Source organism: Hoplias malabaricus, chromosome Y (genome assembly GCF_029633855.1).
Source record: "Hoplias malabaricus isolate fHopMal1 chromosome Y, fHopMal1.hap1, whole genome shotgun sequence".
In the NCBI taxonomy this organism is placed as follows: Eukaryota; Metazoa; Chordata; class Actinopteri; order Characiformes; family Erythrinidae; genus Hoplias; species Hoplias malabaricus.
The window spans coordinates 25,702,494-26,207,642 of record NC_089820.1 but is presented as its reverse complement, the minus strand read 5'-3'; the positions used below and the strand labels follow the sequence as shown (position 1 = coordinate 26,207,642).

The 505,149-nt window shown below is 44.0% G+C and overlaps 9 protein-coding genes and 2 long non-coding RNA genes across 21 annotated transcripts; 7 read left to right on the top strand and 4 right to left on the bottom strand.

Moving 5' to 3' along the window:
- The first annotated feature begins 2,814 nt into the window (after positions 1-2,814).
- Positions 2,815-42,077, top strand: LOC136677839 (metal cation symporter ZIP14-like). The gene is made up of 9 exons (XM_066655505.1): positions 2,815-2,972; positions 10,437-10,696; positions 12,129-12,300; positions 15,000-15,169; positions 18,907-19,029; positions 31,338-31,529; positions 32,134-32,362; positions 32,498-32,682; positions 38,026-42,077. Exons 2-9 carry the CDS (start codon positions 10,442-10,444, stop codon positions 38,176-38,178), a joined length of 1,479 nt encoding a protein of 492 aa, XP_066511602.1. The 5' UTR covers positions 2,815-2,972; positions 10,437-10,441; the 3' UTR covers positions 38,179-42,077.
- Positions 42,078-45,442: 3,365 nt separating this feature from the next.
- Positions 45,443-162,843, top strand: LOC136677838 (sushi domain-containing protein 2-like). Its single transcript, XM_066655504.1, has 15 exons — positions 45,443-45,577; positions 48,158-48,356; positions 131,360-131,508; positions 131,707-131,874; positions 132,630-132,804; positions 132,963-133,164; positions 134,571-134,656; positions 134,856-135,124; positions 135,224-135,367; positions 135,635-135,793; positions 135,900-136,151; positions 137,858-138,136; positions 139,180-139,356; positions 160,768-160,864; positions 162,527-162,843. The coding sequence occupies exons 1-15, from the start codon at positions 45,526-45,528 to the stop codon at positions 162,579-162,581; spliced, it is 2,463 nt and encodes an 820-aa protein (XP_066511601.1). The 5' UTR covers positions 45,443-45,525; the 3' UTR covers positions 162,582-162,843.
- A 17,273-nt stretch (positions 162,844-180,116) lies between these two features.
- Positions 180,117-225,451, top strand: LOC136679523 (kremen protein 1-like). The gene is made up of 10 exons (XM_066658107.1): positions 180,117-180,291; positions 197,814-197,976; positions 210,232-210,323; positions 215,202-215,326; positions 216,445-216,592; positions 220,130-220,239; positions 221,212-221,434; positions 222,900-223,091; positions 224,013-224,097; positions 225,062-225,451. The coding sequence occupies exons 1-10, from the start codon at positions 180,207-180,209 to the stop codon at positions 225,210-225,212; spliced, it is 1,374 nt and encodes a 457-aa protein (XP_066514204.1). The 5' UTR covers positions 180,117-180,206; the 3' UTR covers positions 225,213-225,451.
- Positions 225,452-240,300: 14,849 nt separating this feature from the next.
- On the top strand, positions 240,301-246,121 carry LOC136679333 (2-methoxy-6-polyprenyl-1,4-benzoquinol methylase, mitochondrial-like). 2 transcript variants are annotated; one of them, XM_066657793.1, is made up of 7 exons: positions 240,301-240,638; positions 240,929-241,078; positions 242,802-243,020; positions 243,725-243,831; positions 244,549-244,637; positions 244,717-244,828; positions 245,763-246,121. In XM_066657793.1, the coding sequence occupies exons 1-7, from the start codon at positions 240,419-240,421 to the stop codon at positions 245,862-245,864; spliced, it is 999 nt and encodes a 332-aa protein (XP_066513890.1). In that variant the 5' UTR covers positions 240,301-240,418; the 3' UTR covers positions 245,865-246,121. The 2 variants fall into 2 exon arrangements, with proteins under 2 accessions (XP_066513890.1, XP_066513892.1); XM_066657795.1 differs by having other exon boundaries at positions 240,318-240,620; positions 245,763-246,120.
- Positions 246,122-247,026: 905 nt separating this feature from the next.
- On the bottom strand, positions 247,027-386,829 carry LOC136679802 (E3 ubiquitin-protein ligase znrf3-like). Of its 2 annotated transcripts, XM_066658481.1 has the most exons (8): positions 386,404-386,829; positions 268,028-268,150; positions 256,588-256,662; positions 256,076-256,207; positions 255,695-255,802; positions 255,108-255,275; positions 252,134-252,236; positions 247,027-250,210 (listed from the first exon to the last, which is right to left on the bottom strand). In XM_066658481.1, the coding sequence occupies exons 1-8, from the start codon at positions 386,653-386,655 to the stop codon at positions 248,634-248,636; spliced, it is 2,538 nt and encodes an 845-aa protein (XP_066514578.1). In that variant the 5' UTR covers positions 386,656-386,829; the 3' UTR covers positions 247,027-248,633. The 2 variants fall into 2 exon arrangements, with proteins under 2 accessions (XP_066514578.1, XP_066514579.1); XM_066658482.1 differs by lacking the exon at positions 268,028-268,150.
- A 24,649-nt stretch (positions 386,830-411,478) lies between these two features.
- LOC136679148 (uncharacterized) lies at positions 411,479-412,597 on the top strand. The gene is made up of 4 exons (XR_010796531.1): positions 411,479-411,661; positions 411,856-411,923; positions 412,076-412,315; positions 412,398-412,597. It is a non-coding gene; the product is annotated as an uncharacterized lncRNA (long non-coding RNA).
- Positions 412,598-413,900: 1,303 nt separating this feature from the next.
- LOC136679147 (uncharacterized) lies at positions 413,901-460,734 on the top strand. 5 transcript variants are annotated; one of them, XR_010796528.1, is made up of 6 exons: positions 413,901-413,996; positions 415,647-415,723; positions 416,701-417,925; positions 418,053-418,129; positions 418,412-418,488; positions 418,777-419,229. XR_010796528.1 is itself a non-coding variant. In XM_066657484.1 (4 exons), exons 1-3 carry the CDS (start codon positions 415,671-415,673, stop codon positions 418,086-418,088), a joined length of 1,314 nt encoding a protein of 437 aa, XP_066513581.1. In that variant the 5' UTR covers positions 415,523-415,670; the 3' UTR covers positions 418,089-418,129; positions 460,722-460,734. The 5 variants fall into 5 exon arrangements, 1 of the variants encoding a protein (XP_066513581.1); XR_010796529.1 differs by lacking the exon at positions 413,901-413,996 and adding an exon at positions 414,695-414,710; XR_010796530.1 differs by lacking the exons at positions 413,901-413,996; positions 418,412-418,488; positions 418,777-419,229 and adding exons at positions 428,935-429,011; positions 429,299-429,509 and having other exon boundaries at positions 415,523-415,723.
- LOC136679770 (uncharacterized) lies at positions 446,844-452,936 on the top strand. The gene is made up of 3 exons (XR_010796581.1): positions 446,844-446,968; positions 447,818-447,921; positions 452,172-452,936. It is a non-coding gene; the product is annotated as an uncharacterized lncRNA (long non-coding RNA).
- Positions 460,735-464,158: 3,424 nt separating the features above from the next.
- LOC136679343 (uncharacterized) lies at positions 464,159-469,859 on the bottom strand. Of its 2 annotated transcripts, none has more exons than XM_066657807.1 (6): positions 469,772-469,859; positions 468,046-468,122; positions 465,463-466,687; positions 465,259-465,335; positions 464,900-464,976; positions 464,159-464,611 (listed from the first exon to the last, which is right to left on the bottom strand). In XM_066657807.1, the coding sequence occupies exons 2-4, from the start codon at positions 468,096-468,098 to the stop codon at positions 465,300-465,302; spliced, it is 1,314 nt and encodes a 437-aa protein (XP_066513904.1). In that variant the 5' UTR covers positions 468,099-468,122; positions 469,772-469,859; the 3' UTR covers positions 464,159-464,611; positions 464,900-464,976; positions 465,259-465,299. The 2 variants fall into 2 exon arrangements, with proteins under 2 accessions (XP_066513904.1, XP_066513903.1); XM_066657806.1 differs by lacking the exon at positions 469,772-469,859 and adding an exon at positions 469,058-469,123.
- A 3,459-nt stretch (positions 469,860-473,318) lies between these two features.
- On the bottom strand, positions 473,319-488,797 carry LOC136677966 (aldehyde dehydrogenase, mitochondrial-like). Its single transcript, XM_066655690.1, has 13 exons — positions 488,550-488,797; positions 488,127-488,231; positions 487,005-487,145; positions 486,629-486,708; positions 483,961-484,072; positions 481,369-481,497; positions 479,680-479,793; positions 479,147-479,249; positions 477,350-477,534; positions 476,132-476,296; positions 475,541-475,698; positions 474,800-474,914; positions 473,319-473,618 (listed from the first exon to the last, which is right to left on the bottom strand). The coding sequence occupies exons 1-13, from the start codon at positions 488,664-488,666 to the stop codon at positions 473,586-473,588; spliced, it is 1,557 nt and encodes a 518-aa protein (XP_066511787.1). The 5' UTR covers positions 488,667-488,797; the 3' UTR covers positions 473,319-473,585.
- Positions 488,798-490,470: 1,673 nt separating this feature from the next.
- On the bottom strand, positions 490,471-501,333 carry LOC136678912 (acyl-CoA dehydrogenase family member 10-like). 4 transcript variants are annotated; one of them, XM_066657099.1, is made up of 14 exons: positions 500,816-500,863; positions 500,509-500,731; positions 499,353-499,518; positions 498,872-499,020; positions 498,452-498,646; positions 497,984-498,142; positions 497,074-497,233; positions 496,104-496,227; positions 495,925-495,993; positions 494,192-494,373; positions 493,808-493,958; positions 493,365-493,507; positions 492,629-492,793; positions 490,471-491,503 (listed from the first exon to the last, which is right to left on the bottom strand). In XM_066657099.1, exons 3-14 carry the CDS (start codon positions 499,501-499,503, stop codon positions 491,394-491,396), a joined length of 1,758 nt encoding a protein of 585 aa, XP_066513196.1. In that variant the 5' UTR covers positions 499,504-499,518; positions 500,509-500,731; positions 500,816-500,863; the 3' UTR covers positions 490,471-491,393. The 4 variants fall into 4 exon arrangements, with proteins under 4 accessions (XP_066513196.1, XP_066513197.1, XP_066513194.1 ...); XM_066657100.1 differs by lacking the exons at positions 500,509-500,731; positions 500,816-500,863 and adding an exon at positions 501,305-501,333; XM_066657097.1 differs by lacking the exons at positions 500,509-500,731; positions 500,816-500,863 and adding an exon at positions 501,224-501,304.
- Positions 501,334-505,149: the final 3,816 nt, after the last annotated feature.

Genomic DNA, 505,149 nt, shown 5'->3' with positions numbered 1-505,149 from the left:
TTTTTGGACTGTGGGAGGAAACCCACGTGGACAAAGAGAGAACACACCACACTCCTCACAGACAGTCACCCGGAGGAAACCCACACAGACACAGAGAGAACACACCACACTCCTCACAGACAGTCACCCGGAGGGGGAATTGAACCCACAACCTCTAGGTCCCTGGAGTGGTGCGACTGTGACACTAACCTGCTGCACCACCGTGCCGCCTTACAATCGTTTAACATCCTGGAATTGTAATTATTAACTCACACGAGCTGAAGTGTTTAAAAGTTCCAAACTGCTGCTTCTCCCTGAATAAGCACTAAATCTTAGTCTGCCCTCTTCAACTGTTACAGAAATCATTCAAGGTTCAGCTGCTGGTGCAAAAATACAGTCAGTAATTCAAGCAAAAAAACAAAAACTGTAGAGAACAGTCACCTGGAACAGACCAAAGTATTCGGGCAAAATATGACAATTATTATTTTTATTTAAGAACCATCTGAGCTCAGTTTATACCATTTACGAATTTTGAGGACAATTCAATCAATCGAATTATATTTATATAGTGCTTTTCACAACAAACAGAAAGTTGTTTTACGGAGATCCAGGTCTGAGCTCCTGTGAGTCAGCCCAGGGTCACAGTGGCAAAGAAAATCTCCCTCAGCGCACGAGGAAGAAACCTTGGAAGGAACCAAGACTCACACGAGGAACCCATCCTCCTCGGGTCGACAACAGAGAACAGGAGAGAACTGACGGAGACGGTGTGTTACAGTGAAGTGAAGATGAAACATTAGTGATGTAAGAGTCTGAGGAGGTGGGAGGGTTAAAGCAGGTTCGGATTTTATCAGGTGTGTGTGTGTGTGTTGGTAAAAGGTAGCTGTGGCCTAGTCTCAGCCTCAGAGTCGATACATTCTGATCCCTTCAGCTGTGTTTTGATTGGCCGTGTACCTCGGCGTATACGCACGTCCGTGTGCGGTTCTGTACCGGCTGTGGTGCTGGTCCAAGTTGAAGCACTGCCGCCGCCTCCTACACGTCTGAAACAGACTGTGACTGCTGCAGTAGGTGGTTCTTGGCCAGTGGTGAAAGGCAGTGAGAGACTAGCCGTGGCGTAATGGTTAGAGACCGGGCTTGGGACCAGAAGGTTAGAGACCAATGGAACATCCACGGCTGGAGGACCCTCGAGCCCTTGAGCAAGACTCCTAACCCCAAAACAGTGCTGAAGACTGCCTGCTGCACCATGTGTGTGTGTGTTCACTGCCACAAAAGGGTTAAACGCAGAGGTCAATATTCATTGTCTACTTTACAATGGTCATGCACTTCTCTCAGGTTCAGGAACGTTGGTGTTTTTGGTTACTCAGAGTAGGTTTTGTGTCTCTACGTTCAGAACTGTGTAATGTGACACAAGCATGAGCTGCATTCTGAGCGTTAAGCCCAATTCATACATCTGTGTTGAACCTACACTGTAGGGAACGCGATGAAGTGTAGACTACGCTGCAGCCTGACATGCCCCTCTCCAGAAATGTAACGCCGCGTGCCTTAGACGCAGACCGCAGACTGTGATTGGTCAGTAGTGGGAGGGACATTGTTGAAGTTGAACTGAAGAAGTACAGGAACATGAGCTCCTCTCCTCCACAGACAGCAGCACATTGACAGACAGAGACCTCCTCAGTGTAGAGTAAGATGTTTGTGATTCAGCTCCTACTGGTGTGGAGGTGCTACTGCAGGGCACCACAGACACCCAAAGCTGAATATAAACAGGCTGTAGTTTGTCAGTCTGTAGTTTTAGATCTATCTCATATAAACACGATGACACCTCGTCTCACTCGGCCACGCTCCAGCTGAGGGTCTGGAGGAGACGAAGGGTCACGCAGTTGTGCTACACGACCCGATCGATACCAAGGACCTTCAGCCTCACGTGCGCCCGGTCCTTTCTGCACAGATTCTTCCGCATCGTGGGGCTGGACTTGAGGCGGCGGTGCAGGCTGCTCTCCACATCCCCAGAAACACCCTTCACATGGAGTTAGAACACAGTAGAAGCACAGAGTGCAGCGTTAGCCTAGTGACCCCGCTAGTTTAAAACAGCGCTATGTTGTCCTTACCTTCTTTAATACATTTGCAACATTGGCGTCAAGTGAGACATGGTCTGAGAGACAGAGCAAGATCCAGAGACAGTTTCAGCGTGGACAGTGTCTTGTGTATCTTTCTCCTTGGTGCCCCCCGGTGGATGTTTCCAGTCAAACAAGACTAGGCTCCTCCCCAAAAAAAGCTTGCTGATTGATTGGCTCTTTTTGTTGATGGGCTGGACTTTACCTCCTGCTGCGTGTCCATATTTTTTATCCAGTGACCGCTCTCGTTTATATCAGCTCTGTCTCCTCTGAACCTCTGCAGCTGCTGCGGTGTTCTTCAATAAAAGCCCATTCTTCCTAGAAGTGCTATGTTGTCATTGTCTTTTTCATATTTTGATTAACCACACAATGACTCTGTCCTTGGAATGAATAAAGACACTTTTGTATGTAAATAGTCACCTGTAATATGTAAATTATGTAAATTAAAAAGGATAAATACATGAAAATATAGCATTATTCTTTTTAAAATTACTAATTAATTTCCATGTATTTATTCTTAATCTTTTGTCCTGCACACTTCCTTATAATAATGAGGAACATATTATTTTTAAAATTTAAATTGTTCTATATTTTTAAGACGAAAAATTAATTAATGTAGGCACAAAAATAAATTTAATACAGAAAACACCTCAAACACACGTCGCTGGAAAAAGGGGCGTGTCTTTTGACGAAATGCCACGTAACAAAAGAAGGTGGCGCCTCGTCTTAGAAAAGAAGGCGCACCGCGGCCGCAGCTCGAGACGCAGCGAGAAGTAAATAATAAACAACAACAAACAGGGATAAATACATAAACGAGATAAACAAGTTTAAAGGAGGAGACGCTTCAGAGGATCACAGAAATAAAACCAGGCGCCAGAGGAAAGCGTGAGTACTTATTTTCAAAATAAGAGTCCTCCATCATTTTAAAATATGTATTAATTAATAAACAATAAAGTAAATATGTAAAACAGCAAATAAACATCATTACAGATTACAGAGGTTGTAACAGGCAAATGGTCTACCCTTTGTTTTTTTTTCTCTCCAGGTTCTGTGTGCAACTCTTCCGTTCCACCTTAAATATCGCACCAGTTACTGCACCGTTTAAGGTGGAATGGAACAATTCAAAAGCAACCTGGCGAATGAGCAGCTAAATTTATTCTTAATGTTTTAGAGAATCGTTGTGTGAATGTGGTCCTTATACGCGATTCGGTCTGATTATTAGTTTAATAATTATTGTTATTATTTCTGTAGATGTTTGTTTGATGCAGTCCACAGCTGATGCTGCTGCTGTTGGGAAACAGTGCAAGTGCAAAACAGTGTATTTCTATTAGATTGAGGCCTTTTAGAGCACAAATACAGACTGAAGTGTAAATCACTCGTGAATAACTGTGTGGTTTAATTTTCCAAAGCTTTTTGTTTATTCTAGTTTTGAGGTTGTGATAATTATATAAAAATGTGGTGGCATTTTCCATCAAAATCACAGTGATATTTGTGTTAGAATGAATAACAGATTTTAAGATAAAATGATGCTTTAATTCTGTTTCTTTGGGACTGTTTTGCTACAGTTTTCCTCCATAATAATAATAATAGTAACTTTTTCATCACATTCATTTTAGCTTCATCAGAAAATAAACACATTTAACCAGTGTCTAAAGCTGAAAACTGAAATCCAGCACAGTTTCCTAATATTCTGTGGAACGCTGAGCCAGAGGTTCGAGGTTCGAGCTGGAAATGATCCTAAATGCTAGATTTTCAAAGCTGTAAACAAGACTGTGGAGTCAAAGATTAAGGGTTTTAACTAAAGTGAGAACTAAAGGGGCCCTAAAACAGAGCCCTGAGGAACACCACGCTGCTCTTTTGACTAGGTACGCTCCCAGTTTGTTCTGACAAATATTAGGGGTCTACAAACCAGGTCAGAACCTGTCTCTCTTACCCAGGGACGCACAGAGCTGTAGTTTATTGAGACATAAGAACAGTTTATAAACATGTGGTTGTGTTTCAGATGAAGGTTTTTAAAGTGTGTTTCACAATATTGTTTTAATGTATTGTACCTAAGATACTGCTGTTATATAAACAGTTCCTGGGACAGAATCATACCAAATGTGCCCAGTGTTTTTCTAAAGCAGCTGTGTCTCCATCAAACGGAAATGTGGACAGTTTTGTAAATAATAAATAAAACATGGTGAGTTGTTTACTTGGTGAATAACAGCAGAATCAGAGAGAAATGAACACCTCCAACAAACAGCTGTTTATAATAAAACACCTATCAGCCAGAACATTATAACCACCTCACTGTTCCCCCCTCACTGTCCCCTCTCTCAGCTCCAATGTCCCCTCACTGTCCCCTCTCTCAGCTCCAATGTCCCCTCACTGTCCCCTCTCTCAGCTCCAATGTCCCCTCACTGTCCCCTCTCTCAGCTCGACTGTCCCCTCACTGTCCCCTCTCTCAGCTCCACTGTCCCCTCACTGTCCCCTCTCTCAGCTCGACTGTCCCCTCACTGTCCCCTCTCTCAGCTCCACTGTCCCCTCACTGTCCCCTATCTCAGCTCCACTGTCCCCTCACTGTCCTCTCTCTCAGCTCCACTGTCCCCTCACTGTCCCCTCTCTCAGCTCCACTGTCCCCTCACTGTCCCCTATCTCAGCTCCACTGTCCCCTCACTGTCCCCTCTCTCAGCTCCACTGTCCCCTCACTGTCCCCTCTCTCAGCTCCACTGTCCCCTCACTGTCCCCTCTCTCAGCTCCACTGTCCCCTCTCTCAGCTCCACTGTCCACTCACTGTCCCCTCTCTCAGGTCCACTGCCCCCTCATTGTCCTCTATCTCAGCTTCACTGCCTCCTCACTGTCCCCTCTCTCAGCTCCAATGCCTCCTCACTGTCCCCTATCTCAGCTCCACTGTCTCATCTGTGAGGACACTGTGGGACAGGTGTACACTCTGCTGTACTCTTACTGTAGCAGGTGTAAAGGGCAGGGTGTGTGTTCTGTGAGGTTTAAAGTTGCTGTGTGTGTAAAGTCTCTGAGAGGACAGAGCTGTCGTGTTTGTGCACTGAAGTGAAGTCAGCGGTTAGCATTCGGGGAGAAAGGTGAGCCGTAGAGGAGACACGGCTGAGACATGACTGTCAGCGAAATACAAGCTGCTTTTAAACGTCTCGATAAAAGGGCTTTCATCAGTGCCTCGGTGTCTGAGGTTAGGCCCTGCCTCTGAGGAGGTTTAGAGGGAGGAGAAGGAGCCTGGAGTCCTTAGGGACACTTTAATACTCTTCTGTTGCTTTGACCCTGTGTTTAAGATCATTGTCATATTTCTGTTCGGGATTCAGTGCTGTTCCTGCTGCTGATCTCTCACAGCTCTGTAACGACAACCAGCTCCTCACTCTAACACACACACACACAGACACTCTTCTCTGTTCTCTCTCTTTCCCTGTTCTTTTCTTGTCATTCTGCTTTTCACTTCTGTTTTCTTTCTCTCGTCTTTGTCTTCGTCTTTTGTGTTTTTTGTCTTCGCTCTTTCATTTCCCATTTTCTCATTCTCCGAGCTTCTGCCTCTGTCTCTCTCTCTCTCACACACACACATACATACACACACATATGTACACATACACACACACACACACATGCATTGTCACACACACACGTACGTACACATACACACACACATATATATATACGTACACACACGTATACATGCACACATACGTACACACACACACACACACAAATTCAAGGTTCAAATTTTATACATTTATTATTTCTTTTAATGTTTAACATGTTCCTTGACTCCCACTGTTCTTTAGATTTCTCTTTTATCATCAACATGATCATTATTATTATTATATGTTATTTCCTTTTAAATAATCAATATTATTGTATTAATGCTTTGGCAAAACTGTATGTAAATATGGTCAGGTCAATAAAGCTTATTGAATTAGAGAGAGAGAGAGAGAGAGAGAGAGGCAGAAGCTCTGAGAATGAGAAAATGTGAAATGAAAGAGCGAAGATAAACAAAACACAAAAGACGACAAGTGGAGAAAGAATAATGAAGGAAAACAAAAGAAGAGAAAGACGAGAGAAAGAAAACAGAAGTGAAAAGCAGAATGACAAGAAAAGAACAGGGAAAGAGAGAGAACAGAGAAAAGTGTGTGTGAGTGTTAGAGTGAGGTGTTTGAGTGTGTGTGTGTGTGTGAAAGAGATAAAACCATATATTGAACCATAACCAGTTTAACTCCAGTGAATAACCCCCTGTCATCGTCCTCTGAACAAAGGACACTGTACAAAAGGTTTCATCTTCATCAGCAGAACACGTGTGTGTGTGTGTGTGTGTGTGTGTGTGTGTGTGTGTGTGTGTGTGTGTGTGTTCATTCCATGAGCTGATGTTGATCCTCTGAGTGAGGGGTGTGTTTTGCTGCTGAAGGTGAAACCTTTGTACAGTGTCTCCCTCTTTTTATTGAAGAGGAGAATCTTCTCTAAAGTATATACTTTTTTTGGAAAGTGTGTGTGTGAGGGGTGTGTTCGCGAGGAGTCTGTCCAATCACAGCGCTGGACCCGTGTTTATGTGAGAGCACTAAGACGAGGTTAAACTCAGCAAAACAGACACAACGAGCGCGGAGAAATAAGAGCACTGAGTAAAAATGGAGAAGAACGAGAACAGTGAAAATGGCTAAAAACCAGAGCTTCTGCTCCTCGCTCCTCACTGCTGTGCGCTCGGGGTCGGGGTGAACAGCGAGCGGCTCATTATCATTTAAAGGAACAGGTGCTGAAAGCGGGCGTTCTGAACAGGGGCTGTTTACACAGGGGGAGAACACTGCTGTGGGGTTTGGACCAAATCGTGGGGTAGAGGTTGATACTCAATTAGATCATTTGTTAAAGTCATTTGTTGTTGGGCGTGAGGCCAGTGACAGGGGGTTATTCACTGAAACTCTGGGGAGAAAGGTGTGTGTGTGTGTGTGTGAGAAAGAGATAAAACCATATATTGAACCCTAATCAGTTTAACTCCAGAGAATAACCCCCTGTCATCGTCCTCTGAACAAAGGACACTGTACAAAAGGTTTCATCTTCATCAGCAGAACACACCCCTCACTCAGAGGATCAACATCAGCTCATGGAATGAACACACACACTCACATATATATATACACACACATAAATACTTATACATACACACACACACACTCTCTCTCACACTCTATCTCTCACACACACACACACTCCAGCCTCCTTGTTCCACACTTTCTCTCTGATGTTAAAGTGTTGTTGCAGACGTTGGTTTGGTATGTTCTACCTCTTCTCCATTCTACCTTACAATCTCAGCACACACCTCTGACACGTTCTCTGTGTGTGTGTGTGTGTGTGTGTGTGTGTGTGTGTGTGTGTGTGTGTGTGTGTGTGTGTGACGATGTCTGCCTTGCACCACGTCTCCTGTAAAATAATGATGTCAAGGTTTTTAATACATTCTTTAAAAACAATGCTCAAGTTTTTAAACCAAAAGCTGAAGAGTTCAGTCCCTGAGTGAAGTCCCTCACTGAGAGTGAAGCCATGTTAGGTTTATATTTTAAGACTAGATTGATTCTTATAAACAATGTACATTTACAGATGCACTTCTCCTGGGGCTCGTGAGTCTGTGCAGTTTTAGTCTTTGCGGTGTGATCCTCTGAGGGCGGTGGCGTAGCTGGACCTCTGCTGAGGCCTGTGCTGCTGGGAGAGTGAGGTTGCCAGGTCTCTGCTGTGAGTGCTGGGCTGGCAGTGGGGTGACGTAGCGCTGCTGTGGGCGGTGAGGGCCTGCTGGAGTATGCTGGGCTGGTTGGAGTGGGTCGCGACTGTGTGGCCGAGGGCTCTGGTACCGGACGCTCTCCTCTGAGTTCTGTGGTTGTGCGTGTGTCGACCCAGTGCCGTGTTTTCAGTGTTTTGGCGAACTCTCTGACACTGTGTTTGTTTAGTTGGATGTGATCATAGAGTTGGTGTGTGGAGAGAAGAACACACTCCTGATTAACCCCTTCATTTCAGCTCAGGGGGACGCTGTGTGTGTAGTGAGTCTCTCTCAGAGAGAAAATACTGAGAAATAGTGTGAAATAATGGAGGGAGGAGGAATATATGTGGAGTTCTTTGTTGTTCAGAGATGCCTTCCCTGATGAAGCACTTCTGGCCTCTGGAGGAGTGTAAAAGAGGAAACCGAGTGTAAGCCAAGTGCAGTGTTCCTCAGGGCTCTGTTCTTAGACCCCTATTGTTCTGTTTATTTACAGCCCCCAGGACACAAGCTGAAATTCTCTCTCTCTCTCTCTCACACACACACACACTGTTCCTTTACACGCCCATTCCTCAATTTCCTGCAACTCTTAAGAATAAGCACTTTTGGTTTCATAAAGACTTTTAAAGGACCTTTACATCACGTGATGATTCTTTAAATGGTTCTTCAAACTCACATCTTTTTAAAAAACACGTTTTTTTTGGAGCCAAAAGTGCTTCTTTTAGAGCAGTGGTAATTTATTACAATTCATTAAGGTCCTTTTAAAGAAAATGGTCTCAAGCCAAGGTCCAGAACTTAATGTGTAACCTGCAGATGATCAGTGCCACATCCTTAAAGTAGCCTCATCATTAGAGCGTAATTTTATGATGAATTTCAAACCAGTTACATTTAATAAAGAGATTTATTAATAATTATAAATAATAATAATCTAAATAAAATGTTCTTTTCTCATTTCAAGTTCATTAAAATGTACAAATAAAACAATGATTTAAAGTAAATACATGTTTAAATAAAGTCCCTAATGACTTTTGTAGTTGCAGTTGACTTTACTGCTTTTCCATTAGCAGCGATCTGATTGGCTCTTACTGCTGGAGGGTGGGACTTTCTCCGTAAACAGAATCCATGTTCAGATTTATGAGAATTTCAGCCCGTAATCGTTCCTTTATTATTAAAGTCTCTGGTTTTAACTCGCACCGCACCGTCGTCCCGAAAGTGTCCTAAAGAGCTTTGATCTCGTCCCTCGGGCTGTTTTTACTGGCCCCAGGACAGCGGCGTCTGGACCCTGCCCTGTGTGTGTCACTCAGTGGAGTCACAGCGCTCGTCATAATGCACAGATCTGATTGGCTGAGGAGCCTCACGTGTGATCTGCAGAAACACATGTGATTGGTCGGTGAGTTTCCTGGAGCGCTGAACCTGCACCGTAACGACTAGAAGAGTCACACCACTTCAGACACACACTCTGTTCACAACTAAACAGCTCTTAGTGGTTTATCAGCTACAGGTCCAGGTCAGGATCGAACAGAGTCTGGGTCTGAACCGGGACCTGTTCCTGAGCCCTGGTTTATGGCACCGCTCAAAAATCCTTTGCAGCAGCTTTATTTGGAATAGAGCTTAGAACTGGTGACCTTCCGACCCCAGGCTCCTGCTCTGACCCTAAGACAGTGACGGCTCTGTTTCCTCCTGGTCACAGTTGAGGGAATGAGAATCACGGTAAACACACCTGAGTTTACCTGGGATTAACTGTCCACAGCAGATCAATCAGCAGAGAGTGGCGTGGTGTTCCTCAGGGTCTGGTTCTCGGGCCCCTGCTGTTCCCTCTGTATTCACACCCCCAGGACACATCCACCCTGAGCACAGTTACCTGCTGGTGTCTCCCTGCCCTGTGGGCAGAGCCAGGGCCAGATATTGGCTAATGACGGGTTCTGCTGTGGTGAATGAGCTCATTCGTGTTCTGCTGAGTCTGGAACACAGGGCCCTTCTTCTCGGTCGGGATCAGGTTTAAACACAGGCCCCATGTCCTGGGGGGAGTATGTTCGGGCGGGGGTCAGCGGACCACATAATTACCTGATAATTTCAGGTTAAAGTTGCTGACTGTTGACTTGGATAACGTCACTTTAATTTCGAGTTAAAGTGAGAAACTCCAGCCAGGTTCTGTTTTATGAAAATAATGAAATAAGTTACGTCTTTTCTCTTACTAACGGCCTCCTCGCTTTACATCGACTTTAAATATTTTACATCCGTTTACATTCAGAGTAAAAATTCACTTCCTCTAAACTGAATTAAATTAAACCAGACACTAAACTAAACTCACCTTCCTCCAGGAGTTTTACTATTTTTTTTTTAACCTTTTTATAATTACTCATTTATAACACTGTCTGTCTCTCTCTCTCTCTCTCTCTCTCTCTCTCTCTCTCTCTCTGTGTCTCTTTCTCTCTGTCTGTGTCTCTTTCTCTCTTTCTCTCTCCCTCTCTGTCTCTTTCTCTCTGTCTGTCTCTCTCTCTTTCTCTCTCCCTCTCTGTCTGTCTCTCTCTCTCTCTCCCTCTGTGTCTCTCTCTCTCTCTGTCTCTCTCTCTGTCTGTCTGTTTGTCTCTCTCTCTCTCTCTCTCTCTCTGTAGGTGATATGGCTAATGGCTGCAGTGAGCTGACGCTGATCGTGTTACTGACCCTGGGTCTGTTGGGAGGGGTCAGTGTGGTCAGTGGTCTTGGAGATCTCTCCCCAGCGCTGGTTCTGCAGGATCTGCTCAGTCGCTATGGAGACAACGGAACCATCTCGGTTCCACAGCTACGGGTTCTCCTCACGAAGCTCAATGCTCAGAATGAGACAGAGACGAGGACGAGGGCAGAGCTCAGCAGCTCCAACCACTCCACGTCCACGGTGAGTCTCTGAGGGACACTGAGCGGGACGCGGTGCTCCGAACACAATGTCAGGAACTCAGTTCCAACCGCTTCAGGTCTTATTGGCCTAACCGTATAAAATACACAGGACCTCCTCACAGCACTGTGGGGACCCCATACCTTACTCTCCACACACCCCTCATTTCTGAGTGTCCTCTCTCCCCTCGGAGCTGAGTTACAGGGCGACACGGGACAACCTTCAAGACCCTGATACGTCATCAGAACACAGTAGAATGCTGCAGTAGAATGTAATCGCTTCACTATTTAAGGTGGAACTGTAAATTTACAGCTAACCCCCGAGACCTCAGCTCCTCGTGCTGTTTTCTGCTCGTTCTGAAGTAAAGGCCATAATCCACTGACACTACATTAAACTCAGAGAATACACTGGGGCTCATAGAGTTTACAGGAGGAAACACTGACACCTGTGGGGTTCTTTCGGCGCTGCGCAGCGTCTCGCCGCTGATTCACAAGGTGTCAGTAACCCTCCGCTTGGAGCATGACTCTGAAACATCTCACGGGACACGGGGGGTGCAAAGGGGTTGGCACTGACAGAGCCTTCAGAAAGGTGTGTGTGTGCGTGTGTGCGTGCGTGTGCGCGTGTGTGTGAACGACAGTGCTGTGTGCAGTGAGGCTGGGGAAGGGTTCCGGAGTGTACAAACTGTTCCTGATCTCAGGGTCATTGATACGGCGCCACGTTAAAGACAAACAGACAACAGAGAGGTCACAGCGCCCAGACCCAGAGTGAACACACACACCTCATTGTCTACTCATCACTCTCAGTGAATCTCTGGAGGGTTGAGCAAGAGTTATGTCTCTGTGGAGGGACAGTATCAATATCTCCTAATAACTCCCCCCTCCCCCTCAGGGACACGAGCCCCACAGCAGTGTTCTCCCCCTGTGTAAACAGCCCTGTTCAGAACGCCCGCTTTCAGCACCTGTTCCTTTAAATGATAATGAGCCGCTCGCTGTTCACCCCGACCCCGAGCGCACAGCAGTGAGGAGCGAGGAGCAGAAGCTCTGGTTTTTAGCCGTTTTCACTCTGTTCTCTTTCTTCTCCGTTTTTACTCAGTGCTCTTATTTCTCCGCGCTCGTTGTGTCTGTTTTGCTGAGTTTAACCTCGTCTTTGTGCTCTCACATAAACACGGGTCCAGCGCTGTGCCATTCTAAAGTCTCTGCACTTGACGTCAGAAGCGGAGCAGAATCAGAACGGCTCGTTTTATCCTGTGTTTCTGACTCAGGCAGCGCACAGAAAATTGACTGGGGTCTTGTTTCACAGTGTGTGGGTTGGAGGGCTCCAGATTCACATTTTAATGTGAACATGCAGTGAACTGTGTGTGTGTGTGTGTGTGTGTGTGTGTGTGTGTGTGTGTGTGTGTGTGTGTGTGTGTGTGTGTGTGTGTGTGTGTGTGCAGTGTCTGTCTGCAGGTGTACTGGAGGTCAGTGGTCTGAGTGAACGTTCCCGTTTGGACGGTCTGGGTCTGAGGGACTTCTGCCCAACAATTTTGCACCAATTGGACACGAGAGCCTGCAGAACCCAACAAAACCAGGATCTAGAACCCAGCACCCGACCCAGTGATGCTGAGGGTAAGAGAAAACACACACACAAGCTTTCCTCCTGAACTGAAGAGGTTAATCAGGAGTGTGTCTCTCATCACTGCAATCTCGGGTCCTCTGGGAGACTTCACACTAGACACTAGAACACAGTTCCACTGTTCCACACACCAGAGGAACCCCATCACTCCAGAGAACACAGTTCCACTGTGGGGTCTCTGTCCCCCTCTGGTGGTGGTGTAGGGGTTTACAGGGTGGTGTTCTGTTCGTCTGTGTGTGTTGTGTGACAGTGAGTAGTTAAACAGTAAATTGTGGAAATGAAGAGTGCAGTTTTCCTGGGGAACGCAGGAATGGAGTCCAGTGCTAGACTCTTTGAGGCTGTGAGTACTGTGAGTTACCTTTAACTCCGGCGAGACCCTTAGAACCAGAGCAGTGTAATTCAGGTCCGTAGCTGAGGTCTCTATCAGAGTCCTGACAGGAACCATCACTCCAGCAGGGGGCAGCATCCCTCATACTGAGATTATTACCTCACACAGATTCATACTGTATTTTCTGCACAGTTACTGCAGTGATGAGGATCACTCTCCTGTTTAATGTCCAGGGTACGAGCAGGGGTTCCGAAACCATGGAGTGCTCCCCCTGGTGTGCCGGGGGTGTAGGGAGTGGTGCTGTAATGCTGTATCCCTGCTCTAACCTGTCTCTGACTTTCCACAGCTCAAAGAGGAAGATGTTTTTCATTGTGGGGTGGTGTTTTAGCAGCATCTCATCCAGAGGGTCTTCATCAGTGTCTCACACACTAACCTCACGAGGATGATGACATGTTGTGCTCTAATAACTGCTTTAATCATTACATTACATCAGCAGCAGGAGACTGTGTTTATCTCTTAAATAACATCATTTACAATACACACACACACACACACGCACATATAATTGTGTATACATCTGTGTTTTTGTGTGTGTGTGCGCAGTGTGGGGTTATTCAGTTGGGATTTTGTCTGTGTATGTGTATAAACCTGTGTGTGTGTGTACAGTGTGGGGTTATTCGGTTGCGAGTGTAACCGTGGTCAGTGGCTTTGCACTGACCGGTGTGTTTGTGGTTCCACTGATGAGGACCCAGTTCATGCGAAGAGCTCTCGTCTTTTTCATCGCTCTGTCCATTGGAACACTGTTCTCCACTGCCATCTTCCAGCTGCTGCCAGAGGTGCAATACACACACACACACACACACACACACACACACACACCAACCAAACAACTAACATTTCTACAACTAATGATCCTGTCAATGGGGAGTAGACATGGAGGTGTCGTAACCAGGGAGATGAGTGCAGCAGAACCATGGAGCTGGGTGTAGTGTAACTGTAGAAACAGCTTTGGTGATACTATGGGAACAAAAGTCCTATAACCATGGAAACTTTGTTGTACCTGTGGAAATGCATGTGCTGGGAACATAGAAACAAGAAGTGTGTTACTATGGAAAGGAGTGTGATGTCTCTATGGAAACAAGGGTAGTATCTCTATGGAACAGAATATGGAAAGGAGTTTGTCACTGTAGAAACTAGTGTAGAACACTATGGAAACAAGCGTAGGACACTTGAATCATGTGTAATGTCAATTTGGAAACACTTGTGTGGTCTCTATGGAAACATGTTTAATGTCACTATGGAAATTAGTGTAATGTCACCATGCAAACCAGTGTAGGTCACTATTGAAACAAGTGTAATGTCACCAGAGACAGTGTAGGTCACTACAGAACTGGGTGTTGGTCACTATGGGAATAAGTATAGGGTTTCTGTGGAAATGAGAGTCACTATGGAAACTAAAAGGGAGGTAGGCCTCTATGGAAACGTGTTTGTCACTATGGAAATGAGTGTTTGTCCCTATGGTTACCAGTGTAGGTCACTAAAGAAACCAGTGTAGGTCACCATGGAAACTAGAGTAATGCCACTGTAGACACCTGTAGGTCACAATGGAAATGAGTTTAATGTAACTATGGAAATGAGTGTGATGTCACTATGGTAAAAAGTGTAATGTCACTCTAGAAATGAGTGTCGGTCACTGTAGAAATGAACGTAGTGTTGGGTTTCTATGGAGGCAAGTGTAATGTCACTATGGAAACTAGTGTAGTTCACTGTAGAAAGGAATGTAGGGTTTTTCACAGTACCAGTTCTGTTTACAGTTGTACTGTGTTCGGTTTAAGAGCCTACCAGAGTTCTGTGTTGGTTCTATTATATTTCTGTTAGTGTTTTTGTTAAGGTGGTTCTGTTCAAAGTTTTGCTACATGTGTTAGTGGCTCTGTCCTGGTTCTTTTACAGTTCTCCTATGGTTCTGTTATGATTATGTTAATGGTTCTGTTGACGGTCCTTTCTCAATCACTGCATGAGGTTTTAAAGATGGTTCTTCTCTTTTCCTGAAATCCAGCTCCGGAACCACAGATATCCAGTTTCACACCAGAGCCCTGAGGCTCGGAACTGATCAGAGTGATCGGGAACTGATTGATCACTGCTCGGCTGATTGATCTGTGATTGGAAATGAGGGTATGAGGGGTGATCTCTGATCAGTTACCGATTGCTCGATTGATCTCTGATCGTCTGTTGAATTTGAAACTGAATTCACTTTGATGTTTGTTGTCATCCTTTTCTCAGGATCAGAATTCCACATTTTACACTAACTACCACCCCCCCAACTCTCTCCTTCTGTCTCTCTCTCACTCTCTCTCTGTCTCTCAGTGTGGGGGTATGGGTTCCTGTGTGTTACGGTGATTTCTCTGTGCTCTCTCTTTGGGGCGAGCGTGGTTCCGTTTATGAAGAAGAAGTTTTACAGTCGCGTGCTGCTGTATTTCATAGCTCTGGCCATCGGGACGCTCTACTCCAACGCCCTGTTCCAGCTCATCCCTGAGGTACCGGCCTGGTTCTGTGCCCATCCATGGCCTTTCTGGACCTCAGTTAGAGGGTGGTGGGTCAGAGCAGAGGAGACGCTGAGGAACTCTGATAAAAAACACAGCTCTGTCTGAGCTCAACACTGGGGTCCGAATGCCGACCTGAGGCGGGTTTAACAAAGATAAACAACAATAAACACTGATAAACAATGAAAAACAACAGATAATATAGACAAAAAACCCAATAAACAAAAATAAACAGAAACAACCATAAACACTGATAACAACAATAAACAACAAACACAGATAAACAACAATAAACACCCATAACAAACACTGATAATAAATACAAATAACAAACATGATAAAGAAAACAACAATAAACACTGATAACAATAAACAGTAACAGAGATAGACAACAATAAACACTGATAACAATAAACACAACAATATACACAGATAAACAACAATAAACACCCATAACAAACACTGATAATAAATACAAATAACATAAACACAATAAAGAAAAATAAATATAAACAACAATAAACACTGATAACAATAAACACAATATACACAGATAAACAACAATAAACACCCATAACAAACACTGATAATAAATACAAATAACATAAACACAAAAAAGAAAAATAAACATAAACAACAATAAACACTGATAACAATAAACACAACCATATACACAGATAAACAACAATAAACACCCATAACAAACACTGATAATAAATACAAATAACATAAACACAATAAAGAAAAATAAACATAAACAACAATAAACACTGATAACAATAAACACAACAATATACACAGATAAACAACAATAAACACCATAACAAACACTGATAATAAATACAAATAACATAAACACAATAAAGAAAAATAAACATAAACAACAATAAACACAACAATATACACAGATAAACAACAATAAACACCCATAACAAACACTGATAATAAATACAAATAACATAAACACAATAAAGAAAAATAAACATAAACAACAATAAACACAACAATATACACAGATAAACAACAATAAACACCATAACAAACACTGATAATAAATACAAATAACATAAACACAATAAAGAAAAATAAACATAAACAGCAATAAAGACTGATAACAATAACAGATAGACAACAATAAACACTGATGAATGACAAACATGAATAAATGACAATAAACACAGATAAACAACAAAAGACAGCTATAAACAAACATGGATAAACAACAACAAACATCTATAAACAAAAATAAACCATTTTGAATACACACCGCCCGTCTGCAATCAATCACAGTCCCACGGGACACGGAAAGGGAGGAGCTTCTCACGTCTGCAGAAAAAAGTCTACACTTATGAATGTTTATAAATGGTTTAACATTGGTTAATTACATGGTTATTACTTAGGTTGTAAACACTTTTAAGGTCACTAATAATCATCTGTAACACAGAGACAGATTCTGAAAGTGATGCGAGGTCCAGATCATCCCCGACTTAATGTGTTGATTTTAGACTTTCTACAGGTGATTTTTAACATAAATGTAATAAAACATGTTCACTGTAGTTGTTTAAATACAACATTACTCTTAGAATTAAGTACAAACTACAATATCGTTTGATGTTTCACGGCTGATGGACTGTTACGCCATGTTGAAAACAGTGTTTATGTCACGATTGGGCAGTTCATGTTCGACTTCAGCTTCAGAAGGGGTTCATGTGGCGACACCTGGTGGGGAACTTGTTTTTCTGATAAAAGCAACACCACTTGAAAGCAGCGTAACTGAAAATGTCCAGAAAGGCAGTAAACTCAGACCTGAGAATGTGAATTTAGTCATTTCACAGGTTCACATTATTATTAATGTATAAAAAGACAATATCACAGGTAAAAGGTTCAAAGCATTAACAAATCCGTGCTGGAGCTGACAGGGTTAATGTCGACTTATGGAGGGAAGGATTCAGCGAGAACTGAGGTTTAACTGTATATGGATGAGGGTTCACTTTTTGGCAAACAACAGCTCACTGTTACACTTCCTCTATCTGTGTTATAACTGATTATTAATGACTATTAATGTCTTTACAACCTCATTAATTACCTTTAATAAGCAGACATCAAAACCATTTATAACCCTTTATAAGTGTTGACTTGTTCTGACCTGAAGCTTCTATCGACTGTTAATGGTTGTATCTGATGTACAGTTAGAGCAGAGGCTGTTATTTATGACCTACACTGTGCACTATGCAGTGTGGAGGGAGAAATTTGAATTTGAGGCTTTGGAAATATGGACAGTGTTGTAGCTGTAGTTTAGTGTGTCATGCGTTGTCATAGCAACCGTTCTTCACATCCTGTTAGTAAGAAACTAGCATCTTAATATTGTGTATGCTAGCCGACAAACTCTTTTAAGGCTACTGCAGAGTGTACATAATGTAGAATTAGCCTAGTACATTATAGGAATGCAGCCTCTGTGACAACACAGCTTTCAAAATAAAAGCCCTGAAATTTATAAGGTTTTAAAGCCATGAGGTGTGTGACCCTGAAGGTTTCAGCTCAGAGATAATGTGACTTCCATCTCCTCCTTGGAGGGGGGTGGAGATGGATGATAAACGCAGAGAGGGATAACCAATAAATAAAACTTAACGGCGTCAGTCGAGGCTCCGCTGTGGAACCGAAGTCAAACTTTCAGAACTGAAGACCCTCCCTGGACCTCCACCCACCCCCATAAACAGGACCTCAACACCACCCCCGCTTACCCCCCGCCCCACACTGTAGCAGCCGGACACCTGCGAGGACCAGGACAGTTCCACTCTGTAAATATCTAGAACTACAGAACAATCAGATCCTGATCAGATCACATCAGATTACCACCTCTTTATCAATCTCCTTTGATCTTTTTCTCTTTGTGTTTTTTATCAGAGCTCGATTCATTCAGATTTAATCACTGCACGTTATTCAAATGATCATTCATTAATTAACATATTTAAATTGGGATCGTGTCTCAGAGTCTCCTCTGTCCAGACTGAATGGGGGGGTGGGGGAGGTACTTGTTTTCCTGAGGTAAGCCTTGATCTAAATGACCTTTGACCCTTTCCCTTTTGACTTTAAGTTCCCTGGAGTTTAAAGAATATTTGATGAAAGAAGAAAATTTTTCATCTTCCTTTTATTTCAGACGAGTCGGGTCTGAACAGATTTAGGACGAGGAAGAGAAAAGAGGGATGGAGGGAGGAGAGAAGAGGGATGGAGGAAGGAGAGGACGGATGGATGGAGTGGGAGAGAAGAGGGATGGAAGGAGCAGAGAAGAGGGAGGAAGTGAGACCATTTGAAGAGGAAGAGGGAAGATAAAGGAAGAAAAGAAATAAAGGACATAGGGAGAGTCCAGGTGTTTAGCGAGCTCAGGTGTTTAGCGAGCTCAGGTGTTTAGAGAGCTCAGGTGTTTAGCGAGCTCAGGTGTTAGGCGAGCTCAGGTGTTTAGAGAGCTCAGGTGTTTAGAGAGCTCAGGTGTTAGGCGAGCTCAGGTGTTTAGAGAGCTCAGGTGTTAGGCGAGCTCAGGTGTTTAGAGAGCTCAGGTGTTAAGAGAGCTCAGGTGTTAGGCGAGCTCAGGTGTTTAGAGAGTCCAGGTGTTAGTGGTTCCAGGTAATTCTGGGTGGTTAGACTAACTCAAACATCACATCCCCCACCCACCATCACACTGTTGTTGTTGTTGTTGTTGTTGTTGACGTTGATGACCTGTGTGTGTTCCTCAGGCGTTTGGCTTTGATCTGATGGAGAGTGACTACGTGTTTAAGTCGGCTGTGGTCTTCGGGGGTTTTTACCTTTTCTTCTTTACTGAGAAAGTCCTGAAGATGATCCTCAAACCCAAGAACAAGGTACACATACACACATACACACACACACACACACACACACACACACACACACACAGGAGCGACTGCCCACTAAAGTCAACAGCTTCTTCCACACCACAGGCTAAAGTCCACAGGGCAGTGCGGCCCGACATCATCCTCTCTCTTGACATCTGGGTCAGACCCGGAGTACCGAGCCGTCAGGGACTGAGGGGTGTCCAGAGAACGGAAATGACACCAGGGTCAGTGCAGTGTTGGGAGGAAACTGGGGAAAATGTAGTCCCTGACTGACCTTTCTGGCTGTGAGCGGAGGGTTGTGTGATTATCGCTTCATTCACAATATCATCATCATTTCTAAACCGATATAAAACCCCAACATGAAGCTAACAGTGACATTCGGACTTGTTTACGTTAATGACGTCCTGCAGTTAGCCGTAACACACCACACGCTCTTTACACGCGGCGTTTAGACACAGTGAAGTACGGTGGAGAGCGGCTCTGAGGCAGAGCAACCTGCTCCAAAAGGGCAGTGGCTTCAGTCGTGTGGAGGGGGCGTGGTCACAGAATATCAGACGTACAATAAACCACGGAAACACAACTGATCTGTTCCACCTCCTCGAGCAGAAACACCCGGCTGAGGACGAGGAAAATCAAAAACACTGTTAGAGTTCAACAGCCAATGAGCTCTGACCCCAGCAGAGACCCTCCACTGACTCGACTCAGACGCTGTTCTGTGTGTGTGTTATTTAATGTGGAGGTTAAAGGGCGGTCTGTGTTCACACTGCGTCCTCTGTGCTTTGGTCGTGTGGTAGATTTAGATTCTACATTCTTTATTTTACAAAATCACAACCTTAGTAAGTTACTGTTGTTTACAAAATAAACAGTTCTTTACAGACTTTATTTCTCTCTTCTACAAAGTTTGACTTTGTTACATCTGTAGAAACATGTAACTTTTAAGAAAAACATTAAATATTACTATTATTTCTTTAATATCTTTGAATCAGTGAATATCATTTATTTTGTTGCAGTAGTGCAGGGGTGTCAAACTAGATCCACGGAGGGCCATGTGGGGTGCAGGTTTTCTTTCCAACCATGCAGAAACCACACCTCATTCCACCTGTTTTTAATCATTGGATCTAATCAGTAGATCTTGACTTTCAGTAGTGTGGGGCTTTTGCGTGGTTGGAAAGAAAACCTGCACCCACACGACCCTCCGTGGATCTAGTTTGACACCCCTGCTGTAGTGTGTTATTAAATAAATAAAGAGAGAGGTTTGAAGAAACTGGTGAACACCGCCCTCTTTTGGACAAGAACGTACACTGCAACTTTCACCAAACTCATCTCTGTTTTCTGTTTTTGCTCTCTGCCCTTACTCTCCTCTCTTCTCTCTCTCTGTTTCTCTCTGCCCTTACTATCCTTTCTTCTTTCTCTCTCTCTCTGCCCTTACTCTTCTCTCTTCTTTCTCTCTCTCTCTCTCTCTCTCTGCCCTTACTCTCCTCTTCTTTGTCTCTCTCTCTCTCTGCCCTTACTCTCCTCTCTTCTTTCTCTCTCTCTCTGTCTCTCTCTCTGCCCTTACTATCCTTTCTTCTTTCTCTCTGCCCTTACTCTCCTCTCTTCTTTCTCTCTCTCTCTCTCTCTCTCTGCCCTTACTCTCCTCTCTTCTCTCTCTCTCTCTCTGCCCTTACTATCCTTTCTTCTTTCTCTCTCTCTCTGCCCTTACTCTTCTCTCTTCTTTCTCTCTCTCTCTGCCCTTACTCTCCTCTTCTTTCTCTCTCTCTCTCTCTCTCTCTGCCCTTACTCTCTCTCTCTCTCTCTCTGCCCTTACTCTCCTCTCTTCTTCCTCTCTCTCTCTCTGCCCTTACTCTCCTCTCTTTCTCTCTCTCTCTCTCTGCATGCTGGGAGTGGGCGGAGCGTTTGTGAGTGTGTGAGAGCGGTGGTGTGTGTGGCGTTGAGCTTGTGCTGTTTTTCCTTTTTGATATTTTTTTCTTAACTCTGGTGTTTGGTTTTTCCGAAGTTTTCACACTTTATTCTAAGCACTAGGGTTATCGATAATCCGCCGCGTACAGTGTGGGGCGAGTAATGGCCTCTCGCTTCGCGGCGGCAATGCCGTCTCTCTCCCGTGCGAACGGGTTCAGGTGCGTTCCCCCGGCCCAGGCCTCGGTGGAGAACATGCTGCTCGCGGTGGGGGGGAAAGTCGGGAATAGTAAGATCTGTTCGTACACCGTGTACGCGACCACGGACAGTCTAAAATGTTTTCAGTGCGGGAGCAGTAAGCATAAGCGGTTCGACTGCCCTTTAAACGAACAGAGGGCCGCGCAGGAGGACCAGGCCTCTACTGCAGCTGAGACGAGTGTGGTTCTGGAGAAGGGTGCGGTGAGTGACGCTCCTGTGGATGCTGGAGAGGGCTCGTCGGGGACTCTAGCTCCGGAGGCAGGTCGTGGACAGGAGGTGAGTGAGCGGTTGGAGGGCAGTGTTGAAGGTAATGGGGATGGTCAGGTTCAGGCTGAGCAGCCCAAGGTTGGGCAGGACGGTGAAGGACCTACCACCCTTATTAGTGAGGTAGGTAGTGAGTTGGTGGCTGGTGCTCAGGGGGTAGAGGTAGTTGGTGATGGGGTAGATGTTGTTAAGACTAGTGAAGAGGTGAGTTTGGGACCTGGTGGTGGTATGGATTTGGGGGTGATTCGGATTAGTGATCACTTGGGGAGTGGAGCTGATTCTCAGGAGAACGTGGGGGTGAGAGGTGGTGTAGTCACAGGGGGTGAGTTTATTGATCAGGTGAATATGGAGATTGTTTGTGGTGTGGATGTAGGCAATGAGTCTGGTGTTGAGGTGGGTGGTGGTTTAGGTGCTCAGGTGAGCGGAGGTGTTAATGCTCAGGTGAGCGGAGGTGTTAATGCTCAGGGGAGCGGAGGTGTTAATGCTCAGGGGAGCGGAGGTGTAGGAGCTAAGGTGAGCGGAGGTGTTAATGCTCAGGGGAGCGGAGGTGTTAATGCTCAGGTGAGCGGAGATGTTAATGCTCAGGGGAGCGGAGGTGTAGGAGCTAAGGTGAGCGGAGGTGTTAATGCTCAGGGGAGCGGAGGTGTTAATGCTCAGGGGAGCGGAGGTGTAGGAGCTCAGGTGAGCAGTAATGTAGGAGCTCAGGTGAGCGGAGGTGTTAATGCTCAGGTGAGCGGAGGTGTAGGAGCTAAGGTGAGCGGAGGTGTTAATGCTCAGGGGAGCGGTGGTATTTGAGCTCAAGTGAGCAGTAATATAGGAGCTCAGGTGAGCGGAGGTGTTAATGCTCAGGTGAGCGGAGGTGTAGGAGCTAAGGTGAGCGGAGGTGTTAATGCTCAGGGGAGCGGTGCTATAGGAGCTCCAGCGAGCAGTAATGTAGGAGCTCAGGTGAGCGGAGGTGTTAATGCTCAGGTGAGCGGAGGTGTTAATGCTCAGGTGAGCGGTGGTATAGGAGCTCAAGTGAGCAGTAATGTAGGAACTCAGGTGAGCGGAGGTGTTAATGCTCAGGTGAGCGGAGGTGTTAATGCTCAGGTGAGCGGAAGTGTTAATGCTCAGGTGAGCGGAGGTGTTAATGCTCAGGTGAGCGGTGGTATAGGAGCTCAAGTGAGCAGTAATGTAGGAACTCAGGTGAGCGGAGGTGTTAATGCTCAGGTGAGCGGTGACTCTGAAGAGGCTGGACCGAGTACTGCAGGTTGTAGTTTTCAGGTGCTGGTACCAGAAGGTATCAGTGAATCTCAGTCTGGTTCAGCCTTGTCTCAGGAGGAGGCTATGGAGGTGGCTATGGAGGAAGCTATGGAGGAGGACAGAATGTCTGAAGTGTCTGATTTTGGAGGGAGTCAGTCTGGAAGTGAAACGTTGTACTCTGTGGAGCAGATAAACTCGTTTTTAGATGTTACTAAGGGCAGACCTGTTGAGGTCAAGGATTTTTTCCCTGACCTGGACAAGTTTGTGTGTTCAGTTTTAATGGCACAGAAGACTACTAGTTACGACATTCTCTCGAAACAAAAGCGTTTCCGTTTAAAAAAAACTCGTCACTGCGATCAGGAAAGTAAAAGGTGCTAAGTCTGGTGTGTCTCGTACCGTTCGTAAAAATGTCTGAACACTGAACACGTAGGAAGAGGGTCCCTCTTAATCTTTCTGCTTGTTTCCTGCTCTATTACTGTCTCTCTCTCTTTTCTATTATCATGGGTTTTCTAAGGGTGGGCTCTTTAAACGTTAATGGTTTTAGAGACAAAGATAAACAGGCCCTTTTTTATGAATTTTTTTCCCTTAAGAAATTAAATATATGTTTTTTACAAGAGACTCATAGTGATGACGGCTCAGCCTCTGAGTGGGGCCTGTGGTGGAAAGGGGAATGTTTTCTAAGCCATGGTTCGAACGTTAGCGCAGGGGTTGCTATTCTTTTCTCTCAGTCCACTAGAGTGAGCGTACTGTCTGTAGATGAAGTAGTAGCTGGACGACTTCACATGGTTAAAGCCAGACTCAGTGATCATGTTTTTATTTTTATTAATGTGTATGCCCCAAACAGAGGTGCAGAAAGAGGTGAGCTGTTTGTGAGGCTGGAGCAGTTACTGCAGTCCCTACCTTCAGACGGCACTGTTGTGTTGGGAGGGGATTGGAACAGCACTTTGGACTTTGTTAATGATAGAAACGGTGAAGAGCCTCATCCTCAGTCCGGTCAGACTTTGGCCACAGTTCTATCTGGTTTTAATTTAGTTGATGTTTGGAGGGAAAAACACCCTTCTGTCAGACAGTACTCCTGGATTAGGGTTTTTGAAGGGGGTGTGTATGCGGCCCGTTTGGACCGTTTTTATGTTTCTGATGGTGCTCGGAATATGATCAGTCAGTCTACCATTCAGCCCACCTCTTTCTCTGATCATCATTTATGTACTGTGGTCTTTTCTGTTGCTCCTCAGACCTATGGCAGCCCAATGTGGTATTTTAATAAGACACTTTTAGCAGACAAATCTTTTTGTGATCATTTTAAACTGTTTTGGGGAGAGTGGGTCTGTAAAAAAGGTGACTTTGTTAACCTTCTGCAGTGGTGGGAAGTGGGGAAGTCCCAAATTAAAAACTTTTGTCAGGACTTCACCGCCTATTCCACCTCCAAACTGAGGGCGGCAGTGAGTAAACTGGAACAGGACATTTCTAATATACATGACTTCATGATTCTACAGAATTCACTGGATCTACGGGCCGATCTCACAGCAAAGTTACAGGAACTGAGTGATATTTTAAAGGAGAAGGCAAAGGGAGCTCTGGTACGGTCCAGGTTCATGTCGGTGCGGGACATAGGTGCTCCTACTGCCTTCTTTTTTAATCTTCTCATCCACACAAGTGTTTGGTGTCTGTCCGTAAAGCTGATGGAACCATCACGGCAGACCCAGTGGAGGTGAAGAGACTGGCTGTGGATTTTTATACCGAACTGTACACGGCAGGTGCTCGGGATCAGCAGTGCTCCGCGACCCTGCTCGAAGATCTCCCTCAACTTGATGAGCACCACAAGCAGGACCTGGATGCAACTTTGACGTTTGAGGAGCTCACCGCAGCTGTCACTCAGCTGTCGTCTGGTAGAGCGCCGGGAATCGACGGTCTGCCGGTGGACTTCTACAAGGCTTTCTGGGGGATCCTCGGGAGGGACTTGTACGAGGTTCTGCTGGCCGGCCTCAATGCTGAGGTGCTCCCAAGTAGCTGTCAGCGCGCCGTTTTATCCCTCCTCCCGAAGAAGGGAGACCTCTGCTTTTTAAAAAACTGGAGACCCGTTTCACTGCTGTGTTCAGACTATAAGATACTCTCCCGCTGTATTGCAAAAAGACTCAAAGGTGTTTTAAGTACGATTGTTCATGAGGACCAGTCTTACTGTGTGCCTCGACGCTGCATATATGACAATCTGTTTTTAATCAGGGACTTGTATGACTATGCAAAAATGTTTCATTTAGAGTTTGGTTTTTTATCATTGGACCAAGAAAAAGCATTTGATCATGTAGATCACGATTATCTTTTTACAGTTTTACATGCTTTTGGTTTTGGTGATGTTTTTATGTCTTGGGTAAAACTGCTCTACTCAGGGGCCTCGTGTCTGATTAAGGCGGGAGGGGGTTTGAGTATTCCTGTGCCTGTCAGTAGGGGGATACGGCAGGGCTGTCCTTTGTCTGGGCAGCTCTACGCACTTGCAGTGGAACCCCTTCTGATTTTAATTAGAAAGAGACTCTCAGGTTTAAACATTATGAACGTTTTATATAAAGTCTCTGCCTATGCAGAGGACATAACGGTAATAGTAAAAAATGACCAGGATGTTATATCCCTGCAAGACACTCTAAATGTTTACAGCAAGGCCACCTCTGCCAAACTTAACTGGGACAAAACTGAGGCTTTGTGGCGTTGCGTCAGCTTTGTGGCACAGGTTCACTGTTCTCAACCCACCCAGACAACTGATCGATGACATCCAGAAAATACTTGTGAACTTCTTCTGGTCGGGACAACACTGGCTCAGAGCAGCGGCCCTGTCTCTGCCTGTACAGGAGGGGGGACAGGGACTTATTGACATCCGGTCCAGAATCGCAACCTTGCGTCTACAGGCTGTGCAGCGGTTGCTGTACGGAGGAGAGCGAGGCTGGAAGGTCGTGGCCTGTGCTCTATTGCGGCGCGCTGGTGGTCTGGGGCTGGACCGGCATCTGTTCTCCCTTCTGCTGGAAGGGGTGGATTTGATGGGGCTGACTTCATTTTACACAGCAGCGCTGGAGGCATGGCAGCTGTTCTCTTTTTCAAGGGACAATTCCACTGAGCCTTCAGCGTGGATCTTCGAGGAGCCACTGTTTCACAACGCCTCTTTTCCATCGTTACAGCTCATCTCAGGAGCTTTGAGGACTGCCCTGATGGAAAGCGGACTTGTTAAGGTTCGTGACCTGCGGAGGGGTGGAGACTGGGTGCCTGCGGAGCGGTTGGCTGAGATGGTCGGTCTGAGGTCGGTGCGGTTAGCTCAGCAGCTGCTGGACCGGCTAAGGGCTGACCTCTCTGTTGCTGCCTGTGAGTACCTGGACGCCACCCCGGTGGAACAACAACATCTGAGTCAGCAGGTCACGTTCCCTGAGCTGATGATGGACATGGACTGGGAGGGATGGCAAGAGGGGCAGGGGACACTCCTGTCTTTAGACACCCCTGCTCTTGGGATTTTCAGTGTTCTACACAAACGGACCCTGTACCAGGCCTGTGTCAAAACAATCCATCTCCGCAGCCTGAGGGACGTGAAGGAGTCTGGGTGGGCCGAGGTTGTTCCGACTGATGCTTCCCCTAAACGTAGCTTGCGGTCCCTGTACAAACGAACCATCGAGAAGAGGGTGGGTGACCTCCAGTGGAGGATTGTACATGGGATTATAGCCACAAACAGACACGTGGCACGGATTGATCCCGCACTTGGGGACGGCTGTCCTTTTTGTGGTGAGACCGAGACCTTGTCCCACTTGTTCTTGCTGTGTGCCCGGCTACACCCCATCCTGGGTGTGATTAAAGAGTGGGGCATGAAATTTTTAGGCTTTTTTACTGATTGTTTTTTCTTTTATGGTCCTGAGTACTCGGCTTCAAATAAGGACAGAGTAGTGATTTTAAATTTTCTATACGGTGCCGTGAAACTGGCCATCTGGTGCACCAGAAAAAACAAGATGAAAGGTACTGGGGGTACTGACCCCGTCATGATGGTCAGGGGTTTAATTTTAAAGAGGCTCACTGTGGAATTCAGCTACTACTCTGTGACTGATAATGTGGACTGTTTCTTTGCTGTGTGGGGGGCTGGGGGCTTGCTCTGTGAACCCGATGGACTGGCTGGTTTCATGTTGAATCTGTGACTGGATGGTTTTATTTATTTATTTTTCTTTTATTTCAGTTAATTGAGTCTTTAAACTTTGTTACTGGTTTTATTTGTTAATAATTTTGAATTAAAGGTGTGTTGAACATCTCTGTCTGCCCTTACTCTCCTCTTCTTTCTCTCTCTCTCTGCCCTTACTATCCTTTCTTCTCTCTCTCTCTCTGCCCTTACTCTCCTCTCTTCTTTCTCTCTCTCTCTGTCTCTCTCTCTGCCCTTACTATCCTTTCTTCTCTCTCTCTCTCTGCCCTTACTCTCCTCTTTTCTTTCTCTCTCTGTCTGTCTCTCTCTGCCCTTACTATCCTTTCTTCTTTCTCTCTTTCTCTGTCTCTCTCTTTGCCCTTACTTTTCTCTCTTCTTTCTCTCTCTCTCTTTCTCTCTTCTTTCTCTCTCTCTCTCTCTCAATTCAATTCAAATGTCCTTTATTGGCATGACAAATATTGACACTTGTTTTGCCAAAGCTATGTTCAATATCAGTGGAACACAAAAGAACATTTAAAGTAAATACACTGTAAATGTAACAGGTAAGAAACAGATACTAATAAAAACATACACATTAATACACACAGTAATGAGCAGTACTGAATAAACAGTGTGGGGTCAGGGTGGGGGTCACTCACTGTCCCTCAGATCATTGCAGGCGTGGACGTACTGTGCTGCCAGGGTGCAGCACTCTTTATTCTCCCCGAGGAGGAGGGGCAGCTTCTCAGAGTCGGGGAGGTGTGTAAAGGCTGGGATTCTGAGGGAGATTTTGGTGAAGAACTCTGCTCTGATCTGGTGGTATTTAGTGCACTCAGTGAGGAAGTGCAGCTCTGTCTCGGGTCTGTTCAGAGGGCAGTGCTGACACACTCTCCGCTCTCTGGGCAGCCAGGTCTTCCTGTGTCTGCCCGTCTCTATGGCCAGGCCGTGGGCACTGAGTCTGTATTTGGTGAGGGTGGATCTCAGTTTGGGGTCAGTCAGCGTGGTCAGATAATCTGCCGCTCTGTACTGACGGGTCAGGGCCGAATAACACTGCAGTTTACTCTGGGATCTGCACTGAGTCTCCCAGTAGTGGATGTAGTTCTGCTGTAGATGCGTTTTAATTTGGTTTGTTCTGATTGGTGTGTACTGGTCCTGAGCGTGTGGGGTGTTAGTGTGTGTTAGCGGGGTGTTAGTGTGTGTTGGTGTAGAACTGTAGCTCAGGACCAGTTGAGTGAGGGGACTGTGGTGGTTGTTGACCTCTTGGTGCTGCAGAGCTTTGTAAAGGTACGAGTGGGGGTCGCTGTGCTGTAAATGTGTCCAGAATTTGATCGCCCTTTGTTGTATTTTTAGAATCAATGGATATTGGCCTAATTCTGCCCTGCATGCGTTGTTCGTGGTGCTCCTGTGCACCTTTAGAATACTTTTACAGAACTCTGCATGCAGGGTCTCAATCGGATGTTTGTCCCATTTTCTGAAGTCTTGGTTTGTGAGCGGACCCCACACTTCACTGCCATAAAGAGCGATGGGTTCAATTACAGATTCAAATATTTTAAGCCAAATTCTAATTGGAATTTCTACAGGAATGTGTTGTTTTATGGCGTAGAAAGCTCTGCGTGCTTTTCCTCTCAGTTCATTCACCGCCAAGTTAAAACTTCCAGATGAAGTGAGTTTAATTCTTAAATAATTATAATTATCGGAGTGTTGGATCGTGTGTGTACCCAGTCTAAACATGTGTGTGTTTCCCTGAGATCTGGATCTCTTCTGAAATATCACCGTGTTTGTCTTTTTCAGGTTGCCCAGTTCTGACAGTACTGCTCCAGCAGGTCCAGGTTCTGCTGTAGACCCTGCTCGGTGGGGGACAGCAGAACCAGGTCGTCTGCGTAGAGCAGGAATTTAATCTCTGAGTCGTGCAGAGTGAGACCGGGCGCTGCAGAACGCTCCAGAATCAAGGCCAATTCGTTTATATAAATGTTAAATAGTGTTGGGCTTAAGCAGCAGCCCTGTCTCACTCCGCGCTCCTGAGAGAAGGAGTTTGTTTGTTTGTGTCTCTCTCTCTGCCCTTACTCTCCTCTCTCTTTGTCTCTCTCTCTGCCCTTACTCTCCTTTCTTCTTTCTCGCTCTCAGTTCAGCAGTGCTTTATTGGCATGAATGTAATACAGTACACTGTTGCTAAAGCATATTACAGAAAATACATAAACATATAGATACAGATACAGTTACAACAACAGGAAATGATATTTACAGGATTACTGATAATCAAATAAGAAAAGGAAAATAGGAGCATGGAGACAATATAGATGTTTAATTATCTGTAATGATCAATAGTGATCATTAATAATCAGTAATAATTAGTTACACTGTTGATTGACCGCACTGGTTGTCCCTCAGGTTGTGGCAGTCTGTCACGTATTTGGCTGCGTGTGTGATCAGCTCCTCCTTCTCTCCCAGTACATACTGGAGCTTCTCTGTATCAGTGAGGAGCAGGAACTCAGGACAGACTCGACTCGCTCTCTGGTAGAACCTGCTTCTGACGGACTCATACTTGGGGCATTGGGTTAGGAAGTGCAGCTCTGTCTCCACCACCGAGAGCTCACAGTGAGAGCACAGCCTGTCCTCTCTGGGAACCCAGTTCTGTCTGTGACGGCCGGTCTCCACAGCCAGACTGTGCTCACTGAGCCTGTACATGGTCAGCGTCTTCCTCAGTGACCTCTCTCTGATGGTTGTGAGGTATTTGGCCAGTGTGTAGTCCCTGTTTAGGGCTGAGTAGCTCTGTAGTTTGTGCTGTTGTTGTATGGTGTGGGTCCAGTGTGTGAGATAGTTGTGTTGTTGTTGGATGATGATGTGTTGGGGTCTGATTTTCTGAGTGAGTTTGTGGTGAGGATGTCTCTCTTTCTCTCTCTCTGAGACTGTGGTGTTTGGGGTCAGTGTGGGGTCAGTGTGATTGGACTGAGGCTGTGGTGTGTTAGGGGTTAGTGCTCGGGGAGGAAGGCCTGTATCCGGGCGTTAATGATACATCAGAACACCTTCCCCAGATTACTGCTCACATACACGCCCCAGTAGTTGTTGGGGTCATATTTGTCTCCACTCTTGTAGATCGGAGAAATAAGCCCCCTGTTCCAGGACTCACGGAAACAGCTTGAAGAACCAGGTTAAATAGCTTTAGTAAAGGCCCTGCGCAGATCAGGGGAGCTGTTCTTCAGCCTCTCAGTCCTGATGCCATCAGGGCCACAGTCTTTCTTGGTTTTAGAGGGCATCGGGCAATTCCTCTGGGGTCAGTTACTGATCCAGTGGGTTCTGGTTGTGGTTTATAGCCAATTCCAAAAGCTCTAACTTACTCTGTGTTTGTTTTTCATTGAGTGTATTTTGTGGTTTCTTTAAATCATTTTTCAGTGGTGTTCAATATGCCTCCATTCTGTACGGGTTGGGCCCGACTGCTGAGATGGTTCCATTTTTCCCAGAACTGGTTCTGATTCATTGATTCTTCAAGTTTGTTTAGAGTGTGTTTATACTGTTGTTGTTATTTTCTTGTGTTGTATTTTTGTCGTAGTTCTGCTTTTTGCGGTTCTCTGTGCTTTTGATTTGAAACTTGTCTGAATTGTTTTCTTATTATTTCTCACTCTTTCTCAAACCCTTTTTCTTCCTGGAGAGTTTTTCTAAGTGATTTTGGTTTTGACGAGGTTTGTTTTGATTGCAGATTGGTATGGTTTTGTTTGGAGTGGAGCTCGGTTGTTGGGTTAGTGTGAGGTCAGTGATCTCGGATGAGTTGATGGCGTTAGGGCTGTCACAATCATGAAATTTTAACTAACGATTATTTGTCATACAACTCACTGCGATTAACTATTTGTCTGCCCCAAAAAAATCAAATGCAACTACGTCTTAAACATCTGTTGTTTACTGGCTTGGCAGTTTCTGGGCGAGGAACACAGAGGCTACATTCACACAGCGGGTCGAGGCACGTGACATGTGAATAGAGAGAAGCGGCACGATCGAGCCACAGCAGTAACATGATCTGCGAAGCTTAGCTGGTCATCAACCATGACACCCAGGTTTCTTACAGCCTTGGTGGGAGCCACTGATAGGGACTCTAGCTTGATGCTGATGTTGATGCCGTTGTGTTCCCAAGTTCAGCGACTGGTGCTGGTGGATGATTTCTCAGGTTTGTTTTATTGGAAGCTTTTACAGCCACCATTTATTAGTAAATCTGACTGTTCTGACGAGTCTGCTGCAGACAGAAGTATGAGCAGATGTCCACAGCCTAAAGCTCCTTACTCATGTGTCTCACCGTTTGTTTAGAAATAGTTAAATAATTAAAGGTCGGATTGATCTGGATCAGTTTGACTCCTCGAGTGTGTTTGACTCACTGATTCTTTTTAAGAACACGTTAATTTGGCAGTGGTCTGACAGTGAAGGCACTGATGGAGGAGGGGTTCATGTCAGTGATGGTGTAGTCGACTACACTAGCCCCAAGAGCTGAGCAGTAAGTGAACCCCGCCTCTGTTTCTCTCTCACTCTCTTTCAGGGAGGTCATGGTCACAGTCATTTAGCGGTGGAGCGCTATACTAACGGAGATGTGGAAGATGGAGTGATGGAGAAGCTGCAGAACGGAGAGATGGGGGGAGGAGGAGGAGGAGTGTCTTTACCCCGAGTTGATGGAGAGATAAGAGGAGTCTCAGAAGACGACAAAATGCTGAGCACAGGACAAACCGTCCAGGTGAGAACAAGAGTGAATTCCAGCATGATTATTATTACTATAACAGCCTGGCTACTATAGCGTCATAGCAACATACTAGCTACAACCTAGCAACTATTTTACACCTAGTTTCCACTGCATTGTACCAACACTACTGGACTCTAATGGTCTCTACTGGACTCTCCCACAGCACCACCCTAAAATGTATCAGTGTTGTCTCTAAACCCCGTCTCTAAGGGGAACAGCGGCCTTTGGAAACCACAACAACGGCGGCGGTAACGTTAAGCAGTGTTTACTCATGGTGTATTGGCATCTGATCTCTGCTGCAGCTGGAGATTTTACAGATGGAGAGTTGGTGCTGGTCGTCTGCGTTGCGTGGCGTAGAGTGACGACTCTCTCTGGACAATCAGCGCTCTTCAAGGTTTACACGCCACAGTTTAGTCCCTACTCGACTCGCTCTGAACCACGAGAGAACAGCCACTAAACAAGAACCCGCTTCCAGAACCAGGACCTGATTCACCTGGTGGAGGAGGGGAACAGACCAGTAGAGTCCAGTAGAAAAGTGCTAAAAATGTAATAATGAGCAACAACATGGAAACTCTCCCTCCCCTCTCTTTCTCTGCAGGACTCTCAGAGTGTAGGGGGTGGAGGGGGTGGGGGTGCAGGGGGCTGTTATTGGCTGAAGGGCAGGTCCTACTCTGATATCGGGACCCTGGCGTGGATGATCACTCTCAGTGACGGACTCCACAACTTCATCGACGGCCTCGCCATCGGAGCCTCCTTCACCGCATCCGTCTTCCAGGGCATCAGCACCTCCGTCGCCATCCTGTGTGAGGAGTTCCCCCACGAGCTGGGTGAGAATACACACACACACACACACACACACATAAACAGTTAAATTAAAGCGCAGGGGTTATTGTCGCCCCCTGCATGTGAAGGTGTGATATTCTGGATTAAATTATTGTGAATGTGTTTGTCGGCCCCTGCAGGTGACTTTGTGATCCTGCTGAATGCGGGGATGAGTATCCAGCAGGCACTGTTCTTTAACTTCCTGTCAGCATGCTGCTGTTATCTGGGAATGGGGTTTGGAATTCTGGCTGGAAATCAGTTCTCTCCAAACTGGATCTTTGCTCTGGCCGGAGGAATGTTTCTCTACATCGCTCTGGCCGACATGGTGAGGCCAACTCTCATTTAACTCTAGTATTTATTACTGTACGCTAAACGATAGGACTAGGGTGCACCGATTTAAAATGTTTTGGGCCTGTACGATTACAGACAATTAGATCCTTGGAGTAGCCGATGCCAATGTTAATAACCTATAATTAGATCCTTGGAGTAGCCGATGCCAATGTTAATAACCTATAATTAGATCATCGCAGTAGCCGATGCCAATGTTAATAACCTATAATTAGTCATCGCAGTAGCCGATGTCGATGTTAATAACCTATAATTAGATCATCGCAGTAGCAGATGCCAATGTTAATAACCTATAATTAGTCATCGCAGTAGCCGATGTCGATGTTAATAACCTATAATTAGATCCTTGGAGTAGCTGATGCCGATGTTAATAACCTATAATTAGATCCTTGGAGTAGCCGATGCCAATGTTAATAACCTATAATTAGATCCTTGGAGTAGCCGATGCCGATGTTAATAACCTATAATTAGATCCTTGGAGTAGCCGATATAGATGTTAATGACCTATAATTAGATCCTTGGAGTAGCCGATATAGATGTTAATGACCTATAATTAGATCCTTGGAGTAGCTGATGCCGATGTTAATAACCTATAATTAGATCATCGCAGTAGCCGATGCCGATGTTAATAACCTATAATTAGTCATCGCAGTAGCCGATGTCGATGTTAATAACCTATAATTAGATCCTTGGAGTAGCTGATGCCGATGTTAATAACCTATAATTAGATCCTTGGAGTAGCTGATGGCGATGTTAATGACCTATAATTAGATCCTTGGAGTAGCCGATGCCAATGTTAATAACCTATAATTAGATCATCGCAGTAGCCGATGCCGATGTTAATAACCTATAATTAGATCATCGCAGTAGCAGATGCCAATGTTAATAACCTATAATTAGTTATCGCAGTAGCCGATGTTAATAACCTATAATTAGATCCTTGGAGTAGCTGATGCCAATGTTAATAACCTATAATTAGATCCTTGGAGTAGCCGATGCCGATGTTAATAACCTATAATTAGATCCTTGGAGTAGCCGATGCCGATGTTAATAACCTATAATTAGATCCTTGGAGTAGCCGATATAGATGTTAATGACCTATAATTAGATCCTTGGAGTAGCCGATATAGATGTTAATGACCTATAATTAGATCCTTGGAGTAGCTGATGCCGATGTTAATGACCTATAATTAGATCCTTGGAGTAGCCGATGTCAATGTTAATAACCTATAATTAGATCATCGCAGTAACCGATGCCGATGTTAATAACCTATAATTAGATCCTTGGAGTAGCCGATGCCAATGTTAATAACCTATAATTAGATCATCGCAGTAGCCGATGCCGATGTTAATAACCTATAATTAGATCCTTGGAGTAGCCGATGCCAATGTTAATAACCTATAATTAGATCATCGCAGTAGCCAATGCCGATGTTAATAACCTTTAATTAGATCCTTGGAGTAGCCAATACAGATATTAATAACCTATAATTAGATCCTTGGAGTAGCCGATACAGATGTTAATAACCTATAATTAGATCCTTGGAGTAGCCGATACAGATGTTAATAACCTATAATTAGATCCTTGGAGTAGCCGATACAGATGTTAATAACCTATAATTAGATCCTTGGAGTAGCCGATACAGATGTTAATAACCTATAATTAGATCCTTGGAGTAGCCGATACTGATGTTAATAACTTGTAATTAGATCCTTGAAGTAGCCGATACTGATGTTAATAATCTATAATTAGATCATCCCAGTAGCCGATGCCGATGTTAATAATCTATAATAAGGTCCTTGGAGTAGCCGATGCCGATGTTAATAACCTATAATTAGATCATCGCAGTAGCCGATGTTAAGAACCTATAATTAGATCATCGCAGTAGCCGATGCCGATGTTAATAACCTATAATTAGATCCTTGGAGTAGCCGATACAGATGTTAATAACCTATAATTAGATCCTTGGAGTAGCTGATGCCAATGTTATTAACCTATAATTAGATCCTTGGAGTAGCCGATGCCGATGTTAATAACCTATAATTAGATCCTTGGAGTAGCCGATATAGATGTTAATGACCTATAATTAGATCCTTGGAGTAGCCGATATAGATGTTAATGACCTATAATTAGATCCTTGGAGTAGCTGATGCCGATGTTAATGACCTATAATTAGATCCTTGGAGTAGCCGATGTCAATGTTAATAACCTATAATTAGATCATCGCAGTAGCCGATGCCGATGTTAATAACCTATAATTAGATCCTTGGAGTAGCTGATGCCAATGTTAATAACCTATAATTAGATCATCGCAGTAGCCGATGCCGATGTTAATAACCTATAATTAGATCCTTGGAGTAGCCGATGCCAATGTTAATAACCTATAATTAGATCATCGCAGTAGCCAATGCCGATGTTAATAACCTTTAATTAGATCCTTGGAGTAGCCAATACAGATATTAATAACCTATAATTAGATCCTTGGAGTAGCCGATACAGATGTTAATAACCTATAATTAGATCCTTGGAGTAGCCGATACAGATGTTAATAACCTATAATTAGATCCTTGGAGTAGCCGATACAGATGTTAATAACCTATAATTAGATCCTTGGAGTAGCCGATACAGATGTTAATAACCTATAATTATATCCTTGGAGTAGCCGATACTGATGTTAATAACTTGTAATTAGATCCTTGAAGTAGCCGATACTGATGTTAATAATCTATAATTAGATCATCCCAGTAGCCGATACTGATGTTAATAATCTATAATTAGATCATCCCAGTAGCCGATGCCGATGTTAATAATCTATAATAAGGTCCTTGGAGTAGCCGATGCCGATGTTAATAACCTATAATTAGATCATTGCAGTAGCCGATGTTAAGAACCTATAATTAGATCATCGCAGTAGCCGATGCCGATGTTAATAACCTATAATTAGATCCTTGGAGTAGCCGATACAGATGTTAATAACCTATAATTAGATCATCGCAGTAGCCAATGCCGATGTTAATAACCTATAATTAGATCCTTGGAGTAGCCGATACAGATGTTAATAACCTATAATTAGATCCTTGGAGTAGCCGATACTGATGTTAATAACTTGTAATTAGATCCTTGAAGTAGCCAATACTGATGTTAATAATCTATAATTAGATCATCCCAGTAGCCGATGCCGATGTTAATAATCTATAATAAGGTCCTTGGAGTAGCCGATGCCGATGTTAATAACCTATAATTAGATCATCGCAGTAGCCGATGTTAAGAACCTATAATTAGATCATCGCAGTAGCCGATGCCGATGTTAATAACCTATAATTAGATCCTTGGAGTAGCCGATACAGATGTTAATAATCTATAATTAGATCATCGCAGTAGCCAATGCCGATGTTAATAACCTATAATTAGATCCTTGGAGTAGCCAATACAGATATTAATAACCTATAATTAGATCCTTGGACTAGCCGATACAGATGTTAATAACCTATAATTAGATCCTTGGAGTAGCCGATACAGATGTTAATAACCTATAATTAGATCCTTGGAGTAGCCGATACTGATGTTAATAACTTGTAATTAGATCCTTGAAGTAGCCGATACTGATGTTAATAATCTATAATTAGATCATCCCAGTAGCCGATGCCGATGTTAATAATCTATAATAAGGTCCTTGGAGTAGCCGATGCCGATGTTAATAACCTATAATTAGATCATCGCAGTAGCCGATGTTAAGAACCTATAATTAGATCATCGCAGTAGCCGATGCCGATGTTAATAACCTATAATTAGATCCTTGGAGTAGCCGATACAGATGTTAATAATCTATAATTAGATCATCGCAGTAGCCAATGCCGATGTTAATAACCTATAATTAGATCCTTGGAGTAGCCAATACAGATATTAATAACCTATAATTAGATCCTTGGACTAGCCGATACAGATGTTAATAACCTATAATTAGATCCTTGGAGTAGCCGATACAGATGTTAATAACCTATAATTAGATCCTTGGAGTAGCCGATGCCGATGTTAATAACCTATAATTAGATCCTTGGAGTAGCCGATACAGATGTTAATAACCTATAATTAGATCATCGCAGTAGCCGATACTTATGTTAATAACTTGTAATTAGATCCTTGGAGTAGCCGATACTGATGTTAATAACTTGTAATTAGATCATCGCAGTAGCCGATGCCGATGTTAATAACCTATAATAAGGTCCTTGGAGTAGCTGATGCCGATGTTAATAACCTATAATTAGATCCTTGGAGTAGCCGATGCCGATGTTAATAACCTATAATTAGATCCTTGGAGTAGCCGATGCCGATGTTAATAACCTATAATTAGATCCTTGGAGTAGCCGATGCCGATGTTAATAACCTATAATTAGATCCTTGGAGTAGCCGATGCCGATGTTAATAACCTATAATTAGATCCTTGGAGTAGCCGATGCCGATGTTAATAACCTATAATTAGATCCTTGGAGTAGCCGATGCCGATGTTAATAACCTATAATTAGATCCTTGGAGTAGCCGATGCCGATGTTAATAACCTATAATTAGATCCTTGGAGTAGCCGATGCCGATGTTAATAACCTATAATTAGATCCTTGGAGTGTTAATACACTATAATCTTTTGTAGTGAAAGCAGATTCACATTGGATTAAAACTAAATTAATTTGTATCCTGTGTGGTCTTAGGACGATCCTTTTCTCTACTTTTGAATATTATAAGTTTATTATTTGTAATTCCTTTATATTCTTATCACAGATTTACTGCTGGTTCTGTGTGAATGGTTTCTAGCAGGGCACCGATTAGTGCAGCACCAGGTCTGTTTTGAAGTGCGAGGGAAGTGTGTGTGTGTGTGTTCATCTGTGTGTGTGTGTGTTCATCTGTGTGTGCGTGTAATGAGCGTCACTGAAATTTTAAATTAGTTTTCACCCTTAAAGCCAAAAACAGAAAGGAAATTCATCATATGATGGAGAACTTTAATCCCAGAAACTGTTCTCTGAAGAAACTGAAAAACGTAGTTGTGTATTTACAGGCATCAGTGCACCATGTTATCAGTGTAATAGCAGCTAACATTCTAATATCGGAGGATAGCTAGTATTACAGTGTTGTTACTGTTCAGAATGTTAGAATCATTACTCATTACTGTACAATCAGTGTATAATTGCTTTTAACTGTACAGAACCCTCACTGTTATGTACAGTGTTATACTTGTGTTATTAAGGTACAGTAGTAGCATTAGACCTTTAATTATCATTTCATACCTGTGTTGTCACTGTGCTGTAACTGTGTTGTGTCTGTGTCCAGTTCCCGGAGATGAATGAAGTGAGTCGGGAGGAGGAGGAGGCCGGAGGGAGTGGACTGTTTTTGACGTTCCTGATTCAGAACGCGGGGCTGCTGACAGGGTTCGGGATCATGCTGCTACTCACGGTTTATTCGGGACAGATCCGGCTTGGATAGCAGGATTTAACTCAGACTTAAACCTAAACCTGAGCTTTTAAGTTGAACTTTACCCCGTCCTCGGGGGAAACTCGCCCAAAGATTCGAGACGGAACAGCATTGGTCTCAGAGTTAAACTCTGAACCGGAATCACGGACCGGCTGGTCTCGGTCTGGACCAAAACACGGATCGATCAAGACCATTGAACACTAATCTAGGACCCGGAATACGGACCGAACTGACCAAATGATCAAGATGCAACTGACCAGTTCTAGAATATGCACATTAATGGACTCCTCTCTCTCTGTTCCGCTCCGTCTCTTTCTTCTCACTGATTCCAGTCCGGATTTTCCTCTAACGTTCCCTGTTCCTCTGGTTTCCCACTGCCTCACCCTCTGTTTAATTCCTTTATTCTGTTGTCTGTTGTTTAGAGCTGTTTAAACAGGCGCTAGACCAGTCTTCAACACGTTACGGTGCTACGGTGAACCCCCTGTTACCTGTCTGTTACCTGCTACATGTATAAATCTCTAAAGGCAGTTCTCGGCTGTGTCCTAAACACAGTGTGTTTGTCTTTGTAACCTGGAGTTTAGATTAGATTGTGACCTCTGGAGCTGAGGGTTAATCCCAGCTCTCGGCTCTGTCTCTGTGACTGGGACTTCTCTCAGATCGCCATGTTTGACTTAGACGACGTAAACATCTTTACATTTCTCAGAGAGGAATATCCTCCTCGGTTCAGTCCGTGTGGTCGGGACGCTGAGGCTCTGAATCAGACAGGTGACTGACCTCGGTTCAGTCCTGACTCCTCTCGCCTCAGAGGTCAAACAGTTCCCATGCTTTTGGAAAAATATCTTTTTAATTATTCTGTAGCAATAGTTCAAGTTTTCCTTCGGTTCCAAATGAAAATGCCCTGGAATTAAACAAAACCCAGATTATAAACAATATCATAAACAACAAATCAACAACAAAAAACAAAAGCAGAATTTTTCAACACCCTAGCAACCACCTGGGATAGTCCCCCCACTTCTAGCAACAGCCTAAAATTGACCTGGGTTAGTCCCCCCCACTAGAAACCCCCTAGCAACAGCCTAGTGACCACCTGGGATCAGTGACCTGTTTAAATAAAGTTAATAAATAAAAATTGTAAAATTGGAGCTAATTAGAATAATGTGGTTCTCTCAGCGTTAGATTGGAGCCGGGTTTCAGACGATCTGACCTTCATCTTTAACATCTTTCTCCTTTGTTTTGACAGAGTTGTTTAGTCTTCGTAAGGATGGAGGAATGAACCGATGGTGTGACTAGTGGAGGAGGGAGGGAGGGATGAGGGTAGTGTTTGTATTCTCTCTAGTTTCTGAGCTGAGTGTGTTATTCCTAAAGATTTTTACTGTAGTTTGTTTGTTTGTTTGTTTACTGTCGTTGTTTGTGGCAGTAAACGCAGGGTTTGAATGAAGGGTTTTGTTTAGAAAAATTATTTAAATCGATTTAAACTGAATTTTAGGTTAAGGCTTTGGGATTTATTGTGAATCCTCCAGGAAACAGTTGAGTAGGCGGAGCCATGACCATATAAGGACTTCCTGTTCAGTGCTGCTCTGATTCTTCAGACATTCCACTTTAAATCTTTTTTCTTTAATATAATTTATATGTAGAAATTTTAATGATGGATCATTTACATATGGATGTGTTTCAAGATGTGGACACCAACTGGCGCCGTGGGGATTATTTACAGTGGGTAGAGAGGCTTTATCATTTTTGCACTCATTTAAAAGAAATTTTTTTTAAAAGTTTGTAAACTATTTATACTTCTTTTTTTAACACTGAGTAAAGAAAATTAATTCATTTTATGCTGCTGTTGTGTGATACTATAGCAACCGCATAGCAACACCTTAGAAATGACTTGGATTAATATAGCAGCTGCCTAGTAACAATCTAGCACCCACCTGGAATACTATATCACACGCCTAGCAACACCCTAACAACCACATATAATTACCCAAGCAACCACCTGGAATACTATATCACACACCGGGCAACAACCTAGCATCCATATATAATTAGCCTAGAAACCACCTGGAACACTATATCACATACCTAGAAACACCCTAGAAACCACATATAATTAGCTTAGAAACCACCTGGAATACTATATCACACGCCTAGGAACAAATTAGCAACCACATATAATAACCCTAGCAACCACCTGGAATACTATATCACACACCGGGCAACAACCTAGCATCCATATATAATTACCCTAGAAAACACCTGGAATACTATATCACACGCCTAGAAACAACCTAGCAACCACATATAATTACCCCAGCAACCACCTGGAATAATATCACACACCTCACAACACCCTAGCAACCATATATTACTCTAGCAACCCACTGGAATATTATAACACACTCCAACAGCATCCTTAGCAACCACATTGAATATTATAACACACCCTAGCAATAGCCCAGAAGCCATATATAATTATCCTAGCAACCACCTAGAATACTATAACACACCCTAACAACTGCATAACCATACTTCACTAACCAATGAAAAATGCCGTCGCAAGCAACTGGAATACCATAGCACCCACCTAGCAACAACTTGGCAACCACCCAATCACAATGTACCTTAATGATTATTATGATTATTATTCTGTTTGAGGTCAGCAGTTAAGTTAAGTGCAGGGGGCGGAGCTGAATGTTGTGTAACTGTAGTTGGTTTAAAAGTCCTGCGCTAGGAATAAATGAGTCAGTTTAAAGCAGCTGTTCCTAAAGTTACTCATCACATCTTTAACCTGTTGCTCCTTTTATTTACTCTGCTGTGTATCAGTGTCTAGAACCTGCTTTGAGTTCAGTATCTAGAGCCTTCTCTGCTGTTTGAGAGGAAAGCTCAGGAGAACGTGTCTGAAGCTCTCTGTTATTGTTTGATGTAGAACTGATGGGTTGATGATGTCATCGTCTAATAACTGAAGCCAGTTTGTGTTTAATTCTGATGAAGCCATTGATTTTGTCTCCACCTCTGATTATTATTATTATTACTGTATTATTATTTTCTTAATGTTTAGTGCGAGATTAGTTTGTTTTTGTTTGTGGTTGTTGTGAGTCGCTGGAGCCGAGTCTGTGCAATAGTTTTGTGCAATGGATGAAAACTCTAGAATTTACTGGAAAACAAATAGAAACCTGTGCAAAACCGGTCTGTGTTTCTGAGCTTTAAATTCCTCACATTCTCCCTCGGATTCACTACAGGCCGGAATACCGCTCCTGATCCTGACGTTCCTGTTCATGCAGTTAATAAAAGTCTGTTTTGGAAGTGATCAGGAATGAGACGCAGTGTTTGTGTTGTGTGTAATCTTCACTCTCTCTCTCTCACACACACACACGTTCACGTAATTTCACACGCACTCACGCATGCTCACACTCACACACTCTCTCAGACATGCTCACACTCACACACACACTAACACGCTCACACATGCTCACACGTTCACGCACACTCACACATGCTCACACACACGCACTAACATGCTCACACTCACACACGCACTAACACACACTCACCCTTTCTCACATGCTCACGCGTTCACGCACTCTCACATATGCTCACACTCTCACACACACACTAATACACGCTCACACTTTCTCTCACATGCTCACACGTTCACGCACTAACACACGCTCACGCTCACACACACGCACTAACAAACGCTCACACTTTCTCACACACGCTCCCATTCTCTCACACATGCTCACACGTTCACGCACTCTCACATATTAGTGATGGGAATTTCGGCTCTTTTTGGGGAGCCGGCTCTTTTGGCTCGGCTCTTCATAAAGAGCCGGCTCTTTCAGCTCCTAAATGGCTCTTTGTTTTACCACATTTTTCCACTGGTACAGAACAATATTACCTACATTTTACATGACTGTATGGACAAAACATTATTTTTCAATATTAAAAATAATAAATAGTATTGCAATGGCCATTTGTTTTTAATGCTGTCTTGTAATAACTCACTGATTGCACTCACACATTCAATTGTATAAATAACTGGATTTTTATTTAAACACCTTAATAAAAATCACTTGTAAACTCTGAAGTATAGCCAGTGGAACCCAAAAGGTAGGTATTACAAAATAGCTTATTAAATTAAAATAATCATCCATTTCTGGGTAATAAAATAAACAAATACCCTGCAAAGTGCAAAACAGCAGCATTCAACTTTAGTGATTAAAAAAACCACAACTGTCAACAAACATTTAACTGATTTAACATTTTCTTCAACTATTTTTTGAAAGGCAGATTGGCATTCAGGAAAACCAAGTGTCTCAGCTTGGAGGGGTTGATCCGGTTTCTTCTCTCTGTCCTTATCTGCCCAGTTTTTGAAAATACTGCTTTTTTTCCTTTCAGTCATTTTTCTCCCTTCGGCTCTCCCTCTTCACTTTCCTCCTGTTTGCCACCCCACCCCTCCCCTCCCTGCTTGGTGGTATAACCCTTCGCTGATTGGTACCTTTGCTTGTTGTTCTCTGATTGGTTGAATGACTATGGAATCAGATTTGTGCCAGAAAGAATCGCACAAAAAAAAAATCATCTTGAGATAGTGCGTGCTCTCTGAGTTTTGTGCGCCAGCTGCACGAGTTTTGTGCGCATGCTCTGAGTTCTGCGCGTGCTCTCTGAGTTTTGTGCGCCTGATCCCTGAGTTTTGCGAGCAGTTTTGGCACAAAGCTCTCGCGTGGGCGGGACTTCTTATTGGTACCTTCCCATTGGCTAATGAGTTTTTGAGTGACAACTCAGTGCCCACGTCATTCGTTGCAGCTCAGCGTGAAACAGAATAAATGAGCATTTATTTGTAAAATATTACTTATGAGTGCTTGATTTTCTGTTCAGAAACCTATCCTGTACTAACATCACAGTTAATCTGTTTTTAACAAATGCCTTATGTGCATTTTGTTACAGGAGGTCTCAGAGAAAAGAGAGACATCACATACAAGAGTGTGTGTGTAATGCGTTATATTCTGCAAAAGCGGAATCCCAAAGCCGAATACACACGCTTCCTGCACTCAGAGTCGTGAACAACGTTCAGGGCACTAAGTTGTCACTCAAAAACAATCCACCGACCAAAAACACCCAGCCGACAGCGTCTTGTGTCACTGATGAAGGACTAGAGGACGAGCGACACACGCTGTGCAGCGACAGATGAGCTACTGTCTGGACAGTGGGGGGACAGTGGAGCTGAGAGAGGGGACAGTGCATTTATTTACATTTACATTTATGCATTTGGCAGATGCTTTACAAAAGCGACTTACAAAAGAGGATCTAACATTCAAACTACAGCGCAATTTGAGAGAGGGGACAGTGGAGCTGAGAGAGGGGGCAGTGAGGGGACAATGGAGTTGAGACAGGGGACAGTGAGGGGACAGTGGAGCTGAGAGAGGGGTCAGTGAGGGGACAGTGGAGCTGAGAGAGGGGACAGTGTGGGGACAGTGGAGCTGAGAGAGGGGTCAGTGAGGGGACAGTGGAGCTGAGAGAGGGGACAGTGTGGGGACAGTGGAGCTGAGAGAGGGGACAGTGAGGGGACAGTGGAGCTGAGAGAGGGGTCAGTGAGGGGACAGTGGAGCTGAGAGAGGGGACAGTGAGGGGACAGTGGGGCTGAGAGAGGGGTCAGTGAGGGGACAGTGGAGCTGAGAGAGGGGACAGTGTGGGGACAGTGGAGCTGAGAGAGGGGACAGTGAGGGGACAGTGGAGCTGAGAGAGGGGTCAGTGAGGGGACAGTGGAGCTGAGAGAGGGGACAGTGAGGGGACAGTGGAGCTGAGAGAGGGGACAGTGTGGGGACAGTGGAGCTGAGAGAGGGGACAGTGAGGGGACAGTGGAGCTGAGAGAGGGGACAGTGAGGGGACAGTGGAGCTGAGAGAGGGGACAGTGAGGGGACAGTGGAGCTGAGAGAGGGGTCAGTGAGGGGACAGTGGAGCTGAGAGAGGGGTCAGTGAGGGGACAGTGGGGCTGAGAGAGGGGACAGTGAGGGGACAGTGGAGCTGAGAGAGGGGACAGTGAGGGGACAGTGGAGCTGAGAGAGGGGACAGTGAGGGGACAGTGGAGCTGAGAGAGGGGACAGTGAGGGGACAGTGGAGCTGAGAGAGGGGTCAGTGAGGGGACAGTGGAGCTGAGAGAGGGGACAGTGAGGGGACAGTGGAGCTGAGAGAGGGGACAGTGAGGGGACAGTGGAGCTGAGAGAGGGGTCAGTGAGGGGACAGTGGAGCTGAGAGAGGGGTCAGTGAGGGGACAGTGGAGCTGAGAGAGGAGACAGGGAGGGGACAGTGGGGCTGAGAGAGGGGTCAGTGAGGGGACAGTGGAGCTGAGAGAGGGGACAGTGTGGGGACAGTGGAGCTGAGAGAGGGGACAGTGAGGGGACAGTGGAGCTGAGAGAGGGGACAGTGAGGGGACAGTGGAGCTGAGAGAGGGGTCAGTGAGGGGACAGTGGAGCTGAGAGAGGGGACAGTGAGGGGACAGTGGAGCTGAGAGAGGGGACAGTGAGGGGACAGTGGAGCTGAGAGAGGGGTCAGTGAGGGGACAGTGGAGCTGAGAGAGGGGTCAGTGAGGGGACAGTGGAGCTGAGAGAGGGGGCAGTGAGGGGACAGTGGAGCTGAGAGAGGGGGCAGTGAGGGGACAGTGGAGCTGAGAGAGGGGGCAGTGAGGGGACAGTGGAGCTGAGAGAGGGGTCAGTGAGGGGACAGTGGAGCTGAGAGAGGGGGCAGTGTGGGGACAGTGGAGCTGAGAGAGGGGGCAGTGAGTGGACAGTGGAGCTGAGAGAGGGGGCAGTGAGGGGACAGTGGAGCTGAGAGAGGGGACAGTGAGGGGACAGTGGAGCTGAGAGAGGGGACAGTGAGGGGACAGTGGAGCTGAGAGAGGGGTCAGTGAGGGGACAGTGGAGCTGAGAGAGGGGACAGTGAGGGGACAGTGGAGCTGAGAGAGGGGACAGTGAGGGGACAGTGGAGCTGAGAGAGGGGACAGTGAGGGGACAGTGGAGCTGAGAGAGGGGGCAGTGTGGGGACAGTGGAGCTGAGAGAGGGGACAGTGAGGGGACAGTGAACAGGAGGCAGGTGTAAATATTTCTGTAAGTTAACTATAAGTTAAGCCTGAGAAGAATGAGACTTTTATTGTGAAGTGCAGACAGCTGTAGTAAAGCCAGGGCTGAGATGAGTTTACAGTCATAAAGAGTTCAGAACTCGACCCTGAGCGTTGGTAAAATTTAATCTCTTTATTTTACACTTTTTAGAGTTAACTTTACTTTCATGACTCTTTTTAACTCTGCTTCAGTAAAAATCAGGACTTTATTTTCAATGTTTTTACATAAAAACTAATTTATGAATAAATAAAAAATGAGGATCATCTTCATTTTCATCTGGACGCAGATTCTTACACAAACTAATGGTAAGTTACAAAAAGAAGTGAGTCTGATATTTTTGGAATTGTCCCATTCCACCTTAAACGGTGCAGCACAATTTAAAACGGAATGGAACAAGAACAAAAAAAAAGTCAATTTAACTCTCTTCAGCGTTTTCCTCTTGTGCTTTTTCTTTTTTTAAAAATCCTGCAGCTTTCACCTTAAACCCTCCCCGTGTCAGTCATCAGCGACTTTAAACTTTAACCCTTAATTACATTAAATATTAACTCACGAACTTTCCACTGTGTTCAGTTTAATATCCGCACGCTTCATTCTCACCGCTCAGCGCCAGGGGGCGGGTTTAAGGTGGTATTGTCCACTCTCACTATCATCAGTTTAAAGTGTTTTACAACACACACAAACACACGCTTTACACACTCTCTCTCTCTCTCTCTCTCTCTCTCTCTCTCTCTCTCTCTCTCTCTCTGTATATATAGTGTTTGTAGATTATTTCTTTGTTGTAACAATGTTTCTTGGCAGTAACGGAGTGGGATGTGTTCATTTGTAAACAGTGAAACATATTTGTGACTTGTGTTTAATTTGTGGATTAACATTTACACATTTATAAAGTACTTTGAGACTAATCTCTCTCCACACAGAAGAAGCTGCTTGTCTTTGGCAGAGAGGATTTGGCAAATTTTTCATGGCACAACCCACACACTCAGCTCTACTGCTCCTCCCACAAATGCATGTTCCTTACAAAGGTGGCACCATTTAAAATGGAAATTAACAGGCTCCAAAGGTGTAAGATTTACTGCCAAGGAGCACTGTTACAAGAAAGAAATACTCTACCAAACACACATTTACTTACTTTATGTGCTTTGTTTATATACACACATTCTCTCTCACTGTTGGTCTGGTAGGTCAGTCATGTGAGTGAGTGTGAGAGTGACATGGTGCTTGTGGGTGCCTGTGAGTGACCGGATGAGTGTGTGAGTGACTGGTGTTGTTGATCTGGTAGTTAAGTCATGTGAGTGTGTGAGTGACAGAGTGAGTGTATGAGTGACAGTGTGACTCTGAGTGACAGTGTGACTGTGTGAGTGACTGGTGTTGTTGATCTGGTAGTTAAGTCATGTGAGTGACACTCAAGTGACAGTGTGACTGTGTGAGGGACAGTGTGACTGTGTGAGGGACAGTGTGATTGTATGAGTGAAAGTGTGATTGTGTGAGTGACAGAGTGAGTGTGTGAGTGACTGTGTGATTGTATGAGTGACAGTGTGATTGTGTGAGTGATCGTGTGAGTGACAGTGTGATTGTGTGAGTGACCGTGTGAGTGACTGTGTGGGTGACTGGTGTTGTTGATCTGGTAGTTAAGTCATGTGAGTGACACTCAAGTGACAGTGTGAGTGTGTGAGTGACAGTGTGATTGTGTGAGTGACCGTGTGAGTGACTGTGTGATTGTATGAGTGACTGTGTGATTGTATGAGTGACAATGTGATTGTGTGAGTGACTGGTGTTGTTGATCTGATAGTTAAGTCATGTGAGTGACACTCAAGTGACAGTGTGACCATGTGAGTAACAGTGTGATTGTGTGAGGGACAGTGTGACTGTGATTGTGCGAGGGACAGTGTGATTGTATGAGTGACAATGTGACTGTGTGAGTGACAGTGGTAGGTCTGGTAGGTCAGTCGTGTGAGTGACAGTGTGACTGTGTGAGGGACAGTGTGACTCTGTGAGTGACAGTGTGATTGTATGTGTGACTGTGTGAGTGACCAGTGTTGTTGGTCTGGTAGGTCAGTAATGTGAGTGACAGAGTGAGTGTGTGAGTGACCGGTGTGTTTGGTCTGGTAGGTCAGTAATGTGAGTGTGTAAGTGACCGGTGATGTTGGCCTCATAGGTCAGTAATGTGAGTGTGTGAGTGACCGGTGATGTTGGTCTGGTAGGTCAGTAATGTGAGTGTGTGAGTGAAGGGTGATGTTGGTCTGGTAGGTCAGTAATGTGAGTGACAGTGTGAGTGTGTGAGTGACCACTGTGTTTGGTCTGGTAGGTCAGTAATGTGAGTGACAGAGTGAGTGTGTGAGTGACCACTGTGTTTGGTCTGGTAGGTCAGTAATGTGAGTGACAGAGTGAGTGTGTGAGTGACCACTGTGTTTGGTCTGGTAGGTCAGTAATGTGAGTGACAGAGTGAGTGTGTGAGTGACCGGTGTGTTTGGTCTGGTAGGTCAGTAATGTGAGTGTGTGAGTGACCGGTGATGTTGGCCTCATAGGTCAGTAATGTGAGTGTGTGAGTGACCGGTGATGTTGGCCTCATAGGTCAGTAATGTGAGTGTGTGAGTGACCGGTGATGTTGGTCTGGTAGGTCACTAATGTGAGTGTGTGAGTGAAGGGTGATGTTGGTCTGGTAGGTCAGTAATGTGAGTGACAGTGTGAGTGTGTGAGTAACCACTGTGTTTGGTCTGGTAGGTCAGTAATGTGAGTGACAGAGTGAGTGTGTGAGTGACCGGTGATGTTGGTCTGGTAGGTCAGTAATGTGAGAGAGTGTGTGTGACTGGTGATGTTGGTCTGGTAGTTCATTCGTGTGAGTGACAGAGTGAGTGTGTGAGTGACTGGTGTGTTTGGTCTGGTAGGTCAGTCATGTGAGGGACGCTGTGGACAGACGTTGTCAGGATGTTCCTGTCTCTCTTCCTGTCGGAGGCTGGGGAGCTGCTGTTCAGATCTGGATCAGTTCTGTTTGGAAATCTCTCCCCATTCCGGATCTGTTCTCGGGGGATCAGACTTCCGAATTCTCCACGTCCGCTTCAACTCCAGCTCCACACTCCGATGCAGGTCCTGCACTCTCACCTTTTCACAATTAACTCACTCACTCAGACTTAACTCACCACTTCACATTTATTTCACACACTCACATTTATCTCACCCACTCACATTTATCTCACCAACCCTCATTTATCTCACACACTCACATTTATATCACCCACTAATATTTATCTCACCCCATTCACATTTATCTCACCCACTCACATTTATCTCACCCCTTCACATTTAACTCACCCATTCACATTTATTTCACCCCTTCACATTTATCTCACCAACTCACGTTTAACTCACCCACTCACATTTATTTCACCCCTTCACATTTATCTCACCCACTCACATTTATCTCACCAACTCACATTTATCTCACCCACTCACATTTATTTCACCCCTTCACATTTATCTCACCCACTCACATTTATTTCACCAACTCACATTTATGTCACCCACTCACATTTAACTCACCCACTCACATTTAACTCACCCACTCACATTTATCCCACCCACTCACATTTATGTCACCCCTTCACATTTAACTCACTCATTCACATTTATTTCACCCCTTCACATTTATCTCACCAACTCACATTTATCTCACCCACTCACATTTATCTCACCAACTCACATTTAACTCACCCACTCACATTTATCTCACCAACTCACATTTAACTCACCCACTCACATTTATTTCACCAGCTCACATTTATCTCACCCACTCACATTTAACTCACCCACTCACATTTAACTCACCCACTCACATTTATCTCACCCCTTCACATTTATCTCACCAACTAACATTTATCTCACCCACTCACATTTAACTCACCCCTTCACATTAAACTCACACACTCACATTTATCTCACCCACTCACATTTAACTCACCACTTAATATTTAACTCACCCCTTCACATTAAACTCACCCACTCACATTTATCTCACCCACTCACATTTAACTCACCCCTTCACATTTATCTCACCCACTCACATTTAACTCACCACTTAATATTTAACTCACCCCTTCACATTAAACTCACCCACTCACATTTATCTCACCCACTCACATTTAACTCACCCCTTCACATTTATCTCACCCACTCACATTTAACTCACCCTTCACATTTATCTCACCCACTCACATTTATCTCACCCCTTCACATTTAACTCACCCACTCACATTAAACTCACACACTCACATTTATCTCACCCCTTCACATTTATCTTACCCCCTCACATTTATCTCACCCACTCACATTTATCTCACCCCTTCACATTTATCTCACCAATTACATCTATCTCACCCACTCACATTTATCTCATCAACCCTCATTTATCTCACCCCTTCACATTTATTTCACCCCTTCACATTTATCTCACCAACTCACATTTATTTCACCCCTTCACATTTATCTCACCAACTCACATTTATCTCACCCACTCACATTTATCTCACACCTTCACATATATATCACCCATTCACATTTGTCTCACACACTCACATTTATCTCACACACTCACATTTATCTCACCCCTTTACATTTATCTCACCCCTTCACATTTAACTCACCCCTTCACATTTAACTCACCCACTCACATTTATCTCACCCCTTCACATTTAACTCACCCCTTTACATTTATCTCACCCTTTCACATTTATCTCACCCCTTCACATTTAACTCACCCCTTCACATTTAACTCACCCCTTCACATTTAACTCACCCACTCACATTTATCTCACCCCTTCACATTTAAGTCACCCATTCACATTTATTTCACCCCTTCACATTTATCTCACCAACTCACATTTAATTCACCCCTTCACATTTAACTCACCCCTTCACATTTAACTCACTCACTCACATTTATCTCACCCCTTCACATTTATCTCACCAACCCTCATTTATCTCACCCCATTCCCATTTATCTCACACACTCACATTTATTTCACCCCTTCACATTTAACTCACCCATTCACATTTATTTCACCCCTTCACATTTATCTCACCAACTCACATTTATTTCACCCCTTCACATTTATCTCACCAACTCACATTTATCTCACCCACTCACATTTAACTCACACCTTCACATATATATCACCCATTCACATTTGTCTCACACACTCACATTTATCTCACACATTCACATTTATCTCACCCCATCCACATTTATCTCACACACTCACATTTATCTCACCCCTTTACATTTATCTCACCCCTTCACATTTAACTCACCCACTCACATTTATCTCACCCCTTCACATTTAACTCACCCCTTTACATTTATCTCACCTTTTCACATTTATCTCACCCCTTCACATTTAACTCACCCCTTCACATTTAACTCACCCCTTCACATTTAACTCACCCACTCACATTTATCTCACCCCTTCACATTTAAATCACCCATTCACATTTATTTCACCCCTTCACATTTATCTCACCAACTCACATTTTACTCACCCCTTCACATTTAACTCACCCCTTCACATTTAACTCACTCACTCACATTTATCTCACCCCTTCACATTTATCTCACCAACCCTCATTTATCTCACCAACCCTCATTTATCTCACCCCATTCCCATTTATCTCACACACTCACATTTATTTCACCCCTTCACATATAACTCACCCATTCACATTTATTTCACCCCTTCACATTTAACTCACACCTTCACATATATATCACCCATTCACATTTGTCTCACACACTCACATTTATCTCACACATTCACATTTATCTCACCCCATCCACATTTATCTCACACACTCACATTTATCTCACCCCTTTACATTTATCTCACCCCTTCACATTTAACTCACACCTTCACATTTTTCTCACCCCTTCACATTTAACTCACCCCTTCACATTTAACTCACCCACTCACATTTTTCTCACCCCTTCACATATATCTCACACATTCACATTGATCTCACCCCATCCACATTTATCTCACACACTCACATTTATCTCACCCATTCACATTTCTCACCCACTCACATTTATCTCAACCCTTCACATTTATCTCACCCCTTTACATTTGACTCACCCCTTCACATTTGACTCACCCCTTCACATTTATCTCACCCACTCACATTTATCTCACCCCTTCACATTTAACTCACCCCTTCACATTTAACTCACCCCTTCACATTTAACTCACCCACTCACATTTATCTCACCCCTTCAATTTTAAGTCACCCATTCACATTTATTTCACCCCTTCACATTTATCTCACCAACTCACATTTAACTCACCCCTTCACATTTAACTCACTCACTCACATTTATCTCACCCCTTCACATTTATCTCACCAACCCTCATTTATCTCACCAACCCTCATTTATCTCACCCCATTCCCATTTATCTCACACACTCACATTTATTTCACCCCTTCACATATATATCACCCATTCACATTTGTCTCACACACTCACATTTATCTCACACATTCACATTTATCTCACCCCATCCACATTTATCTCACACACTCACATTTATCTCACCCCTTTACATTTTTCTCACCCCTTCACATTTAACTCACCCCTTCACATTTAACTCACCCACTCACATTTTTCTCACCCCTTCACATATATCTCACACATTCACATTGATCTCACCCCATCCACATTTATCTCACACACTCACATTTATCTCACCCCATTCACATTTCTCACCCACTCACATTTATCTCAACCCTTCACATTTATCTCACCCCTTTACATTTAACTCACCCCTTCACATTTATCTCACCCACTCACATTTAACTCACCCCTTCACATTTAACTCATTCACTCACATTTATCTCACCGCTTCACATTTATCTCATCAACCCTCATTTATCTCACCCCATTCCCATTTATCTCACCCACTCACATTTATTTCACCCCTTCACATTTAACTCACCCATTCACATTTATTTCACCCCTTCACATTTATCTCACCCCTTCACATTTAAGTCACCCATTCACATTTATTTCACCCCTTCACATTAAACTCACATACTCACATTTATCTCACCCACTCACATTTATCTCACCCACTCACATTTAACTCACCAACTCACATTTATCTCACCAACTCACATTTAACTCACCCACTCACATTTATCTCACCCCTTCACATTTATCTCACCCACTCACATTTAACTCACCCACTTTCATTTATCTCACCCACTCACATTTATCTCACCCCTTCACATTTATCTCACCCACTCACATTTATCTCAACCCTTCACATTTATCTCACCCCTTTACATTTGACTCACCCCTTCACATTTGACTCACCCCTTCACATTTATCTCACCCACTCACATTTATCTCACCCCTTCACATTTAACTCACCCCTTCACATTTAACTCACCCCTTCACATTTAACTCACCCACTCACATTTATCTCACCCCTTCAATTTTAAGTCACCCATTCACATTTATTTCACCCCTTCACATTTATCTCACCAACTCACATTTAACTCACCCCTTCACATTTAACTCACTCACTCACATTTATCTCACCCCTTCACATTTATCTCACCAACCCTCATTTATCTCACCAACCCTCATTTATCTCACCCCATTCCCATTTATCTCACACACTCACATTTATTTCACCCCTTCACATATATATCACCCATTCACATTTGTCTCACACACTCACATTTATCTCACACATTCACATTTATCTCACCCCATCCACATTTATCTCACACACTCACATTTATCTCACCCCTTTACATTTTTCTCACCCCTTCACATTTAACTCACCCCTTCACATTTAACTCACCCACTCACATTTTTCTCACCCCTTCACATATATCTCACACATTCACATTGATCTCACCCCATCCACATTTATCTCACACACTCACATTTATCTCACCCCATTCACATTTCTCACCCACTCACATTTATCTCAACCCTTCACATTTATCTCACCCCTTTACATTTAACTCACCCCTTCACATTTATCTCACCCACTCACATTTAACTCACCCCTTCACATTTAACTCATTCACTCACATTTATCTCACCGCTTCACATTTATCTCATCAACCCTCATTTATCTCACCCCATTCCCATTTATCTCACCCACTCACATTTATTTCACCCCTTCACATTTAACTCACCCATTCACATTTATTTCACCCCTTCACATTTATCTCACCCCTTCACATTTAAGTCACCCATTCACATTTATTTCACCCCTTCACATTAAACTCACATACTCACATTTATCTCACCCACTCACATTTATCTCACCCACTCACATTTAACTCACCAACTCACATTTATCTCACCAACTCACATTTAACTCACCCACTCACATTTATCTCACCCCTTCACATTTATCTCACCCACTCACATTTAACTCACCCACTTTCATTTATCTCACCCACTCACATTTATCTCACCCCTTCACATTTATCTCACCCACTCACATTTATCTCACCCACTCACATTTAACTCACCAACTCACATTTAACTCAGCCACTCACATTTATCTCACCAACTCACATTTAACTCACCCACTCTCATTTATTTCACCCCTTCACATTTATCTCACAAACTCACATTTATTTCACCCCTTCACATTTATCTCACCAACTCACATTTATCTCAACCACTCACATTTAACTCACCCCTTCACATTAAACTCACACACTCACATTTATCTCACCCACTCACATTTATTTCACCCCTTCACATTTATCTCACCCCTTCACATTTATCTCACCAACTCACATTTAACTCGCCCACTCACATTTATTTCACCCCTTCATATTTATCTCACAGACTCACATTTATTTCACCCCTTCACATTTATCTCACCAACTCACATTTAACTCACCCACTCACATTTATCTCACCCATTCACATTTAACCCACCCATTCACATTAAACTCACACACTCACATTTATCTCACCCACTCACATTTAACTCACCCCTTAATATTTAACTCAACCCTTCACATTTATCTCACCCCTTCACATTTATCTCACCAACTCACATTTAACTCACCCACTCACATTTATCTCACCCCTTCACATTTAACTCACCCATTCACATTTAACCCACCCATTCACATTTATCTCACCAACTCACATTTATCTCACCAACTCACATTTATCTCACCCACTCACATTTAACTCACCAACTCACATTTAACTCAGCCACTCACATTTATCTCACCCCTTCACATTTATCTCACCAACTCACATTTATCTCACCCACTCTCATTTATTTCACCCCTTCACATTTATCTCACCAACTCACATTTATTTCACCCCTTCACATTTATCTCACCAACTCACATTTATCTCAACCACTCACATTTAACTCACCCCTTCACATTAAACTCACACACTCACATTTATCTCACCCACTCACATTTATTTCACCCCTTCACATTTATCTCACCAACTCACATTTATCTCACCCCTTCACATTTATCTCACCAACTCACATTTAACTCACCCACTCACATTTATTTCACCCCTTCATATTTATCTCACAGACTCACATTTATTTCACCCCTTCACATTTATCTCACCAACTCACATTTAACTCACCCACTCACATTTATCTCACCCATTCACATTTAACCCACCCATTCACATTAAACTCACACACTCACATTTATCTCACCCACTCACATTTAACTCACCCCTTAATATTTAACTCACCCCTTCACATTTATCTCACCCACTCACATTTATCTCACCCCTTCACATTTATCTCACCAACTCACATTTATCTCACCAACTCACATTTATCTCACAAACTCACATTTAACTCACCCACTCACATTTATCTCACCCCTTCACATTTAACTCACCCATTCACATTTAACCCACCCAATCACATTAAACTCACACACTCACATTTATCTCACCCACTCACATTTATCTCACCCACTCACATTTATCTCACCCCTTCACATTTATCTCACCAACTCACATTTATCTCACCAACTCACATTTAACTCACCCACTCACATTTATTTCACCCCTACACATTTATCTCTCCAACTCACATTTATTTCACCCCTTCACATTTATCTCACCAACTCACATTTAACTGAGCCACTCACATTTAACTCACCCACTCACATTTATCTCACCCCTTCAAATTTAACTCACCCATTCACATTTAACCCACCCATTCACATTAAACTCACACACTCACATTTATCTCACCCACTCAAATTTAACTCACCCCTTAATATTTAACTCAACCCTTCACATTAAACTCACCCACTCACATTTATCTCACCCACTCACATTTAACTCACCCCTTCACATTTATCTCACCCACTCACATTTAACTCACCCCTTTACATTTATCTCACCCACTCACATTTATCTCACCAACCCTCATTTATCTCACCCCTTCACATTTATCTCTCCAACTCACATTTATTTCACCCCTTCACATTTATCTCACCAACTCACATTTAACTGAGCCACTCACATTTAACTCACCCACTCACATTTATCTCACCCCTTCAAATTTAACTCACCCATTCACATTTAACCCACACATTCACATTAAACTCACACACTCACATTTATCTCACCCCTTCACATTTATCTCTCCAACTCACATTTAACTCACCCCTTCACATTTATCTCACCCCTTCACATTTATCTCACCCACTCACATTTATCTCACCAACCCTCATTTATCTCACCCCTTCACATTTATCTCACCCACTCACATTTATCTCACCCCTTGACATTTATCTCACCCACTCACATTTATCTCACCCTTTCACATTTAACTCACCCATTCACATTTAACTCACCCCTTCACATTTATCTCACCAACTCACATTTAACTCAGCCACTCACATTTATCTCACCAACTCACATTTATTTCACCCCTTCACATTTATCTCACCAACTCACATTTATCTCACCCCTTCACATTTAACTCACACCTTCACATTTAACTCACCCACTCACATTAAACTCACAAACTCACATTTATCTCACCCCTTCACATTTATCTCACCAACTCACATTTATCTCACCCCTTCACATTTATCTCACCAACTCACATTTAACTCACCCCTTCACATTTAACTCACCCACTCACATTTATCTCACCCCTTCACATTTAACTCACCTCTTTACATTTATCTCACCCTTTCACATTTATCTCACCCCTTCACATTTAACTCACCCCTTCACATTTTTCTCACCCCTTCACTTTTAACTCACCCCTTCACATTTAAGTCACCCATTCACATTTATCTCACCAACTCACATTTAACTGACCCACTCACGTTTATCTCACCAACCCTCATTTATCTCACCCCTTCACATTTAACTCACCCCTTCACATTTAACTCACTCACTCACATTTATCTTACCCCTTCACATTTATCTCACACACTCACATTTATTTCACCCCTTCACATTTAACTCACCCATTCACATTTATTTCACCCCTTCACATTTATCTCACACCTTCACGTTTATCTCACCCCATTCACATTTATCTCACACACTCACATTTATCTCACCCCTTCACATTTATCTCACCCCTTTACATTTATCTCACCCCTTTACATTTATCTCACCCATTCACATTTAACTCACACCTTCACATTTTTCTCACCCCTTCACATTTAACTCACCCCTTCACATTTAACTCACCCACTCACATTTTTCTCACCCCTTCACATAAATCTCACACATTCACATTGATCTCACCCCATCCACATTTATCTCACACACTCACATTTATCTCACCCCATTCACATTTCTCACCCACTCACATTTATCTCAACCCTTAACATTTATCTCACCCCTTTACATTTAACTCACCCCTTCACATTTATCTCACCCACTCACATTTAACTCACCCCTTCACATTTAACTCACTCACTCACATTTATCTCACCCCTTCACATTTATCTCACCAACCCTCATTTATCTCACCCCATTCCCATTTATCTCACCCACTCACATTTATTTCACCCATTCACATTTATTTCACCCCTTCACATTTATCTCACCCCTTCACATTTAAGTCACCCATTCACATTTATTTCACCCCTTCACATTAAACTCACACACTCACATTTATCTCACCCACTCACATTTAACTCAGCCACTCACATTTATCTCACCAACTCACATTTAACTCATCCACTCACATTTATCTCACCAACTCACATTTATCTCACCAACTCACATTTAACTCACCCACTCTCATTTATCTCACCCACTCACATTTATCTCACCAACTCACATTTATCTCACCCACTCACATTTAACTCACCAACTCACATTTAACTCAGCCACTCACATTTATCTCACCCCTTCACATTTATCTCACCAACTCACATTTATCTCACCAACTCACATTTAACTCACCCACTCTCATTTATCTCACCCACTCACATTTATCTCACCCCTTCACATTTATCTCACCAACTCACATTTATCTCACCAACTCACATTTATCTCACCCACTCACATTTAACTCACCAACTCACATTTAACTCAGCCACTCACATTTATCTCACCCACTCACATTTATCTCACCCCTTCACATTTATCTCACCCCTACACATTTATCTCACCAACTCACATTTAACTCACCCTCTCTCATTTATTTCACCCCTTCACATTTATCTCACCAACTCACATTTATTTCACCCCTTCACATTTATCTCACCAACTCACATTTATCTCACAAACTCACATTTAACTCACCCACTCACATTTATTTCACCCCTTCACATTTATCTCTCCAACTCACATTTATTTCACCCCTTCACATTTATCTCACCCCTTCACATTTATCTCACCAACTCACATTTATCTCACCAACTCACATTTAACTCACCCACTCTCATTTATCTCACCCCTTCACATTTATCTCACCAACTCACATTTATCTCACCCACTCACATTTAACTCACCCACTCTCATTTATTTCACCCCTTCACATTTATCTCACACCTTCACGTTTATCTCACCCCATTCACATTTATCTCACACACTCACATTTATCTCACCCCTTCACATTTATCTCACCCCTTTACATTTATCTCACCCCTTCACATTTAACTCACACCTTCACATTTTTCTCACCCCTTCACATTTAACTCACCCCTTCACATTTAACTCACCCACTCACATTTTTCTCACCCCTTCACATAAATCTCACACATTCACATTGATCTCACCCCATCCACATTTATCTCACACACTCACATTTATGTCACCCCATTCACATTTCTCACCCACTCACATTTATCTCAACCCTTAACATTTATCTCACCCCTTTACATTTAACTCACCCCTTCACATTTATCTCACCCACTCACATTTAACTCACCCCTTCACATTTAACTCACTCACTCACATTTATCTCACCCCTTCACATTTATCTCACCAACCCTCATTTATCTCACCCCATTCCCATTTATCTCACCCACTCACATTTATTTCACCCATTCACATTTATTTCACCCCTTCACATTTATCTCACCCCTTCACATTTAAGTCACCCATTCACATTTATTTCACCCCTTCACATTAAACTCACACACTCACATTTATCTCACCCACTCACATTTATCTCACCCACTCACATTTATCTCACCCCTTCACATTTATCTCACCAACTCACATTTATCTCACCAACTCACATTTAACTCACCCACTCACATTTATTTCACCCCTACACATTTATCTCTCCAACTCACATTTATTTCACCCCTTCACATTTATCTCACCAACTCACATTTAACTGAGCCACTCACATTTAACTCACCCACTCACATTTATCTCACCCCTTCAAATTTAACTCACCCATTCACATTTAACCCACCCATTCACATTAAACTCACACACTCACATTTATCTCACCCACTCAAATTTAACTCACCCCTTAATATTTAACTCAACCCTTCACATTAAACTCACCCACTCACATTTATCTCACCCACTCACATTTAACTCACCCCTTCACATTTATCTCACCCACTCACATTTAACTCACCCCTTTACATTTATCTCACCCACTCACATTTATCTCACCAACCCTCATTTATCTCACCCCTTCACATTTATCTCTCCAACTCACATTTATTTCACCCCTTCACATTTATCTCACCAACTCACATTTAACTGAGCCACTCACATTTAACTCACCCACTCACATTTATCTCACCCCTTCAAATTTAACTCACCCATTCACATTTAACCCACACATTCACATTAAACTCACACACTCACATTTATCTCACCCCTTCACATTTATCTCTCCAACTCACATTTAACTCACCCCTTCACATTTATCTCACCCCTTCACATTTATCTCACCCACTCACATTTATCTCACCAACCCTCATTTATCTCACCCCTTCACATTTATCTCACCCACTCACATTTATCTCACCCCTTGACATTTATCTCACCCACTCACATTTATCTCACCCTTTCACATTTAACTCACCCATTCACATTTAACTCACCCCTTCACATTTATCTCACCAACTCACATTTAACTCAGCCACTCACATTTATCTCACCAACTCACATTTATTTCACCCCTTCACATTTATCTCACCAACTCACATTTATCTCACCCCTTCACATTTAACTCACACCTTCACATTTAACTCACCCACTCACATTAAACTCACAAACTCACATTTATCTCACCCCTTCACATTTATCTCACCAACTCACATTTATCTCACCCCTTCACATTTATCTCACCAACTCACATTTAACTCACCCCTTCACATTTAACTCACCCACTCACATTTATCTCACCCCTTCACATTTAACTCACCTCTTTACATTTATCTCACCCTTTCACATTTATCTCACCCCTTCACATTTAACTCACCCCTTCACATTTTTCTCACCCCTTCACATTTAACTCACCCCTTCACATTTAAGTCACCCATTCACATTTATCTCACCAACTCACATTTAACTGACCCACTCACGTTTATCTCACCAACCCTCATTTATCTCACCCCTTCACATTTAACTCACCCCTTCACATTTAACTCACTCACTCACATTTATCTTACCCCTTCACATTTATCTCACACACTCACATTTATTTCACCCCTTCACATTTAACTCACCCATTCACATTTATTTCACCCCTTCACATTTATCTCACACCTTCACGTTTATCTCACCCCATTCACATTTATCTCACACACTCACATTTATCTCACCCCTTCACATTTATCTCACCCCTTTACATTTATCTCACCCCTTTACATTTATCTCACCCATTCACATTTAACTCACACCTTCACATTTTTCTCACCCCTTCACATTTAACTCACCCCTTCACATTTAACTCACCCACTCACATTTTTCTCACCCCTTCACATAAATCTCACACATTCACATTGATCTCACCCCATCCACATTTATCTCACACACTCACATTTATCTCACCCCATTCACATTTCTCACCCACTCACATTTATCTCAACCCTTAACATTTATCTCACCCCTTTACATTTAACTCACCCCTTCACATTTATCTCACCCACTCACATTTAACTCACCCCTTCACATTTAACTCACTCACTCACATTTATCTCACCCCTTCACATTTATCTCACCAACCCTCATTTATCTCACCCCATTCCCATTTATCTCACCCACTCACATTTATTTCACCCATTCACATTTATTTCACCCCTTCACATTTATCTCACCCCTTCACATTTAAGTCACCCATTCACATTTATTTCACCCCTTCACATTAAACTCACAAACTCACATTTATCTCACCCACTCACATTTAACTCAGCCACTCACATTTATCTCACCAACTCACATTTAACTCATCCACTCACATTTATCTCACCAACTCACATTTATCTCACCAACTCACATTTAACTCACCCACTCTCATTTATCTCACCCACTCACATTTATCTCACCAACTCACATTTATCTCACCCACTCACATTTAACTCACCAACTCACATTTAACTCAGCCACTCACATTTATCTCACCCCTTCACATTTATCTCACCAACTCACATTTATCTCACCAACTCACATTTAACTCACCCACTCTCATTTATCTCACCCACTCACATTTATCTCACCCCTTCACATTTATCTCACCAACTCACATTTATCTCACCAACTCACATTTATCTCACCCACTCACATTTAACTCACCAACTCACATTTAACTCAGCCACTCACATTTATCTCACCCACTCACATTTATCTCACCCCTTCACATTTATCTCACCCCTACACATTTATCTCACCAACTCACATTTAACTCACCCTCTCTCATTTATTTCACCCCTTCACATTTATCTCACCAACTCACATTTATTTCACCCCTTCACATTTATCTCACCAACTCACATTTATCTCACAAACTCACATTTAACTCACCCACTCACATTTATTTCACCCCTTCACATTTATCTCTCCAACTCACATTTATTTCACCCCTTCACATTTATCTCACCCCTTCACATTTATCTCACCAACTCACATTTATCTCACCAACTCACATTTAACTCACCCACTCTCATTTATCTCACCCCTTCACATTTATCTCACCAACTCACATTTATCTCACCCACTCACATTTAACTCACCCACTCTCATTTATTTCACCCCTTCACATTTATCTCACACCTTCACGTTTATCTCACCCCATTCACATTTATCTCACACACTCACATTTATCTCACCCCTTCACATTTATCTCACCCCTTTACATTTATCTCACCCCTTCACATTTAACTCACACCTTCACATTTTTCTCACCCCTTCACATTTAACTCACCCCTTCACATTTAACTCACCCACTCACATTTTTCTCACCCCTTCACATAAATCTCACACATTCACATTGATCTCACCCCATCCACATTTATCTCACACACTCACATTTATGTCACCCCATTCACATTTCTCACCCACTCACATTTATCTCAACCCTTAACATTTATCTCACCCCTTTACATTTAACTCACCCCTTCACATTTATCTCACCCACTCACATTTAACTCACCCCTTCACATTTAACTCACTCACTCACATTTATCTCACCCCTTCACATTTATCTCACCAACCCTCATTTATCTCACCCCATTCCCATTTATCTCACCCACTCACATTTATTTCACCCATTCACATTTATTTCACCCCTTCACATTTATCTCACCCCTTCACATTTAAGTCACCCATTCACATTTATTTCACCCCTTCACATTAAACTCACACACTCACATTTATCTCACCCACTCACATTTAACTCAGCCACTCACATTTATCTCACCAACTCACATTTAACTCATCCACTCACATTTATCTCACCCCTTCACATTTATCTCACCAACTCACATTTATCTCACCAACTCACATTTAACTCACCCACTCTCATTTATCTCACCCACTCACATTTATCTCACCCCTTCACATTTATCTCACCAACTCACATTTATCTCACCAACTCACATTTATCTCACCCACTCACATTTAACTCACCAACTCACATTTATCTCACCCCTTCACATTTATCTCACCCCTACACATTTATCTCACCAACTCACATTTAACTCACCCTCTCTCATTTATTTCACCCCTTCACATTTATTTCACCCCTTCACATTTATCTCACCAACTCACATTTATTTCACCCCTTCACATTTATCTCACCCCTTCACATTTATCTCACCAACTCACATTTATCTCACAAACTCACATTTAACTCACCCACTCACATTTATCTCACCCCTTCACAATTAACTCACCCATTCACATTTAACCCACCCATTCACATTTATCTCACCAACTCACATTTATCTCACCAACTCACATTTAACTCACCCACTCACATTTATTTCACCCCTTCACATTTATCTCTCCAACTCACATTTATTTCACCCCTTCACATTTATCTCACCAACTCACATTTAACTGAGACACTCACATTTATCTCACCCACTCACATTTAACTCAGCCACTCACATTTATCTCACCCCTTCACATTTATCTCACCAACTCACATTTATCTCACCCACTCACATTTAACTCACCCACTCTCATTTATTTCACCCCTTCACATTTATCTCACCAACTCACATTTATTTCACCCCTTCACATTTAGCTCACCAACTCACATTTATCTCAACCACTCACATTTAACTCACCCCTTCACATTAAACTCACACACTCACATTTATCTCACCCACTCACATTTATTTCACCCCTTCACATTTATCTCACCAACTCACATTTATCTCACCCCTTCACATTTATCTCACCAACTCACATTTAACTCACCCACTCACATTTATTTCACCCCTTCATATTTATCTCACAGACTCACATTTATTTCACCCCTTCACATTTATCTCACCAACTCACATTTAACTCACCCACTCACATTTATCTCACCCATTCACATTTAACCCACCCATTCACATTAAACTCACACACTCACATTTATCTCACCCACTCACATTTAACTCACCCCTTAATATTTAACTCACCCCTTCACATTTATCTCACCCACTCACATTTATCTCACCCCTTCACATTTATCTCACCAACTCACATTTATCTCACAAACTCACATTTAACTCACCCACTCACATTTATCTCACCCCTTCACATTTAACTCACCCATTCACATTTATCTCACCCACTCACATTTATCTCACCCCTTCACATTTATCTCACCAACTCACATTTAACTCACCCACTCACATTTATTTCACCCCTTCACATTTATCTCTCCAACTCACATTTATTTCACCCCTTCACATTTATCTCACCAACTCACATTTAACTGAGCCACTCACATTTATCTCACCCCTTCAAATTTAACTCACCCATTCACATTTAACCCACCCATTCACATTAAACTCACACACTCACATTTATCTCACACACTCACATTTAACTCACCCCTTCACATTTAACTCACTCACTCACATTTATCTCACCCCTTCACATTATTCTCACCCACTCACATTTATCTCACCAACCCTCATTTATCTCACCCCTTCACATTTATCTCACCCACTCACATTTATCTCACCCACTCACATTTATCTCACCCTTTCACATTTAACTCACCCATTCACATTTAACTCACCCCTTCACATTTATCTCACCAACTCACATTTAACTCAGCCACTCACATTTATCTCACCAACTCACATTTATCTCACCCCTTCACATTTAACTCACACCTTCACATTTAACTCACCCACTCACATTAAACTCACAAACTCACATTTAACTCACCCACTCACATTTATTTCACCCCTTCATATTTATCTCACAGACTCACATTTATTTCACCCCTTCACATTTATCTCACCAACTCACATTTAACTCACCCACTCACATTTATCTCACCCATTCACATTAAACTCACACACTCACATTTATTTCACCCACTCACATTTATCTCACCCCTTCACATTTATCTCACCAACTCACATTTAACTCACCCCTTCACATTTAACTCACCCACTCACATTTATCTCACCCCTTCACATTTAACTCACCTCTTTACATTTATCTCACCCTTTCACATTTATCTCACCCCTTCACATTTAACTCACCCCTTCACATTTTTCTCACCCCTTCACATTTAACTCACCCCTTCACATTTAACTCACCCACTCACATTTATTTCACCCCTTCACATTTATCTCTCCAACTCACATTTATTTCACCCCTTCACATTTATCTCACCAACTCACATTTAACTGAGCCACTCACATTTATCTCACCCACTCACATTTAACTCACCAACTCACATTTAACTCGGCCACTCACATTTATCTCACCCCTTCACATTTATCTCACCAACTCACATTTATCTCACCCACTCACATTTATTTCACCCCTTCACATTTATCTCACCAACTCACATTTATTTCACCCCTTCACATTTATCTCACCAACTCACATTTATCTCACCCACTCACATTTATTTCACCCCTTCACATTTATCTCACCAACTCACATTTATCTCACCCCTTCACATTTAACTCACAAACTCACATTTAACTCACCCACTCACATTTATTTCACCCCTTCATATTTATCTCACAGACTCACATTTATTTCACCCCTTCACATTTATCTCACCAACTCACATTTAACTCACCCACTCACATTTATCTCACCCATTCACATTTAACCCACCCATTCACATTAAACTCACACACTCACATTTATTTCACCCACTCACATTTATCTCACCCCTTCACATTTATCTCACCAACTCACATTTAACTCACCCACTCACATTTATCTCACCCCTTCACATTTAACTCACCTCTTTACATTTATCTCACCCTTTCACATTTATCTCACCCCTTCACATTTTTCTCACCCCTTCACATTTAACTCACCCCTTCACATTTAACTCACCCACTCACATTTATTTCACCCCTTCACATTTATCTCTCCAACTCACATTTATTTCACCCCTTCACATTTATCTCACCAACTCACATTTAACTGAGCCACTCACATTTATCTCACCCACTCACATTTAACTCACCAACTCACATTTAACTCGGCCACTCACATTTATCTCACCCCTTCACATTTATCTCACCAACTCACATTTATCTCACCCACTCTCATTTATTTCACCCCTTCACATTTATCTCACCAACTCACATTTATTTCACCCCTTCACATTTATCTCACCAACTCACATTTATCTCAACCACTCACATTTAACTCACCCCTTCACATTAAACTCACACACTCACATTTATCTCACCCACTCACATTTATTTCACCCCTTCACATTTATCTCACCCCTTCACATTTATCTCACCAACTCACATTTAACTCACCCACTCACATTTATTTCACCCCTTCATATTTATCTCACAGACTCACATTTATTTCACCCCTTCACATTTATCTCACCAACTCACATTTAACTCACCCACTCACATTTATCTCACCCATTCACATTTAACCCACCCATTCACATTAAACTCACACACTCACATTTATCTCACCCACTCACATTTAACTCACCCCTTAATATTTAACTCACCCCTTCACATTTATCTCACCCACTCACATTTATCTCACCAACTCACATTTATCTCACAAACTCACATTTAACTCACCCACTCACATTTATCTCACCCCTTCATATTTATCTCACAGACTCACATTTATTTCACCCCTTCACATTTATCTCACCAACTCACATTTAACTCACCCACTCACATTTAACTCACCCATTCACATTTAACCCACCCATTCACATTAAACTCACACACTCACATTTATCTCACCCACTCACATTTATCTCACCCCTTCACATTTATCTCACCAACTCACATTTATCTCACCAACTCACATTTAACTCACCCACTCACATTTATTTCACCCCTTCACATTTATCTCTCCAACTCACATTTATTTCACCCCTTCACATTTATCTCACCAACTCACATTTAACTGAGCCACTCACATTTATCTCACCCCTTCAAATTTAACTCACCCATTCACATTTAACCCACCCATTCACATTAAACTCACACACTCACATTTATCTCACCCACTCAAATTTAACTCACCCCTTAATATTTAACTCAACCCTTCACATTAAACTCACCCACTCACATTTATCTCACCCACTCACATTTAACTCACCCCTTCACATTTATCTCACCCACTCACATTTAACTCACCCCTTTACATTTATCTCACCCACTCACATTTATCTCACCAACCCTCATTTATCTCACCCCTTCACATTTATCTCTCCAACTCACATTTATTTCACCTCTTCACATTTATCTCACCAACTCACATTTAACTGAGCCACTCACATTTAACTCACCCACTCACATTTATCTCACCCCTTCAAATTTAACTCACCCATTCACATTTAACCCACACATTCACATTAAACTCACACACTCACATTTATCTCACCCACTCAAATTTAACTCACCCCTTAATATTTAACTCAACCCTTCACATTAAACTCACCCACTCACATTTATCTCACCCACTCACATTTATCTCACCAACCCTCATTTATCTCACCCCTTCACATTTATCTCACCCACTCACATTTATCTCACCCCTTGACATTTATCTCACCCACTCACATTTATCTCACCCTTTCACATTTAACTCACCCATTCACATTTAACTCACCCCTTCACATTTAACTCAGCCACTCACATTTATCTCACCAACTCACATTTATTTCACCCCTTCACATTTATCTCACCAACTCACATTTATCTCACCCCTTCACATTTAACTCACACCTTCACATTTAACTCACCCCTTCACATTTATCTCACCAACTCACATTTATCTCACCACTTCACATTTATCTCACCAACTCACATTTAACTCACCCCTTCACATTTAACTCACCCACTCACATTTATCTCACCCCTTCACATTTAACTCACCTCTTTACATTTATCTCACCCTTTCACATTTATCTCACCCCTTCACATTTAACTCACCCCTTCACATTTTTCTCACCCCTTCACATTTAACTCACCCCTTCACATTTAACTCACCCACTCACATTTATCTCACCCCTTCACATTTAAGTCACCCATTCACATTTATTTCACCCCTTCACATTTATCTCACCAACTCACATTTAACTGACCCACTCACGTTTATCTCACCAACCCTCATTTATCTCACCCCTTCACATTTAACTCACCCCTTCACATTTAACTCACTCACTCACATTTATCTCACCCCTTCACATTTATCTCACACACTCACATTTATTTCACCCCTTCACATTTAACTCACCCATTCACATTTATTTCACCCCTTCACATTTATCTCACACCTTCACGTTTATCTCACCCCATCCACATTTATCTCACACACTCACATTTATCTCACCCCTTCACATTTATCTCACCCCTTTACATTTATCTCACCCCTTCACATTTATCTCACCCCTTCACATTTTTCTCACCCCTTCACATTTAACTCACCCCTTCACATTTAACTCACCCACTCACATTTTTCTCACCCCTTCACATAAATCTCACACATTCACATTGATCTCACCCCATCCACATTTATCTCACACACTCACATTTATCTCACCCCATTCACATTTCTCACCCACTCACATTTATCTCAACCCTTAACATTTATCTCACCCCTTTACATTTATCTCACCCACTCACATTTAACTCACCCCTTCACATTTAACTCACTCACTCACATTTATCTCACCCCTTCACATTTATCTCACCAACCCTCATTTATCTCACCCCATTCCCATTTATCTCACCCACTCACATTTATTTCACCCCTTCACATTTAACTCACCCATTCACATTTATTTCACCCCTTCACATTTATCTCACCCCTTCACATTTAAGTCACCCATTCACATTTATTTCACCCCTTCACATTAAACTCACACACTCACATTTATCTCACCCACTCACATTTAACTCAGCCACTCACATTTATCTCACCAACTCACATTTAACTCATCCACTCACATTTATCTCACCCCTTCACATTTATCTCACCAACTCACATTTATCTCACCAACTCACATTTAACTCACCCACTCACATTTATTTCACCCCTTCACATTTATCTCTCCAACTCACATTTATTTCACCCCTTCACATTTATCTCACCAACTCACATTTAACTGAGCCACTCACATTTATCTCACCCCTTCAAATTTAACTCACCCATTCACATTTAACCCACCCATTCACATTAAACTCACACACTCACATTTATCTCACCCACTCAAATTTAACTCACCCCTTAATATTTAACTCAACCCTTCACATTAAACTCACCCACTCACATTTATCTCACCCACTCACATTTAACTCACCCCTTCACATTTATCTCACCCACTCACATTTAACTCACCCCTTTACATTTATCTCACCCACTCACATTTATCTCACCAACCCTCATTTATCTCACCCCTTCACATTTATCTCTCCAACTCACATTTATTTCACCTCTTCACATTTATCTCACCAACTCACATTTAACTGAGCCACTCACATTTAACTCACCCACTCACATTTATCTCACCCCTTCAAATTTAACTCACCCATTCACATTTAACCCACACATTCACATTAAACTCACACACTCACATTTATCTCACCCACTCAAATTTAACTCACCCCTTAATATTTAACTCAACCCTTCACATTAAACTCACCCACTCACATTTATCTCACCCACTCACATTTATCTCACCAACCCTCATTTATCTCACCCCTTCACATTTATCTCACCCACTCACATTTATCTCACCCCTTGACATTTATCTCACCCACTCACATTTATCTCACCCTTTCACATTTAACTCACCCATTCACATTTAACTCACCCCTTCACATTTAACTCAGCCACTCACATTTATCTCACCAACTCACATTTATTTCACCCCTTCACATTTATCTCACCAACTCACATTTATCTCACCCCTTCACATTTAACTCACACCTTCACATTTAACTCACCCCTTCACATTTATCTCACCAACTCACATTTATCTCACCCCTTCACATTTATCTCACCAACTCACATTTAACTCACCCCTTCACATTTAACTCACCCACTCACATTTATCTCACCCCTTCACATTTAACTCACCTCTTTACATTTATCTCACCCTTTCACATTTATCTCACCCCTTCACATTTAACTCACCCCTTCACATTTTTCTCACCCCTTCACATTTAACTCACCCCTTCACATTTAACTCACCCACTCACATTTATCTCACCCCTTCACATTTAAGTCACCCATTCACATTTATTTCACCCCTTCACATTTATCTCACCAACTCACATTTAACTGACCCACTCACGTTTATCTCACCAACCCTCATTTATCTCACCCCTTCACATTTAACTCACCCCTTCACATTTAACTCACTCACTCACATTTATCTCACCCCTTCACATTTATCTCACACACTCACATTTATTTCACCCCTTCACATTTAACTCACCCATTCACATTTATTTCACCCCTTCACATTTATCTCACACCTTCACGTTTATCTCACCCCATCCACATTTATCTCACACACTCACATTTATCTCACCCCTTCACATTTATCTCACCCCTTTACATTTATCTCACCCCTTCACATTTATCTCACCCCTTCACATTTTTCTCACCCCTTCACATTTAACTCACCCCTTCACATTTAACTCACCCACTCACATTTTTCTCACCCCTTCACATAAATCTCACACATTCACATTGATCTCACCCCATCCACATTTATCTCACACACTCACATTTATCTCACCCCATTCACATTTCTCACCCACTCACATTTATCTCAACCCTTAACATTTATCTCACCCCTTTACATTTATCTCACCCACTCACATTTAACTCACCCCTTCACATTTAACTCACTCACTCACATTTATCTCACCCCTTCACATTTATCTCACCAACCCTCATTTATCTCACCCCATTCCCATTTATCTCACCCACTCACATTTATTTCACCCCTTCACATTTAACTCACCCATTCACATTTATTTCACCCCTTCACATTTATCTCACCCCTTCACATTTAAGTCACCCATTCACATTTATTTCACCCCTTCACATTAAACTCACACACTCACATTTATCTCACCCACTCACATTTAACTCAGCCACTCACATTTATCTCACCAACTCACATTTAACTCATCCACTCACATTTATCTCACCCCTTCACATTTATCTCACCAACTCACATTTATCTCACCAACTCACATTTAACTCACCCACTCTCATTTATCTCACCCACTCACATTTATCTCACCAACTCACATTTATCTCACCCACTCACATTTAACTCACCAACTCACATTTAACTCAGCCACTCACATTTATCTCACCAACTCACATTTAACTCATCCACTCACATTTATCTCACCCCTTCACATTTATCTCACCAACTCACATTTATCTCACCAACTCACATTTAACTCACCCACTCTCATTTATCTCACCCACTCACATTTATCTCACCCCTTCACATTTATCTCACCAACTCACATTTATCTCACCCACTCACATTTAACTCACCAACTCACATTTAACTCAGCCACTCACATTTATCTCACCCCTTCACATTTATTTCACCCCTTCACATTTATCTCACCCCTTCACATTTATCTCACCAACTCACATTTATCTCACAAACTCACATTTAACTCACCCACTCACATTTATCTCACCCATTCACATTTAACCCACCCATTCACATTTATCTCACCAACTCACATTTATCTCACCAACTCACATTTAACTCACCCACTCACATTTATTTCACCCCTTCACATTTATCTCTCCAACTCACATTTATTTCACCCCTTCACATTTATCTCACCAACTCACATTTAACTGAGCCACTCACATTTATCTCACCCACTCACATTTAACTCAGCCACTCACATTTATCTCACCCCTTCACATTTATCTCACCAACTCACATTTATCTCACCCACTCACATTTAACTCACCCACTCTCATTTATTTCACCCCTTCACATTTATCTCACCAACTCACATTTATTTCACCCCTTCACATTTATCTCACCAACTCACATTTATCTCACCCCTTCACATTTATCTCACCCACTCACATTTATCTCACCAACCCTCATTTATCTCACCCCTTCACATTTATCTCACCCACTCACATTTATCTCACCCCTTGACATTTATCTCACCCACTCACATTTATCTCACCCCTTCACATTTATCTCACCAACTCACATTTATTTCACCCCTTCACATTTATCTCACCAACTCACATTTATCTCAACCACTCACATTTAACTCACCCCTTCACATTAAACTCACACACTCACATTTATCTCACCCACTCACATTTATTTCACCCCTTCACATTTATCTCACCAACTCACATTTATCTCACCCCTTCACATTTATCTCACCAACTCACATTTAACTCACCCACTCACATTTATTTCACCCCTTCATATTTATCTCACAGACTCACATTTATTTCACCCCTTCACATTTATCTCACCAACTCACATTTAACTCACCCACTCACATTTATCTCACCCATTCACATTTAACCCACCCATTCACATTAAACTCACACACTCACATTTATCTCACCCACTCACATTTAACTCACCCCTTAATATTTAACTCACCCCTTCACATTTATCTCACCCACTCACATTTATCTCACCCCTTCACATTTATCTCACCAACTCACATTTATCTCACAAACTCACATTTAACTCACCCACTCACATTTATCTCACCCCTTCACATTTAACTCACCCATTCACATTTATCTCACCCACTCACATTTATCTCACCCCTTCACATTTATCTCACCAACTCACATTTAACTCACCCACTCACATTTATTTCACCCCTTCACATTTATCTCTCCAACTCACATTTATTTCACCCCTTCACATTTATCTCACCAACTCACATTTAACTGAGCCACTCACATTTATCTCACCCCTTCAAATTTAACTCACCCATTCACATTTAACCCACCCATTCACATTAAACTCACACACTCACATTTATCTCACACACTCACATTTAACTCACCCCTTCACATTTAACTCACTCACTCACATTTATCTCACCCCTTCACATTATTCTCACCCACTCACATTTATCTCACCAACCCTCATTTATCTCACCCCTTCACATTTATCTCACCCACTCACATTTATCTCACCCACTCACATTTATCTCACCCTTTCACATTTAACTCACCCATTCACATTTAACTCACCCCTTCACATTTATCTCACCAACTCACATTTAACTCAGCCACTCACATTTATCTCACCAACTCACATTTATCTCATCCCTTCACATTTAACTCACACCTTCACATTTAACTCACCCACTCACATTAAACTCACAAACTCACATTTAACTCACCCACTCACATTTATTTCACCCCTTCATATTTATCTCACAGACTCACATTTATTTCACCCCTTCACATTTATCTCACCAACTCACATTTAACTCACCCACTCACATTTATCTCACCCATTCACATTAAACTCACACACTCACATTTATTTCACCCACTCACATTTATCTCACCCCTTCACATTTATCTCACCAACTCACATTTAACTCACCCCTTCACATTTAACTCACCCACTCACATTTATCTCACCCCTTCACATTTAACTCACCTCTTTACATTTATCTCACCCTTTCACATTTATCTCACCCCTTCACATTTAACTCACCCCTTCACATTTTTCTCACCCCTTCACATTTAACTCACCCCTTCACATTTAACTCACCCACTCACATTTATTTCACCCCTTCACATTTATCTCTCCAACTCACATTTATTTCACCCCTTCACATTTATCTCACCAACTCACATTTAACTGAGCCACTCACATTTATCTCACCCACTCACATTTAACTCACCAACTCACATTTAACTCGGCCACTCACATTTATCTCACCCCTTCACATTTATCTCACCAACTCACATTTATCTCACCCACTCACATTTATTTCACCCCTTCACATTTATCTCACCAACTCACATTTATTTCACCCCTTCACATTTATCTCACCAACTCACATTTATCTCACCCACTCACATTTATTTCACCCCTTCACATTTATCTCACCAACTCACATTTATCTCACCCCTTCACATTTAACTCACAAACTCACATTTAACTCACCCACTCACATTTATTTCACCCCTTCATATTTATCTCACAGACTCACATTTATTTCACCCCTTCACATTTATCTCACCAACTCACATTTAACTCACCCACTCACATTTATCTCACCCATTCACATTTAACCCACCCATTCACATTAAACTCACACACTCACATTTATTTCACCCACTCACATTTATCTCACCCCTTCACATTTATCTCACCAACTCACATTTAACTCACCCACTCACATTTATCTCACCCCTTCACATTTAACTCACCTCTTTACATTTATCTCACCCTTTCACATTTATCTCACCCCTTCACATTTTTCTCACCCCTTCACATTTAACTCACCCCTTCACATTTAACTCACCCACTCACATTTATTTCACCCCTTCACATTTATCTCTCCAACTCACATTTATTTCACCCCTTCACATTTATCTCACCAACTCACATTTAACTGAGCCACTCACATTTATCTCACCCACTCACATTTAACTCACCAACTCACATTTAACTCGGCCACTCACATTTATCTCACCCCTTCACATTTATCTCACCAACTCACATTTATCTCACCCACTCTCATTTATTTCACCCCTTCACATTTATCTCACCAACTCACATTTATTTCACCCCTTCACATTTATCTCACCAACTCACATTTATCTCAACCACTCACATTTAACTCACCCCTTCACATTAAACTCACACACTCACATTTATCTCACCCACTCACATTTATTTCACCCCTTCACATTTATCTCACCCCTTCACATTTATCTCACCAACTCACATTTAACTCACCCACTCACATTTATTTCACCCCTTCATATTTATCTCACAGACTCACATTTATTTCACCCCTTCACATTTATCTCACCAACTCACATTTAACTCACCCACTCACATTTATCTCACCCATTCACATTTAACCCACCCATTCACATTAAACTCACACACTCACATTTATCTCACCCACTCACATTTAACTCACCCCTTAATATTTAACTCACCCCTTCACATTTATCTCACCCACTCACATTTATCTCACCAACTCACATTTATCTCACAAACTCACATTTAACTCACCCACTCACATTTATCTCACCCCTTCATATTTATCTCACAGACTCACATTTATTTCACCCCTTCACATTTATCTCACCAACTCACATTTAACTCACCCACTCACATTTAACTCACCCATTCACATTTAACCCACCCATTCACATTAAACTCACACACTCACATTTATCTCACCCACTCACATTTATCTCACCCCTTCACATTTATCTCACCAACTCACATTTATCTCACCAACTCACATTTAACTCACCCACTCACATTTATTTCACCCCTTCACATTTATCTCTCCAACTCACATTTATTTCACCCCTTCACATTTATCTCACCAACTCACATTTAACTGAGCCACTCACATTTATCTCACCCCTTCAAATTTAACTCACCCATTCACATTTAACCCACCCATTCACATTAAACTCACACACTCACATTTATCTCACCCACTCAAATTTAACTCACCCCTTAATATTTAACTCAACCCTTCACATTAAACTCACCCACTCACATTTATCTCACCCACTCACATTTAACTCACCCCTTCACATTTATCTCACCCACTCACATTTAACTCACCCCTTTACATTTATCTCACCCACTCACATTTATCTCACCAACCCTCATTTATCTCACCCCTTCACATTTATCTCTCCAACTCACATTTATTTCACCTCTTCACATTTATCTCACCAACTCACATTTAACTGAGCCACTCACATTTAACTCACCCACTCACATTTATCTCACCCCTTCAAATTTAACTCACCCATTCACATTTAACCCACACATTCACATTAAACTCACACACTCACATTTATCTCACCCACTCAAATTTAACTCACCCCTTAATATTTAACTCAACCCTTCACATTAAACTCACCCACTCACATTTATCTCACCCACTCACATTTATCTCACCAACCCTCATTTATCTCACCCCTTCACATTTATCTCACCCACTCACATTTATCTCACCCCTTGACATTTATCTCACCCACTCACATTTATCTCACCCTTTCACATTTAACTCACCCATTCACATTTAACTCACCCCTTCACATTTAACTCAGCCACTCACATTTATCTCACCAACTCACATTTATTTCACCCCTTCACATTTATCTCACCAACTCACATTTATCTCACCCCTTCACATTTAACTCACACCTTCACATTTAACTCACCCCTTCACATTTATCTCACCAACTCACATTTATCTCACCACTTCACATTTATCTCACCAACTCACATTTAACTCACCCCTTCACATTTAACTCACCCACTCACATTTATCTCACCCCTTCACATTTAACTCACCTCTTTACATTTATCTCACCCTTTCACATTTATCTCACCCCTTCACATTTAACTCACCCCTTCACATTTTTCTCACCCCTTCACATTTAACTCACCCCTTCACATTTAACTCACCCACTCACATTTATCTCACCCCTTCACATTTAAGTCACCCATTCACATTTATTTCACCCCTTCACATTTATCTCACCAACTCACATTTAACTGACCCACTCACGTTTATCTCACCAACCCTCATTTATCTCACCCCTTCACATTTAACTCACCCCTTCACATTTAACTCACTCACTCACATTTATCTCACCCCTTCACATTTATCTCACACACTCACATTTATTTCACCCCTTCACATTTAACTCACCCATTCACATTTATTTCACCCCTTCACATTTATCTCACACCTTCACGTTTATCTCACCCCATCCACATTTATCTCACACACTCACATTTATCTCACCCCTTCACATTTATCTCACCCCTTTACATTTATCTCACCCCTTCACATTTATCTCACCCCTTCACATTTTTCTCACCCCTTCACATTTAACTCACCCCTTCACATTTAACTCACCCACTCACATTTTTCTCACCCCTTCACATAAATCTCACACATTCACATTGATCTCACCCCATCCACATTTATCTCACACACTCACATTTATCTCACCCCATTCACATTTCTCACCCACTCACATTTATCTCAACCCTTAACATTTATCTCACCCCTTTACATTTATCTCACCCACTCACATTTAACTCACCCCTTCACATTTAACTCACTCACTCACATTTATCTCACCCCTTCACATTTATCTCACCAACCCTCATTTATCTCACCCCATTCCCATTTATCTCACCCACTCACATTTATTTCACCCCTTCACATTTAACTCACCCATTCACATTTATTTCACCCCTTCACATTTATCTCACCCCTTCACATTTAAGTCACCCATTCACATTTATTTCACCCCTTCACATTAAACTCACACACTCACATTTATCTCACCCACTCACATTTAACTCAGCCACTCACATTTATCTCACCAACTCACATTTAACTCATCCACTCACATTTATCTCACCCCTTCACATTTATCTCACCAACTCACATTTATCTCACCAACTCACATTTAACTCACCCACTCACATTTATTTCACCCCTTCACATTTATCTCTCCAACTCACATTTATTTCACCCCTTCACATTTATCTCACCAACTCACATTTAACTGAGCCACTCACATTTATCTCACCCCTTCAAATTTAACTCACCCATTCACATTTAACCCACCCATTCACATTAAACTCACACACTCACATTTATCTCACCCACTCAAATTTAACTCACCCCTTAATATTTAACTCAACCCTTCACATTAAACTCACCCACTCACATTTATCTCACCCACTCACATTTAACTCACCCCTTCACATTTATCTCACCCACTCACATTTAACTCACCCCTTTACATTTATCTCACCCACTCACATTTATCTCACCAACCCTCATTTATCTCACCCCTTCACATTTATCTCTCCAACTCACATTTATTTCACCTCTTCACATTTATCTCACCAACTCACATTTAACTGAGCCACTCACATTTAACTCACCCACTCACATTTATCTCACCCCTTCAAATTTAACTCACCCATTCACATTTAACCCACACATTCACATTAAACTCACACACTCACATTTATCTCACCCACTCAAATTTAACTCACCCCTTAATATTTAACTCAACCCTTCACATTAAACTCACCCACTCACATTTATCTCACCCACTCACATTTATCTCACCAACCCTCATTTATCTCACCCCTTCACATTTATCTCACCCACTCACATTTATCTCACCCCTTGACATTTATCTCACCCACTCACATTTATCTCACCCTTTCACATTTAACTCACCCATTCACATTTAACTCACCCCTTCACATTTAACTCAGCCACTCACATTTATCTCACCAACTCACATTTATTTCACCCCTTCACATTTATCTCACCAACTCACATTTATCTCACCCCTTCACATTTAACTCACACCTTCACATTTAACTCACCCCTTCACATTTATCTCACCAACTCACATTTATCTCACCCCTTCACATTTATCTCACCAACTCACATTTAACTCACCCCTTCACATTTAACTCACCCACTCACATTTATCTCACCCCTTCACATTTAACTCACCTCTTTACATTTATCTCACCCTTTCACATTTATCTCACCCCTTCACATTTAACTCACCCCTTCACATTTTTCTCACCCCTTCACATTTAACTCACCCCTTCACATTTAACTCACCCACTCACATTTATCTCACCCCTTCACATTTAAGTCACCCATTCACATTTATTTCACCCCTTCACATTTATCTCACCAACTCACATTTAACTGACCCACTCACGTTTATCTCACCAACCCTCATTTATCTCACCCCTTCACATTTAACTCACCCCTTCACATTTAACTCACTCACTCACATTTATCTCACCCCTTCACATTTATCTCACACACTCACATTTATTTCACCCCTTCACATTTAACTCACCCATTCACATTTATTTCACCCCTTCACATTTATCTCACACCTTCACGTTTATCTCACCCCATCCACATTTATCTCACACACTCACATTTATCTCACCCCTTCACATTTATCTCACCCCTTTACATTTATCTCACCCCTTCACATTTATCTCACCCCTTCACATTTTTCTCACCCCTTCACATTTAACTCACCCCTTCACATTTAACTCACCCACTCACATTTTTCTCACCCCTTCACATAAATCTCACACATTCACATTGATCTCACCCCATCCACATTTATCTCACACACTCACATTTATCTCACCCCATTCACATTTCTCACCCACTCACATTTATCTCAACCCTTAACATTTATCTCACCCACTCACATTTAACTCACCCCTTCACATTTAACTCACTCACTCACATTTATCTCACCCCTTCACATTTATCTCACCAACCCTCATTTATCTCACCCCATTCCCATTTATCTCACCCACTCACATTTATTTCACCCCTTCACATTTAACTCACCCATTCACATTTATTTCACCCCTTCACATTTATCTCACCCCTTCACATTTAAGTCACCCATTCACATTTATTTCACCCCTTCACATTAAACTCACACACTCACATTTATCTCACCCACTCACATTTAACTCAGCCACTCACATTTATCTCACCAACTCACATTTAACTCATCCACTCACATTTATCTCACCCCTTCACATTTATCTCACCAACTCACATTTATCTCACCAACTCACATTTAACTCACCCACTCTCATTTATCTCACCCACTCACATTTATCTCACCAACTCACATTTATCTCACCCACTCACATTTAACTCACCAACTCACATTTAACTCAGCCACTCACATTTATCTCACCAACTCACATTTAACTCATCCACTCACATTTATCTCACCCCTTCACATTTATCTCACCAACTCACATTTATCTCACCAACTCACATTTAACTCACCCACTCTCATTTATCTCACCCACTCACATTTATCTCACCCCTTCACATTTATCTCACCAACTCACATTTATCTCACCCACTCACATTTAACTCACCAACTCACATTTAACTCAGCCACTCACATTTATCTCACCCCTTCACATTTATTTCACCCCTTCACATTTATCTCACCCCTTCACATTTATCTCACCAACTCACATTTATCTCACAAACTCACATTTAACTCACCCACTCACATTTATCTCACCCATTCACATTTAACCCACCCATTCACATTTATCTCACCAACTCACATTTATCTCACCAACTCACATTTAACTCACCCACTCACATTTATTTCACCCCTTCACATTTATCTCTCCAACTCACATTTATTTCACCCCTTCACATTTATCTCACCAACTCACATTTAACTGAGCCACTCACATTTATCTCACCCACTCACATTTAACTCAGCCACTCACATTTATCTCACCCCTTCACATTTATCTCACCAACTCACATTTATCTCACCCACTCACATTTAACTCACCCACTCTCATTTATTTCACCCCTTCACATTTATCTCACCAACTCACATTTATTTCACCCCTTCACATTTATCTCACCAACTCACATTTATCTCACCCCTTCACATTTATCTCACCCACTCACATTTATCTCACCAACCCTCATTTATCTCACCCCTTCACATTTATCTCACCCACTCACATTTATCTCACCCCTTGACATTTATCTCACCCACTCACATTTATCTCACCCCTTCACATTTATCTCACCCACTCACATTTATCTCACCCACTCACATTTAACTCACCCACTCACATTTAACTCAGCCACTCACATTTATCTCACCAACTCACATTTAACTCATCCACTCACATTTATCTCACCCCTTCACATTTATCTCACCAACTCACATTTATCTCACCAACTCACATTTAACTCACCCACTCTCATTTATTTCACCCCTTCACATTTATCTCACCAACTCACATTTAACTCACCCACTCACATTTATTTCACCCCTTCATATTTATTTCACAGACTCACATTTATCTCACCAACTAACATTTAACTCACCCACTCACATTTATCTCACCCATTCACATTTAACCCACCCATTCACATTAAACTCACACACTCACATTTATCTCACCCACTCACATTTAACTCACCCCTTAATATTTAACTCACCCCTTCACATTTATCTCACCCACTCACATTTATCTCACCCCTTCACATTTATCTCACCAACTCACATTTATCTCACAAACTCACATTTATCTCACCCCTTCACATTTAACTCACCCATTCACATTTATCTCACCCACTCACATTTATCTCACCCCTTCACATTTATCTCACCAACTCACATTTAACTCACCCACTCACGTTTATCTCACCAACCCACATTTAACTCACCCCTTCACATTTAACTCACTCACTCACATTTATCTCACCCCTTCACATTTATCTCACACACTCACATTTATTTCACCCCTTCACATTTAACTCACCCATTCACATTTATCTCACCCCTTCACATTTATCTCACCCCTTCACATTTATCTCACTCACTCACATTTATCTCACCCCATCCACATTTGTCTCACCCCTTCACATTTATCTCACCCCTTTACATTTATCTCACCCCTTCACATTTAACTCACACCTTCACATTTTTCTCACCCCTTCACATTTAACTCACCCCTTCACATTTAACTCACCCACTCACATTTTTCTCACCCCTTCACATAAATCTCACACATTCACATTGATCTCACCCCATCCACATTTATCTCACACACTCACATTTATCTCACCCCATTCACATTTCTCACCCACTCACATTTATCTCAACCCTTCACATTTATCTCACCCCTTTACATTTAACTCACCCCTTCACATTTATCTCACCCACTCACATTTAACTCACCCCTTCACATTTAACTCACCCACTCACATTTATCTCACCCCTTCACATTTAAGTCACCCATTCACATTTATTTCACCCCTTCACATTTATCTCACCAACTCACATTTAACTGACCCACTCACGTTTATCTCACCAACCCTCATTTATCTCACCCCTTCACATTTAACTCACCCCTTCACATTTAACTCACTCACTCACATTTATCTCACCCCTTCACATTTATCTCACACACTCACATTTATTTCACCCCTTCACATTTAACTCACCCATTCACATTTATTTCACCCCTTCACATTTATCTCACACCTTCACGTTTATCTCACCCCATCCACATTTATCTCACACACTCACATTTATCTCACCCCTTCACATTTATCTCACCCCTTTACATTTATCTCACCCCTTCACATTTATCTCACCCCTTCACATTTTTCTCACCCCTTCACATTTAACTCACCCCTTCACATTTAACTCACCCACTCACATTTTTCTCACCCCTTCACATAAATCTCACACATTCACATTGATCTCACCCCATCCACATTTATCTCACACACTCACATTTATCTCACCCCATTCACATTTCTCACCCACTCACATTTATCTCAACCCTTAACATTTATCTCACCCACTCACATTTAACTCACCCCTTCACATTTAACTCACTCACTCACATTTATCTCACCCCTTCACATTTATCTCACCAACCCTCATTTATCTCACCCCATTCCCATTTATCTCACCCACTCACATTTATTTCACCCCTTCACATTTAACTCACCCATTCACATTTATTTCACCCCTTCACATTTATCTCACCCCTTCACATTTAAGTCACCCATTCACATTTATTTCACCCCTTCACATTAAACTCACACACTCACATTTATCTCACCCACTCACATTTAACTCAGCCACTCACATTTATCTCACCAACTCACATTTAACTCATCCACTCACATTTATCTCACCCCTTCACATTTATCTCACCAACTCACATTTATCTCACCAACTCACATTTAACTCACCCACTCTCATTTATCTCACCCACTCACATTTATCTCACCAACTCACATTTATCTCACCCACTCACATTTAACTCACCAACTCACATTTAACTCAGCCACTCACATTTATCTCACCAACTCACATTTAACTCATCCACTCACATTTATCTCACCCCTTCACATTTATCTCACCAACTCACATTTATCTCACCAACTCACATTTAACTCACCCACTCTCATTTATCTCACCCACTCACATTTATCTCACCCCTTCACATTTATCTCACCAACTCACATTTATCTCACCCACTCACATTTAACTCACCAACTCACATTTAACTCAGCCACTCACATTTATCTCACCCCTTCACATTTATTTCACCCCTTCACATTTATCTCACCCCTTCACATTTATCTCACCAACTCACATTTATCTCACAAACTCACATTTAACTCACCCACTCACATTTATCTCACCCATTCACATTTAACCCACCCATTCACATTTATCTCACCAACTCACATTTATCTCACCAACTCACATTTAACTCACCCACTCACATTTATTTCACCCCTTCACATTTATCTCTCCAACTCACATTTATTTCACCCCTTCACATTTATCTCACCAACTCACATTTAACTGAGCCACTCACATTTATCTCACCCACTCACATTTAACTCAGCCACTCACATTTATCTCACCCCTTCACATTTATCTCACCAACTCACATTTATCTCACCCACTCACATTTAACTCACCCACTCTCATTTATTTCACCCCTTCACATTTATCTCACCAACTCACATTTATTTCACCCCTTCACATTTATCTCACCAACTCACATTTATCTCACCCCTTCACATTTATCTCACCCACTCACATTTATCTCACCAACCCTCATTTATCTCACCCCTTCACATTTATCTCACCCACTCACATTTATCTCACCCCTTGACATTTATCTCACCCACTCACATTTATCTCACCCCTTCACATTTATCTCACCCACTCACATTTATCTCACCCACTCACATTTAACTCACCCACTCACATTTAACTCAGCCACTCACATTTATCTCACCAACTCACATTTAACTCATCCACTCACATTTATCTCACCCCTTCACATTTATCTCACCAACTCACATTTATCTCACCAACTCACATTTAACTCACCCACTCTCATTTATTTCACCCCTTCACATTTATCTCACCAACTCACATTTAACTCACCCACTCACATTTATTTCACCCCTTCATATTTATTTCACAGACTCACATTTATCTCACCAACTAACATTTAACTCACCCACTCACATTTATCTCACCCATTCACATTTAACCCACCCATTCACATTAAACTCACACACTCACATTTATCTCACCCACTCACATTTAACTCACCCCTTAATATTTAACTCACCCCTTCACATTTATCTCACCCACTCACATTTATCTCACCCCTTCACATTTATCTCACCAACTCACATTTATCTCACAAACTCACATTTATCTCACCCCTTCACATTTAACTCACCCATTCACATTTATCTCACCCACTCACATTTATCTCACCCCTTCACATTTATCTCACCAACTCACATTTAACTCACCCACTCACGTTTATCTCACCAACCCACATTTAACTCACCCCTTCACATTTAACTCACTCACTCACATTTATCTCACCCCTTCACATTTATCTCACACACTCACATTTATTTCACCCCTTCACATTTAACTCACCCATTCACATTTATCTCACCCCTTCACATTTATCTCACCCCTTCACATTTATCTCACTCACTCACATTTATCTCACCCCATCCACATTTGTCTCACCCCTTCACATTTATCTCACCCCTTTACATTTATCTCACCCCTTCACATTTAACTCACACCTTCACATTTTTCTCACCCCTTCACATTTAACTCACCCCTTCACATTTAACTCACCCACTCACATTTTTCTCACCCCTTCACATAAATCTCACACATTCACATTGATCTCACCCCATCCACATTTATCTCACACACTCACATTTATCTCACCCCATTCACATTTCTCACCCACTCACATTTATCTCAACCCTTCACATTTATCTCACCCCTTTACATTTAACTCACCCCTTCACATTTATCTCACCCACTCACATTTAACTCACCCCTTCACATTTAACTCACTCACTCACATTTATCTCACCCCTTCACATTTATCTCACCAACCCTCATTTATCTCACTCCATTCCCATTTATCTCATCCACTCACATTTATTTCACCCCTTCACATTTAACTCACCCATTCACATTTATTTCACCCCTTCACATTTATCTCACCCCTTCACATTTAAGTCACCCATTCACATTTATTTCACCCCTTCACATTAAACTCACCCACTCACATTTAACTCAGCCACTCACATTTATCTCACCAACTCACATTTAACTCATCCACTCACATTTATCTCACCCCTTCACATTTATCTCACCAACTCACATTTATCTCACCAACTCACATTTAACTCACCCACTCTCATTTATCTCACCCACTCACATTTATCTCACCCCTTCACATTTATCTCACCCACTCACATTTAACTCACCAACTCACATTTAACTCAGCCACTCACATTTATCTCACCAACTCACATTTAACTCATCCACTCACATTTATCTCACCAACTCACATTTATCTCACCCACTCTCATTTATCTCACCCCTTCACATTTATCTCACCAACTCACATTTATCTCACCAACTCACATTTAACTCACCCACTCTCATTTATCTCACCCACTCACATTTATCTCACCCCTTCACATTTATCTCACCCACTCACATTTATCTCACCCACTCACATTTAACTCACCAACTCACATTTAACTCAGCCACTCACATTTATCTCACCCCTTCACATTTATCTCACCCCTTCACATTTATCTCACCAACTCACATTTAACTCACCCACTCTCATTTATTTCACCCCTTCACATTTATCTCACCAACTCACATTTATCTCAACCACTCACATTTAACTCACCCCTTCACATTAAACTCACACACTCACATTTATCTCACCCACTCACATTTATTTCACCCCTTCACATTTATCTCACCAACTCACATTTATCTCACCCCTTAATATTTATCTCACCAACTCACATTTAACTCACCCCTTTACATTTATCTCACCCCTTCACATTTAACTCACACCTTCATTTTTCTCACCCCTTCACATTTAACTCACCCCTTCACATTTAACTCACCCACTCACATTTTTCTCACCCCTTCACATATATCTCACACATTCACATTGATCTCACCCCATCCACATTTATCTCACACACTCACATTTATCTCACCCCATTCACATTTCTCACCCACTCACATTTATCTCAACCCTTCACATTTATCTCACCCCTTTACATTTAACTCACCCCTTCACATTTATCTCACCCCTTCACATTTAACTCACTCACTCACATTTATCTCACCCCTTCACATTTATCTCACCAACCCTCATTTATCTCACCCCATTCCCATTTATCTCACCCACTCACATTTATTTCACCCCTTCACATTTAACTCACCCATTCACATTTATTTCACGCCTTCACGTTTATCTCACCCCTTCACATTTAACTCACCCACTCACATTTATCTCACCCCTTCACATTTAAGTCACCCATTCACATTTATTTCACCCCTTCACATTTATCTCACCAACTCACATTTAACTCACCCACTCACGTTTATCTCACCAACCCACATTTAACTCACCCCTTCACATTTAACTCACTCACTCACATTTATCTCACCCCTTCACATTTATCTCACACACTCACATTTATTTCACCCCTTCACATTTAACTCACCCATTCACATTTATTTCACCCCTTCACATTTATCTCAGACCTTCACATTTATCTCACCCCATCCACATTTATCTCACACACTCACATTTATCTCACCCCTTCACATTTATCTCACCCCTTTACATTTATCTCACCCCTTCACATTTAACTCACACCTTCACATTTTTCTCACCCCTTCACATTTAACTCACCCCTTCACATTTATCTCACCAACTCACATTTATCTCACCAACTCACATTTAACTCACCCACTCTCATTTATCTCACCCACTCACATTTATCTCACCCCTTCACATTTATCTCACCAACTCACATTTATCTCACCAACTCACATTTATCTCACCCACTCACATTTAACTCACCAACTCACATTTAACTCAGCCACTCACATTTATCTCACCCACTCACATTTATCTCACCCCTTCACATTTATCTCACCCCTACACATTTATCTCACCAACTCACATTTAACTCACACTCTCTCATTTATTTCACCCCTTCACATTTATCTCACCAACTCACATTTATTTCACCCCTTCACATTTATCTCACCCCTTCACATTTATCTCACCAACTCACATTTATCTCACAAACTCACATTTAACTCACCCACTCACATTTATCTCACCCCTTCACGTTTATCTCACCCATTCACATTTAACCCACCCATTCACATTTATCTCACCAACTCACATTTATCTCACCAACTCACATTTAACTCACCCACTCACATTTATTTCACCCCTTCACATTTATCTCTCCAACTCACATTTATTTCACCCCTTCACATTTATCTCACCAACTCACATTTAACTGAGCCACTCACATTTATCTCACCCACTCACATTTAACTCAGCCACTCACATTTATCTCACCCCTTCACATTTATCTCACCAACTCACATTTATCTCACCCACTCACATTTAACTCACCCACTCTCATTTATTTCACCCCTTCACATTTATCTCACCAACTCACATTTATTTCACCCCTTCACATTTATCTCACCAACTCACATTTATCTCAACCACTCACATTTAACTCACCCCTTCACATTAAACTCACACACTCACATTTATCTCACCCACTCACATTTATTTCACCCCTTCACATTTATCTCACCAACTCACATTTATCTCACCCCTTCACATTTATCTCACCAACTCACATTTAACTCACCCACTCACATTTATTTCACCCCTTCATATTTATCTCACAGACTCACATTTATTTCACCCCTTCACATTTATCTCACCAACTCACATTTAACTCACCCACTCACATTTATCTCACCCATTCACATTTAACCCACCCATTCACATTAAACTCACACACTCACATTTATCTCACCCACTCACATTTAACTCACCCCTTAATATTTAACTCACCCCTTCACATTTATCTCACCCACTCACATTTATCTCACCCCTTCACATTTATCTCACCAACTCACATTTATCTCACAAACTCACATTTAACTCACCCACTCACATTTATCTCACCCCTTCACATTTAACTCACCCATTCACATTTATCTCACCCACTCACATTTATCTCACCCCTTCACATTTATCTCACCAACTCACATTTAACTCACCCACTCACATTTATTTCACCCCTTCACATTTATCTCTCCAACTCACATTTATTTCACCCCTTCACATTTATCTCACCAACTCACATTTAACTGAGCCACTCACATTTATCTCACCCCTTCAAATTTAACTCACCCATTCACATTTAACCCACCCATTCACATTAAACTCACACACTCACATTTATCTCACACACTCAAATTTAACTCAACCCTTAATATTTAACTCAACCCTTCACATTAAACTCACCCACTCACATTTATCTCACCCACTCACATTTAACTCACCCCTTCACATTTAACTCACTCACTCACATTTATCTCACCCCTTCACATTATTCTCACCCACTCACATTTATCTCACCAACCCTCATTTATCTCACCCCTTCACATTTATCTCACCCACTCACATTTATCTCACCCACTCACATTTATCTCACCCTTTCACATTTAACTCACCCATTCACATTTAACTCACCCCTTCACATTTATCTCACCAACTCACATTTAACTCAGCCACTCACATTTATCTCACCAACTCACATTTATCTCACCCCTTCACATTTAACTCACACCTTCACATTTAACTCACCCACTCACATTAAACTCACAAACTCACATTTAACTCACCCACTCACATTTATTTCACCCCTTCATATTTATCTCACAGACTCACATTTATTTCACCCCTTCACATTTATCTCACCAACTCACATTTAACTCACCCACTCACATTTATCTCACCCATTCACATTAAACTCACACACTCACATTTATTTCACCCACTCACATTTATCTCACCCCTTCACATTTATCTCACCAACTCACATTTAACTCACCCCTTCACATTTAACTCACCCACTCACATTTATCTCACCCCTTCACATTTAACTCACCTCTTTACATTTATCTCACCCTTTCACATTTATCTCACCCCTTCACATTTAACTCACCCCTTCACATTTTTCTCACCCCTTCACATTTAACTCACCCCTTCACATTTAACTCACCCACTCACATTTATTTCACCCCTTCACATTTATCTCTCCAACTCACATTTATTTCACCCCTTCACATTTATCTCACCAACTCACATTTAACTGAGCCACTCACATTTATCTCACCCACTCACATTTAACTCACCAACTCACATTTAACTCGGCCTCTCACATTTATCTCACCCCTTCACATTTATCTCACCAACTCACATTTATCTCACCCACTCTCATTTATTTCACCCCTTCACATTTATCTCACCAACTCACATTTATTTCACCCCTTCACATTTATCTCACCAACTCACATTTATCTCAACCACTCACATTTAACTCACCCCTTCACATTAAACTCACACACTCACATTTATCTCACCCACTCACATTTACTTCACCCCTTCACATTTATCTCACCAACTCACATTTATCTCACCCCTTCACATTTAACTCACAAACTCACATTTAACTCACCCACTCACATTTATTTCACCCCTTCATATTTATCTCACAGACTCACATTTATTTCACCCCTTCACATTTATCTCACCAACTCACATTTAACTCACCCACTCACATTTATCTCACCCATTCACATTTAACCCACCCATTCACATTAAACTCACACACTCACATTTATTTCACCCACTCACATTTATCTCACCCCTTCACATTTATCTCACCAACTCACATTTAACTCACCCCTTCACATTTAACTCACCCACTCACATTTATCTCACCCCTTCACATTTAACTCACCTCTTTACATTTATCTCACCCTTTCACATTTATCTCACCCCTTCACATTTAACTCACCCCTTCACATTTTTCTCACCCCTTCACATTTAACTCACCCCTTCACATTTAACTCACCCACTCACATTTATTTCACCCCTTCACATTTATCTCTCCAACTCACATTTATTTCACCCCTTCACATTTATCTCACCAACTCACATTTAACTGAGCCACTCACATTTATCTCACCCACTCACATTTAACTCACCAACTCACATTTAACTCGGCCACTCACATTTATCTCACCCCTTCACATTTATCTCACCAACTCACATTTATCTCACCCACTCTCATTTATTTCACCCCATCACATTTATCTCACCAACTCACATTTATTTCACCCCTTCACATTTATCTCACCAACTCACATTTATCTCAACCACTCACATTTAACTCACCCCTTCACATTAAACTCACACACTCACATTTATCTCACCCACTCACATTTATTTCACCCCTTCACATTTATCTCACCCCTTCACATTTATCTCACCAACTCACATTTAACTCACCCACTCACATTTATTTCACCCCTTCATATTTATCTCACAGACTCACATTTATTTCACCCCTTCACATTTATCTCACCAACTCACATTTAACTCACCCACTCACATTTATCTCACCCATTCACATTTAACCCACCCATTCACATTAAACTCACACACTCACATTTATCTCACCCACTCACATTTAACTCACCCCTTAATATTTAACTCACCCCTTCACATTTATCTCACCCACTCACATTTATCTCACCAACTCACATTTATCTCACAAACTCACATTTAACTCACCCACTCACATTTATCTCACCCACTCACATTTATCTCACCCCTTCACATTTATCTCACCAACTCACATTTATCTCACCAACTCACATTTAACTCACCCACTCACATTTATCTCTCCAACTCACATTTATTTCACCCCTTCACATTTATCTCACCAACTCACATTTAACTGAGCCACTCACATTTATCTCACCCCTTCAAATTTAACTCACCCATTCACATTTAACCCACCCATTCACATTAAACTCACACACTCACATTTATCTCACCCACTCAAATTTAACTCACCCCTTAATATTTAACTCAACCCTTCACATTAAACTCACCCACTCACATTTATCTCACCCACTCACATTTAACTCACCCCTTCACATTTATCTCACCCACTCACATTTAACTCACCCCTTTACATTTATCTCACCCACTCACATTTATCTCACCAACCCTCATTTATCTCACCCCTTCACATTTATCTCTCCAACTCACATTTATTTCACCTCTTCACATTTATCTCACCAACTCACATTTAACTGAGCCACTCACATTTAACTCACCCACTCACATTTATCTCACCCCTTCAAATTTAACTCACCCATTCACATTTAACCCACACATTCACATTAAACTCACACACTCACATTTATCTCACCCACTCAAATTTAACTCACCCCTTAATATTTAACTCAACCCTTCACATTAAACTCACCCACTCACATTTATCTCACCCCTTCACATTTATCTCACCCACTCACATTTATCTCACCAACCCTCATTTATCTGACCCCTTCACATTTATCTCACCCACTCACATTTATCTCACCCCTTGACATTTATCTCACCCACTCACATTTATCTCACCCTTTCACATTTAACTCACCCATTCACATTTAACTCACCCCTTCACATTTAACTCAGCCACTCACATTTATCTCACCAACTCACATTTATTTCACCCCTTCACATTTATCTCACCAACTCACATTTATCTCACCCCTTCACATTTAACTCACACCTTCACATTTAACTCACCCCTTCACATTTATCTCACCAACTCACATTTATCTCACCCCTTCACATTTATCTCACCAACTCACATTTAACTCACCCCTTCACATTTAACTCACCCACTCACATTTATCTCACCCCTTCACATTTAACTCACCTCTTTACATTTATCTCACCCTTTCACATTTATCTCACCCCTTCACATTTAACTCACCCCTTCACATTTTTCTCACCCCTTCACATTTAACTCACCCCTTCACATTTAACTCACCCACTCACATTTATCTCACCCCTTCACATTTAAGTCACCCATTCACATTTATTTCACCCCTTCACATTTATCTCACCAACTCACATTTAACTGACCCACTCACGTTTATCTCACCAACCCTCATTTATCTCACCCCTTCACATTTAACTCACCCCTTCACATTTAACTCACTCACTCACATTTATCTCACCCCTTCACATTTATCTCACACACTCACATTTATTTCACCCCTTCACATTTAACTCACCCATTCACATTTATTTCACCCCTTCACATTTATCTCACACCTTCACGTTTATCTCACCCCATCCACATTTATCTCACACACTCACATTTATCTCACCCCTTCACATTTATCTCACCCCTTTACATTTATCTCACCCCTTCACATTTATCTCACCCCTTTACATTTATCTCACCCCTTCACATTTATCTCACCCCTTCACATTTTTCTCACCCCTTCACATTTAACTCACCCCTTCACATTTAACTCACCCACTCACATTTTTCTCACCCCTTCACATAAATCTCACACATTCACATTGATCTCACCCCATCCACATTTATCTCACACACTCACATTTATCTCACCCCATTCACATTTCTCACCCACTCACATTTATCTCAACCCTTAACATTTATCTCACCCCTTTACATTTATCTCACCCACTCACATTTAACTCACCCCTTCACATTTAACTCACTCACTCACATTTATCTCACCCCTTCACATTTATCTCACCAACCCTCATTTATCTCACCCCATTCCCATTTATCTCACCCACTCACATTTATTTCACCCCTTCACATTTAACTCACCCATTCACATTTATTTCACCCCTTCACATTTATCTCACCCCTTCACATTTAAGTCACCCATTCACATTTATTTCACCCCTTCACATTAAACTCACACACTCACATTTATCTCACCCACTCACATTTAACTCAGCCACTCACATTTATCTCACCAACTCACATTTAACTCATCCACTCACATTTATCTCACCCCTTCACATTTATCTCACCAACTCACATTTATCTCACCAACTCACATTTAACTCACCCACTCTCATTTATCTCACCCACTCACATTTATCTCACCAACTCACATTTATCTCACCCACTCACATTTAACTCACCAACTCACATTTAACTCAGCCACTCACATTTATCTCACCAACTCACATTTAACTCATCCACTCACATTTATCTCACCCCTTCACATTTATCTCACCAACTCACATTTATCTCACCAACTCACATTTAACTCACCCACTCTCATTTATCTCACCCACTCACATTTATCTCACCCCTTCACATTTATCTCACCAACTCACATTTATCTCACCCACTCACATTTAACTCACCAACTCACATTTAACTCAGCCACTCACATTTATCTCACCCCTTCACATTTATTTCACCCCTTCACATTTATCTCACCCCTTCACATTTATCTCACCAACTCACATTTATCTCACAAACTCACATTTAACTCACCCACTCACATTTATCTCACCCATTCACATTTAACCCACCCATTCACATTTATCTCACCAACTCACATTTATCTCACCAACTCACATTTAACTCACCCACTCACATTTATTTCACCCCTTCACATTTATCTCTCCAACTCACATTTATTTCACCCCTTCACATTTATCTCACCAACTCACATTTAACTGAGCCACTCATATTTATCTCACCCACTCACATTTAACTCAGCCACTCACATTTATCTCACCCCTTCACATTTATCTCACCAACTCACATTTATCTCACCCACTCACATTTAACTCACCCACTCTCATTTATTTCACCCCTTCACATTTATCTCACCAACTCACATTTATTTCACCCCTTCACATTTATCTCACCAACTCACATTTATCTCACCCCTTCACATTTATCTCACCCACTCACATTTATCTCACCAACCCTCATTTATCTCACCCCTTCACATTTATCTCACCCACTCACATTTATCTCACCCCTTGACATTTATCTCACCCACTCACATTTATCTCACCCTTTCACATTTAACTCACCCATTCACATTTAACTCACCCCTTCACATTTATCTCACCAACTCACATTTAACTCAGCCACTCACATTTATCTCACCAACTCACATTTAACTCATCCACTCACATTTATCTCACCCCTTCACATTTATCTCACCAACTCACATTTATCTCACCAACTCACATTTAACTCACCCACTCTCATTTATCTCACCCACTCACATTTATCTCACCCCTTCACATTTATCTCACCCACTCACATTTATCTCACCCACTCACATTTAACTCACCAACTCACATTTAACTCAGCCACTCACATTTATCTCACCAACTCACATTTAACTCATCCACTCACATTTATCTCACCCCTTCACATTTATCTCACCAACTCACATTTATCTCACCAACTCACATTTAACTCACCCACTCTCATTTATTTCACCCCTTCACATTTATCTCACCAACTCACATTTAACTCACCCACTCACATTTATTTCACCCCTTCATATTTATTTCACAGACTCACATTTATCTCACCAACTCACATTTAACTCACCCACTCACATTTATTTCACCCCTTCACATTTATCTCTCCAACTCACATTTATTTCACCCCTTCACATTTATCTCACCAACTCACATTTAACTGAGCCACTCACATTTATCTCACCCACTCACATTTAACTCAGCCACTCACATTTATCTCACCCCTTCACATTTATCTCACCAACTCACATTTATCTCACCCACTCACATTTAACTCACCCACTCTCATTTATTTCACCCCTTCACATTTATCTCACCAACTCACATTTATTTCACCCCTTCACATTTATCTCACCAACTCACATTTATCTCACCCCTTCACATTTATCTCACCCACTCACATTTATCTCACCAACCCTCATTTATCTCACCCCTTCACATTTATCTCACCCACTCACATTTATCTCACCCCTTGACATTTATCTCACCCACTCACATTTATCTCACCCTTTCACATTTAACTCACCCATTCACATTTAACTCACCCCTTCACATTTATCTCACCAACTCACATTTAACTCAGCCACTCACATTTATCTCACCAACTCACATTTAACTCATCCACTCACATTTATCTCACCCCTTCACATTTATCTCACCAACTCACATTTATCTCACCAACTCACATTTAACTCACCCACTCTCATTTATCTCACCCACTCACATTTATCTCACCCCTTCACATTTATCTCACCCACTCACATTTATCTCACCCACTCACATTTAACTCACCAACTCACATTTAACTCAGCCACTCACATTTATCTCACCAACTCACATTTAACTCATCCACTCACATTTATCTCACCCCTTCACATTTATCTCACCAACTCACATTTATCTCACCAACTCACATTTAACTCACCCACTCTCATTTATTTCACCCCTTCACATTTATCTCACCAACTCACATTTAACTCACCCACTCACATTTATTTCACCCCTTCATATTTATTTCACAGACTCACATTTATCTCACCAACTAACATTTAACTCACCCACTCACATTTATCTCACCCATTCACATTTAACCCACCCATTCACATTAAACTCACACACTCACATTTATCTCACCCACTCACATTTAACTCACCCCTTAATATTTAACTCACCCCTTCACATTTATCTCACCCACTCACATTTATCTCACCCCTTCACATTTATCTCACCAACTCACATTTATCTCACAAACTCACATTTATCTCACCCCTTCACATTTAACTCACCCATTCACATTTATCTCACCCACTCACATTTATCTCACCCCTTCACATTTATCTCACCAACTCACATTTAACTCACCCACTCACGTTTATCTCACCAACCCACATTTAACTCACCCCTTCACATTTAACTCACTCACTCACATTTATCTCACCCCTTCACATTTATCTCACACACTCACATTTATTTCACCCCTTCACATTTAACTCACCCATTCACATTTATCTCACCCCTTCACATTTATCTCACCCCTTCACATTTATCTCACTCACTCACATTTATCTCACCCCATCCACATTTATCTCACACACTCACATTTATCTCACCCCTTCACATTTATCTCACCCCTTTACATTTATCTCACCCCTTCACATTTAACTCACACCTTCACATTTTTCTCACCCCTTCACATTTAACTCACCCCTTCACATTTAACTCACCCACTCACATTTTTCTCACCCCTTCACATAAATCTCACACATTCACATTGATCTCACCCCATCCACATTTATCTCACACACTCACATTTATCTCACCCCATTCACATTTCTCACCCACTCACATTTATCTCAACCCTTCACATTTATCTCACCCCTTTACATTTAACTCACCCCTTCACATTTATCTCACCCACTCACATTTAACTCACCCCTTCACATTTAACTCACTCACTCACATTTCTCACCCCTTCACATTTAACTCACCCATTCACATTTAACCCACCCATTCACATTTATCTCACCAACTCACATTTATCTCACCAACTCACATTTAACTCACCCACTCACATTTATTTCACCCCTTCACATTTATCTCTCCAACTCACATTTATTTCACCCTTTCACATTTATCTCACCAACTCACATTTAACTGAGCCACTCACATTTATCTCACCCACTCACATTTAACTCAGCCACTCACATTTATCTCACCCCTTCACATTAAACTCACCCACTCACATTTATCTCACCCACTCACATTTAACTCACCCACTCTCATTTATTTCACCCCTTCACATTTATCTCACCAACTCACATTTATTTCACCCCTTCACATTTATCTCACCAACTCACATTTATCTCAACCACTCACATTTAACTCACCCCTTCACATTAAACTCACACACTCACATTTATCTCACCCACTCACATTTATTTCACCCCTTCACATTTATCTCACCAACTCACATTTATCTCACCCCTTCACATTTATCTCACCAACTCACATTTAACTCACCCACTCACATTTATTTCACCCCTTCATATTTATCTCACAGACTCACATTTATTTCACCCCTTCACATTTATCTCACCAACTCACATTTAACTCACCCACTCACATTTATCTCACCCATTCACATTTAACCCACCCATTCACATTAAACTCACACACTCACATTTATCTCACCCACTCACATTTAACTCACCCCTTAATATTTAACTCACCCCTTCACATTTATCTCACCCACTCACATTTATCTCACCCCTTCACATTTATCTCACCAACTCACATTTATCTCACAAACTCACATTTAACTCACCCACTCACATATATCTCACCCCTTCACATTTAACTCACCCATTCACATTTATCTCACCCACTCACATTTATCTCACCCCTTCACATTTATCTCACCAACTCACATTTAACTCACCCACTCACATTTATTTCACCCCTTCACATTTATCTCTCCAACTCACATTTATTTCACCCCTTCACATTTATCTCACCAACTCACATTTAACTGAGCCACTCACATTTATCTCACCCCTTCAAATTTAACTCACCCATTCACATTTAACCCACCCATTCACATTAAACTCACACACTCACATTTATCTCACACACTCAAATTTAACTCAACCCTTAATATTTAACTCAACCCTTCACATTAAACTCACCCACTCACATTTATCTCACCCACTCACATTTAACTCACCCCTTCACATTTAACTCACTCACTCACATTTATCTCACCCCTTCACATTATTCTCACCCACTCACATTTATCTCACCAACCCTCATTTATCTCACCCCTTCACATTTATCTCACCCACTCACATTTATCTCACCCACTCACATTTATCTCACCCTTTCACATTTAACTCACCCATTCACATTTAACTCACCCCTTCACATTTATCTCACCAACTCACATTTAACTCAGCCACTCACATTTATCTCACCAACTCACATTTATCTCACCCCTTCACATTTAACTCACACCTTCACATTTAACTCACCCACTCACATTAAACTCACAAACTCACATTTAACTCACCCACTCACATTTATTTCACCCCTTCATATTTATCTCACAGACTCACATTTATTTCACCCCTTCACATTTATCTCACCAACTCACATTTAACTCACCCACTCACATTTATCTCACCCATTCACATTAAACTCACACACTCACATTTATTTCACCCACTCACATTTATCTCACCCCTTCACATTTATCTCACCAACTCACATTTAACTCACCCCTTCACATTTAACTCACCCACTCACATTTATCTCACCCCTTCACATTTAACTCACCTCTTTACATTTATCTCACCCTTTCACATTTATCTCACCCCTTCACATTTAACTCACCCCTTCACATTTTTCTCACCCCTTCACATTTAACTCACCCCTTCACATTTAACTCACCCACTCACATTTATTTCACCCCTTCACATTTATCTCTCCAACTCACATTTATTTCACCCCTTCACATTTATCTCACCAACTCACATTTAACTGAGCCACTCACATTTATCTCACCCACTCACATTTAACTCACCAACTCACATTTAACTCGGCCACTCACATTTATCTCACCCCTTCACATTTATCTCACCAACTCACATTTATCTCACCCACTCTCATTTATTTCACCCCTTCACATTTATCTCACCAACTCACATTTATTTCACCCCTTCACATTTATCTCACCAACTCACATTTATCTCAACCACTCACATTTAACTCACCCCTTCACATTAAACTCACACACTCACATTTATCTCACCCACTCACATTTATTTCACCCCTTCACATTTATCTCACCAACTCACATTTATCTCACCCCTTCACATTTAACTCACAAACTCACATTTAACTCACCCACTCACATTTATTTCACCCCTTCATATTTATCTCACAGACTCACATTTATTTCACCCCTTCACATTTATCTCACCAACTCACATTTAACTCACCCACTCACATTTATCTCACCCATTCACATTTAACCCACCCATTCACATTAAACTCACACACTCACATTTATTTCACCCACTCACATTTATCTCACCCCTTCACATTTATCTCACCAACTCACATTTAACTCACCCCTTCACATTTAACTCACCCACTCACATTTATCTCACCCCTTCACATTTAACTCACCTCTTTACATTTATCTCACCCTTTCACATTTATCTCACCCCTTCACATTTAACTCACCCCTTCACATTTTTCTCACCCCTTCACATTTAACTCACCCCTTCACATTTAACTCACCCACTCACATTTATTTCACCCCTTCACATTTATCTCTCCAACTCACATTTATTTCACCCCTTCACATTTATCTCACCAACTCACATTTAACTGAGCCACTCACATTTATCTCACCCACTCACATTTAACTCACCAACTCACATTTAACTCGGCCACTCACATTTATCTCACCCCTTCACATTTATCTCACCAACTCACATTTATCTCACCCACTCTCATTTATTTCACCCCTTCACATTTATCTCACCAACTCACATTTATTTCACCCCTTCACATTTATCTCACCAACTCACATTTATCTCAACCACTCACATTTAACTCACCCCTTCACATTAAACTCACACACTCACATTTATCTCACCCACTCACATTTATTTCACCCCTTCACATTTATCTCACCAACTCACATTTATCTCACCCCTTCACATTTAACTCACAAACTCACATTTAACTCACCCACTCACATTTATTTCACCCCTTCATATTTATCTCACAGACTCACATTTATTTCACCCCTTCACATTTATCTCACCAACTCACATTTAACTCACCCACTCACATTTATCTCACCCATTCACATTTAACCCACCCATTCACATTAAACTCACACACTCACATTTATTTCACCCACTCACATTTATCTCACCCCTTCACATTTATCTCACCAACTCACATTTAACTCACCCCTTCACATTTAACTCACCCACTCACATTTATCTCACCCCTTCACATTTAACTCACCTCTTTACATTTATCTCACCCTTTCACATTTATCTCACCCCTTCACATTTAACTCACCCCTTCACATTTTTCTCACCCCTTCACATTTAACTCACCCCTTCACATTTAACTCACCCACTCACATTTATCTCACCCCTTCACATTTAAGTCACCCATTCACATTTATTTCACCCCTTCACATTTATCTCACCAACTCACATTTAACTGACCCACTCACGTTTATCTCACCAACCCTCATTTATCTCACCCCTTCACATTTAACTCACCCCTTCACATTTAACTCACTCACTCACATTTATCTCACCCCTTCACATTTATCTCACACACTCACATTTATTTCACCCCTTCACATTTAACTCACCCATTCACATTTATTTCACCCCTTCACATTTATCTCACACCTTCACGTTTATCTCACCCCATCCACATTTATCTCACACACTCACATTTATCTCACCCCTTCACATTTATCTCACCCCTTTACATTTATCTCACCCCTTCACATTTATCTCACCCCTTCACATTTTTCTCACCCCTTCACATTTAACTCACCCCTTCACATTTAACTCACCCACTCACATTTTTCTCACCCCTTCACATAAATCTCACACGTTCACATTGATCTCACCCCATCCACATTTATCTCACACACTCACATTTATCTCACCCCATTCACATTTCTCACCCACTCACATTTATCTCAACCCTTAACACTTATCTCACCCCTTTACATTTATCTCACCCACTCACATTTAACTCACCCCTTCACATTTAACTCACTCACTCACATTTATCTCACCCCTTCACATTTATCTCACCAACCCTCATTTATCTCACCCCATTCCCATTTATCTCACCCACTCACATTTATTTCACCCCTTCACATTTAACTCACCCATTCACATTTATTTCACCCCTTCACATTTATCTCACCCCTTCACATTTAAGTCACCCATTCACATTTATTTCACCCCTTCACATTAAACTCACACACTCACATTTATCTCACCCACTCACATTTAACTCAGCCACTCACATTTATCTCACCAACTCACATTTAACTCATCCACTCACATTTATCTCACCCCTTCACATTTATCTCACCAACTCACATTTATCTCACCAACTCACATTTAACTCACCCACTCTCATTTATCTCACCCACTCACATTTATCTCACCAACTCACATTTATCTCACCCACTCACATTTAACTCACCAACTCACATTTAACTCAGCCACTCACATTTATCTCACCAACTCACATTTAACTCATCCACTCACATTTATCTCACCCCTTCACATTTATCTCACCAACTCACATTTATCTCACCAACTCACATTTAACTCACCCACTCTCATTTATCTCACCCACTCACATTTATCTCACCCCTTCACATTTATCTCACCAACTCACATTTATCTCACCCACTCACATTTAACTCACCAACTCACATTTAACTCAGCCACTCACATTTATCTCACCCCTTCACATTTATTTCACCCCTTCACATTTATCTCACCCCTTCACATTTATCTCACCAACTCACATTTATCTCACAAACTCACATTTAACTCACCCACTCACATTTATCTCACCCATTCACATTTAACCCACCCATTCACATTTATCTCACCAACTCACATTTATCTCACCAACTCACATTTAACTCACCCACTCACATTTATTTCACCCCTTCACATTTATCTCTCCAACTCACATTTATTTCACCCCTTCACATTTATCTCACCAACTCACATTTAACTGAGCCACTCACATTTATCTCACCCACTCACATTTAACTCAGCCACTCACATTTATCTCACCCCTTCACATTTATCTCACCAACTCACATTTATCTCACCCACTCACATTTAACTCACCCACTCTCATTTATTTCACCCCTTCACATTTATCTCACCAACTCACATTTATTTCACCCCTTCACATTTATCTCACCAACTCACATTTATCTCACCCCTTCACATTTATCTCACCCACTCACATTTATCTCACCAACCCTCATTTATCTCACCCCTTCACATTTATCTCACCCACTCACATTTATCTCACCCCTTGACATTTATCTCACCCACTCACATTTATCTCACCCTTTCACATTTAACTCACCCATTCACATTTAACTCACCCCTTCACATTTATCTCACCAACTCACATTTAACTCAGCCACTCACATTTATCTCACCAACTCACATTTAACTCATCCACTCACATTTATCTCACCCCTTCACATTTATCTCACCAACTCACATTTATCTCACCAACTCACATTTAACTCACCCACTCTCATTTATCTCACCCACTCACATTTATCTCACCCCTTCACATTTATCTCACCCACTCACATTTATCTCACCCACTCACATTTAACTCACCAACTCACATTTAACTCAGCCACTCACATTTATCTCACCAACTCACATTTAACTCATCCACTCACATTTATCTCACCCCTTCACATTTATCTCACCAACTCACATTTATCTCACCAACTCACATTTAACTCACCCACTCTCATTTATTTCACCCCTTCACATTTATCTCACCAACTCACATTTAACTCACCCACTCACATTTATTTCACCCCTTCATATTTATTTCACAGACTCACATTTATCTCACCAACTAACATTTAACTCACCCACTCACATTTATCTCACCCATTCACATTTAACCCACCCATTCACATTAAACTCACACACTCACATTTATCTCACCCACTCACATTTAACTCACCCCTTAATATTTAACTCACCCCTTCACATTTATCTCACCCACTCACATTTATCTCACCCCTTCACATTTATCTCACCAACTCACATTTATCTCACAAACTCACATTTATCTCACCCCTTCACATTTAACTCACCCATTCACATTTATCTCACCCACTCACATTTATCTCACCCCTTCACATTTATCTCACCAACTCACATTTAACTCACCCACTCACGTTTATCTCACCAACCCACATTTAACTCACCCCTTCACATTTAACTCACTCACTCACATTTATCTCACCCCTTCACATTTATCTCACACACTCACATTTATTTCACCCCTTCACATTTAACTCACCCCTTCACATTTAACTCACCCATTCACATTTATCTCACCCCTTCACATTTATCTCACTCACTCACATTTATCTCACTCACTCACATTTATCTCACACACTCACATTTATCTCACCCCTTCACATTTATCTCACCCCTTTACATTTATCTCACCCCTTCACATTTAACTCACACCTTCACATTTTTCTCACCCCTTCACATTTAACTCACCCCTTCACATTTAACTCACCCACTCACATTTTTCTCACCCCTTCACATAAATCTCACACATTCACATTGATCTCACCCCATCCACATTTATCTCACACACTCACATTTATCTCACCCCATTCACATTTCTCACCCACTCACATTTATCTCAACCCTTCACATTTATCTCACCCCTTTACATTTAACTCACCCCTTCACATTTATCTCACCCACTCACATTTAACTCACCCCTTCACATTTAACTCACTCACTCACATTTATCTCACCCCTTCACATTTATCTCACCAACCCTCATTTATCTCACTCCATTCCCATTTATCTCATCCACTCACATTTATTTCACCCCTTCACATTTAACTCACCCATTCACATTTATTTCACCTCTTCACATTTATCTCACCCCTTCACATTTAAGTCACCCATTCACATTTATTTCACCCCTTCACATTAAACTCACCCACTCACATTTAACTCAGCCACTCACATTTATCTCACCAACTCACATTTAACTCATCCACTCACATTTATCTCACCCCTTCACATTTATCTCACCAACTCACATTTATCTCACCAACTCACATTTAACTCACCCACTCTCATTTATCTCACCCACTCACATTTATCTCACCCCTTCACATTTATCTCACCCACTCACATTTATCTCACCCACTCACATTTAACTCACCAACTCACATTTAACTCAGCCACTCACATTTATCTCACCAACTCACATTTAACTCATCCACTCACATTTATCTCACCAACTCACATTTATCTCACCCACTCTCATTTATCTCACCCCTTCACATTTATCTCACCAACTCACATTTATCTCACCAACTCACATTTAACTCACCCACTCTCATTTATCTCACCCACTCACATTTATCTCACCCCTTCACATTTATCTCACCAACTCACATTTATCTCACCCACTCACATTTAACTCACCAACTCACATTTAACTCAGCCACTCACATTTATCTCACCCCTTCACATTTATCTCACCCCTTCACATTTATCTCACCAACTCACATTTAACTCACCCACTCTCATTTATTTCACCCCTTCACATTTATCTCACCAACTCACATTTATCTCAACCACTCACATTTAACTCACCCCTTCACATTAAACTCACACACTCACATTTATCTCACCCACTCACATTTATTTCACCCCTTCACATTTATCTCACCAACTCACATTTATCTCACCCCTTAATATTTATCTCACCAACTCACATTTAACTCACCCCTTTACATTTATCTCACCCCTTCACATTTAACTCACACCTTCATTTTTCTCACCCCTTCACATTTAACTCACCCCTTCACATTTAACTCACCCACTCACATTTTTCTCACCCCTTCACATATATCTCACACATTCACATTGATCTCACCCCATCCACATTTATCTCACACACTCACATTTATCTCACCCCATTCACATTTCTCACCCACTCACATTTATCTCAACCCTTCACATTTATCTCACCCCTTTACATTTAACTCACCCCTTCACATTTATCTCACCCCTTCACATTTAACTCACTCACTCACATTTATCTCACCCCTTCACATTTATCTCACCAACCCTCATTTATCTCACCCCATTCCCATTTATCTCACCCACTCACATTTATTTCACCCCTTCACATTTAACTCACCCATTCACATTTATTTCACGCCTTCACGTTTATCTCACCCCTTCACATTTAACTCACCCACTCACATTTATCTCACCCCTTCACATTTAAGTCACCCATTCACATTTATTTCACCCCTTCACATTTATCTCACCAACTCACATTTAACTCACCCACTCACGTTTATCTCACCAACCCACATTTAACTCACCCCTTCACATTTAACTCACTCACTCACATTTATCTCACCCCTTCACATTTATCTCACACACTCACATTTATTTCACCCCTTCACATTTAACTCACCCATTCACATTTATTTCACCCCTTCACATTTATCTCAGACCTTCACATTTATCTCACCCCATCCACATTTATCTCACACACTCACATTTATCTCACCCCTTCACATTTATCTCACCCCTTTACATTTATCTCACCCCTTCACATTTAACTCACACCTTCACATTTTTCTCACCCCTTCACATTTAACTCACCCCTTCACATTTAACTCACCCACTCACATTTTTCTCACCCCTTCACATAAATCTCACACATTCACATTGATCTCACCCCATCCACATTTATCTCACACACTCACATTTATCTCACCCCATTCACATTTCTCACCCACTCACATTTATCTCAACCCTTCACATTTATCTCACCCCTTTACATTTAACTCACCCCTTCACATTTATCTCACCCACTCACATTTAACTCACCCCTTCACATTTAACTCACTCACTCACTCACATTTATCTCACCCCTTCACATTTATCTCACCAACCCTCATTTATCTCACCCCATTCCCATTTATCTCACCCACTCACATTTATTTCACCCCTTCACATTTAACTCACCCATTCACATTTATTTCACCCCTTCACATTTATCTCACCCCTTCACATTTAAGTCACCCATTCACATTTATTTCACCCCTTCACATTAAACTCACACACTCACATTTATCTCACCCACTCACATTTAACTCAGCCACTCACATTTATCTCACCAACTCACATTTAACTCAGCCACTCACATTTATCTCACCCCTTCACATTTATCTCACCCCTTCACATTTATCTCACCAACTCACATTTAACTCACCCACTCTCATTTATTTCACCCCTTCACATTTATCTCACCAACTCACATTTATTTCACCCCTTCACATTTATCTCACCAACTCACATTTATCTCAACCACTCACATTTAACTCACCCCTTCACATTAAACTCACACACTCACATTTATCTCACCCACTCACATTTATTTCACCCCTTCACATTTATCTCACCAACTCATATTTATCTCACCAACTCACATTTAACTCACCCCTTTACATTTATCTCACCCCTTCACATTTAACTCACACCTTCATTTTTCTCACCCCTTCACATTTAACTCACCCCTTCACATTTAACTCACCCACTCACATTTTTCTCACCCCTTCACATATATCTCACACATTCACATTGATCTCACCCCATCCACATTTATCTCACACACTCACATTTAACTCACCCACTCACATTTATTTCACCCCTTCATATTTATCTCACAGACTCACATTTATTTCACCCCTTCACATTTATCTCACCAACTCACATTTATCTCACCCTTTCACATTTATCTCACCCCTTCACATTTAACTCACCCCTTCACATTTATCTCACCCCTTCACATTTAAGTCACCCCTTCACATTTATTTCACCCCTTCACATTTATCTCACCCCTTCACATTTAACTCACCCCTTCACATTTAACTCACTCACTCACATTTATCTCACCCCTTCACATTTATCTCACCAACCCTCATTTATCTCACCAACCCTCATTTATCTCATCCCATTCCCATTTATCTCACACACTCACATTTATTTCACCCCTTCACATTTAACTCACCCATTCACATTTATTTCACCCCTTCACATTTAACTCACACCTTCACATATATATCACCCATTCACATTTGTCTCACACACTCACATTTATCTCACACATTCACATTTATCTCACCCCTTCACATTTAACTCACACCTTCACATATTTCTCACCCCTTCACATTTAACTCACCCACTCATATTTTTCTCACCCCTTCACATATATCTCACACATTCACATTGATCTCACCCCATCCACATTTATCTCACCCCATTCACATTTGTCACCCACTCACATTTATCTCAACCCTTCACATATATCTCACCCCTTTACATTTAACTCACCCCTTCACATTTAAGTCACCCATTCACATTTATTTCACCCCTTCACATTAAACTCACACACTCACATTTATCTCACCCACTCACATTTAAGTCACCCATTCACATTTATTTCACCCCTTCACATTAAACTCACACACTCACATTTATCTCACCCACTCACATTTATCTCACCCACTCACATTTAACTCACCAACTCACATTTATCTCACCAACTCACATTTAACTCACCCACTCACATTTATCTCACCCCTTCACATTTATCTCACCAACTCACATTTAACTCACCCATTCACATTAAACTCACCCACTCACATTTAACTCACCCCTTAATATTTAACTCACCCCTTCACATTTATCTCACCCACTCACATTTATCTCACCCCTTCACATTTATCTCACCAACTCACATTTAACTCACCCACTCACATTTATCTCACCCCTTCACATTTAACTCACCCATTCACATTTAACCCACCCATTCACATTAAACTCACACACTCACATTTATTTCACCCCTTCACATTTATCTCACCCACTCACATTTATCTCACCCCTTCACATTTATCTCACCAACTCACATTTAACTCACCCACTCACATTTATTTCACCCCTTCACATTTATCTCTCCAACTCACATTTATTTCACCCCTTCACATTTATCTCACCAACTCACATTTAACTGAGCCACTCACATTAATCTCACCCCTTCAAATTTAACTCACCCATTCACATTTAACCCACCCATTCACATTAAACTCACACACTCACATTTATCTCACCCACTCAAATTTAACTCACCCCTTAATATTTAACTCAACCCTTCACATAAGCTCACCCACTCACATTTATCTCACCCACTCACATTTAACTCACCCCTTCACATTTATCTCACCCACTCACATTTAACTCTCCCCTTTACATTTATCTCACCCACTCACATTTATCTCACCAACCCTCATTTATCTCACCCACTCACATTTATCTCACCCCTTGACATTTATCTCACCCACTCACATTTATCTCACCCTTTCACATTTAACTCGCCCATTCACATTTATCTCACCAACTCACATTTAACTCAGCCACTCACATTTATCTCACCAACTCACATTTATTTCACCCCTTCACATTTAACTCACCCACTCACATTTATCTCACCACTTCACATTTATCTCACCAACTCACATTTAACTCACCCCTTCACATTTAACTCACCCACTCACATTTATCTCACCCCTTCACATTTATCTCACCAACTCACATTTAACTCACCAACTCACATTTAACTCAGCCACTCACATTTATCTCACCCACTCACATTTAACTCACCAACTCACATTTAACTCAGCCACTCACATTTATCTCACCCCTTCACATTTATCTCACCAACTCACATTTAACTCACCCACTCTCATTTATTTCACCCCTTCACATTTATCTCACCAACTCACATTTATTTCACCCCTTCATATTTATCTCACCAACTCACATTTATCTCACCCACTCACATTTATTTCACCCCTTCACATTTATCTCACCAACTCACATTTAACTCACCCACTCACATTTATTTCACCCCTTCACATTTATCTCACCAACTCACATTTAACTCACCCATTCACATTTAACCCACCTATTCACATTAAACTCACACACTCACATTTATCTCACCCACTCACATTTAACTCACCCCTTAATATTTAACTCACCCCTTCACATTTATCTCACCCACTCACATTTATCTCACAAACTCACATTTAACTTACCCACTCACATTAAACTCACACACTCACATTTATCTCACCCCTTCACATTTATCTCACCAACTCACATTTATTTCACCCCTTCACATTTATCTCTCCAACTCACATTTATTTCACCCCTTCACATTTAACTGAGCCACTCACATTTATCTCACCAACTCACATTTATTTCACCCCTTCACATTTATCTCACCAACTCACATTTATCTCACCCCTTCACATTTAACTCACCCCTTCACATTTAACTCACTCACTCACATGTATCTCACCCCTTCACATTTATCTCACCAACCCTCATTTATCTCATCCCATTCCCATTTATCTCACACACTCACATTTAACTCACCCATTCACATTTATTTCACCCCTTCACATTTATTTCACCCCTTCACATTTAACTCACACCTTCACATATATATCACCCATTCACATTTGTCTCACACACTCACATTTATCTCACACATTCACATTTATCTCACCCCTTCACATTTAACTCACACCTTCACATATTTCTCACCCCTTCACATTTAACTCACCCACTCATATTTTTCTCACCCCTTCACATATATCTCACACATTCACATTGATCTCACCCCATCCACATTTATCTCACCCCATTCACATTTGTCACCCACTCACATTTATCTCAACCCTTCACATATATCTCACCCCTTTACATTTAACTCACCCCTTCACATTTAAGTCACCCATTCACATTTATTTCACCCCTTCACATTAAACTCACACACTCACATTTATCTCACCCACTCACATTTATCTCACCCCTTCACATTTAAGTCACCCATTCACATTTATTTCACCCCTTCACATTAAACTCACACACTCACATTTATCTCACCCACTCACATTTAACTCACCAACTCACATTTATCTCACCAACTCACATTTAACTCACCCACTCACATTTATCTCACCCCTTCACATTTATCTCACCAACTCACATTTAACTCACCCACTCACATTTATCTCACCCCTTCACATTTATCTCACCAACTCACATTTAACTCACCCACTCTCATTTATCTCACCCACTCACATTTATCTCACCCCTTCACATTTATCTCACCAACTCACATTTATCTCACCCACTCACATTTATCTCACCCACTCACATTTAACTCACCCACTCACATTTAACTCAGCCACTCACATTTATCTCACCCACTCACATTTATCTCACCCACTCACATTTATCTCACCCCTTCACATTTATCTCACCAACTCACATTTATCTCACCAACTCACATTTAACTCACCCACTCTCATTTATTTCACCCCTTCACATTTATCTCACCAACTCACATTTATTTCACCCCTTCACATTTATCTCACCAACTCACATTTATCTCAACCACTCACATTAAACTCACACACTCACATTTATCTCACCCACTCACATTTATTTCACCCCTTCACATTTATCTCACCAACTCACATTTAACTCACCCACTCACATTTATTTCACCCCTTCACATTTAACTCACCCATTCACATTAAACTCAGACACTCACATTTATCTCACCCACTCACATTTATTTCACCCCTTCACATTTATCTCAACCACTCACATTTAACTCACCCCTTCACATTAAACTCACACACTCACATTTATCTCACCCACTCACATTTATTTCACCCCTTCACATTTATCTCACCAACTCACATTTAACTCACCCACTCACATTTATTTCACCCCTTCATATTTATCTCACAGACTCACATTTATTTCACCCCTTCACATTTATCTCACCAACTCACATTTAACTCACCCACTCACATTTATCTCACCCATTCACATTTAACCCACCCATTCACATTAAACTCACCCACTCACATTTAACTCACCCCTTAATATTTAACTCACCCCTTCACATTTATCTCACCCACTCACATTTATCTCACCCCTTCACATTTATCTCACCAACTCACATTTAACTCACCCACTCACATTTATCTCACCCCTTCACATTTAACTCACCCATTCACATTTAACCCACCCATTCACATTAAACTCACACACTCACATTTATTTCACCCCTTCACATTTATCTCACCAACTCACATTTAACTCACCCACTCACATTTATTTCACCCCTTCACATTTATCTCTCCAACTCACATTTATTTCACCCCTTCACATTTATCTCACCAACTCACATTTAACTGAGCCACTCACATTTAACTCACCCACTCACATTAATCTCACCCCTTCAAATTTAACTCACCCATTCACATTTAACCCACCCATTCACATTAAACTCACACACTCACATTTATCTCACCCACTCAAATTTAACTCACCCCTTAATATTTAACTCAACCCTTCACATAAGCTCACCCACTCACATTTATCTCACCCCTTCACATTTATCTCACCCACTCACATTTAACTCACCCCTTTACATTTATCTCACCCACTCACATTTATCTCACCCACTCACATTTAACTCAGCCACTCACATTTATCTCACCAACTCACATTTATCTCACCCACTCACATTTAACTCACCAACTCACATTTAACTCAGCCACTCACATTTATCTCACCCCTTCACATTTATCTCACCAACTCACATTTAACTCACCCACTCTCATTTATTTCACCCCTTCATATTTATCTCACCAACTCACATTTATTTCACCCCTTCACATTTATCTCACCAACTCACATTTATCTCAAGCACTCACATTTAACTCACCCCTTCACATTAAACTCACACACTCACATTTATTTCACCCCTTCACATTTATCTCACCCACTCACATTTATTTCACCCCTTCACATTTATCTCACCAACTCACATTTATCTCACCCCTTCACATTTATCTCACCAACTCACAATTAACTCACCCACTCACATTTATTTCACCCCTTCATATTTATCTCACCAACTCACATTTATTTCACCCCTTCACATTTATCTCACCAACTCACATTTAACTCACCCACTCACATTTATCTCACCCTTTCACATTTAACCCACCCATTCACATTAAACTCACACACTCACATTTATCTCACCCACTCACATTTAACTCACCCCTTAATATTTAACTCACCCCTTCACATTTATCTCACCCACTCACATTTATCTCACCAACTCACATTTATCTCACAAACTCACATTTAACTCACCCATTCACATTTAACCCACCCATTCACATTTATCTCACCAACTCACATTTATCTCACCCCTTCACATTTATCTCACCAACTCACATTTATCTCAACCACTCACATTTAACTCACCCCTTCACATTAAACTCACACACTCACATTTATCTCACCCACTCACATTTATTTCACCCCTTCACATTTATCTCACCCACTCACATTTATCTCACCCTTTCACATTTATCTCACCAACTCACATTTAACTGAGCCACTCACATTTAACTCACCCACTCACATTTATCTCACCCCTTCAAATTTATCTCACCCATTCACATTTAACCCACCCATTCACATTAAACTCACACACTCACATTTAACTCACCCCTTTACATTTATCTCACCAACCCTCATTTATCTCACCCACTCACATTTATCTCACCCCTTGACATTTATCTCACCCTTTCACATTTAACTCACCCATTCACATTTAATTCACCCATTCACATTTATCTCACCCATTCACATTTATCTCACCAACTCACATTTAACTCAGCCACTCACATTTATCTCACCAACTCACATTTATCTCACCCCTTCACATTTAACTCACACCTTCACATTTAACTCACCCACTCACATTAAACTCACAAACTCACATTTATCTCACCCCTTCACATTTATCTCACCAACTCACATTTATTTCACCCCTTCACATTTATCTCACCAGCTCACATTTATCTCACCCACTCACATTTATCTCACACTTTCACATTTATCTCACCCCTTCACATTTAACTCAGCCATTCACATTTAACTCACACCTTCACATATATCTCACCAACCCTCATTTATCTCACCCCTTCACATTTATCTCACCAACCCTCATTTATCTCACCCCTTCACATTTAACTCACTCACTCACATTTATCTCACCCCTTCACATTTATCTCACCAACCCTCATTTATATCACCCCATTCCCATTCATCTCACCCACTCACATTTATTTCACCCCTTCACATTTAACTCACCCATTCACATTTATTTCACCCCTTCACATTTAACTCACCCACTCACATTTATTTCACCCCTTCACATTTATCTCACCCACTCACATTTAACTCAGCCACTCACATTTATCTCACCAACTCACATTTATCTCACCCCTTCACATTTATCTCACCAACTCACATTTATCTCACCAACTCACATTTAACTCACCCACTCTCATTTATCTCACCAACTCACATTTATCTCACCAACTCACATTTAACTCACCCACTCTCATTTATTTCACCCCTTCACATTTATCTCACCCACTCACATTTATCTCACCAACTCACATTTATCTCACCCACTCACATTTATCTCACCCACTCACATTCATCTCACCCACTCACATTTAACTCACCAACTCACATTTAACTCAGCCACTCACATTTATCTCACCCACTCACATTTATCTCACCCCTTCACATTTATCTCACCAACTCACATTTATTTCACCCCTTCACATTTATCTCACCAACTCACATTTATCTCAACCACTCACATTTAACTCACCCCTTCACATTAAACTCACACACTCACATTTATCTCACCCACTCACATTAAACTCACCCACTCACATTTATCTCACCAACTCACATTTATCTCACCAACTCACATTTAACTCACCCACTCTCATTTATTTCACCCCTTCACATTTATCTCACCCACTCACATTTATCTCACCCCTTCACATTTATCTCACCAACTCACATTTATCTCAACCACTCACATTTAACTCACCCCTTCACATTAAACTCACACACTCACATTTATCTCACCAACTCACATTTAACTCACCCACTCTCATTTATCTCACCAACTCACATTTATCTCACCAACTCACATTTAACTCACCCACTCTCATTTATTTCACCCCTTCACATTTATCTCACCCACTCACATTTATTTCACCCCTTCACATTTATCTCACCAACTCACATTTATCTCAACCACTCACATTTAACTCACCCCTTCACATTAAACTCACACACTCACATTTATCTCACCAACTCACATTTAACTCACCCACTCTCATTTATCTCACCAACTCACATTTATCTCACCAACTCACATTTAACTCACCCACTCTCATTTATTTCACCCCTTCACATTTATCTCACCCACTCACATTTATCTCACCAACTCACATTTATCTCACCCACTCACATTTATCTCACCAACTCACATTTATCTCACCCACTCACATTCATCTCACCCACTCACATTTAACTCACCAACTCACATTTAACTCAGCCACTCACATTTATCTCACCCACTCACATTTATCTCACCCCTTCACATTTATCTCACCAACTCACATTTATTTCACCCCTTCACATTTATCTCACCAACTCACATTTATCTCAACCACTCACATTTAACTCACCCCTTCACATTAAACTCACACACTCACATTTATCTCACCCACTCACATTAAACTCACCCACTCACATTTATCTCACCCACTCACATTTATTTCACACACTCTCATTAATCTCACCCCTTCACATTTATCTCACCAACTCACATTTAACTCACCCACTCACATTTATTTCACCCCTTCATATTTATCTCACAGACTCACATTTATTTCACCCCTTCACATTTATCTCACCCCTTCACATTTATCTCACCAACTCACAATTAACTCACCCACTCACATGTATTTCACCCCTTCATATTTATCTCACCAACTCACATTTATTTCACCCCTTCACATTTATCTCACCAACTCACATTTAACTCACCCACTCACATTTATCTCACCCTTTCACATTTAACCCACCCATTCACATTAAACTCACACACTCACATTTATCTCACCCACTCACATTTAACTCACCCCTTAATATTTAACTCACCCCTTCACATTTATCTCACCCACTCACATTTATCTCACCAACTCACATTTATCTCACAAACTCACATTTAACTCACCCATTCACATTTAACCCACCCATTCACATTTATCTCACCAACTCACATTTATCTCACCCCTTCACATTTATCTCACCAACTCACATTTATCTCAACCACTCACATTTAACTCACCCCTTCACATTAAACTCACACACTCACATTTATCTCACCCACTCACATTTATTTCACCCCTTCACATTTATCTCACCCACTCACATTTATCTCACCCCTTCACATTTATCTCACCAACTCACATTTAACTGAGCCACTCACATTTAACTCACCCACTCACATTTATCTCACCCCTTCAAATTTATCTCACCCATTCACATTTAACCCACCCATTCACATTAAACTCACACACTCACATTTATCTCACCCACTCAAATTTAACTCACCCCTTAATATTTAACTCAACCCTTCACATTAAACTCACCCACTCACATTTAACTCACCCCTTTACATTTATCTCACCAACCCTCATTTATCTCACCCACTCACATTTATCTCACCCCTTGACATTTATCTCACCCTTTCACATTTAACTCACCCATTCACATTTAATTCACCCATTCACATTTATCTCACCCATTCACATTTATCTCACCAACTCACATTTAACTCACCCACTCACATTAAACTCACAAACTCACATTTATCTCACCCCTTCACATTTATCTCACCAACTCACATTTATTTCACCCCTTCACATTTATCTCACCAGCTCACATTTATCTCACCCACTCACATTTATCTCACACTTTCACATTTATCTCACCCCTTCACATTTAACTCAGCCATTCACATTTAACTCACACCTTCACATATATCTCACCAACCCTCATTTATCTCACCCCTTCACATTTATCTCACCAACCCTCATTTATCTCACCCCTTCACATTTAACTCACTCACTCACATTTATCTCACCCCTTCACATTTATCTCACCAACCCTCATTTATATCACCCCATTCCCATTCATCTCACCCACTCACATTTATTTCACCCCTTCACATTTAACTCACCCATTCACATTTATTTCACCCCTTCACATTTAACTCACCCACTCACATTTATTTCACCCCTTCACATTTTTCTCACCCACTCACATTTAACTCAGCCACTCACATTTATCTCACCAACTCACATTTATCTCACCCCTTCACATTTATCTCACCAACTCACATTTATCTCACCAACTCACATTTAACTCACCCACTCTCATTTATCTCACCAACTCACATTTATCTCACCAACTCACATTTAACTCACCCACTCTCATTTATTTCACCCCTTCACATTTATCTCACCCACTCACATTTATCTCACCAACTCACATTTATCTCACCCACTCACATTTATCTCACCAACTCACATTTATCTCACCCACTCACATTCATCTCACCCACTCACATTTAACTCACCAACTCACATTTAACTCAGCCACTCACATTTATCTCACCCACTCACATTTATCTCACCCCTTCACATTTATCTCACCAACTCACATTTATCTCACCAACTCACATTTATTTCACCCCTTCACATTTATCTCACCAACTCACATTTATCTCAACCACTCACATTTAACTCACCCCTTCACATTAAACTCACACACTCACATTTATCTCACCCACTCACATTAAACTCACCCACTCACATTTATCTCACCCACTCACATTTATTTCACACACTCTCATTAATCTCACCCCTTCACATTTATCTCACCAACTCACATTTAACTCACCCACTCACATTTATTTCACCCCTTCATATTTATCTCACAGACTCACATTTATTTCACCCCTTCACATTTATCTCACCCACTCACATTTATCTCACCCATTCACATTTAACCCACCCATTCACATTAAACTCACACACTCACATTTATCTCACCCACTCACATTTAACTCACCCCTTAATATTTAACTCACCCCTTCACATTTATCTCACCCCTTCACATTTATCTCACCAACTCACCCACTCACATTTATCTCACCCCTTCACATTTATCTCACCCACTCACATTTATCTCACCCCTTCACATTTATCTCACCCCTTCACATTTATCTCACCCCTTCACATTTATCTCACCAACTCACATTTATCTCACCAACTCACATTTAACTCACCCACTCACATTTAACTCACCCCTTAACATTTATCTCACCCCTTCACATTTATCTCTCCAACTCACATTTAACTGAGCCACTCACATTTAACTCACCCACTCACATTTATCTCACCCCTTCAAATTTAACTCACCCATTCACATTTAACCCTCCCATTCACATTAAACTCACACACTCACATTTATCTCACCCACTCAAATTTAACTCACCCCTTAATATTTAACTCAACCCTTCACATTAAACTCACCCACTCACATTTATCTCACCCACTCACATTTAACTCACCCCTTAACATTTATCTTACCCATTCACATTTATCTCACCAACCCTCATTTATCTCACCCCTTGACATTTATCTCACCCACTCACATTTATCTCACCCATTCACATTTAACTCACCCATTCACATTTTACTCACCCCTTCACATTTAACTCACCCATTCACATTTATCTCACCCATTCACATTTATCTCACCAACTCACATTTAACTCAGCCACTCACATTTATCTCACCCCTTCACATTTAACTCACACCTTCACATTTAACTCACCCACTCACATTAAACTCACAAACTCACATTTATCTCACCCCTTCACATTTATCTCACAAACTCACATTTATCTCACCCCTTCACATTTATCTCACCAACTCACATTTATTTCACCCCTTCACATTTAACTCACCCACTCACATTTATCTCACCAACTCACGTTTAACTCACCCCTTCATATTTAACTCACCCACTCACATTTATCTCACCCCTTCACATTTAATTCACCCCTTTACATTTATCTCACCCTTTCACATTTATCTCACCTCTTCACTTTTAACTCACACCTTCACATTTTTCTCACCCCTTCACATTTAACTCACCCATTCACATTTATGTCACCCCTTCACATTTATCTCACCAACTCACATTTAACTCACCCACTCACGTTTATCTCACCAACCCTCATTTATCTCACCCCTTCACATTTAACTCACCCCTTCACATTTAACTCACTCACTCACATTTATCTCAGCCCTTCACATTTATCTCACCAACCTTCATTTATCTCACCAACCCTCATTTATCTCACCCCATTCCCATTTATCTCACACACTCACATTTATTTCACCCCTTCACATTTAACTCACCCATTCACATTTATTTCACCCCTTCACATTTAACTCACACCTTCACATATATATCACCCATTCATATTTGTCTCACACACTCACATTTATCTCACACATTCACATTTATCTCACCCCATCCACATTTATCTCACACACTCACATTTATCTCACCCCTTCACATTTAACTCACACTTTCACATTTATCTCACCCCTTCACATTTAACTCACCCACTCACATTTTTCTCACCCCTTCACATATATCTCACACATTCACATTGATCTCACCCCATCCACATTTATCTCACACACTCACATTTATCTCACCCCATTCACATTTCTCACCCACTCACATTTATCTCAACCCTTCACATTTATCTCACCCCTTTACATTTAACTCACCCCTTCACATTTATCTCACCCACTCACATTTAACTCAGCCCTTCACATTTAACTCACTCACTCACATTTATCTCACCCCTTCACATTTATCTCACCAACCCTCATTTATCTCCCCCCATTCCCATTTATCTCACCCACTCACATTTATTTCACCCCTTCACATTTATATCACCCCTTCACATTTAAGTCACCCATTCACATTTATTTCACCCCTTCACATTAAACTCACACACTCACATTTATCTCACCCACTCACATTTATCTCACCCACTCACATTTAACTCAGCCACTCACATTTATCTCACCAACTCACATTTATCTCACCCACTCACATTTAACTCACCAACTCACATTTAACTCAGTCCCTCACATTTATCTCACCCACTCACATTAAACTCACCCACTCACATTTATCTCACCCCTTCACATTTATCTCACCAACTCACATTTAACTCACCCACTCTCATTTATCTCACCCACTCACATTTATCTCACCAACTCACATTTATCTCAACCACTCACATTTAACTCACCCCTTCACATTAAACTCACACACTCACATTTATTTCACCCCTTCACATTTATTTCACCCCTTCACATTTATCTCACCCCTTCACATTTATCTCACCAACTCACATTTATCTCACCCCTTCACATTTATCTCACCAACTCACATTTAACTCACCCACTCACATTTATTTCACCCCTTCATATTTATCTCAGACTCACATTTATTTCACCCCTTCACATTTATCTCACCAACTCACATTTAACTCACCCACTCACATTTATCTCACCCATTCACATTTAACCCACCCATTCACATTAAACTCACACACTCACATTTATCTCACCCACTCACATTTAACTCACCCCTTAATATTTAACTCACCCCTTCACATTTATCTCACCCACTCACATTTATCTCACAAACTCACATTTAACTCACCCACTCACATTTATCTCACCCCTTCACATTTAACTCACCCATTCACATTTAACCCACCCATTCACATTAAACTCACACACTCACATTTATCTCACCCACTCACATTTATTTCACCCCTTCACATTTATCTCACCCACTCACATTTATCTCACCCCTTCAAATTTATCTCACCAACTCACATTTAACTCACCCACTCACATTTATTTCACCCCTTCACATTTATCTCTCCAACTCACATTTATTTCACCCCTTCACATTTATCTCACCAACTCACATTTAACTGAGCCACTCACATTTAACTCACCCACTCACATTTATCTCACCCCTTCAAATTTAACTCACCCATTCACATTTAACCCACCCATTCACATTAAACTCACACACTCACATTTATCTCACCCACTCAAATTTAACTCACCCCTTAATATTTATCTCAACCCTTCACATTAAACTCACCACTCACATTTATCTCACCCACTCACATTTAACTCACCCCTTCACATTTATCTCACCCACTCACATTTAACTCACCCTTTTACATTTATCTCACCAACCCTCATTTATCTCACCCACTCACATTTATCTCACCGTTTCACATTTAACTCACCCATTCACATTTAACTCACCCCTTCACATTTAACTCACCCATTCAAATTTATCTCACCAACTCACATTTAACTCAGCCACTCACATTTATCTCACCAACTCACATTTATTTCACCCCTTCACATTTATATCACTAACTCACATTTATCTCACCCCTTCACATTTAACTCACCCCTTCACACTTAATTCACCCACTCACATTAAACTCACAAACTCACATTTATCTCACCCCTTCACATTTATCTCACCCACTCACATTTATCTCACACTTTCACATTTATCTCACCCCTTCACATTTAATTCAGCCATTCACATTTAACTCACACCTTCACATATCTCACCAACCCTCATTTATCTCACCCCTTCACACTTAACTCACCCCTTCACATTTAACTCACTCACTCACATTTATCTCACCCCTTCACATTTATCTCACCAACCCTCATTTATCTCACCCCATTCCCATTCATCTCACCCACTCACATTTATTTCACCCCTTCACATTTAACTCACCAACTCACATTTATTTCACCCCTTCACATTTATCTCACCCACTCACATTTATCTCACCCACTCACATTTATCTCACCCACTCACATTCATCTCACCCACTCACATTTAACTCACCAACTCACATTTAACTCAGCCACTCACATTTATCTCACCCCTTCACATTTATCTCACCAACTCACATTTAACTCACCCCTTCACATTTATCTCACCAACTCACATTTATTTCACCCCTTCACATTTATCTCACCAACTCACATTTATCTCAACCACTCACATTTAACTCACCCCTTCACATTAAACTCACACACTCACATTTATCTCACCCACTCACATTAAACTCACCCACTCACATTTATCTCACCCACTCACATTTATTTCACACACTCACATTAATCTCACCCCTTCACATTTATCTCACCCCTTCACATTTAACTCACCCACTCACATTTAACCCACCCCTTCACATTTAACTCACCCATTCACATTTATTTCACCCCTTCACATTTAAGTCACCCATTCACATTTATTTCACCCCTTCACATTAAACTCACACACTCACATTTAACTCAGCCACTCACATTTATCTCACCAACTCACATTTATCTCACCCACTCACATTTATCTCACCCCTTCACATTTATCTCACCAACTCACATTTAACTCACCCACTCTCATTTATCTCACCCACTCACATTTATCTCACCCCTTCACATTTATCTCACCAACTCACATTTATCTCACCCACTCACATTTATCTCACCCACTCACATTTAACTCACCAACTCACATTTAACTCAGCCACTCACATTTATCTCACCCCTTCACATTTATCTCACCAACTCACATTTATTTCACCCCTTCACATTTATCTCACCAACTCACATTTATTTCACCCCTTCACATTTATCTCAACCACTCACATTTATCTCACCCACTCACATTTATTTCACCCCTTCACATTTATCTCACCAACTCACATTTATCTCACCAACTCACATTTATCTCACCCACTCACATTTATTTCACCCCTTCACATTTATCTCACCAACTCACATTTATCTCTCCCCTTCACATTTATCTCACCAACTCACATTTAACTCACCCACTCACATTTATTTCACCCCTTCATATTTATCTCACAGACTCACATTTATTTCACCCCTTCACATTTATCTCACCCACTCACATTTATCTCACCCATTCACATTTAACCCACCCATTCACATTAAACTCACACACTCACATTTATCTCACCCACTCACATTTAACTCACCCCTTAATATTTAACTCACCCCTTCACATTTATCTCACCCCTTCACATTTATCTCACCAACTCACCCACTCACATTTATCTCACCCCTTCACATTTATCTCACCCACTCACATTTATCTCACCCCTTCACATTTATCTCACCCCTTCACATTTAACTCACCCATTCACATTTATCTCACCAACTCACATTTATCTCACCAACTCACATTTAACTCACCCACTCACATTTAACTCACCCCTTAACATTTATCTCACCCCTTCACATTTATCTCTCCAACTCACATTTAACTGAGCCACTCACATTTAACTCACCCACTCACATTTATCTCACCCCTTCAAATTTAACTCACCCATTCACATTTAACCCTCCCATTCACATTAAACTCACACACTCACATTTATCTCACCCACTCAAATTTAACTCACCCCTTAATATTTAACTCAACCCTTCACATTAAACTCACCCACTCACATTTATCTCACCCACTCACATTTAACTCACCCCTTAACATTTATCTCACCCATTCACATTTATCTCACCAACCCTCATTTATCTCACCCCTTGACATTTATCTCACCCACTCACATTTATCTCACCCATTCACATTTAACTCACCCATTCACATTTTACTCACCCCTTCACATTTAACTCACCCATTCACATTTATCTCACCAACTCACATTTAACTCAGCCACTCACATTTATCTCACCCCTTCACATTTAACTCACACCTTCACATTTAACTCACCCACTCACATTAAACTCACAAACTCACATTTATCTCACCCCTTCACATTTATCTCACAAACTCACATTTATCTCACCCCTTCACATTTATCTCACCAACTCACATTTATTTCACCCCTTCACATTTAACTCACCCACTCACATTTATCTCACCAACTCACATTTAACTCACCCCTTCATATTTAACTCACCCACTCACATTTATCTCACCCCTTCACATTTAATTCACCCCTTTACATTTATCTCACCCTTTCACATTTATCTCACCTCTTCACTTTTAACTCACACCTTCACATTTTTCTCACCCCTTCACATTTAACTCACCCATTCACATTTATGTCACCCCTTCACATTTATCTCACCAACTCACATTTAACTCACCCACTCACGTTTATCTCACCAACCCTCATTTATCTCACCCCTTCACATTTAACTCACCCCTTCACATTTAACTCACTCACTCACATTTATCTCAGCCCTTCACATTTATCTCACCAACCCTCATTTATCTCACCAACCCTCATTTATCTCACCCCATTCCCATTTATCTCACACACTCACATTTATTTCACCCCTTCACATTTAACTCACCCATTCACATTTATTTCACCCCTTCACATTTAACTCACACCTTCACATTTATATCACCCATTCATATTTGTCTCACACACTCACATTTATCTCACCCCTTCACATTTAACTCACACTTTCACATTTATCTCACCCCTTCACATTTAACTCACACTTTCACATTTATCTCACACATTCACATTTATCTCACCCCATCCACATTTATCTCACACACTCACATTTATCTCACCCCTTCACATTTAACTCACACTTTCACATTTATCTCACCCCTTCACATTTAACTCACCCCTTCACATTTAACTCACCCACTCACATTTTTCTCACCCCTTCACATATATCTCACACATTCACATTGATCTCACCCCATCCACATTTATCTCACACACTCACATTTATCTCACCCCATTCACATTTCTCACCCACTCACATTTATCTCAACCCTTCACATTTATCTCACCCCTTTACATTTAACTCACCCCTTCACATTTATCTCACCCACTCACATTTAACTCAGCCCTTCACATTTAACTCACTCACTCACATTTATCTCACCCCTTCACATTTATCTCACCAACCCTCATTTATCTCCCCCCATTCCCATTTATCTCACCCACTCACATTTATTTCACCCCTTCACATTTAACTCACCCATTCACATTTATTTCACCCCTTCACATTTATATCACCCCTTCACATTTAAGTCACCCATTCACATTTATTTCACCCCTTCACATTAAACTCACACACTCACATTTATCTCACCCACTCACATTTATCTCACCCACTCACATTTAACTCAGCCACTCACATTTATCTCACCAACTCACATTTATCTCACCCACTCACATTTAACTCACCAACTCACATTTAACTCAGTCCCTCACATTTATCTCACCCACTCACATTTAACTCACCCACTCACATTTATCTCACCCCTTCACATTTATCTCACCAACTCACATTTAACTCACCCACTCTCATTTATCTCACCCACTCACATTTATCTCACCAACTCACATTTATCTCAACCACCCACATTTAACTCACCCCTTCACATTAAACTCACACACTCACATTTATTTCACCCCTTCACATTTATTTCACCCCTTCACATTTATCTCACCCCTTCACATTTATCTCACCAACTCACATTTATCTCACCCCTTCACATTTATCTCACCAACTCACATTTAACTCACCCACTCACATTTATTTCACCCCTTCATATTTATCTCAGACTCACATTTATTTCACCCCTTCACATTTATCTCACCAACTCACATTTAACTCACCCACTCACATTTATCTCACCCATTCACATTTAACCCACCCATTCACATTAAACTCACACACTCACATTTATCTCACCCACTCACATTTAACTCACCCCTTAATATTTAACTCACCCCTTCACATTTATCTCACCCACTCACATTTATCTCACCAACTCACATTTATCTCACAAACTCACATTTAACTCACCCACTCACATTTATCTCACCCCTTCACATTTAACTCACCCATTCACATTTAACCCACCCATTCACATTAAACTCACACACTCACATTTATCTCACCCACTCACATTTATTTCACCCCTTCACATTTATCTCACCCACTCACATTTATCTCACCCCTTCAAATTTATCTCACCAACTCACATTTAACTCACCCACTCACATTTATTTCACCCCTTCACATTTATCTCTCCAACTCACATTTATTTCACCCCTTCACATTTATCTCACCAACTCACATTTAACTGAGCCACTCACATTTAACTCACCCACTCACATTTATCTCACCCCTTCAAATTTAACTCACCCATTCACATTTAACCCACCCATTCACATTAAACTCACACACTCACATTTATCTCACCCACTCAAATTTAACTCACCCCTTAATATTTATCTCAACCCTTCACATTGAACTCACCACTCACATTTATCTCACCCACTCACATTTAACTCACCCCTTCACATTTATCTCACCCACTCACATTTAACTCACCCCTTTACATTTATCTCACCAACCCTCATTTATCTCACCCACTCACATTTATCTCACCCACTCACATTTATCTCACCGTTTCACATTTAACTCACCCATTCACATTTAACTCACCCCTTCACATTTAACTCACCCATTCAAATTTATCTCACCAACTCACATTTAACTCAGCCACTCACATTTATCTCACCAACTCACATTTATTTCACCCCTTCACATTTATATCACTAACTCACATTTATCTCACCCCTTCACATTTAACTCACCCCTTCACACTTAATTCACCCACTCACATTAAACTCACAAACTCACATTTATCTCACCCCTTCACATTTATCTCACCCACTCACATTTATCTCACACTTTCACATTTATCTCACCCCTTCACATTTAATTCAGCCATTCACATTTAACTCACACCTTCACATATCTCACCAACTCTCATTTATCTCACCCCTTCACATTTAACTCACTCACTCACATTTATCTCACCAACCCTCATTTATCTCACCCCATTCCCATTCATCTCACCCACTCACATTTATTTCACCCCTTCACATTTAACTCACCAACTCACATTTATTTCACCCCTTCACATTTATCTCACCCACTCACATTTATCTCACCCACTCACATTTATCTCACCCACTCACATTCATCTCACCCACTCACATTTAACTCACCAACTCACATTTAACTCAGCCACTCACATTTATCTCACCCCTTCACATTTATCTCACCAACTCACATTTAACTCACCCCTTCACATTTATCTCACCAACTCACATTTATTTCACCCCTTCACATTTATCTCACCAACTCACATTTATCTCAACCACTCACATTTAACTCACCCCTTCACATTAAACTCACACACTCACATTTATCTCACCCACTCACATTTATCTCACCCACTCACATTTATCTCACCCACTCACATTTATTTCACACACTCACATTAATCTCACCCCTTCACATTTATCTCACCCCTTCACATTTAACTCACCCACTCACATTTAACCCACCCCTTCACATTTAACTCACCCATTCACATTTATTTCACCCCTTCACATTTAAGTCACCCATTCACATTTATTTCACCCCTTCACATTAAACTCACACACTCACATTTAACTCAGCCACTCACATTTATCTCACCAACTCACATTTATCTCACCCACTCACATTTATCTCACCCACTCACATTTATCTCACCCACTCACATTTAACTCATCCACTCACATTTATCTCACCCCTTCACATTTATCTCACCAACTCACATTTAACTCACCCACTCTCATTTATCTCACCCACTCACATTTATCTCACCCCTTCACATTTATCTCACCAACTCACATTTATCTCACCCACTCACATTTATCTCACCCACTCACATTTAACTCACCAACTCACATTTAACTCAGCCACTCACATTTATCTCACCCCTTCACATTTATCTCACCAACTCACATTTATTTCACCCCTTCACATTTATCTCAACAACTCACATTTATTTCACCCCTTCACATTTATCTCAACCACTCACATTTAACTCACCCCTTCACATTAAACTCACACACTCACATTTATCTCACCCACTCACATTTATTTCACCCCTTCACATTTATCTCACCAACTCACATTTATCTCACCAACTCACATTTAACTCACCCACTCACATTTATTTCACCCCTTCATATTTATCTCACAGACTCACATTTAACTCACCCCTTCACATTAAACTCACACACTCACATTTATCTCACCCCTTAATATTTAACTCACCCCTTCACATTTATCTCACCCACTCACATTTATCTCACCAACCCACATTTATCTCACCCCTTCACATTTATCTCACCCCTTCACATTTAACTCACCCACTCACATTAAACTCACACACTCACATTTATCTCACCCCTTCACATTTATCTCACCCCTTCACATTTATCTCACCCACTCACATTTATCTCACCCCTTCACATTTATCTCACCCTTTTACATTTATCTCAACCACTCACATTTATCTCACCCACTCTCATTTATCTCACCCCTTCACATTTAACTCACCCACTCACATTAAACTCACCCATTCACATTTAACTCACCCATTCACATTTATCTCACCAACTCACATTTATCTCACCTCTTCACATTTAACTCACACCTTCACAATTTTCTCACACCTTCACATTTATCTCACCCCATTCACATTTATCTCACACCTTCACATTTATCTCACCCCATTCACATTTATCTCACACACTCACATTTATCTCACCCCTTTACATTTATCTCACCCCTTCACGTTTAACTCACCCCTTAATATTTAACTCACCCCTTCACATTTATCTCACCCCTTCACATTTATCTCACCCCTTCACATTTATCTCACCCACTCACATTTATCTCACCCACTCACATTTATCTCACCCCTTTACATTTATCTCACCCATTCACATTTATCTCACACACTCACATTAATCTCACCCACTCACATTTATCTCACCCACTCACATTAATCTCACCCACTCACATTTATCTCACCCACTCACATTTATCTCACCCACTCACATTTATCTCACACACTCACATTTATCTCACCCCTTCACATTTATCTCACCCCTTCACATTTATCTCACCCCTTCACATTTATCTCACCCCTTTACATTTATCTCACCCACTCAAATTTATCCCGTCAACCCTCATTTATCTCACCAACTCACATTTATCTCACCTCTTCACATTTAATTCACACCTTCACATTTTTCTCACACCTTCACATTTATCTCACACACTCACATTTATCTCACCCCATTCACATTTATCTCACACACTCACATTTATCTCACCCCTTCACATTAAACTCACCCACTCACATTTATCTCACTCACTCACATTTAACTCACCCCTTCACATTTAACTCACCCACTCACATTTATCTCACCCCTTCACATTTAACTCACACACTCACATTTATCTCACCCCTTCACATTTATCTCACCCACTCACATTTATGTCACCCACTCACATTAATCTCACCCCTTCACATTTAACTCACCTACTCACATTTAACTCACCCCTTCACATTAAACTCTCACACTCACATTTATCTCACCCCTTCACATTTATCTCACCCACTCACATTTATCTCACCCACTCACATTTATCTAACCCCTTTACATTTATCTCACGCACTCACATTTATCTCATCAACCCTCATTTATCTCACCCATTCACATTTATCTCACACACTCACATTAATCTCACCCACTCACATTAAACTCACCCACTCACATTTATCTCACCCACTCACATTTATTTCACACACTCACATTTATCTCACCCCTTCACATTTATCTCACCCACTCACATTTATCTCACCCCTTTACATTTATCTCACCCACTCACATTTATCTCATCAACCCTCATTTATCTCACCCACTCACATTTATCTCACACACTCACAGTAATCTCACCCCTTCACATTTATCTCACCCACTCACATTAAACTCACCCACTCACATTTATCTCACCCACTCACATTTATTTCACATTTATCTCACATTAATCTCACCCCTTCACATTTATCTCACCCCTTCACATTTATCTCACCCCTTCACATTTAACTCACCCCTTCACATTAAACTCACACACTCACATTTATCTCACCCACTCACATTTAACTCACCCCTTAATATTTAACTCACCTCTTCACATTTATCTCACCCACTCACATTTAACTCACCCCTTTACATTTATCTCACCCACTCACATTTATCTCACCAACCCTCATTTATCTCACCCCTTCACATTTATCTCACCCCTTCACATTTAACTCACCCACTCACATTAAACTCACACACTCACATTTATCTCACCCCTTCACATTTATCTCACCCCTTCACATTAAACTCACACACTCACATTCAACCCACCCCTTCACATTTATCTCACCCTTTTACATTTATCTCAACCACTCACATTTATCTCACCCACTCTCATTTATCTCACCCCTTCACATTTAACTCACCCACTCACATTAAACTCACCCATTCACATTTAACTCACCCATTCACATTTATTTCACCCCTTCACATTTATCTCACCTCTTCACATTTAACTCACACCTTCACATTTTTTTCACACCTTCACATTTATCTCACACACTCACATTTATCTCACCCACTCACATTTATCTCACCCCTTCACATTTATCTCACCCACTCACATTTATCTCACCCACTCACATTTATTTCACCCCTTTACATTTATCTCACCCATTCACATTTATCTCACACACTCACATTAATCTCACCCACTCACATTTATCTCACCCACTCACATTTATCTCACCCACTCACATTTATCTCACCCACTCACATTTATTTCACCCACTCACATTTATTTCACCCACTCACATTTATCTCACCCACTGACATTTATCTCACCCCTTTACATTTATCTCACCCACTCACATTTATCTCATCAACCCTCATTTATCTCACCCACTCACATTTATCTCACCCATTCACATTTATCTCACACACTCACATTAATCTCACCCCTTCACATTTATCTCACCCACTCACATTTAACTCACCCACTCACATTAAACTCACCCACTCACATTTATCTCACCCACTCACATTTATTTCACCCACTCACATTTATCTCACACACTCACATTTATCTCACCCCTTCACATTTAACTCACCCCTTCACATTAAACTCACACACTCACATTTAACTCACCCCTTCACATTTATCTCACCCTTTTACATTTATCTCAACCACTCACATTTATCTCACCCACTCTCATTTATCTCACCCCTTCACATTTAACTCACCCACTCACATTAAACTCACCCATTCACATTTAACTCACCCATTCACATTTATTTCACCCCTTCACATTTATCTCACCTCTTCACATTTAACTCACACCTTCACATTTTTTTCACACCTTCACATTTATCTCACACACTCACATTTATCTCACCCACTCACATTTATCTCACCCCTTCACATTTATCTCACCCACTCACATTTATCTCACCCACTCACATTTATCTCACCCCTTTACATTTATCTCACCCATTCACATTTATCTCACACACTCACATTAATCTCACCCACTCACATTTATCTCACCCACTCACATTTATCTCACCCACTCACATTTATTTCACCCCTTCACATTTATCTCACCCACTGACATTTATCTCACCCCTTTACATTTATCTCACCCACTCACATTTATCTCATCAACCCTCATTTATCTCACCCACTCACATTTATCTCACCCATTCACATTTATCTCACACACTCACATTAATCTCACCCACTCACATTTATCTCACCCACTCACATTTATTTCACCCACTCACATTTATCTCACCCCTTCACATTTAACTCACCCCTTCACATTTATCTCACCCCTTCACATTTAACTCACCAATTCACATTTAACTCACCACTTCACATTTATCTCACCCACTCACATTTAACTTAAGATTTAAGTGTCAGATTGAGACGTCGGGGTATGTCAGAGCTAATGGTGTGTGTGTGTGTGTGTTTTGCAGGTTTAAGTCTCAGATTGAGACGTGGGGGTATGTTGAAGCTGATGGAGTGGGACACTGTGTTGCTCCGATGTTGTTTGAGACCGGCTTTGTTCCTTTTGAAGTCTCCGTTGACAAAGGACCCTACTCCAGATCCGGACGCTGGCTCTCAGGTGAGTGCAGGTGTTCAGGTGACTTTAAGGTGGCTTTAAGGTGGATTCAGTGTGGAACGAAGGTAGTTTCTGGTCTTAAACCCATCAGTTGGGACTGGATAGTACCTGGGATTGACTTGATTCACTGATTGATTAATTGATTGATTGCTGATTGATTGGTGAATGGAGTGATTGACGGAGTGATAAACTGATCGACAGTGCACCACAGTAAGCTGAGTGTGGGGCTGAAGTTGCTCCTGGTGAATGGGACTCAGTGGCAGTATTATGGAACGCCGGGAGTTGGAGGAATTCTGATGATGGTGTGGAATTCTTCACTGATAAACTCTGACAAAGTCAACGTGGAGCTGTGGGGCTACGATGAACCAGGTGAGCTCCGTTACGCTCAGGTAGAACTCACCTGAGGACCCTCTGCCTGCCCACACTGTAGCGTCATAGCACCGACCTAGCTACCAACTTGGACACCTTAGCACCCACATAGCAACTACATGGACATCATAGCAACCAACTGGAACACCTTAGCAACAACATATCAGCCACCTAGAACAACAGTTATTCAGCTTTATATTTAATTACATTTATTATAATGTAATCATTATTATTCATTCATTCATTCATTCATTATCTGTAACCCTTATCCAGTTCAGGGTCGCAGTGGGTCCAGAGCCTACCTGGAGTAATTGGGCACAAGGCGGGAATACACCCTGGATGGGGCGCCAGTCCTTCACAGGGCAACACACACACACATTCACTCACACCTATGGACACTTTTGAGTCCCCAATCCACCTACCAACGTGTGTTTTTGGACTGTGGGAGGAAACTGGAGCACCCGGAGGAAACCCATGCAGACACAGGGAGAGCACACCACACTCCTCACAGACAGTCACCGGGAGGAAACCCACGCAGACACAGGGAGAACACACCACACTCCTCACAGACAGTCACCCGGAGCGGGAATCAAACCCACAATCTCCAGGTCCCTGGAGCTGTGTGACTGCGACACTACCTGCTGCACCACCATGCCGCCCCATTATTATTATTATTATTATTATTATTATTATTATTGTTTCACTGAGGTCTCCAAAGCCTGTGCTCAGACTGTGACGGTATGTGTATGCCTCAGGGGAGCCGTACTCAGAGCACTGGAGCACGCAGTGGACGTATTTGTACACCGTGGGGAGAAATGTGACCAATAATGGAGCCTTCAGCTTCACGCCCAAGCGTTCTGAAAAACCCTGGTCCAACTGGCACATGGGCAGCATGAGGCTCAGCCCCAATACTGTGGCAGATGGACAGTGGTAAGAATGAGACCAGCAACTTTAAAGAGTCCGGTTCATCTTTGTATATTATGTCCTGTAAAACATGTTTAAAAACAAACACCCCCTCCATATACACACACACTGCAATAAAGCATCAGGGTGTGTGTGTGTGTGTGTGTGTGTGGGCGTGCACGCAGTAATGTGAACAGTGTGTGGAGTGGAGCTCATGCCCTGGCCTACCACTTGGAGGTAGAGTTTAGCCGAGACTCCATGGGCTGGGCTTTTGAGAACTGTGTTAAATGGGACAAAGAAGAGAAGAGAATTCCCAACTTTCTCCCGGAGCTGATGGACTGTCCCTGCACCCTCGCCCAGGCCCGAGCAGACACGGGCAGGTTTCACGTAAGTACTCCACCCAGCACCACCCAACACAACCTCAACACCGTCCATCTCCAACAAAACATAACCCGAAAACCAAAGAGACACCACCTAAACACCAAAGAAACACCACCTAAACACCATTCAAACACCAACTAATAACCACCCAAACACCAAAAAAACACCACCTAAAATCAAAGAAACATCACCCCACACCAACAAAATACCAACCAAATACCACCAAACAACTCAACAACAAAGAAACACCCAAATTTCACCCAACACCAACAAAACACTACCCTAATACCAGGATATATCCTAACAAAAACCAAAGAAACACCACCTAAACACTGTTTTGCACCACCCATAAACCACACAACACCACCTAACAGCAACAAAACACCACCCAAACATCAATGGAAAACCACCCAAAAACAACAATGTACCAACACCAAAGAAACACCACCCAAAAACACCAGCCAAACACCACCCAACACCAACAAACACCACCCAGACACCAGGCAACACTACATAACACTACCCAACAGCAACAACACACCACTCAGCACCAAAGAAACACCACCTAAACACCAAAGAAACAACACCCAAACACGACTCAACACCAACAAAACACCACTCAACACCCAAAAACCACACAGCACCAAAGAAACAACACCCAAACACGACTCAACACCAACAAAACACCACTCAACACCCAAAAACCACACACACCAACAAAACACAACCACACAACACCACCCAAGCACAATTTAACAGCAACAAACCCCAAAGAAACACCACCCAACACCAACAAAACACCACCAAAATTCAACACCAACATTCAAACAGTCAGCACCCAAATACCAACACCACCTATATCACACCGAAGCACCACCCATACACCACACAACACCACACAAAAGCAGTAAAACACCACCAAGGTATCACCTAACAACAATAAATCACAACATCACCCATACCACACAAAAACACTACCCAACACCACTTAAATAACACACTAACACCACCTATACCACCCAACACCAAAGAAACACCACCTGAACACCAACAAAACACCACCCATACACCACAACACCACCTAACAGCAACAAAACACTACCCAACACCAAAGAAACAACAACCAACACGAAAGAAACACCACCCAACACCCAAAAACACCACCAAAATAAAAATACCCAACACCAACAAATCAGCACCCAAATAACGCTAACACCACCTATACCACACCCAAACACCACCCAACAGCAACAAAACACCACCCAACACCAGCAAACAAACAATGCCAAATAACAACAAAACACCACCCAAAGACTACCCAGACCTGAGTGAAGAAGCAGTGAGCTGAGTGTTTTAAGGTTGCGTAGAGATGTGTGTAGCGCTCTTTGGTGTGTGTTTCGCTGTTTGTGCAGACGGATTATGGCTGTGACATCGAGAAGGGCAGCGTTTGTACTTATCACCCTGGAGCAGTCCACTGTGTCAGAGGAATACAGGCCAGGTACCAAACACACCCAACCTCACACAAACACCACACAACACCAAAAAAACACAATCATTCTCACCACCACAGAGCTGTCCACTGTGTAAGAGGAATACAGGCCAGGTAACAAACACCACCCAACCTTAGCCTGGTGGACGACCTGGGATTTGAGAGGAATGTGACAGTGTTTATTTGTTGTTGTGTAATTCCTGGACAGTCCTCAGTATGGCGCTGGTCAGCAGTGTTGCTATGACAGAACTGGGGCTCAGATTCTGACAGGAGATTCGATTGGGGGCAGTACTCCAGACAGAGGACACGACTGGGGCGCCCCCCCGTACCTGAGGCCCCCCCGAGTCCCGGGACTGTCTCACTGGAAATATGATGTCATCAGCTTCTACTATTGCTGCCTGTGGTCAGAGAACTGTCACTATTACTTCACCCACCGACCGTCCAGCGACTGCAGGACCTACCGCCCTCCACGAGCAGGTAAAAACCCCCTCCTCCCTCCCCCTTAGCAGGTACAGACTACTTTTATATCCTGTTTGTTTGTTTTGTGATGTAATTACAATGTTTTACGTCCTGCAGCCTCTGTGCTGGGTGACCCTCACTTCATGACATTTGATGGAGTGTCGTACACCTTCAATGGCAAAGGAGAGTACACTCTGCTGCACTCAGAGCACTTTAATCTGACCGTTCAGGGCCGGACAGCGCTGTTGACTGCTCGCAACGGTAAACACAGCCACAATGAATCACCTGCTTTTATTACCGTCTCCTTACACAGCGCTCTCTCTACGGACGTACACCACAGTCTTTATGTCCTTTAGCAGACCTCTGATGGCGTCTAACAGGCCAGCAGTGGCCATGTTTAAACAGCCGTACTACAGCAGCAGGCCACCAGGGGTCAGTGTAACACTCTCAGAGTGGACAAGAGCATCAGAGGAGATCCTGATCACTGCTTTAAACAACGCTTCAGTGCTCTTTAAACTCCTCTTTCAGGCTCGGCCATTATGGCGACGAGGCTCAGTTCGGTGGCGATGAAGGAAAAGGACTCTGATGTCATCGAGGTGCGTCTCTCTGATTGGCCGAATCACCTGCAGGTGTTGATGAACCAGGAAGAGCTCAGCTTTTCGGAGCAGAGCTGGATCGACCTGAAAGGTAAACACACCTTTAACACCCCCCCACCCCCACCCCCATGCCGCACTGTCAGAGTTTTGTGTGTGTTCTAGATATATTCTGATGTGCTGTTTCCTCTGTGTTCTAGGTGTGTTTGTGTTCTCCGCGGTTCCACAGAACGTGACTGTGATGTTCGCCTCTGGGGCAGGGCTGGAGTTCCGAGGTCAGGGTGAGGCCATGACCTTAACGGTTCTCCTGCCGCAGGACTTTTCTAACCAAACGGTGGGGCTTCTGGGTAAAATGAACGACCAGGCTGCGGATGACCTGACGGAACCCGACGGAACCGTCACCTGTAACGCTAACGCTAGTGCACAGGACATATACGCCTTCGCTGTGGCATGTGAGGACTTCCACTCTTTAATTTACTCTAAAAGGTCTGAAACGCCTTGCTGTGTCACAGGTCAGACTTTAGAGGGCAGTGTTTTGACACTGAGCTGTTTGTAACTAAGTTGCATTAGAAACAGACGGGTAGGACATGGGTAGACCTTCATCACTCTGCAAAATAACTACAATAAAGATACTAGAGCAGAAAGCAGACAGCGTTTAAACAAACATTGATTTCAGACACGACTCTGTGCCTCCCTCAGAACACTGCCTCAGTGGAGCTTTCCCCTTGTTTCAGACACAGCCTTAGATTTAAGTAAAAATGATTTGTGAAAGTGTTTTAGTGAAATTTATTACATTTTAAAAATGATTTACAGCTTTCATCAAACAAAATCTTCTTCCCGAAACTTAATATTTAGTTTTTTATTTATTTATTTTATTTAGTTAGTTAAAAATGACAAATATGTATATAATTGCAAGTTTTCATCTGAATTTTGTAAAAGTCATTTTGTTCTTCACAGGAAGAAGGTGCTGTTTAGTGAAAGCTGTAAATCATTTTTAATAAGATGTGATCAGCTTTGAAAAAACCCTCAGGTTTACAACTGTTTTATCTCAGTCCAGAGTCTGCTCTTCAATGCAGCACAGAACTTATCTCGGCCCACCTGAATCTCCCTGAATCTCCCTGAACCCCCCCACCCCCAAACCTCCCTGAACCACACAGCTCCACATTAAAAGATACAGTCGCTTCTTACTCACACACACTGCTCAACCTTAAAAGATACAGTCGCTTCTTACTCACACACACCACTCCACCGTAAAAGATAAAGTCGCTTCTTACTCACACACACCGCTCCACATTAAAAGCTACAGTCGCTTCTTACTCACACACACCGCTCCACCTTAAAAGATACAGTCGCTTCTTACTCACACACACCGCTCCACCGTAAAAGATACAGTCGCTTCTTACTCACACACACCGCTCCACCGTAAAAGATACAGTCGCTTCTTACTCACACACACCGCTCCACCGTAAAAGATACAGTCGCTTCTTACTCACACAGACCGCTCCACCGTAAAAGATACAGTCACTTCTTACTCACACACACCGCTCCACATTAAAAGATACAGTCGCTTCTTACTCACACACACCGCTCCACCTTAAAAGATACAGTCGCTTCTTACTCGCACACACCGCTCCACCTTTAAAGATACAGTCACTTCTTACTCACACACACCGCTCCACCTTAAAAGATACAGTCACTTCTTACTCACACACACCGCTGCACATTAAAAGATACAGTCGCTTCTTACTCACACACACCGCTCCACCTTAAAAACGCTGAGCTTCTGAATGTAAACTAACAGAGAGAACTGCATTAACTCACAATCATAGACATTCCCTTTATTGTGGTCTAGAACCACCTACTACAGCAGGAAAATAAATCTGACGGACACACAATAGGACCAGTGAAAAAAAACAGGCGTCTCCATATCTCCAACACACACACAGCATTTTATTCCCTCTCCTCCTCCACCGTCTACAGAGTCTCTATGGAGTAATGATGATGATGATGGAGGACAGAGAGTGTGTCTCACAGCGTCCTGCCTGGTTCCATTCACCACCATTGTCCACTGCTCTGACTCCCACTGAAACACTGTCCATCTCTGTGTTTACGGTTCACTCATTCTCTCTCATTCTCTCACTCTCTCTCTCTCTCTCAGGGGCGATCAGTAATGAATCCTCTCTCTTCACGTATGACTCTGAGTTCCTGCTGAAAGAATATTATTTTTCTCCGAAGCACGATCCCTCGTTTATTCCGATCTTCTCTGTGACCGAGGATCCGTCCGATCCGCTCCTGGGTCCGGCGTTGGAACTGTGTTCTGGAGAAGGATTCCATTTCTGTAAATACGACACACTTATCTCTCGGAGTCTAGAACTGGGGAACCAGACTCTGCTCTCCTACCGCAGGTACACCATCATCCAACAGGATCTAGAACCAGGTAAGAGTCAGAGAACCCTAATATAAATGATATAGAACTCAGTAAGTGTCATAAACATAATGTAAAATATCTAGAACCTAGCTTCTGAGAAAAATAATTAATAGAACCGATGTATGAAATTATTGGCTGGTGGCTAGGGCATTGCTAGGTAGGTGCTATGGTATCTTTTGGTTGCTAAGGTGTTGCAGTGTGGTTGCTGTGGTACCCCACATGATTGCTATGGTATTTGCTGCAGTATCTGGTCTGGCTGCAGAGTGTTGCTTGTTGGCTGCAACATTATCCCAGGAGGCTTTCAGGATGTTGCTAGGAGATTGCTGTGGTATTCCATGTGATTGCTAGGAGGAGCAGAAACATTTAGCCGTACAAGGTTTGATCTCGCTGAGATAGTAGTGTGCTATAGAGTGGGCACTATTTAGTGTTAGTGCTAGACTCAAAGTGAATTCAGACATTTCCACTGTCCAACGCATATTGGGAGCCATTTTTGGACACAGCCAGTGCCCTCGAACAATCCCACAATACACCACATTAAGTACTGTAGAACCCATGCACCCTAGCGCTGAGCACATACCCATAATGCACTGCGCTGATTGGTAAACCTGCCTTAGGTCACATCAGAAATCTTTCAGTACCCTCCTGAACTCAGCGCCCTATTCCTGTGCACTATGTAGTGAGTAAGGAGCCGGTCAGAACACAGCTGTAAATTGTTGTTGTTAGGGAATTATTTTACAGTTTTCCAGTAAAATTTTTGAAATTAATGAAATCTTTCCTTCTGGATTTCTACAGACTCGTGTACACAGACTGTGTGTTTATTGTTTTCTGATAAATATCTGACAAATACAATCAGCACTCATCAAGGTTTACACACCACAGTTTAGTCCCTACTCAGAACCACGAGAGAACCGCCACTAAAACAGAACCCAGGACCAGGACCTGATTTACCTGGTGGAGAAGCAGAACAGACCAGCAGAGTCCACATGATGTGTGGTGGTGTATGAACACTGAGATGGTGTGTGTGTGTGTGTGTGTGTGTGTGTGTGGTGTAGTGGTGTCGTGCGGTTGGCTGGCTACACCAAATCAGGGGCAGAAGGAGGGGACGCTGTATCTGACTGGGTCGAATGTGAACTTCTCCTGTAATCACGGTTACCGTCTCCACGGCGCAGAACAGCGGGTGTGTCTCAGCAATGGGAGGTGGAGCGGAGAACAGACGCACTGCATCCAAGGTAACCACACAACACCCTCCTCCACCCACAACACCCTCCTTTAACCACCACAATACTCTCCTCCACCTACATAACACCAACATCCACCTACATCACCCTCCTTTAACAAACAAAGCCCATGTAGGGCTTTATATGTTAATAACAGAGTTTTGTAATCATTGCAGAATTTACAGGCAGCCAATGGATTGATGATAGAACAGGGCTGATGTGTTCAAATTCTCTAGTTTTAATGAGGACCCCGGCTGCAGTGTTTTGAACAAGTTGAAGTTCTGCTGGTGCGTCCTGATAGTAGTGTGTTACAATAGTGAAGTCTTGAAGTAATAAAGGCATGTACTAATGTGTCTGCTCCTGCAGGGATAAAGCATTTCTAATCGTGGCATTTACAAATTGATAACGTTCCCTTAAGTAAGATTTGAACCATAATAGGGCTGTCCCTGTGATTCCAACCATGTTTTCTACCTTTCTAGGATAATATTGTGATCTATCGTATTGAAAGCTGTGCTGAGGTCAAGAAGCACCAGCAGAGATACGTGGCCTTGATCAGAGGCAAGAAGAAGATCGTTTGGGATCTTGACTAGAGCTGTCTCAGTGCTATGATGTGGCCTGAATCCAGATTGGAATTTTTCATATATATGATTCTTATGTAGATATGAACTAAGTTGTTGGGCCACAGTTTTTCTAAGATCTGGACAAAAATGGCAGATTTGAAATAGGCCTGTAATTAGACAGTGTACTAGCATCAAGGTTTGGTTTCTTGATCATAGGTTTAATAACTGCTAGTTTAAAAGCTTTGGGTACATGGCCCAGGCTAAGCGATGAGTTTACTATAGTTAAAAGAGGATTAATAATAGCTGGTAGTACTTCTTTTAAAAGTAATTTTGTGGGAATTGCATCAAGTGTGCAAGTTGTACAGTTTGTGGAGGTGATAATCTCTAGTTCTAACTGTGGGAGTGGGTAAAAGTCTTTCTTTTACAGTTACATTATGTTATATTATAACAGTCACATCGGGTGGCAGCCAGGGCAGATTTAATACTGTGGATTGAGTTTGTTGTCTAATATTCTCAATTTTATTATTAAAAAAGTCCATAAAATCTTTACTGGTGAGAGTTGCTGGAATTAGCCAGAAACGGCTTGATATTTTGTATTTCTGGAAAACACACTAAACAGTGCTCTCGGATTGTTTTTATTATTGGAGATCAGCGAAGGATAAGCTGAGCGAGCTTTAGTGAGGGCATTTCTATACTCTATAAGGCTGTCCTTCCAGGCAGAATGGAACACTTCCAGCTTGGTTGATCACCATTTCCGCTCTAGTTTCCGTGATGTTTTAAGGTATGGGTTTTATCATTATACCATGGGGCAAGTTTTTTCTGTCTAATACGTTTTCTTTTAAGTGGTGCCACTTCTAAAGTAGATCGACAGGTATTTTCTAAGTAATCAGTTAGTACATCTAGCTCCGTAGGTTCTGATGGAGTGGGAACTTGGGTTGATAGTTCTGGGAGGTTTTCTATAAATTGTACGATGGTAGATGATTTTATTATATGCTTTGTAGAATAGCGAGGGGACATATATATATTATGGCTAAGACGTAGCTCATATGAAATAAGGGAATGGTCGGAGATTGCTGAGGATTGCGGTAAGATATTAATTTTGTCTATGTTTAGACCAAGTGTCAGAACTAAGTCTAAAGTGTGACTGCAGTAGTGAGTTGGCCCTGTTACATTTTGAGTAATACCAACAGAGTCTAGGATTGAAGTAAATGCCTTTTTAGTGGGTCATCTGCCTTCACAAAATGGATATTGAAATCTACAATTATAACTTTATGATTGCACACAGCTAGGTTTGCAGCGAAATCAATGAATTCTTTAAGAAATTCTGAGTAAGGTCCTGGTGGTCTGTAAATGTTACATAATAAAAATGAGTCCTTTTTTGTGACCAGGTTTGTAATAATGGTGAAGAGAACCTCAAAAGAAGTGAAGGTGTCTCATTGTTTAAGACTGATATCTAGGGTGTTTGGGTAAATTACACATACTCCACCTCCTTTGCCTGATAATCTTGGGCTATGCACGTAATTATAGTCTAGAGGGGTGGCTTCATTTAGTGCTGAAAATTCATTTGGTCTAACCCAAGATTCCGTGAGACAGAAAACGTTGAATGTGTGATCACTTATGATATCATTTACGATGACTCCTTTTGAGTTTAGTGATCTTATGTTGAGTAACCCAAATTTTAGTTCTACCGCTTTTGGTTGAATTAGAGCAGGTGGATGTTTTTGTGCCTCTGTAATAAATAATCATGTTGAGATAATCTATAAAATAGATCTATGGATGGTTAGTAAGTGATAAAGACAGAAATAAGTATAGAAATAACAGTATAAACAAGTAACAGGAAAACTAGGGCGAGCAAAACAGCTTCTTCTAAACCGGTACAGGAACAGCCAAACGGGTTGCGGACAGATCACATCCTCTTTTACATCAACCTTCTTTAACCACCACAACAGCCTCCTCCACCCACAACACCCTCCTCCACCCACAATACTCTCCTTAACCCACACAACACCCTCCTCCACCCACAACACTCTCCTTAACCCACACAACACCAACCTCCACCTACATCACCCCCCTTTAACAAACACAACACCCTCCTCCACCCACAAAGTCTTCTTTAACCCACACAACACCCTCCTCCACCCACAAATCTCTCCTTAACTCACACAACACCAACCTCCACCTACATCACCCTCCTTTAACAAACACAACACCCTCCTCCACCCACAAAGCCTCATTTAACCAGCACAACACCCTCTTCCACCCACACAACACCAACCTCCACCTACATCACCCTCCTTTAACCACCACAACACCCTCCACCACCCACAATACTCTCCTCCACCCACAAAGCCTCCTTTAACCACCCAAACACCCTCCTCCACCCACAACACCCTGTTCCACCCACACAACACCAACCTCCACCGAAAGCACCGTTCTTTAACTGCCACAACACCCTCCTTTAACAAACACAACACCCTCCTCCACCCACAAAGCCTCATTTAACCACCACAACACCCTCTTCCACCCACACAACACCAACCTCCACCTACATCACCCTCCTTTAACCACCACAACACTCTCCTCCACCCACAACACCCTCTTCCACCCACACAACACCAACCTCTACCTACATCACCCTCCTTTAACCACCACAACACCCTCCTCCACCCACACAACACCAACCTCCACCGAAAGCACCCTTCTTTAACTGCCACAACACCCTCCTCCACCCACACAACACCCTCCTTTCCCAACAACACCCTCCACCACCCACACAACACCAACCTCCACCTCCATCGCCCTCCTTTAACCACCACAACACCCTCCTTTCCCAAAAACACCATCATCCATCCACACAACACCCACCTCCACCCACAACACCCTCCTTTAACCACCACAACATCCTCCACCCACTCACACAACACCCACCTCCACCTCACACAACAACCACCTCCACTCACACAACAACCACCTCCACTCACACAACAACCACCTCCACCTACATCACCCACCTCCACTCACACAACCACCTCCACCTCACACAACAACCACCTCCACCTACATCACCCACCTCCACTCACACAACAACCACCTACACCTACATCACCCACCTCCACCTACATCACCCACCTCCACCCACACAACAACCACCACCACCTACATCACCCACCTCCACTCACACAACAACCACCTCCACCTACATCACCCACCTCCACTCACACAACACCCTCCTTGACCCACACATTTTTTTAGCTATACTCTAAGGTTCTGAAACGCGTCTAACGCTCGTTTGTGTAGGTTTAGTTTTCTAGAATTTTACACAGTTTAGTTCCTGTGACGGTGTGTTTGTAAGACACTGTTCAGGCCGTGAGGTGGGAGCGTTTGAGGAAGCCTGCTGTAGAGCGACAGAGGAATCCAGAGGGACATAAAACCCCAGAGACTCAGCGTGACACAAAACTGTTCAAATATTTAAAGAAAAGTAAAAAAAATAATAAAATCTAATTGAAGAAACAGCCAGTGCATTGTGGCTGGAACAGAGGGTCGTTCTCCTCATCAGCCACCAGGGGGCAGCATTTACCAGGATTTAACACTAGATACAGGCCTTTGTTTCACCACCATCTTCATTATCTTCACCATCTTCACCTTCATCATCTTCGTTTTCAAAGTAACACAGTAGAACGGTGTAATAATATTAATAAAAATAAGAAGAATATTAATACATTTTATTTATATAGCACTTTGCAAAACTCCAAGATGCTTACAATAGTCATAGTCTAACAAAGAGTACAGAACAAACATAACTAGACTACATTATAGGGGTATTGTAACTAAGGGAGGAAAGATATATTTTGAGGTTTGATTTGAACATAGAGTGAGTTAGAGAGTGTTGGACTAAAGGGAGAACAGAGTTCCAGAGTTGGAGCAGATCTAGAGAAATCTCCATCACCAGAGCTGTGGAGGCTGGAGGGAGGGAGCAGCCGGCTGAGGAAGACCTGAGAATGTGAATGTGTGAGGCATGAAGAAGAGCAGAGAGGTGTGAGGGAGCAAAGTTAAGATGTTAAGAGGAAGCCAGTGAAGATGTTGGAGAACAGGGGTGATGTATCGGTGAGAGCAAGTGCAAGTGGAGATGGAGATGAAGGCAGCAGATTGAGAAAGACATGGGCTGATTTTGGTGATGTTGCTTTACACTGTTTTACTGTTCTTTACACTGTTTTACTGTGCTCTACACAGTTTGCTAACTTACTATGCTAACTATAGCATAGTAAAACATTGTAGAGCAGAGTGAAACAGTGTAGTGTAGAATAGTGTAGAACAATTAAGCAGTGTAGAACACGGTAAAGCAGTGTAGAACACAGTAAAGCAGTGTAGAACACAGTAAAACAGTGTAGAACACAGTAAAACAATGTAGAGCACAACAAAACAGTGTATAGCATAGTAAAACATTGTAGAGCAGAGTGAAACAGTGTAGAACACAGTAAAACAGTGTAGAGCACAGTAAACAGTGTAGAACACAGTAATAGAGTGAAGAACACAGTAAAACAGTGTAGAACAGTGTAGAGCACAGTACAACAGTGGAGAACACAGTAAAACAGTGTAGAACACAGTAAAATAATGTAGAGCACAACAAAACAGTGTAGAACAGTGTATAGCATAGTAAAACAGTATAGAGCACAGTGAAACTGTGTAGAACATTGTAGAACACAGTTAAACATTGTAGAACAGGATAGAGCACAGTAAAGCAGTGTAGAACACAGTACAACAGTGTAGAACAGTGAAGAACACAGTAAAACAGTGTAGAACACAGTACAACAGTGTAGAGCACAATAGAACACAGTAGAACAGTGTAGAACACAGTAAAACTGTAGAACAGTATAGAGCACAGTAAAACAACGTAGAGCACAGTAAAACTGTGTAGAACAGTGTAGAGCACAGTAAAGCAGTGTAGAACACAGTAAAACTGTGTAGAACAGTGTAGAGCACAGTAAAACAGTGTAAAGAACAGTAAAACAGTGTAAAGCAAAGTAAAGCAGTGTAGAGCACAGTAAAATTGTGTAGAGCACAATAAAACGGTGTAGAACACAGTAGAACAGTGTAGAGAACAGTAGTGTAGAACTCAGTAGAACAGTGTAGAGCACAGTAAAACAACGTAGAGCACAGTAAAACTGTGTAGAACAGTGTAGAGCACAGTAAAGCAGTGTAGAACACAGTAAAACTGTGTAGAACAGTGTAGAGCACAGTAAAACAGTGTAAAGAACAGTAAAACAGTGTAAAGCAAAGTAAAGCAGTGTAGAGCACAGTAAAATTGTGTAGAGCACAATAAAACGGTGTAGAACACAGTAGAACAGTGTAGAGAACAGTAGTGTAGAACACAGTAAAACAGTGTAGAGCACAGTGAAACAATGCAGAACACAGTAAAACACTGTAGAGCAAAGTAGAACAGTGTAGAGCACAGTAAAGCAGTGTAGAACAGTGAAGAACACAGTAAAACAGTGTAGAACAGTGTAGAGCACAGTAAAACAACGTAGAGCACAGTAAAACTGTGTAGAACAGTGTAGAGCACAGTAAAGCAGTGTAGAGCACAGTAAAACAGTGTAAAGAACAGTAAAACAGTGTAAAGCACAGTAAAGCAGTGTAGAGCACAGTAAAATTGTGTAGAGCACAATAAAACGGTGTAGAACACAGTAGAACAGTGTAGAGAACAGTAGTGTAGAACACAGTAAAACAGTGTAGAGCACAGTGAAACAATGCAGAAGACAGTAAAACACTGTAGAGCACAGTAGAACAGTGTAGAGCACAGTAAAGCAGTGTAGAGCACAGTAAAGCAGTGTAGAGCACAGTAAAACAGTGTAGAGCACAGTAAAGCAGTGTAGAGCACAGTAAAGCAGTGTAGAACACAGTGAAACAGTTTAGAGCACAGTAAAGCAGTGTAGAACAGTGTATAGCACAGTAAAACAGCGTAGAGCACAGTGAAACAGTGTAGAACAGTGTAGACCACAGTATAACAGTGTAGAACACAGTATAAGAGTGTAGAACAGTTTAGAGCACAGTAAACAGTGTATAACATAGTAAACGAGTGTAGAACACAGCAAAGCAGTGTAGAAGACAGTAAAACAGTGTAGAACAGTGTAGAGCACAGTAAAACAATGTAGAGCACAACAAAACATTGTAGAACAGTGTATAGCATAGTAAAACAGTGTAGAGCACAGTAAAACAGTGTAGAACAGTGAAGAACACAGTAAAACAGTGTAGATCAGTTTAGAGCACAGTAAACAGTGTATAACATAGTAAACGAGTGTAGAACATAGTAAAAGAGTATAAAAACAGTAAAACAGTGTAGAACAGTGTAGACCACAATAAAGCAGTGGAGAACACGGTAAAACATTGTAGAACAGTGTAGAACACAGTAAAAGAGTGTAGAACACAGTAAAACAGTGTACAACAGTGTAGAACACAGTAAAACAGTGTAGAACAGTGTAGAACACAGTAAAACATTGTAGAACAGTTTAGAGCACAGTAAACAGTGTATAACATAGTAAACGAATGTAAAACACAGTAAAAGAGTGTAAAAAACAGTAAAACAGTGTAGACCACAATAAAGCAGTGGAGAACACGGTAAAACATTGTAGAACAGTGTAGAGCACAGTAAAAGAGTGTAGAACACAGTAAAACAGTGTACAACAGTGTAGAACACAGTAAAACTGTACAACAGTGTAGAACAGAGTAAAACAGTGTAGAACAGTGTAGAACACAGTAAAACAGTTTAGAGCACAGTAAACAGTGTATAACATAGTAAACGAATGTAAAACACAGTAAAAGAGTGTAAAAAACAGTAAAACTGTGTAGAACAGTGTAGAGCACAGTAAAGCAGTGTAGAACACAGTAAAACTGTGTAGAACAGTGTAGAGCACAGTAAAACAGTGTAAAGAACAGTAAAACAGTGTAAAGCACAGTAAAGCAGTGTAGAGCACAGTAAAATTGTGTAGAGCACAATAAAACGGTGTAGAACACAGTAGAACAGTGTAGAGAACAGTAGTGTAGAACACAGTAAAACAGTGTAGAGCACAGTGAAACAATGCAGAACACAGTAAAACACTGTAGAGCAAAGTAGAACAGTGTAGAGCACAGTAAAGCAGTGTAGAACACAGTAGAACAGTGTAGAACACAGTAAAACTGTAGAACAGTATAGAGCACAGTAAAACTGTGTAGAACAGTGTATAGCATAGTAAAACAGTATAGAGCACAGTGAAACAGTGTAGAACATTGTAGAACACAGTTAAACATTGTAGAACAGGGTAGAGCACAGTAAAGCAGTGTAGAACACAGTAAAACAGTGTAGAACAGTGAAGAACACAGTAAAACAGTGTAGAACACAGTACAACAGTGTAGAGCACAATAGAACTCAGTAGAACAGTGTAGAACACAGTAAAACTGTAGAACAGTATAGAGCACAGTAAAACAGTGTAGAACAGTGTAGAGCACAGTAAAACAACGTAGAGCACAGTAAAACTGTGTAGAACAGTGTAGAGCACAGTAAAGCAGTGTAAAGAACAGTAAAACAGTGTAAAGCACAGTAAAGCAGTGTAGAGCACAGTAAAATTGTGTAGAGCACAATAAAACGGTGTAGAACACAGTAGAACAGTGTAGAGAACAGTAGTGTAGAACACAGTAAAACAGTGTAGAGCACAGTGAAACAATGCAGAACACAGTAAAACACTGTAGAGCAAAGTAGAACAGTGTAGAGCACAGTAAAGCAGTGTAGAACACAGTAAAAAAGTGTAGAGCACAGTAAAGCAGTGTAGAACACAGTGAAACAGTTTAGAGCACAGTAAAGCAGTGTAGAACAGTGCATAGCACAGTAAAACAGCGTAGAACACAGTGAAACAGTGTAGAACAGTGTAGACCACAGTATAACAGTGTAGAACACAGTATAAGAGTGTAGAACAGTTTAGAGCACAGTAAACAGTGTATAACATAGTAAACGAGTGTAGAAGACAGTAAAACAGTGTAGAACAGTGTAGAACACAGTAAAACATTGTAGAACAGTTTAGAGCACAGTAAACAGTGTATAACATAGTAAACGAATGTAAAACACAGTAAAAGAGTGTAAAAAACAGTAAAACAGTGTAGACCACAATAAAGCAGTGGAGAACACGGTAAAACATTGTAGAACAGGGTAGAACACAGTAAAAGAGTGTAGAACACAGTAAAACAGTGTAGAACACAGTAAAACAGTGTACAACAGTGTAGAACACAGTAAAACTGTACAACAGTGTAGAACAGAGTAAAACAGTGTAGAACACAGTAAAACATTGTAGAACAGTTTAGAGCACAGTAAACAGTGTATAGCATAGTAAAACAATGTAGAGCACAACAAAACATTGTAGAACAGTGTATAGCATAGTAAAACAGTGTAGAACAGTGAAGAACACAGTAAAACAGTGTAGATCAGTTTAGAGCACAGTAAACAGTGTATAACATAGTAAACGAGTGTAGAACATAGTAAAAGAGTGTAAAAACAGTAAAACAGTGTAGAACAGTGTAGACCACAATAAAGCAGTGGAGAACACGGTAAAACATTGTAGAACAGTGTAGAACACAGTAAAAGAGTGTAGAACACAGTAAAACAGTGTACAACAGTGTAGAACACAGTAAAACAGTGTAGAACAGTGTAGAACACAGTAAAACATTGTAGAACAGTTTAGAGCACAGTAAACAGTGTATAACATAGTAAACGAATGTAAAACACAGTAAAAGAGTGTAAAAAACAGTAAAACAGTGTAGACCACAATAAAGCAGTGGAGAACACGGTAAAACATTGTAGAACAGTGTAGAACACAGTAAAAGAGTGTAGAACACAGTAAAACAGTGTACAACAGTGTAGAACACAGTAAAACAGTGTACAACAGTGTAGAACACAGTAAAACAGTGTACAACAGTGTAGAACACAGTAAAACAGTGTACAACAGTGTAGAACACAGTAAGACTGTACAACAGTGTAGAACACAGTAAAACTGTACAACAGTGTAGAACAGAGTAAAACAGTGTAGAACACAGTAAAACATTGTAGAACAGTTTAGAGCACAGTAAACAGTGTATAGCATAGTAAAACATTGTAGAGCAGAGTGAAACAGTGTAGAACACAGTAAAACAGTATAGAGCACAGTAAACAGTGTATAACATAGTAAACGAGTGTAAAACACAGTAAAAGAGTGTAAAAAACAGTAAAACAGTGTAGAACAGTGTAGACCACAATAAAGCAGTGGAGAACACGGTAAAACAGTGTAGAACAGTGTAAAACATAGTAAAAGAGTGTAGAACACAGTAAAACAGTGTAGAACAGTTAAGAGCACAGTAAACAGTGTATAACATAGTAAACGAGTGTAAAACACAGTAAAAGAGTGTAAAAAACAGTAAAACAGTGTAGACCACAATATAGCAGTGGAGAACACGGTAAAAGAGTGTAGAACAGTGTAGAACACAGTAAAACAGTGTAGAACACAGTAAAACATTGTAGAACAGTTTAGAGCACAGTAAACAGTGTATAACATAGTAAAATAGTGTAAAAAACAATAAAACAGTGTAGAACAGTGTAGAGCACAGTAAAGCAGTGTAGAAGACAGTAAAACAGTGTAAAACACAGTAAAGCAATGTAGAGCACAGTAAAATTGTGTAGAGCACAATAAAACGGTGTAGAACACAGTAGAACAGTGTAGAGAACAGTAGTGTAGAACACAGTAAAACAGTGTAGAGCACAGTGAAACAATGCAGAACACAGTAAAACACTGTAGAGCAAAGTAGAACAGTGTAGAGCACAGTAAAGCAGTGTAGAACACAGTAAAACAGTGTAGAGCACAGTAAAGCAGTGTAGAACACAGTAAAACAGTGTAGAGCACAGTAAAGCAGTGTAGAACACAGTAAAGCAGTGTAGAACACAGTGAAACAGTTTAGAGCACAGTAAAGCAGTGTAGAACAGTGTATAGCACAGTAAAACAGCGTAGAGCACAGTGAAACAGTGTAGAACAGTGTAGACCACAGTATAACAGTGTAGAACACAGTATAAGAGTGTAGAACAGTTTAGAGCACAGTAAACAGTGTATAACATAGTAAACGAGTGTAGAACACAGCAAAGCAGTGTAGAAGACAGTAAAACAGTGTAGAACAGTGTAGAGCACAGTAAAACAATGTAGAGCACAACAAAACATTGTAGAACAGTGTATAGCATAGTAAAACAGTGTAGAGCACAGTAAAACAGTGTAGAACAGTGAAGAACACAGTAAAACAGTGTAGATCAGTTTAGAGCACAGTAAACAGTGTATAACATAGTAAACGAGTGTAGAACATAGTAAAAGAGTGTAAAAACAGTAAAACAGTGTAGAACAGTGTAGACCACAATAAAGCAGTGGAGAACACGGTAAAACATTGTAGAACAGTGTAGAACACAGTAAAAGAGTGTAGAACACAGTAAAACAGTGTACAACAGTGTAGAACACAGTAAAACAGTGTAGAACAGTGTAGAACACAGTAAAACATTGTAGAACAGTTTAGAGCACAGTAAACAGTGTATAACATAGTAAACGAATGTAAAACACAGTAAAAGAGTGTAAAAAACAGTAAAACAGTGTAGACCACAATAAAGCAGTGGAGAACACGGTAAAACATTGTAGAACAGTGTAGAGCACAGTAAAAGAGTGTAGAACACAGTAAAACAGTGTACAACAGTGTAGAACACAGTAAAACATTGTAGAACAGTTTAGAGCACAGTAAACAGTGTATAACATAGTAAACGAGTGTAAAACACAGTAAAAGAGTGTAAAAAACAGTAAAACAGTGTAGAACAGTGTAGACCACAATAAAGCAGTGGATAACACGGTAAAACAGTGTAAAACATAGTAAAAGAGTGTAGAACACAGTAAAACAGTGTAGAACAGTTAAGAGCACAGTAAACAGTGTATAACATAGTAAACGAGTGTAAAACACAGTAAAAGAGTGTAAAAAACAGTAAAACAGTGTAGACCACAATATAGCAGTGGAGAACACGGTAAAAGAGTGTAGAACAGTGTAGAACATAGTAAAAGAGTTTAGAACACAGTAAAACAGTGTAGAACACAGTAAAACATTGTAGAACAGTTTAGAGCACAGTAAACAGTGTATAACATAGTAAAATAGTGTAAAAAACAATAAAACAGTGTAGAACAGTGTAGAGCACAGTAAAGCAGTGTAGAAGACAGTAAAACAGTGTAAAACACAGTAAAGCAATGTAGAGCACAGTAAAATTGTGTAGAGCACAATAAAACGGTGTAGAACACAGTAGAACAGTGTAGAGAACAGTAGTGTAGAACACAGTAAAACAGTGTAGAGCACAGTGAAACAATGCAGAACACAGTAAAACACTGTAGAGCAAAGTAGAACAGTGTAGAGCACAGTAAAGCAGTGTAGAACACAGTAAAACAGTGTAGAGCACAGTAAAGCAGTGTAGAACACAGTAAAGCAGTGTAGAACACAGTGAAACAGTTTAGAGCACAGTAAAGCAGTGTAGAACAGTGTATAGCACAGTAAAACAGCGTAGAGCACAGTGAAACAGTGTAGAACAGTGTAGACCACAGTATAACAGTGTAGAACACAGTATAAGAGTGTAGAACAGTTTAGAGCACAGTAAACAGTGTATAACATAGTAAACGAGTGTAGAACACAGCAAAGCAGTGTAGAAGACAGTAAAACAGTGTAGAACAGTGTAGAGCACAGTAAAACAATGTAGAGCACAACAAAACATTGTAGAACAGTGTATAGCATAGTAAAACAGTGTAGAACACAGTAAAACATTGTAGAACAGTGTAGAGCACAGTAAACAGTGTAGAACACAGTAAAAGTGTGAAGAACACAGTAAAAGAGTGAAGAACACGGTAAAACAGTGTAGATCAGTTTAGAGCACAGTAAACAGTGTATAACATAGTAAACGAGTGTAAAACACAGTAAAACAGTGTAGAACAGTGTAGACCACAATAAAGCAGTGGAGAACACGGTAAAACATTGTAGAACAGTGTAGAACACAGTACAACAGTGTAGAACACAGTAAAACAGTGTACAACAGTGTAGAACACAGTAAAACATAGTAAAAGAGTGTAGAACACAGTAAAACTGTAGCACACAGTAAAACATTGTAGAACAGTTTAGAGCACAGTAAACAGTGTATAACATAGTAAATGAGTGTAAAACACAGTAAAAGAGTGTAGAGCACAGTAAAGCAGTGTAGAACACAGTAAAGCAGTGTAGAACACAGTGAAACAGTTTAGAGCACAGTAAAGCAGTGTAGAACAGTGTATAGCACAGTAAAACAGCGTAGAGCACAGTGAAACAGTGTAGAACAGTGTAGACCACAGTATAACAGTGTAGAACACAGTATAAGAGTGTAGAACAGTTTAGAGCACAGTAAACAGTGTATAACATAGTAAACGAGTGTAGAACACAGCAAAGCAGTATAGAAGACAGTAAAACAGTGTAGAACAGTGTAGAGCACAGTAAAACATTGTAGAACAGTGTAGAGCACAGTAAACAGTGTAGAACACAGTAAAAGTGTGAAGAACACAGTAAAAGAGTGAAGAACACGGTAAAACAGTGTAGAACAGTGAAGAACACAGTAAAACAGTGTAGATCAGTTTAGAGCACAGTAAACAGTGTATAACATAGTAAACGAGTGTAGAACATAGTAAAAGAGTGTAAAAAACAGTAAAACAGTGTAGAACAGTGTAGACCACAATAAAGCAGTGGAGAACACGGTAAAACATTGTAGAACACAGTACAACAGTGTAGAACACAGTAAAACAGTGTACAACAGTGTAGAACACAGTAAAACATTGTAGAACACAGTACAACAGTGTAGAACACAGTAAAACAGTGTACAACAGTGTAGAACACAGTAAAACATTGTAGAACAGTGTAAAACATAGTAAAAGAGTGTAGAACACAGTAAAAGTGTGAAGAACACAGTAAAAGAGTGAAGAACACGGTAAAACAGTGTAGATCAGTTTAGAGCACAGTAAACAGTGTATAACATAGTAAACGAGTGTAGAACATAGTAAAAGAGTGTAAAAAACAGTAAAACAGTGTAGAACAGTGTAGACCACAATAAAGCAGTGGAGAACACGGTAAAACATTGTAGAACAGTGTAGAACACAGTACAACAGTGTAGAACACAGTAAAACAGTGTACAACAGTGTAGAACACAGTAAAACAGTGTACAACAGTGTAGAACACAGTAAAACAGTGTACAACAGTGTAGAACACAGTAAAACATAGTAAAAGAGTGTAGAACACAGTAAAACAGTGTAGCACACAGTAAAACATTGTAGAACAGTTTAGAGCACAACAAAACATTGTAGAACAGTGTATAGCATAGTAAAACAGTGTAGAACAGTGAAGAACACAGTAAAACAGTGTATAACATAGTAAACGAGTGTAGAACATAGTAAAAGAGTGTAAAAAACAGTAAAACAGTGTAGAACAGTGTAGACCACAATAAAGCAGTGGAGAACACGGTAAAACATTGTAGAACACAGTACAACAGTGTAGAACACAGTAAAACAGTGTACAACAGTGTAGAACACAGTAAAACAGTGTACAACAGTGTAGAACACAGTAAAACAGTGTACAACAGTGTAGAACACAGTAAAACATAGTAAAAGAGTGTAGAACACAGTAAAACAGTGTAGCACACAGTAAAACATTGTAGAACAGTTTAGAGCACAACAAAACATTGTAGAACAGTGTATAGCATAGTAAAACAGTGTAGAACAGTGAAGAACACAGTAAAACAGTGTATAACATAGTAAACGAGTGTAGAACATAGTAAAAGAGTGTAAAAAACAGTAAAACAGTGTAGAACAGTGTAGACCACAATAAAGCAGTGGAGAACACGGTAAAACATTGTAGAACACAGTACAACAGTGTAGAACACAGTAAAACAGTGTACAACAGTGTAGAACACAGTAAAACATTGTAGAACAGTGTAAAACATAGTAAAAGAGTGTAGAACACAGTAAAAGTGTGAAGAACACAGTAAAAGAGTGAAGAACACGGTAAAACAGTGTAGATCAGTTTAGAGCACAGTAAACAGTGTATAACATAGTAAACGAGTGTAGAACATAGTAAAAGAGTGTAAAAAACAGTAAAACAGTGTAGACCACAATAAAGCAGTGGAGAACACGGTAAAACATTGTAGAACAGTGTAGAACACAGTACAACAGTGTAGAACACAGTAAAACAGTGTACAACAGTGTAGAACACAGTAAAACAGTGTACAACAGTGTAGAACACAGTAAAACAGTGTACAACAGTGTAGAACACAGTAAAACATAGTAAAAGAGTGTAGAACACAGTAAAACAGTGTAGCACACAGTAAAACATTGTAGAACAGTTTAGAGCACAGTAAACAGTGTATAACATAGTAAATGAGTGTAAAACACAGTAAAAGAGTGTAGAGCACAGTAAAGCAGTGTAGAACACAGTAAAGCAGTGTAGAACACAGTGAAACAGTTTAGAGCACAGTAAAGCAGTGTAGAACAGTGTATAGCACAGTAAAACAGCGTAGAGCACAGTGAAACAGTGTAGAACAGTGTAGACCACAGTATAACAGTGTAGAACACAGTATAAGAGTGTAGAACAGTTTAGAGCACAGTAAACAGTGTATAACATAGTAAACGAGTGTAGAACACAGCAAAGCAGTGTAGAAGACAGTAAAACAGCGTAGAGCACAGTGAAAAAGTGTAGAACAGTGTAGACCACAGTATAACAGTGTAGAACACAGTATAAGAGTGTAGAACAGTTTAGAGCACAGTAAACAGTGTATAACATAGTAAACGAGTGTAGAACACAGCAAAGCAGTGTAGAAGACAGTAAAACAGTGTAGAACAGTGTAGAGCACAGTAAAACAATGTAGAACAGTGTATAGCATAGTAAAACAGTGTAGAGCACAGTGAAACAGTGTAGAACACAGTAAAACATTGTAGAACAGTGTAGAGCACAGTAAACAGTGTAGAACACAGTAAAAGTGTGAAGAACACAGTAAAAGAGTGAAGAACACGGTAAAACAGTGTAGAACAGTGTAGAACACAGTAAAACATTGTAGAACAGTGTAGAGCACAGTAAACAGTGTAGAACACAGTAAAAGTGTGAAGAACACAGTAAAAGAGTGAAGAACACGGTAAAACAGTGTAGAACAGTGAAGAACACAGTAAAACAGTGTAGATCAGTTTAGAGCACAGTAAACAGTGTATAACATAGTAAACGAGTGTAGAACATAGTAAAAGAGTGTAAAAAACAGTAAAACAGTGTAGAATAGTGTAGACCACAATAAAGCAGTGGAGAACACGGTAAAACATTGTAGAACACAGTACAACAGTGTAGAACACAGTAAAACAGTGTACAACAGTGTAGAACACAGTAAAACATTGTAGAACAGTGTAAAACATAGTAAAAGAGTGTAGAACACAGTAAAACAGTGTAGAACACAGTAAAACATTGTAGAACAGTTTAGAGCACAGTAAACAGTGTATAACATAGTAAATGAGTGTAAAACACAGTAAAAGAGTGTAAAAAACAGTAAAACAGTGTAGAACAGTGTAGACCACAATAAAGCAGTGGAGAACACGGTAAAACAGTGTAGAACATAGTAAAAGAGTGTAGAACACAGTAAAACATTGTAGAACAGTTTAGAGCACAGTAAACAGTGTATAACATAGTAAAATAGTGTAAAAAACAATAAAACAGTGTAGAACAGTGTAGAGCACAGTAGACAGTGTATAACATAGTAAACGAATGTAAAACACAGTAAAAGAGTGTAAAAAACAGTAAAACAGCGTAGAACAGTGTAGACCACAATAAAGCAGTGGAGAACACAGTAAAACAGTGTAGAACACAGTAAAGCAGTGTAGAAGACAGTAAAACAATGTAGAGCACAACAAAACAGTGTATAGCATAGTAAAACATTGTAGAGCAGAGTGAAAGAGTGTAGAACACAGTAAAACAGTATAGAGCACAGTAAACAGTGTATAACATAGTAAATGAGTGTAAAACACAGTAAAAGAGTGTAAAAAACAGTAGAACAGTGTAGACCACAATAAAGCAGTGGAGAACACGGTAAAACAGTGTAGAACAGTGTAAAACATAGTAAAAGAGTGTAGAACACAGTAAAACATTGTAGAACAGTTTAGAGCACACTAAACAGTGTATAACATAGTAAAATAGTGTAAAAAACAATAAAACAGTGTAGAACAGTGTAGAGCACAGTAAAGCAGTGAACACAGTAAAGCAGTGTAGAAGACAGTAAAACAGTGTAAAACACAGTAAAACATTGTAGAACAGTGTAGAACATTAAAACAGTGTAGAGCAGTGTAGAACACAGTAAAACGGTGTAGAACACAGTAGAACAGTGTGAAAGTTGTTGTGAAAGTTCAGAGCAGTTGAACTATTTCTGTTTTGAAATTTCTGACCTTGTGTCCAGATCTCTCTCTGTCTCTCTCTCTCTCCCTCCCCCCTCCCTCTCTCTCACTCCCCCTCCCTCTCTTGCCCTGTCTCTCCCCCTCCCTCTTTTCTCTCTCTGATTTGTTTGATCTTTTGCTTTAAAAGTCATAGTAAAAATTAAACAAAAAAAGTTTAGTGATGTGTAATCATGTGGGCACTTAGACACCCCCCCCTCTCTCTCTCTGTCTTTATCTGTGTATCTCTCGACCCTCCTCCTGTAAGTGAAGCGTAACAGTGCTGTGCTCCATTAGTGAGTTCATGCATTCCTGCACACTTTATCTCTCTCTTTCTCTCTCTCTGTCTCTGTCTGTCTCACTCTTTCTCTCTATCTCTCTCTCTCTCTCTCTCTCTATCACTCTGTATCTATCTCTGTCTCTCTAACTCTCTCTGTAATCTCTCTCTCTCTCTCTCTCTCTCTCTCTCTCTCTGTAATCTCTGTATCTCTCTCACTCTGGGTGAGTGAGTGGGTGAAAGCTGAGCGTCAGACAAAGGGATGCGGGTGAGAGTGGAAAGAAGGGAGAGAGTGGTGGTGTGGGGTGGGGGTCGGTGTTTAAAGCTCAGATTAAAACTGTTTAAATTCAGGCTGCAGACCTGTGTGTGGGGAACCAGAGCGGGATCATCGCGGGGTGGAGCGTCCGGATCAGGGAACGCCGAGGATAAAGAACACAACCTTTAAGCACAAATACTCCACACCTCCACAGGGGCCTAACCTCACTACCACCTAGATGTCCACATGAGGAGTAGTGTGGCTGGATTCTGTATGAGACAAATGAATGCAGTACATTCAGTCACACCCACAACTCCTTACATGGCCACGCGTGGAGACGCCATGGTCTCTGTTCTCGTGTGGACAAAGAAAACTGATCTTTTCTGAAACACAGTCACAAACTACACTGTACACACGCAGCTCCTCTCTCCCTCTACAGTGAACTACATCAGTCACAAACTACACTGTACACACGCAGCTCCTCGCTCCCTCTACAGTGAACTACATCAGTCACAAACTACACTGTACACACACAGCTCCTCGCTCCCTCTACAGTGAACTACATCAGTCATAAACTACACTGTACACACACAGCTCCTCACTCCCTCTACAGTGAACTACATCAGTCATAAACTACAATGTACACACGCAGCTCCTCTCTCCCTCTACAGTGAACTACATCAGTCACAAACTACACTGTACACACGCAGCTCCTCGCTCCCTCTACAGTGAACTACATCAGTCACAAACTACACTGTACACACACAGCTCCTCGCTCCCTCTACAGTGAACTATATCAGTCACAAACTACACTGTACACACGCAGCTCCTCGCTCCCTCTACAGTGAACTACATCAGTCACAAACTACACTGTACACACACAGCTCCTCGCTCCCTCTACAGTGAACTACATCAGTCACAAACTACACTGTACACACGCAGCTCCTCGCTCCCTCTACAGTGAACTACATCAGTCACAAACTACACTGTACACACACAGCTCCTCGCTCCCTCTACAGTGAACTATATCAGTCACAAACTACACTGTACACATGCAGCTCCTCGCTCCCTCTACAGTGAACTATATCAGTCACAAACTACACTGTACACACGCAGCTCCTCGCTCCCTCTACAGTGAACTACATCAGTCACAAACTACACTGTACACACACAGCTCCTCGCTCCCTCTACAGTGAACTATATCAGTCACAAACTACACTGTACACACACAGCTCCTCGCTCCCTCTACAGTGAACTATATCAGTCACAAACTACACTGTACACACGCAGCTCCTCGCTCCCTCTACAGTGAACTACATCAGTCACAAACTACACTGTACACACACAGCTCCTCACTCCCTCTACAGTGAACTACATCAGTCATAAACTACTGATGACTAAATAGAAATTGTGTGTTAGAAATACAGTGGGTACAGAAAGTATTCAGACCCCTTTAAATGTTTCACTCTTTTTTTCATTGCAGCCATTTGCTAAAATCAAAAAAGTTCATTTTATTTCTCATTAATGTTCACTCACTACCCCATCTTCACAGAAGAAAACAGAAATGTAGAAATTTTTCAAATGTATTAAAAAATAAAAACTGAAATTTCACATGATCATAAGTATTCAGACCCTTTGCTGTGGTACTCATTTAACCCACATGCTATTTCTTCTCATCCTCCTTGAGATGGTTCTACTCCTTCAGTGGAGTCCAGCTGTGTTTAATTAAACTGATTGGACTTGATTAGGAAAGGCACACACCTGTCTCTATAAGACCTCACAGCTCAGTGCATGTCAGAGCAAATGAGGATTGTGAGGTCGAAGGAACTGTCCAAGGAGCCCAGAGACAGAATTGTGGCAAAGCACAGATCTGGCCAAGGTTACAAAAGAATTTCTGCAGCACTCAATGTTCTTAAGAGCACAGTGGCCTCCATAATCCTAAAATGGAGGAAGTTTGGGCGACCAGAACTCTTCCTAGACCTGGCCGTTCAGCCGAACAGAGCAGTTGTGGGAGAAGAGTCTTGGTGAAAGAGGTAAAAAAGAACCCAAAGATCACTGTGACTGAGCTCCAGAGATGCAGTAGGGAGATGGGAGAAAGTCCCACAAAGTCAACAATCACTGCAGCCCTCCACCAGTCGGGGCTTTATGGCATGGTGGCAATACATATGAAAGCCCACATAGAGTTTGCCAAAACAAAACACATGAAGGACTCCCAGACTATGAGAAATAAGATTCTCTGGTCTGATGAGATGAAGAATTCTAAGCCTTATGTGTGAAGAAAACCAAGCACTGCTCATCACCTGCACAATACAATCCCAACAGTGAAACATGGTGGTGGCAGCATCATGATATGGGTTTTTTTTTTCAGCTGCAGGGACAGGTTGCAACTGATGGAATGATGAATACGGCCAAGTACAGAGATATCCTGGATGAAAATCTCTGTCTACATTTCTGTTTTTTTCTGTAAAGATGGGGTAGTGAGTGTACGTTAATGAGAAATAAAATGAACTTTTTTGATTTTAGCAAATGGCTGCAATGAAACAAAGAGTGAAAAATTTAAAGGGGTCTGAATACTTTCGGTACCCACTGTATACTGCACTGTTAACATCTAGATTCAGTCGTTTCAGGACGTGTGTAGTGCAGTACAGAGGGAGGATGGAGGGACTTGGGATTAAACCTCGGTGTTTCTCTCAGGCTTCGTGGTGTTTTGATGCCTCTCTGTGAGAGTGGAATGGTAATGCAGCGGCTTGCTTATCAGTTTTTAAAAATAAACAGATCTGTGTGGACGGGGCCTCAGTGAGCACTGGCTCGAGCTGAAGACTCCACTGTGTTTGTCATTTTTGTATTTCTTCTCTCCCTCTATCCCTCTGTCTTTCTCCCTCTGTGTCTCTCTCTCTCTGTCTCTCTCTCCCTCTTTCTGTCTGAACTCATTTCCTCTCGCTTCATCTCCTCTTCTGTCACTCCACTTGTCTTCTCTGAGCCATTAATAAAACGCTCCACATAGTTTGGGACAGAGGACTGAAGGGGGGAGGAGCACTACTCAACACAAGCATAACATAATTATTATAATTCACACTTTAATATCATTAGTTTTTCTGTTTAACTGCACATTGTACAGTCAGTGTACTGGAACATAGCTGTGAGAATCTGAGTTCAGCCTCATAATCATCAATGAGGGTCAGGGGCTGGTGTTGGGGATTATTTCTGGATCAAACTCACCACTCCAACTCACCCCAGAGGAACTCCATCACTCCAGAGAACACAGTTCCACTGTTCCACACACCAGAGGAACCCCATCGCTCCAGAGAACACTGGTCCACTGTTCCACACACCAGAGGAACACCATCACTCCAGAGAACACAGTTCCACTGTTCCACACACCAGAGGAACTCCATCACTCCAGAGAACACAGTTCCACACACCAGAGGAACTCTATCGCTCCAGAGAACACAGTTCCACTGTTCCACACACCAGAGGAACTCCATCACTCCAGAGAACACAGTTCCACACACCAGAGGAACCCCATCGCTCCAGAGAACACAGTCCCACTGTTCCACACAGCAGAGGAACTCCATTATATCCATTGGTAGTGTGAAGATCCTATGTGAGGGCTGAGTGTGGATTAATGAAGATGCTGCTGATGACCCACCACTTGTTTGTTTGTTTATGTTTGTCTCTTTGTGTTTTTTTACATGTTTGTTTTTTATCTGATTGTATATTGTTATTTGATATGAATGTGTTTATGTTAGTTACATCTTTATCTCTGGTTGCGCAGGTTTGATAATCTGAGGGTTTGTGTGTTTACAGACATGTTTATTAGAATATTTATCTGTGTTTTTTAAATGTTGTTTGTTTGTTTAGATGATGTGGTGGCGGTGGTCCTGGGAAGCCTGGGGGCTGTTTTGACACTGGTGGCTTTGATCTCAGCGATGTTGATTTACAGCAGAAAACAGAAAAGGTGAGTGTTTACAGGTTTGTTTTTGTTTATTAATGTTTACAAACACAACAAAGACTGTTGACAATTAAACACTGTTTTATGTTGAAGTCTGTGATGTTCTTCAGTAGAGTGTTCTGTTATGTCTCTGTTCATAAACAGTCTCTGTTCAGGTTCCTCTCTTGGAGCAGTAATTTTAATTTCAGGGTGAGTGCGGTGGGCTAAGAGCAGTGGTCCAAGTGCAACAGGCTGAGTGCAGTGGGATTAGTGCAGCGGGCTGAGTGTAGTGGGATTCGTGTGGCGGGCTGAGTGCAGTGGGATTCGTGTGGCGGCCTGAGTGCAGTGGTCCGAGTGTGGCGGGCTGAGTGCAGTGGTCCGAGTGTGGCGGGCTGAGTGCAGTGGGATTAGTGTGGCGGGTCGAGTGCAGAGGGATTAGTGTGGCGGGTTGAGTGCAGTGGGATTAGTGCGGCAGGCTGAGTGCAGTGGGATTAGTGTGGCGGGCTGAGTACAGTAGGATTTGTGCAGCAGGTTTAGTGCAGTGGGATTAGTGTGGCGGGCTGTGTGCAGTGAGATTAGTGTGGCGGGCTGAGTGCAGTGGGATTACTGTGGTTGGCTGAGGACAGTGGGATTAGTGCGGCAGGTTGAGTGAAGTGGGATTAGTGTGGCGGGCTGAGTGCAGTGGGATTTGTGCGGCAGGCTGAATGTGGTGGGCTGAGTGCATTGGGATCAGTGTGGTGGGATTAGTGCAGTGAGACGATGCTGATATTTGCTGAAAATTAAAAAGTTAAAATTGTCAAAAAAAGACATAAAACAGGTTTACAAACTTTTGACAGACAGATGAAATCAGTCAAAACAAATCTCAAACACACACACACACACACACACTAACCCCTCCCTGTTTAATGGCCCTTTAGCCCTCAGGTAAGTTTCAGTGTAAGGTTACAACTACAGGGGCTTAACCCCCACCTACACACACACAGACACACACACACACTTACAGTTTCAGAGAGAGAAGGGGAGTGTGTAAATAAAGATGTTTTAAGGATGTATAATTAGAAAATAATGTAACATAAACCTTTGTTTCACCTGTGAACATTTTACTATCACACGTATGCAAATAAAGTGTGTGTGTGTGTGTGTGTGTGTTCTAGACATTCTGGTACTTTCCAGATATTAGATTTCCCAGCATGCCTCAGCACGCCCAGCTCCTTGTGACCACAAAGTCATTAACACACACTCTCAGAACTGATCTCTCTCTCTCTCACACACACACACACACACACACACACACACACACACACACACACACACACACACACACACACAAATCTGATCACTCACACACACACAGATCTGATCTCTCGCTCACACAGACAAACAGATTTGATCTCTCTCTCTTTCTCTTTCTCTCTCTTACACACACACACACACTCTGATTAGCTTTTCTTTACACCTCACCCTTCAGTCTGATCTCAGATCTGATCTCACATTAGCACTCATTCTCTGACTCATAAAGAGCAGTGGAGTAAAGTCAGAATGTGAAGATGAACCCAAATGTTGCACCCATTTTCTGTGTAAACTGAAGCGTCCAGTCTGAGTCAGGTGAAGTGTATGATCCCAAAGAATATTACCCTGAAGATTAGACAGTGTTTTTTTTTATGCTAATTCTTCTTTTTTCATTTTTAGGCAAAGGATGAAAGAGACAGAAGGCCAAGTGGTTTATCAGTCACACTCTCTCTAATCTCTAATCTTTAATCTCTGATTTATAATCTCTGATCTCTTATCTCTAATTTCTCTTTTCTGATATCTGGTCTAATATCTGATCTCTAGTATATGATTTGTAATATCTACTATAGTAATCTCTAATGTCAGACTGTGATGGGGTTATGATCAGATGAAGCTCAGACTGTGATGGGGTTATGATCAGATGAAGCTCAGACTGTGATGGGGTTATGATCAGATGACGCTCAGACTGTGATGGGGTTATGATCAGATGACGCTCAGACTGTGATGGGGTTATGATCAGATGAAGCTCAGACTGTGATGGGGTTATGATCAGATGAAGCTCAGACTGTGATGGGGTTATGATCAGATGAAGCTCAGACTGTGATGGGGTTATGATCAGATGAAGCTCAGACTGTGATGGGGTTATGATCAGATGAAGCTCAGACTGTGATGGGGTTATGATCAGATGAAGCTCAGACTGTGATGGGGTTATGATCAGATGACGCTCAGACTGTGATGGGGTTATGATCAGATGACGCTCAGACTGTGATGGGGTTATGATCAGATGACGCTCAGACTGTGATGGGGTTATGATCAGATGAAGCTCAGACTGTGATGGGGTTATGATCAGATGAAGCTCAGACTGTGATGGGGTTATGATCAGATGAAGCTCAGACTGTGATGGGGTTATGATCAGATGACGCTCAGACTGTGATGGGGTTATGATCAGATGACGCTCAGACTGTGATGGGGTTATGATCAGATGAAGCTCAGACTGTGATGGGGTTATGATCAGATGACGCTCAGACTGTGATGGGGTTATGATCAGATGAAGCTCAGACTGTGATGGGGTTATGATCAGATGACGCTCAGACTGTGATGGGGTTATGATCAGATGAAGCTCAGACTGTGATGGGGTTATGATCAGATGAAGCTCAGACTGTGATGGTGTTATGATCAGATGACGCTCAGACTGTGATGGGGTTATGATCAGATGAAGCTCAGACTGTGATGGTGTTATGATCAGATGACGCTCAGACTGTGATGGTGTTATGATCAGATGAAGCTCAGACTGTGATGGTGTTATGATCAGATGACGCTCAGACTGTGATGGTGTTATGATCAGATGAAGCTCAGACTGTGATGGTGTTATGATCAGATGACGCTCAGACTGTGATGGTGTTATGATCAGATGATGCTCAGACTGTGATGGTGTTATGATCAGATGAAGCTCAGACTGTGATGGGGTGGAGGACCGCGGTTAGATTATTGTTGAAATTCTGATGTGAATTTGTGGTTAATTTTAAAATAATTACTTTGTGTTATTTATGTATTTTCTCCTTTTGTATTTTATCAAATCTCTGTCCACTGACCACTCCGTCCTGACGTATCATTGTTCTCTCTGGGAATTATCACCACTTTTTTAATCTCAGGTTCTGTGAAGGGTTTGTTCTGGAGATCAAACAGTAACAGAATTTACGGCAGGAATTTTACTGTGAGGAGTTTGTAGCTTATTTTTCTTAAATTATAAAGTGCTCAGTGATATAATAGTGTTTGTTTTTGTAATAGAATTGCAATAGTATATGAAATGAAGCAATGTCAATCTTAATTTAAAGCTGTTTTAATAAATTCTGCTGGACTCTTGTGTCTGGTCTCTTTCTCTGAGAGTAAAGCTCTGACAAAGTGTTGATAACGGTTTGTGTGTGTGTGTGAGCGAGAGAGAATGTGTGTAAGAGAGAGAGAATGTTTGTGTGTGTGTTAGAGAGAGAGAATGTGCATGTGTGTGAGAGAGTGTGTGTGTGAGAGAGAGTGTTTGTGAGAGAGTGCGAGTGTTTGTGTAGGAGAGACAGTGGGTAGGAGAGAGAGAGAGAGAGTGTGTGTGTGAGAGAGAGAGAGTGTGTTTGTAAAAGAGAGAGAGTGTGTAAGAGATAATATTTGTGTGTGTGTGTGTGTGAGAGAGAGAGAGAGAGAGAGTGTTTGTGAGAGAGTGCGAGTGTGTGCAGAAGAGACAGTGGGTAGGAGAGTGTGTGTGTGTGTGTGAGAGAGAGTGTGTGTGTGAGAGTGCGAGTGTGTGTGCAGAAGAGACAGTGGGTAGGAGAGAGTGTGTGTGTATGTGTGTGTGTGTGTATGTGTGTGTGTGTTAATGTACAGTGACAGATCAGGGTGGTGTTTAACCCTTTAGTTCTCCAGTAAAATCTCTTTTCTGTGTTTAACCCTTTGTTCCCTGTCTCCCTGGGATTCCCCCGTTCTCTGATCTCCACTCCACGGGATGAAGGGATTTCTCTCCTCTTTCCCCTTTCTTCTCTTTGTTTGGAGAAGAGTGTCTGCAGCCCACACAAAACCTACAGGACCTTAATGAGAGCAGGGTTCACACACACACACACACACACACAGTAGCCGACAGATGGTTAGATTTACTGAATGTTTTTTTTTTTTTTATCTATGACACATTCTGATCTAAAGACTCAGGATTAGAGATAACACCAGCCCTTTAGTGAAAATTCCCCTCTCTTTCTGTGTTCTTCCTCTTTCTCTCCATCTCTCTCACCCTCTCTTTCACTCACCCTCTCTCTCTCTCTCTCTCTCTCTCTCTATATATATATATATATATATATATATATATATATATATATATATATATATATATTTGTGTACACACACACACACACACACACATATATACCTTTGTGTTACAGATGTTCTTGTTGCTGTGTTGTTGTATGTTGCCTCTGATGTTGCTGTGGTAATAGGAGAATGTTTCTGGAAAACTGGACAATGATTGGCTCCTGGGTGAGACACATGGTACACACACACTGTACACATACTATACACATTATAAACACACTACCACAAACTGTACACACAAACACACTACACACACACACACACACACACTGTCCTGTATGGCCCTGTCTAGTGTTTTCCTGTCTGTGTATCATTGTTTCCTTTGTTTGTCATGTATTTATAAGCACATGGCTCTTTGTTTGGTTCCTGTCTTCCTTGTCTCTGCCTTTGCTCCTCCCTCTTGTGCCTCCTCTGTGTTCCTGTCCCTCGTTATCTGTCCCAGGTGTTTCTTCTTTAGGTTGTCTTTTTAAAGTCCACGTCAGTGGTTCCCGTTTGTGGTTCTATGTTTATAGCCTTTGTGTTTATCCTCTCTGTTAAGTGTTTAGCCTTTTCTCTGTTTAGTTTCTCTGTGTTCTGCTCTGTTTAGTTCTTGTGTTTGGTGTTTAGTGTTTAGCCTCTGTTTAGGAGTGTTTAGTTCTCCTAAACAATCTCCTGTGTGTTGACACACACTATACATACACAGTGTACACACACACACACACTGTACATACACACACACACTATACACACACACACTATACACACACACACACTATACACACACACACACACTGTACACAATATACACAAAATGTACACACTATACGCACGCGCACACACACACACAATGTACACACACACTGTACACGCACTACACACTATACACACAAACACTATATACACACACAAACCCTATATACACAAACAACACACACACACTTTACACAAACACACAAAAACTGTACACACATGCACACTATACACAAAAATTATACATGCACACTATACACACACAAACACACACACACTATACACACAGCCACACTGTACACACACACACTCTATACACATACAAACACACTATATACACACACACATACACACACACTATGAACATTCACACTATTTACAAACACTACACACACACACAGACTATACACTACACACACACTCTCTCTCTTCCACCCCCCCCTCTCTCTCTGTCTTTCTCTCTCTTTCTCTCTCTCTCTCTCTCTGTCTCTATTTCTCTTTCTGTTTCTCTCTCTCTCTCTCTCTCTCTCTCTTTCTCTCTCTTTCTGGTTCCTGTGGTTTCTGTTTCTTCCCAGAAATGGAGGGATGAGGACATTCGTCAGGGAGTGTTCTGTGGCGGTGACTTTATTTTAAGAAACACCACTGAACCAGAGAGAGAGAGAGACAGAGAGAGACAGAAAGGAGAAAAAGATGGAAAGAAAGAGGGAGAGATAGAGGGATGAGAGGAGACGGAGGAGGGAGCAGTGTTAACAGTGTGTAACAGCTGTGAGTGTTCTGCTCTCTTTGAGGTTCTGATGTTCCAGATGTTTTGAGAGGTTCCAGATGTTTTTGGATTATTTTTTTAGTGTGTTCTAGAAACAGCTGTACAAGCTCAGAGCAGAACCACGGTTCTATGTCTGTAGAACCTGATGCTGGAGCAGAAATATGTGGCATGTGCACACACACGCACACACACATACACACACACACACACACACACACTCAAAAAAAAAATACTCCACTAAAAGAACATCTGGAAACATCTGTGGAAGATCAAACTCTCACACACTGCTTCAGAATCAGAAACATAACCACAGCACCAGGGTCTCTGACATCACAGTGCAGGGCAAAAGTAAGTCCCTCACGTCTCCTGGGTGGTTGCTAGGCAGCTGATTTGTTAAACACCTAGGGACACTAGAGTGTCCTGGCTAGGTTTTTGAGGTTAGATTTTGTTGCTATTAAGTTGTTGCCAGGGTGAAACTTGCTAATGTGTTGTTGCTGCTCAGATTTCAGTGTCAATTGTAGATCGTCATTGCATGGTTGTCATTTTTGAGTGAGTGTTGCTAGGGTGTTATAGCCAGGTTGTTGTTGCTAGGGTGTCATTGCTAGGTTGATATTGGCTGTTGATGCTTGGATGTTATTGGTGGTTTGGCAATGCCAGGAAATCATTGTTGTCAGGGAGCCATTGCCAGGAGCTTGTTACGAGGGTTTAGGCTGTTGGTACCAGGTTGTTATGGAGTCTTTGTTGCCAAGTTGGTGTTGGGTTGTTGTTATGATGTTATGTTTGAAGTGTTGTTGTTGTTGTTAAGGGTTTATTGTTGGGTATTTGTTGTTAGGTTGTTGTTGGTATTGTTAGGTTGTTGTTGGGATGGTGTTGATGTGTTCTGTTCCTGGTTTAAGGTTGTTGTTGTTGTTAAGTTGATGTTGTGGTTGCTAAGTTGGTGTTGTTGTTAGGTTGTTGTTTTTAAGTTGATGTTGTTGTTGTTGTTGTTGTTGTTAAGTTGGTGTTGTTAGGATGGTGTTGTTCTTGTTAAGGGTTTATTGTTGGGTGTTTGTTGTTAGGTTGTTGTTGTTGTAAAGCTGGTATTGGTAGGCTGTTGTTGGGATGGTGTTGATGTGTTCTGTTCCTGGTTTAAAGTTGTTGTTGTTGTTAAGTTGATGTTGTTGTTGTTGTTGTTTTTAAGTTGATGTTGTTGTTAGATTGTAGTTGTTAGGTTGTTTTTGTTGTTGTTGTTGTTGGGTTGGTGTTGTTAGACTGTTGTTAGGATGGTGTTGTTGTTGTGTTGTTGTGTTATTGTGCTGATATGTTCGTGGTGTAAGGTTGTTGTTGTTGTTAAGTTGATGTTGTTCGGTTGTGGTCATTAGGATGTTGTCATTAGTTTGGTGTTGGGTTGTTGAAAGCCTAGCACCGGACCCAGACACACACTCAGAGCTTTATACACAGGGTTTTTTATGGGAAGCTATTCAATAAATAATTATTCTGTACTTTGTGTATATATATTGGGTTATGGAGGAACTACTTGGTTTAATGCTACATTCTCAGTACCTACATTGGTTTTCTAGCATTTAAATTGGTTTGTGGGTAAATATATGTAATAATAGTAATGTTGTCTTTTACATTTTCTATAATATTGTATATTTTTAGGTTTTTAATCTTTAAGTAGCAGACAGACATGTCCACATTTGAGTATATTGTGTACGTGTGTGTGTGTGTGTGTGTGTGTGTGTGTGTGTGTGTGGAATGTGTATTGTTTTGATCCCTAATCTTCAAAGTTGAAGGTGTTAATGAGCTTTTTGCCTCAAGCAAAGGCTTCAACCAAGTAGAACCAGTTTCTGCGAAAACGCTAACCTGCCAAACCTACACACACATATATACAAACACACACACACACACACACACACACACACACACACACACACACACACACACACATTATATATATATATATATATATATATATATATATATATATATATATATATATATATATATTCATGCACACACATACACACACACAGACAGAAATAATTAGATGTGTTTAAACACGTAGTGAGATTTTACACATTCATAAAATTATTACCTGACTGAAGGCTATGGTTTACTTTTTCAAATGATATCTAAAACGTTTTCAGACTCAGACCCTCCACCGCACAGTGACAGACTTTTCTGTGTCAGACATTTACAGTTTTAAAATCCTGTTATAGCAATAAACTGTAAAACGTGTTAAAGCATCTGAGGGATGAAGGGTGTGCGGCTCTAGTTGCAGTGCTGCCCCCGGTGGAGGGTGTGGTATTCCAGGTGGTTGTGAGGGTGTTGGTGGTGCACCTGAATGTCAGAGATGTATAAAAGTCTACACAAACTGTGTAAACTCTGTGTGAACCGTCCCTCCTCCGCTCCTCTGGTGACAATTCACAACACAGTCCAAGCAAACGCAGAAGAAGAAGATGAAGATGACGATGATGAAGGGCTGTACAGGTGTGTGAGTGGTTGCCGAAGGTGATCTGCTGCTGAGCAGAACACACACACAAACCTCAGTCACTCCACTCTGTAATTACAGATCACAGTGTGTGTGTGTATGTGTGTGTGTGTGTGTGTGGTGTGTCCAGGTGGGAGCAGTTTAAATGTTCTCTTTTATCTTTGGCTTTGATTGTGAAGTTTTCCCTAAGGAGTGAGAAGAGAGGAGAAGAGAAGAAAGATATTTGTTCAAAACAGAGCGAGAGGTGGGGAGGGCAGTAAAGAGGGGGAAGGAGAATAAAGAGAAAGAGAGAAACATAAACTAAACCTTGACAAACTAAAATGTGTGTGTATGTATGTGTCTGTATATTTGTGTGTGTGGGTGTGTGTGTACATGGGTGTATGTGTATGTATATGTGTGTGTGTGTTTGGGTGAGTGTGTGTTGTTGATGATGTTGTGGTGAAGATAAAGAGATAAGAATCAGAACTAAATCCTAAGTTTATTCACTGGCCACTTTATCAGAAACACTTTTAGGGGAGCCTCAGTGGAGAAACACCAAAGAGAGTTCTGGAGTGTGAGGAGTCACCGTAGCCAGCTCTTATACTTTCATCTGCAGAAGAGAGGAAGGGTCTGGGCAGAATTAACCCACGAAACTCAGCTGGTCCTGATATCACACCTGATCACACACTCAGATCCCGTGCTGCTGAACTGGCTGATGCTATTGCAGACATTTTTAACTTGTCTTTAGCACACACACAAACTCAGGATTGGAAATCACACTTCTAGTACAACAGCTCATAAACACAGCCCCTGGTCACTCGCCACTTATGCTTTTGCACTGTCATGCAATTGATCACTGGGCATGATGAGACAGGATCGAAGTGGAAAAACTGCTGGCATGGTTTCAAAACAAGAAGTTAGAGGAAGTGAGGACAGGTTAGAGGAGGTGAGTGCAGGTTAGAGGAGGTGAGAGGAGGGTAGAGGAGTTAGAGAAGTGGAGAGGAGGTTAGATTAGCTGAGAGTAGGGGAGAGGAGGCTAGAGGAGCTGAGACAAGGGAAGAGCAGGTAGAGGACGTGAGAGGAGGTAGAGGAGATTAGAGGAGGTTAGAGGAGCTGAGAGGAGGTTAGAGGAGCTAAGAGGAGGGGAGAGGAGCTGAAAGGATGTTAGAGGAGCTGGGAGGAGGTTAGAGGAGCTGAGAGGATGTTAGAGGAGGGGAGAGGGTGTTAGAGGAGCTGAGAGGAGGTGAGAGGAGCTGAGAGGGGGTTAGAGGAGCTGAGAGGAGGGGAGAGGATGTTAGAGGAGCTGGGAGGAGGTGAGAGGTGGTTAGAGGAGCTGAGAGGATGTTAGAGGAGCTGAGAGGAGGATAGAGGAGCTGAAAGGAGGGGAGAGGAGCTGAGAGGAAGTTAGAGGAGCTGAGAGGAGGGGATAGAATGTTAGAGGAGCTGGGAGGAGGTGAGAGGTGGTTAGAGGAGCTGAGAGGATGTTAGAGGAGCTGAGAGGAGGGGAGAGGAGGTGAGAGAATGTGAGAGGAGCTGAGAGGAGGATAGAGGAGCTGAAAGGAGGGGAGAGGAGCTGAGAGGAAGTTAGAGGAGCTGAGAGGAGGGGATAGAATGTTAGAGGAGCTGTGAGGAGGGGAGAGGAGGTTAGAGTAGCTGAGAGGAGGGGAGAGGAGGTTAGAGGAGCTGAGTGCAGGTTAGAGGAACTGAGAGAAGGGGAGAGAAGCTGAGAGGAGGATAGAGGAGCTGAGAGGAGGTTAGAGGAACTGAGAGGAGGTTAGAGGAGCTGGGAGGAGGGGAGAGAAGCTGAGAGGAGGATAGAGGAGGTTAGAGGAACTGAGAGGAGGGGAGAGGATGTTAGATGAGCTGGGAGGAGGGGCAAGGAGCTGAGAGGATGTTAAATGAGCTGAGGGGAGAGGAGAAGAGCTGAGAGGAGAGGAGGTTAGAGGAGCTGAAAGGAGGGGAGAGGAGCTGAGAGTATGTTAGAGGAGGGGGGAGGAGGTCAGAGGAGCTAAGAGGAGGGGAGAGGAGCTGAGAGAAGGGGAGAGGATGTTAGATGAGCTAAGAGGAGGTTAGAGGAGGGGAGAGGAGGTTAGAGGAGCTGGGAGGAGGTGAGAGGATGTTAGAGGAGCTGGGAGGAGGGGAGAGGAGGTTAGAGGAGGGGAGAGGAGCTGAGAGGAGGTTAGAGGAGCTGAGAGGAGGGGAGAGGATGTTAGAGGAGCTGGGAGGAGGGGAGAGGAGGTTAAAGGAGAAGAGAGGAAGTTAGAGGAGCTGAGAGGAATGGAGAGGAGGGGAAAGTAAGTTAGAGGAGCTGAGAGGAGAGGAGAGGATGTTATAGGAGCAGAAAGGAGGGGAGAGGAGCTGAGAGGATGTTAGAGGAGGGGAGAGGAGCTGAGAGGAGGTTAGACGAGCTGAGAGGGGGGAGAGGATGTTAGAGGAGCTGGGAGGAGGGGAGAGGAGCTGAGAGTAGGTGATAAGTGGTTAGAGGTGCTGAGATTAGGTTAGAAGAGCTGAGAGGAGGTGAGAGGATGTTAGAGGAGCTGGGAGGAAGGGAGAGTAGGTTAGAGGAGCTGAGAGGATGTTAGAGGAGGGGAGAGGAGCTGGGAGGAGGTTAGAGGAAGTTAGACGAGCTGAGAGGATATTAGAGGAGGTCAGAGGAGGTAGAGGAGGTAGACGGGGTTAGAGGAGGTACAGGAAGTGAGAGGAGGTACAGGAGGTACAGGAAGTGAAAGAAGGTAGAGGAGGTCAGAGAAGATAGAAGAGGTGAGAGGAGGTTAGAGGAAATTAAAGGGTTAAGACTTTAAAAAGCCAGAAGAGGGAAGTTTTCAGAACAAAGGACTGAGAGACACTGAGGGAAGAATGCAGCAGAAGAACAAGTTCAGACCCGAACACACACACACACACACACACACTCTCTCTCTCTCTCTCTCTCTCTCTCCCTCTCTCAATTCAATTCAATTCAGTTCAATTCAATAAACTTTATTGACCTGACAATATTTACATACAGTTTTGCCAAAACATTAATACAACAATATTGATTATTTAAATGGAAATAATAATTAATAATATTAATCAATTAATAATAATAAACAAACAATACAAATAATAATGATTATGTTGATAAAAGAGCAATCTTAAGAACAGTGGCAGTCAAGGAACGTGACATAAATAATACAAATAAAACATGAAATAAATAAATAATAAATAAATAAATGAATAAATAAACAAAACATAAAATAAAAATAAATAAAACATTAAAATAAATAATACATACTCTCTCTCTCTCTTTGTCTCTCTGTCACACACACCCAAAACCTCTCTCTCTCTCACGCACACGCACACACACTGTGTCTCTCTCTTTATCAATTCAATTCAATGTGCTTTATTGACATGACAAATTAGTTACATTTGTATTGTCAAAGCCTGGGTTAAACTTTTTTTTAAAACTTTTTAAAACTTTAAGAAGAACATAAATATTGAAATTAACAATAAAACATTCAATTAAATAAATACAGTGTGTAACTTGGAAACAGTAACATTTACCACTAGTAACAGTGACTGGAACTGGGGGAAAAGGTTTTCTATGCAGTCATAGAGTGTGTGTGTGTGTGTGTGTTTGGGTGTTTGACAGGGTCACTCACTGTCCCTTTTGCAATGGCAGGCAAGGATGTATCAGGCTGTCTCTCTCTCTCCCTCTCACAGTCACACACACACACTCTCTCTCTCTCTGTCTCTCTCTCTCTCTCTCTCTCTCTCTCTCTCTCTCTCTCTCACACACATATACACATCTCTTTCTCTCTCTCCCTCTTCCTCACACACACACTGTCTCTCTTTCTCTCTCTCTCTCTCTCTCTCTCTCACACACACACAGACACTGAGTGTGTGTTGAGTTGTGGTGAGCTGTGTTGAGTCGTGTTGAGCTGTGTGGTGCTGTGTTGAGCTGTAAGGAGTTGTGGTGAGCTGTGTTGTGTTGAGCTGTGTTGTAGTGAGCTGTGTTGAGTTTTGTTGCACTGTGGTGTGTTGAGCTGTGTTGAGCCATGTTGAGTTTTGTTGAGCTGTGTTGTGTTGTGTTGTGTTGAGCTGTGTTGAATTTTGTTGAGCTGTGTTGAGTTGTGGTGAGCTGTGTTGAGTTCTGTTGAGTTGTTGTGAGCTGTGTTGTGTTGTTTTGAACTGTGTTGCTCTGTGTTGTGTTGAGTTTGTTGTCTTGTGTTGAGTTGAGTTGCCTTGAGCTGTGTTGTGTTGAGTAGTTTTGAGTTGTGGTGAGCTGTGTTGTGTTGTGTTGAGCTGTGTTGAGTTGTGTTGTGTCGTTTTATGACGTGTTGAATTGTGGTGAGCTGTGTTGAGTTTTGTTGACTTGTGTTGAGCTGTGGCGAGCTTTGTTGAGTTGTGGTGAGCTGTGTTGAGTTGTGGTGAATTGTGTTGGGTTGTGTTCAGTTTTGTTGAGCTGTGTTGTGTTGTCTTGTGTTGTGTTGAGCTGTGTTGAGCTGTGGTGAGTTCTTGTGAGCTGTGTTGAGTTGTGTTGAGCTGTGTTGTGTTGTTTTGAGCTGTGTTGTCTTTTGTTGTGTTGAGTTTGTTGTCTTGTATTGAGCTGTGTTGAGCTGTGTTGAGTTGTGCTGAGCTGTGTTGAGTCGCGTTGAGCTGTGTTGAGTTGTGGTGAGTTCTGGTGAAATGTGTTGGGTTCTGTTGAGGTGTTTTGAGTTGTGTTGAGTTGTTTTGAGCTATGTTGAGTTCTGGTGAGTTCTGGTGAGCTGTGCTGAGTTGTGGTGAGCTATGTTGTGTTTTGTTGCACTGTGTTGTGTTGTGTTGAGCTGTGTTGAGTTTTGTTGAGCTGTTTTGAGCTGTGTTGTGTTGTGTTGAATTGTGTTGTGTTGAGTTGTGTTGAGTTGTGTTGTGTTGAGTTGTGTTGTGTTGAGTTGTGTTATGTTGTGTTGAGCTGTGCTGTGTTGTGTTGTGTTGAGCTGTGTTGAGTTGTGGTGAGCTGTGTTGAGGTGTGTTGTGTTGTGGTAAGCTGCGTTGTGTTGTGTTGAGTTTTGTTGAGCTGTTTTGTGTTGTCTTGTGTTGAGTTGTGGTGAGCTATGTTGAGTTCTGGTGAGCTGTGTTGAGCTGTGCTGAGTTGTGGTGAGTTGTGATGTGCTGTGTTGTGGTGAGCTGTGTTGTGTTGTGTTGGGTTGTGGTGAGCTGTTTTGTGTTGTCTTGTGTTGTGTTGATCTGTGTTGTTTTGAGCTGTGTTGTGTTGTGTTGAGTTGTGTTGTGTTGAGCTGTGTTGTGTTGAGTTGAGTTAACATTTATGCATTTGGCAGACGCATTTGGCAGAGTTGTGTTGTGTTGAGTTATGTTATGTTGTGTTGAGCTGTGTTATGTTGAGCTGTGTTGTGCTGTGTTGTGTTAACCTGTGTTGAGTTGTGGTGAGCTGTGTTGAATCTTGTTGAGCTGTGTTGAGTTGTGTTGAGTCGTGGTGAGCTGTGTTGAGCTGTATTGAGCTGTGTTGAGTTGTGATGAGCTGTGTTGAGCTGTGTTGGATTCTGGTGAGCTGTGTTGAGTTGTGATGAGCTGTGTTGAGCTGTGTTGGATTCTGGTGAGCTGTGTTGAGTTGTTGTGAGCTGTGTTGAGTTGTGGTGAGCTGTGCTGTGTTGTGTTGTGCTGTGCTGAGATGTGTTGAGATGTGTTGAGTTGTGTTGTGTTGTCTTGTGTTGTGTTGTTTTGAGCTGTGTTGTGTTGATTTGTGTTGTGTTGAGCTGTGTTGAGTTTTTTTGAGCTGTGTTGTGTTGTGGTGAACTGTGTTGTGTTTTGTTGCGCTGTGTTGTGTTGTGTTGAGCTGTGTTTAGCTGTGTTGTGTTGTGTTGTGTTGAGCTGTGTTGAGTTGTGTTGAGCTGTGTTGAGTTTTTTTGAGTTGTGTTGAATTGTGTTGTGTTGTTTTAAGCTGTGTTGAGCTGTGTTGTGTTGTGTTGAGCTGTGTTGGGGCGTGTTGAGTTGTGTTGAGTCGAGTTGAGTTGTGTTGAGCTGTATTGAGATGTGTTGAGCTGTCTTGAGTTGTGATGAGTTGTGCTGTGTTGTTTTGAGCTGTGTTGTGTTGTTTTGAGCTGTGTTGTGTTGTGTTGATCTGTGTTGTGTTGTTTTGAGTTGTCTTGTGTTGAGCTGTGTTGAGTTGTGTTAAGTTGTGTTGTTTTGAGTTGTCTTGTGTTGAGTTGTGTTGTGCTGTGCTGTGTTGTGTTGTGCTGTGCTGAGATGTGTTGAGATGTGTTGTGTTGTCTTGTGTTGTGTTGTTTTGAGCTGTGTTGTGTTGATTTGTGTTGTGTTGAGCTGTGTTGTGTTGTGTTGTTTTGAGTTGTGTTGAGCTGTGTTCAGTTGTGTTGAGCTATGTTGAATTGTGTTGAGCTGTGTTGATTTGTGGTGAGCTGTGTTGAGTTGTGTTGTGCTGTGTTGAGTTGTGTTGTGTTGCATTGAGCTGTGTTGTTTTGAGCTGTGTTGAGTTGTGCTGTGTTCAGTTGTGTTGAGTCGTGTTGCGTTGTGTTGAGATTTGCTGTGTTGTTTTGAGCTGTGTTGAGTTGTGCTGTGTTCAGTTGTGTTGAGTCGTGTTGCGTTGTGTTGAGATTTGCTGTGTTGCAATGTGTTGAGTTGAGTTGTGTTGTGTTGAGCTGTGTTGTGTTGTGTTGATTTGTGTTTTGTTGAGCTGTGTTGTGTTGTGTTGTTTTGAGATGTGTTGAGCTGTGTTCAGTTGTGTTGAGCTATGTTGAATTGTGTTGAGCTGTGTTGAATTGTGGTGAGCTGTGTTGAGATTTGCTGTGTTGCAATGTGTTGAGTTGAGCTGTGCTGAGTTGTGCTGTGTTGTTTTGAGCTGTGTTGAGTTGTGCTGTGTTCAGTTGTGTTGAGTCGTGTTGCGTTGTGTTGAGATTTGCTGTGTTGCAATGTGTTGAGTTGAGTTGTGTTGAGTTGTGCTGTGTTGTTTTGAGCTGTTTTGAACTGTATTGCGTTGTGTTGACCCCTCAAGTACGGAGCAATTTTGAAACGCAGGTTGTATCTCAAATGGCTCCCTACTCCATGGTTAGTAGTGTGCTGTTGTGTTGTGTTGATCTGTGTTGTGTTGTTTTGAGTTGTCTTGTGTTGAGCTGTGTTGAGTTGTGTTAAGTTGTGTTGTTTTGAGTTGTCTTGTGTTGAGCTGTGTTGAGTCGTGCTGAGTTGTGTTGTGCTGTGCTGAGATGTGTTGAGTTGTGTTGTCTTGTGTTGTGTTGTTTTGAGCTGTGTTGTGTTGTGTTGATTTGTGTTGTGTTGAGCTGTGTTGTGTTGTTTTGAGTTGTGTTGAGCTGTGTTCAGTTGTGTTGAGCTATGTTGAATTGTGTTGAGCTGTGTTGATTTGTGGTGAGCTGTGTTGAGTTGTGTTGTGCTGTGTTGAGTTGTGTTGTGTTGCGTTGAGCTGTGTTGTTTTGAGCTGTGTTGAGTTGTGCTGTGTTCAGTTGTGTTGAGTCATGTTGCGTTGTGTTGAGATTTGCTGTGTTGCAATGTGTTGAGTTGAGTTGTGTTGAGTTGTGCTGTGTTGAGCTGTGTTGAGTCGTGTTGCGTTGTGTTGAGATTTGCTGTGTTGCAATGTGTTGAGTTGAGTTGTGTTGTGTTGAGCTGTGTTGTGTTGTGTTGATTTGTGTTGTGTTGAGCTGTGTTGTGTTGTTTTGAGATGTATTGAGCTGTGTTCAGTTGTGTTGAGCTATGTTGAATTGTGTTGAGCTGTGTTGAATTGTGGTGAGCTGTGTTGAGATTTGCTGTGTTGCAATGTGTTGAGTTGAGCTGTGTTGAGTTGTGCTGTGTTGTTTTGAGCTGTGTTGAGTTGTGCTGTGTTGAGTTGTGTTGAGTCGTGTTGCATTGTGTTGAGATTTGCTGTGTTGCAATGTGTTGAGTTGAGTTGTGTTGTGTTGAGCTGTGTTGTGTTGTGTTGTTTTGAACTGTATTGCGTTGTGTTGACCCCTCAAGTACGGAGCAATTTTGAAACACAGGTTGTATCTCAAATGGCTCCCTACTCCATGGTTAGTAGTGTGCTAGAATGAGGCCCTGTATTTCACATAAAACCTGAGCCATTACTGAAACACACACAAACACAGAGCTTCAGTGGCGGACTTCCTGATGTATCACCTGATGTGATCCTAGTGGCCTGGATGTGTCTGTAAAAGCCCTGTTATAGACATGGCTGACCCTGGATGGGAGACCCGTGCTATGGTGAATAAATCTGTTCAGTCAGGAACGACAGGTCACATCAGTATCTATACACATTGTAGAAAAAAAATGCAATAATAATTAATGAAGTCTGCTCATTTCAGGAAAATGACTGAGCGCACCTTTAATGTACAAAGGGTCAGTCTGTGTGTGTGGACGTGTCCAGAGCTGGACATCTGGGTACAGAAGGTCAGCTGTGGTTGTGTGGAGTTTGGAGAGACGGGCGTCTGACTGTGATTCATGATCTCACGGTCAGCGAAGCGGAGCTATATTTGAGCTGAAAAACAGCCGCAGTGGTCAGTTATTTTTATGAAGCTCTGACTGGACTCTGAGGTTTGGTTTGTTTTTAATCTCAGTGGTTAGTGACATCACTACAGATACAGCACCAGGAAAAGAAGACATCTGTCCTTTAATTTTCTACTTTCCAATGGCAAAGGACTCATGGAATGCCTGCAGTACTTCAGCCCCACCACCAGGCGGAGGCACTCAGCCTGTTCCTGCTGCTGTAGATATGCAGTAAAGCAGCAATTAGTTATTTTACCACAAGTGTCTACAGAATCAAACTGCTCCATCCTCCATGAATGATCCTCAGAGCCCAATGAAGAGTCAGCAGTTAGTGTTCTCCTCTGAACGTGCTTAGTACAGTATCTCTGATATATCCAGGCCACTAGGTGTCAGTGTGGCGTAGAGAAAGATGCATGTTAAGTTTAAACTGAAAGTGAGGTTGAGAATCTGGCCAGAACATCATTCACATCCAAATCCAGGTTTAATCCATGTCCCGAACTGTTTCCATGTCCCACTGGACAGAGCGCTGTAACTGAGAGTGACTCAGCAACAACGGAGTGGACACTATATCTATTTACTTATTTATTTCAGTTTAAATCTGTTTATGGCAAAGTGCCCCCAGATGTCTGCAGTATCCTCAGCCGATCTGAACACGCCATTAGTCATCTGCAGGTCAACACATAAATAAATGTCAATAACTCTTAGAATTATCAGACGTCAATATTTTGCTGTAATTTTGGATTAATTCCTTCATATATTTAATTACCATTGTCTGTAACTGCTTCATTAGAATATTCAGTGTTAAATAATCTGAGATCTGTCTTTCATTATTTAGTGTTACGTAGTCGGCAAGTAGGTCCGTCCATTCAGCTTACAGCACTTTGGCTCCGCCCATTCATCGTACAACACTGTACCCCCGCCCATTCGTCCTACAGCGCTGTAGCCCCGCCCATTCATCGTACAGCACTGTAACCCCGCCCATTCATCGTACAACACTGTACCCCCGCCCATTCGTCCTACAGCACTGTAGCCCCGCCCATTCATCGTACAGCACTGTAGCCCCGCCCATTCATCGTACAACACTGTACCCATGCCCAATCGTCCTACAGCACTGTAGCCCCGCCCATTCATCGTACAACACTGTACCCCCGCCCAATCGTCCTACAGCACTGTAGCCCCGCCCATTCATCGTACAGCACTGTAACCCCACCCATTCATCGTACAACACTGTACCCCCGCCCAATCGTCCTACAGCACTGTAGCCCCGCCCATTCATCGTACAGCACTGTAACCTCGCCCATTCATCGTACAACACTGTACCCCCGCCCAATCGTCCTACAACACTGTACCCCTGCCCATTCGTCCTACAGCACTGTAGTCCCGCCCATTCATCGTACAGCACTGAAACCCCGCCCATTCATCGTACAACACTGTAGCCCCACCCAATTGTCCTACAGCACTGTAGCCCCGCCCATTCATCGTACAGCACTGTAGCCCCGCCCATTCATCCTACAGCACTGTAGCCCCGCCCATTCATCGTACAACACTGTACCCATGCCCAATCGTCCTACAGCACTGTAGCCCCGCCAATTCATCGTACAACAATGTAGCCTCGCCCATTCATCTTTCAGCACTGTAGGCCCGCCCATTAATCAATTTTGATTTGATAGTAGGACGCTGTTCCTCAGTGAACCACTGTAAGGACGTTAGACAGAAGAGATTAACAAAGCTGAATATTTTAGGAATTTTGAGGATGCAAACCGTGCCTGATCTGAAACTGCGAGCTGCGGTTCTGATGCTTCACACTTTCAGATGTATACATTAATTATAGAGATGGAGCATTCCTAGATGAAGAACCTCCCTGTTACCAGCGTGAATTTCAGACGCTGGGGCTGAGATGGTGTGGAGTGTTAGAGGGTAACTGAATATCTGGGAAGGCTGTTTTACTCAGAGATAGAAACGCAGCCTGGAATTTCACTCTCAGAAACAAACCTTGTATCTCAGCTTCTGAAAAGTTTCGAAAGGGTATTCTCAATTTGCTAAATGTTTCAAGGTGCCTTCTAGGTGACGTCTTCTTCAAGGACGCTCAGATCTGTCTCCCAGAGGAAATATATGGCGCAGAATGAAGGACAACACATTAAAAAGATCCCCAAATCCCAGTGTGTCTCTCTCTCCCACACACACACTCCCTCTCTCACATACACACATTCTCTTTCTCTCACACACACACACTGTCGTTTTTCTTCTCTCTCTGTGTCATCTTTCTCGCTCCTCTGTACTTTTCTGTTTACTACTCTGCTTACATTCTCTCTCTCTCTCTCTCTCTCTCTCTCTGTACGTTCTATCTGCTCGCACCTCTCTGTCATCTTTACTCTTTGCCCCTCTCTCTCTCTCTCTCTCTCTCTCTCTGTTTAACTCCAGCTCCTTCTGAGCTCCACCACACTCGCGGAGTGCACAGATTAAAGGGCAGAACGAAGAGAGAAAGAACGAGAGGAGGAGAAGTAGAAGAAGGAGAAGAAAACCGAAGGAGAGGAGGAATAGGACATAGAGAACGAGTAGAAGAAAGAAGAGAAGCAGAGGAAGAGCTTGAGATGGAGGGTTTGGGAGTTCTCTCCGCGTTCTCTCTGCTGCTCGCGTTCCTGTTTCTCCGCGCAGTTCATAGCCATTTTCATTCCGGTGAGTTTCTCTGCTCTCGCGCTTTGAGGCTGTTTGTCTGTTTGTAAACAAAGTGCTTTTTAATACGTCACACAGCGTCACAACAGCGTGGATTTATGACCTTTAACCAGGAGCCGCGTTTCTGCGGTGAAAGTTTTCTCCTTCTTGGAACTTTTTTCGTTCCACCTTAAATACTGCAGTAGTTCCAGCGGTCGCCTCGGGCGCCAGAATGAAACTGCTGCAACGTTTAAGGTGGAACGGAAGAGTTCCAGTGAAAGCACGTAAGATGAGTTACAAATAGGACTTTTTCGGTGGGTTTAAGTGCTCGGGGGTCAAACTCTGATCAAACGGATTGATTGGTGATTGACCAATGAGCTGTTAGAGCCGGACCCTCCGCTCTCCTGCAGCTGGGAGCGAGTTACGGGGAGAAACTGAATATTTCCTGCTTCGTTTCAGTCTAAAAGGCGCTCTCCCTGACCCCATTAATGAATGAGCAAATGAGTTTATTAATTAGCCAGTTTCTTTTTCCTATGAGTTTTTTAAAGAGCTAATCAGTGAAAACAGGTAATAAACTCCAGAATAAACACTCTTCATCTTGAAAGCTAGAGACTGGGCAGTTCAGCTGTAAACCTGCCTCAAAACAGAGATAACGATTAGTTTTTAATGAGCTTCTGAAATAATTAGTGAGTTAATGAGTGTATTAATAGACTACTTAGTTTATTAATGAGATAATGAAATGCCCCCGTGTGTGTTAACGGAGGGGCAGTGAATGCAGGGGGGGGTTAAACTGAAAATGGCGAAAATGAAAAGACACACCGCTGGAAAAACTTCCCGTTTAAACTCATGCATGAATTATTAATGAGCTAATGAGCAGAGTCAGGTGTGTTGAGGCAAGCACAGCAGTGTGTGTGTGTTATGAAACTCTTGCTTTGGTGGTCTTTCTGCAGCTGCGACACATGTTTAGAGTTTGTTGAACATGAGATATTAATGGCTGAATAATGACCTGAGGTTATGAAGGGGCTGTTAATGGACTGAACCCCGAGGGGCTTTGTCCTCTTTATCTACAGCTTGTTTTGATCCAATCAGGAATTATTAACGATTAATAATGAGCTGGAGTAAAGCAGGGAAGCAGCTGAACATGCTTCAAAGAAACCAAACAGTGACACAGCTCTCCTGCACTTTCCTGCTACAGGTAAAAATAGTGTGATTTATTAACGCAATATTAATGAACAGATGAGGAGCCGAGGGTCCCTTTTGGGCATTGAGAGACACAACACTGAGAAATATTTTAGATACAGCACTATGTATCTGCTTCTTTAACCAAAATGAACCTAATAAAGGAATCATTAATAGAATAATGCATTTATTCATGGAAATTTAAATATTAATAGAATAAAGGGATTATTAAATATGATTTTATTTGTTTTAAATTGATTAGTAATGTAATATTATGAACATTAATTAAATAAAGTGAGAATAAGTAAAATAAAGGAATTATTCGTGTGGATTATTACTGGAATAATGAGCCTATTGCAGCAGTAAACAATGAGACTGTGGTGCATGATGCTGTAGGTTGTAGGGGTGTAGCTGTGGATGTGGTGTTGATGGTGTAGGGGTGGAGTTGTAGATATGGTGTAGTTGTGGACGTGGTGTCGATTGTGTAGTGTGAGTGTAGTTGTGGATGTCGTGTTGATTGTGTAGCGGTGTAGTGTGAGTGTAGTTGTGGATGTCATGTTGATTGTGTAGCGGTGTAGTGTGAGTGTAGTTGTGGATGTCGTGTCGATTGTGTAGCGGTGTAGTGTGAGTGTATTTGTGGATGTCATGTCGATTGTGTAGTGAGTGTAGTCGTGGATCTGGTGTCGTTTGTGTAGCGGTGTAGTGCGAGTGTAGTTGTGGATGTGGTGTCGATTGTGTAGTGCGAGTGTAGTTGTGGATGTGGTGTCGATTGTGTAGCGGTGTAGTGTGCATGTGGATGTGTTGTCGATTGTGTAGTTGTGGATGTGGTGTCGATTGTGTAGTGCGAGTGTAGTTGTGGATGTGGTGTCGATTGTGTAGTGCGAGTGTAGTTGTGGATGTGGTGTCGATTGTGTAGCGGTGTAGTGTGCGTGTAGTTGTGAATGTGGTGTCGATTGTGTAACGGTGTAGTGTGAGTGTAGTTGTGGATGTGTTGTCGATTGTGTAGTGTGAGTGTAGTTGTGGATGTGTTGTCGATTGTGTAGTGCAAGTGTAGTTGTGGATGTGTTGTCGATTGTGTAGTGCGAGTGTAGTTGTGGATGTGGTGTCGATTGTGTAGTATGAGTGTAGTTGTGGATATGGTGTCGATTGTGTAGTGCGAGTGTAGTTGTGGATGTGGTGTCGATTGTGTAGTGCGAGTGTAGTTGTGGATGTGGTGTCGATTGTGTAGTGCGAGTGTAGTTGTGGATGTGGTGTCCATTGTGTAGTGTGAGTATAGGTGTGGATGTGGTGTCGATTGTGTAGTGAGTGTAGTTGTGGATGTGGTGTCGATTGTGTAGTGGTGTAGTGTGAGTGTAGTTGTGGATGTGGTGTCCATTGTGTAGTGTGAGTGTAGGTGTGGATGTGATGTCGATTCTATAGGGGTGTAGTGTGAGTGTAGTTGTGGATGTGGTGTAGCGGTGTAGTGGATGTGGTGTCGATTGTATAGTGTGAGTGTAGGTGTGGATGTGGTGTCGACTGTGTAGCCGTGTAGTGTGAGTGTAGTTGTGGCTGTGGTGTCAATTGTGTACCGGTGTAGTTGTGGATGTGGTGTCGATTGTGTACTGTGAGTGTAGTTGTGGATGTCGTGTCGATTGTGTAGTGTGAGTGTAGTTGTGGATGTGGTGTCGATTGTGTAGCGGTGTAGTGTGAGTGTAGTTGTGGATGTGGTGTCGATTGTGTAGCGGTGTAGTGTGAGTGTAGTTGTGGATGTGGTGTCGATTGTGTAGCGGTGTAGTGTGAGTGTAGTTGTGGATGTGGTGTCGATTGTGTAGCGGTGTAGTGTGAGTGTAGTTGTGGATGTGGTGTCGATTGTGTAGCGGTGTAGTGTGTGTAGTTGTGGATGTGGTGTCGATTGTGCAGCAGTGTAGTGTGAGTGTAGGTGTGGATATGGTGTCGATTGTGTAGCGGTGTAGTTGTGGATGTGGTGTCGATTGTGTACTGTGAGTGTAGTTGTGGATGTCGTGTCGATTGTGTAGTGTGAGTGTAGTTGTGGATGTGGTGTCGATTGTGTAGCGGTGTAGTGTGAGTGTAGTTGTGGATGTGGTGTCCATTGTGTAGTGTGAGTGTAGGTGTGGATGTGGTGTAGCGGTGTAGTGTGAGTGTAGTTGTGGATGTGGTGTAGCGGTGTAGTGTGAGTGTAGTTGTGGATGTGGTGACGATTGTGTAGTGTGAATGTAGTCGTGGATGTCGTGTCTATTGTGTACTGGTGTAGTGTACCTGCATGGAATCCCAAACACTACACCTGCACAGAATTCCAAACACTACACCTGCTGAGTCTGAAATACTACACATGCAGAGACCCAAACACTACACCTGCACAGTCTCAGACACTACACCATCACTGAATCTCAAACACTGCACCTGCGCGCAGTCCCCAAGACTGCACAGAGTCCCCAATGTGTGTGTGTGTGTGCGCATGCGTGTGCTGCTGGGGTGCTGAGGGAGAGAAGGACAGTGTTGTCCACTTTTCGCCTCCTGTGCTGAGACGCTGGAGGTCGTAGGAAGCCAGAGAAGCTCAGTGCAGTGTTGTTTTATGGAAGGCTGTTTTTATGGGGGCGAGGGGCATGGGGTGGATATGGGACATTCACCCCACCCTCCACTGCACTAACCCCACCCACCACTACACTCACCCCCACGCCTGTCCCCTCCACAGCTTTGTCCTGGAGCAAGGCGAGTGAAACCGAGTTGGATTGTATTCAGTGTAACATTATCACTCGTCCCTTTCTTTCAGCAGACGTTTTTATCAGGTGCTTGATCGTCCTCCTCTCGGTCCTCAGTGGTCCCCAGCGGTCCCCAACGTCTCCAGTGTCTCCACTGAGTGTCAGACAGACTGGAGCTGAATAGAATGTAACTCAATCTCAGCTCTGCTTTAACCTTTTCTGCTCAGAGTAAAGGATAGAGCTTAAAACACAGAACTGTCTCAGAAGAGCATCGGCCAATCAGAGTAGGCCTCAGAAAGGACTGGCCAGTTAGAGCAGCATTCATAGATTCCCAGCCAATGAAAGAAGCCCTTTGAGATTCCCAGCCAATTAGAGTGGCCTTAGGACTAGCCAATCAGAACAGCCCTCAGAGAGGACCTGACAATGAGAACAGTTGTCAGAGAAGCTCGGCCAATGAGAGCAGCTGTCAGGGGCTCGGCCAATGAGAGCGGCTGTCAGAGAGGCTCGGCCAATGAGAGCGGCTGTCAGAGAGGCTCGGCCAATGAGAGCGGCTGTCAGAGAGGCTCGGCCAATGAGAGCGGCTGTCAGAGAGGCTCGGCCAATGAGAGCGGCTGTCAGAGAGGCTCGGCCAATGAGAGCGGCTGTCAGAGAGGCTCGGCCAATGAGAGCAGCTGTCAGGGGCTTGGCCAATGAGAGCGGCTGTCAGAGAGGCTCGGCCAATGAGAGCGGCTGTCAGAGAGGCTCGGCCAATGAGAGCGGCTGTCAGAGAGGCTCGGCCAATGAGAGCGGCTGTCAGAGAGGCTCGGCCAATGAGAGCGGCTGTCAGAGAGGCTCGGCCAATGAGAGCGGCTGTCAGAGAGGCTCGGCCAATGAGAGCAGCTGTCAGGGGCTTGGCCAATGAGTGTGGCTGTCAGAGAGGCTCGGCCAATGGGAACGGCTGTCAGAGAGGCTCGGCCAATGAGAGCGGCTGTCAGAGATGTGTAATGTAATCTGATGGAGGTGAATGGAGGTCTGAACCTGATACTGAGGACGAGCTCCACTCTTTTTCTTTGCTATTCTTTCTTTCTCTCTTCGTTCATCCTCTTGCTCTTTCCCAGAGCTCTGTCTTTGTTTTACTGACCTGGAGCTGATGTCACCCTCAGGGGGAGAGAGAGAGAATACAGAGAGAGAGGTATGGGGGGAGGTGGGGTATAGAGGGAGAGATGGTGGGAGGGGGGGTATAGAGGGAGAGAAAGAGGGAGTGGGTGAGAGTACAGAGAGAGGGAGAGAGATAGAGAGAGACTCTAATCCAGAGTTTAAACCAGAATTTAATCCAGAGTCTAATCTGTCTCTGCTAATTTGGAGATCATTCAGAGCAGTGTTAGCTTGTAGCATGTAGCATTTCTGATATGGAAGTCCTTACTTGGGCGCATAGCCATTTCAGAACACACTTCAGTAAAATATGATCATTGATGTGTGTTTTAATCCCAGCAGTACAAAAATACATACTTCTCCTGCTCTGGTGTGCGTCCTGTAACCTGTTACACACACACACACAACACACACACACACACACAGTTTGTAAAGGGCCGCCACAAATCTGTTTGGACTTAAGCTCATATAATTAAAATTCCTCCCATTCCTATAAACCTGCACAACAACACAGCCCTTAGACAGGTGTGTGTGTGTGTGTAATATATGACTGATGTATGTGTGTGTTTATGTAATGTTTGTGGGTGTGAGTGTATCTTAGTGTATGTGTGTGTGTGTGTGTGTGTGTGTTAGTGTATCTGAGTGTGTGTGTGTGTATGCGTGATGTGTGTGTGTTTATGTAATGTTTGTGTAGTGTGTGAGAGTGTATTTGAGTGTGTGTTTGTGTAATGTGTGTATGTATTGTGTTTGTTTTGTATGTTTGTGTGTGTGTGCATGTAGTTGTGGTGTGTGTGTGTGTGTGTGAGAGAGAGATGTATGTGTGTGTTTATGTAATGTTTGTATGTATGAGTGTATCTCGTGTGTGTTTGTGTATCTGAGTGTGTATATATGCATGATATGTGTGTGCGTAAGTGTGATGTGTGTGTGTTAGTGTATCTGAGTGCGTGTATAAGCATGATGTGTCTGAGTCGAGTCAGTGGAGGGTCTTTGCTGGGGTCAGAGCTCATTGGCTGTTGAACTCTAACAGTGTTTTTGATTTTCCTCGTCCTCAGCCGGGTGTTTCTGCTCGAGGAGGTGGAACAGATCAGTTGTGTTTCCGTGGTTTATTGTACGTCTGATATTCTGTGACCACGCCCCCTCCACACGACTGAAGCCACTCCCCTTTTGGAGCAGGTTGCTCCGCCTCAGAGCCGCTCTCCACCGTACTTCACTGTGTCTAAACGCCGCGTGTAAAGAGCGTGTGGTGTGTTACGGCTAACTGCAGGACGTCGTTAACGTAAACAAGTCCGTTCGCAGGTACTGTATGGCAGTCACACAGCTCCAGGGTCCTGGAGGTTGTGGGTTCGATTCCCGCTCTGGGTGACTGTCTGTGAGGAGTTGGTGTGTTCTCCCCGTGTCCGTGTGGGTTTCCTCCAGGTGCTCCGTTGGTAGGTGGATTGGCGACTCAAAAAAAAAAGTGTCCGTAGGTGTGAGTTTGTGAGTGAATGTGTGTGTGTTTGTGTTGCCCTGTGAAGGACTGGCGCCCCCTCCAGGATGTATTCCTGCCTTGCGCCCAATGATTCCAGGTAGGCTCTGGACACACTGCGACCCTGAACTGGATAAGGATTACAGATAATGAATGAATTAATGAATGAAAGTCCGAATGTCACTGTTAGCTCCATATTGGGGCGAGGAGAGTGGAGTCCTCGAGGCCAAGGCATCACCAGGGCATTAACACTCCGCCTCATCACACTCTAAAACTACATCCTGATTGGCTGTGTCTGGTAATGTCAGTGTGAGTGGGCGAAGTACAGAGGGAGGGAGAGAGAGAGAGGGGGGGGGGGGACAAATTGTTGTGTGTTTTTGGAGGCATCTGAGTGATTTCAACAGTCTTTCATTCATTCCTTTCTAACAATACTCTCTCTCTCTCTGTACCCCCCTCTCTCTCTCCTTCTCCCTATCTCTCTCTCTCTCTTTCTCTCTCTCCCTCTCTCGCTCTCTCTCCCTCTTTCTCTCTCTCTCCCTCTTTCTCTCTCTCTCGTTCTCTCTCTCTCTCTCTCTCTCTGTACCTCCCCCTCTCTCTCTCTCTCTCTCTCTCTCTCCCTCTTTCTCTCCCTATCTCTCTGCCTCTCTCTCCCTCTCTCTCTCTCTCTCTCTCTCCCTTTCTCTCTCGCTCTCGTTCTCTCCCTCTCTCGTTCTCTCCCTCTCTCTCTCTCTCTGTACCTCCCTCTCTCTCTCTCTCTCTCTCTCCCTTTCTCTCTCTCTCTCGTTCTCTCCCTCTCTCTCTCCTTCTCCCTCTCTCTTTCTCTCTCTCCCTCTCTTGCTCTCCCTCTCTCTCTCTCTCTCCCTCTTTCTCTCCCTCCCTCTCCCTATCTCTTTCTTTCTCTCTTGCTCTCTCTCTCATTCTCTCTCTCTCTCTCTCTCTCTCTCTCTTTATTTCTCTATCTATATAAACAAACTAACAAATAAACTGTAAATGTAACATGTAAGAACCAGATACTAATAACAAAAAGCACATTACTGCGCTGGTGTGGACACTCACTGTCCCTCAGACAGCCCCTCCCCGTTACTGTGAGTGTAGGTGGCCTCCAGAAAGTTGTCTAAAAGTGTTTGAATTTCCTGGTGCCCGATTGCTTTCTGGAACTCTTGGGTGCTGTTTGGGGCCCATCTGTAAGGTCTCGAGATGGTGTACAGCTCACTGGGCCGTGTGTGTGCAGTGCTGTTACTCTCTGTCTTTCTGAGGAACACAGTGATTTGGCTGTGGTCAGACAGAGGGGTTAGAGGTTTGACGGTGAACGCACTGAGAGAAAAAGGATCTAAACCTGTGATCATGTGATCGACTGTGCTGTTGCCAAGAGGTGAGCAGAAGGTGTATCTTCCCAAAGAGTCCCCTCGTGTCCTACCATTGACCAGATACAGACCCAGGCTCTGACAGAGCTGCAGCAGGTCTTTACCGTTGCAGTTCACCTGTTGATCACAGTTATATCGGGGGGAGATTAGTTCTCTTTCTCGGATAATAACGTCCAAATATATATATATATAATTATTGCCCGGTTCTGTTCTGGTACCAGGTAGAGATCCTGTGCCGTTCAGGTCTCCGCAGATCAGCACACAGCCCTGGGCCTGGAAACTGCTGATCTGGTCGTGGAGATGGTGGAATACATCTTCATTATAAAGGGATTCACTGAGAGGGATGTAGACAGAACATAAGAAGATGTCTTTTGTGGTGTCTGTAATTTCTTTGTTAATTGTTTTTCTAGTTGTAGTGGGACTATAAATGTAGACAGTTCTGATTTGTACCAGATTCCACCAGAATCTCTAACTCTTTTAATGTCAGGGTGTTTAACGGATGGAAGGATGATTTCTCTGTAGTTGGAGGACAGTGAGTGATGGAATCAGATTTACAGTTTCTTGTAAAATATTAATGTTTTTTTACAAGATGGCGGCTGGGTTTTTCACCACTGTAGTGTATGTCTGCTCCTGTGGCTGCATGTGGGGGCCAGGGGGTGGCAGTGGGTGTGTCAGGCTGGGTGCTGGTTTCGGGTGTGGTTTTCTAGGTGCTGGGCTGGGTTTGGTAGGTCTGTGTGGGGTGGAGGTCCAGGTTGCTGGGGCTGCCCTGGGGGTGGGGTGGCTGTGTGGAGGCTGATCTTCCTGGCCGATGGTGGGTAGAGTGGTCTAGTTTCGTGTAGACTGGGTGGTCTACGGTTTCTCAGGGGGCTGTCTGGATTGCGTCCAAGGGCCACATCTTTCAAATTTTTGGCGAAGGTTCCCCCATGGTCTTTGTGCAGGTGAACGTGGTCATGGAGATTATGGATGTTCAGGTTGAGGTGGTGTACCAGGTGGACATTAGCCATTAATGCACATCTGCGGGAGATGTCTGAATTTATCTTGTAGATAGTAGCAGGGTGGAGGTCTCTCCGGGGCAGAATGGTAGAGATGGAGATCTTTATGGTGGGGAAGGTCTATGTGGCAGTCTGTGCTACTCTCTCTTGTGCCCGTATGGATGAGAATATGATCTGGTTCACCTGAGATGGCTTAGGTGAGAAGGTGGAGTGCGTCGCTGGTCCTGGCACAACAGGCAACTTTGTGTAGCTGGTGTTTTAGCTGGTGTTGTAGCTGTAGCTGGTGTTTTAGCTGGTGTTGTAGCTGTAGCCGGTGTTGTAGCTGGTGTTTTAACTGGTGTTGTAGCTGTAGCCGGTGTTGTAGCTGGTGTTTTAACTGGTGCTGTAGCTGGTGTTTTAGCTGGTGTAGTAGCTGTAGCTGGTGTTTTAGCTGGTGTAGTAGCTGTAGCTGGTGTTTTAGCTGGTGTTGTAGCTGTATCTGGTGTTGTAGCTGGTGTTTTAGCTGGTGTTGTAGCTGTATCTGGTGTTGTAGCTGGTGTTTTAACTGGTGTTGTAGCTATAGCCAGTGTTTTAACTGGTGTTGTAGCTGGTGTTGTAGCTGTATCTGGTGTTGTAGCTGTATCTGGTGTTGTAGCTGGTGTTTTAACTGGTGTTGTAGCTATAGCCAGTGTTTTAACTGGTGCTGTAGCTGGTGTTTTAGCTGGTGTTTTAACTGGTGCTGTAGCTGGTGTTTTAGCTGGTGTTGTAGCTGTAGCTGGTGTTTTAGCTGGTGTTGTAGCTGTAGCTGGTGTTTTAGCTGGTGTTGTAGCTGTAGCTGGTGTTTTGACTAGTGCTGTAGCTGGTGTTTTAGCTGGTGTTGTAGCTGTAGCTGGTGTTTTAACTGGTGTTGTAGCTGTAGCTGGTGTTTTGACTGGTGTTGTAGCTGGTGTTTTAGCTGCTGGAGGGAGGTGGGGGTGTCTTTGGATGGTACACTGAACAGAAGCATTTGAGTTCGATCAGCTCCACCTCCTGCAGAGAAATGCTCTCTCTGAGCTGGGACATGGTGCTGTGCAGTTGTCTGTCCTGTGCTGCACTGCTCTCTGAGGGGTGTTTGTTCGTTCTCTCAGACTCTCCCCCAGACCCTGGGGGGCACTGCTGCTACTGCTGCTGCGCTCCTCCTCAGTTTCTCTCCCAGTTTTGTCAAAGCTTTGATAAACGTAGTCCTCCTGGACAGAGCTGAGACTAGTCTCACTGCCTTGAAACATAACAGTCCTATTGTGGTAAACATTTACAGTTAGAAAAATGTCCACCTCTTCATGCTATATCTGTCTCCCATTACATATGCCCCTATTTGTGTGGTGCTTGTAGTGGGAACAGATAACGCTGTGCCAGGCTCCTGTATGCTCTGTGTACAGCAGGAGATTTCTGATGGTCATTGACTGGAATCTGCTGTGAGTTTTTCTGGATTTTTTTCAGTGCCCTGTGTTTGAAAGCTTTTCTGCTCTGTGAGGTTTTCAGCTCTGCAGGGTACGTTATTGTGAGGGGGAGGGGTGTCCCCATGGTTACATCAGCCAAACCTCACTTTGTAGTTTGCTAAATTAGCACTGGAGCTAACAGTTATCTATGATTTCCTTTAGTTTATTTTGTTGAGTTGGAGGTGCTTACCTCAATGGTTCTTATTGTCATTAGAATGAAGTTTGGCATCTGGTTTCAGAGCTTTGTCTTGTGTTTAGTTCCTGCTCCTCTTTACTGAGCTGTTTTCCTCCAAAAAAAAGTTGTCTAGTTTACGCCTTATTTGTAGAATAACTGTTCTCCACTAGAATTTTTGGTTTATCTCATTTTAAAAGCTATTTAATTTTCAGAAGTTTCAAGAGCTGCAGTTAAGCATCTCTCTCTCTCTCTCTCTCTCTCTCTCTCAATCTCTGTCTGTCTGTCTCTCTCTTCTCTCTCAATCTCTGTATGTCTCTCTGTCTCTCCTCTCTCACTCTCAATCTGTCTCTCTCTCTCTCAATCTCTGTATGTCTGTCTGTCTCTCTTCTCTCTCACTCTCTTCTCTCTATCTCTCAATCTGTCTCTCTCTCTCTCCCTCTCTCTCTGTCTGTCTGTCTGTCTCTCTCTTTGTCTATCACTCTGTCTCTCTGTGTGTCATTCTATCTCCTTCTCCTGTCTCTCTCTGGATGGGGAATGTGGTAGTGATTAGTTGAGAGTGGTAATAACAGTGTTATTAACTCTGTGTTTAGAGCCGTGTTCCAGTGTGTGGTTCAGTGGCAGTGGGTGTGTCCCCTCTCTCTTGCCGTAGTTGTTTTTATTGGAGGGTTTCCTGTTTGTAGCTTTTAATGTGGTTAATGTCTGTAACCATGGCGACACATCATGCTACTACACACACTAATAAACAACACTACACACTTGCACAACATTAAAAACACTCATACACAACACTACACACTCGCACAACATTAAACACACTCATATACAACACTACACACTCGCACATTACACACACTCATACACAACACTACACGTTCGCACATTACACAACTCATACACAACACTACACACTCACACTACACAAACACACACACAACACTACCTGCACTCACACACACAAAACACTACACACACAATACTACACGCATAACACTAGACACACTCACACACAACACTACACGCACTCACATACAACACTACACACACTACACAAACACACACACAACACTACATGCACTCACATACACTACACATTAACAAACACACAACACTACACAAACAAACACACTACACAAAAAAAACACAACACTACACACACAGAATACAACACTACACAAACACACACAACACTACACAAAGACACAACACTACACTCACACGCAACACTAAACACACTCATACACAACACTACTCACACACACACAACACTAAACACACTCATACACAACACTACACTACACACACTCACACACAACATGTATGTGTATGAATAAGGCCCGAATCCTGACTATGTCCACAACAGATCAGATCAAACCAGATAAAAAACTGTCCACAAAAGACCAGACCGAATCCCGATTAAAAAAACAACCACAACAGATCAGACTGAATCCTGATTAAAAAACCATGTCCACAACAGATCAGACTGAACCCTGATAAAAAAAAAAAAACATGTCAACAACAGATCAGACCGAACCCTGATTAAAAAACTTTGTCCACAACAGATCAGACTGAACCCTGATAAAAAAAAAAAAAAACATATCGACAACAGATCAGACCGAACCCTGATTAAAAAGTCATGTCCTCGAAAGATCAGACTGAACCCTGATAAAAAAAAACATGTCCGCAACAGATCAGACCGAAACCTAATAAAATACCATCCTCAACAGATCAGACCAAACCCCGATTAAAAAAAAAACATTTCCACAACAGATCAGACCGAACCCAGATAAATAACAAACCATGTTCTCAACAGATCAAACCGAACCCAGATAAAAAACCATGTCCACAACAGATCAGAACGAATGCTGATTAAAAAAACATGTCCACAAAAGATCAGACTGAACCCTGTTTAAAAAACCATGTCCACAACAGACCAGACCGAACCCTGATTTAAAAAAAACATGTCCACAACAGATCAGACTGAACCCTGATTTAAAAAAAACATGTCCACAACAGATCAGACTGAACCCTGATTAAAAAAAAACATGTTCTCAACAGATCAGACCGAACCCTGATTAAAAAACCATGTCCACAACAGACCAGACCGAACCCTGATTTAAAAAAAACATGTCCACAACAGATCAGACTGAACCCTGATTTAAAAAAAACATGTCCACAACAGATCAGACTGAACCCTGATTAAAAAAAAACATGTTCTCAACAGATCAGACCGAACCCTGATTAAAAAATCATGTCCACAACAGACCAGACCGAACCCTGATTAAAAAAAACATGCTCTCAACAGATCAGACCGACCCCTGATTAAAACATCATGTCCACAACAGATCAGACCGAACCCTGATAAATAACCATATCCACAACAGACCAGACCAAATCCTGATTAAAAAACCATGTCCACAACAGATCAGACCGAACCCTGATTAAAAAAAACCATGTCCACAACAGAACCGACTGAACCCTGATTAAAAAAAACATGTTCTCAACAGATCAGACCGAAACCTGATAAATAACCATGTCCACAACAGACCAGACCCAATCCTGATTAAAAAATAATGTCCACAACAGATCAGACCGAACCCTGATTAAAAAAAACGTTCTCAACAAATCAGACCGAACCCTGATAAATAACCATGTCCACAACAGACCAGACCAAATCCTGATTAAAAAACCATGTCCACAACAGATCAGACCGAACCCTGATTAAAAAAACATGTTCTCAACAGATCAGACCGAACCCCAATTAAAAAAAAAACATGTCCACAACAGATCAGACCAAACCAGATAAAAAAAAAAACATCCACAACAGATCAGAGAGAATCCTGATTAAAAAACAATGTCCACAACAGATCAGACCGAATCCTGATTGAAAAAACCATGTCCACAACAGATCAGACCAAACCAGATAAAAAAACTGTTCACAACAGATCAGACCAAACCCTGATTAAAAAAGCATGTCCACAACAGATCAGACCGAACCCTGATTAAAAAAAACATGTCCACAACAGATCAGACCAAATTCTGATAAAAAAAAACATCCACAACAGATCAGACCGAATCCTGATTAAAAAACCATGTCCACAACAGATCAGACCAAACCAGATAAACTGTCCACAACAGATCAGACCGAATCCAGATTAAAAAATCATCCACAACAGATCAGACCGAATCCTGATTAAAAAAACATTTCCACAACAGATCAGACCAATCCCTGATAAAAAAAAACATGTCCACAACAAATCAGACCGAACCCTGAATTAAAAAAACCATGTTGACAACAGATCAAACTGAACCCTGATTAAAAAAAATCTTGTCTAAAACAGATCAGACCGAACCCTGATTAAAAAAACATGTCCACAACAAATCAGACCGAACCCTGATTAAAAAATCATGTCCAAAACAGATCAGATCGAACCCTGATAAAAAAAAATAACAAACCATGTTCTCAACAGATCAGACTGAACCCTCGTTAAAAAATCATGTCTAAAACAGATCAGACCGAACCCTGAATTAAAAAAAAAACATGTTGACAACAGATCAGACCGAACCCTGATAAATAACCATGTCCACAACAGATCAGACCGAACCCTGATAAATAACCATGTCCACAACAGACCAGACCAAATCCTGATTAAAAAACCATGTCCACAACAGATCAGACCGAACCCTGATTAAAAAACATGTCTAGAACAGATCAGACCGAACCCTGATTAAAAAATCATGTCCACAACAGATCAGACTGAATCCTGATTAAAAACCCATGTCCACAACAGATCAGACCAAATCCTGATTAAAAAACCATGTCCACAACAGATCAGACCGAATCCTGATTAAAAACCCATGTCCACAACAGATCAGACCGAACCAGATAAAAAAACTATCCACAACAGATCAGACTGAATCCTGATTAAAAAACCATGTCTACAACAGATCAGACCGAATCCTGATTAATAAACCATGTCCACAACAGATCAGACCGAATCCTGATTTAAAAAAGCATGTCCACAACAGATCAGACCGAATCCTGATTAAAAAAAGCATGTCCACAACAGATCAGACCGAATCCCGATAAAAAAACCATGTCTACAACAGATCAGACAGAATCCTGATTAAAAAATATCCACAACAGATCAGACCGAATGCTGATGATAAATTGTCCACAACAGATCAGACCGAATCCCAATTAAAAAAAAAAACATCCACAACAGATCAGACCGAATCCCGATAAAAAAACATCCACAACAGATCAGACCGAGCCCTGATTAAAAACCATGTCTAGAACAGATCAGACCGAACCCTGATTAAAAAATATCCACCACAGATCAGACCAAACGCTGATTAAAAAACCATGTTCACAACAGATCAGACCGAATCCCGATTAAAAAAAACATCCATAACAGATCAGACCGAATCCCGATAAAAAACATCCACAACAGATCAGACCGAATCCCGATAAAAAAACATCCACAACAGATCAGACAGAATCCTGATTAAAAAATATCCACAACAGATCAGACGGAATGCTGATAAAAAATTGTTCACAACAGATCAGACCGAACCCTGATAAATAACCATGTCCACAACAGACCAGACCAAATCCTGATTAAAAAACCATGTCCACAACAGATCAGACCGAACCCTGATTAAAAACCATGTCTAGAACAGATCAGACCGAACCCTGATTAAAAAATCATGTCCACAACAGATCAGACTGAATCCTGATTAAAAACCCATGTCCACAACAGATCAGACCAAATCCTGATTAAAAACCCATGTCCACAACAGATCAGACCGATCCAGATAAAAAAACTATCCACAACAGATCAGACCGAATCCTGATTAAAAAACCATGTCCACAACAGATCAGACCGAATCCTGATTAAAAAACCATGTCCACAACAGATCAGACTGAATCCTGATTAAAAACCCATGTCCACAACAGATCAGACCGAATCCTGATTAAAAACCCATGTCCACAACAGATCAGACCGATTCAGATAAAAAAAACTATCCACAACAGATCAGACCGAATCCTGATTAAAAAACCATGTCTACAACAGATCAGACCGAATCCTGATTAAAAACCCATGTCCACAACAGATCAGACCGAACCAGATAAAAAAAACTATCCACAACAGATCAGACCGAATCCTGATTAAAAAAACCATGTCTACAACAGATCAGACTGAATCCTGATTAAAAAAAACATGTCCACAACAGATCAGACCGAATCCTGATTAAAAACCCATGTCCACAACAGATCAGACCGAACCAGATAAAAAAAACTATCCACAACAGATCAGACAGAATCCTGATTAAAAAACATGTCCACAACAGATTACACCAAAGGCTGATAAAAAACCATGTCCACAACACATCAGACCGAACCAGATAAAAAAACTATCCACAACAGATCAGAGAGAGAGGACAGAGAACAGGGAGAGAGAGAACAGAGACACAGAAACAGAGAGAACAAAGACAGAGAGAGGTTCTCTCAGGGTTCTGTGTGGGTTCTGTGTTTCCTGTCATTTAGAACCACAGAGTAATGCAGCTGTGGACCACATCTGGAGCAGAGGATAATTACTGCCTTTCTCTGAAGCTCAGATTATTTCAGTCCTCCGTCTGGAAACTGTTTAACCTCAGAGAGAGAGAGAGAGAGAGAGAGAGAGGAAGAGAGAGAGAGAGAGAGAGAGAGAGAGAGAGAGAGAGACAGGAAGAGACAGACAGGGAGAGAGCGAGAGAGAGAGAGAGAGAGAGAGAGAGGGACAGACAGGGAGAGAGCGAGAGAGAGAGAGCTTGCACTTCCTCCTTCACTGTCACAGATTCAGAACGAGTGGAGAACCCTTTAGATTAAACAGCAGATCAACAACAATCACACACTCACAGACCTGGAGAAATTAGAGATAATCACTCACTTACAAACACACACACACACACAATACTTTATTTGGGTTTAACATATAAAACATGTTATCATATAAAACCCAAATAGTGGTTCAGAGTCATTACACACTTCATAATTAAATTCACAGTAAGAATGTATCACTGAGACAGATGACAGTGTCTTCTCCAGATAAACACACCCCCTATAACAGCAGAAACTGAACAATACTTCACTATGTGCTTAGCCTTCTTCTTTTCCAGTCCTACTATCCATAGGCCACACACACACACACACACACACACAGTCTGTGCACATGCCCTAAACTGCCAAACACAGAGACTACTTTACATAAACAGCCACTCGCAGTAAGAGTCTCCATCAGCGACTGATGTCTACGTACAGGTGTACTGATGTGTGTGTGTGTGTGTACAGATGTATTGATGTGTGTGTGTGTGTGTGTTTATGTACAGGTGTACTGATGTGTGTGTGTGTTTATGTACAGGTGTACTGACGTGTGATTGTGTGTTTATGTACAGGTGTACTGACGTGTGATTGTGTGTTTATGTACAGGTGTTCTGACGTCTGTATGTGTGTTTATGTACAGGTGTACTGACGTGTGTGTGTGTTTATGTACAGGTGTACTTGTGTGTGTTTATGTACAGGTGTACTGACGTGTGTGTTTATGTACAGGTGTACTTGTGTGTGTATGTATGTACAGGTATTTTGACGTGTGTGTGTATGTTTATGTACAGGTGTACTGACGTGTGTGTGTGTGTTTATGTACAGGTGTACTTGTGTGTGTTTATGTACAGGTGTACTGACGTGTGTGTGTGTGTGTTTATGTACAGGTGTACTTGTGTGTGTATGTATGTACAGGTATTTTGACGTGTGTGTGTATGTTTATGTACAGGTGTACTGACGTGTGTGTGTGTGTATGTTTATGTACAGGTGTACTGACGTGTGTGTGTGTTTATGTACAAGTGTACTGAAGTGTGTGTGTGTGTGTGTGTGTGTGTGTGTGTGTGTGTGTTTATGTACAGGTGTACTGACTTGTGTGTTTATGTACAGGTGTACTGACGTGTGTGTGTGTTTATGTACAGATGTACCTTCTTGTGTGTTTATGTACAGGTGTACTGACTTGTGTGTTTATGTACAGGTGTACTGACGTGTGTGTGTGTGTGTTTTCAGAGTGTTACACAGTGAACGGCGAGGACTACCGCGGGCGTCAGAATCAGACGAGTCTTGTTGGAGGGAAGCCGTGTTTGTTCTGGAATGAAACGTTCGAGCACCCGTACAACACCCTGAAATACTCCAATGGGGAAAAGGGTCTTGGACCCCACAACTACTGCAGGTCAGTGCTGCTTTTCCTCAACCCAGTGCCCCACCACTTCAGCCTGATCACACCCCAATGGTCCTCCTGGTCTGTTCTGGTCTTTTCGGGTGGTCTGTCATGGTCTGTCCTGGTGGTTTGTCTTGGTCTGTCCTAGTAGTCTGTTGTCTTGGTCTAGGTCTGCCATGATGGTCTGTCCTGGTCTTGGTTTGTCCTGGTGGATTGTCCTGATCTGTCCTGATTTTTTGTCTTAGTCCTGGTCCGTCCTGGTGGTCTATCCTGGTTGTTTGGCCTGGTCTGTTCTGATGGGCTCTCTTGATGGTCTGTTCTGGTCTGTCCTAGTAGTCTGTTCTGGTGGTTTGTCCTGGTCTGTCTTGTTGGTCTGTTCTGGTGGTTTGTCCTGGTCTGTCTTGTTGGTCTGTTCTGGTGGTTTGACCTGGTCTGTCCTGGTGGTCTGTCCTGGTGGGCTGTCCTGGTGGTTTGTCTTGGTCCTGGTCTGTTCTGGTGGATTATCCTGGTGGTTTGTCTTGGTCCTGGTCTTTTTCTGATGGTTTATCCTTGTCTGTCATGGTGGTTTGTCCTATTCTCTCCTGGTGGTCTGTCCTGATGGGCTATCCTGGTGGTTTTTCCTGGTCTGTCCTGATGGGCTTGTTCTGGTCTGTCCTGATGATCTGTCCCAATGGGCTGTCCTGGTCTGTCCCGGTGTGTCCTGGTCACTCCACTCACAAACCTGCAGCGCTGAGTCTCCTCAGTTCCCAAATGCTCCCACAGCATCAGTAAAGGAAAGGGGGTGGAGCTCAGGGCCCAACTCACCTCCGTCTCCACTTTTCTGGGGCGAGCTGCAGGTGACAGACTCTGTAGAGTCCAGTTCAGAGACAATGCTGAAGTTGTGGAGCTGGTGGGAAATCCCAGGTCGAGGTGGAGGTGTCTGAGTTGGTGGTGGCCAAGGGTCTGCATATTGTGTATTTTTTTTTTTTTTTTTGTATATAATGTGTGTGTAGGTGTGTGTCGCTATAAATCTCAGGGATGTTCCCAACCTGGCCAGTCAGACAATTGTATATTTGAATATGCAAATTAAGTAAAACCAGTCAGTGGTTCAGTTTTTATGAGCTGCTCTTATCTTCAGTTTACACACCACCTCTGAAATAAACACACTGTTAATAACAACAACAAAACAACACACTTTCTGAAAGATGATTTACCTGTGTGTCCTCTAATCCATAAAAAGAGAGGGAGAAAGGGGGATGGAGAGAGAGAAAGAGAGAGACTTTTTGACTTTTCAACACACCTTTAATTTAAAATTATTCATAAATATATACAGTAACTATGTTCAAAAACACAACTAACTGAATAAAAGAAGTAGAAAAACAAAAAATAAAACAAAACAGTCCATTGGGTTCCCCTGCGCGCACGCGCACACACACACACATACACACACACACACACACACACAGAAATAGTCACAAGAAAGAATCAAACCCCTGACCATTGAGACAGGGTCAGTACCACAGTACATTTCAGTTTGTTTTTCCTGGTGCACCAGATAGCCAGTTTCACAGCGTGTATATAAAATTTCAAATCACTACTCTGTCCTTATTAGGGGCTGAATACTCAGGACCATAAAAGAAAAGACAATCAGTAAAAGAGCCTGAATATTTCACGCCCCACTCTTTAATCACACCCAGGATGGGATGTAGCCGGACACACAGCAAGAACAAGTGGGACAAGGTTCCTGTCTCACCACAAAAAGGAAAACCGTCCCCAAGTGCGGGATCAATCTGTGGCTATAATCCCATGCACAATCCTCCACTGGAGGTTACCCACCCTCTTCTCGATGGGTCTTTTGTACAGGAACCACCAGCTAAATTTAGGAGGAGCATCAATCGGAACAACCTAAGCCCACCAAGACTCCCTCACGTCCCTCAGGCTGCGGTAATGTAGTGTTTTAACACAAGCCTGGTACAGGGCCCGCTTGTGTAGAACACTGAAAAGTTCAAGAGAGGGGATATCTACAGACAGAACTGTCCCCTGCCCCTCCTGCCAGTCCTCCTGGTCCATGTCCCTTACCAGTTCAGGGAAGGTGATATTTGACTCAGATGTTGTTCCACAGGGGTGGTATTCAGGTTCCCAAAAGAAGCAGCAGAGAGGTCAGCCCTTAGCCGGTCCAGCAGCTGCTGAGCTAAAAGCACCAACCTCAGACTGACCATCTCAGCCAACTGCTCCGCAGGCATGCAGTCCCTACTCATCTGCAGGTCACAAACCTTGACAAGTCCATTTTCCAACAGAGCAGCTCTCAAGGCCTCGACACCAGTCGCAATGATGGAAAAGAAGAGTTGTGGAACATTGGTTCCTCAAAGATCCACCCTGAAGGCACAGTGGAATTGTCCCTCAAGAAAGAGAACAGACGCCATGCCTCCACCACCGTCAATCCTCTCAGATCCACTATTTCCAGCAGAAGGGAGAAAGGGTGCCAGTCCAGCCCCAGACCAGCGTGCCACAAGAGAGCACAGGCAATGTCCTTCCAGCCCCACTGTCATCCGTACAGCAAACGTTGCACAGCCTGCAGATGCAAGGTTGCAATTCTGGACTGGATGCCAATAAGTCCTTGTCCCCACTCCTGCCCAGGCAGAGACAAGACCACTGCTCTCAGCCAGTGTTGTCCAGACCAGAAAAAGTTCACCAGTATTATCTGGACATCGTCGATTAGTTGTCTAGGTGGGTTGAGAACAGTGAACCTTTGCCACAAAGCTGACGCAACACTCAACCCCTGTACGATAACTGGGGGTGCATCCAGGTCCATAAAGACAACCTGGCATTAACTTTCTCCACAACACCTTCCCAGTTCATTGCTTTTGCCTCTTCAGAGCCCAGCCTGACCCCTAAAAACTTTAGACAATGCCTGCTCCACCGAACCCCTCCCAGGAGTGATGGCAAAACACTGTTCAGACTCAGAGAGCCACACCACAAAGCCTAAGTGTTTCCCCAGTTAAGCCTAGTGGATGTGGCCTTGCTGTAAACTTGCAGGGACACAACATCCTGGTCATGTTTCACTGTGATGTCATCAGCATAGGCAGAGACTCTATACAAACTGTTCATAATGTTTAAGCCCGACAGTCTTTTCCTAATTAAAACCAGAAGGGGTTCAATGCAAGCAAGTAGAGTTGTCCACACAAAGGACAGCCCTGCTGTATCCACCCCCTACTGATGGGAACAGGAACACTCAGACCCCCTCCTGCTTTAATCAGACAGGAAGCCCCTGAGTAAAGCACCCAGGACATAAAACCATCCCCAAAACCAAAAGCACGTAGAGCAGTAAAAAGATAATCATGATCTACACGATCAAATGCCTTTTCTTGGTCCAGAGATAAAAAACCAAACTCTAAATTAAACATCTTAGCAAAGTCGCATAAGTCCCTAAGTAAAAACAGATTGTAATAGAGTGTCGAGGCACACAGTAAGAATGTTCTTCATGTACAATCACGCCTAAAACATCTGTGAGTCTATTCACTATACAGCAGGATGGTATCTTATAGTCCGAACATAAAAGCGAAACAGCTGACAGCTACTCGGAAGCACCTTGGCATTAAGGCCAGCCAGCAGAACCTCATACAAGTCCCTCCCGATGATCCACCAGAAAGCCTTGTAGAAGTCCATCGGCAGCTAAACATGAACACCTGCCTCCTGAAAGACAGGACATGCTTCAGTGCCTTGTTCTTACAGCCCAGAGGAAACACCGACACAACAGTCTCCAAATCCTGAATGCCATTTTCTATCAAATTTATTTGTATAGCGCTTTTTACAACTGATGTTGTCACAAAGCAGTTTCACAGAATTCCAGTAAGACAAATATTTGACATGAAATGTAAAAAACCCTAAGTGAGCAAGCCAGGGGTGACAGTGGCAAGGAAAATCTCTCTCAGCTGAGGAAGAAACCTTGGGAGGAACCAAGGCTCACAGGGGGTGACCTATCCTCCTCTGGTCAGACTGGTAATAATAGTTAGGAGTCCATGAGAACATCAGTGTAGGGGCAGCTTCAAGGCACTTGGTGGTTGCTGGAGTGTGGGTAGCTTGTCTGAAGCGTGGAGGAGGATCTTGACAGTCATCCATCATTGTCCAGATGGACAGGTGGGCAGTCGTTTACTCAGAAAAAGGTAAAGGGATGGAATTAGTTTTGAACTGTTTGGTGTTTGTAAAGCAGAAAATGTGAACATTTACAGAGTGTGGCTAATGACTTCAGCAGATCTGACTATGACAGCTTTAACTAAAAGCAGAGAACCAGAAGGACACACAGACACGGAAGCATCCTGAAGCACTGGCATTCCTCCGTTCCGCCGTCAGCAAACCTGAGTGGTCGCGTGAAGCAGTGGGACGACAACACCAGCGTCTCAGTTTACTATAATTCCCTGTGTCCATAGACCCCCTGGATCTGCCGCCTTTATCTATGGGGGAGCATTAACTACCAAAAGATAAACTAAACAAATGAGTTTTTAGCCTAGATTTGAAGATTGCAACTGTGTCCCGAACATTTTCCGGAAGATCATTCCAGAGTTGGGGGGCTTTATAAGAAAAGGCTCTCCCTCCAGCTGATGCTTTCTGAATTCTGGGAACAATTAAAAAAACAGTATTCTGTGATCTAAACACAGATGTAAACGTGGAGGCTCATAATAGGAAATAGTATCTTGAATGTATTCAGGAGCGAGCCCATGTAGAGCTTTATTATACGCTTTGTAGAATAGCGAGGGGACCTACATATATTATGGCTAAGACGTAGCTCATATGAAATTAGGTATTGGTTGGAGATTGCTGAGGATTGCGGTAAGATATTAATTTTGTCAATGTGACTGCAGTAGTGTGTAGGCCCTTTTTGAGTAAATACCAATATTAATACCAATTACATTTTGAGTAATACCAATAGAGTCTAAGATTGAGGTAAATGCCTTTTTTAGTGGGTCACTTTCCTTCTCAAAATGGATATTGAAATCTCCTACAATTATAACTTTATGATTGCACACAGCTAGGTTTGCATCAAAATCGCTGAATTCTTTCAGAAATTCTGAGTAAGGCCCTGGTGGTCTGTAAATGTTACATAATAACAATGCATCCTTTTTTGTGACCGGATTTGTAATAATGGTGGAGAGAACCTCAAAGGAAGTGAAAGTGTCACATTGTTTAAGTATTTTGGTAAATTACACATACTCCACCTCCTTTGCCTGATAATCTTGGGCTATGTACATAATTATAGTCTAGGGATGTGGCTTCATTTAGTGCGAATATTCATTTGGTCTAACCCACGTTTCCGTGAGACAGAAAATGTTGAATTTATGATATAATTTATGATGACTGCTTTTGAGTTTAGTGATCTTATGTTGAGTAACCCAAATTTTAGTTCTGAGGTGTTACTGCTATCATATGTTTATGATTTAATATTGATTAGGTTGCCTGTGTGTCTGCGGCCTGGTCCTGGCTCTGGATTGTCAGCAGCTGTCTACACTACTCTGCTGACTAATTAAAAGACTATATGCTATGCTGCAAGAAAGTAAGGCAGCACCATCCCTACCTATAAGACCAGGCTTGCCCTCAAAACGTAACCAATTGTCTATAAAGCCCACTTGGTTTTCGGAACACCACTTGGACATCCAGCAGTTTAATGCCAAAAGTCTGTTGTAGGCTTCAGGGCCACGCCACATTGGGATGGGACCAGAGCAGATTATGGTATCGGACATTGTCTGGGCCAGTTTAATCAACTCTCTAATATTACCCTTAGTTACCACAGACTGCCACAGGCGAATATCATTGGCCCCTACATGAATGACTATCCTCGAATATCTCCTATTAGCTAACAGTCTAAGGTTGCCACTAATATCCGGCGCTCTGGCTTCTGATAAACAGCTAACTGTTACTGCCGGCACTCCTAATGGAGTAGCTAATTTCACGTGTTCGAACAATGGAGTCTCCTATAACCAGAACACTCTTAACAGGCTCCTCAGCGGGTGCTTCCCTGAGCGGGTCAAACCTGTTTGACATGCGATTTGGAGGAGCGTGGTGTCCTGGTGGGCTAGCTTTGGCCTCAGCGTTAGCATCAGCCTTAGCTTTCCGGCTATGTCGCAGAGACATCACCCATTCACCCCGCTGTGAGGGCTCTAACACCGGAGTCGAGGGGGTGCTAACTCTCCCTAAGGCACCCAGAGTGGCTAACACTGAATCTCACTGTTTATCCCTTAATAATAATAAGCTCCGGATGCGCACTTTTAGCTGGTCCACTTTATCCACCAGAGAGCTAACTAGCTGACACTAACACAACCACTATAATTATCGCCAGAGGTGGAAAAGGGAGTTAAACTAAACATGCCACACTCTGAACAGGCAAAACAGCCAGTAGTAGCCATGGTATTGCAGGTACTTACCGCTTTTGGTGGATTTTAGGAACTTACACCAGAAACATTACTCCAGGGGCCGGTGGCAGTTTTAGTGCCTCTGAAATAATCCTGTGGAGACAATCTATAAAATAGATCTATAAATGGTTAGTAAGTTGTAAAAACAGAAATAAGAGTAGAAACAAGTAACAGGAAAACAGGAAAACCAGAGCGATCAAAACAGCTTCTTCTAAATGGGTACAGGAACAGCCAAACGGGTTGCCAGGTCCTCCGAGATTTATCAGTTCAGCAACCAGCCACTCCTTCTACACAAACACCACCACGGCTTTATTCATTCATGAAGAGTAGATATGATCATGTCCGACTTTCTCTCCCACCGCGAGCAGCATGTCCTCCACCGTGTGGGACGCCGGGGGGACGCACCTGAACCCGTTTGCACAGGAGAGAGACGGTGTCTCTGCCGCGAGGCGAGAGGCCATTACTTCCCCCCAACCTCATGCGGCAGATTATCGATAACACTAGTTTAAGGTGAAAAAGTGGACACTCAGGAAAAAAACCCACCAGGGTTAAAAAACATAGAGAAAAAAAGAAAAGAGGGCACAAGCTCACCGCCACACAGACCACCACTCTCACACACTCACAAACACTCCACCCACTACCCGTCAGTAGGGGGAGAAAGAGGGAGCGAGAGGGAGGGATGGAGAGAGAGAGAGAGTCTTTTACACTACCTTTATTAACAGAAAACTACTTACATCTTTCCACACTTCAAGAAAATACTCCCTCAAACAACGACAACGTCAAACACACATCAAAAGAACTCCACCCTCCACAGAACACTATGCATCATCAATGTACCTCATAGTTTCAAATTTATTAAGTCATTCATTGAACTAAAATATGCAAAATCCACTTTTACACATGCATTAATTAACCCCCCCAGCAGCAGTTCTGCGTCAGTAAGTCATTGTCCTTTCATCCTGTTTCTCCTAGTTATCCATGTTACCAGCTTGGCCTGACCGAAAAGGTAATTTACAAGGCAGCATCTAAACCGCTGGGCAAAAGTATATATAGGCCCCAGGGCAGTGTATTTGTGGCTATTGCACCATGAATGAATCATCACTGCAGGTCTTCTGTCCTCTTGGGGACCATCAGTTTGTAGAGGACTATCCATCTATAGCCAGCAGTACATTCTCCAGAAACAATCCCTGTTACTGATGCTCTCTGACCTTGGCCAGGGCTTTCATGTGTCTCACGTTAACACACACAGTGTACAGGGCCTTCCCATTCGCCTCCTCAAACTATCCCAAGCTTGGGGAGGAAAACGTCAGCAGAGATCCTGCTCCCTCATGCCAATCCCAATCTGCAGCTGTCACCCACAGCAAGGGAAACGTTTCCTCCTTATCTCCTCGCGGTTCATTAAAAAAACTCCTGAATGTTTTAAGGCAAGGCTTCCAGCAGCTCACGTAGGAACTGTCCAAGAATACTTTGTGTGGAGATCCCCGTTCTCTGGGCAAGCAGCTGCACTGACATCCACCCAGTGCCAACAGCCCTGCAGTCTTTGTGCCGGCAGGTAAAGATCAAGTGCGGGCAGGTAAAGAACTGCTGCCTATAACCAATGCTGTCCGGACCAGAAGAAAGACATGAGCTTCCTCTGTATTTCTGCCAGTAGACCAATGGGAGTTTTCAGTAACAACCTGTGCCACAGGGTAGATGCTACGAGGGTAATTACAAGCACTCTACCTCTGTATGACATTTGTGACAGCAGCCATTTCTGATGCTCTAATTTCTTTGACAGTGAGATCAGTTCATGGCCCCAGTTTTTCAGAACCATCTCAGGTGTGCCGAAGTAAATAACCAGCACTTAGAGGCCCATCCTGCTCCACTGCAGTCCCCCGGGCAGTTGTGGTGGCTCAGCGGTGTCTCAAGGTCCGCAGAGCAAAGCTCCACTCTTGCTACAGTTCACCTTTGAGGACAATGCAGCACTGTATATATTTAAACAATCTTCCAGCTGTTGTACATCTTTTCCATTATGAATAAAAACAGACATATCATCTGCATATGCTGAAACTGCAATACATGGCAACCCACTGATACATAGTCTATTAACTTTATTCCGAATCATCCTTAACAGAGGCTCTATGGCAAGGGAGTAGAGCAAACCCGACACTGGACATCCTCCTTTCCCTAACTCCACTCTTTTGGATAATGCCACTCTCACCAGGCAGGTGGTGCCAGTGTACACCAGCTTCACTAACTTAAATTTTACTCCAAAGTCAAAACTTGATAGTATATCAAAAAGATATTTATGATCAACTTGGTTGAATGCTTTCTCCTGATCTAACAAGATCAGACCGATATCAACAGGAGTAAATACCAGAGTCAATACCATGCACAGATAAGAACTTTGCCCTCACCAAGGCCCTTTTATGTTTTCTTTGAATATAGCACATAGTTCTTGTTGTTTTAATTCAATTTCATTTGCAAACCCGATAAATTTTGATTTACCATTAAATCAAATTTTTACAATGTCTCTTTCTGAAAAGACTCACAGAACTGTTTATCTTGTAAGAGCTTCGTATTAAAATACCATAAGCAACTCTTAGGAAAATAAGCAACAAGAGCAAAATCCACTTTGCACAAATGGTGGTTGGGAAAACTGGACCAAAGTGACTCAGTACCCGGCCTCTCTTTGGGGGAGACCAAAATCAAGTGCCTCCTTTACGCAGATGACCTTTTACTATCACCCACCAGAGAGGGACTTCAGAAAAGTTTACACGTCCAGAAGAAATACTGTCAACACTGGGCTCTGAAAGTAAACCACAGAAAAACTAAAATTGTGTCATTTCAAAGGAGGTCTAAGAACCAGGGGATGCACACCTTTACAATAAATAACACTAACATCAAGATGTTATAGAACCCATCGCTCTGTACAGCAGTGAGGTGTGGGGACCCCTAACACAAAACAGTTTTACCAAATGGGACAAGCATCCACCTGAAACCCTGCACCCTAAATTCTGCAAAAGCATCCTGCATATGCAGAGAAAAGCCCCCAGTAATGGCTGCAGGGCTGAACTAGGACAGTACCCCCTCAGAAAAGCGCTCTGAACTTAACCCTAACCCTGGAGGCATCTCAAACCCAGTGACACCCAGTCACTGTACTACAAAGCCCTGTCCAATCAGGAGCTCCACATCGATAGGAGTCCCCTCAGCCAGCTGGTCCTGACCTTAGTGACCTGCAACCCAACCACATTACAGAGTTCAAACATCCTCACCACACACTCGCTTAAACAATCAGACCCCAACACATCATCATCCAACAACAACACAACTACCTCACACACTGGACCCACACTATACACTGACAACACAACCACCTCACACACTGAACCCACACTATACACTGACAACACAACCACCTCACACACTGAACCCACACTATACACTGACAACACAACCACCTCACACACTGAACCCACACTATACACTGACAACACAACCACCTCACACACTGAACCCACACTATACACCAACACAACCACCTCACACACTGGACCCACATTATACACCGACAACACAACCATCTCACACACTGGACCCACACTATACACCGACAACACAACCACCTCACACACTGGACCCACACTATACACCGACAACACAACTACCTCACACACTGGACCCACACTATACACTGACATCACAACCACTTCACACACTGGACCCACACTATACACTGACAACACAACCACCTCACACACTGGACCCACACTATACACCGACAACACAACTACCTCACACACTGGACCCACACTATACACCAACAACACAACTACCTCACACACTGGACCCACACTATACACCACCACAATCACCTCACACACTGGACCCACACTACACATCGACAACACAACCACCTCACACACCGGACCCACACTATACACCACCACAATCACCTCACACACTGGACCCACACTATACACCGACAACACAACCACCTCACACACAGGACCCACACTATACACCACCACAATCACCTCACACACAGGACCCACACTATACACCGACAACACAACCACCTCACACACTGGACCCACACTATACACCAACAACACAACTACCTCACACACTGGACCCACACTATACACCAACAACACAACTACCTCACACATTGGACCCACACTATACACCAACAACACAACTAACTCACACACTGGACCCACACTATATACCAACACAACTACCTCACACACTGGACCCACACTATACACCAACACAACTACCTCACACACTGGACCCACACTATACACTACCACAATCACCTCACACATTGGACCCACACTATACAACACCACAATCACCTCACACACTGGACCCACACTATACACCACCACAATCACCTCACACACTGGACCCACACTATACACCAACAACACTACTACCTCACACACTGGACCCACACTAAACACCAACAACACTACTACCTCACACACTGGACCCACACTATACACCAACAACACTACTACCTCACACACTGGACCCACACTATACACCAACAACACAACTACCTCACACACTGGACCCACACTATACACCAACAACACAACTACCTCACACACTGGACCCACACCAACAAGACAACTACCTCACACACTGGACCCACACCAACAACACAACTACCTCACACACTGGACCCACACCAACAACACAACTACCTCACACACTGGACCCACACCAACAACACAACTACCTCACACACTGGACCTACACCAACAACACAACTACCTCACACAATGGACCTACACCAACAACACAACTACCTCACACAATGGACCTACACCAACAACACAACTACCTCACACACTGGACCTACACCAACAACACAACTACCTCAAACACTGGACCCACACTATACACTGACAACACAACTACCTCACACACTGGACCCACACTATACACTGACAACACAACCACCTCACACACTGGACCCACACTATACACTGACAACACAACCACCTCACACACTGGACCCACACTATACACCGAAAACACAACCACCTCACACACTGGACCCACACTATACACCAACACGACCACCTTACACACTGGACCCACACTATACACCAACACGACCACCTTACACACTGGACCCACACTATACACCAACAACACGACCACCTTACACACTGGACCCACACTATACACCAACACAACTACCTCACACACTGGACCCACACTATACACCGACAACACAACTACCTCACACACTGGACCCACACTATACACCAAAAACACAACCACCTCACACACTGGACCCACACTATACACCAACACAACTACCTCACACACTGGACCCACACTATACACCAACACAACTACCTCACACACTGGACCCACACTATACACCAACAACACGACCACCTTACACACTGGACCCACACTATACACCAACAACACGACCACCTTACACACTGGACCCACACTATACACCAACACAACTACCTCACACACTGGACCCACACTATACACCAAAAACACAACCACCTCACACACTGGACCTGCACTATACACCAAGAACACAGCTACCTCACACACTAGACCCACACTATACACCGACAACACAACTTCAGAGACTACAGGGATTCCTCTCTTTTCTCTCTCTCTCTCTGTCTCTCTCTCTGTGTCTGTATTCAAAATCTTATGAAAATTTGCACCAAAATCAAATCAGGCTCTAGTTCACTGCAAACACACACACACACACACACAGAGACTATCAATTGTAAACACAGTGAGAACAGTGCTGTCAACAGTAAACATGCTCAAGATAATTCAGTCAGAAAATTACCGTCTCTCTCTGTCTGTGTCTCTGTCTCTCTCCCTTTCTCCCTTTCTCTTTGTCTCACAGGAACCCTGATGGCGATGTGCGTCCGTGGTGTTATATTGCGGAACATGAAGACGGAATCTACTGGAGGTTCTGTGAAATTCCCAGTTGTCAGAGTGAGTTAAAAGTTACTTTCTTTAACTCCATTCTAGTTTGATATTCATTGCACTCTGTAGTTTTGCTGGGTGTAACCCACCCCTGTTCCCTGGGTCATGAGGACTGTAGCACTCAGGTTTACACAGAGACAACCTGGAGCACCAACTCTGACTCCCTGCAGGACCTCAGCCTTCCCATCTTCTGTTCTTCTCACTCCTCCAAGTCTCTTCAGGTTTCCTCATTCTCTCCTTCTTCCACTTATTTATACAAGTGTGTTTGGGAGGAGGTTGTAGGTGTGTGTTTGGGTCAAAGGAGTGGTGTGTAGTATAGTGTGGTGTGTAGTGGGGTGTAGTTTTTGGTGTAGTGTAGTGTGTATTACAGTGTGTAGTGTAGTGTATAGATTGTGGTGTGTTGTGTTGTGTGGTGTGTATTACACTGTGTAGTGTGATGTGTAGCTTGACATCTCAGTCCTGCTGATTTGCTGCTACATACTTTTATAGTATGCCAAAGATAGTTCTGTTGACCCTCACTACCTGACCTGAGCTTTGAGAGTGGTAGCTAATATGAAAGCTGGCTTTTACACCCAAAAGCTGCCAGAGCTGCTGCAATAACTCTGCTGTGAAATGCATCCCACTGTCAGAGTCGACACAGCTGGGTAGGCCAGACCGTGAGAAGACATGATTCACGAACCACGAACACAGGTGAAGTGTGAGAGTCAGTGACATGAACAAGCAAGCCTTTGACAACCTGGACAACCTGGACAACCTTTGGCATTGTGTAGGTCTTTAAGTCCTGGTATGGTGTCAAGATCTTGAGCAGAAATAGGACATGTAGATGGGTCAGAAACATGCAAAAGATTTTGGAAATAAACGGGTCTTGAGCCTGAAGGGCAACTAGGTCGGCGTCTGAAAAAGCAGGGTTAATGGAGACGATGGTACCTTTAACATTATCAGGCATCAGTATTGCTGCTGCTTGAGACCTGGTAATTGCTAGGACATAGAAGTCAGGTGGGTTTGGATAAAGGGAGGGATTGAATGTCCAAGGTGTGCCTTTGCAGGCCCCTTGTTTGGTTAAGATATCTGACTGGTCATTGAGATCTTTGTTCTCTCCTGAGATTCAAGAGTGCCCCCTCACCTTCTTCCAGTAGATGTGTAGGTCATGTGTGTCTACTAAGTGTTCACATGCTGCGAAAAACTGTAGGTATGAGGGTTTCCAAAATTTGTGGCACTTGGGCAGGGATATCTCCTTTGCATCGCCTGCAGGAGGCGAGTCCCGTGACTAGAGGGCTGTTCCAGTTTTGTGCATAACTCTCCTCCATGTCAAAGCTTTGAAGAGCCATTACCCAGGAGGCTACGCATGCATTAGTCACTACGCCCTCTCAAATTGGTTGGCTGTTCAGGAAAGTGACTGGCTGATGGTAAGTTTTATCAATCACCTTCTGACCACCTAGGTAGTTGGAGAAATGTTTGACTGCCCACACTGTTGCTAGCTGTGTCTTTTCACAGTCACTGTATTTGTTTTCAGGGGTCTGCATAGTTTTATTGGCATAGGCTACGACATGTTGGTTGATCATGTAGAATTCTTTGTTGCTGTCAGAATAGGCAAGGCACAGGGCCATGCAGAGCTTAGATTTTTGTGCTTGCATCGCTTGTTCCTGAGATTTGCCCTAGGTGAATTGGATATCCTTTTTTTAGTCGATCATAAAGTGGATGGCCTAGGTCTGCGTAGTTTTCAGTGGTGGGAGTAATTGCATACCCTAAGAAACTATGGAGTTACTTAAGATTGGTTGGTGCTGCCACACAGCTCCAGGGGTCTGGAGGTTGTGGGTTCGATTCCAGCTCCTGGTGACGGTCTGTGAGGAGTTGGTGTGTTCTCCCCGTGTCCGCGTGGGTTTCCTCCGGGTGCTCCGGTTTCCTCCCACAGTCCAAAAACACACGTTGCAGGTGGATTGGCGACTCGAAAGTGTCCGTAGGTGTGAGTGTGTGTGTCTGTGTTGCCCTGTGAAGGACTGGCGTCCCCTCCAGGGTGTATTCCCGCCTTGCGCCCGATGATTCCAGGTAGGCTCTGGACCCCCCGTGACCCTAAATTGGATAAGCGGTTACAGATAATGGATGGATGGATGGTTGGTGCTGCAATGTCTGTTACCCCTTGCACTCGACTCACTTGTCGTTTCACACCATCAGTGCTTACTAGTAGGCCGACATAATTCTTCTTTGTTCTTAACCATTGACTTGGGAGAGAGATATTTTCGCACATGCTGCCGTGAGCTGACCAAGAACATTAATCTCTTCTATGTGTGCCTGCAGGGAGCGGTTATGCATGAGGATGTCATCCACATATATCAGGGTGCCTTGCTCATGTGCATCGGAGCATGCATTATTCAAGAAAATGTTCAATTCTGATGGTGACTTGGCGTACCTGAAGGACACAGAGTGAATGTGTACTGTTGGTTCGCAAAGGTAGAAGCTAGCTTGTTTTGGTCTTTTGCTTGAACCGGGATAGTCCTGAATCCAGAGGCTACATCGATGGTGGAGAAGTATTTAGCGTTTCCGACGGAGGGTAGTTCTTCTTCTAATTGTGTAATTGGCCACTGGGGCAATGCCAACGGAATTTTACATTGGCAGAGAAACATTGAGAGAAACATTCCCAGACGAGTGGGAATGTGCATTTAGTGAATGGTTATGAGACCACAGTCCATTGAATATTTTGCAATAGTGTTTTGATATATATGAATCACACCACAGAGTTTGTGTTAGTTTCTTCCTAATCTTGGAGTGCATTCTTTTAGTACTTGTTTGACTTGAGCCATAAATTCAGAGTCAGATAGTTTATTTGGGATTTGGGGACTCATTGTATCCTCTCCCATTTTTGGCAGAAGGGATGGTTCCTGGGAGGATCCGAGGTATGAGTCCAAGGAAAGGACCATGACAGTCATTTGCTTATCATAAGCTAAGTCTTTTCTACAAATGGCATCTTTGACCATGTTCAAAGCCGAGAAGAGAGCGATGGCTTGTGTTAGTTGAGTATAGAACACCTTTGGTTCTGGGTGCTCGAGAAGCAGGGACTTAGGCATTGGTGCTATAATAGGGATTCATAACTCAAATTACATGGAATCACTGAATAGCCTACCCAAAGGGGATGATTGAGAGATCGTTAAGGATTGAGCGGTTTTGTGGCGTACAAACAGATAGGTGGATCTTGCCTGTGTTTCCACCAAAGGTGTGGCTTCAAAGATGAGGCCTAGTTCAAAGAACAGAGGTGATGGTTGGAAAAGCACATGAGCGTGACTTAAGTATTGGCCAGGCCGCATCACCAAGAAGATGGGTACATTTGCATTTTTACGGGTACCACTATGGGATCTCGGTTGGCCACCTGGCATGATTCAGGAATAGTTTGTCATGACCCTGGGTTGCTAGGATTTGAGCACAAAGTCTCTGCTGAAATTTCAGTTAAGGACCAAAGCACGTTATTAAGGGTGTCCACGAGGACATCTAGGTGCATCAATAAATCACTTCCAATATAAGTGTCATGTAGCAAGCTAGAGACAACCAAGAAGTAATGGTTGAGTACCCTTTTGTTCCACTGGATGGTTAGAGCACAAATCCCATCAGTGGGGTATGTTATCTTTGGCGCTGTGTCCAGAGGAAAGCGGCAAGGACTGCTCACCAAAAGGAATATTTGTTTTAGAGAGACAAGAGTGTCTCAGAAAGTGCTCGGCTTATGTTGGAGCCAGAACGGCATTGTTAACGTGATGATCTTGAATTATGAGGCAGGTTGTGATGGGAAGGTGTAGTGAAAATGCACAGAAATGTGCTCTGCTGTTCTAACATGGCATTAGGGGTCCAAAAAGAGATTGCGATCTCTGGAGTGGCCACCATAGGCTCTATTTCCACCTCCTTAGTGTGAGAGGTTGGACTGGGAGGCTTCTATCAATTCAAATTGGCCACAACACTGAGCATCCCAGTGGTGTGAGGTGGAGATGGGCAAAGGCACACGCACTTGTGCCCAGATCTTTGACTTTATGAAATGTCAATCAGTGGTTCGAATCGATTAAGGAGATCTTTGCCAATGAGGAAAGGTTGTTTCAAGAGGAGATATGTGGACTGGATGCACTAAAGTGATAGGTCCAATGGCTAAGTGTATAAACGCCCTTGATTGGATTGTGAGGCCATTACGTGACATACTGCCCCCACCAAACCCAATACCACTTCCACCACTACCCCTGCTGCCCCATCACTCACCCTACTGCTCCCACCACTCCCCCTACTGCCCCCACCAAACCCACTACCACTTCCACCACTACCCCTGCCGACCCATCACTCCCCCTGCCACCCCCACCTCTATTCCTGCCGCCGCCCCCACCTCTATTCCTGTCGCCGCCCCACCACTTCTCCTGCCGCCCCCACCACTCCTCCTGTCACCCTACCACTCCCCCTGCTCCCCCAACACTCCTCCTGCCACCACAACCACTACTCCTGCCACCCACACCAGTACTCCTGTCACCCACACCAGTACTCCTGCCACCCCACCACTACTCCTGCCTTTCCCCACCACTCCCCTTGCCTGCCCCACCACTACTCCTGCCACCCCATCACTCTCCCCTGCCGCCCCCACCACTCCTCCAGCTGCCCCAACCACTTCTCCAGCTGCCCCAGCACTCCCCCTGCTGCCCCACCACTCCCCAAGCACTCTTCCTGCTGCCCACACCACTCCGCCTTCCCCATCACTGCTCCCACCACTCCCCCTGTTACACCCACCACTCTGTCTCCCACACCACTCCCCTGTTTCATTCACACAGCAATAACCACCATTTCTCTTTCTCTCATTCCCACTGCCCCCATATCCTTTTCTTTTCCTTTCTATCTCTCTTTTTCTCTCTCTCATTTCCTCTCTCTTAGTGCCAGGAATTCTGGGATGTTTTAAGGATAACGGTCAGCCTCCTCCTCTGGCAGAGAGTTACCAGACGTCTCAGACACTCACCATTCAGAACTGTATCAGCTTCTGCCGTAAACAGAGATACAAGGTGAGCACTGCGTTATGAAAAAAATTTTACAAAAGCATAGTCTGTCCCAGAAGCACTGAACTTCACTATGTAAGATTCTGTGGGATATGGCTAGTTAAGAAAGGGGGTTGTGCTAAATGCCTGTTTAAGGATTCTAAAGCTTCTTCAGCTTTAAGAGACCACTCCAGTGTTTTGGGATTTCCTTTAAGAACAGCAGAAATAGAATCTCCCGTAAAATGTGCAAACTCTAGGAACCTCTCTGGCTGGTTAATATTTGAAAATATGGGCCAGTTAGCTTCCTTAGGTTCATCCATAAATATGCTGATCTCACTGATGATGTAGTGACCTCACTGTCTGTGAAATTCATACTTGTCCCATATAAAAAAATTTTAAATCTCACTTTTTAAAGTCTGAGGACTCTACGCAAATATATACAGTTTAGGCTGCAGGTGTCCTAACGTTGTTTAACACATCATTAACAAAGACCTGGAAAACTGAGGGTTCCCTAAAGAGTCCAAACCACATCACCAGGTATTCACAGTACCCCCCAGTGGTAATAAATACTCTCTTCCTTTCATCCCACTACTTGATCTGAAATAAATTATAAGCATTATAGGGGTCAAGCTGGGTGCACTACTAGGGGAGAAGTTATGGACGTGGGTAGACTGTTCTGTGGTGCAGTCAAAAGCGTTTTGTGAAGTAAAAAGATATGACAACTTCAATGAGATATGGCATATGTTACTTGTATAAACTGTGATTAATCAGTAATTCCCCCTCTCTCTGTCTCTCTCTCTCTCTGTCTCTCTCTCTCTCTGTCTCCATCTCTTTATCACTGTCTTTCTCTCTGTCTCTCTCTCTCTCTTTGTCTCCATCTCTTTATCTCATTCTCTGTCTCCATCTCTTTATCACTCTCTCTGTCTCCATCTCTTTATCTCTCTCTCTCTCTCTGTCTCTCTCTATCTCCATCTCTTTATATCTTTCTCTCTGTCTCCGTCTCTTTATCTCTCTCTCTGTCTCCATCTCATTATCTCTCTCTCTGTCTCCATCTCATTATCTCTCTTTATTGCTCTCTCTGTCTCCGTCTCTTTATTTCTCTCTCTGTCTCCATCTCTTTATTTCTTTCTCTGTCTGTCTCTTAGTTGGCTGGTATGGAGTCTGGCTATGCATGTTTCTGTGGGAATGATCTGGATTATGACGTCCATCTCCCGACGCTGGAGTGTAGCCATGTTTGTTTTGGAAATCAGCAGCAGCCCTGCGGTGGAGACGGGCACATCATCGTCTTCCACAGTCAGTTCATCTACCACACCTTTAATATTGTCCATCATGTCCTCTACTCAATTAATCTACCGCACCTTTAACACTGTCCCTAATGTCCTCTACTCAGTTCATCTACCGCACCTTTAACACTGTCCCTAATGTCCTCTACTCAGTTAATCTACCACACCTTTAACACTGTCCCTAATGTCCTCTACTCAGTTAATCTACCACACCTTTAACACTGTCCATCATGTCCTGTAGTCAGTTAAAGGTGCAGTAGATTAACTGAGTAGAGGACATTAGAGACAGTGTCAATCTACCGCACATTTAACACTATCCCTAATGTCCTCTACTCAGTTTAGCCACTGCACCTTTAACACTGTCCCTAATGTCCTCTACTCAGTTAATCTACCACACCTTTAACACTGTCCATCATGTCCTGTAGTCAGTTAAAGGTGCGGTAGATTAACTGAGTAGAGGACATTAGAGACAGTGTCAATCTACCGCACATTTAACACTATCCTTAATGTCCTCTACTCAGTTTAGCCACTGCACCTTTAACACTGTCCCTAATGTCCTCTACTCAGTTAATCTACCGCACCTTTAACACTGTCCCTAATGTCCTCTACTCAGTTAATCTACCGCACATTTAACACTGTCCCTAATGTCCTGTAGTCAGTTAAAGGTGCGGTAGATTAACTGAGTAGAGGACATTAGGGACAGTGTTAATCTACTGCACCTTTAACACTGTCCCTAATGCCCTTTACTCAGTTTAGCCACTGCACCTTTAACACTGTCCCTAATGTCCTCTACTCAGTTCATCTACCACACCTTTAACACTATCCCTAATGTCCTCTACTCAGTTAATCTACCACACCTTTAACACTGTCCCTAATGTCCTTTACTCAGTTAATCTACCGCACCTTTAACTGAGTAGAGGACATTAGGGACAGTGTTAAAGGTGCAGTGGCTGAACTGAGTAGAGGACATTAAGGACAGTGTTAAAGGTGCGATAGATTAACTGAGTAGAGGACATGATGGACAGTGTTAAAGGTGTGGTAGATTAACTGAGTAGAGGACATTAGGGACAGTGTTAAAGGTGCAGTGGCTGAACTGAGTAGAGGACATTAGGGACAGTGTTAAAGGTGTGGTAGATGAACTGAGTAGAGGACATGAGACAGGGTTAAATGTGCGGTAGATTAACATTGTCCCTAATGTCCTCCACTTAGTCCAGTTACTGCACCTTTAACACTGTCCCTAATGTCCTCTACTCAGTTAATCTACCGCACCTTTAACATTGTCTCTCATGTCCTCTACTCAGTTAATCTACTGCAGCTTTAACACTGTCCGTAATGTCCTCTACTCAGTTAATCTACCGCACCTTTAACACTGTCCCTAATGTCCTCTACTCAGTTAATCTACCGCACCTTTAACACTGTCCCTAAAGTCCTCTACTCAGTTAATCTACCGCACCTTTAACACTGTCCCTAAAGTCCTCTACTCAGTTCAGCCACTGCACCTTTATCACTGTCCTTAATGTCCTCTACTCAGTTAATCTACCACACCTTTAACACTGTCCATCATGTCCTCTACTCAGTTAATCTCCCGCAGCTTTAACACTGTCCCTAATGTCCTCTACTCAGTTCATCTACTGCACCTTTATCACTGTCCCTAATGTCCTCTACTCAGTTCAGCCACCGCACCTTTAACACTGTACCTAATGTCCTCTACTCAGTTAATCTACTGCACTTTTAACCCTGTCTCTCATGTCTTCTACTCAGTTAATTTACCGCACCTTCAAGACTGTCCCTAATGTCCTCAACTCAGTCCAGTTACTGCACCTTTAACACGGTCCCTCATGTCCTCCACTCAGTCCAGTTACTGCACCTTTAACACGGTCCCTCATGTCCTCCACTCAGTCCAGTTACTGCACCTTTAACACTGTCCCTCATGTCCTCCACTCAGTCCAGTTACTGCACCTTTAACACGGTCCCTCATGTCCTCCACTCAGTCCAGTTACTGCACCTTTAATACTGTCTCTCATGTCCTTGTCTCTCATGTCCTCTACTCAGTTCATCTACTGCACCTTTATAACTGTCCCTAATGTCCTCTACTCAGTTCATCTACTGCACCTTTATCACTGTCCCTAATGTCCTCTACTCATTTCATCTACTGCACCTTTATCACTGTCTCTCATGTCCTCTACTCAGTTCATCTACCGCACCTTTAACGCTGTCCTTAATGTCCTCTACCCAGTTCAGCCACCGCACCTTTAACACTGTACCTGATGTCCTCTACTCAGTTAATCTACTGCACTTTTAACCCTGTCTCTCATGTCTTCTACTCAGTTAATTTACCGCACCTTCAAGACTGTCCCTAATGTCCTCAACTCAGTCCAGTTACTGCACCTTTAACACGGTCCCTCATGTCCTCAACTCAGTCCAGTTACTGCACCTTTAACACGATCCCTCATGTCCTCCACTCAGTCCAGTTACTGCACCTTTAACACGGTCCCTCATGTCCTCCACTCAGTCCAGTTACTGCACCTTTAACACGGTCCCTCATGTCCTCCACTCAGTCCAGTTACTGCACCTTAATACTGTTTCTCATGTCCTTGTCTCTCATGTCCTCTACTCAGTTAATCTACCGCAGCTTTAACACTGTCCCTAATGTCCTCTACTCAGTTAATCTACCGCACCTTTAACACTGTCCCTAATATCCTCTACTCAGTTAATCTACCGCAGCTTTAACACTGTCCCTAATGTCCTCTACTCAGTTCATCTACTGCACCTTTATCACTGTCCCTAATGTCCTCTACTCAGTTCATCTACTGCACCTTTATCACTGTCTCTCATGTCCTCTACTCAGTTCATCTACCGCACCTTTAACACTGTCCTTAATGTCCTCTACCCAGTTCAGCCACTGCACCTTTAACACTGTACCTAATGTCCTCTACTCAGTTAATCTACCGCACTTTTAACCCTGTCTCTGATGTCTTCTACTCAGTTAATTTACCGCACCTTCAAGACTGTCCCTAATGTCCTCAACTCAGTCCAGTTACTGCACCTTTAACACGGTCCCTCATGTCCTCAACTCAGTCCAGTTACTGCACCTTTAACACGGTCCCTCATGTCCTCCACTCAGTCCAGTTACTGCACCTTTAACATGGTCCCTCATGTCCTCCACTCAGTCCAGTTACTGCACCTTTAACACGGTCCCTCATGTCCTCCACTCAGTCCAGTTACTGCACCTTTAACACGGTCCCTCATGTCCTCCACTCAGTCCAGTTACTGCACCTTTAACACGGTCCCTCATGTCCTCCACTCAGTCCAGTTACTGCACCTTTAACACGGTCCCTCATGTCCTCCACTCAGTCCAGTTACTGCACCTTTAACACTGTCCCTAATGTTCTCTACTCAGTTAATCTACCACACCTTTAACACTGTCCCTCATGTCCTCCACTCAGGTACACTGACACATGGGTGCCAGGATATTTAAAATATTTTGTACTTCTCGTTTTAAACATGGCCACCCTGTGTGTGTGTGTGTATGTGTATGTGTGTGTAGCTAGAGTTGGAGCATGTGGAGGGAACTACACGTCTCAGTCGGCTGTGATCTACTCCCCGGATTTTCCCGACAATTACTCACCTGGACGTGTGTGTTACTGGACCATACAGGTACACAACACAATGCACTACACAAACACACAACACAACAAACTACACAACCACAACACACTACACAAACACACAGCACAACATATCATACTACATACAACACAACACACTACACAAACACACAACAACACACTAAACACAACATACTACACACAACACAACATAACATACTACATACAACGCAACAAACTACACAAACACACAACACACCACACTGCACACAACACAACACACTAAACACAACATACTACACACAACACAACATAACATACTACATACAACGCAACAAACTACACAAACACACAACACACCACACTGCACACAACACAACAAACTACATATGAAAAAACATACTACACACAACACAACACACTACACAAAAAACTACATACCACACAACACACTTCACACCACACAACACTACACAAACACACTATACTACACAACACCACACACTACACACCACACAAACACACTACACAACACAACATTATACACTATCCCTAATGTCCTCTACTCAGTTTAGCCACTGCACCTTTAACACTGTCCTCTGTCCAGTTAATCTACCGCACCTTTAACTGAGTAGAGGACATTAGGGACAGTGTTAAAGGTGCAGTGGCTGAACTGAGTAGAGGACATTAGGGACAGTGTTAAAGGTGTGGTAGATGAACTGAGTAGAGGACATGAGACAGGGTTAAATGTGCGGTAGATTAACACTGTCCCTAATGTCCTCCACTCAGTCCAGTTACTGCACCTTTAACACTGTCCCTAATGTCCTCTACTCAGTTAATCTACCGCAGCTTTAACACTGTCCCTAATGTCCTCTACTCAGTTAATCTACCGCACCAACATTATACACTACACAACACAGTGCACAACCAATTTCACAACATAACACAACACACCACACTACACACTGTGTGTGTGTGTGTGTGTGTGTGTGTGTGTGTGTGTGTGTGTGTGTGTGTCCAGGTTCCTGGAGCATCCTCCATCCTATTTAACTTCACGTACTTCAGTATAACGGACCAGGCTGACCTGGTGGAGATCCTGGATGGATACACTAACCTGGTGGTTGCTAGATTCGATGGGAGAAATCCCCCACGGGAAGTTGTCAACTTTACGGCAGATTTCGCCATTCTGTATTTCTACTCAGACAGAACCAATGAAGCCCAGGGATTCTCCATGATTTACCAAGGTCCATCTTCACATGTTAATAATCAGTCTTAATTATTATTTATTCATTCACTGTCTGTAGCCCTTATCCAGTTCAGGGCGGCGGTGGGTCCGGAGCCTACCCAGAATTACTGGGCGCAAGGCAGGAACACACCCTGGAGGGGGCGCCAGTCCTTCACAGGGAGAAACACACTCACACATTCACACCTACGGACACTTTTGAGTCTCCAATCCACCTACCAACGTGTGTTTTTGGAGCGTGGGAGGAAACCCGGAGCACCCGGAGGAAACCCTCACAGACAGAGAGAACACACCACACTCCTCACAGACAGTCACCCAGAGGAAACCCACGCAAACACAGGGAGAACACACCACACTTCTCACAGACAGTCACCCGGAGGAAACCCACACAGACACAGAGAGAAAACACCACACTCCTCACAGACAGTCACCCGGAGGAAACCCACGCAGACACAGAGAGAAAACACCACACTCCTCACAGACAGTCACCCGGAGGAAACCCACGCAGACACAGAGAGAAAACACCACACTCCTCACAGACAGTCACCCGGAGGAAACCCACGCAGACACAGAGAGAACACACCACACTCCTCACAGACAGTCACCCGGAGGAAACCCACGCAGACACAGAGAGAACACACCACACTCCTCACAGACAGTCACCCGGAGGAAACACACGCAGACACAGAGAGAACACACCACACTCCTCACAGTCAGTCACCCTGAGGAGACCCACGCAGACACAGAGAGAACACACCACACTCCTCACAGACAGTCACCTGGAGGAAACCCACGCAGACACAGAGAGAACACACCACACTCCTCACAGACAGTCACCCGGAGGAAACCCACGCAGACACAGAGAGAACACACCACACTCCTCACAGACACTCGGAGCGGGACTCAAGCCCACAACTTCCAGGATCCTGGAGCTGTGACAGACACGCTACCTCCTGCTCCACTGTGCTGCCCTGTTACTATTATTAATTCTGTCATTTTTATTATGGTTATTATTATTGTTATGATTATTGTCAATGCCAATCTGTCAATAAAATTTAAGAAGAGACAATGTGGGGGCAGTGTAAAAACTGACCAGCAGATCTGATTTCTGTTATTATTATTATTATCCATCCATCCATCCATCCATTATCTGTAACCGCTTATCCAATTTAGGGTCGCGGGGGGTCCAGAGCCTACCTGGAAACATTGGGCGCAAGGCGGGAATACACCCCGGAGGGGACGCCAGTCCTTATTATTATTATTATTATTATTATTATTATTATTATTATTATTATTATTATTACTGTTTCTATTGTTATGATTAAAATTTTTATTAAAAGAATACCGAACAATATTCTTTACAGAGACAGGGACAGAGAGAGAGAGAAAGAGAGATAGACATACAGATAGTGTTGGTGATGAAGGACGTGTCCCCTCACAGTGAAGTGTGTACCATGTCCCTGCAGCATTCCAGCCGCATCGCCGAGCTGAGGAGGAAGAGGAGGAGGGTGATGGAGGTCAGGGTGTGGTCAGCACGGTGGAGCCGTGGTCCGTCAGCAGCAGCAGCAGCACAGAGAGATTCAACATCAGCTTCAACCAAAAATCCTCCTCCATTTTCGTCATCACCTCCAGCCCCGACAAACCTCCCCACTCCCCAGGTCAGTGGACCCCTGGACACACCCACAGTATGTACACTCGCTCTCTCTCTCTCTCTCTTTCTCCCACTTCCCCTCTCTTGCTCAGTACTCTCTGTGTTGATGTGACAGGTTTATATCACTGTTGTAATGATATTAATATCAAGCTGTTAATGCAACTGCTATCTCTTACAACACAAGGCTGCGGATCCCAGACTAAACCCCCGAGCCGTTCCCAGACTGAACCCCGAGCTGGGCCTGGGCTGAATTCCTATCCATACATGGGTGGTTTGGGGCAATAAACTGGGAAAACTGGATGTGATATTTTGACTCTGGAAACCCTGGACAGTTACATATTGGGTAGGAAAATGGGAGAGAACTGGGCAGGGCGGGTGGCGATCTTGTCCAATCGAGTAGTTCTCTCTTTATTAGATATCAAGACAGTTTTAGCCAACCTCCTCTTTGATTGTTTTGGGCTTTAGGAGCTGAACAGAAAGTCTTAGGATTTGATTACCTCCAAACCCAATTAGACAGAAACCAACCAATCACTTTCTTATTTAAAACCACTCAGGAAACTTCTTGGGTTATAGATAAGTCTGCCATTTTTTGGTGTAAATCTCATATTTTCATAAATGGTGACATTTCTCAGGACGACAATTTCTGGACTTTTACTGGACGTTATCTGAGCAGGAAGTTTGGAGTATTTTTATTTGTATATTTTAAAATTTTAAAAAGACTAATCAGCCGACGTGTTCTAGGTTTTGTATTGAGAGATTTTAATACATGTTTTATTCAGAACAGAAAAAAACAGTGTCCAAAAGGGGCCCTGTTAATTACAGAGTGCACGAAGGAGTTCATTTTCATTCCCTGTTCTGTGCAGTCTCTGATTAATTAATCTTCATCATCCTCTTCCTCATTCTCGTAAAATTTGTGTGTGTTTTACAGTGTGGACCATTTACGCTCTTGTGGCACTGCTAACGTTAACTGTCATTGCCATGGTGGCCAAGCTCCTCCTGCACATCACAGTCAAGTATGAACACAGAAGACAGAATAAACACTGAGACACACAATAAGCACTGAGCACAGATTAAGCACAGCACAGATAAAGCACTGAGACAAAGAATAAACACAGAGACACAGAATAAACACAGAGACACAGCATAAACACAGAGACACAGAATAAACACAGAAGACACAGAATAAACACAGAAGACACAGAATAAACACAGAAGACACAATAAACACTGAGACACACAATAAACACTGAGCACAGATTAAGCACAGCACAGATTAAGCACTGAGACAAAGAATAAACACAGAGAGACAGAATAAACACAGAGAGACAGAATAAACACAGAAGACAGAATAAACAGAGACACAGAATAAACACAGAGAGACAGCATAAACACAGAGAGACAGAATAAACACAGAGAGACACAGAATAAACACAGAGAGACACAGAATAAACACAGAGACACAGAATAAACACAGAAGACACAGAATAAACACAGAAGACACAGAATAAACACAGAAGACACAATAAACACTGAGACACACAATAAACACTGAACACAGATTAAGCACAGCACAGATTAAGCACTGAGACACAGAATAAACACAGAGAGACAGAATAAACACAGAGAGACAGAATAAACACTGAGCCACAGAATAAACACTGACCACAGAGTAATCACCAAACACAAAATAAACTCTGACCACAGATACAAACACTGAGTACACAATAATCACTGAGGCACAGAATAAACGCTGAGCACAGAATCATCACTGAGCACAGAATAAACGCTGAACACAGAATAAACACTGAGACACAGAATAAACGCTGACCACAGAATAAACGCTGAACACAGAATAATCACTGAACACAGAATAAACAGAGACATAGAATAAACACTGAGACACTGTTTCCTCCTCCTCTATTGCATCCCTCATACTCAGCACTGAACACTCTCTTTTTCTCTTTGTCTCATTCTCAGAAACCCCTTTATTCCCTCTGTTTCCGAGTCGTGTTCTCAGCGTTCTGTGCCGGAGCCGTGGATCATTTTCTACCGACCGTCCACCATCTCCCTGTTCAAGAACAAACTGAAGAACCACCATGGAGACCTTAATCCACTAGTACAAAACTAACACACACACACGCAGGTGGAGGAATCCAAGGTCATCACACTGTGGATCTGATTCATTATTGGTGGAGGACATTAGGGGACAACAGCCCCCGGGAGACAGGGAGGACATTACTGACCACAATATCCAAATAGTTTTGGGCATTGGACACAGCAGGATTTCACAGCTCTGAGAAAAACAACTACAAACAACACCAAGCCACAGAATAAAAAACAACACCAAGTCACAAACAAACAACACCATGTCACAAACAATATCAAACCACAAACACCACGTCACAGAAAAATAAACCGCACTAAGCCACACAAAAATAAACAACACCAAGCCACAAACAAACAATACCAAGCCACAAAATAATAAACAACATTAAGTCACAAACAAACAACACCAAGCCACAAACACCACCAAGCCACAAACACCACGTCTCAGAAAAATAAACCGCACTAAGCCACACAAAAATAAACAACACCAAGCACAAACAAACAACACCAAGCCACAGAATAATAAACAACATTAAGTCACAAACAAAAACCACCAAGCCACAAACACCACGTCTCAGAAAAATAAACCACACTAAGTCACACAAAAATAAACACCAAGCCACAAACAAACAATACCAAGCCACAGAATAATAAACAACATTAAGTCACAAACAAACACCACCAAGCCACAAACAAACACCATGTCACAGAAAAATAAACCGCACTAAGCTACAGAAAAACAAACTACAAAAAACACAAACAAACCGACAACATCCAGAAGAACCTTAACCACAGAAAAGTAAACATGGAGACGTAACCAAGGAAACTTAACTACAAAAATGTTATCATGGTAGCCTCAACAGCTGAGCTGTAACCATAGTCAAGGTGTGGAAGGAACTGTGGCATTAAGAGACAGAAATGTGGCTCTTTTTGTATCAGTTACTTTCAGAAAAAACTATTCAGATTTTGCATTGATCAGTTGTACAAAAACAAACAAACAAATGCGAGGTATCAGAGTTTTCAGAGAGGAATGTCTCCTGTGAGCTATGTTCGAAGGGTCAGTGATTTGTTTTTGTTGATTCAGAGAGTTGTGCGTGGGGCTTGTTTGAAAAATATTTAATTATTTTTGTTTATTTCTTTGTTTTGGATATGTCAGTGTCTCTAACGTCTTTATACAGAGTCTCAGTTAGAAACAAGTCCTTTATTTTGAAATAAATAGTGCTTCCCTTGTCATCACACACACACACACACACACACACACTGCAGTTCCTTGGGAAAGGTGATTTAATTTTCAGTTATTTCACTTACTTAAGTTATAAACAATTTACATAAACTTAAATCAGGATGTGAGGGAGTTTCCTCAGGAGTTCACGATGAGGACACTGCGGTCGGAGAGGAACTGGGTGACTGGACACTACTCAGACCCTCAGGCTGGACAGTGAAGGAAATGTTCTGGATTTTTTCTGCAGCTGTAAAATAATGAATTTATGATTTATTACAATTTTGTCTAAAAATGAAATCTCACTTTTGTACTTCACCCTGAATATATGTAAATGACTCTACAACTCGGTACACTAATCTGTACACGACTCTACAGCTCCATACATGACGCTACAAGTCCGTACACAACTTTACAGTGCCTTACATGACTCTACAGCTCTCTACATGACTTTACAGCACCTTACACGACTTTACAGCTCCGTACACAACCCTACAGCTCTCTACCTGACTCTACAGCTCTCAGCACAACTCTACAGCTCTCTACCTGACTCTACAGCTCTCTACCTGACTCTACAGCTCTCTACATGACTTTACAGCACCTTACACGACTTTACAGCTCCGTACACATCTTTACAGCTCCGTACATGACTCTACAGCTCTCTACCTGACTCTACAGCTCTCAGCATGACTCTACAGCTCTCTACCTGACTCTACAGCTCTCAGCATGACTCTACAGCTCTCTACCTGACTCTACAGCTCTCAGCACGACTCTACAGCTCTCTACCTGACTCTACAGCTCTCTACACGACTTTACAGCACCTTACACGACTTTACAGCTCCGTACACATCTTTACAGCCAGTACATGACTCTACAGCTCTCAGCATGACTCTACAGCTCTCTACCTGACTCTACAGCTCTCAGCACGACTCTACAGCTCTCAGCATGACTTTACAGCTCTCTACCTGACTCTACAGCTCTCAGCATGACTCTACAGCTCTCTACCTGACTCTACAGCTCTCAGCATGACTCTACAGCTCCCTACCTGACTCTACAGCTCTCAGCACGACTCTACAGCTCTAGACACGACTCTACAGCACCTTACACGACTTTACAGCTCCATACACGACTCTACAGCTCTCTACTTGACTCTACAGCTCTCAGCATGACTCTACAGCTCTCTACCTGACTCTACAGCTCTCAGCACGACTCTACAGCTCTAGAAACGACTCTACAGCACCTTACACGACTTTACAGCTCCGTAGACGACTCTACAGCTCTCTACCTGATTCTACAGCTCTCAGCATGACTCTATAGCTCTCTACATGACTTTACAGCACCATACACGACTTTACAGCTCCGTACACGACTCTACAGCTCTCTACCTGACTCTACAGCTCTGGACACGACTCTACAGCTCTCAGCACGACTCTACAGCTCTCAGCACGACTCTACAGCTCTGGACACGACTCTACAGCTCTCTACCTGACTCTACAGCTCTGGACACGACTCTACAACTCTCTACCTGACTCTACAGCTCTGGACACGACTCTACAGCTCTCTACCTGACTCTACAGCTCTCAGCATGACTTTACAGCTCCATAGACGACTCTACAGCCCTCTACCTGACTCTACAGCCCTCTACCTGACTCTACAGCTCTCAGCATGACTCTACAGCTCTCTACCTGACTCTACAGCTCTCAGCACGACTCTACAGCTCTCTACCTGACTCTACAGCTCTCTACATGACTTTACAGCACCTTACACGACTTTACAGCTCCGTACACGACTTTACAGCTCTCTACCTGACTCTACAGCTCTCAGCATGACTCTACAGCTCTCTACCTGACTATACAGCTCTCAGCATTACTTTACAGCTCTCTACCTGACTCTACAGCTCTCAGCACGACTCTACAGCTCTCTACCTGACTCTACAGCTCTCAGCACGACTCTACAGCTCTCTACCTGACTCTACAGCTCTCAGCACGACTCTACAGCTCTCTACATGACTTTACAGCACCTTACACGACTCTACAGCTCTCAGCACGACTCTACAGCTCTCTACATGACTTTACAGCACCTTACACGACTCTACAGCTCTCAGCACGACTCTACAGCTCTCTACATGACTTTACAGCACCTTACACGACTTTACAGCTCCGTACACGACTTTACAGCTCTCTACCTGACTCTACAGCTCTCTACCTGACTCTACAGCTCTGGACACGACTTTACAGCTCTCTACCTGACTCTACAGCTCTCTACCTGACTCTACAGCTCTTAGCACGACTCTACAGCTCTGGACATGACTTTACAGCTCCGTACACGACTCTACAGCTCTCTACCTGACTCTACAGCTCTCAGCATGACTTTACAGCTCCGTAGACGACTCTACAGCCCTCTACCTGACTCTACAGCTCTCAGCATGACTCTACAGCTCTCTACATGACTTTACAGCACCTTACACGACTTTACAGCTCCGTACATGACTCTACAGCTCTCTACCTGACTCTACAGCTCTCAGCACGACTCTACAGCTCTAGACACGACTCTACAGCACCTTACGCAACTTTACAGCTCCATACACGACTCTACAGCTCTCTACTTGACTCTACAGCTCTCAGCATGACTTTACAGCTCCATAGACGACTCTACAGCTCTCTACCTGATTCTATAGCTCTCAGCATGACTCTACAGCTCTCTACATGACTTTACAGCACCTTACACGACTCTACAGCTCCCTACACGACTCTACAGCTCTCTACCTGACTCTACAGCTCTCAGCACGACTCTACAGCTCTGGACACGACTCTACAGCTCCGTACACAACCCTACAGCTCTCTACCTGACTCTCCAGCTCTCAGCACAACTCTACAGCTCTGGACACGACTCTACAGCTCTCTACCTGACTCTACAGCTCTCAGCACGACTCTACAGCTCTGGACACGACTCTACAGCTCTGGACACGACTCTACAACTCCATACACGACTCTACAACTCTCTACCTGACTCTACAGCTCTCTACCTGACTCTACAGCTCTGGACACGACTCTACAGGTCTCTACATGACTTTACAGCACCTTACACGACTCTACAGCTCTCTACCTGACTCTCCAGCTCTCAGCACGACTCTACAGCTCTGGACACGACTCTACAGCTCTCAGCACGACTCTACAGCTCCATACACGACTCTCCAGCTCTCAACACGACTCTACAGCTCTGGACACGACTCTAGAACTCCGTACATGACGCTACAATTTCCTACATGACTCTATAACCCCATAAATAACTCTACTACCCTTACATAGCTCTACAACCCTGTAAACAACTCTACAATTCCATACACGACTCTACAATGTCATACACAACTTTACATCTCAGTAAAGGACTCAGCATTCCCATCTATGAGTGTAGAACTCCATAAAAGTCTCTACAGCCACAAAAACAAATGTAATTCATTGTAAATGTCTCCAGATCTCCATCAACAACTTTGTGTCCTCATAAAGGACTCTACATTTCCATAAATGACTGTACCTCTCCATAATTACTGTAGACCTTTGTAAACAACTGTACATCATGAGTTTCTCTGAAAAATCCCCATCTTAAAAAGGGCACTTCAGGGACAAATTAATGGAAACATTGGGGAAAGATGTTTTCATGAAATTGTAAATAAAATAGTGATTTTAATTTATACAGTAAATTATTGTTACTTCAAGTGGAACATAATCTATCTTTTCTACGACAGAGGTACATTTCTAGTTTTTATTTAATTTGTTCTTGAATGAATGAATGAATAAATAACTATGCATGTTTCTTACACTCCAGTCTCGTCTGCTTTCTTCATGCACATATAAACCACATTATATTGTCATCACACAAATGACTCTGGCCATGTTTCCATGAATCAATCACAACACAAACTTCCCCCTCTGCTCAGCAGAAAGCAACCCTGCGGCTCTCAGCTTTATGATTTCTGTGTAAATTTCTTTGTGTTTCACTTCTGCTGGGATTTTCACTTTTACAGTAAGCTGAGGACTTTATTCAGAATTAGAACGGAAGGATATTTAATCATGTGGCGCCCCCTGCTGGAGATATTCAAAAGGAGGACAGGAAGGAATAATCAGTCACCTGTATCCAGACACAACACTACAACTGAGGTTACGTTCGCTCAGCAGGTAAAAGTGGCCCAAATCTGTTCTTTTTGTTCTGTCTTTATCTGACATCAGTCTGAAGACATCACGCTCCTGAACTCCCTGAACCCGCAGGTGCAAAGTACGAGGCTTCAGGCGCTTACCAGAAAACTACATTTGTTTTGTAAATGAAGGAATGGGACCAAATTTCCTGGGTCTCTCACGAACACATCATCCCCAAAGTGTAGCAGACGAGCAGACAGCTCTCAGCACGACTCTACAGCTCTGGACACGACTCTACAACTCTCTACCTGACTCTACAGCTCTGGACACGACTCTACAGCTCTCTACCTGACTCTACAGCTCTCAGCATGACTTTACAGCTCCATAGACGACTCTACAGCCCTCTACCTGACTCTACAGCTCTCAGCACGACTCTACAGCTCTCTACATGACTTTACAGCACCTTACACGACTTTACAGCTCCGTACACGACTTTACAGCTCTCTACCTGACTCTACAGCTCTCAGCATGACTCTACAGCTCTCTACCTGACTCTACAGCTCTCAGCATGACTTTACAGCTCTCTACCTGACTCTACAGCTCTCAGCACGACTCTACAGCTCTCTACCTGACTCTACAGCTCTGGACACGACTCTACAGCTCTCTACCTGACTCTACAGCTCTCAGCATGACTTTACAGCTCCATAGACGACTCTACAGCCCTCTACCTGACTCTACAGCTCTCAGCACGACTCTACAGCTCTCTACCTGACTCTACAGCTCTCTACATGACTTTACAGCACCTTACACGACTTTACAGCTCCGTACACGACTTTACAGCTCTCTACCTGACTCTACAGCTCTCAGCATGACTCTACAGCTCTCTACCTGACTCTACAGCTCTCAGCACGACTCTACAGCTCTCTACCTGACTCTACAGCTCTCTACATGACTTTACAGCACCTTACACGACTTTACAGCTCCGTACACGACTTTACAGCTCTCTACCTGACTCTACAGCTCTCAGCATGACTCTACAGCTCTAGACACGACTCTACAGCACCTTACGCAACTTTACAGCTCCATACACGACTCTACAGCTCTCTACTTGACTCTACAGCTCTCAGCATGACTTTACAGCTCCATAGACGACTCTACAGCTCTCTACCTGATTCTATAGCTCTCAGCATGACTCTACAGCTCTCTACATGACTTTACAGCACCTTACACGACTCTACAGCTCCCTACACGACTCTACAGCTCTCTACCTGACTCTACAGCTCTCAGCACGACTCTACAGCTCTGGACACGACTCTACAGCTCCGTACACAACCCTACAGCTCTCTACCTGACTCTCCAGCTCTCAGCACAACTCTACAGCTCTGGACACGACTCTACAGCTCTCTACCTGACTCTACAGCTCTCAGCACGACTCTACAGCTCTGGACACGACTCTACAGCTCTGGACACGACTCTACAGCTCTGGACACGACTCTACAACTCCATACACGACTCTACAACTCTCTACCTGACTCTACAGCTCTCTACCTGACTCTACAGCTCTGGACACGACTCTACAGGTCTCTACATGACTTTACAGCACCTTACACGACTCTACAGCTCTCTACCTGACTCTCCAGCTCTCAGCACGACTCTACAGCTCTGGACACGACTCTACAGCTCTCAGCACGACTCTACAGCTCCATACACGACTCTACAGCTCTGTACACAACTCTCCAGCTCTCAACACGACTCTACAGCTCTGGACACGACTCTAGAACTCCGTACATGACGCTACAATTTCCTACATGACTCTATAACCCCATAAATAACTCTACTACCCTTACATAGCTCTACAACCCTGTAAACAACTCTACAATTCCATACACGACTCTACAATGTCATACACAACTTTACATCTCAGTAAAGGACTCAGCATTCCCATCTATGAGTGTAGAACTCCATAAAAGTCTCTACAGCCACAAAAACAAATGTAATTCATTGTAAATGTCTCCAGATCTCCATCAACAACTTTGTGTCCTCATAAAGGACTCTACATTTCCATAAATGACTGTACCTCTCCATAATTACTGTAGACCTTTGTAAACAACTGTACATCATGAGTTTCTCTGAAAAATCCCCATCTTAAAAAGGGCACTTCAGGGACAAATTAATGGAAACATTGGGGAAAGATGTTTTCATGAAATTGTAAATAAAATAGTGATTTTAATTTATACAGTAAATTATTGTTACTTCAAGTGGAACATAATCTATCTTTTCTACGACAGAGGTACATTTCTAGTTTTTATTTAATTTGTTCTTGAATGAATGAATGAATAAATAACTATGCATGTTTCTTACACTCCAGTCTCGTCTGCTTTCTTCATGCACATATAAACCACATTATATTGTCATCACACAAATGACTCTGGCCATGTTTCCATGAATCAGTCACAACACAAACTTCCCCCTCTGCTCAGCAGAAAGCAACCCTGCGGCTCTCAGCTTTATGATTTCTGTGTAAATTTCTTTGTGTTTCACTTCTGCTGGGATTTTCACTTTTACAGTAAGCTGAGGACTTTATTCAGAATTAGAACGGAAGGATATTTAATCATGTGGCGCCCCCTGCTGGAGATATTCAAAAGGAGGACAGGAAGGAATAATCAGTCGCCTGTATCCAGACACAACACTACAACTGAGGTTACGTTCGCTCAGCAGGTAAAAGTGGCCCAAATCTGTTCTTTTTGTTCTGTCTTTATCTGACATCAGTCTGAAGACATCACGCTCCTGAACTCCCTGAACCCGCAGGTGCAAAGTACGAGGCTTCAGGCGCTTACCAGAAAACTACATTTGTTTTGTAAATGAAGGAATGGGACCAAATTTCCTGGGTCTCTCACGAACACATCATCCCCAAAGTGTAGCAGACGAGCAGACAGCTCTCAGCACGACTCTACAGCTCTGGACACGACTCTACAACTCTCTACCTGACTCTACAGCTCTGGACACGACTCTACAGCTCTCTACCTGACTCTACAGCTCTCAGCATGACTTTACAGCTCCATAGACGACTCTACAGCCCTCTACCTGACTCTACAGCTCTCAGCACGACTCTACAGCTCTCTACATGACTTTACAGCACCTTACACGACTTTACAGCTCCGTACACGACTTTACAGCTCTCTACCTGACTCTACAGCTCTCAGCATGACTCTACAGCTCTCTACCTGACTCTACAGCTCTCAGCATGACTTTACAGCTCTCTACCTGACTCTACAGCTCTCAGCACGACTCTACAGCTCTCTACCTGACTCTACAGCTCTGGACACGACTCTACAGCTCTCTACCTGACTCTACAGCTCTCAGCATGACTTTACAGCTCCATAGACGACTCTACAGCCCTCTACCTGACTCTACAGCTCTCAGCACGACTCTACAGCTCTCTACCTGACTCTACAGCTCTCTACATGACTTTACAGCACCTTACACGACTTTACAGCTCCGTACACGACTTTACAGCTCTCTACCTGACTCTACAGCTCTCAGCATGACTCTACAGCTCTCTACCTGACTCTACAGCTCTCAGCACGACTCTACAGCTCTCTACCTGACTCTACAGCTCTCTACATGACTTTACAGCACCTTACACGACTTTACAGCTCCGTACACGACTTTACAGCTCTCTACCTGACTCTACAGCTCTCAGCATGACTCTACAGCTCTCAGCATGACTCTACAGCTCTCAGCATGACTTTACAGCTCTCTACCTGACTCTACAGCTCTCAGCACGACTCTACAGCTCTCTACCTGACTCTACAGCTCTCAGCATGACTCTACAGCTCTCTACCTGACTCTACAGCTCTCAGCATGACTTTACAGCTCTCTACCTGACTCTACAGCTCTCAGCACGACTCTACAGCTCTCTACCTGACTCTACAGCTCTCAGCACGACTCTACAGCTCTAGACACGACTCTACAGCACCTTACACGACTTTACAGCTCCATACACGACTCTACAGCTCTCTACTTGACTCTACAGCTCTCTACATGACTTTACAGCACCTTACACGACTCTACAGCTCTCAGCACAACTCTACAGCTCTCTACATGACTTTACAGCACCTTACACGACTTGAGAATCATGAGTTTCTCTGAAAAATCCCCATCTTAAAAAGGGCACTTCAGGGACAAATTAATGGAAACATTGGGGAAAGATGTTTTCATGAAATTGTAAATAAAATAGTGATTTTAATTTATACAGTAAATTATTGTTACTTCAAGTGGAACATAATCTATCTTTTCTACGACAGAGGTACATTTCTAGTTTTTATTTAATTTGTTCTTGAATGAATGAATGAATAAATAACTATGCATGTTTCTTACACTCCAGTCTCGTCTGCTTTCTTCATGCACATATAAACCACATTATATTGTCATCACACAAATGACTCTGGCCATGTTTCCATGAATCAATCACAACACAAACTTCCCCCTCTGCTCAGCAGAAAGCAACCCTGCGGCTCTCAGCTTTATGATTTCTGTGTAAATTTCTTTGTGTTTCACTTCTGCTGGGATTTTCACTTTTACAGTAAGCTGAGGACTTTATTCAGAATTAGAACGGAAGGATATTTAATCATGTGGCGCCCCCTGCTGGAGATATTCAAAAGGAGGACAGGAAGGAATAATCAGTCACCTGTATCCAGACACAACACTACAACTGAGGTTACGTTCGCTCAGCAGGTAAAAGTGGCCCAAATCTGTTCTTTTTGTTCTGTCTTTATCTGACATCAGTCTGAAGACATCACGCTCCTGAACTCCCTGAACCCGCAGGTGCAAAGTACGAGGCTTCAGGCGCTTACCAGAAAACTACATTTGTTTTGTAAATGAAGGAATGGGACCAAATTTCCTGGGTCTCTCACGAACACATCATCCCCAAAGTGTAGCAGACGAGCGCTGACATGAGTTGAATATTTCCATGACCCACATTTATACAGTTTCATTCCAAAATGAACAAAGAACCGTGGGTTTCCTCTGGGTGCTCCGATTTCATCCCACAGTCCAAAAACACACGTTGGTAGGTGGATTGGCGACTCAAAAGTGTCCGTAGGTGTGAGTGTGTGTGTCTGTGTTGCCCTGTGAAGGACTGGCGCCCCCTCCAGGGTGTATTCCCGCCTTGCGCCCAATGATTCCAGGTAGGCTCTGGACCCACCGCGACCTTGAACTGGATAAGCAGTTACAGATAATGATGATAATGACGAAACACCTCAAATTAAGACGAAAGTGCTTTGGACCGTAGTCTGGAGATAATTCTCAACGGCCGGAGTGATGTAAAAATCACATGAAATCAGATCTGGCTTTTCAGATTGTCGAATGACCACAGATTCAATATGGATTGGATCTCAGTACCACATATGAAAGTGGCACAAATCTGATTTTAAATAGTCCGATTCAATGTGATTTGTGCTGTTCACGCAGCCACAAAAACTATACATCTATGTCACATATGACAAAACAGATCGGATTTGGGCCACTTTTTTTGCTGTGTGAACGGAAAGGAGGCAAAGAATGGGTTTGAACTGTCTTCAAAATGTCTTCTTGTTAAAAGGCTCATCCACAGTTTCTTATGTGCCTTTTCTCTGTCTCGACGTTCCTGTGGTGCTGACCCTTTTTGGGCTTCTTATTTGGCCTCATCTGTCATCCCTCAAAATCACTCTTCCATTCTTAATTCCCTCTATGCCATTGGAAAGGCACCATCATGGCATACCTGCCAATAAAGTACATCTCACTTTATTAATGTAGTACTTGACAATTGTTGCCAGCCTCAGACCCCTCACCATTAACCAACCACCATCAGTTACACTGAAATAGAAATTGGACTTAGCAACAATCTTGTCTTGATTAACTAAACTAATGAGTTTTTAGCCTCGATTTGAAGATTGCGACTGTGTCTGAGTCCCAAACATTTTCTGGAAAATCATTCCAGAGTTGGGGGCTTTATAAGAAAAAGCTCTTCCCCCAGCTGAGGCCTTCTGAATTCTGGAAACAATTAAAAGTCCAGTACTCTGTGATCTGAGGAATTGTGGAGGCTCATAATAGGAAATAGTATATTGAAAGTATTCAGGAGCGAGCCCATGTAGAGCTTTATACGTTAATAACGTGTTTTGTAGTCGATGCGGAATTTAACAGGCAGCCAATGAAGTGATGATAGACCTGGGCTGATATGTTCAAATTCTCTAGTTTTAGTGAGGAGTGAGTGGCTGCAGTGTTTTGAACTAGTTGAAGTTCTGCTGGTGCATCCTGATAGTAATGGGTTACAATAGTGAAGTCTTGAAGTAATAAAGGCATGTACTAATGTGTCTGCTCCTGCAGGGATAAGGCATTTCTAATCGTGGCGATGCTGTGAAGATGTAAAACAGCTGTCCTAGTGATCACTGCTCATGTGTTGATCAAATGAGGATCAATTATGACACCAAGATTTTTTGCTGCTGAACCAGGTTTAACTGGAAAGTCAGAGAGATTTAAAATTAAATCTGATCATTTATTTCTTGCCACCTTTGGACCCAAAAGCAGGACCTCTGTTTTGTTGCTGTTTAGAAGGAGGAAGTTACGCAACATCCAGCCTTTCACGTCTTTTACACAGTCCTCTATTTTCTTTAATCTGTGTTTGTCATCGGGCTTGGCTGAAATATACAATTGTGTGTCGTCTGCGTAACAGTGAAAGTTAATGTCATGGTTTCTTATAACTGTGCCTAGCGGTAACATGTATAATGTAAATAATAATGGTCCTAAAATAGAGCCTTGTGGAATTCCAAATCTTACTTTAGAATAATTTGAAGATAAATCGTTTACTTTTACAAATTGATAACGTTCCGTTAAGTAAGATTTGAACCATAATAGGGCTGTCCCTGTGATTCCAACCATGTTTTCTAACCTTTCTATAAGAATATTGTGGTCTATTGTATCGAAGGCTGCACTTAGGTCAAGAAGCACCAACAGGGATACGTGGCCTTGATCAGAGGCAAGAAGAAGAAGATCATTTGTGATCTTGACTAGAGCTGTCTCAGTGCTATGATGTGGCCTGAATCCAGATTGGAATTTTTCATATATATGATTCTTATGTAGATATGAACTTGTTGTTGGGCCACGGCTTTTTCTAAGATCTTGGACAGAAATGGCAGATTTGAAATAGGCCTGTAATTAGACAGTGTACTAGCATCAAGGTTTGGTTTCTTGATCATAGGTTTAATAACTGCTAGTTTAAAAGCTTTGGGTACATGGCCCAGACTAAGGGATGAGTTTACTATAGTTAAAAGAGGATTAATAATAACTGGTAGTACTTCTTTGAGCAACTTTGTGGGAATTGCATCAAGTGTGCAAGTTGGACAGTTTGCGGAGGGGATAATCTTCTCTAGTTCTAACTGTGGGAGTGGGTAAAAGGCTTCAAGTTTTTCTTTTACAATTACATTATGTTTTATATCATTCACATCGGGTGGCAGCCAGGTCGGGTTTAACACTGTGGATTGGGCCGGCTCAGGATATCTTTCTCGCTCTCTGTGACTTTATTGTGCCTGCATACACACATACACAATCTCTTTCTCAGGTTATGTTTTCATAGTTGCACTCTGCAGAGCTCATTGTTCAGCAGAGTGCAACTGGCGCCAAAATAAAAAATGCCGCCACCCACTTACAGCTCTGTAGAGGAATTCAAGTAAAAATGTATACAAAATGCTTTAATATTCATCAAAACACAGCAAGTAAATGCTGTAATATAGTTAGTTAAAATATGAGATTTTACGCAGAGCTTCTCTGACACGACTTACTTCCAGCAATGCACAAACACTACTGAGAGTAGGGAAAGCGTGTGTAATGGAAATGTTTATATGTCTCTGTTTAAGACCCTGTCTGCTTGTTTTGTCTGTATTTTCATTTCTAATTTTCAACAGAACTCACAAATTAACTGTATTCAAGGTCAGTTCGAGGTCAGAGCTTTATCAGAACCAAACCTTCTGTCCCTCAGCTTGTTTATCAAACTGGGACGTTTCTAAGAAAACTAAGCTTGCAGAAACTTATAGTGATTATCTTATGTTTATGACGTATAAACTACCTTTATAAACTCTCTGTGAAAACATTTTCTTTGTCCACATTCACATAGTACTCCGTGCTATTGTGTGTCGACCACCTTAAGGTTAATAAACTACTATCTGATTGCAAATGCTCTGTTAGATTTCAATTCAGTCTTAAACACACACATACATTCATTCATTCATTCACTATCTGTAACCCTTATCCAGTTCAGGGTCGGGGTGGGTCCAGAGCCTAACTGGAATCATTGGGCGCAAGGCAGCAATACACCCTGGAGGGGGCGCCAGTCCTTCACAGGGTAACACAGACACACATTCACTCACACACTCACACCTACGGACACTTTTGAGTCGTCAATCCACCTACCAACGTGTGTTTTTGGACTGTGGGAGGAAAGCGGAGCACCCGGAGGAAACCGACGCCGACACGGGGAGAACAATATATATATATATATATATATCACCCTCCATAAGCTTCATTTTGTGCCTTGTGAACCATTTTTGAGTAGATTTGGCCATGTTTAGGGTCATTATCCTGCTGAAAGACCCAGTGACGACCCATCTTCAGCTTTCGGGCCGAGGCCCCCAGATTCTGATTAAAAAATGTCCAATGTTCAATTCTCTTACAGTGAGCTTTGGATAACTTACTACTTCTCTTACCATCCTTCTCACTGTGTGTGGTGGCAAGATACACTTGCGTCCTCTTCCAGGCTTGTTTGTCACAGTCCCAGATGTTTGTCACAGGTCCAGATGTTTTTGATGATTACTCTGACTGTACATAAGAACATCTGCAGGTGAGTGGCTATTTTCTTGTAGCCATTACCTGATTTATGAAGGTTGACACACATCTACTTTACTTGAATAGTGTGTGCTCTTCTCTTTCCCATGTTTAAGAGTGAGTAAGAGAAATAGGCCTCTGTGTAATGCCATATTTATACCCCATGGAAACAGGAAGTGATGAATTACTAATTAAAGTAATTCAAGATACTTTGATCCACTTTATACACTGCAGTAGAAATGACATAAATGGTTCAAATACTTTTATTTTCAAGAAATTGTTAAGGGTGCCAATAATTGTGGAACAGGTCATTTTATAGGAAATAATGATTTTTTATATATATATTATTTTTTTTTTAATATATATATATATAACTCTGTTACACCAACAGAGTCTAGGGTTGAAGTGAATGCCTTTTTAGTGGGTCATCTGCCTTCTCAAAATGGATAATTATGAGTAAGGACGTGGTGGTCTGTAAATGTTACATAATAAAAATGCGTCCTTTTTTGTGACTGGACTTCAAAAGAAGTGAAGGTGTCACACTGTTTAAGACTGATGTCTGGGGTATTTTGATAAATTACACATACTCCACCTCCTTTGCCTGATAATCTAGGGCTATTTACATAATTGCAGTCTGGTGGTGGGGGTGGGGCGGCTTCATTTACGTCAAATTTTATACGTTTTTCTACATAATCGTTTTCCACATTGATTTTTCTACGTTTACATTTAATTCAGGGCAAAGTCACAGTTGTAAAGTTGAGCCTAGGTGATGCCTCTAGGCAGTTCTCAGACGGTTTAGCCTGTCTGTCTAAGGAGGTTCACATTTATTTCCCTTAATGCCAACACTTAAATAAAACAAACAAATCATGTCGTGGCTACGTACGTACGTGCGTGCGTGTGTGTGTGTGTGTAAACAACGTTGAATCGAAGGGTAGGGGAGTTGTAGTCCTTTATTGCTCCGTGAACTACAAAAGAACTCCGTCGCAGTTTTGTGACGTCCATATTAATTTTAAACCGAAGATGGCCGCGTCCTTAAGAGGGATCCCAAAGAAAGTGTTGAGGTTCACAAACAGGAGAATAACCTCCAGAACAGCCCCTACAGCGGGAGTCCCTCTGAACCGGAGAGAGCCCCCTACGGCCCGCAACTTCAGCGCGGAATCCGAGCCCAAAGACACACACTTCGGCTTCCAAACGGTCCCCGAGCACGAGAAGGCGGAGAGAGGTCAGAAACATTGTCCTGGTACCGCAGTTCCACATTAAATACATTTATTAATCTCCACACAATTTAGACATTCTCACACCACACTCGCTCATACATACTCGCATTCTCTCACTCTCTCACACTCACACACACACACACACACTACTCTCTCAGTACACATATAGCCTCCACACAGAGACTCTCCGCCTTAAACACCCCTGAGTCTCCTTGTTAAGTGATTTTCAGCTGCTCCAGAGCAACAATCACTGCCACCTGTGATTTTACACTCATATGTTTCTGTTTTCCTTTTTTATTTGTTTGTGTATCAGTCTATAAGGTGTTTGAGAGTGTGGCGCAAAAATATGACGTAATGAATGATGCGATGAGTTTGGGGATTCACCGTCTGTGGAAGGACACACTGCTTCACGTCATGAACCCACAGCCAGGTTTACAGCTGCTCGACACAGCTGGAGGAACCGGTAAAACACACACTCTACACTATACACAAACACTATGCACACACACTTCATGCTATAAACGCACTGTACACTACACACAAACTTTCTCACAGACTCAAACACACTACACATACACTCTCCCTCACACACTCACAGATTGAAACACACACATTCACTACACACTCTCTCTCTCAGTACGCACACTCTCTCACTACACACACACTCTCTCTCACACACTCACAGATTGAAACACACACTCTCTCTCACACACTCACAGATTGAAACACACTCTCTCTAACACACTCACAGATTGAAACACACACTCTCTCTCACACACTCACAGATTGAAACACACACTCTCACACACTCACAGATTGAAACACACTCTCTCTCACTACGCACACTCTCTCTCTCACTACGCACACTCTCTCTCTCACTACGCACACTCTCTCTCACTACGCGCACACTCTCTCTCACTACGCGCACACTCTCTCTCACTACGCGCACACTCTCTCTCACTTTGCACACTCTCACTACACAGTCTCTCACTACACACACACTCTCTCACACTCTCACAGATTGAAACACACACTCTCTCTCTCACTACGCACACTCTCTCACTTTGCACACACTCTCTCTCTCACTTTGCACACACTCACTACACACACTCTCTCACTACGCACACTCTCTCTCACTTTGCACACACTCACTACACACACTCTCTCTCACTACGCACACTCTCTCTCACTACACACACACTCTCTCACACACTCACAGATTGAAACACACACACACACTCTCTCTCTCTACGCACACACTCTCTCTCTCTACGCACACACTCTCTCTCACTACACACACACTCTCTCTCACTATGCACTCTCTCACTACACACACTCTCTCACTATGCACTCTCTCTCACTACACACACTCTCTCTCACTATGCACACTCTCACTACACACACACTCTCACTTTGCACACTCTCTCTCTCACTATGCACACTCTCTCTCTCTCACTACACACTCACAGATTGAAACACACTCTCTCTCACTATGCACACTCTCTCACTACGCACACACTCTCTCCCACTTTGCACTCTCACTATGCACACTCTCACTACGCACACTCTCTCTCACTATGCACACTCTCACTACGCACACTCTCACTACACACACACTCTCTCACTTTGCACACTCTCTCTCACTATGCACAGTCTCTCACTACACACACACTCTCTTTCACTATGCACTCTCTCACTTTGCACAGTCTCTCTCACTACGCACACTCTCTCACTACACACACACACTCACACTCTCTTTCACTATGCACAATCTCTCTCTCACTATACACACACTCTCACTGCGTGCTCTCTCTCTCTGTCTCACTATGCACACTCTCTCAACTACGCATACTCTCTCTCTCACTCTCACTACACACTTTCAGTATGCACTCTCTCACTATGCACACTCTCTCACTACGCACACTCTCTCTCAACGCACTCTCTCTCACTATGCACACGCTCTCTCTTACTACGCACACTCTCTCTCTCACTACGCACACTCTCTCTCTCTCTCACTATGCACACTCTCTCACTACGCACACTCTCTCTCTCTCACTATGTATTCTCTCTCTTACTATGCACCCTCTCTCACTACACACACAATCTCTCACTATGCACACACACACAGAGCTAGATAGGAATCAGCTGTTCTGAGGAGATGAGGTGTAAAGTTGGTAATTTTCCAGGAGACATCTCCTTCCGCTTCCTGGAGTACGCTCAATCCGTCAGACAGCGGCAGCTGCGGCAGAGAGCAAGAGCCAATCAGACGCCTTCGTGGGTGGAGGTCGCTGCAGACTATGGCAAGGAGGCAGAGCCTATGGAGTCCCGGGCCATGGTGTGTGACATAAACAAGGAAATGCTGAAGGTGGGAAAGGAGCGTGCGGAAAGAGCAGGAATTACCTCTGGTAATTTACATACGTTTACTGGGTATTTATTTATGTTTACATGTGTTTGCTGGGGGTTTGTTTTTATAATAAAGTGTTTACTGAGTGTTTATGGCTTATCTTTACACGTGTTTATTGTTTATCTTTACAGGTGTTTGATGGGTGTTTATTGTTTTCTTTTTACATTGGTATATTGGGTGTTCATTGTTTATATTGACATGTTTTTACTGGGTGTTTATATTTAGAGGTTTTTACTGGATGTTGTTTGTTTATGTTTACTGGTTTTTACAGGTGTTTACTAGATGTTTGTTCACTGGAAGTTTAAGTGTTGTTTATTTTTACAGGTGTTTACTGGACATTTTGTTTACTGGATGTTTATGTTTATAGGTGTTTGCTGGATATTTATGTTTACAGGAATTTACTGGATGTTTATTAATGTTTACAAGTGTTTACTGGACTTTTTTTTACTGATGTTTATTTTTTTACAGGAGATTACTGGACATTTGTTTACTTGATGTTTATTTATGTTTACCGTTATTTACTGGATATTTTACTGGATGTTTGTTTATGTTTACTGGATGTTTACGGGTGTTTACTGGATGTTTTTTTATGGGTGTTTACTGGACATTTTGTTTAAAGGTGTTTACTGGACATATTACAGGATGTTTATGTTTGCGGGTGTTTACTGGACATTTTGTTTACAGGATGTTTGTTTATGTTTACAGGTGTTCACTGGGTTGTCGGGGATGCGGAGGAGCTGCCGTTTGATGATAATCAGTTTGATGTTTATACCATCGCCTTTGGCATTCGCAACGTAACACACATCCAGCAAGTAAACAAACAAACACACTCACTCACTCTGGCTGTCTCGTTCATCAGTTCTGATTTGTGTTCTGAGGGCATTTGGTGGATCCTGGTGGTTCAGAAATGTACACGTCCTGAATCTCTCTCTCTCCATCTGTCCTTTCGCTCCCTCTGTTCTCTCTCTCTTTCCGTCAGTTTTCTCTCTCTCAGATTCACATTCTAACAGCTTTATTGTTGTATCTGTCGGGGACAGCAGCACCAGGTAGTCTGTGTAGAGCAGGAACTTTACTTCCCCGTCCTGCAGAGTGAGACCGGGGGCTGCAGACTGCTCCAGCTGCCCCGCTAACTCATTAATGTAGATGTTAAACATTGTTGGGCTCAGGCTGCAGCCCTGCCTCACTCCTCGTTTCCAGTTTGTACGGCACATTGTTTTTCAGAACACATTGATCTGATGATATTTACTCATGATGATCTGATGATTACCCTTGACTCCGCTCTGTAGGAGAGTGAAGTACAGCCCCTCGGCCAAATAGAGTTAAACACCTTCCTGAAATCTACAGAATAGGCGAGGACTTTCCTGTGTTGGGTTTGGTGAAGGTGTTGGCGGATCAGGGGGTGTAAAGTGTAGATGTGGTCTGTAGTTCTGAAATTTGGAATGAAGCAGATTTGACCCTTACTCAGGACACTGTTCGTTAAGGGAAGACAGATTTCTGTTGTTTAAAATGCTGTTTGTGTGTGTTTTCAGGCTCTACAGGAAGCTGTACGTGTTCTGAAGCCTGGCGGCCGTTTCCTGTGTCTGGAGTTCAGTAAAGTCTCTAACCCCCTGCTTTCAAAGTAAGAACTGAGACGTGTCTCACATCAGAGAGAACGAGATACTAACGATGAATGTGACGGTGATGATGGTGTTTTTCAGGCTCTACGATGCGTACAGTTTCCAGGTGATTCCGGTGCTGGGGGAGGTGATTGCTGGAGACTGGATGTCCTATCAGTACCTGGTGGAGAGTATCCGCAGGTTTCCTGACCAGGTAACAGTCTTCAATACCGTCACTGTTTTACAGAGGAACCCCTCCTCACACAAGCCTCACAGCCCTCTGTGTGTTTGTGCCATTTTTACTCAATGCCCTTATGTCTCCGCACTCATCTTATTTGCTGTGTTTAACCTCATCTTTGCGCTCTCACATAAACGCAGCCTCTTCTGCAGGAGCGATGAATATCTAAACTTTTGTTACAGTTAATGCAAAATAAGTCCTGGAGATGAGATGGGGTTTAAATCAACTTTAACGTAGAGCATGTTCAGTGACAGTTTTTCTGAGTTGGAGGAGTCTAGTTGCAGCCTGTAATCAATGACACTGCAAGATTATTATTATTGTTGTTATTTTATTTTTACTATTGTGTGTGTGTGTGTGTTGTGCTTTGTCAGAATCATAAAGCTCTATTCTATTCTGAGATTCTCAGACTTTGTAAAATCATAGTTTGGGGCTAAAGTGTGTGATGATCTAAGAATTTAATTTAGTTAAAAGTCGTATAGTTTATTGTTAGCATTAGGATTGTTGCACAGTGTGTGGGTTGGTGGACTTCACGTTAATCATTTCGTTAAACATTAATGTCTTTTAAATGATATCATCACTGCCCAAAGAAAAACATTCATCTCAGAAACAGTACCTTCACAGAAGTAAAAAAAGATAGAATTCAGAGTCATTTTGGAGCATTTCTTTTTGTTCATTCTTCCTGAGATGTACACACTGCTGTGTTCAAACATCCACAGAGCTACAGGGTTTTCCACTGGATGATGAAGACATATATAAATGCAGAACAATATTCTACATTGCTATTTTAAACTTATCAATTATTTAATGTAATTAGGAATGACCTGAAATCAAAGGTGCTAATGGGTCTGTCACTAGCTGCAGCTCTGGTTCAGAGACGAAGAGATTAATGTTTGCGTTCTCTGCTTTTTAGGAGACGTTTAAGGAGATGATGGAGGATGCTGGTTTCTTTCGGGTCCAGTACATGAATCTGACTGGAGGAGTGGTGGCCATCCACTCAGGATTTAAACTTTGAGAGAAAGCAAGTGCTGAACTGCTGACTGTTCCCATACAAATCAACACAGAAGTTCTAATGAAGAGTCGAGTCTAGGCTGTCTAATTACCGAAGAGAATAGGACCCACACAGCCCCAGGGGGCGCCACAGAGGCATTTTTCTACTGAATTCATCTTCAGCGGAGTTCTTTTGTGTTGTTTGAGGGGTCTGCCTCGGACGCAGATAAAGTGAACATTCTTATTAAAAAGTGTAGAATTAAACGAATGAAAGTTGTTTCTGAGACCGTTTCAATTCGTTGTTTGTCGTTTGTTCAGAAGGATAACCACTGACTGATTTTCATCAGAAAGAAGCAGGTTACTCTGTTTCTGAGCTGTGTTTGGAGAAGTGAGGTGGTGGTGGTGTACTGTATTAGATTGATGCTGGTGCCCATGGTCTCTGTGGATGCAGTGATTTAAGGTAAACTTTTCACTTAGAGTTTTGTAGCCACTAAAGCTGTAAAAACCTTGACTGTCCCTTTGAATTATTTAAGGGACATAAAAGTGAACTCTGAAATGACGGAAGACCTCTACGAGCTTTTCTCCTAAAAGAACTCTGAATCCGACTCTTGGAACCATGGTTCCTGTGAACGGGCCGTGTTTCTACACGTTTAGAGGGGAACGAAGGATACGGCTTCAGAGATATAACACTATGTAAACACTGCAGCGTTCAGAGGCATCCTGCTGAGCTTGTAAACAGCGGAGAAGCACAGCCCCAGTAACACACAACTGGAGCATTTTTAATAATTTATTGACAGTGGATAGAAGGCCACTAATGGAGGAGGAGGAGAGGTGTGTCTTTTGCAGGGGCAGTGATTCCAGCTCCAGTTCGATGGGAATACTTTCTTTATTAGAAATAAATAAGTTAAAGTCTCTTTTTTTGTGTAACACACTGCTCATGAGCCCAAAGAGTTTCAGATGCTACCACTGCCCCCCAGAAGCCTCCATTACAGCTGCAGAGGGTACATTTTGAGTCTGGGATCTGGACTGTCCTATAGGATTCTGGGAGCACACAACTCCATTCACCCCCGCCCCTCCGCTTCTGGTTTAATCTGGGGTTTCTGAGCACAGGAAGTGCACTGGCTGCTGCAGAGAATCAGTAAACACTCAAGAGCCTCGCAGCGGAATAAAAGCTTTTAATTCTCAGATGTTTTTACACGTTGTGACTGAGGAGTCGCGCTGCGTTTGGTCAGAGGACCTCGAATTTACAAAGGTTCCCCGACCAAATCTCAGCCTTCTGCAGAAACTGAGGGAGACACATGGCTTACTCTTAAATATATTAGTCAATAAATATTCAGAGAACATTTCCATTTGTGAAATGTGCAGTTTACACAAAAATAAACAGAAATAAAGTGAAAGTGAAGCTGATCCGACCACAGAAGATTTCACCTTAAAAAAACAATTTTGTACATATTTTGATAGAATCTTGGTAAGTGCTACAAACAGTGAAGAACGAATGCACCGCCTGCTTGAGTTTACAGGAAAATAAACATATTTAAAGGTATCGGGGGAAGATTTCACAGAAACAGCTGAAAAGAGTTAAAGGCATGAGGATGGTGGTGCGATTATTATTATTTTCTATTTTTCCCCACCCGATTACAATCTTTTTAAATATCGTTCACTTTGGTGTCTTCAGAACAGACCCATAGCTTCCATTTTACATTTAAGAAACAAGTGCTCAGAAAACAAGACCAGGATATAAAACTGAAATAAAAATTTTAAAAGCCTGTTTCACTGAAGCAAAATAAAATTCAGCTGTGAACTGTTTCTGGAGATTTTTGCTAATTCTCAAGTTAATCAAAGGAGGAATATAACTTTGGTGTGAAATACAAACCACTCTGCATCCTCTCACACAAACGGAAACAAAAATTAAGGTTTACTTGGTCTGTTTCAGAACTAATGATATGGCAACCCTGAGAGAGAGAGAAAGAAAAGGGAGGGTGAAAAGAAATGAGGGGAAGAGAGAGAGAGACTCTATCAGAACGCACTGTAATGAGCTGCTGATGCTGCAGCGCCCGTAACGCTCATGTGAAAAGTTCTGGGTCTGAGCATAACTGGACCTACATCAGGAACCGTGGGAAACGCTGGACTTCTCTGAGCTCAGTGTGCTGTGGGTGGACAGTAGTGAGCTATGGGTGGACAGTGGTGAGATCAGTGTGCTGTGGGTGGACAGTGGTGAGGTCAGTGTGCTGTGGGTGGACAGTAGTGAGCTATGGGTGGACAGTGGTGAAGTCAGTATGCTGTGGGTGGACAGTGGTGAGGTCAGTGTGCTGTGGGTGGAGAGTGGTGCGCTATGGGTGGACAGCAGTGAGGTCAGTGAGCTATGGGTGGACAGTGTTGGAGTGATTTCTAGGGGGCACTGGTCAGCGCTGTCAACCACAGCTGCACGGTCAGCTCAGAGAGTTAGCTGCTAGCATGTCTAGGCCTTAATGACCCCACCCTGACCAAACACCTCAGTCTCTGAACCATTTCCTTCATTTTTCCCACAGAGAAATCCAGCTCATCCCTGGAATTCCGCACATGGCTGAGAGGCTGGTTACAGGACAGTTTTCTGTCGAAACGTGAGTCGTCGGTGAGGTCAGTATCTGGAACCTCAAGTCATTTCAGCACACGCGCGCTTCCTCATGCCTCAAGCAGGCAACGTGCTAGAATTAAAGATGAGTTTGTGCTGTGTTTGCTCCAAACGCCACAGGAATGAAGAGAATTCCAAACCTCACTTCAACACAAAATAAGAATCTGAGCCTTTGCTCCGAGTTCAGAGAGTGGCGCCCTCTTGAGTCTGGGGTGCATCGCTGCACTGAGAGAACGGTGCCGGCCCCTCCTCCAGCCGTTCATGAGTTTGACCTCGACTTGGACCCGAGCTGAAAAACCCTGGAACTCCATTCTCGCGTTCCCCTGTTAGTCGAGGTGGCAGAATGTTTAGCTGTGGATTGGTTCGGAGGCCCAGATCGCAGTCCGAGTCCTCTGGGATGATGGGAATTCTGTGGTTGTGTTCGCAGCAGCTCTGTCCCGAGCAGCCGTCACTGTCCGAGTACTGAATGTTAATGGTGTAGTCCTCGCCGCAGCGACCCACGCGGTGCTCTGTGTAGAAACAGCAGGGTGGACCCTCGCAGGAACGCCGCTCCCCAGGGGACAGCCTCTCACCGTAAAAGTTCTGTGGAGGACTGGTCGGAGGTTCTGCTGCTCGTCTGCAGCGTTGGTTCTGTGATTTAGATTCGAGACTCATGGTCAGAACCTCACAGCAACAGTTACAAGCCGCCACACAGTGTTCATGAGCACCCCCTACTGGCTTGGCTGATGAAGTGCTCCCTGGGGGTCCTGCCAAATAAGGGCAATTTAGGGGCCCAGATGAGTTTGAGGGGGGACTCCCTAGGGGTCCTGCCGAGGCCAAATGAGGGCCCATTAGGGGCCCAGCTGAGGGAGTAACCCCTAAGGGAAGAGCTGAGGTAGTGCTAGTAAAGTCCCTGGTTTCCAGTGAGGATTGGCTGCTGCAGTCTGAGAGTCGCTCCCTGGAGCTGTAGCGGGCGGGGGGATGCAGGAACTCCATTCCGGAGCAGCCTGGTGGCAGAGTGTCTTCAGCGGAGTGGCAAGGACTCCGGCTGCGGTAGACAAACGGGTCGTAGTCGCTGCTGAGTGAGCTTCGGAAGGTAGAGCAGCTGCCATAGACACCCTGGTTACTGACATCCAGAACAGAGTCGCTGGAGGAACACCGGCACTGTGCCGAGCCGCTGCTGCTGCTGCTGTCGCTGCCAGGACAGTCTGGCCAGCCGTCGCCGTGGTAGCAGCCAGGCACTGTCGAGCGCCCTGACTCACCAGGACGGGTGGACGGTGCGGGCGCAACGTGCACCATGGCAGGGTACAGCAGGCCTGGGGGGAACATTCTCGCTTTATGATGAGTGGAGCCGGGGGGGACCTCGCTCTGGGGGAAGCTCAAGCCCTGAAGGAAGTAGTGCTGGTACATGGTGTCATACGGAGGGAAACACACAGAGCGGGAGAAGTTCCGCCCGTGGAAGCGCCGCTTGAAGGCATGGGGCTGAGAGTACGGTGGGACGCGATGCTCCAGGGTGCAGTGGTGTGGATCCAGGTGGAATGGGTACCGGAGGAAGGTGGACTGTGGGGAAAAGAGGTTCTGCTCAGGGTGCTGCTCCACCGTCAGGACCGTGATGGTGTTCCCATGGGGGTCCATGCTGGTGCGAGTGGGGAATGCTGTAACGGGAACAGCGCGGTGAACTCGTCCGGGATAGTGCACAGGGAGGACCACCCTCTGCTGCCGCCCCAGAACGGTATTCCCCGCCTCCACACACACGGCACCGGGACTGCCCTTCCTTTGATCTGGACAGAAAAAAAACAGTTAAAAAAAACCCATCTACACACACAAAATCTCAGGCAGGTGTGTGTTTGTGTGTGTGTGTGTGTGTGTGTGTGTTACAGATGATGTTGTGTCTGCAGTGGGGGCAGGTGTGTGTGTGTGTTAGTAATGGTGTTGTGTCTGCAGTGGGGGGCAGGTGTGTGTGTGTGTGTTAGTAATGGTGTTGTGTCTGCAGTGAGGGCAGATGTGTGTGTGTGTGTTAGTAATGGTGTTGTGTCTGCAGTGGGGGGCAGATGTGTGTGTGTGTGTGTTAGTAATGGTATTGTGTCTGCAGTGGGGGGCAGGTGTGTGTGTGTGTGTTAGTAATGGTGTTGTGTCTGCAGTGGGGGCAGATGTGTGTGTGTGTTAGTAATGGTGTTGTGTCTGCAGTGGGGGGCAGATGTGTGTGTGTGTGTGTGTTAGTAATGGTGTTGTGTCTGCAGTGGGGGGCAGGTGTGTGTGTGTTAGTAATGGTGTTGTGTCTGCAGTGGGGGGCAGGTGTGTGTGTGTTAGTAATGGTGTTGTGTCTGCAGTGGGGGGCAGGTGTGTGTGTGTTAGTAATGTTGTTGTGTCTGCAGTGGGGGGCAGATGTGTGTGTGTGTGTGTTAGTAATGGTGTTGTGTCTGCAGTGGGGAGCAGTTGTGTGTGTGTGTGTTAGTAATGGTGTTGTGTCTGCAGTGGGGGGCAGATGTGTGTGTGTGTGTTTTAGTAATGGTGTTGTGTCTGGAGTGGGGGCAGGTGTGTGTGTGTGTGTTAGTAATGGTGTAGTTTCTGCAGTGGGGGCAGGTGTGTGTGTGTGTTTTAGTAATGGTGTTGTGTCTGCAGTGGGGGGCAGGTGTGTGTGTGTGTGTGTGTTAGTAATGGTGTTGTGTCTGCAGTGGGGAGCAGGTGTGTGTGTGTGTGTTAGTAATGGTGTTGTGTCTGCAGTGGGGGGCAGGTGTGTGTGTGTTAGTAATGGTGTTGTGTCTGCAGTGGGGGTCAGGTGTGTGTGTGTTAGTAATGGTGTTGTGTCTGCAGTGGGGGTCAGGTGTGTGTGTGTGTGTGTTTTAGTAATGGTGTTGTGTCTGCAGTGGGGGCAGGTGTGTGTGTATGTGTGTGTGTGTTTTAGTAATGGTGTTGTGTCTGCAGTGGGGACAGGTGTGTGTGTACGTGTGTGTGTGTTTTAGTAATGGTGTTGTGTCTGCAGTGGGGACAGGTGTGTGTGTGTTAGTAATGGTGTTGTGTCTGCAGTGGGGGCAGGTGTGTGTGTGTGTTTTAGTAATGGTGTTGTGTCTGCAGTGGGGGCAGGTGTGTGTGTATGTGTGTGTGTGTTTTAGTAATGGTGTTGTGTCTGCAGTGGGGACAGGTGTGTGTGTACGTGTGTGTGTGTTTTAGTAATGGTGTTGTGTCTGCAGTGGGGGGCAGGTGTGTGTGTGTGTGTGTTTTAGTAATGGTGTTGTGTCAGCAGTGGGGGCAGGTGTGTGTGTTTTAGTAATGGTGTTGTTTCTGCAGTGGGGGCAGGTGTGTGTGTGTGTTTTAGTAATCGTGTTGTGTCTGCAGTGGGGGCAGGTGTGTGTGTACGTGTGTGTGTGTGTTTTAGTAATGGTGTTGTGTCTGCAGTGGGGACAGGTGTGTGTGTGTGTGTTTTAGTAATAGTGTTGTGTCTGCAGTGGGGGCAGGTGTGTGTGTGTGTGTTTTAGTAATGGTGTTGTGTCTGCAGTGGGGGCAGGTGTGTATGTACACGTGTGTGTTTTAGTAATGGTGTTGTGTCTGCAGTGGGGGCAGATATATGTGTGTGTGTGTGTGTGTGTTTTTGCAATGGTGTTGTGTCTGCAGTGGGGGCAGGTGTGTGTGTGTGTGTTTTAGCAGTGGTGTTGTGTCTGCAGTGGGGGCAGGTGTGTGTGTGTGTACGTGTGTGTGTGTTTTACCAATGATATTGTGTCTGCAGTGGGGACAAGTGTGGTGTTGGAGCAGCCAGGGGTCGACACATTTCTTGTGAAAACGATGAGCGCAAGGAATCACTCGCAGCTCCTGATCAACACACACAGAACACAGCCAGCGGTCAGCACAGTACAGCTCACAGTGGTCAGTAAACGGTCACAACGGTCAGCACAGTACATGGTCACAGTGGTCAGCACAATAAGGGTCACAGTGGTCAGCACAATAAGGGTCACCGTTCAGGTCACAACGGTCAGTACAGTATGGGTCACAGCAATCAGTAAAGCATGGGTAACAGTGGTCACCACAGTATGGGTCACAGCGATCAGTGAAGCACGGGTCACAGTGGTCAGCACAATAAGGGTCACCGTTCAGGTCACAGCGATGAGTAAAGCACGGGTAACAGTGATCACCACAGTATGGGTCACAGCGATCAGTGAAGCACGGGTCACAGTGGTCAGCACAATAAGGGTCACAGTGATCAGTACAGTACAGGGTCAAAGCTGTCAGTACAGTATGTGCCACAGTGATCAGTATAGTACAGGGCCACAGTGATCAGTATAGTACAGGGTCAAAGCGGTCAGTACAGTATGTGTCACAGTGATCAGTACAGTACAGGTCACAGCGGTCAGTAGAGTACTGTCACAGTGGTCAGTACAGTATGGGTCACAGTGGTCAGTAGGGTACAGGGTCACTATGGTCAGTACAGTATGGGTCACAGTGGTCAGTATAGTACAGGGTCACAGTGGTCAGTACAATACAGTGTCACTATGGTCAGTACAGTATGGGTCACAGTGGTCAGTATAGTACAGAGTCACAGTGATCAGTACAGTATGTGTCACAGTGATCAATAGGGTACAGGGTCACAGTGATCAGTATGGCACAGGGTCACAGCGGTCAGTACAGTATGTGTCACAGTGATCAGTACAGTACAGGTCACAGCAGTCAGTAGAGTACCGTCACAGTGGTCAGTAGGGTACACGGTCACAGTGGTCAGTACAGTACAGTGTCACTATGGTCAGTACAGTGGTCAGTAGGGTACAGGGTCACAATGGTCAGTATAGTACATGGTCACAGTGGTCAGTAGGGTACATGGTCACAATGATCAGTATAGTACAGGGTCACAGTGGTCAGTAGGGTACAGGGTCACAATGGTCCGTATAGTACAGGGTCACAGTGGTCAGTAGGGTACAGGGTCACAATGATCAGTATAGTACAGGGTCACAGTGGTCAGTATGGTACACGGTTACAGGGCCAGCACAGTACAGGTCACAGTGGTCAACACAGTACAGGTCACAGCGGTCAGTACAGCACGGGTCACAGCGGTCAGTACAGCACGGGTCACAGCGGTCACTACTGTATGTGTCAGAGGTCAGTAGGGTACAGGGTCAAAGCAGTCAGTACAGTATGTGTCACAGCGGTCAGTAGAGTACCATCACAGTGGTCAGTAGGGTACAGGGTCAAAGCAGTCAGTACAGTATGTGTCACAGTGGTCAGTAGAGTACCATCACAGTGGTCAGTAGATTACAGGGTCACAGTGGTCAGTAGAGTACCATCACTGTGGTCAGTACAGTATTGGTCACAGTGGTCAGTAGGGTAAAGGGGCACAGTGGTCAGTAGAGGTAACAGTGGTCAGTACCATACGCGTCATAGCGCTCAGTACAGCAGTCTGTACGGTCAGTACGTGTCACAGTGGTCAGCACAGTAAGGGTCACAGTGATCACTACAGTACAAGGTCAAAGTGGTTAGTACTGTATGGGTCACTGTGGTCAGTACAGTACAGGGTCACAGTGGTCAGTAGGGTACAGCGACAAAGCGGACAGTACAGTATGTGTCACAGTGGTCAGTAGAGTACCATCACAGTGGTCAGTAGATTACAGGGTCACAGTGGTCAGTAGAGTACCATCACTGTGGTCAGTACAGTATTGGTCACAGTGGTCAGTAGGGTAAAGGGGCACAGTGGTCAGTAGAGGTAACAGTGGTCAGTACCATACGCGTCATAGCGCTCAGTACAGCAGTCTGTACGGTCAGTACGTGTCACAGTGGTCAGCACAGTAAGGGTCACAGTGATCACTACAGTACAAGGTCAAAGTGGTTAGTACTGTATGGGTCACTGTGGTCAGTACAGTACAGGGTCACAGTGGTCAGTAGGGTACAGCGACAAAGCGGACAGTACAGTATGTGTCACAGTGGTCAGTAGATTACAGGGTCAAAGTGGTCAGTAGAGTACCATCACTGTGGTCAGTACAGTATTGGTCACAGTGGTCAGTAGGGTAAAGGGGCACAGTGGTCAGTACAGGTAACAGTGGTCAGTACCATACGCGTCATAGCGCTCAGTACAGCAGTCTGTACGGTCAGTACGTGTCACAGTGGTCAGCACAGTAAGGGTCACAGTGATCACTACAGTACAAGGTCAAAGTGGTTAGTACTGTATGGGTCACTGTGGTCAGTACAGTACAGGGTCACAGTGGTCAGTAGGGTACAGCGACAAAGCGGACAGTACAGTATGTGTCACAGTGGTTAGTAGAATACAGTGTCACAGTTGTCAGTAGAGTACCGTCACAGTGGTCAGTAGGGTACAGGGTCAAAGCAGTCAGTACAGTAAGGGTCACATTTCTTCATTAGAGGATCACCAAAGTCACTACAGGGTCACAGTCAGTGTCACAGAACTCACTACAGTATGGGTCAGAGCAGTCAGTAAAGGGTCACAGTGGTCAGCACAGTATGGCTCACAGTGGTCAATACAAGGTCAAACCTTAAGAACACTAAGTAACACATTCTGTTCTCGGAGGAACACTAAAAAACCCACTCTGTTCTGTTAGGAACAATACAAGGTCACAATGGTCAGTACGGTATGGGTCACAGCAGTCAGTACAGGTCACAGCTCTCCTCAGAACAGTACAAACGTGGGCTGTACAAAACTACCAGATCGGTTTTGGGGTCAGTTGTGTGTTGTTTACTCACCTCTCCGTCTGTGTATTTTTCAAGGCAGATGGCACAGTCGGATGTGGAGCTGCTGCTCAGAGAATCTGAGGCTGTGCAGCTGCTCTCGCGCTGACCCTTCATTTTTGCCTTAAACTTTCTCGTCTCCATTTTCTCCAGCGCCTGGGCGGCCATTCTATTCATGGAGCTCTGGACACAGAGGAAAACGTGAGACTTTTAACCACCTCAAGGACCCACTCTGTTCTCTGAGGAATGCTAAAGAACCCACTCTGATCTGTAAGGAGTTATAAGGAACCCACACTGTTCTCTGAGGAATGCTAAAATATCCACTTTGTTATGTGATGAATGCTAAGTAACCCAATCTGTTCTCTGAGGAATGCTAAAATATCCTCTCTGTTCTCTGAAGAACGCTAAGGAACCCACTGTGTTGTTTGATGCACGTTAAGGAACCCACTCCGTACTCTGAGGAATGCTAAAATATCCAGTCTGTTCTCTGAGGAACGCTAAGGAACCCACGATGTTCTCTGAGGAATGCTAAAATACCCACTATGTGCTCTGAGGAATGCTAAGGAACACTAAGGAACCCACTTTGTTATGGTAAACGGTACCTGACTGCGTCTCTGCTTCAGTTTGATCTTGATCAGCAAAACCAGGCAAACTAGGGACACCACCACGAAGAACGCCAGGAAAATCCCCATGTCGAAATACTCCGTTGGCTGGAGGAACAAGATCAAACACAGGAGAACCATGGAATACCATTCACAAAGGAGAACCACAGAACGCCATACACACAGGAGAACCGCAGAACGTCATACACACAGGAGAACCGCAGAACGTCATTCACACAGGAGAACCACAGAATTCATACACACAGGAGAACCACAGAATTCATACACACAGGAGAACCGCGAAACGTCATTCACACAGGAGAACCGCGGAACGTCATACGTCACAGGAGAACCACTGAGATCCTGGAAAGAGAAACTCACCCGTGGAGGACGGTGCTGAATTCTGGCTCGGGCCACTTTCTGCTTATTTACAATATTCATCAATTTCACAGCGTCAGCTCCTTTTACGTAGACCACCGGCCTCTTCAAGGGGTCTTCAACAACCTGATTCAACTACAGAGAGAGAGAGAGAGAGAGACACACAGAGGGACAGAGGGAGCGAGAGAGAGAGAGAGAGAAAGACAGAGAGGAGAGAGAGACAGACAGAGAGAGAGAGAGAGAGGAGAGAAAGAGAGACACTACTGATGCCCCACCTCAAACACTATAAATAAGAATGTAAACACTTATTGACTATTGTACCTTATTCTGTTTATTCAATATTTTATCTTTTTTCTTCTCTAATTGATTGATTAATTGCCCTATTATCATTACTATTACTGTTATTGATTTTATCTATTAGTTGTATTTTATATTAAGATTTTAGGTTAATATTGATGATATTTATTTTATAAATAAAGCCAAGCTGAACTGAGATAGAGAGAGAGTTTACTCACTTCATCAATGGCATCTGGATTTTCAGACACATCAAAGATCACCGCTGTAGCTCCTCTCTGTACAGCTCTCTTAGCCTGAGAGCGAGAGAGGGAGAAGAGGGGAAGGGAGAGAGAGAGGGGAAGGGGGAGAGAAAGTGAGAGAGAGGGAGGAGAGAGAGGGGGGAGGAGAGAGAGGGACTCTTTACTGTGAAACACTAGAGCAGTAAAAACATACGCTCAGAACCAAAAAAGCTCAGCACGCCACAAAGCAACCTGCGTGGAGTCCATCAGAACAAAGCTGAAAAAAGACAAAAACAATCCATTTCTAAACACTTTTCAAAAAAAGTAGAATTACATCCAAATTCTGAACAAAACAAACACAAAACTTGAAGAATACATAAAAAAAAAGTTTTACACTTCACAGTTTTACTGAACAGAGGTTTAAAGATCAAATAAAAAACTAAAACCCGGCAAAGAATCTGAACCCGACGACGTCTTAAAGGAGACGCTAAAATGCACCAGTTCCCTATCTTTTAAGGAGGAGCGGTGTGTGTGAGTAAGAAGTGACTGTATCTTTTAACGTGGAGCGGTGCGTGTGAGTAAGAAGTGACTGTATCTTTTAAGGTGGAGCGGTGTGTGTGAGTAAGAAGAGACTGTATCTTTTAAGGTGGAGCGGTGTGTGTGAGTAAGAAGAGACTGTATCTTTTAAGGAGGAGCGGTGTGTGTGAGTAAGAAGAGACTGTATCTTTTAAGGTGGAGCGGTGTGTGAGTAAGAAGTGACTGTATCTTTTAAGGTGGAGCGGTGTGTGAGTAAGAAGCGACTGTATCTTTTAAGGTGGAGCGGTGTGTGTGAGTAAGAAGCGACTGTATCTTTTAAGGAGGAGCGGTGTGTGTGAGTAAGAAGAGACTGTATCTTTTAATGTGGAGCGGTGCGTGTGAGTAAGAAGCGACTGTATCTTTTAAGGTGGAGCGGTGTGTGTGAGTAAGAAGCGACTGTATCTTTTAAGGAGGAGCGGTGTGTGTGAGTAAGAAGAGACTGTATCTTTTAAGGAGGAGCGGTGTGTGTGAGTAAGAAGAGACTGTATCTTTTAAGGAGGAGCGGTGTGTGTGAGTAAGAAGAGACTGTATCTTTTAAGGAGGAGCGGTGTGTGTGAGTAAGAAGAGACTGTATCTTTTAAGGAGGAGCGGTGTGTGTGAGTAAGAAGAGACTGTATCTTTTAAGGAGGAGCGGTGTGTGTGAGTAAGAAGCGACTGTATCTTTTAAGGTGGAGCGGTGTGTGAGTAAGAAGTGACTGTATCTTTTAAGGAGGAGCGGTGTGTGTGAGTAAGAAGAGACTGTATCTTTTAAGGAGGAGCGGTGTGTGTGAGTAAGAAGAGACTGTATCTTTTAAGGTGGAGCGGTGTGTGTGAGTAAGAAGCGACTGTATCTTTTAAGGTGGAGCGGTGTGTGTGAGTAAGAAGCGACTGTATCTTTTAAGGAGGAGCGGTGTGTGTGAGTAAGAAGCGACTATCTTTTAATGTGGAGCAGTGTGTGTGAGTAAGAAGCGACTGTATCTTTTAAGGTGGAGCGGTGTGTGTGAGTAAGAAGCGACTGTATCTTTTAAGGTGGAGCGGTGTGTGTGAGTAAGAAGCGACTGTATCTTTAAATGTGGAGCAGTGTGTGTGAGGAAGAAGCGACTATCTTTTAAGGTGGAGCGGTGTGTGTGAGTAAGAAGCGACTGTATCTTTTAAGGTGGAGCGGTGTGTGTGAGTAAGAAGCGACTGTATCTTTTAATGTGGAGCAGTGTGTGTGAGTAAGAAGCGACTATCTTTTAAGGTGGAGCGGTGTGTGTGAGTAAGAAGCGACTGTATCTTTTAAGGTGGAGCGGTGTGTGTGAGTAAGAAGCGACTATCTTTTAATGTGGAGCGGTGTGTGTGAGTAAGAAGCGACTGTATCTTTTAATGTGGAGCGGTGTGTGTGAGTAAGAAGCGACTGTATCTTTTAATGTGGAGCGGTGTGTGTGAGTAAGAAGCGACTGTATCTTTTAAGGTGGAGCGGTGTGTGTGAGTAAGAAGTGACTGTATCTTTTAACGTGGAGCGGTGCGTGTGAGTAAGAAGTGACTGTATCTTTTAACGTGGAGCGGTGCGTGTGAGTAAGAAGTGACTGTATCTTTTAACGTGGAGCGGTGCGTGTGAGTAAGAAGCGACCATCTTTTAATGTGGAGCGGTGCGTGTGAGTAAGAAGCGACTGTATCTTTTAAGGTGGAGCGGTGTGTGTGAGTAAGAAGCGACTGTATCTTTTAAGGAGGAGCGGTGTGTGTGAGTAAGAAGAGACTGTATCTTTTAAGGAGGAGCGGTGTGTGTGAGTAAGAAGAGACTGTATCTTTTAAGGTGGAGCGGTGTGGGTGAGTAAGAAGCGACTGTATCTTTTAAGGTGGAGCGGTGTGTGAGTAAGAAGTGACTGTATCTTTTAAGGAGGAGCGGTGTGTGTGAGTAAGAAGAGACTGTATCTTTTAAGGAGGAGCGGTGTGTGTGAGTAAGAAGAGACTGTATCTTTTAAGGTGGAGCAGTGTGTGTGAGTAAGAAGCGACTGTATCTTTTAAGGAGGAGCGGTGTGTGTGAGTAAGAAGAGACTGTATCTTTTAAGGAGGAGCGGTGTGTGTGAGTAAGAAGCGACTATCTTTTAATGTGGAGCAGTGTGTGTGAGTAAGAAGCGACTGTATCTTTTAAGGTGGAGCGGTGTGTGTGAGTAAGAAGCGACTGTATCTTTTAAGGTGGAGCGGTGTGTGTGAGTAAGAAGCGACTGTATCTTTAAATGTGGAGCAGTGTGTGTGAGGAAGAAGCGACTATCTTTTAAGGTGGAGCGGTGTGTGTGAGTAAGAAGCGACTGTATCTTTTAAGGTGGAGCGGTGTGTGTGAGTAAGAAGCGACTGTATCTTTTAATGTGGAGCAGTGTGTGTGAGTAAGAAGCGACTATCTTTTAAGGTGGAGCGGTGTGTGTGAGTAAGAAGCGACTGTATCTTTTAAGGTGGAGCGGTGTGTGTGAGTAAGAAGCGACTATCTTTTAATGTGGAGCGGTGTGTGTGAGTAAGAAGCGACTGTATCTTTTAATGTGGAGCGGTGTGTGTGAGTAAGAAGCGACTATCTTTTAATGTGGAGCGGTGTGTGTGAGTAAGAAGCGACTGTATCTTTTAATGTGGAGTGGTGTGTGTGAGTAAGAAGCGACTGTATCTTTTAATGTGGAGCGGTGTGTGTGAGAGAAGCGACTGTATCTTTTAAGGTGGAGCGGTGTGTGTGAGTAAGAAGCGACTGTATCTTTTAATGTGGAGCAGTGTGTGTAAGTAAGAAGCGACTATCTTTTAAGGTGGAGCAGTGTGTGTGAGTAAGAAGCGACTGAATCTTGTTGGTGTCTGAAGCGTAACTTTTCGTCTGTAAGTGTTTGTAACTCAAGTTGTTTAGTTTTGTAGTATTGTCGCTAATGCAGTTAGCGGTCTCCTGAGTTTGGAGACACTTCCACCTTAAGTGATCAGAAACAGCCAAAATAAGTCAGTGTGACCCCCCTATGGAGCAGGAATAGAGCAACATCCTCATCTCGGTTGGTGCTTTTCAGCGTTTGGAGTCTCTCCGTTGTCTAAAAACCTCCAGATGGCGTTTCTCTGCCGTGAGCAGAGAGAGAGAAAGCCTAGCACCGGACCCAGACCCTTTGTTTTTTTACCCATTTACAGACACTGGGGCTTCGTAAACACATTAGAGCGGTTTCCAGAGCAAACCGACTGCAGAGCAGCACATGGAGAGGACACACACTCAGAGCTTTATACACAGGGTTTTTAGATTAAAATCGTGAGCTACGCCTTTAAGCCCAACACTATTTAACATCATTAAAAACAAATTGGCCACAGTTCTGTAGCGTTCTGCAGCACCTCGTCTCTCTACACCACTCGGAGAACCTGCACCTGCTGGAGCAGCGCTGACAAACAAATGTCTCTCTCTCTCTCTCTGTTCTCCCAGTCCCTCTCTTTCCCTCTCTCTGACTGGAGGAGCATTAAACGAGTGCAGAGGAGAAAGCCTTTGATTTTCTTCCCTTTAATAATCACCCAGAGAGATTTCCTTCCTTTTATTCTTATAAACCCTTTGAACTAAATACTCATTCCCTTTTTTCTCTCCCTCCTCCCATACCTCTCTACCCCCTAATGTCTCTACTCTTGTCTTATTCTTTTTCTTTTTATGTTTCCATTCATTTTTGCTTCTTTCCTGATTCCTGTTCATTTTCTCATTTTTTGTCTTAAGCCTCCCCCCCCTTGCCTTCTCTTCCTTTTCTCTCTTTCCCTCTCCCCACTCTCTCTTTCTCTAAGGCCCCATTGGGTCTCTATTTACGCCCTCGCTCAGTAACTGGGTGATCAAGTGTTGTGGAGTATAATAATGCTCTCTCTCTCTTATTGAAGAGAGGTTCCTCCAGGGCGTTCAAACATCACAGAAGGAGCTTCCCAGTGTCCATGACAACCAGCGCAGTGGGGGGTGGGTGGATGGAAGGGGCTACAACCATGATTTCATACTTTGGGGTGAAGTGTGTGTGTGTGTGTGTGTGTGTGTGTGTGTGTGTGTGTGTGGAGCCCTGCCTGCTGAGAGAAAACCTTTGACACAGAGCAAAGAAAAACCCACTGAGATAATATCAGCACAAACACAGATGAAAGCAGACCCCCAGAGCTCGGGCCCCAGCTTTAAAATGCTCTCACACTTCATAACCGCTCTACTCCAAACCGCCCTAGCAACTTCACATTCCACCTTAAACAGTACGCCTCAAAACACATGCAACAGATCCCCCTTAAATAGTGTGGCTACAGACATCTCTACGTTCCACCTTAAATAAAAACACACAGCTGCGTCTCAGTGCACTGTCTGTCCTCCTCCTCAATCCATGGCTGAGGGGCCCTTGAGCAAGGCACCAAACCCACAACTGCTCCCTGGCGCCGGGAATGTCTCCCCCTGCTCTGGGTGTGTGTTCACAGCCCCTTGTGCACTTGTGTGGGTGTGGGAGTGTGTGTGTGTGTGTTCACTGCCACAGATGGGGTAAATGCAGTGGTGGCTAGTAACAATGAAAATATAATGCGTTACTCTAAGGACTTTTTTCATGTATCTGTACTTTACTGAAGAATTGTCGCACAAAAATGGACATACTTCAGTAAAGTAAGGGTAGAGAAGGGTAGAAAACCACCCCTTTCCTACCCCTCTACAATTTCAGCACAGTGCTGTAAAAGGTAATTGCACCAGGTGCAGGGAAAACACAATGAGTGAAAAACTATGATATACACAAGAGTCCTACACCATTGTGAAAGTTTATACTGCAACTCTGCACTTACACCTCTAAACCACTAGGGGTTGAGGTTCAAATATCTTCTTTAACCCTATGTAGTACATAGTGTAGTGGGGTTAACTACGAATCTCTAAGGTGCACTATTAAGGGAGTGTAGTGTAGAGAAATTAATATTCTTGGGCTTTTTAACCATGTTCTCACCCAGACACATACACTCCTCACCCAGACACACACACACACACACACACTCCTCTCCCAGACACACACACACACACACCTCACACAGTAACACACCCACGCACCTCACCCAGTAACACTCACACACACCTCACCCAGTAACACACACACACACTCCTCTCCCAGACACACACACACACACCTCACACAGTAACACACCCACACACCTCACCCAGTAACACTCACACACACCTCACCCAGTAACACTCACACACACCTCACCCAGTAACACTCATACACACACACCTCACACACTCCTTATCCAGACACACACACACACACCTCACACAGTAACACACCCACGCACCTCACCCAGTAACACTCACACACACCTCACCCAGTAACACACATACACACACACCTCACACAGTAACACACACTTCACCCAGTAACACTCACACACACAACTCACCAAGTAACATACACCTCACCCAGTAACACTCATACACACACCTCACCCAGTAACACTCCCACAAACACACCTCACCCAGTAACACTCACACACACACACCTCACCCAGTAACACTCGAACACACCTCACCCAGTAACACCCGCACACACCTCACCCAGTAACACCCGCACACACCTCACCCAGTAACACTCACACCTCACCCAGTAACACTCTCACACACACACCTCACCCAGTAACACTCTCACACACACACCTCACCCAGTAACATTCACACACACACCTCACCCAGTAACACTCACACCTCACCCAGTAACACTCACACACACACCTCACCCAGTAACACTCATACACACACCTCACCCAGTAACGCTCACACACACACACACCTCACCTAGTAACGCTCATACACACACCTCACTCAGTAACACCCATACACACACCTCACCCAGACACACACACACACACCTCACCCAGTAACACACACACACACTCCTCTCCCAGACACACACACACACTCCTTATCCAAACACACACACACCTCACACAGTAACACACACACACCTCACCCAGTAACACACACACTCCTCTCCCAGACACACACACACACTCACACACACCTCACACAGTAACACACCCACGCACCTCACCCAGTAACACACACATACACTCCTCACCCAGACACACACACACACACACACACACACTCACACACACCTCACACAGTAACACACCCACGCACCTCACCCAGTAACACTTACACACACCTCACCCAGTAACACTCATACACACACACCTCACCAAGTAACACACATACACACACACACACCTCACATAGTAACACACACCTCACCCAGTAACACTCTCACACACACACACCTCACCAAGTAACATACACCTCACCCAGTAACACTCATACACACACCTCACCCAGTAACATTCATACACAAACCTCACCCAGTAACACTCATACACACACCTCACTCAGTAACACCCATACACACACCTCACCCAGTAACACTCACACACACACCTCACCCAGTAACACTCACACACACACACCTCACCCAGTAACACTCGCACACACCTCACCCAGTAACACTCGCACACACCTCACCCAGTAACACCCCCACACACCTCACCCAGTAACACTCGCACACACCTCACCCAGTAACACTCGCACACACACCTCACCCAGTAACACTCGCACACACACCTCACCCAGTAACACTCGCGCACACACCTCACCCAGTAACACTCGCACAAACACCTCACCCAGTAACACTCGCACACACTCCTCATCCAGTAACACTCACACACTCCTCATCCAGTAACACACACACACTCCTCACCCAGACACATACACTCCTCACCCAGACACACACACACACACACACCACCCAGTAACACACACACACACTCCTCTCCCAGACACACACACACACACACTCCTTATCCAGACACACACACACACACCTCACACAGTAACACACCCACGCACCTCACCCAGTAACACTCACACACACACCTCACCCAGTAACACTCACACACACTCCTCACCCAGACACACACACACACACCTCACCCAGTAACACACACACACACCTCACCCAGTAACACACACACACACACTCCTCTCCCAGACACACACACACCTCACACAGTAACACACCCATGCACCCCACCCAGTAACACTCGCACACACCTCACCCAGTAACACTCGCACACACCTTACCCAGTAACACTCGCACACACCTCACCCAGTAACACTCACACCTCACCCAGTAACACTCACACCTCACTCAGTAACACCCATACACACACCTCACCCAGTAACACTCTCACACACACACCTCACCCAGTAACACTCACACCTCACCCAGTAACACTCACACCTCACTCAGTAACACCCATACACACACCTCACCCAGTAACACTCTCACACACACACCTCACCCAGTAACACTCACACCTCACCCAGTAACACTCACACCTCACTCAGTAACACCCATACACACACCTCACCCAGTAACACTCTCACACACACACCTCACCCAGTAACACTCACACCTCACCCAGTAACACTCTCACACACACACCTCACCCAGTAACACTCTCACACACACACCTCACCCAGTAACACTCACACCTCACCCAGTAACACTCACACACACACCTCACCCAGTAACACTCACACACACCTCACCCAGTAACACTCGCACACACCTCACCCAGTAACACCCGCACACACCTCACCCAGTAACACTCACACAAACACCTCACCCGGTAACACTCACACCTCACTCAGTAACACCCATACACACACCTCACCCAGTAACACTCTCACACACACACCTCACCCAGTAACACTCACACACACACCTCACCCAGTAACACTCACACACACACCTCACCCAGTAACACTCACACACACACCTCACCCAGTAACACTCCTACACATCCCTAACCCTGTAACACTCGCACACACCTCACCCAGTAACGCTCACACACACACCTCACCTAGTAACGCTCATACACACACCTCACTCAGTAACACCCATACACACACCTCACCCAGACACACACACCTCACCCAGTAACACACACACACACTCCTCTCCCAGACACACACACACTCCTCTCCCAGACACACACACACACACTCCTTATCCAGACACACACACCTCACACAGTAACACACCCACGCACCTCACCCAGTAACACTCACACACACCTCACCCAGTAACACTCACACACACTCCTCACCCAGACACATACACTCCTCACCCAGACACATACACTCCTCACCCAGACACACACACTCCTCACCCAGACACACACACACACCTCACCCAGTAACACACACACACACACACACCTCACCCAGTAACACACACACTCCTCTCCCAGACACACACACACACACACACACACTCACACACACCTCACACAGTAACACACCCACGCACCTCACCCAGTAACACTCACACACACCTCACTCAGTAACACTCATACACACACACCTCACCAAGTAACACACATACACACACCTCACACAGTAACACACACATCACCCAGTAACACTCACACACACACACTACTCACCAAGTAACATACACCTCACCCAGTAACACTCATACACACACCTCACCCAGTAACATTCATACACAAACCTCACCCAGTAAAACTCATACACACACCTCACTCAGTAACACCCATACACACACCTCACCCAGTAACACTCACACACACACCTCACCCAGTAACACTCACGCACACACCTCACCCAGTAACACTCGCACACACCTCACCCAGTAACACCCACACACACCTCACCCAGTAACACTCGCACAAACACCTCACCCAGTAACACTCGCACAAACACCTCACCCAGTAACACTCACACCTCACCCAGTAACACTCGCACACACCTCACCCAGTAACACTCGCACACACCTTACCCAGTAACACTCATACACACACCTAACCCTGTAACACTCGCACACACCTCACCCAGTAACACTCATACACACACCTCACCCAGTAACGCTCACACACACACCTCACCTAGTAACGCTCATACACACACCTCACTCAGTAACACTCGCACAAACACCTCACCCAGTAACACTCGCACAAACACACCTCACCCAGTAACACTCACACAAACACACCTCACCCAGTAACACTCACACACACACACCTCACCCAGTAACACTCGCACACACCTCACCCAGTAACACTCATACACACACCTCACCCAGTAACACTCGCACACACCTCACCCAGTAACACTCGCACACACACCTCACCCAGTAACACTCGCACACACCTCACCCAGTAACACTCATACACACACCTAACCCAGTAACACTCATACACACACCTAACCCAGTAACACTCAAACACACACCTAACCCAGTAAAACTCATACACACACCTAAACCTGTAACACTCGCACACACCTCACCCAGTAACACTCGCACACATCTCACCCAGTAACACTCGCACACACCTCACCCAGTAACACTCATACACACACCTAACCCAGTAACACTCATACACACACACCTCACCCAGTAACACACACACACACAAACACCTCACCCAGTAACACTCATACACACACACCTCACCCAGTAACACACACACCTCACCCAGTAACACTCATACACACACACACACCTAACCCAGTACACGCTCATACACAAACACATGACCCAGTAACACTCACACACACACCTCAGCCAGTACACACCCACACATCACCCAGTAACACTCATACACACACCTCACCCACTAACACTCACACACCTCAGCCAGTAACACTCACAAACACCTCACCCAGTAACACTCACACACACCTCACCCAGTTTCACACACACACATACACACCTCACCCAGTAACACACACACACCCCTCACCCAGTAACACTCACACCTCACACAGTAACACTCACACACACACACCTCACCCAGTCTCTCACTCACACACACTCACACACACACACACACACACACACACACACACACACACCTCACCAAGTCTCTCACTCACACACACTCAATCATACAGGTACACAATATAAATTTCACAAAGAAAAACAATGGCCTTGAGGTTTCCATTGATGAAGAATGGCCCCACTATCTTCGTACCCCATATACCACACCATACCATCAAGATGTGCACACCATTGTTTTTCTTGTGAAATTCCCAATACGTTTGATGTGTCACATGACCCTTTTCCCATTGAAAAAACAAAAGTTGGATCCAAAATGGTCGACTTCAAAATGGCTGCCATGGTCATCACCCATCTTGAAGTTTCCCCCCTCCCATATACTAATGTGCCACAAACAGGAAGTTAATATCACCAACCATTCCCATTTTATTAAGGTGTATCCATATAAATGGCCCACCCTGTATATAAATATTTATATTGATATATAAATACTGATATTATTATTAATACAGATATGAATTCAGAGACAGTGCAGCTATTGATACTGATTCAGGTGATGAACCATTTTGACTGATTCACTTCTGGAATGGTGGTGTTGCAGTTAGAAGCGGTGGAGGTTTGAAAGTGAGCTTGAGGCCAGAGGGACGCTGGTTCAATTTCCAGAACAGGCAGGAGTCACTAACCCCAAACTGCCCCTGCTGCTGAAGGGGGTGCAGCCCCATGCTACGGTTTAGTGTGTGTGTTCGTTTCCCTTAGTGTGTGTGAGTAATAGTGTGTGTGTGTGTTTACTTGGAGAATAAATTCAGAGAATCAGTTTCTTTAGGGGATCAATAACGTGACTGTTGTAATGATCTGAAAGCGAAGTTGATTGGAGTGAAATGTTGAATATTTTAAAGTGCAGTGGGTTGTCACTCGGACCCTCTGTTACTAACCAGCGCTGGTGTTAGCGCTCTGAAGGCTAGCACCAGGCTGCATCAACCCTTAGCCACGTTAGCTTCAGAGCTACAGTAAAAGCTAAATCAGTAAAGCATTGGCCCTTGAGCATGACTCAACGGGGGTCTTACCTTCCCCAGAACAGTGAGACAGCTGGGGTCCAGCTCCGGCTGCTCCAGCTTCACCACACCGACCCAGCCGTACTCGTACAGGTCCTCATCATCGTTATTATTACACAGACCCAGAGGATGCATCTGCAGACAGACACGCAGACATACCTCTTAACATCTCACACTTTACAGGGAAACAGCACAACACAACCCCCCCACACACACCTTGGAAAGGCTAGCCCAACGCTTTAGCGACAGCAGAAACACTCAGAGCCTGTGGCAAGGAATTCAGTCCATTACGGATTACAAACCCTTGCCACAGACCTGTGACAGCACCTCCTCTCTGCTGAACGACCTGAATGGGTTCTTCGCTCGGTTTGAGGCACTAAACCACACCCCAGCACATAAATCCTCAGACAAGGTGAAGAGTGTATTCAGCAGGATTAACGCTCGGAAAGCTCCTGGACCTAACAACATACCTGGCCGTGTGCTGAAGGACTGTGCTGGCGAACTTGCAGAGGTGTATTCTGATATCTTCAACACCTCAGTGAGTCAGGCTGTGGTCCCTGTATGCTTCAAAGCCACCACTATAATCCCTGTTCCAAAAAGTCATCACTCTCCTGTTTCAACGACTACCGCCTGGTTGCACTTACCTCCATCCTCATGAAGTGCTTCAATCGGCTAGTCATGCAACACATCAGGTCTTCCCTCCCCCCCTCCTTGGACCCATACCAGTTTGCATACTGATCAAATCGTTCGACTGATGATGCTGTCTCCACTGCTCTCCATTCAGCCCTTACTCATCTGGACAAGAAAAACACCTATGTCAGAATGCTTTTTATTGATTTCAGTTGTGTTCAACACAATCATGCCCCAACAACTCATTCAGAAACTGGACAGTCTGGGACTGAACACATCACTGTGCAACTAGCTGCTTGACTTCCTGGCTGGAAGACCACAGGCAGTACGGGTTGGCAGTAACTCGCCTAGCACCATCACTCTGAACACGGGGGCTCCCCAAGGATGTGTGCTGAGCCCTTTTCTGTTTACTCTGCTAACCCACGACTGCTCTCCATCACACACCTCCAACCTCTTCATCAAGTGTGCGGATAACACAACTGTGGTAGGCCTCATCAGCAACAACGATGAGTCCCACTACAGCAGCGAGGTGAGCTGGCTGGCCGCTTGGTGCAAACACAACAATCTCTCTCTGAACACTGAGAAGATCAAGGAGATTGTTGTGGACTTCAGGAGAACTCGCACACAACATGCCCCTCTATCCATCAACGGGGCTGCTGTGGAGAGGGTGAGCAGCACCAAGTTCCTGGGTGTGCACGTCACAGAGGACCTCTCCTGGTCCCATCAACACAGCATCACTGGCCAAGAAGGCTCACCAACGGCTCTACTTTCTCCGCAAGCTAAGAAGAGCAAGAGCTCCCACCCCCATCATGATCACCTTCTACAAGGGAGCCATGGAGAGTATCCTGACTAGCTGTTTCACTGCGTGGTACGGGGCCCCACAGCATCCTGCCGTAGAACCCTCCAGCGTATTGTGAGACATTTTACAGGGAAACAACAAAACACAACACACCGACACACACACCCCTTAACATCTCACACTTTATAGGGAAACAACACAACACAACACAACACAACAACAACACACACACACACACACACTCCTTAACATCTCACACTTTATAGGGAAACAACAAAACACAACACACACACACACACCCCTTAACCTCTCACAATTTACAGGGAAAAAACACAACACAATGACACACACTCACACCTTGACATCTCACATTTTACAGAGAAACAGTAAAACAACACACCGACACACACACACACAATTTAACATCTCACACTGGTGTTAAAATTGTGTGTGTGCGTGTTACTGCGTGAAGTGTGTGTGTGAGAGACAGGCTGTAACAAATTGGGTGCTTGTTCATTTTGGGGTGTTTCTGATTTTCTTGTTGCTGACTTTGTAAGATCTCCTTCCTGTGTAAAGTTGGATAATTGCCTTAGGAAGGATCTAGTTTTAATTGCTGAGACTTATCAGGTGTCTGTTCCTCATCATGGTAAGAGAGATTAGATTAAAACTGCTTTACTTCATCAGTTGGTTGCTTTTAGGGTGTTGCCAGATGGAGAGGAGGCAGTCAGTTCGGAGGTTGCGGAGGGTGCAGGTGCTTTCTCACTGGTTGTGGAGGAGTCTACTATCAGTTCTGCACTACCCAGCATAGGATCCAAACTTCCTGATCCTCTGATAGCAGTGCGCCTTAAGGAGTTGGATTTGGAGACACGGTGGCAGGAGCCTGAGATACAGTTACTTAAGGTGAGGGCTCTGAAGATTGAAGCTGAGAAGTCTCTGAGGTTATACCCACTGCAGACTGAGCCTTCAGGTGCAGGCACTGCAGTAGGTGACCCTTTGTCACTACAGCTGGGTGCTTCTTCGGTGTCTGCTGAAAGGAGAGCTTCTGGCCCTGTTTCCATATCTTCTGGCCCTATTTCTACTCCTTCTGGCTCTGCTTCCTCACCTTCTACTCTGTTTATTCCTTTGCCCGCTGCTGCTAATTCTTCTGTGACTTCACCAGAACCGGTTGCTGCATTTGATGTGAGTAAGCGTATTAAGTTAGTACCTCAATTTAGAGAATCAGATGTGAATTCTTATTTTTCTGCTTTTGAATGCATTGCCCCTGTTTTGCATTGGTCTAAGGAAGTCTGGCCACTGTTGTTGCAATGCAAGCTCAAGAGGTATGTGCAGCGTTAACTTTAGGTCAGAGCTTGGATTGATGATGTCTGGATGAAGGGTATAAGACTTTCTTATTGGTGGGATTCTATCGTAGAGCAGGACCTTGATTTGCAACCTGTTAAAACATTACGAGATACTGGGGCTGCTTGCCATTCTCAGGAAAGCCGTTTTGTGAGTCTTCTTTTTTAGTACGGGGCATTGAAATGGGTCATCTTTCAAGCTCCCTTGCACGCAATTTATTTGAAGTCTAGTTTAGTTGCAGGTCTTGTAAAGATCGCTGTGCGAGCTGAGTTGCCAGTTGCAGGTGTCGCCCTCATCCTTGGGATTGATTTGGATGGAGGAAAAGCGTTTCCTTTACCAGAAGTGAGTGTGATGCCTGAAACGGGTTGCACAGACCCCGAGTTGTGCCCTGTCTGTGTGGTAACACGGGCTCAAGCTCGTAAAAATCCAGAGGGTTAGCCCCTTTTAGGGACATTTATGGCACCTTAAGGTCCATCAGCTGTGAGGGAGACAAACACAAGTTGTAACTCAAGTATTTGGAAAAGTGAGTAAGATGGGGTTAAAAATCAGCAGGGTGATGCATCTTTAGCCTTGTGTTTTGCTAAAAGTATTTCAGAGGGGATATAAATAAATCGGCTGTTGCCTACTCTGTGAGTGATGGAGTTCTAAAGGGAAAGTGGGCACCTAGAGGAACCTCTGATTTGGGTTGGAACACCATTCATCAGATCATTATTCCAGAGGCTTACATAAGTCCTGTTTTGAGCCTGGCACATAAAAATACATTTTCTGGGCATTTGGGGGTTACTAAGAAACTACAAACGTATTTTGAGACATTTCTTCTGGCCGAGACTCAAGAGTGATGTTGTTACGTTTGCCAACATGTAGGTAAACCCAGTCAATTAATCCCACCAGCTCCCCTTCATCCAATACCAGCAAATTGGGGCAAACCTTTTGAGAAAATCAAATCTGGATTGTGTGGATCTATTGCCAAGAACAAAAGCAGGACACAAATATCTGTTAACAATAATGTGTTCTGCTACTCGTTATTCTGAGGCCATTCCATTACGCACCATAAACTCTAAGGCAGTGGTTAAAGCTTTGGTGAAACTTCTGCTCTACATTTGGTTTATTCAAATAGATGAGGGTTCCATTTTCATCTCTAAGATCTTTTCACAAATGCTTAATGAGATGGCAACTAAACGTCAAGAAGCTAGCAAGAAGCTAAAAACTCATTAGTTTAGTTTATCTTTTGGTAGTTAATGCTCCCCCATAGATAAAGGCGGTAGATCCAGGGCTTCCATGGACACAGGGAATTATAGTAAACTGAGACGCTGGTGTCGTCCACTGCTTCACGCGATCACTCAGGTTTGTTGACGGCGGAGCGGAGGGATGCCAGTGTTTCAGGAAGCTCCTGTGTCTGTGTGTCCTTCTGGTTCCACTCCTTTTAGTTAAAGCTGTCATAGTCAGATCTGCCAGAGTCATTAGTCACACTCTGGAAATGTTCACATACTCTGCTCTACATTCACCCAAACAGATCACTACTAACTCCATCCCTCTACATTTACCAACATCAGCTGTAAAATGCGCTATACAAATAAACTTGATTTGATTTGTTGTATTGTACCGTTCCATTATGTATTGTACTGTTATGTATCGTACCATTATACAGCACAGTCCAACACACAAACACACCACCATTCACTCACCAATACACACACACACATAGAACCCACCATCAAGACACAGAACACAAAACTAAACCCGCTGCTGGACACACTAATCAACAGCTGACCACCCAGAACTGAAGAATTAACAGCAGAGACCTGTCTGTGAGGAGTGTGGTGTGTTCTCCCTGTGTCTGTGTGGGTTTCCTCCTGGTGACTGTCTGTGAGGAATGTGGTGTGTTCTCCCTGTGTCCGCGTGGGTTTCCTCCGGGTGACTGTCTATGAGGAGTGTGGTGTGTTCTCCCTGTGTCTGTGTGGGTTTCCTCCTGGTGACTGTCTGTGAGGAATGTGGTGTGTTCTCCCTGTGTCCGCGTGGGTTTCCTCCGGGTGACTGTCTATGAGGAGTGTGGTGTGTTCTCCCTGTGTCTGCGTGGGTTTCCTCCGGGTGACTGTCTGTGAGGAGTGTGGTGTGTTCTCCCTGTGTCTGCGTGGGTTTCCTCCGGGTGACTGTCTGTGAGGAGTGTGGTTTGTTCCCACTGTGTCCGCGTGGGTTTCCTCCGGGTGACTGTCTGTGAGGAGTGTGGTGTGTTCTCCCTGTGTCTGCGTGGGTTTCCTCCGGGTGACTGTCTGTGAGGAGTGTGGTGTGTTCTCCCTGTGTCTGCGTGGGTTAACTCTGGGTGACTGTCTGTGAGGAGTGTGGTGTGTTCTCTCTGTGTCTGCGTGGGTTTCCTCCGGGTGACTCTCTGTGAGGAGTGTGGTGTGTTCTCTCTGTGTCTGCGTGGGTTTCCTCCGGGTGTTCCGGTTTCCTCCCATGCTCCAAAAACACACGTTGGTAGGTGGATTGGAGACTCAAAAGTGTCCGCAGGTTTGAGTGAATGTGTGAGTGTGTGTAGTCCTGTGAAGGACTGGTGCCCCCTCCAGGGTGTGTTACTGGCGCCCCATACAGGGTGTGTTACCGCCTTGTGCCAAAGTGATTCCAGGTAGACTCCAGACCCACCGTTGCCCTAAACTGGATAAGGGCTACAGACAATGAATAAATGAACCTGAGTTACAAACCTCTCGCCCTGACCCCTGTGTTTCTTCCTGATGCTTAGATACAACAATTACCCTGCCCCTAGATCCCTAAACACCCCCCAGCCCCGGCCAAACATGCTTCCCCTCAATTCCCCCCCCAAATCTAACCCAGTACTCATCAACCCTCCCCACCACAAAATGAGTGGAGGATTTCCTGGAATAACAAACAGTTCTGCCAGGAGATGGGGGTGGTGGAGTATCTGATCAAAGGGAATGGGAAAGGGAGACCCCCTCCCCCTCCACACACACACACACCCACACCCCTGAGGCCTTGGACACTTACGGTGCTTTGACCTTGCAGCTCTTGGAGCTTTTCAAACATTGCTCAGAGTCTTTCACACCAGGCCAAGAGCTCTGCGCTCCACTGGGCTTAACCCAACACCGCTACACTATGCTACACACCAGCTGCACACAGGTTTTATAAAGCCCCACCCTCACTGACACCCCCACCAATTATAACCCCCAGGAAACCTAATCAGCACACCCCCAAAACTAAAACAACCCCCCCCCCCCCACCCAAAAAAAAAAAAAAAACCTCTACATGTCCCTCACCCTTTAACTAACACACACAGCCCTCGAAACCCCCACCCACCATACCCCAAAAAATGGGAGGAGAGGGAGGGGCAAGAGAGGAGGAAAAAGAAGAAAAAGGAGGAGTTTGCCCTGTGCCTTCTCATTTCCCAAGTGCTGGAAATAACTTCAAAAGGAACAACTGCTAAGAGAGAGAGAGAGAATTGTAGAGTGACAGAGAAAAAAACTCTAGACAGAGAGAGAGAGAGAGAAATGTAGAGAGAGATAGAGTTACAGTGCGGCAGCTGGGGGAGCTGCAGGTGGGGCCAGTCCTGACTGTAATTTTATCTCAGAATAGGAGCTATCTCTTTCTCACAGAGACAACTTCCTGTCCTTTTTCCTCGAGACAAAACCCATTGAGGCACAGGTGCAGAACCCTCAGCGAAGGCCCCGAACCCAAACCCCACGGCGGCCCGGACCTCAGCCAAGGCCCCGAACCCAAACCCCACGGCGGCCCGGACCTCAGCCAAGGCCCCGAACCCAAACCCCACGGCGGCCCGGACCTCAGCCAAGGCCCCGAACCCAAACCCCACGGCGGCCCGGACCTCAGCCAAGGCCCCGAACCCAAACCCCACGGCGGCCCGGACCTCAGCCAAGGCCCCGAACCCAAACCCCACGGCGGCCCGGAACCTCAGCCAAGGCCCCGAACCCAAACCCCACGGCGGCCCGGACCTCAGCCAAGGCCCCGAACCCAAACCCCACGGCGGCCCGGACCTCAGCCAAGGCCCCGAACCCAAACCCCACGGCGGCCCGGACCTCAGCCAAGGCCCCGAACCCAAACCCCACGGCGGCCCGGACCTCAGCCAAGGCCCCGAACCCAAACCCCACGGCGGCCCGGAACCTCAGCCAAGGCCCTGAACCCAAACCCCACGGCGGCCCGGACCTCAGCCAATGCCCCAAACCCAAACCCCACGGCGGCCCGGACCTCAGCCAATGCCCCAAACCCAAACCCCACGGCGGCCCGGACCTCAGCCAAGGCCCCGAACCCAAAACCCATGCCGGCTCGGACCTCAGCCAATGCCCCAAACCCAAACCCCACGGCGGCCCAGACCTCAGCCAAGGCCCCGAACCCAAAACCCACGCCGGCTCGGACCTCAGCCAATGCCCCGAACCCAAATCCCACGGTGGCCCGGACCTCAGCCAAGGCCCCGAACCCAAACCCCACGGCGGCCCGGACCTCAGTGGAAGCAGTGCAGTGACACCTCAAAGAGCTGAACCACACCAGAAGTGTAGGGGCAGTGGGGGGAGGAAATGAAGGAACAGAGAGAAGCGTCAGCTCGGTAACTCAGAGACCCCCGTCAGCACCATTCACATAAACTGGGCCACATGTTGTTTCCCGGGAAACGGCATAAACATACAGTCCGACATTTAATATCCCAGAAATATTCAAACACGTGGCGCGAGTAAACACCACCCCACTCACACCATCAGCAGCTCCACAGAGGTTACCTTTCACACTCTCCCTCCCACAAACTACAGAACCAGAGTCCAGAACCAGCCAATACACTGCACAGAACTGGGAGAGCTGCAGATCTAAGTTAAGAGAACGGCAGGAACAAGAAAACATTCCAGAAAAAAAAAACACTTTTATCTAAACATCAATATTTTATCTACAACATCAGAGACATCAGAACTGAAGGCACCAGGAGAAAGGTCATTAATTCCATCAAACTACAGTTCTGTAAATAAAACACTTCCTGAAACACCCCTCGCGGCCGAACTAAAGACCCACACTTGGTTTAACGGGAGGTGATTTACTCAGGAAGTCTGTGTCTGGGACCTTCTCTGCTTCAAGAGGCATCTAAATGTGAACCGAGCTCAGATCAAATTCTTCAACACCAGGCCCAGAGAAGCCTTTGAAGTTCCTCCTACGCTTTGAAGGCTGCGGCAAGTCAAGCTCTTGGAAAAGCTTCAGAGCCGAGGAATGCAGAGCAAGCCGCTGCCCGGCCAAAAGGAATGCGATTAACACCAGGCTCCGCTCCCTGGAATCACAAACATCCACAGCAAACACCAACAGCCCCCTCCACACAAACACACACAGGGAACGGGAGTCACTCTGGAACCAAAGCTTTCAGCTGTTCCACAAACATCTGGAAAAACTAATTTCAATTCCCTAAGAATTGTCTTTAATGACAATTAGAAACAATTAACATTAAAAAGGGCAGAATATTAATGATTTCACTTTAAATTTATTTAATGATTTCCAAGTGTTCACTGAGTACTGTGCTACGCACTTCCCCCAAGAGACACACCTCCCCAACACACACACACACCTCCCCAACACACACACACACACACCTCCTCCAACACACACACACCTCCTCCAACGCACATACACACACACACCTCCTCCAACACACAAACACATCTCCCCCAAAACACACCCCTCCTCCAACACACACACACCCCTCCCCCAAAATAAACAAACACAAACCTCCCCTTAGACACACACATCTCCCACAATGCAGACACTCACAAATGCAGACACACACACACTCTTCCCACAACACCTCGCCTGAACCCATACACAGACCCACACTCACACTCAGAGCAGTAGGTGACAGGTTTAATGTTAAATAGATGAAGATTTACTGATCCCTGTTTGCGGGGAAAGAAGGTCATTTCATAAAGTGCAGTAAAAATGGTTCATTCTCCTGAATCTCGACTGTACTCTGTAAATATAAACACAGTTAGAGTCTGACGCCTGCAGTTCGCTCCAGAAAGGTGGAGACAGAGGTGAGTTTGAGCCCCATACCCTTTCCTTTACTGACGTTGTGGGAGCGTTTGGGAACTGAGGAGACTCAGCACTGCAGGTTTTTGAGTGGAATTTCTTTAAAAGTTAAACTTAAAAGTTTCAGAAACCTCTTTAAAATCCTAGGAGGATTTATTTTATTTTTTGTATGGATTAGGGGTGGGCGATATGGCCCTAAAATAATATCACAATATTAACGATAACAATATTTTAGGCAATATGAAAAAACACAATATTATAACAAAATAAATATTATATTAGTATTGATTATATTAAATTAATAACATATTTAATTTCTTATTTAAATTCTATTTTAGTATACATCTAACAAGTTCAAACATTCAGAAAAAAACAACAAATAAATGTGTAAACACTTGCTTATTTTGTAAACAAACGTAAATTATGAAGATTCTGACATCCTATAAAAAATATTTAGAATATTAATATTTTATATATTAATATGTATGCCGCGTTATGCAATAGAGATGGAAGTAACGATCGGCTATGTATCGGCATCGGCCGATTTTTAATCAAAATATGAGATCAGCAATCGGCCGATATTTCTCAAATTTAGCCAATCCCGAGATAGCGTTTCATCCAGGAGGAGCCTCCTTAAAACCCCATCAGCCAAGACCCTGCAATTCCTATCTGAACTGTTAGAAAACATGTCGTCAGTCTGGCAGTTATTTTCCTTATGTGACACAGACTCATCCAGTGCGTTTTGTAAAATCAATGTGTCTCCTGGGGGAACCAAAGCAAAGTCATTTAACACTACTAATCTGATACGGCACTTAAGAGTACACCACGCGGTACAACAGCAGAGCTAGCATTGGCAGCTAGCACAAAACAAATAACCCAGAAAACCGTGCAGACCACATTTAACCGGTACAAAAAGTACAGCAGCAACAGCCAAAAGGCTAAAGTAATCACAGCCAAAGTGATGGAATTTGTAGCGCTAGATAACCAGCCCTTTTCGGTTGTAGAAGACAAGGGATTCTGCCACTTAATATCCCACGCTATGCCATTCCAAGTAGGAAATACTTTTCAGATGTTGCTCTTCCCGAGCTGTATCAAGCGGTTTACACACACATAGATCATCTCCTGCAAAATAACATTACATCACTGAGCTTTAGAAGTGATATATGGATTTCCGACGTCAGCCCGACCTCCATGTTAAGTCTAACACCTCAGTGGATTGATCCAGACTTTGAGTTACATTGCGTTCTGCAGTCACGAGAGTTTACAGGCTCTCACACGGCTAGTGCTCTGATGGCAGAGTTCGACAGCATGTTTAAGTTGTGGTCAATTCGAAAGAGTAAAATACATGTCATCTTGAGAGACAATGCACGAAACATCAACAAAGCACTGCAAGATGCAGAATTACCAAGTTTGCCGTGTATGGCGCATTCAATACAGCTAGTAGTGAATGAAGGGGTTTTGTCACAACGCAGCATCAATGATATTGTGGCAACTGGAAGACGGATTGTTGGCCACATCAAACACTTACCTCTGGCTTATTCACGCCTTCAGAGTATCCAAACTCAGCTGAGCCAGTCTGTAAAGAGGCTTCAACAGGATGTTCCGACAAGATGGAACAGCACCTTTTACATGTTACAGAGTCTACTGGAACAAAAACGTGTGTTGGGTGCTTACGGAGTCGAATATGATCTGCCGGATGCCTTCACTGCCAATCAGTGGGGGCTGGTTGAAAACATGTTGTCGTTGCTCTCACCAGTCGAGGAGCTAACTAAAGAAATCAGCGCCTACTCCACTGCCACTGCTGACGTAGTACCCTCCATCAGAGGCGTTTCTCCAAAACGTTTTCTACAGAACTGTTCTGAAAAGGATCATGGCGGCAAAACATCAAAAGCTAAAAGATATCCTTTTGGAAGCAACCGAGCAGGGGTTCAGCACCAGAGACAGAGACCCTGTACAGTGTGGCTACACCTTGATCCGAGGTGAACATTTTGAACTAAATTATGCCTTTTTACATAAGAGATAATGTAATTGATTTTATTAGCCAGATTTAACGTTGACCATGTGTTCTTTTTAAATGCCAGATACAAGAACCGCTATTTCTCCGGTGAATTCAAAACGCAAGCAAGGGAGCAGCTCATGTGTTGAGCGCGCAAACAAAACGGGAGCCGTGTTCTGGTGAAGGAATGCCATGTCAGATGAACACAGAGAAGCCAACAGAAAAATCACGAATAGATTCCTTGTCTACCATGTTCAGTGAAATACTGGAGGTTCAGGAGAGCAACAGTCCGATCGCATCTCAAGGGCGCAGCTATCAGTCAGAGCCCACCATCCCACAGAGCGCTTGAGCACTAGCGTACAGGAAAAGCAATGAGGCTCATTTTCCCGTTCTTGCCAAAGTCGCTCGAGCCTACCTCGCTGCGCCTTGCACAAAAGCGTGGATAGTGAAAGACTGTTTAGCGTCGCTTCAAATATAGTGACTATGAAAAGAGGAACAGACTGTCATCACAGAAAGCTGCAATGTTACTCTGTGTGAAAAAAAATCTGCCTTTAAAGCTCAACTTTAAGAAACAGAGGTTCGGCAGATGGGCCTTTTCCCTATTAAAACAGGCCGGTTGTTTAATTTCAAACTTTCCATATATCTGCTGTTTTATTTAATCTATAATTCATACATGACCTAACTGCACATTTCCAGTGACGCTATGCAGACATTTTCTTATTGTCCACAGGAGGAGGAGGAGGACATCGCCGCCCCGTTCTGCACAAGGGGTATGGCACTGTGTCCCAGACTCTGCCGTCTCCTGTGATGACCTTCAAATCAAGTCCATTCGGAGCCTCCAACACAGAGCCACCATTCCAGGCGTCCGCAGTACGCTGACCTTCCTCGATTCCAGCTCTCCCCCGCCGCCTACACTCTTCTGTACACCCTTCCTGCCCTGCTCTCCCTCCATCTGTCTCTCTCCAGTCTGACTCTCGGAGGCCCTTAACTTTGTGTGGATTTTGTTTGCTTTTGTTTTGAGTTGTAAATGGTTTGGTGTGACACAAGGTGGACAAACAGACAGAAGTTGTGAGGAGGCCATGAGCTCAGGAACTCCAGAACAGTCTGAGTTCTGACTCAGAACTCTCCCCCTCCCACTCCCTCTTTCCATCCACTTATCAGAGCCTCATCTCCGGCTAGTTGAGAGGGGGAGATACCATGCCCTCTACCCCGCTCTGTTGGCTCAAAGCTGGGCACAGTTCAGCGCATCCTTTGATGTTGAATGCAGCTGCTGATGGTATCGGACGCCTCTTTCCCAGGACAAGAGTTTCAGCTCCATAATGAAACAAGAGAGGAACAAGCTGAGCACAGAAATGGAGAGGAGATGAAGGAGGGAGACAGCGGCACAGAAGAAACAGAGGGAGAGAAAAAAGCAACAGAGGAGAAACGAGAAACAGGGAGTAGCTGAGGTAAAAGAGCTGAATAATGAAGAGAAAACAGAAATAGAAATAGGAGACGAGAGAGAGAGAGAGAGAGAAATAGAGGAGAAAAAAGGGCCAGAGAAACAGAAATGGGGAGAAAAGAAAAAAGAGATGAGAAATAGAAGGACAAATAGAAGAGAAACTGTGAGAAAGAATGAGAAACTGAAAGGAAGAGTGTGATACAGCAAAGAGAAACTGAGGGAGGAAAAGAACAAGAGAAACAGAGGAAAAAAAAGACAGAGACTGGGTTCCCATCCAAAACTGCAGAAATGTTACGTGTGGAAGAGAAAAACCCCACAGCAGAGGTGTCCAAATTCCAGCTCCCGGCCTAACAGCGGCCCGCTGTAAGATTTTAATTGGCCTGCTGCAGGGTCCTGGAGGTTGTGGGTTCAAGTCCCGCTCTGGGTGACTGTCTGTGAGGAGTGTGGTGTGTTCTCCCTGTATCTGCGTGGGTTTCCTCCGGGTGACTGTCTGTGAGGAGTGTGGTGTGTTCTTCCTGTGTCCGCGTGGGTTTCCTCCGGGTGACTGTCTGTGAGGAGTGTGGTGTGTTCTCCCTGTGTCTGTGTGGGTTTCCTCCGGGTGACTGTCTGTGAGGAGTGTGGTGTGTTCTCCCTGTGTCCGCGTGGGTTTCCTCCGGGTGACTGTCTGTGAGGAGTGTGGTGTGTTCTCCGTGTCTGTGTGGGTTTCCTCCGGGTGACTGTCTGTGAGGAGTGTGGTGTGTTCTCTCTGTGTCTGTGTGGGTTTTCTCCGGGTGACTGTCTGTGAGGAGTGTGGTGTGTTCTCCCTGTGTCTGCGTGGGTTTCCTCTGGGTGACTGTCTGTGAGGAGTGTGGTGTGTTCTCCCTGTGTCCGCGTGGGTTTCCTCCGGGTGACTGTCTGTGAGGAGTGTGGTGTGTTCTCCCTGTGTTTGCGTGGGTTTCCTCCGTGTGCTCCGGTTTCCTCCATCGTTTCAAAAACACACGTTGGTAGGTGGATTGGAGACTCAAAAGTTGACAGTGAGAACTGGCAATTTCAAGAGAGAGTAGGTGCAGGAAAATGTTGGATTTTACTCTCTTTTGTACGGAAGAGTATTGCTGCCACACAACAAAAAATATCTTCAGTATGTCGTTATTATGAGATAAGCATGAGAGACGTCTGTCTCCTTTCTGTGGACACGAGCCACTGAGCCGTGTTTCACTGGGTCACTCCACAGTGACCAGCGATGATCCGTTGATCCAACTGTGTCTAGTACGACGTCCGAGTAATGTGTTGTGTGTTTGTGTTTCTGGAAAGTGGCCGAATCGCCACAGAGATCTTTTGAGCACAGAGGAGCGCTGTGAGTTGGTGAAACTCTAATGAGCCACTGATTAGTTATCGGTGAAAGAGGTGCTGCGATTCGGCCACTTTTCAAAAAAATAAACCCAAACACACAACACATTACTCGGACGTCGTGCTAGACACAGTTGGACCAACAGATCATCGCTGGTCACTGTGGAGTGACCCAGTGAAACACGGCTTAGTGGCTGGTGTCTGAACACTATTGGTGTTGTCCACAGAAAGGAGACAGACGTCTGATACGAACAAAATACTTATCACAAAAGATATGTCGGTTTTACTCATAACGAGATGCTTGTCTCATAATAAGGACAATGAGGAATTTTATTTTATTGTGTGTGGCAGCAATATGCTCCCACACTTCTGACATCCTGCAGCAGTTACTGAAATTCAGTGCTTAATAAACATTAGCTGTTTTGTAAATTTGTGTTTGTCATGTTTTGAATTCACTGTTGAATTCGCGTTTGTGGAGGTTTCTGATTTAATGTTTGAGAATCATGGTCTCTGATTTTTGCTCAGAGCTGGGAGAGTACAGTCATCTACAGATGCTCTAAAGAAGCTCTGGTTGTGGGACGAAAAAGAGAGTGGTCTCTCACACACACACCAGGGCAGTTATTACAGAAGCCAATTCACCTAACCTCCCTGTCTTTGGAATGTGGGAGGAAAGTGAAGACCTCAGTGGAAACCCACACAGACACTGGGAGAATATGGAGACCCAGATGGGACTTGAACCCAAGATCCGAGTGCTGAGAGGTGAACGCAGGTGACCACACCCCTGCCCCCGACACGGGCACAACGCCAGGGCGACCACACCCTTCACCCCGACACGGGCACAACGCCAGGGCGAACACACCTCTGCCCCCGACACGGGCACAACGCCAGGGCGAACACACCTCTGCCCCCGACACGGGCACAACGCCAGGGCGACCATAGCCCTCCCCCCAACACGGGCACAACGCCAGTGCGACTACACCCCTCCCCCCCCGGACACAGGCACAATGCCAGTACGAGCACACCCCAACCCCCCCAACACGGGGGCAATGCCAGGGTGACCACACCCCTCTCCTCGACACGGGCACAGCACCAGGGTGACCACACCCCTCCCCTCAACACGGACACAGCGCCAGGGTGACCACACCCCTCCCTTCAACACGGGCACAGCGCCAGGGTGACCACACCCCTCCCCCCGACACGGGCACAGCACCAGGGTGACCACACCCCTCCCCCCGACAAGGGCACAATGCAAGGGGACCCCCTGAAATTAGATTAAATTAGAGACAGGATTGAGTTAAGACGGACACTGGTCAGAGAATGGAGGAAGTGAAGGAACATGAGGATCAAATCCAGAGAGTTTGTTTTCTCGGGAACGCCGGGATTCTGGCTGGAAATGAAAGGCTGCCAGTGGTTGTTTGTGGAACATTCAGCTGTCGCCACAAAACCAGACGGAGACGGAGCACAACCTCGCGGCTCTTTAAACCCAGAATGCTGCGGAGCGTCTCCAGACTTTCCGCCTGTTCCTCTGTCATCTGTGGCTGGATTTTCAGACCAAACCAAACGCTCATTATGTTCCGGATTTAACTCCGAGAAACTTCATCCACTGTCCAGCTCTCTGCCTTCAGCACAACAACCTGCCACAAGATTAAGGACAACTGCCTTTACAAAACATGTGTTGCGATTCCAGGTGTGTGTGTGTGTTTCTGTGATTGCAGGTGTGTGTGTGTGTATTTGTGTATGTGTGTGTTTCTGTGATTGCAGGTGTGTGTGTGTGTTTCTGTGATTGCATGTGAGTGTGTGTGTGTATATTTGTGTGCGTGCGTGTGTTTCTGTGATTGCACGTGTGTATGTGTATGTGTGTTTCTGTGATTGCAGGTGTGTGTATGTGTATTTGTGTATGTGTGTGTTTCTGTGATTGCAGGTGTGTGTGTGTTTCTGTGATTGCATGTGAGTGTGTGTGTTTCTGTGATTGCAGATGAGTGTGTGTTTCTGTGATTGCAGGTGAGTGTGTGTGTTTCTGTGATTGCAGGTGTGTGTGCCTCTGTGACTGCTGGTGTGTGTGTGTGTGTGTGCTTCTGTGAGTGCAGGTGTGTGTGCCTCTGTGATTGCAGGTGTGTGTGTGTGTTTCTGTGATTGCAGGTGAGTGTGTATGTGTTTCTGTGGTTGCAGGTGTGCGCATGTGTGTGTTTCTGTGATTGCAGGTGTGTGTGCGCGTGTGTGTCTCTGTGATTGCAGGTGTGTGTGCGCGTGTGTGTTTCTGTGATTGCAGGTGTGTGTGTGCGCGTGTGTTTCTGTGATTGCAGGTGTGTGTGCGCGTGTGTGTTTCTGTGATTGCAGGTGTGTGTGTGCGCGTGTGTTTCTGTGATTGCAGGTGTGTGTGCGCGTGTGTGTTTCTGTGATTGCAGGTGTGTGTGTGTGTGTTTCTGTGATTGCAGGTGAGTGAGTTTGTGGGTGTGTGTGTTTCTGTGATTGCAGATGTGCGTGCGTGTGTTTCTGTGATTGCAGGTGTTTGTGTGTTTCTGTGATTGCAGGTGCGTGTGTGTGTGTGTTTTTTGTTATTGCATGTGTGTGTGTGTGTTTCTGTGATTGCAGGTGTGTGTGTGTTTCTGTGTTTGCAGGTGTGTGTGTGTTTCTGTGTTTGCAGGTGTGTGTGCGTGTGTGTGTTTCTGTGATTGCAGGTGTGTGTGCGTGTGTGTTTCTGTGATTGCAGGTGTGTGTGCGTGTGTGTTTCTGTGATTTCAGGTGTGTGTGCGCGCGTGTGTGTGTGTTTCTGTGATTGCAGGTGTGTGTGCGTATGTTTCTGTGATTGCAGGTGTGTGCGCGTGTGTTTCTGTGATTGCAGGTGTGTGCGCGTGTGTTTCTGTGATTGCAGGTGTGTGCGCGTGTGCTTCTGTGATTGCAGGTGTGTGCGCGTGTGCTTCTGTGATTGCAGGTGTGTGCGCGTGTGCTTCTGTGATTGCAGGTGTTTGCGCGTGTGCTTCTGTGATTGCAGGTGTGCGTGTTTGTTTCTGTGATTGCAGGTGTGCGTGTTTGTTTCTGTGATTGCAGGTGTGCGTGTTTGTTTCTGTGATTGCAGGTGTGTGTACGTGTGTGTGTTTCTGTGATTGCAGGTGAGTGTGTGTGTGTGTGTGTGTGTGTGTGTTTCTGTGATTGCAGGTGTGTGCGCGTGTGTTTCTGTGATTGCAGTTGTGCGTGCGTGTGTTTCTGTGATTGCAGGTGTGTGTGTTTCTGTGATTGCAGGTGAGTGAGTGTGTGTGTGTGTGTGTGTGTGTTTCTGTGATTGCAGGTGTGTGCGCGTGTGTTTCTGTGATTGCAGTTGTGCGTGCGTGTGTTTCTGTGATTGCAGGTGTGCGTGTTTGTTTCTGTGATTGCAGGTTTGCGTGTGTGTGTTTCTGTGATTGCAGGTGTGTGCGTGTGTTTCTGTGATTGCAGGTGTGTGTGCGTGCGTGTGTTTCTGTGATTGCAGGTGTGTGTGTTTGTTTCTGTGATTGCAGGTGTGTGTGTTTCTGTGATTGCAGGTGTTTGTGTTTCTGTGATTGCAGGTGAGTGAGTGTGTGTGTGTGTTTCTGTGATTGCAGGTGTGTGCGCGTGTGTTTCTGTGATTGCAGTTGTGCGTGCGTGTGTTTCTGTGATTGCAGGTGTGCGTGTTTGTTTCTGTGATTGCAGGTTTGCGTGTGTGTGTTTCTGTGATTGCAGGTGTGTGCGTGTGTTTCTGTGATTGCAGGTGTGTGTGCGTGCTTGTGTTTCTGTGATTGCAGGTGTGCGTGTTTGTTTCTGTGATTGCAGGTGTGTGTGTTTCTGTGATTGCAGGTGAGTGAGTGTGTGTGTGTGTTTCTGTGATTGCAGGTGTGTGCGCGTGTGTTTCTGTGATTGCAGGTGTGTGTGTGTGTTTCTGCAATTGCAGGTGTGTGTGTGTTTGTTTCTGTGATTGCAGGTGTGTGTGTTTCTGTGATTGCAGGTGAGTGTGTGTGTTTCTGTGATTGCAGGTGAGTGTGTGTTTCTGTGATTGCAGGTGAGTGTGTGTGTTTCTTTGATTGCAGGTGTGTGTGCTTCTGTGACTGCAGGTGTGTGTGTGTGTGCTTCTGTGACTGCAGGTGTGTGTGTTTCTGTGATTGCAGGTGTGTGTGTGTGTGTGTGTGTTTCTGTGATTGCAGGTGAGTGTGTGTGTGTTTCTGTGATTGCAGGTGTGTGTGTGTGTGTGTTTCTGTGATTGCAGGTGTGTGTGTTTCTGTGATTGCAGGTGCGTGTTTCTATGATTGCAGGTGTGTGTGTGTGTTGCAGGTGTGTTGTGTGTGTGTTGCAGGTGTGTGCGCGTGTGTGTGTTTCTGTGATTGCAGGTGTGTGCGTGTGTTTCTGTGATTGCAGTTGTGCGTGCGTGTGATTCTGTGATTGCAGGTGTGTGTGCGTGCGTGTGTTTCTGTGATTGCAGGTGCGTGTTTCTGTGATTGCAGTTGTGTGTGTGTGTTTCTGTGATTGCAGGTGAGTGTGAGTTTCTGTGATTGCAGGTGAGTGTGTGTGTTTCTGTGATTGCAGGTGAGTGTGTGTTTCTGTGATTGTGAGTGTGTGTTTCTGTGATTGCAGGTGTGTGTGTGTGTGTGTGTGTTTGAGAGATTGCAGGTAGGTGTGTGTGTGTGTGTTTCTGCAATTGCAGGTGTGTGTGTGTGTTTCTGCAATTGCAGGTGTGTGTGTGTGTCTCTGTGATTGCAGGTGTGTGTGCCTCTGTGATTGTAGGTGTGTGTGTGTGTTTCTGTGATTGCAGGTGTGTGTGTGCGCGTGTGTGTTTCTGTGATTGCAGGTGTGTGTGTGTGTTTCTGTGATTGCAGGTGAGTGAGTTTGTGGGTGTGTGTGTTTCTGTGATTGCAGGTGTGTGTGTGTGTGTGTGTGTGTTTCTGTGATTGCAGGTGTGTGTGTGTGTTTCCGTGATTGCAGGTGTGTGTGTGTGTGTTTCTGTGATTGCAGGTGTGTGTGTGCGCGTGTGTTTCTGTGATTGCAGGTGTGTGTGTGCGCGTGTGTGTTTCTGTGATTGCAGGTGTGTGTGTGTGTTTCTGTGATTGCAGGTGAGTGTGTGTGTTTCTGTGATTGCAGATGAGTGTGTGTTTCTGTGATTGCAGGTGAGTGTGTGTGTTTCTGTGATTGCAGGTGTGTGTGCCTCTGTGACTGCTGGTGTGTGTGTGTGTGTGTGCTTCTGTGAGTGCAGGTGTGTGTGCCTCTGTGATTGCAGGTGTGTGTGTGTGTTTCTGTGATTGCAGGTGAGTGTGTATGTGTTTCTGTGGTTGCAGGTGTGCGCATGTGTGTGTTTCTGTGATTGCAGGTGTGTGTGCGCGTGTGTGTCTCTGTGATTGCAGGTGTGTGTGCGCGTGTGTGTTTCTGTGATTGCAGGTGTGTGTGTGCGCGTGTGTTTCTGTGATTGCAGGTGTGTGTGCGCGTGTGTGTTTCTGTGATTGCAGGTGTGTGTGTGCGCGTGTGTTTCTGTGATTGCAGGTGTGTGTGCGCGTGTGTGTTTCTGTGATTGCAGGTGTGTGTGTGTGTGTTTCTGTGATTGCAGGTGAGTGAGTTTGTGGGTGTGTGTGTTTCTGTGATTGCAGATGTGCGTGCGTGTGTTTCTGTGATTGCAGGTGTTTGTGTGTTTCTGTGATTGCAGGTGCGTGTGTGTGTGTGTTTTTTGTTATTGCATGTGTGTGTGTGTGTTTCTGTGATTGCAGGTGTGTGTGTGTTTCTGTGTTTGCAGGTGTGTGTGTGTTTCTGTGTTTGCAGGTGTGTGTGCGTGTGTGTGTTTCTGTGATTGCAGGTGTGTGTGCGTGTGTGTTTCTGTGATTGCAGGTGTGTGTGCGTGTGTGTTTCTGTGATTTCAGGTGTGTGTGCGCGCGTGTGTGTGTGTTTCTGTGATTGCAGGTGTGTGTGCGTATGTTTCTGTGATTGCAGGTGTGTGCGCGTGTGTTTCTGTGATTGCAGGTGTGTGCGCGTGTGTTTCTGTGATTGCAGGTGTGTGCGCGTGTGCTTCTGTGATTGCAGGTGTGTGCGCGTGTGCTTCTGTGATTGCAGGTGTGTGCGCGTGTGCTTCTGTGATTGCAGGTGTTTGCGCGTGTGCTTCTGTGATTGCAGGTGTGCGTGTTTGTTTCTGTGATTGCAGGTGTGCGTGTTTGTTTCTGTGATTGCAGGTGTGCGTGTTTGTTTCTGTGATTGCAGGTGTGTGTACGTGTGTGTGTTTCTGTGATTGCAGGTGAGTGTGTGTGTGTGTGTGTGTGTGTGTGTTTCTGTGATTGCAGGTGTGTGCGCGTGTGTTTCTGTGATTGCAGTTGTGCGTGCGTGTGTTTCTGTGATTGCAGGTGTGTGTGTTTCTGTGATTGCAGGTGAGTGAGTGTGTGTGTGTGTGTGTGTGTGTTTCTGTGATTGCAGGTGTGTGCGCGTGTGTTTCTGTGATTGCAGTTGTGCGTGCGTGTGTTTCTGTGATTGCAGGTGTGCGTGTTTGTTTCTGTGATTGCAGGTTTGCGTGTGTGTGTTTCTGTGATTGCAGGTGTGTGCGTGTGTTTCTGTGATTGCAGGTGTGTGTGCGTGCGTGTGTTTCTGTGATTGCAGGTGTGTGTGTTTGTTTCTGTGATTGCAGGTGTGTGTGTTTCTGTGATTGCAGGTGTTTGTGTTTCTGTGATTGCAGGTGAGTGAGTGTGTGTGTGTGTTTCTGTGATTGCAGGTGTGTGCGCGTGTGTTTCTGTGATTGCAGTTGTGCGTGCGTGTGTTTCTGTGATTGCAGGTGTGCGTGTTTGTTTCTGTGATTGCAGGTTTGCGTGTGTGTGTTTCTGTGATTGCAGGTGTGTGCGTGTGTTTCTGTGATTGCAGGTGTGTGTGCGTGCTTGTGTTTCTGTGATTGCAGGTGTGCGTGTTTGTTTCTGTGATTGCAGGTGTGTGTGTTTCTGTGATTGCAGGTGAGTGAGTGTGTGTGTGTGTTTCTGTGATTGCAGGTGTGTGCGCGTGTGTTTCTGTGATTGCAGGTGTGTGTGTGTGTTTCTGCAATTGCAGGTGTGTGTGTGTTTGTTTCTGTGATTGCAGGTGTGTGTGTTTCTGTGATTGCAGGTGAGTGTGTGTGTTTCTGTGATTGCAGGTGAGTGTGTGTTTCTGTGATTGCAGGTGAGTGTGTGTGTTTCTTTGATTGCAGGTGTGTGTGCTTCTGTGACTGCAGGTGTGTGTGTGTGTGCTTCTGTGACTGCAGGTGTGTGTGTTTCTGTGATTGCAGGTGTGTGTGTGTGTGTGTGTGTTTCTGTGATTGCAGGTGAGTGTGTGTGTGTTTCTGTGATTGCAGGTGTGTGTGTGTGTGTGTTTCTGTGATTGCAGGTGTGTGTGTTTCTGTGATTGCAGGTGCGTGTTTCTATGATTGCAGGTGTGTGTGTGTGTTGCAGGTGTGTTGTGTGTGTGTTGCAGGTGTGTGCGCGTGTGTGTGTTTCTGTGATTGCAGGTGTGTGCGTGTGTTTCTGTGATTGCAGTTGTGCGTGCGTGTGATTCTGTGATTGCAGGTGTGTGTGCGTGCGTGTGTTTCTGTGATTGCAGGTGCGTGTTTCTGTGATTGCAGTTGTGTGTGTGTGTTTCTGTGATTGCAGGTGAGTGTGAGTTTCTGTGATTGCAGGTGAGTGTGTGTGTTTCTGTGATTGCAGGTGAGTGTGTGTTTCTGTGATTGTGAGTGTGTGTTTCTGTGATTGCAGGTGTGTGTGTGTGTGTGTGTGTTTGAGAGATTGCAGGTAGGTGTGTGTGTGTGTGTTTCTGCAATTGCAGGTGTGTGTGTGTGTTTCTGCAATTGCAGGTGTGTGTGTGTGTCTCTGTGATTGCAGGTGTGTGTGCCTCTGTGATTGTAGGTGTGTGTGTGTGTTTCTGTGATTGCAGGTGTGTGTGTGCGCGTGTGTGTTTCTGTGATTGCAGGTGTGTGTGTGTGTTTCTGTGATTGCAGGTGAGTGAGTTTGTGGGTGTGTGTGTTTCTGTGATTGCAGGTGTGTGTGTGTGTGTGTGTGTGTTTCTGTGATTGCAGGTGTGTGTGTGTGTTTCCGTGATTGCAGGTGTGTGTGTGTGTGTTTCTGTGATGGCAGGTGTGTGTGTGCGCGTGTGTTTCTGTGATTGCAGGTGTGTGTGTGCGCGTGTGTGTTTCTGTGATTGCAGGTGTGTGTGTGTGTTTCTGTGATTGCAGGTGAGTGAGTTTGTGGGTGTGTGTGTTTCTGTGATTGCAGGTGTGTGTGTGTGTGTGTGTGTGTTTCTGTGATTGCAGGTGTGTGTGTGTGTTTCTGTGATTGCAGGTGTGTGTGTGTGTGTGTTTCTGTGATTGCAGGTGTGTGTGTGTGTTTCTGTGATTGCAGGTGAGTGAGTTTGTGGGTGTGTGTGTTTCTGTGATTGCAGGTGTGTGTGTGTGTGTTTCTGTGATTGCAGGTGTGTGTGTGTGTTTCTGTGATTGCAGGTGAGTGAGTTCGTGGGTGTGTGTGTTTCTGTGATTGCAGGTGTGTGTGTGTGTGTGTGTGTGTGTGTGTGTTTCTGTGATTGCAGGTGTGTGCATGTGTGTGTTTCTGTGATTGCAGGTGAGTGCGCGTGTGTGTTTCTGTGATTGCAGGTGTGTGTGCGTGCGTGTGTTTCTGTGATTGCAGGTGTGTGTGTGTGTTGCAGGTGTGTTGTGTGTGTGTTGCAGGTGTGTGCGCGTGTGTGTGTTTCTGTGATTGCAGGTGTGTGCGCGTGTGTATGTTTCTGTGATTGCAGGTGTGCGCGTATATGTGTTTCTGTGATTGCAGGTGTGTCTGCGTGTGTGTGTTTCTGTGATTGCAGGTGCGTGTTTCTGTGATTGCAGGTGTGTGTGTGTGTTGCAGGTGTGTGTGCGTGTGTGTGTTTCTGTGATTTCAGGTGTGTGTGCGCGCGTGTGTGTTTCTGTGATTGCAGGTGTGTGCACGTGTGTTTCTGTGATTGCAGGTGTGTGCGCGTGTGCTTCTGTGATTGCAGGTGTGTGCGCGTGTGCTTCTGTGATTGCAGGTGTGCGTGCGTGTGTGTGTTTCTGTGATTGCAGGTGTGCGTGCGTGTGTGTTTCTGTGATTGCAGGTGTATGCGCGCGTGTGTGTTTCTGTGATTGCAGGTGTGTGCGCGCGCGTGTGTTTCTGTGATTGCAGGTGTGCGCGCGTGTGTGTGTTTCTGTGATTGCAGGTGTGCGCGTGTGTGTTTCTGTGAATGCAGGTGTGCGCGTGTGTGTTTCTGTGATTGCAGGTGTGTGCGCGTGTGTGTGTTTCTGTGATTGCAGGTGTGTGCGTGTGTGTGTGTTTCTGTGATTGCAGGTGTGTGCGCGCGCGTGTGTTTCTGTGATTGCAGGTGTGTGTGCGCGCGCGCGTGTTTTTCTGTGATTGCAGGTGTATGTGCGTGTGTGTGTTTCTGTGATTGCAGGTGTGTGTGCGTGCGTGTGTTTCTGTGATTGCAGGTGTGTTTGCGTGTGTGTTTCTATGATTGCAGGTGTGTGTGTCTTTCTGTGATTGCAGGTGTGTGTCTTTCTGTGATTGCAGGTGTGTGTGTGTGTTTCTGTGATTGCAGGTGTGTGTGTCTTTCTGTGATTGCAGGTGTGTGTGTGTCTTTCTGTGATTGCAGGTGTGTGTGTGTGTTTCTGTGATTGCAGGTGTGTGTGTCTTTCTGTGATTGCAGGTGTGTGTGTCTTTCTGTGATTGCAGGTGTGTGTGTCTTTCTGTGATTGCAGGTGTGTGTGTGTGTTTCTGTGATTGCAGATGTGTGTGTGTGCGTGTTTCTGTGATTGCAGGTGTGTGTGTGCATGTTTCTATGATTGCAGGTGTGTGTGCGTGTTTCTGTGATTTCAGGTGTGTACGCGCGTGTGTGTTTCTGTGATTGCAGGTGTGTGTGTTTCTGTGATTGCAGGTGTATGCGCGCGCGTGTGTTTCTGTGATTGCAGGTGTGTGTGTTTCTGTGATTGCAGGTGTATGCGCGCGTGTGTGTTTCTGTGATTGCGTGTGTGTGCGCGCGTGTGTGTTTCTGTGATTGCAGGTGTGTGCGCACGTGTGTGTTTCTGTGATTGCAGGTGTATGTGTGCGTGTGTGTGTTTCTGTGATTGCAGGTGTATGTGTGCGTGTGTGTGTTTCTGTGATTGCAGGTGTATGTGCGTGTGTGTGTTTCTGTGATTGCAGGTGTATGTGCGCGTGTATGTGTTTCTGTGGTTGCAGGTGTGTGAGTGTGTGTTTCTGTGGTTGCAGGTGTGTGTTTCTGTGATTGCAGGTGTGCGCGCGTGTGTGTGTGTTTCTGTGATTGCAGGGGTGCGCGCGTGGGTGTTTCTGTGATTGCAGGTGTGCGCGCGTGTGTGTGTTTCTGTGATTGCAGGTGTGCGCGCGTGTGTGTGTTTCTGTGATTGCAGGTGTGCGCGTGTGTGTTTCTGTGATTGCAGGTGTGTGCGCGTGTGTGTTTCTGTGATTGCAGGTGTGTGCGCGTGTGTGTTTCTGTGATTGCAGGTGTATGCGCGCGCGTGTGTTTCTGTGATTGCAGGTGTGTGTGCGCGCGCGTGTGTTTCTGTGATTGCAGGTGTGTGTGCGCGCGCGTGTGTGTTTCTGTGATTGCAGGTGTGTGCGCGTGTGTGTGTTTCTGTGATTGCAGGTGTGTGCGCGTGTGTGTGTTTCTGTGATTGCAGGTGTGTGCGTGTGTGTGTTTCTGTGATTGCAGGTGTGTGCGCGCGCGTGTGTTTCTGTGATTGCAGGTGTGCGCGCGTGTGTTTCTGTGATTGCAGGTGTGCGCGCGTGTGTTTCTGTGATTGCAGGTGTGCGCGTGTGTGTGTTTCTGTGATTGCAGGTGTGCGCGTGTGTGTTTCTGTGATTGCAGGTGTGCGCGTGTGTGTTTCTGTGATTGCAGGTGTGTGCGCGTGTGTGTGTTTCTGTGATTGCAGGTGTGTGCGTGTGTGTGTTTCTGTGATTGCAGGTGTGTGTGTTTCTGTGATTGCAGGTGTATGCGCGCGTGTGTGTTTCTGTGATTGCAGGTGTGTGCGCGCGCGTGTTTCTGTGATTGCAGGTGTGCGCGCGTGTGTGTGTTTCTGTGATTGCAGGTGTGCGCGTGTGTGTTTCTGTGATTGCAGGTGTGTGCGCGCGCGTGTGTTTCTGTGATTTCAGGTGTGTGTGCGCGCGCGTGTTTTTCTGTGATTGCAGGTGTATGTGCGTGTGTGTGTTTCTGTGATTGCAGGTGTGTGTGCGTGCGTGTGTTTCTGTGATTGCAGGTGTGTTTGCGTGTGTGTTTCTATGATTGCAGGTGTGTGTGTCTTTCTGTGATTGCAGGTGTGTGTGTCTTTCTGTGATTGCAGGTGTGTGTGTGTCTTTCTGTGATTGCAGGTGTGTGTGTCTTTCTGTGATTGCAGGTGTGTGTGTCTTTCTGTGATTGCAGGTGTGTGTGTCTTTCTGTGATTGCAGGTGTGTGTGTGTGTTTCTGTGATTGCAGGTGTGTGTGTGTGCGTGTTTCTGTGATTGCAGGTGTGTGTGTGCATGTTTCTATGATTGCAGGTGTTTGTGCGTGTTTCTGTGATTTCAGGTGTGTACGCGCGTGTGTGTTTCTGTGATTGCAGGTGTGTGTGTTTCTGTGATTGCAGGTGTATGCGCGCGTGTGTTTCTGTGATTGCAGGTGTGTGCGCGCGCGTGTGTTTCTGTGATTGCAGGTGTGTGCGCGCGCGTGTGTTTCTGTGATTGCAGGTGTGCGCGTGTGTGTTTCTGTGATTGCGTGTGTGTGCGCGCGTGTGTGTTTCTGTGATTGCAGGTGTGCGCGTGTGTGTTTCTGTGATTGCGTGTGTGTGCGCGCGTGTGTGTTTCTGTGATTGCGTGTGTGTGCGCGCGTGTGTGTTTCTGTGATTGCAGGTGTGTGCGCGCGCGTGTGTTTCTGTGATTGCAGGTGTGCGCGTGTGTGTTTCTGTGATTGCAGGTGTGCGCGTGTGTGTTTCTGTGATTGCAGTTGTGTGCGCGTGTGTGTGTTTCTGTGATTGCAGGTGTGTGCGTGTGTGTGTTTCTGTGATTGCAGGTGTGTGTGTTTCTGTGATTGCAGGTGTATGCGCGCGTGTGTGTTTCTGTGATTGCAGGTGTGTGCGCGCGCGTGTGTTTCTGTGATTGCAGGTGTGCGCGCGTGTGTGTGTTTCTGTGATTGCAGGTGTGCGCGTGTGTGTTTCTGTGATTGCAGGTGTGCGCGTGTGTGTTTCTGTGATTGCAGGTGTGTGCGTGTGTGTGTGTTTCTGTGATTGCAGGTGTGTGCGCGCGCGTGTGTTTCTGTGATTGCAGGTGTGTGTGCGCGCGCGTGTTTTTCTGTGATTGCAGGTGTATGTGCGTGTGTGTGTTTCTGTGATTGCAGGTGTGTGTGCGTGCGTGTGTTTCTGTGATTGCAGGTGTGTTTGCGTGTGTGTTTCTATGATTGCAGGTGTGTGTGTCTTTCTGTGATTGCAGGTGTGTGTGTCTTTCTGTGATTGCAGGTGTGTGTGTGTGTTTCTGTGATTGCAGGTGTGTGTGTCTTTCTGTGATTGCAGGTGTGTGTGTCTTTCTGTGATTGCAGGTGTGTGTGTGTGTTTCTGTGATTGCCGGTGTGTGTGTGTGCGTGTTTCTGTGATTGCAGGTGTGTGTGTGCATGTTTCTATGATTGCAGGTGTGTGTGCGTGTTTCTGTGATTTCAGGTGTGTACGCGCGTGTGTGTTTCTGTGATTGCAGGTGTGTGTGTTTCTGTGATTGCAGGTGTATGCGCGCGTGTGTGTTTCTGTGATTGCAGGTGTGTGTGTTTCTGTGATTGCAGGTGTATGCGCGCGTGTGTGTTTCTGTGATTGCGTGTGTGTCCGCGCGTGTGTGTTTCTGTGATTGCAGGTGTGTGCGCACGTGTGTGTTTCTGTGATTGCAGGTGTATGTGCGTGTGTGTGTTTCTGTGATTGCAGGTGTATGTGCGTGTGTGTGTTTCTGTGATTGCAGGTGTATGTGTGTGTGTGTGTTTCTGTGATTGCAGGTGTATGTGTGCGTGTGTGTGTTTCTGTGATTGCAGGTGTATGTGCGTGTGTGTGTTTCTGTGATTGCAGGTGTATGTGCGTGTGTGTGTTTCTGTGATTGCAGGTGTATGTGTGCGTGTGTGTGTTTCTGTGATTGCAGGTGTATGTGCGTGTGTGTGTTTCTGTGATTGCAGGTGTATGTGCGCGTGTATGTGTTTCTGTGGTTGCAGGTGTGTGCGTGTGTGTTTCTGTGGTTGCAGGTGTGTGTTTCTGTGATTGCAGGTGTGCGCGCGTGTGTGTGTGTTTCTGTGATTGCAGGGGTGCGCGCGTGTGGGTGTTTCTGTGATTGCAGGTGTGTGTGCTTCTGTGACTGCAGGTGTGTGTGTGTGTGTGCTTCTGTGACTGCAGGTGTGTGTGTTTCTGTGATTGCAGGTGTGTGTGTTTCTGTGATTGCAGGTGTATGCGCGCGCGTATGTTTCTGTGATTGCAGGTGTGTGTGCGCGCGCGTGTGTTTCTGTGATTGCAGGTGTGTGCGCGCGCGTGTGTTTCTGTGATTGCAGGTGTGTGCGCGTGTGTGTGTTTCTGCGATTGCAGGTGTGTGCGCGTGTGTGTGTTTCTGTGATTGCAGGTGTGTGCATGTGTGTGTGTTTCTGTGATTGCAGGTGTGTGCGCGTGCGTGTGTTTCTGTGATTGCAGGTGTGCGCGCGTGTGTTTCTGTGATTGCAGGTGTGCGCGTGTGTGTGTTTCTGTGATTGCAGGTGTGTGTGTTTCTGTGATTGCAGGTGTGCGCGTGTGTGTTTCTGTGATTGCAGGTGTGCGCGTGTGTGTTTCTGTGATTGCAGGTGTGTGCGCGTGTGTGTGTTTCTGTGATTGCAGGTGTGTGCGTGTGTGTGTTTCTGTGATTGCAGGTGTGTGTGTTTCTGTGATTGCAGGTGTATGCGCGCGTGTGTGTTTCTGTGATTGCAGGTGTGTGCGCGCGCGTGTGTTTCTGTGATTGCAGGTGTGCGCGCGTGTGTGTGTTTCTGTGATTGCAGGTGCGCGCGTGTGTGTTTCTGTGAATGCAGGTGTGCGCGTGTGTGTTTCTGTGATTGCAGGTGTGTGCGCGTGTGTTTTTGTGATTGCAGGTGTGTGCGCGCGCGTGTGTTTCTGTGATTGCAGGTGTGTGCGCGCGCGCGCATGTTTTTCTGTGATTGCAGGTGTATGTGCGTGTGTGTGTTTCTGTGATTGCAGGTGTGTGTGCGTGCGTGTGTTTCTGTGATTGCAGGTGTGTTTGCGTGTGTCTTTCTGTGATTGCAGGTGTGTGTGTCTTTCTGTGATTGCAGGTGTGTGTGTCTTTCTGTGATTGCAGGTGTGTGTGTCTTTCTGTGATTGCAGGTGTGTGTGTGTGTTTCTGTGATTGCAGGTGTGTGTGTCTTTCTGTGATTGCAGGTGTGTGTGTCTTTCTGTGATTGCAGGTGTGTGTGTCTTTCTGTGATTGCAGGTGTGTGTGTCTTTCTGTGATTGCAGGTGTGTGTGTGTGTTTCTGTGATTGCAGGTGTGTGTGTCTTTCTGTGATTGCAGGTGTGTGTGTCTTTCTGTGATTGCAGGTGTGTGTGTGTGCGTGTTTCTGTGATTGCAGGTGTGTGTGTGCATGTTTCTATGATTGCAGGTGTGTGTGCGTGTTTCTGTGATTTCAGGTGTGTACGCGCGTGTGTGTTTCTGTGATTGCAGGTGTGTGTGTTTCTGTGATTGCAGGTGTATGCGAGCGTGTGTGTTTCTGTGATTGCAGGTCTGTGTGTGTTTCTGTGATTGCAGGTGTATGCGCGCGTGTGTGTTTCTGTGATTGCAGGTGTGTGTGTTTCTGTGATTGCAGGTGTGTGCGCGTGTGTGTGTTTCTGTGATTGCAGGTGTGTGCGTGTGTGTGTTTCTGTGATTGCAGGTGTGTGTGTTTCTGTGATTGCAGGTGTATGCGCGCGTGTGTGTTTCTGTGATTGCAGGTGTGTGCGCGCGCGTGTGTTTCTGTGATTGCAGGTGTGCGCGCGTGTGTGTGTTTCTGTGATTGCAGGTGCGCGCGTGTGTGTTTCTGTGAATGCAGGTGTGCGCGTGTGTGTTTCTGTGATTGCAGGTGTGTGCGCGTGTGTTTTTGTGATTGCAGGTGTGTGCGCGCGCGTGTGTTTCTGTGATTGCAGGTGTGTGCGCGCGCGCGCGTGTTTTTCTGTGATTGCAGGTGTATGTGCGTGTGTGTGTTTCTGTGATTGCAGGTGTGTGTGCGTGCGTGTGTTTCTGTGATTGCAGGTGTGTTTGCGTGTGTGTTTCTATGATTGCAGGTGTGTGTGTCTTTCTGTGATTGCAGGTGTGTGTGTGTGTTTCTGTGATTGCAGGTGTGTGTGTCTTTCTGTGATTGCAGGTGTGTGTGTCTTTCTGTGATTGCAGGTGTGTGTGTCTTTCTGTGATTGCAGGTGTGTGTGTGTGTTTCTGTGATTGCAGGTGTGTGTGTCTTTCTGTGATTGCAGGTGTGTGTGTCTTTCTGTGATTGCAGGTGTGTGTGTCTTTCTGTGATTGCAGGTGTGTGTGTGTGTTTCTGTGATTGCAGGTGTGTGTGTCTTTCTGTGATTGCAGGTGTGTGTGTCTTTCTGTGATTGCAGGTGTGTGTGTGTGCGTGTTTCTGTGATTGCAGGTGTGTGTGTGCATGTTTCTATGATTGCAGGTGTGTGTGCGTGTTTCTGTGAATTCAGGTGTGTACGCGCGTGTGTGTTTCTGTGATTGCAGGTGTGTGTGTTTCTGTGATTGCAGGTGTATGCGAGCGTGTGTGTTTCTGTGATTGCAGGTCTGTGTGTGTTTCTGTGATTGCAGGTGTATGCGCGCGTGTGTGTTTCTGTGATTGCGTGTGTGTGCGCGCGTGTGTGTTTCTGTGATTGCAGGTGTATGCGCGCGTGTGTGTTTCTGTGATTGCGTGTGTGTGCGCGCGTGTGTGTTTCTGTGATTGCAGGTGTGTGCGCACGTGTGTGTTTCTGTGATTGCAGGTGTATGTGTGCGTGTGTGTGTTTCTGTGATTGCAGGTGTATGTGCGTGTGTGTGTTTCTGTGATTGCAGGTGTATGTGTTTCTGTGGTTGCAGGTGTGTGCGTGTGTGTTTCTGTGGTTGCAGGTGTGTGTGTTTCTGTGATTGCAGGTGTGCGCGCGTGTGTGTGTGTATCTGTGATTGCAGAGGTGCGCGCGTGTGGGTGTTTCTGTGATTTCAGGTGTGCGCGCGTGTGGGTGTTTCTGTGATTGCAGGTGTGCGCGCGTGTGTGTGTTTCTGTGATTGCAGGTGTGCGCGTGTGTGTTTCTGTGATTGCAGGTGTGTGCGCGTGTGTGTTTCTGTGATTGCAGGTGTGTGCGCGTGTGTGTGTTTCTGTGATTGCAGGTGTGTGCGTGTGTGTGTTTCTGTGATTGCAGGTGTATGCGCGCGCGTGTGTTTCTGTGATTGCAGGTGTGTGTGCGCGCGCGTGTTTTTCTGTGATTGCAGGTGTGTGCGCGTGTGTGTTTTTCTGTGATTGCAGGTGTGTGCGAGTGTGTGTGTTTCTGTGATTGCAGGTGTGTGCGTGTGTGTGTTTCTGTGATTGCAGGTGTGTGCGCGCGCGTGTGTTTCTGTGATTGCAGGTGTGCGCGCGTGTGTTTCTGTGATTGCAGGTGTGCGCGTGTGTGTGTTTCTGTGATTGCAGGTGTGCGCGTGTGTGTGTTTCTGTGATTGCAGGTGTATGTGTTTCTGTGGTTGCAGGTGTGTGCGTGTGTGTTTCTGTGGTTGCAGGTGTGTGTGTTTCTGTGATTGCAGGTGTGCGCGCGTGTGTGTGTGTATCTGTGATTGCAGAGGTGCGCGCGTGTGGGTGTTTCTGTGATTGCAGGTGTGCGCGCGTGTGGGTGTTTCTGTGATTGCAGGTGTGCGCGCGTGTGTGTGTTTCTGTGATTGCAGGTGTGCGCGTGTGTGTTTCTGTGATTGCAGGTGTGTGCGCGTGTGTGTTTCTGTGATTGCAGGTGTGTGCGCGTGTGTGTGTTTCTGTGATTGCAGGTGTGTGCGTGTGTGTGTTTCTGTGATTGCAGGTGTATGCGCGCGCGTGTGTTTCTGTGATTGCAGGTGTGTGTGCGCGCGCGTGTTTTTCTGTGATTGCAGGTGTGTGCGCGTGTGTGTTTTTCTGTGATTGCAGGTGTGTGCGCGTGTGTGTGTTTCTGTGATTGCAGGTGTGTGCGTGTGTGTGTTTCTGTGATTGCAGGTGTGTGCGCGCGCGTGTGTTTCTGTGATTGCAGGTGTGCGCGCGTGTGTTTCTGTGATTGCAGGTGTGCGCGTGTGTGTGTTTCTGTGATTGCAGGTGTGCGCGTGTGTGTGTTTCTGTGATTGCAGGTGTGCGCGTGTGTGTTTCTGTGATTGCAGGTGTGTGCGCGTGTGTGTGTTTCTGTGATTGCAGGTGTGTGCGTGTGTGTGTTTCTGTGATTGCAGGTGTGTGCACGCGCGTGTGTTTCTGTGATTGCAGGTGTGCGCGCGTGTGTGTGTTTCTGTGATTGCAGGTGTGCGCGTGTGTGTTTCTGTAATTGCAGGTGTGCGCGTGTGTGTTTCTGTGATTGCAGGTGTGTGCGCGTGTGTGTGTTTCTGTGATTGCAGGTGTGTGCGTGTGTGTGTGTTTCTGTGATTGCAGGTGTGTGCGCGCGCGTGTGTTTCTGTGATTGCAGGTGTGTGTGCGCGCGCGTGTTTTTCTGTGATTGCAGGTGTATGTGCGTTTGTGTGTTTCTGTGATTGCAGGTGTGTGTGCGTGCGTGTGTTTCTGTGATTGCAGGTGTGTTTGCGTGTGTGTTTCTATGATTGCAGGTGTGTGTGTCTTTCTGTGATTGCAGGTGTGTGTGTCTTTCTGTGATTGCAGGTGTGTGTGTGTGTTTCTGTGATTGCAGGTGTGTGTGTCTTTCTGCGATTGCAGGTGTGTGTGTCTTTCTGTGATTGCAGGTGTGTGTGTGTGTTTCTGTGATTGCAGGTGTGTGTGTGTGCGTGTTTCTGTGATTGCAGGTGTGTGTGTGCATGTTTCTATGATTGCAGGTGTTTGTGCGTGTTTCTGTGATTGCAGGTGTGTGTGTTTCTGTGATTGCAGGTGTATGCGCGCGTGTGTGTTTCTGTGATTGCAGGTGTATGTGTTTCTGTGGTTGCAGGTGTGTGCGTGTGTGTTTCTGTGGTTGCAGGTGTGTGTGTTTCTGTGATTGCAGGTGTGCGCGCGTGTGTGTGTGTATCTGTGATTGCAGAGGTGCGCGCGTGTGGGTGTTTCTGTGATTGCAGGTGTGCGCGCGTGTGGGTGTTTCTGTGATTGCAGGTGTGCGCGCGTGTGTGTGTTTCTGTGATTGCAGGTGTGCGCGTGTGTGTTTCTGTGATTGCAGGTGTGTGCGCGTGTGTGTTTCTGTGATTGCAGGTGTGTGCGCGTGTGTGTGTTTCTGTGATTGCAGGTGTGTGCGTGTGTGTGTTTCTGTGATTGCAGGTGTATGCGCGCGCGTGTGTTTCTGTGATTGCAGGTGTGTGTGCGCGCGCGTGTTTTTCTGTGATTGCAGGTGTGTGCGCGTGTGTGTTTTTCTGTGATTGCAGGTGTGTGCGCGTGTGTGTGTTTCTGTGATTGCAGGTGTGTGCGTGTGTGTGTTTCTGTGATTGCAGGTGTGTGCGCGCGCGTGTGTTTCTGTGATTGCAGGTGTGCGCGCGTGTGTTTCTGTGATTGCAGGTGTGCGCGTGTGTGTGTTTCTGTGATTGCAGGTGTGCGCGTGTGTGTGTTTCTGTGATTGCAGGTGTGCGCGTGTGTGTTTCTGTGATTGCAGGTGTGTGCGCGTGTGTGTGTTTCTGTGATTGCAGGTGTGTGCGTGTGTGTGTTTCTGTGATTGCAGGTGTGTGCACGCGCGTGTGTTTCTGTGATTGCAGGTGTGCGCGCGTGTGTGTGTTTCTGTGATTGCAGGTGTGCGCGTGTGTGTTTCTGTAATTGCAGGTGTGCGCGTGTGTGTTTCTGTGATTGCAGGTGTGTGCGCGTGTGTGTGTTTCTGTGATTGCAGGTGTGTGCGTGTGTGTGTGTTTCTGTGATTGCAGGTGTGTGCGCGCGCGTGTGTTTCTGTGATTGCAGGTGTGTGTGCGCGCGCGTGTTTTTCTGTGATTGCAGGTGTATGTGCGTTTGTGTGTTTCTGTGATTGCAGGTGTGTGTGCGTGCGTGTGTTTCTGTGATTGCAGGTGTGTTTGCGTGTGTGTTTCTATGATTGCAGGTGTGTGTGTCTTTCTGTGATTGCAGGTGTGTGTGTCTTTCTGTGATTGCAGGTGTGTGTGTGTGTTTCTGTGATTGCAGGTGTGTGTGTCTTTCTGCGATTGCAGGTGTGTGTGTCTTTCTGTGATTGCAGGTGTGTGTGTGTGTTTCTGTGATTGCAGGTGTGTGTGTGTGCGTGTTTCTGTGATTGCAGGTGTGTGTGTGCATGTTTCTATGATTGCAGGTGTTTGTGCGTGTTTCTGTGATTGCAGGTGTGTGTGTTTCTGTGATTGCAGGTGTATGCGCGCGTGTGTGTTTCTGTGATTGCAGGTGTATGCGCGCGTGTGTGTTTCTGTGATTGCGTGTGTGTGCGCGCGTGTGTGTTTCTGTGATTGCAGGTGTGTGCGCGTGTGTGTGTTTCTGTGATTGCAGGTGTATGTGCGCGTGTATGTGTTTCTGTGGTTGCAGGTGTGTGCGTGTGTGTTTCTGTGGTTGCAGGTGTGTGTTTCTGTGATTGCAGGTGTGCGCGCGTGTGTGTGTGTTTCTGTGATTGCAGGGGTGCGCGCGTGTGGGTGTTTCTGTGATTGCAGGTGTGCGCACGTGTGGGTGTTTCTGTGATTGCAGGTGTGCGCGCGCGTGTGTGTTTCTGTGATTGCAGGTGTATGTGCGTGTGTGTGTTTCTGTGATTGCAGGTGTGTGTGCGTGCGTGTGTTTCTGTGATTGCAGGTGTGTTTGCGTGTGTGTTTCTATGATTGCAGGTGTGTGTGTCTTTCTGTGATTGCAGGTGTGTGTGTCTTTCTGTGATTGCAGGTGTGTGTGTGTGTTTCTGTGATTGCAGGTGTGTGTGTCTTTCTGTGATTGCAGGTGTGTGTGTCTTTCTGTGATTGCAGGTGTGTGTGTCTTTCTGTGATTGCAGGTGTGTGTGTGTGCGTGTTTCTGTGATTGCAGGTGTGTGTGTGCATGTTTCTATGATTGCAGGTGTGTGTGCGTGTTTCTGTGATTTCAGGTGTGTACGCGCGTGTGTGTTTCTGTGATTGCAGGTGTGTGTGTTTCTGTGATTGCAGGTGTATGCGAGCGTGTGTGTTTCTGTGATTGCAGGTCTGTGTGTGTTTCTGTGATTGCAGGTGTATGCGCGCGTGTGTGTTTCTGTGATTGCGTGTGTGTGCGCGCGTGTGTGTTTCTGTGATTGCAGGTGTGTGCGCACGTGTGTGTTTCTGTGATTGCAGGTGTATGTGTGCGTGTGTGTGTTTCTGTGATTGCAGGTGTATGTGCGTGTGTGTGTTTCTGTGGTTGCAGGTGTATGTGTTTCTGTGGTTGCAGGTGTGTGCGTGTGTGTTTCTGTGGTTGCAGGTGTGTGTTTCTGTGATTGCAGGTGTGCGCGTGTGTGTGTTTCTGTGATTGCAGGTGTGCGCGTGTGTGTTTCTGTGATTGCAGGTGTGTGCGCGTGTGTGTTTCTGTGATTGCAGGTGTGTGCGCGTGTGTGTGTTTCTGTGATTGCAGGTGTGTGCGTGTGTGTGTTTCTGTGATTGCAGGTGTATGCGCGCGCGTGTGTTTCTGTGATTGCAGGGGTGTGTGCGCGCGCGTGTGTTTCTGTGATTGCAGGTGTGTGCGCGCGCGTGTGTTTCTGTGATTGCAGGTGTGTGCGCGTGTGTGTTTTTCTGTGATTGCAGGTGTGTGCGCGTGTGTGTGTTTCTGTGATTGCAGGTGTGTGCGTGTGTGTGTTTCTGTGATTGCAGGTGTGTGCGTGTGTGTGTGTTTCTGTGATTGCAGGTGTGTGCGCGCGCGTGTGTTTCTGTGATTGCAGGTGTGTGTGCGCGCGCGTGTTTTTCTGTGATTGCAGGTGTATGTGCGTTTGTGTGTTTCTGTGATTGCAGGTGTGTGTGCGTGCGTGTGTTTCTGTGATTACAGGTGTGTTTGCGTGTGTGTTTCTATGATTGCAGGTGTGTGTGTCTTTCTGTGATTGCAGGTGTGTGTGTCTTTCTGTGATTGCAGGTGTGTGTGTGTGTTTCTGTGATTGCAGGTGTGTGTGTCTTTCTGCGATTGCAGGTGTGTGTGTCTTTCTGTGATTGCAGGTGTGTGTGTGTGTTTCTGTGATTGCAGGTGTGTGTGTGTGCGTGTTTCTGTGATTGCAGGTGTGTGTGTGCATGTTTCTATGATTGCAGGTGTTTGTGCGTGTTTCTGTGATTGCAGGTGTGTGTGTTTCTGTGATTGCAGGTGTATGCGCGCGTGTGTGTTTCTGTGATTGCAGGTGTATGCGCGCGTGTGTGTTTCTGTGATTGCGTGTGTGTGCGCGCGTGTGTGTTTCTGTGATTGCAGGTGTGTGCGCACGTGTGTGTTTCTGTGATTGCAGGTGTATGTGCGTGTGTGTGTTTCTGTGATTGCAGGTGTATGTGTGCGTGTGTGTGTTTCTGTGATTGCAGGTGTATGTGCGTGTGTGTGTTTCTGTGATTGCAGGTGTATGTGCGTGTGTGTGTTTCTGTGATTGCAGGTGTATGTGTGCGTGTGTGTGTTTCTGTGATTGCAGGTGTATGTGCGTGTGTGTGTTTCTGTGATTGCAGGTGTATGTGCGCGTGTATGTGTTTCTGTGGTTGCAGGTGTGTGCGTGTGTGTTTCTGTGGTTGCAGGTGTGTGTTTCTGTGATTGCAGGTGTGCGCGCGTGTGTGTGTGTTTCTGTGATTGCAGGGGTGCGCGCGTGTGGGTGTTTCTGTGATTGCAGGTGTGCGCACGTGTGGGTGTTTCTGTGATTGCAGGTGTGCGCGCGCGTGTGTGTTTCTGTGATTGCAGGTGTATGTGCGTGTGTGTGTTTCTGTGATTGCAGGTGTGTGTGCGTGCGTGTGTTTCTGTGATTGCAGGTGTGTTTGCGTGTGTGTTTCTATGATTGCAGGTGTGTGTGTCTTTCTGTGATTGCAGGTGTGTGTGTCTTTCTGTGATTGCAGGTGTGTGTGTGTGTTTCTGTGATTGCAGGTGTGTGTGTCTTTCTGTGATTGCAGGTGTGTGTGTCTTTCTGTGATTGCAGGTGTGTGTGTCTTTCTGTGATTGCAGGTGTGTGTGTGTGCGTGTTTCTGTGATTGCAGGTGTGTGTGTGCATGTTTCTATGATTGCAGGTGTGTGTGCGTGTTTCTGTGATTTCAGGTGTGTACGCGCGTGTGTGTTTCTGTGATTGCAGGTGTGTGTGTTTCTGTGATTGCAGGTGTATGCGAGCGTGTGTGTTTCTGTGATTGCAGGTCTGTGTGTGTTTCTGTGATTGCAGGTGTATGCGCGCGTGTGTGTTTCTGTGATTGCGTGTGTGTGCGCGCGTGTGTGTTTCTGTGATTGCAGGTGTGTGCGCACGTGTGTGTTTCTGTGATTGCAGGTGTATGTGTGCGTGTGTGTGTTTCTGTGATTGCAGGTGTATGTGCGTGTGTGTGTTTCTGTGGTTGCAGGTGTATGTGTTTCTGTGGTTGCAGGTGTGTGCGTGTGTGTTTCTGTGGTTGCAGGTGTGTGTTTCTGTGATTGCAGGTGTGCGCGTGTGTGTGTTTCTGTGATTGCAGGTGTGCGCGTGTGTGTTTCTGTGATTGCAGGTGTGTGCGCGTGTGTGTTTCTGTGATTGCAGGTGTGTGCGCGTGTGTGTGTTTCTGTGATTGCAGGTGTGTGCGTGTGTGTGTTTCTGTGATTGCAGGTGTATGCGCGCGCGTGTGTTTCTGTGATTGCAGGTGTGTGTGCGCGCGCGTGTGTTTCTGTGATTGCAGGTGTGTGCGCGCGCGTGTGTTTCTGTGATTGCAGGTGTGTGCGCGTGTGTGTTTTTCTGTGATTGCAGGTGTGTGCGCGTGTGTGTGTTTCTGTGATTGCAGGTGTGTGCGTGTGTGTGTTTCTGTGATTGCAGGTGTGTGCGTGTGTGTGTGTTTCTGTGATTGCAGGTGTGTGCGCGCGCGTGTGTTTCTGTGATTGCAGGTGTGTGTGCGCGCGCGTGTTTTTCTGTGATTGCAGGTGTATGTGCGTTTGTGTGTTTCTGTGATTGCAGGTGTGTGTGCGTGCGTGTGTTTCTGTGATTACAGGTGTGTTTGCGTGTGTGTTTCTATGATTGCAGGTGTGTGTGTCTTTCTGTGATTGCAGGTGTGTGTGTCTTTCTGTGATTGCAGGTGTGTGTGTGTGTTTCTGTGATTGCAGGTGTGTGTGTCTTTCTGCGATTGCAGGTGTGTGTGTCTTTCTGTGATTGCAGGTGTGTGTGTGTGTTTCTGTGATTGCAGGTGTGTGTGTGTGCGTGTTTCTGTGATTGCAGGTGTGTGTGTTTCTGTGATTGCAGGTGTATGCGCGCGTGTGTGTTTCTGTGATTGCAGGTGTGTGTGTTTCTGTGATTGCAGGTGTATGCGCGCGTGTGTGTTTCTGTGATTGCGTGTGTGTGCGCGCGTGTGTGTTTCTGTGATTGCAGGTGTGTGCGCACGTGTGTGTTTCTGTGATTGCAGGTGTATGTGCGTGTGTGTGTTTCTGTGATTGCAGGTGTATGTGTGCGTGTGTGTGTTTCTGTGATTGCAGGTGTATGTGCGTGTGTGTGTTTCTGTGATTGCAGGTGTATGTGCGTGTGTGTGTTTCTGTGATTGCAGGTGTATGTGTGCGTGTGTGTGTTTCTGTGATTGCAGGTGTATGTGCGTGTGTGTGTTTCTGTGATTGCAGGTGTATGTGCGCGTGTATGTGTTTCTGTGGTTGCAGGTGTGTGCGTGTGTGTTTCTGTGGTTGCAGGTGTGTGTTTCTGTGATTGCAGGTGTGCGCGCGTGTGTGTGTGTTTCTGTGATTGCAGGGGTGCGCGCGTGTGGGTGTTTCTGTGATTGCAGGTGTGCGCACGTGTGGGTGTTTCTGTGATTGCAGGTGTGCGCGCGCGTGTGTGTTTCTGTGATTGCAGGTGTATGTGCGTGTGTGTGTTTCTGTGATTGCAGGTGTGTGTGCGTGCGTGTGTTTCTGTGATTGCAGGTGTGTTTGCGTGTGTGTTTCTATGATTGCAGGTGTGTGTGTCTTTCTGTGATTGCAGGTGTGTGTGTGTCTTTCTGTGATTGCAGGTGTGTGTGTCGTTCTGTGATTGCAGGTGTGTGTGTCTTTCTGTGATTGCAGGTGTGTGTGTCTTTCTGTGATTGCAGGTGTGTGTGTGTGTTTCTGTGATTGCAGGTGTGTGTGTCTTTCTGTGATTGCAGGTGTGTGTGTCTTTCTGTGATTGCAGGTGTGTGTGTCTTTCTGTGATTGCAGGTGTGTGTGTGTGCGTGTTTCTGTGATTGCAGGTGTGTGTGTGCATGTTTCTATGATTGCAGGTGTGTGTGCGTGTTTCTGTGATTTCAGGTGTGTACGCGCGTGTGTGTTTCTGTGATTGCAGGTGTGTGTGTTTCTGTGATTGCAGGTGTATGCGAGCGTGTGTGTTTCTGTGATTGCAGGTCTGTGTGTGTTTCTGTGATTGCAGGTGTATGCGCGCGTGTGTGTTTCTGTGATTGCGTGTGTGCGCGCGCGTGTGTGTTTCTGTGATTGCAGGTGTGTGCGCACGTGTGTGTTTCTGTGATTGCAGGTGTATGTGTGCGTGTGTGTGTTTCTGTGATTGCAGGTGTATGTGCGTGTGTGTGTTTCTGTGGTTGCAGGTGTATGTGTTTCTGTGGTTGCAGGTGTGTGCGTGTGTGTTTCTGTGGTTGCAGGTGTGTGTTTCTGTGATTGCAGCTGTGCGCGTGTGTGTGTTTCTGTGATTGCAGGTGTGCGCGTGTGTGTTTCTGTGATTGCAGGTGTGTGCGCGTGTGTGTTTCTGTGATTGCAGGTGTGTGCGCGTGTGTGTGTTTCTGTGATTGCAGGTGTGTGCGTGTGTGTGTTTCTGTGATTGCAGGTGTATGCGCGCGCGTGTGTTTCTGTGATTGCAGGTGTGTGTGCGCGCGCGTGTGTTTCTGTGATTGCAGGTGTGTGCGCGCGCGTGTGTTTCTGTGATTGCAGGTGTGTGCGCGTGTGTGTTTTTCTGTGATTGCAGGTGTGTGCGCGTGTGTGTGTTTCTGTGATTGCAGGTGTGTGCGTGTGTGTGTTTCTGTGATTGCAGGTGTGTGCGCGCGCGTGTGTTTCTGTGATTGCAGGTGTGCGCGCGTGTGTTTCTGTGATTGCAGGTGTGTGCGCGTGTGTGTGTTTCTGTGATTGCAGGTGTGTGCGTGTGTGTGTTTCTGTGATTGCAGGTGTGTGCGCGCGCGTGTGTTTCTGTGATTGCAGGTGTGCGCGTGTGTGTGTTTCTGTGATTGCAGGTGTGCGCGTGTGTGTTTCTGTGATTGCAGGTGTGCGCGTGTGTGTTTCTGTAATTGCAGGTGTGTGCGCGTGTGTGTGTTTCTGTGATTGCAGGTGTGTGCGTGTGTGTGTTTCTGTGATTGCAGGTGTGTGCACGCGCGTGTGTTTCTGTGATTGCAGGTGTGCGCGCGTGTGTGTGTTTCTGTGATTGCAGGTGTGCGCGTGTGTGTTTCTGTAATTGCAGGTGTGCGCGTGTGTGTTTCTGTGATTGCAGGTGTGTGCGCGTGTGTGTGTTTCTGTGATTGCAGGTGTGTGCGTGTGTGTGTGTTTCTGTGATTGCAGGTGTGTGCGCGCGCGTGTGTTTCTGTGATTGCAGGTGTGTGTGCGCGCGCGTGTTTTTCTGTGATTGCAGGTGTATGTGCGTTTGTGTGTTTCTGTGATTGCAGGTGTGTTTGCGTGTGTGTTTCTATGATTGCAGGTGTGTGTGTCTTTCTGTGTTTGCAGGTGTGTGTGTCTTTCTGTGATTGCAGGTGTGTGTGTGTGTTTCTGTGATTGCAGGTGTGTGTGTCTTTCTGCGATTGCAGGTGTGTGTGTCTTTCTGTGATTGCAGGTGTGTGTGTGTGTTTCTGTGATTGCAGGTGTGTGTGTGTGCGTGTTTCTGTGATTGCAGGTGTGTGTGTGCATGTTTCTATGATTGCAGGTGTGTGTGTTTCTGTGATTGCAGGTGTATGCGCGCGTGTGTGTTTCTGTGATTGCAGGTGTGTGTGTTTCTGTGATTGCAGGTGTATGCGCGCGTGTGTTTCTGTGATTGCGTGTGTGTGCGCGCGTGTGTGTTTCTGTGATTGCAGGTGTGTGCGCACGTGTGTGTTTCTGTGATTGCAGGTGTATGTGCGTGTGTGTGTTTCTGTGATTGCAGGTGTATGTGTGCGTGTGTGTGTTTCTGTGATTGCAGGTGTATGTGCGTGTGTGTGTTTCTGTGATTGCAGGTGTATGTGCGTGTGTGTGTTTCTGTGATTGCAGGTGTATGTGTGCGTGTGTGTGTTTCTGTGATTGCAGGTGTATGTGCGTGTGTGTGTTTCTGTGATTGCAGGTGTATGTGCGCGTGTATGTGTTTCTGTGGTTGCAGGTGTGTGCGTGTGTGTTTCTGTGGTTGCAGGTGTGTGTTTCTGTGATTGCAGGTGTGCGCGCGTGTGTGTGTGTTTCTGTGATTGCAGGGGTGCGCGCGTGTGGGTGTTTCTGTGATTGCAGGTGTGCGCACGTGTGGGTGTTTCTGTGATTGCAGGTGTGCGCGCGCGTGTGTGTTTCTGTGATTGCAGGTGTGCGCGTGTGTGTTTCTGTGATTGCAGGTGTGTGCGCGTGTGTGTTTCTGTGATTGCAGGTGTGTGCGCGTGTGTGTGTTTCTGTGATTGCAGGTGTGTGCGTGTGTGTGTTTCTGTGATTGCAGATGTATGCGCGGGCGTGTGTTTCTGTGATTGCAGGTGTGTGTGCGCGCGCGTGTGTTTCTGTGATTGCAGGTGTGTGTGCGCGCGCGTGTGTGTTTCTGTGATTGCAGGTGTGTGCGCGTGTGTGTGTTTCTGTGATTGCAGGTGTGTGCGTGTGTGTGTTTCTGTGATTGCAGGTGTGTGCGCGCGCGTGTGTTTCTGTGATTGCAGGTGTGCGCGCGTGTGTTTCTGTGATTGCAGGTGTGCGCGTGTGTGTGTTTCTGTGATTGCAGGTGTGCGCGTGTGTGTTTCTGTGATTGCAGGTGTGCGCGTGTGTGTTTCTGTGATTGCAGGTGTGTGCGCGTGTGTGTGTTTCTGTGATTGCAGGTGTGTGCGTGTGTGTGTTTCTGTGATTGCAGGTGTGTGTGTTTCTGTGATTGCAGGTGTATGCGCGCGTGTGTGTTTCTGTGATTGCGTGTGTGTGCGCGTGTGTGTGTTTCTGTGATTGCAGGTGTGTGAGCGCGTGTGTGTTTCTGTGATTGCAGGTGTATGCGTGTGTGTCTGTTTCTGTGGTTGCAGGTGTGTGCGCGTGTGTCTGTTTCTGTGATTGCAGGTGTGTGCGCGTGTTTCTGTGATTGCAGGTGTGTGCGCGTGTATGTGTTTCTGTGATTGAAGGTGTGCGCGTGTGTGTGTTTCTGTGATTGCAGGTGTATGCGCGCGTATGTGTTTCTGTGATTGCAGGTGTGTGCGCGTGTTTCTGTGATTGCAGGTGTGTGCGCGTGTGTGTGTTTCTGTGATTGCAGGTGTGTGCGCGTGTGTGTTTCTGTGGTTGCAGGTGTGTTTGTTTCTGTGATTGCAGGTGTGTGTGTGTGTGTGTGTGTGTGTGTTTCTGTGATTGCAGGTGTGTGTGCCTCTGTGATTGCAGGTGTGTGTGTGTGTTTCTGTGATTGCAGGTGTGTGTGTGTGTTTCTGTGATTGCAGGTGTGTGTGTTTCTGTGATTGCAGGTGAGTGTGTGTGTGTTTCTGTGATTGCAGGTGAGTGTGTGTTTCTGTGGTTGCAGGTGTGCGCATGTGTGTGTTTCTGTGATTGCAGGTGTGTGTGTGCGCGTGTGTTTCTGTGATTGCAGGTGTGTGTGTGCGCGTGTGTGTTTCTGTGATTGCAGTTGAGTTAGTGGGTGTGTGTGTGTGTTTCTGTGATTGCAGGTGTGTGTGTGTGTTTCTGTGATTGCAGGTGTGTGTGCGTGTGTTTCTGTAATTGCAGGTGTGTGTGCGTGTGTTTCTGTAATTGCAGGTGCGCGTGCGTGTGTTTCTGTAATTGCAGGTGCGCGTGCGTGTGTTTCTGTGATTGCAGGTGCGTGCGCGTGTGTGTGTTTCTCTGATTGCAGGTGTTTGTGTGTTTCTGTGATTGCAGGTGTGTGTGTGTGTTTTTTGTTATTGCATGTGTGTGTGTGTTTCTGTGATTGCAGGTGTGTGTGCGCGCGTGTGTGTTTCTGTGATTGCAGGTGTGTGCGTGTGTGTTTCTGTGATTACAGGTGTGTGTGCGTGTGTGTTTCTGTGATTGCAGGTGTGTGTGCGTGTGTTTCTGTGATTGCAGGTGTGTGCGCATGTGCTTCTGTGATTGCAGGTGTGTGCGCGTGTGTTTCTGTGATTGCAGGTGTGTGCGCGTGTGCTTCTGTGATTGCAGGTGTGCGTGTTTGTTTCTGTGATTGCAGGTGTGTGTGCGTGTGTGTGTTTCTGTGATTGCAGGTGAGTGAGTGAGTGTGTGTGTGTGTGTGTGTGTGTGTGTTTGTGTGTGTTTCTGTGATTGCAGGTGTGTGCGCGTGTGTTTTTGTGATTGCAGTTGTGCGTGCGTGTGTTTCTGTGATTGCAGGTGTGTGCGCGTGTTTCTGTGATTGCAGGTGTGTGCGCGTGTGTGTGTTTCTGTGATTGCAGGTGTGTGCGTGTGTTTCTGTGATTGCAGGTGTGTGCGCGTGTGTGTGTTTCTGTGATTGCAGGTGTGTGTGTGTGTGTGTGTGTGTGTGTGTTTCTGCAATTGCAGGTGTGTGTGAGTGTGTGTGTGTGTGAGAGATTGCAGGTGTGTGTACTTTTGTGACTGCAGGTGTGTGTGAGTTTCTGTGATTGCAGGTGAGTGTGTGTTTCTGTGATTGCAGGTGAGTGTGTGTTTCTGTGATTGTGAGTGTGTGTTTCTGTGATTGCAGGTGTGTGTGTGTGTGTGTGTGTGTGTGTGTGTGAAAGAGATTGCAGGTAGGTGTGTGTGTGTGTGTTTCTGCAATTGCAGGTGTGTGTGTGTGTGTTTCTGCAATTGCAGGTGTGTGTGTGTGTGTGTTTGTTTCTGTGATTGCAGGTGTGTGTATGTTTCTGTGATTGCAGGTGTGTGTGTGAGAGATTACAGGTAGGTGTGTGTGTGTGTTTCTGTGATTGCAGTTGAGTGTGTGTTTCTGTGATTGCGAGTGTATTTTTCTGTGATTGCAGGTGAGTGTGTGTTTCTGTGATTGTGAGTGTGTGTTTCTGTGATTGCAGGTGTGTGTGTGTGTGTGTGTTTCTGAAATTGCGTGTGTGTGTTTCTGCAATTGCAGGTGTGTGTGTGTGTCTCTGTGATTGTGTGTGTGTGTGTGTGTTTGTTTCTGTGATGGCAGGTGTGTGTATGTTTCTGTGATTGCAGGTGTGTTTGTTTCTGTGATTGCAGGTGTGTGTGTGTGTGTGTGTTTCTGTGATTGCAGGTGTGTGTGCTTCTGTGACTGCAGGTGTGTGTGCGTGTGTGTGCTTCTGTGACTGCAGGTGTGTGTGCCTCTGTGATTGCAGGTGTGTGTGTGTGTTTCTGTGATTGCAGGTGAGTGTGTGTGTGTTTCTGTGATTGCAGGTGAGTGTGTGTGTGTTTCTGTGATTGCAGGTGAGTGTGTGTTTCTGTGATTGCAGGTGTGTGTGTGTGTGTGTGTTTCTGTGATTGCAGGTGTGTGTGCTTCTGTGACTTCAGGTGTGTGTGTGTGTGTGTGTGTGCTTCTGTGACTGCAGGTGTGTGTGCCTCTGTGATTGCAGGTGTGTGTGTGTGTTTCTGTGATTGCAGGTGTGTGTGTTTCTGTGATTGCAGGTGTGTGTGTTTCTGTGATTGCAGGTGAGTGTGTGTGTGTTTCTGTGATTGCAGGTGAGTGTGTGTTTCTGTGGTTGCAGGTGTGCGCATGTGTGTGTTTCTGTGATTGCAGGTGTGTGTGTGCGCGTGTGTGTTTCTGTGATTGCAGGTGTGTGTGTTTCTGTGATTGCAGGTGTGTGTGTGTGTGTGTGTGTGTGTTTCTGTGATTGCAGGTGTGTGTGCTTCTGTGACTTCAGGTGTGTGTGTGTGTGTGTGTGCTTCTGTGACTGCAGGTGTGTGTGCCTCTGTGATTGCAGGTGTGTGTGTGTGTTTCTGTGATTGCAGGTGTGTGTGTTTCTGTGATTGCAGGTGAGTGTGTGTGTGTTTCTGTGATTGCAGGTGAGTGTGTGTGTGTTTCTGTGATTGCAGGTGAGTGCGCGTGTGTTTCTGTGATTGCAGGTGAGTGTGTGTGTGTTTCTGTGATTGCAGGTGACTGCGCGTGTGCTTCTGTGATTGCAGGTGTGTGCGCGTGTGCTTCTGTGATTGCAGGTGTGCGCGCGTGTGCTTCTGTGATTGCAGGTGTGCGTGCGTGTGTGTGTTTCTGTGATTGCAGGTGTGCGTGCGTGTGTTTCTGTGATTGCAGGTGTGTGTGTGCGCGTTTGTGTTTCTGTGATTGCAGGTGTATGTGCGCGTGTGTGTGTTTCTGTGATTGCAGGTGTATGTGTGCGTGTGTGTGTTTCTGTGATTGCAGGTGTATGTGTGCGTGTGTGTGTTTCTGTGATTGCAGGTGTATGTGTGCGTGTGTGTGTTTCTGTGATTGCAGGTGTATGTGTGCGTGTGTGTGTTTCTGTGATTGCAGGTGTGCGTGCGTGTGTGTGTTTCTGTGATTGCAGGTGTGCGTGCGTGTGTTTCTGTGATTGCAGGTGTGTGTGTGTGTGTGTGTTTCTGTGATTGCAGGTGTGTGTGCTTCTGTGACTTCAGGTGTGTGTGTGTGTGTGTGTGTGTGCTTCTGTGACTGCAGGTGTGTGTGCCTCTGTGATTGCAGGTGTGTGTGTGTGTTTCTGTGATTGCAGCTGTGTGTGTTTCTGTGATTGCAGGTGTGTGTGTTTCTGTGATTGCAGGTGAGTGTGTGTGTGTTTCTGTGATTGCAGGTGAGTGTGTGTTTCTGTGGTTGCAGGTGTGCGCATGTGTGTGTTTCTGTGATTGCAGGTGTGTGTGTGCGCGTGTGTGTTTCTGTGATTGCAGGTGTGTGTGTTTCTGTGATTGCAGGTGTGTGTGTGTGTGTGTGTGTGTGTTTCTGTGATTGCAGGTGTGTGTGCTTCTGTGACTTCAGGTGTGTGTGTGTGCTTCTGTGACTGCAGGTGTGTGTGCCTCTGTGATTGCAGGTGTGTGTGTGTGTTTCTGTGATTGCAGGTGTGTGTGTTTCTGTGATTGCAGGTGAGTGTGTGTGTGTTTCTGTGATTGCAGGTGAGTGTGTGTGTGTTTCTGTGATTGCAGGTGAGTGTGTGTGTGTTTCTGTGATTGCAGGTGAGTGCGCGTGTGTTTCTGTGATTGCAGGTGAGTGTGTGTGTGTTTCTGTGATTGCAGGTGACTGCGCGTGTGCTTCTGTGATTGCAGGTGTGTGCGCGTGTGCTTCTGTGATTGCAGGTGTGCGCGCGTGTGCTTCTGTGATTGCAGGTGTGCGTGCGTGTGTGTGTTTCTGTGATTGCAGGTGTGCGTGCGTGTGTTTCTGTGATTGCAGGTGTGTGTGTGCGCGTTTGTGTTTCTGTGATTGCAGGTGTATGTGCGCGTGTGTGTGTTTCTGTGATTGCAGGTGTATGTGTGCGTGTGTGTGTTTCTGTGATTGCAGGTGTATGTGTGCGTGTGTGTGTTTCTGTGATTGCAGGTGTATGTGTGCGTGTGTGTGTTTCTGTGATTGCAGGTGTATGTGTGCGTGTGTGTGTTTCTGTGATTGCAGGTGTGCGTGCGTGTGTGTGTTTCTGTGATTGCAGGTGTGCGTGCGTGTGTTTCTGTGATTGCAGGTGTGTGCGTGCGTGTGTTTCTGTGATTGCAGGTGTGTGTGTGTGTGTGTGTTTCTGTGATTGCAGGTGTGTGTGCTTCTGTGACTTCAGGTGTGTGTGTGTGTGTGTGTGTGTGCTTCTGTGACTGCAGGTGTGTGTGCCTCTGTGATTGCAGGTGTGTGTGTGTGTTTCTGTGATTGCAGCTGTGTGTGTTTCTGTGATTGCAGGTGTGTGTGTTTCTGTGATTGCAGGTGAGTGTGTGTGTGTTTCTGTGATTGCAGGTGAGTGTGTGTTTCTGTGGTTGCAGGTGTGCGCATGTGTGTGTTTCTGTGATTGCAGGTGTGTGTGTGCGCGTGTGTGTTTCTGTGATTGCAGGTGTGTGTGTTTCTGTGATTGCAGGTGTGTGTGTGTGTGTGTGTGTGTGTTTCTGTGATTGCAGGTGTGTGTGCTTCTGTGACTTCAGGTGTGTGTGTGTGCTTCTGTGACTGCAGGTGTGTGTGCCTCTGTGATTGCAGGTGTGTGTGTGTGTTTCTGTGATTGCAGGTGTGTGTGTTTCTGTGATTGCAGGTGAGTGTGTGTGTGTTTCTGTGATTGCAGGTGAGTGTGTGTGTGTTTCTGTGATTGCAGGTGAGTGTGTGTGTGTTTCTGTGATTGCAGGTGAGTGCGCGTGTGTTTCTGTGATTGCAGGTGAGTGTGTGTGTGTTTCTGTGATTGCAGGTGACTGCGCGTGTGCTTCTGTGATTGCAGGTGTGTGCGCGTGTGCTTCTGTGATTGCAGGTGTGCGCGCGTGTGCTTCTGTGATTGCAGGTGTGCGTGCGTGTGTGTGTTTCTGTGATTGCAGGTGTGCGTGCGTGTGTTTCTGTGATTGCAGGTGTGTGTGTGCGCGTTTGTGTTTCTGTGATTGCAGGTGTATGTGCGCGTGTGTGTGTTTCTGTGATTGCAGGTGTATGTGTGCGTGTGTGTGTTTCTGTGATTGCAGGTGTATGTGTGCGTGTGTGTGTTTCTGTGATTGCAGGTGTATGTGTGCGTGTGTGTGTTTCTGTGATTGCAGGTGTATGTGTGCGTGTGTGTGTTTCTGTGATTGCAGGTGTGCGTGCGTGTGTGTGTTTCTGTGATTGCAGGTGTGCGTGCGTGTGTTTCTGTGATTGCAGGTGTGTGCGTGCGTGTGTTTCTGTGATTGCAGGTGTATGTGCGCGTGTTTCTGTGATTGCAGGTGTGTGTGCGCGCGTGTGTGTTTCTGTGAATGCAGGTGTGTGTGTGCGCGTGTGTGTTTCTGTGATTGCAGGTGTGTGTGCGCGTGTGTGTGTTTCTGTGATTGCAGGTGTATGTGCGCGTGTGTGTGTTTCTGTGATTGCAGGTGTATGTGCGTGTGTGTGTTTCTGTGATTGCAGGTGTATGTGCGCGTGTGTGTGTTTCTGTGATTGCAGGTGTATGTGCGCGTGTGTGTGTTTCCGTGATTGCAGGTGTATGTGCGCGTGTGTGTGTTTCTGTGATTGCAGGTGTATGTGCGTGTGTGTGTTTCTGTGATTGCAGGTGTATGTGTGCGTGTGTGTGTTTCTGTGATTGCAGGTGTATGTGTGCGTGTGTGTGTTTCTGTGATTGCAGGTGTGCGTGCGTGTGTTTCTGTGATTGCAGGTGTGTGTGCGCGCGCGTGTGTTTCTGTGATTGCAGGTGTGTGTGCGCGCGCGTGTGTTTCTGTGATTGCAGGTGTGTGCGCGTGTGTGTGTTTCTGTGATTGCAGGTGTGTGCGCGTGTGTGTGTTTCTGTGATTGCAGGTGTGTGTGTCATTCTGTGATTGCAGGTGTGTGTGTCATTCTGTGATTGCAGGTGTGTGTGTGTGCGTGTTTCTATGATTGCAGGTGTGTGTGTGTGTGTTTCTGTGATTTCAGGTGTGTATGCGCGTGTGTGTTTCTGTGATTTCAGGTGTGTACGCGCGTGTGTGTTTCTGTGATTTCAGGTGTGTGCGCGTGTGTGTGTTTCTGTGATTGCAGGTGTATGCGCGCGTGTGTGTTTCTGTGATTGCAGGTGTGTGCGCGTGTGTGTTTCTGTGATTGCAGGTGTATGCGCGCGTGTGTGTTTCTGTGATTGCAGGTGTGTGCACGCGTGTGTGTTTCTGTGATTGCAGGTGTATGCGCGCGTGTGTGTTTCTGTGATTTCAGGTGTGTATGCGCGTGTGTGTTTCTGTGATTTCAGGTGTGTACGCGCGTGTGTGTTTCTGTGATTTCAGGTGTATGCGCGTGTGTGTTTTTCTGTGATTGTAGGTGTATGCGCGCGTGTGTGTTTCTGTGATTGCAGGTGTGTGCACGCGTGTGTGTTTCTGTGATTGCAGGTGTGTGCACGCGTGTGTGTTTCTGTGATTGCAGGTGTGTGTGCGCATGTGTCTGTGATTGCAGGTGTGTGCGCGTGTGTGTTTCTGTGGTTGCAGGTGTGTGCGCGTGTGTGTGTTTCTGTGATTGCAGGTGTGTGTGCGCGCCTGTGTGTTTCTGTGATTGCAGGTGTGTGTGCGCGTGTGTGTGTTTCTGTGATTGCAGGTGTGTGCGCGCGTGTGTGTTTCTGTGGTTGCAGGTGTATGCTTGTGTGTCTGTTTCTGTGGTTGCAGGTGTATGCGCGCGTATGTGTTTCTGTGATTGCAGGTGTGTGTGCGCGTGTTTCTGTGATTGCAGGTGTGTGCGCGTGTGTGTGTTTCTGTGATTGCAGGTGTGTGCGCGTGTGTGTTTCTGTGGTTGCAGGTGTGTGCACGTGTGTGTGTTTCTGTGGTTGCAGGTGTATGCTTGTGTGTCATTCTGTGATTGCAGGTGTGTGTGTGTGCGTGTTTCTATGATTGCAGGTGTGTGTGTGTGTTTCTGTGATTTCAGATGTGTATGCGCGTGTGTGTTTCTGTGATTTCAGGTGTATGCGCGTTTGTGTTTTTCTGTGATTGTAGGTGTATGCGCGCGTGTGTGTTTCTGTGATTGCAGGTGTGTGCATGCGTGTGTGTTTCTGTGGTTGCAGGTGTGTGTGCGCATTTGTGTGTTTCTGTGATTGCAGGTGTGTGCGCGCGTGTGTGTTTCTGTGGTTGCAGGTGTATGCTTGTGTGTCTGTTTCTGTGGTTGCAGGTGTATGCGCGCGTATGTGTTTCTGTGATTGCAGGTGTGTGTGCGCGTGTTTCTGTGATTGCAGGTGTGTGCACGTGTGTGTGTTTCTGTGATTGCAGGTGTGTGCGCGTGTGTGTTTCTGTGGTTGCAGGTGTGTGCGCGTGTGTGTGTTTCTGTGGTTGCAGGTGTATGCTTGTGTGTCATTCTGTGATTGCAGGTGTGTGTGTGTGCGTGTTTCTATGATTGCAGGTGTGTGTGTGTGTTTCTGTGATTTCAGATGTGTATGCGCGTGTGTGTTTCTGTGATTTCAGGTGTATGCGCGTTTGTGTTTTTCTGTGATTGTAGGTGTATGCGCGCGTGTGTGTTTCTGTGATTTCAGGTGTGTGTGCGCGCGTGTGTGTTTCTGTGATTGCAGGTGTGTGTGCGCATTTGTGTGTTTCTGTGACTGCAGGTGTGCGTGTTTCTGTGATTGCAGGTGTGTGTGCGTGTTTCTGTGATTGCAGGTGTGTGTACGTGTTTATGTGATTGCAGGTGTGTGTGCGTGTTTATGTGATTGCAGGTGTGTGTGCGTGTTTCTGTGATTGCAGGTGTGTGTGTGTGTTTCTGTGGTTGCAGGTGTGTGCGCGTGTGTGTGTTTCTGTGATTGCAGGTGTGTGCGCGTGTGTGTGTTTCTGTGATTGCAGGTGTGTGTGTTTCTGTGATTTCAGGTGTGTGTGCGCGCGTGTGTGTTTCTGTGATTGCAGGTGTGTGTGTTTCTGTGATTTCAGGTGTGTGTGCGCGCGTGTGTGTTTCTGTGATTGCAGGTGTGTGCTCGCATTTGTGTGTTTCTGTGACTGCAGGTGTGTGTGTTTCTGTGATTGCAGGTGTGTGTGCGTGTTTCTGTGATTGCAGGTGTGTGTGCGTGTTTCTGTGATTGCAGGTGTGTGTGTGTGTTTCTGTGATTGCAGGTGTGTGTGTGTGTTTCTGTGATTGCAGATGTGTGCGCGCGTGTGTGTGTTTGTGTGATTTCAGGTGTGTGTGCGCGCGTGTGTGTTTCTTTGATTGCAGGTGTGTGCGCGCATTTGTGTGTTTCTGTGACTGCAGGTGTGTGTGTTTCTGTGATTGCAGGTGTGTGTGCGTGCGTGTGTTTCTGTGATTGAAGGTGTGTGCGTGTGTGTTTCTGTGATTGCAGGTGTGCGCGGGTTTGTGTTTCTGTGATTGCAGGTGTGTGTGCGCGCGTGTGTGTTTCTGTGATTGCAGGTGTGTGCGCGCGTGTGTGTGTTTCTCTGATTGCAGGTGTGTGTGCGCGTGTGTGTGTTTCTGTGATTGCAGGTGTGTGTGCGTGTGTGTGTGTTTCTGTGATTTCAGGTGTGTGTGCGCGTGTGTGTGTTTCTGTGATTTCAGGTGTGCGTGTTTCTGTGATTGCAGGTGTGTGTGTGTGTTTCTGTGATTGCAGGTGCATGTGCGTGCGTGTGTTTCTGTGATTGCAGGTGCATGTGCGTGCGTGTGTTTCTGTGATTGCAGGTGTGTGTGTGTGTTTCTGTGATTGCAGGTGTGTGTGTGTGTGTGTGTTTCTGTGATTGCAGGTGTGTGTGTTTCTGTGATTGCAGATGTGTGCGCGCGTGTGTGTGTTTCTGTGATTTCAGGTGTGTGTGCGTGCGTGTGTGTTTCTGTGATTGCAGGTGTGTGCGCGCATTTGTGTGTTTCTGTGACTGCAGGTGTGTGTGTTTCTGTGATTGCAGGTGTGTGTGCGTGCGTGTGTTTCTGTGATTGAAGGTGTGTGCGTGTGTGTTTCTGTGATTGAAGGTGTGCGCGGGTTTGTGTTTCTGTGATTGCAGGTGTGTGTGCGCGCGTGTGTGTTTCTGTGATTGCAGGTGTGTGCGCGCGTGTGTGTGTTTCTCTGATTGCAGGTGTGTGTGTGTGTGTGTTTCTGTGATTGCAGGTGTGTGTGTGTGTGTGTTTCTGTGATTGCAGGTGTGTGTGTGTGTGTGTTTCTGTGATTGCAGGTGTGTGTGTGTGTGTGTTTCTGTGATTGCAGGTTTGTGTGTGTGTGCTTCTGTGATTGCAGGTGTGTTTCTGTGATTGCAGGTGTGTGTGTGTGTTTCTGTGATTGCAGGTGCGTGTGCGTGCGTGTGTTTCTGTGATTGCAGGTGTGTGTGTGTTTCTGTGATTGCAGGTGTGTGTGTGTGTGTGTTTGTTTCTGTGATTGCAGGTGTGTGTGTGTGTGTGTTTCTGTGATTGCAGGTGTGTGTGTTTGTGTGTGTTTCTGTGATTGCAGGTGTGTGTGTTTCTGTGATTGCAGGTGTGTGTGCATTTCTATGATTGCAGGTGTGTGTGCGTTTCTGTGATTGCAGGTGTGTGTGCGTTTCTGTGATTGCAGGTGTGTGTGCGTGTTTCTGTGATTGCAGGTGTGTGCGCGTGTTTGTGTTTCTGTGATTGCAGGTGTGTGTGCGTTTCTGTGATTGCAGGTGTGTGTGCGTGTTTCTGTGATTGCAGGTGTGTGTGCGTGTTTCTGTGATTGCAGGTGTGTGTGCGTGTTTCTGTGATTGCAGGTGTGTGCGCGTGTTTGTGTTTCTGTGATTGCAGGTGTGTGTGCGCGCGTGTGTGGGTTTCTGTGATTGCAGGTGTGTGTGTTTCTGTGATTGCAGGTGAGTGTGTGTGTGTTTCTGTGATTGCAGGTGACTGCGCGTGTGCTTCTGTGATTGCAGGTGTGTGCGCGTGTGCTTCTGTGATTGCAGGTGTGCGCGCGTGTGCTTCTGTGATTGCAGGTGTGCGTGCGTGTGTGTGTTTCTGTGATTGCAGGTGTGCGTGCGTGTGTTTCTGTGATTGCAGGTGTGTGTGTGCGCGTTTGTGTTTCTGTGATTGCAGGTGTATGTGCGCGTGTGTGTGTTTCTGTGATTGCAGGTGTATGTGTGCGTGTGTGTGTTTCTGTGATTGCAGGTGTATGTGTGCGTGTGTGTGTTTCTGTGATTGCAGGTGTATATGTGCGTGTGTGTGTTTCTGTGATTGCAGGTGTATGTGTGCGTGTGTGTGTTTCTGTGATTGCAGGTGTGCGTGCGTGTGTGTGTTTCTGTGATTGCAGGTGTGCGTGCGTGTGTTTCTGTGATTGCAGGTGTGTGCGTGCGTGTGTTTCTGTGATTGCAGGTGTATGTGCGCGTGTTTCTGTGATTGCAGGTGTGTGTGCGCGCGTGTGTGTTTCTGTGAATGCAGGTGTGTGTGTGCGCGTGTGTGTTTCTGTGATTGCAGGTGTGTGTGCGCGTGTGTGTGTTTCTGTGATTGCAGGTGTATGTGTGCGTGTGTGTGTTTCTGTGATTGCAGGTGTATGTGTGCGTGTGTGTGTTTCTGTGATTGCAGGTGTATGTGTGCGTGTGTGTGTTTCTGTGATTGCAGGTGTATGTGTGCGTGTGTGTGTTTCTGTGATTGCAGGTGTGCGTGCGTGTGTGTGTTTCTGTGATTGCAGGTGTGCGTGCGTGTGTTTCTGTGATTGCAGGTGTGTGCGTGCGTGTGTTTCTGTGATTGCAGGTGTATGTGCGCGTGTTTCTGTGATTGCAGGTGTGTGTGCGCGCGTGTGTGTTTCTGTGAATGCAGGTGTGTGTGTGCGCGTGTGTGTTTCTGTGATTGCAGGTGTGTGTGCGCGTGTGTGTGTTTCTGTGATTGCAGGTGTATGTGCGCGTGTGTGTGTTTCTGTGATTGCAGGTGTATGTGCGCGTGTGTGTGTTTCTGTGATTGCAGGTGTATGTGCGTGTGTGTGTTTCTGTGATTGCAGGTGTATGTGCGCGTGTGTGTGTTTCTGTGATTGCAGGTGTATGTGCGCGTGTGTGTGTTTCCGTGATTGCAGGTGTATGTGCGCGTGTGTGTGTTTCTGTGATTGCAGGTGTATGTGCGTGTGTGTGTTTCTGTGATTGCAGGTGTATGTGTGCGTGTGTGTGTTTCTGTGATTGCAGGTGTATGTGTGCGTGTGTGTGTTTCTGTGATTGCAGGTGTGCGTGCGTGTGTTTCTGTGATTGCAGGTGTGTGTGCGCGCGCGTGTGTTTCTGTGATTGCAGGTGTGTGTGCGCGCGCGTGTGTTTCTGTGATTGCAGGTGTGTGCGCGTGTGTGTGTTTCTGTGATTGCAGGTGTGTGCGCGTGTGTGTGTTTCTGTGATTGCAGGTGTGTGTGTCATTCTGTGATTGCAGGTGTGTGTGTCATTCTGTGATTGCAGGTGTGTGTGTGTGCGTGTTTCTATGATTGCAGGTGTGTGTGTGTGTGTTTCTGTGATTTCAGGTGTGTATGCGCGTGTGTGTTTCTGTGATTTCAGGTGTGTACGCGCGTGTGTGTTTCTGTGATTTCAGGTGTGTGCGCGTGTGTGTGTTTCTGTGATTGCAGGTGTATGCGCGCGTGTGTGTTTCTGTGATTGCAGGTGTGTGCGCGTGTGTGTTTCTGTGATTGCAGGTGTATGCGCGCGTGTGTGTTTCTGTGATTGCAGGTGTGTGCACGCGTGTGTGTTTCTGTGATTGCAGGTGTATGCGCGCGTGTGTGTTTCTGTGATTTCAGGTGTGTATGCGCGTGTGTGTTTCTGTGATTTCAGGTGTGTACGCGCGTGTGTGTTTCTGTGATTTCAGGTGTATGCGCGTGTGTGTTTTTCTGTGATTGTAGGTGTATGCGCGCGTGTGTGTTTCTGTGATTGCAGGTGTGTGCACGCGTGTGTGTTTCTGTGATTGCAGGTGTGTGCACGCGTGTGTGTTTCTGTGATTGCAGGTGTGTGTGCGCATGTGTCTGTGATTGCAGGTGTGTGCGCGTGTGTGTTTCTGTGGTTGCAGGTGTGTGCGCGTGTGTGTGTTTCTGTGATTGCAGGTGTGTGTGCGCGCCTGTGTGTTTCTGTGATTGCAGGTGTGTGTGCGCGTGTGTGTGTTTCTGTGATTGCAGGTGTGTGCGCGCGTGTGTGTTTCTGTGGTTGCAGGTGTATGCTTGTGTGTCTGTTTCTGTGGTTGCAGGTGTATGCGCGCGTATGTGTTTCTGTGATTGCAGGTGTGTGTGCGCGTGTTTCTGTGATTGCAGGTGTGTGCGCGTGTGTGTGTTTCTGTGATTGCAGGTGTGTGCGCGTGTGTGTTTCTGTGGTTGCAGGTGTGTGCACGTGTGTGTGTTTCTGTGGTTGCAGGTGTATGCTTGTGTGTCATTCTGTGATTGCAGGTGTGTGTGTGTGCGTGTTTCTATGATTGCAGGTGTGTGTGTGTGTTTCTGTGATTTCAGATGTGTATGCGCGTGTGTGTTTCTGTGATTTCAGGTGTATGCGCGTTTTTCTGTGATTGTAGGTGTATGCGCGCGTGTGTGTTTCTGTGATTGCAGGTGTGTGCATGCGTGTGTGTTTCTGTGGTTGCAGGTGTGTGTGCGCATTTGTGTGTTTCTGTGATTGCAGGTGTGTGCGCGCGTGTGTGTTTCTGTGGTTGCAGGTGTATGCTTGTGTGTCTGTTTCTGTGGTTGCAGGTGTATGCGCGCGTATGTGTTTCTGTGATTGCAGGTGTGTGTGCGCGTGTTTCTGTGATTGCAGGTGTGTGCACGTGTGTGTGTTTCTGTGATTGCAGGTGTGTGCGCGTGTGTGTTTCTGTGGTTGCAGGTGTGTGCGCGTGTGTGTGTTTCTGTGGTTGCAGGTGTATGCTTGTGTGTCATTCTGTGATTGCAGGTGTGTGTGTGTGCGTGTTTCTATGATTGCAGGTGTGTGTGTGTGTTTCTGTGATTTCAGATGTGTATGCGCGTGTGTGTTTCTGTGATTTCAGGTGTATGCGCGTTTGTGTTTTTCTGTGATTGTAGGTGTATGCGCGCGTGTGTGTTTCTGTGATTTCAGGTGTGTGTGCGCGCGTGTGTGTTTCTGTGATTGCAGGTGTGTGTGCACATTTGTGTGTTTCTGTGACTGCAGGTGTGCGTGTTTCTGTGATTGCAGGTGTGTGTGCGTGTTTCTGTGATTGCAGGTGTGTGTACGTGTTTATGTGATTGCAGGTGTGTGTGCGTGTTTCTGTGATTGCAGGTGTGTGTGCGTGTTTCTGTGATTGCAGGTGTGTGTGTGTGTTTCTGTGGTTGCAGGTGTGTGCGCGTGTGTGTGTTTCTGTGATTGCAGGTGTGTGCGCGTGTGTGTGTTTCTGTGATTGCAGGTGTGTGTGTTTCTGTGATTTCAGGTGTGTGTGCGCGCGTGTGTGTTTCTGTGATTGCAGGTGTGTGTGTTTCTGTGATTTCAGGTGTGTGTGCGCGCGTGTGTGTTTCTGTGATTGCAGGTGTGTGCTCGCATTTGTGTGTTTCTGTGACTGCAGGTGTGTGTGTTTCTGTGACTGCAGGTGTGTGTGCGTGTTTCTGTGATTGCAGGTGTGTGTGTGTGTTTCTGTGATTGCAGGTGTGTGTGTGTGTTTCTGTGATTGCAGATGTGTGCGCGCGTGTGTGTGTTTGTGTGATTTCAGGTGTGTGTGCGCGCGTGTGTGTTTCTTTGATTGCAGGTGTGTGCGCGCATTTGTGTGTTTCTGTGACTGCAGGTGTGTGTGTTTCTGTGATTGCAGGTGTGTGTGCGTGCGTGTGTTTCTGTGATTGAAGGTGTGTGCGTGTGTGTTTCTGTGATTGCAGGTGTGCGCGGGTTTGTGTTTCTGTGATTGCAGGTGTGTGTGCGCGCGTGTGTGTTTCTGTGATTGCAGGTGTGTGCGCGCGTGTGTGTGTTTCTCTGATTGCAGGTGTGTGTGCGCGTGTGTGTGTTTCTGTGATTGCAGGTGTGTGTGCGCGTGTGTGTGTTTCTGTGATTTCAGGTGTGTGTGCGCGTGTGTGTGTTTCTGTGATTTCAGGTGTGCGTGTTTCTGTGATTGCAGGTGTGTGTGTGTGTTTCTGTGATTGCAGGTGCATGTGCGTGCGTGTGTTTCTGTGATTGCAGGTGCATGTGCGTGCGTGTGTTTCTGTGATTGCAGGTGTGTGTGTGTGTTTCTGTGATTGCAGGTGTGTGTGTGTGTGTGTGTTTCTGTGATTGCAGGTGTGTGTGTTTCTGTGATTGCAGATGTGTGCGCGCGTGTGTGTGTTTCTGTGATTTCAGGTGTGTGTGCGTGCGTGTGTGTTTCTGTGATTGCAGGTGTGTGCGCGCATTTGTGTGTTTCTGTGACTGCAGGTGTGTGTGTTTCTGTGATTGCAGGTGTGTGTGCGTGCGTGTGTTTCTGTGATTGAAGGTGTGTGCGTGTGTGTTTCTGTGATTGAAGGTGTGCGCGGGTTTGTGTTTCTGTGATTGCAGGTGTGTGTGCGCGCGTGTGTGTTTCTGTGATTGCAGGTGTGTGCGCGCGTGTGTGTGTTTCTCTGATTGCAGGTGTGTGTGTGTGTGTGTTTCTGTGATTGCAGGTGTGTGTGTGTGTGTGTTTCTGTGATTGCAGGTGTGTGTGTGTGTGTGTTTCTGTGATTGCAGGTTTGTGTGTGTGTGCTTCTGTGATTGCAGGTGTGTTTCTGTGATTGCAGGTGTGTGTGTGTGTTTCTGTGATTGCAGGTGCGTGTGCGTGCGTGTGTTTCTGTGATTGCAGGTGTGTGTGTGTGTGTGTTTGTTTCTGTGATTGCAGGTGTGTGTGTGTGTGTGTGTTTCTGTGATTGCAGGTGTGTGTGTTTGTGTGTGTTTCTGTGATTGCAGGTGTGTGTGTTTCTGTGATTGCAGGTGTGTGTGCATTTCTATGATTGCAGGTGTGTGTGTGTTTCTGTGATTGCAGGTGTGTGTGCGTTTCTATGATTGCAGGTGTGTGTGCGTTTCTGTGATTGCAGGTGTGTGTGTGTTTCTGTGATTGCAGGTGTGTGTGCGTGTTTCTGTGATTGCAGGTGTGTGCGCGTGTTTGTGTTTCTGTGATTGCAGGTGTGTGTGCGTGTTTCTGTGATTGCAGGTGTGTGTGCGTGTTTCTGTGATTGCAGGTGTGTGCGCGTGTTTGTGTTTCTGTGATTGCAGGTGTGTGTGCGCGCGTGTGTGGGTTTCTGTGATTGCAGGTGTGTGTGTTTCTGTGATTGCAGGTGAGTGTGTGTGTGTTTCTGTGATTGCAGGTGACTGCGCGTGTGCTTCTGTGATTGCAGGTGTGTGCGCGTGTGCTTCTGTGATTGCAGGTGTGCGCGCGTGTGCTTCTGTGATTGCAGGTGTGCGTGCGTGTGTGTGTTTCTGTGATTGCAGGTGTGCGTGCGTGTGTTTCTGTGATTGCAGGTGTGTGTGTGCGCGTTTGTGTTTCTGTGATTGCAGGTGTATGTGCGCGTGTGTGTGTTTCTGTGATTGCAGGTGTATGTGTGCGTGTGTGTGTTTCTGTGATTGCAGGTGTATGTGTGCGTGTGTGTGTTTCTGTGATTGCAGGTGTATGTGTGCGTGTGTGTGTTTCTGTGATTGCAGGTGTATGTGTGCGTGTGTGTGTTTCTGTGATTGCAGGTGTGCGTGCGTGTGTGTGTTTCTGTGATTGCAGGTGTGCGTGCGTGTGTTTCTGTGATTGCAGGTGTGTGCGTGCGTGTGTTTCTGTGATTGCAGGTGTATGTGCGCGTGTTTCTGTGATTGCAGGTGTGTGTGCGCGCGTGTGTGTTTCTGTGAATGCAGGTGTGTGTGTGCGCGTGTGTGTTTCTGTGATTGCAGGTGTGTGTGCGCGTGTGTGTGTTTCTGTGATTGCAGGTGTATGTGCGCGTGTGTGTGTTTCTGTGATTGCAGGTGTATGTGCGCGTGTGTGTGTTTCTGTGATTGCAGGTGTATGTGCGTGTGTGTGTTTCTGTGATTGCAGGTGTATGTGCGCGTGTGTGTGTTTCTGTGATTGCAGGTGTATGTGCGCGTGTGTGTGTTTCCGTGATTGCAGGTGTATGTGCGCGTGTGTGTGTTTCTGTGATTGCAGGTGTATGTGCGTGTGTGTGTTTCTGTGATTGCAGGTGTATGTGTGCGTGTGTGTGTTTCTGTGATTGCAGGTGTATGTGTGCGTGTGTGTGTTTCTGTGATTGCAGGTGTGCGTGCGTGTGTTTCTGTGATTGCAGGTGTGTGTGCGCGCGCGTGTGTTTCTGTGATTGCAGGTGTGTGTGCGCGCGCGTGTGTTTCTGTGATTGCAGGTGTGTGCGCGTGTGTGTGTTTCTGTGATTGCAGGTGTGTGCGCGTGTGTGTGTTTCTGTGATTGCAGGTGTGTGTGTCATTCTGTGATTGCAGGTGTGTGTGTCATTCTGTGATTGCAGGTGTGTGTGTGTGCGTGTTTCTATGATTGCAGGTGTGTGTGTGTGTGTTTCTGTGATTTCAGGTGTGTATGCGCGTGTGTGTTTCTGTGATTTCAGGTGTGTACGCGCGTGTGTGTTTCTGTGATTTCAGGTGTGTGCGCGTGTGTGTGTTTCTGTGATTGCAGGTGTATGCGCGCGTGTGTGTTTCTGTGATTGCAGGTGTGTGCGCGTGTGTGTGTTTCTGTGATTGCAGGTGTATGCGCGCGTGTGTGTTTCTGTGATTGCAGGTGTGTGCACGCGTGTGTGTTTCTGTGATTGCAGGTGTATGCGCGCGTGTGTGTTTCTGTGATTTCAGGTGTGTATGCGCGTGTGTGTTTCTGTGATTTCAGGTGTGTACGCGCGTGTGTGTTTCTGTGATTTCAGGTGTATGCGCGTGTGTGTTTTTCTGTGATTGTAGGTGTATGCGCGCGTGTGTGTTTCTGTGATTGCAGGTGTGTGCACGCGTGTGTGTTTCTGTGATTGCAGGTGTGTGCACGCGTGTGTGTTTCTGTGATTGCAGGTGTGTGTGCGCATGTGTCTGTGATTGCAGGTGTGTGCGCGTGTGTGTTTCTGTGGTTGCAGGTGTGTGCGCGTGTGTGTGTTTCTGTGATTGCAGGTGTGTGTGCGCGCCTGTGTGTTTCTGTGATTGCAGGTGTGTGTGCGCGTGTGTGTGTTTCTGTGATTGCAGGTGTGTGCGCGCGTGTGTGTTTCTGTGGTTGCAGGTGTATGCTTGTGTGTCTGTTTCTGTGGTTGCAGGTGTATGCGCGCGTATGTGTTTCTGTGATTGCAGGTGTGTGTGCGCGTGTTTCTGTGATTGCAGGTGTGTGCGCGTGTGTGTGTTTCTGTGATTGCAGGTGTGTGCGCGTGTGTGTTTCTGTGGTTGCAGGTGTGTGCACGTGTGTGTGTTTCTGTGGTTGCAGGTGTATGCTTGTGTGTCATTCTGTGATTGCAGGTGTGTGTGTGTGCGTGTTTCTATGATTGCAGGTGTGTGTGTGTGTTTCTGTGATTTCAGATGTGTATGCGCGTGTGTGTTTCTGTGATTTCAGGTGTATGCGCGTTTGTGTTTTTCTGTGATTGTAGGTGTATGCGCACGTGTGTGTTTCTGTGATTGCAGGTGTGTGCATGCGTGTGTGTTTCTGTGGTTGCAGGTGTGTGTGCGCATTTGTGTGTTTCTGTGATTGCAGGTGTGTGCGCGCGTGTGTGTTTCTGTGGTTGCAGGTGTATGCTTGTGTGTCTGTTTCTGTGGTTGCAGGTGTATGCGCGCGTATGTGTTTCTGTGATTGCAGGTGTGTGTGCGCGTGTTTCTGTGATTGCAGGTGTGTGCGCGTGTGTGTGTTTCTGTGATTGCAGGTGTGTGCGCGTGTGTGTTTCTGTGGTTGCAGGTGTGTGCGCGTGTGTGTGTTTCTGTGGTTGCAGGTGTATGCTTGTGTGTCATTCTGTGATTGCAGGTGTGTGTGTGTGCGTGTTTCTATGATTGCAGGTGTGTGTGTGTGTTTCTGTGATTTCAGATGTGTATGCGCGTGTGTGTTTCTGTGATTGTAGGTGTATGCGCGCGTGTGTGTTTCTGTGATTTCAGGTGTGTGTGCGCGCGTGTGTGTTTCTGTGATTGCAGGTGTGTGTGCGCATTTGTGTGTTTCTGTGACTGCAGGTGTGCGTGTTTCTGTGATTGCAGGTGTGTGTGCGTGTTTCTGTGATTGCAGGTGTGTGTACGTGTTTATGTGATTGCAGGTGTGTGTGCGTGTTTCTGTGATTGCAGGTGTGTGTGCGTGTTTCTGTGATTGCAGGTGTGTGTGTGTGTTTCTGTGGTTGCAGGTGTGTGCGCGTGTGTGTGTTTCTGTGATTGCAGGTGTGTGCGCGTGTGTGTGTTTCTGTGATTGCAGGTGTGTGTGTTTCTGTGATTTCAGGTGTGTGTGCGCGCGTGTGTGTTTCTGTGATTGCAGGTGTGTGTGTTTCTGTGATTTCAGGTGTGTGTGCGCGCGTGTGTGTTTCTGTGATTGCAGGTGTGTGCTCGCATTTGTGTGTTTCTGTGACTGCAGGTGTGTGTGTTTCTGTGATTGCAGGTGTGTGTGCGTGTTTCTGTGATTGCAGGTGTGTGTGCGTGTTTCTGTGATTGCAGGTGTGTGTGTGTGTTTCTGTGATTGCAGGTGTGTGTGTGTGTTTCTGTGATTGCAGATGTGTGCGCGCGTGTGTGTGTTTGTGTGATTTCAGGTGTGTGTGCGCGCGTGTGTGTTTCTTTGATTGCAGGTGTGTGCGCGCATTTGTGTGTTTCTGTGACTGCAGGTGTGTGTGTTTCTGTGATTGCAGGTGTGTGTGCGTGCGTGTGTTTCTGTGATTGAAGGTGTGTGCGTGTGTGTTTCTGTGATTGCAGGTGTGCGCGGGTTTGTGTTTCTGTGATTGCAGGTGTGTGCGTGTGTGTGTGTGTTTCTGTGATTGCAGGTGTGTGCGCGCGTGTGTGTGTTTCTCTGATTGCAGGTGTGTGTGCGCGTGTGTGTGTTTCTGTGATTGCAGGTGTGTGTGCGCGTGTGTGTGTTTCTGTGATTTCAGGTGTGTGTGCGCGTGTGTGTGTTTCTGTGATTTCAGGTGTGTGTGCGCGTGTGTGTGTTTCTGTGATTTCAGGTGTGCGTGTTTCTGTGATTGCAGGTGTGTGTGTGTGTTTCTGTGATTGCAGGTGCATGTGCGTGCGTGTGTTTCTGTGATTGCAGGTGCATGTGCGTGCGTGTGTTTCTGTGATTGCAGGTGTGTGTGTGTGTTTCTGTGATTGCAGGTGTGTGTGTGTGTGTGTGTTTCTGTGATTGCAGGTGTGTGTGTTTCTGTGATTGCAGATGTGTGCGCGCGTGTGTGTGTTTCTGTGATTTCAGGTGTGTGTGCGTGCGTGTGTGTTTCTGTGATTGCAGGTGTGTGCGCGCATTTGTGTGTTTCTGTGACTGCAGGTGTGTGTGTTTCTGTGATTGCAGGTGTGTGTGCGTGCGTGTGTTTCTGTGATTGAAGGTGTGTGCGTGTGTGTTTCTGTGATTGAAGGTGTGCGCGGGTTTGTGTTTCTGTGATTGCAGGTGTGTGTGCGCGCGTGTGTGTTTCTGTGATTGCAGGTGTGTGCGCGCGTGTGTGTGTTTCTCTGATTGCAGGTGTGTGTTTCTGTGATTGCAGGTGTGTGTGTGTGTGTGTGTTTCTGTGATTGCAGGTGTGTGTGTGTGTGTGTTTCTGTGATTGCAGGTGTGTGTGTGTGTGTGTTTCTGTGATTGCAGGTTTGTGTGTGTGTGCTTCTGTGATTGCAGGTGTGTTTCTGTGATTGCAGGTGTGTGTGTGTGTTTCTGTGATTGCAGGTGCGTGTGCGTGCGTGTGTTTCTGTGATTGCAGGTGTGTGTGTGTTTCTGTGATTGCAGGTGTGTGTGTGTGTGTGTTTGTTTCTGTGATTGCAGGTGTGTGTGTGTGTGTGTGTTTCTGTGATTGCAGGTGTGTGTGTTTGTGTGTGTTTCTGTGATTGCAGGTGTGTGTGTTTCTGTGATTGCAGGTGTGTGTGCATTTCTATGATTGCAGGTGTGTGTGCGTTTCTGTGATTGCAGGTGTGTGTGCGTTTCTGTGATTGCAGGTGTGTGTGCGTGTTTCTGTGATTGCAGGTGTGTGCGCGTGTTTGTGTTTCTGTGATTGCAGGTGTGTGTGCGTTTCTGTGATTGCAGGTGTGTGTGCGTGTTTCTGTGATTGCAGGTGTGTGTGCGTGTTTCTGTGATTGCAGGTGTGTGTGCGTGTTTCTGTGATTGCAGGTGTGTGCGCGTGTTTGTGTTTCTGTGATTGCAGGTGTGTGTGCGCGCGTGTGTGGGTTTCTGTGATTGCAGGTGTGTGTGTTTCTGTGATTGCAGGTGTGTGTGCGTGTTTTTGTGATTGCAGGTGTGTGTGCGTGTTTTTGTGATTGCAGGTGTGTGTGTGTGTGTTTCTGTGATTGAAGGTGTGCGCGGGTTTGTGTTTCTGTGATTGCAGGTGTGTGTACGCGCGTGTGTGTTTCTGTGATTGCAGGTGTGTGTGTTTCTGTGATTGCAGGTGTGTGTGCGTGTTTCTGTGATTGCAGGTGTGTGTGTGTTTCTGTTATTGCAGTTGTGTGTGTGTGTGTTTCTGTGATTGCAGGTGTGTGTGTGTGTTTCTGTGATTGCAGGTGTGTGTGTGTGTGTGTTTCTCTGATTGCAGGTGTGTGTGTTTCTGTGATTGCAGGTGTGTGTGTGTATTTCTGTGATTGCAGATGTGTGCGCGCGCGTGTGTGTGTTTCTGTGATTTCAGGTGTGTGTGCGTGCGTGTGTGTTTCTGTGATTGCAGGTGTGTGCGTGCATTTGTGTGTTTCTGTGACTGCAGGTGTGTGTGTTTCTGTGATTGCAGGTGTGTGTGCGTGCGTGTGTTTCTGTGATTGCAGGTGCGTGCGCGCGTGTGTGTTTCTGTGTTTGCAGGTGCGTGCGTGTGTGTGTTTCTCTGATTGCAGGTGTTTGTGTTTCTTTGATTGCAGGTGTGTTTGTTTCTGTGATTGAAGGTGTGGGTGTGTGTGTGTTTCTGTGATTGCAGGTGTGGGTGTGTGTGTGTGTTTCTGTGTTTGCAGGTGTGTGTGTGTGTGTGTTTCTGTGATTGCAGGTTTGTGTGTGTGTGTGTTTCTGTGATTGCAGGTTTGTGTGTGTGTGTGTTTCTGTGATTGCAGGTGTGTGTGTGTTTCTGTGATTGCAGGTGTGTGTGTGTGTGTGTGTGTGTTTCTGTGATTGCAGGTGTGTGTGTTTCTGTGATTGCAGGTGCGTGCGCGCGTGTGTGTTTCTGTGTTTGCAGGTGCGTGCGTGTGTGTGTTTCTCTGATTGCAGGTGTTTGTGTTTCTTTGATTGCAGGTGTGTGTGTTTCTGTGATTGCAGGTTTGTGTGTGTGTGTGTTTCTGTGATTGCAGGTTTGTGTGTGTGTGTGTTTCTGTGATTGCAGGTGTGTGTGTGTTTCTGTGATTGCAGGTGTGTGTGTGTGTGTGTGTGTGTTTCTGTGATTGCAGGTGTGTGTGTTTCTGTGATTGCAGGTGCGTGCGCGCGTGTGTGTTTCTGTGTTTGCAGGTGCGTGCGTGTGTGTGTTTCTCTGATTGCAGGTGTTTGTGTTTCTTTGATTGCAGGTGTGTTTGTTTCTGTGATTGAAGGTGTGGGTGTGTGTGTGTTTCTGTGATTGCAGGTGTGGGTGTGTGTGTGTTTCTGTGTTTGCAGGTGTGTGTGTGTGTGTGTTTCTGTGATTGCAGGTTTGTGTGTGTGTGTGTTTCTGTGATTGCAGGTTTGTGTGTGTGTGTGTTTCTGTGATTGCAGGTGTGTGTGTGTTTCTGTGATTGCAGGTGTGTGTGTGTGTGTGTGTGTGTTTCTGTGATTGCAGGTGTGTGTGTTTCTGTGATTGCAGGTGTGTGTGCGTTTCTATGATTGCAGGTGTGTGTGCATTTCTGTGATTGCAGGTGTGTGTGCGTGTTTCTGTGATTGCAGGTGTGTGTGCGTGTTTCTGTGATTGCAGGTGTGTGTGTGTGTTTCTGTGATTGCAGGTATGTGTGTGTGTGTTTCTCTGATTTCAGGTGTGTGTGTGCGCGCGTGTGTGTGTTTCTGTGATTGCAGGTGTGTGTGTTTCTGTGATTGCAGGTGTGTGTTTCTGTGATTGCAGGTGTGTGTGTGTGTTTCTGTGATTTCAGGTGTGTGTGCGCACGTGTTTGTGTTTCTGTGATTGCAGGTGTGTGTGTCTTTCTGTGATTGCAGGTGTGTGTGTCATTCTGTGATTGCAGGTGTGTGTGTGTGCGTGTTTCTATGATTGCAGGTGTGTGTGTGTGTTTCTGTGATTTCAGATGTGTATGCGCGTGTGTGTTTCTGTGATTTCAGGTGTGTACGCGTGTGTGTGTTTCTGTGGTTGCAGGTGTATGCTTGTGTGTCTGTTTCTGTGGTTGCAGGTGTGTGCGCGTGTGTGTGTTTCTGTGATTGCAGATGTGTGCGCGTGTGTGTTTCTGTGGTTGCAGGTGTGTGCGCGTGTGTGTGTTTCTGTGATTGCAGGTGTGTGTGCGCGTGTGTGTGTTTCTGTGATTTCAGGTGTGTGTGCGCGTGTGTGTGTTTCTGTGATTGCAGGTGTGTGTGCGTGTTTCTGTGATTGCAGGTGTGTGTGTGTGTGTGTTTCTGTGATTGCAGGTGTGTGTGTGTGTGTGTTTTTGTGATTGCAGGTGTGTGTGCGTGTTTTTGTGATTGCAGGTGTGTGTGTGTGTGTTTCTGTGATTGAAGGTGTGCGCGGGTTTGTGTTTCTGTGATTGCAGGTGTGTGTACGCGCGTGTGTGTTTCTGTGATTGCAGGTGTGTGCGCACGTGTGTGTGTTTCTCTGATTGCAGGTGTGTGTGCGCGTGTGTGTGTTTCTGTGATTGCAGGTGTGTGTGCACGTGTGTGTGTTTCTGTGATTGCAGGTGTGTGTGTTTCTGTGATTGCAGGTGTGTGTGCGTGTTTCTGTGATTGCAGGTGTGTGTGTGTGTGTGTGTGTGTGTGTTTCTGTTATTGCAGTTGTGTGTGTGTGTGTTTCTGTGATTGCAGGTGTGTGTGTGTGTTTCTGTGATTGCAGGTGTGTGTGTGTGTGTGTGTGTGTGTGTTTCTCTGATTGCAGGTGTGTGTGTTTCTGTGATTGCAGGTGTGTGTGTGTATTTCTGTGATTGCAGATGTGTGCGCGCGCGTGTGTGTGTTTCTGTGATTTCAGGTGTGTGTGCGTGCGTGTGTGTTTCTGTGATTGCAGGTGTGTGCGCGCATTTGTGTGTTTCTGTGACTGCAGGTGTGTGTGTTTCTGTGATTGCAGGTGTGTGTGCGTGCGTGTGTTTCTGTGATTGCAGGTGCGTGCGCGCGTGTGTGTTTCTGTGTTTGCAGGTGCGTGCGTGTGTGTGTTTCTCTGATTGCAGGTGTTTGTGTTTCTTTGATTGCAGGTGTGTTTGTTTCTGTGATTGAAGGTGTGGGTGTGTGTGTGTTTCTGTGATTGCAGGTGTGGGTGTGTGTGTGTTTCTGTGTTTGCAGGTGTGTGTGTGTGTGTGTTTCTGTGATTGCAGGTTTGTGTGTTTGTGTTTCTGTGATTGCAGGTTTGTGTGTGTGTGTGTTTCTGTGATTGCAGGTGTGTGTGTGTTTCTGTGATTGCAGGTGTGTGTGTCTTTCTGTGATTGCAGGTGTGTGTGTCTTTCTGTGATTGCAGGTGTGTGTGTCTTTCTGTGATTGCAGGTGTGTGTGTCTTTCTGTGATTGCAGGTGTGTGTGTCTTTCTGTGATTGCAGGTGTGTGTGTCGTTCTGTGATTGCAGGTGTGTGTGTGTCTTTCCGTGATTGCAGGTGTGTGTGTCATTCTGTGATTGCAGGTGTGTGTGTGTGCGTGTTTCTATGATTGCAGGTGTGTGTGTGTGTTTCTGTGATTTCAGATGTGTATGCGCGTGTGTGTTTCTGTGATTTCAGGTGTGTACGCGTGTGTGTGTTTCTGTGGTTGCAGGTGTATGCTTGTGTGTCTGTTTCTGTGGTTGCAGGTGTGTGCGCGTGTGTGTGTTTCTGTGATTGCAGATGTGTGCGCGTGTGTGTTTCTGTGGTTGCAGGTGTGTGCGCGTGTGTGTGTTTCTGTGATTGCAGGTGTGTGTGCGCGTGTGTGTGTTTCTGTGATTTCAGGTGTGTGTGCGCGTGTGTGTGTTTCTGTGATTGCAGGTGTGTGTACGTGTTTCTGTGATTGCAGGTGTGTGTGTGTGTGTGTTTCTGTGATTGCAGGTGTGTGTGTGTGTGTGTTTCTGTGATTGCAGGTGTGTGTGTGTGTGTGTTTTTGTGATTGCAGGTGTGTGTGCGTGTTTTTGTGATTGCAGATGTGTGTGTGTGTGTTTCTGTGATTGAAGGTGTGCGCGGGTTTGTGTTTCTGTGATTGCAGGTGTGTGTACGCGCGTGTGTGTGTTTCTCTGATTGCAGGTGTGTGCGCGCGTGTGTGTGTTTCTGTGATTGCAGGTGTGTGTGCACGTGTGTGTGTTTCTGTGATTGCAGGTGTGTGTGCGTGTTTCTGTGATTGCAGGTGTGTGTGTGTGTGTGTGTGTGTTTCTGTTATTGCAGTTGTGTGTGTGTGTGTTTCTGTGATTGCAGGTGTGTGTGTGTGTTTCTGTGATTGCAGGTGTGTGTGTGTGTGTGTTTCTCTGATTGCAGGTGTGTGTGTTTCTGTGATTGCAGGTGTGTGTGTGTATTTCTGTGATTGCAGATGTGTGCGCGCGCGTGTGTGTGTTTCTGTGATTTCAGGTGTGTGTGCGTGCGTGTGTGTTTCTGTGATTGCAGGTGTGTGCGTGCATTTGTGTGTTTCTGTGACTGCAGGTGTGTGTGTTTCTGTGATTGCAGGTGTGTGTGCGTGCGTGTGTTTCTGTGATTGCAGGTGCGTGCGCGCGTGTGTGTTTCTGTGTTTGCAGGTGCGTGCGTGTGTGTGTTTCTCTGATTGCAGGTGTTTGTGTTTCTTTGATTGCAGGTGTGTTTGTTTCTGTGATTGAAGGTGTGGGTGTGTGTGTGTTTCTGTGATTGCAGGTGTGGGTGTGTGTGTGTGTTTCTGTGTTTGCAGGTGTGTGTGTGTGTGTGTTTCTGTGATTGCAGGTTTGTGTGTGTGTGTGTTTCTGTGATTGCAGGTTTGTGTGTGTGTGTGTTTCTGTGATTGCAGGTGTGTGTGTGTTTCTGTGATTGCAGGTGTGTGTGTGTGTGTGTGTGTGTTTCTGTGATTGCAGGTGTGTGTGTTTCTGTGATTGCAGGTGCGTGCGCGCGTGTGTGTTTCTGTGTTTGCAGGTGCGTGCGTGTGTGTGTTTCTCTGATTGCAGGTGTTTGTGTTTCTTTGATTGCAGGTGTGTGTGTTTCTGTGATTGCAGGTTTGTGTGTGTGTGTGTTTCTGTGATTGCAGGTTTGTGTGTGTGTGTGTTTCTGTGATTGCAGGTGTGTGTGTGTTTCTGTGATTGCAGGTGTGTGTGTGTGTGTGTGTGTGTTTCTGTGATTGCAGGTGTGTGTGTTTCTGTGATTGCAGGTGCGTGCGCGCGTGTGTGTTTCTGTGTTTGCAGGTGCGTGCGTGTGTGTGTTTCTCTGATTGCAGGTGTTTGTGTTTCTTTGATTGCAGGTGTGTTTGTTTCTGTGATTGAAGGTGTGGGTGTGTGTGTGTTTCTGTGATTGCAGGTGTGGGTGTGTGTGTGTTTCTGTGTTTGCAGGTGTGTGTGTGTGTGTGTTTCTGTGATTGCAGGTTTGTGTGTGTGTGTGTTTCTGTGATTGCAGGTTTGTGTGTGTGTGTGTTTCTGTGATTGCAGGTGTGTGTGTGTTTCTGTGATTGCAGGTGTGTGTGTGTGTGTGTGTGTGTTTCTGTGATTGCAGGTGTGTGTGTTTCTGTGATTGCAGGTGTGTGTGCGTTTCTATGATTGCAGGTGTGTGTGCATTTCTGTGATTGCAGGTGTGTGTGCGTGTTTCTGTGATTGCAGGTGTGTGTGCGTGTTTCTGTGATTGCAGGTGTGTGTGTGTGTTTCTGTGATTGCAGGTATGTGTGTGTGTGTTTCTCTGATTTCAGGTGTGTGTGTGCGCGCGTGTGTGTGTTTCTGTGATTGCAGGTGTGTGTGTTTCTGTGATTGCAGGTGTGTGTTTCTGTGATTGCAGGTGTGTGTGTGTGTTTCTGTGATTTCAGGTGTGTGTGCGCACGTGTTTGTGTTTCTGTGATTGCAGGTGTGTGTGTCTTTCTGTGATTGCAGGTGTGTGTGTCATTCTGTGATTGCAGGTGTGTGTGTGTGCGTGTTTCTATGATTGCAGGTGTGTGTGTGTGTTTCTGTGATTTCAGATGTGTATGCGCGTGTGTGTTTCTGTGATTTCAGGTGTGTACGCGTGTGTGTGTTTCTGTGGTTGCAGGTGTATGCTTGTGTGTCTGTTTCTGTGGTTGCAGGTGTGTGCGCGTGTGTGTGTTTCTGTGATTGCAGATGTGTGCGCGTGTGTGTTTCTGTGGTTGCAGGTGTGTGCGCGTGTGTGTGTTTCTGTGATTGCAGGTGTGTGTGCGCGTGTGTGTGTTTCTGTGATTTCAGGTGTGTGTGCGCGTGTGTGTGTTTCTGTGATTGCAGGTGTGTGTGCGTGTTTCTGTGATTGCAGGTGTGTGTGTGTGTGTGTTTCTGTGATTGCAGGTGTGTGTGTGTGTGTGTTTTTGTGATTGCAGGTGTGTGTGCGTGTTTTTGTGATTGCAGGTGTGTGTGTGTGTGTTTCTGTGATTGAAGGTGTGCGCGGGTTTGTGTTTCTGTGATTGCAGGTGTGTGTACGCGCGTGTGTGTTTCTGTGATTGCAGGTGTGTGCGCACGTGTGTGTGTTTCTCTGATTGCAGGTGTGTGTGCGCGTGTGTGTGTTTCTGTGATTGCAGGTGTGTGTGCACGTGTGTGTGTTTCTGTGATTGCAGGTGTGTGTGTTTCTGTGATTGCAGGTGTGTGTGCGTGTTTCTGTGATTGCAGGTGTGTGTGTGTGTGTGTGTGTGTTTCTGTTATTGCAGTTGTGTGTGTGTGTGTTTCTGTGATTGCAGGTGTGTGTGTGTGTTTCTGTGATTGCAGGTGTGTGTGTGTGTGTGTGTGTGTGTGTTTCTCTGATTGCAGGTGTGTGTGTTTCTGTGATTGCAGGTGTGTGTGTGTATTTCTGTGATTGCAGATGTGTGCGCGCGCGTGTGTGTGTTTCTGTGATTTCAGGTGTGTGTGCGTGCGTGTGTGTTTCTGTGATTGCAGGTGTGTGCGCGCATTTGTGTGTTTCTGTGACTGCAGGTGTGTGTGTTTCTGTGATTGCAGGTGTGTGTGCGTGTGTGTGTTTCTGTGATTGCAGGTGCGTGCGCGCGTGTGTGTTTCTGTGTTTGCAGGTGCGTGCGTGTGTGTGTTTCTCTGATTGCAGGTGTTTGTGTTTCTTTGATTGCAGGTGTGTTTGTTTCTGTGATTGAAGGTGTGGGTGTGTGTGTGTTTCTGTGATTGCAGGTGTGGGTGTGTGTGTGTTTCTGTGTTTGCAGGTGTGTGTGTGTGTGTGTTTCTGTGATTGCAGGTTTGTGTGTGTGTGTGTTTCTGTGATTGCAGGTTTGTGTGTGTGTGTGTTTCTGTGATTGCAGGTGTGTGTGTGTTTCTGTGATTGCAGGTGTGTGTGTCTTTCTGTGATTGCAGGTGTGTGTGTCTTTCTGTGATTGCAGGTGTGTGTGTCTTTCTGTGATTGCAGGTGTGTGTGTCTTTCTGTGATTGCAGGTGTGTGTGTCTTTCTGTGATTGCAGGTGTGTGTGTCGTTCTGTGATTGCAGGTGTGTGTGTGTCTTTCCGTGATTGCAGGTGTGTGTGTCATTCTGTGATTGCAGGTGTGTGTGTGTGCGTGTTTCTATGATTGCAGGTGTGTGTGTGTGTTTCTGTGATTTCAGATGTGTATGCGCGTGTGTGTTTCTGTGATTTCAGGTGTGTACGCGTGTGTGTGTTTCTGTGGTTGCAGGTGTATGCTTGTGTGTCTGTTTCTGTGGTTGCAGGTGTGTGCGCGTGTGTGTGTTTCTGTGATTGCAGATGTGTGCGCGTGTGTGTTTCTGTGGTTGCAGGTGTGTGCGCGTGTGTGTGTTTCTGTGATTGCAGGTGTGTGTGCGCGTGTGTGTGTTTCTGTGATTTCAGGTGTGTGTGCGCGTGTGTGTGTTTCTGTGATTGCAGGTGTGTGTACGTGTTTCTGTGATTGCAGGTGTGTGTGTGTGTGTGTTTCTGTGATTGCAGGTGTGTGTGTGTGTGTGTTTTTGTGATTGCAGGTGTGTGTGCGTGTTTTTGTGATTGCAGATGTGTGTGTGTGTGTTTCTGTGATTGAAGGTGTGCGCGGGTTTGTGTTTCTGTGATTGCAGGTGTGTGTACGCGCGTGTGTGTTTCTGTGATTGCAGGTGTGTGCGCGCGTGTGTGTGTTTCTCTGATTGCAGGTGTGTGTGCGCGTGTGTGTGTTTCTGTGATTGCAGGTGTGTGTGCACGTGTGTGTGTTTCTGTGATTGCAGGTGTGTGTGCGTGTTTCTGTGATTGCAGGTGTGTGTGTGTGTGTGTGTGTGTTTCTGTTATTGCAGTTGTGTGTGTGTGTGTTTCTGTGATTGCAGGTGTGTGTGTGTGTTTCTGTGATTGCAGGTGTGTGTGTGTGTGTGTTTCTCTGATTGCAGGTGTGTGTGTTTCTGTGATTGCAGGTGTGTGTGTGTATTTCTGTGATTGCAGATGTGTGCGCGCGCGTGTGTGTGTTTCTGTGATTTCAGGTGTGTGTGCGTGCGTGTGTGTTTCTGTGATTGCAGGTGTGTGCGTGCATTTGTGTGTTTCTGTGACTGCAGGTGTGTGTGTTTCTGTGATTGCAGGTGTGTGTGCGTGCGTGTGTTTCTGTGATTGCAGGTGCGTGCGCGCGTGTGTGTTTCTGTGTTTGCAGGTGCGTGCGTGTGTGTGTTTCTCTGATTGCAGGTGTTTGTGTTTCTTTGATTGCAGGTGTGTTTGTTTCTGTGATTGAAGGTGTGGGTGTGTGTGTGTTTCTGTGATTGCAGGTGTGGGTGTGTGTGTGTGTTTCTGTGTTTGCAGGTGTGTGTGTGTGTGTGTTTCTGTGATTGCAGGTTTGTGTGTGTGTGTGTTTCTGTGATTGCAGGTTTGTGTGTGTGTGTGTTTCTGTGATTGCAGGTGTGTGTGTGTTTCTGTGATTGCAGGTGTGTGTGTGTGTGTGTGTGTGTTTCTGTGATTGCAGGTGTGTGTGTTTCTGTGATTGCAGGTGCGTGCGCGCGTGTGTGTTTCTGTGTTTGCAGGTGCGTGCGTGTGTGTGTTTCTCTGATTGCAGGTGTTTGTGTTTCTTTGATTGCAGGTGTGTGTGTTTCTGTGATTGCAGGTTTGTGTGTGTGTGTGTTTCTGTGATTGCAGGTTTGTGTGTGTGTGTGTTTCTGTGATTGCAGGTGTGTGTGTGTTTCTGTGATTGCAGGTGTGTGTGTGTGTGTGTGTGTGTTTCTGTGATTGCAGGTGTGTGTGTTTCTGTGATTGCAGGTGCGTGCGCGCGTGTGTGTTTCTGTGTTTGCAGGTGCGTGCGTGTGTGTGTTTCTCTGATTGCAGGTGTTTGTGTTTCTTTGATTGCAGGTGTGTTTGTTTCTGTGATTGAAGGTGTGGGTGTGTGTGTGTTTCTGTGATTGCAGGTGTGGGTGTGTGTGTGTTTCTGTGTTTGCAGGTGTGTGTGTGTGTGTGTTTCTGTGATTGCAGGTTTGTGTGTGTGTGTGTTTCTGTGATTGCAGGTTTGTGTGTGTGTGTGTTTCTGTGATTGCAGGTGTGTGTGTGTTTCTGTGATTGCAGGTGTGTGTGTGTGTGTGTGTGTGTTTCTGTGATTGCAGGTGTGTGTGTTTCTGTGATTGCAGGTGTGTGTGCGTTTCTATGATTGCAGGTGTGTGTGCATTTCTGTGATTGCAGGTGTGTGTGCGTGTTTCTGTGATTGCAGGTGTGTGTGCGTGTTTCTGTGATTGCAGGTGTGTGTGTGTGTTTCTGTGATTGCAGGTATGTGTGTGTGTGTTTCTCTGATTTCAGGTGTGTGTGTGCGCGCGTGTGTGTGTTTCTGTGATTGCAGGTGTGTGTGTTTCTGTGATTGCAGGTGTGTGTTTCTGTGATTGCAGGTGTGTGTGTGTGTTTCTGTGATTTCAGGTGTGTGTGCGCACGTGTTTGTGTTTCTGTGATTGCAGGTGTGTGTGTCTTTCTGTGATTGCAGGTGTGTGTGTCATTCTGTGATTGCAGGTGTGTGTGTGTGCGTGTTTCTATGATTGCAGGTGTGTGTGTGTGTTTCTGTGATTTCAGATGTGTATGCGCGTGTGTGTTTCTGTGATTTCAGGTGTGTACGCGTGTGTGTGTTTCTGTGGTTGCAGGTGTATGCTTGTGTGTCTGTTTCTGTGGTTGCAGGTGTGTGCGCGTGTGTGTGTTTCTGTGATTGCAGATGTGTGCGCGTGTGTGTTTCTGTGGTTGCAGGTGTGTGCGCGTGTGTGTGTTTCTGTGATTGCAGGTGTGTGTGCGCGTGTGTGTGTTTCTGTGATTTCAGGTGTGTGTGCGCGTGTGTGTGTTTCTGTGATTGCAGGTGTGTGTGCGTGTTTCTGTGATTGCAGGTGTGTGTGTGTGTGTGTTTCTGTGATTGCAGGTGTGTGTGTGTGTGTGTTTTTGTGATTGCAGGTGTGTGTGCGTGTTTTTGTGATTGCAGGTGTGTGTGTGTGTGTTTCTGTGATTGAAGGTGTGCGCGGGTTTGTGTTTCTGTGATTGCAGGTGTGTGTACGCGCGTGTGTGTTTCTGTGATTGCAGGTGTGTGCGCACGTGTGTGTGTTTCTCTGATTGCAGGTGTGTGTGCGCGTGTGTGTGTTTCTGTGATTGCAGGTGTGTGTGCACGTGTGTGTGTTTCTGTGATTGCAGGTGTGTGTGTTTCTGTGATTGCAGGTGTGTGTGCGTGTTTCTGTGATTGCAGGTGTGTGTGTGTGTGTGTGTGTGTTTCTGTTATTGCAGTTGTGTGTGTGTGTGTTTCTGTGATTGCAGGTGTGTGTGTGTGTTTCTGTGATTGCAGGTGTGTGTGTGTGTGTGTGTGTGTGTGTTTCTCTGATTGCAGGTGTGTGTGTTTCTGTGATTGCAGGTGTGTGTGTGTATTTCTGTGATTGCAGATGTGTGCGCGCGCGTGTGTGTGTTTCTGTGATTTCAGGTGTGTGTGCGTGCGTGTGTGTTTCTGTGATTGCAGGTGTGTGCGCGCATTTGTGTGTTTCTGTGACTGCAGGTGTGTGTGTTTCTGTGATTGCAGGTGTGTGTGCGTGTGTGTGTTTCTGTGATTGCAGGTGCGTGCGCGCGTGTGTGTTTCTGTGTTTGCAGGTGCGTGCGTGTGTGTGTTTCTCTGATTGCAGGTGTTTGTGTTTCTTTGATTGCAGGTGTGTTTGTTTCTGTGATTGAAGGTGTGGGTGTGTGTGTGTTTCTGTGATTGCAGGTGTGGGTGTGTGTGTGTTTCTGTGTTTGCAGGTGTGTGTGTGTGTGTGTTTCTGTGATTGCAGGTTTGTGTGTGTGTGTGTTTCTGTGATTGCAGGTTTGTGTGTGTGTGTGTTTCTGTGATTGCAGGTGTGTGTGTGTTTCTGTGATTGCAGGTGTGTGTGTCTTTCTGTGATTGCAGGTGTGTGTGTCTTTCTGTGATTGCAGGTGTGTGTGTCTTTCTGTGATTGCAGGTGTGTGTGTCTTTCTGTGATTGCAGGTGTGTGTGTCTTTCTGTGATTGCAGGTGTGTGTGTCGTTCTGTGATTGCAGGTGTGTGTGTGTCTTTCCGTGATTGCAGGTGTGTGTGTCATTCTGTGATTGCAGGTGTGTGTGTGTGCGTGTTTCTATGATTGCAGGTGTGTGTGTGTGTTTCTGTGATTTCAGATGTGTATGCGCGTGTGTGTTTCTGTGATTTCAGATGTGTATGCGCGTGTGTGTTTCTGTGATTTCAGGTGTGTACGCGTGTGTGTGTTTCTGTGGTTGCAGGTGTATGCTTGTGTGTCTGTTTCTGTGGTTGCAGGTGTGTGCGCGTGTGTGTGTTTCTGTGATTGCAGATGTGTGCGCGTGTGTGTTTCTGTGGTTGCAGGTGTGTGCGCGTGTGTGTGTTTCTGTGATTGCAGGTGTGTGTGCGCGTGTGTGTGTTTCTGTGATTTCAGGTGTGTGTGCGCGTGTGTGTGTTTCTGTGATTGCAGGTGTGTGTACGTGTTTCTGTGATTGCAGGTGTGTGTGTGTGTGTGTTTCTGTGATTGCAGGTGTGTGTGTGTGTGTGTTTTTGTGATTGCAGGTGTGTGTGCGTGTTTTTGTGATTGCAGATGTGTGTGTGTGTGTTTCTGTGATTGAAGGTGTGCGCGGGTTTGTGTTTCTGTGATTGCAGGTGTGTGTACGCGCGTGTGTGTTTCTGTGATTGCAGGTGTGTGCGCGCGTGTGTGTGTTTCTCTGATTGCAGGTGTGTGTGCGCGTGTGTGTGTTTCTGTGATTGCAGGTGTGTGTGCACGTGTGTGTGTTTCTGTGATTGCAGGTGTGTGTGCGTGTTTCTGTGATTGCAGGTGTGTGTGTGTGTGTGTGTGTGTTTCTGTTATTGCAGTTGTGTGTGTGTGTGTTTCTGTGATTGCAGGTGTGTGTGTGTGTTTCTGTGATTGCAGGTGTGTGTGTGTGTGTGTTTCTCTGATTGCAGGTGTGTGTGTTTCTGTGATTGCAGGTGTGTGTGTGTATTTCTGTGATTGCAGATGTGTGCGCGCGCGTGTGTGTGTTTCTGTGATTTCAGGTGTGTGTGCGTGCGTGTGTGTTTCTGTGATTGCAGGTGTGTGCGTGCATTTGTGTGTTTCTGTGACTGCAGGTGTGTGTGTTTCTGTGATTGCAGGTGTGTGTGCGTGCGTGTGTTTCTGTGATTGCAGGTGCGTGCGCGCGTGTGTGTTTCTGTGTTTGCAGGTGCGTGCGTGTGTGTGTTTCTCTGATTGCAGGTGTTTGTGTTTCTTTGATTGCAGGTGTGTTTGTTTCTGTGATTGAAGGTGTGGGTGTGTGTGTGTTTCTGTGATTGCAGGTGTGGGTGTGTGTGTGTGTTTCTGTGTTTGCAGGTGTGTGTGTGTGTGTGTTTCTGTGATTGCAGGTTTGTGTGTTTGTGTGTTTCTGTGATTGCAGGTTTGTGTGTGTGTGTGTTTCTGTGATTGCAGGTGTGTGTGTGTTTCTGTGATTGCAGGTGTGTGTGTGTGTGTGTGTGTGTTTCTGTGATTGCAGGTGTGTGTGTTTCTGTGATTGCAGGTGCGTGCGCGCGTGTGTGTTTCTGTGTTTGCAGGTGCGTGCGTGTGTGTGTTTCTCTGATTGCAGGTGTTTGTGTTTCTTTGATTGCAGGTGTGTTTGTTTCTGTGATTGAAGGTGTGGGTGTGTGTGTGTTTCTGTGATTGCAGGTGTGGGTGTGTGTGTGTTTCTGTGTTTGCAGGTGTGTGTGTGTGTGTGTTTCTGTGATTGCAGGTTTGTGTGTGTGTGTGTTTCTGTGATTGCAGGTTTGTGTGTGTGTGTGTTTCTGTGATTGCAGGTGTGTGTGTGTTTCTGTGATTGCAGGTGTGTGTGTGTGTGTGTGTGTGTTTCTGTGATTGCAGGTGTGTGTGTTTCTGTGATTGCAGGTGTGTGTGCGTTTCTATGATTGCAGGTGTGTGTGCATTTCTGTGATTGCAGGTGTGTGTGCGTGTTTCTGTGATTGCAGGTGTGTGTGCGTGTTTCTGTGATTGCAGGTGTGTGTGTGTGTTTCTGTGATTGCAGGTATGTGTGTGTGTGTTTCTCTGATTTCAGGTGTGTGTGTGCGCGCGTGTGTGTGTTTCTGTGATTGCAGGTGTGTGTGTTTCTGTGATTGCAGGTGTGTGTTTCTGTGATTGCAGGTGTGTGTGTGTGTTTCTGTGATTTCAGGTGTGTGTGCGCACGTGTTTGTGTTTCTGTGATTGCAGGTGTGTGTGTCTTTCTGTGATTGCAGGTGTGTGTGTCTTTCTGTGATTGCAGGTGTGTGTGTCTTTCTGTGATTGCAGGTGTGTGTGTCGTTCTGTGATTGCAGGTGTGTGTGTGTCTTTCCGTGATTGCAGGTGTGTGTGTCATTCTGTGATTGCAGGTGTGTGTGTGTGCGTGTTTCTATGATTGCAGGTGTGTGTGTGTGTTTCTGTGATTTCAGATGTGTATGCGCGTGTGTGTTTCTGTGATTTCAGGTGTGTACGCGTGTGTGTGTTTCTGTGGTTGCAGGTGTATGCTTGTGTGTCTGTTTCTGTGGTTGCAGGTGTGTGCGCGTGTGTGTGTTTCTGTGATTGCAGATGTGTGCGCGTGTGTGTTTCTGTGGTTGCAGGTGTGTGCGCGTGTGTGTGTTTCTGTGATTGCAGGTGTGTGTGCGCGTGTGTGTGTTTCTGTGATTTCAGGTGTGTGTGCGCGTGTGTGTGTTTCTGTGATTGCAGGTGTGTGTGCGTGTTTCTGTGATTGCAGGTGTGTGTGTGTGTGTGTTTCTGTGATTGCAGGTGTGTGTGTGTGTGTGTTTTTGTGATTGCAGGTGTGTGTGCGTGTTTTTGTGATTGCAGGTGTGTGTGTGTGTGTTTCTGTGATTGAAGGTGTGCGCGGGTTTGTGTTTCTGTGATTGCAGGTGTGTGTACGCGCGTGTGTGTTTCTGTGATTGAAGGTGTGTGCGCACGTGTGTGTGTTTCTCTGATTGCAGGTGTGTGTGCGCGTGTGTGTGTTTCTGTGATTGCAGGTGTGTGTGCACGTGTGTGTGTTTCTGTGATTGCAGGTGTGTGTGTTTCTGTGATTGCAGGTGTGTGTGCGTGTTTCTGTGATTGCAGGTGTGTGTGTGTGTGTGTGTGTGTTTCTGTTATTGCAGTTGTGTGTGTGTGTGTTTCTGTGATTGCAGGTGTGTGTGTGTGTTTCTGTGATTGCAGGTGTGTGTGTGTGTGTGTGTGTGTGTGTTTCTCTGATTGCAGGTGTGTGTGTTTCTGTGATTGCAGGTGTGTGTGTGTATTTCTGTGATTGCAGATGTGTGCGCGCGCGTGTGTGTGTTTCTGTGATTTCAGGTGTGTGTGCGTGCGTGTGTGTTTCTGTGATTGCAGGTGTGTGCGCGCATTTGTGTGTTTCTGTGACTGCAGGTGTGTGTGTTTCTGTGATTGCAGGTGTGTGTGCGTGCGTGTGTTTCTGTGATTGCAGGTGCGTGCGCGCGTGTGTGTTTCTGTGTTTGCAGGTGCGTGCGTGTGTGTGTTTCTCTGATTGCAGGTGTTTGTGTTTCTTTGATTGCAGGTGTGTTTGTTTCTGTGATTGAAGGTGTGGGTGTGTGTGTGTTTCTGTGATTGCAGGTGTGGGTGTGTGTGTGTTTCTGTGTTTGCAGGTGTGTGTGTGTGTGTGTTTCTGTGATTGCAGGTTTGTGTGTGTGTGTGTTTCTGTGATTGCAGGTTTGTGTGTGTGTGTGTTTCTGTGATTGCAGGTGTGTGTGTGTTTCTGTGATTGCAGGTGTGTGTGTCTTTCTGTGATTGCAGGTGTGTGTGTCTTTCTGTGATTGCAGGTGTGTGTGTCTTTCTGTGATTGCAGGTGTGTGTGTCGTTCTGTGATTGCAGGTGTGTGTGTGTCTTTCCGTGATTGCAGGTGTGTGTGTCATTCTGTGATTGCAGGTGTGTGTGTGTGCGTGTTTCTATGATTGCAGGTGTGTGTGTGTGTTTCTGTGATTTCAGATGTGTATGCGCGTGTGTGTTTCTGTGATTTCAGGTGTGTACGCGTGTGTGTGTTTCTGTGGTTGCAGGTGTATGCTTGTGTGTCTGTTTCTGTGGTTGCAGGTGTGTGCGCGTGTGTGTGTTTCTGTGATTGCAGATGTGTGCGCGTGTGTGTTTCTGTGGTTGCAGGTGTGTGCGCGTGTGTGTGTTTCTGTGATTGCAGGTGTGTGTGCGCGTGTGTGTGTTTCTGTGATTTCAGGTGTGTGTGCGCGTGTGTGTGTTTCTGTGATTGCAGGTGTGTGTACGTGTTTCTGTGATTGCAGGTGTGTGTGTGTGTGTGTTTCTGTGATTGCAGGTGTGTGTGTGTGTGTTTTTGTGATTGCAGGTGTGTGTGCGTGTTTTTGTGATTGCAGGTGTGTGTGTGTGTGTTTCTGTGATTGAAGGTGTGCGCGGGTTTGTGTTTCTGTGATTGCAGGTGTGTGTACGCGCGTGTGTGTTTCTGTGATTGCAGGTGTGTGCGCGCGTGTGTGTGTTTCTCTGATTGCAGGTGTGTGTGCGCGTGTGTGTGTTTCTGTGATTGCAGGTGTGTGTGCACGTGTGTGTGTTTCTGTGATTGCAGGTGTGTGTGCGTGTTTCTGTGATTGCAGGTGTGTGTGTGTGTGTGTGTGTTTCTGTTATTGCAGTTGTGTGTGTGTGTGTTTCTGTGATTGCAGGTGTGTGTGTGTGTTTCTGTGATTGCAGGTGTGTGTGTGTGTGTGTGTTTCTCTGATTGCAGGTGTGTGTGTTTCTGTGATTGCAGGTGTGTGTGTGTATTTCTGTGATTGCAGATGTGTGCGCGCGCGTGTGTGTGTTTCTGTGATTTCAGGTGTGTGTGCGTGCGTGTGTGTTTCTGTGATTGCAGGTGTGTGCGCGCATTTGTGTGTTTCTGTGACTGCAGGTGTGTGTGTTTCTGTGATTGCAGGTGTGTGTGCGTGCGTGTGTTTCTGTGATTGCAGGTGCGTGCGCGCGTGTGTGTTTCTGTGTTTGCAGGTGCGTGCGTGTGTGTGTTTCTCTGATTGCAGGTGTTTGTGTTTCTTTGATTGCAGGTGTGTTTGTTTCTGTGATTGAAGGTGTGGGTGTGTGTGTGTTTCTGTGATTGCAGGTGTGGGTGTGTGTGTGTTTCTGTGTTTGCAGGTGTGTGTGTGTGTGTGTGTTTCTGTGATTGCAGGTTTGTGTGTGTGTGTGTTTCTGTGATTGCAGGTTTGTGTGTGTGTGTGTTTCTGTGATTGCAGGTGTGTGTGTGTTTCTGTGATTGCAGGTGTGTGTGTGTGTGTGTGTGTGTTTCTGTGATTGCAGGTGTGTGTGTTTCTGTGATTGCAGGTGCGTGCGCGCGTGTGTGTTTCTGTGTTTGCAGGTGCGTGCGTGTGTGTGTTTCTCTGATTGCAGGTGTTTGTGTTTCTTTGATTGCAGGTGTGTTTGTTTCTGTGATTGAAGGTGTGGGTGTGTGTGTGTTTCTGTGATTGCAGGTGTGGGTGTGTGTGTGTTTCTGTGTTTGCAGGTGTGTGTGTGTGTGTGTTTCTGTGATTGCAGGTTTGTGTGTGTGTGTGTTTCTGTGATTGCAGGTTTGTGTGTGTGTGTGTTTCTGTGATTGCAGGTGTGTGTGTGTTTCTGTGATTGCAGGTGTGTGTGTGTGTGTGTGTGTGTTTCTGTGATTGCAGGTGTGTGTGTTTCTGTGATTGCAGGTGTGTGTGCGTTTCTATGATTGCAGGTGTGTGTGCATTTCTGTGATTGCAGGTGTGTGTGCGTGTTTCTGTGATTGCAGGTGTGTGTGTGTGTTTCTGTGATTGCAGGTATGTGTGTGTGTGTTTCTCTGATTTCAGGTGTGTGTGTGCGCGCGTGTGTGTGTTTCTGTGATTGCAGGTGTGTGTGTTTCTGTGATTGCAGGTGTGTGTTTCTGTGATTGCAGGTGTGTGTGTGTGTTTCTGTGATTTCAGGTGTGTGTGCGCACGTGTTTGTGTTTCTGTGATTGCAGGTGTGTGTGTCTTTCTGTGATTGCAGGTGTGTGTGTCTTTCTGTGATTGCAGGTGTGTGTGTCTTTCTGTGATTGCAGGTGTGTGTGTCGTTCTGTGATTGCAGGTGTGTGTGTGTCTTTCCGTGATTGCAGGTGTGTGTGTCATTCTGTGATTGCAGGTGTGTGTGTGTGCGTGTTTCTATGATTGCAGGTGTGTGTGTGTGTTTCTGTGATTTCAGATGTGTATGCGCGTGTGTGTTTCTGTGATTTCAGGTGTGTACGCGTGTGTGTGTTTCTGTGGTTGCAGGTGTATGCTTGTGTGTCTGTTTCTGTGGTTGCAGGTGTGTGCGCGTGTGTGTGTTTCTGTGATTGCAGATGTGTGCGCGTGTGTGTTTCTGTGGTTGCAGGTGTGTGCGCGTGTGTGTGTTTCTGTGATTGCAGGTGTGTGTGCGCGTGTGTGTGTTTCTGTGATTGCAGGTGTGTGTGCGTGTTTCTGTGATTGCAGGTGTGTGTGTGTGTGTGTTTCTGTGATTGCAGATGTGTGTGTCTGTTTCTGTGGTTGCAGGTGTGTGCGCGTGTGTCTGTTTCTGTGATTGCAGGTGTGTGCGCGTGTGTCTGTTTCTGTGATTGCAGGTGTGTGCGCGTGTGTGTGTTTCTGTGATTGAAGGTGTGCGCGTGTATGTGTTTCTGTGATTGAAGGTGTGCGCGTGTGTGTTTCTGTGATTGCAGGTGTATGCGCGCGTGTGCGTTTCTGTGATTGCAGGTGTGTGTGCGCGCGTGTGTGTTTCTGTGATTGCAGGTGTGTGTGCGCGCGTGTGTGTTTTTGTGATTGCAGGTGTGTGCGCGTGTGTGTGTGTTTCTGTGGTTGCAGGTGTATGCGCGCGTATGTGTTTCTGTGATTGCAGGTGTGTGTGCGCGTGTTTCTGTGATTGCAGGTGTGTGCGCGTGTGTGTGTTTCTGTGATTGCAGGTGTGTGCGCGTGTGTGTGTTTCTGTGATTGCAGTTGTGTGTGTTTCTGTGATTGCAGGTGTGTGCGCGCGTGTGTGTGTTTCTGTGATTGCAGGTGTGTGCGCGTGTGTGTTTCTGTTGTTGCAGGTGTGTGCGCGTGTGTGTGTATCTGTGATTGCAGGTGTGTGTGCGCGCGTGTGTGTTTCTGTGATTGCAGGTGTGTGTGTGCGTGTGTGTGTTTCTGTGATTTCAGGTGTTTGTGCGTGCGTGTGTTTCTGTGATTGCAGGTGTGTGTGTCTTTCTGTGATTGCAGGTGTGTGTGTCTTTCTGTGATTGCAGGTGTGTGTGTCTTTCTGTGATTGCAGGTGTGTGTGTCGTTCTGTGATTGCAGGTGTGTGTGTGTCTTTCTGTGATTGCAGGTGTGTGTGTCATTCTGTGATTGCAGGTGTGTGTGTGTGCGTGTTTCTATGATTGCAGGTGTGTGTGTGTGTTTCTGTGATTGCAGGTGATTGTGCGTGTTTCTGTGATTTCAGATGTGTATGCGCGTGTGTGTTTCTGTGATTTCAGGTGTGTACGCGCGTGTGTGTTTCTGTGATTTCAGGTGTATGCGCGTGTGTGTTTTTCTGTGATTGTAGGTGTATGCGCGCGTGTGTGTTTCTGTGGTTGCAGGTGTGTGCGCGCGTGTGTGTTTCTGTGGTTGCAGGTGTGTGCGCGTGTGTGTGTTTCTGTGGTTGCAGGTGTGTGCGCGTGTGTGTGTTTCTGTGATTGCAGGTGTGTGCGCGCGTGTGTGTGTTTCTGTGATTTCAGGTGTGTGTGCGCGCGTGTGTGTTTCTGTGATTGCAGGTGTGTGTGCGCATTTGTGTGTTTCCGTGACTGCAGGTGTGCGTGTTTCTGTGATTGCAGGTGTGTGTGCGTGTTTCTGTGATTGCAGGTGTGTGTACGTGTTTATGTGATTGCAGGTGTGTGTGCGTGTTTCTGTGATTGCAGGTGATTGTGCGTGTTTCTGTGGTTGCAGGTGTGTGCGCGTTTGTGTGTTTCTGTGATTGCAGGTGTGTGCGCGTGTGTGTGTTTCTGTGATTGCAGGTGTGTGTGTTTCTGTGATTTCAGGTGTGTGTGCGCGCGTGTGTGTTTCTGTGATTGCAGGTGTGTGCTCGCATTTGTGTGTTTCTGTGACTGCAGGTGTGTGTGTTTCTGTGATTGCAGGTGTGTGTGCGTGTTTCTGTGATTGCAGGTGTGTGTGCGTGTTTCTGTGATTGCAGGTGTGTGTGTGTGTTTCTGTGATTGCAGGTGTGTGTGTGTGTTTCTGTGATTGCAGATGTGTGCGCGCGTGTGTGTGTTTGTGTGATTTCAGGTGTGTGTGCGCGCGTGTGTGTTTCTGTGATTGCAGGTGTGTGCGCGCATTTGTGTGTTTCTGTGACTGCAGGTGTGTGTGTTTCTGTGATTGCAGGTGTGTGTGCGTGCGTGTGTTTCTGTGATTGAAGGTGTGCGTGTGTGTTTCTGTGATTGAAAGTGTGCGCGGGTTTGTGTTTCTGTGATTGCAGGTGTGTGCGTGTGTGTGTGTGTTTCTCTGATTGCAGGTGTGTGTGCGCGCGTGTGTGTTTCTGTGATTGCAGGTGTGTGCGCGCGTGTGTGTGTTTCTCTGATTGCAGGTGTGTGTGCGCGTGTGTGTGTTTCTGTGATTGCAGGTGTGTGTGCGCGTGTGTGTGTTTCTGTGATTTCAGGTGTGTGTGCGCGTGTGTGTGTTTCTGTGATTGCAGGTGTGTGTGTGTGTTTCTGTGATTGCAGGTGTGTGTGTGTGTGTGTTTCTGTGATTGCAGGTGTGTGTGTGTGTTTCTGTGATTGCAGGTGCCTGTGCGTGCGTGTGTTTCTGTGATTGCAGGTGCATGTGCGTGCGTGTGTTTCTGTGATTGCAGGTGTGTGTGTGTGTTTCTGTGATTGCAGGTGTGTGTGTGTGTTTCTGTGATTGCAGGTGTGTGTGTGTGTGTGTGTTTCTGTGATTGCAGGTGTGTGTGTTTCTGTGATTGCAGATGTGTGCGCGCGTGTGTGTGTTTCTGTGATTTCAGGTGTGTGTGCGTGCGTGTGTGTTTCTGTGATTGCAGGTGTGTGTGCATTTCTGTGATTGCAGGTGTGTGTGTGTGTGTGTTTCTGTGATTGCAGGTTTGTGTGTGTGTGTGTTTCTGTGATTGCAGGTGTGTGTGTTTCTGTGATTGCAGGTGTGTGTGCGTTTCTGTGACTGCAGGTGTGTGTGCGTTTCTGTGATTGCAGGTGTGTGTGCGTGTTTCTGTGATTGCAGGTGTGTGTGCGTGTTTCTGTGATTGCAGGTGTGTGTGCGTGTTTCTGTGATTGCAGGTGTGTGCGCGTGTTTGTGTTTCTGTGATTGCAGGTGTGTGTGCGCGCGTGTTTGTGTTTCTGTGATTGCAGGTGTGTGTGTTTCTGTGATTGCAGGTATGTGTGTGTGTGTTTCTCTGATTTCAGGTGTGTGTGTGCGCGCGTGTGTGTGTTTCTGTGATTGCAGGTGTGTGTGTTTCTGTGATTGCAGGTGTGTGTTTCTGTGATTGCAGGTGTGTGTGCGCACGTGTTTGTGTTTCTGTGATTGCAGGTGTGTGTGTCTTTCTGTGATTGCAGGTGTGTGTGTCGTTCTGTGATTGCAGGTGTGTGTGTGTCTTTCCGTGATTGCAGGTGTGTGTGTCATTCTGTGATTGCAGGTGTGTGTGTGTGTGTGTTTCTGTGATTGCAGGTGCCTGTGCGTGCGTGTGTTTCTGTGATTGCAGGTGCATGTGCGTGCGTGTGTTTCTGTGATTGCAGGTGTGTGTGTGTGTTTCTGTGATTGCAGGTGTGTGTGTGTGTTTCTGTGATTGCAGGTGTGTGTGTGTGTTTCTGTGATTGCAGGTGTGTGTGTGTGTGTGTGTTTCTGTGATTGCAGGTTTGTGTGTTTCTGTGATTGCAGATGTGTGCGCGCGTGTGTGTGTTTCTGTGATTTCAGGTGTGTGTGCGTGCGTGTGTGTTTCTGTGATTGCAGGTGTGTGTGCATTTCTGTGATTGCAGGTGTGTGTGTGTGTGTGTTTCTGTGATTGCAGGTTTGTGTGTGTGTGTGTTTCTGTGATTGCAGGTTTGTGTGTGTGTGTGTGTGTTTCTGTGATTGCAGGTGTGTGTGTTTCTGTGATTGCAGGTGTGTGTGCGTTTCTGTGATTGCAGGTGTGTGTGCATTTCTGTGATTGCAGGTGTGTGTGCGTTTCTGTGATTGCAGGTGTGTGTGCGTGTTTCTGTGATTGCAGGTGTGTGTGCGTGTTTCTGTGATTGCAGGTGTGTGTGCGTGTTTCTGTGATTGCAGGTGTGTGTGCGTGTTTCATCACCAGTAGATTGACCAGAGGAGGATGGGTCACCCCTTGTGAGCCTTGGTTCCTCCCAAGGTTTCTTCCTCAGCTGGGGGAGTTTTTCCTTGCCACTGTCGCCCCTGGCTTGCTCACTTGAGGGTTTTACATTTGTCTTTACATTTCATGTCAAATCTTGTCTTACTGGAATTCTGTGAAGCTGCTTTGTGACAACATCAGTTGTGAAAAGCGCTATATAAATAAATTTGATTTGATTTGATTTGATTTCTGTGATTGCAGGTGTGTGTGCGTGTTTCTGTGATTGCAGGTGTGTGCGCGTGTTTGTGTTTCTGTGATTGCAGGTGTGTGTGCGCGCGTGTTTGTGTTTCTGTGATTGCAGGTGTGTGTGTTTCTGTGATTGCAGGTATGTGTGTGTGTGTTTCTCTGATTTCAGGTGTGTGTGTGCGCGCGTGTGTGTGTTTCTGTGATTGCAGGTGTGTGTTTCTGTGATTGCAGGTGTGTGTGTGTGTTTCTGTGATTTCAGGTGTGTGTGCGCACGTGTTTGTGTTTCTGTGATTGCAGGTGTGTGTGTCTTTCTGTGATTGCAGGTGTGTGTGTCGTTCTGTGATTGCAGGTGTGTGTGTGTCTTTCCGTGATTGCAGGTGTGTGTGTCATTCTGTGATTGCAGGTGTGTGTGTGTGCGTGTTTCTATGATTGCAGGTGTGTGTGTGTGTTTCTGTGATTTCAGATGTGTATGCGCGTGTGTGTTTCTGTGATTTCAGGTGTGTACGCGTGTGTGTGTTTCTGTGGTTGCAGGTGTATGCTTGTGTGTCTGTTTCTGTGGTTGCAGGTGTGTGCGCGTGTGTGTGTTTCTGTGATTGCAGATGTGTGCGCGTGTGTGTTTCTGTGGTTGCAGGTGTGTGCGCGTGTGTGTGTTTCTGTGATTGCAGGTGTGTGTGCGCGCGTGTGTGTTTCTGTGATTGCAGGTGTGTGCGCGCGTGTGTGTTTCTGTGGTTGCAGGTGTATGCTTGTGTGTCTGTTTCTGTGGTTGCAGGTGTGTGCGCGTGTGTCTGTTTCTGTGATTGCAGGTGTGTGCGCGTGTGTGTGTTTCTGTGATTGAAGGTGTGCGCGTGTATGTGTTTCTGTGATTGAAGGTGTGCGCGTGTGTGTTTCTGTGATTGCAGGTGTATGCGCGCGTGTGCGTTTCTGTGATTGCAGGTGTGTGTGCGCGCGTGTGTGTTTCTGTGATTGCAGGTGTGTGTGCGCGCGTGTGTGTTTCTGTGATTGCAGGTGTGTGCGTGTGTGTGTTTCTGTGGTTGCAGGTGTGTGTGTGCGTGTGTGTGTTTCTGTGATTTCAGGTGTTTGTGCGTGCGTGTGTTTCTGTGATTGCAGGTGTGTGTGTCTTTCTGTGATTGCAGGTGTGTGTGTCTTTCTGTGATTGCAGGTGTGTGTGTCTTTCTGTGATTGCAGGTGTGTGTGTCGTTCTGTGATTGCAGGTGTGTGTGTGTCTTTCTGTGATTGCAGGTGTGTGTGTCATTCTGTGATTGCAGGTGTGTGTGTGTGCGTGTTTCTATGATTGCAGGTGTGTGTGTGTGTTTCTGTGATTGCAGGTGATTGTGCGTGTTTCTGTGATTTCAGATGTGTATGCGCGTGTGTGTTTCTGTGATTTCAGGTGTGTACGCGCGTGTGTGTTTCTGTGATTTCAGGTGTATGCGCGTGTGTGTTTTTCTGTGATTGTAGGTGTATGCGCGCGTGTGTGTTTCTGTGGTTGCAGGTGTGTGCGCGCGTGTGTGTTTCTGTGGTTGCAGGTGTGTGCGCGTGTGTGTGTTTCTGTGGTTGCAGGTGTGTGCGCGTGTGTGTGTTTCTGTGATTGCAGGTGTGTGCGCGCGTGTGTGTGTTTCTGTGATTTCAGGTGTGTGTGCGCGCGTGTGTGTTTCTGTGATTGCAGGTGTGTGTGCGCATTTGTGTGTTTCTGTGACTGCAGGTGTGCGTGTTTCTGTGATTGCAGGTGTGTGTGCGTGTTTCTGTGATTGCAGGTGTGTGTACGTGTTTATGTGATTGCAGGTGTGTGTGCGTGTTTCTGTGATTGCAGGTGATTGTGCGTGTTTCTGTGGTTGCAGGTGTGTGCGCGTTTGTGTGTTTCTGTGATTGCAGGTGTGTGCGCGTGTGTGTGTTTCTGTGATTGCAGGTGTGTGTGTTTCTGTGATTTCAGGTGTGTGTGCGCGCGTGTGTGTTTCTGTGATTGCAGGTGTGTGCTCGCATTTGTGTGTTTCTGTGACTGCAGGTGTGTGTGTTTCTGTGATTGCAGGTGTGTGTGCGTGTTTCTGTGATTGCAGGTGTGTGTGCGTGTTTCTGTGATTGCAGGTGTGTGTGTGTGTTTCTGTGATTGCAGGTGTGTGTGTGTGTTTCTGTGATTGCAGATGTGTGCGCGCGTGTGTGTGTTTGTGTGATTTCAGGTGTGTGTGCGCGCGTGTGTGTTTCTGTGATTGCAGGTGTGTGCGCGCATTTGTGTGTTTCTGTGACTGCAGGTGTGTGTGTTTCTGTGATTGCAGGTGTGTGTGCGTGCGTGTGTTTCTGTGATTGAAGGTGTGCGTGTGTGTTTCTGTGATTGAAAGTGTGCGCGGGTTTGTGTTTCTGTGATTGCAGGTGTGTGCGTGTGTGTGTGTGTTTCTCTGATTGCAGGTGTGTGTGCGCGCGTGTGTGTTTCTGTGATTGCAGGTGTGTGCGCGCGTGTGTGTGTTTCTCTGATTGCAGGTGTGTGTGCGCGTGTGTGTGTTTCTGTGATTGCAGGTGTGTGTGCGCGTGTGTGTGTTTCTGTGATTTCAGGTGTGTGTGCGCGTGTGTGTGTTTCTGTGATTGCAGGTGTGTGTGCGTGTTTCTGTGATTGCAGGTGTGTGTGTGTGTGTGTTTCTGTGATTGCAGGTGTGTGTGTGTGTTTCTGTGATTGCAGGTGCCTGTGCGTGCGTGTGTTTCTGTGATTGCAGGTGCATGTGCGTGCGTGTGTTTCTGTGATTGCAGGTGTGTGTGTGTGTTTCTGTGATTGCAGGTGTGTGTGTGTGTTTCTGTGATTGCAGGTGTGTGTGTGTGTGTGTGTTTCTGTGATTGCAGGTGTGTGTGTTTCTGTGATTGCAGATGTGTGCGCGCGTGTGTGTGTTTCTGTGATTTCAGGTGTGTGTGCGTGCGTGTGTGTTTCTGTGATTGCAGGTGTGTGTGCATTTCTGTGATTGCAGGTGTGTGTGTGTGTGTGTTTCTGTGATTGCAGGTTTGTGTGTGTGTGTGTTTCTGTGATTGCAGGTGTGTGCGTTTCTGTGATTGCAGGTGTGTGTGCGTTTCTGTGACTGCAGGTGTGTGTGCGTTTCTGTGATTGCAGGTGTGTGTGCGTGTTTCTGTGATTGCAGGTGTGTGTGCGTGTTTCTGTGATTGCAGGTGTGTGTGCGTGTTTCTGTGATTGCAGGTGTGTGCGCGTGTTTGTGTTTCTGTGATTGCAGGTGTGTGTGCGCGCGTGTTTGTGTTTCTGTGATTGCAGGTGTGTGTGTTTCTGTGATTGCAGGTATGTGTGTGTGTGTTTCTCTGATTTCAGGTGTGTGTGTGCGCGCGTGTGTGTGTTTCTGTGATTGCAGGTGTGTGTGTTTCTGTGATTGCAGGTGTGTGTTTCTGTGATTGCAGGTGTGTGTGCGCACGTGTTTGTGTTTCTGTGATTGCAGGTGTGTGTGTCTTTCTGTGATTGCAGGTGTGTGTGTCGTTCTGTGATTGCAGGTGTGTGTGTGTCTTTCCGTGATTGCAGGTGTGTGTGTCATTCTGTGATTGCAGGTGTGTGTGTGTGTGTGTTTCTGTGATTGCAGGTGCCTGTGCGTGCGTGTGTTTCTGTGATTGCAGGTGCATGTGCGTGCGTGTGTTTCTGTGATTGCAGGTGTGTGTGTGTGTTTCTGTGATTGCAGGTGTGTGTGTGTGTTTCTGTGATTGCAGGTGTGTGTGTGTGTTTCTGTGATTGCAGGTGTGTGTGTGTGTGTGTGTTTCTGTGATTGCAGGTTTGTGTGTTTCTGTGATTGCAGATGTGTGCGCGCGTGTGTGTGTTTCTGTGATTTCAGGTGTGTGTGCGTGCGTGTGTGTTTCTGTGATTGCAGGTGTGTGTGCATTTCTGTGATTGCAGGTGTGTGTGTGTGTGTGTTTCTGTGATTGCAGGTTTGTGTGTGTGTGTGTTTCTGTGATTGCAGGTTTGTGTGTGTGTGTGTGTGTTTCTGTGATTGCAGGTGTGTGTGTTTCTGTGATTGCAGGTGTGTGTGCGTTTCTGTGATTGCAGGTGTGTGTGCATTTCTGTGATTGCAGGTGTGTGTGCGTTTCTGTGATTGCAGGTGTGTGTGCGTGTTTCTGTGATTGCAGGTGTGTGTGCGTGTTTCTGTGATTGCAGGTGTGTGTGCGTGTTTCTGTGATTGCAGGTGTGTGTGCGTGTTTCATCACCAGTAGATTGACCAGAGGAGGATGGGTCACCCCTTGTGAGCCTTGGTTCCTCCCAAGGTTTCTTCCTCAGCTGGGGGAGTTTTTCCTTGCCACTGTCGCCCCTGGCTTGCTCACTTGAGGGTTTTACATTTGTCTTTACATTTCATGTCAAATCTTGTCTTACTGGAATTCTGTGAAGCTGCTTTGTGACAACATCAGTTGTGAAAAGCGCTATATAAATAAATTTGATTTGATTTGATTTGATTTCTGTGATTGCAGGTGTGTGTGCGTGTTTCTGTGATTGCAGGTGTGTGCGCGTGTTTGTGTTTCTGTGATTGCAGGTGTGTGTGCGCGCGTGTTTGTGTTTCTGTGATTGCAGGTGTGTGTGTTTCTGTGATTGCAGGTATGTGTGTGTGTGTTTCTCTGATTTCAGGTGTGTGTGTGCGCGCGTGTGTGTGTTTCTGTGATTGCAGGTGTGTGTTTCTGTGATTGCAGGTGTGTGTGTGTGTTTCTGTGATTTCAGGTGTGTGTGCGCACGTGTTTGTGTTTCTGTGATTGCAGGTGTGTGTGTCTTTCTGTGATTGCAGGTGTGTGTGTCGTTCTGTGATTGCAGGTGTGTGTGTGTCTTTCCGTGATTGCAGGTGTGTGTGTCATTCTGTGATTGCAGGTGTGTGTGTGTGCGTGTTTCTATGATTGCAGGTGTGTGTGTGTGTTTCTGTGATTTCAGATGTGTATGCGCGTGTGTGTTTCTGTGATTTCAGGTGTGTACGCGTGTGTGTGTTTCTGTGGTTGCAGGTGTATGCTTGTGTGTCTGTTTCTGTGGTTGCAGGTGTGTGCGCGTGTGTGTGTTTCTGTGATTGCAGATGTGTGCGCGTGTGTGTTTCTGTGGTTGCAGGTGTGTGCGCGTGTGTGTGTTTCTGTGATTGCAGGTGTGTGTGCGCGCGTGTGTGTTTCTGTGATTGCAGGTGTGTGCGCGCGTGTGTGTTTCTGTGGTTGCAGGTGTATGCTTGTGTGTCTGTTTCTGTGGTTGCAGGTGTGTGCGCGTGTGTCTGTTTCTGTGATTGCAGGTGTGTGCGCGTGTGTGTGTTTCTGTGATTGAAGGTGTGCGCGTGTATGTGTTTCTGTGATTGAAGGTGTGCGCGTGTGTGTTTCTGTGATTGCAGGTGTATGCGCGCGTGTGCGTTTCTGTGATTGCAGGTGTGTGTGCGCGCGTGTGTGTTTCTGTGATTGCAGGTGTGTGTGCGCGCGTGTGTGTTTCTGTGATTGCAGGTGTGTGCGTGTGTGTGTTTCTGTGGTTGCAGGTGTGTGCGCGTGTGTGTGTATCTGTGATTGCAGGTGTGTGCGCGCGTGTGTGTTTCTGTGATTGCAGGTGTGTGTGTGCGTGTGTGTGTTTCTGTGATTTCAGGTGTTTGTGCGTGTGTGTGTTTCTGTGATTGCAGTTGTGTGTGTTTCTGTGATTGCAGGTGTGTGCGCGTGTGTGTGTTTCTGTGATTGCAGGTGTGTGCGCGTGTGTGTGTTTCTGTGATTGCAGATGTGTGCGCGTGTGTGTTTCTGTGGTTGCAGGTGTGTGCGCGTGTGTGTGTTTCTGTGATTGCAGGTGTGTGTGCGCGTGTGTGTGTTTCTGTGATTTCAGGTGTGTGTGCGCGTGTGTGTGTTTCTGTGATTGCAGGTGTGTGTACGTGTTTCTGTGATTGCAGGTGTGTGTGTGTGTGTGTTTCTGTGATTGCAGGTGTGTGTGTGTGTGTGTTTTTGTGATTGCAGGTGTGTGTGCGTGTTTTTGTGATTGCAGATGTGTGTGTGTGTGTTTCTGTGATTGAAGGTGTGCGCGGGTTTGTGTTTCTGTGATTGCAGGTGTGTGTACGCGCGTGTGTGTTTCTGTGATTGCAGGTGTGTGCGCGCGTGTGTGTGTTTCTCTGATTGCAGGTGTGTGTGCGCGTGTGTGTGTTTCTGTGATTGCAGGTGTGTGTGCACGTGTGTGTGTTTCTGTGATTGCAGGTGTGTGTGCGTGTTTCTGTGATTGCAGGTGTGTGTGTGTGTGTGTGTGTGTTTCTGTTATTGCAGTTGTGTGTGTGTGTGTTTCTGTGATTGCAGGTGTGTGTGTGTGTTTCTGTGATTGCAGGTGTGTGTGTGTGTGTGTTTCTCTGATTGCAGGTGTGTGTGTTTCTGTGATTGCAGGTGTGTGTGTGTATTTCTGTGATTGCAGATGTGTGCGCGCGCATGTGTGTGTTTCTGTGATTTCAGGTGTGTGTGCGTGCGTGTGTGTTTCTGTGATTGCAGGTGTGTGCGTGCATTTGTGTGTTTCTGTGACTGCAGGTGTGTGTGTTTCTGTGATTGCAGGTGTGTGTGCGTGCGTGTGTTTCTGTGATTGCAGGTGCGTGCGCGCGTGTGTGTTTCTGTGTTTGCAGGTGCGTGCGTGTGTGTGTTTCTCTGATTGCAGGTGTTTGTGTTTCTTTGATTGCAGGTGTGTTTGTTTCTGTGATTGAAGGTGTGGGTGTGTGTGTGTTTCTGTGATTGCAGGTGTGGGTGTGTGTGTGTGTTTCTGTGTTTGCAGGTGTGTGTGTGTGTGTGTTTCTGTGATTGCAGGTTTGTGTGTGTGTGTGTTTCTGTGATTGCAGGTTTGTGTGTGTGTGTGTTTCTGTGATTGCAGGTGTGTGTGTGTTTCTGTGATTGCAGGTGTGTGTGTGTGTGTGTGTGTGTTTCTGTGATTGCAGGTGTGTGTGTTTCTGTGATTGCAGGTGCGTGCGCGCGTGTGTGTTTCTGTGTTTGCAGGTGCGTGCGTGTGTGTGTTTCTCTGATTGCAGGTGTTTGTGTTTCTTTGATTGCAGGTGTGTGTGTTTCTGTGATTGCAGGTTTGTGTGTGTGTGTGTTTCTGTGATTGCAGGTTTGTGTGTGTGTGTGTTTCTGTGATTGCAGGTGTGTGTGTGTTTCTGTGATTGCAGGTGTGTGTGTGTGTGTGTGTGTTTCTGTGATTGCAGGTGTGTGTGTTTCTGTGATTGCAGGTGCGTGCGCGCGTGTGTGTTTCTGTGTTTGCAGGTGCGTGCGTGTGTGTGTTTCTCTGATTGCAGGTGTTTGTGTTTCTTTGATTGCAGGTGTGTTTGTTTCTGTGATTGAAGGTGTGGGTGTGTGTGTGTTTCTGTGATTGCAGGTGTGGGTGTGTGTGTGTTTCTGTGTTTGCAGGTGTGTGTGTGTGTGTGTTTCTGTGATTGCAGGTTTGTGTGTGTGTGTGTTTCTGTGATTGCAGGTTTGTGTGTGTGTGTGTTTCTGTGATTGCAGGTGTGTGTGTGTTTCTGTGATTGCAGGTGTGTGTGTGTGTGTGTGTGTGTTTCTGTGATTGCAGGTGTGTGTGTTTCTGTGATTGCAGGTGTGTGTGCGTTTCTATGATTGCAGGTGTGTGTGCATTTCTGTGATTGCAGGTGTGTGTGCGTGTTTCTGTGATTGCAGGTGTGTGTGCGTGTTTCTGTGATTGCAGGTGTGTGTGTGTGTTTCTGTGATTGCAGGTATGTGTGTGTGTGTTTCTCTGATTTCAGGTGTGTGTGTGCGCGCGTGTGTGTGTTTCTGTGATTGCAGGTGTGTGTGTTTCTGTGATTGCAGGTGTGTGTTTCTGTGATTGCAGGTGTGTGTGTGTGTTTCTGTGATTTCAGGTGTGTGTGCGCACGTGTTTGTGTTTCTGTGATTGCAGGTGTGTGTGTCTTTCTGTGATTGCAGGTGTGTGTGTCATTCTGTGATTGCAGGTGTGTGTGTGTGCGTGTTTCTATGATTGCAGGTGTGTGTGTGTGTTTCTGTGATTTCAGATGTGTATGCGCGTGTGTGTTTCTGTGATTTCAGGTGTGTACGCGTGTGTGTGTTTCTGTGGTTGCAGGTGTATGCTTGTGTGTCTGTTTCTGTGGTTGCAGGTGTGTGCGCGTGTGTGTGTTTCTGTGATTGCAGATGTGTGCGCGTGTGTGTTTCTGTGGTTGCAGGTGTGTGCGCGTGTGTGTGTTTCTGTGATTGCAGGTGTGTGTGCGCGTGTGTGTGTTTCTGTGATTTCAGGTGTGTGTGCGCGTGTGTGTGTTTCTGTGATTGCAGGTGTGTGTGCGTGTTTCTGTGATTGCAGGTGTGTGTGTGTGTGTGTTTCTGTGATTGCAGGTGTGTGTGTGTGTGTGTTTTTGTGATTGCAGGTGTGTGTGCGTGTTTTTGTGATTGCAGGTGTGTGTGTGTGTGTTTCTGTGATTGAAGGTGTGCGCGGGTTTGTGTTTCTGTGATTGCAGGTGTGTGTACGCGCGTGTGTGTTTCTGTGATTGCAGGTGTGTGCGCACGTGTGTGTGTTTCTCTGATTGCAGGTGTGTGTGCGCGTGTGTGTGTTTCTGTGATTGCAGGTGTGTGTGCACGTGTGTGTGTTTCTGTGATTGCAGGTGTGTGTGTTTCTGTGATTGCAGGTGTGTGTGCGTGTTTCTGTGATTGCAGGTGTGTGTGTGTGTGTGTGTGTGTTTCTGTTATTGCAGTTGTGTGTGTGTGTGTTTCTGTGATTGCAGGTGTGTGTGTGTGTTTCTGTGATTGCAGGTGTGTGTGTGTGTGTGTGTGTGTGTGTTTCTCTGATTGCAGGTGTGTGTGTTTCTGTGATTGCAGGTGTGTGTGTGTATTTCTGTGATTGCAGATGTGTGCGCGCGCGTGTGTGTGTTTCTGTGATTTCAGGTGTGTGTGCGTGCGTGTGTGTTTCTGTGATTGCAGGTGTGTGCGCGCATTTGTGTGTTTCTGTGACTGCAGGTGTGTGTGTTTCTGTGATTGCAGGTGTGTGTGCGTGTGTGTGTTTCTGTGATTGCAGGTGCGTGCGCGCGTGTGTGTTTCTGTGTTTGCAGGTGCGTGCGTGTGTGTGTTTCTCTGATTGCAGGTGTTTGTGTTTCTTTGATTGCAGGTGTGTTTGTTTCTGTGATTGAAGGTGTGGGTGTGTGTGTGTTTCTGTGATTGCAGGTGTGGGTGTGTGTGTGTTTCTGTGTTTGCAGGTGTGTGTGTGTGTGTGTTTCTGTGATTGCAGGTTTGTGTGTGTGTGTGTTTCTGTGATTGCAGGTTTGTGTGTGTGTGTGTTTCTGTGATTGCAGGTGTGTGTGTGTTTCTGTGATTGCAGGTGTGTGTGTCTTTCTGTGATTGCAGGTGTGTGTGTCTTTCTGTGATTGCAGGTGTGTGTGTCTTTCTGTGATTGCAGGTGTGTGTGTCTTTCTGTGATTGCAGGTGTGTGTGTCTTTCTGTGATTGCAGGTGTGTGTGTCGTTCTGTGATTGCAGGTGTGTGTGTGTCTTTCCGTGATTGCAGGTGTGTGTGTCATTCTGTGATTGCAGGTGTGTGTGTGTGCGTGTTTCTATGATTGCAGGTGTGTGTGTGTGTTTCTGTGATTTCAGATGTGTATGCGCGTGTGTGTTTCTGTGATTTCAGGTGTGTACGCGTGTGTGTGTTTCTGTGGTTGCAGGTGTATGCTTGTGTGTCTGTTTCTGTGGTTGCAGGTGTGTGCGCGTGTGTGTGTTTCTGTGATTGCAGATGTGTGCGCGTGTGTGTTTCTGTGGTTGCAGGTGTGTGCGCGTGTGTGTGTTTCTGTGATTGCAGGTGTGTGTGCGCGTGTGTGTGTTTCTGTGATTTCAGGTGTGTGTGCGCGTGTGTGTGTTTCTGTGATTGCAGGTGTGTGTACGTGTTTCTGTGATTGCAGGTGTGTGTGTGTGTGTGTTTCTGTGATTGCAGGTGTGTGTGTGTGTGTGTTTTTGTGATTGCAGGTGTGTGTGCGTGTTTTTGTGATTGCAGATGTGTGTGTGTGTGTTTCTGTGATTGAAGGTGTGCGCGGGTTTGTGTTTCTGTGATTGCAGGTGTGTGTACGCGCGTGTGTGTTTCTGTGATTGCAGGTGTGTGCGCGCGTGTGTGTGTTTCTCTGATTGCAGGTGTGTGTGCGCGTGTGTGTGTTTCTGTGATTGCAGGTGTGTGTGCACGTGTGTGTGTTTCTGTGATTGCAGGTGTGTGTGCGTGTTTCTGTGATTGCAGGTGTGTGTGTGTGTGTGTGTGTGTTTCTGTTATTGCAGTTGTGTGTGTGTGTGTTTCTGTGATTGCAGGTGTGTGTGTGTGTTTCTGTGATTGCAGGTGTGTGTGTGTGTGTGTTTCTCTGATTGCAGGTGTGTGTGTTTCTGTGATTGCAGGTGTGTGTGTGTATTTCTGTGATTGCAGATGTGTGCGCGCGCGTGTGTGTGTTTCTGTGATTTCAGGTGTGTGTGCGTGCGTGTGTGTTTCTGTGATTGCAGGTGTGTGCGTGCATTTGTGTGTTTCTGTGACTGCAGGTGTGTGTGTTTCTGTGATTGCAGGTGTGTGTGCGTGCGTGTGTTTCTGTGATTGCAGGTGCGTGCGCGCGTGTGTGTTTCTGTGTTTGCAGGTGCGTGCGTGTGTGTGTTTCTCTGATTGCAGGTGTTTGTGTTTCTTTGATTGCAGGTGTGTTTGTTTCTGTGATTGAAGGTGTGGGTGTGTGTGTGTTTCTGTGATTGCAGGTGTGGGTGTGTGTGTGTGTTTCTGTGTTTGCAGGTGTGTGTGTGTGTGTGTTTCTGTGATTGCAGGTTTGTGTGTTTGTGTGTTTCTGTGATTGCAGGTTTGTGTGTGTGTGTGTTTCTGTGATTGCAGGTGTGTGTGTGTTTCTGTGATTGCAGGTGTGTGTGTGTGTGTGTGTGTGTTTCTGTGATTGCAGGTGTGTGTGTTTCTGTGATTGCAGGTGCGTGCGCGCGTGTGTGTTTCTGTGTTTGCAGGTGCGTGCGTGTGTGTGTTTCTCTGATTGCAGGTGTTTGTGTTTCTTTGATTGCAGGTGTGTTTGTTTCTGTGATTGAAGGTGTGGGTGTGTGTGTGTTTCTGTGATTGCAGGTGTGGGTGTGTGTGTGTTTCTGTGTTTGCAGGTGTGTGTGTGTGTGTGTTTCTGTGATTGCAGGTTTGTGTGTGTGTGTGTTTCTGTGATTGCAGGTTTGTGTGTGTGTGTGTTTCTGTGATTGCAGGTGTGTGTGTGTTTCTGTGATTGCAGGTGTGTGTGTGTGTGTGTGTGTGTTTCTGTGATTGCAGGTGTGTGTGTTTCTGTGATTGCAGGTGTGTGTGCGTTTCTATGATTGCAGGTGTGTGTGCATTTCTGTGATTGCAGGTGTGTGTGCGTGTTTCTGTGATTGCAGGTGTGTGTGCGTGTTTCTGTGATTGCAGGTGTGTGTGTGTGTTTCTGTGATTGCAGGTATGTGTGTGTGTGTTTCTCTGATTTCAGGTGTGTGTGTGCGCGCGTGTGTGTGTTTCTGTGATTGCAGGTGTGTGTGTTTCTGTGATTGCAGGTGTGTGTTTCTGTGATTGCAGGTGTGTGTGTGTGTTTCTGTGATTTCAGGTGTGTGTGCGCACGTGTTTGTGTTTCTGTGATTGCAGGTGTGTGTGTCTTTCTGTGATTGCAGGTGTGTGTGTCTTTCTGTGATTGCAGGTGTGTGTGTCTTTCTGTGATTGCAGGTGTGTGTGTCGTTCTGTGATTGCAGGTGTGTGTGTGTCTTTCCGTGATTGCAGGTGTGTGTGTCATTCTGTGATTGCAGGTGTGTGTGTGTGCGTGTTTCTATGATTGCAGGTGTGTGTGTGTGTTTCTGTGATTTCAGATGTGTATGCGCGTGTGTGTTTCTGTGATTTCAGGTGTGTACGCGTGTGTGTGTTTCTGTGGTTGCAGGTGTATGCTTGTGTGTCTGTTTCTGTGGTTGCAGGTGTGTGCGCGTGTGTGTGTTTCTGTGATTGCAGATGTGTGCGCGTGTGTGTTTCTGTGGTTGCAGGTGTGTGCGCGTGTGTGTGTTTCTGTGATTGCAGGTGTGTGTGCGCGTGTGTGTGTTTCTGTGATTTCAGGTGTGTGTGCGCGTGTGTGTGTTTCTGTGATTGCAGGTGTGTGTGCGTGTTTCTGTGATTGCAGGTGTGTGTGTGTGTGTGTTTCTGTGATTGCAGGTGTGTGTGTGTGTGTGTTTTTGTGATTGCAGGTGTGTGTGCGTGTTTTTGTGATTGCAGGTGTGTGTGTGTGTGTTTCTGTGATTGAAGGTGTGCGCGGGTTTGTGTTTCTGTGATTGCAGGTGTGTGTACGCGCGTGTGTGTTTCTGTGATTGAAGGTGTGTGCGCACGTGTGTGTGTTTCTCTGATTGCAGGTGTGTGTGCGCGTGTGTGTGTTTCTGTGATTGCAGGTGTGTGTGCACGTGTGTGTGTTTCTGTGATTGCAGGTGTGTGTGTTTCTGTGATTGCAGGTGTGTGTGCGTGTTTCTGTGATTGCAGGTGTGTGTGTGTGTGTGTGTGTGTTTCTGTTATTGCAGTTGTGTGTGTGTGTGTTTCTGTGATTGCAGGTGTGTGTGTGTGTTTCTGTGATTGCAGGTGTTTGTGTGTGTGTGTGTGTGTGTGTTTCTCTGATTGCAGGTGTGTGTGTTTCTGTGATTGCAGGTGTGTGTGTGTATTTCTGTGATTGCAGATGTGTGCGCGCGCGTGTGTGTGTTTCTGTGATTTCAGGTGTGTGTGCGTGCATGTGTGTTTCTGTGATTGCAGGTGTGTGCGCGCATTTGTGTGTTTCTGTGACTGCAGGTGTGTGTGTTTCTGTGATTGCAGGTGTGTGTGCGTGCGTGTGTTTCTGTGATTGCAGGTGCGTGCGCGCGTGTGTGTTTCTGTGTTTGCAGGTGCGTGCGTGTGTGTGTTTCTCTGATTGCAGGTGTTTGTGTTTCTTTGATTGCAGGTGTGTTTGTTTCTGTGATTGAAGGTGTGGGTGTGTGTGTGTTTCTGTGATTGCAGGTGTGGGTGTGTGTGTGTTTCTGTGTTTGCAGGTGTGTGTGTGTGTGTGTTTCTGTGATTGCAGGTTTGTGTGTGTGTGTGTTTCTGTGATTGCAGGTTTGTGTGTGTGTGTGTTTCTGTGATTGCAGGTGTGTGTGTGTTTCTGTGATTGCAGGTGTGTGTGTCTTTCTGTGATTGCAGGTGTGTGTGTCTTTCTGTGATTGCAGGTGTGTGTGTCTTTCTGTGATTGCAGGTGTGTGTGTCGTTCTGTGATTGCAGGTGTGTGTGTGTCTTTCCGTGATTGCAGGTGTGTGTGTCATTCTGTGATTGCAGGTGTGTGTGTGTGCGTGTTTCTATGATTGCAGGTGTGTGTGTGTGTTTCTGTGATTTCAGATGTGTATGCGCGTGTGTGTTTCTGTGATTTCAGGTGTGTACGCGTGTGTGTGTTTCTGTGGTTGCAGGTGTATGCTTGTGTGTCTGTTTCTGTGGTTGCAGGTGTGTGCGCGTGTGTGTGTTTCTGTGATTGCAGATGTGTGCGCGTGTGTGTTTCTGTGGTTGCAGGTGTGTGCGCGTGTGTGTGTTTCTGTGATTGCAGGTGTGTGTGCGCGTGTGTGTGTTTCTGTGATTTCAGGTGTGTGTGCGCGTGTGTGTGTTTCTGTGATTGCAGGTGTGTGTACGTGTTTCTGTGATTGCAGGTGTGTGTGTGTGTGTGTTTCTGTGATTGCAGGTGTGTGTGTGTGTGTGTTTTTGTGATTGCAGGTGTGTGTGCGTGTTTTTGTGATTGCAGGTGTGTGTGTGTGTGTTTCTGTGATTGAAGGTGTGCGCGGGTTTGTGTTTCTGTGATTGCAGGTGTGTGTACGCGCGTGTGTGTTTCTGTGATTGCAGGTGTGTGCGCGCGTGTGTGTGTTTCTCTGATTGCAGGTGTGTGTGCGCGTGTGTGTGTTTCTGTGATTGCAGGTGTGTGTGCACGTGTGTGTGTTTCTGTGATTGCAGGTGTGTGTGCGTGTTTCTGTGATTGCAGGTGTGTGTGTGTGTGTGTGTGTGTTTCTGTTATTGCAGTTGTGTGTGTGTGTGTTTCTGTGATTGCAGGTGTGTGTGTGTGTTTCTGTGATTGCAGGTGTGTGTGTGTGTGTGTGTTTCTCTGATTGCAGGTGTGTGTGTTTCTGTGATTGCAGGTGTGTGTGTGTATTTCTGTGATTGCAGATGTGTGCGCGCGCGTGTGTGTGTTTCTGTGATTTCAGGTGTGTGTGCGTGCGTGTGTGTTTCTGTGATTGCAGGTGTGTGCGCGCATTTGTGTGTTTCTGTGACTGCAGGTGTGTGTGTTTCTGTGATTGCAGGTGTGTGTGCGTGCGTGTGTTTCTGTGATTGCAGGTGCGTGCGCGCGTGTGTGTTTCTGTGTTTGCAGGTGCGTGCGTGTGTGTGTTTCTCTGATTGCAGGTGTTTGTGTTTCTTTGATTGCAGGTGTGTTTGTTTCTGTGATTGAAGGTGTGGGTGTGTGTGTGTTTCTGTGATTGCAGGTGTGGGTGTGTGTGTGTTTCTGTGTTTGCAGGTGTGTGTGTGTGTGTGTGTTTCTGTGATTGCAGGTTTGTGTGTGTGTGTGTTTCTGTGATTGCAGGTTTGTGTGTGTGTGTGTTTCTGTGATTGCAGGTGTGTGTGTGTTTCTGTGATTGCAGGTGTGTGTGTGTGTGTGTGTGTGTTTCTGTGATTGCAGGTGTGTGTGTTTCTGTGATTGCAGGTGCGTGCGCGCGTGTGTGTTTCTGTGTTTGCAGGTGCGTGCGTGTGTGTGTTTCTCTGATTGCAGGTGTTTGTGTTTCTTTGATTGCAGGTGTGTTTGTTTCTGTGATTGAAGGTGTGGGTGTGTGTGTGTTTCTGTGATTGCAGGTGTGGGTGTGTGTGTGTTTCTGTGTTTGCAGGTGTGTGTGTGTGTGTGTTTCTGTGATTGCAGGTTTGTGTGTGTGTGTGTTTCTGTGATTGCAGGTTTGTGTGTGTGTGTGTTTCTGTGATTGCAGGTGTGTGTGTGTTTCTGTGATTGCAGGTGTGTGTGTGTGTGTGTGTGTGTTTCTGTGATTGCAGGTGTGTGTGTTTCTGTGATTGCAGGTGTGTGTGCGTTTCTATGATTGCAGGTGTGTGTGCATTTCTGTGATTGCAGGTGTGTGTGCGTGTTTCTGTGATTGCAGGTGTGTGTGTGTGTTTCTGTGATTGCAGGTATGTGTGTGTGTGTTTCTCTGATTTCAGGTGTGTGTGTGCGCGCGTGTGTGTGTTTCTGTGATTGCAGGTGTGTGTGTTTCTGTGATTGCAGGTGTGTGTTTCTGTGATTGCAGGTGTGTGTGTGTGTTTCTGTGATTTCAGGTGTGTGTGCGCACGTGTTTGTGTTTCTGTGATTGCAGGTGTGTGTGTCTTTCTGTGATTGCAGGTGTGTGTGTCTTTCTGTGATTGCAGGTGTGTGTGTCTTTCTGTGATTGCAGGTGTGTGTGTCGTTCTGTGATTGCAGGTGTGTGTGTGTCTTTCCGTGATTGCAGGTGTGTGTGTCATTCTGTGATTGCAGGTGTGTGTGTGTGCGTGTTTCTATGATTGCAGGTGTGTGTGTGTGTTTCTGTGATTTCAGATGTGTATGCGCGTGTGTGTTTCTGTGATTTCAGGTGTGTACGCGTGTGTGTGTTTCTGTGGTTGCAGGTGTATGCTTGTGTGTCTGTTTCTGTGGTTGCAGGTGTGTGCGCGTGTGTGTGTTTCTGTGATTGCAGATGTGTGCGCGTGTGTGTTTCTGTGGTTGCAGGTGTGTGCGCGTGTGTGTGTTTCTGTGATTGCAGGTGTGTGTGCGCGTGTGTGTGTTTCTGTGATTGCAGGTGTGTGTGCGTGTTTCTGTGATTGCAGGTGTGTGTGTGTGTGTGTTTCTGTGATTGCAGATGTGTGTGTCTGTTTCTGTGGTTGCAGGTGTGTGCGCGTGTGTCTGTTTCTGTGATTGCAGGTGTGTGCGCGTGTGTCTGTTTCTGTGATTGCAGGTGTGTGCGCGTGTGTGTGTTTCTGTGATTGAAGGTGTGCGCGTGTATGTGTTTCTGTGATTGAAGGTGTGCGCGTGTGTGTTTCTGTGATTGCAGGTGTATGCGCGCGTGTGCGTTTCTGTGATTGCAGGTGTGTGTGCGCGCGTGTGTGTTTCTGTGATTGCAGGTGTGTGTGCGCGCGTGTGTGTTTTTGTGATTGCAGGTGTGTGCGCGTGTGTGTGTGTTTCTGTGGTTGCAGGTGTATGCGCGCGTATGTGTTTCTGTGATTGCAGGTGTGTGTGCGCGTGTTTCTGTGATTGCAGGTGTGTGCGCGTGTGTGTGTTTCTGTGATTGCAGGTGTGTGCGCGTGTGTGTGTTTCTGTGATTGCAGTTGTGTGTGTTTCTGTGATTGCAGGTGTGTGCGCGCGTGTGTGTGTTTCTGTGATTGCAGGTGTGTGCGCGTGTGTGTTTCTGTTGTTGCAGGTGTGTGCGCGTGTGTGTGTATCTGTGATTGCAGGTGTGTGTGCGCGCGTGTGTGTTTCTGTGATTGCAGGTGTGTGTGTGCGTGTGTGTGTTTCTGTGATTTCAGGTGTTTGTGCGTGCGTGTGTTTCTGTGATTGCAGGTGTGTGTGTCTTTCTGTGATTGCAGGTGTGTGTGTCTTTCTGTGATTGCAGGTGTGTGTGTCTTTCTGTGATTGCAGGTGTGTGTGTCGTTCTGTGATTGCAGGTGTGTGTGTCATTCTGTGATTGCAGGTGTGTGTGTGTGCGTGTTTCTATGATTGCAGGTGTGTGTGTGTGTTTCTGTGATTGCAGGTGATTGTGCGTGTTTCTGTGATTTCAGATGTGTATGCGCGTGTGTGTTTCTGTGATTTCAGGTGTGTACGCGCGTGTGTGTTTCTGTGATTTCAGGTGTATGCGCGTGTGTGTTTTTCTGTGATTGTAGGTGTATGCGCGCGTGTGTGTTTCTGTGGTTGCAGGTGTGTGCGCGCGTGTGTGTTTCTGTGGTTGCAGGTGTGTGCGCGTGTGTGTGTTTCTGTGGTTGCAGGTGTGTGCGCGTGTGTGTGTTTCTGTGATTGCAGGTGTGTGCGCGCGTGTGTGTGTTTCTGTGATTTCAGGTGTGTGTGCGCGCGTGTGTGTTTCTGTGATTGCAGGTGTGTGTGCGCATTTGTGTGTTTCTGTGACTGCAGGTGTGCGTGTTTCTGTGATTGCAGGTGTGTGTGCGTGTTTCTGTGATTGCAGGTGTGTGTACGTGTTTATGTGATTGCAGGTGTGTGTGCGTGTTTCTGTGATTGCAGGTGATTGTGCGTGTTTCTGTGGTTGCAGGTGTGTGCGCGTTTGTGTGTTTCTGTGATTGCAGGTGTGTGCGCGTGTGTGTGTTTCTGTGATTGCAGGTGTGTGTGTTTCTGTGATTTCAGGTGTGTGTGCGCGCGTGTGTGTTTCTGTGATTGCAGGTGTGTGCTCGCATTTGTGTGTTTCTGTGACTGCAGGTGTGTGTGTTTCTGTGATTGCAGGTGTGTGTGCGTGTTTCTGTGATTGCAGGTGTGTGTGCGTGTTTCTGTGATTGCAGGTGTGTGTGTGTGTTTCTGTGATTGCAGGTGTGTGTGTGTGTTTCTGTGATTGCAGATGTGTGCGCGCGTGTGTGTGTTTGTGTGATTTCAGGTGTGTGTGCGCGCGTGTGTGTTTCTGTGATTGCAGGTGTGTGCGCGCATTTGTGTGTTTCTGTGACTGCAGGTGTGTGTGTTTCTGTGATTGCAGGTGTGTGTGCGTGCGTGTGTTTCTGTGATTGAAGGTGTGCGTGTGTGTTTCTGTGATTGAAAGTGTGCGCGGGTTTGTGTTTCTGTGATTGCAGGTGTGTGCGTGTGTGTGTGTGTTTCTCTGATTGCAGGTGTGTGTGCGCGCGTGTGTGTTTCTGTGATTGCAGGTGTGTGCGCGCGTGTGTGTGTTTCTCTGATTGCAGGTGTGTGTGCGCGTGTGTGTGTTTCTGTGATTGCAGGTGTGTGTGCGCGTGTGTGTGTTTCTGTGATTTCAGGTGTGTGTGCGCGTGTGTGTGTTTCTGTGATTGCAGGTGTGTGTGCGTGTTTCTGTGATTGCAGGTGTGTGTGTGTGTGTGTTTCTGTGATTGCAGGTGTGTGTGTGTGTTTCTGTGATTGCAGGTGCCTGTGCGTGCGTGTGTTTCTGTGATTGCAGGTGCATGTGCGTGCGTGTGTTTCTGTGATTGCAGGTGTGTGTGTGTGTTTCTGTGATTGCAGGTGTGTGTGTGTGTTTCTGTGATTGCAGGTGTGTGTGTGTGTGTGTGTTTCTGTGATTGCAGGTGTGTGTGTTTCTGTGATTGCAGATGTGTGCGCGCGTGTGTGTGTTTCTGTGATTTCAGGTGTGTGTGCGTGCGTGTGTGTTTCTGTGATTGCAGGTGTGTGTGCATTTCTGTGATTGCAGGTGTGTGTGTGTGTGTGTTTCTGTGATTGCAGGTTTGTGTGTGTGTGTGTTTCTGTGATTGCAGGTGTGTGTGTTTCTGTGATTGCAGGTGTGTGTGCGTTTCTGTGACTGCAGGTGTGTGTGCGTTTCTGTGATTGCAGGTGTGTGTGCGTGTTTCTGTGATTGCAGGTGTGTGTGCGTGTTTCTGTGATTGCAGGTGTGTGTGCGTGTTTCTGTGATTGCAGGTGTGTGCGCGTGTTTGTGTTTCTGTGATTGCAGGTGTGTGTGCGCGCGTGTTTGTGTTTCTGTGATTGCAGGTGTGTGTGTTTCTGTGATTGCAGGTATGTGTGTGTGTGTTTCTCTGATTTCAGGTGTGTGTGTGCGCGCGTGTGTGTGTTTCTGTGATTGCAGGTGTGTGTGTTTCTGTGATTGCAGGTGTGTGTTTCTGTGATTGCAGGTGTGTGTGCGCACGTGTTTGTGTTTCTGTGATTGCAGGTGTGTGTGTCTTTCTGTGATTGCAGGTGTGTGTGTCGTTCTGTGATTGCAGGTGTGTGTGTGTCTTTCCGTGATTGCAGGTGTGTGTGTCATTCTGTGATTGCAGGTGTGTGTGTGTGTGTGTTTCTGTGATTGCAGGTGCCTGTGCGTGCGTGTGTTTCTGTGATTGCAGGTGCATGTGCGTGCGTGTGTTTCTGTGATTGCAGGTGTGTGTGTGTGTTTCTGTGATTGCAGGTGTGTGTGTGTGTTTCTGTGATTGCAGGTGTGTGTGTGTGTTTCTGTGATTGCAGGTGTGTGTGTGTGTGTGTGTTTCTGTGATTGCAGGTTTGTGTGTTTCTGTGATTGCAGATGTGTGCGCGCGTGTGTGTGTTTCTGTGATTTCAGGTGTGTGTGCGTGCGTGTGTGTTTCTGTGATTGCAGGTGTGTGTGCATTTCTGTGATTGCAGGTGTGTGTGTGTGTGTGTTTCTGTGATTGCAGGTTTGTGTGTGTGTGTGTTTCTGTGATTGCAGGTTTGTGTGTGTGTGTGTGTGTTTCTGTGATTGCAGGTGTGTGTGTTTCTGTGATTGCAGGTGTGTGTGCGTTTCTGTGATTGCAGGTGTGTGTGCATTTCTGTGATTGCAGGTGTGTGTGCGTTTCTGTGATTGCAGGTGTGTGTGCGTGTTTCTGTGATTGCAGGTGTGTGTGCGTGTTTCTGTGATTGCAGGTGTGTGTGCGTGTTTCTGTGATTGCAGGTGTGTGTGCGTGTTTCATCACCAGTAGATTGACCAGAGGAGGATGGGTCACCCCTTGTGAGCCTTGGTTCCTCCCAAGGTTTCTTCCTCAGCTGGGGGAGTTTTTCCTTGCCACTGTCGCCCCTGGCTTGCTCACTTGAGGGTTTTACATTTGTCTTTACATTTCATGTCAAATCTTGTCTTACTGGAATTCTGTGAAGCTGCTTTGTGACAACATCAGTTGTGAAAAGCGCTATATAAATAAATTTGATTTGATTTGATTTGATTTCTGTGATTGCAGGTGTGTGTGCGTGTTTCTGTGATTGCAGGTGTGTGCGCGTGTTTGTGTTTCTGTGATTGCAGGTGTGTGTGCGCGCGTGTTTGTGTTTCTGTGATTGCAGGTGTGTGTGTTTCTGTGATTGCAGGTATGTGTGTGTGTGTTTCTCTGATTTCAGGTGTGTGTGTGCGCGCGTGTGTGTGTTTCTGTGATTGCAGGTGTGTGTTTCTGTGATTGCAGGTGTGTGTGTGTGTTTCTGTGATTTCAGGTGTGTGTGCGCACGTGTTTGTGTTTCTGTGATTGCAGGTGTGTGTGTCTTTCTGTGATTGCAGGTGTGTGTGTCGTTCTGTGATTGCAGGTGTGTGTGTGTCTTTCCGTGATTGCAGGTGTGTGTGTCATTCTGTGATTGCAGGTGTGTGTGTGTGCGTGTTTCTATGATTGCAGGTGTGTGTGTGTGTTTCTGTGATTTCAGATGTGTATGCGCGTGTGTGTTTCTGTGATTTCAGGTGTGTACGCGTGTGTGTGTTTCTGTGGTTGCAGGTGTATGCTTGTGTGTCTGTTTCTGTGGTTGCAGGTGTGTGCGCGTGTGTGTGTTTCTGTGATTGCAGATGTGTGCGCGTGTGTGTTTCTGTGGTTGCAGGTGTGTGCGCGTGTGTGTGTTTCTGTGATTGCAGGTGTGTGTGCGCGCGTGTGTGTTTCTGTGATTGCAGGTGTGTGCGCGCGTGTGTGTTTCTGTGGTTGCAGGTGTATGCTTGTGTGTCTGTTTCTGTGGTTGCAGGTGTGTGCGCGTGTGTCTGTTTCTGTGATTGCAGGTGTGTGCGCGTGTGTGTGTTTCTGTGATTGAAGGTGTGCGCGTGTATGTGTTTCTGTGATTGAAGGTGTGCGCGTGTGTGTTTCTGTGATTGCAGGTGTATGCGCGCGTGTGCGTTTCTGTGATTGCAGGTGTGTGTGCGCGCGTGTGTGTTTCTGTGATTGCAGGTGTGTGTGCGCGCGTGTGTGTTTCTGTGATTGCAGGTGTGTGCGTGTGTGTGTTTCTGTGGTTGCAGGTGTGTGCGCGTGTGTGTGTATCTGTGATTGCAGGTGTGTGCGCGCGTGTGTGTTTCTGTGATTGCAGGTGTGTGTGTGCGTGTGTGTGTTTCTGTGATTTCAGGTGTTTGTGCGTGTGTGTGTTTCTGTGATTGCAGTTGTGTGTGTTTCTGTGATTGCAGGTGTGTGCGCGTGTGTGTGTTTCTGTGATTGCAGGTGTGTGCGCGTGTGTTTCTGTGGTTGCAGGTGTGTGCGCGTGTGTGTGTATCTGTGATTGCAGGTGTGTGTGCGCGCGTGTGTGTTTCTGTGATTGCAGGTGTGTGTGTGCGTGTGTGTGTTTCTGTGATTTCAGGTGTTTGTGCGTGCGTGTGTTTCTGTGATTGCAGGTGTGTGTGTCTTTCTGTGATTGCAGGTGTGTGTGTCTTTCTGTGATTGCAGGTGTGTGTGTCTTTCTGTGATTGCAGGTGTGTGTGTCGTTCTGTGATTGCAGGTGTGTGTGTGTCTTTCTGTGATTGCAGGTGTGTGTGTCATTCTGTGATTGCAGGTGTGTGTGTGTGCGTGTTTCTATGATTGCAGGTGTGTGTGTGTGTTTCTGTGATTTCAGATGTGTATGCGCGTGTGTGTTTCTGTGATTTCAGGTGTGTACGCGCGTGTGTGTTTCTGTGATTTCAGGTGTATGCGCGTGTGTGTTTTTCTGTGATTGTAGGTGTATGCGCGCGTGTGTGTTTCTGTGGTTGCAGGTGTGTGCGCGCGTGTGTGTTTCTGTGGTTGCAGGTGTGTGCGCGTGTGTGTGTTTCTGTGGTTGCAGGTGTGTGCGCGTGTGTGTGTTTCTGTGATTGCAGGTGTGTGCGCGCGTGTGTGTGTTTCTGTGATTTCAGGTGTGTGTGCGCGCGTGTGTGTTTCTGTGATTGCAGGTGTGTGTGCGCATTTGTGTGTTTCTGTGACTGCAGGTGTGCGTGTTTCTGTGATTGCAGGTGTGTGTGCGTGTTTCTGTGATTGCAGGTGTGTGTACGTGTTTATGTGATTGCAGGTGTGTGTGCGTGTTTCTGTGATTGCAGGTGATTGTGCGTGTTTCTGTGATTGCAGGTGTGTGTGTGTGTTTCTGTGGTTGCAGGTGTGTGCGCGTGTGTGTGTTTCTGTGATTGCAGGTGTGTGCGCGTGTGTGTGTTTCTGTGATTGCAGGTGTGTGTGTTTCTGTGATTTCAGGTGTGTGTGCGCGCGTGTGTGTTTCTGTGATTGCAGGTGTGTGCTCGCATTTGTGTGTTTCTGTGACTGCAGGTGTGTGTGTTTCTGTGATTGCAGGTGTGTGTGCGTGTTTCTGTGATTGCAGGTGTGTGTGCGTGTTTCTGTGATTGCAGGTGTGTGTGTGTGTTTCTGTGATTGCAGATGTGTGCGCGCGTTTGTGTGTTTGTGTGATTTCAGGTGTGTGTGCGCGCGTGTGTGTTTCTGTGATTGCAGGTGTATGGGAAGCCGTTCAGGAAATAATTATAATGTACTTTGTACATATATATTGGTTTATGGAGAAACTACTTGGTTTAATGGCACATACATTGGTTTTAAACTGTTGGTTTGTATATATCGGTTTGTGAGTATATATTGGATTATCAGTTTATACATTGATTTCCTAGCATATATATTGGTTTGTATATATTGGTTTGTTGGTATATATATTGGACTCTCAGTACATACATTGGTTTATTAGCATATACATTGGTTTCTTGGCATATAAATTGGTTTGTGGGTATATATATTGGTTTGTGGGTATATATATTGGTTTGTGGGTATATATATCGGATTACCAGTACATACATTGGTTTTCCAGCGTATATATTGGTTTGTGTATATCGGTTTGTGGGCATATATCGGTTTGTGGGCGCATATATTGGTTTGTTTATATCGGTTTGTGGGCATATATCGGTTTGTGGGCGCGTATATTGGCTTGTTTATATCGGTTTGTGGGCGCATATATTGGTTTGTGTATATCGGTTTGTGGGCGCGTATATTGGCTTGTTTATATCGGTTTCTGGGCATATATCGGTTTGTGGGCACATATATCGGTTTGTGGGCGCGTATATTGGCTTGTTTATATCGGTTTGTGGGCATATATCGGTTTGTGGGCGCATATATTGGTTTGTTTATATCGGTTTGTGGGCATATATCGGTTTGTGGGCGCATATATTGGTTTGTGTATATCGGTTTGTGGGCGCGTATATTGGCTTGTTTATATCGGTTTCTGGGCATATATCGGTTTGTGGGCACATATATCGGTTTGTGGGCACATATATCGGTTTGTGGGCGCATATATTGGCTTGTTTATATCGGTTTGTGGGCATATATCGGTTTGTGGGCGCATATATTGGTTTGTGTATATCGGTTTGTGGGCGCATATATTGGTTTGTGTATATCGGTTTGTGGGCATATATAGGTTTGTGGGCGCATATATTGGTTTGTGGGCGCGTATATTGGCTTGTGTATATCGGTTTGTGGGCGCATATATTGGTTTGTGGGCGCGTATATTGGCTTGTTTATATCGGTTTGTGGGCATATATCGGTTTGTGGGCGCATATATTGGTTTGTTTATATCGGTTTGTGGGCATATATCGGTTTGTGGGCGCATATATTGGTTTGTGTATATCGGTTTGTGGGCATATATAGGTTTGTGGGCGCATATATTGGTTTGTGGGCGCGTATATTGGCTTGTGTATATCGGTTTGTGGGCGCATATATTGGTTTGTGGGCGCGTATATTGGCTTGTTTATATCGGTTTGTGGGCATATATCGGTTTGTGGGCGCATATATTGGTTTGTTTATATCGGTTTGTGGGCATATATCGGTTTGTGGGCGCATATATTGGTTTGTTTATATCGGTTTGTGGGCATATATCGGTTTGTGGGCGCATATATTGGTTTGTGTATATCGGTTTGTGGGCATATATCGGTTTGTGGGCGCATATATTGGTTTGTGGGCGCGTATATTGGCTTGTGTATATCGGTTTGTGGGCATATATCGGTTTGTGGGCGCATATATTGGTTTGTGGGCGCGTATATTGGCTTGTTTATATCGGTTTGTGGGCATATATCGGTTTGTGGGCGCATATATTGGTTTGTTTATATCGGTTTGTGGGCATATATCGGTTTGTGGGCGCATATATTGGTTTGTTTATATCGGTTTGTGGGCATATATCGGTTTGTGGGCGCATATATTGGTTTGTTTATATCGGTTTGTGGGCATATATCGGTTTGTGGGCGCATATATTGGTTTGTTTATATCGGTTTGTGGGCATATATATTGGTTTGTGTATATCGGTTTGTGGGCATATATTGGTTTGTGGGCGCGTATTGGTTTGTGGGCGTGTATAATGGTTTGTGGGCGTGTAATTTGGTTTGTTTATATCGGTTTTTGGGCGCATATTTATAGGTTTGTTTATATCGGTTTTTGGGAGCATATATTGGTTTGTTTATACCGGTTTGTGGGCATATATATTGGATTCTGTGCTGCATGGTAGAAATTTGCCGCTCAGTGCTGTTCAGCGAGTAGCCTGTTTTGATTGTGCTGCGCGATTTTAATGAACCTCAGTTTGGACAAACTTTTGACATATTCCAGATAAAACCGAGTGGCCCGGTGACCGAGCTCCGCGATTATAAATACTAAATAAAGGTCATAATAAAGATAACAAAGCTCAGACTAGCCGATTGGATTACGTTCTACAACAATGTGTTTTCTACGACGCTGAAGTTAGCTCCTGATTCGCAGAGCCGCGGTGAACGAAAGGGACTGTTCGATGTGTACATAATACATTGTTGTAGAACGTAATCCAATCGGCTAGTCTGAGCTTTGTTATCTTTATTATGACCTTTATTTAGTATTTATAATCGCGGAGCTCGGTCACCGGGCCACTCGGTTTTATCTGGAATATGTCAAAAGTTTGTCCAAACTGAGGTTCATTAAAATCGCGCAGCACAATCAAAACAGGCTACTCGCTGAACAGCACTGAGCGGCAAATTTCTACCATGCAGCACAGAATCCAATATATATGCCCACAAACCGGTATAAACAAACCAATATATGCTCCCACAAACCGATATAAACAAACCTATAAATATGCGCCCAAAAACCGATATAAACAAACCAAATTACACGCCCACAAACCATTATACACGCCCACAAACCAATACGCGCCCACAAACCATTATACACGCCCACAAACCATTATACACGCCCACAAACCAATACGCGCCCACAAACCATTATACACGCCCACAAACCAATACGCGCCCACAAACCATTATACACGCCCACAAACCAATACGCGCCCACAAACCATTATACACGCCCACAAACCAATACGCGCCCACAAACCAATATATGCCCACAAACCGATATACACAAACCAATATATATGCCCACAAACCGATATAAACAAACCAATATATGCGCCCACAAACCGATATATGCCCACAAACCGATATACACAAACCAATATATGCGCCCACAAACCGATATATGCCCACAAACCGATATATGCCCACAAACCGATATACACAAACCAATATATGCGCCCACAAACCGATATATGCCCACAAACCGATATAAACAAGCCAATATACGCGCCCACAAACCGATATATGTGCCCACAAACCGATATATGCCCAGAAACCGATATAAACAAGCCAATATACGCGCCCACAAACCGATATACACAAACCAATATATGCGCCCACAAACCGATATAAACAAACCAATATATGCGCCCACAAACCGATATATGCCCACAAACCGATATAAACAAACCAATATATGCGCCCACAAACCAATGTATGTACTGGTAATCCGATATATATACCCACAAACCAATATATATACCCACAAACCAATATATATACCCACAAACCAATTTATATGCCAAGAAACCAATGTATATGCTAATAAACCAATGTATGTACTGAGAGTCCAATATATATACCAACAAACCAATATATACAAACCAATATATATGCTAGGAAATCAATGTATAAACTGATAATCCAATATATACTCACAAACCGATATATACAAACCAACAGTTTAAAACCAATGTATGTGCCATTAAACCAAGTAGTTTCTCCATAAACCAATATATATGTACAAAGTACATTATAATTATTTCCTGAACGGCTTCCCATATTTCTGTGATTGCAGGTATGTGTGTGTGTGTTTCTCTGATTTCAGGTGTGTGTGTGCGCGCGTGTGTGTGTTTCTGTGATTGCAGGTGCGTGTGCGTGCGTGTGTGTGTTTCTGTGATTGCAGGTGTGTGTGTTTCTGTGATTGCAGGTGTGTGTTTCTGTGATTGCAGGTGTGTGTGTGTGTTTCTGTGATTTCAGGTGTGTGTGCGCACGTGTGTGTCTTTCTGTGATTGCAGGTGTGTGTGTCTTTCTGTGATTGCAGGTGTGTGTGTCTTTCTGTGATTGCAGGTGTGTGTGTCGTTCTGTGATTGCAGGTGTGTGTGTGTCTTTCCGTGATTGCAGGTGTGTGTGTCATTCTGTGATTGCAGGTGTGTGTGTGTGCGTGTTTCTATGATTGCAGGTGTGTGTGTGTGTTTCTGTGATTTCAGATGTGTATGCGCGTGTGTGTTTCTGTGATTTCAGGTGTGTACGCGCGTGTGTGTTTCTGTGATTTCAGGTGTATGCGCGTGTGTGTTTTTCTGTGATTGTAGGTGTATGCGCGCGTGTGTGTTTCTGTGATTGCAGGTGTGTGCACGCGTGTGTGTTTCTGTGGTTGCAGGTGTGTGCGCGCGTGTGTGTTTCTGTGGTTGCAGGTGTGTGCGCGCGTGTGTGTTTCTGTGGTTGCAGGTGTGTGCGCGTGTGTGTGTTTCTGTGGTTGCAGGTGTGTGCGCATGTGTGTGTTTCTGTGATTGCAGGTGTGTGCGCGCGTGTGTGTGTTTCTGTGATTTCAGGTGTGTGTGCGCGCGTGTGTTTCTGTGATTGCAGGTGTGTGTGCGTGTTTCTGTGATTGCAGGTGTGCGTGTTTCTGTGATTGCAGGTGTGTGTGCGTGTTTCTGTGATTGCAGGTGTGTGTGCGTGTTTATGTGATTGCAGGTGTGTGTGCGTGTTTCTGTGATTGCAGGTGTGTGTGCGTAATTCTGTGATTGCAGGTGTGTGTGCGTGTTTCTGTGATTGCAGGTGTGTGTGCGTGTTTCTGTGGTTGCAGGTGTGTGCGCGTGTGTGTGTTTCTGTGATTGCAGGTGTGTGCGCGTGTTTCTGTGGTTGCAGGTGTGTGCGCGTGTGTGTGTTTCCGTGATTGCAGGTGTGTGCGCGTGTGTGTGTTTCTGTGATTGCAGGTGTGTGCGCGTGTGTGTGTTTCTGTGATTGCAGGTGTGTGCGCGTGTGTGTGTTTCTGTGATTGCAGGTGTGTGCTCGCATTTGTGTGTTTCTGTGACTGCAGGTGTGTGTGTTTCTGTGATTGCAGGTGTGTGTGCGTGTTTCTGTGATTGCAGGTGTGTGTGCGTGTTTCTGTGATTGCAGGTGTGTGTGTGTGTTTCTGTGATTGCAGGTGTGTGTGCGTGTTTCTGTGATTGCAGGTGTGTGTGCGTGTTTCTGTGATTGCAGGTGTGTGTGCGTGTTTCTGTGATTGCAGGTGTGTGCGTGTTTCTGTGATTGCAGGTGTGTGTGCGTGTTTCTGTGATTGCAGGTGTGTGTGCGTGTTTCTGTGATTGCAGGTGTGTGCGCGTGTTTGTGTGATTGCAGGTGTGTGTGCGTGTTTCTGTGATTGCAGGTGTGTGTGCGTGTTTCTGTGATTGCAGGTGTGTGTGCGTGTTTCTGTGATTGCAGGTGTGCGCGCGTGTGTGTGTTTCTGTGATTGCAGGTGTGTGTGTGTGTTTCTCTGATTTCAGGTGTGTGTGCGCGCGTGTTTGTGTTTCTGTGATTGCAGGTGTGTGTGTTTCTGTGATTGCAGGTGTGTGTGTTTCTGTGATTGCAGGTGTGTGTGCGTGTTTTTGTGATTGCAGGTGTGTGTGTGTGTGTGTGTTTCTGTGATTGAAGGTGTGCGCGGGTTTGTGTTTCTGTGATTGCAGGTGTGTGTGTTTCTGTGATTGCAGGTGTGTGTGCGCGCGTGTGTGTTTCTGTGATTGCAGGTGTGTGCGCGCGTGTGTGTGTTTCTGTGATTGCAGGTGTGTGCGCGCGTGTGTGTGTTTCTCTGATTGCAGGTGTGTGCGCGCGTGTGCGTGTTTCTGTGATTGCAGGTGTGCGCGCGTGTGTGTGTTTCTGTGATTGCAGGTGTGTGTGTGTGTTTCTCTGATTTCAGGTGTGTGTGCGCGCGTGTTTGTGTTTTTGTGATTGCAGGTGTGTGTGTGTGTGTGTGTTTCTGTGATTGAAGGTGTGCGCGGGTTTGTGTTTCTGTGATTGCAGGTGTGTGTGTTTCTGTGATTGCAGGTGTGTGTGCGCGCGTGTGTGTTTCTGTGATTGCAGGTGTGTGCGCGCGTGTGTGTGTTTCTGTGATTGCAGGTGTGTGCGCGCGTGTGTGTGTTTCTCTGATTGCAGGTGTGTGCGCGCGTGTGTGTGTTTCTGTGATTGCAGGTGTGTGCGCGCGTGTGTGTGTTTCTGTGATTGCAGGTGTGTGTGTTTCCGTGATTGCAAGTGTGTGTGTTTCTGTGATTGCAGGTGTGTGTGCGTGTTTCTGTGATTGCAGGTGTGTGTGTGTGTGTGTGTTTCTGTGATTGAAGGTGTGCGCGGGTTTGTGTTTCTGTGATTGCAGGTGTGTGTGCGTGTTTCTGTGATTGCAGGTGTGTGTGCGTGTTTCTGTGATTGCAGGTGTGTGTGCGTGTTTCTGTGATTGCAGGTGTGTGCGCGTGTTTGTGTTTCTGTGATTGCAGGTGTGTGTGCGTGTTTCTGTGATTGCAGGTGTGTGTGCGTGTTTCTGTGATTGCAGGTGTGTGTGCGTGTTTCTGTGATTGCAGGTGTGCGCGCGTGTGTGTGTTTCTGTGATTGCAGGTGTGTGTGTGTGTTTCTCTGATTTCAGGTGTGTGTGCGCGCGTGTTTGTGTTTCTGTGATTGCAGGTGTGTGTGTTTCTGTGATTGCAGGTGTGTGTGTTTCTGTGATTGCAGGTGTGTGTGCGTGTTTTTGTGATTGCAGGTGTGCGTGTGTGTGTGTGTTTCTGTGATTGCAGGTGTGTGTGCGCGCGTGTGTGTTTCTGTGATTGCAGGTGTGTGTGCGTGTTTCTGTGATTGCAGGTGTGTGCGCGTGTTTGTGTTTCTGTGATTGCAGGTGTGTGTGCGTGTTTCTGTGATTGCAGGTGTGTGTGCGTGTTTCTGTGATTGCAGGTGTGTGTGCGTGTTTCTGTGATTGCAGGTGTGTGCGTGTTTCTGTGATTGCAGGTGTGTGTGCGTGTTTCTGTGATTGCAGGTGTGTGCGCGTGTTTGTGTGATTGCAGGTGTGTGTGCGTGTTTCTGTGATTGCAGGTGTGTGTGCGTGTTTCTGTGATTGCAGGTGTGTGTGCGTGTTTCTGTGATTGCAGGTGTGCGCGCGTGTGTGTGTTTCTGTGATTGCAGGTGTGTGTGTGTGTTTCTCTGATTTCAGGTGTGTGTGCGCGCGTGTTTGTGTTTCTGTGATTGCAGGTGTGTGTGTTTCTGTGATTGCAGGTGTGTGTGTTTCTGTGATTGCAGGTGTGTGTGCGTGTTTTTGTGATTGCAGGTGTGTGTGTGTGTGTGTGTTTCTGTGATTGAAGGTGTGCGCGGGTTTGTGTTTCTGTGATTGCAGGTGTGTGTGTTTCTGTGATTGCAGGTGTGTGTGCGCGCGTGTGTGTTTCTGTGATTGCAGGTGTGTGCGCGCGTGTGTGTGTTTCTGTGATTGCAGGTGTGTGCGCGCGTGTGTGTGTTTCTCTGATTGCAGGTGTGTGCGCGCGTGTGCGTGTTTCTGTGATTGCAGGTGTGCGCGCGTGTGTGTGTTTCTGTGATTGCAGGTGTGTGTGTGTGTTTCTCTGATTTCAGGTGTGTGTGCGCGCGTGTTTGTGTTTTTGTGATTGCAGGTGTGTGTGTGTGTGTGTGTTTCTGTGATTGAAGGTGTGCGCGGGTTTGTGTTTCTGTGATTGCAGGTGTGTGTGTTTCTGTGATTGCAGGTGTGTGTGCGCGCGTGTGTGTTTCTGTGATTGCAGGTGTGTGCGCGCGTGTGTGTGTTTCTGTGATTGCAGGTGTGTGCGCGCGTGTGTGTGTTTCTCTGATTGCAGGTGTGTGCGCGCGTGTGTGTGTTTCTGTGATTGCAGGTGTGTGCGCGCGTGTGTGTGTTTCTGTGATTGCAGGTGTGTGTGTTTCCGTGATTGCAAGTGTGTGTGTTTCTGTGATTGCAGGTGTGTGTGCGTGTTTCTGTGATTGCAGGTGTGTGTGTGTGTGTGTGTTTCTGTGATTGAAGGTGTGCGCGGGTTTGTGTTTCTGTGATTGCAGGTGTGTGTGCGTGTTTCTGTGATTGCAGGTGTGTGTGCGTGTTTCTGTGATTGCAGGTGTGTGTGCGTGTTTCTGTGATTGCAGGTGTGTGCGCGTGTTTGTGTTTCTGTGATTGCAGGTGTGTGTGCGTGTTTCTGTGATTGCAGGTGTGTGTGCGTGTTTCTGTGATTGCAGGTGTGTGTGCGTGTTTCTGTGATTGCAGGTGTGCGCGCGTGTGTGTGTTTCTGTGATTGCAGGTGTGTGTGTGTGTTTCTCTGATTTCAGGTGTGTGTGCGCGCGTGTTTGTGTTTCTGTGATTGCAGGTGTGTGTGTTTCTGTGATTGCAGGTGTGTGTGTTTCTGTGATTGCAGGTGTGTGTGCGTGTTTTTGTGATTGCAGGTGTGCGTGTGTGTGTGTGTTTCTGTGATTGCAGGTGTGTGTGCGCGCGTGTGTGTTTCTGTGATTGCAGGTGTGTGCGCGCGTGTGTGTGTTTCTCTGATTGCAGGTGTGTGTGCGCATGTGTGTGTTTCTGTGATTGCAGGTGTGTGTGTGTGTTTCTGTGATTGCAGGTGCGTGTGCGTGCGTGTGTTTCTGTGATTGCAGGTGTGTGTGTGTTTCTGTGATTGCAGGTGTGTGTGTGTGTGTGTGTCTGTGATTGCAGGTGTGTGTGTTTGTGTGTGTTTCTGTGATTGCAGGTGTGTGTGTTTCTGTGATTGCAGGTGCGTGTGCGTGTTTCTGTGATTGCAGGTGTGTGTGCGTGTTTCTGTGATTGCAGGTGTGTGCGCGTGTTTGTGTTTCTGTGATTGCAGGTGTGTGTGCGCGCGTGTGTGTGTTTCTGTGATTGCAGGTGTGTGTGTGTGTTTCTCTGATTTCAGGTGTGTGTGCGCGCGTGTTTGTGTTTCTGTGATTGCAGGTGTGTGTGTTTCTGTGATTGCAGGTGTGTGTGTGTGTGTGTGTTTCTGTGATTGAAGGTGTGCGCGGGTTTGTGTTTCTGTGATTGCAGGTGTGTGTGCGCGCGTGTGTGTTTCTGTGATTGCAGGTGTGTGCGCGCGTGTGTGTGTTTCTGTGATTGCAGGTGTGTGCGCGCGTGTGTGTGTTTCTCTGATTGCAGGTGTGTGCGCGCGTGTGTGTGTTTCTCTGATTGCAGGTGTGTGCGCGCGTGTGTGTGTTTCTGTGATTGCAGGTGTGTGTGTGTGTGTGTGTGTTTCTGTGATTGCAGTTGTGTGTGTGTGTGTTTCTGTGATTGCAGGTGTGTGTGTGTGTGTGTGTGTTTCTGTGATTGCAGTTGTGTGTGTGTGTGTTTCTGTGATTGCAGGTGTGTGTGTGTGTGTGTGTGTTTCTGTGATTGCAGTTGTGTGTGTGTGTGTTTCTGTGATTGCAGGTGTGTGTGTGTGTGTGTGTGTGTGTGTTTCTCTGATTGCAGGTGTGTGTGTTTCTGTGATTGCAGATGTGTGCGCGCGTGTGTGTGTTTCTGTGATTTCAGGTGTGTGTGCGTGCGTGTGTGTTTCTGTGATTGCAGGTGTGTGTGCGTGCGTGTGTTTCTGTGATTGAAGGTGTGCGCGGGTTTGTGTTTCTGTGATTGCAGGTGTGTGTGCGCGCGTGTGTGTTTCTGTGATTGCAGGTGTGTGTGTGTTTCTGTGATTGCAGGTGTGTGTGTGTGTGTGTTTCTGTGATTGCAGGTGTGTGTGTTTGTGTGTGTTTCTGTGTTTGCAGGTGTGTGTGTTTGTGTGCGTTTCTGTGATTGCAGGTGTGTGTGCGTTTCTGTGATTGCAGGTGTGTGTGCGTGTTTCTGTGATTGCAGATGTGTGCGCGCGTGTGTGTGTTTCTGTGATTTCAGGTGTGTGTGCGTGCGTGTGTGTTTCTGTGATTGCAGGTGTGTGTGCGTGCGTGTGTTTCTGTGATTGAAGGTGTGCGCGGGTTTGTGTCTCTGTGATTGCAGGTGTGTGTGCGCGCGTGTGTGTTTCTGTGATTGCAGGTGTGTGTGTGTTTCTGTGATTGCAGGTGTGTGTGTGTGTGTGTTTCTGTGATTGCAGGTGTGTGTGTTTGTGTGTGTTTCTGTGTTTGCAGGTGTGTGTGTTTGTGTGCGTTTCTGTGATTGCAGGTGTGTGTGCGTTTCTGTGATTGCAGGTGTGTGTGCGTGTTTCTGTGATTGCAGGTGTGTGTGCGCGCGTGTGTGTTTCTGTGATTGCAGGTGTGTGCGCGCGTGTGTGTGTTTCTGTGATTGCAGGTGTGTGCGCGCGTGTGTGTGTTTCTCTGATTGCAGGTGTGTGCGCGCGTGTGTGTGTTTCTCTGATTGCAGGTGTGTGCGCGCGTGTGTGTGTTTCTGTGATTGCAGGTGTGTGTGCGCGTGTGTGTGTTTCTGTGATTGCAGGTGTGTGTGTGTGTGTGTGTGTTTCTGTGATTGCAGTTGTGTGTGTGTGTGTTTCTGTGATTGCAGGTGTGTGTGTGTGTGTGTGTGTTTCTGTGATTGCAGTTGTGTGTGTGTGTGTTTCTGTGATTGCAGGTGTGTGTGTGTGTGTGTGTGTTTCTGTGATTGCAGTTGTGTGTGTGTGTGTTTCTGTGATTGCAGGTGTGTGTGTGTGTGTGTTTCTCTGATTGCAGGTGTGTGTGTTTCTGTGATTGCAGATGTGTGCGCGCGTGTGTGTGTTTCTGTGATTTCAGGTGTGTGTGCGTGCGTGTGTGTTTCTGTGATTGCAGGTGTGTGTGCGTGCGTGTGTTTCTGTGATTGAAGGTGTGCGCGGGTTTGTGTTTCTGTGATTGCAGGTGTGTGTGCGCGCGTGTGTGTTTCTGTGATTGCAGGTGTGTGTGTGTTTCTGTGATTGCAGGTGTGTGTGTGTGTGTGTTTCTGTGATTGCAGGTGTGTGTGTTTGTGTGTGTTTCTGTGTTTGCAGGTGTGTGTGTTTGTGTGCGTTTCTGTGATTGCAGGTGTGTGTGCGTTTCTGTGATTGCAGGTGTGTGTGCGTGTTTCTGTGATTGCAGGTGTGTGTGTTTCTGTGATTGCAGGTGCGTGTGCGTGCATGTGTTTCTGTGATTGCAGGTGTGTGTGCGTGTTTGTGTTTCTGTGATTGCAGGTGTGTGTGTTTCTGTGATTGCAGGTGCGTGTGTGTGTTTCTGTGATTGCAGGTGCGTGTGTGTGTTTCTGTGATTGCAGGTGCGTGTGTGTTTCTGTGATTGAAGGTGTGTGTGCTTCTGTGATTGAAGGTGTGTGTGCTTCTGTGATTGCAGGTGCGTGTGTGTGTTTCTGTGATTGAAGGTGTCTGTGCTTCTGTGATTGAAGGTGTGTGTGCTTCTGTGATTGCAGGTGTGTGTGTGTGTTTCTGTGATTGCAGGTGTGTGTGTGTGTTTCTGTGATTGCAGGTGTGTGTGTATTGAGAAATAAAAAAAAAAGAGAAATAAAGGCACTATTGAATGTGGATCTGGAAAGTTTGAATGAAAATTTAGTGAATAAGAAGCTGAACAGACACCTGTGAGAAGTTTAGACCTCGACTCGATACTAGTCTTTAACGCTGTACTTTAAAGAAACCAAAACATAAACAAACTACTGGACTGGACGGTGCTCTGATTGGTTACTCTGTGGACAGGGATCCCATTGGTTACTCAGTGGACAGCGCTCTGATTGGTTACTCAGTGGACAGAGCTCTGATTGGTTACTCAGTGGACAGCGCTCTGATTGGTTACTCAGTGGACAGCGTTCCGATTGGTTACTCAGTGGACAGAGCTCTGATTGGTTACTCAGTGGACAGAGCTCTGATTGGTTACTCAGTGGACAGCGCTCCGATTGGTTAGTCAGTGGGCATTAGCTGATTGATTAGTCATTAAAAGTAATTAACTTCTCAGTTTGTAATTCTGCTGTTGGACACAAATATGTGTCTCTCAGAAAAGAATTTCCATTTAAAGAAACCCTTTTGCACATCTTCACAATTCTACAGCTCAGTATTTATTACCACCTCAAACCTTAACTTAAGAGTTTTTCCTTCGTTCACATTGATCTGTCGCTGTGAGATTATTTGTGAACATCATTTCTCTAAATATTTATGGCCCTGATTTTATTTCAAACATCTTAATGTGTTTATATGTGGATCTCAGGAAACCTGTGACTGTGGAGGTGTCCTCAGTGGAACATAGAGTACATTTATTTATTTAAGGATCATAACTCAGCCGTGTTCTATGTTAATTGTAGAAGTTAAAACTGTGCTGTGCTCCGTTTCCTCTCCTGGAACTTCATTTTACACACTTTTACAATGAGAGCAGAGATCTCCCTCCGCCTTCTCCTTTTTCTTCAGTGACATGGTCCTGTTTCTGTCCTGCGCAGACTTCAAAAGAAACACAAAGCTCAGATCTGCCGTGGCCTCGAGGCAGAGTTCTTCTCGTTTTATGTTTCTGATGATTTTGAAGCGTTTGGAATTTTTTTTTTTTAAACATTCAGGTTTATGTTCCTCATCAGAACCAGCAATTCACACAGTTCACGAGCTCTAACTGGAACCTGGTCCAGAACCTCTCCCGACAAACAAGTCCCAGCAAAAGCAGCCCAATTCCACACTAAAGCCGCTTTACAACGAACAGAGGCCTGGAACCAGCCGCTTCACCTCGCGCTGCCTCCTGCGCGACTTCGTTTCTCGCGCAGTTGGAAGGTAAAGGTTAAATTTTGTTTTCTGCCTTATTTCCAAAAGCAGAGTCTGAAGTTGAAACAGCACCAAGCCCTGGCCATAACCGCGGCTGGAGCCTCCGGGCGGTCCGCAGGAGCTGGGCTTCTGCTCCTCCTCAACTTCAGAAACTTTAGAGAGGAGCCCGAGCCGCGAGGCCATTTTGCGCGGAGCCGGAGTTGGAGCCAGGCCACTGCGGTAAAGACACGGGGCACTGAGCCGAAGCTCGGAGAGAGAGAAAGCGGCGCGTGAGTGGAGAAATGTGTGCTCACCTGTACGATCTCTCCCTCGGCGCTGATGGTGGCTCCTGCCCGAGAGAAGCGTCCCTGAAGGCCGGTGGTGTACGTGGTGTAGTCCCCGCTCGAGCTCGACTCGAAAAGAACCACCTCCACGAAGGCCACGTCTTTAGCGCAGACATTGTCCGGAGCCAGAACCAGAACCAACGTTAGAACCGGCCCCAGCAGCGGGAGTAGCGAGGAACAGCCGCCGCCGAACAGCCCCCGAGCCCGGGCATGCGGCATCATCTTCTCCGCGCGGACATCAGCATAATCTCACCGCGCGCCTCCGGGCCACGAGCCGTTCATCCAGAATCCGGGCACAGGCACGTTTCGACTAAACGGGATTAAACCCACCCCCCCAGACAACAACAACAAAAACCCCAAAAATATTTCCCAAACAACCTCCACAGCTCTGTTTACTTCAGCCGATCAGATTCATAGCTACACACATTCTCTCTCTCTCTCTCTCTCTCTCTCTCTCTCTCTCTCTCTCTCTCTCTCTCACACACACACACACACACACACACACACACAACTCTCTATCTCGAGCCAACGCCGGATCTCCTTTGATCTTCAAACACGTGATTTTTTTTTTTTTTTTAACATTTTTCCCTCCCTCCCTCTCCGCCCACACTGCTCCTCCCCCTGAACGCCTCTTAAGGAGGCTGTAACTTTATAAACTCTCCTGTCCATTTATTTTTGTGTTCTTAATTATGAGAACGTTAATAACAATAGTAATAACCGCGAGCTACTTTCCCCCAGTGTCACACGCGCTGTATGAGCTGCTGTTTGTGTACTCTCACTTCCAAAACCGTTCCACCTCAACAAACAACAGTCCACCTTAAGAGGAACCCAAGTTCCTGAGAGTTTACACTGAGCTGTTCCTCAGTCCCAGCGGCGTATCAATACTTCCTTAAAGGGGAAGTGCACTGAGATTGTGAGAAACGCTGGACAGTGTTCTGGTGGGCACAGCGCTTGAAAGTAGACTGAGTACTGGACAGTGTTTTTGTGGTTAGTGGACACAATGCTGGTCAGTGTCCTGGAAGACAGTGGAGGACAATCACCTGGAATCACAGTCTCAGGTTTCTGACTGTGAAGGTGAATGGATCAGGCGTCTCCACGTCTCCTCTCTAACACATACCAAGCGGTTTATTCCCTCTCCAGCACCTCTGTGGTTTACAGAGTCTCTGTGGAGACGTGATGAGATGAAGGTGATGAAAACAACAAGAACAACTCTGTTCCTAGCACGGTGTCAAATCTAATCAGCAGACAAAAATGAAATCAACTCCATTGTCTCCTCTGATTTCCTTAGTAATGATATCAATAGTTTTTTTAATGATATGTTTGATTCCATTTGACTGAGAATCCAAAATCAGCCCAAATCACATCTGATTTCTCTTAATTATAATCCTCACATAATACTTTAATTAAATATGTTGTTCTGCAAAGATCAGTGCTTGGTCCTCTATTATTCACCCTCTATTACCCTTGCCTTTTCCCACAAAGCTCCTTAACTCTGGAATAGTCTTCCTGTTACTGTTTGGGGCTCAGACACACTCTTAGTCTTTAAATCCTGTTTGAAAAACCTACCTTTTCAAACAGGCTTTTGGTTAATCTACCACTTTAAAGATATTACATCAATATTGGTATCATAGCTGGTTTTACGAATAATCACAATAATCACTACTTTGTATCATAAACTCTCTCTGTCTGTTGCCTCTTTACTTTGACCTGCCCCTGAATGCTTCTTACAGGGCAGTTCCTCCCCTGTTTTACCGTGAACCTGTTAATCCCAGTTATTTCTCCCCACCTTATTTCTCCAGTCTCTCTAATGTTTCAAGATGCCCTGTTCCTGCTGCTGTGCCTGATGTTGTCCTGATCCAGCTCGTCCTTATTCATCCTGTATGAGATCTTGGCCTTACCTACCCTGCTTGGCAAAGCAAGGATGCTGTCTTAGCCCACGTTAGTGCTGGGCGATATGAGCGCAAATCAATATCATGATTAATTACCTTGATTAAGATTAATGAACGATTATTTTATCTTTGCATTTTTGACCCTAATAGCTCAGTGACGAGTCTCGTGCTTTAAATATGCTCCAGTATTAAAGCTGGGATATGTTTTCCAATGTCGTTGGGAGCTTGTTCCTCTCTTGTTTTTTGAACACTGTTTATATTTGGCTGTGTGATTGTGCTTTGTTTTTTTCTCAGCATTTACATTTGACTTCTTTTTGTTCAGTTTTGTCTTAATTATAGTCAAACACATCCAAACATGTCCAAACCACAGACGCTGTGTTTTTCTTTGTTATGAGCTGCTCGAGTTGCTTGGTCTGCTTCTGCGTTTAGGTTTCTACCTTGTGGCAGATAGGGGCAGAATCACGTGACTACAGCTTGGCAGTGTGGTTTTAAAGGGACAGTACATTAACACACAGTGGGGACACAACAGAATAAAAACTCTATATAATCGATATAGACAAGATTATGTTGATTAGAAATTTTGCATGTCAAATTCGATTCATTTCCGATTAATTGCCAAGCCCTAGCCCACATGAACACTGCACCTGCTTTTACTCTTCCACAAAATCTCTGACCACTTCCACCTCCCTCTAGCATCTTCATCCATATTTGATTTAACTTCATAACTATCTATAACTCATTATCTCTGTCAGTTCATATTTTCTGTTCTGTTATTTGTTGTGCTCTCCAGGGGCACACACCTGAGCGCTATTTTCTCTTTGTAAATCACAGACTTCTTCAAAACATGCACAGGTGAACCAGCCTCAAATTCCACCTCCATAACAACCACATTTATCTATAAATGTTCAATTTAACCACCTGCAGCTTCCTGAGTAGGGGTGTGGTGCAATGCCCATTGGGCACAGGGAGGGGGTGAAGGAGCCCCTGGCATCATGGAGCTTGGCAGCAGAAACAGAGGGGGGGGGGGGGGGGGGCAGAGCTGGTGCGTGAGGTTGAGAGTTACCAGCAAGATATAATTGGGCTCACCTCTACACACAGTGTGGGCTCCAGAACCAAACTCCTCAATAGGGAAACCTGGAGCAACAACAAAAACCTGATTGGGAGGAACGTCCTGCCTGATCTAAACCTGAGCAGTGTGATGTTATGCTCATAGCACCCTGGGCTAAATGTCAATGATCGACTTTGTGGTCTGACCTGAGGCCATATATGTTGGACACCCGGGTAAAGAGAGGGGCTGAGCTGTCAACTGATCACCATCTGGTGGTGAGTTGGATCTGATGGTGGGGAAAGCTGCCAGACATTTGGTAAGCCCAAATGTATAGTGAGGGTGTGCTGGGAAAGGCTGACAGAGGATTCTGTCCAGAGGGATTTCAACTCTCACCTCCGAGAGAACTTCTCACATGTTCTGGGGGAGGTAGGGGAATGGAGTCTGGGCCCAATTTCGGACTTCCATTGTGGAAGTGGCTGCATATAGCTGTGGTCAAAAAGCTTGCCTATTATGGCAGCAACTCGAGAACATATTGGTGGACACCAGGGGTGAGAGAAGCTGTCAAGCTGAAGAAGGAGGCTTTTCAAGCTTGGCTGGCTCAGGGAACTCCTGATTCTGCGGATGGGTACCAGCAGGTGAAAAAAGCTGCAGCTGTGGCAGTTGCAGAGGCAAAATGCAGATCATGGGATGAGTTTGGAGAAGCCAGGGAGAATGACTTCTGGGAGGCCTCAGAGGTTCTGGGAAACACTTGGACAGCTAAAGAGGGGGACAATGTGCTCCAAGCTGTGCTCAGTAAGGATGGTTAAACTCTGAAGTGTCAAGCATATTTAGGAACACCTTAACCCAAGAGATGTGTCTCCTGGACAGGAGGTAGGGCTAGAAGGGTCTGGAGTGTCAGTTTCCATTTCCTTGGCTGAAGTCACAGAGGTGGTTAAAAGCTAAACAGTGGCAAAGCCCTTGAAGTAGATGATATTTGCCCAGACTTACTGAATGCACTCGATATTGTGGGGCTGTCTTGGCTGACATGTCTCTACAATATTGCATGGACCCCGGGAACATTGCCTTTGGATTGGCAAACTGGCGTGGTGGTTCCCACTTTTAAAAAAGTGGACCAGGGAATGTGTGCCAATTATCAGGGCATAACACTCCTCAGCCTCCCTGGGAAAGTCTATGCCAGGGTGCTGGAAAGGAGAATCCACCCAATAGTCAAACCTAGGGTTTTGGAGGGCCAATGCACATTTTTTCAGGGCCGTGGAGCTCTCTTTACTTTATCACAGGCGATTGAGGGGGCATGGGAGTTTGCTACTCCACTTTACACATGCTTTGTGGATTTGGAGAAGATGTATGACCATGTTCCCCGAGAGATCCTGTGAGAGGTGCGCCAGGAGTATGGGGTCATAGTACAGTCCTTGTATTCTGAGTTTGAGTTGTTTTCGCATCCTGTGCAGTAAGCCAAGCTTGTTCAATGTGGGCATTGGACTCTGCCTTGTCTCCACCCCTGTTCCTGATATTCATGGACAGGGTGGCGAGGCATATTTGATTTGACTTGACTTTGACTTTATTGATCCCACATCGGAGAAATTCACTTGTTACAGCAGCACACAATCTTAAGCATTGGACAAGAAGTGGGAGAAAAAAAGAAAAAAAAAACAGTAACACAATAAAACAATGGAGAAAAGACTTAAAAACTTACATACACACAAACATATAAGCCCATACAACCCATACAGAGATCAGGGGATTAAGTTATTGCACATGATTATTCACATTGTTGGGAAAAGGGCAGAGGTAGTAACACTGGTAGTGCTAAGACAGATAAAGACATAAGATAAATAAATAAAATATATGCAAGATAATAGGGTATATTACATATTGTGAGTATTGTATAATCTAATAGCAGTAGGTATGAATGACCTTCGGCATCTCTCCTTCCTACACTGTGGGTGTAAGAGTCGTCTGCTAAAGGAGCTGCTCAAGGCCCCCACTGTTGCATATAGGGGGTGAGATGGGTTATCCACAATTGATGTCAGTCTTGCTAACATTCTCCTGGTGCAATCTGAGTAGCCTTCTTCCTGAAATCGATCACCATCTCCTTTGTCTTGCTGGCATTAATAGGCAGTTTGTTCATGTCACACCAGTCCACAAAGTTGATGATGACCTCTCTATACTCCAGATCGTTCCCCTCTGACACACGTCCAATAATGGCCATATCATCAGAAAACTTCTGGAGGTGGCAGCTGTCCAAGTTATAACTGAAGTCTGATGTGTAGAGTGTAAATAGGAAAGGAGAGAGAACTGTACCTTGGGGGGCCCCCGTGCTGCAGACCACCACATCAGACACGCAGTCACGTAGCATCACACGTACCTCTGTTGGTGAGGTAATCAGTGATCAATGCAGCCAGATGACAGTCGACACCAGCTCCTTCCAACTTCCCCATAAGCAGTGATGGGTGAATTGTATTGAAAGCACTGGAAAAGTTAAAGAACAATACTTTTACAGCGCTCCCTGTGCCCTCTAAGTGTGAAAGTGATCGGTGTAGCAGGTAAATGACAGCATCCTCCACACCAATGCCCGGTCGATATGTAAACTGCAGGGCTTCGATCCAGCTATTTACCAGGTGTCAAGGGGAATGAGGACAATTCTCTCCATGGTCTTCATTAGGTGAGAGGTTAGAGCTACTGACCTGAAGTGTTTAGGCTCCCTAGGGTGCGCACACTTTGGAACTGGAACCACACATGAAGTTTTCCACAGAAGTGGAACTCTCCTCAGACTGAGGCTCAGGTAAAAGATGCAGGAGTACCCCACAGAGCTGATCTGCACAGTCCTTAAGCAGTCTGGGTTTGATGCCATCAGGGCCAGCTGCCCTCCTTGTCTTTATACTCCTAAGTTCCCTCCTTACTTGATCAGCTGTAATGGAGAAACGGCGGGTGGTGGAGCTGTAGTCTGTCTCCTGTTGAGTAAGGTCAGGGCTAGGGTGTGTGGATTGGTTCCGCCATTGTTACATGCCAGAAAGGCTGTCTGTTTTTTTCCTCTCCACACCCCTTTTTCCTTGCTCTCTTAAACCTGTCTTATTACAGGTGATCAACAGCAGTCCCTGTATCTGACCAATGAAAGGAGCTGTTTCTGGAGTGAAGGCGGGGCTTCTGGTTTAAAGGTGGGCCATGCTGGAAGAAAGGAGAGAGAGAGCTGGGCAGAGGAGGTCTTGTTTTTGTTTGTGGCTAACTAGCTTGTTTGTGGCTAAGCTGCTTGTTATTGCTTATGGAGTTAATGTTGTTATGTAAGCAAATGTGACTGTGCTAACCTTCAGTTGTTTAATATCTCAGTGTGGGCAGGCTAGTAAAACAACCAACAGTACTGATAGTTAATTGTTATATACACTAGGTAAGGGGCGAGTGCCACACATATTTTTTCTTCTTCTTAGGGAAGTTAGTAGGATAGGCAGGCAAGTTTTGTTTTCTTTTCTTTTCTTTGGAACAGTCCATAGTCCACCTGAGTGTGTTGGCTATGTGAATTAACTCACCTTTGTACCTTTTTGTGGGCTCTAAATGTAGCTTCACTTGTCAAGTCATCTTGCGCTCTTTCTATTTCCATGTTTGTTTGTTTTTTTGTATTGTTACATGTGTCAAATTAAATCTAATTAAGAGCAGCAGCTGTATGGATTGTCTTAACTGTCATCAATAGTACCTGATTTTCACACATCTCATGTTATGTCCTCTCTTACCCCTGGTCATTAAAAACAAGCATAGAGAGAGGACGGTAACATTTGGGGGCTTGTCCGGGATGGGATACAAATTTTGAATCTCTTGCTGATGTTGAGATGTGTGTGAGATCTGTTGTACGGTGCTGAGAGTTTGGCAGTTTGGTTTGTATCGAGTAGCAGTACAGATGGCTTCCTCTGTTTTCAACTTGGAGGATTTTCTTGCTAGGCCCAGTTGGGATGTATTTATGAGCTGTAGTAAAGAAAATGTACTTACTTTAGCTAGTCATTTCTCGATACCAAGATCTATGCTAAAGGTAGAGGTCCGAAGATTTCTGATGGAGAGGCTGGTGGAATTGGGTGTGTTAACTGTGCAACCGGTGGTGGATACCACATGTGAAGTGGTGGCTTCGCCTATTATGGAACCAGTTCCTGCTCAGGGAGCAGTTGTAACCGGGATATCAGAGGAGGAGGGGGCTTCTCCCACTGCTGGGCAGCCTGAGGTGAAGTCTCCTGCTATATTGCCCCGCTATGACCCATTTTCTTCAGGGTCCACTGGCTATTCACAGTCTATGGAGGAAGGTAGGTTGAAAGTCCATTTAACTCGACTCCAAATGGAGGCAAGAGACAGGGCGGAGGCACGACAGTTTAAGTTTGACCTGGCTGTTCATAGGATGGAGTTGGAGTGTGAAAAGGAAATATGTATGCATGAGTTGGAGCTTAAGGCAAAGGAGTCCCCCCCCCCCACTTCTCCCACTGATGCACCTGAGTTGGCACAAACTAGTATCCAGGCACCGGTTGCAAGTCTTAATATGTCCACAGAATCAGACGTGCACAATGCTACCAGTAATATAATTGATAGTAGTAATTAATTATAGTAATATAATTTCCCTTTTAGGGAAAATGAGGTAGATGCTTATTTTAGTTCTTTTGAGAAACTTGCTACTACATTGCATTGGCCAGAGGAGATATGGACTGTTTCGATACAGTGCAAGTTGGTGGGGAAGGCACATGAGGTTTGTTCTGCCTTATCACTTATTGATAGCTCACGGTACAAGGTTGTAAAGACTACTATATTGCGAGCATATTAACGTGTCCCAGAGGCATATAGGCATAATTTTAGAGGTCACTGTAAGTCACTTACTCAGACTTATGTAGAATTTCAGAGGGAAAAGTCTATCATGTTTGATAAGTGGTGCAGTGCTAGTAAAGCTAATGATTTTGAATCTATCAGAGAACTTATGTTGCTTGAGGAGTTAAATAACTGTCTTCCTGAGCGTGTTGCTGTATATTTAAATGAGCGAGCGGTTAGTAATGCCTTATAAGCAGGTTTTTAGGTCAAATGTAGAGCCTGTGTCTGAAGGCAGGTCTAAATTAGAGCATAACCGCTCACCTCCACAGTCTCAAAAGAACAAGGAGTGTTACTATTGTCATCAGCCTGGGCACATTGCAGTGAATTGTTTGGTACTTAAGAAAAAGCTAGAAAGGCAGATTAATCAAGGTGTAAGCTTTAATAAGCCACCTTCTAAAGGAGTAGCTCTGGTAGGATCATTGCATTCTGATATGTACCCAAGAGAGACCAATCTAGACCCATCATACCAGCCTTTTGTGCTGGATGGTTTTGTTCGCTTGTTCGCTTGCTGATGAATTTATATCTGTCAAAATGTTAAGGGATACTGGGGCAGTGCAGTCTTTAATTTTATTGGATGTATTACCATTTTCAGATCAGTCATATTGTGGCTCACATGCCATCTGTCAGGGGCTTGAAATGGGATACATTAAAGCACCTTTACATCTCATTCAGTTGAATAATGAATTGCTCTCAGGTAAATTTAAAATTGCTATTTGTGACCAACTACCGGTCAGTGGGATTCATTTTATTCTGGGTAATGATATTGCAGGTGACAAGGTGTTGCCTATTTTAGAGGTTTTAGATACCCCTCTTGCTATTACTGTACCAGATGAGAGTAAAGAGGAATAGTCAGAAGTTTATCCTACTTGTGTACTTACACGGGCCCAGTCCCAACAACTGAAAGACGTGATAGATATATCTGATTCCTTCTTATGTGTTGACTCAGACAGGAAGTTGGGTTCTACTACTGTTAACATAGGTGAGCAGATGAAGCAGAGGAAGCTTGATGGAGTTGGGGCCCTGCAATTTGACAGTATAGTGGGATGTGATCAGCTTATAGCAGCACAAAAAGCAGACTGTAGTTTACTTATTTTTCTATAAGTATTTTTCTATATTAAGTGGTAATGATGCTGTAGCTGATGAACAGGTAACATATTTCCTTGAAGCTGGGGTTTTGATGCGTAAGTGGAGTCCATTTGTTTGCATTTTAAATCAGTTCTTTTGGCTTGCCATGAAGAAAGATATTGCTAATTATTGTTGTACTTGTCATGTCTGTCAGAGAACTGGTAGGCCTAACCAGATTGTTCCTCCAGCTCCATTATGTCCTATCCCAGTGACTGGAGAGCCCTTTGAGCGTGTGCTGTGGACTGTGTTGGACCACTTCCAAAATCAAAGTCAGGGAACCAGTTCTTGCTAACTATTATGTGTGCAGCCACACAATTTCCTGAGGCAATACCTTTACGCAGGATAACAACCCCAATTATAACTCGAGCATTAGTGAAGTTTTTTTCCATATTTGGTTTGCCAAAAGTGATGCAAACTGACCAAGGTACACATTTTTTGTCCAAACTCTTTGCCCAGGTTTTGGAGGGTCTGAACATTAAACATATAGTTTCTAGCCCATATCACCCAGAATCCCAAGGAGCTCTGGAACGTTTCCATCAGTCTTTAAAATCAATGCTTTGTAAATTTTGCCTTGAAACAGGGAAAGATTGGGATGAGGGAGTACCTCTTGTTTTGTTCGCGGCCCGAGAAGCTGTTCGGGAATCGCTATCTTTCAGCCCAGCAGAACTGGTGTTTGGTCATTCAGTACGGGGACCTTTAAAGCTTTTAAAAGAGACCTTTCTGTGCACTAATGCTACACAGAAACCTCAACATATTTTAGACTATGTCAGTGCATTTCATGAGCGATTACACAAGGCATGAGAAGTTGCTAGAGAAACTCTAAAGTCAACAAATATGAAGGAGATTTTTGATAAGAAGGGAGTGTCTCAGATTTACTCCTGGAGATCAGGTTTTAGCTTTGCCTGTGCCTGGTTCATCTTTAGCGGCTTGTTTTTCTGGACCTTATGTTGTTGAGAAAAAGCTAAGTGACACCGATTATGTCATCAGAACTCCTGAGCATAGGAAAAGGTCCCATGTGTATCATGTTAACATGTTAAAACTTTATCATTCCAGGGATGACCCTGTGTTAAGTTCAGTTCCTGTGGGAGTGGTTACAGTTTTACCTGACACACAAAGATCAGCAGAGGATATGAATGGTTTAAAATTCTGTGGTCAGTCCCTTTCAAATGCCAAACTTCCAAATTCTGAAGCGTTGTTAAATTTATCTTCTCAGCTTAGTCATTTAATGACAAAGCAGAAAAAGCATATAATTGACTTGGTTGGTAACTTTCGTACAATATTTGGTGATGTTCCCTCTCAGACTAATGTGTTACAGCATGATATTAAAGTTGTGGCTAGTAGTCCAATTAAGCAGCATCCTTATCGTGTTAATGCCACAAAAAGAGGTTTTATGAAACAAGAAGTTATTTACTTGGTGGAACATAGCTTTGCAAAGCCTAGTAAAAGTCCATGGAGTTCACCCTGCTTGTTAGTCCCCAAACCAGATGGTACTTTTAGATTCTTTACTGATTATAGAAAAGTTAATAAAGTTACTGTTTCTGACTCCTATCCATTGCCACGTCTGGATGATTGTGTAGATAATATTGGTGCAGCTTGTTTTGTAAGCAAATTTGATTTATTAAAGGGATATTGGCAAGTTCCTTTGACCCGTGAGGCCTCAGAGATATCAACTTTTGTTACACCAGATGATTTTATGCAATATAAAGTCATGCCTTTTGGTCTTAAAAATGCACCTGCCACTTTTCAGAGGGTAATTAATACAGTGTTGGGTGATATGCCCCATTGTTCTGCCTACCTGAATGATCTGGTAGTATATACATCTGACTGGACCAGTCATGTACAGACTTTGCATATCATCTTCCAGCATTTAGAAAATGCTTCCTTGACCTTAAACTTAAACCAAAATGTGAATTTGCCCAAGCAACAGTTACATATTTGGGAAAAGAAGTAGGAAGTGGGCAGGTTCGTCCTTTAGCTGCTAAAGTGGCTGCTATTGTAAACTTCCCCATCCCAGTAACGTGTCGAGAATTACGTAGATTTCTAGGTATGTCTGGATATTATCGTGGCTTTTGTAAAAACTTTTCCACTGTGGTTGAGCCCCTGACTAAGTTACTTAGTCCTTCTGTTCCTTTTTCGTGGTCATCTGAGTGTGTTCATGCTTTTGATAGCGTCAAAACGCTTTTAAGTGATGCTCTGATTCTTGCTGTTCCTGATTTTTCTAGACTTTTTAAATTGGAGGTGGATGCAAGTGCAGTCGGTGCTGGGTCAGTACTGTTACAGGAGGATGATAAAGGTATAGATCATCCTATATGTTATTATTCGCACAAGTTTAACAAACACCAGTTAAACTGTTCTACAATTGAAAAAGATGCTTTAGTTTTACTGTTAGCACTTCAATATTTTGAAGTTTATGTTGGATCTACAGACATGCCTGTAATAGTGTTTACTGGTCATAATCCCTTAGTGTTCTTATCCAGAATGTATAACCAAAATCAGTGAGTTGGGCTCTCCTCATTCAGGACTACAACCTGACGATTAGACACAAAAAGGGTATTGATAATGTGGTTGCTGATGCACTGTCCCTTTCCCATTAAGGACAGAAGTTGCAGTTCTGTAAAATTTAAGGATGTGGGTTATAAACCACAAAAGAATGTTTGCTCTATTTTGGAGGGGCGTGTTACATGCCAGAAAGACTGTCTGTTTTTTTTCCCTCTCCATAACCAAGCATAGAGAGCATAGAGCAAAACAAGCATAGAGAGAGGACAGTAACAGCCAGGAACAAAGTGGGGTGGTGTACTGTGAGAGGGGAGCCATTGGTGACAGGGGCATTTGGGTGGAGGGGAGATTTAGGTGTGATACTACAGTGGAATCCGGGCTTTAATGAATTGGGGAGGGTGGGATGACATAGTGAAATCTGTTGAAAAAAGATTCAACTCATCTGCCCAGTCCTGGTTTTCAGGCCTCTCCAGACCTCTCTGGTGTTGCACTCCTTGAGGCGCTCCTCCAGCTTCCTTCTGTATTTATACTTCCCCTTCCTTATCGCCCTCTTCAGCTCCTTCTGCACTCTAAGCACCTCCTTGTCACCGGACTTAAAAACCCTCTTCTTCACATTTAACAGGGCTTTTAATTCAGGGGTCACCCATGGTTTATTGTTGGAAAAACACCGTACCTTCCTGGTAGGCACAGTATTTTCCACACAGAAGTTAATGTATTCTGTGATGCATACAGTCAATCTGTCAATATCTTCCCCATGAGGTTCATATAACACATCCCAGTCCGTGGTGTCAAAACAGTCCTTCAGTGCATTACTGGTTTCCTCAGACCAGATACTTACATACCTCTTGGTGGGTGGTTGCCTATTCACCATCGGTATGTATACAGGGGACAGAAGAACCAGGTTGTGATCAGAACGACCCAGCGGGGGAAGGGGTTATGAACAATTAGCATCCTTAGTGTTCACATACATTAGATCCAGGGTTTTATTGTCTCTGGTGTGACACTTAACATACTGAGTGAATATTGGGAGAGTGGAGGACAGTGAAGCATGATTAAATTCACCAGAAATTAAGAGCAGGGACTGAGGATGTGACATCTGAAATTTTGACACTACAGTGTGTAAGCACTCGCAGGCTGTCACAGCATCAACAGACGGGGGAATGTATACAATTATCGCAATAACATGCGAGAATTCCCTCGGGAGATAATATGGCCAAATGCTAACTGCTAGCAGTGCAATGTCCTTACTGCAGTACTGCTCTTTCACCCAAACGTGCCCCAAATTACACCATTTATGGTTCACAAACATTGCTAACCCCCCCCCCCCCCCCCTTTCCTCTTAGCACTTTCCTTTCTTTCCTGTCCGCTCTCACAGTTCAAAACCCTCCAAAGTGACGTGTGAGTCCTGTGTGAAATCATTCAGCCAGGTCTCTGTGTAGCACATAATGCTACACTCCCAGTATTCCCTCTGCAGCCTGGTTAGCACCGTTAGCTCATCCATCTTATTAGGGAGAGATCTCACGTTCCCCATGATGACAGATGGTATACAAGATTTATACTTTTCGTCTTTTCTTCTCCTGGCACTTCGTTCCAGCTCTGCAGCCCCGTCTCCTTCTCCTTAGTTCCTCAGGGATCACCGGTCTCATCTCAGGGAATACCTTGGTGCTACATAATGCTAACAGGTCTTCTCGAGTGTAAACAATGGAGCCATGGCTGAAAGGGTCTGCTAATGCCGATTTAAGTATCCGCAACAAGAGAAAAATACAAATCCACAGTCTTATGACCATCCTTAAGTGCACACTTCCGACTAAGACTTGTGTACAACAACATACAAGAACACAAACATGCACGGAGCTACTGTAACTAGATGCAACGCATGCAGCGCAATCTTGGATTGCCTGGGACAGTAAGCCTTCTATCGAGGGGCTCAGGAGGTGGCATCGCTACTGTTTGTGAATGATGTTCTTTTGATTTTGCGTACGGAGGCCTCCAGCATTCACTTGAGCAGTTTGCAGCCACATCTGAAGCCGATGGAATGCGGATCAGCAAATCCAAATCTAAGGCCATAGTTATCTCTCGTAAATAGATGGCATAAGATGGGGTAAGAACCTACCCCAAGTGAAGGAGTTGAAGTAGTTGAGGCTATTCTCATCTCTGGTACCACGCTGGTGGAACGAGCTTCTAAGCACTATCAGAGCAACAGAAACCCTCTCCACATTCAAGAAATCCTTGAAAACCCAGCTCTTTCGAGAGTATCTCTTGCACTGAAAGTCTTTCTTTACTGGCATATTTCACTCAATGTAAGGTATTTTTTATAAATTGTGCTGTAGTTTGAATGTTAGATCCTCTTTTGTAAGTTGCTTTGGATAAAAGCGTCTGCCAAATGCATAAATGTAAATGTAAATGTAAAGTATCTCTGGGTCTTGTTCATGAGTGATGGGAAGAGGGTTCGTGAAATTGACCGTAAGTTAGGTGCAGTGTCTGCAGTAATGCGGTCACTGTAGCGGACGGTTGTGGTGAAGAAAGAGCTGAGCCATAAAGCAAATCTCTCAGTTTACCAGTCAGTCTATGTCCCCACTCTCACCTATGGTCATGAGCTCTGGGTAATGACTGAAAGAACAAGATCATGGATACAACTTGACCTCATTGAGGAGTCATTTGAGGTGGTTCGGGCATCTGATAAGGATGCCTCTTGGATGCCTCCCACTGGAGGTATACCAGACACAGCCAACTGGAAGAAGGCCCCAGGGTAGACCCAGGACACACTGGAGAGATTATACCTTCCGGCTGGCTTGGGAATGCCTTGGGATCCCCCAGGACGAGCTGATGGAAGTTGCCAGGGACAGAGATGTCTGGGTTTCTTTGCTCACTTTGCGAATTGTGAACATGATGGATTAAGTGGAGAAGAAGATGATGATGATGGTCAAATTAATTGTATTGCACTTTTTATAACTGATGTTCTCACAAAGCAGCTTCACACAATTCCGGTAAAAGACAGTTTTGACATGAAATTTAAAAATGTAAAGAACGTAAACATCCCCCAGGTGAGCATGACCTGGTGACCATGAACAGGAGGGACCTATCCCCCTCTGGTCAATCTATGCATGATAATAGTTAGGAGTCCATGAAAACCTCATTGTAGAGGGGGCAGGTCCAAGGCAATTGGTGGTGGCTGGTGTGTGGGAAGGTCGTCTTTAGCATGGAGCAGGAGCTCGACAGTCATCTATCAGTGTCAATTTGGCTCAGTGCCATATAAACTTATATGGAAAGCTTTTGAATTACTCCAGGTGCCAGATAAGGTTACTAGGCTTGTTAAAGCATACTTTGAGAATATTCAGTTTTGCTTTAGTAAAGGGGAATTAGTTGCATCATGTCAGCGATTAGAAATAGGTATAATGGCTGGATGCACAATTTCATCATTAGCATTTACAATGGTAATTGAGGTATAAATTAGGGCCTCTAAGTGGGTTGTAGGTGGGGAAAGTTTGCAAGACACTAGTTGTGGGACTAAAAGCTGAACCGGTGAAGGCAGTTAATAGCGGAGTAGGCCCTGTTACATTTTGAGTAATACCAATAGAGTCTAGGATTGAAATTGAAGTAAATGGCTTTTTAGTGGGTCATCTGCCTTCTCAAAATGGATATTGAAATCTCATATAATTATAACTTTATGATTGCATACAGCTAGGTTTGCAGCGAAATCACTGAATTCTTTGACTCTGAATATTATTTTCTATTTCAACAAAGTAGTCCCTGCCTTCCAGGTAAGAAATGAACCACCTCAGGACTGTTCCTGAGAGTCCAACCCAGTTTGTGTGTCTATTGAAGAATATTGTGCATAAAAATGTGTCAAAGCCTACATCTGTTACTGGGGGTATGCAGCACGTAAGAATGCCTTGCTGTTTTAGGTCTCCACATATAGATTCTGAGTCCTTGGAAATGGAATGTGGAGTATAATATATCTTTCTTGAAGTCAAAGGTCCTCCAGTTCTCTTACCCCATTACCTACGGATAAGTTATTTTAAACAAGAGACATATGTTTGGCCTTGTTTAGACCGGGAGCAGCATATATAAGTTGGAAGTTTGAGCTAAAGAAGAGAGACGGATTGGCACACTCTCTCTACAGGTTCTTTTGAGCTTGTAAAGACACTGTTGTTTTGTGTAATAAATAAAAACTTTATATGCAACTCAAGATGGGTTTGTGGAAAGTCTTCTTCACCTTCAATACTCCACTCCAGAAGAGAATACACAACAAAAGATGGCATCCCAGATGGGACTTCGTTGTGACCTACAGCTTCTTACAGCTTCAACAATGACTCCCGCTTTGAGCCGGCAAATATAACGGTGAGCATTTTATCACATTAAGAAGCGCTGGTTTGATCGTTTGAGCTGTTGGGGGGCTGTGATTTTGCACCATATTAGAATTATTTGGGAATATAGTGGAATTGTTGTTGTTGGGGAAGATTTTCCATTCTAAGTTTGGGTATGCTCGAGTAAAATAAAGATAGAAATTAAAGTAAATAAGTTGAAGTAAAGAGTAAAAGAAGTTAAGGTAAAACAGTTGAAGTAAAGAGTAAAAAACGTTAAGGCAAATATTAAAGGGGAAAGGAAAAGTTGAAGTACAAGTATAGGAAAGCTTAATTGGTAATGATAAGGTGAGCTATAAAACACCATGCACGATGATAAAGAGGGGGCCCATATCTTTTTAACGGTAAGACATGTATTCTAGCCACTGCATGAAAGTAAGCTTTGATTAACTGTGGGATTTGCATAAAAGTGAAAAATAATAAGCCCTGATGAATCTGCTGAAGGTTAGAAATGCTGCCTTCAAAGCTGGAGACCAGGCAGGCCTGAAGACAGCTAGGGCCAACCTGTCCCATGGCATCAGAAAAGCTAAAAGGCTGCACTCCAAGAGTATAGCCCAACGCTTTAGCGACAGCCGAGACACTCTGAGCCTGTGGCAGGGAATTCAGTCCATTACGGATTACAAACCCCTGCCACAGACCCGTGACAGCACCTCCTCTCTGCTGAACGACCTGAATGGGTTCTTCTCTCGGTTTGAGGCACTAAACCACACCCCGGCACATAAATCCACCCCCACTCCTGGAGACCAGGTGCTCACACTGTTCACAGACAAGGTGAGGAGTGTATTCAGCAGGATCAACGCTCGGAAAGCTCCTGGACCTGACAACATACCTGGTCATGTGCTGAAGGACTGCGCTGGTGAACTTGCAGAGAATGTATTCTGACATCTTCAACACCTCACTGAGTCAGGCTGTGGTCCCTGTATGCTTCAAAGCCACCACTATAATCCCTGTCCCAAAGAAGTCATCACCCTCCTGTTTCAACAACTACCGCCCGGTTGCACTTACCTCCATGAAGTGCTTCGAGCGGCTATTCATGCAACACATCAGGTCCCCTCCCCCCGGACCACTACCAGTTTGCATATTGATCAAATTGTTAGACAGATGATGCTGTCTCCACTGCTCTCCATTCAGCCCTTACTCATCTGGACATTAAAAATACCTATGTCAGAATGCTGGACAGACTAGGACTGAACACATCACTGTGCACCTGGCTGCTTGACTTCCTGACTGGAAGACCACAGGCGGTATGGGTTGGCAGTAACTTGTCTCCAACTCCACACCTCCAACTTCTTCATCAAGTTTGCGGATGACACGACTGTGGTAGGCCTCATCAGCAACAACGATGAGTCACACAACAGGGGCGAGGTGAGCCGGCTGGTCTCTTGGTGCAATCACAACAATCTCTCTCTGAACACTGAGAAGACCAAGGAGATTGTTGTGAACTTCAGGAGAACTCGCACACAACATGCCCCTCTATCCATTAACGTAGCTGCTGTGGAGAGGGTGAGCAGCACTAAGTTCCTGGGTGTGCATGTCACAGAGGACCTCTCCTAGACCATCAACACAGCATCACTGGGCAAGAAGGCTCATCAACGGCTCTACTTTCTCCGCAAGCTAAGAAGAGCAAGAGCTCCCATCCCCATCATGATCACCTTCTACAAGGGGGCCATCGAGAGTATCCTGACTAGCTGTTTCACTGCGTGGTATGGGGCCTGCACAGCATCCTGTCGCAGAACCCTCCAGCGTATTTTGAGAACTGCTGAGAAGATCATTTGTACCTCTCTCTTCTGCCTTCAGGACTTATACAGCTCCCGCCTCCTACAAAAAGCCCTCTGCTTGGCAGGTGATCCCACCCACCCGCTACACAGCTTCTTCAGCCTGCTGCCATCAGGGCAGAGACTGCGTAATCTCAGGGCTAGGACCAGCAGACTAAGGGATAGCTCCATCCATCAGGCTGTGAGAATGCTGAACTCTCTCCCTGTTCTGCCCCCCCTCCCACTTCTGCCCCCACACACACTACTCAGCAACCTTATCAATTACCACCAATACCCAACTGTGACTTTGAAAATCAAGCAGGCACTCAACCACTTTAACCAGCCTCCAGGCTTCATATCCCTGTATTTGCACTACTGTTGACATCGGTTCTGTTTGGTACTCCTCATCAGACCTAACTGTGACTTTTTCAATAGAACTGGTATGCACTTGTTCACTACATTTAGTTGTTATACACTTATCTTGCACTATTATCTACTCTGCCCTGTACATCCAGTATCCTACCTTCTCCTATTACGATTATTTTGCACTATTGTTTACTCTGCCCTTTACATCCAGTATCCTACCTCTTTCTATTATGATTATTTTGCAGTGTTGTTCACTGTGCCTTGTACATCAAGTATCCTTCCTCCTTCTATTACGATTATTTTGCAGTATTGTTTACTGTGCCTTGTACATCAGGCATCTTTCCTCCTTCTATTACGATTATTTTGCAGTATTTTTTACTGTGCCTTGTACATCAGGCATCTTTCCTCCTATTACGATTATCTTGCACTATCGTTTACTCTGCCCTGTACATCAAGTATCCTTCCTCCTTCTATTACGATTATGTTGCACTATTGTTTACTCTGCCCTGTACATCAAGTATCCTTCCTCCTTCTATTACGATTATCTTGCACTATTGTTTACTCTGCCCTATACATCAAGTATCCTTCCTCCTTCTATTACGATTATCTTGCACTATTGTTTACTCTGCCTTGTACATCCAGTATCCTACCTCCACCTATTACGATTATTTTGCACTATTGTTTACTGTGCCTTGTACATCAAGTATCCTTCCTCCTTCTATTTCGATTATTTTTCAGTATTGTTTACTGTGCTTTGTACATCCAGTATCTTACCTCCTTCTATTACGATTATTTTGCACCATTGTTTACTATGCCCTGTATATCCAGTATATTACCTCCACCTATTACGATTATCTTGCACTATTGTTTACTCTGCCCTGTACATCAAGTATCCTTCCTCCTTCTATTGCGATTATTTTCCATTGATGTTTACTCTGCTTTATACGTCCAGTATCCTACCTGCTTCTATTATGATTATTTTGCAGTATTGTTTATTCTGCCTTGTACATCCAGTATCCTACCTGCTTCTATTACGATTATTTTGCACTGTTGTTTACTCTTCTTTATACATCCAGTATATTACCTGCTTCTATTATGATTATTTTGCACTATTGTTTACTCTGTCTTGTACATCCAGTATCCTACCTCCTTTTATTACGACTATCTTACACTATTGTTTACTAAACCCTGTACATCCAGTATCCTACCTCCTTCTATTACGATTATTTTGCACTATTGTTTACATTGCCCTGTACATCAAGTATCCTTCCTCCTTCTATTACGATTATTTTGCACTATTGTTTACTCTGCCTTGTACATCCTGTATCCTACCTCCTTCTATTACGATTATTTTTCACTATTGTTTACTCTGCCCTGTACATCCAGTATTCTACCTCCTTCTATTACGATTATCTTGCACTATTGTTTACTCTGCCCTGTACATCAAGTATCCTTCCTCCTTCTATTACGATTATCTTGCACTATTGTTTACTGTGCCTTGTACATCAAGTATCCTTCCTCCTTCTATTACGATTATTTTCCACTGTTGTTTTCTCTGCTTTATACATCCAGTATCCTACCTGCTTCTATTATGATTATTTTGCAGTATTGTTTACTCTGCCTTGTACATCCAGTATCCTACCTGCTTCTATTATTATTATTTTGCACTATTGTTTAATCTGCCTTGTACATCAAGTATCCTACCTCCTCTTATCATGATAATTTTGCTCTATTGTTTACTCTGCCTTGTACATCAAGTATCCTACCTCCTCTTATCATGATTATTTTGCGCTATTGTTTACTCTGCCTTGTACATCAAGTATCCTACCTCCTCTTATCATGATTATTTTGCATTATTGTTTACTCTGCCTTGTACATCAAGTATCCTACCTCCTCTTATCATGATTATTTTGCACCATTGTTTACTCTGCCTTGTACATCCAGTATCCTACCTCCTTTTATAATGATTATCTTGCACTATTGTTTACTGTGCCTTGTACATCAAGTATTCTACCTCCTTCTATTACGATTATTTTCCACTGTTGTTTACTCTGCTTTATACATCCAGTATCCTACCTGCTTCTATTATGATTATTTTGCAGTATTGTTTACTCTGCCCTGTACATCCAGTATACTACCTGCTTCTATTACGATTAGTTTTGCACTATTGTTTACTCTGCCCTGTACATCCAGTATACTACCTGCTTCTATTATGATTATTTTGCACTATTGTTTACTCTGCCCTGTACATCAAGTATCCTTCCTCCTCCTATTACGACTATCTTACACTATTGTTTACTCTGCCTTGTACATCCAGTATCCTACCTGCTTCTATTATGATTATTTTGCACTATTGTTTACTCTGCCTTGTACATCCATTATCCTACCAACAAGTCAGGTTATTGTCTTCAGTCAGTGTCCCATTGTCTCATGTATGTCTATCAGTGAGCTGCTGGTATCGTACGTCCTGCACTTCTTCTGTTTGTTCACTTTCATATATTTAAATACTTTGCTTAGTTGAATTTAGTCTATTTTTTGTTAAATGTTACTGCATCTTGGAGAGGAGAGTAATGTAATTTCAATCATTTGTATGTCCTGTACATATGCAGAATTGACAATAAAACTCTCTTGACTTGAAATTCAATTATTCAAACATTTCGTCGGGAGAACAGGTGTGTGTACTGGACAGTAACTCAGCACTGAACAATCTGCACTGCTCTACTGTGTCATACATGAAGCTTACAGTGAGACAAGAACTTTTTACATTTTACATTTAGACTTACAGCTTTATTGCCGCACAGATTTATTACATTGTAGTGTAAAGTAGTGTTACACTAAAGATTTGTAATATTTACAGTATGGTACTGTACTGCAACATTTTACAAGCAGTAAGCACTGTTATTGTACACTGCAGTAATACGGGTTAAAGCAATATATCTATGTTTACTCTACATTACTGTAATTTTACACCACATAGGATTACAAAACAACCTCGCAGCGGTGGAAGCCATCTGCAACAAGAGGAAGCCATCTGCAACAAGAGGAAGCCATTTGTGCAATGGTGATTGCAAACAATGCCCTAAGGTTGAGAGAGATACAAAGCGCTGTTATAAAGGATGACAATATCTTTTTCGGAATATTGAATCCATTTTAATCGCTACAGTTGACAGAGAGAAAAAATGAAATTGCGCATGAAACAATTGTACAATGTGCCATTTGAACGGAGCAGCGACAGAGTGAAGGAGATCTGTCACCAGTATGTACAGGTTAAACATGTATGTGTTCTATGCACACTCTAATGTACAGTGCTGTAAACTGTTTACTGTCCAAATTACATTATGTTACACAGGAAATGTTGTTATAGTTTTTGTCTCTCTCTCTCTTTTGGTATAAAGCATATACTGAAGCTGGAGGCCAGTGAACCGCTGCACACATTCATATACAGTGATGAGGCCGGTTTCAATCGGGCAAAAGGTAGAAGGTGTGGAAGAAATCGCGTTGGACAGAGAGCAGTTCATTGATGTCCCAGGCCAGCGAGGGGGGAATATGACAATGTGTACCGCCATCTCAGACAATGGTCCGTACAACACACAACATTTGCTGACTTTTTTAGACACTCTTTACAGGGACATAATCCCTGAGAATGAGAGGGGTCTAAATGGAGACCATCTGAACAAGTTTGTTGGGATAATGTGTGGTTTCACCACTCAGATTTGGTCAGAGAGTGGTTTGCTGGTGGAATATCTCCCTCCCTACTCCCCATTCCTTAATCCAATAGAGGGGTTGTTCTCTGCCTGGAGGTGGAAGGTATATGACCGGCATTCACAGACCCAAATGTGATGACGTCACAGCAACATCCTGCAGAGGGTGGATTCACAGGAAGGAATTCCATCAGCATTCTGTGGACCAACCCAACTGAGGAGCTCTTCTCAGCCTGGAGATGGAAGGTGTACGATCACCAGCCACACACACACAGATGAATCTGCTGACTGCCGTGGATGCAGCTTGTGAGGATATCACAGCAGACGCCTGCAGAGACACTCCAGGAGATTCTTTCCACAGCGCATTGTAAGAGGTGATATCTAGTGTGACGTGGATGAAAACATGTGGCCGAACAGAGAGGAGCGTCTGGACGTATAGAAAACACTGTAATTCCTTAAGTTGTTGTCTCAGGTTATTTTGAATGTTTAGAGTAAATTTCTAATTTTGTCGTTTTTCCTTTGTGTTACAGAGTGCTGCCAGAGTGTCTTTCCTGAATTTCTATGATGTTTTTTGTCGACAAACTGCAGCGCAGACAAAACAGTAAAAGAATTACAGAATACATTTGATTCCAGTCCAATTTCTTGCCGTCAGTCTCCCACATACAGCGTGTAGCTGTGTGTTCTGTGTGTAACACGTACTGTTTCGACTGATAGGCCACAGAATGTGCAGCGTTCTTTAATCAAAATCTGAACTAGTTTCCATTTGAACTCATTTACAGTGTACTCTATTGCACTGACAACATGACTGCCTTGTTCATAGGCAATGACACACAGACGAGACACTTCTGAAACCACAGACAGGTTTAATGACAAATATTTGCTTTTGAGGCAAAAATAAAGACTTCTGAGCGAGGTACATGCTTTTGGAGGTATTTCGTTGAGTTTTGCTGTTTGCACAAACTGTGTTGAGAAATGCACTTGTTGTGATGCCAATGTAAATCACGATGGGAGAAATGCACCAAATCCACTGAGAAAAAGTGTAAGTGAGAGACTGACTCAGACGAACATGACAATGAAGTATTGGAAAGTAACCTGGTGGAGAAATATCCATTTTGAAATTCTTTTATTATTCTCTTACTCTGTAGCTGTATCATTATTCTATTAATTTGTTCATTAATAATTTAGTTTAATAGATTGAAGGGTAAAATAATAATAATAATTTGTATTAATGTATTAGTATTACTAGTATTAATTTTTTAGCTCTGTGGCAAACTTGAGTCTTGCCCTGATGTCTTTTTGCAGTCTTTTCCTGATGGTAGATGTATGTAGCTTGACATCAGCTGTGACAAGAGCCACTTGTAGGTCCTGTGATGACAGTTTAGGATTGTCGGAGACTTCTTTATTCACCTTGTGGTCTGCTCTTGGACTCAACTATATTAGGACTGTTAGGTTTAAATAACAGCCTCCTCCAATGTCCTCTTTAACGATGGTCTAGTGGTTTGCAGCTGATGTGGTGCACCTGACTCTAAATATAGACGTTTTAAATAGTAATAAATGTGGGGGTGTCCTAACTTTTTCCTCAGAAGAAATGTAAATTGTTCTTCATTACATTGTACAACCCATGTTTATAAGCAATTTCTTCAGTTTTATTTGTATAAGCCCAATCTCTCAGTGCTGTTCAAATGAAAGTCAAATGTCCATATGTTTAAATATGTTCAAAAAGACAAAGGCTTTCATGGGGTGTCCTAATTTTCACACGACTGTATCCCCACAGTTCATGTTTCCACATTCTGTCAAATCACATGCTCTGTTCACGGGGCCGTTACAAACAACGTCCACAGTAAACTTTCTTCATCTTCAGGATATTAATAGTCTGTTATATTGTATCTTCAGTGAGCCTTTCAGGTTTTTGAGACACAGTGAAAATAAAGATATCCGCGGAAAGAAGCTAAACGTGTAGTTCCTCCACGGTTTGGAAGTTGTGTTCGTATTCTGCCATCTAGCGGCGATAGAATGCAACTACTGCAACATTTAATGTGAAACAGAAAATCCGAGTGAGAAATAATTGTTCAGTTGAAGTTCTGTTCTCAGTCCAGACACTGAGGGGTTAAAAACTCCAGCAGCACTGCTGTGTCTGATCCATTCTACACCAGCACAACACACACTAACACACCACCACCACGTCAGTGTCACTGCAGCGCTGAGAATGATCCACCACCACATCACACCTGCTCTGTGGGGGTCCTGAGTGCTGAGGAACAGGGGGGAAGGGGGGTAACAAAGTATGCAGAACAACAGATACAATAGAGCCCTTAAAGCTCTATTGAACCCCTAGGTTTCGCTTTTAAAAACACATCTGTCAAAGTCGTGTCGCTCCCAGAACGTCCCAGAAGCGTTTAGAGAGGGAATAATCACGAGTACTCACAGTAAAGGTGTGTAAAATGTGAAATAAAAGCCTGTAAAAGCTGTAAACACCGCTGTCTGCTCGGTTTGTTTTGGTTCAGTCTTGGCGCTCTATCTCAGATCTGCACTGTCACATGACGCTCCGCCTTTCTACGGCAACTCGGAGAGGGCCAGTCCACAGTGGCGGTGGTCCGATTGTGTCATTGAGCCCTAACACCCTCGGTGAAGTGCACACTTTTGAGATGGCAACGAACGAACTGGAAAAGGCTCACAGACAACGAACAAAGGAATTAATTACTAGGTTAAAACATTAACTCTTACACTAATTATGGCTTATTTATTTATAATAAAAACAATATGAACTTTACCAATAATATATTTATTTAAACTAATGAAGGCTAATGATATATTACATGACTGTGTTGATGGCTAAAATAATTAGAAATTGATCAATAATATGTTTATGTAGGAAACTGTACTAAAACCGCATGAAAGCATATATGGCACTTCATTGTATATTGTCTGATAAGCAGTGAGGTAATAGCAAGAGTTTCAGTAATATTCCAGAATATTAAAGAACGGTGAGCATGGTCGGCTCTCTCGAGCGTCTGCGGCACATGACGGAGACACGAAGCACTAAGCTGTATGACATCATCACAGAGGCCACGATAAGGACCACCTTTAATGTCCCACCTAACGCTCTGGTGATCTGGGGATGTCCAGAAGGACCTTTACCATACCCAGAGATTCCAGAGTCCTGGGAACGTGAGCCAGGGGTGGAAGCTGAGGACGAGCTCCCTCCACCCACTAGGAGAAGGCTCCGCTGGCCATTCGGGTTCCTCAGGATCAGATTCAGCCAGGTGTGAGACTTTTTATCGACACTAAGTCACTAACATTACAGTTAAGGTGGTTTTTCAAAGCCAGACAACCTTATAACCTTATAATAATAAAAATAATTAGATAATTTGGCATTTGGATGATTACAGGTAATGATTATTACTTTTCTGCATAGTGGTCAGGTGGTGTACAGCTGTGATTTTCTTTAACAGTTTCTCAGGAGGCGCAGACAGTGAGGTTTGCGATTTGCTTGTGGAAACATTGAGCCCCGAACCTCAAGAATCAAATCTAAACCGAGTCTGGAGGTGAGGATGGGAGCAGAGGTGGTGGTCAGACCTTCTGGAGAGTGTGGTGGGCTGCTGCAGCTCAGGATGTCGTCCAGTCTTCCGTCCAGTGTTTGTGTTTCCGAGAGAGGGTGAGGACGCTCTTCACTAGCTAATTTTACGTTTGTAGTTACTCAAACAGTTACAAATTCTGTTACTTTTGTGAGTATTGTTTTACAAAGACAATCTTTTTTACCCTTTTGTGACTCTGTAGATATCAGTTCTACACTCTGCTGTTCTCTCTAGTGGTCAGTTGGTAAATAGTTGTGATTTTTAATTTCGTTAGCGGTGGCTGAGGAGGCGCAGGACGTGGCGGAGGACTCCGGGGGAACAGATGCAGTACTAAACCTAAAGGTATGTGAGGTTTCTTTGTATTTACTGACAGTGCAGGTCACTATTAGATTAAAACTAGAAAACGAAGGATGAAGTTAATGAGGTTTGTTAAAGTCAGGCAAGTTTTAAAAAGTAAATCAGTTGGTTAATAGTTGTGATTTTTATTTCTTTAGCGGTGGCCGAGGAGGCGCAGGACGCGAGGGAGGACTGTTACGGTGGTAAGGTGGTAAGACTGGGCGGCACGGTGGCACTGCAGGTAGTGTTGCTGCCACACAGCTCCAGTGGGTGGGTGGTGGGTTCAGTCCCTGCCTCTGGTCACTGTCTGTGAGGAGTTTGCTGTGTTCTCCCCGTGTCTGCGTGGGTTTTCTCCGGGTGCTCCGGTTTCCTCCCACAATCCAAACACATGCTGGTAGGTGGATTGGCTGTGCTGGTAGGTGGTAGGTGGATTGGCCGGGTGCTCCGGTTTCCTCCCACAATCCAAACACATGCTGGTAGGTGGATTGGCTGTGACACCGTCCACTGAAGTGAGTCAGTTTCGGACCCACCACGGCCCTGGTGAGGATGAAGTTACAGATGAAGAATAAATGCGAGGACTGGTACAGCCTCGACATTCAGAATGCTCCAGATCTACAGAAGTTAGGATTGATTACAGCTGAGTGGATCTGTCTGAGCAACTTCATGAAACTGATCTGAAATAAAACAAAAATAGAAGGAAATACTTTGAGACATTTTTTTCCTAAGACAGAGACATTTTACATGAAGACTGCATTATAACTAAACAGTGAGGCGGTAAATAAAGTAGTGGTGCCATAAACGAGACGTCAGAAAAATCAGAGGTAAATGAGTGAATAAAAGGTTGAATATGGAACTAAATTAATTAAATACATTGTTGAACATTTGAAATGTATTTATCTGAAATGTAAGGGGTTAAAATGTTCAGATTTTCAAAAACATAAATTCAAGTCTTAAATCCAGACTTAGTTCAGCTATGAATTTACCCAGTGGCCACAGGTCAGTTGAATTGACACTGGAAATAAGGTTAAATTTGGACGTTTTTTAAGACGTCTTTTTCTGATGTCCGTGTGACGTCCTCATATTTGTCCTCATATAGTGGCTCTACAAATCAAGACCAGGTAAAAAAAAGGTGATTCAACTCCCCCTCCCTCCTTGATCCAAACAACTTATAAAGGAACACTAAGGTTTAGTTTTTTGCTCCTGGGCTCCCCTACAGTTGTAGTACAGAGTGTACACATTTACATGACTGCTGTGAAACCGAGGAAGGGAGGGATGGAGGTGAGGTGTTTATTTTACCCAAAGGCAGCATATTGCAGTTTCTGCAGTGCTGATCCTGGAGCAGTCGCAATAGAGGCTCAGTTTTGTTTATTACGGGTCTTTGGAGCATGCCAATGATTTTGAAGTTGAAGTTTAAAATTAGAAATAATGCCTAGTGCTGCTGCAAGTGAGGTGCAACCAAAATCTGAAATTCAGACAGTTGAAGAACTCAATCAATACCAAGGAAACATTACCTTTCATCATGTTTTAATTAAATAAAGGAAAGTGCTGCACCTTTCTTCATGAAGACCCAGAAATGCCACATAAAACCTCCAGACAGAGATGAATATGAAATAAAAGCCATGTAGTCATCAGAGGTAGTTAGAAACGAATTACTTTTACACACGTAGAATAGTTTTAATGTATATTTGTGCTTTCCTCAGAGCAACACAGTGGTGCAGCAGGTGTAGCACTGCCACACAGCTCCTGGGCCTGGACGGCTGTGAGTAGGGTGACCAGACGTCCTCTTTTCGCCGGACATGTCCTATTTTCGGAACCTAAAAAATGCCTCCAGTCCGGGATTTTTCGTCCACAGTCTCCTCGCTGTCCCAATTGTAACAAAAAGCCCTAATTCCTTTCTTGAAGTGCGCACTTCGATGACGTATGATGACGTTGTTTTAGGTGCGCAACAAGGGCGCGCAGGGATCAAGTGTTCACTTCGCCGCGCGCACTTTCTTGTTCTTACATTACTTTCAGCCGAGCTCCGCTCCACATCAGTGTTTTACTGGAGCCTCGAAAACAAATGTATTGAAAGTTGTTAAGGTAATTTATTATAGTCTCTTCTTCGTATTTGGAAACGTTTCTGTGTCACACGAGCCTTTAACTTTCTGCTCTTAAAAAAACGAAATTCGACACTTCTGTCCCTATAACGGCACAAATACACGGACACACACTCGACCGTTACTGACTCTGACGAGTTAATCCAGTTACATCTGCGCTGTTTTTCTGTTTAACATTAACTTTAGAAGAAAACAGGCCGTTCACTCATTAAAGCCGGAACAGGGGACTGAATTATATCACTCACTTACAGCACGTTTTATCAGCTACACCATATAAAATATGAAATATAAGCGCTTTTTACATCAATGTCTGGATCCTAGCGATGCTCTGATCAAGTCTGTATTAATTCTGGTTTGTGTTTTACGGACTTCTCACATTTTGTATTAAGTTAAATGTTTATACAGGAAAAAAAAGTTGTTTAAAAAAAACAAATATTACAGGAAGAGAATTACCAAAGAAAATGGTTACGCTTAGGGTTAATTTAATAAAAATATAAAAGCATCTGTTTAAATAAATAAGTAAATAAATAAATATAACGTGAACACACATTATTGCAGCCTGAAACTTTCCGGAACATTCCTGAACTTTAGAGCTGACATCACACACATGTAGGCCCCGCCCCCTCCCACACTCCCCTATAAAAGAGCGCGACGTTCCACATCGTTCAGTTAGAGAGCTGTGTGTGTTCAACGAGAGGTAGATCTCCATTTTGTCTGTTTCTCTGATTCAGTCACTTTTTCTTCTTCGCGTATATAACTCATACCAGGGATAGCATAATGTGTCACATATATAGCAGCACTACGTGTATGTATTTATTTATATAAACACGCACATATCTGGAAAAACTACGAATTTAACCCTGTCATTCAATGACTATCAAAATAATTATGCATTTATTTTTAAAATATTGTGAAATTAATCTCAAAAATCTCTCAATTTTTGTTCTTTGGGTAATTTGTTAAAGTAAATAAATCCATATAAGATTTTGAGACCAAGTCCACAACATTTTAAAAATAAATGAACAATTATTTTGATAGTCATTGGACGACAAGATTAAATTCCTACAGGTTTTCTGTTTTGATATAATTTTAATAACAGGAAAACAGTGGATTTCCTCTGTATTATTAGAGTTTCTATACTTTATAATGTTCACAACACTTCTTTTCGGTCATTCGTTCTCCACGTCCCTGTCTTATACTGGTTTCAGAACTTAAGACGTCTGTGATTACAGTGAGGTAGAGCTGAAGACTTAAAGAGGACATATTATGTAAAACTTGGTTTTTACGTTGGTTTTTCCGCTTGGTCCTGTACTGCTCCTGTAAACACTCCCAGTGTGATTAAAAAAACATCCATCTGCACTCTGTGAGTTAGTTGGTGTCTCTGGTGTCAGGAGTCATATGCTTCTACGAGCTGTTTGGATGGTTACCTTATTGTGATGTCACAATGAGGAAATTTGCCTAGAACCACCCTGGCACCACCACTCACCTGCGTAAACATGGGATGGGTGGAGCGTGGCTAGCTTTTGTGCAAACCTATAGACCTATTCTAACTTGTTTAAAAAGAGGTGTATGTCCCCTTTAATGGTGTTGAAATAGTTTTTAAAACCGTGATTCTCTTTCCATCTCTCTACAGTAAACTCTACGTGAAAACTTAAACATGGCAAACAAAAAGATAAACCCTACAAACGCTGTTTGTGAGGAGACTGGAAGGTGAGTTATTATTTATTTATTTCATTGCTTTAAGTGATTTTACTTATTTTATGGGTGTTTTAAGTGTGCTGTTAGGAATGGTGTTAGAAGCAGTTGTAATGTGATTTCTTATCATCACTGTCCAATACATTCATTACCTACATTTCATATGTGTCCCACATTTTAGTTAGGAGCTATTTGTGACACAGCCTGAGCTCCTCTACACCAGGGGTCACCAATAGGCGGACTGTGGTTAAACAGCTCTTAATAGTTTATCAGTTTATAGTTTATCCGGACCCAGACGCTGTCCTATCTGGACCTGGACCTGTAACTGATAAACCACTAAGAGCTGTTTAGTTTTGAACAGAGTGTGTGTCTGAAGTGATGTGACTCTTCTTTGTTATCTATAATATTTATAAATCTTGTTGAATTTTATTGAAATTTAATTGAAAATGTAATTTGGTTTGACATTCAGTTGTTAACGACATAAAATGTTGCTACAACTCCAAGGCTACATTAATGTACAGGATACAGCACTGATCACATGCAGCTTATACATTACGTCCCGGACCCTAGCTTGAGAATGTTCTGTAACTGGACCGTGATGAATTATAATGATTTATCCCTGCTCTATACTTACACAGTTGGGCTCTGTTCATAAACATGATCTGGATAAATGGGGTTTCCTCAGAGTATTTGAGTTGTGTTTATGATTAATGAACTGTGGATTAGTCTACATTTGAGCCTTTACTCCCTGTAACTTTAAGAACTGTAAGAAGATATTTTCCACCACTGCAGTAGACACACTGCCTGCTTCAAACAATTATTCCAGAGATTTGAAACATAAACTGGTGTTAAGGTGTGAGAAATGTGTACAGCTGGTTTAAGGAAATGAAATAGAAACAATTGCTGTGTTTCTTCAGCAGGAAAGTACTATTGTAGACAACAAAGTGTACGATATCGTTCATGACTAAATAAGCATTATTGAATGTTTGTAGGAGTACGGCCAGAGAAGGGACACTGGCCAGCAACGATGATCTCCTGCAGCAGAGGATTCTGCCACGAGTCCTCTTCGTTTTAAACCAGGCAGAATCCCACACCTCAGAGGTGTCCAGGAGGGAGTTTAACGAACGCCTTGCCCTGGCCATCACGAGTGAGGTCATGAGTGTTCTCAACACACTGGGAAATGACCAGAGAATGGCACCTCGTGATGGTCCTGTTGATCCCGTGGGCGAGGACGCTGTGGACAATGCAGCAGTGGAGGAAGAGGATGAAGGACGTGATGTCAGTGAGGACACACAGGGAGAGGAGAACCCATCTGGTTCAGAGCTCAGCTCCGGCCCGTGTGAAGCTTGGTATGAGTTTGTTTCACCGGTGTCAGGAGCTAAGCAGCTAACAGTGGAAAGCGTGGTGGACAGCTCCAGTTCCACCTCCAGCTACACCTCCACTTCCAGCACAGAACCAGAACCCACAATGTCTGGCTCTCCCATGAAGAGGATGAAGAGGCTCTTTAGCCGAAAAATAGCTCCGGCCTCTTCTGAGTCTTCCTCTTCCCTTTCTCAAATATCAGAGCGAGGAAGCACCATCATCAATATGGAGAACTCCACTGCCACAAACAGCAGGTCCCTTGAGTGTGTGCCCTCTCCGTGTCCACAAGTAGACGGCTCTCTGTTTTCCAGAAGAGCTGTGTCTCTTTCCAGTGTGGAGCAGATGCCAGAGGCCTTTCCCATTGAGGACTTCTTTCCTGAAGAACGTCATTCAGAAGCAGACGGAAATCAAAGGGAAATCCCCCGACATCTTGAGTATCTGCTCACGCAGCCTTTCACAGAGCAGTCGGTGATGCATTTTCTTGAGGACACACTGAGAGCGGTGCTGCCGAATCCTATATACAGAGGACAGACGGCGACCGCAGAAGAAGTGTATGCTCAGATAATGAGCATGGTCCGCTCTCTTGAGGTCCTGCACAGATTGGCCCACAGTGGAACACGTGACTTTGCCAGAGTCATCTTGGAAGCCATAATAAGGAGCGTGTTCAATGTCCCGCCAGACGTCCTAGTGCTTTGGGGACTTCCAGATGGGCCTCGGGTACGGCAAGAGATTCCACCTGAATGGGATCGCCAGCCGGTGGTTGAAGCTCAAGACGAGCTCCCTCGGGCCAGAGAGAATTGGAGAACGAGGCTCTGCTGTCCCTTCCGGTTCCCGAGGTTCTCATTCAGCCTGAGGGTATGTGAGATCTTTGTATTTACTCATAGTGCAGCTTTTAGATAAACCCATCAACATCTCAGATGCTACACTGTGCTGTTCTCTCTAGTGATCAGTTGGTAAATAGTTGTGGTTTTAATTTCGTTAGCGGTGGCTGGGGAGGCTGAGGAGGCACAGGACGTGACGGAGGACTCCATGGGAACAGATGCAGTAGTAAACCTGAAGGTATGTGAGATTACTTTGTATTTACTGACAGTGCAGGTCACTATTAGATTATAACTAGAAAGCGAAGGATGAAGTTAATGAGGTTTGTTAAAGTCAGGCAAGTTTTAAAAAGTAAATCACTTGAAGATAATTTGGGTGATTGAAGTTTAACTGAGTAAAATAAGGACCTCTGAGTCCTGCTGGCTTTTAAATAAACCCAGCGGCATCTCAGATATCAGTTCTACACTGTGCTGTTCTCTCTAGTGGTCAGTTGGTTAATAGTTGTGATTTTAATTTCTTTAGCAGTGGCTGGGGAGGCTGAGGAGGCACAGGACGTGACGGAGGACTCCGTGGGAACAGATGCAGTACTAAACCTAAAGGTATGTGAGATGTTTGTATTTACTTGACAGTGCAGGTCACTATTAGATTATAACTAGAAAGCGAAGGATGAATTTAATGTGGTTTGTTTAAGTCAGGCAAGTTTTAAAAAGTAAATCACTTGAAGATAATTTGGCTGTTGGGTGATTGAAGTTTAACTGAGTAAAATAAGGACCTCTGAGTCCTGCTGGCTTTTAAATAAACCCAGCGGCATCTCAGATATCAGTTCTACACTGTGCTGTTCTCTCTAGTGGTCAGTTGGTTAATAGTTGTGATTTTTATTTCTTTAGCGGTGGCTGAGGAGGCGCAGGACGCGAGGGAGGACTGTTACGGTGGTAAGGTGGTAAGACTGGGCGGCACGGTGGCACTGCAGGTAGTGTTGCTGCCACACAGCTCCAGTGGGTGGGTGGTGGGTTCAGTCCCTGCCTCTGGTCACTGTCTGTGGGGAGTTTGCTGTGTTCTCCCCGTGTCTGCGTGGGTTTTCTCCGGGTGCTCCGGTTTCCTCCCACAATCCAAACACATGCTGGTAGGTGGATTGACTGTGACACCGTCCACTGAAGTGAGTCAGTTTCGGACCCACCACGGCCCTGGTGAGGATGAAGTTACAGATGAAGAATAAATGCGAGGACTGGTACAGCCTCGACATTCAGAATGCTCCAGATCTACAGAAGTTAGGATTGATTACAGCTGAGTGGATCTGTCTGAGCAACTTCATGAAACTGATCTGAAATAAAACAAAAAAATAGAAGTAAATACTTTGTTTGAGACATTTTTTCCTGAGACAGAGACATTTTACATGAAGACTGCATTATAACTAAACAGTGAGGGGGTAAATGACATCTATACATCACATTTTAATATAATTAAGTTAATAAAACATTTAGATGATTTATATTTAAATCAAATTATAAGATCAATCCCCATAACATTAAAACCAGTTTGCAAATACACAGTGGAGAGGAACAGTTCTGGAGGGTCGTACTGAAGCACACTTTATCTCAATCAGGTTTGGTAACCATCTCCAGTCACCATCTCAGTGGTTTTAATGTTATGGTTGATCGTTTTATAACGTACTAAATGACTTTATTTGAAATCATACCTTCATTTTTAATCGCCAGGTGTATAATAATGTTTATTTTATACAGTGGAGGACAAAGTACACAAACCATGTATTTGAGTAAAAGTACAGATACTTAAGGTAAAAGTAGAAGTCCTTGTTGTAGATCTCTACTTGAGTAAAAGTACAAAAGAATTTACCTGCAAATGTACTTAAGTATTCAAAGTAAAAGTACTTATTATTAAAAGTACCATGACCTATTATGGCTCTAACGTATCGAGTGAATTCTGGGTCAAAAGTTTTACAAAAGCAAAAATAAATCTGCAAATAAAATTCTTAGAATGAAGAGCAGAAAGTATGTCCCAGATAGTACAATTGTATCGACCCACACTCGGGCCGAATCACGCATGCCGGTGTTACACCGAATTCTGAGACTCTAGAGGGCGCTACTTCATAGCTTTGGTCACTGAATCTCCATATAAACCTTATAAACATTCAGGTTTCAGTACATTTATGTAATTATTACTCAGTGGAGAAACAAACTTTTATCAAAAAACATTTTCTTTCAAAGTCAAGCAAGTCTTAGACCTTAATCTACACATAAATTTTACTGTGGACATTTTTTGCAATGGCCCTGTGAAGATAGCATTGGACATGAGAGAATATGGAGAAATTGCACATTTGGCTAAATTTATTGGACATTATCTCAATTTTCTGTGCCTCAAAAATCTGAAAGGCTCACTGAAGATAGAATATGACAGACTATTAATATCCTGAAGATGAAGAAATTTTACTGTGGAAATATATTTAGAATATTATATAGAAAATTAGAATATTATTTAAGATCAATACAAAGGATTTCAAATGATTTTTAGAAACGCTGCCAACTAAAAAATATGAACATGAAAAGTATGAGCGTGTACAGCACTCAGTACTTAGTTGGGGCTCCTTTTAATTGAATTACTGCAGCGATGCAGCGCGGCATGGAGTCGATCAGTCTGTGGCACTGTTCAGGTGTTATATGAGAGCCCAGGTTGTTCTGATAGTGGCCTTCAGCTCTTCTGCATTGTTGGGTCTGGTGTATTGCATCTTCCTCTTCACAATACGGCATAGTTTTTCTATGGGGTTAAGGTCAGGGGAGTTTGCTGACCAATTAAGAACAGGGAGACCATGGTCCTTAAACCAGGTACTGGTAGCTTTGGCACTGTGTGCAGGTGTCAAGTCTTGTTGGAAAATGAAACCTGCATCTCCATAAAGCTGGTCAGCAGCAGGAAGCATGAAGTGCTCTAAAACTTCCTGGTAGACCGCTATGTTGACATTGGACCTCAGAAAACACGTGGATTCTGTGCCTCTCCTCTCTTCCTCCAAACTCTGGGACCTTGATTTTCAAAGGAAATGCAAATTTTACTTTCATCAGAGAACATAACTGTGGACCACTCAGCAGCAGTCCAGTCCTTTTTGTCTTTAGCCCAGGGCCGAAACGCTTCTGACGCTGTCTCTTGTTCTAAAGTGGCACAACACAAGGAATGCGACGCTGAAACCCATGTCTTACATACGTCTGTGCGCACTGGCTCTTGAATCACTGCAGCTGCAGTCCAGTTTTTGTGAATCTCCCCCACATTTTTGAATCCTCTCCAGGGTGCAGTTATCACTATTGTTTGTACACTTTTCTCTACCACATCTTTTCCATCCCTTCGCCTCTCTATTAATGAGCTTGGACACAGAGCTCTGTGAACAGCCAGCCTCTTTAGTAATGACCTTTTGTGTCTTGCTCTGCTTGTGTAAGGTGTCAATTATGGAAACAAATCTGTCTCATCAGACTTTGAAATGTTATCACCTTTGAATTTGTAGCACTGAATTTTTTTTTTGCACTGAAATTATCCATCTGAATATAACCGCTCTTGAATAGAACTCGTGAATTTTCAAGAACACATTTTCACTGTTATTATTAAAGGTTAATAAATTCAGATAAAAAATTCAAACAATATATTTTGAAGTTGCTCAAATTTGGTAGACGACATTCAGACACCAAAATACGAGTTACAAAAGATTCAGATACACATCCAGGACACCAAGGATGAGAAATCGATTCATTAGGATTTTCTCTTTCAACTTAAATGCTGCAGTAGTTTCATTCTGTCGCCGCTAGCTGGCGAAATACAAACACAACTTCCACACCATGGGGAAAAAGCTTCCTTCCGCGGATATTATCTCTTTATTTTCAAAGTGTCTCAAAAATCTGAAAGTCTCACTAAAGACACAATATAACAGACTTTTGATATCCTGAAGATGAAGTTCACTGTGGACATTGTTTGTAATGGCTGTGGGGATACAGTCGTGTGAAAATTAGGACACACCATGAAAGCCTTTGTCTTTTTGAACATATTTAAACATATGGACATTTGACTTTCATTTGAACAGCACTGAGAGATGGAGCTTATACAAATAAAACGGAAGAAATTACTTATAAACATGGGTTGTACAATGTAATTGTCTTTGGCAGACAGGATTTGGCAATTTTTTCATGGGTGTAACCCACACTCAGCTCTACTGCTCCTAATGCAGAAATTCAGGAAATGGCCTGTTTGTCTTGTTGTAGTGATTTAAACTATAAACTTCAGGCAGATCAAGACAGTGTCATGGAAAGCCAGTTCATAACAAACTTAAGAGAAAAAAAAACCCTTCTGAAATAACACTCAAGATTGATTATAATTACATTTTAATTGTGATGTTTGAAAGGTTCTTAAATGCAAGCACTTTTACATTTTACATAAATATTTAATAAAAGAACAGTCTGTTTATGCAGAAATATTTGCATTTCTATACATTGAACCTCTGATTGATAGACCCTTTCACACTTAAACACATGCCCCTTTTGCTTGTGATTCTACAATGTAACCAAAGTGCACACTTCAAGTAAAACCTTAGGGCTTAAGGCAGGAAATGTGATGTTCAAAGAGGGTGCTGTGATTGCTTAATGCTGCATTTGATCACTCTGGGAATTTACTTCTCCTGGACCTCTGACGTAGATTTGTATTTCCATCCATCCATTCATTTTCCACCGGGTCGTGGTGGAAGCAGTCGGAGCAAAGAAACCCAGACCTCCCTCTCCCCAGCCACCGCTTTCATCTCCACCGGGGGTATACCGAGGCGTTCCCAGGCCAGTTGAGACATGTAGTCTCTCCAGCGTGTCCTTGGTCTGCCCCGGGGCCTCCTCCCCATTCCTCACCAGGAAGGCGTCCAGGAGGCATCCAGACCAGATGCCCGAACCACCTCAACTGGCTCCTCTCGACATGGAGGAGCAGCGGCTCCACTCCGAGTCTGTCCCGGACGTCCGAGCTTCTCACCCTGTCTCGAAGGGAGAGTCCAGACACCCTGAGGAGAAAACAACTCATTTCAGCCGCTTTTACCCACGATCTCGTTCTTTCGGTCACTACCCAAAGCTCGTGACCATAGGTGAGGGTTGGGACGTAGATTGAACGGTAAATCGAGAGCTTTGCTTTTCTGCTCAGCTCTCTCTTCATCACAACGGACCGATACAGAGCCTGCATTACTGCTGATGCTGCACCGATCCGCCTGTCAATCTCACGCTCCATCTTTCCCTCACTCGTGAACAAGACCCCGAGGTATTTAAACTCCTCCACTTGAGGCAGGATCTCACTTCCAACCTGGAGAGAGCACTCCACCCTTTTCCAACTGAGTCCCATGGACTCGGACTTGGAGGTGCTGATCCTCATCCCTACCGCTTCACACTCGGCTGCAAACTGATCCAGCAAGAGCTGGAGGTCCCGGCTCGATGAAGCCAACAAGACCACATCATCCACAAAAAGCAGACATGGAATCCTGAGACCACCAAACCGGACACCTTCCGCCACTTGGCTACGCTGAGAAATTCTGTCCATAAAAATTATGAACAGAACCAGTGACAACGGGCAGCCCTGACGGAGTCCAACTCCAACTGGAAAACAGTTGGACTTACTGCAAGCCATACGAACCAGACTCCTGCTCTGTTTATACAGGGACTGGATGGCTCGTAGCAAATAGCCCAGTACCCCATACTCCCAGAGCACCCCCCACAGAATATGCAGAGGGACATGGCCGAATGCCTTCTCCAGATCCACAAAACACATGTAGACTGGTTGAGCAAACTCCCATGCACCCTCCAGGATCCTAGCAAGGGTAAAGAGCTGGTCCTGTGTTCCACGACCGGGGCAGAGTCCGCATTGTTCCTCCTGGATCCGAGGTTCAACTATCAGTCGGACTCTCTTCTCAAGTACCCCTACTTAGACCTTACCAGGGAGTCTGAGGAGTGTGATCCCGCTATAGTTAGAACGCACCCTCCGATCCCTCTTTTTAAAAAGGGGAACCACCACCCCAGTCTGCCAGTCCAGAGGCACTGCCCTCGATGTCCACGCCATGTTGCAAAGACCCACAACATGATTGAACTGATTTGTCCTGGGTAATTGCAGAGCCCCTGAAAACGAAGACTGCAGCAGTGAACAAATTCCTTGATTTTGGACTGGTTCAAAGAATCATCACTGACCAAAGAAGGGGGTTTGTAAACCAGGTGATTATTTGCTCTTTATAATTGTAATTTACAAACACCTTATATGGATTTGCTATTCATTTGGCTGCCATTCAAATTTGTTTGTAGATCAATGAAGACTTGTTTAAGAGACTGGCAGTAGAACAGTGCATTACATCAGCGTACCATCCTCAGTCCAATGGTCAAGGTCAAATCGCACAGTGAAGAGAGCATTGGCAAAGTACTGCAGTGAATCCCAAAATAACTGGGATATTCATCTGAAGGTGTGTGCCATCAACACCTCAGAACAGGTAAATGAAGGTATTTTATAATGAAAAATAGATAAATGGACAGTACCATTTTCATCACCTGAATTAAAATTGTGTTATTAGACTTCAACCAAGTTCACACCTTACTTTTTGATGTTCAACCGACATCCGCTCATGTCTGAGCTACTTAACTCTACACCTGTGGCAGATGACTTTGAGGTTCAAGATCCAGAGGACAACACTGAGGAAAGGATCAGGTTACAGCGCTTCATGCAAAGGTTAATTGTTTTATATATTGGTTTCATTAGTTTTTAATATCAAGTTTAGGCAAAGTTAGCAATAGTAATGTCTATGTTCGGGTTCTAGGCAACATTGAACGGGCACAGGAGAAGCAGAAGTCAGAGTTTGAGGCACGTAAGAGGAAAAATGTTAGGTCCTTTCACATACGAGAAGGAGAGGAAGTCCCGAGAGCCAATAAGAGGAAGGAAGGCAGGTAAAGGGAGTGTTGGGAAAGCAATTGGACAGGGCTTTTCTGGGTGAAGCACATTTCAGAGAAAGGTGTTGCTACATTGGAGGACAGCTCAGGATGCGTAGTACGTCAGAAGTCAAATGTTGCCGACCTTAAACCCTTACAGGAGACAAGAGAAACATGGCACTACTGGTCATATCTTCTATGTCAACGTGGCATTTGATGTTTGCTTTTAAAAACTTGTGTATAGCATGTGTATATATATATACAGTTGACCATGACTACAGTGCACCTTACCCAGGAACACCCAGTGTAACAGAGGACAGTGGACCTGTAGAAGGTGTTTTATTTTAGAGAGATACAATATAATTTTGGACATATAATTATCTGATAAATGTAATTTAATATTTGTGTTGTTTTTCTAATTATTAGGAGGAATTACTTTTTCCACAGAAGACTTCCCCATAGAAAGCACAGAAGAGGTAGAAACATACAGTAACTCACAATCACAGTGATATTGTTGACAAAGTAATTTTTTAATTTAACAGCACAGTGTTCCTTTTTAAAGGACATTCTCCTGAAGATTTTGAGTAATGAAATGAGCCAGAATTGTCCTGTGCTCAAAATCGGAAATTCATTGGCCTCTGCTTGGGATTTGTGGACGCTGTCCAAATGAGAAGAATTTTCCTCGGCTGACTGATTCGGTAAAAAAATTATATTTGTTTTTAAAACAACAGGAAAGGCTTATGAATTTCTAATACTGATTTTTATTTACTTTTTAATTTACTAATACTTATCATTTTCTTTGTGTTTTTAGATTGTTGACACAAGAATAGCTTGGATACAAAAGCCGTCCAGAATGAGATGTTCATCTTGTGGTGGTGAAGCTGGACACAACATCAGCGTGTTCTAGGTCCTCCTGCCTCTCTTCAGTTGTCTCTCACCCACGCCAGAGAGACGACACCAAACCTCACGGGTTACATTCGCTTACTGCGTGAGGTTTGTTCAGACTCAGTCCTCCTCTATTCACAGTAAGTAAAAGAACATTTTTGTCACATTGTAATCACATTATGTTAGTGCTTCTTAGACATTGTTTTAATTTTTTGTGCTGTTTTAAGTCTGTAGCACTGTTTCAACACTTCTCTCATGATGACATTATCACATTCTGTAAGTAACCACTACTTTTACTTTGTAAATTAACTTACACCATTGGGTTTCCTACATCAGGTTTTTGCGTTTTAATAATTAAAATATTATGTAAAAAACAATGTTAAATTGTATAGATCTGTTTGCTACTGCAGTGTGTTTCTGTCTTTTTGTGTGTGTGTGTGTGTGTGTGTGTAAGATAAATTACTAAATTCTGAGGAATGCAAAGTTAAGCCTTTTCAATTTTTGTATATTTAGTTAATAATGTTGAGTTAGCATCAAAACTACGTATTTATTTTGGCTGTATTTCTGATTTACCCTTAGATTCATCTGTGGAGACCGATAGTCCCAATAATCCAGTGGTGGTCCATGATGTCATGAAAGGTTATTCAACCACAAACCTGCAGATCTGCAAAAGCTATATACTACTGTTGTATATGTGTAAATATGTGAGCAATCTTACTGAAGTTAAACATGTGTTAAATTAATTTTTTTTTCTTGATTATTTTTCAGCTCAAGGAGGATGGGCTCCCCCTCAGAGTCTGGTTCCTTCCGAGGTTTCTTTCTAACAGGGAGTTTCCCCTTGCCACTGTTGCCAATGGCTTGTTTTTTGGGGTTAGGCTGTAGATGCTGCGATGGACCTTACACAGAATATTCTTCATAATTTTGAAATTCTAATTATAACAAATTGATAAAAGTGAAAACATCTCACATTTTTTCTCACATTTAATGAACATAGACAAACATTAATTTCCTCACTGTGCATGGAAACAAATAAAGAAAGAATATGTTAACAATTATGATGAAGTTAACAGGTGCTAATACGTTTACCAACTTCTTACAGATGTAAAATATAGTGGCAGTTTATTTAACAAAATAAAAGTATAAACATTTTTAGCTGAACTCAAGTCAGTTGTTTACACATAGGTACATACAAAAATATGAAACACATAAATAGATGGAGACACCAGTAATAATGTAGTTGTATTTTCATGAGCTAATCACACATTAACCTCCTTTACAGTTAATCATTGTGAAACTTCACAACATTGTAGTGAACAGTAGGCTTCATAAGAGATATCTACAAAATTTGCTTTTGTGCAAAGAACTTCATGAACATGTTTTGTAGCCCACAGACCTATTCTAACTTGTTTAAAAAGAGGTGTGTGTCCCCTTTAATGGTGTTGAAATAGTTTATAAAACTGTGATTCTCTTTCCTTCTCTCTACAGTAAACTCTACGTGAAAATTAAAACATGGCCGACAAAAAGATAAACCCTACAAACGCTGTTTGCGGGGAGACTGGAAGGTGAGTTATTATTTATTTATTTCATTGCTTTAAGTTATTTTACTTATTTTATGGGTGTTTCAAGCGTGCTGTTAGGAATGGTGTTAGAAGCAGTTGTAATGTGATTTCTTATCATCACTGTCCAATACATTCATTACCTACATTTCATATGTGTCCCACATTTTAGTTAGGAGCTATTTGTGACACAGCCTGAGCTCCTCTACACCAGGGGTCACCGATAGGAGGACTGTGGTTAAACAGCTCTTAATAGTTTATCAGTTTATAGTTTATCCGGACCCAGACGCTGTCCTATCTGGACCTGGACCTGTAACTGATAAACCACTAAGAGCTGTTTAGTTTTGAACAGAGTGTGTGTCTGAAGTGGTGTGACTCTTCTAGTCGTTACGGTGCAGGTTCAGCACTCCAGGAAACTCACAGGCCAATCACATGTGTTTCTGCATATCACACGTGAGGCTACTCAGCCAATCAGATCTGTGCATTATGATGAGCGCTGTGACTACACTGAGTGACACACACAGGGCAGGGTCCAGACGCCGCTGTCCTGGGGCCAGCAATAAACCGCTTGGATTATTTTCATAACGCTGAACATGGATTCTGTTTACGGATAAAGTCCTGCCCTTCAGCATAAAGAGCCAATTCTGCTGGTTATTGAAAAGCAGAAAAGTCCACTGCCTCTACAAGACATTTGTTTCCCTCAAAATCATTGTTTTATTTGTAAATTTTACTTGAAATGAGAAAATGACATTTTATTTAGAGCATTTGTTGCCTATAATATTTATAAATCTTGTTGAATTTTATTGAAATTTAATTGAAAATGTAATTTGGTTTGACATTCAGTTGTTAACGACATAAAATGTTGCTACAACTCTAAGGCTACATTAATGTACAGGATACAGCACTGATCACATGCAGCTTATACATTACGTCCTGGACCCTGGCTTGAGAATGTTCTGTAACTGGACCGTAATGATTTATAATGAATTATCCCTGCTCTATACTTACACAGTCGGGCTCTGTTCATAAACATGATCTGGATAAATGGGGTTTCCTCAGAGTATTTGAGTTGTGTTTATGATTAATGAACTGTGGATTAGTCTACATTTGAGCCTTTACTCCCTGTAACTTTAAGAACTGTAAGAAGATATTTTCCACCACTGCAGTAGACACACTGCCTGCTTTAAACAATTATTCCAGAGATTTGAAACATAAACTGGTGTTAAGGTGTGAGAAATGTGTACAGCTGGTTTAAGGAACTGAAATAGAAACAATTGCTGTGTTTCTTCAGCAGGAAAGTACTATTGTAGACAACAAAGTGTACGATATCGTTCATGACTAAATAAGCATTATTGAATGTCTGTAGGTGTACGGCCAGAGAAGGGACACTGGCCGGCAACGATGATCTCCTGCAGCAGAGGATTCTGCCACGAGTCCTCTTCGTTTTAAACCAGGCAGAATCCCACACCTCAGAAGTGTCCAGGAGGGAGTTTAACGAACGCCTCGCCCTGGCCATCACGAGTGAGGTCATGAGTATTCTCAACACACTGGGAAATGACCAGAGAATGGCACCTCGTGATGGTCCTGTTGATCCGGTGAGCGAGGACGCTGTGGACAATGCAGCAGTGGAGGAAGAGGATGAAGGACGTGATGTAAATAGTTGTGATTTTAATTTCGTTAGCGGTGGCTGGGGAGGCTGAGGAGGCGCAGGACGTGACGGAGGACTCCGTGGGAACAGATGCAGTACTAAACCTAAAGGTATGTGAGATTTTTGTATTTACTGACAGTGCAGGTCACTATTAGATTATAACTAGAAAGCGAAGGATAAATTTAATGTGGTTTGTTTAAGTCAGGCAAGTTTTAAAAAGTAAATCACTTGAAGATAATTTGGCTGTTGGGTGATTGAAGTTTAACTGAGTAAAATAAGGACCTCTGAGTCCTGCTGGCTTTTAAATAAACCCAGCGGCATCTCAGATATCAGTTCTACACTGTGCTGTTCTCTCTAGTGGTCATTTGGTTAATAGTTGTGATTTTTATTTCTTTAGCGGTGGCTGAGGAGGCACAGGACGTGAGGGAGGACTGTTACGGTGGTAAGGTGGTAAGACTGGGCGGCAGGTAGTGTTGCTGCCACACAGCTCCAGTGGGTGGGCGGTGGGTTCAGTCCCTGCCTCTGGTCACTGTCTGTGAGGAGTTTGCTGTGTTCTCCCCGTGTCTGCGTGGGTTTTCTCCAGGTGCTCCGGTTTCCTCCCATAATCCAAACACATGCTGGTAGGTGGATTGGCTGTGACACCGTCCACTGAAGTGAGTCAGTTTCAGACAGACGGCCCTGGTGAGGATGAAGTTACAGATGAAGAATAAATGCGAGGACTGGTACAGCCTCGACATTCAGAATGCTCCAGATCTACAGAAGTTAGGATTGATTACAGCTGAGTGGATCTGTCTGAGCAACTTTATGAAACTGATCTGAAATAAAACAAAAATAGAAGGAAATACTTTGTTTGATACATTTTTCCTGAGACAGAGACATTTTACATGAAGACTGCATTATAACTGAACAGTGAGGGGGTAAATAAAGTAGTGGTGCCATAAACGAGACATCATTAAAATCAGTGAGGGGTAAATGAGTGAATAAAAGGTTGAATATGGAACTAAATTAATTAAATACATTGTTGAACATTTGAAATGTATTTATCTGAAATGTAAGGGGTTGAAATATTCAGATTTTCAAACCCATAAATTCAAATCTTAAATCCAGACTCAGTTCAGCTATGAATTTACCCAGTGGCCACAGATCAGTTGAAGTGACGCTGGAAATAAGGTTAAATTTGGACATTTTTTAGACGTCTTTTTCCTGATGTCGGTGTGGCGTCCTCATATTTGTCGTTTACCAAGTTCATTTCAAGTCATTTTCACGTCTCATTTTATTTTAATACTTTTTCTTTCAAACCACGCTTTAGTCTCAACCAGTGCTGTGTATTTAATCTTTCCTTTCAGGAATACGTCTGTAGTCACAAAATCACATTGAAACATAAAGAATAAAGGATCATCATCATCATCATCTTTGCCGTTTAATCCATTTCAGGGTCATGGGAGAATTAAATATTTAACGTCTAAATAACTGTAACATTAAACATAACATAATAACTGTAACATTAAAACCAGTTTGCAAATACACAGTGGAGAGGAACAGTCCTGGAGGGCCGTACTGAAGCACACTTTAACTCCATCAGGTTTGGTAACCATCTCTGAGTGGTTTTAATGTTATGGTTGATCGTTTTATAATGTACTAAATGACTTTATTTGAAATCATAACTTAATTTTTAATCGCCAGGTGTATAATAATGTTTATTTTATACAGTGGAGGACAAAGTACACAAACCATGTATTTGAGTAAAAGTACAGATACTTAAGGTAAAAGTAGAAGTCCTTGTTGTAGATCTCTACTTGAGTAAAAGTACAAAAGAATTTACCTGCAAATGTACTTAAGTATTGAAAGTAAAAGTACTTATTATTAGTAAAAGTACCATGACGTATTATGGCTCTAACGTATCGAGTGAATTCTGGGTCAAACGTTTTACAAAAGCAAAAATAAATCTGCAAATAAAATTCTTAGAATGAAGAGCAGAAATATATCCCAGATAGTACAATTGTGTCGACCCACACTCGGGCCGAATCACGCATGCCGGTGTTACACCGAATTCTGTGACTCTAGAGGGCACTACTTCATAGCTTTGGTCACTGAATCTCCATATAAACCTTATAAATATTCAGGTTTCAGTACATTTATGTAATTATTACTCAGTGGAGTCACAAGTTCTGACGGCAGCTGTCAGAAACTGACCACTTTGTCTTCTTCAACTGTTTTAGCAGTATTTTATTTCTTATACTGAGGGAAGTGGTTCTGTGATCATGAACAGACTGAGATACACCTAGAAAACCAAAATAAAAACCCACAAAAATGATCACATCTATGGAAGCAAATCTGTCTCATCAGACTTTGAAATGCTACCTACTTTGAATTTGTGGCACTGAATTTTTTGCACAGAAGTTCTGCATCTGAATATAACTGCTCTTGAATTGAACTCGTGAATTTTCAAGAACACATTTCCACTGTTATTATTCAAGGTTAATAAATTCAGATGAAAAAAATTCAAGCTCAAAAAATTTTAAACAAAACATTTTGAAGTTGCTCAGATTCGGTAGACGACATTCAGACACCAAAATACGAGTTACAAAAGATTCAGATACACATCCGGGTCACAAAGTTTGAGCAATCGATTCATTTGGATTTTCTCTGGACCTTAAATGGTGCAAATAATAATACAAATACAACCCCCACACCGTGGAAAAACTACACGTTTAGCTTCATTCCGCAGATGATATCTCTTTATTTTCAAAGTGTCTCAAAAATTTGAAACTTTATATAATGCATGACCATGTGTGTAAAAGGTAATATTAATTGGTATTTTAAGTTAGCTAATAAGCTAATAATAACATTGTAAGTAATTATGTATATAATCCATTTTTTATATATTGATGTCTTACATATTTGAAGTAGGACATGCAGATATTTGATAAAGTTTGTTTAATTGTGTAAGTGCGAAGGAAGACATTCTTGGTGACAACACTTTTCTTTGGCAGATACTGATTCAGGAATATTGGAGTGTTATATGAGCACCAAGGTAGCCATGTGCTAGAACATCTGTTTACTTCATTTTCCTTTTACAAAGAGAACTGAATAAAATTGAATTAAGAACACTGGCATATTAATCTGTAATTCAGATGTTGTGAGGTGGTTTGAATATAACGTGTTTTTTACGTGGCTCAGCCAATCAGATTTTAGAACATGTAGTATCTGCTTTATAAATACATTTTTAAAAAGGTCGGAAAGCATTAATCCCTCAGCACACTACATAATGATTACTTTGACCTCGTTAAAATGTAAAAGATTAACTAAAAATATAAGTCATACACAGTGTTTGACAATGTTAGCCTTTGTGCAAGGTGTTTGATATTTTAAAGAACGTACGTAAAATCTATTTATAGAGCACATTTCACAGACAATGTCGACCAAAGTGCTGCGCAATGATTGTGATTTCTATTTTCAGGGGTTCTAAAAGATTCACTCCTTCTAAGTTTCTGTTATTGAGACGTGATTAAGATTGACCACTCAGTTACTGTTATAAATGCATTTATCTTTATTTATTCACATAATTATTCATATATTTTTTTCACTCTTATTCATGTGAATTTCGGTTATTGTTTATAGATATATAATATATAAATAAAGATATTTAAATGTTTTTTAAATTAAGAAATTATTTTAATCTAATTTTATTTATATTCTGAATAATTGCTGTACAATTATTTAATTGATCTATATATAGTTTTATTTTAAATTTGTATTTATTTGAATGCTTGGTAAATTAGGGTTTGGTTGTCAGATTACATTTTGTTTGTATGTACAGCCACTTTATTGTAGTGTCCTTACCTGTCTTCATTTTAGCTTAGACAAGTAGGTCATCTTCACATATTATACAGCAGAATTAGCTAGAATTAACTATTATTAATGAATTATGCTCGTTGACCTGCCGTGGGTTCTTGACTCTGAAATGGAATCTGAACTAGAAGTTATAATTCCATACAAGAAAGGTGCACACACACAAACAACCAAGGATTGGTTTAATCACACAACTGGTTTATTAAAGATAAATTATCAAATAATGAATATTGAGTAGACATTCATATAATAAAATGGATTACAGCGATATATGAGCGAACAGGAAGATTAATATATGAGGGAATTTCTCTATGATAATTATTGTCCTAAGTTCTAAGAAAGGTTATTGCTTATCCCAGCAAACTTTCAGTACCAACCATGAGCCATGAGAGACATGAGACCATGTGACCTTATGTATCTGGAGATCGACAGGGAGCATGCTGCTGATGGTGCCTTCCGGCACGACTTCCTGGAGAATTTCAGACACAGGCCTTGTAGGTTGCAACCGCGGGCGTTCATTTTCTCCCGAGGCTTTCAGACGCAGCCGTCGGAGCTGGTGGTTTTCTAAAGGTCTCTGTGGGGATTCTTTGTTGTTGCTGATCTGCCGCCTTATGTGAGAGAGATACATCCGTGCAGGTCTCTCCTGGGGCCTCATCTCAGAAGGTCATTCTGTTTAAGAAAGCCATGAGTCTGACGCCTGCAGAATCATTTCCAAAACTCAGGTCATTTTACTCTTTTAGCCTTGAAAAAGGCTAAGAGAGACAACGCCCCAAGTGTCTGGAGCCTTGAAGTGAAGAGTTGAACATCGGAGAAAAAGGGGCAGAAGCCCAAACAGCTTAAAAGCTCAAAAGCTCAAAAACCTGAAAAAAAAGCTTGTGTCATTTGGCGCCACAGGGGTTTTAACCAGAGTTTAGAAAACCTGCCCCGAATACCTGATTCATCCCCAATGAGGGAGAATTGGAGCTTTTCTTGCTCCTGATTGGCTGTTTCCTGTACCTTGGGAATGGCATCACATAGAATTTATGACACTTGACAAGACAAAGACTTGACCATCCCTGAGTGAATACTTTGCAATATAAAAGATTACATGTTAACACACAGTAATATCATTAAGAAAAAGACAACCATGTTCTATATAATTATTAACCAACTAAACACATAGTATGTGGCTATCTTGGTTCTACATAAATTCATATCAACAAAAATGACTTTAAACAAATGTAAATTAATTCCACCTATTTTGATTGTCAAAACGGGATTAATTTCAAACACTTGTGCTCATATACAACTTGGTTTCCATGTAAGAACTTTGGGATGTTTGAGTTTGAGAGTTAACAGTCTTTAAAAAGATGTCCTTTAAAGAGGGCATTGTGAGTTTCAATCAAGACTGAGTCTCTGTGTCTCTCTGCATTCTTTTCTTGAGTCCTTAAGTCATAAAAAAGGGTCTTTGGAGGGGGTTTTACGGGCTTGCTCTGGAGGTTTATCTCACCTTACGATCTTGGTTAGAGATGTCTCTGAAAACTAGCGAAAGCTTGGGTTTTTAAAATTACATCTTCAGAAAGTCAAAATTTCTTATTAGAAATTAATACACATTCATCATATCCACTACATATCCCCCCTTTCAGATCATGCTTTCTTTCTAGAAGCATTAAGCTTATAATGCAGAGATGAATGTGAACAGCAAGGTCAGGAATCATTCATTCATACACTCAGGGTTGATACCTTTCTGGGATCATTTAATATGAGAATAAACCTTTATTGGACTTTATCCAATATGCTGGTATGAGTGTTCCTCTTACTTTAAAAGTGTCTGTTAACTAGGAAATATCATTTTTATCAAAGGAAATGTTCAAGGGTAGTTATTCATGCAAATACTTAAAAACATATCTTTGGTGATAATTACTGGACAAACCCAGGGTGTTCCTCTATAGTTAAGCTAACTACTAAGAACTCTGATTTAACATGACTGGTGGGCATAGGCCTGTTAGGCATTGAATGAGAGCGTTATCACCTTCGATTGCTGAAGTAACAAAGAAAAATAAGTTTTCCAGAGAAAAAAAATATTTATTTAATTTTTTTAAAACAGTACTGTGTGCTGACTGCGTCACACCACTTTTGAATCGTTCGTCATGGCTTAATGAATTAGCTGTGCATAGCGACAGACGGCCATACACAAGTTAGAATGGGATACAATGCTTGAAGAAAAATTAGAATTTTTACTCCTAGATTGATATACCACTGATTACCTTATCAGGTGGACGCAACATAAGTACAGATGAAAGTTTTTTTTATTTTTTATTTATTATATATATATATATATATATATATATATATATATATATATATATATATATATATATATATATATATATTCAGTTGTGGAAGCTGACGATTAATACCATTAAAGGTCTTCTGGGTGTCTGCTGCTCTTTTATGACTTAACAAGGGTGTTGTTGTTCTCTACAAGTCTCATGGTGATTTGGTGAGGCTCCATCTGGTTGTGAGGAACCCATTTGAAGTCAGCGCTTTGCTGATCTTTATTCACATTCCTGAATAGAGGATGACTGGTTGGGGAAAGATTTAGGACCCTGTGTGAGTCTGACTCATGTGGCAGGAGCTTATGAGCCTGTTTCTCACCTTTCATTAACTTTTGGGTCAGTTTAATTGAGTTGTACTTTTGCAACTTCTCCCCCCTTTTCAGCCTTTCATGGAACACATTTTTGTCATAACCATTTTTGCATCCGCTTTTTGCTCTTTTCCAGTCTCTGCTGGCTGACTGCAAATGCGTCTCAGAGGAGTTTTGCAAGCTGCCCTTATCTTGTTGTGTGTTGTATGTATTTTGCTGGACTATGTGATGTTTCACTTTAATCCCTTTTTGTCATGCACTTGAGAATTTAATGGAATCAAAATCACATTGGAGGTTTTGTGGTTACCCAGGTTTGTCAGGCTTTTAATTTATCACTTTCTGGAGGCCATTTGGGATCCAAATGGGTGTTAGCAAAAGGGACTGTTATTGTGTGGACAGTCATTTGTTCATCATGAGCTGAGATTCTCTGGCTCATGGCATCCTTTGTCATTGTTGGAGTGTGAAAGGTTTTAGTAGTCTCTGTGGACCTGGTGTTTAGGCGACAGGACTGAGCTTCAAGGTGATGTGACTGTGAGATGGGCAGGGGTTTGTGAACATGGGCCCAGATCTTCAAACACTTGAAGTCATTCAGTGGCTCAAGCCTGTTGAGCAGGTCCTTGCCAATAAGGAAGGGAATGTTTTCAATAGGAGACACATATACAGGGTGAACCAGACTTATGGGTCCTATTGTTATGAGTACTCTTGCCACAGACCTTATGCTGATACCAGTGTATGAATAAGGCACAATTTGGAGGGAACAGTTTTGTAACTGTAATCTCTGTGGGGCATGGTCTGCTGCAGCCCACACTTCATCAAAGAGTGTGGATGACATCAGTGTTATGTCTGATACAGTGTCCAAGAGAGCTTCTTTTACAAGCTTCTTTTCTAGCACTGTGGTCACGTTTAATCTATGAGCACCCCCCTTTTCTGTTAAATGGCCCAGGAACTGTTGTGCAGGTGGATCACCTTAAACAACCGTGACATTAAGAGGAGTCTGATTTTCACACCCCTTATTAAACTGGTCAGACATGCAAGTCTGAATTGCAGGGGTCCTTGGGACATGCTCAGTTTCACCTGAGGTGTCTGAGAAGAGGTCAGCTGTCTGATGCTCCTCTTTACACAGGTGCGAAAACACCTGTTCAGCGGTTACTGGAACTTCTGTGCTAATTCCAGATACTTCAGACTCATTCGCATCATCTGAGCTTTCGCACTGGTGCCAGTTCTCATCCCTATTCTCGTTAGTTGTGTTAGGACAGGGGCTTTTGTCTAGGGTTTTGTCGTGTGTGTGAGAGTGTTGGGGCCATCCGTGGTCCAAAATATTTTCCTTGGGTGCTGGATTCTCATGCCTACTGGCTGGGAATTTATTCTGAGGGTGCCCTGATATTAACTGATTAACAAAGGGTTTTGAGTGATGTTGAGTTTCACCTGACCAGTGAGGACTGGAGTGAGGAGAACTCCTATTGAATTGCAAAGGTTTATTATTCCCCTGATTTTCTGTAAGCCTGTGAAATGGAGCGGGTTTTGGATACCATGATTCAGCCCTAGTGGCTTCGTCTAGTTCCATGGGGGAAGGCTGAGTGTAACAGCTAAAACTTTGTGGCATTTCTGGCCATTGATTTGAAGTTTGTTGGTCTTTTAAAAAGCCTTTGAGTGCTAAGTCACGCAGCTGTTTGCTAGACAATGTGCGTGGACATGCTGCAACACCTAGAGAGTAACTAGTGTTGGGATGGAGATTTAGGACAAACAGTGTTTTGAAATCCAACTCTTCTTCCATTCCCGGTTCATTTCGGGGTCCGAAATAAGCTTGTCTAAGGCGGTGGTAGTGCAGATGGGGTGACTCCTGCCTTTGTTGTTTAACTTGCAGTGCTGTCATCAGTCCTGCCTCTGACAGCTGATTGGAGAACTCCTTCTCCAAAGCATCACAGAGCACATCATATTGTCTCCTGACATAGTTAGGTTGCCGTTCAATGAAACTGCTGATGTCCCTGCTGGATGTCATTCTGATCAGGTAGATTCTGTCTACCTGTGACTCTGGGGAACCTTTGCAAAAAGAGGTCTATGTCTTTTAGGTATGAATAGATTTCATTTGAGCCATCCGGTTTTGGCTCAAAGCACGTTATGTGGTGCGCGATTCTGTCCAGGTCCCTGTAGGAAGGAGTCTGGTAATGTGCTGGGGGCACATAGCTAAACTGAGAGAACCTATGTTCACCTGTGTTTGGGAGGACTCTGTTAGCCTCCAGTGGTGGAGCTGGTGTAGGGGCTGTTGGTGCTGGGAAAGGTGACTCAGGGATACCTTTGGACTTTGGAATCTGCAGCTCCCTATAAATGTGAGTGGTTCTCTGTTGGTTGCTAAATAGCTGTGAGCGTACCTTCTTTAGCTCTGCTTTAGCAATGTTTAGCTTGCTTTCTGTCTCTGCATGCAGGTGCTGAGACAATTGGAGTTCATCTTTGACTGCAGCAAGTTCTGCTGTTTTTGCATGCAGTGCCATTAAATGATCAGGCTCTTTGCGAACATTTCTGATGTTCTCCATTTCTGGGCTCATCATTTTTGTTTTCCTGGACAGTGTGTTTGGATTTTTCTATTGCTAGTGTAGACATATGGCAGGCTACCTTAATTAAGGCCTCGCCTTTAGGTTTCTCCATTAAATGGAGGGCCATTAATTGTGACAACAGATTTGCCATGTGAGAGGGCTCAGCGCTGTGGATCATGGCTCTATATTCTGACACTATAGCTCCTGTTGAGCTTGCAAATTACAAATACACATCAGTCAGGGGACTTACCACTGATGCTTGGTGACTGGGTTGTGTGTCAGATTTAATACTAATTAATGTTTAATTAGATATGCAGTTTTAATTTATTTCACCTCAACCAATATAGATTTTATAATCAGTAATTGGTTACTTCCACTTATGGAAGAATGAGTAAAGGATAGAAGCAGTACAACAAATATAACTTACAATTTACATGTGAATTTACTGTACTATATGAAAGACAACTGCTTTTAATTAACTTGCACTTACATAAGTCATACACAAGAGTGCACTAGAGAAACTTTAAATGCAGTAACGCAAGTCATACGAAAGGGGGCACCATAAATTGACTTCAGTTGCAATAGCACAAGTCAGCCACAGGGCTCCTGGTGTTTCCAGGGCTGGGTCAGTGGCGGCACCTTATTTACTTAACTCCTCCCCATGGGGTAGGTTCACTGGTTTGGCATAATTTAAACCATTCCAGTTCAGAAACTGAAGGGAAAACACACCATTGCCAGTCTTAAACAAAACAGGGACCTTTGTTTGGGCCGCTTTAGAGCGAGTTCACTATTCATGTTGTTTTACAAATTCAAGGCACGACATTCTGCGTGCAATTATGAGCGCGGGATTCGCGGTCACACTACTTATGGGTTGACACAAACAATTCCTGCATTTATGAACGTATTTTAACAAGCCGTATATCAGAGGTACAAAGTTTGCCGATCAAAAGCTGGAATTTGCAGACTTTTGGGAGATTTAGAACGTACACATACATGGAGATTCGCGCGTAGTGATTAATTTAACCTCTCACGGGTGTGTCATACGCTTTTCATGCAGGTGATTAAACAGTGACGCAGCACAGCTGACAAACCCACAGTATTACTTCACAATTAGGCGCACGGTGGCAGCCTAAAAATTTCACGAATGAAAAGCGTGTTCACACTAATCATTAAATCAAAACAACAGTGAAATGACAATCATCGCTCACATTCAAGGCTTAATTTAGGAACAGGTCCTAGTTATGAATTAGAGGTGGGAGGAACCAGTTGTGAGGCCCGTATTTAAACAGGCCACTCTTATCGATGAAGTAAAAGGCTGTGCTTAACTTGGTGTGCGATTTTGTTTCTTGTAAAGGAATCATAACTTCTGATCACGACTATTAATCAGAGCCCCACGTTGGGTGCCAAAATTAAATAATATATTTATGTGTAGTGGAAGTAGTATGCATGGTGGCATTTGATCTACATAGCGGAGTCAATGATAATTAATTATTATTTTATTAATAATTAATTATTTAATTCATTTTGCTAAGCTCCATGTTTGGGAACCATTAACTAATATGTAGTGTCCTTACCTGTCTTAGTTTTAGCTTAGACAAGTAGGTCATCTTCACATATTAAAGTGATATTAAACACTGTTTAAGAAAGCCATGAGTCTGACGCCTGCAGAATCATTTCCAAAACGCAGGTCATTTTACTCTTTTAGCCTTGAAAAAGGCTAAGAGAGACAACGCCCCAAGTGTCTGGAGCCTTGAAGTGAAGAATCGAACATCAGAGAAAAAGGGGCAGAAGCCCAAACAGCTTAAAAGCTCAAAAAATTACTTTAAACACATGTAAATTAGTTCCACCTATTTTGATTGTCAAAACGTGATTTATTTCAAACAGTTGTGCTCATATACAACTTGGTTTCCATGTAAGAACTTTGGGATGTTTGAGTTTGAGAGTTAACAGTCTTTAAAAAGGTGTCCTTTAAAGAGGGCATTGTGAGTTTCAATCAGGATTGAGTCTCTGTGTCTCTCTGCATTCTATTCTTGACCCAGGGGGTCCTTAAGTCATAAAAAAGGGTCTTTGGAGGGGGTTTTACGGGCCTGGAGGTTTATCTCACCTTACGATCTTGGTTAGAGATGTCTCTGAAAACTAGCAAAAGCTTGGGTATTTAAAATCACATCTTCAGAAAGTCAAAATTTCTTATTAGAAATGAATACACATTCATCATATCCACTACATTAGCAATTTAACCAATGTTAATTGCATGTCTGCAGCGATTATTAGAACAGCAGAAAATTAGAACGAGGGACTGTTTGCGACCCCTGCAGACAGAAAACAGAATTACAGCCTTGACATTCAGGAAGCTCAGCGCTTCTAGGTAAATGTGTCACCCATTCAGAGTGGGATAAGTAATACAGTGAATTATGCTGCTCATAAAAGAGAGAAAAAACAAGAACATGAACACCCAAAAAAGTAGTTTCCCAATTTAGTTTTTGTAAGGCAAACAAAAATGTAAAAATGACATTTTTTTTTTTTTCATTTAAAAATTCAACACAAATTTCAAAATTATAAGCCTTAGACATGCTAACACTGTTTGTGTTTCCACAGCAATTAAAGGATTTAAGTAAAATTAAGTAATTTAAGTTAATTCTCATCGTATATTACAATGAATATTTTATAAACATGATTTAATTTATATATCTTCTCCCTGAGCATGGTGCTTGCATAAAACAATATTCTCAGTTTATAATTTTTTTAATACATTTGGATAATCTCAAAGACATACATTAAAGTTAATTCAGACATTAATCATATATTCAAATATTTTAGTGAGAATGCCAATTTAACAAATGTATATTTTTAGTTAATGTCTGATTTACTTGCTTTTATAATAATAATTATGTTAAAATATAAAGATAGTTACCTGAAAAATGTTATAATCTTATTTTCAGACAAAATTCATGAACTTCGAGCAGTTCTACCTACAGTCAGGGACTTACCATGAAGAGACAGTCAAGGCAAAACCAGGAAATGCACTATAAGGAAGGCGTGCATAAATTTTGTCGTGAAAGGTAGTATTTTGGTTTTGTTCGTTTAGATTGATGTATGTATGTACGAAAAAAAAAGAAACATTTAAAGAAGTTAAGCATTGGTCAAAAAGGAATAATAATGTCAGGACAGTTAGCAAAGAATATAGCAAAGACTGTCAGCAGGTAACCTGTAAGATGTGTTTTGTATTGTGAAGGAAGAAAGTGTGTTTCTTTTACAAACATGTGCTCATTGAATCACTAGTAGTAATCACTAGTATTTAGTAGTAATTAGTAGTAATCGCTAGTACTTAGTAGTAATCACCAGTATTTAGTAGTAATCATTAGTACTTAGTAGTAATCACTATTATGTAGTAGTAATTAGTAGTAATCATTAGTACTTAGTAGTAATCACTAGTATTTAGTAGTAATCGCTATTATTTAGTAGTAATCATTAGTACTTAGTAGTAATCACTAGTATTTAGTAGTAATTAGTAATAATCACTAGTATTTAGTAGTAATTAGTAGTAATCATTAGTACTTAGTAGTAATCACTATTATTTAGTAGTAATTAGTAGTAATCACTAGTATTTAGTAGTAATTAGTAGTAATCACTAGTACTTAGTAGTAATCACTAGTATTTAGTAGTAATTGGTAGTAATTATTAGTACTTAATAGTAATCACTAATATTTAGTAGTAATTAGTAGTAATCACTAGTACTTAGTAGCAATCACTAGTATTTAGTAGTAATTAGAGTAATCACTAGTAATAAGTAGTAATCACTAGTATTTAGTAGTAATTAGTAGTAATCACTGATGGTCTTTGTTTTATTTAAAGATGAGCTGTTTTATGAAATGTATGTTGCATTATTCTGTCTTTAGACTGTTTCACCAACTGAGTCTTTAGTAGAAAAGGTATTTGATGAGAGTACATAGGAGTGCAGCTAAAAATTAAAAACTAAAAAAGTCCGGACTCAGCGTGTTGTTCTCAAATCTGGCCTGTAAAAAATAATCCACTGCTCCAGGCAAACCTGCACAGCGGAGATTTGTTCAAGACTTGCAAGCAGTAAACAAAGCCATTCATACTCGAGCACCTGAGGTGCCAAATCCACATACCATATTGAGTCAAGTACCAGAAGACTCAAAATGGTTCACTGTGATTGGTTTAACCAACACTTTCTTTAGTCTTAAAGTGCACAAGGATTCATAATTCTGGTTTGCTTTCTTCTTTCAGGGAAAATTGTATACTTTCACTCGTGTTCCACAAGGCTATGCTGAGTCACCATCTTTCTTCAATGCTGCATTGAAAGATAACCTTTCTAAATGTGTTTTCCAGGGAAACGCACGTGCAGTAAAACAACAGTGGTTTGCAAAAGGTTTTTCAAATTATGCACACAATTTTTCAAAAAGGTGTTTAAACTGTCTGGGAAATGTTGGAGAAACTTGTTGTTTGATCATATGTGTGTGTATGTGTATGTGTGTGTATATATATATATATATATATATATATATATATATATATATATATATATATATATATATATATATATATATATATATATATATATATATATATAATGTGTGCAATGGAATCTTTTATTAACACTCATCAACTACAATAAATGATATGTGTGGTTGTGTGACACAGATAGTAGTAGAATCTCTCATCAACTAGTTAGGCGTGTGCTGTGCGACACATGGTGTGTGTGTTGAAATGTATTCTGTGGGGGCTCCTATCTGTTTTTGTGTGAGACATGTAGCAGAACTTATTCTGTGTGTTCCACTTGTTGGCGGCATGCACGGAACAGGTTGAGGGCCGTTGCAGTAAAAGTGAACTGAAAGTGTATTTTATACCGTTACAAGGCTACAGAAGTAAAAGGTATAAAAATGTGGGTCACACTGGAGCAGACCAGAGCACCTCTCAGAGTAATTCTCTTGCAAAAGAAATAAATGAACAGTTTGGAAATCACGAAGAGGAGGGGGCGAAACGCTGAGCAAGGCTAAGAGGTCCAAAGAGGATGCTCCACTGAGCAACAGGCTCAGATCTCAAGGAAGGACGGGCTGATCTTGCACTAGGTACAGGACAGTTTTCCGGGCCCTGAGCGGACTCTACTTGCTCGGGGACGCACCCATCTACGGACCTGGAAGTAAGTGTATGTTAATTTAATAAAAGATTCAATACCCGGTAAGGCTTTCATTCTGTTCACAAGAGAACCCTTTTAACAGTTTAGTTATACAAAATATAACTACTAAGGATCGGTGTGGCACAGAGTCCAGTGACTCCTAAGTAAACGTATCTAGAAAAAGAATCAGAGCCGGCTCAAAAGGGATGTGAACAGTGAAAGAACTTGAGAACATTGACCATTCAGCGATACTGTGCTACAATTTAAAGAGTTTTGGGTGGAAGAGTATGGGTTTCCAGACGGGGAAACTTTCAGTGTAAAGAGACTGTATAATCTGAAGGGGAAGTTTCAACAACCAAAATGGTGAAATTTCATAAAAAACCCTAAGAACAGATGATCACTTACAAATGGATTTAAGGGAAAGGAAATATGTGCTTGTGATCGTTGACATGTTTTCAAAGTGGATAGAGGCCTACCCTACCACTCAGCAGGAACCTCTAACAGCTGCAAAAGCCATAAAGAGGGAAATTATTCCCAGATTTGGCATTCTTAGGAAATTATCCTGAGACAATGGACCCTCCTTTGTAGGAAAAGGCTTGACACACATCAGTGAAGTGATTGACATGCAATTACACAAAAATTGTGCCTATCACCCACAAAGTGCAGGTCTGGTAGAGAGAAGAAACAGCACAATCAAACAGAAATGATGATTAAAGTCTTTCTGCAAACAGGGTTAAACTGTGTGGAAGCCCTGCCATTAGTCTGTATGAGCCTGAGACTGAAAATGTTGTCTAGGACCAAATTCTCACCATTTGAAATAATGTTTGGACGATCCCCAAACACAGGATGTGCTCCTAAAAGGGACACATTTGCCCTAGAGGATGATCACATGCAGAAATATTGTGCAATGCTATGCTCTGTGTTGTCTGCTATGCACAGGAGTATGAAGGAGTCTCTACCTAGCCCAGCTGTGACGGGACACACTGTAAAACCAGGTGATTGAATCCTAACCAAGGTCTACAAAAGAAAAAACTGGAAAGCTGACCGCTGGAAGCGACCATTCCACATGCCTTTGACTATTCAACACTGTGGTAAAGATTGCTAAGTGAGACATTTGGATCCACATCTCTCATTGTAAATGCGCTCCAGCTCCAGAATAACCTCAGGTCTGATGAAATCTGCACACGGACATTTCAAACAGGGCAGCATAGCAGCCTTATTAGTTGCTTGTGCCATTGTCGCAGTTTCTGTTTGGGCAGCAGTGAAAATATGCATGGATTCCAAGCCGGATGATGGACTGGGACTTAGAGACCCTAAAACAAACACCTTCTGGTAATATGCAAATTTCATGGTAAAAACAGACAGCAACAGTAGTGACTCGTGTGGTTTGCTCCTTACTCCCACACTCTAGTGAGAATCCTTTCGTTCTTTCCATTAATAACAGTTCATGGGAGATGGTTAATAAGACGTGGCTGAGCATAAGTCAGACCAGCGGGAACCAAAGTGTACGTTTTTTTTAAAGAACATCCTGATCCTCTCAACACAGATTCAGGACTTGATTTCTTGAAAACAACATTGGAGTTGCAATTGGAACAAACAAATAATTCTTGTGTGTGAATAGACTACACTTTCAATGATTAAAGGTCCTTAGTATATGAATCTATTGCAGAAAGTGTATAACATGTAATAGTGGATGTTATTCTCTGTACTTTGTTTATTTTTGTTTTAATTTTCTTTCTATTCATCTCGTCATAATGTGTAATGGTGGGGTACCCACTGGTGGTCACCTGGGCAGAGGGACCATGAGAGAATTTTCCCTTTTTGAAGGTTTTTTGTTGGTTTTTGAATGTAGTCTGCCAGTTGGGTTTTTCGCTCTCACACCTCACCTGTTTCTTTTACTGTTTTAATTTTCTGTCTTGGTTTATTCAGTCTCAAGTGTCTTAGTGACAAAGGGAGGAACTGTGATGTAAAATGTTCCTTCTGTTAAGAGACATCTGAAAGAGTGAGTTAAAATGTCACTGAAGCTCCTGACTGAATTTTTCCAGTTATAGTATAAAGATACCACCACCACAGATATGACAATCACTCTTACATTTTTGAACGATTATTTTACACGTTTGTAAAATTTTTGTGGGTTTTTATGTTGGTTTTCTAGGTGCAATTTAGTCTGCTCATGGTCACAGAAGCACTTCCCTCAGTATAATAAGTAAAATAAGAAATAAAATACTGCTTAAACACATGAAGAAGACAAAGTAATAAATAAGTTAAAATACATTCTCAATCTCAGTGCAGGTTTTTGGTGTAATGTTTTAAATATAATTCCACATACAAATAATTCTGTTAGTTATGGAGTTGCAGTGATTTTGGGTTGGTAATTAAGGGATTGAAGAAGGTTATATTGAACATGATAGAAGCCTATTTGTTGAGAAAGAAAAAAAAGCAAATGCAAATGAAAGTTGTTTATTTTTGAAAGCAAAAAAAGCTTTTGGCACTTATGGCATACTTCTTGCTCAAACTCGGTTGTGGTCCAGTAATCGCGATTTAGTTATGGCTTGCCGGACTAGGGCCAAGTCATTTGAGCCGCACCTCAGCCACAACACTCAGCCTGAGAGTTTCCCAGACTCGGGCTAGAGCTATCGGCTCGTGCTATGGCCGAGTGTTCTTATTCCGGTGGTACACCAAATTCTGTGACCCTAGAGGGCACTAATTCATGTCCAGCGTAGGGGTCAGTTTCTGACAGCTGCCGTCAGAACTTGTGACTTCACTGAATATTAACTACATAAATGTACTGAAACCTGAATGTTTATAAGGTTTATATGGAGATTCAGTGACCAAAGCTATGAAGTAGCGCCCTCTAGAGTCACAGAATTCTGTGTAACACCGGCATGCGTGATTCGGCCCGAGTGTGGGTCGATACAATTGTACTGTTCTGGGACATACTTTCTGCTCTTCATTCTAAGAATTTTACTTGCAGATTTATTTTTGCTTTTGTAAAACTTTTGACCCAGAATTCACTCCATATGTTAGAGCCATAATACGTCATGGTACTTTTACTTTCAATACTTAAGTACATTTGCAGGTAAATTCTTTTGTACTTTTACTGAAGTAGAGATCTACGAGGACTTCTACTTTGGAGATATACCCCAGTCAACAAGTGACGTCCCCTTAACGTTAGCCGAGATTTTATTTTAGTCCTATGCATGACGTTACGTACAAGACGTTAAGGGGACGTCCACTGTACGGTTTTGAAAGTCACAACATTCTGAGGACATTCATCAACGTAAATAATTGGTCATCTACTGATCATTGTACAACATTGCAGAAATGACATTCAAGGGACATTGACCAACGTACATGGTCCTCTGCTGGTTGTAACATGACGTTATAAGAACGATATTCAGGGTACATTGAGCATCGTACATATATGGTCCTCTGCTGGTTATAACATGACATTATAGAACGACATTAAGGGTACATTGCACAAGATACATATATGGTCTCATGCTTATTATAACATTATAGTTATTGCTCATTATTAGAGTCATATTGTGTTTTATGGTTCTATACTTTTTTATTTTATTTATTTTTATACTAAACCAGGATCCTTCATTCAACTGGAAAAAGTAACCCCTGCATACAGATAATAATAATAATAATAATAATAATACATTTGTTTTTGCTGTTTCATAGAAATCATAGTGTTGTTTATTTTCAAGCTCACAAGTATTTTGATAAAAAATATATTTGCTAGGTTGCCAAGTGAACTAATTCCCAACTCAGTGGTTACATCAAGTTGCACCTACCAAAGACGAAAACTGGAAATCCGCCAATCTGGCAACCCAGTTTGAAAAGTACAGCCACTAACGAGCGACGGTTAGGTTGAGTGGATTTTCAGTTGGACACAGCGTCGTGGCAGTGACGGTAAGCGATCCCTTTTCTCTTGTACATAATTCAGTACTGCGGTTTTAACATTCGACATTAAAACTTTCTCCTTTTTATATTGTTTGATAAGTCGCTTGCTAAAGCTATTTATTTAAGAGTTTATTGACAGAAACAGCTAGCAAGCAGACTTCTGAGAACCGACTGGATTTGCTTGAATATTACTTTCAAATGTATGCTACATGTCCTCCGTCATAGTGTGTTAATATAGAGTTTGTGAAAACCGCCCTTCCAGGCTTTAGAGCTGTATGGTGTGGTTTTATGTGCAAAGTTAAAAAATAAAAAATTCAAACTTGTTTAAATTGCCTTAGCGCAAGGACGTACAGTCATACTGTACATCCCAGACAGAGACTTTTATTCTGAAAAATAAACTAATACAAATATTAACAACAACTAATGAAGTTAAAAAGTAAATTAAAAGCTTTTGGAAAAATTATTTAAAGAGTTTGTTTACAGGTTTTCTCAGTGTATAGAAAAATATACTGTAGTTTTCAGGATATTAGTTTTACATAGGTACGTTGTTGCTTTGTATATTATCAGTAAAGCCATTTTATTTATGTATACATTTATTTATTTTACTGCATTTTGTAGACATTGCATGATACAGTGTTTCTAAATCATGTCCTAGAACTAGCAGCAGAATCACATAGACTTGTTTACAACAGAATCGGACTACACAGCAAGTCTTCTGTTGCTTCTATATATCTTGAATTTACAAATATGGTTTCTGTAGTGTTTCATATAGCATTTCTTAACCATGCCCCAGGGTGACGTGTAATATTTTGTTATTAATAACAACTTTGTTTTGTTTGTCTATCACGTATATTGTAGGTGCATGCAGTAATGCCCATCCAGAGTCAGTAACTCTTCTTATTGTTGACAACTGCATTGCAGTGACACTGAAGCACTGCTCAGCTAACAGTTCCATTAAGAAGGTATTCAGATATTTTGTACAGTTGTACAGTTACTAAATATGACACATTCCTTGCCTACTTCGCAAGGATCTGTCTGGTGACATGTCTGCTAAAACTTAATTCATATATCCATTCATAATGTATAAGCTGTGCACCAGTTCTTGCCTAATAAGGAATAAAGTGCATTGAAAATTCATTCATTATCTGTAACCGCTTATCCAGTTCAGGGTCGCGGTGGGTCCAGAGCCTACCTGGAAATATTGGGCGCAAGGCGGGAATACAACAGTCCTTCACAGGGCAACACACACAGTCACACATTCACTCACACAATCACACCTTCGGACACTTTTAAGTCACCAATCCACCTGCCAACGTGTGTTTTTGGATTGTGGGAGGAAACAGGAGCACCCGGAGGAAACCCACGCAGACACAGGGATAACACACCACACTCCTCACAGACAGTCACCCGGAGGAAACCCACACAGACACAGAGAGAACACACCACACTCCTCACAGACAGTCACCCGGAGGAAACCCATGCAGACACAGGGAGAACACACCACACTCCTCACAGACAGTCACCCGGAGGAAACCCACACAGACACAGGAAGAACACACCACACTTCTCACAGACAGTCACCCGGAGGACACCTACGCAGACACTGGGAGAACACACCACACTCCTCACAGACAGTCACTCGGAGGAAACCCACGCAGACACAGAGAGAACACACCACACTCCTCACAGACAGTCACCCGGAGGAAACCCACGCAGACAAGGGGAGAACACACCACACTCCTCACTCCTCCACTCTGCCAGTATATTTAGTGAAGCACCAGGCCTAAACATTGGGCAAAATTGAGGAATATATCTGTAAATAAATAGTCTGTAATGCAGTCTGATCAGTAAGCCTCTTTTCTGCTAAGACGTTTAGACTGGTTGTGACTGATACATAGTTTCTATCTTTAAAAAGCGCCTTGTATTAAGAAGCAAAAAATATTTAGAAATGGAGAAACATAGGCCTAATCACATTTTTGCCCTTAGCTCGTAGAAGCACATAGTGTGAGGACACTTTTGTGTTCGTTAGGATTATTCTTATAATTATTATTATGGTTGCACTGTCATTACCACGACGTATTAATCTTATATCTAGTCTATAATACTTGAAAAAATAAGTTCTAATAAAAGTTTCTAGTTCTTAAAAAAATATATATGGTTCTTTATTTTGAGAGCAATCACAGAAGGCCTCCTGCAGAATTACTCCCAATGACATACTGAAAACCACACTTTACATACACTTTTTGGGGTGAGATCATCTCGCCCCTCCCATTTTTTTAATTAGGTTGCATTCCATAGGACCCCAATTAAATGGTACCCTTGTCTCCTTAAGGATGCAATATATCGTAGGAGCCCAACTAAAAAGGTATCCTTATCTTCTAAGGATGTCATATATCACACCGTACCAGACAGTCTCATGCTACACCATTCTCTTTTTTTTCTACAGCGTTCAGGCCTGAGTTATAAACTCAAGTATCCCTTTGACCATTTTAATACTTTTTGCCATAAAACTTACTTGTTTAAAATAATTCTCATGTCTTTATATCATTTGTTTATTACAGTCACGTTTTCTATATTATTTGTTTATTGCAGTCATATGTCTGTACATCTTTGCCTCTGGTGAAATGTCCCATGCCTGATCTATGAATAAGTGAATTTTCTATCAGCGCATTGCATTAATGCGCACGTCAAATGACAGACGTCTTACACTCATCCGTCCCGTTTTATCCTTCTTTCAATATCGCTCCATTCACTTGAATGGGGATGGCTAGAGCACGTGATGTCACAACACACTCTGCCTCCTCTGCCCAGGAAGGCTTTTTCCATTTTTCAGCCAAACATTTCCCCTTAAACTTTAACCTAGAGACTTCATTTATTTTTTATTAATTTTAAATGGTAGAGAATTGACTCCTTTCTAGCACCTGTAAATTTGAGATAATTTGAGTTATGAGCATTTGTTCGGCACAAGGGAAGGTCTCGGCCGCCAAGGAGTTCAATGTATTTTCTGAGCAAGTCAGCACGTGGATTATGAAAATTTCTTCTTTGTTTATCTTCTGATTAACACGACTAATTCTTGCTCAGTCTGCACAGTATTTGCAACAAATTGATTGTTAGCGTATTTGTAACAACAGTGTCTTTCGTTACGCGATTTTGAAAACATTTTCAAAACTACAAACATTTGTTTGGAGTGTGTACACACCCATAGGAATGTATTGAAATGAGTACCTCTTAGAGGAGGAGCTGTGTGCACGTGTGCTTGTATGTGTATTGTACCAATAATTTCCACCTAATTAAATCTTTTTTGCTAATATTCATAATTAAAACCTACTTAATTTTTTTTTTGGTATGAACACATTAATCCGGCTTTAGCATAATTGAATCATTCCATTTATTATTGATTTTAAGATTCTTTTTTTGTTTTTTTAACAATTGTATTGCTAAAGTTTAAGTCACCAGAGATTATGAGCCCTAAGTGTTTATTTGTTAAAAACAAACAAACAACAAATATTGCCCAACATTAGAATAAACCCAAATCACATTACTCCAGTATGATACTCTGTGTGAATGTGTTTAACTTTGTCCAAATCTCTCCTCGTGGAGTCCATATTATTTTTATATATTTGAAGTAATCATCCAGTACCTAGTTTTAGTGGTGAATAAATGATGATTTTAAATAATGTGTGCTGTGGATTTAACAAAATCATCCAAAGAGAATCTGAACAAAACGCTGTTCTTTAAACTCACTCTCACCAACTACTTTATAAAAACAAACATCTTATATTTCTTATTTGTTTTATATATCAAGATTATTGTCCACATCGCCCAACTCTACAAAGCATTAAAATGTAAAAATGAATTTAAACCATGGCATGAATAAATGTTAAATACAATTAATTTTTTAATTACCGTTATTTAGATGTTATACACAAGATTAAATACACAGCACTGGTTGTGACTAAAGGGTGGTTTGAAAGAAAACTTTTTAAAATTAAATGAGACGTCTAAATGAACTTGGTAAACAACAAATATGAGGACGTCACACGGACATCAGGAAAAAGACGTCTAAAAAAACGTCCAAATTTATTTCTAGCGTCACTTCAACTGACCTGTGGCCACTGGGTAAATTCATAGCTGAACTGAGTCTGGATTTAAGACTTGAATTTATATTTTGAAAATCTGAATATTTCAACCCCTTACATTTCAGATAAATATATTTCAAATGTTCAACAATGTATTTAATTAATTTAGCTCCATATTCAACCTTTTATTCACTCATTTACCCCTCACTGATTTTTCTGACGTCTCGTTTATGGCACCACTACTATATTTACCCCCTCACTGTTTAGTTATAATGCAGTCTTCATGTAAAATGTCTCTGTCTCAGGAAAAATGTCTCAAACAAAGTATTTACTTCTACATTTGTTTTATAAAATTGCTCAGACAGATCCACTCAGCTGTAATCAATCCTAACTTCTGTAGATCTGGAGCATTCTGAATGTCGAGGCTGTACCAGTCCTCGCATTAATTCTTCATCTGTAACTTCATCCTCACCAGGGCCGTGGTGGGTCCGAAACTGACTCACTTCAGTGGACGGTGTCACAGCCAATCCACCTACCAGCATGTGTTTGGATTGTGGGAGGAAACCGGAGCACCCGGACAAAACCCACGCAGACACGGGGAGAACACAGCAAACTCCTCACAGACAGTGACCAGAGGCAGGGACTGAACCCACCACCCACCCACTGGAGCTGTGTGGGAGCAACACTACCTGCAGTGCCACCGTGCCGCCCAGTCTTACCACCTTACCACCGTAACAGTCCTCCGTCACGTCCTGCGCCCCCTCAGCCACCGCTAAAGAAATAAAAATCACAACTATTAACCAACTGACCACTAGAGAGAACAGCACAGTGTAGAACTGATAACTCAAAAAAAAGGGTCAAAACGATTGTCACAAAACAATATTCACAAATGTAACAGAATCTGTACTGCGTTTGAGTAACTACACACACGTAAAATTAAAATCAAATGTATCAGAATGCACACATTTACAATAATAAAAATTTGAATTCACAAATGTCAAAAAAAAAATTGTAATTTATAGAAATAATTGTTAAATGTGTAAAACAGATTTGCATTTGTAAATCAATGGTCGTGAATGTGTGAATCAGTACCTAAACATATATTGTTCTTTGTTTATTGTTTATCACTGAAGGTCTAGTGAGTAAAGTTGATCCATGTCTCTGAAGTGTAGCTCGGAGCGGAGAGGATCCAACCAAGGCACGGAACTGAAGAGGAATCTGGAACGACACAAAGAGACAAGCACAAACGGACACCACCGGGACCTGAGGAGGAACCAGCACAGTCCTGACCAGGATGAAGCTCTAAATACAAAACAAATTAGCTGTTTGAGTTATTTGTCACCAGCGTCAGATGGCGTCACTCAGACCTGGTCAGTGGAAGCAGGCTGCTGATTCTCCAGTGGATGTAGCTCTGGAGCACTCTGATCGGAGGGACCCCCTGTGCAGTTCTAATTATCCAATCTTGATTCAGAGACCTGGGACCACACTGGAAAGTCAGAGGGAGTTAAAGTGGGAGCTGAGGAAACGGGAGTTATTTTTATAAAGCACTGAGGAACGCTAGTGAAGAGCGTCCTCACCCTCTCTCCGAATCACAAACACTGGACAGAAGACTGGACGATATCCTGAGCTGCAGCAGCCCACCACACTCTCCAGAAGGTCTGACCACCACCTCTGCTCCCATCCTCACCTCTAGGCTCAGTTTAGATTTGATTCTTGAGGTTCGGTGCTCAATGTTTCCACGAGCACATCGCAAACCTCACTGTCTGCGCCTCCTGAGAAACTGTTAAAGAAAATCACAGCTGTACACCACCTGACCACTATGCAGAAAAGTAATAATCATTACCTGTAATCATCCAAATGCCAAATTATCTAATTATTTTTATTATTTTAAAGGTTGTCTGGCTTTGAAAAACCACCTTAACTGTAATGTTAGTGACTTAGTGTCAATAAAAAGTCTCACGCACCTTTAGGCTGAATCTGATCCTGGGGAACCTGAATGGCCAGCGGAGCCTTGTTCTCCTAGTGGGTGGAAGGAGCTCGTCCTCAGCTTCGACCACTGGCTCACGCTCCCAGGACGCTGGAATCTCTGGGTATGGTAAGGGCCCTTCTGGACATCCCCAGATCACCAGAGCTTTAGGTGGGACATTAAAGGCGCTCCTTATCGTGGCCTCTGTGATGATGTCATACAGCTCAGGGCTTTGCGTCTCCGTCATGTGCCGCAGACGCTCGAGAGAGCCGATCATGCTCATTAGATGATCGAACATTTCGTCGACGCTTGCTCTGCGGCCTCTGCTGGCCATAAAGCTCAGCACCTCCTGAAGAAAGCGCTTCACTGACTCCTCAGTGAAAGGCTGCATAGCCCTCAGGAGGGAGTTGTTGGGAGCTTCCCCTTCAACGCTGGGATCTCCACTGGCCATGTTATTGATATGGAGGATCCGGAACTGTCTGAAGGCAGGAATACTGTCCGTGCTGGAAAAGGACACAGTAGACAGGCTCTCTGAGATGTTGCTGGCTCCCTGCTGTGGTAAATGTGGGGGAGCAGAGGGAGCAGGAGCTGTCCGTCTGTTGAAGAACTGAGCAGCTCTTCTGAACATCCTCCTTGTCCTGTTTTTGATGGCAGCAGACACTACCGAGGCCTGGACAACAGCTGGAACAGTCCACCACACTCTGTACTGTTCTCCCCTGCTTCTGTTCTGTTCTGGCCTCCAGTTCTCCAAAAACCATACCAAGCGTCCTCTTCCTCCGTCTCCTCTGAGGCCTTTCTCTGCTGCTCTTCATTGTCTCTTTCTTCCACGACCTCCCTCTCTTTTACACTGTCCTCGCCCTCGCTGACTGGACAGGGATGACCATCACAAAGAGCCATTTTGCTGTTCTTATCTCTCAATAACCTCATTTGTGATGGTCAGGGCGAGTCCTTCATTAAATTCTCTCCTGGAGACGTCTGAAGCTGCGGACTCCACCAGTCGACTGTTCAACACAAACAGGACTCCTGGTAGAATCCTCTGCTGTAGGAAGTCGTCACGACCGCCCAGTCTCTCCTCACCAGCCGTGCTCCTACACATGTAGAAATGCTTATTTAGTTATGAATGGTGGCTATAGTACACTCTGTTCTCTGCAATAACACTCTCGCTGCCATTTTTTGTATTACATTTTGATTTTGGTAATGATCAAATGTCTGGATAAAACAGGACAAATGCAGGTCCAGATTTCAGTGCTGTAACCTGGCCCATCCTGTCATAATCGCATAAACAGATCAGTAAACATTAAGCTGTTGATCCATCCATCCATCCATTATCTGTAACCGCTTATCCAATTCAGGGTCATGGTGGGTCCAGAGCCTACCTGGAATCACTGGGCGCAAGGCGTGAATACACCCTGGAGGGGGCGCCAGTCTTTCACAGGGCGACACACACACGGACACTTTTGAGTCGCCAATCCACCTACCAGAGTGTGTTTTTGGACAGTGGGGGGAAACCCACGTGGACACGGGGAGAACACCAACTCCTCACAGACAGTGACCAGAGGCAGGGACTGAACCCACCACCCACCCACCCACTGGAGCTGTGTGGCATCAACACTACCTGCAGTGCCACCGTGCTGCCCAGTCTTACCAGTCTTAACACCTTAAGTACTCCCTCACGTCCTGCGCCTCCTTAGCCACCGCTTAAGAAATAAAAATCACAACTATTAACCAACTGACCACTAGAGAGAACAGCACAGTGTAGAACTGATATCTGAGATGTAGATGGGGTTATCTAAAAGCTGCACTATCAGTAAATACAAAGATCTCACATACCCTCAGGCTGAATGAGAACCTCGGGAACAGGAAAGGACAGCAGACCCTCGATCTCCAATTCTCTCTGGCCCGAGGGAGATCGTCTTGAGCTTTAACCACCGGCTGGCGCTCCCATTCAGGTGGAATCTCTCGTCGTACCCGAGGCCCATCTGAAAGTCCCCAAAGCACTAGGACGTCAGGCGGGACATTGAACACGCTCCTTATGATGGCTTCAAAGATGACACTGGTAAAGTCACGTGTTCCACTGTGGGCCAATCTGTGCAGGACCTCAAGAGAGTGGACCATGCTCATTATCTGAGCATACACTTCTTCTCTGTATATAGGATTCGGCAGTACTGCTCAGTGTGTCCTCAAGAAAATGCATCACCGACTGCTCTGTGAGAGCAGATACACAAGATGTCGGGGGACTTCCCTTTGATTTCCGTCTGCTTCTGAATGACGTTCTTCAGGAAAGAAGTCCTCAAAGGAAAAGGCCTCTGGCATCTGCTCCACACTGGAAAGAGACACAGCTCTTGTGGAAAACAGACAGTCGTCTGCTTGTGGACACGGAGAAGGCACACACTCAAGGGACCTGCTGTTTGTGGCAGTGGAGTTCTCCATGTTGATGATGGTACTTCCTCGCTCTGACATTTGAGAAAGGGAGGAGGAGGACTCAGAAGAGGCCGGAGCTATTTTTCGGCTAAAAAGCCTCTTCATCCCTTTCATAGGAGAGCCAGACATTTTGGGTTCTGGTTCTACGCTGGAAGTGGAGGTGGAACTGGAGCTGTCCACCACGCTTTCCACTGTTGGCTGCTTAGCTCCTGACACCGGTGAAACAAACTCATATCAAGCTTCACACGGGCCGGAGCTGAGCTCTGAACCAGATGGGTTCTCCTCTCCCTGTGTGTCCTCACTGACATCACGTCTTTCATCCTCTGACTCCACTGCTGCATTGTCCACAGCGTCCTCACCCACTGGATCAACAGGACCATCACGAGGTGCCATTCTCTGGTCATTTCCCAGTGTGTTGAGAACACTCATGACCTCACTCGTGATGGCCAGGGCGAGGCGTTCGTTAAACTCCCTCCTGGACACCTCTGAGGTGTGGGATTCTGCCTGGTTTAAAACGAAGAGGACTCGTGGCAGAATCCTCTGCTGCAGGAGATCATCGTTGCTGGCCAGTGTCCCTTCTCTGGCCGTACTCCTACAAACATTCAATAATGCTTATTTAGTCATGAACGATATCGTACACTTTGTTGTCTACAATAGTACTTTCCTGCTGAAGAAACACAGCAATTGTTTCTATTTCATTTCCTTAAACCAGCTGTACACATTTCTCACACCTTAACACCAGTTTATGTTTCAAATCTCTGGAATAAATGTTTGAAGCAGGCAGTGTGTCTACTGCAGTGGTGGAAAATATCTTCTTACAGTTCTTAAAAAGTTACAGGGAGTAAAGGCTCAAATGTAGACTAATCCACAGTTCATTAATCATAAACACAACTCAAATACTCTGAGGAAACCCCATTTATCCAGATCATGTTTATGAACAGAGCCCAACTGTGTAAGTATAGAGCAGGGATAAATCATTATAATTCATCACGGTCCAGTTACAGAACATTCTCAAGCCAGGGTCCAGGACGTAATGTATAAGCTGCATGTGATCAGTGCTGTATCCTGTACATTAATGTAGCCTTGGAGTTGTAGCAACATTTTATGTCAAACCAAATTACATTTTCAATTAAATTTCAATAAAAGTCAACAAGATTTATAAATATTATAGATAACAAAGAAGAGTCACATCACTTCAGACACACACTCTGTTCAAAACTAAACAGCTCTTAGTGGTTTATCAGTTACAGGTCCAGGTCCAGATAGGACAGCGTCTGGGTCCGGATAAACTATAAACTGATAAACTATTAAGAGCTGTTTAATCACAGTCTGCCTATCAGTGACCCCTGGTGTAGAGGAGCTCAGGCTGTGTCACAAATAGCTCCTAACTAAAATGTGGGACACATGAAATGGAGGTAATGAATGTATTGGACAGTGATGATAAGAAATCACATTGCAACTGCTTCTAACACCATTCCTAACAGCACGCTAAACACCCATAAAATAAGTAAAATCACTTAAAGCAATGAAATAAATAAAAACTCACCTTCCAGTCTCCCCACAAACAGCGTTTGTAGGGTTTATCTTTTTGTCGGCCATGTTTAAGTTTTCACGTAGAGTTTACTGTAGAGAGATGGAAAGAGAATCAGTTTTATAAACTATTTCAACACCATTAAAGGGGACATACACCTCTTTTTAAACAAGTTAGAATAGGTCTGTGGACTACAAAACATGTTCATGAAGTTCTTTGCACAAAAGGAAATTTTGTAGATATCTCTTATGAAGCCTACTGTTCACTACAATGTTGTGAAGTTTCACAATGATTAACTGTAAAGGAGGTTAATGTGTGATTAGCTCGTGAAAACACAACTACATTATTACTGGTGTCTATCCATCTATTTATGTGTTTTATATTTTTGTATGTACATATGTGTAAACAACTGACTTGAGTTCAGCTAAAAATGTTTATACTTTTATTTTGTTAAATAAACTGCCACTATATTTTACATCGGTAAGAAATTGGTAAACGTATTAGCACCTGTTAACTTCATCATAATTGTTAACATATTCTTTCTTTATTTGTTTTCATGCACAGTGGGGACATTAATGTTTGTCTATGTTCATTAAATGTGAGAAAAAATGCGAGATGTTTTCACTTTTATCAATTTATTATAATTAGAATTTCAAAATTATGAAGAATATTCTGTGTAATGTCCATCGCAGCATCCACAGCCTTACCCCAAAAAACAAGCCATTGGCAACAGTGGCAAGGGGAAACTCCCTGTTAGAAAGAAACCTCAGAAGAAACCAGACTCTGAGGGGGAGCCCATCCTCCTTGAGCTGAAAAATAATCAAGTAAAAAAAATTTAATACCTGTTTACTTCAGTAAGATTGCTGACATATTTACACATATACAACAGTAGTATATAGCTTTTGCAGATCTGCAGGTTTGTGGTTGAATAACCTTTCATGGCATCATGGACCACCACTGGATTATTGGGACTATCGGTCTCCACAGATGAATCTAATGGTAAATCAGAAATACAGCCAAAATAAATACGTAGTTTTGATGCTAACTCAGCATTATTAACTAAATATACAAAAATTGAAAAGGCTTAACTTTGCATTCCTCAGAATTTTGTAATTTATCCTACACACACAAAGACAGAAACACACTGCAGTAGCAAACAGATCTATACAATTTAACATAATTTTTTAATTATTAAAACGTAAAAACCTGATGTAGGAAACCCAATGGTGTAAGTTAATTTACAAAGTAAAAGTTGTGGTTACTTACAGAATGTGATAATGTCATCATGACAGACATGTTAAAACAGTGCTACAGACTTAAAACAGCAGAGAAAATGTAAAAAAATGTCTAAGAGGCATTAACATAATATGATTACAATGTGACAAAAATGTTCTTTTACTTACTGTGAATAGAGGAGGACTGAGTCTGAACAAACCTCACGCAGTAAGCGAATGTAACCCGTGAGGTTTGGTGTCGTCTCTCTGGCGTGGGTGAGAGACAACTGAAGAGAGGCAGGAGGACCTAGAACACGCTGATGTTGTGTCCAGCTTCACCACCACAAGATGAACATCTCATTCTGGATGGCTTTTGTATCCAAGCTATTCTTGTGTCAACAATCTAAAAACACAAAGAAAGAAATGATAAGTATTAGTAAATTAAAAAGTAAATAAAAATCAGTATTAGAAATTCATAAGCCTTTCCTGTTGTTTTAAAAACAAATATAATTTTTTTACCGAATCAGTCAGCCGAGGAAAATTCTTCTCATTTGGACAGCGTCCACAAATCCCAAGCAGAGGCCAATGAATTTCTGATTTTGAGCACAGGACAATTCTGGCTCATTTCATTACTCAAAATCTTCAGGAGAATGTCCTTTAAAAAGGAACACTGTGCTGTTAAATTAAAAAATTACTTTGTCAACAATATCACTGTGATTGTGAGTTACTGTATGTTTCTACCTCTTCTGTGCTTTCTATGGGGAAGTCTTCTGTGGAAAAAGTAATTCCTCCTAATAATTAGAAAAACAACACAAATATTATATTACATTTATCTGATAATTATATGTCCAAATTTCTATTGTATTTCTCTAAAGTAAAACACCTTCTACAGGTCCACTGTCCTCTGTTACACTGGGTGTTCCTGGGTAAGGTGCACTGTAGTCGTGGTCAACTGTAAATATATATACACATGCTATACACAAGTTTTTAAAAGCAAACATCAAATGCCACGTTGACATAGAAGATATGACCAGTAGTGCCATGTTTCTCTCGACTCCTGTAAGGGTTTAAGGTCGGCAACATTTGACTTCTGACGTACTACGCATCCTGAGCTGTCCTCCAATGTAGCAACACCTTTCTCTGAAATGTGCTTCACCCAGAAAGGCCCTGTCCAATTGCTTTCCAAACACCCCCTTTACCTGCCTTCCTTCCTCTTATTGGCTCTCAGGGCTTCCTCTCCTTCCTGTATGTGAAAGGACCTAACATTTTTCCTCTTACGTGCCTCAAACTCTGACTTCTGCTTCTCCTGTGCCGGTCAGTGATGATTCTTTGAACCAGTCCAAAATCAAGGAATTTGTTCACTGCTGCAGTCTTCGTTTTCAGGGGCTCTGCAATTACCCACTTAGTGAACAGATCTGTCATCTTCAGGACAAAATAGTTCAATCATGTTTTGGGTCTTTGCAACATGGCGTGGACATCGAGGGCAGTGCCTCTGGACTGGCAGACTGGGGTGGTGGTTCCCCTTTTTAAAAAGGGGGATCGGAGAGTGTGTTCCAACTATAGGGGGATCACACTCCTCAGCCTCCCTGGTGAGGTCTATGTGGGGATACTGGAGAAGAGTGTCCGACTGATAGTTGAACCTCAGATCCAGGAGGAACAATGGGGATTCCGCCCCGGTCGTGGAACACAGGACCAGCTCCTTACCCTCGCTAGGTTTCCAGTCAGAGTTGGAGTCCGTCAGGGCTGCCCGTTGTCACTGGTTCTGTTCATAATTTTCATGGACAGAATTTCTCAGCGTAGCCAAGTGGCAGAGGGTGTCCAGTTTGGCGGTCTCAGGATTCCATGTCTGCTCTTTGTAGATGATGTGGTCTTGTTGGCTTCATCGAGCCGGGACCTCTTGCTGGATCAGTTTGCAGACGAGTGTGAAGCGGTAGGGATGAGGATCAGCACCTCCAAGTCCGAGTCCATGGGACTCAGTTGGAAAAGGGTGGAGTGCTCTCTCCAGGTTGGAAGTGAGATCCTGCCTCAAGTGGAGGAGTTTAAATACCTCGGGGTCTTGTTCACGAGTGAGGGAAAGATGGAGCGTGAGATTGACAGGCGGATCGGTGCAGCATCAGCAGTAATGCGGGCTCTGTATCGGTCCGTTGTGATGAAGAGAGAGCTGAGCAGAAAAGCAAAGCTCTCGATTTACCGTTCAATCTACGTCCCAACCCTCACCTATGGTCACAAGCTTTGGGTAGTGACCGAAAGAACGAGATCGTGGGTAAAAGCGGCTGAAATGAGTTGTTTTCTCCTCAGGGTGTCTGGACTCTCCCTCCGAGACAGGGTGAGAAGCTCGGACGTCCGGGACAGACTCGGAGTGGAGCCGCTGCTCCTCCATGTCGAGAGGAGCCAGTTGAGGTGGTTCGGGCGTCTGGTCTGGATGCCTCCTGGACGCCTTCCTGGTGAGGAATGGGGAGGAGGCCCCGGGGAACACCCAGAACACGCTGGAGAGACTACATGTCTCAACTGGCCTGGGTACGCCTCGGTATACCCCCGGTGGAGATGAAAGCGGTGGCTGGGGAGAGGGAGGTCTGGGTTTCTTTGCTCCGACTGCTTCCACCACGACCCGGTGGAAAATGAATGGATGGATGGAAATACAAATCTACGTCAGAGGTCCAGGAGAAGTAAATTCCCAGAGTGATCAAATGCAGCATTAAGCAATCACAGCACCCTCTTTGAACATCACATTTCCTGCCTTAAGCCCTAAGGTTTTACTTGAAGTGTGCACTTTGGTTACATTGTAGAATCACAAGCAAAAGGGGCACGTGTTTAAGTGTGAAAGGGTCTATCAATCAGAGGTTCAATGTATAGAAATGCAAATATTTCTGCATAAACAGACTGTTCTTTTATTAAATATTTATGTAAAATGTAAAAGTGCTTGCATTTAAGAACCTTTCAAACATCACAATTAAAATGTAATTATAATCAATCTTGAGTGTTATTTCAGAAGGGTTTTTTTTTTCTCTTAAGTTTGTTATGAACTGGCTTTCCATGACACTGTCTTGATCTGCCTGAAGTTTATAGTTTAAATCACTACAACAAGACAAACAGGCCATTTCCTGAATTTCTGCATTAGGAGCAGTAGAGCTGAGTGTGGGTTACACCCATGAAAATATTGCCAAATCCTGTCTGCCAAAGACAATTACATTGTACAACCCATGTTTATAAGTAATTTCTTCCGTTTTATTTGTATAAGCTCCATCTCTCAGTGCTGTTCAAATGAAAGTCAAATGTCCATATGTTTAAATATGTTCAAAAAGACAAAGGCTTTCATGGGGTGTCCTAATTTTCACACAACTGTATCCCCACAGCCATTACAAACAATGTCCACAGTGAACTTCATCTTCAGGATATCAAAAGTCTGTTATATTGTGTCTTTAGTGAGACTTTCAGATTTTTGAGACACTTTGAAAATAAAGAGATAATATCCGCGGAAGGAAGCTTTTTCCCCACGGTGTGGAAGTTGTGTTTGTATTTCGCCAGCTAGCGGCGACAGAATGAAACTACTGCAGCATTTAAGTTGAAAGAGAAAATCCTAATGAATCGATTGCTCATCCTTGGTGTCCTGGATGTGTATCTGAATCTTTTGTAACTCGTATTTTGGTGTCTGAATGTCGTCTACCGAATTTGAGCAACTTCAAAATATATTGTTTGAATTTTTTATCTGAATTTATTAACCTTTAATAATAACAGTGAAAATGTGTTCTTGAAAATTCACAAGTTCTATTCAAGAGCGGTTATATTCAGATGGATAATTTCAGTGCAAAAAAAAAATTCAGTGCTACAAATTCAAAGGTGATAACATTTCAAAGTCTGATGAGACAGATTTGTTTCCATAATTGACACCTTACACAAGCAGAGCAAGACACAAAAGGTCATTACTAAAGAGGCTGGCTGTTCACAGAGCTCTGTGTCCAAGCTCATTAATAGAGAGGCGAAGGGATGGAAAAGATGTGGTAGAGAAAAGTGTACAAACAATAGTGATAACTGCACCCTGGAGAGGATTCAAAAATGTGGGGGAGATTCACAAAAACTGGACTGCAGCTGCAGTGATTCAAGAGCCAGTGCGCACAGACGTATGTAAGACATGGGTTTCAGCGTCGCATTCCTTGTGTTGTGCCACTTTAGAACAAGAGACAGCGTCAGAAGCGTTTCGGCCCTGGGCTAAAGACAAAAAGGACTGGACTGCTGCTGAGTGGTCCACAGTTATGTTCTCTGATGAAAGTAAAATTTGCATTTCCTTTGAAAATCAAGGTCCCAGAGTTTGGAGGAAGAGAGGAGAGGCACAGAATCCACGTGTTTTCTGAGGTCCAATGTCAACGTAGCGGTCTACCAGGAAGTTTTAGAGCACTTCATGCTTCCTGCTGCTGACCAGCTTTATGGAGATGCAGGTTTCATTTTCCAACAAGACTTGACACCTGCACACAGTGCCAAAGCTACCAGTACCTGGTTTAAGGACCATGGTCTCCCTGTTCTTAATTGGTCAGCAAACTCCCCTGACCTTAACCCCATAGAAAAACTATGCCGTATTGTGAAGAGGAAGATGCAATACACCAGACCCAACAATGCAGAAGAGCTGAAGGCCACTATCAGAACAACCTGGGCTCTCATATAACACCTGAACAGTGCCACAGACTGATCGACTCCATGCCGCGCTGCATCGCTGCAGTAATTCAATTAAAAGGAGCCCCAACTAAGTACTGAGTGCTGTACACGCTCATACTTTTCATGTTCATATTTTTTAGTTGGCAGCGTTTCTAAAAATCATTTGAAATCCTTTGTATTGATCTTAAATAATATTCTAATTTTCTATATAATATTCTAAATATATTTCCACAGTAAAATTTCTTCATCTTCAGGATATTAATAGTCTGTCATATTCTATCTTCAGTGAGCCTTTCAGATTTTTGAGGCACAGAAAATTGAGATAATGTCCAATAAATTTAGCCAAATGTGCAATTTCTCCATATTCTCTCATGTCCAATGCTATCTTCACAGGGCCATTGCAAAAAATGTCCACAGTAAAATTTGTGTGTAGATTAATGTCTAAGACTTGCTTGACTTTGAAAGAAAATGTTTTTTGATAAAAGTTTGTTTCTCCACTGAGTAATAATTACATAAATGTACTGAAACCTTAATGTTTATAAGGTTTATATGGAGATTCAGTGACCAAAGCTATGAAGTAGCGCCCTCTAGAGTCTCAGAATTCGGTGTAACACCGGCATGCGTGATTCGGCCCGAGTGTGGGTCGATACAATTGTACTATCTGGGACATACTTTCTGCTCTTCATTCTAAGAATTTTATTTGCAGATTTATTTTTGCTTTTGTAAAACTTTTGACCCAGAATTCACTCGATACGTTAGAGCCATAATAGGTCATGGTACTTTTAATAATAAGTACTTTTACTTTGAATACTTAAGTACATTTGCAGGTAAATTCTTTTGTACTTTTACTCAAGTAGAGATCTACAACAAGGACTTCTACTTTTACCTTAAGTATCTGTACTTTTACTCAAATACATGGTTTGTGTACTTTGTCCTCCACTGTATAAAATAAACATTATTATACACCTGGCGATTAAAAATGAAGGTATGATTTCAAATAAAGTCATTTAGTACGTTATAAAACGATCAACCATAACATTAAAACCACTGAGATGGTGACTGGAGATGGTTACCAAACCTGATTGAGATAAAGTGTGCTTCAGTACGACCCTCCAGAACTGTTCCTCTCCACTGTGTATTTGCAAACTGGTTTTAATGTTATGGGGATTGATCTTATAATTTGATTTAAATATAAATCATCTAAATGTTTTATTAACTTAATTATATTAAAATGTGATGTATAGATGTCATTTACCCCCTCACTGTTTAGTTATAATGCAGTCTTCATGTAAAATGTCTCTGTCTCAGGAAAAAATGTCTCAAACAAAGTATTTACTTCTATTTTTTTGTTTTATTTCAGATCAGTTTCATGAAGTTGCTCAGACAGATCCACTCAGCTGTAATCAATCCTAACTTCTGTAGATCTGGAGCATTCTGAATGTCGAGGCTGTACCAGTCCTCGCATTTATTCTTCATCTGTAACTTCATCCTCACCAGGGCCGTGGTGGGTCCGAAACTGACTCACTTCAGTGGACGGTGTCACAGCCAATCCACCTACCAGCATGTGTTTGGATTGTGGGAGGAAACCGGAGCACCCGGAGAAAACCCACGCAGACACGGGGAGAACACAGCAAACTCCCCACAGACAGTGACCAGAGGCAGGGACTGAACCCACCACCCACCCACTGGAGCTGTGTGGCAGCAACACTACCTGCAGTGCCACCGTGCCGCCCAGTCTTACCACCTTACCACCGTAACAGTCCTCCCTCGCGTCCTGCGCCTCCTCAGCCACCGCTAAAGAAATAAAAATCACAACTATTAACCAACTGACCACTAGAGAGAACAGCACAGTGTAGAACTGATATCTGAGATGCCGCTGGGTTTATTTAAAAGCCAGCAGGACTCAGAGGTCCTTGTTTTACTCAGTTAAACTTCAATCACCCAACAGCCAAATTATCTTCAAGTGATTTACTTTTTAAAACTTGCCTGACTTAAACAAACCACATTAAATTCATCCTTCGCTTTCTAGTTATAATCTAATAGTGACCTGCACTGTCAAGTAAATACAAACATCTCACATACCTTTAGGTTTAGTACTGCATCTGTTCCCACGGAGTCCTCCGTCACGTCCTGTGCCTCCTCAGCCTCCCCAGCCACCGCTAAAGAAATTAAAATCACAACTATTAACCAACTGACCACTAGAGAGAACAGCACAGTGTAGAACTGATATCTGAGATGCCGCTGGGTTTATTTAAAAGCCAGCAGGACTCAGAGGTCCTTATTTTACTCAGTTAAACTTCAATCACCCAAATTATCTTCAAGTGATTTACTTTTTAAAACTTGCCTGACTTTAACAAACCTCATTAACTTCATCCTTCGCTTTCTAGTTATAATCTAATAGTGACCTGCACTGTCAGTAAATACAAAGTAATCTCACATACCTTCAGGTTTACTACTGCATCTGTTCCCATGGAGTCCTCCGTCACGTCCTGTGCCTCCTCAGCCTCCCCAGCCACCGCTAACGAAATTAAAACCACAACTATTTACCAACTGATCACTAGAGAGAACAGCACAGTGTAGCATCTGAGATGTTGATGGGTTTATCTAAAAGCTGCACTATGAGTAAATACAAAGATCTCACATACCCTCAGGCTGAATGAGAACCTCGGGAACCGGAAGGGACAGCAGAGCCTCGTTCTCCAATTCTCTCTGGCCCGAGGGAGCTCGTCTTGAGCTTCAACCACCGGCTGGCGATCCCATTCAGGTGGAATCTCTTGCCGTACCCGAGGCCCATCTGGAAGTCCCCAAAGCACTAGGACGTCTGGCGGGACATTGAACACGCTCCTTATTATGGCTTCCAAGATGACTCTGGCAAAGTCACGTGTTCCACTGTGGGCCAATCTGTGCAGGACCTCAAGAGAGTGGACCATGCTCATTATCTGAGCATACACTTCTTCTGCGGTCGCCGTCTGTCCTCTGTATATAGGATTCGGCAGCACCGCTCTCAGTGTGTCCTCAAGAAAATGCATCACCGACTGCTCTGTGAAAGGCTGCGTGAGCAGATACTCAAGATGTCGGGGGATTTCCCTTTGATTTCCGTCTGCTTCTGAATGACGTTCTTCAGGAAAGAAGTCCTCAAAGGGAAAGGCCTCTGGCATCTGCTCCACACTGGAAAGAGACACAGCTCTTCTGGAAAACAGAGAGCCGTCTACTTGTGGACACGGAGAGGGCACACACTCAAGGGACCTGCTGTTTGTGGCAGTGGAGTTCTCCATATTGATGATGGTGCTTCCTCGCTCTGATATTTGAGAAAGGGAAGAGGAAGACTCAGAAGAGGCCGGAGCTATTTTTCGGCTAAAGAGCCTCTTCATCCTCTTCATGGGAGAGCCAGACATTGTGGGTTCTGGTTCTGTGCTGGAAGTGGAGGTGTAGCTGGAGGTGGAACTGGAGCTGTCCACCACGCTTTCCACTGTTGGCTGCTTAGCTCCTGACACCGGTGAAACAAACTCATACCAAGCTTCACACGGGCCGGAGCTGAGCTCTGAACCAGATGGGTTCTCCTCTCCCTGTGTGTCCTCACTGACATCACGTCCTTCATCCTCTTCCTCCACTGCTGCATTGTCCACAGCGTCCTCGCCCACGGGATCAACAGGACCATCACGAGGTGCCATTCTCTGGTCATTTCCCAGTGTGTTGAGAACACTCATGACCTCACTCGTGATGGCCAGGGCGAGGCGTTCGTTAAACTCCCTCCTGGACACCTCTGAGGTGTGGGATTCTGCCTGGTTTAAAACGAAGAGGACTCGTGGCAGAATCCTCTGCTGCAGAAGATCATCGTTGCTGGCCAGTGTCCCTTCTCTGGCCGTACTCCTACAAACATTCAATAATGCTTATTTAGTCATGAACGATATCGTACACTTTGTTGTCTACAATAGTACTTTCCTGCTGAAGAAACACAGCAATTGTTTCTATTTCATTTCCTTAAACCAGCTGTACACATTTCTCACACCTTAACACCAGTTTATGTTTCAAATCTCTGGAATAATTGTTTGAAGCAGGCAGTGTGTCTACTGCAGTGGTGGAAAATATCTTCTTACAGTTCTTAAAGTTACAGGGAGTAAAGGCTCAAATGTAGACTAATCCACAGTTCATTAATCATAAACACAACTCAAATACTCTGAGGAAACCCCATTTATCCAGATCATGTTTATGAACAGAGCCCAACTGTGTAAGTATAGAGCAGGGATAAATCATTATAATTCATCACGGTCCAGTTACAGAACATTCTCAAGCTAGGGTCCGGGACGTAATGTATAAGCTGCATGTGATCAGTGCTGTATCCTGTACATTAATGTAGCCTTGGAGTTGTAGCAACATTTTATGTCGTTAACAACTGAATGTCAAACCAAATTACATTTTCAATTAAATTTCAATAAAATTCAACAAGATTTATAAATATTATAGACAACAAATGCTCTAAATAAAATGTCATTTTCTTATTTCAAGTAAAATTTACAAATAAAACAATGATTTTGAGGGAAACAAATGTCTTGTAGATGCAGTGGACTTTACTGCTTTTCAATAACCAGCAGAATTGGCTCTTTATGCTGAAGGGCAGGACTTTATCCGTAAACAGAATCCATGTTCAGCGTTATGAAAACAATCCAAGCGGTTTATTGCTGGCCCCAGGACAGTGGCGTCTGGACCCTGCCTTGTGTGTGTCACTCAGTGGAGTCACATCACTCATCATAATGCACAGATCTGATTGGCTGATGAGTCTCACGTGTGATATGCAGAAACACATGTGATTAGTCTGAGTTTCCTGGAGCGCTAAACCTGAACCGTAACGACTAGAAGAGTCACACCACTTCAGACACACACTCTGTTCAAAACTAAACAGCTCTTAGTGGTTTATCAGTTACAGGTCCAGGTCCAGATAGGACAGCGTCTGGGTCCGGATAAACTATAAACTGATAAACTATTAAGAGCTGTTTAACCACAGTCCTCCTATCGGTGACCCCTGGTGTAGAGGAGCTCAGGCTGTGTCACAAATAGCTCCTAACTAAAATGTGGGACACATATGAAATGTAGGTAATGAATGTATTGGACAGTGATGATAAGAAATCACATTACAACTGCTTCTAACACCATTCCTAACAGCACGCTTGAAACACCCATAAAATAAGTAAAATAACTTAAAGCAATGAAATAAATAAATAATAACTCACCTTCCAGTCTCCTCACAAACAGCGTTTGTAGGATTTATCTTTTTGTTTGCCATGTTTTAGTTTTCACGTAGAATTTACTGTAGAGAGATGGAAAGAGAATCACAGTTTTATAAACAATTTCAACACCATTAAAGGGGACATACACCTCTTTTTAAACAAGTTAGAATAGGTCTACAGGTTTGCCCAAAAGCTAGCCATGCTCCACCCATCCCATGTTTACGCAGGTGAGTGGTGGTGCCAGGGTGGTTCTAGGCAAATTTCCTCATTGTGACATCACAATAAGGTAACCATCCAAACAGCTCGTAGAAGCATATGACTCCTGACACCAGAGACACCAACTAACTCACAGAGTGCAGATGGATGTTTTTTTAATCACAGTGGGAGTGTTTACAGGAGCAGTACAGGACCAAGCGGAAAAACCAACGTAAAAACCGAGTTTTACATAATATGTCCCCTTTAAGTCTTCAGCTCTACCTCACTGTAATCACAGACATCTTAAGTTCTGAAACGAGTATAAGACAGGGACGTGGAGAACGAATGACCGAAAAGAAGTGTTATGAACAAAGTATAGAAACTCTAATAATACAGAGGAAATCCACTGTTTTCCTGTTATTAAAATTATATCAAAACAGAAAACCTGTAGGAATTTAATCTTGTCGTCCAATGACTATCAAAATAATTGTTCATTTATTTTTAAAATGTTGTGGACTTGGTCTCAAAATCTTATATGGATTTATTTACTTTAACAAATTACCCAAAGAACAAAAATTGAGAGATTTTTGAGATTAATTTCACAATATTTTAAAAAATAAATGCATAATTATTTTGATAGTCATTGAATGACAGGGTTAAATTCGTAGTTTTTCCCACAGATATGTGCGTGTTTATATAAATAAATACATACACGTAGTGCTGCTATATATGTGACACATTATGCTATCCCTGGTATGAGTTATATACGCGAAGAAGAAAAAGTGACTGAATCAGAGAAACAGACAAAATGGAGATCTACCTCTCGTTGAACACACACAGCTCTCTAACTGAACGATGTGGAACGTCGCGCTCTTTTATAGGGGAGTGTGGGAGGGGGCGGGGCCTACATGTGTGTGATGTCAGCTCTAAAGTTCAGGAATGTTCCGGAAAGTTTCAGGCTGCAATAATGTGTGTTCACGTTATATTTATTTATTTACTTATTTATTTAAACAGATGCTTTTATATTTTTATTAAATTAACCCTAAGCGTAACCATTTTCTTTGGTAATTCTCTTCCTGTAATATTTGTTTTTTTTAAACAACTTTTTTTTCCTGTATAAACATTTAACTTAATACAAAATGTGAGAAGTCCGTAAAACACAAACCAGAATTAATACAGACTTGATCAGAGCATCGCTAGGATCCAGACATTGATGTAAAAAGCGCTTATATTTCATATTTTATATGGTGTAGCTGATAAAACGTGCTGTAAGTGAGTGATATAATTCAGTCCCCTGTTCCGGCTTTAATGAGTGAACGGCCTGTTTTCTTCTAAAGTTAATGTTAAACAGAAAAACAGCGCAGATGTAACTGGATTAACTCGTCAGAGTCAGTAACGGTCGAGTGTGTGTCCGTGTATTTGTGCCGTTATAGGGACAGAAGTGTCGAATTTCGTTTTTTTAAGAGCAGAAAGTTAAAGGCTCGTGTGACACAGAAACGTTTCCAAATACGAAGAAGAGACTATAATAAATTACCTTAACAACTTTCAATACATTTGTTTTCGAGGCTCCAGTAAAACACTGATGTGGAGCGGAGCTCGGCTGAAAGTAATGTAAGAACAAGAAAGTGCGCGCGGCGAAGTGAACACTTGATCCCTGCGCGCCCTTGTTGCGCACCTAAAACAACGTCATCATACGTCATCGAAGTGCGCACTTCAAGAAAGGAATTAGGGCTTTTTGTTACAATTGGGACAGCGAGGAGACTGTGGACGAAAAATCCCGGACTGGAGGCATTTTTTAGGTTCCGAAAATAGGACATGTCCGGCGAAAAGAGGACGTCTGGTCACCCTACTCACAGCCGTCCAGGCCCAGGAGCTGTGTGGCAGTGCTACACCTGCTGCACCACTGTGTTGCTCTGAGGAAAGCACAAATATACATTAAAACTATTCTACGTGTGTAAAAGTAATTCGTTTCTAACTACCTCTGATGACTACATGGCTTTTATTTCATATTCATCTCTGTCTGGAGGTTTTATGTGGCATTTCTGGGTCTTCATGAAGAAAGGTGCAGCACTTTCCTTTATTTAATTAAAACATGATGAAAGGTAATGTTTCCTTGGTATTGATTGAGTTCTTCAACTGTCTGAATTTCAGATTTTGGTTGCACCTCACTTGCAGCAGCACTAGGCATTATTTCTAATTTTAAACTTCAACTTCAAAATCATTGGCATGCTCCAAAGACCCGTAATAAACAAAACTGAGCCTCTATTGCTACTGCTCCAGGATCAGCACTGCAGAAACTGCAATATGCTGCCTTTGGGTAAAATAAACACCTCACCTCCATCCCTCCCTTCCTCGGTTTCAAAGCAGTCATGTAAATGTGTACACTCTGTACTACAACTGTAGGGGAGCCCAGGAGCAAAAAACTAAACCTTAGTGTTCCTTTATAAGTTGTTTGGATCAAGGAGGGAGGGGGAGTTGAATCACCTTTTTTTCAGAGGAGCATCAGAAGTTGTTTACATTTATAAAATCAAAGGGTAATTCATAATAATGGGTTAAACTACTTCTAATAATAATAATAAAAAAATATAGCCGCAAGCGGCAATTAACGGGGTTCTCACTTAACAGGCCTGTTTGGAAGCAATAGGCCTACATCGCTGACATGCTACCTTTTAAAAGCATTTCTATAAGTAGAATCTGAAATTTGAACCCATTTGAGCAAAGTATGAAGGAGTTAGAGATGTTCAAGTAAAATCTGTGATTAGCTGAAGAGGTTCATTTGCATATGGCGGCCATGATGAATCAAAATGTCAATTCATTCTATAATTACCTTGGGTCAGACTCGTGAATGTTTTGGCACCAAGCTCAAGGGAGTTGGTCAAAAATTCACAGACTTATTGACAAAAGTATGTTTTGCAAATTATGCAAATTAGCTCGAAATCTAAGTGGGCTTTATGGTCCAACAGCAAATTAGTTTATCTTAAGCCAAGGAATAAGGGATAAAAAAGATTTCGTCTTTAGGCCTTACGGTGTAAGAGATATAGACCGCAATGCTTTTCCCTTTGCTATAGCGCCACCATCTGGCCAAAGAATGTCATTTTCCTTGGCTGAGTCATTTTACACCTGCTGGACCTTGCTGCCAAGGGAGGTGTTTCTGGGCCTTATGGTCTTTGCTCCACATTGCATTTTGCATAATGTCTCAGAGCCACTTTAGTTCAACAGCACAATGTATAGTCTTAGACTGCCATCTGCTGGTGACAAATGACTACTTTCCCATATTTTTAGATCAGCCATGAAAGCACATACAGAAAGATTTAAGCATGTACTCCTATGTGGATATTTACTTAACATGGACATGTATGGTATAAACTGAATCCTAAGGGTCTGAACTTTAATACTTATCAAAAAAGTGTTGCACTTTTATTACTATGTAGCTTACAGGCCACCCCCAATAACAGAGATCTAGCATGTATTCCTCAAGTCAAATATAAGCTATATGTGTACACTAATATACACCTATAACTCAAAAATGCTTTCCCCAAAAATTTTAAAACATCACATACTTGATCAGACTGAAGAGCAGATGTCATAATTAAAATGGTGTTCCACTGCAATCCTAGATGGCGCTATAACATAAAAAAGCCAATTTAATCAGTTTTTGTCGAATTGTAGCGCCCCCTTTTGGTAAATTTTGATCATATTGTACGTACGTCTTCAGGACAAGATCAAACATAGGTCTGTCACGTTTGGTCTTGATTGGACTTAATTTGTTTGAGTTATAGCTAAAAGAATGTTTAAAGCTCCACACAATTCAATTAATTGTTTTATTACAACAAAAGTTTGTCCAAATGTTGAACTTTTTTTGATAATTATTTACCTTCAGACTCTGCAGATTCCAACAAGGTCAACTATTTGGGAATATCGCAAAATTCCACGGACTAGTTCGAAAAGGTTCAATTTTGAACATTTGGAAACTGAGAAAAAGCAAAGCATTTTTTGACAACACTTGCAATTACAAAGTTGTTAGGCCCTCTGCAGAGTATAAAAAGAAGCAAACTGCGTGTCAATATGCTTAATTTTCACAGAGATATATAATATTTTCTTGATATAGCGCCCCCTAGTGACTATCGTTATGACAATTTTTCTGCTCTTAGGAAGGCCTACCAGGGACATACCAGTCAAATCCCATGATCACAATCACAATCACAATTTTGCTTGAATCGAGTTGTCCTTAATTTTCCCTCTACAGCCTTGCCCATAGAAGCAGCATGCCAAGCGGCGGTCCGATCCACCTTACGGATGCTGAGATATAAACTTGAAGCATTTACAGCGCCCCCTATATGAATATTGGCTTCTCCTTTGACGTGCTACCTCAGAATCATTTCTGGAAGTTGAATATGAAATGTAAACACACTTGAGTACAGCATGAATTTGTTATAGATTTTTAAGTAAAACATAAAATAAGCCGAAAAGGTTCATTTGCATATGGCGGCCATCTTGAATCGAAATTTCAAAGTTTTTTTGATAATTATTAAGCTACAGGCTCCGGCGAACATTTTGACACCAAGCTCAAGAAAATTGGACAAAAATCCACGGAGGAGTACACAAAAGTAGGTTTTGCAAATTATGCAAAATAGCAAAAAATCTAAGTAGGCGGAGCTTAGTGGTTGTATGTACCTTTTTGATTTGGCAGGACCCAAGGAATCAAGGAAAAAAAAGATTTTGTCTCTACGCCACACCGGGTGGAAGATCTTTTAATGAAAGCGTTTTCCTTCGCTGTAGCACCCCCTTGAGGCCAATTGGGCTGATATTTTGCGCCTGAGTAGCGAGACCGACTACTACCTATTGACCAAGTCTCAAGTCTCTAGGCCTTACGGTTTGGGCTGTGCGATTCGTTTTATGGCAGAAAAAGAAAAAGAATAATAATAACAAATTAAAATCAGAACAAACACAATAGGGTTTCAAGCACTTCGTGCTCGAACCCCTAAATAAAGATAAGTTGCAAGCCTGTTCTCAGTGGTGTTTAAGGGTTGTGCAAATGCAGAAAAATGTGAAAACTCACAGAAGCACACACAGTTGTGCTTAAATGCCTTTATTACAAAAAGCCTGGTGTAGCCATGAACTGCTTGAATGCCAAAGCAAAACTAAGCTGTTTCACAATAGAACAAGGAAAATAAAATATTTAAAATGGATTTATTTACAGTCCAATCGTTTTTAATCTTTCTTCTGATTTCATACATTTTGTTAATAAGTGCTTTCCTACAGGAGATTATAAACAGAAATGGTCTCAGAGCTTCGGGTGACGAACATCTGGCCTGAGGGTTCTTTAAAAAAGCGGGTGTACGTCCCATTTAGGAGTTTTTCTGGGGGATTTTAACTGTTACCTGCAAAGCACAAAAAAAGAAAGAAAAGAAAATCAGGGAAACAATTATTTATAGCAGTGGTGACAAGAACTAGATTTTTGTAGCATTTAAAGGCTAAGCACCACTTAATGGACGTCCATGAATATTTCACATTATTGTAGTTACTGACATATATAAGTATGAATTAAAATGAAAATAGCAGCTTAATTTGCTTTAAAACTGACAATTTTATTAAACTGACGGAAAAACCCGAGCTCTCTACGGAAATTCTTGAACGCAACCGTGACGTCACTGGTGGACAACAGCTGAACAACGCCGCGGTAAAACACCGTTATGACTGACTGTTATGACAGTATCTAGCTAAATAACCAAACATTATTCATAACAATAGCCTAGCAATAAGCTAAACTCAAATTTAGAGGTACCGTTATTCTTGTAAATGTGATCGAAGTCGAACTCGAATTCATCCGACACTATAAACCTCCGTAATGCAGCTACGTAGCCGAGTATAATCTGAGCCACCGAGTTTAGCAAGTCAAGCTAACGTTAACTAACACCAACTAAAACAGGCGAAGTGAGTGTCCTTACCCTGTTTACCTCCATGTTACAGAGGCTCTTGAACACCTTTCGTTGGTGTCCTTACATGCCCATATTGTTGGAAATGCGCCAGTGAAATGAGCTACAGATAACGGAGTGAGCGGATGGTCCTTTCCAAAGTGCCCGTTTAAAGTGGACAAATTTAGTCCATTTTCTGGATATTTTGGGATCTTTGGGCCATTTGTGCACAGATGTCCCACTATACATTGAATGATTGCAGCCAAAAACAACACACCTTTTCGTCATTTTGCATTAAATTAAGTGCAGCTTCTAGAGTTGTCCGAACACCGTTGGGGGGGGGGGGGGGGGGTATGACTATCAATAAACAAAAGTTAGGAACTCAAATTCCACTGTATTTATTTGTTTGACACTTTCATATCACTGGTGCTTAGCTTTTAATGCCTCTAAACAAACTCATCTGGTCTCTGGAGGAGAACACTAACTCCCTGGATCTGTTCTATTAGCTGCATACACCTGAGTTAGATTGTGTTATGCTGAGTGATAAAGAAGTGATTAGAGGGAGCTGCTACGAGGTACTGTTCTGAAATACCAGGGAACACAGTTAATGCTGGTTCTTTAACAGTACACGATGTTGTGTTACCCACCGTTTTGACTTCGGTGTAGCCCTCCAGGCCGTACTCTCCCATCTCTCGTCCAATTCCTGATGCCTTATAGCCTCCGAATGGAGCCTGGACTCCAAACACATTGTAGCAGTTAATCCTGTAGAAAACAGTGGAAACACAAATAAATGTTCTAATTCATAATGAGCAGAATGCACTGAGCAATCTCTTTTCAAATTGAATCATTTCTAATCTTTACACAAATCGGAGTGAATTTTTCAGTTCAGAGTCACGGTGGGTCCAGAGCCTACCTGGAATCACTGGGCGCAAGGCAGGGACACACCCTGGAGGGGGCGCCAGTCCTTCACAGGGCAATCAATATGGCTTTAATGTAATGTAATAATGGTGAAATATATACTGTAGTGTGCTGTGACAGGTTGGGGAATTTAACAGTGCTTGGAAACCCTGAGTGTAACAAGGCGTACACGTGTTGTCGGTGCTGGTGTGTACCTCTGTTTTAAACATTGGTTTCAAATTTTTAGACGCTGTGTGTCATGACCTATGTGCACTGGCCTTTGGGCTACAGCTGCCCCAAAACTCATAGAGACAAGCCAATATGGCCTCTGTGATTCAGAATTTTCTCCTAAGTCTGCATCTCTCCCTCAAACAGAGTAGAGCCTGTTTTGGTTTTACTTTCTCTGGAAAATTCAGAAATCCTGCCTCACGCAGAGCAACACCCTGAATCTCTAGCCACACTGTTGTGTTACTGGTCTGTTTCCGTCATACCACACAGTTCCAGCTCGGAGGCTGTTGGAGATGTACTGCGCCTTGTTGATGTCGGTGGTGAAGACTGCAGCAGCCAGGCCGTACTGAGTGTCGTTAGCTCTCTCGATCACTTCCTCGATCGACTTAAACTTCAGAACCTGCATCACTGGCCCAAAGATCTGTGCGAGACAGTCAAGAACATACACTTTCACTTAAAGAAAGCCACTTTCTCTAGTGACTCTCCTTTACGCTACACAACAGCCGTTATACTGTCCCCTAGAGGCCTGGATGTATAGACATTCTCTATTAGTCTTAATTTAAACACTGCCGCCCCTATACTGATTAACTAGTTCAATGTGGGACAACAAAGCAATTTATAAATTTATTCTGTCAATCATTTTCGGTAACCGCTTCATCCTAATCAGGGTCACAGGGGGTTTATGGTAATGGTCAATTCCTTTGAGCTTCAAGTACAGCCTCAAGGCACATAGAAGACTAGCGTCTAGACTCTTCTCAGTCCTGGCACTTAGATGGTGGAACGAACTGTCTGAACAGCGGATTCTGTAAATGTAAATGTAAATGTAAGTGAGTCAGGGGTAACTGCAGTTGTACCTCTTCACAGGCAATTGTCATTCCATCCTGAACGTCTCCGAAGATGGTGGGTTGGATGAAGTAACCCCGGTCTGATGCTGCACCCCCTCCACACATTAGCTTGGCCCCTTCTTTTTTCCCACTGCTGATGTAGCCCAGAATCTTTTTGAACTGCTCGTCATCGACCTTCAGGAAGAAGAAATACTGTTCTGTTGGAACATATTTTAACTGGAATGTGTATCTCTGGTCCGTGCTTGACATGCATCAACCGCTTTGTGGGACGACTACAGAGAAACACAAAGGTTATACACAAACTCCATGTTACAGAGGGAGAGAATTGCAATCTTACAAATAAATATAGAAATGACTCTGCCATAAAACTCTGATATTGTCATATATTTCTAATTTAGTAATTTATTTTATTTTTATAACAGAGTGGTAACAGGTGAGAAACGTATCATCAAGGACATGAGGAGAGAAAGCTCCCCAGAGCAGGAGCGTGTGTTGTATTCGTAAAAAAAGAAGCTTTTATTATATTCTGGAACCAGTTTTTAATTCACAATAAAAGCCCTGGATAAAAGAGATGATTTCACTCAATATTTTATACATATGTTGGGCCCCAGTTCCCAAAAAAACTGGCAATCAGAGGCAACAAAATTGGAATACCTTTGCCCTACATGGTGAATGTCTTCTTTTTCCCCTTCCATGTCCTATTTTTGGGATGTGAAAAATGCACCCAGCCAGGATCTAAATTGTGTAAAATGTTTAAGTGCTGCATTCTCTCTATTTCTTACATTGGCATGAACTTACACCTTGTCATAGTCCTACAACTGAGGGCGACTTTAAGCCCCCAGCCACAACATCCTAATTAAAACAGACGGCCATGTGTCCCCAGGGTCTTCTTATAAAATACGTTCACCCTGGTTAAGGTGGAATGTACGCGAAACCTTGTTTAATACTCGATTAGCATTAGCAAAGAAACTTGTATCCTGATATTAGAGCAACTCCGTCAAACCTCAGTTAATTAAACTGCTCTGAATAAAAACATCAACAGCATCAACACATAAGTGTACCAAGAGTCATCTGCTACAGCCTGGAGAAATCTCCCCAGTTCCCCTGACAGCAAAACGCAGCCAACCTGGGATGGTGAAGGCAAGCCTATGCCTCCTCTGAGACACACCAGGACAGATGTGTTTCGTCAACACATTAAAGGACTTCTTTAATGCACCAGGGTCGTACCTGTGCTCCCTGCTCAGTGCTGAGGTTGAAGGGATCTCCCACCACTCTCTTCTTGGCTCTCTCCACACTGCGCTCCACAAACTCATTGTAGATGCTCTCCTGGACGAAGGTGCGAGAGCCAGCGCAGCAGACCTGCCCCTGGTTAAAGAAGCTGGCCTGGTGGGCCTGATCCACAGCGTCCTCCACTGCCAGAACAAAGACGATTTCAGACATTCAACATTTGTATAAAGCATCCAATGAAATGGGACGATCTGGAGCATCTGCACATGAGCCTAAGGTTACTGTGGCCATAGCCGAGTGTTGAATAGAGGGGCAAAAATAAAGTGTGGAGCACTGGCACTCCTTCATTCAACACGTTTGGGGTGACCGTGAGTGGTATCTGATCAACAACAGCTCATACAACATCAGTACCTCATGTCACAGATGTTTATGAGACTAAACGCCATTAAAGTCTTACAGAAATGTTCCAATATTTATGGTACACTATTTATTGATGTTAAATGTATGTTTCATGCATTTATCTATGTTTCAGTTTTTATTGTCTTATGTATTTATTATTTAACGCTATTTTAAACATTCTATATGTTATCCTTTTAAATCATTGCATTGCATTGTATATATTGCATTACACGGTGGTTTGGTGGTGAGCACGTTCGCCCCTCAGAGCTGGGATCTTGGGTTCAAGTCCCATCTGGGTGGGGTTTCCATGTTCTCCCTGTGTCTGCGGGGGTTTCCTGTTTCCTCCCACAGTCCAAAAACATGGAAGTTAGGTAAACTGGCTAAAATTGTCGTAGTGTGTATGTGAATGAATGTCTGTATGTGTTCATGGTCTTTCCTAGGTGAACCCCCCGACTGCCTAATGCAGTGTTCCAGGGGGACGGTAACTTATGGTTGAGAGTACGCTGTGCGCATTTGGTTGCCAGTGTGTGTATGGATTGAATGTTGAAATAGTTACATATAAGTGTAACTATAAATACATAAATTATTCATTCATTCGTTGTCTGTAATTGCTTATCTAGTTCAGGGTCGCGGTGAGTCAAGAGCCTACCCGGAATCACTGGGCATAAGGCAGGAACACACCCTGGAGGGGGCGCCAGTCCTTCACAGGGCGACACACACACTCACTAACCCTACTCTATGGACACTTTTGAGTTGCCAACCGAAACCCGAAACAAACCCATGCAGACGCAGGGAGAACACACCACACTCTTCACAGTCAGTCACCCGGAGGAAACCCACTCAGACACAGGGAGAACACACCACACTCTTCACAGACAGTCACCCGGAGGAAACCCACTCAGACACAGGGAGAACACACCACACTTCTCACAGACAGTCACCCGGAGGAAACCCACGCAGACACAGGGAGAACACACCACACTCCTCACAGACAGTCACCCGGAGGAAACCCACGCAGACACAGGGAGAACACACCACACTTCTCACAGACAGTCACCCGGAGGAAACCCACGCAGACACAGGGAGAACACACACACACTCACACCTACGAACACTTTTGAGTCGCCAATCCACCTACTAACGTGTGTTTTGGACTGTGGGAGGAAACCGGAGCACCCGGAGAATACAGGAATTAAGAAAAATTAAATAAACGTATCTAACTGTCATTTCAATTGCCATTTACTGTTTTACAAACATATTTCTGTTAATTTTATCATGAAACATGACTATGATGTTACTGTGGCAAAGGAGGACACATTTCCTAAATAAACACCTCATTTAAGAAGAAATGTCCTCAAAATTCTGGCCATACACAAATTAAGCTAATGATGTACTCACTGTTGGCATCAGGCAGAATGATATTGGGGCTCTTCCCTCCGAGCTCCAGAGTAACTTTCTTCAGGTTGCTTGCTCCTGAGGCTTTCTGGATCAAGTGCCCTACCTTGAGAACACACGGGTGTATTAAAAGGTTCAGCGCTGTGCAAAAGTTTTAGGCACTGTTTATCTGAGCAGTGGGAGTTTATTCACTCAGAAAACACCCTAATATTAGAATAAAACAAATCCCATTATTCCAATATATATATATATATATATATATATATATATATATATATATATATACGATCAAGGAGATCATGTAGAAACCAACGCTGTTTTTCACAACACAACAAGTAACTGTATTTATTGTAATTATATACAAGCACCATGCTTACTGAGGAGATTCATTATTTTATATAATAATCTTAGATCTTAGATAATAATCTTAGATCTTTGCAGAGTACTGTACGTTAGATGAAGTATACACACACACACACACACACACAAACAGTTTAACTTTTTATATTCAGCTGTAGATGTGTGTAAACCCATACCTCAGTGGAGCCAGTAAAGGCCACTTTGTCAATGTCCATGTGAGAAGAAATAGCCGCCCCTGCTGTCGGTCCCATCCCACTGATGATGTTCACGACTCCAGGAGGGAAGCCCACCTGAAGGGTTAACAGTGAAAAGGCAAAGGAAACACAGAAAAGCATGTTTAAAGACCTCTTCTTTCACAATTCCCCCAACATGACACAGGATGAGTGCGCTGCTCTCTCTCAGGCACTAGGACTGCAGCCCAACTTCAGTTAGTTCAACACTTTCCCAGATGTAGCTTTTCTAAACTGGTATAGGGTGATTTGTTCACACAGACTCAGTTAAGTATTTGTTCAAATTAGCACATGATCACCCCATGCTCCCAATGGACATTACACACAACCCTTGACTGACGCGAACACTAATGTTCCTCATAATAAATTGTCGCTCTTCTTGTTAATGAAAAGGCATTTGTAGAGGCTAAAGTTTCCCAGTTTTTAACTGCATTTGCACACTTGAATCTACTTGGATTTCTAGGTGCCTAGTTGCTAAGCAGCCAAAACCAAGTCGATTTCCAGTGCATTCCATTGACCATTTTTGAAGCTAAGTTAGTCCTGCATTCAGTGCTCAAAATAATAAACCTTAAAGAAGAGAGCAGGCTGAATCATGGCAGGATATTCTGACCCAGGCTAATGATAGTAGGTATTTTTGTGTCTTTAAAATGATGTTAGTGTTATAAGAGTCATAAATACATCTGAATGGTTTGACTATACATTGTGGTCTATGTCCAAGCAATCGGACAGAACTGACACTCAGATTCTTCTGTTTCATGGCATGACGAGAAATGTCAGCACACAGTTGCAGTCTTTCATCTCCATAAAAAAAATTACAAAAGTTAAAATAGTTTTTACATTTAGTGGAAGTTAATTTAACATCATTTCCCATCTTTTGGAAATATTGATTGTCAGTTGTGAAATTTTTATATCGTTTAATTGGAAGGGCGTCACAGGGTGCAGCAGGTTAGTGTCGCAGTCAGATAGCTCAGGGACCTACAGGCTGTGGGTTTGAGTCCCACTCCGGGTGACTGTCTGTGAGGAGTGTGGTGTGTTCTCCCTGTGTCTGCGTGGGTTTCCTCTGAGAGACTGTGAGGAGTGTGGTGTGTTCTCCCTGTGTCTGCGTGGGTTTCCTCTGAGAGACTGTGAGGAGTGTGGTGTGTTCTCCCTGTGTCTGCGTGGGTTTCCTCTGAGAGACTGTGAGGAGTGTGGTGTGTTCTCCCTGTGTCTGCGTGGGTTTCCGCTGAGAGACTGTGAGGAGTGTGGTGTGTACTCCCTGTGTCTGCATGGGTTTCCTCCGAGAGACTGTCTGTGAGGAGTGTGGTGTGTACTCCCTGTGTCTGCATGGGTTTCCTCCGAGAGACTGTCTGTGAGGAGTGTGGTGCGTACTCCCTGTGTCTGCGTGGGTTTCCTCTGAGAGACTGTGAGGAGTGTGGTGTGTTCTCTCTGTGTCTGCGTGGGTTTCCTCCGAGAGACTGTCTGTGAGGAGTGTGGTGTGTTCTCTCTGTGTCTGCGTGGGTTTCCTCCGTGTGCTCCGGTTTCCTCCCACGGTCCAAAAACACACGTTGGTAGGTGGATTGGCGACTCTCAAGTGTCCATAGGTGTGAGTGTGTGTGGGTGAAATTGTGTCTGCATGTGCGTGTTTGTAATTCCCACCTCTTTGATGAGATTGGCCACGTAGAGGGCAGAGAGAGGCGTCTGTTCAGCGACTTTCATCACCACAGTGTTACCTGTGGCCAGAGCAGGACTCAGCTTCCACGCCTGCATCAGGAGAGGAAAGTTCCACTGGGAGAACACGAGGGGGGTAAGAGAGAAAACAAACACAGGGAGAATTGCTACATACTGTATTTGTGAATCTGTAAAAGATTTGTATTAAGCATTAAAAGGTTAATGAAATTGTTTGGATAAACCTTTCAAAATTTGAAATTATTACTGAGCACGAGCTGTTTATCTGTGACCAGATTTAATTTCTTTAATTTATTGCAAACTTCATTTATTCATTCATTGCTTATAAACATTTATCCAGTTCAGGGTCGCGGAGTCTACCCAGAATCACTGGTTGCAATGCGGAGACACACCCTGGAGGGGTCACCTGTCCGCGTGGGTTTCCTCCGGGTGACTGTCTGTGAGGAGTGTGGTGTGTTCTCCCTGTGTCTGTGTGGGTTTCCTCCGGGTGACTGTCTGTGAGGAGTGTGGTGTGTTCTCCCTGTGTCTGTGTGGGTTTCCTCCGAGTGACTGTCTGTGAGGAGTGTGGTGTGTTCTCCGTGTCTGTGTGGGTTTCCTCCGGGTGCTCCGGTTTCTACCCACAGTTCAAAAACACACGTTTGTAGGTGGATTGGCGACCAATCTGAAGTGTCCGTAGGTGAATGTGTGTGTGTGTGTGTCTGCGTTGCCCTGTGAAGGACTGGCGCCTTCTCCAGGGTGTATTCGCGCCTTGCGGTTACAGATAATGGATGGATGCATGGATGGATATGTGCATCGGCCCAGAATTCCCATATAGTTAACAAGTTGGTGGATCTAAAAAGTTTAAGCTGTTTTGGACTCTTTCTATTGGTCTGTTCTTCATGAAGACACAGTTTAAACGACAGCTTATGTTCAAATTACGCCTAAACAACAATAAAGAAAAAGTAAAGGCCTGTAAATGAAAACGGGAAACTGTCAATGTACCTTAAACCAACAAGACCTCTTTTTGTTCTCCTCCAACAAGAAATACACACACACACATGATACATACATACACTATTACTAGGCTGCAACACACTGATACAACACTGCCAAAAAGTGTGTTACATAAATCAGTGTCCGTGTCGGTTCTACTTCACGTAATCCACAATTATCCCCCCACCCCCAACACTATGCCCTGAAACAGACCAAACCCTCGTTCCTTTGCTTTTCCCCCTCCCATCCATGTTTCCTCATTCCTTCCTTATCTGTTCTCTGGCATCCAGGATTTCAGGAAACATTTCCACACGGAGAGGCAGTATTTTCTAAACTATAAGACAATCAGTCGAACGGTTTTGTGCAAAATCACAGACAGAGTGCAATGTAGCCACAGGCAAATTGCAATAAAAAAAAGAGATCATTTCGGACAACTATTCTGAATAATATAAATCAAAGCAGTGTTTGTTCCTTTGTACAGAGCAGCTTTTTCCTTAAGTCTAAACCACTTAGGGGAAATGTCTAATTCAAAAATTTATAACCAAAATGACCAAGAAGGATTGGCTCCAATAGTGAGCGCTGAATGTAAAGTGCTACACACTCATGTCGATGTGATGTAAACAGCACGAGGTGTGACCGCCTCTGACTGGCCTCACTTTGTTATAGAAACTATATACTCATTTAAAACCTGTTAAGACATTAACACAGAACAGCAGCTCTTGTGATATTACAACTGCACTCTTTCAAACTGCAATTTTAACCACGATTCCCTTTTCACTGCTAATTTTGTTGCAACTATCAGAGCATTATCTTTGTGAAGTGGTAAATTTCATGATGAAAAGACCAACAGAAACTCTCCAAACACCCCACGGAAAACATTACCGTTTTCTCCCCCTGTAAAGTGACTTATTTAAAGATCCAAGGTAGTGCTGGGTGATATGAGCACAAATCAATATCACGATTAATTGTACATTTTAACACGATTACGATTAATGTACCTTTATGTTGTTGTTGTATTTGTGACCCTCACAGTTCAGTGACGAGGCCTGTGCTGTAGATATGCTCCAGTGTTAAAGCTGGGGTACTTTCTCTAATGTTGCCGGGAGCTTGTTCCTCTCTTGTTTTCTGAGCTCTGTTTATATTTGGTGTGTGATTGTGCTTTGGCTGAAACTGTATTTACTCATTTGACTATTTTATTTTGTTCAGTGTCGTCTTAATTATAGTCAAAACAGAGCACGTCCAAACCACAGACGTCTTTCTTTGGTACGAGCTCAAGTCGCTCGGTCGGCCTCTGCGTTTAGGTTCTCCTTCATGTGGCAGATAGGGGGCAGAATCACGTGACTGCAGCTTGGTAGCGTGGTTTTAAAGGGACAGTACATGAACACACAGTGGGGACATAACAGAATAAAAATTGATATAATCGACACAGACAAGATCATGTTTATTAGAAGTTCTGAATGTCGATTTCGATTAATTTTCGATTAATTGCCCAGCCCTACTACAAGATTTATCTACAGAAGCCCTCCCTGCTGTTCAACACTGTAAGATTTTTTAAGGAGGGGGCACCTCAAATCGCTGGTACACACTCACAGGAATGATTTGACCACACACTCCAATGGGCTCATGGCGAGTGTAGCAGAAAAAATCTCCGTCGATGGGGATGGTTTTTCCCTCCCATTTATCCGCCCAGCCAGCGTAGTACCTGCAAACCACACACACACACACACACACACACACACACCTTAAATTCTATTTAAGGGAGACAATATTGCATTTTCAAATTTGCAGATTTCTAAACACATTAAAATGAATGATTTCTACTATTGTCCAGTTCGATAGATAACAGCTCCCTCATAGTTTGTAAAAACGCAGCTGAAATGTGCTCTGAAGAGAAGACAGCTGAGCCTAGTGTGGGTAAAAGGAGTGATAAATGTCATTTGTTCTCCAGAACCCATGCTTTAACCTCAGTACCTCACCTCACTGAGGCTCGTTTCTGAAAACCAAGAAATCCCCAGCGTATCAACATTTAACTCAAAACTTTTCCAAATAAGTACGGGATGTTTCTGCAGCAAAAGGGGATGAACTGTCTGTAATATAAGTGTATAATATAATGCATAGTATTCACAACTGGGCTGTGTCTGATTTTGTAAAGGTCTCTCAGTTTTCTCTTGGTTTGGAAATGACTGAACATAACACTGAGCCCTGAGTAAGCAGTATACGCTACACCTCTTCTGGAGGATGGATGGTAAACCTGTTCAACAACTCTGCACTTGGATTGGACCAATGAATTGGCAAAAACAACAACAACAAAAAAGTGCACAGCTCATGTGACCTGCTTTGTTTTCTAAACCCACCAGAAAAAAAAAACACCCACTTGAGGCTTTATAAAAGGAAGAAAACTGTGTGCCACACTGATACTTACAGCAGCGTAAACATAAAGGGAGGTTGGGCTACGCTTTATCTTAACTATTTAGTCATGAATGGTGAACAACACCCTGTAATTTACCAGATAATTCCAAAACAGGAGGGTGGTGTGGATTAGAGTACTAAAGTGTTTTTCCTCTTAAAACACAGTAATTGTAACTCATATTTAGTAATTAACTAAATAGCAATAGTAGTAACTAACTTGGAAGCAAAAAAAAAAAAAAAAAAAGAATAATAAATGATTACATGTCCAGTTTAATATAAATATGACATCAAAAAAAAGGCTAAGGATGCACAACAATGGTCAGAAATTTAGGTAAAAACTGAGCTGTATTAAACTCCCTAAGATTAAACAGCCCTACAATAACCAGTCAGTATAACCCTTTAAGTGTTCTCCCTGTGTCTGCGTGGGTTTCCTCCGGGTGACTGTCTGTGAGGAGTGTGGTGTGTTCTCCCTGTGCCTGCGTGGGTTTCCTCCGGGTGACTGTCTGTGAGGAGTGTGGTGTGTTCTCCCTGTGTCTGCGTGGGTTTCCTCCGGGTGTCTGTCTGTGAGGAGTGTGGTGTGTTCTCCCTGTGTCTGCGTGGGTTTCCTCCGGGTGACTGTGAGGAGTGTGGTGTGATTCCCATTAGGCTCCGGACACCCTGCGACACTGAACTGGATAAGGGCTACAGATATTGAATGAATGAATGAATAACCCTTTAAACACTGTCCGTCCAGTTCCCAGGTGTTTGTGGGGATTTAAGGGAGTGGGCTAAGCAGAGAGTGGGCTAAGCAGAGTAGCTTACATCATGCCTCTGTTGTCTCTCAGTAAGTGACATTATGTTGCTGTTTATTTCCACTGTACCTTTTTTTAGTTTAGTTTAGAGGTGTATTAGTTGCTTTGTGCCTGAGGACGGTACTTCAGTTGTGATCTATTTACATTTACAGCATTTAGCATTTGCTTAGTGTTCAAACAGAATGTTTATCCTCACTAGTACAAATAGGTTAGAGTCCAGTCTCCCCTTGAACTCAGACACTACCAGGACAAGGGCCAGTGCTGATACCTAGAAAGAACTAAACTGACACAGTATCTAGTCAGTGCAATATCTAGAAAGAACAAAACATAGTAAGTGCAATACACAGGATTTAGTCAGTGCTCATACATATATGGAAGTTAAGTGCAGTATATGAGCGATACAGTCTGTTACGGTCCGCACTGAGATTAGTGCTCACTGAAGTGGGTCATGAAAAGATGGGTCTTCAGTCCGCGTTTGAAGACCACGAGAGAGGTCGACCGTCGTTCAAACAGCCAATGGAAGATCACCATTCCACCATTTTTGGCGCCAGGACTGAGAAGAGTCTTGATGCTAGTCTTAATTGTGTCTTGGCGGATGGTGGGTCGAGTCGAGCTGTACTTGAAGTGAGTTGCAGTACTCAAGCCTAGAAATGACTAGAGACTGGATTAGCACCTGGGCAGCCTCCTGAGAAATACAGGGTCGAATCTGCCGGATCTTGTACAGTAGAAATCTGAATGAATGAGTCAGGTTTGCGGTATGGGATGCGAACAATAACTGGGCATCCAGAACCACACCAAGCCTCTTTGCATCTTCAGAAGGAGCAATCAAGGAGTTCTCAAATGGGAGAGCAAGATCTTGGTGAGGACCAACCATTCCAGAGATGACCAGCTGTACTTCATAGTAAACAAAGACTTGTTAGAGATGGCTGTTTCACCACTGGACCACTTTACAATCTCCACGTTCGACTAGATCCAGTGTTAAAATCTTTTTACTGCTGAATAACACAAGAGAAACCTCCTATATTTATATCAAACCACAATACACCCTCAGGTCTCACCTCAGGGTCTTGAGCACCATGGGCACAGCCACAGCGTAGGCCACAGCATACGGCATGACATTGTCCAGAGTCTCCAGCTCCTACAAAGTGATAAAGATTAACTGGCGAGTGAAACAAGAAAAGTCACTGTCAAGCACTTCACCCCAGATAAAGTTCATTAATGATCTCAAATATAAATAAAAATATAGGATTGTGGTAATGAATAAAAATGTGTGTGATGCCCTGCTTGTTCCTTTGGGCTGTGTCATCTCTGAGGGCTTTACTGCCCTTTAATGTACACAAGCAACTAAACACTCTTGAAAGATGCTGCTCTAAACTCAAACAAGGATTCAACTGCACAGTTTCCACTAACACAGACGAGTCAGTGGTCACGCACGGCCAGATACGCTGCGTCTCTCTCGATGGCGTCGGCCAATCGGTGCAGGAGCATCCCTCGCTGAGACGCGTCCATTCGTCTCCATGGAGAGCCCAGTCGGAAAGCATCCTTTGCAGCCTTCACTGCTTTGTCCACATCCACCTGAGAGAAGACCAAACAAGAGACAGAGGAAGAGATATTAATATCACACACACACACACACACACACACACACACGTACACACACGTACACACACGTACACACACGTACACACACACACACCCCTTAAAAAGAAGCTCCAACTCATTGGAATGTTGCAAAAACACAAACCTACATCCCCTAAGTAAAGTTACAAATATGACAAATATACAAATAAAAATCTGATTACTTTTAAGGGGATGTTGAGCATAAATATTCAAATACTCTTTGAATATTCACCTACTTGGAGGCGCAAGGCAGGAACACACCCTGGAGGGGGCGCCAGTCCATCACAGGGCAACACACACACATTCACTCACTCACTCACTTACACCTACGGACACTTTTGAGTCACCAATACACCTACCAACGTGTTTTTTGGACCGTGGGAGGAAACCGGAGCACCCGGAGGAAACCCACGCAGACACAGGGAGAACACACCACACTCCTCACAGACAGTCACCCGGAGGAAACCCATGCACACACAGGGAGAACACACCACACTCCTCACAGACAATCACCCGGAGGAAACCCACACAGACACAGGGAGAACACACCACACTCCTCACAGACAGTCACCCGGAGGAAACCCACGCACACACAGGGAGAACACACCACACTCCTCACAGACAATCACCCGGAGGAAACCCACGCAGACACAGAGAGAACACACCACACTCCTCACAGACAGTCACCCGGAGGAAACCCACGCAGACACAGGGAGAACACACCACACTCCTCACAGACAATCACCCGGAGGAAACCCACGCAGACACAGAGAGAACACACCACACTCCTCACAGACAGTCACCCGGAGGAAACCCATGCAGACACAGGGAGAACACACCACACTCCTCACAGACAGTCACCCGGAGGAAACCCACGCACACACAGGGAGAACACACTGATCTCTGATCAGCTTCACTTCTTAGGGACACACACACCTTATCCCCCTCTGCGACCTCATAGATGACTGCTCCGGTGGATGGATTGATGGTAGGGAAGGTTTTCTTGCTCACTGCATCTTGCCATTCGTTGTTGATGAAGAGCTGAGATAAAACAGGGGCAGGAAATAACAATACATTATAAAATGACTCAACTCAAAAATAAAAATACAATCAGCTGCTGCCAAAATCTGTCTTCTTTGGCAGCAATATCATCTACTGTTGTGAAAAGGCTTTTCAGCCACGAAGACATTAGAGCGTCCAATACGCATTTACTGCGCAGATACTAAGTCCTAAGTGCAATTAACTTTCTAAAGGCTGAAAATACTGACAAAAAAAAAAAACTCTGAAAAGGCTCAATCTCAAGCCAAGTGAACAGACCCGTTCTCCCTCAGCGTGTTCTTAAGTTGAACCGTGTCTCACCTTGTTGTAGTGGACCTCCGGCTGAGGGTTCGGAGCTGGGATCGCAGCGGCGGAGAACCTGCTCACAGACAGCCGAGAAAACTGTGGTACAGCACGGGTTAACACGCTCCGGAGCATGGTGTGGTTTTAACAACTTCAGCCACAAACTATAACCACTACAGCTGCAGGTCGTTGGAGAAAGTGGAGAGCTCAAAACCCCTCACAAACACAAGAGTCACGCAGCGGACTCGGCTGAAGCGCTGGGAATCGATACCACAAAAAGAATCGACTTGCAGACTCCAAGCCAGAACGTTCGGGAATCAGAGTGTCGACTCTGAAGCTTTGGAATCGATTCCACGAGTGGTTTATCGATAATAGTTTTATTCAATGGAAAAAAATATGGTTCTTCAGATCCATGTGGTTCAAGGATATATTTTTTACATATATATGATAATATATGTGCTGATGGAATACCATTTGTTTGCATGATTTTTAAATTTGTGACTTCGTTTTAAAGTTTTTCATCGTTTATTATTATTTATTTATTTGTTTGTTTGTTGTTGTATTTTTATTACTGCTCAGTGATGGGAATTTTATACCACTCTTGCTACTTGGTTATACTTTGCATTGGGAGAATTGACCATAGGTGCTTCATCCATTTACCTGCTCCAGAACCTTCCATTTTGTTGTTTACTTTTCATAGGAAATTATAAGCTTATAAACTAGCCACCAATCATCACAGATGACAAGAGATCTAAGAAAGGTTGCTGCAGTGGAATGTTCACAATGGAATTTGATAAGCCATGGTCTTCATTTAATCCAAAATGGATAAAAAGGCCTGATGTTATACAAAGACAATCATAAAACCTAGGAGATGTTGGGACATACAGCACAACCAAAGCTGTTCAGTGGAACAAGAGCTGACTTGCAGAGGTCTGCTGTTTGATAACCATTGATAACATCTGTTTGTGCGCTGGTCCAAAGCGAGCTTACTTTTCATACTTTATGTAACTGATTTAAAGCAATTGCAGCATTACAGATACAGAAAGCACAACCCGGTTTATTGGAGCAAGCGTATTTCAGTGCTTTCAGTGCATTGTGACTGAGCAGGGCCAACTTTGGCTTCATAAGGTTTGTGAAAAGCTGTCTCCTGATATATAATACATTATAATAAATGCTTTGTGTCACAGTCACACAGCTCCAGGGACCTGGAGGTTGTGGGTTCAAGTCCTGCTCCGGGTGACTGTTTGTGAGGAGTGTGTTGTGTTCTCCCTGTGTCTGCATGGGTTTCCTCCGGGTGACTGTCTGTGAGGAGTGTGGTGTGTTCTCTCTGTGTCTGCATGGGTTTCCTCCGGGTGACTGTCTGTGAGGAGTGTGGTGTGTTCTCTCTGTGTCTGCGTGGGTTTCCTCCCACGCTCCAAAAACACACGTCGGTAGGTGGATTGGAGACTCAAAAAAAAAAAAAAAAGTGAATGTGAATGAGAGTGAATGTGTGAGTGAGTGTCACCCTGCGAAGGACTGGCACCCCCTCCAGGGTGTGTTCCCACCTTGCAACCAGTGATTCCAGGTAGGTTCCGGACCAACCGTGACCCTGAACTGGATAAGCGGTTTCAGACAATGAATGATTGAATGTTTCAGTGTGACATCTCATTGAGTGCCACCTTAAGTTTTGCTTGCTGCCTATCATCAGTTTTATGCCTATACCCAAGTACCCCTGTAAAAGTTCTTAAGTAAAACCTCATCTTGGAGGTTCTATAGTTTTTGTAGCAAATATAGGAATGTCTCAAAAAAATTGGTAAATTATTGTAATGAATTATTACATACAATTAGCTATAGATCTCAGGATATTCCCAAACATTTAACAGTGCTAGCCTCCAACAAATGATTCTTTTCTACAGTTTGTACAATTTCATTCTCAGAAATGTGTCAGTAATATAAGCCTTTGTCCATTTTTATTGACAACAACCATCGTTCAGAAGGCCTTTCCACAACAAAAATTCAAGAACCCCTCCAGTTTAGTTCAACAGATTAGCCTTGTTAGCATGCGTGCGTGTGGTGTTGTTTATGCTAGTAGACATAAGTAAATAAATGCAGATCCATCTGCAGTTAGTGACTGAGAGGTGTGTGGAGTAGATGAGGGGATTATTTTCATATTTACAGATCCATGAATGAAGGTGAAGATTTAAAGTTATATCTTAATGGTTTCAAAGGCATGATAGGCCTTCTGGAAATAATAGGAATTTTAGTGGATTAAACAATGAACAAAGGGGACTTTAAAGCTGTAAGCGCTTGCTATTAAATCTGGACCCGTTTTCATAGTTTCTATCCAATATCAAGTTCTGAATCTGTCATAAAATACATTAGAAGATGATAATAGAATAACAAATCTGAAGTGCTGCATAAGATTAGGAACAAAGAGGGTGAAACCAGCAAAATTGAAGGCCTAGTCTTGTTTTGATCAGTAAAATACTGTCATAGTCTTTGATTAAAGTGCACAGCAATGCAATAATCACATTGGTAAAAATTTACAATAAGGGTACATTAATTAACAGTTTTTAAGACAGTTTTAAGTAACAAGACAGTAATAACCATTACACAATGATTAAGTCACAGTTAATCATTAAATAATGATAATAAACAAGAACTAGCGTTATGTTTGGATTTTTATAAAATCCTAAATGAAGGTTAGTTAATGCTAGTTCTTGTTTATTATCATTACTTAATGATTAACTGTGACATTACCTAAGCATTTAGTCATGTCTGTGTCATGAAGTATGTACCCTTAATTGAAGTGTTACCATCACATTTCTCTGGTAGAAATCTGTATATTGGACTGTGAATTTACAGAGTCCATGGTCTTTTTGCTCAAAACCCTGCTGCTCTGGGCAGAGTGTTGAAGATACGGAAGCCCTCCTTAGTTGCAAAGTCCCATCCCAGTTCTGCCATGTCCTTTACTTTCTTTGTATATGCAGTGCCTTGAAAAAACAAGAAGGAGGAAAAAATGTAATCATAGTCATAAACTGCCCTTTAAAGGTTTAAATTATTTTTGATGAGATGATTCTGAGTCGTGGGCTCGATTCCCGCTCCGGGTGACTGTCTGTGAGGAGTGTGGTGTGTTCTCCCTGTGTCTGCGTGGGTTTCCTCCGGGTGACTGTCTGTGAGGAGTGTGGTGTGTTCTCTCTGTGTCTGCGTGGGTTTCCTCTGGGTGACTGTCTGTGAGGAGTGTGGTGTGTTCTCCCTGTGTCTGCGTGGATTTCCTCCGGGTGACTGTCTGTGAGGAGTGTGGTGTGTTCTCCCAGTGTCTGCGTGGGTTTCCTCCGGGTGACTGTCTGTGAGGGTTTCCTCCGGGTGACTGTCTGTGAGGAGTTGCTGTGTTCTCCCTGTGTCTGCGTGGGTTTCCTCTGGCTTAGTTACAGATAATGAATGAATGAATAATGAATGAATGAATGAATGATTCTGAGTCATTTATATCAATTCTAAGTGAATCTTTGCTATTTTACTTCTTTTCAGTAGAAATAAAAAGAAAAAAGAAAGCAAATGTTTACGTATACCTAAAAGGGACTCTTTTATACCCCTATTATACACCTTCTCCAGAAGGGAACACAGATCTGTGACCTGTTTTGGTCCGAATACCACTATGATCAAGGCCTACTGCACAGTTCCCTCGTTTAAACAGCCCTTTTCCAAACGGCCGGTTTCAGCGCCTGTTCCTTTAAGTGACAATGAGCCACACACTCAAGTGCTGGTCATGTCTTATTTATTTATCCCCCCAGTTTAACCCAGACTTTGCTCGCACAAGAGTGTGCCGAAAGTGTGAATGTAGTGGGGGCGGGGGGGGCTTTTTCTCAGTGTGTGTAGGTGTAGGTACCCTCCAGGTACTGTCCCTTTAAATTGTCAGTGTTTTTTTTGGCTTTTCCTCAAACCTGGAAAATCTGGTCGATCTGCAGGAGGACAAATTATTGCGAACCCAAAAATATGAACACAATTCATAGTCAATGTTGAGGCTAAAAGCTCTGGAATCACACATGACATGGTTCTAATGTGAATACCGTTATTGTCAGCATCACTACATCAGCGTTAGTGATTTAATAATGTGTTACCTTTAAGTGATGCTGTGCGATTTGTTTGTAAGTAGACAGCCTGGTGGAAGAAGCGGAAGGCCATATAGAACTGCCAGTTTGGGACGCTCCCTTGTCCTATTACTTTACTGTAGAGCTCAAAAATGTCCTCTGCATCAGGAACACCAGACAAAACAAGCTTGTTTCCTGTGCAAGTATAAAAATACAAGCAACTTGGTCAGCAGAGGTCATTCCATCATTACACAATACAGATGATAAAATCTAATTATTATTATATATACACAATCATTCATCTTCTATAACCGCTTTATCCTGTGTGTCGCTCTGTGTTCAGTGTGGTGTGTTCTCCCTGTGTCTGCGTGGGTTTCCTCCGGGTGACTGTCTGTGAGGAGTGTGGTGTGTTCTCCCTGTGTCTGCATGGATTTCCTCCAGGTGACTGTCTGTGAGGAGAGTGGTGTCTGCGTGGGTTTCCTCCGGGTACTCTGGTTTCCTCCCACGCTCCAAAAACACACGTTGGTAAGTGGATTGGCGACTCAAAAGTGTCTGTAGTTGTGAGTGTGTGAGTGAATGTGTGTTGCCCTGTGAAGGACTGGCGCCCCCTCCAGGGTGTATTCCCGCCTTGCTCCCAATGATTCCAGGTAGGCTCTGAACCCACCACGACCCTGAACTGGATAAACGGTTACAGATAATGAATGAATTAATTAATGTTTTTTAAAACCGCTGTCTAAATGTTTAAACACTGAATTACATTTTTTACCTGGTTGTGAAGGTGGAGTCGACAGATAGAGAGAGACACAACAAGATGCCACATCCACAAGCGGGTCTCCTAAAGTGAAACCGCCCCACCCAAGCACCGCCCGCACCTCTGGCTTCTCTGCATCAAACACCAGGTTCTCCAGTCTGAAGGTGAAAGGCATGTCATTGGCAAAAATCGTTTTTTCAGATGACATCAACGGGTTGCCATATTACACATCAAAGACATAAAGCCCCACCAGCATTGGGCTATGGAGTAGTGGAACTATGTACTCTGGAGGGAAGAAAACCCATACGATCCATTTATGAGTCGTGAGATTTTTGAGAGAATTTTCTAATGTTTAAAAGTCTGAAGTCTCCTTCATTTTTAAAGCAATATAAGGATTGTCAGTAAACTCTTGTCCAAAAGTGATGAAGTGGAGAACTGTAATTTTGTGTGTGTCCAACCTGTAGTCTCCATGCAAAAGTGTAGTTTTCCGGTCTGTAGGGAGATGTGACAGGAGCCACTCTAACAGTCTGTCCATGGCAGGAATTGGCTGAGTCTCATGGGCCTTGTACTGCTTCACCAACCTCTTCACTTCCAGTTCCATGAAGTCCCCTGGACACAATTGCATTCAACAATTCCAGTAGCGTTTTTGAGAAGCAGGCAATAAGTTGATGTACAGTTGAGGATCTGCAATGTCACTATTCATCCAGAGGGTGGTGCAGTACCAGTCCAATTGTATTTTCTGATGCGAAAATCTACTACACTGTAACTGTAAATGCAATCTACCATAATCCCTCACTTAATTATTAGTACTTACAACCTTACATACAATCTTAATGCCCTACCTGGCTCTCTGAGGTCCTCTAGGCCTGTAGATCTTAGATCAGTGCAGTGTATCTGGCAGAGTGTGTGTATCATGGCCTCATACACACTTTTCCTCTCATCAGTGTCCAGTCCGTGTAGAAAAGGGTCATCAAACACCCGACCCTGACAGTAAGATCTCAGATAAAACGGTGTGTCCATCACGCTGAACAAAAGAAGGCATGAAACTAGTTTATAAATATACAAATGAAAAGATTTATGTTTTCTGTGTAAAATTTAATTATTATTTATTGTTTGTTAATGAGGGGCGGCACGGTGGTGCAGCAGGTTAGTGTCGCAGTCACACAGCTCCAGGGGCCTGGAGGTTGTGGGTTCGATTCCTGCTCCAGGTGACTCTCTGTGAGGAGTGTGGTGTGTTCTCCCTGTGTCTGCATGGGTTTCCTCCGGGTGACTGTCTGTGAGGAGTGTGGTGTGTTCTCTCTGTGTCTGCGTGGGTTTCCTCCGGGTGACTGTCTGTGAGGAGTGTGGTGTGTTCTCCCTGTGTCTGCATGGGTTTCCTCCGGGTGACTGTCTGTGAGGAGTGTGGTGTGTTCTCTCTGTGTCTGCGTGGGTTTCCTCCGGGTGACTCTCTGTGAGGAGTGTGGTGTGTTCTCCCTGTGTCTGCGTGGGTTTCCTCCGGGTGACTGTCTGTGAGGAGTGTGGTGTGTTCTCCCTGTATCTGTTTGGGTTTCCTCCCACGCTTCAAAAACACACGTTGGTAGATGGATTGGTGACTCAAAAGTGTCCATAGGTGTGAGTGTTTGAGTGAATGTGTGTGTGTGTCTGTGTCGCCCTGTGAAGGACTGGCGCCCCCTCCAGGGTGTATTCCCGCCTTGCGCCCAATGATTCCAGGTAGGCTCTGAACCCACCGTGACCCTGAACTGGATAAGGGTTACAGATAATGAATGAATGAATGTAAATGAGCCCATTATTATCATTATTTTATCTATTTTATTTTTATTTTTTGGCATTATATCACAACATTGCACATAGCCAGACCCTAACAAAAGACCAATAAACAAGAAAGGAGCTGAGCAACATCAAAACGGCTGGTTTTATCTTGTTTTCTACAGCCCACAAAACACTGACTGGTGATCTTGTTTCACAGTGTGTGGGTTGGGGGGCTCCAGATCTCCAAATAACTGTGGACATGCACTGAACAAGTGATTTTTCACAACGTGTGCCCTTTAAACTATAGCAGTCTCCTGACAAGGACAACAGTACAGAGGAGTATACTAACACAGTAAACTGATTTCCCACCTGTACGAGTGGCATTCTCTGGGGCAACTAAACAATACAATGAGTAGAATGTGTAATGCAGATCCATGCAGCGGAGAAGCTGTGACTCACATGCATCAGTCACTTTCAGGGTCTACTTTAGCCTTAATCTTAGAAAGTCTGACTTTACACCAGTGCTGATGGAGTAATCTTTTATTATTATTATTTTTAGACTGTGTATTGGTTTTCAATGAAAAACTCTCCAAACACCTCACATGAAGGGAATGCCACATGCCTGTGGACGCACCATGAGCAATGACAGACGCAAGGGGGCTGTCTTACCCAGAGAGTGAGGTCAGCTGTGCTCTCTACACTTGAACGTCTGAGACATCACCTAGATTCAAACATGCAACCTCCAGGTGAAAGCGGCAAATCTTAGATGGCTGTGCCACTCCTCTGTTTTCTATAGACAATATTGTCCAGCTGTGCTCACTCTTACCTGGCCTCTTCACACAGTGCAATAACCTCTGGCACAGGAACACCACCTTCTTTAAGTGCTTTGAGAAGCCTGAGGAGGAGGAAATATTGAATGTTTAAGAGGTGAAATTACAAGATTTTCACTGTCAGCCTCCAACAAACTGGAGCAACTGTAAAAAAAAAGGAAGAAAGAGGCCAAACCTGAACTCTTTCCTCAGGGCTTCAGTGTTGGGTTTCTTCTTCAGCACAAACTGCTGTTCTCCACAGTGCAGAAGGAATGTGGGTGCAGAATCACCGTGACTGAACTGTCGAATGGTAATCGGTTCTGGATAAATACAAAATAACAACAGAGAGGGAATACACACACAGTACCACACACATGAACCTAAGGCAAGCATGTCCAATGTCAAGTGCATGTTATGGTGCTTTTCCACTGCATGGAACTTACACTGCTCTACAGGACTCTACTCTGCTCATTTTCCTGGAATCATTCCTTTTTAGTACCTGCTCTCGTATGTTTCCAAGCGACCACCAACTCTCCATCTGTAAAATCTCCAGCTGCAGCAGAGATCACGTTTGTTTTTATCCGACTCACGACGGCAGCTTGTAAAATGACGCCGTGGTCTTTTGAAGAGGTTCAAACGCTCCTTGGATCGGTGGCCGACGAAAGAATCCAGCGAGAGCTGGACGCTGCAACAAGGAAGGAACACACTCTACTGATCTGTCTGAACTGATGACGGAGCTGTGTTCAGTCCCAAACAACAACAACACGCCAATAAACCATGAGTAAACACCGCTTAACGTTACCACCGCCGTTGTTTTGGTTTCCAAAGCCTGATGTTCCCATTAGAGACGGGGTTTTGTCACCTGCTACATTTCTGTGGGAACTTTGGTAGTTGAAAAGGAACCATGCACCATGGATCAAAATCGATTAAGAGAGTAGAGCTGAATAGAATTGAGCAGAGAAGTTAACATGCAGTGGAAAGCACTATTAGAGGGGTATACAGCCCCCCAGCAATGGGCAGGACAGTCCCAGTACTAAGGGCTTCTCATGGGCTACAAACCTTACAATCAATATACCGTGTAAATAGTGTTAAAATACTGTATAATCCTACTTCAGTATCAAAAGCAGTGTGTCTAGTACCTCGTTCCATAATCATCTGTCCTATACCTGTGAGAGGAAGCTGAATAGTTCTGTTGAGATAGTGGGTAAGCTGGTCCACAGGGAGCTGTTGGCTAAGACTCACAGGCCTAGTTCCAGGAATAAATCCAGATAAGGACACATTCAACACCTGCTCCAGCTCCTTCATGGCCAGCACAGGGTCTCTGACCTGAAAAGAAAGACCGACTATAAACACAGTGAGAGTGTGTGTGTGTGTGTGGGGGGGGGGGGGGGGGGTTTGGTAGCAAGGCAACTTGAATTAAATTCAGTGTAAATGTAATTTGTCGTTTTATTTTGGTTTGTTCAATAAAACGTTCCAGTTTTGTATAAATTACAACATTTTAAATAAATTCCATTGGGACAGGAGGCTAATGATATGTACATGTGGGTTGGAATGGGAAGGTCAGATATATTCTCATATACAAAACGAGGACACTACAGAACAACTTGGGAACCTCATGACTGGGTGTCACTATGAGACCTTGTTTTGTTTTTGTACCCAACAAAACCCTTAATTGGGCTCTCAAACCTTTGGCCACCTTGTTTACAGGCTTATGAATTGTTTACTATAATGTTGCAGTGTCCAGTGATAATCTAAAGCACATTATCTCTGAAAGAAATATGGTTTCCTTTTAAAAGAACCTTGAACTCTGTACATGCGATTACGTGGTGAAAGGATTGTAAATTGAACCTAACCTCTGAGCTGTCTTAACCAGCCTGTAACTGCCTTTACCTCCCTGTTAGCTGTTGTTTTTTTAACACCCAGTTAATTGACTTTAACCACCTGATAGCCTTTATCCCCCACGTACCTGCCTTTTACCCTCTTGTAGCTGTCTGTAGCCAAGTTAGCAGATTAGCAAGTTAGCAGCCAAGTTTTTACCCCCCTTTTAGCTGTCAACCACATTAGTACAGAACTCACAATTATTCCGTGCATGCCCACTTGTACCGCAGCCTCCACATTGAAGCTCAGATCGTCCAGAAACACTGCTTCCTGTGGTGAGACCCCCAGTCTCTCAGCACACAGCTGGTAGATTCTTGGATCTGGTTTACACAAACCCACCCTGCAGGACTCTACTATCTAAAGAGAGGAAAATATATATAAACAATGCTGTTCAAGATGATTTACAGAGTTTCTATGAGACAAAATGTATAAACATTGCAACCATAGGTAACTAATTCAATTAATTAAACCATAATAAAAATAATAATTGTAATTTTAATTGTGGCTAATAGAAAGCTGAACTGATTTGATGTAAATATTAGAGGTGAAATAACATCTAATAATAAAGGTGAACTTCCCATGGAGCAGAGCCAAAGCTAACAGGTAGATGTTTCATTATCCGTTAGGTCTACTGCATATGATTATGCCACAACTTAATTAAATTACCACATCAAAAAGAAAGGTGTCCAGAGGCATGTAGGTCTTTCCCTCAGGCAGCAGGAAGTTGTTGCTAAGGACAGCAGTCTTGAGACCCTCAGTCCGTGCACACTTCACAGCTTCCATCATAACAGCGACAGGGCGACTCATGGAGGCACTGCTTAAAGCTGAATGGAAAGAGCCAATGTGGACTTCAAAGCCCACCTAAAAAAAGAATAAAGGGGAGAATAAACAGATCGGCCATAACACTGAAGTTTATTCACACATTGTCACACTGACAACCCAGCAGAGTCACTCTTTTGCAGAGAATAAATGCTCAGTGGTGGTCTTATGTGGGACTTAACTATCCATAAATATGGTAAAATGATTCTCGATATCATTTCAAAACCTAATTCTGAACAACAGTAACACAATATAAAGCAAACCCACAATTCGACTGCAGTCTCTGCTGAAGGCTTCCACAAACTCCTCTGGCCCCAGCTCCCCTCTCATGTACTTTCTCCATGTGTTTCCATCTCCCCCTGTTCTTATGGCCTGGCCTATGGTTCCTCGTGGAACACCGTTCTTGTCCTCCCACTCTGTCAGAAACGGTGGAGATATTCAGAATTAGCTTATACACTGTGTGCACTGTGTTTAATGAATGATTAAATAAGATGCCAACTACAGAGTAGTAAACCATTATTAAGCCTAAATATAATTATTAAATTACTATATGAACCAAAGCATTAACATGACCACCTGCCTAATCAGCCTAAGGTCACCACCCCAATGCCAAGTGTGGGACCCTTCAGCATTGGGCCGTGGGGCAGTGCAACTGTGTTGATTTCAAGAAGAAATTTTGAATGAGCAGGTGTTAATAAATTAATGTTTCAGCAGGATGTACAGGAACTCAACATGCTCATGTTGTTACCTGTTGCTTTAGGAAGTGGTGATGGTATTAGAACTCCAAACATATCAAAGATCACTGCTTTATGGGAAGATGCCCAGGCCACACTGAAATGAGGACGGAAGATTGGCCTCACGCTGAGAAGGCGTATCACTTTCCGAGACAGGTGCGCCATATTTACAGCAGTTGTCTACAATAAAAACAATTAAAGACACATTGGATTAACAACAACAAGCAGTATTAAAGAAATATTTTTCACTAGTATATATTTTGTTATAAAAATAAAGAGAGTACCATATATACATTAATTTATTCATTCATTATCTGTAACCCTTATCCAGTTCAGGGTCGCGGTGGGTCCAGAGCCTACCTGGAATCATTGGGTGCAAGGCAGGAATACACCCTGGAGGGGGCGCCAGTCCTTCATACACACACACTCACATTCATTCACTCACACCTACGGCCAATCCACCCTTCAACGTGTGTTTTTGGACTGTGGGAGGAAACCGGAGCACCCAGAGGAAACCCACGCAGACACAGAGAGAACACACCACACTCCTCACAGACAGTCACCCGGAGGAGACCCCCGCAGACACAGGGAGAACACACCACACTCCTCACAGACAGTCATCCGGAGGAAACCCACACGGACACAGGGAGAACACACCACACTCCTCACAGACAGTCACCTGGAGGAAACCCACACAGACACAGGGAGAACACACCACACTCCTCACAGACAGTCACCCGGAGGAGACCCACGCAGACACAGGGAGAACACACCACACTCCTCACAAACAGTCACCCGGAGGAGACCCACGCAGACACAGGGAGAACACACCTGGAGCGGGAAATGAACCCACGACCTCCAGGACCCTGGAGCTGTGCGACTGCGACACTAACCTGCTGCTACACCATGGCGCCTACCATATACACCGCTTCATCAAAACATTTAAAATACCTTCTTATTTCTATAATCTTCATCTAAATTTTAAGTTCCACTAAACATATAGGTGAAATTTGTAGCTCTACAAATTCAGACAGTAGTCCACCTGTTCCTATTCATACTCTGTTAGCCCCCATTCATCCTGTTGTTCAATATTCAGGAACCCTACGAGACCACAGCAGAGTAGATATGATTTGGATGGTGGACCATTCTCAGTGCTGCAGTGACACTGACCTGCTGGTACGAGTGGATCAGACACAGCAGTGCTGCTGGAGTTTTTAAACCCTGTGTCCACTCTCTGTCCACTCTGTGAGACACTCCTCCCTCGTTGGTCCACCTTGTAGATGGAGAGTCAGAGACAGTAGCTCATCTGTCGCTGCACAGTGTGTGTCGCTCGTCCTCTAGTCCTTCATCAGTGACACAGTATACCGCCCACAGAACGCTTTTAACTGATCCACTAATACCAAATTAAAGAGGACTTACATGGCACCACGGTCATAGTAGATACAACTCTGAGAATGATCCACAACTTAAATCATACCTGCTCTGAGTGAGTCCTGATCACGGAATTACGGGGTGAAATGGGGCTAACGAGCTGTGAAGAGCAAAAGATGGACTACAGATTAAAAGTGAAATTAAAAGTTATTTTACAGCTAGTTCACAACCTTATCCTAATGGATTAATTCAGAGTCTATAACTATAAACTTTCTCGTTCTCAATGTATTCCTCAGGCGTCAGGGCCCTGCCACTACTGTTAAAAATGTAAACAAAATATTGATAGATTATTTACATATCACAAATGTACAGTCAGTGAACTTTGCTGAATACTAACTACATAAACAAGCCACGGTCTTTTAAACCTATTACGTAGCAACATTTAATGAATTAATTCCCCGTATAACATCGTATATTATTACTATTATCCTCATTCTTCGTTGTTTACATTTACCTCAAATCGCTTAAAAATTATTTTTTATAAAAATTCTTCATTTCTTTCATGAATCTGCTCAAGCGACAGAAGGACTTTTACCTGATGATAACATTACACGACGTAGCTAGATGTCAAAATAAGAGTCCCCACACAAGACTGGACAAAAACAAAACAAACAAACAACGAAAATGCAAAACCAAATTGCCTCATGATTGTGGATTCCTGCTCATATTATAGTTTTTATATTTGAATGGTTTTGAAAAAAAATAAAAGCCCAAGAATATACTCAGTAGTTGGACAAAAGGGTGAAATCAACTGTTTTCATTTACATATTGTTTCTGCATTAATCTAAATGCGTCAGATATATTTATTCATATATAAAATGAAAAATAAATTGGTATTTGACACCTCATTGTTAAACACAGACCACAAATCTGAAAAAAAAACTGCTACAGAAAGAAAAAAGAAAAAGAAATGAAAATATTATTACATATTATACTGGATTGTGGCTCAGGATTAATCAGTGTTATCTGTATCTGAGGTAACTAGCTATTTGGAAGACGTGGTCTGTGGTTTACCTCAGCTACATCTTAAGCAGATTGTAGAAGTCAGAGAGACCGCAGTGATTTTTAGCGAAAAAGGGCCAGAGGCAAAAAATCTTCCAGGGAAATAAGAGGAGAGACGCTGGACAGACAAGTTTTGGAACGAGGAGACTGTCCCAGACTGAGAATACTGCACAAAATGTACTTTGATGGAGGATTATGTCCCTGAATGAACCTGTTTGTGCACAATAGGGGAGAACACACACTTGGGTTTGGCTGTGTTTAGTACAGAATCTTTAATATGTACCATGACCACCAGGTGTCAGTATAACCGTTGTTTCATAACAGTACACGAAGGATAATAAATTATTATTGGAGAAAATGAATAAATGAATTCAGTTAGTGTGTGTGTGTGTGTGTGTGTGTGTGTGTGTGTGTGTGTGTGTGTGTGAGAGAGAGAGAGAGAGAGAGAGAGAGAGAGAGAGAGAGAGAAATGTACACATTTCTGCTCCTATGCTAATAAACAGAATGTTTACATTGTCACAAGCTTAAAGGAATGTAAACACCAACAAAATGCAGTGACCCTTCGCAAATATTTCACATCAATGAATGGTCACTTTTCTGTCAGCCCTCTCCAGTTCCGCCTCATTCAGGCCTCATTTTCAGCACGACTGCCCACAAACTCACTTTCTGCTCTTAATCTAAGTTAATGTAATTTAAAAAAAATTGGGCCACTTTGATGGGTCAATTCATCACAAAATTTAGTATATAATTAAAAACAAAATGTCTTTCCAAGTAAAACCATCTTAAAGCATCTGGTCTCCTCTCTAAGTTGCAGAATGTAATTCACTTTTACAAGCACTGTCCTGGAATTAAGGAGAAAGTGGAGTGAAGGGCATGAGGGACGACCTCACCAATGTTCTCATGGTTGCATGCTATCAGATCCTCAGAGAAATGGTCCAAATTTGTGTGTAAAACTTTATCAGAAAAGCAGAAGGTGTCCACAAGCTTTTGGCCAGAGTGAGTGCTGTGGTGAGTGCACTCAGTTCATCTGTTGCAAAACTCTATTGTGATCTGGAAATTCCTGTAAAACAAATATGTATCTATTGCAAATATACCCTGCGTTCAAAGACATTCCCAACATAGTTCCTCCAATGAAAACATCTGTGACTCAGCTTTAGAGCAGGTTTAAAAATAAAATCTGTGATGACACAATTAGAGTAGTGCCTGTGTTACAATATAATGCAGTTATGCAATTACACACTTTCATGTGTTTCTGTTGTGTTATGCCTTAATTTGTCATAATTTGAGTTGTGTAACTAGAGTTGAAGCGGCAGATGATTATGCAGCTACATTAAATGAAAACAGTTGAAATAAATATGAACAGTAAAAATCTCTAGGGCTTTAGGGTCTTGGGCTTGCCTCGGGTCATGTGTGTGAATGACTGGGTGATTGTGTGACACTCTCCACAGGTGTGAGTGTGTGAATGACTGGGTGAGTGTGTGACACTGTCCACATGTGTGAGTGTGTGAGTGACTGGGTGAGTGTGTAAACTGTCCACAGGTGTGAGTGTTTGAGTGACTGGGTGAGTGTGTGACACTGTCCACAGGTGAAAGTGTATGAGTGACAGGGTGAGTGTGTGAAACTGTCCACATGTGTGAGTGTGTGAGTGAGTGAAACTGTCCACATGTGTGAGTGTGTGAGTGACTGGGTGAGTGTGTGAAACTGTCCACAGGTGTGAGTGTGTGAGTGACTGGGTGAGTGTGTGTAAACTGTCCAAAGGCGTGAGTGTTTGAGTGACTGGGTGAGTGTGTAAACTGTCCACAGGTGTGAGTGTGTGTGTGTGTGACTGTGTGACACTGTCCACAGCTGTGAATGACTGGGTGAGTGTGTAAACTGTCCAAAGGTGTGAGTGTGTGAGTGACTGGGTGAGTGTGTAAACTGTCTACTGGTGTGAGTGTGTGACTGGGTGAGTGGGTAAACTGTCCACAGGTGTGAGTGTGTGAGTGACTGGGTGAGTGTGTGAAACTGTCCACCGGTGTGAGTGTGTGAGTGACTGGGTGAGTGTGTGAAACTGTCCACAGGTGTGAGTGTGTGAGTGACTGGGTGAGTGTGTAAACTGTCCACAGGTGTGAGTGTGTGAGTGACTGGGTGAGTGTGTGAAACTGTCCACCGGTGTGAGTGTGTGAGTGACTGGGTGAGTGTGTGAAACTGTCCACAGGTGTGAGTGTGTGTGAGTGACTGGGTGGGTGTGTGAAACTGTCCACAGGTGTGAGTATGTGAGTGACTGGGTGAGTGTGTGTAACTGTCCACAGGTGTGAGTGTGTGAGTGACTGGGTGAGTGTGTAAACTGTCCACAGGTGTGAGTGTGTGAGTGACTGGGTGGGTGTGTGAAACTGTCCACAGGTGTGAGTGTGTGAGTGACTGGGTGAGTGTGTGAAACTGTCCACAGGTGTGAGTGTGTGAGTGACTGGGTGAGTGTGTGACACTGTCCACAGGTGTGAGTTTGTGAATGACTGGGTGAGTGTGTGAAACTGTCCACAGGTGTGAGTGACTGGGTGAGTGTGTGAAACTGTCCACAGGTGTGAGTGTGTGTGAGTGACTGGGTGAGTGTGTGTAACTGTCCACAGGTGTGAGTGTGTGAGTTACTGGGTGAGTGTGTAAACTGTCCACAGGTGTGAGTGTGTGAGTGACTGGGTGAGTGTGTGAAACTGTCCACAGGTGTGAGTGTGTGAGTGACTGGGTGAGTGTGTAAACTGTCCACAGGTGTGAGTGTGTGAGTGACTGGGTGGGTGTGTGAAACTGTCCACAGGTGTGAGTGTGTGAGTGACTGGGTGAGTGTGTGACACTGTCCACAGGTGTGAGTGTGTGAGTGACTGGGTGAGTGTGTGAAACTGTCCACAGGTGTGAGTGTGTGAGTGACTGGGTGAGTGTGTGACACTGTCCACAGGTGTGAGTGTGTGAGTGACTGGGTGAGTGTGCAAACTGTCCACAGGTGTGAGTGTGTGAGTGACTGGGTGAGTGTGTGAAACTGTCCACCGGTGTGAGTGTGTGAGTGACTGGGTGAGTGTGTGAAACTGTCCACAGGTGTGAGTGTGTGTGAGTGACTGGGTGGGTGTGTGAAACTGTCCACAGGTGTGAGTGTGCGAGTGACTGGGTGGGTGTGTGAAACTGTCCATAGGTGTGAGTGTGTGAGTGACTGGGTGGGTGTGTGAAACTGTCCACAGGTGTGAGTGTGTGAGTGACTGGGTGAGTGTGTGAAACTGTCCACAGGTGTGAGTGTGTGAGTGACTGGGTGAGTGTGTGAAACTGTCCACAGGTGTGAGTGTGTGAGTGACTGGGTGAGTGTGTGACACTGTCCACAGGTGTGAGTGTGTGAGTGACTGGGTGAGTGTGTGAAAC

Coding starts and splice junctions, on each gene's coding strand:
- LOC136677839 (XM_066655505.1), top strand. CDS start 10,442: ATGGCTAATGGCTGCAGTGAGCTGACGCTGATCGTGTTACTGACCCTG. Junction 10,697..12,128: donor CCAACCACTCCACGTCCACG/GTGAGTCTCTGA, acceptor GTGTGTGTGCAG/TGTCTGTCTGCAGGTGTACT. Junction 19,030..31,337: donor TCCTCAAACCCAAGAACAAG/GTACACATACAC, acceptor ACTCTCTTTCAG/GGAGGTCATGGTCACAGTCA.
- LOC136677838 (XM_066655504.1), top strand. CDS start 45,526: ATGAGGATCATCTTCATTTTCATCTGGACGCAGATTCTTACACAAACT. Junction 131,875..132,629: donor GTGGGGCTACGATGAACCAG/GTGAGCTCCGTT, acceptor TGTATGCCTCAG/GGGAGCCGTACTCAGAGCAC. Junction 132,805..132,962: donor ACTGTGGCAGATGGACAGTG/GTAAGAATGAGA, acceptor GCGTGCACGCAG/TAATGTGAACAGTGTGTGGA.
- LOC136679523 (XM_066658107.1), top strand. CDS start 180,207: ATGGAGGGTTTGGGAGTTCTCTCCGCGTTCTCTCTGCTGCTCGCGTTC. Junction 216,593..220,129: donor GCACATCATCGTCTTCCACA/GTCAGTTCATCT, acceptor ATGTGTGTGTAG/CTAGAGTTGGAGCATGTGGA. Junction 220,240..221,211: donor TGTGTTACTGGACCATACAG/GTACACAACACA, acceptor GTGTGTGTCCAG/GTTCCTGGAGCATCCTCCAT.
- LOC136679333 (XM_066657793.1), top strand. CDS start 240,419: ATGGCCGCGTCCTTAAGAGGGATCCCAAAGAAAGTGTTGAGGTTCACA. Junction 243,021..243,724: donor AAGAGCAGGAATTACCTCTG/GTAATTTACATA, acceptor TTATGTTTACAG/GTGTTCACTGGGTTGTCGGG. Junction 244,829..245,762: donor TCCGCAGGTTTCCTGACCAG/GTAACAGTCTTC, acceptor TCTGCTTTTTAG/GAGACGTTTAAGGAGATGAT.
- LOC136679802 (XM_066658481.1), bottom strand. CDS start 386,655: ATGATGCCGCATGCCCGGGCTCGGGGGCTGTTCGGCGGCGGCTGTTCC. Junction 256,663..268,027: donor GTCTCACTGTTCTGGGGAAG/GTAAGACCCCCG, acceptor TCTCGCTCTCAG/GCTAAGAGAGCTGTACAGAG. Junction 255,803..256,075: donor TTCAGCACCGTCCTCCACGG/GTGAGTTTCTCT, acceptor TTGTTCCTCCAG/CCAACGGAGTATTTCGACAT.
- LOC136679147 (XM_066657484.1), top strand. CDS start 415,671: ATGGCAAACAAAAAGATAAACCCTACAAACGCTGTTTGTGAGGAGACT. Junction 415,724..416,700: donor GTTTGTGAGGAGACTGGAAG/GTGAGTTATTAT, acceptor GAATGTTTGTAG/GAGTACGGCCAGAGAAGGGA. Junction 417,926..418,052: donor GGTTCTCATTCAGCCTGAGG/GTATGTGAGATC, acceptor TAATTTCGTTAG/CGGTGGCTGGGGAGGCTGAG.
- LOC136679343 (XM_066657807.1), bottom strand. CDS start 468,098: ATGGCAAACAAAAAGATAAATCCTACAAACGCTGTTTGTGAGGAGACT. Junction 466,688..468,045: donor GTTTGTGAGGAGACTGGAAG/GTGAGTTATTAT, acceptor GAATGTTTGTAG/GAGTACGGCCAGAGAAGGGA. Junction 465,336..465,462: donor GGTTCTCATTCAGCCTGAGG/GTATGTGAGATC, acceptor TAATTTCGTTAG/CGGTGGCTGGGGAGGCTGAG.
- LOC136677966 (XM_066655690.1), bottom strand. CDS start 488,666: ATGCTCCGGAGCGTGTTAACCCGTGCTGTACCACAGTTTTCTCGGCTG. Junction 487,146..488,126: donor AGGTCGCAGAGGGGGATAAG/GTGTGTGTGTCC, acceptor GTCTTCTCTCAG/GTGGATGTGGACAAAGCAGT. Junction 479,250..479,679: donor CCTTTACTGGCTCCACTGAG/GTATGGGTTTAC, acceptor TGTGTTCTCAAG/GTAGGGCACTTGATCCAGAA.
- LOC136678912 (XM_066657100.1), bottom strand. CDS start 499,503: ATGGCGCACCTGTCTCGGAAAGTGATACGCCTTCTCAGCGTGAGGCCA. Junction 499,021..499,352: donor ACCACTTCCTAAAGCAACAG/GTAACAACATGA, acceptor CGTTTCTGACAG/AGTGGGAGGACAAGAACGGT. Junction 493,959..494,191: donor AGAGGACCTCAGAGAGCCAG/GTAGGGCATTAA, acceptor AATTGTGTCCAG/GGGACTTCATGGAACTGGAA.